This window comes from Pinus tabuliformis, chromosome J (assembly GCF_031772625.1).
Source record: "Pinus tabuliformis cultivar Carrire ecotype Pingquan chromosome J, CPIR1, whole genome shotgun sequence".
NCBI lineage: Eukaryota > Viridiplantae > Streptophyta > Pinopsida > Pinales > Pinaceae > Pinus > Pinus tabuliformis.
The window spans coordinates 130,437,879-131,014,594 of NC_142295.1; the positions used below are offsets into that span (position 1 = coordinate 130,437,879).

General features: G+C 38.5%; 2 pseudogenes; both read left to right on the top strand.

Annotated features, from left to right (window-relative positions):
• Positions 1–425,653: 425,653 nt before the first annotated feature.
• On the top strand, positions 425,654–426,806 carry LOC149225963 (protein CIA1 pseudogene; annotated as a pseudogene).
• Positions 426,807–430,911: 4,105 nt separating this feature from the next.
• On the top strand, positions 430,912–432,063 carry LOC149225964 (protein CIA1 pseudogene; annotated as a pseudogene).
• Positions 432,064–576,716: the final 144,653 nt, after the last annotated feature.

Genomic DNA, 576,716 nt, shown 5'->3' on the forward strand with positions numbered 1-576,716 from the left:
CTTCTGGAAATGCACAGTGCTAGACAAGTAGGGCACGGTCCGGGGTAAAGTGGCCCGGTCGACCGATGAGCGACTGAAAACATGAGAAGTCTGGATGCATGGTGAGATGAGTGCAAAGAAGAGTGAATGATCATACATGAAAAAACAAGTGCAGGATTCAGGAAATGAGAAAGCATGCATGTATGTGAAGTGAGTCGCTGCAATAACGACGTTTGTGCAAAAACAATATCATGCATGCGACAACAGTGAGATGCAAATGGAAACTGAAACAATGCTTCCACAAGCTAGCATACATTAAAACGACAACAAGCACTCATTGAAATCAAGTAGAAAACACTCACATAAGGCAAAACACAAAAAGTGACAAAAACGCAGTGCGAGACATGAAAAGCAGGGTTACCCCAAAACAACTGACCTGAATGTGCCGACGACTCCTAGATGCAGTGTGGGATGTCAGAGCTACAAGGTCAATGTGAGAAATGAGCTCTACATCGTCTGGTTAATGAGTTTTGGTAAAATCGAGGTTGTGATGCGCATGCCACAAATCTAGGAAAAGCGACACTTGGCGGGAGGTTTATGAAATGATCCTTGCATGTAACATCCAGCTGCTAAAAATAGATCCCTGAATTAAAGGATGCATTTTCATGCTTCCTTGGGAGAAGTAGTCCATGCATGCAAATCAGTTTTGCTTGGTCCCGAGTGGAACCGATCAACCCAATGGCACATGCAACAACTTTCTTGATTGATGGGAAAATTTGCACATTTCTGGGAGGGAGATGGGCTGGTTTCCTAAAGGGGTTGCACAATTTATGGGTTGAACAGCTGACTGCTACCCAAAATTGCGCAATTTCTGGGCTGAGCAGTTGTGCTTGGACATATTGCATAGTTTTTCCAGTGAAGCTTGACAGGCAAAATTTTGCAATTCTGGAGCCCAGCAGGCTGCCAGTCAGGATTGTGCAAAATTTATGGAGGGAAGGCTGGTTCACCTCCAAAATTGCGCAGTTTCTTGAGGGAGTTGCTCAGTCTGCAGCTGGACCAAGTCCGAAGAAACGACATGTGATGGGGATGCAACAAGCTATCCTGCATAGGCTGACAATCTGCTAGAAAACCAGTGAAGCTCGTGTAATTGACAGCGCAAGACACGTTGCTGAGGATGGTTGGTAGGGAAGCTCCAAAAGAAAGCTAAGGAAAAATTTTGGGGGGTGGTTGTAGCCGCTACAATACTTGGCGACACACTAGTAGAACTCCAGCTCTCTGAATGGACTTGTTTGTGAAAATAAAGTCTAACACCTTCGGAAGTATTGTTCAGTTCTCTGTTCGTCTTGGTTTCAACACTTGCTTGATTGTAAGATGTAGCATCTGCAAAGCCCTTGGTCAATCGACACACATTCCAAGCCAAGCCAAGACAGTTGTTTTGATTGGGGATGAGGGGTATATTGTTGCACAAGCAATATAGTCATCAGAGTTTTATTTTCATCTCTAGTGTTACTTCGCTGCCAACATGCTTGAACAGTACCCCGATGGAGTCATGCAGGAACACAAGCATTGCTCCGCTGCCAGTGAGCCTGGTCAGTACCCCGACATAGTTACTTGCATTACCTCTCTATGCAGGAAACCTTTCTCTTCTTTCACCTTATTCATTTTTCATTTTTTTTGGAAAATTTTCACTTTTTCATTTTCATAACTGTGCATAACACTTCTTCATCTCAGAGGTGAAATCCTGACTTATTAAGAGTATAAGGGGTTGTTCCTTTAGAGAAGTAGTTTATGTATACCTCTGACATGCTTGTTAAGGTTTTCCCCTCACCTTACTCTACTTGACTAAGCTGACAAGGATTAACCCAAAAACAACAGACTAGAGTAGGTGATACTAGTTAGCGTTCAAGCGTTGTGTTTTCACCAAGGTTCAATTCAGAACAGTACGTATTTTCCATTGATGTATCATGGAATGAAGACAACAAGTTATTACATAAGAGAGCGGACAATAGATACCCAAATGTTGATAGTTGTACAAGTCCTCTTGTACTTTACCCAACTTGTTTCAAGAGTCATACACTGTTTCATGCGAAACTAACCTACGAGCGCAAAACAAGAAAACAAACAGAAAACCAAGCAGAAGAAGAAGTAAATGTGAAATTAAAGCAGAAAGCAGACAAAGAAACATGTGAAGTAAGTAAGAAAACAAGCATGCATGCAACCAACTCAAAATGCACACACTACTCCTACTCCTAAGCTAACAGTGCATGGGCCTGATCACATGAAGTGATATTTCCAATGCAACCATTGACGCATTGGTAGACTCATGTTGGTGAAGGCATGGTTCATGAACCTTGTAATTGTGAAAAACTAGCAAGCATGAAAGATATAACGATGAATACAAACACACTCCGAGCTTACAAGCATCCATAAAAAAAATGAGTGAAAACGCATGACATGTAGTCTTGGGAATTGCCATGGTGTTGTGCTACACTGCATGCATATGTTGAGTGTATGCATTCTCTTGACTGTGACATGCAAGAAAACGTGAGAAAGGTAGACCAGTTATGTTGTACACGTGTGCTTGCTATGTAAGATTCCTCCAATGCATAAGCAATGGGATCCTGTAGTTCGAGTGGAGGAAATGAAATATGGGTGTTAGATTGATCTTGAATGCAAAGCAGAGAGTGATGAGGAGCCTTGCATGTTTCAAAACTTTCCTAATTAGAAGTGAAACCAACCTCAGGACAACGAGGGCCTGCTATAACCATCATGTCAAGCTAAAGTGCCTCGACAGTCTGGGGGGTTTCAAATTCGTCGACATATAGATCATCGTAGACTAGTGTCTTACTAGACAGATTAACAAAGATTGAATCAACATCGTGATCGGATGAAGAAGTGGAGAGATCACGACAACCAAGATCAGAAAATTCAGGATGTTTGTCGGCATCCTCATGATTTGATGAATTGTGCAGGGGGGTAGATGAGAAACAAGGATGTTCACCGTCTGTGTTTTTAGAAATGAGAGATGGCAGATTGGACAAATTTTTGGAGGAAGATGTGTCCTCTTCGCAATTTAATGACAGACTGACATCCGACGTGTCCTGTGAATGATCGGAAGTAGAAACATCTGGAAATGAGTTTTCACAGGGGAAATCAATAGTGGTAGAATCACAAGGGATGTCAGGATAAAGCAGATGAGGCGCAGATGGAAGGGAGTCATCCTTCACCGCGGGTTCTTCTTTAGATTCACGCACACAATCATCATGAATGATGGTATAGGTTGGCTGCATACCACCAACTCCGTCGAAAATTGATCCTCGTTCACAGTAGGTGAGGAGTCCGGAATGGAAGAACACGAGATAGTACAATCCGGAGGATCAACAAAATGCAGGGACGAAGGTTGAGGGAATGAATCCACATGACAACCAACATACTTGCAAGCCAAATCTGTGTAGATATCAAGAGCAGTTGGGGTGGGAGGATGTGACAGTTTAACATATGTGTGTGCATGATCTCCCACATCACTCTATGGTGGTGGAGCTATTTGATGAGGTGAAGGCGGAAAGTCACTTGTGACAACAACTGTGCTTGCCTGTGATTGCGCAGCTCCATCACCAAAGTGTGTTGAGTGAGATCTGAATGATTTCAAAAATTGCAGATTTTCGGATATGTGAAGAAGATACTCAAATCTTCCATCAAGAAATTCCCAATCAATTTCATCTTTGGGAAATTGGTATGCAAGATGACAAAATCTTGTGTGAAACTGTTTAAAAAATTCATTGGGTGCTTTTCGTAATTCCAGAATTTCTTTGTCGAGTGCTTTACGATTAAAGTGATTGAAAGAACGGTTTATCTCTGCGACTAGATGAGCAAGAGAATGAATAGATTTTTGAGGCAGCGTGGCGCACTAGTGCATTGGGTTCCCTCGAAATCTATAGACGAACAATGCGCAGGTCATGTATTCTTCAAAGAATCCATGTCTTTCGCATGAGCCTACAATGCCGACCGTGTGCCTAACCAAGGCTAGGTGGCCTCCGCCATCGTATGTTTTATGTTACAAGTTATCTGAGAGATTTTACTAGATAATGAAGTCATTTCCATAAGACATATATTTCGGAAGAGAAACTCTGTAGTTATTCATGATGGATATGCAGAGATGCAAAACAGATGTGAGGACTTAGCTTGTCATCTGACCCTCCTTCTAGCGCCAAAATGTTGATGGTGCTAGACCTGCCAACATGTCAGGGGATCTCCCTAGTAAGAAGTCCCAATTAGACCTCAGACCTTTTGGTGTAGGAGTCCCAGTATTGGGTCGTGCAGTATTGCCTTGACCACGGTTTCACACAGAGGAAAGTAAGATGTCGCTGTTGGTAACAAGGGTGTGACATATGCAGTAAGTCAAGGAAGGTGCATGAGAGGTTCTAACACACGAAAGGTGAGGTGAGTGTGCCCCTTGGAAACCTGTGATAGCACGAAGTTAAGAAGGGAACACACGAGCAAAGATGCATCACAACATGGAAGGATAGTAAGCTAGCAATCCAAAGTGATGGTTAAACCAACAACACATTTCAGAAAGGTTCATACATACATATACATAAATAGCTACACATGCATGCGTAATAAAACAGATACATATATCATTTAGAGTACTCAAGATAGTTGAAATACAATACAACATATGCATGAAATGTGCTGGCTCTATTATATTAAGAAGTGTAAGTTCCAATCATAAAATACATCCATGTCCAACCACTAGTTCCGACAGCAGAACGTTACAACCACAACCGCCTGCTCCTCCAAAGAGATATACTAGCTTTGCGCAGTGGAGAAGCCAAGGCTCGTTACAATACTTTCCAAGCTATCTCTAAGATAGTCTTATCGGAAGCTTGGCTAACCAAAAGCCTTTATAATGAGTTATGAGGTACTATTTATAAAAAAGGGTGGGGCGACCCTTAACATTCTCCTTTGTGACCGTTCATCTATCCTCATGACTCTTCAACTACTCTATGACTATTACATTCAAATATCAACACTTGAACTTCCACTTGACAAGACGTTACATTACAATGCACATGTGCCCAAGTGAGACAAAATGGCTTGAGAAAGCCATGCAAGACATCACTGACACTCGGACCATTACGGTGAGACCAACTCTTTGACATCCTTGTGATGGTGAAGGTGGTGAGTTGATGTCAAGCTTGGTCGTCCAAGATGGTGTCTGTGCGCTCAATGATGACATCTTGCTGAAGCTAAATCTTGCCTCCGTTGCATCCAGGTGCACTGATATGGCTCCTCCATCTAACTCATCTGATATCATGTGCATGGCCTTCTTCGGTGTGGTTGAACCAAAAACACACTAATTCATGTATTGGTGGTCATGCCCATCAATTGTCAAACTGCATGTTCAACCCTTGTCAGACTTGCTTCTTGTCTGTGAGTGTGCACAATGACATGCATGTTGCCGAATTCCCTTGCATGTGATCAACATCACTGCTCACCTTGTCTGCTCTGTGCCAGCTATTAGGATGGATCTATAACTTGTATAGGTGCAGTTTCATCCATCTGTGCATGTTACGCCCCCTGCTATACCTGTTCATGCTATAACTCATTCTCATGTCTGTGCAGCTCCTGTTCTTCCTCGAGTTGCTACTTTAGCACATGAAACTCCTTCATTTTTCCTTTCTATACGTTCGTGTGGTCTTCGTGTTGTTCTGTCACCTCATAGCATTGATCCCCAAAGTTGCTTTCATCACAAGTGGATCTGCTTCAGCTTGCAACTTTGTTTCGCCTCTGTGTTGTAAAAAAACTTCCTCTTGCGTTTGTTGCGTGCAGGTATTCTCTCTTCAGCTGTTGCTGATGGTGCTGCTTATTGTGATGCTACTGCCATCTTATCATGATGTCCTTGTCTACGAACAACTTGATGTCTTCGTGGGTAGGAAAGTTCATAGACATTTGATCGACTGCATCCCCAAGTGTGCTCTGAACAGTGTCTTCGACTCTGCTCTCCTAGAAACCATTGTACCTATGCTAGTAAGAGGCGGATGAACACTTGCGATACCTGAAGACATGGCAACACTCATGGCAAGCAATCTGTTAGTCGAAAACTAAAACGAACTTGAGAACTGACTTGCAACATCCCTGTGTGACTGATCATGAAGGTTGCACAATTTATACTAGGATGTCAGGAGACTAACTACCCAAACTATGCAAAGCATAGTCTGCGTTGTCATGAGGTTGACTGGCTACTATAATTGTGCAATACACAATCTAGCCTGGCTTGCTGAGGACTGAAACTGTGCAATGCAAAATTTCAGTCAACAGTGACATGAAACCAGCAAACTGCATTGCATAGCTTCTGGGGCCAGCATGACACTGCCTCCAATAATTACGGAATGAAAGTCTGGAGGTTAGCACCAGGCCAAACTTACTTAATTGCTGGAGGGAAGGCAGAGCCTTCACTTCTGGAAATGCGCAGTGCTAGCCGGGCAGGGCACGGTCCGGGCCAAGGCAGCCCAGATCGACTGGCGGGTGACTGAAAACATGAGAAGTCTAGATGCATGGTGAGATGAGTGCAAACAAGAGTGAATGATCATACATGCAAACATCAAGTGTAGGATTCAGGAAACAGGAAAGCATGCATGTGTGTGAAGCGATTTGCCGCAACGGTGAACATTCGTGCCCAAACAATGTCTTGCATGCGACAATAGTGAGATGCGAATGAAAACTGAAACGATGCTTCCACAAGCTAACATACATTAAAACAAAAGCAAGTGCTCACTGAAATCAGGCAAACAACACTCACACAAGGCGAAACACAAAAAGCGATAGAAACAGAGCGCGAGACATGAAAAGCGGGCTTACCCCAAAACAAGTGAGTTGAGTGTGCCGACGAATCCTAGATGCAGTGTGGGATGTTAGAGATGCAAGGTCAATGTGAGGAATGAACTCTGCAACGTCCGGTTGATGAGTTTTGATAAAATTGAGGTTGTGACGCGCATGCCACAAATCTAGGAAAAGCGACACTTGGCGGGAGGTTTTTGAAATGATCCTTGCATGTAACCTCCAGCTGCTAAAAATAGATCCCTGAATCAAGGGATGCATTTATATGCTGCCTTGGGAGAAGCAGTCCATGCATGCAAATCAGTTTTTCTTGGTCCCAGGTGGAACCGGTCAACCTAATGGCACATGCAACAACCTACTTGACTAATGGGGAAATTTGCGCATTTTTGGGAGGGAGCTGGGCTGGATACCCAGAGAGATTATGTAATTTCTAGGCTGAGTAGCTGACTACTACCTAGAATTTCACAATTTCTAGGATAGGCAGTCCTGCTGGGATAGATTGCGCAGTTTTTCCAATGAATCTTGACAGGCATAATTACGTAATTCTGGAGCCTAGCAAGCTTCCAGTTAGGATTGCGCAATTTCTAGAGGGAAGGCTGGTTTCCCTCCAGAATTGCGCAATTTCTCCAGGGAGATGTTGACCCTACAACTGGACCAATTCTAGAGAAATAGCCTGTGAGGGGGATGCAACAAGCTATCATGCACAGGTTGGAAATTTGCTAGAAAACCACTGAAGCTCGTGTACTTGACAATGCAATACATGTTGCTGAGGATGGTTGGTAGGGAGGCTCCAAAAGAAAATTAAGGAAAAATTTTGGAGGGTGGTTGTAGTTTCTACAACAATTTATCAACATGGTATCAGAGGTAAGGTGACTACATCAAGGAAGGGCAATACGAAGAAGGATACTATAGGGCTGAAGTATAAAGAGATAATTTTGGAAACATCAAGAGCTCAATCATCAAGAAGGAATAACCCTCTCATCGTATTGAAAGGGAATAATTAAGAGCATCAAAGAAGACCTCAAAATCATAGCTCATCCACAGAAGGGTTCCACACTTTAAGCATTCTTGGGAAACTCACACATTCTACAATCATTATCACGATTAAGGAAAAGAGAAGCACTTTTGGGTTTGTTTCTTTAGGCTATATTCTCCACACCTGCAAAGTATTAAGACATCCTTATATAGTAGTAAAATTTGAAATGCATCCACCATCAAGGATCAAGTTCTTGCCAAGAAAGGTATCCTTTGCAAGCCGAAATAACAAGAAAAATAAGTCAAGTCAAGTGAAGTAGAAAGGAGGAAATTTTTTCCCATCCTCTAGCCACACATTTGAGGTTATTGCAGAAAAGGTTGAAATTACAGAACTACTACAACAAGCCAAAATTCTAAATAAGGGCTGAAATTTGAGGTTTTGAACAAGTTAAACTAGTGTTGTCTTGAAGGAAGAAAATCAGGAAAAAATGTTGTCATCATCATCATGGAATCAATGTGATCTCCCTTTGAGGCAAGGATCACTTTTGGAGAAAGACATCTTCACCAAGAATACATATTCTATTATCTACATCATCATCAAAATCAAGAAGGAATCATGTTAAATATTTCATTATCTAGGAGTATCTTCAGTTGACAAGTAAGTATTTTTATATCTATATTTGAATATGTCAAAATGACTTCAAATTGAAAGGAGAGAAACAATTTGGTTAGGTCGTCAAAATTTCTTGCATGGAAGAAGAGGATAGATTTGATCCTCAGAAAATGAAATCATTGATCATGTTAAGGGTTTACTTTTCAAATCGCCAAAAGAAGAAGCTCAAGCTCTACAATATGAAGATATAAACAATAAATAAATAAGGAATAGCCTCATACTTTATGAGGGTTTCATAAATAAGAGACCAAATCCAAGAGTTGGGAGAAATAATGTTTGACAAGGAAATTAATACCATAGTGCTCAATGCACTATCATAGGACTGGGGCAACTTCACATCAATCCTCTATGGGAAGAAGGAAGCTACTCCATTCAATGAACTATGGCCATTGTGGAAAATTGAAGAAACCGAGATGAAGGAAAAATCAATGTAGGATCAAGCGAGCAAGCTCAAGCATTTGCTGCCATGGCTAGAAGAAAAGGGAAGTTTGGAAAGCTTGGTCCTCAGAAAAAGAAGAAGAACATGTCGAAGGTTCAATGTTATGGCTGTCATGAATATGGGCACTACAAGAGAGATTGTCCAAATCTCAAGATGGACAAAAATAAAAGAGGAATGGAAGAAGCCCATATCAATGAAGAAGTGAAAGAAGTTGAAAATAAGAAATCCAAGTAGAAGGAAGTAAAATATCTCTACTATGATTGAGATAGTCTTCCTCACCTAGTTCTTTTCAAGTTTTCTATTGTAAAGTATAACTATCATGGTAGGAATCATTATAAGCATGATAGGATGCATCATGTTAGGAGATGGAATCATAGAAGCATATGATTAAAAGCAAGAGCTCGTGACATCATCATAAAGAAGCATGAAAGGTAACTGAAGTATAAGTCTATTTCTGTCACCTATAGAAGGATGTAGCTCTTGGTAACCTGATTTGAAGCATAAGTAGTACTTATGGGAAAAAAACAGTTATATAGTATAGAGATCATCATACATAATTAAAAAATGAGCATTTTCAGGATGAGGATGATCAATATCCATCGTTGGAACCTTCATTGGAAGGTTCACCTACTGGAAGAAGCAAGTGTCTCGCCGAGAATTCCACCTTGTATGGGATTGATGGAATGATGGTATGATGTTAAAACAAGTGAAGCAGGTCAATGTGATTGAAGTTAGTTCAATCTAGGAAGATATTGAAGGAAGTGTATATGACAAAGAGGAAGAGATGATGTATGTATGCTTGGATTTGATAAAATTGAGTCATGTTATATAGTTGCAAATATCATGGATAAATGCTCCACCTCATGAGCATAATCAAGAGAAAGGGATCTCCTCCTTTGGAAGGATGCATAAAGGAATGGTACACATATTGACTAGATAAAATCAACATAATAAGTCCTCATATGGAATATGAGGTGGTTGATAAAAATGAAGGAACTATGAATGGAAGTTCCTTAGAAGAAATATGTGAAGAAAGTAAGGAGAGATCATGAAATATGTAAGTATTGCCACATGGAAAAGGAAATCAACATATGATAACTAGAAGAATTGACCGTGCCATCTCCATGGAAAAGGTATGAATACTCCGAAGAATTCTATAAAGGAGATGTGTCAATATGAATGTAGGGTGTTGATACAACAAGCAGATGTCATGATGTAAGACCATCACAAAGGTAATTTGATGCTCATTTTTTATTTTTGAACAATATCTGGATGTGATAATGCAGGGCTACCAAAGGAAGAGTTGTAGATGTCATCTACAACTGATACTCATGTGGTGGGATGAGAATATCATGAAGAAAACATGATGTGGAGAAGGTAGTTGTACGAAGGAAAGCCATACATGGATTAGTGAATCACTTTCCGATGAAAGAAAGGATGACATGACTGAAATGATTCATGAATGAAAGTGATGGATGATTGATGACCTACGAAGAAGTCCCAAAATATGTAGGCTGTTGGAAATAATACTGAGAGGGGGGGGTGAATCAGTATTATCATATTAATAAAACTTTTTCATTTCCATAATCAGATTCATATATGCTACTTCCACAACTTCTTATGATTAAGTTAATCGATCTTCAATGAGTGCATTAGAACATTATCAACCATATTATCAGTTAACAGATGCAGTAACATAAAGTAGATCATCACACATAAGGCACACACATGAACACAATGATGTAAGGTGGAAACCCAATGCGGGAGAAAACCACCTGCTGCAAGTCATCTCAATCTTCTTCTTAATAAGAAAATTCTTTTACAATATTTGTACTGGTGCAGCCTTATACCAGTACGGGAGCTACAACCCCCTTTGCTCTTGTACTAGCCGATCCATTTACTAGTACGCAGGCTACTACCTGCTACAATGCTCCAAAGATTTCCTTTAGCTTTTGTACTAGCTTAGATACTAGTACGTAGGCGCCGGCCTACAATCTTCTCTCCTTCAAGTACCACGTTTCATCAATATTCATACTGGATACACTGAAGCACAACCCATAAACTGAAAGGCCACATTTCATCCAATTTTCATACTGGACCCAACAACAACATTGAAGCTCAAACAACCTTCTGAAACACCCAATCAACTGAAGTAACCAGATCAACAATAATAGGACAAAACCCAGAACACAACAATGATAAACAAAGATTTTAAGAGAAGGAAGCACCCTGCTCAACTGCTAGCCTGAGTCCGGACTCACCCTGCTCAACTGCTAGCCTGAGTCCCGGACTCACCCTGCTCAACTGCTGGCCTGAGTCCTGGACGCACCCTGTTCAACTGCTGGCCTGCGTCCCGGACGCACTCTGCTCAACTGCTAGCCTGAGTCCGTCGCACTGAGTCTACTGCACTGCCTGCGTCCCGGCGCACCTGAACCCTTTTGCGCCTGCGTCCGGCGCACCTGAAACTCTTCGCTCCTGCGTCCCAGACGCACCTGAACCCTTACTGCACCTGCGTCCCTCCGGGCATAGATGATTTCAAGACTTCAGAAGTAACCCAGACAATCAGATCCACAGATCTGAACATGCGCCGAAGAGATCTCGGTCCATCAGTAGATTCGCCTTGTTTAGATCTAGACCAGATCTAGCCCTCATAAGATATTCAACCCAAGACTTGCCAAATCCAAATGATCTCCTTTGCTTTATATAGGCAAGCTCCTCCTCAAAACATGGAACAATACCACGAGCCGACACCATAGAAACGCAAAACCGTCGGCTAGATACCACACAAGAAACCCCCACGTGCTTTTCTCTGCCTTGAAATGTGTGCACTGGGTGGACGCACCCCCTGAACGGCTGGCCTGCGTCCCTGGACGTGGGTTCTGCATGGTATACCTGCGGGGACGCACTTTCTGAACTCGTTTCCTGCGTCCTTCTTAATTTTCAACAAATTGAGAGCCTGATCATCAACTTCTGCTGCTAACTTTGAAGAATAGTGAACTACCACCTGAATGGGTTGCCATCAAGGACAATACTTTAGTCATAATGCCAACAATCTCCCCCTTTGGACTTGATGGCAAAGCTTACTAAGAACTTGCCATTTGATTCCTTTGAGCTGTCCTGCATCTATGTATTATGTTACATCTGATATCTCTTCTGAATGTATATAAGTGAGATGGTCTTCTATGAGGGGGGTTGCCATCAAGTACAACACATGCATCATAATGCCAACAATCTCCCCCTTTGGACTTGATGGCAACAACACCAGATCACTCTCCCCCTTTGACATCAAGGGCAAAGGGGTATGCTCCCCCTAAGAACATGCTCCCTTTGACTATAAACCAGATCTGCTGAAGTCTCTGAATGAGCTCCCCCTTTGAATATGACATGGTGCTCCAATCTGATAATGGTCTTTCTAAGAACAAGCTGAGATGTCTGCTCTGCTATATAGTGTTGTTCATGCTCAAACTCCCCCTGACTGTAAGCAAGGTCTGCAAAAAGATGTTCTACAAGAAGAACATGACTCTATAAAATACATACATCCATCACCCATCACAATAAGGATCATCCATCCAACCAAGTGGGAATACATCAGAAATATGAGAACCAAATACATTACATCTTCATCCTATGCATAGTGGGGGGACATAGGTCGTTACATGACCTGAAGAGATGACGATAATAGATAGACTATTACAACATGAGTCTTGCTACGACCTTCCAAACATCTAAAGATCATGACAAACAACAGCACTATATAATCTGCTCCATAGTATCTGTCAACATCAACTCATAACCATCCAGATCTACATGAATCAAGAGCCATCAAATGAAAGCATCAGCATCAATCAACATATGTATGAATAATCATCCCTGTATCCAGCCAACAATCCTCATCCATTTGTGCCAAGAAAGAAATCATGCATCTTGCTCATGTCAACATCATCATGAAATGCATATGAGTAACTCATCATCATCATGTCTCCAACAATGCGACTTTGAATAATCATCCACGAAATCAGCCAACCTCATCCATATATGTGCCAAGGATAATAAAGACTTCATGCAAGCATCATTAGAGAATCAACCATACATCTGATCATGTGACCAACTCATAATAGCAAGATGAATCATAAACATTGTCACCAAGGACCATAATGCCAACAATGCATTTAGGACATATGCTCCCCCTGAACCAGTGCCATCTGTTAAATCTGATCATGCATATCAAGAAGAATCAGCCAATAAATGCTTTGAGACAGGTACGCACTTCATCTTCTGCTGCGCTGCGTCCTGTTGCTGCAGGGACGCACCCAAAAACACTATCGCGCCGCGTACTTTTACTCAGGGACGCACCCAAAATTACTATCGCGCCGCGTCCTTTTATTCAGGGATGCACCCAAAATTATTATCGCGCCGCGTCCTTTTGCTTCAGGGACGCACCTGATCCTCAGTAGCTCTGCGTCCCCACGCAGATCTTCAGTTACTGAACTGCGTCCTGGACGCACCTGGACTTGGTCTGGCCTGCGTCCGCACGCAGGTCTCCTGTTACAGCACTGCGTCCTGTACTTTCAGCTTCCTCTGATTCTGGTATGTTTGTACATTGTACTGTGCCATCCTTTTCTGACTGTACTTCCTTTTTCTTCCATATCTTCAAGCGTGACATTTTCTCCTTTTGATATGATGCCCAACCTTTGTTCCTGCATTCTTTGGCTATATGTCCAAGCTTGTTACATGCATAACATCTTACATGTTTCATATTCCTCCTGTAACAATCAGTAGCTTTGTGACCAAACATATTGCAAGCAAAGCAATATCCATAAAAGTACCTTGATTGAGATGTCCTTTCTGCATAATGGTCTTGAACTCTTCTTCTTCTACATCTAGCTGCAACATGTCCAAGATTATGACATACATAACATTCAACATTATTCATAGGAGGAGTAAAGGATTTTCTTTGAGGAATCTCTTTCCTTGGTTGATGATGAGATTGATCTTTTACTTCTTTGTTGATCACTTTAGATTTCCTTTTAGAGTTTCTTGCCTCACCTTGTGAACTAGATTCACCTTCAACAGATTCATGGAAACCAAGACCAGTCTTTATAGCAGGGGACCTTTGACTAGTAAGAATATCATCCAATACTTTAGAGCTATCTTGAAATCGTAAAAGCTTATCCTTTTCTTCTAGTTTACCTTTCAAGATATTTACCTCAACCTGAAGTTGTTCTTCCTTTTCAAGAGATTTCTTTTTCAAAACTTCTTCAGCTTTCCTTCCTTCTTCCATTTGTTCCCTTAGTTTGAGAATTTCTTTTTCTTGTTCTTCATACAGATCCTGCTGCATTTGACGAACTCGGAAGGCACATTCCAGTTGAGATTTTAAGCTGGTGACTTCGTTTTCTTGTTTTGCAATAGCTTGGAGTAGATCTGTATTCTGCTTCTTTGATTCTTCAAGATCTCCTTTTAGTGAGAGGATTGTAGCTTCAAGATTTTCATAGTAGCTGGATCTATCTTTGAGTTTCTTGATGGTTGTGCTTCTTTCGTTGACTTCTTTTCTTAATGATGTCACTTCATGCTGCAATTTTTGACATTGGTCTTCCTTGTCCTTGAGTAGCTTTCTTACCTTGTTTCCTTCTTCTAGCTGTGCCCTTAGTTTGGTAGCTTCTTCTTTGAAATCACATTCCTTTTTGTTTAATAGATCTTGTTGATCTCTAATTTTGTCTGTCAGCCTTTTAAATTCTGCCTCTATTTGATATCTTTCTTGTTCACCCATAAGAGCAAATTCAGTAGTTTCGCTATCACTTTCATCTCTTTCACAAGGAAATATAGCTGGAACATCAGAGGATAACACATTCATACCTGATAATGACTCTGAATCTGATTCTGAATCTGAAGAGCTTCTTATGCCTAATCCCCAATCGATTCTTCCACTGTCATAGTTCTTCTGAGATGACTTCTTTTTCTTATTAGCTTTCTTCTTAAGCTTCTTTCCCATTCTTCCACGGATCTCCTTCAAGCGATCAAGCTTCTATCAAAGGACCTGCTCTGATACCAATTGTTGGAAATAATACTGAGAGGGGGGGGTGAATCAGTATTATCATATTAATAAAACTTTTTCATTTCCATAATCAGATTCATATATGCTACTTCCACAACTTCTTATGATTAAGTTAATCGATCTTCAATGAGTGCATTAGAACATTATCAACCATATTATCAGTTAACAGATGCAGTAACATAAAGTAGATCATCACACATAAGGCACACACATGAACACAATGATGTAAGGTGGAAACCCAATGCGGGAGAAAACCACCTGCTGCAAGTCATCTCAATCTTCTTCTTAATAAGAAAATTCTTTTACAATATTTGTACTGGTGCAGCCTTATACCAGTACGGGAGCTACAACCCCCTTTGCTCTTGTACTAGCCGATCCATTTACTAGTACGCAGGCTACTACCTGCTACAATGCTCCAAAGATTTCCTTTAGCTTTTGTACTAGCTTAGATACTAGTACGTAGGCGCCGGCCTACAATCTTCTCTCCTTCAAGTACCACGTTTCATCAATATTCATACTGGATACACTGAAGCACAACCCATAAACTGAAAGGCCACATTTCATCCAATTTTCATACTGGACCCAACAACAACATTGAAGCTCAAACAACCTTCTGAAACACCCAATCAACTGAAGTAACCAGATCAACAATAATAGGACAAAACCCAGAACACAACAATGATAAACAAAGATTTTAAGAGAAGGAAGCACCCTGCTCAACTGCTAGCCCGAGTCCGGACTCACCCTGCTCAACTGCTAGCCTGAGTCCCGGACTCACCCTGCTCAACTGCTGGCCTGAGTCCCTGGACGCACCCTGTTCAACTGCTGGCCTGCGTCCCGGACGCACTCTGCTCAACTGCTAGCCTGAGTCCGTCGCACTGAGTCTACTGCACTGCCTGCGTCCCGGCGCACCTGAACCCTTTTGCGCCTGCGTCCGGCGCACCTGAAACTCTTCGCTCCTGCGTCCCAGACGCACCTGAACCCTTACTGCACCTGCGTCCCTCCGGGCATAGATGATTTCAAGACTTCAGAAGTAACCCAGACAATCAGATCCACAGATCTGAACATGCGCCGAAGAGATCTCGGTCCATCAGTAGATTCGCCTTGTTTAGATCTAGACCAGATCTAGCCCTCATAAGATATTCAACCCAAGACTTGCCAAATCCAAATGATCTCCTTTGCTTTATATAGGCAAGCTCCTCCTCAAAACATGGAACAATACCACGAGCCGACACCATAGAAACGCAAAACCGTCGGCTAGATACCACACAAGAAACCCCCACGTGCTTTTCTCTGCCTTGAAATGTGTGCACTGGGTGGACGCACCCCTGAACGGCTGGCCTGCGTCCCTGGACGTGGGTTCTGCATGGTATACCTGCGGGGACGCACTTTCTGAACTCGTTTCCTGCGTCCTTCTTAATTTTCAACAAATTGAGAGCCTGATCATCAACTTCTGCTGCTAACTTTGAAGAATAGTGAACTACCACCTGAATGGGTTGCCATCAAGGACAATACTTTAGTCATAATGCCAACATAGGCTCCATAACAAATAACAGATTCATGACATCGAAAGAGGGATTCCTACAAGAAACTGGTTGTCCCATGATCTCCACCTAGAGAGTTGCTAGAAGCAAGTCCCTCATTAAGGGGAGGCTTGGTCAAGTCCCTCATTAAGGGGAGGCTTGGTCAAGTCCCTGGTTAATAGTGAGCTTAGGTACATTTCTTTTACAGGAATGGTTGCATTTCTTCATTGGAATGGGTATATCCTCCCTAGTTGAGAGGGAGAGGTAGACACATCATTCTTGTCTTCACTTGGGAAGAAAGAATGGAGGATTGGGTAAGAATATAGCATTTGATACTCTTTGAGAATGTGGTAGGGCATCCAAGATAAGAGTAGTAGTAAAGGACCAATATTCTTTGAGGATTGGGAATCGAAGATAAGAATAATCCTGGTGGAACTTAGTTTGAGAGAACCCAGGTGGGTTATGTTCCGAGAGAGACAATGATGAGGGTGCCTATAAATCATTGGTCTCACCAACATTGTGCTCTGAACTTGTGGAGAGATAGAGTTGTTAGTTAAGGCCTTGCTATGTGACAACGTTGGATGATATGATCCTATACATATGGGTTACATATTCGACTCTTCTTATGAGAATTATTCAAGATTGAGATTGTCCAAGTACCTTGTATGGATTATGAATACCTCCCTAGTTAAGAGGGAGTGTTGAAATATGTAACTAGGTTCGGTATTCATAATGGAATATGTAATCATGATTTTATGTATTTAATGAAAAGAAAAAAATGAATTTATTATTTGTGTTCTTGAGGCATGGGTTTCATGCTCAAGGGAAATTTATTTTTAGGTCAAGCACCCATTGAGTGCTTCTAGGTTTGCCATAAATTCAATTAAGTCATTGTCGTTTATTGAAGACCCATTTGGGCATGTTACATATTGTAAAGAAAAATTTATTGAGTCAAAATAGAGTCAAAAGATCCTCCAAGAAATTGTCATGGAAAAAAGATCAAGTCGGCCTACATGAAGGGACAATTCGACCTCAAGATAACAATTCATACCCTTCACAAGCCTATATATAAGAAGGAATTCTACCTCAAGATAACAATTCATACCCTTCACAAGCCTATATATAAGAAGGAATTCAACCTCATTTGTACACTCACTCTAGCAAGTTCGATCTCCTCAAGATAAAAGCTGGAATAGGACGATGAAGAAGAAGAAGATCAAGATTGAATTTTTTAGGCCTCTCTCTCACTCTCTTTCATTAGGGTTTCTACAATTTTTGTGCTAGACGAAATTCTGAAGCTGCATTGAAGTCGTGAAGCTACATGGTTAAAGCTGTGAAGCTATAAGGTCGAAGCTATGAAGCTACAAGGTTGAAGTTGTGAAGGTTCCTCTAGATCGAAGCTATGAAGATGCTAGGTCAAAGCTATTGAAGCTGCATCAGGGTTGAAGCTGTGAAGCTGCTAGGTTGAAGTTGTAGAAGCTACTAGGTCAAAGTTCCAGAAATTGTTGTTGTGATCAAAGTTTGTTGCTGGAAGCTGTGTAAGGAAATATCATCAATAAGGAAGGATGACTTGATCTTAGAGAGACTTGGTCAAGGGTCATAGGTCTTGGAATTCGTCAATTGAATTTCTATAATAAGATAATGATTCTGGTGGGTTTTCCTCTCATTTGGAGAGGTTTTGGCCCTGGTTGATTGCCTATATCTTGTGTCCTATTGTCTCATTGTTATTTATGATCTGGAAGCTGTTTGAGGATAGAGAACACTAATAATAATAAAGGAAAGAAAAAGTTAATCAAGTAAAGTAAAAATACATCAGAAGAAGTTATCAAAGTAAGATAATTCACCTACACTTTTTCCCCCCTATATTTCTCAATAGAAGGAGGATGCCCCTTTAGGTGAAGAAGTGGATGTTACCATTTATCAACATCTATTAGGTTCACTAATGAATATTGTGAACACATGACCACATATGTGCTATGCAGTCAAACAGATAAGCCAATCTATGGTTAGGCCAACCAAATTATTTTGGAAGGAAATTAATCATGTTTTATGGTACCTCAGAGACACTACCCAGTTTGGACTATGGTACAAATGGAAAAAGGGACTGAAGCTAGTGGCTTCACATATGCAAATTGCCTGGGAAGTCCATTAGACCGAAAGAGTAAATCAGGTGGAATTCTTAGTATTGGTTCTGTGGCTATTTCCTGGTCACAACAGGAAGAAAATATCTGTGGCGCTAAGCTCGAAAAAAGCATAACCCTTGGCTACAATTCAAGCAGCCTATGAGGCAATCTGGATGAGAAAGATACTTGTTGGACTATTTGGTCAAATGATGGATCCAATTGTGATCTACTGTGATAATCAAAGTTGCATCAATCTTTCTGAGAATCCTATATTTCACGATCGATCCAAGCATAGAGATATTTGATATCACCATTTACGGGATTGTGTGTAAAGGCGGATACTGTTGCTACAGTACATTCTGACAGAGGAACAAGATGCTGAAATTTTGACAAAGGCCTTGTCAAGAGAAAAGTTCAAGTTCCACAAGTGTAGGATAGGGGTGGTTGATAATCCCTTTCTTGCTAACAGGGAGTGTTGAAAGATGGAGCAAGAAACTCTCAATTTGATTTTTCCATGATTAAATTGAGAAAATTCAAATTTCCACATCAACAGACAACTTTGATGCAGTTAAATTGAGTGACATGGTTTGTGTTACCCAATTTACTTAGTAAATTCGAGTTGGAGGAGTTAGCGTTAAGTTAAGCAAGTGTGATTTATTATTTGTAGCAATCAAAGTCAGTTATCTCAAGTTGTTTTAAGTTAAACTAGTTCCAACAATTGGAGGAACTAGTGGAATATCAGTTGTGCAGTGGGACTTAAGTCAAACTCAGTGATCATCTAGTTAACTGATCAATCAACCCCAAATAACTAGTGCAATTCGAGTTCCCTAGCTGTGGTGGAGTTTCCAATGTAGTGTAACATCAATGGTAGACTAATATTGAGTGTGAAGGTGTTTGATGTAGTCTGATGATCAACCTTGGGAATTTCACAATCCATTTTGGAGAAATTCCTAAATAATAGGTGTTTAATTTCTTAGGGAATTGCACAAGGAAATAGGGGCTCATGCAGAGACAAAAATTGACTAAGTTTGGGTTAGATATTCTCAATGAGCAGAGAGATAGGTTATTCACTTGCAAGTTATGCTTAGTTGAGCAAAGAAAGTGTAATACGTCTCCATTCATCATATTAATGCAAGTAGGCATTGGGGTTTTTAGCATATTACTTTCCCTAGGGAAAATATTGTGTGCATGTGTGTTATTTCTTATTGCATGTCTATTTTTTTTTGTTCTAAATTCCAAATTAACTTCCACAGAGCAATAGAGTAGGTTTGTGTCTTGTGATTTTGATTAAAACTTCATGAGAAGGTGCAAATATACACCATATTTTCTACAAATGATTATTTAGAGATTTTTTTTTGTAAATATAAATACTTTGCATTTCATTTCAAAATGTTGAGTAATACATGAGGCATAGAGGCTTGGACTTAGCCATACATACCCCTTCTACAACTATTATCCAGACCCAAAATGACAACACCAACATATTACAAACAACATCACCGACATATACAAATAAGTTGAAGCTCTGGGTCAACAACACCATGATTCCAAGCAAAACTATATCTGACACTAGTCAACACACAAGAGGAAACCAAAAAACCATCAAGCATAAAAGATATACAGTTATCTACCCCCATCAAAACGAAGAACAAGTACAAGGAATAATCATTAAGAAAACTTGCTCCAATGGGCAAGCTAAAACTCTGAGATGAGACCATGTATACAGTTACAATAGAAAAAATTCCATGAGAAAGTAATAACTTGTTACCTAAAGATGCACCAAAACCTTTTGCATATCACAAAATAACTGAAAATCCTTACACCGTGAAACCACTAGCGTGAGATCACCAACAATAAATGACCAATATTTCCCCCAAAAAAACAAGGTATAACTTCACAATCCACTACTCTAGAGATAGAATGTAACAAAAAATACCCCAGGAGGTCGAACAATAAAACCATACCACAATAACATTGTCAATATTGAATTCCCCAATTACCTGGTACCACCGTCTTGGTCATTATCTAGTGAAATCAAAGGATTCTGGACACTATCCACTGAAGGTTCTATAATATCTCCTGAAGCAAAATCACTAACAAAGAAGTTTTCCATCTACAACAGACAAGAATCAAAATTATCCAAACAAAACCTCAAGTTGCGAAGCATCCGTTTGATATCTTCTAACGAAGAAAACACATTGTAATTTTCTACTTGCTTGTCTTTGAAAATGAGACCCAACAGGGTTACCATCTATTGATTCAAAGCCGAATAACACATAAAAATCAACCTCTTTCTTCTACATCTACCAAGAGCTGGGAGCCATTTCTCCTCCTCCCTAACCAATTCTGAATCAAAATAATAAGGACGGTCCCCTACCTCCTTATTTTCCAGAATCAATATCTCCTTCCTCACTTCCATAGGAACAAAATAAAAGGTTGTAGCCACTGAACCATAAGAGAAAAGGTGAACCCTTTTGTGCCCTATGTTACCTCGATCCCCTCTCCAACTCCTCATCCTCTGTCTTAGAGGCATGCCCACTGTTACAAATAAATGTAGAGGGAAATGGCTAGACAAATATCTATTGATAAAGAAGGACAATGAGTAGTAAGGGATACCTTGAAGTCTAAACCTAAAAAAACATATGTCGTCACAAAATGATCGCACTAGAGGCCCAAGTCCTAGAAGATTGTCCAATTCACTACACTGCAAACTCATAACCAACATAAAATATTTTGAACCTCTTGAAGACTCATGAAAGACCCACATGACTTAACACAAGGTTTTGACCCCTGAAACAACCAATTAACTAGGACGGTTCACGCACTAAGAGCCACTAATACTTATGAGTTGCAAAAACTAACTGAACCATATCCAAAGACCAATAACAAAATGCTTCAACTATCATAATGGGTCACCAACACTGAATATACAATGCCAAAAACACCCTTAACATAAGAAAATTCTATAATTGACTCAGAAATTTCTAATTATGGGCAATCAACACCAATAATACCAAACCCAAAGACTAACTACAAAATGACCAAATTATCATAATTGACCATGACGACTGAGTATACAACACCAAAAGTACTGTTGAACCCATAAACTTATATAATATCCGCAAAGGCCCAAACACAAGCTTAAAACACATAATCGATGTACCAAATATACCAAATAAGAACAACAACTACCAGAGTGAGTTCAAACCATATAAATGAAGACTCACTAGGACTAAAGAACTGTCACTAAGAACTAAAGGCCGTCAACTGAGTACCCACAACCAGAGATTCCACCAAAAGTAGAATTCCTTCATGAAATGCCCAAAGACTAGGATTCCCACACTCTAAAACAAAACAAATACCAACCAAAGAAACCACTAAGAGAAAAATTTCCACCCCTGATTCTCAGACATCGTAATGCATGCATATATTAACCAAGGTAAAACATGCCAGAGAAAATACCACCCAACACCAATTGCGAGCAATAAGAAACCTCTAATGGAGGTCGAGGAATGACCCTTGCCTCCACACACATTAAACATAAAACCACACCCTTCCATGACCTTACACTCACATTTAAACTCCCACATTGTCACACATACTAACATATCGACATTAATTGCCTCCTACCATACCCACTTGAAAATGAACCAAGTGTTCATGTCACACCATCTCCAAAGTTGGCAGAGGAACTATATTGCCACTCTTATCATGGATATTATTTAGAGAAAGTTGATTTATGCAAATATCTTGGATTTTATTTCTATTATAAGATTATTTAGAACTATAGTGTAAACAAAAGGATTAATGGAAGATTAAAACCCTATTTTAGTCTTCATAACATTGTAAATCAATATGTTTTTGGTCGTGACTCGTCATAAAAAAAATCCTCTTTGATACACTTGTGAATTTGGTTGTCGTATATAATTGTGAGATTTGATGTTGCATTATTTTGTAGAGAAACTTGGAGGAAAATCAAGTGGATTGGAACACATTTCATAGTTAGTTATAATCTTAAAATTAAAAGCAATACACCATATCTAACCCCCATCTTAAAGACTAACCTTCCACCCATCAATAGTAAAGTTGTGATTATGTACATAATATACAAATAAATGACGATTGATGTGAATGATAAGATGTTTCCTAAAATTGTTTCAAATTTTAGTAAAAACAACTTGACACTTAAGAGAGAGTGGTATAAGTATGTTGATTTTTGACTAAACTATTAAATATAAATGAGAAGACCATTTTTCAAAATATTGGTGCAATTAAAAAAAACTCTCACATCAAAGAGAAATTGTGGTGCAATGAAGAACTAGAAAAAAAAGAAAGTTCACATGATATAAAAGAATATCAACCTCTAATTAAAATAGATAGAAATGTTTGAGAGGGATTAAATCTCTCAAGGTGCAAACCTTTCCTAAAAAAGATTAGCACCGCGAGAGATTTGATCCCTCTTTGATATATATATATATATATATATATATATATATATATATATATTGTTTTTATTTTTATGCAGTTTGATTGAGTCAAAATGTTTAGATAACATAATAAGGCATTACAATAGCCACTTGACCCAATAAACTTAAAAAAAACAAAAAACATACTAATTTCATAATATTTTTAACACTATTAATTTTAATAATTTATTAAAATATGAAAATAAAAAAGAAAAAGTAAATTTATCACCCATCTTTTATCATAATAATGAAGCAATAAAATAAATAAATTAATCATTTATAGATTTTAATAAACTAATCATTAAATAATATTATTATTATGTCACCACCAAGTGACATTTAGTTTTCATGTTTATATATTATTTTGGGGGCTAGTACAGTAATATTTGGTTTTCATTTTTTCAAATGTTAACATTAACTTTTGGAGGGCGGAGGAAGTGCCCGGAGGACCAAAAGTGGTTGGAATCTGGGCAATTTTTTTTTTTTAAAATCTTGTAGATGTAATGTTTGAAACATGTTTTTGATGGTGGAAATGGTGAAAATGGGTTTAGTGCCATAAAAGATGTCTAGGGCACCTAAAATTATGAATTTTGACAGCTTTTACTTAGATTTACAAAAATCCCTATGGAATTTTTTCAAAATATGACCTGAATTTCCATAACTTCGGAGCAAAAAAACATAATTTTTAGACTATGACTTCACATTTGAGTTGTTGACGTCTGCAAGCGGCCATGACCCAGGCTACAGATCCCAAGACAATATGTCAACACTTCTCTATGGCAATAATTGTTGGGGCAATTACATTGGTGATTCCCAAAAAAGAATTATTGGCATTGAGCTACAAGTCTAGTTGATCTTGCCTTTATCTGTGCTCCAGTATATAGTGCATTCACAAAACATTCAAAAGAATAAATGGATTCATTAGTAGAGAATACAAAATAATATACGATCATAAACGATACAGGGTTCATGAAATACCGCCGAACTTTGGTTGGTTTGGGAAAATGAAGAACACAGGTAATTCAGTACATGCAATTTATATAGTTGCTCACTGAATTTTGTGGTATTGCCGAATTTCTTCCCCAGGAAAAATTCCCAATGGTGCTATTGTTGCATGCTCTCTTAAAGAAAAATTCATGTAGTTGACAGTGTTAGGGCAAACTTTCTACGTCAGCTTAGGGATGTACTTCAATTCACTTGCAAAAAACACATTGAAATTTTACTAGATAATGAGAAATGATATTTCTTGTCAACAAGAAAAGATGTACTAGGTAATTGATTTAGTGTAGGAACCCCTCTTTGCATGGAGGTTATTTTTCATAGTGGAATATAAAATTATATGCTTTTTTTTTTTCGGTTCAGTAAGCAAAATGTTAATGCGATTTTCTTTTGTGCTTTCAGCTTGGTTGTAGAGTTGGGTACATGGTGAGTATTAAGTAGGAGTTTTGATTTTTATGACGGTCTCTTTTTACATCATGTGCATAATGGACAAAATTGTATGTCAAATAGTATTTGCTAACTTTTAATAGGGTACATATATATAGAATCCATTGAATTTTTTTTTAGGATACAATTTTTTTTATGAATGGATTTATGGTTTGAAATTTTTTTGTCCAGTTTGCAACAAATTTAAGCAAACAATATACTCATGATTGTATCATTCTTATCTTGATTCCCTTCTCTTTTATTAGCTTGCATGTTTCCAAGTTTTTTTCTCTTCTTTGTGTCATCGCCATCCAATTTCTCATGTTGCTACACTTTTATTGATGAATTATAATTGGTGTTAAGATATTGAGGTGGAATGTTATTGATATAAATACATATCTCATGTGGAGAACCGATTCCAAAACATAAAATTACGATTGAAGCTATAGTTAGTGGGCTGTTGAGGAAAACACAAACTCTTGAACACGTGAATCATTCACATCAATAATAAGTCTTTGGTAGGAGGAAACACATGTTCTCAGATCATAGCTCATCCAAAGAAGGGTTGCACACTTGAAGCATTATTGGGAAACTCACACATTCTACAAACATTATCACGACGAAGGAAGAGTGAAGCACTTTTGGGTCTGTTTCTCTAGGCTATATTCTCCACACATGTGAAGTATTAAGAGATCCTTCTGCAGCAAAAAAAATCAAATTGCAACCACCATCAAGGATCAAGTTATGGCCAAGAAAGGTCTCCTTTTCAAATAACAAGAAAAAAAAGTCACGTCAAGTGAAGTAGAAAGGAGGAATTTTTTCTCCATGTTCTAGCCATGTGTTTTAACTAGGGTTATTGCAGAAAAGGCTGAAATTGTAGAACTGCTACAACAAGCCAAAATTCTGAGGAAGGGCCAAAATTTGAGGTTGTGAAGCAAGTTTAACTAGTGTTGCCTTGAAGGAAGAAAAGCATGAAAAAAAATTGTCATCATCATCAAGGAATTAATGTGACCCCCCTCTGAGGAAAGGATCACTTTTGGAGAAAGACATCTTCACTAAGAAGACATCTTATATTATCTACATCATCATCAAATCAAGAAGGCATCACGTTAAATATTTCATCATCTAGGAGTATCTTCACTTGATAAGTAAATATTTTTATATCTATATTTGAATATGTCAAAATGACTTCATATTGCAATGAGAGAAACAATTTGGTTAGGTCGTAAAGCTTTCTTGCATGGAAGAAGAGGATATATTTGATCCTCATAGAAAATGAAGTCATTGATTATGTTAAGGGTTTAATTGCTGAACTGCCAAAAGAAGAAGCTCAAGTTATACAAGATGAAGATATCAAAAAAAAAGGAATAGCCTCATACTTTATGAGGGTGTGAGAAATAAGAGACCAACTCCAAGAGTTGAGAGAAATAATGTCTGACAAGGAAATGAATACCATAGTGCTCAATGCGCTATCATAGGACTGACGAAACTTCACATCAAGCATTTATGGGAAGAAGGGAGATACCCCATTCAATGAACTATGGTCATTGTGAAAAATTGAAGAAACCAAGATGAAGGCAAAAATCGATGTAGAATCAAGTGAGCAAGCTCAAGAATTTGCCGCCATGGCTAGAAGAAAAGGGAAGTTTGGAAAACTTGGTCCTTCGAAAAAGAAGAAGAGCATGTTGAAGGTTCAATGCTATGGATGTCATGAATATGGGAACTACAAGAGAGATTTTCCAAAGCTCAAGAAGGACAACATTAAAAGAGGAAGGGGAGAAGCCCATATCATTGAAGCTGGAAAGAAGAAATCCAAGGAGGAAGTAAAATATCTCTACTATGATTGAGATAGTCTTCCTCACCTAGTTCTTTTCAAGTTTTCTATTGTAAAGTATAACTATCATGGTAGGAATCATTAGAAGCATGATAGGATGCATAATGTTAGGAGATGACATCATAGAAGCATATGACTGAAAGAAAGATCTCGTGACATCATCCTAAAGAAGCATGAAAGATAGCTGAAATATAAGTCTATGGCTATCACCTATTGAAGGATGTAGCTCTTGGTAACCTGATTAGAAGAATAAGTAGTACTTATGGGAAAAATAAAGTTATCTAGTATAGAGCTCATCATACATCATTAAATGATGAGCATGTGCAAGATGAGGATGATCAAGATCCACCATTGGAACCTTCATCGGAAAGTTCACCTACTGGAAGAAGAAAGTGTCTCACCAAGAATTCCACCTTGTATGGGATTCATGGCATGATGGTATGATGTTAAAACAAGTGAAGTAGGCCAAGGTGATTGAAGTTATTTCAATCAAGAAAGCTGCTGAAGGAAGTCTAGATGAACAAAAGGAAGAGATGATGTATGTATGCTTGGATTTGATAAAATTGAGTCATGTCATATAGTTACAAAGATCATGGATAAATGCTCCACCTCATGAGCATAATCAAGAGAAAGGGATCTCCTCCTTTGGAAGGATGCATAAAGGTATGGTTCAAATATTGACAAGATGAAATCAACATAATAAGTCCTCATATGGAATATGACGTGGTTGATAAAAATGAAGGAACTATGAAAGGAAGTTCCTCAGAAGAAATATGTGAAGGAAGTAAGGAGACATCATGAAAGATGCAAGTATTGTCACATATAAAAGGAAATCAACATATGATAACTAGAAGAATTGACTGTGCCATCTCCATGGAAAAGGTATGAAGACTCCGAAGAAGTCTGGAAAGGAAGATGGCCCTTTACATTTAATATATTTTTGGATATGTGTTAATATGAATGTAGGATGTTGATACAACAAGAATATGTCATGATGTAAGACCATCACAAAGGTAATTTGAGGTTCATTTTTTTTAAATTTTTTGAACAATATTTGGATGTGATAATACATGGCTACCAAAGGAAGAGTTGTAGATGTCATCTACAATTGATACTCATGTGGTTGGATGATAAGATCATGAAGAAAACATGATATGGAGAAGGTAGCTATATGAAGGAAATCCATATATGGATTACTGAATCACTTTCCAATGAAAGAAAAGATGACATGAATGACATGATTCATGAATTAAAGTGATGGATGAACGATGTCCTACGAAGAAGTCCAAAAATATGTAGGCTCCATAACAAAGAATAAATTGATGACATCAAAAGAGGGAGCCTACAAGCAACTGGTTGTCCCATGATCTCCACCTAGAGATCTACTGGAAGCAAGTCCCTCATTAAGGGGAGGCTTGGTCAAGTCCCTCATTAAGAGGGAGCTTGGGTACATTCCTCTTATAGGAATGGTTGCATTCCTTCATTGGAATAGGTATATCCTCCCTAGTTGAGAGGGAGAGGTAGACACATAATTCTTGTCTTCACTTGGGGAATAAAGAATGGAGGATTGGGTAAGAATCTGGCATCTAATACTCTTTGAGAATGTGGTAGGGCATCCAAGATAAGAGTAGTATTAGAGTAACAATATTCTTTGAGGACTGATAATCCAAAATAAGAATAATCCTGGTGGAACATAGTCCGAGAGAACCCGAGTGGGGTATGTTTCGAGAGAGACAATGATGAGGGTGTTTATAAATCATTGGTCTCGCCAACATTGTGCTCTGAGATTGTGGAGAGATAGAGTTTTTATTCAAGGCCTTGCTATGTGACAATGCTGGATGATATGATGTTGTACAGATGGGTTACATATCCGAATATTCATATGAGGATTATTCAAGATTGAGATTGTCAAAGTACCTTGTATAGATTATGAATACCTCCCTAGTTAAGAGGCAGTGTGGAAATATGTAACTAGGTTCGGTCTTCATAATGGCATATGCAATCATGATTTTATGTATTTAATGAAAAGCGAAAAATAAATTTATTATTTGTGTTCTTGAGGCATGGGTTTCATGCTCAAGGGAAATTTATTTTTAGGTCAAGTGCCCATTGAGTGCTTCTAGGTTTGTCATAAAGTCAATTAAGTCATTGTCATGTATTGAAGACCCATTTGGGCATGTTACATATTGAAAAGAAAAAATTATTGAGTCAAAATAGAGTCAAAAGACGCTTCAAGACCTTGTCATGGCACAAATATCAAGTCAGCTTACATGAAAGGACAAGTCAACCTCACGATAACAATTCGTACCCCTCATTATCCGATAAATAAGAAGGAATTCGACCTCATTTGATCACTCACTCAAGAAAGTTCTATCGCCTAAAGATAAAAGCTGGAAAAGGATGAAGAAGAAGAAGATCAAGATTTAAATTTTGGGGCCTCTCTCTCACTCTATTTTGTTAGGGTTTCTATAGTTTTTGGGCTAGACAAAATTCTAAATTTGCATTGAAGTTGTGAAACTACAAGGTCGAAGTTGTGAAGCTACAAGGTCGAAGTTGTGAATCTGCAAGGTTGAATTTGTGAAGGTGCCTCTATATCAAAGCTTTAAAGTTTCTAGGTTGAAGCTGTATCATGGTCAAAGCTGTGAAGTTACTAGGTCAAAGTTGTTGAAGCTACTAGGTCAAAGTTGCAAAAATTTTTGCTGTGGTCGAAGTTGCTAGAAGGTCGAATTTTGTTGCTGGGAGTTATGTAAGGAAATCTCATCAATAAGGAAGAATGACTTGATCTTGGAGAGTCTTGGTCAAGGGTCATAGGTCTTTGAATTCATCAATTGAAGTTCTATAAGAAGATAAAGGTTCTGGTGGTTTTTCCTCTTAGTTGGAGAGGTTTTGGCATTGACTGATCACCTATATATTGTGTCCTATTGTCTCATTGTTCTTCATTATTTGGTAGCCATTTGATGATAGAGAACACTAATAATAATAAAGGAAAGAAAAAGTTAATCAAGTAAAGAAAAATTACATCACAAGCAGTTATCAAAGTAAGAGAATTCACCTACACTCCCCCCGTAGATTTCTTAACAGAAGGAGGATGCCACTTTAGGTGAAGAATTGGATGCTACCATTTATTGGAAACTAGTGGCTTCACTAATGACTCTTGTGAACACATGACCACATATGTGCTATGCAGTCAACCAACTAAGCCAATCTATGGTTAGGCCAACCAAATTATTTTGGAAGGAAATTAAGCATGTTTTATAGTACCTTAGAGACACTACCCATTTTGGACTATGGTACAGACGAAAAAATGGAGTGATTCTATGTGGTTTCACATATACATATTGGGTGGGGATTCCGTTAGACTGAAAGAGTACATCAGGTGGAATTTTCAGTATTGGTTCCGTAACAATTTCTTGGTACATGAGGAAGTAAAGGTTTGTGGCGCTCAACTCGACAGAAGCATAATCCATGGGTGGAAGTCAAGCAACATGTGAGGCAACCTGGATGAGAAAGATACTTGTTGGACTATTTGGTCAGATGATGGATCCAACTATGACAATCAAAGTTGCATCAATCTCTCTTAGAATCCTATATTTCATGATCGATCCAAACAAATAGATATCCGATATCACCAATTACAGGATTGTGTGTAGAGGCGGATAATATTGCTACAATACAATCTGATAGAGGAACAAAATGCTGAACTTTTGACAAAGGCCTTATCAAGAGGGAAGTTCAAATTCCATAAGTGTAGGATAGGGGTGGTTGATAATCCCTTTCTTGCTGACAGGGAGTGTTGAAAAATGGAGCAAGAAACTCTCAATTTGATTTCTCCATGATTAAATTGAGAAATTCAAATTTCCACATCAACAGACAACTTGGATGCAGTTAAATTGTGTGATATGGCTTGTGTTACCCAATTTCATTAGTAAATTCGAGTGGGAGGGGTTAGAGTTAAGTTAAGCATGTGTTATTGCTAATTTGTAGAAATCAAAGTCAATTATCTCATTTTTTTTTTTAAGTTAAAATAGTTCCAACTATTGGAGGAACTAGTGGAGATCAGTTGTGTAGTGGGACCTAAGTCAAACTCAATGATCATCTAGTTAACTGATCAATCAACCCAAAATATCTAGTGCATGCAAAGAATTCAAGTTTCCTAGCTGTGGTGGAGATTCCAAGGTAGTGTAACATCAGTTGTAGACTAGTCTTGAGTGTACATGTGTTTCATGTAGTCCGATGATCAACCTTGGGAATTTCACAATCCATTTTGGAGAAATTCCTAAATAATAGGTGCTTAATTTCTCAGGGAATTGCACAAGGAAATAGGGGCTCAAGCAGAGACAAGAATTGACTATGTCTGGGTCATAGATTCTCAGTGAACAGAGAGATATGTTATTCACTTGCAGGTTGTGCTCAATTGAGTAAATCAATTGTAATACATCTCTATTCATCAGATTAATGCAAACAGGAATTGGGGTTTTTAGTAGATTTCTTTCCCTAAGAGTGTGCATGTGTATTATTTCTTATTGCATGTCTGAAATTTTTGTTCTAAATTGTGAATTAACTTCCGTAGAGCAGTAGAGTAGGTTTGTGTCTTGTGATTTTAATTAAAAATTCATGAGTAGTTGCAAATCTACACCATAATTTCTACATGGTATTAGAGAAAGATTCACATTAGATCAGGAATTTCGAAGTTGTTTCTCAGGAGGTTCGAATTTGAAGTTCAGTGTAGTAGGATCTCTTCAAAGAGGAGAAGGTGACCTTCAATGGACTGAGGCTAGAGTATGCCTTGGAAGGCAACTCTAATTTCATTGCATGGAAGGATCACATCTAGGCGATATTGGATGACAATGGATTTCTAGAATACATCAAGAAAAATGTTGAAAAACTAGCAGAATCTGATACCCATAACCTTGCTTAGTGGATGAAAGATGTAGCCAAGGCGAGGAGAATAATCTTGGAGGGAGTACAAGATCACATTGTCTCAAATCTCCATGGAAAAGACACTCTGTTCATAATGTGGAAAGCACTGACATAATTATTTGAGAATAGTAGTGACCACAAGAAGTTGGCACTCAAGGATAAACTTCGAAGTATCAAGATGTAGAATAATGACACTTTCCGCAACATCTGAGCAAGTTCACTTAATGATGCGATGAGATTGGTGGGGTTGGTGTTAATGTTCTAGAAGATGACTTGGTAAGGCTAGCCCTTCTAGGCCTTACCAAGAGCTGGGATAACTACCAAGATTTGGTGAACGAGAGGGAGAAGCTACTAAATTGGGAACGCTTATGATCCGATTTGGTATAGGAGGAAATAAGGCGGAATACTAGAGATGGGACTTCATCCAAGGGAGAGGATGAAGAAAACTTTGCATTGGTTGTTAAGGGAAAGAAGAGAAAAGGGAATAAATCTCAATCTAAACCAGAGTCCAGCCAAGGGGGCAAGAAGAAATATTTGTCCAAAATCAAATGATTCCATTGTCATGAATTCAGGCACTATGCCACGAAGTGTCCACACAAAAAGGCAAGCATGAAGACCCCATGAGGAGCATCAGGTAAAGCCTTGGATTCACAATTCAAGCTTGACTTTACCCTTATCGCATGCATGTCCAACATAATGATGGGGAGCGTTTGGTACTTGGACTCAGGTGTATCGTTCCACATGACAGGGTGTAGAGAGTTTTTCAGTGACCTGGAGGAGAAAGACTTGCAGATGCACATTGAGGTGGGAGATGAAGGAAGGTACAACACGACCGAGGTTGGTACAATTACATTTCAGAGGGAGTCAGGCTCCCCTCTCAGGCTCAAGGATTTCATGTTCGCTCCGAGCCTACATAAAAATATCATCTCTATTGATTTTTGCAAGACCGTGGTTATGATGTGATCTTCAGTAAAGGAAAGGAATTCCTAAGACACATATCCAGGGGACAGGTGAAGTAGATCGGGGTTCATGTTAAGAACCTGTATAATCTAGATATGGAATATTGTGTTGCATTAAGCACAAAGGCAGAGAAGGTGAAAAGCCACGATGTCAGTGAGCTTTGGAACAAAATACTTGGCCATTTGCATCATGGAACCCTGAAGATTATGCAAAAAATAACCACATGCCTCCCCAAAGGAGCACTTGAGAAACATCACGTATGCAAAGGATGTACCTTGAGGAGGTAAAAAAAATCCAATTTCCATGATTGGGACAAAAAAGCATATGCAATCCTTGAAATGATCCACTCTGATTTCTCTGGACCTTTCTCAACAACGTTCACTACTAGGCACCAATATTTTGTCATTTTGATTGATGACTTCTCACAGAAATGCTAGATCTTATTCATGCAAAAGAAAGATGAGCCATTCTCTAAGTTCATAGAATTAAAGGCACTGGTTGAGAAAGAAACTGACAAGAAGGTGAATGCTCTTAGGAGTGCTAATGGAGGTGAGTAAATGTCGAATGAATTAAAAAAATTCTGCACAAAAGAAAGCATTCAACGAGAGTTTACAACACCCCACAACCCACAATAGAATGGGGTGGCTGAGAGAAAGAACCGTAGCATTGTGGGATCAGCGAGGGATATATTGTATGACCAAGGCCTACCTCTACAGTTTTGGGTTGATGCATGCAACACAATAGTCTATTTGCAGAACCAGAGTCCTCATCCAATTCTAGGCATGATTACACTTGAGGAGGCTTTCTCGGGGAGGAAGTCGGATGTGTCGCACTTCAGGATTTTTGGAGCCTCTGTTTACTACCATGTCTATAAAGAATCAAGGAAGAATCTTGAGCCTGTGGGTTACACAAAAAATCCCCACAACTACCGTATGAACTTGCGATCCCTTAGAATGAAAATTGTGTGAAGGGATGTAAAATTTGATGAGGAGAAAATGATGTGGTGCTCTCTTGAGAGGGAGCTTCAGATTGCACCAGAGGAGGAGATTTTAGCTCCAAAGGAGGAGCCTCAAGAAGTTTTGTAGAAAACAAAAGTAGAGGAGCAGAGAGTGGAGACATCCACTCAAGCAACACCATCCATAAAAGGAAGAAAAGAACCAGGGAAACTAAAAGATTCGGCAGGATGCAAGGGAGAATGTGGGTGCTCCTTCAAATCAACGCAGGCATAGAAGGTCACCTAATTGGTACACTGGCTACATGGATCTAATGACTGAGCTTGTAGAGACTGATCCATCCTCTTTTGAGGAATAAGTATAGCAACCTGTATGGGTTGATGCAATGGTGGAGGAAAACGAATCCATTGTAAAGAATAATGTTTGGGAAGTGGTCCCAAGACCAATAGATAAATCAGTTGTGGGTTCAAGATGGATCTTCAAGGTAAATCATGTATCAAACAAAAGCATAGAGAACTACAAGGCCAGATTTGTGGCCAAGGGGTACTCTGAAGTTGAGGGAATTGAATATGATGAGACCTTTGTTTTTGTAGCAAGGTACACATCTATTAGATCAATTCTTGCTCTGGATGCGCAGATGGGGTGGAATATCCACCAGATGGATGTAAAAACAACATTCCTCAATGGGGTTATTGAGGAGGAGGTGTACATCGAGCAACAAAAAGGTTTTGAGACATTTGATCGAGAGTCTCATGTGTGAAGACTCAAGCGAGTGTTGTGCGGTCTCAACCAATTACCATGTGCTTGGTACACCAGGATCGATAGTTATCTCACCGGTTTGGGCTTCGATAAAAGTGAATTGGATTAAAACCTCTATCATATATTGGTAGATGGTAAATTTATTATGTAACACCCACCTCCCACATCTACCCAAGCAACTAACTAGCCATGGTAAACATGCGATGAGAGGCCACTATGATAAGATTCGACCTCCTATGTCACGTTAAGGAAGTGGAACTGACGAAAACACACCATACATACATTCAAGATTAGCATTAGGACCCTCATGAACCAATCTAACCTTTCTGCCAAATAGCCCTTGGGTCCCACTGAGCTTTTGGAGCACTTAACCTTTGGATGCTCTCATGCTATGGGCATGCCAGCGTCCGGGGAGCTCTAGACACTCTCACAGGCCTGCAAGCTAGCATCCAGGGACTTTTTGCACAGTGCTGTGCCAGCGTCCCTGGGATTTGAGACACTTTTTTAGGCCCAGATCCCAAGTCACTGCCCAGAATTGAATCACATCTTCAGAATAGTAAAATAACAAGGAAATGATAGTATAAATGTAACCACTTGAATGAGACCATGATTGGACCCATACTAGCCATGATAGGTGTTATCACCTGGATTGAACCTTACGCTGAAGGGAGGCAATGTCAGGGTAACCCCAAACCAAGCGTAGCCAAGTAGCTAGCCCTACTAGGCCGGGAGAGGGCTCTCTCCATAAGGATCTCAGTCAAGATGAATGGATCAGGTAAAGGATTTTATGTTAGGTATAGTAGCTCGAAAGTTTTGATTGGATTTTGTAGAGTTTTTGTTGGATCAGGAGGAGCAGGGCACTTTAGGTCTAGGAAATTAGGTCAGAAATGCAGGGTGTCCTATGGGGCAAGGTAGGCATAGAATTTATCACTTTAGGGCTTGATGGGGTGAGGTGTTTAAGACTGATGAGAAGCTAAGAAGGGCATGTGACAATCATGGGTCCTTCCTAGACTGCAGAAAACATGAAATGTTGAATGATTTCCCAAGGCAGAGCACTGATACAATGGATTCTACCTATCAAACTTGAAAAAATTCAACTAGAAGCAATGAAATGAATGATGGCATACATAAAACATGTAAAAATATAATCACAGAAGAAGAAACTGTACTAAAACTCCATACCACAGGGATCCCATAAAAATAGCTGCAATTCTTATTAATCTCCTTGCCAAACTACTTACAAAGGTGTACAATCAAGCTATGAGCATCCAACTAAGTCCAACCCTTTACAATGAGGAAGAAGAAGAAGATATAGGCATTGTTTCAACCTCCTCCCATTGTCAGGGGTCGAATCCCCAAGATGAGGAACTAATCTAACTAACACTGAACAAGAAAACAGGAATATAGGCATCTCAACAACTTGCCTCTAAAAGTGAAAAACTGATTCATTTGGGCTCAAACTAACTCCTAAGCAATGAATCTACCTTCTATTACTATTTATCCATCACATTTACAAGCCATGACACCATTTACATAGGTAAATTATCCACCATGAGAGAGAATCCATGAAAAACAATCAAAAACTCAGAAAATGATCATCCGAAGCAAAATTGCCCAACGCGCAGCACCATAAGTCCCTTTTGGAGACCTTCCCGGCATCCAAATTGAGCTCATGATAGCTCATTGGAAAGGCATTCAAGTCTACTTTCCAGAACACTACAAATTTTTGCATTTGGAGCTCATTTGACCCCTCAAAACTTGTTTATCCAAAGACTGCTTCTGTGTGTCCAAAAAGTGGCAGAAAGGTCATTTTAGGGTGTTTTTTTGACCTTTTGGTGGACCAATTCTGCCCCAAAAACTTTGAAACTTGTTTGGATGCATTTCCTCATCACTATGAATCCAAAAATACAAACCATTTCCTCATTGGGTGCCCCTAGAATTGGCGCTGCGCTTCTAGGCAGTTTTCCTGTGTGTGCAATTTCAAAATTTGAAAATGACCAAAATTTCTCCAAAATTGTCCAAAATTGGTGTGAAGCACCAACATCATGTGCTTTGATGAGCCAAGGAGGCTTCAGCCAACACTCTAAGTCTATCCTCCTCTTTCTTGCCTTTCAAGGCCCACCTTAACCTAGCTTTCAATTTCTTGATCCTCCTGTTGCAAATCCTGTTGTGGGTTTTGTAATGATAGGCCATGTGTCTAAGCATTGATTACCTCTGTTGGCCTTCTGTAGTAGCTTCTCAAGGTGTAGGTTGACTCTCTCAAGCCAAGTCTCCCTATCATCTTCAATCTCCTGCTCAATAGGAGTCAAAGTGACTTGTGTCTCTTTGCCACTTTTCCTTTTTGCCTTGAGCATTTCTAATTCCATGAGGATTTGTTTGTCACTCAACTGTTTGTTTTCTTGATCTAAGTATGTAATGACAAACTTGGCCATTTCCAAATTGTCCATTAATGCTTGGAATTGTGATTGTTTTTTCATCCTAAGTCTCTAAATCAATGGTATAAGTATCATGCTCCTCAAACTCATCATGCTCTACTAGATCAAAGACTCTTTCCACCTCATCATCAAGGTTTTCCTCCTGCAACTTTTCCTTCCTTTTATGTAGTTGCTGTACCTGTACCTGCTGTGTTGATGAAAAAGGCAAAGCCCCTTCCACATCCTGTGGAGCAAACATTTGCCTATGGGTTGATGAAGAAGGCAAGGCCCCTTCCACATCCTGTGGAGAAAACACTTGCCTATCTGCTGCAAATAATATCCTAGTGCCTCTCTAATATGTCATGTAAACAGGCACCTTAGTAGTTCTTATCTCCTTGGCCTCCTCATCTATTTTCACTAGGCTATAAGGTCCTCCTGCTTCTTGAGACACTGATGGAGGAATTTGAGGACCCCTGAATAAGTCATGAGCAATGAATGTCTCCCAAGAGATGTTGAGGAGACTAAGATGATGAAGAACAATGATCTTGATCAGAGAGTAATGATAAAGATTGCTCATCTGCTGAGGGTATGGTTTCTTCTGCACAAAATGAGCCATCTTCTCAATGTTTCTGAACAAGAAATAAGGGAGGTTCAACATCCTCACCCTAGTAAAATGCATGAGAAGCCTGATGTGATATGTGTATAGCCTGGAGAATCTGCCCTCAAAAGTGAAATATTTCATGATGATTTTCATCATGGGGACATACTTGTTCTCAAGAAACTTGAAAGGAAATAGTCTGTTCACCTGATTTTTGTACTGGGGTTTGATATAAGGCTCATAATAGTGTTCATCTAGGTCCCGGGCCTTGTACCACTTCTCACCAACATTAGGAATCCTGGTTGCATCTGAAATGATGGAAGGTGAGACTGTGAATGTAACCCCAACAAGAGTGACTTTTTTGTTCTGAAGATGAGCTACAAAGAGTCTAGTGAGCTCCAGGTGGTATTGGACTCTCTCTACTTGTTCAAAAAACTCATAGTAGCCAAGATATCTAAAACATGAAACAACCAACTGAGAAGCCTGCAATTCCCTAAGGTTTGATGGCTCTTCTATGATAATCTTGCCTCCCTTATGAGGTTTTCTATATTGTCTAGTTCTCTCTGCTGAGGTATCACTGTCTGTATTTTCCTCCTCATAGTCCCAATCATCTCTGTCCATGTTTGCAAGGTCTAAAGTTTTACACTCATAGAAAAGGGATAAGGGGAATGAATAGGAGTGTTTTAGGAGTGAAGGGATGTGTTAGGGTAGACTAGAAAATGAAGGGTAAGATGTGAATTATGAGAGTGAGGGAGAGGGGTTTTAGGATGAGAGGATATAGATGAGGGGATATATAGTGATGTAGAGAGGAGCTTTAAGTTTTAATGATAGGTAATGGGAATAAATAGAGGGGGTTAGGGTTTTTATAATGATTTGGAGTGAAACAGGGGGTTAGGGTTTTTAGGATGATATGGAATGAAACTAGGGTTTGATTTTTAGCATGGAGAATGATGTTTATGATTTCAATATGCAAACCAAAAATGAAGCAAAGGAGGTCAACTTACTTGAAATAAGGGTAAGAGAGAGAAATCTGGTTATTTCTTGAAGTTTTGAGGGCTTTAGAACCCTTCTCCCCAATGTGCAGCGCTAGTGTAAAAATACACTGCGAAAATCTCCTGGATGCGCAGCGTCGACCTCTACGCACAACACCAAGTCCTCAACGTGCAGCACCGACTTGCCTTGCCCAGAAGGGTAGCGCCACTCTGCCAACGCACAACACCAAGCTTCTAATGCCCAAAACTCCCTCAAAACTTGACTCTTCTTCTCACTTTTTGATTTCTTGTTTGCTAAATGAGAATAATGATCTTTGAAAATGAAATGTGAGGGCTTAAATAGGAGAAGATTTTGATTTTTCACTTGAAAAAACCCACTTTTCTAATGTTCTTTGTTCTTTTTTGAAACACTGTTTTAATGCCTTTTCTTCTTGTATCTTTGGAGGTGGATAAATGCTCAATTTGACTTGAATTTTGCAGTGTTTCCTTGTCTTGCAACAAGGAGAGATGCTCAGGTGCAGAAGCCATCATGCTTGATTTATTGATCATCCTCATACCCTTGCTGACCTTTATTTACCTTTTAAAATCAAACCTTTGACCTTGGTGGTGAAACCCTATGACCTAATGAAATGAACTGTAGATTGATTATGAAACCATAACTGAAGACAATCTGAAGAAGGATCAACAAGTATAGTCTATGAGGGAAAAATTTAGATTGCTGAAGAGAAAACAACCATCAGTGGATCAATATATCATGACCTAATGGAATGATGCAAAATTTTCAGTATGGGACCCCTAAAATGAAAATGGAAAGAGTGAATTTTGATCCTTGATGGAAGTATGCAGATACTGACACTAACAACACGCATTTCATCAAACATATCATGAATATGTAGTCTACATGTGTAAATAAAAGATTTGAGAATATGGGTCTCATATAGTTGAGAATCGTTAAGACACATTGACGCCTCAACACATTGATTGCCATTTCATCCATTAGGTCATAGATACATTGTTCATTCATTTACAAGTAAAAACATGATGAGATCCATACATAGATACTATCATAAAACACATATATAACCAACATAATAGCAACACAAATACCAATGAAATCACAGCCATATGATACACATATAAACCAATATAATACTCATAGAAATAACCTCATATTGATAATGCAAAATCCAAACCCGGGATGGGACTTCCACGTTCCACCTGATCGTAGAATGGCCAAGCCAAATCTCTCTTCAACCATTCACCCCCGTGCCATATTCCAAGCATGAATGTGAGATCTCATAGAACACATCAATCCAAAACCATCCAGGGCTTCTAGAGGCCATCCACCTCAACCCATCAAATAGTGATTCCACATCACAGTCGGACATCAAAAAACCATCATTAGATTGGTCTCTATCCAAGCCTTCCAGGGCTTCTAGAGTGTTTGTTCCAACCAAAGCTTCCAGAGCATTTGTTCCAAACAAGGCTTCTAGGACTAGTAACTCAACCCACAATTGCTGCTGGGTTTCCAAAGTGTTTGTCCTACCAAGGCTTACAGGACTAGTAAATCAACCCAAGTTGTTATAGGGCTTCCAGAGCGTTTTTCCAAATGGGGTTTCCAGGAACTAATAACTCAACCCAAGCTAAGGAAACATGAGAACCAACTAAAACAAAACAAGGAAATAAAACCACAATCTCCATGGCTATCCAGGAAATGGCAAGGCTAGGAAAATCCATTTTCAATCGAGGAAATCCTCCATGCCAATGACAGATCATGACCAATAAACCACATGCATGTGCCATGCATGCTAAAACTAGTGAGGAAAACATACATGCAACTCAGTACCTGCAAGAAAAACCCGATGTATCTACTGATCCCGATGTCCTCTTGCACTTTCCTACTCTTCCTTTTATTTCTTGCTCCAAAATTCCAAGTATTCCACACTCCTCCAAGAGTGCTCCAAGAAACTCTAAGTGTCCAAGAGTATGAGAGAGCTCCAAAGCTGAACTGACCAAGCCTGCCCACTGATCCTCATAAGTATTTTTATTAACGAGGCCTCTATTTTCTTCATTTTCCATTATTTTCCTTCATTTTCCACCTCACATGAAACATATGACCTTTCACCTTCCTTTTCTCCTAATTTCCGTTATTTTCATAAATAAAATGTCGAATAATGCTTCATGCCTTTCCAAATCCTTTGCCATTGCCTTTGCCAATTTCCTTTAGCCATAATAACCGAAATGAACACCCACTCGGAAGTTTTCCCCACCATCCAGCTTGGAATATGTGTCCCATGACCATGGTCTTATATATTTTTACATTGATTTTTAACCAGGGCTATTACAACTTATTATTGTCTTATATGTTGATGATTTCATTTTTACTGGTGACGAGCATCTAATTAGATCTTGCAAGGAGGACCTTGTAAAGGAATTTGAAATGAAGGACATGGGTCTCATGCACTACTTTCTTAGGTTGGAAATATGACAAGGTGGTGGGGAAATGTTTATCTCTCAAGAAAAGTATGAAAATGAGATACTGCAAAGATTCCACATGGAGAGTTGTAAACCCATGGAGACACCTCTGTGGACCAACTAGAGGAAGGTGTTGAAATATGCAACTAGGCTCAGTCTTCATAATGGCATATGTAATCGTGATTTTATTTTTTTAATGAAAAGAGAAAAATAAATTTATTATTTGTGTTCTTGAGGCATGGGTTTCAAGCTCAAGGGAAATTTATTTTTAGGTCAAGCAAGTATTGAGTGCTTCTAGGTTTGTCATAAGTTCAATTGAGTCATTGTCATGTATTGAAGACCCATTTGGGCATGTTACATATTGTAAAAGAAATTTTATTGAGTCAAAACAGAGTCAAAAGACCCTCTAATACCTCATCATGGCACAAAGATCAAGTCAACCACATGAAAGGACAATTTGGCCTCAAGATAACAATTTGTACCCCTCACGTGCCTATAAATAAGAAGGAATTCCACCTCATTTGTACACTCACTCAAGCAAGTTCGATCTCCTCAAGATAGAAGTTGGAAAAGGAAAAAGAAGAAGAAGAAGAAGATCAAGATCGAAGTTTTTGGGCTCTCTCTCTCTTTTGTTAGGGTTAGGTTACAGTTTTTGGGCTAGATGAAATTATGAAGCTACAAGGTCAAAGTTGTGAAGCTTCAAGGTCGAAGCTATGAATTTGCAAGGTTGAAGTTGTGTAGCTGCATGGTCAAAGCTGTGAAGATACCTCTAGATCGAAGTTGTGAAGCTGCTAGGTTGAAGCTGCTAAAGTCGTCAAGGTCAAAGATGCTAGGTCAAAGTTGCATAAATTGTTGCTGGGGTCGAAGTTGCTGGAAGGTAAAGGTTTCTTCCTGGTACAACAAGAAGAAACTTGGCATTGTCATTGTCAATCATGTTTCCTTATTGTTGAGAAGCAACAATATTGCTTGAAGAGCATCTGATTCTCCTTTATTGCTTGAAGCTAGGGTGTGTAGAGGCAGATTGGATTATATTAGAGAAGCTTTTTCTTTCACTAGAATTGGACAATTTTCCATAATTGACATATAACAAATTTCCGTAAAGACTAGGGAACAACCATAGGCAAAAAAGACAGTTATAAAGTACAGTTTCCAGAAAGGTGTTTTACCTTGGTGAAATATCAAATGCTAGACCGAGTTTGAGTTGCCTCTTGTGATCTCTGGTGTGCATGGTGCAATCATACCTAAGAGAACTTCAGTCTTTCTGCATAGATTAGAGCCCTCTTAGATAGATTTGTAACTTATGGACACGTGAAGGTTGTATCTGCATGCGATTGACATAGGAGAGTGCTAAAATGTTAGAAACTGTGATAAAATCAACAAATGTAGGTTTGAATGGTGTAGAGATAAAGAAGTAATGACACGTTCGAAAACCTCTTGAGATTTGTGGAGATGTATAACCAGGTGTAACGAGAATTTTTTGCATTGCGTTAGGAAGTGGGCAAGGGCTCTTTTTGCTTTTTTATTACAGGGGACCCTAGAACATGGATTTTTTATGATGAGCGGCGATGCTCACTTTTGGAACGCTTGGCAAAACAATCATGGGTAACCACGATATTCTTGGTTTATATAACCAATTTGGGTTAGTTATATGTTTCTTTTTAGATTTTTTTTTTTCATTTGCCCAAACCCCAACCGTTTTGTAATGATTGACTATAGTGGTTTTTGGAATCTTTGGCCGGGAAAGAGTCCTGAGGAATCAATACACTCCCACACCCTGACATTTTTAACCAAAACTCTATCTGTCTTCATTTAAAGTAACAATCCCATGCCCCAATATTTTCACAATAAGTCATCCTTACTTTCTTTTCAGGGTTCTAGGGAAAAACGTATAGGGGAACATAAATTGTTCCCGTTAGTTGTTTGTCAAAAGTGTTCCCCGACGTTTTTATGATATGCCTCTTTGCAATGTAACAAGCCTTCGCGGTGAATGGTTGCGGTGTATTTGCATTAAAATTGATGGCTTCTATCTTAGAAACCCATGATGTTGGTACAAGGGAACATCAAATCGTTGCTATTTCAACAAACCATAGTGCTGTTACAAGGTAACAACAAATCATTGCTATTTCAGCGAACCAAAGTGCTGGTACAGGGGAATGACAAATCATTGCTATCTCAACAAACCATAGTGCTGGTACAAGGGAACGAAAAATCGTTGTTATCTTAGTAAACCATAGTGTTGGTACAAGGGAACAATTTTTTTTTTTCCCCCAGTCTCAACGTCTGCAAACACATATGTTGCTGCAAGGGAACAACAAGTCGTTTTTCCAGCCATGTAGTCTGTCTATAAAAAACAGTTTAAAGATCCCTTCGTAACTCCCTAACCAAGAATCTTTTTGGAAAATCACTCACTTGTTACCAAATAGACCTTACTATGCACAAAACTCAGATACCAAAATTTAGAATTTCATCTTCCTTTGATTAGAAAGTAACCCACAAATTTGATGAAGGTTTTCTCTTCTGAATTTTCTTTCTTTTTTTGGCTCGATAGAGAGTGCTCTGTATTCTCGAACCTGTAATGTAAGTGACTCCTTCCAATACAGAATCTTGGATGCAAACGCACTGGATTAAAAGATTTACTGAAGTGTGATTCTCCAAGTTCTCATTTAAATGTAAATAATAGAGAAAAAAACAGCGCATGAATTCCTCATTTAACACGGTAATTTAAAGACCAAATCAATTTCAATCTCCAGATATTAATATTACCGTTCACAAACCTCACGAATGCATATGAAAATAACTGTCTCTCACACACACTTGCAAATTCGATTTGCTGATAAAAAAAACCATTGGTCGAAGAAATGTTTTTGAGTTAACTTCAATCTCACATAGACAAAAAAAAACACCGTACCTCTCTCCCACACCAAAAACTTCCATCCCAAAATGTTCCTCCTCTCTTTTAAAACTAGAAGCAACTGTCCAAGAAATGAGTTCACGGATGTGAACCGATTTCACCCTAACTACCTAATAGCTATAAAATCGTTTCTTTTAACTAGATATTCCTAACTAATCTTAATGAATATCAAAAACTTTTCACAAATAAACTTTAAAATGTTCTAGCCTTGACATGTGATCAATCCATCACATTACTAGGCTCTTGGTCTAGCTTTAATAACTTATCATTTTTATATGCTCGACCTAATGCACCTGCATCAAACTCCCCAATAAAGAAAATTTTATGAGCTACTACTCATAAGATCTTCTATAGAATGAATTGCTTTCTGTAGTTCTTCTTTATCCATCAAAGTAGAATCCTCCATCAAACAGTCTTTCCACTTCACAAGATATTCCAAGTATTCTTTCCTTCTGGTCTTCTTGGCAACGCGCGTATCTAAAATATGCTCAGCCTATAAAATCTTTGCCACGGGCATTTGTTTCAACCACTGTTGTTCCTTCCCTTCATCTTGGTCAAGATTCGCAGAATCTTGATCTGCATCACTAACTGTGTGGGGATATAAATATGCTACATTAAAAATGGGTGAGATGCCAATTCCAGGAGGTAACTCCAACTCATAAGAATTTGCTGAAAACTTGCAGAGGATCTTACAAGGTACTATCTTCTTCATTTTCAATTTGTTACATTCTCCCCATGGAAACCTCTCTTTTCTTAAGTGAGCTAGGACCACATCTCCCACTTAAAATTTTATCTCTTTTCCATGCAAATATTCTCATTGCTTGTAGATGTTGCTTGTCTCTTGTGATATTTGTTTTACTTGCTTGTGCAACTCACTCATGGTTGTTGCAAAATCCTCTTCATCAACACTTCTATGCTCAAGCTTTCCCAAGTCTCTTAGCTCACAAACTCCCCTTGGATGCATGCTGTACAAGATCTGAAATGGACTCTTTCCTGTGCTCCTATTTGGAGAGTCATTATATGAAAACTCATCCTATTCTAGTACATGATCCCACTAATTTGGTCGGTCACGTACTAAACTCCTCAACAAATTACCCAAACTCTTGTTTATAACCATTGTTTGCCCATCAGACTATGGATGATAGGCTGAGCTAAAATTTAGCTTAGTGCTAAGTTTCTTCCACAAGGTCTTCCATAAATGTCCGGTGAATCTTGTGTCTCTCTCAGAGATTATACTTTTTGACAACCCATGCAACCGAGAAATCTCATTAAAAAACAAATTAGCCACATGGGTAGCATCACTAATTTTGGAACACGGAATAAAATGAGACTTCTTAGTAAATCTATCCACAACTACAAGGATTGAATCATTACCTCATTGAGTTCTCGATAAACCTAGAACAAAGTCCATACCCACCGAATACCAAGGTCTATTGGGAATGGGTAATGACATGTATAATCCAATATTATGACTTCTTCCTTTCGCATGCTAACATACCCTGCACTTATTGATGTACCTTTGTACATATACCTTCATCTTAGGCAAAAAATATAAGTGACTCAACTTCCCAAGCATTTTCTCAACACCAAAGTGTTCGTCCAACCCACCATTATGCTTTTCTTAGACCAAGTTTTCCCTCATTAAGCAATTGGGAATACATAGCTGATTGTTCTTGAACAATAGCCCATCCTGCAACATAAACTCTTTCCATGGATTACTGTCCCTATTGATTGGATTTTTACACGTCGCAAAAGCTTCTTTAAAACCGGCATCAATGTCATACAAGTCCTTCAAATAATCAAAGCCTAAAATTTGTATTTGACTTTCGTGCATGATTAAGCATCTCCTACTCAAAGCATCAACAACCTTATTTTCCTTTCCACTAATGTGCTTCTAAACAAGAGTGAAATATTGAAGGAACTCCAACCACTTTGTATGTTTATGATTTAACTTATATTGTCGCATAATGTATTGTAAGGTAGAATTATCTGTGTATAAAACAAACTCCTTAGGAATCAAGTAATGCCTCCAATGCTTTAAAGCTTGAACCACCACATAAAATTCTTTGTCGTAGGAAGAGTATTTCTATTTTGACTCATTTAAATTCTCGCTAAAATATGCAAAGAGATTATCTTCTTGGCTTAGTACAGCTCCAATCGCTGTCCCACTAGCATCACATCTTACTTGAAAGGGATGTTTGAACTCTGGAAACTTCAACATTGACTTCTTAGTGATCTTCTTCTTCAGTAGTTGATTTTTTATTTTTTTATTTTTATTTTTTATTATATATATCTATATATATATATATATATATATATATATATATATATATATATATATATATCTATATATATATATATATCTATATATATATATATATATATATATATATATATATATGTATGTATGTATATATTCTGCTGCTGCCCGTCCAATAAAATGGTTGCCTATTCTTCTTGATGGTGTCAATGATAGGTGCACAAATGCCACTAAAATTCCTGATAAATTTTCTGTAGAAGCTGGCTAAGCCATGAAAACTTCTCACCTCAAAAATTTTCTTAGGTGAGGGCCAATTGACAATCGCTGCTATCTTCCCCAGATCCATTTTCAAGCCATCCTTACAAATGAAAAAACCCAAGTATACAAGCTCACTCCATAAAAGAACACATCTTCATGTTAATCAAAAACTTTTCTTGCTGCAATCTCTCTAAAACATACTTCAAATGTCTCAAGTGTTCTTCTTTAGTTTGAATGAAAATTAAAATGTCATCCAAGTAAACAATGACAAACTTACCAATGAACTCCTTCAAGACTTCATTCATCAGCCACATAGAGGTACTGGGTGCATTTGAAAAGCCAAATGGCATGACCATCCACTAGTACAAGCCTTCATTGGTTTTGAAAGATGTCTTCCACTCGTCTCCTTCTTTGATCCAAATTTGATGATGACCACTTTTCAAGTCAATCTTTGAGAAGTAAGTTGCTTCGCCCAAGCAATCCATCATATAATCCATCTGTGGCAATGGAAAGCTATAATAAATGGTGATCTTGTTGATTTCTCTAGAGTCAGTTCACATCCTCCATTCTCCACCCTTATTTGGACTTAGTACTGTAGGTACGACACACAAAATCAAACTTTCTCTTATTAGTCCTTTGTCCAACAATTCTTGGACTTGCTTCCTCACTTCCTCATTCTCTTTGGGTGTCATTCGATATGCAACCTTGTTCAGAAGACTTTCTCTTGGTATCAAGTCTATGTGATGAGTGATGCTTCTTTTGGGTGGAAATTCACTTGGCAATTCATCAACTACAATATCATGAAACTCATGCAACAACTCCTGAACTTCAATAGGTAAATTTGCAATTTCAGTGTGGAAAAGTACTACCTTTGTCTTGCAAACCACTGCATAGCTTACCTCTTCTTCTTCCATCTGTTGTAAAAATTCCTTTCCACTAAGAAGTAGTGCTTTTGGGCTACTTTTTTCAGCTGTACCTTCCTCTTTCAATGGTGCAAGATTGTGCTTGATGCCATCCTTTTCGAACTTATAACAATTTATCTCTCGATCATGTGTCACCTTCTTATAAAACTTCCATGGGCGACCCAAAATAATGTGACAAACATCCATTGGCATTACATCACAGAGCACCTTGTCTTTATATCTGCCTATCTGAAACTCAAATTCATTTTGTTCATGCACCAACAATTGGTGTCCTTTTTGCAACCACGATACCTTATAAGGTGTGTGGTGCTTAATATTTTCCAACCCTATTTGTTCCACCATTTCTTGGGAAACTAGATTGTCCGTACTTCCGCTGTCAATCACCAATTTGCACCATTTTCCTTTTACCTTACACATTGTCTTGAATAAGGATTTCCTTTGGACTGGTTCAATAATCTCCTTTGTTGGTTTTAACATGACTTTGTGCATCATCAACACCTCTCCATTCTCTCGCACATTCTCTACCTCAGGTACTTGTGCCTCTACTGCTTCAGTTTGAGCTATGTATGCACCTTGTTGTCCTGTATTGTCATTCTCAGGACATTCAAAAGATCAGTGACCCAATTTGTTACATCTGTAACACCGGTAGACAGCCTCTCTGCATATTCCTCTACCTATACCTCTCTGGTAAGGTCTTCCTCCTCTAGTACCACCTTGTTTCCCTGATTTCCCTTGCGAATTTCATATGCATTCATCATTCTTTTGCTCATGAAACTTTCCTCTTCCATTTCACTGTACTTTCCCTTTGGGAAAACCACGTCCTCTGCTAGATCTTTGCTTCCTAACTATATTTTCTTCTGCCTTCAAGGTGCACTGGTATGCTTCCTCTACTATCCTCAGAGAAAGTATACTGATTTCATCTTAGATATCTAACCTCAAACCATTGATATCCCTTGTTGTCTTCTCCAGGGTATCTTCTATATAGCCTACTCGCAAATTCACCTTGTAAAACTCTTCGATGTATTCTCTCATTGTCATCATCTTTTGTTTAAGATTTTGCATATGTTTGTAAAGAGTTAGCTGTTAATCCTTTGGCAAGAACTTACTCTTCATCTTTGCCACCATTCTATTCCAACTCTTGGTCAATGATTTTTCTTTCTCCCTTCTTTCAACATCTACATTGTCCCACCGTAATGCAGCATGACCTTTCAACCTTGTCACAACAAGCTTCACTCTCTTATCCTCGTCAATCTCCTCATACTCAAAATACTTGTCCAACTCACTGATCTAATCTATTAGATTCTCATCTTTGAAACTGCCATTGTAAATAGATATTTCAACCTTTGGCCTTGAACTTGAGCCCAAAACTGCTCAACGACTTCTTCAACAGGTGCTGCTCCTTCTTCTTCAAGTTCCTCTTTTGCCTCGCTAACATCTCCACCTTCAGGGTCTCTTTGTCTCCCTACTTCCATGGCTTCTAACCGAACTTGTAGTCTCATTATCTCTTACCGGAGTTCTGCATTACCCACGGGTCTGCCACCGTGACCTCGTGCCCTTCTTGCTCACCTATTCATCTCTGAGGCTGATACAAGGGAAGAGAAAATCATTGCTATCTCAAAAAACCACAGTGCTGGTACAAGGGAACAACAAATCATTTATATCTCAGCAAACCATAGTGCTGGTACTTGGGAACAACAAATCATTTTTCCCTAGTCTCAATTTCTGCAAACACAGGTGTTGCTGCAAGGGAACTGTTATCACAAAATCAGGTACTAAGGGCTGCCACTTAGCAAGATCTTATGTAACTATTTCAAACCAGGCTTTAGACTAAGGCTTAGCCTCCTTAGTCAGAGAGGGCTCTCTCACAGATTGTGAATATGGATTAATGACAAGGAAAGATGGCTAACTCTTTAAACAACACATGAAAAATAAGCTGGTTGGACAAATATCAAATTAATCTCCATTGGGCTTATGGAGTCTCACACATCTCAGCAAACAAAAACACTATCTTTTCATGGAAATCAAGGCTCTTTACATCAGATGTTCAAACATACTTTACATAAAACACAGCTTGCAAAGCATACAGCAAGTCAGAGCATGAAACATGAATTCTGAGTGATTATGCTGTAACAAAACTGTAAAAGAACACTAAGAGAATAAACCACCATACATTTGAACAATAAGGTCTATTGAGAATCTTGAGAAGAAACAACAGCTGTTTGTATTACTGAAATCTGCTTTTTTACATAAACCAAAATAGACTTGTTCTTTATCAAAATCTCCAACCCCAATTACATCCAAGTCTGATCCATATATAGGAATACACTATTAACCACCTAGAGCGAGCTCGAAGGCTGCTATTAACTACTCCTATCTGCTGTTTAACTAATTCATTAATTACATAAGTGCTGAACTGTAATTACAAAAGATCCTAATTAAATCAAAACTCAAATCTGTCCTCCTCGTAGCATGATGACTTTCTGATCCTTGACACCTGTATATTTTCTGTTTTGGCCGAGATATGTTGGAGGAGAATACACTGAACGAGCTGGCTTTGGATACTGGCTGCGTAGATGGCTCATTAATCAATTAAGATAAGTGCCCTGTTTTCACGGTCCTTGTCTCCCATCATTCTTCACTACTTAAAGAACATGTTCCCCTCTCTTTAATTCTTCAAAAACAACGCATATCACCATACTCCCCAATGAGCTGGAAGCCTTGTGGACTGAACAGGTGTACAAACCAAAATCTCCGGTAATCTTAACCAGAACCCTAACAATTCGGTCATAAAGTACCTTTAACGAAGCTTTAGCTAAAAACAAAATATTTCACCTTTCCCAAAATGTACATCTGTCATTCTCTGAATAGCTAGGAGAGTCTTTTATGGTCTCCATTATGTTCTTGAGGCATTTCCTTCAAAAATTTGCTGACCTCATCATTAAACTCTTTGTTTTTCTTATAAAACAGCACCTACAGCAGTTTCGTAGCGCGCTACGAAACTGCTGTTTTTGCTAAAACAGAGTATACTTGAACTAAAGCCTCTTATGCTTGAACTTGTGACTCTTCAAACTTCTTCTACAGGTGTCAAAGACTTAGGTGACTTCAAAATAGGGGAGCTTAAACAAAATTGAGCAAAACTAAGAATATCACCTTTTCCTCAAATCAGTGAGCTAGTTGACCTAGCTTTGTCTTCAAATTTGCAATCTCCTTCTTCAAAGCTTTGTTTTTAGCTCTCAGGGTCATGTTGATCTTTCTGACATGTTTAGCTTGTTTGAGGGCTGGAACCGTCCATGTATATATATCAGCCACTGAATCTACCTGGCTCACTAGGCTTTTGCTACCCTTTAACACAGCTCTTCGATAGTTGGCATACCTAACTGCACGTTCCTTAGTAACATTCTTTGCTGGGGCAACTTCATCTTTTGCTGTTCCTGCTTGATTCTTTATAGCTATGACATTTCCTCCTTGGGTAATGATAACTTTTCTGTTCTTATCTTTATGCTTGACTGCCTCCACTGTTTTGGTCAGCACTTCAATTACCTCTGTACTGGGTGACTTTACAGCTTTCTCTCCTTTATGCACTTTCTCCTTTACAGCTTCTTCTCCTTTATGCACTTTCTCAGCTTCTCTAATTTGTTTCCTTGTAACTGGCCTTCTTGGCTTGAACATAAACTCCTCACTAGGCTCATCAAACCTTAATCTCTTTGAAGCTTTTGATTTCTTAGTGCTCTCAGGAGATGATTGAGTCAAGTCAATATGCATAGGTTCAAGATGCACTGGTTCTTCCTGCTCAAATTCAATTGCCTCAAGTAAATCACTTAAGCTGGCTTTCGAAATTGGACTTTCCTCAACAGCTACTGATTTACCTTTCTCCTTGCTTAATTGACCCCTTGTTTTAACTCTTGATGCTCTTTCGGACACAGCTGATCCATGTACATCTTTCTTGTGCTTGACCTTTTCCTTTGATGATGACTGAGGTGGCTGAGGTGGCTCTTTAATAACCAAGGGCTTGACTGGTTTGTTTAACTGAGATTTAACTTTTTTTTTCTCCTTAGCCTCCTTCCTAAGATCAGCTATTGTAGGTTCTTCCATTGATTCTTCTCTTTCCCTAACAGGCTGTGGGGTGAGGCCTGTCTTATTCTGGAAACCGGCCATATAGAGGAAAGAATTCCAATCCATACCAATTTTTTGCAGAGCATCCAGCACTAACAGTTTGACTAGACCATGATGAAATAGTGAGGTCTCACAATCATCCTTTCTCAATTGAACCTTGTCACACATCTTGCTGAGGCTTCGAAACAGGTAAAATGGGATGTCTATAGATGTTTTACCCGTAAAATGCAGCAACAACTTAAAATGATAGGAATAAAATTTGTTATATCTGCCCTCACAAGTTAAATACTTTTGAATACAGGTAAGAAGCATAGCATAGTGTTCTTTAACATAACTTCTAGGCACAGCCTTGGTTAAATCTTCATTCGCATAGGCTTCCTTCAAGAATTCTTTACAGGGGCTCATATCAAATTTGAAATTTTTAAACCACTCCTGCCCCCCTCTGGGAATCTCAGTCACACTAGCAATAGCCTCTGGAGATACTGGGAATTCTAACATAGATACCTTGGAATTTAAGCCTGTAAAATTCAAGGCAAACTCTTTTGTTACCTGAGTGTGTCCTCCCTTCAGCTTTTCACAGAAACTCCAGCAACCAGCATCCTTGAAGGCCCTTTTAACACCTTCATCCTTCAATGCAAGGTCCAATCCTTCAGGTTCTGCCCTTTGACACCTTCCAGACCGATGCTCCTTCTTTTCCATTATGCTTTGAAATCTTTCGCACAGCAAGACACCACCAGCCTCAACTCGAAAAGCAAATTCAAATTTTAGAACGCAGGCTTGCTTGCAATCAGGCTCTCTTGAAGAAGAAACTCGGGTTCATTTTCAATTCAAATGTCTTATCATATAAGCTGGCCACTCCATGCAATATTAACAAACATCATGACACAACCATATATGACAAAACCGTTTAAATGAACTTAATGTGCATGACTATGAACCTATTGGTGGAATGATGGCTCGTAAGTGCTTGGAGGGTACACCAACTGACAACAACCGAACGGACACAATGACTCATCCCTAGACATGACATTTTACGAATCTGCGCTGCGAAAATCCCCGAATCCGCGATTTCGTAGCGCAGACAGTTATAATTTAGCGACATGCGCTGCGAAATGGCTGACGCTACGAAAAGGCTAAAACATCATTGCGCTGCAAAATCAACCAATCAAACTGCGCTGCGAAAATGCGAAAAGGACACATGACATATACGAGATAAGAGATGTCTTATTCAATCACGATGAAGGAAGACTAACGGTTTTGAAAATGATTCTCATTAATATCATTGAAAAAAATAACCCCTAAGTGGTAAACATAGGATAACAACCATTTGACACTCATTTTTGACAATGAAACTTTGGACAAAACTTATATACATGTGACTGCAATTCTAGGTGATAACAGGAACAACAAGTCGTTTTTCCTAGCCTCTGTAAAAACATAGTTTAAAGATCCCTTCGTAACTCCCCAACCAAGGATCATTTTGAAAAATAGCTTAAAGGTTACCAAATAGACCCTGAACTGCACAAAACCCAGATGCTAGAATTTCTCATTTCATCTTCCTTTGATTAGAAATTAACCTGCAAATTTGATTATGATTTTCCCTTCCAAATTTTCTTTCTTTTATTGGCTTGATACTGAGTGCTCTGTATTCTCGAACCTGTAATGTAAATGACTCCTTCCAATACACAGTATTGGATGCAAAAGCACTTGATTAAAATATTAACTAATGTGTGATTCTCCAGGTTCTCATTTAAATGTAAATAACAGAGAAAAAAGCAGTGCATGGATTCCTCATTCAATATAGTAATTTAAAGACCAAATCAATTTCAATCTCTAGATATTAATATTATGGTTCACAAACCTCACAAATGCATATGCAAATAATTGTCTCACACACACACTTACAAATTCAATTTGCTGGTAATCCTTTGGCAAGAACTTACTCTTCATCTTTGCCACCATTCTATCCCAGCTCTTGATCAATGGTTTGCCTTTCTTCCTTCTGTCAGCCTGTAAATTGTCCCACCATAATTCAGCATGGCATTTCAACCTTGTCACAACAAACTTGACTCTCTTATCCTCGTCAATTTCCTCATACTCAAAATACTTGTTCATCTCACTCATCCAATCTATTAGATTCTCATCTTTCAAACTGCCATCATAAATAGAGATTTCAGGCTTTGGCCTTGAACTTGAGCCCAATACTGCTCTCAACAACTTAATCTCAACAACTTATTCAACAAGTGCTGCTCCTTCTTCTTCAAATTCCTCTTCGGACTCACTACCATCTCCACCTTCAGGGTCTCATTGTCTCCCCACTTCCATGGCTTGTAACTGAACTTGTAGTCTCATTATCTCTTCTTGGAGTTCTGCATTACCCGGGGTTTGCCACCATGACCTTGTGCCCTTCCTTCTCGCCTATTCATCTCTCTATACTACAGAGACCAACAACGTTAAGCTCTAATACCACAAATTAATGGCTTCTATCTCAGCAAACGACAACGTTGGTACAAGGGAACAACAAATTGTTGCTATCTCAGCAAACCACAGTGTTGGTACAAGGGAACAACAAATCTTTGCTATCTCAACAAACCATAGTGCTGGTACAAGGGAACAACAAATCGTTGTTATCTTAGCAAACCACATCGCTTGTACAAAGGAACAACAAATCGTTGCTATCTTAGCAAACCACAATGTTGGTACAAGGGAACAAAAAATCATTTTTGTCGAGTCTCAATGTCTGCAAACACAGGTGTTGCTCCAAGGGAACATCAAGTCATGTTTCCCAGCCACGAAGTTTATAAAAGCACATTTTAAATATCCCTTCGTAACTCCCCAACCAACGAGTTACCAAATAGACCTTGCTCTACACAAAACCCAGATGCCAAAATTTCGAATTTCATCTTCCTTTGATCAGAAATTAACTCGCAAATTTGATGATGGTTTTCCCTTCTGAATTTTCTTTCTGATGTTGGCTTGATACATAGTGCTCTGTATTCTCGAACCTGTAATGTAAATGACTCCTTCCAATACACAATCTTGGATGCAAAAGCACTGAATTAAAAGATTAACTAAAGTGCAATTCTCCAGGTTCTCATTTAAATGTAAATAACAAAGAAAAAATAGTGCATGAATTCCTCCTTCAACACAGTAATTTAAAGACCAAATCAATTTCAATCTCCAGATATTAATATTATGGTTCACAAACCTCACAAATGCATATGCAAATAACTGTCTCACACGCGCACTTACAAATTCAATTTGCTGATAAAAAAAACCACTGGTCTAAAAAATGTTGTTTAGTTAACTTCAATCTCACATAGAGAAAAGAAAAATAGCGTACCTCTCTCCCACCCCAAAAACTCCTAGCCCAAAATGTTCCTCCTCTCTTTTAAAACTAAAATGAACTGTCCAAGAAATGAGTTCATGGATGTGAACCAATTTCCCGTAGCCCTAACTACCTACTAGCTATAGAATCATTTCTTTTAACTAGATATTGCTAACTAATCTTAACTAAATATCAAAATTTTTTCACAAATAAACTTTAAGATGTTCTAGCCTTGGCATGTGATCAATCCATCACATCACTAGGCTCTTTTTCTGACTTTAATAACTTATCATTTTTATGTGCTCGGCCTAATGCACTTGCATCAAAACCTCTAACATGTCAGTCAAAAGTAATGAGAAAAAATATTTATTGTCAACAGAAAATATGTACTAGGTAATAGATTTAGTGTAGGAACCCCTCTGTGCATGGAGTTTATTTTTCATAGTGGAATATAAATTATATGCCTTCTCTTTTTCGGTTCAGTAAGAAAACTGTGAATGCAATTTTCTTTTGTGATATCGGCTTGGTTGTAGAGTTGGGTACATGATAAGTATTAGGTAGGAGTTTCGATTTTTATAATGGTCTCTTTTTACATCATGTGCATAATAGAATAAATTATATGTCAAATAATATTTTTTGACTTCTTTGTCTTTTTTTCTTTTTGTTTGATTTCCCTTTTATTTAAAATATATTTTGGGTATATAGATAGATAGAATCCATTGAATTTTTGTTAGGATACAATTTTTTTTATGGACGGATCTATGGTTTTAATTTTTTTTGTCCAGTTTGCAACAAATTTAAGCAAACAATACACTCATGATTATATCATTCTTATCTTGCTTCCCTTCTCTTTTATTCGCTTGCATGTTTCCAAATTGTTTTCTCTTCTTTGTGCCATTGCCATCCATTTTATCATGTTGCCGCACTTTTATCGATGAATTATAATTGGTGTTAAGATATTGATGTGAAATCTTCCTTGTATAAATATATATCTCATGTTGAGAACGAATTCCAAAACATAAAATTACGATTGAAGCTATAATTAGTGAGCTATTGAGGAAAACACAAACTCTTGAACATAGGAATCATTCAAATCAATAATAAGTGTTTTGTAGGAGGAAACACATGTTCTAGGCCAATATTGTTGTCAGAAGCCTTTCCATTGCTAGATCAAAATAAGTTTGGGAAACATTTTACATCATTCGACAATGAATAATTTGAACATAAAGATTAAGAATATTTGAATAGTGCTTGAGCTAAAATGGTGTGTTTCCTTTTTCCCTTTCTTAGGTTGCTTGCAATTTAATTAGAAGTTTATTTTATAGCATAATTTGAGTCTTTGGTAAGTTGGATCATAACTAATTGCACAAGATGGTTTGTTATTGCAATCGATTAAATTTTTTTAGACAATAATTATGACATTTGTTGGAAAAACTAAATTGGTATTGGATGCAATGCAATATTATATGCATTGAACAATTAATTACTTGATACATGTTGTTGTGTGTTTATTCTTTTTCCTTAATGTATTCATTGCCTATGTCGAACCCATTGTTATACATTCTCTTCAATATATCATTTGTTATCAAAGAACATGTTTTTGCTGAGACATGCATTGTTGTAGTTCCATGATAAAGTTTTGGTTCTAGTTCTTCTTTGTTTCTTTCCTTTTTGTTTTGTTTTGTTTGAAATTTGAAGTTTAGAGTTAATGCCAATATGCTTTATATGTAGTGTTTTCTTAAAACCAAAATTCCCTATTTGTCCAAGATTTTTTTTGCTATTTTTTCTTTTGTTTTTAAATATTTCTCTTTTTTTTTTGTTGTGCCTAGCATTTGGACACATGGAAACAATGCAACTTTTTTCATCTACTATAACTTCCTTTTCATTTTTCTTTGTTGCAGAACAAAGTAGTCACAATTGTTCTATCATGGACAAGAAAAAGAAGGAAAAAAAACACGAGAAAAGTGCATTCTATCTAGCGGATTTCATGGCCCTATTTAATAGTACTCATTGGTTAAAGATTGAAAGTATTTTGTGCTTCTTTTATTCAAGAAAATAATAACATTAGAAAAATTGCCATATTTTCTCATTGATATTTATGGCAAGAAAAAAATGCTTTTGTGTTGCATGGGACAAATTTTCAAGAAATTGATCACGTATTATCCAAGTTCCATTTATATAGATTGCAAGAATTATTCTATTATCCATGAGACTATCTTTTTGAATCGTTTTCTCTTCTCCTTCACTTCTACTATACATTACTAAAATACGATAAGGAATTGTCAATCACTTTCACCATTTCTTAAGTCAGAAACATGATGCTTGTTTGCAATCACTACAAAGTGAAATAAGTACTGAATACCTTGAATATATGCATCAAATTACTTATGTTGAGACATATTTGCAAGGGTTGTCTACACCTGCTTTTGCTTCTTCTAGTTCAACATTTAGCTTGCGGGGAGATGCTTTTTATATCAAATGGTTTTCAATTACAGATAATGTTTGACTGTTTACAAATTTCCAAGCATATCTCTAGTTCAATCAAGATATCCATGGTTATCAATTTAATATTTTGATGCATAACCAAAATCCCACATGTGGAAATTTTGAACCACTTCTACTATATTGCATAATGGACATTGCATCTCCAATTTCTAGATCAATTTCTCCCAGCATTTCTACACATTAGTGTCCTCTTATGCAATTCGATATAATAACCATTAAATAAATATTATTGGAACAAGGATTCTTGATTCATGATCACATTGTCAATGATAGTCATGATTCATTGTTCACTTTTATTTGTACACTTGCACAATGGTTTGACATGTTTGCCCTGAGAAAAACAATTGCACAAACTTTTTACAATTGCTACATGCAAAATCATAATAGAGCTATAAGATGTTTGGAAAAACATATTGATGCCAAACCATTGAGTAAGAGAAATGTGTCAATGATTGGAAAGCTTATATTATTAACCTATCAATTCCATATGCAAAAGGACACATAGAAGGAAAAGACTTCTCAATCCAATGGATATGTGAAATAGTTAATGTTAACATCTATATTTTGAGTCCAAACATCAAAGATGTTTCCTTGCGATTCTATTTATCAAACACTTTGTCTAGAATCCTTCATCTTATGCATATACCAATATCAACATCACATGCACATTCTCATGCACTTTTGCAAATTAATGATGTTTATACTACTAGTGATGCTAGCAATATAGAAATGCCTCTCCAGGTACTTTCGAGAACACAAAATTTCAATACCAGTACAAATGTCCCATTAAAACAATACAATGCTTCTATATCTTGTTTGAAAATAAAAAATCAGTTAAATCACAATATGATTTCAATGAAAATAAAATCTATTGAGGTTCCTAGAAATTGCACACTATCAAAACAAGACTCCCCTTTTTCTTCATTCGATGAGAAACATATCAAACTAGTCTTTGATACTCTTTTGCAATATTTACGAAAAATAGTTTACTCAAGTACATCAATTGAAGGATACAATACATACATATGGTGCTTTAGTATCCAATGAAAAAAAAACATTTACATTCAATTAAAGCAATTGAGGCATATTTGCAGTCAATTAGAGATACACCTACACATGCATGTTGTGTTTGTGAGAGATTGCATTTCAAAAATGACATGCGATTAGTTGACTAGAGCACATTGTCAACTTCACATAAGCTCGAAAATCTAGATGAACTCAAAAAAATCAAAACTAATAAGTAGATTTGTAAATATTGCAATACTGCAATAGTCAATGGAAAATTTCCTAAATTTGCATCACCTGTGCATATTCGACGAAACAAAAAATTGTCCTCTATTGCAAAACTAACATCTTTAGAAGAGAGATTGGTGGTGCCATGGATGAACTTTGTAAAAATAAGGAAAATTGGCAACAAAAAATTGCAAATAGGCTTAACATGCACAATCATAAATGTCCCTGCCAATTTGGACAAAGTTCAAACAACTCTACCTAGAAACATTAATGATTGCATGAGGGTTGCAATAATGCTAAAGAGAAAAAATGAATACAAAATGCTTATTTGTCTAGAAATGTTCGACCCAAAAAGGTCAAGACTGCTTTACATGACTTGTGCGACACAACTCTCTACAAATATGAACAAATAATGATCAACAATGAATGGAAAGAGCATTTTGATCAATGTAAAAAAATTCATGATAGCAATATCTCAATCATTTACGAACTAAATTCACAACTTGATGACAACAATGTAGAGCTTGAATTAGAAACACTTGTGCATGGATACTCAAAGGCCCATTTAATCCATGATCTTAATATCGAAATAATACAAATTGCGCCTTCTGAGGGGTTTCATCAATTGGGTATTTTCCAGGACAAGTTGTCCGAAGAGCTCAACTTTTCAACATTGTTTTATGGCTTAATGCGACCTCTTGATGTCATGAATCACTTCTCATATCAACAAATTACACAATGGGAACTATTGCACATGTCTGAGGATTTCTCAACACATATTACAAATATATTTTTTAAAGCAATTCATATATTGATAAACAAAGTTTCTAGCTCAACCTAGATTTCCATTCCCATGGGAGAATTGAAAGGAAAAAAACTACTTGCTAGATATGTCAAATATCCAAATAATCTTAAAAAAATATTGCACTCTAGAATTGCGTATCAATGTCAAAAACATTCGCACATCCCCTGACTACTTTGAAAGCATGAAAAAAGACATATTTGTAATGATACAATAACTTGGTCCACCAAATTTCTTTGTCACATTTACTAGTGTTGAGCATCTTTGGTATCCATTGATACATGGATTGAAGTAACAAATTTCTTGCTATTAAGGAAATCACCCTAATAATGCTCACAAATGAATGAATTATCATGTTGATTAGAAGTCACCCAGTCATTTGTAGTCAATATTATAGACATAGGATCTCAGCGCTACACACTTTGATCACAAAAAATAGTGAGTTATTTGGACAAGTTCAATATTTTTAATTTTTTTAATTTTTTATCATTGAGTTCCAAAGCAGAGGAACAAAACAAGACCATGGTTTGCTTTGGATTAAATATGAACCAATATATTTTCATTTAGCTGAAAGCGATGTTGTTTCTTTAATTTATTGCTATTTTACTTGTGATTCAATAATGTTATCAAATTAGATGGTTCAAATACAAACTCATCATCACACAAAAACTTGTAGGAAACATAAACATTCTTGTTGTAGATTTGATTTTCCTTTTCTGCCAATGCATGAAACTTGTGGGTTACAACCTTTGTGCAATAATGGAAAATAAAATCAAGAAATTAAAAAAAAAACTTTGTTTCCTTTTATAAAATAGAATCTATTCAAAAAACATGTCATTTGACATTTTCTTGGCTGACCTCGGTATCACAAAAAAAAATACATATTTTCTCCTTTGCTCTTGTATCATTCGACCCATCATATTGTTGAAAACAAATCCTTGTGATATTTGGATAAATGCATTTGTAAAAAAAATTACGCAATTGTGGCAAGTGAACGCAGATGTCCAATTCGTCTTAGATGCCTATGTTGCAGTGACATATTGGAGTTCCTACATGACAAAGATGGATCGCACAATGACATTTGCCTTCAAAAAAATTCGAGAAGATTACTCGTCTAATAATGAAAATAATATCAAAACTATAGAAACATGTTTCTAAATTTGCAGCAAATGTCAAGTCAGAAAGCAATTCACACGTTCTTTCATTGCCTTTGTACTCATCGTCTCGTAAATCAATTTTCATTAACACCACTCTAGCTGAAAAATGAACATATGTGCTTAAAAGACCTTTTATCTTGCAACATGAACATGAAAACTCTGAAGATATTATGTGTAAATCAATCATTGATAAATATGTGACCCGACCCAAGAAACTTGAAAACATTTTCTTAGCAAAATATGCTTTTTCCTATTTAACCAAAAAAGAAACAACCAAAAAAAATAAAACGCCCATATGTGGTATGTCTCATTTGATACAATGAACAAAATGATCCTAAAAGTCATGGTGGAGAAAAAATTATGCTATATTTGTCATCTAGAGAATCTGAATACACTTTAAAAAAGGCGAGTGAGACATGGACTAAAGCATACTTGTCCCAAAATGACCGTTTGTTTTTGATACTGAAAACTATTTCTCTCATTCAATATTTCCATGAGGCAACATTCACATTTCTTCTAGTATAATTGAATCCAACAATTAAGAGTTTCTTGTACCTAATATCACATTGGAAAATGAAAATAACACTTGTGTCTATGAGCAATATGATATTCAACATGATATAGTACAAAAAGTGAAGCCTAGAAACATGCAAATTGAAACTACAAATAACAATGAATATGTGAAGCACCCCTTTGTTTTGAGTACAACATCATACCATGAAATTAGGATAAAACTAAACAAAGAACAACAATTTATAATAAAGCAAATAGTAGTGTGGAGAAAAAACAATCCAAACATGTGATTGTATTTCTTTATCACTGGAGGTGCAGGAAAAAGAAAAATATTCACTTCACAGGTACTCTATCATGCACTAATGCGCTACAATAAAAAATACCTTTATAGTGACCTGCTAAAAAAAGGATCTCCTACGCGCATTCATTGAAAAAGCTGCATATATTTCGAAGTGCACCATTTGAAAATATTTACATAATATTTTGTGGTGATCTATGTCAAGAACAACCTGTACACGATTGTTGGATGTTTGAGTATGCAAGTCTTAAAGAAACTAGTGCACCTTATAGTTTTTGGAGAGATAATGCCAAGGTTTTTGAGCTAAAACAAGTGACGTGACATGAAAACGAAGAATTTGCGTCTGTTTTAAATAGACTTAGAAATTGGTCGCATATTAATGATGATATTGCTTATCTAAATAAGCATTGTTATATATGTCCACCAAATGATCCAACATTTACATATCTATTCTACTTAAAAAAAGATGTACAAAAACAAAATGAGAAAATGTTGTCTCTCATTGATACAAAAAATATAACATTGATTGCAAATGACAAAATAGTTAAATCATTAAACACAAATCATTATAACAACACAAAAATGCAATTACCAACTATCATTGTGCTAAGACAAAATATGCTCGTTGAATTGATTAGTGGAAATTAGGATATTAAAGACAACTTGGTTAATGGCGATGAAGGACTTTTCAGAGTATCTACAAAAACTGAAAAATGATGCCATTTGGATTGAGTTTGCTGATTCAATGATTGGTAATGTCCAACGAGAAAAAATGTGCCATTTGTTCAAAGACATAATAATATCTCATTGGACACCTATTACCGGATTTTCTAGACATATGCAATAAAAAACTGCAATATTTATGCATGAGAACAATTTTCTATCCAATTAGCATGTGCGCGAACGATACATTGATCACAAGGCTTAAAAATGGATAGATTAGATTTTGAACCAAAAGGGGTAAAATAACATGGAATTGTCTATACAACAATTTCATGTGTCAAAGATATTAAATCATTGTATCTAATAAACAAATTGGAATAAACAAATCTCATTCTCTCTAAGAAAGTTGTTGTTGAGTTACAAAGACCTAGATAAAATGCCTATTGCCAATTTGAACAAAAGACTATTTGAAAATATGCTCACTAAACACACATAGCCTCCCATTGAATTTTGAAGGTGTTGTTGCTGATTATGATCTAATAAATGCTAACATCATTTGTTTCCAAGAAACAAAAACCATGGTGCCTCCATCAAATGCACTGTTTCCAAAAAAATATTACCACATAGGACTGGTACATTTACATGGCTTTCTTACCTGTTACACAAAATATTATCACTTGACAATCATTCCACATATACAAAAAATCATATTGAATCAGCGATTTCTATTGTCCATTATAGGCAAAATGACATTGTTGTTGCAAATGTCTATTGTACACCAAATACAAAAATCAATGAAATCATTTGTTTCATCAAATACATTTTGAAACATATGTGTAAATACTACCGAATTGCAATTGTTGGTGACTTCAATTTGGACATGTTGCAAAGTAGCTATGGACAAAAAAAAATAATGCTATTTATGCAAGAAAAAAAGTTTGAATTACATACAACAACAACAACTGATTATGGATCCATGCTTGACCACTTTTGGACAAATCTCCCACCTAGAAATGTCCCTTTCCATGTCTTTGATGCCTATTGGACATACCACCATACCATTTGTGTTACTATACCTTTGTTTTTTTCTTGGATCACTTCCACACTGTCAATTTCATTTTGACAAAGTGTTGAATGCTCACAACTATTGTGAACTATCTAATTGATTGAAAATAAATGAAATACAAAAACACATGCATTGTAGTCAGACATCGATGCTCATTGTAGCCATGTGACATTCATCCTCAATAGCTATTTCAACATCAATTTTGTTATATTGCACTCATACGAAAAGACATCTCCATGCAACAATTACAAAACAATATAACAGGTAGGAGAAACCAGTCCCTATTCTCTTGTTACAAGAGTTCTTAGCCATTATAAATTGTTTTGCTTTGTTTACCTTCTATGCATTGTCTTCCTATGTATATGCTGTTATGTATAACACACCTTAACAAATTACTTATCATTTTTGTCATTTGTAATATACATGTTCCCAAGAAACCTTTCAATTATCAAACAACAATAAAAATTTCCCCTCTTCCAATAATTGCTTTCTTGTCATATGCTTGATATGTCTACAACCCAATGTACATTAATATTGAAAAACAAAAGTTCTTGATTTTCTGAATCACGTATTGCATAAATCCTCTGATCGACTTTTTTGAATCATTCAACAATGATTTGAGTGTTCCCTTTTCAAATCCTTGGTTAGTGTCACAATTTTCACCACACCAATTTCACATATTGTCTTTTTTTCCTTTATGTACTATATCTATGCATAAATTGATACTAGAACTAGTTGTGGCAATATCTAAACAACATAATCTATAAAACAATAACAACATTGCGACAGCTAGAGCTAGGACACATTTTTTTTGATGGGTTAATTGGCATCACTGGTTTTTCATAAAGTGTTGCACATATTAGTTATGGCATTTCTCCTATGCTTTCTCCTGATCAAAATGTTTTTTATTGCAAGAACTGCTTCGAGAGTAATTCCTCTAACTTGTAATTTCATTATTTTTTGTTTTTCATTCTTTGCCTTTTGATTCCTCCTTTATTTTTTTGTTTCTTCCTTCAAGCTCTTGGACAATTTTCTTAAACAAAAAAATGCGAAACAACATGTGACATACAAACTGATACAACACGAACATTAATCCTCTTTGTTCTTTGCAATTTTTGCAAAAAAAAATAAAAAATCTTGGCAACCCATTTGCTCTAAAAAATTCCACAATTTCATACGATTTTTTGATTTTCTGATATTTATTTTTATACAATTATGTCAAAATTGGACTTATTAACATGTATACTAGGGACATGGGCCATTAACTCTTCTCACAACAACATGGAAAATAACAATCCTACCTCACAAGTGTGAAATGCACAATTTCGATATCATCAAAATATAAAGATGTAAGATTACCTACTTAGCTTAGCCATTTGATATATCTGCAAATACTATTGCTATATGTCACTCTATGAACACTAATAATCTTCATTATTGAAAACATGCAGATTAAAAATTTTGCAAACAACCTCTTGCTCAAATATACAATTGTGCATAGGTGCACATACAAATGTTTTTGAAGGAGATGTCCTCGTAGTATATGAACTAGGACAAACCGGAAACCCAAATTCCGAAGTCAAAACATTGCTTCTTCATGCATACCTTGTTGAAAAAACTAGTCAATTAACTATCACAGTGAATATAAGTAATCATCTTATAAATCGATTCCGTGATAACTTTTTCCAGGAAAAATTATCTCTATCAAAGAATTTTTAGTAAGGAACAAAGGAATCTATGAAAGAGGCGAAGAAAAAAGCCATATATTACTACATGTAAATAGTTTAGTGGAAATAATACCCCAAGTGCCCAACAACCACAAACTAGCTCTAGACAAAACAATACAAAACTTTGTTAGTTGAAATGAGACATATCTAGTTGATTCTATTGCATCCGTGGTTACAACATACCACCAAAAAAATAGACAATTTGAACTCAATATCAAAGATGATGAGACTAAAAATGGTACAACTATTGTAAGTCAATTTTTATAGTAGCACATTGTCTAATTTATATTGAAATTGATCAATTACTACTGCCATGATTTTTATTTTTTTTCATTGTCAAGTGGCATTAGAAAGAAACACGTGATTTTCATAGTTACCATATTGGATAATTGTCCTAATTAATTCTTTGGAATCAACTAGCATCCAAAAACACAACACAACATTTATTCAAAAATATTGTTAAGAATGATCCAAAAGGTTGCCAAATGCTATGATATGCAATAAGAACTTTCATTGATGTCTTCAATGACAGTTGTGCAAAACTGAAACCCTTGTACTTCATCAAACAACAACATAGATATTTCCTTACATTTTTCCTTTTTTCAATTCTATGGACATACAATACTGTGCTCAAAATCTTTATATTTTTTACAACAAAACACATTGAAACTTAATATTCATACTTATTTTTGAAATAAGTACAAGGAACACTTAAAAGAAAGAAATGTCTTTTCACCAACCTATTAAAAAACCTGTGGTAAATGTTCAGATCCCATGCTTCCAAAGACATCAATCTACACATTGTGAAAAGAAAATACAGCAAATTTCTATCGTCTCATTGTTGATTGTATGTTGGAGACACGTGATAACAAAGTAGATGACATATTGTGATTGCCACAAGTGCAAATTACTATGTAATAATTGCTGAGACAAGCTTCCAGGAGTACGTGGAAAACATATCATCTATAACTCCCTGTTCACGAAATGTTTACTCTGACACTCAATAACATTATTGCTGACATCAATCTACTGTTAGCAAACTTGCATCCTAACATTGATTCCTCTAGTTTCACTCTTTTCAATGTATCTCTCTTCCTAAATTATTGCATCATTAAGAACTTTATTTTTTTCTTAAATATTTTAAACAACTTAGTTCTTGTACTAGTTTTTTTTCCCTTGCACTAATATTTCCATTATTGCTCATTGTCATAGATTTTGTGTGAAAGCAAAATGGAAAAATTGTGTCAAATGCGGAAGAACTCTGCAAAATATGTTCAATTGACATTACTATTTTCACACATTACCTATGTTCAATTGACATTACTATTTTCACACAGCTTTGTGCAAAATATGTTTTTGTTTACAAAGGCTTCAACAAACATATCAACTGGTGAGGAAAGCAGTTGTTTTTATGTACTGTTTTTTTTTTAATTATAAACAATTGTAACTCAAAACTAGAACACACAATGTAACTGTTCCTCTGTTCTGCAAGAAAAGATGTTCCATTTTCTTTTCAATACTTAACTTTTCGTTCCCGAAAATTTAATACAAAGATAAATCTAATGTTTACAATCTGATGTTGGATTTAGAGACGTTTAATTACAAATATTAAGTTGGACATACGTGCATTGTGATTATAATGTCAAATACTGTCAGCAAGATTACATTTATATGCCAAATAATGTGATTAATTAAGTCATGGAATTAAAAGTATTTAAAATAAGGATTTGGATACAAATACATGTAGAATAATGTTAATCAATTATAATTGTTAATGGACCGATTATAGTTGATTAAAATAAATAGCAATAATAAATTTGAGCTGAATAAGGAAATCAGAATCTGATTGATTGATTGATTTCAAAATCTGAAATTTCAGATTTCTTGACAGACTTGTTTCAGCTAAATTTTAGCTGCCCTAGGATTGGGGTTTTGCACTGCTATAAAAGGGCTGAGTCTCCAAGGCTTGCAATCATCTCAGAAAGATTGTCTGCTCCATTGAAGACTGGATACTCTGTCATTTAGGATAGCCAGAGAAAAGGATTGCAAGTTCTTGGAAGGATTCAAGAGCCAATAACTCAAGTCAAGACCAGGAGCCTTTGAAGATGGAAAGTAAGTTCCGGTGTGCATTAGTTTTAATTTCTTACAAAGGAGTAGATCTTGTTTGGGGTTTTAAAGTAATTAGGAAAACTCTCAAGTTAAATCCATCAATTGGTATCAGAGCACCCTTATGTAAGAATCCGTGCTTGTTTTTTTTTTGTTTGAAGATTAACTGATTTTTTGTTGAAAAAAAAAAAAAAAAAAAAAAAAATTGATTAACTGTAGATCTCTCAAGCACATTAATGGAAATCCTTGTGCTGTCTCAAATGGCTGACTCTGTGGTTGCGTACAAGCCCTTGAATTTTTTTTTTTTTGGCGTTGATCGGAGATGGCGGAGATCGGAAATTGATGGATTTAACTTGAGAGTTTTCCTAATTACTTTAAAACCCCAAACAAGATCTACTCCTTTGTAAGAAATTAAAACTAATGCACAGCGGAACTTACTTTCCATCTTCAAAGGCTCCTGGTCTTGACTTGAGTTATTGGCTCTTGAATCCTTCCAAGAACTTGCAATCCTTTTCTCTGGCTATCCTAAATGACAGAGTATCCAGTCTTCAATGGAGCAGACAATCTTTCTGAGATGATTGCAAGCCTTGGAGACTCAGCCCTTTTATAGCAGTGCAAAACCCCAATCCTAGGGCAGCTAAAATTTAGCTGAAACAAGTCTGTCAAGAAATCTGAAATTTCAGATTTTGAAATCAATCAATCAATCAATCAATCAGATTCTGATTTCCTTATTCAGCTCAAATTTATTATTGCTATTTATTTTAATCAACTATAATCGGTCCATTAACAATTATAATTGATTAACATTATTCTACATGTATTTGTATCCAAATCCTTATTTTAAATACGTTTAATGCCATGACTTAATTAATCACATTATTTGGCATATAAATGTAATCTTGCTGACAGTATTTGACATTATAATCACAATGCACGTATGTCCAACTTAATATTTGTAATTAGACGTCTCTAAATCCAACAATCTCCCACATGGACAAGTGCAACCTTTTGATTATATATCCTTAACTTTATTGCATGCAACTTTTCTGTCTTTACTTGTCGTATTTCTTAAACAATTCCGTCCATCAATTATGCTAACAAAGGACTTAAGCGGCATTTGTCACATTTATTCGCAACTAAACTGACATAAATCACGCTGCCAACATAACTGAATGACATGAATCTGATTTGGACATATAGTTTAGAAATTACACGCAAGTGTGATTAGACGTGCCTATTTCTAATTGAGTCACCTTTACTTTACTGTATGAGGCCAAAAATTTAAACTTTAAAGAAAGAAATAATGAAACTGAAACTGAATGCAACTTGTATATATCATCAAAAATTGTTTACAATTGCATTACATAGAACATCAAAAACAGAACTTAAAACATATTCAGACTCCCACATTTTTCTAATTATCCTAAACAGATATCACACCCATACAAGCAACATGTTGGTGAAACTTCTTGGGTGGTAATCCTTTAGTAAGAGGATCCGCAATCATGGAGTCTGTACCTATGTGTTTTATACATAATTCATTATTCTGCACTCTCTCTTTTACAACCAAAAACTTAATGTCAATGTACTTCGACTTTGACGAACTTCGGTTGTTGGTTGCGTACAACACTGCTGAATTGTTGTCACATAATAATTTGAGTGGTTTTTGAATAGAATCCACAATTTTCAGACTTGTGACGAAGTTCTTCAGCCATACGCCATGATTAGATGCTTCAAAACATGCAACAAATTCAGCTGCCATAGTGGAGGAGGCTACCAATGACTGTTTAGCGCTCTTCCATGACACAGCACCACCTGCCATCATAAAGATGTATCCTGATGTTGACTTCATGCTGTCGACACATCCTCCAAAATCAGAATCGGTATATCCAATGACCTCGAGTTGTTCCGATCTCCGATACGTGAGCATATAGTCCCTTGTTCTCTTTAGGTATCTCAACACTCGCTTGGCTGCCTTCCAGTGTTCCATACCTGGGTTACTTAAATATCTCCCTAGCATTCCGGTAATGAACGCAATATCCGGACGCGTGCATACTTGTGCATACATGATGCTACCCACGGCTGAGGCATAGGGAATATCTTTCATGAGGTTTTTATCTAAGTCAGTTTGGGGATATTGTTTCAGACTAAACTTATCTCTTTTTGATATAGGGGTATCCCCTGGTTTGCTGTTTTGCATGCCAAATCTTGTTAGAATCTTATCGATATAGTTCCTCTGGGATAACCTCAGAATACCTTGAGATCTATCTCTAAGTATTTCAATCCCTAGAACAAATGATGCATCACCAAGATCTTTCATTTCAAAGTTCTTAAATAAAAAATTCTTAGTTTGATGCAACATGTTCTTATCGTTACTGGCAAGCAATATGTCATCTACATATAAAACCAAAAAAATAAATTTACTCCCACAGAACTTAAGGTATATACATTAATCTACTATGTTAGACTCAAAACCAAATGAGCTAATAACTTGGTGAAACTTATAATACCATTGCCGAGATGCTTGTTTTAGCCCATAGATAGATTTCTTAAGTCTGCAAACCATAGACCCTGCATCACCTGATACAAAGTTTTCTGGCTGCTTCATATAGATCGTTTCATCAATGTCACCATTGAGAAACGCCGTCTTTACATCCATCTGATGAAGTTCTAAATCATAATGTGCTACAAGCGCCAATATAATCCTTAAAGAGTCTTTCGATGAAACTGGAGAGAAAGTCTCTTTATAATCAATGCCTTCTTTCTGTGTGAAACCTTTCGCAACAAGACGTGCCTTGTATTTTTCAACATTGCCTTTAGAATCCCGCTTAGTCTTAAATATCCATTTGCAACCAACGGGTTTCTTGTCTTTAGGCAACGGAACGATATCCCAAACGTCATTGTCATACATAGATTTCATCTCTTCATTCATGGCATTAATCCACATTTGAGAGTTAGAGCTTTCCACAGCTTGTTTGATATTAACAGGATCATTTTCAAACATGCCAATGTCAAACTCATGTTCTTGAAGATATGCATAATCCTTTGATTGTGTAGATCTTTTCTCTCTAGTAGATCTCCTAATTGGCACAGGCTCTAGATTTTCTTGAGGTTCATTTACAACTTGATCTTCAACAGGAGGAAGAACATCATTACCAACTTCTGAATCTCCCACAAGCCCTAGGCCATCAACATTTGTCATGTCAATGTGAGGGTTTGGGTTGGGTTCAGGTCCATTTGTGTTCTCTATTCCATGTTGAGTTTCTAACTGAGTTGTTTGGGATGATGAAGTTTGCACATTGTCAAAAGATGTATTTCTAAACGCAATCAGAATTTGAACAAAACTAGGAATATTATTTAAAATTGGTATTAACACCAATTAAAGGGTATAATACTGAATTCTAAATTGATCACAATTATGGCATAAAAATTTGTATTAACGTTAATTACTGATATAATACCAAATTCGGATTTTATCACAATAATGCTAATTATGGCATAAAATTTGTATTAACGTTAATTATTAATATAATACTAAATTCGGATTTTATCACAATGATGCTAATCATGGCAACCATAAAATTATTTAGTATTCTCTAAATAAATTATTGAAGCATTTCTAAAAGGTAATCATTGTAGAAACTGCTAAATCCAAACTACTAAATCGAAACATAATCAGAAATATTATGGTCGTAAGCAATTATCGGTTTAAATTTATGAATCGAATCACAATGAGAAATATAAAACCTTTAGCATTATATATATATTTTTTTTAAATAACTCATGCAGTGATCACTTCACATTTATAGGATAATTACTATAATTACTATGCTATATTTAGGCTAATTATTAGGATTTAGATATTATTTAAAATTGGTATTAACACCAATTAAAGGGTATAATACTGAATTCTAAATTGATCACAATTATGGCATAAAAATTTGTATTAACGTTAATTACTGATATAATACCAAATTCGGATTTTATCACAATAATGCTAATTATGGCATAAAATTTGTATTAACGTTAATTATTAATATAATACTAAATTCGGATTTTATCACAATGATGCTAATCATGGCAACCATAAAATTATTTAGTATTCTCTAAATAAATTATTGAAGCATTTCTAAAAGGTAATCATTGTAGAAACTGCTAAAGTTTTACTAAAACCTAATAATTATTTTTGATGAATATAGTTGACATATTAAATTTAAAAGTGTTATAAGATACTGTATTCTATATAGGACGAGTAGATTCTATAGGTACGTCCTAGATTAGGTTTTAGACATAATTTTGGAATCTAACTAAAGACGTTTTTTGGTATACATGTGTTGTTTTCGCATGAGTCAAGCATTGATGTTCGCAAACGAACCGCTCTCTGTAAGACGATTGCAAGGATGACTCATGACAAGTTGAAGTAACGTGCTGGCAATGGACGTGGGTGTTAGCTTTCCCAAAGGAGGGTTGGCGCCTGCTAAGTTGTTTGGTGCATAAGGGTTGCCTGAAGGTAATGATTGCACCCAAAGGTGTTTCATTACTGAATGGTGTTTTTGGCTAAAGTTTTAATGGAGCAAATAGTTTTACACATGCCTTTAGATAGATTTTAGAATTATGATTAAGGATCAAATCGCGACGCATCGTATCTAAATTATTTCCTTGTTCTTGAATTTTTCAGATCCAAACATAATGACAAGTCTAAGTCAGATTAAGCCCCTCATGGGGAACAATTTCAAACAGTGGGAGGAAAAGCTGAAATTAGTCTTAGGGATCATGCAATTGGACACAGCACTGAGATTTGATCGCCCCAAGCCTAATAAAGAGAGTGAGGTAACTCCTCAAGAGAAGGCTGATATTGCTAGATGGGAGCATTCAGATCGCATGTGCATAATGGTGATGAAGCAAACGATCCATGAGACTTTTCGAGGCATCATACCTGATACAGAGACAGGCGCTATTGCATACCTTAAGGCCCTTGAAGAAAAATTCACAAAGAGTAAAAAGACTGATGTAAGTACACTCTTTGTGAAGTTGGCAACAATAAAATACAAGGGAAAAGAAGGGGTTAGAGAGCATGTTATTGAGATGACAAGACTGCAACGTGCCTTGAAAGGGCATAACTATGAAACTTCTGATGAGGTTCTCATTGAGTTCATTTTTCTGTCTCTCCCGTCTAACTTTAGTCAATTCAAGATGACTTATAATTGTCAAAGAGAGACGTGGACACTACCTGAGTTTGAGGCTCAGTTGGTGCAGGAGGAAGAGAGACAGAAAATGACTAAGGGGGAAAGTGCTCATGTAGTAACATCTAATCCTAAGGGTAAAGGAAAGAAGCACAAGTTTACTGCCAAGGAAAAGGGACCTACCAAGGTAGCTGCAAACAATGCCGTGCAGAAAAGAAAGAAGGAAAATACTTCTGCGAAAGCAGAAGAAAGGAACTGTTTTTTCTGCAAAGCGCCAGGACATACAAAGAAATTTTGCACCAACTATCATGCATGGTTGGCAAAGAAAGGTATGTCTCTTGCTTTAGTTTGTTCTGAAGTTAATTTAAGTTCTGTATCTAGATATACTTGGTGGATAGATTCAGGTGCAACGACTAACATCAGTATGTCGATGCAGGGTTGCCTAAGCCATCACAAGCCAAGTGAGGCAGAGCGCTACGTTTACGTAGGAAATGGCAATAAAGTAGAAGTGGAAAGCATAGGAAAATTTAGATTGTTATGTAAGACAGGATTTTATTTAAGTTTTGATGCTTTAGTGGTTCCATCTTTCAGAAGGAACCTAATTTCTATATCTTATTTGGACAAAAATGGTTATGTATGTTCATTTGGTAATGGAAATTTCAATTTGTGTCAAGATTCTAAGCTTCTTGCTTCTGGTATCCTGTCTTCTTATGATAATCTTTATTTTTTAGATATAGACACTTCACATTCAGAGGCACTGCATATAGATAATAGAAAACGTAAATTAACTTGCGAGAAATCTGCAACATTATGGCACAAGCGATTAGGACATATCTCTATGAAAAGGATAGAACGTCTAGTGTCTAATGATATTCTCCAACCTTTAGATTTTACAAACTTAAGTGATTGTGTAAATTGTATAAAGGGAAAACAAACTAATAAACGTAAGTATGATGCAAAAAGGTGTAATGATGTCTTAGAATTGATTCATACGGATATCCGTGGTCCTTTTCCAAAGGCTACAAGAAATGGTGACCGTTACTTTATCACATTCATAGATGATTATTCAAGATATGGTCATATTTACTTAATAAAAGAAAAGGCGGAAGCATTAGACGTGTTCATAAAGTTCAAAACGGAAGTTGAGTTACAACTTAACAAACGTATAAAGTCCATTCGTTCTGATCGTGGTGGTGAATACTATGGTCGTTATGATGGATCAGGAGAACAGCGTCAAGGTCCCTTTGCAAAATACTTAGAGGAATGCGGAATTGTGCCTCAGTATACGTTGCCAGGTTCGCCTGCAATGAATGGTGTTGCTGAGCGACGAAATCGCACCCTTAAAGACATGGTGAGAAGTATGATTGCTCGTACAACTCTACCTGAGAATTTGTGGGGAGAAGCCTTAAAGACTGCAGCATACATACTTAATAGAGTGCCTACTAAAGCAACTAACAAGACCCCTTACGAGTTATGGGTTGGGCGCAAGCCTAGCTTGAATCATTTGAGAGTTTGGGGATGTCCATGTGAAGCTAGGCCTTATAAGCCAAGCAAAAAGAAACTGGACGAAAGAACCGTTAGTTGTTACTTTATAAGCTATTCTGAACGATCTAGGGGGTTCAAATTCTATAATCCAACAGAACATATAGTTTTCGAGTCAAGAAGTGCAAAATTTTTTGAGGATAATGAGTTTGTGGGGGGAGATATGACAAAAGATAGTATTTTTGAAGAAGAAGAGACGAATGCGAATGAGACTATGGACCAAAGTCCTAGTTTTGTTCAAATTCCGATTGCGTTTAGAAATACATCTTTTGACAATGTGCAAACTTCATCATCCCAAACAACTCAGTTAGAAACTCAACATGGAATAGAGAACACAAATGGACCTGAACCCAACCCAAACCCTCACATTGACATGACAAATGTTGATGGCCTAGGGCCTGTGGGAGATTCAGAAGTTGGTAATGATGTTCTTCCTCCTGTTGAAGATCAAGTTGTAAATGAACCTCAAGAAAATCTAGAGCCTGTGCCAATTAGGAGATCTACTAGAGAGAAAAGATCTACACAATCAAAGGATTATGCATATCTTCAAGAACATGAGTTTGACATTGGCATGTTTGAAAATGATCCTGTTAATATCAAACAAGCTGTGGAAAGCTCTAACTCTCAAATGTGGATTAATGCCATGAATGAAGAGATGAAATCTATGTATGACAATGACGTTTGGGATATCGTTCCGTTGCCTAAAGACAAGAAACCCGTTGGTTGCAAATGGATATTTAAGACTAAGCGGGATTCTAAAGGCAATGTTGAAAAATACAAGGCACGTCTTGTTGCGAAAGGTTTCACACAGAAAGAAGGCATTGATTATAAAGAGACTTTCTCTCCAGTTTCATCGAAAGACTCTTTAAGGATTATATTGGCGCTTGTAGCACATTATGATTTAGAACTTCATCAGATGGATGTAAAGACGGCGTTTCTCAATGGTGACATTGATGAAACGATCTATATGAAGCAGCCAGAAAACTTTGTATCAGGTGATGCAGGGTCTATGGTTTGCAGACTTAAGAAATCTATCTATGGGCTAAAACAAGCATCTCGGCAATGGTATTATAAGTTTCACCAAGTTATTAGCTCATTTGGTTTTGAGTCTAACATAGTAGATGAATGTATATACCTTAAGTTCTGTGGGAGTAAATTTATTTTCTTGGTTTTATATGTAGATGACATATTGCTTGCCAGTAACGATAAGAACATGTTGCATCAAACTAAGAATTTTTTATTTAAGAACTTTGAAATGAAAGATCTTGGTGATGCATCATTTGTTCTAGGGATTGAAATACTTAGAGATAGATCTCAAGGTATTCTGAGGTTATCCCAGAGGAACTATATCGATAAGATTCTAACAAGATTTGGCATGCAAAACAGCAAACCAGGAGATACCCCTATATCAAAAGGAGATAAGTTTAGTCTGAAACAATGTCCCCAAACTGACTTAGATAAAAACCTCATGAAAGATATTCCCTATGCCTCAGCCGTGGGTAGCATCATGTATGCACAAGTATGCACGCGTCCGGATATTGCGTTCATTACCGGAATGCTAGGGAGATATTTAAGTAACCCAGGTATGGAACACTGGAAGGCAGCCAAGCGAGTGTTGAGATACCTTAAGAGAACAAGGGACTATATGCTCACGTATCGGAGATCGGAACAACTCGAGGTCATTGGATATACCGATTCTGATTTTGGAGGATGTGTCGACAGCATGAAGTCAACATCAGGATACATCTTTATGATGGCAGGTGGTGCTGTGTCATGGAAGAGCGCTAAACAGTCATTGGTAGCCTCCTCCACTATGGCAGCTGAATTTGTTGCATGTTTTGAAGCCTCTAATCATGGCGTATGGCTGAAGAACTTCGTCACAAGTCTGAAAATTGTGGATTCTATTCAGAAACCACTCAAATTATTATGTGACAACAATTCAGCAGTGTTGTACGCAACCAACAACCGAAGTTCGTCAAAGTCGAAGTACATTGACATTAAGTTTTTGGTTGTAAAAGAGAGAGTGCAGAATAATGAATTATGTATAAAACACATAGGTACAGACTCCATGATTGCGGATCCTCTTACTAAAGGATTACCACCCAAGAAGTTTCACCAACATGTTGCTTGTATGGGTGTGATATCTGTTTAGGATAATTAGAAAAATGTGGGAGTCTGAATATGTTTTAAGTTCTGTTTTTGATGTTCTATGTAATGCAATTGTAAACAATTTTTGATGATATATACAAGTTGCATTCAGTTTCAGTTTCATTATTTCTTTCTTTAAAGTTTAAATTTTTGGCCTCATACAGTAAAGTAAAGGTGACTCAATTAGAAATAGGCACGTCTAATCACACTTGCGTGTAATTTCTAAACTATATGTCCAAATCAGATTCATGTCATTCAGTTATGTTGGCAGCGTGATTTATGTCAGTTTAGTTGCGAATAAATGTGACAAATTCCGCTTAAGTCCTTTGTTAGCATAATTGATGGACGGAATTGTTTAAGAAATACGACAAGTAAAGACAGAAAAGTTGCATGCAATAAAGTTAAGGATATATAATCAAAAGGTTGCACTTGTCCATGTGGGAGATTGTTGGATTTAGAGACGTCTAATTACAAATATTAAGTTGGACATACGTGCATTGTGATTATAATGTCAAATACTATCAGCAAGATTACATTTATATGCCAAATATTGTGATTAATTAAGTCATGTCATTAAACGTATTTAAAATAAGGATTTGGATACAAATACATGTAGAATAATGTTAATCAATTATAATTGTTAATGGACCGATTATAGTTGATTAAAATAAATAGCAATAATAAATTTGAGCTGAATAAGGAAATCAGAATCTGATTGATTGATTGATTGATTTCAAAATCTGAAATTTCAGATTTCTTGACAGACTTGTTTCAGCTAAATTTTAGCTGCCCTAGGATTGGGGTTTTGCACTGCTATAAAAGGGCTGAGTCTCCAAGGCTTGCAATCATCTCAAAAAGATTGTCTGCTCCATTGAAGACTGGATACTCTGTCATTTAGGATAGCCAGAGAAAAGGATTGCAAGTTCTTGGAAGGATTCAAGAGCCAATAACTCAAGTCAAGACCAGGAGCCTTTGAAGATGGAAAGTAAGTTCCGCTGTGCATTAGTTTTAATTTCTTACAAAGGAGTAGATCTTGTTTGGGGTTTTAAAGTAATTAGGAAAACTCTCAAGTTAAATCCATCATCTGATAGTTTCATTTTTACAATTTACACATTATTCTTTGTGTTTATATTTGTTCAAGTAGTTTGCACAATAAAAGGGAACAAACATGTTGAACAAATTGAATATGAAGATAACAAAAAAACATGGCTAATACACATTGAAAGACCTGTCTGTTAATTCACATCGAAAGATCCGTGTTTTTAAAGTGTTGTATTCCAACCGTTTTCTGTATTTGCTAAATAACACATTACTAAAGTTTAGATACTTTGTTTTTTTTTTTTCTTTTCCTTTTTTGCTTACAGAAAATTGTTATATGATATAGCTGAAATAAACCATGTAGTTTTTAATCCACTCTCTAAGAAAAAAAATGCATCATCTGCTTTTTAATGATTATCCTTTTGTTTCTATCAACTCAATCCAAAAAGAGCTGGAATTTCTGTTATCTAAAATTTCTTCTTATAAATAGAAAACCGTATATCAATTTCTCATCAATCAATCATGTCACTAAGAGATATATGTAGTCAACTTAAGGGGGGAGGGGGTGATCTGTGACAACAAACATAGGATAGTTTAATAACACAGGCTATAAATGAATTCATGATTTATTTTTTATTTATTTTTTTTTATAGAAAAAAATCGAACTTTCTATTAAGACAATAAAAAGTTACATTTGTATAAGAATTTAAGCATTCAGTGTAATGTATGTTCAAACAAGTAAAACATAGAGTAGATATATGTGCTAGAAGTAAACAACAATATTGTGCAACCCACTATAAACATTGCAAGCGCTGTTCGCTGTTCCTGGACCTCCTCATTTATGAGGAAAACTGTCCAAACAGGAACAAGATAGTTTTGAAACAAAAAAAACCAAAATAAACAAAGATTTTTATAGTATTATAGTTCTAAAACCCCCTGTATATGTGATCATGTACAACAAACGAAAAGTGTTGAATATCTCTCATGAGATAGGAAGCCTGTCAAGATAAAAAAGGAGGCTGATCTGACACACGTATCATATCATTTTCTGTTTCTTTTATCCTCTAGTCATCCAAAGCTTGTTGTACACCCTCCTTAGATAGGAGGTCTGCTTCAACATTTCGTTCCCTGTAAATATGTAAAACAGTAATAAAATCAAAATGCTGTTTCAATATCAATACTTATTCTAATAATGGAATCAACAAGTAGTTTTGACATCTGTGTTCTCCATTAAACCATTTAATAATGTTATGAGAATCTCCAAAAATCTGAACCGATCCCACCCCCAAATGTATAAGCCAACAAAGTAGCAATTTTAAGGATTGTAATTGTGCATAGTTATTTCTTCCAGTGCCAACGCCAACCGAAGCTTTTGTAATTTTTTGAGGATTTGTGTGTATGACTAGGCTAGCCCCACATTTATTCCGAGTATCTGATGCTCCATTGAAATATTCCCATGGGTGTCTCCTCTAATTTGTTCTACTCTTACTGTCTAGTCAATTTAATGTCTTAAATTGCTCTACATAAATTATCAATCCGGGTATCGTAAATTGATGAAGTGTGGTGCACCATATGTGCTTAGTTAACCTTTCTCTTACTTTGTTGTTTTATAGTTTATGTTGTTTTTGGGGTTTTGTTCTTGTTGGTTTTCTAAAGTGTTTAATGCAAATGGAAATCCTATTCTAAGGTCTTAAGAATACTTTTAAAGGACAAGTATGGATAAAGGTTTCGAGACAAGGCCTATGTCCCTAATGGTAACTTCCAAAACTTAGCACTTCAAAAGAACTTAAAACATGTTATTGATGGAGTTAGTATTTAAACAAAAGTGCAAATATAGAACTAGTTCAATCAAAATAAAATGCAATAACCAAACAATGAGCTAATGACTATGAGACCTAGTATCCTTGCTGCTTCAACAAAAGGACAAGATGATTCTATCATGCCATTAGTTCAATCAAAATAAAATGCAATAACCAAACAATGAGCTAGTGACTATGAGACCCAGTATCCTTGCTGTTTCAGCAAAAGGACAAGATGATTCTATCATGTCATTAGTCATTAAAAGGTTATGTGCATCACTAATCTACAATCAACTTGAAAGCAATTTATGTACAACTAATATACATGAGAAAAATGTAAAACAACAGTAATCAAAACAACTTTGTTATGTACAACTAATATACATGAGAAAAATGTAAAACAACAGTAATCAAAAAGCTTTGTTATGTAGAGCTAATATACATGAGAAAAATAAAATGCAAAATTAAATGACAACTATACAAGGCAGGGGCCCTCTACCACCTATGAAATCAAAGCAAAATTAAACACACTTGCATGAATTAAAATTGCATGAATGAAAAATCTAATCTACCTTACATTCTACAAAGCAATATTTACAAAATGAAATCTACTCTACCTTACATTCTACAAAGCAATATTTACAAAATGAAATCTACTCTACCTTACATTCTACAAAGAAATATTTACAAAATGAAATCTACTCTACCTTACATCCTAATATGCTCCATGACATCTACTTCACATCTCCTTCCATGTTGAGAACATCAAAGCTTTATTCAATTTCTTCAAAAGTACAAAGTACAACAAAGTTCTCCAAAGCTTTCAAAAGCCATCAAGGAAGAACTACAAACTTAAGAACTAGGGACTAACAAGCTAAAAAGACTAACAAATGAAGGAGAGAGATCTCCTATTTATACAAAAAGATGAGAAGCCATCTCATTAATGAGAGTCCATGAATCTCTCCCTCTACCTCTAGAGTCCTAATCAAAATAGGAACTGATAAGACACATGTCTTCTTAGAGTTACAATACAATTAGGAGATGTGACACATATCCTCATGATCCCATGATTCTTTCCAACCAAATTCGAATTTGGCCTTAGAGTGCCACATAAGGGTCTTCTAGAAGTCTCCTTTCAACCTACACATGTCAACAACCTCAACCCATTTGTTAGGTATAAGCATATGCACATTATTTTCTAATGTTTAACCACAAATTCACTTAAAAGGCTTAGAAATAATAAAGATTGGAAAAACATAAAGGTGGTCCAATGATAATGAAAGTGGGATGAATGTGGTGACATAGTAGTGAAATGGAGGTGAAATGGAAGTGATATAATGGGCATAATAGTGAAAGTGTAATGCAAATGAATGACATTTTCAAGACTCAACACTTACTTTCCTACTGTTTTTTGTATAGTTTGGTAGTGGGATAAGCCCATAGGTTGAAGCACATTCTACAACAATGGGAGTAGGTGAAGGAACTAGGTCCTTGAATATGCTCCAATTTCGAGCCAGCTAGATACCCCAAGAGATGATTAACATAAGATTCCTCATATTTTCCTGTTGGGATTCCTCCCACCATCTCTGCCATGCTTCCCTAATGTTTGCTCTAGACCATCTTTGGTTTTTTCCAACTAACCTCAAAATTTCATCCCATATGCTCTTACTGAAAGGGAAAAGTATGAACAAATGTTGAACTATTTGTTCATTTTGTTTGTAGAGTGTACACCATCCAGGACCCAACTTGTTCCTTTTCTGAAGGTTGTCTCATGTTGGGATTTTGTTTCTTAAAGTACACCAAAATAATAGTCTTGATTTAGCCGAGCTATTTAATTTCCATAGAGATTTGTACCACCACTCCAGTGCACCCCATCCCCTTCTTGTCATTAGGTGACTATATCCATACTTTGGCGAGTATTTTCTGAATGACACATGTACCCATCTGAGCATGTTTGGATGGTCCCTAAGATGGACATTTTTTCTATGCAATTCCTTAATGAAAGTTTCCATTCCTCGGTCTATTGGGGCTCCATTTTCATATCCTCCATTGATTTCCATGCTTGGTGCCATATTTTTGAATGACCCTCCTTTTCAATCTGGTTTAAGAAAAAATATCCTCTCAAGTTTAAATGAGTTAAGACCTCTTTGGGTAAAGCATAACCCTCATTACATCCTATCCAAGGATCCAAGCCAATTATGATATTCTCTCCATTCCCAACATGCCGAGCTAAACCCCGCTCAATGATCTTGGTTGAATCCAAAGTCGCCTTCCACACAAGTGAGGCTTGTGAAGTCTTTTTATCTGGACTCCTTAGCCATTCCTCCATTGGAATCAGCTTGATATATTATCTTTTGATGACAGTCGTCTGCAGGTTTTCCATTGTAAGTAGTCTCCATCCCAATTTTGATGCCAGCGAGGATGCAAAATTTGAAAGGTCTTTTAAACCCCATCCCCCCCACTCCTTTGGCCTAGAAAATTTCTCCCAAGGCACCCATGGCAAGACTGATTCTTCCTTTGAGCTGAGCCACAAAAATCTGCTACATAATTTCCTTATCCATGAGAGTATTCCTTTAGGTACCCATGTAAAAGTAGTCCAGTATACAGGAATGGCCTTAAGCACTGACTTAAACAGTACCAGCCTTCCCACTCTTGACAACCATTTATAACTCTAGTGTTTTACCCAGTTTTTGATTTTGGCCACTAGCCAGAACCAGTCCCGAGTCTTGTAGGTATCTGGCTTCAGGTGAAACCCCAGATATTTAAATCTATCCTTCATCCTCTTTATTTTGAAAGGGAGTTCCTCTGTTATCCTCCTAGTTTCAATCCTTGAGAACCCTTTCATTATCAAAGAATATTTTTGAGCATTTATACACATGCCGGTAGCTATTAGAAATAGATCGAGAATATATTTTATCTTCCTAATATCACTCCTTCTTCCATCACTGAAAAGGAGGATGTCATCAACAAACAATAAATGTGATATATGTAAATTTACTGCCACTTCAATGCCTTTTATGTCTCCTCTTATCCTTGCTTCTAAAATCATTTGACTAAGTCCTTTTGCAGCAAGTAGGAAAAGGAGAGGGGATAAAGGGTATCCTTGTCAAAGACCTCTTTGGCTGTGGAAAAAAGGAGTAGTAACCCCATTGATCAGAAAAGCAAACTTATATTTGTGATACAACCCATGACCCAGTTTGAAAAACCAATGTTGAACCCCAAGTGAGTCAAAAGCATTCTAATGTAAAGCTAACTGATTCTATCATATGCTTTGGATAGATCAATTTTTACTATCACTCCTTTTTTTCGGACTCTTTTTTATACAATGCAGGGTCTCCTATGCAACCCCTACAACTTCGTGAATCTGCCTGCCATCCAAAAACCCAAATTTATCCTTGGAAATGTTCCTTAATAGTATAGGCTTCCAACGAACAACAATCACCTTTGCTATAATTTTGTATATGCAATTGCATAATGAGATAGGCCTGAATTCATCAAAAGACGAGGGGTTCTCCATTTTAGGGATTAAAGCCAAGAAAGTAGAGTTGAAGGGTTCGTATATCGATCCTTTGTCCCGAGATTCCTTAACCACCCTTGTAAGTTCATCCCCTATGGACTAAAAAAAATGCTGGAAGAACTCCACTATCCACTTGTCCAAACCCAGAATCTTGTCCTTCTGCATTGACTTTAAAATCCCTTCTACTTCCCCTCTAGACACCAGAGCCATGAGCGTGTCGTTCTCCTCTTCTTCAATGCACCTGGGGAAATTTTGAGCCACCCGGATCACCTCAACTATTGTAACCTCAACAGGACCTTTGAAGAGGTTTTTGAAGTAATTCCTTCCCTACTCATATAGTTCATCAAAAGATTTTGTAGTACCTCATTCTTTCATATTTAGATGTCAGATATTGTTTGAGTTTTTCCTTCATTTTGCATAGCTCAGGAAATTTTTTTAATTTTCATCCCAAGCTTCCAACCAAATAGCTCTACTTTTTTGCCTCCACTACTCTTCCCTATGTTTCAGGATTTTCCTTTGCTTAGAATCCAGGAGTTTGATCCTTTCCCTCTTCTCTAAAGACTCATATACATCCTCTTTTGGGCTCTCTAGATGAGCTAGTTCCTCCCCTATCCTATTAAGATCAACCTCTTCTATGATTTTATTTGATTTAACCCATTCAATGGTTGCCTTTCTCATGAACTTAAGTTTCTCCATAAATAGATTAGCTTTCACCCTTCCTATTCACCCACCATTGGAACCCAAGTATATTTAAACAAAGTATTGTATGATTCATCCTTAAGCGAAGCCGAGTTAAATTTGAATGGAGAGCCTGGTTTTTTATTAGTTCTTTTCATTTAAAATAGTATAGGGAAATGATCTGAGTCTCCTCCTTCCCCCCAGTGTCTGAATATAGGAAGTCTAGCTGCCAAGTCTTCTTTAATTAGGAAATAATCCAATCCCTTGGCCATTCAGGCCTCCCCAATTCTCCTGTTGCTCCAAGTCGGTCTGGTTTTTATCATATTAATGTTAATAATATTACCAGAAATGATCTTGTTCTGGAAATAATATGCCAAAGGGTTGACTTGTGCATACATAACCTAGGTTTTAGAAAGGTCCATGGAGAAATTCAGGTCCCCTCCCACCACTAGGTTCAAGTTATTCATAAAGGATTTTGTAAAAAAATTATTCCAGAAATGAACCCTATCCTCACAAGGCCCATAAATGTTCAAGAGAAATAAGTTCAAGCATAGCTCAAGAGAGTATACCTCTACTCCCAGGTATTGCTCCAATCCCCATGAGTTTAATAGCTTCAACCTTCCTTCTTTGACTCCCATCGCCAAACCCCCCGATCTTCCTTTGGAATCCATGGACAAGAAATTTCACCCCCGGAACATTTTATTCAATTCCATAATAATTCCCTCTCCTGCTCCAAGAGTTTCTTGGAGAATTAACATATAAGGGCAATATAGTTTTATCAATGCCTTTAGTGCTAGTTTTTTGGAGGCACTAGAAAAACCTCGACAGTTAAAGGAAAACACTAGGTCACTTAGCTTGGGGTTTGCGCTTGTCTAAGAACCCCTGAAAGAGACAATTATTTCTGTCTTCTATATCAATCTTAGCTCTTAACTGAGCCTTGGATAGGTTGGAATTTATTCCTCTATTTTTTTGAGGACCCACCGAGATCGATTGGGTACCCAAACCACCTACTGCTTCCCAGGGGACTACCTTCTTCTCTCAAGGCCGAAGGTTATAATGCGGTTTCCCTAAAAGTTTTTCTTTAGATCAGGAGATCACAAGGCTCGAGGCTAGGGGATGGTTCAAATCTATCTCAAGGATAGTTGTAATAATGTTTTCGAGAACTTCGTTTACAGAATCAACATGAAAATTTTCCATAATATGAGGCCTAGAAGGACCAGGCCTCGAGATCTAATTGAGCAGAGACAACAAGGAATTATTAATAGAATGAGAAGGTTCGAGAAGAGTACCCTACATTTGGGGCATATTAAAAACTTCTCTACCCTCCACTGTCTCTTCCTAAAAGAGATCCCTAGGCTGCTCCTTCTCTTGTTTTGGCACATCCTCCATCTACATATCCTGCGAATCTTCGGGCTCCATTTGCATTTGCTCCCCTTCCTTCCTATTCCCCAATTTCTCTTCTTGTGCCTTTCCCTTTTCTTCTTTTTGAGTCCGATCTACCATACCTGGATCTCCTCTATGCCTTCTTCTCCTTATAAATCCCAATGGGAACTCTCTAGCAAGATGTCCATATTTGTGGCATTGATGACAATGAAAAGGAAGCTGCTCATAGTCTATCATCTGAGTAAATGATAAATCCTTATATTTTAGGTGTATTTCATTTGCCAATCCTTATTTTAGGTATAGGATACCAATATTCATGCTAACCCCTTATCATTTGTTTGTCGGAAGGACATATTTGCTTCCAAAAATGTTCCAGTGTGTTCCCAATATCTCTGAACACCGTCTCCATCTAGAAAGGATGTGGAAGCCCCGGAAGCCGGACCTAGACAGGGGTCTCCATCATCTTCTCCCTCTGAGTTTCAAAAAGAGGATTCCATCTCTTAAACAGAATAGGGGCTCTGTCGAAACACCAATTTTGATTCAACACCCATTCAAGGGTTTCTCCTTTGTTAAATTTAACCATGAGCCAACCCCTTCCTAGAGTAGATACTTCCAACTGATGATCTGGTGCCTCCTTCTCAACCTTGGAAGCCCATTTTGTGATATAATTTGCAGATTAATTTTTTCCTTTGGCCCTCCCAACCAAAGTGACCTATGTTGCTTCCATTTCTTGGTCTATCTGAATATCAACACCAAGTACAAGGTTTGGGCTTACCTCCTTTTTATTTATCAGCTTACTTTTCTTCCTCTTCTCCCCTATAGTCCTGTTCCCCCCCCCTTACCCTGCCTTTGTTCTATTCACCTTCACATTGATGCCTTCAAAAGAGAGCGTCTCAGATTGCCTCTCCACCCAGTTGCTTCGATGGATCAAAACTTCGTCTTCCACTGGTATTACCACCTCTCCCATAGCATGAGGGAAAACCCTTACCTCCTATCAACAAGGGGTCTGGTTGAAACATCCCGACACCGCCGAGAGGTAAGAGGTCAATTCCCCTCTGAGTTGTGCACTGAGTTCCCCTTGAACCTTCTCAGAAACTTCCCGTAAAACCCCTAGACCCTCCGCCGAGCCTTCTTCTACAAAAACTTCTGCAGTACAATTTTCTTTTTGGTTTAAGTCCCCTCCAGACCTTTGATTTAGCGAGCTCCTACATACAACCACACTATCTAACATTTTCCCTTTAATTACTTTTGAGAGCCCCAGGTCCTCTACTAGAAAATATTTCAGACCCTCCTTTCCCTTATACCCGTAATTGATAACCACGTCTTCCAATCCGCCCGAAAAAAGACCATATGGTTTTTAAAGATGGGGGTTTTGAACACTTATAGGTTTTCCATCCACCTCCTCCATTGCACTGACGTCGGAGATGTGCTCGAGAGCTGGCCTCCTCTCAGGTTTCTCGCGAGTTCCCCATACCTGTTCTTTGGAGTTGCATAGATTTTCCTCCAAAAACCCTAAAACACTTCCCTAGATCCAGTCCTCCCTCGAACCTCCCCACTTCCCAGCTGGAAGCCCACATGGACGAGTGAACTTCTCAATATTTTTCTCTGTGACATCCAAACCCCACACCGACAGAATGTTTCCAGGCTCATGGTCCAAATCAATAGAATCTCGTTGGTTGACCATTGTTTCCTCCCTTGATTTCTCCTTGTGACCTTTGTCGATTGTGATAACTGTTAATCCCTTCTGTTGGCACGTGCAGATGAAGACTAACACCAAAACGAATAAACTGTATAGTAATTTTTTTCCATCCTTCCTCCACCCTATGCTTATGTTTTCTATCGGCGTCATTCCCAAAGCACCTAGCCCTAGTGACAGGTACAGTGGACATGTCCATTGCTGGCTGACTCCTAACACCATGTGCCTCGATCTCCATGCTGCACCCTGTGCGGATCTTTGTCAAAAACCTGCAGGGTTTCAAACCCTATCTTCCTTTCCATCTTCGTCTCTACTCGATCCTCCCCTTGTTGTTCAAAGTAAAGATCAGAAGGCTTTATCATGCTACAACGTTTGCTGGGTATTTTCTAATATGTTTGCAAAGACTCTCTGTCAAATTCTTACCATGGAATCTTTGGCCATTGACCTTAAGGTTTACCAGAGCTAATAGATATGCGAACTTGAATTCATGACTTTCTGCATATAACTTAAGACATCAAATGCAGAATGAAAAATAAGAGAGAAATCAAGAGGGCATTGAAATGTGTAACTAGGTTCGGTCTTCATAATATATTATGTACTCTTGATTTTATATTTGATGTAAAAAGAGAAATAAAAATCATTATTATCATTTTATAAAGCATGGGGTTTGATGCTAAATTCAATCTGTTGAAGTAAAATCACCCATTGTGTGCTTCTGGGTTTTGCCATAGAGTTAAGAAGTAAAAAATATTGATTCTCATATATAATAGACCATATTGGGCATCTTGTATCAAGTCAAAAGAATTATTTTTGAGTCAAATATGTCAAAAATATCCCTCCAAGGAAAAGTTGGCCTGCAGAGAAGAAGTCGACCCTATTTAGGGCTATTCGTACTCTAAGGAAGCCTATATATAAGAAGCATTCAACCTCATTTGAAGAAGACCATCTAAGGAAGTTTGATCACTAGAAGAAATAAGTCAAAGGGCAAGTGTAGGTCAAGGAATACTTATAAGACAAAAATAAAAGTCAAAATCTAAAGTTTTTGTGTCTATTTCTCTCACACGTGTGAAGAAAAATCTAGGGTTTATACAACTACAAGGACGAAATTTTTGATCTCTCAAGAAGGACCTAAAATATGAAGTAAGGAAGCTCATTTGATGGTCTTCTAGTCTAGAAGGAAGAAGCAAGCCAAGAAAAGAAGAAACGAGGCCAAAATTAGCCTCTTTCTCCCACATGTGTGAAGTTGTAGGAGGGCCGAAAAGTGCAGACTTTTAGTGGAGGTCAAAAATTTGTTGTAGGGGTTGAAGTTGTGCAAATAAAGAATATTTGACTTAAGTTGACTTTGTGAAAGAGTTCATCAAAAAGAAGGTTGAATCAGTCTTGGAGGGGTCTCAGTCTTGGGTCTAAAAGATATTGGAATTCGTCGTTTGAATATTCTATAAGAAGAGAAGAATTTTTTGTGGGTTTTCCTCTCTAGGAGAGGTTTTGGCCTTGGATAGCAACCTACATCTTGTGTCCATTTATTCTATTTATATTCATGTTTTGGTAGATTTTTGATGATAAGAACACTATAATAATTAAAATAAGAAGAATCAAATCATAAGTACATCAAGTTATAGTAAAGAACATCATAAGAAATTATCAAAGAAAAGAGAAGTCATCCCTAATCTAGCCACCCTATAGTTCTCAATAGAGGGGACCACCCACAGAAATGAATGAAAAAACATATTTATCATGTTTCATGTCTCGATGTGAGCAAAGAAAAAATCTAACAAACGAATTAAAAAACTGACTATTCAGTCAACAATGTTTCCCATCTGGCTAGTGAATCAATACTAAAAAAAGAATCTTCTCACATGATTTGTTCTAGAGAAACCATTCTAGAGACAATCCATTTCCACCAGTTCATTTAACATATCTCATAGACTTCTTTCATCACTCAAAAAAATCCTACTGGATGCATATAGTCTTTTATGTTCATCAGAAGCTAATATAGGTACTATGATCATCATGGAAGAATGTTATATATACTCATCAAAACTACATTTATACATGCAATAATTGTAGTTATTTTCAAGCAATAAAGTCATAGAAAATGATCTAGGTACACAACGATGCTAGTAAACTTATACAATGACTATATCTAAATTATGTAGTATGAATTAAGTAATATGCCCCCTGTTGGCCTCCTATAATTGCAACATTGCATCATTCAACACTCAAGCGCTAATTCATTTCTAATCTTTATGATGTATTTTCTAGCCCATGTTTCTTGATATACTACCCTTTTGTTGAGAAAACATTTTGAAGAACACTTTCCTTTGTAATTTGTAATTTTTTCATGGTTCCCTTGTATTTGTAACATCTAGACTGTTACAAATCTCAATAGAATAGAAGAATCACATGACCTTCACTTTCTTCTTGTCATATTTGCAATGAATTCAGATTTTGATAGCTTTCTCAACATAGCCATTTGCCTCACCATGCTTTTGAATATAAACAAAAACATATAAAAAATACTCTAAATCATGATAACTCAATGAATCATAAAATTGTATCTCTTTTCATCTAGCTCTCATTCCATGGTTCAACTCCTAGCAAAAATACTTATATACTTTGGGACATAATAGATAAAAGACCTGCATTAGCCATATGAACATTCTGCAATTTGGAGAATGGAAAACCATTGTTGATTAAAGACTTTGACAAGTTTCTCTACATACTTTGATGTATCTAACACTTTGTAAAATGTTTCCTAATTTTTTATTCTATGTGCTTCTTGTGTATGAAGTTGTCAATTTTTCTCTGCATACTTCGATGTATCTAACTCTTTGTAAAATGTTTCCTAGTTTAATCCTATGTGCTTCTTGTGTATGAAGTTTCGAATATTGCCTCTTTGCTTTGTGCCTCTTTTTTTGACATAAGATTGCCATTTTTTTGGGTTGGAGTGAAGCCAATCTTATCACATTTTTTCCTTTGAGAATTCTGAGGTAGATCCATACTGTATGCTATGATTAGAATCATACTTACACCAGTTGTAAAATCCCACCAATCCACTTGTAGAGCAAAGTCTAAAAAACTATTTTTTGTCTATGTTAACCTTAGATTAAGAGAGACAAGTTCTCTGTTTTCTTCAATATTTCTTATATATCCATGAAAATTGATCTTACGTTTTATGATACGTGAATAACAAATGATCTTAGCATCTACTATTAAGTATTTTGCATATGATTTTCAGAATGCCATCTGTAATGATTTTGGAATGTGTGAAAATTTACTTGAACTAGAAATATGTAAAAGAAACATGGTTTATAATACATGGCTATAAGAAACATTTCAAGTATCAAAATATATATTTTGCAAAGTGTATGAAGTTTCAAATATTGCCTCTTTGCTTTGTGCCTCTTTTTTTGACATAAGCTTGCCATTATTTTGGGTTGGAGTGAAGCCAATCTCATCAGATTTGTTCCTTCACGAATTCAGAGGTAGATACATACTGTATGCTATGATCATAATCATACCTGCACTAGTTGTAAAATCCCACCAATCCACTGCTAGAAAAAATTCTAACAAGATATTTTTTTGTCTATGTTAACCTTATTTTAAGAGAGATAAGTTCTCTATTCTCTTCAGTATTTCTTAGATATCCATGAAAAGACATCTTACATTTGTATGATACTTGAAGAACAAAATATCTTAGCTTCCACTATTAAGTATTTTGCATATGATTTTCGGAATTTCATTGGTTTATACACTTGGAATGATTTTGCAATGTGTGCAAAGTTACTTGAACTAGAAATATTAGAAAAAAACATGGTTTACAATACATAGATATAAGAAACATTTCAAGTATGAGAAGATATATTTTGCAAAGAATTTTAAAAGAGAAAAATGTCTTCTTGAGATGGAAGGAAGGCTCAAATCCTATAGAATTTTCCAAAGGAACCTTGTATTAGTTTCGTGGAAACATTAACAAATTTAGCAATGCCTAGAGCAAAAGGATCCATATTTTCAATATGCATCCAATTACCAAATCTCGACACACTAGAAGAACCATAAGACCTTCATTTTCTTTTCCTTGCTTTAACAATCGACACACATTTTGATAATTTTCCCAATGTAAATACATGTTTCATGATCCTTGTCAATATAAGCACAACCATATTGAATGAATCATAAAATTGTATATCCTTTCCTCTATCTTGATTTCCACATTTCACCTTGCAACAAAATTACAAGTTCTTTGTTTCAAATCCTTGCTTTTGACTTCCACTGTTCGATTCTCCTTTAGCATACACCATATTTCTCTTTTACCTAGATCTCCAATTTCATTGTCATTGGATATTTTAAAAACCTTCAAAACCAAGAATATATAGACCATATAGAAATCAACTATACAACAATTGTACATGCATCTCAAAGAGGATAAGTGCAAAGCTAAGCATCTTAGAACAAAGAAAAACAAAATCAGAGAGCAAATATTCTAAGACATTTAACAACTATATGAGTATAATATTGCTATTGCACAACTCAAAATATTACAAGCATCGTTTTAGAGTAATTTTGAGCCTCTGAATACCATAATGGTTAGACCAAAAATAATTATCTAAACTAACATGAATACATGCAAAAAAATCTCCGAAAAAAAAAATCATTGATATCCTTAGAAAATGACCTTAGAAAAAAATCAACATGTAACCAACAACCTATTATATTGACTTGAAATTAACTAGAAACAAAAACAAACATTTACTTAATAAAATTCAATAGTCATTGTTAAAAAAAAACAAGTTGTAGAAAAAAAGTTCACTCATGAACACTTGGGATGGTTCTGTGAACATTTGTAACAAAGCCTCTTATCAAGAACTATATTAATACATCAATATTTAACATAGGCATAGATATGCTATGTTGGTATCACGAGAACCAATCATCATTGCTTGCAATGTTAATTAAGAATATTCTAAGAAACTCAATAAATTAATAAACTGGAAATTATGGACAAGAAGAGCCACATATCAATAATTTCTTGAGAAAAGATGAGCACATTCTATGGCATTTGAAAATGACCAATTCTCCAAAGTATATCACTACAACTTAAAGAATACACAATACAAAAAAGAGACACATAATAACAATTTCTCTAGAAAACATGAGCACATTCTAAGACATTTCAAAATGACCAATGCTCCAAAGTATATTGCTACAACTCAAAGACCACTGAATACAAAAAAGAAAATAGTCCTGAATTACCTCATGGGACAAAAAATAACATTTAATAAAAAAAATACGAGCATAATATTTTCAAATCTCGACATAGGCAACAAAACAAAAAGGTACACACTGAAATTTTATATGCCCTTTATTTAGCCCTTGGAGTGGGGGAAAAGAGTTGATAGGAAGAAAAAGAACCTAGAGCTTTCTAAATCAGTGATTGAGAAAAAAATAATAGCAATGTGTTAGGGTCCAACATTAACCCCTTTATTTATGTAATAAACCCAATAGGGTCGAGTCATAGTCATAGTTAGTTAAAAAGTCAATAAATCCCATATTAATAATTGTAAGTGGTTGAATTGCATTTAAGAAAGGGACCACAATTAGTTGAAAATGGGCCATAATTAATAAATAAAGTGGTTAACCCATGTTAAGCAAAGGACCACTAGTCGTTAGGTTGTTGGATGTCATTTAGCTATAAATAGTCGTAGTTAGAAGGGAAAGATCATCGAGTATTATTTTGTAATCGAGCTATGCTCTACTGGAGGTTGCCCCCTCGAAGAGGCAAGTGAGCATTGCATTTATCTATGAATAATAAAATACTTGCTGTTTTTCTCATTTTATTCCGTGTTCTGAGTTGTATTTCTTCACATATTTGGTATTCTGGAATTTCTCACAGATCAAGAGCATAACAAGTGGTATCAAAGCACTTTCTAGGGCCAGTTGTACCTCCAATTTTTGCAGAAGTTTTCTTAGGCTAGAGGCGTTTTCCGATGTCTTTAAACCACGAGATCTATCGTTGAGCGCATAAATCTGCGGATTTTGGGAGGCATGCACATAGGAAATACAAGAGGTGGTCACACTTGTTAGACTCCCTTGTAACCCCTGTGGGTACCCCTTCAAGTAGTAGCGCATTAGATAGAACCACGCATGAACTGCACTTCTACGTACCCTTTGGGTATATCAGAAGCCCATAGCATCCCCTAAAACCTCGCCTTAAATAAGCCATTGGCCATCTTGCTTCTATAGTACACTGAGAACAACATTCGGGGAGATTACTCGTGCGTATGATGAGGTAGTCAGGTAGTACGACTAAGGGTACGGTTGATCCTCCTTAGTTAGTGCACTGAAAGATTGGGTCAAGTACTATTGTTGGACCCTTATGTATATTGCGATCTGTAGCACCTGACACTCCTTTGTGACCATAGTTCCCTCGGCTCTTTGAAGATCACCCATTATCTTATCTTCCAGATCAGATCCAGTAGTTGGGGTTCTACCACCATAGTACAATTTAGATCTAGCAGTTGGGGTTCTGTCATTGCCGCACCAATTAGATCCACCAGTTGGGGTTGTATCGCCACAGTACAATTCAGATCTAGCAATTCGGGTTCTGTCGCTGCTGCACCAATCAGATCCACTAGTTGGGGTTCTACCACCGCAGTAAAACTCACATTTAACAGTTAGGATTTTGCAAGTAGATCTGACTATTTGTGTAGTGAGGCTTGTTGTTGCTATAGTTTGGGCTTAATTTTCGTAGGACATTGGGTAGGATCAAGTTTTTTGGAATTTGGCCATTGCAGTGTTGATCCGCAGGGACGCTTACAAAGACTGAGCCCACAGTAGTCAGAGTCCTCCATGGGACGCTTACAAGAGACTTAGCCCATAAGATTCAAGAGGACAAGTTGATCACAGTGGTACCATTCATTGGTCAGCCTCAATTTTCGGGTGGTCCCAAATTTTTTCAGAGTGACTTCAAGTGATCGAGATCTATGTATGGTAGAAACCAGAGATCAAGTCATGGCCAATGAAAATATTGAGCACCTTCAAACAAGGTTGGATTCATTCAAGGAACAACTGGAAAACATTTCAAAATCACTTGAACAAGTCACCAAGAGAATGACAGGGTATCATCAGGAGGCACATAGTATTGATGAACACCTCGAAGGAGAATCTAGACATCATATTCACTTCCATGGAAATCACCAACATTCCCACCCTCGGCCACCCAAGCTGGACATTTATAAATTTGATGGCTCTAATCTGGCAGTATGGGTAGCATAAATGGAACAATATTTCACCCTGAATGATATCCTCGATGATCAAACTAAAATACATGTGGTAGCCCTTTACTTGGACCAAGAAATATGGAAATGGTGGCAGTAGCATCTGAAATGTTATCCTGGGAACATAACATGGCACATTTTCTCAAAGGCCTTTTTAGGCTGTCTCACTAAGCCCTGATAGACAGGCACAGTAAAATACTACATTACAGCCTGTGAGACATTGGCCTTTAGAATGGAAGGTCTAGGAGATGAATTCTACTTGGAGTGTTTCATCAGTGGTCTCAAAGAAGCCATCCAAGCACATGTCTAGATGCATCACCCACCTACATGGATAGATGCTTGAAAAAAGGCTGTCAAGGTAGAACTTTCCTTAGCTACCCAGTCTACTCATCCAAATTTCGTGGCCAAGGGACGTTCCACCCAGGCTCAGGGCCCTACCCAAACACTTAAGGTTCAAAAGGTGTCTCCAGTAGAAATGGCTGAATGAAGAAAACAAGGATTGTGCTACTACTGTGATGACAAATACTCGCTGGGGCATAAATGCAAGGAACCAAAATTCTTTCAAATTGATGTTACTAATCGCAGCTCATTTTAGGAAGCCCCACCCCTTTGGGGGCCAGAGGATGAAGTTGAGGAAACCACTTGTTATGCTCCATGGCGCTACATGCTTTGGTGGGCATTTTTGCACCCTAAACTCTCAAAATCAAAGGATTTCTTAAACATCGCCCTGTAGTGGTATTGATTGATAGTGGAAGCACTCATAACTTTATCCATAAGCAAGTCGCCGAAGCTGTTCATTGTTTTGTAAGGGCAATCTGTAATTTCCAAGTCCTTATTGCTGATGGGGGAACAATGAAATGTGAAGGCTGCTGCGAAAATATTAAACTTCAGATGGTAGATTACCACCTAAAGACCCACATGTTTGTGATTAACATGGGTGGTTGTGACATTATCTTCGGTGCTAAATGACTTCGCACACTAGGCCCAATCACAATGGATTTCTAGGAGTTATATATGAGATTTAAGAAGAATGACCACATTCATACACTACGTGGACTCTAGGCATGTGCTCCTTCTATCATCAACTCACATCAAATGGAAACGTTGTTGAAAATGGGCCATCATGGAGTCATCACCCAGCTTAATGCCATCCAGGCCATAGAATCCACTATTCTCCATATTCATCCTCAGATGCAACATGTATTAGACTGCCATCAGCAGGTATTTGAAAAACCTAAAGAGCTTCCACCCTCTAGAGATGAACATGATCATAGCATAAATTTGGTCCCAAGGGCCCAACCACCTAATGTGCGCCCATATCGATATCCTTTCGCCCAAAATAATGTTGAAAAAATCATCAAGGAACTCCTTGAAGCAGGTGTTATTCATCATAGAATCAGTCCTTATTCATCACACGTGGTCATGGTGCTAAATAAATATGGAGAATGGCACATGTGTCTGAACTTTCGGTCCCTCAACAAGCTCACTGTCAAAGACAAATTCCCTATTCCAGTTGTTGATGATCTTCTTGCTGAACTACATTGTGCTCAATTCATTACCAAGCTAGATCTTTGCTCTAACTATCACCAAATACGCATGAAAGAAGCAGACATTCCCAAGTCTGCTTTCCAAACTTATGAAGGCCATTATGAATTCTTGGTCATGCCATTTGGTCTCTATAATGCTCCATATATTTTTCAAAGCCTCATGAATCACCTGCTAAAACCACATCTCCAAAAAGTTGTCCTCGTTTTCTTTGATGACATTCTCATCTATAGCCTAACCTGGGAAAAACATCTTTAGCATGTAGACATGATCTTGCAACTGATCTGGAATCACAAATTATTTATAAAATTGTCCGAGTGCTCATTTGTTGTGGAATAAGCCGAGTATTTGAGACACATTGTGGGTCGTGAAGATGTCAGGGTTGATCCAAAAAAGATACATGCAATGCAAGATTGGCCCCAACCAAAAACCTTGAAGAGTTTGAGGGGATTCTTGGGTCTCACTGGCTACTATCGCAGATTTTTCCACAATTATGTTCGCATTGCTAGACCCCTCACTAACCTTCTCAAGAAAAAATCATTCCTCTGGACTGATGCAACACAATATGCGTTTGTGGCTCTCAAACAAGCCATGTGTCCCACTCCAGTATTGGCACTACATGACTTCACCAAATCTTTTGTGATTGAATGTGATGCTTCAGGTACTAGTATTGGTACTGTCTTAATGCAAGAAGGCCGACCCTTGGCTTTCACCAGCCAACAACTGAGTGGGAAATATCTGGGTCAATCTACCTCTGAAAAAGAGATGATGGCCATCTTACGTGCAGTAGATACCTGGAGACCATACTTATTGGGGCAGCATTTCCAAATCCTCACAGACCATCAAAGCCTCAAATATTTTTTGGAGTAACGACTATCCTCACCACAAAAAAATAAATGGCTGGCCAAAATGATGGGATATGATTATGAGATAATTTACAAGAAAGGGCGTGACGATGTAGTAGCAGATGCTTTATTGCGCCAATTTGAGGATGAAATCACCCTGCTATCAATCTCTCTTCCCATACTAGATTGGATCGAAGAAGCCCGCAAGGAATGGATTTCACACCCCTCTCTCCCAACTTATTAATAACTTGAGAGCAGATCCTAATTCCTCAGTCGGATACTCTTGGAAGGATGAGATTCTTCGCTACAAGGATCAAGTAGTTATATCACCGACATCCACCCTCAAAACTCGCATTTTGGCAGAGTTTCACTCATCTCCCACTGCAGGGCTTGTAGGCTTTTAGAAGACTTATGCTCACACTTGTCATTCTTTCTTTTGGATGGGAATGAAAAATGACATTCTTACTTTTGTAACTGAATGTGATGTTTGTCAACAACACAAAGGAGAAACAAACATTCTTACTTTTGTAACTGAATGTGATGTGTGTCAACAACACAAAGGAGAAACAATCAAGTTACCAGGAACCTTACAACCATTACCACTACTTGCCTCCATCTGGACGGATGTTTCTATGGATTTCATCACTGGTCTCCCAAAGTCGGGCAACAAATCTGTCATCATGGTGGTTGTGGATAGACTTACGAAATATTCTCATTTTTGTGCTCTACCCTACCCATTTACCCTCACTTTGGTGGCTCAAGCTTTCATGGACCAACTCTTCAAACTGCATGACATGCCAACTTCCATTGTGTCTGGTCATGACCTGACTTTCACCAGCAAATTTTGGCGAGAAATTTTCAAGCTACAAGGCACCCAACTCCAACTAAGTACTTCCTATCATCCCCAAACCAATTGTCAAACTGAAGTAGTCAACAAATGTTTGGAGACATACCTAAGGTGCTTCACATCAGAATAGAAACATCAATGGGTATAGTGGCTACCTTTAGTTGAATGGTGGTATAATACTAACTATCATGAAGCCACCAAGATGACCCCATATGAAGTAGTGTATGGCCAATTGCCACCTTCACCTATTTCTTATATCCCTGGATGCTCTAAGGTGCAAGCAGTTGATCAAATCCTACAAAACCGTGCCGCCATGCTAGCTCATCTCAAAGATAATCTCCATCAAGCTCAGAATTGAATGAAGCAAAAGGAATACCAACATCATTTAGAGTGCACATTTCAAGAAGGGGATCAGGTATTCCTGCCACTGCAACCTATAAGAAAACATCGCTCAAAGAAAAGGGCTGCCAGAAATTAACTCCAAAATTCTACAGACCTTATTAAATAATTCAGCGCATTGGAGCAGTAGCCTACAAGCTGGCCTTGCCACCAACTTCAAAAATCCATCCAGTCTTCTATGTATCATGCCTCAAGAAAGTGGTGGGGAACACTTTTAGAATTCAAACTAGTTTACTCGAATTGGATGAGGAAGGTTCACTCTGGCTCCAACCAGAACAGGTTTTCGATACATGAAAGACATCTACGTGACCACACGATCAAGGAAGTCCTCGTCAAGTGGAAAGATATCTCTGTAGAAGATGCGACCTAGGAACCAACCACTATTCTTCAGCAGTTTCCATAGCTTCAACCTTGAGGACAAGGCTTCTTTTGATGGGGGAGGGCATGTTAGGGTCCAACCCTAACCCCTTTATTTATGTAATAAACCCAATAGGGTCAAGTCATAGTCATAGTTAGTTAAAGAGATAATAAAGCCCATATTAATAATTGCAAATGGTTGACCCGCATTTAAGAAAGGGACCACAATTAATTGCAAACGGGCCATAATTAATAAATAAAGTGGTTAACCCATGTTTTTTTTTTTCTCAGTAAAAACTAATTCTATTATGAAAACGTATGGTACAATGCGAGGTTACAAACAAGAGAAGCAAGAACAAAGGCAGCCAGAAAGGATTAGTTGTCCACCTCGGCTCCTAAGAGAGAAAGAGAAGAGAACAATGCTAAACAAGAAGAAACAAGAGGAACATAGGAGCAGGATCAGAACAGAGGATTCTACCCAACATGTGCGGAATCCACTATTCTGCATTTTTTCCCTTTCTTTTTGCCAACTTTGACCCACTCAGGAGGATTTTACTGAGCTGGCGTGATTTGCAAACTGAGATGAGCCGACGGAGAGGTCTCCTTGTCTGAGTCCGAGGAGGAGGATTCATGGTTCCTTTTTTGAGAGGCTGGTATGACGGACGAAACCACAGGACCTGGCGAGGACGGATCCGGTTCCGACGCTGTTGCCTCACCTTCCTTGTTCTCTTCCTCTTCATCGGAGCTGAAGTCAAAATCGTCCATGGGAGGAGGATCATGAGGCTTCCAGCTTTTGGATTTCTGCTTAGTATTGGCTTTCTTCTTTTGGGCTGGCATCGTGGGACAAGAGCTCTGAAGGTGGCCTGTAAGATGGCAGTTGCGGCAGCGGAAGGCTGTGTTCTCGTAATCCAAAGTCTGAGTCCAATGGAAATCTCCAATTTTGAGATTGATTTGGTCCGGGAGACCTTTGCTTATGTCTATTTCTGCACAGATCCTGGCAAAAGTGTATAAGCCCTTTTCCCCTCTAGAGACGTCTGTGTCTAAAAGGCGGCCTAGAGAGTTGCCAATCCCTTGGAATACCGCAAAATGCCATAGATTCGCTGGGAGGTTTGGAAGTCTGACCCAGATGGGAAGTTTGGTGATAACTGCTGTAGAGGGATCGAACTCTGGGAACCAAGGAGTGAGGAATAAGCCAGTTGCACCCCAGAACCATGGGCCACCAGTTAAGGCTTTTTGATAGTCCTCATCGAAGGCAAACACTACGATGAAAAATCCCTTTGAGCATAGCAAAACCTTGCAGTTGTTGGTCCAATTAGATTGGATCCATTGGTGGAGGTCTGCTGTGCGTGGCCATAGCCCATTAAACCTGCAGATAATGCCATGTTCCGCAAAATGCTGGGTTTGCTCATCCAGCGATGGATGCTTTATTTCTATGGAGAGGGTTTCCTCCAATTTATCCACCAGGAAAGGCTTGGGAGCTTGAGCAGGTGGAGCTGTTCTCTTAGGAATCTTAGCATGGACAACATCCTTGTAAGAAAATGCCTTAGCTGAGGATGACTGTCTTGCAGCGCCCCCTCTTAGACGAAGGGTGAGAGCAATGGAGGAATTTCTCTGAATGCTGTAAAAAGACAGGGGGTAGAGATCCTCAAGTTGTTTACCTTTGTGGAGAAGTCGATGTGCTGCAGAGGGAATCCCCAGCTTGATTTCCAGAGCCTGCTTGAGGTCTTGCACTAGATCTGACGCTCTCGCCCATTGTAGCAGGGTTTTGACAGATATAAGCTTGATCTGGATCTGAAATGAGGCAATACTAGGGCTTCCTGAGCTTCCGTAGCTGTTTCCCATCCGGGGGAGCAGACCTTCAGGATCTTGGCCTATCGTAACGGGTCGCTTGGGTAGCAGCATGCTGAAAGCGCAGTTCAAGCTTTCGTCGAACATCTCCAGCTCCTTTTTCGGTGTGGCCTCCCGATTGGAGCCTTTGACCTCGCCGCCGCTTCCTTGCTGCTTCGAGTATCCTCTGGCAAGGAGCTCGTGCCTCTTCCTTGCCTTCTCATCCTTGCTAGGATTCAAATACGCCTGGATCACCCTGATCTGGCTTGTTAAATCACCATCAGGCACGCTGGAAAACTTGTTAACAGCGACAGATTGAGAATGGTTGTCCCGAAATGGGAGAGGACAGTCGGGACGGAACCAATCTCCGGTAGGGGGAGCCATCGAAGGAGGGTTCAGGCACTGCATGTGCCAGGAGCTACCGCCGCCATTGCAGAACTTCGCGTCACTGTCTGGCGGGACAGTTTTGCAAACCAAGCAAACTTCGACTCCATCACATGGTAGATCCACAGAAACCTCCCTTCGTTTAGAGCCATGGCCGCACCTCCAGTGCGGTGCGAACCAGCAAGTGGCGGCAGCAAGGGCTGGGGTAAAATCGCCTGCGCGCTCCATCGACTCCCGCTCAATCAACTCAATCTTCAGAACGGTTAAAAACGGTCCATTAAAATAATGCCCACATTCCAATGAATTTGGTGTGGTTAACCCATGTTATGCAAAGGACCACTAGTCATTAGGTTGTTGGAGGTCATTTAGCTATAAATAGTCGTAGTTAGAATGGAAAGATCATCGAGTCTTATTTTGTAATCAAGATCTACTCTACTGGAGGTTGCCCCCTCGAAGAGGCAAGTGAACATTGCATTTATATCTGAATAATAAAATACTTGTTGTTTTTCTCATTTTATTTTGTATTCTGGAATTTCTCGCAAGTCGAGAGCATAACACAATGCAAGTTAAAATTCTATAAAATAAGAAAACATGTGACAAAATACTTAAAGATCTTAGTTAACTTCACGTAAACAGATACTTTATCTCACATTAACTTAATTAACACAGTCACATATGTTCGCGCATCATATAAACAGTAGAAATGTAATTCATACCTAATACATTCAATGCAGAAAACAGGAAATAAATACACAGGAATGATATAAAACTTCTCTTTATTAATGCTTCCAACTGTTAAAGACTTGACTCGCCCTGTGCACTCAGCTATAGGGGTCCGCACACTCAACTATGGACTACTAGGCCTCTACGCACTCAGCTGCAGAGCCTTCTCCTAATCTACAACCCAAAACCAGACTTTACACTTCAGATACTTCACTATGCTTCTATTCCATGATCATCAATTGATGTCTTAACTACTTAGAGCCTCACTCTATTTATACAATCCCATGGTCTACGAACGATGGGTAGATCTCTACAACTGACCTTGTAGAAATTTTGAATAATTTAACACATATTCAATGGAGATTATCCTGATCATGTACTAATGCGGAAAACATACACAATACATAAGCTCCTCTACGTTGATCAAGAATATAGCAGCATCAATAACAATAAAACATCAAGAGCATTCACACATTAACACAGTATGTATCACGGGGAAAGCATCTCGCTAAAAACCCCACACTATCTGTATATTAATGATTGAGTCATGTAACATTACACAGCATAATACTTCTCACAAGTATCTCCACCTCTGTTACACACAATACAGCTCAGATCTGATCTCCAAATCTCTTCCACTGCTTGCCTGCCTCCACTGCTCAATACCTGCTCAAGAACTGATGAGAATTGCTTCCCAAACTCGATTTTCACCTGCAAAATAGTCACTCACTCTTTGTGGACGTGAGCAAAGGCTAAAATGCGGGCCAAATACGTGAGCAAACTCATTGGCATACTCAATCCTTTGATTGTGCAAGATCTGGTGCACAACTATAGTCACAACTGATAGCAATCTGATTCTCTACCACCTGTCCCTGTTGAACTGAACATGCACTGACATGCAACTGAGTTAACTGATGTATTCTTTAGTTGTATTATGAGTTAATAATTAGTTTAAAAACTCATCATTAGTCTATCTGCAGTTAGACTAACTACAACCAGTTTAACTAAGTTAAACTGAACACAACTCCATCAACTGTACCTCCAGTCCACTAAACTCAACTCACTTGAGTTCTAACTGAAGTCATGCATGCAACAACTCAACTGACTCATAAGAAAAACGAATTTCCTTCTGACAGCTGCATGTGCCACTTCCGTAGCTCAAACTGAAGTGCTCCAAGAGAATAAGATTAAGTTTATAGTCCAAATATTATTGTGAGATAATAATATTTGACTTTTCTATTTTTGACAGCCAGTCTAAAAATAGACTTGATCACTCACACTGTGATCACTCACACTTTCATCAAAAATAGAAGTCCATCTATTTTCCCAACTTGATCAATCATCCATAAACATAGACATGATCCATATGTCTAAAAATAGACTTGCGCCAAAAATAGCCTGCGGGCCCACTTAGTGAAGGCGACTCTTTTCACTAAGCTCCATCATCTTGTTGCAATCTCAACACTCCCTCTCGAAAAGATATGGATTATCAGCAACCCCTATCCTGCCTCGGTGGTACTCGAATTTGCTCTTGGTGAGAGCCTTCGTCAGAATATCAGCATCCTGATCCTCCGTTGGAATGTACGAAAGTAACATGATCCTCCGCTGCACACAATCTCTGATATGATGGTACCTGATGCAATATGTTTAGATCTATCATGAAATACAGGATTAGCCGAGAGTTTAATGCAACTCTGGTTATCACAGTAAATCACAGTAGGATCCAAATGAGAACCGAACAAACCAACCAGGATCTTCCTCATCCATATAGCCTCGCATGCAACCAAACTTGCTGCCATATACTCGGCCTCCGCTGAACTGAGTGCCACAGATCTCTGCTTCCTGCTGTACCAAGAAACTGCTGTCGATCTGATACTGAAGACCCCTCCTGATGTGCTCTTTCTGTCTGTTGGGCTCCCTGCCCAATCTGCATCCGTGAAGCCACATAGCTTCACCTCATCCTCCTGTCTGTACCACAAACCATATCCCGATGTGCCTCTCAAGTAGCGCAATACATGCTTGCCCGCCTTCCAGAGGAGCTTGGTAGGCTTAACCATAGCTTGTGAAAGCTGGTTAATTGCATAGCATATATCAGGTCGTGTATTGACCAAATACATCAGCGACCCCACCAACTGTCGATAAACAGTGGCATCCACTTCTTCTCCCGAAGTGGCATCCTCCTTCCTCCAACCTCCAGGAAGAGGAGTATCAACAGGTTTGCAGCCATGCATGTTGAACTTCTCCAGTATCTCCCGAGCATACTTGCCCTGAGAAACAAACAGTCCACCACTGCGCTGCCATATTTCCAATCCTAGGAAATAGTGAAGGAGGCCCAAATCCTTCATCTCAAACTCTGTAGCAAGATCCTTCTTGCATGACAGTATCAACAACTCATCACCCGTTAGAATCAAATCATCAACATACAGTACAATGATAAGCAACTTACCCTCCACCACAATCTGGTATAGGTTCGGATCCGCCTCGCTCTTGGAGAATCCAAGTCCTGTGAAATAGCTGTCTATCCGTGTGTACCAAGCACGTGGTGCTTGCTTCAACCCATACAGCGCTCTCTTGAGCCTGCACACATGCGACTCGCTGCTGAAGACTTCAAAGCCTTCGGGTTGCTCAATGTACACCTCCTGCTCAATGACTTCGTTGAGGAACGCAGTCTTCACATCCATCTGATGAATGTGCCATCCCATCTGCGCTGAGAGAGCAAGAATCGTCCGTATGGAAGAATATCTTGCGACAGGTGCAAAGGTCTCCTCATAATCGATCCCCTCAATCTGTGAAAAGCCTCGGGCAACAAATCTTGCCTTGTACTTCTCCACACTCCTGTCAGCTGCCTGCTTAACTTTGTAGATCCATCTCGAACCTACCACTGATTTCCCTTCCGGTCTAGGAACAATCTCCCATGCACTGTTTCTGACAATAGAATCATACTCTTCCACCATGGCGTCTACCCATGCGGGATCCTCCACAGCTTCCTCGAAAGAGGATGGCTCAGTCACAACACACTTGCTCATAAGAGCCATGTATCGAGTGTACCGATCAGGTGACTGTCTCTGCCTGCGTTGGGCTGTAGGTGGTCCTACAACTTTCTCTGCATCTTGAGCCAGTCGCTCAGCTTCTGTCAAGCGCTTTCGCCCTCTGATGGTTGGCGCTACATGAGTGGTCTCTTCCACTCCATGAACCTCGTCCTGTGGCTGATCCACGTCCTGAAGCTCATCCTTAGGAACTAATAGCTCCTCATCTGCATGCAAGTGTAGCTCCCTCTCAAGCGAACACTTCATGGCTTTCTCCTCCTGAAATTTTATATCCCATCGCACAACAGTTTTACCACTATCTGGCAAATACACACGATAGTTGTGGGGCGTATCAGTGTACCCCACAAATATCCCAACCTCTGCAGTCGGTTCCAACTTCTTTCTGGCATCCTTCGTCACATGCATGTAAACGTTAGCACCAAAAATCCTCAAATGAGAAAGATCAGGCTTCTTACCAGAATAAGCCTCCTCGGGTGTACTCATGCCAAGTATCCTATGAGGACAACGGTTCTGCACATAAACTGCTGTATTGCATGCTTCCGCCCACAAGTGAAGGGGTAGGTCCTGATCATGCAACATTGCCCGTGCAGCACCCACAATCGTTCTGTTCTTCCGCTCAGCTACCCCGTTCTGCTGTGGGTTATGGGGAGCTATGAGCTCTCTACGAATCCCTTCTGCCTTGCAGAAATCCTTGAACTCGTCCGAGATGTATTCACCACCATTATCGCTCCTAAGAGCCTTCACCTTCTTCCCCGACTCCTTCTCGACCAGTGCTCTGAATTCACAGAACTTTGAATATGTCTCGCTCTTCTTTTGCATGAAGAAGATCCAGCACTTACGAGAGAAATCATCAACAAAAATCACATAATACCTGTGTTTTGCTGTCGAAGCAACTGAGAAAGGTCCACACACGTCTGTGTGAATTCTCTCAAGGATCGTCGTGGCGCGACTATCCTTCTCGTGAAAGGTGGCTTTCACAAAATTCCCCAAAGTACACCCCTTGCATTGATCTGACTGCGCAAGTGTGCCTTTAGGAAGCCCTGTAGTGATCTGCTGCAGTATCTTCAAGGCTCCATGGTGAAGGTGACCCAATCTCCTGTGCCACAACTCGCCATCATCCCGGCTCACCAATCCTTCTGCCTTGCCTGCCATTGCTGGGCATTCATCTACATGCAACTGATAAAGGTTACTCACTCGAACCCCTATCTTCCGGGTCTCACCAGTTGTCTTGCTGCGCAGGAAGGCCTTTCCCTCACTGAAAACAACATCATACCCCTTGTCTTCTAACATCGCCACTGAGATGAGATTCTTCTTCAATCCTGGAACATGCATGACTTCCTTCAATACAAAGGGTTTACTAGACTCCCTCTCAAAGGAAATGGTACCGATACCGGTCGCACTGTATCTACCATCATCGCCCATCTCGATGTGCACTCCAAGATCTTTGTCCTCCAGATCAGAGAACAAATCTCTATCTCCCGTCATGTGAAAAGACGCACCACTGTCCAGAAACCACACTGATCCCATCACACTTGAAACCAAGCATGCGATCAATGAAAAATCAAGCTCAAACTGAGAAGCTAAAGCCTCTCCCCCTGCAGATCCAGCAGCTTGCTTGTTCTTCTTCTTCTGCGGACAATTTGTGGCATAGTGTCCATGCTGGTGACAGTGAAAACACTTCACCTTGGACATATCCTGCTTCTTGCCTTTCGCACCAGACTGAGAAGCTTTCTTGCTCTTCCCTTTCTTTGCTTTGGCAGCGAAAGCACAATTCTCTTCATCAGCTCCCTTTGACGAAGATCCGTCCCTGGTACTCCGCCTGATCTCCTCCTGCACAAGATCTGACCATAGTCTTTCCCATCCTGGCAACTTCTCCCGACCATTGACAGAGTCCTGATAGGAATGCCAACTCTTCGGAAGACCAAGGAGAGCCAAGCTCACCAAGTCCTCATCATCGACAGTAACCCCCACACTTCCCAGCTCATCTCGACACTGAGTGAACTTCGTGAGATACTTGGGAATACTGTCTCCCTTCTCGCATTTGATGTTTCTGAGTTTATCTTTGAGCGCCAGCTTCCTCTGATCGCTCTTGCTTTGGAATAATTCTGTTAATGATTTCCACATCAAATATGGAGTAGCCTTTCCATGGAGGCTGGACACAATGTGATCCTTCACGCCCTCCAACAGAATTCTTCGACATTTTGCGATCTTCTTTTGCCAAGCATCAGCTTGAGTAGCATCAGTAGGCTTTGGGATATCCGTATCTATGAATTCCTTCAGCCCGTTATCATCCAATACTGCCTCCATCCTGTCCTTCCATGCAATATAGTTTGAGCTACCCTCAAGAGCATACTCCAATCGCAATCCGTTGAAAGACATTGCTGCGTTGTCACCAAGAAAACACTGCTGCAAATTCGAATTCCACCAGCAACCAACTCAACTGCTTCCGATCAACCCTCGCTTGATATCCTGTAAAAATCTCTTCTACAAATCAAGCTGCTCTGATACCATGTAGAAAATTTTTCTACAATTATCTAGCTCTGATACCATGTAGAAATTTTGAATAATTTAACACATATTCAATGGAGATTATCCTGATCATGTACTAATGCGGAAAACATACACAATACATAAGCTCCTCTACGTTGATCAAGAATATAGCAGCATCAATAACAATAAAACATCAAGAGCATTCACACATTAACACAGTATGTATCACGGGGAAAGAATCTCGCTAAAAACCCCACACTATCTGTATATTAATGATTGAGTCATGTAATATTACACAGCATAATACTTCTCACAAGTATCTCCACCTCTGTTACACACAATACAGCTCAGATCTGATCTCCAAATCTCTTCCACTGCTTGCCTGCCTCCACTGCTCAATACCTGCTCAAGAACTGAGGAGAATTGCTTCCCAAACTCGATTTGCACCTGCAAAATAGTCACTCACTCTTTGTGGACGTGAGAAAAGGCTGAAATACGGGCCAAATACGTGAGCAAACTCATTGGCATACTCAATCCTTTGATTGTGCAAGATTTGGTGCACAACTATAGTCACAACTGATAGCAATCTGATTCTCTACCACCTGTCCCTGTTGAACTGAACATGCACTGACATGCAACTGAGTTAACTGATGTATTCTTTAGTTGTATTATGAGTTAATAATTAGTTTAACAACTCATCATTAGTCTATCTGCAGTTAGACTAACTACAACCAGTTTAACTAAGTTAAACTGAACACAACTCCATCAACTGTACCTCCAGTCCACTAAACTCAACTCACTTGAGTTCTAACTGAAGTCATGCATGCAACAACTCAACTGACTCATAAGAAAAACGAATTTCCTTCTGACAGCTGCATGTGCCACTTCCGTAGCTCAAACTGAAGTGCTCCAAGAGAATAAGATTAAGTTTATAGTCCAAATATTATTGTGAGATAATAATATTTGACTTTTCTATTTTTGACAGCCAGTCTAAAAATAGACTTGATCACTCACACTGTGATCACTCACACTTTCATCAAAAATAGAAGTCCATCTATTTTCCCAACTTGATCAATCATCCATAAACATAGACATGATCCATATGTCTAAAAATAGACATAGTCTAAAAATAGACTTGCGCCAAAAATAGCCTGCGGGCCCACTTAGTGAAGGCGACTCTTTTCACTAAGCTCCATCATCTTGTTGCAATCTCAACAGACCTTACATTACAAAATTAAGGGCGGACAACCCTATGATTCATATACAAGCTATGCGATCCGCGCCCACAAAATGCGGAGTCTTTACATCAGAGTTACGACTATTAACCAAAATCTGGGCTTTTAGCCCCAAAACTTCCCTTTGGGGGATTCCGCGCCCAACAAGCTCCTAATACAAACATCATGACTCGCCCTCGAGTCACTCTGTTAGTGCGGAGATCTTTGCATGAAGACCTCCCAACTCTGCCTGGATCACTGCAACATTGGCAACGCACTGAGCAGCTGCCTTCTATACTTCCTAGACACGCTGTTCAGAGACCGCTGTAGCTAAACTGCTTCCCTGAACCTGTTCCTGTGTTCCTTGCATTTGCGTGAGCTTTGCTTCAATAGAGGTTGTAATGTCAAATGCCTCATCAATCCATGGTTATAAGCGTGCCTTCAAAACTGTTTCCTTGTGTCGAGCAACATCCACCTGCTCCTTGATCGCTTTCGACTGCTACATCTGTGCGAGCCATTGTGTAAAGGCAACCATCTGTGCGGTCCCTTTTACTTCATCATACTTCTGATGTAGCTCATTTGCCTTTGTTTCTAGGCGTTGTATGTTCGGGTCCTCTTGTAGAGTAGTGGGAACCTAGAACGACTCCTCGAACATCTTGGTGCAGTCTTTCACTGCGTTGTTGACCTTCGCTATGGCTACTGTGATCATGCTGGTGCGCTGTTCCTTAATCTCTGGTAGAGTTGAAGGCTATGCCTTCAATTGCAGTTCGGCGATATGAAGGTTAAGCTCTAGCTAAACCTTGGCCATCTCTTCCTTTGCCTTGTGCACCCCTGCTGCTAGTTTCTAGATGCGCGCCTCCGCTGGTTCCTCTACTTGGATGGCTAGTTTCGGGACCATCTCACGCTTCCTCAACCACCTGCACTAGCTATCAGTTCTATGCGACTACCTCATCGTGCTGCAGGTTCAACTGTTCAATGTTGATGCGCTGTTTTCTCACGACCCTCCCTAGCTCGCAGTTCTGCAGTAACTCCATCCTGCAAAACGTAGAGCGTCTCTCAAGGGAGAGGAGCCATGTTTAGGCTAATTCCCTTCAGCCCACTGGCCATAGGCCTGTCGGCCTCTTTTTTTGTCATGAGTACTCCATCTGGCAGCACTATAGTGTTGGTCATTCGGGTGTGCAACATTTCCTCAGTCGTGGCTGTGCCTAGTGCAAGGTTGGTTGACATAGTATCAGCCTGTGGAGTGCGCACCTGCAACTCCTGTATCTATGATCGGAGAGCCCCCAACACCATCTGGTGTTCCTCCACGAACTTCTGGAGGGTTCCTGCGGTGATGTCCCTCACTGTCTCCCCAATGTCATGTAGATCCCCCTCAGTGACGGTGAGCGGGTCGAAATAATTCTTTGAAGCCTTCGACTTCTTCCGCGGCCCTACCTGCTCTCTTGGGTGCTGTCGTTTCAGCTATGTGGACACTGTCTGTGGGTCCGCGCCACCTTACTATGGATCTGTTTCCTGTTCGGGCGAAGGCGACTTCTGTCCTTCTCACTCCTTCTTTGATGCTCTCTGCTGCTCCTTCGCCGCCTTCGCAACATCACGCACCTCCTACACCTTGGATGTTGTTGCTTCATTCCTTCTCTTCTCTGCCAACTATGCCATCCATAGTTTTGCCTCATCCTTTTTCCTTTGCGCGACAAACTTCTCTACTTCCACCGCAGTGCTGGCCGGAGTGCGTGACTCCGATGGCCATGACTCAAGGACGATGAATATGACATCATCCGTCACTAGATAAGGGAGCTCATGCCGGGTCTTTGTTGGGTCCTTCCTCGCCTTGATGTATATGCAATGAAAGTCTGCCTTGAACTCCGCGAAGCTCTGTAGACTGTTATAAACAGTGGGCGATTACCGTGGCTTGTGGTTAATCCCCATTCTGGTGTTCATCTCCATGAACACCCAGAATATGTTACTATCCCTGATTCTCTGCACATCTCTAGTTGCCCATAGCGAGGCGTACTTCGCTGCCTCTGGAAGATCCTGCATAATTGTTTGGAATTGGCTATGCTTTTTCAATTCCCATGCCATCAGCACAATGGAAAACAACATCCATGCATAATGAAAAGTCTTCCCCTACTCCTGTGCCTCGCAACAATTCTCAAGGAATTCTCTACACAAGTAGTCTGCCCAGTTGAATTAGACCCCTTCGACGCATTGCACGGAAAGTGAAACCACTGGTGTGGGCACCTCATTTGTGTGGCACTTCTGCATAACCTTCCCAGCCAGTATTTGCGTCACAACTTTGACCGCAACATTGTTGATGCTGGAAATCGCGTACCCTCTCTTCTTCTTCTCTAGCTTGAAATTTTTCTTCATGGCCTCTGCGATGGCCTAATCATCACTTTTATCGCTGGAGATGTTCGCTGGATCCTCCCCTTTGCAAGGGAGCCAGGTAATTCTATGAATTAAGTGGTCCGTGATGGGGATGGGCTACTCCAGCGACAAGCACCCATCATGCACCAGGCAGTGCAGCTGCATGATGATGAAAATAGTCACTGGGGCGTGATGGTAATGTGGCACCCAGAGTAGGTTTAATAATCTTGCCTTTTCTACACCTCTCAGCCACTTATGCCGCTCCAACTCTATAACTCCCGAAAATTTCTGGGGCTTCTCCTACCATCATGGCCTGTGAGGCCTCCTCAGTGGTTATTGCTCCGGTATCCATGGCTTCCTTAGGTGCTGCCATACTGCTATTCCACAATTCTCTCAATGGCTCGGGTAAGTGCTCAAACAACGACTTCGACTTCAAAAGATCAAACAAATCTGGGTTCATGAATCTCTGGGTGTGCAACAACTCAATTCTCAAATGGCCAAGTGTTGTTTGCTGGATAGCCCTTTGCAATTTATAGCATCTTTTGAATTTGAATTCGATCGTTCCCCCCATATTCAGTCCATTAATGCTCACTTGGCGGCATATTTTTACAAATCTAGCCCATAAAGCTCGCCTTAAATGTCTGCCACCTGCTCCATTTGGTCTCAAGCCAAGAATCACATCATGAATAGTGACTGTAGTGGCCACTTTCCAGCTAACCCGCGTGGTAGCGCAACCACCCTCGTGTTGTCACTGGCCCTGTGACACTTTGCTACTGTGCGCAATACTGACATCGCGCAGCTCCTGGGCAAAGTAGTTTATAGTCTCGCGCCTCCTTTCAGCTACTTGGAGTGCTAAGGCTATGCTTCCATTGGTTAGTCAGATGGCCGGGCCACCTGTGTACGGCTTCAAACGACTACCATTTACTTTTCCTGGGAAGAGTTCGCCATTTAATTTCACCAACTGTACCGCTCCACCATCTGTGATCTCCTTAGTAACATACGGTCCCATCCAATGCATTCTGAGCTTTTCTGGAAATTTATCAAACTTACTATCATATAAAAACACCAAATCATTCACCTTAAAGGTGTGCAACTTAATATGTCGATCATGCTAGGCCTTTTCGCGCTGCTTTTGTACCTGCTGGTGAAATCTAGCCAAAAACCTATCTTCTTCGAGCTCCTCCAACTGGGCCAGCCTCTCCTCCAGGGCTCTGCGGTCCGTCATACCTTTGAGCGTTGCTATGCGTAGACTAGGCATGATGTAATCCATAGGCATTACGACTTCTACTCCATAGACAAGCCTAAGAGGTGTCTGTCTTGTCAGTTTCTTACACGTCGTCCTATAAGCCCATAAGACTGCGGGTACGCACAGGTGCCAATCACTTCACTACGCATTGCATACCTTATTCAGCGCATTGCATACCTTGTTGAATTCTTCCACGAGGAGAAACTTCTACGTGATTGTTCTTCCTACATGATGTCTCTCCAACATTAAGAGCCATTTGCACATTCCCCCCCCCCAACACATGCTTTTTGACCATACCCCTCAATGCGAAGTTCATGTGCATCCGCGTAGATTATTTTCCATTTGCCTATAGCCACCTGGCTAGATGCGTGCGCCGATCCATTGTACTTGTCTGTCGATCACACCCTAGGTTTCCCAAATCACATGCGCATTATCCTTCTACATTCGCGCCAGTCGTCAAAGCTCCCTTTGTGCGTACCCTACCACCTCGCAGTACCCAATCCAAGGCCTGGAAGCATTATTTTTCCAACACTTCCCTTTCAAATTTATCCAAGAAGGTATCTACCTAATTCAACCCATCATAAGTAGGCAGATCTCTCACTTCTGTCGATATGCAGCACAGTGACCTTGTCATCATATTACAGTTCAACGTGGTTACATCCTGTAACCGATTCTACCATCGCTCTATCTCCTCATCAGAATCCAAAGTACAGGAGCTCTCGCACTCCCATGAAATCTGCCCATCCACGGTGGGATTTACCCAGTCTTTCTTGTGTGCTGTTATCTTGTAAATGCAGTCCAAATCATCATCGCTTTCATAGTCACGCACGGGCTCTGTATAGCGTGATCCTTCAGCAGGGTCCAGGGGTATAACTACATGTAGAGACTTCTTCTAAAAAATCATCTTGCGCTTCTTTAGATTAATTACCCCATTCATGTAAGTGGACCAATCAATTCCTAAGAGCATGGGGTAGGGGTTGCTGTCATCAAAAATCTCTATCACTTCAAAGTCTGCTAGCGCGCTTGCTCTTTCAATGTCCATATTTATTCCCTGGAATCACCCCATGGGTATTATCTTTTGCTGGTTCACCATTCGCAGTTGAATAGGAGACCATTGCAGTGTAGGTCTCCCCATTCGCTCCCATGTATGCTTTGACAGAACGTTCGCATCTGATCCTAAATCCAGAATTACTTGGTCCATTTCATATTCTCCAATCTGCGCGGTTAACCTCATTTCTCTTCCTGTCCTCATCTTATGCTTTCCAATCTTTTGGATTATGTGTAGTTCTCCTGGTGTGGTCCCAACTCTGTTAATGAGTTTCCGTAATCCGTTTACAGCCTTAATGTCGCGCAGTAACTTCATACATGTTTCCAAGAACTTCGTGACCATAGATGGGTCCATCTCCGGCTCCATTCTATCTTTGCTTCCTGAGGTGGAGGCATCTGTGAAGATATTCTTAGCTTCCATGAAGGTTTCCCGAGTGCACTCCAAATCAAACTCTGCTTCCTTCGCCGGAGCTTTGAGAACCCATGTACTATCTTCTGGTTGTTTGCCTTTGTCATCTCCCATCATGATTCCACTTCAGAGCACAATGTTCACATTTGGATCTTCCTCGTGCGGCTTAGACCTCATCATCTACAGGTTCTGAGTCGGGGGAGGTGGTAGTGCTCCTTTGTCGTGTATCCTAGCTATGAGCATAGGCCAATCTTCTATCTCATGATCAAACAAGGTGCAGTACAAACATGATGGCCGCGTTGGATTCACACAATCTTGGGCATAATGCCCTGGCCCTACGTAATTGTAACATATCAATTGTTCGTGACCTTTTCCAGGTCCTCCTCCACCTCGACCTCATCGACGCCTCTAAAATCATGTTCGCGCCATTCCTGCATTTTGATCAAGGGGACGTGTTTTGGCCTGAACTCTGTAGGTGGGAGTTATATCCATCATTAACTCATAGGTTCTACAAGTGCGCTCATCGTGTCCCATTGACCTAAAAAAGTTGCAGAACAATTGTTGTGAATTTTGTGTGTACTTTTGTAACAAGTGATAATTTTCCGTGGTATGTTTTCCTGCTATTTGACAGATCGCGCACCACAAAGCAGGTGCCGCGCTAGGTCCTGCTTGCGCTTCCGGTCTTAAGGGCATTGACCCTCCTCCTGTGAGGTAATTTGTGAAAACCGAGCAGTGGTCCTTGTCATGTCCCTGACCCTTGCATTTTATGCACCACACCTCTTCGCACACTTCTGGTCGAGCTGTCCTGTCCTATTTCAGACTCTGCATCTCCAGGCATAAATTCTTCAGCTGCGCGTGGATCTACTAAACTCCCAAGTTAGGATCCTACATTGGGGTCTCATGCAGCCTCATCGTGATCTCTAAGGCCTCTTCCTGAGTCGTTAGCTTCTGTTGTGATAGTGCACTCCTCAGATGTGGCATTAGCGATGCTACAAACCATTCACGATGTTGTCCATCCGTTAGATTCATATTAGCTTCGTGAATCGTGCATTTTAGTCTCTGATCTAGCTCCCAAGGAGTCTCACCTAGTAGCATCATGATATTTTTGAATCCAAGGATCGAATGTGCTTCAGACTTTAGCCTGCTAAATTCTCTGTTTAGTGCTGCTTGGATATCCGCGATTCCCGCATTTGGATTATCATTGAAGTGCTTAATATACCAAGTCAGTGTGCGGTCCTGCAGGGCACTAACCAATGTCTCTTTCTTTATATTGTCATATGTAACTCCTCGGGCTTCCCATACAACCCTTACCATGAACCAGAATTGGTCTGGATCCCCATTTCCCAATCCCTTGAACACATGAAACTTCATTGTGCTTGCCATATTGAATCACAGTGGTGGCAGTGAAGCTAGTGGCGGTGTGGGTGGGGGTGGTATTCATGGAATTATTTGCCTTATCAGATGGATCACACTTCATGGCGAGACCTTCGCGAGCTCTTCCCCGTCCCCTCGCGGAGGTGAAATCAAGGGGCTAGTTTTAGGTCCCTTACTTCCTTCGTTCCTGTAAGATTTTCCACTTCGTGTAGCCCCGAACATCAAGGTAACTGCATAACCCTCTTTTTGTACAATAGAATTTTTAATCCAAGTATTCAAATACTTTACGTAATTACCTCATGGTCCTTTGAGAAAGCGTCGCTCTGCCTCACTGTAGCTAACCGAGGTGTCATCTGTGAACTCAGTAATGAATCCTCCTATAATCTGATCGAGCCAATGAAACTCAGTAATGAATCCTCCTATAATCTGATCGAGCCAATGATCAATGGTGCACGCGATCTTATCCTCCGATGCTTCCAACCTTCACACTAACTCTGAGGTCCAAACAATAGGATTGTTGAGTTTACACCTTCCTTGGCTATCTGCTAGCTTTGCGATCCACTCGTACAACTCAGTAGGGAAAGACGCAAATAAGATTTCGTGGATCTCTGTGTACAAGTAGCATTCTAACCACTCTTCTTTTGACAGTCTTGGGTTCCTGTTCTCTTGTGCCATGAACTCATGAATTCTTCTGTCCAACCAGCCTTCAATTTCCTTCCTAGTTGGATTCCAATGATACAACATCAGACATCTCTATGCAAATTCCATTCTTAGCAACAAAACCATTTGTTGGTTTGATGGGGTCTGACCCAGGTTTGAAGTTAATTAGCCAAAAAAATCCCTACACTACTGGCCCTTTTGGCATTAGCCCATAAAGCGTGGACTGAAGTCTCACTCGAAGCAATATGGGGGGATGTTGGAACCAAGTTTCCCCACCCTTGAGATGTCTGAGGTGTTGATTTAGTCCAACTATGCCTACCTTCACTCAGGTCACTTCGCACACTGTCCCGTCCTTCAATACCTCTGCGATCTGTTATAATCGCCTTTCGCGTAGCCCTATCCCAGGGCTGAGGTGCTTTCACGCTGCTATGGCAACGTCCTGTGCTATTTGCCCAAATTACACCACGTATATTACTTATCTTCTGAAAGATCTTAGCTAACTTCGCTTAAACAAATACTTTATCTCACATTCACTTAATTAACATAGTCACATATGTTCACGCATCATATAAACAATAGAAATGTAATTCATACCCAATACATTCAATGCAAAAAACAGGAAATGAATACATAGGAATGATATAAAACTTCTCTTTATTAATGCTTCCAACGGTTACAGACTTGAATCGCCTTGCACACTCAGCTGCAGGAGTCCACTCACTCAGTTGTAGACTACTAGGCCTTTGAGCACTTAGCTGCAGAGCCTTCTCCTACTCTACGACCCAAAACTAGACTTTACACTTCAGATACTTCGCTATGCTTCTATTCCATGATCATCAATTGATGTCTTAACTACTTAGAGCATCGCTCTATTTATACAATCCCATGGTCCGTAGACCATGGGTAGATCTCTACAGCCAACCTTACATTACAAAATTAAGGGCGGACAACCCTATGACTCATTTACAAGCTACTCGCTCTATGCCCACAAAATGTGAAGTATTTACATTGGAGTTACAACTTTTGACCAAAAAATGGGCTTTTAGCCCCAAAACTTCTCTTTAGGGGATCCCGCGCCCAACAGTGAGATTTGATTAAAATTTTCAAAATCAACTCAATGCCTACTTTAGATGCCAACTCAATTTTTTTGTTGAATTCTCTTGCATCTTCTAGCCAATTATTTCTCACACTTCGATGTTAGGGAGAGTCCCCTTATCATATGACAATATCCCACATTTCTTGAGTGTTCTAATGATAGACTGCAATAATGCATTTGACAATTTCTTAGCTTCTTCACTTAACCTTTTCATGATCTAAATTTTACCTTTCCAAGCTTCAAATGATAGTGACTTATGAATTTCACTTATTATGGGAAAATGTGGATAAGTCGTTTTGTTATCCTTTTGCAACTATAGTAACTTAGTGAGGTTTTTGTCGGCCTCATCATACCTAGTCTCCATTTCAATAATAGAATCAAGAAATCTATTAATCTATTTTCCTTGGTCTTGAAGACCAATAAGTTTATCACATAAATTCTCTTTTTCATGCTGGCATCGTTGATGAATTTGTTGTGCTTCATATTTGACTTTGGCCAGATCCAAACTATTGGACTTTGTCACATTTAATCTGTTCATAAGAACTTTCAATTCTGCATTTTTCTGTGAAATCTAAGCTTTTGAGGACACTTGTAGTAGTATTTGTGTTTGAAGCTGAGAAATTTGTTTCTCTAGTTCCTCAATTTTATCATTTTTTTCTTGTAAATATTGTGTTACTCGGCCTAGTTGTTCAATACTGGCATTGTTACTCGGCCTAGTTGTTCAATACTGGCATTGGCATATGCCCCTATATAATTTGTTAGTTATTCCATAGGATCCACTACTATAGGTTTCCATACCACCACTAATGGTAGAGGTTGCTTGTTAAGAGTCATGGAGATATCTTGTAACTCTTCCATTTTCCTTTTCCTTTTGCGTTTATTAAAAACAATTTTGACCTCACGACTATAAACTATATCTACTAATGGAATTTATTTAATATCTAAGTTAGCTAACATAGTATCAAAGCATACTATCATTTCTCCTCTAAAACTTGAAATTTCTTGATGAACAAAAACATACTTTGAAGCATCAAGAGTTTATGTTGCTGCATCTTGTGAAACACTTGTCATTTGTGAAGAGATACCCTGCCTTGAAGATTGACCTGAGAAAAATATTATGCCTTCTTCTAAAAATCATTGACATCATTTTTACTTTCTTTTGCTCTTTTCATGTCTCCCTGAACAAGATTTGAACTAGTGCCCATGTAGATTTTCCAATCTATCACAATATTTGTCGCAATGGGATTTTCAAAGATGCTTTTCTCTATTGATCCAACTGAGGAAATATGTATGGAAGGAGCATCAACTAGGGAAGCAAGTTGTTGAGTAGATGAACTCATTGCTTTTTCCAGTTTGTTTTTCCCTTTTGCTAACTTGAGTTTGTGAAAAGGAAAACTTTCCCCTATTTTTTTCCTGAAAAATTAGAAGCTGCTTATGATCCTCTGGAGACAACTTGTTAGGTCTATTACAAACTATGTCATAGCACGAGGCCTTACAATAGATTTAATTAAACTTATTGGCCTCATTTTCATACTTTTTAATTTTGTTATTTGTAGCCATTAACTAAATGAAATTGGCCAGATCATGATATTTGAAAGGGATAGTTGACAATTTCAATGCGTACAAAACCTCAATCTCATTTTCCGTATGAGTATAATTGTGAAGTGTAAATAAGCTAATTGGCAATGGAAACTCTGGCCACATTTTCTTGCAATTTTTGTGTAGCTTCATACTTATCCCTGATCCTACAATTTGATATGCAACTTCTTGACTCAACAACTTGTTTGGAATATACATAAATAACATTTTAATTTTTATGGTATGTTCTAAGCTTGCAATAATTACTTGAATGTCTTATCATCATTGACAATAATTGTAGATAGAACATAAAACATATGTACAAGAAGATATGAGATGATTTGATTAAAACTAAGGGTCGCAATTATATACCTAGGTAGGTACCCATTCACGAATGGTCATGTCCTTGGATACATGACTCTTCAACACTAATTATTAGCTAATTATTCATTATTTATGATTGTTATATATATATATATCTATATATCTATATATCTTTCTCTCTCTCTCTCTCTCTCTCTCTATATATATATATATATATCTATATCTATATATATATATCTATATCTATCTATCTATCTATATATATATATATATATATATATATATATATATCTATATCTATATATATATATATATCTATATATATAGATATCTATATATATATATATATATATATATCTATATCTATATCTATATATAGATATAGATATATATATATATATATATATATATATATATATATATATATATATATATATATATATATATATATATATATATATATATATATATATATATATATATATATATTATTCATAATAGGCTTCTAGGAATGGAATTAGCCCCTAGTTGCACTCTTTAACACTCCCTCTCAACTAGGGAGAAATTCCACATATTAACATCCATCCACTGCTATGCCATCGTGTCCATCATGTGCCATCTTTGCAACTTGTCTTGTCTCTGTTGAAGATTCACATCATATTCCAATTATAAAGGATTGAAATATGGTGGGTCACAAGACCCTGCCACTCTTGCCAAAATGACAGGGGCAAGCCCTCATGTCCAGGGATAGAACCCCTATCAATATTGATCCTTTAGTGATCAAGCTGTTAAACATCATGCATCCTATTCATAGGGAATAAAATAATACCTGACATGTCCTTCAGTAGTACTAAATAACCCGAACTACTTTTCCCAACTCATTGGTGAGATGAGAGGTACTTCCCAAGAGTCCTAGACTGCAAGGGTGGGATGTATGCTGGGCTGTTAATAGTGGAAGGTGACCACTCACCCTCTTATCATATAGAGTACTCGATAGGGGAAAGTGAACCACTCACCCTATGTTCACATATTTGGGTATGTACTCCACAGGGGAAGGTGAACCAATCACCCTGTTCTCATAAAGCGTACTCTATAGGGGAAGGTTAACCACTCGCCCTATGTTCACATGCAATGTACTCCATAAGGGAAGGTGAACCACTCACCCTATGTTCACAAACTAGGGTATGTACTCCATAGGGGAAGGTGAACCACTCACCCTATGCTCATATAACTCCAGGAAGTAACCTAGGCCCCCAGGAGCTCCTAGAGCTTAATGTTTAACCCTATCAATACCATTCCATATAGGGAATGTTGCTTTCTAAAGGGTAATAATTTTTCCTTCCCAAAGGCTTTGTGAGGATATCAACAACCTTACCATCCTTCCATGGGAGCCTCATTGCTCCTCCCCGAAGCATATAGATGATGTCACATAGCTCACTAAAGAGATTCTTCAAAACACACTATCTTACAACTAGCCATTCTAGCAGTAGTGATTTTAGCAATCCTCTGCTTCTTGTACATCCAAAATATGAAATCAAAAATCATGTTAAAGAAAATATTTAACTAACCTTACCCTCTCTCACTCAGGGAGGCTACAAGCCTAATCTTGTCTAATTCATTAAGGTGCCCCAGTGCATTTTCTGCCCAATTTTGTTTCATGTGACTAGACTCTCTCTGGTTTAAGGTGCATGTTGTAATACAAAGGATAAAATTGGAAACTTTCTCATCATGGGATCTAATAACCTAAAGAATTACCAACCAACATGTCATGCTTCTGACAATTCAATTCCATAAGGAAGTCCTTTGCTATAATTACCAAGAGGGTTCAATAGACAACTCGCTTTGATACTGATGAGATAAAACATTATTTAATTTGTAACCATGAGTGTTACTCATCTTTTACAATACTTGAAGGTAGCTTCACATTATGTGCTTCTTAATTATAAACAACAACATTTCATGCAAATATCTTATCTTCCCTATGAAGCCTCTTCGTCCATTAAGGAGATTTCAAATACATCCTTCTAAATGAAAATTTGAACTAGTTCATCTCTCTGGTGTACTTGCTATTCTACTCAATGCAATATCACACTATATACACTATCTTAGTTCATAAGATAATGGTAACCTAGTGATCTAGTCAACTATCGAAGACATATTATTCCTTATGTGATTTCTTCCGAAAACGTTTCAATTATGAAAGATATGGATCAAAAAAGCCTAAATTTGAATATCACAATCGTGCACGGGAGGGCCATTACATTCAAATCTCATCAATTTGAATGGCATGCTTGCAGGTTTCAAAGATGAAGACAAATCTAGTGTTCCTGTTGCTATGATCTGATTCTTTATCTTCTCCTAATGATGAACCACACTAGCTGGTTCGAAACACGTCAACTAATTATTCCTTATGTGATTTCTTCCGAAAGTGTTTCAATTATGAAAGATATGGATCACAAAAGCCTAAATTTAAATATCACAATCCTTAACGGGAGGGCCATTACATTAAAATTTCATCAATTTGAATGAGAATTCTTGCATGTTTTGAAGATGAAGACAAATATGGTATTCTTGCTGCCATTATTTAATTCTTCATCTGGTCCCTGGCTGGGTTGAAATGCATCGACCAATTATTCCTTATGTGATTTCTTCTAAAAGTGTTTTAAATATGAAATATATGGATCACAAAAGCCTAAATTTGAATATCATAATCTTGCATGGGAGGACCATTACATTAAAATTTCATCAATTTGAATGGGCATGCTTGCAGGTTTCAAAGATGAAGACAAATCTGGTATTCCTGCTACCATGATCCGATTCTTCATCTTGTCCCTAATGATGAACCACACTGGCTGGTTTGAAACATGTTGACTAATTATTCCTTATGTGATGTCTTCTGAAAGTGTTTCAATTATGAAAGATATGGATCACAGAAGCCTAAATTTGAATATCGCAATCCTACACAAGAGGGCCATTACATTAAAAGTTCATCAATTTTAATGGGCACGCTTGCAGGTTTCGAAGATGAAGACAGATCTGGTATTCCTACTGCCATGATCTGATTCTTAATCTTGTCCTGATGATGAACCACACTGGCTAGTTTGAAACGCGTTGACCAATTATTCCTTATGTGTTTTCTTCTAAAAGTGTTTCAATTATGAAAGATATGGATCACATAAGCCTTTTGAATACACCAATTCTTTCACTCCTTTGAACAATTTGATTCAATGATTTAAATGTCAAATTTTTTGGCATAAAGAAGCTAATTGGAGACTTAAGGATAAGAGGCATGAACCAATTATTGAGGAAATTAGATAAGAGCCCAAGGCTTTGAAAGAAAATGAGAACACAAAGCAATGTGATTTTGTTTTGTATCCTCAGAATGAAGGTAGTCTCTAGTATGTGGAGAGTGGCTATTCCAGGCACATGTGAGGAGAAAGAAGCAAGTTATTGACATGGAAACCAACTGAAAAGGGCAATGTAATATTTGGTAACAATGCACCTAGTAAGATTGTGATCCGAATGGAAATTGACATCCACCCATGGTATTCATCCAACCATGGAATTTACCCATGGTATTGTAAGTGGCATCCACCCATGGTATTCATCCACCATATTTATCCACCCATGGAATTTACCCATGGTATTGTAGGTGGCATCCACCCATGGTATTTTCCCATGGTATTGTAAGTGGCATCCACCCTTGGTATTCATCCTCCCATGGTATTCATCCACTCATGGAATTTACACATGGTATTGTAAGTGTTATCCACCCATGGTATTTACCCACCCATGAAATTTACCTGTGGTATTGTAACCAAAAAAGACTATAAGTAACAAGTCACATTTATTAAAGGATATGTTGTCCACCACAATGAAGATTTTACAATTATTCTTTGTTTTAATAAAAAAGTTTCTTTGTGGTTTTGTTTACTATGTGTTCTCCTCTTTTTCTTATGTCATTTCATTTTTTTAGATCTTGGGGGCCTCCCCCAAATATCCGGAGCAATGGTATCAAATTTAGGTTACAAATCCATGGGAATGAGGGTTTGAATCATATTTCAGTTTCAAAATTTTGTAGCAATCTTCAGTAAACTTCATGAAAGTGATAGTATCTCCAAAAATCATTCTAGAAAGTGTGAAATAGCTCATTTGAAACTATTTTTTTTATGTCATTTTTTTTACGGAATTTGATTTCATTTCCCGGTTTGAGAGATATGAGCAATTGAAGTTACACATGTCTGGAACGTTGCACGACCACATGTACCATGAGTTTTTGGAATCATTTTCTCACTCCATAGGTCATGAAATTTCAAGTGTCCTATCAATGGAAATATCTCTTCAATACCTCAAATGGATCTTTAACAAAATTTGATTTCATCAACTGTAGCAGAAGTTATCAACAAAGTTGTATCAAGAGGTCTATAATGTGAAAGAAGCCTTTAAAACATCTCATTAGATAAGAGAATCTACAACACTCATGACCACTTTTGTTACAATTCTACAACACATTTATAGTTTAGGTACATCTATAGTGTGGCCTGGTTCTTTACCCGACCCAAAATCCATGAGTTTTTATATCTAGCACAACATTCAGAGAGGGTTCCCTTTGGAGATGTGCCCTCCCACCCTGCTTTAGTAGGCACTTGATTCACATTCATTAGTTTCATCATAACAACATCCAACTTGGGTTCTTTGGAGACATGCCCTCCCACCCTAGGTGATGTAGGCACCTACTACTTCATCAACACTCATCATCAAGGTTATGGGTCAACCACACAAAACCCTTGTCATCAAAGTCCATTTGCTAGGTCGCACACTGTTAGTATCACAATTGGTCACACACATTACAGGGTATCTATTTCCTCGGATATTCATTTTTCATGGTTATGGGTCATCCACAAACCCACACTTCATCGAAGTCCATTTTCTAGGCCACACACTATTAGTACCACAATTGGTCACACACATTACAGGGTATCTCTATCCTCACATCTTCGTTCATCATGGTTACGAGTTAACCACACAAAACCCTTCTCTTCAGTGGCTCTTCATATTCAAAAAAGGATTCTCATGAGGGAAATTCACACAATGGGAATTTACCCATGGTATTATAAGTGGCATCCAGCCATGGTATTCATCCAACCATGGTATTTATCCACCCATGGTATTGTAAGTGGCATCCACCCATGGTATTCATTCACCGATGGTATTTTCCCATGGTATTGTAAGTAGCATCCACCTTTGGTATTCATCCTCCCATGGTATTTATCCACTCATGGAATTTACCCATGGTATTGTAAGTGGCATCCACCCATGGTATTCATTCACCCAGGTTATTTACGCACCCTTGGAATTTACCTGTGGTATTGTAACAAAAAAAGGCTATAAGTAACAAGTCACATTTTTAAAAGGACAGGTTGTCCACCACAATGTAGCTTTTACAATTTTTCTCTGTTTTAACAAAAAAAATCTTTGTGGTTTTGTTTATTGCGTGTTCTCTTCTTTTTCTTTTGGCATTTCATTTTTTATATCTTGGGGGCCTCCCCCCAAGATCCAGATCAGATTGTTGGTAAAGGAGTTGCAAGTCTGTCAAATGGAAGAGGTAAAGCTAAGAAGGTATTATATTTTGATGGGTTGAAGCATAATTTGGTTAGTGTGTCTCAAATGTGTGATCAAGGCTATGACATGATTTTCAAGGCTAAAATTTTTCAAATAAATTCTGCAGGCAATGGTGAAATAATGGTTGAATATGTGAGAATAGATAGTAAAATTTATTTATTGAAAGAGAAAATAGAGAGGTGTTTCTTATCAAATATTGATGAACGTTGGTTGTGGCATAGGAGACTTGGACATATAAATTTTGGTCAGATAGTCAAATTGAGAAAGAAGAATGTCAAGGATTTATCTGGGCTATCAAAACCTGAGCATATGATTTGCAAGTCTTGTCAATTGGGGAAGAAAACTCGAGTACCATTCAAGTCTAAGGAGAGATCATCAAAGCCACTTAAGCTAGTACACATGGAATTGTGTGGACCATCAAGAAAGTAATCACCCACAATTTGTACTTCATGCTTGTAATTGATGATTTCAGCAAGATGATGTAGGTTTCTTTTCTCAGAGAAAAATCAAAAGCTTTTGAGAAGTGCAAAGATTTCAAATCTATAGCTGAAAATGAAACTGATTGTAAAATAAAGAGTATAAGATGTGGTAATGGAGGTGAATTTACTTCAAAATAGTTTGATGAATATTGTAGAAAGCATGGCATTAAGATGCATTTCACAATAGCAGAGACTCCATAACAGAATGGTGTAGAAGAGATAGCCAATAGATCTATTCAGTATCTTGATAAAGCTATGATGGATGAAAGGAAATTTCAACAAAGATTTTGGGCTGAAGCTGTCCACACAATGGTGGTGATACTCAACAAAGATCATTTCATAACAAACAATGACAAAATCCCTATGAGCTTTGGTATGACAGACCTGCAACAGTCAAGTATTTTAGAGTTTTTGGTAGCAAATGTTACATCAAGAGGAATGATGAAAATCTTGGAAAGTTTGATGCAAGGGATGATGAAGGTATTTTTCTTGGATATTCTCATAAAAACAAAGGTTATAGATGGTACAAAAGAAATACAAAGAAGATTTTTGATTTTATTTATGTCAAAGTTGATGAATATGTTGAACATGAAGTTAATCACCTAACAAATAAAAGATTCCATGATTCAATCAGTCAAGACAAGGTTGAAGAGCCACTCTCAGAGGAAGACAATGAATATACCTCTAGTCCTCAACCCAAATATCCTTCAAGGTATGTGCAAAAATACCACCCAATTGATCAAATTTCCGGTGATTTAAATACAAATGTGAAAACAAGAAGGAAGTTTCCCAATATCCCTATGCAAGAAAATGTAGCTTTATTATCCTTGGAGGAACCTAGGGATGTTGCACAAGCTAGTCAAGATGAAAATTGGTTTAAAGTTATGCATGAAGAGCCGGACTAGATCAAGAAAGATCAGACATGGGAACTTGTTCCTAGACCAACACACAAGAATGCCGTTGGAACTAAGTGGGTATTTAGGAATAAGTTGAATGACCGTGGCGAAGTGATAAGAAATAAGGAAATATTGATATGAAAAGGTTATGATCAAATTGAAGGTATGTAATTTGATGAATCTTTTGCTCCCGTAGCTCAATTTGAGGAAATTATATTTTTTTTGGAATTTTCCTGTTTTAAGAGATTTAAGATATATCAAATGGATGTCAAATGTTTCTTTATAAATGGATATTTGTAGGAAGACATTTACATATAACAACCATATGGTTTTCAACTCAAAAATAAACTTGATTATGTTTGTAAGCTTAAGAAGGCCTTGTATGGTATCAAGAAATCCGATCGGGCTTGGTATTCCAAGCTAGACAATTATTTTCTCAAGTTTGGATTCAAAAGAGATGCAACTGATAGAAATATATATGTTAAATTTAATGATGGAAAATAATAGTTGTGGTTGTTTATGTTGATGATATTATTTTTTCCAGTGATTTAGATTCATTAACATGCCATTTTTCTACTCATATGAAGGCCGAGTTTCAAATGTTTATGCTTGGAAAACTTTCTTATTTCCTTGGACTGCAAATTGGACAAACTCCCAAATGGATTTTCATTTGAAAAAGAAAGTATATAAAGGAAGTATTTAAGAAATTTGGCATGGATTAATGCTCCTTGGTGAGTACACTAATGCTTACAGGCTGCAAGCTTTGCAAGACCGATGAATCACCAAAAGTGGACCATACTTTATATAGATCTATCATTAGAAACCTACTATATTTGATAGCTTCAAAACCATACATTATGCATGAAGTTGGTATTGTTGGAATATTTCAAGCAGCTCCCAAACAAAGCCATCTTCTAGCAACCAAGATGATTCTCAAGTATCTTAGATCCATAATGGATTATGGACTGTGGTATCCAAGAGGTAAAGTTTTTTCACTAACTGTATATATTGATGTTGATTGGGCAAGCGATGTAGATGATCAAAAGAACACTAGTGGTGGTTATTTATTTCTTGGATAATGTCTAGTTTCATGGTTGAGCAAGAAGAGGACTTCAACCTCACTATCTATAGTTGGAGAAAAATATATTGCAAGAACCTCTTGATGCACTCAACTATTGTGGATGAAGAAGACTTTGCAAGATGTACAAGTGTTTTATGATATTCCTATTCCTATTATTTGTGACAATACAAGTGCCATCAACATGTCTAATAATCTTATTTTTCACTCCAAGACAAAATAATCCAATCAAGAACCATTTCTTGAGAGAGCAAGTTTCCAGTCAAATTGTGAAATTGGAGTATATACTACAAAAGAGCATGTTTATGATATTTTCACCAAACCACTCCCCATATATTGATTTGCATACCTAAGGCATATATTTGAAGTTTTTCCTCTTTCCTCCCTCTACTAGATCTTCCTTAAAGAGGAAGAAATGAAGCTATTATAAATTCAGGATATCAGATAAAGCTTCCAAGTCGATAGGATCAACATGGAGGTAGATTGATGATGGGGGGGAATGTTGGTGTATTTTCTATTGATGTCAAAGAGGGAGAAGCCTTGGTAATAACAAAAATCCTGAAGTAGTATTGGTGGTGAGTGAGCACACTTCACAATGGCAGAACAACAAAATAAAAGTACATCATAGGGGGAGCAACATCCACACGATGAGAAACTACTGATGCATACAAAGGAAAAATAAGAAGCACAAGCACACTTTGATAGCCCACTGTCTTTTCATGATGATGTTTTGTTTGATCAAGGTATTTCCATCAATTCCAAAGGGGGAAAATGTTAGAAATGTGTTGTTATTGATGGAAAATGATGACAAAGGTGTTGATAGATGATGGCAAAGGACATGATGACAAAGGTGTTGATAGATGATGGAAAAGGACACGATGACAAAGGTGTTGATAGATGATGGTAAAGGACATGATGATTGCAAGATGAGCAGAGCATGGATGGATAAGGTGCAATGACTTTGAAGGAATTTCCAGTACAGAAGAAAACCTCAAATTCAAGTGGAACCCACTTTAGATGGAAAAATATATGAAATATATTTCTAGTGGTAGATGGAAGTTGATAAACGCTATTGGACATCGGATAAACCAATGCTCCCCATGTGCTTCACGACATGTTCTTAACTGCCTCTCGTGGATCTGTTAACTCTGGTGATGTGTTTATTACTAACACATGCAGGTTTTGGTGTAACAAAAATCATGATTCCAACAAGTGGTATTAGAGCCAAAGGTATCGAGTTCGAATCACACTCAACTCATGCTGGGGGGATATTTTTGGACATTGGATAAACCAGTGCTCCCCGTGTATTTCACAACATGTGCTTAACCGCCTCTCGTGGATCCGTTAACTTTGGCGATGCGTGCGTTTAATAACACATGTGATTTTTGGTGTAGTGATAATCGTTATTCCAACAAATGCCCTCCTAGATCAGAAGATAAGGCCAGTCAAAGATTAATGACCCCATAAAGTCAAGTTGTAGCCAAAGGTGGCAAGGTGGTCTTAGCTAGAGTTATTTTTTGCATACAACCAAAGTTTGTGGAAGGATGGAGGAGCACGACTGTTAAAAGACAAGCATGCATAATGGCAGATCGGGTGCCACATGTCCCCATTGATGCATCGATGGAAGAGCACGGGGCCAAGTGCTTTCGAGTGTTAATGTGCAGGTGAGGTGCGTAATAAGTGGTTTTCACATATCATCGATTTCCAGATTGACAATGGAGGATGACTACACACCCCCCCCCTACTAAACCACAAAACATTTGAGGGGGGGTCCAGAAAATTATTTTGTATGACTGTGACTATGATCGTGATGTGACCGCAACATGTGATCACAAAAGTGGAGCCGCAAGCCAACGGGTGGCTAACTAGTAGGCGACGGGGGTCCAACAAGGATAAGGCATGTGGAAACATCTGGTTGATTAGTGATGATGTTAGCATGACACACATGGTGACCCATGGTAGTCATTTTTAGAGTTTAAGGGTGGCTAAGTGGACCATTTCTCGGTGACATGTGGACCAATCTAGAGGTGCCATGTTATATAGATGACATAAGCATGACATCATCCCATAAGATTTATCTTGGAAGGATTTGAGCGGTGCACATGGGAATATATATGGGATGACTAGATGTCGAGCATACGTGGAAGCTGTCAGAGACAACTCACCCCAATGTGCATTTGATTTGTGCACAGGTGAAACGAGTGGACCCCCGGGACAACTCATCTTGATCCCTTGACCCTGAAAGGTTTTAAAAGTGAGCGAAGAAGAATGACGGGTTGAAAAGCACCAGGAAATGGTAGAAATATAGTTGAGTAGTGGCAACCCATGGGGAAAGTGAAAAGGTGGACCCACCGGGACACGTCATCTTGGTGGCATGGCCTCGAAAGAAATTTGAAGGTGCACTAGTAGGAAAAACAAAAGTTTTGAGGAGAAGGAGTTGAGGGAAAAGCCTTTAGCGCCAAAACAAGGTTTAGTTGCATGGCCGAAGGTGCAGAGAAGAATGGAGTGTTTGTTGATCCCCACTGGCTTAAGGCGCAAAGGGACCCAATAGATGAGAAGCAGGTCAACTATGTGCTGATAGTTTTTAGCTTGTGGCCATGACCCTTAGTCATATGAACAAAGGCACCAATAGGTAGGTGCTCTAGCAATTGACAAAGTTTATGGACCAAGTCACAACCTTTGGTCATATAGGCTATAGGGAAAATATACAAAGCACCAGGGGCTTAAAGAATACAATGACATGGAAGTTAACAAGGAAAATTTTAAGGATACTTTTTTTTCTTGAAGTTTAAAAACATTGGCGAATCTCACTAATCCCTAATATGCAAATTATAAAATGTTTATTGATATATTTGTAAAATTATTCAAATTTATAATGTTTTATATATAGTCTCTATATAATGTTGGTGATTTGTAAGGTAAAATAATTTTGTATTCTAGAATTTGGGCGAATCACCGTTTATAAAAATTGGAAATTGGCAAATCTTTTTTGTGGAAAAATCATGGAAAATTAGCCCACTCGGTGAACATTAGCCCCCGAAATTTTCCATGGAAGTTATTGGTGGCATATTTGGCAATTCAGCCAAATATAACACTCACCAAACTTAGAACTTTAGTCAGAAGTCTAGTTAAAACCTGAAAAATTCACAAATTGCCTAAAATTAGTAGATTAACTCAGAGATTGAGTTCAAAACCTCATGCAAAGATGGAATTGAGTTTCACATATGCATAACTCAAGATTAATAGGTTAAACAACAAAGAACTAAACTTAGTTGGAGTTCTAAATAGAAAATTAAGGAGTTTAAGCTTATATATTTTTGGAGAGACTGCAGATCAGTGACTGAAGACTTAAGCAAGACATAAATAAGAGATTCATGCAAGAAGAGTGATGCATCCAAGCGATGTCTTTTCAGTTGTCCATGTGTGGCTTGTGAGTTAGGGCCCACATTTACATCAGAAGTGCTTTTATAGGCAGACTTCATATAATACCCGCAAACAAACAAACAACGCAAATACAAAGAAAACCCGACCAACGAGCGTCGGTCCCACTTCGACACATAAGACCGGCCCTCAAATAGAATTAAACTCGCGTTGATAACTTATCATGTCTGCTCAGGCCATTAAATCATGCGCACATCCCCGTGCAATCACCATCCAATCCATCATCCAACGAACAGTCTGAATGGCCGGATTTCAGCGAGGGTTAAACCTTGTTATATAAACCCTCATCGCATCCAATTTCTAAATTAAATCCCGTGCCTTTTAACCACGCAATATGCATATGATTTCTTTTAAACGAACGGTCAGATCACCTCCGGAACTTTAAACTAGATTAAATAAGAGTTCAAACTTTTCTCGGGTTCAGAATTGAAATACTGCTCCCGGTTTTGAAGCAACACGAGAAACTGCTTCCACTCACGAAAACTGCCTTCTCTTCTGATTAACACCTACGTGTCTTCACCACGCGATGACCATAGATCTCCTTCGATCAACGATCACAACACTCTCGCGACTGTTGACTTGTGAAGTGTTAAACAGTATAACATGCGATCTGCGCTTAAATATGAACTGTCCATCCTCCGTTTTCAACGATGCAATCTAATCCTCACCATTCATTCGCCCTTCACTGTTTCTTTACAATCCTTTAGGAATTTGACAAAAAATTCTGTGTTATCCACTATATAAGATATTCTCAATATTACTCTGCCTATTGTAAAATCCAACTGCACTCGCTTCCAGCTGATCCCTCCATTCATTCAAAAAGGAATCCCGATTTCTACATGCCTAAACACAGGGTTTATTAAACAATTAAATACTAATCATGCAAAAGAAATTCCATCTGACATTCATGATATTCAATGCAAAATTCCAAAGTATTTCTTAGTTTCACAGTGAATGCACCATAAGGCTATTGGGACACATACATATACAAATTCCCACACATGATATACACAAATCCACACTATTTTGGTATTTTTATATAATATTTACAAGGAAACAATCACATTCGACTGGTTCAGCTCTTTTCCATAAAATCCATCTACTGCTATTTCTAACTCCTCACTCTTGCTCTTACTATCCTCTTAGCTCTCTAGCCCTAGCTAGCCTCTAACTAACCTCTGGCTAAGCTCTCGATTTATTCAAAAGATCACAATTTATACAAGATGGATTCATGAACCAATTTAGTTCAGATCCAACAATCTCTCATTCCCTCCTAAAGTATCTCTTCAGCTCCACCCTTTTCTCAAACAAAAACCCAAATTAATCATTTAAATCCCTCAAATCCTCTCTACATTAATGACATATTCTCCATTAATCAAATTACATTCCAATCTCTTCAAAACTCAATTAAACTTAGGAAAATAAATAAAATGATTAAGGGAACCCACTCCCTTTAGTAAATGTGAAATAAGACTCATGGGTCTTATAAGTTTTGAGGAATTCTTTTGCATCAGACTCCCCAGGTTGAAATAATTCATGGACTCCTATTCATGAGTCTTCCCACTTCCTTTGTTGTAATTTTCATCATATTTCATCTTCCAACTGGATTCCTGACCTCTTTCAATTGCAGGTGCATTTACTGCCTTCACTCTTTCTCATGGATGCCAAAATTTGTGTGTGGATGCCCTTTTACTATGCTTCCATAAGAATCTCCTTTGCATAATGCTTTGGTGCTGATATCCTACATAAACCACTCCTCAAACAACATAAAATTCCGCTCCTCTGTCCGCTGCTGTCTTGTCATCATCTCAATAGAATTGAGATCCAACTTTATGTATTTTTCCTTGTCTTGTACCTGACTATTCATTCTGATTTCTAACTCAATCACCAGCATCTTCTTCTGTCTATAGACCATTTCCTTTATGCTGTCCTGTATATCCTTCCATCTTTCCTTGAATCACTGAATTTGACAATTCCTCATGCTCATCACCTTTGTAGTTTTCATCATCCACCTATCCAATATCTTGAGTAGAATCCTCCCAATCTCAAAAGAATATTGGTTCTTGTTTAATACAAGAACATATAACCTTTCAATCATACACTGTCCAGCAGTTGCAAATGTTTTAGTTATTGAACTTTGTTCAATTTCCTCCATATTCCTATTAAATTTAACTGAAATGTTCACCCAATTTTCCAATTGTAAACTCAAGATAGACACCTGACATTCAAATATTATTTGGATTAAAAACAAAATATGTCCGTGGACTATATTTTCACATCCTCTGCAACCTTCTTTCTCTTCTGCAATGACTTGTTTAAGATCCATGCCAACTCTCCTTCCTCTTTTCCAAGCGTCTGAGTCAACTAGTTGCTTACTCTCATCTTCTTGTTTCCATATGGAAAACTGACTTTCTGCCTTTCCAGAACTTACATAATTCTTTATGTTTACTTGTGCAAACATATCTCCAAGAGAAGTTTGTCCTTCATTCTGAAAAATACATTCAACAGTTAATAATTCAAAATCATGAAACATATTACATGTTCCATTAATTCTGCTCCAAGTTTTCTCTGATTTCCTCTTGATATGCATATGACATGCCAAACTTGTCATGTTGCCTTGTCTTGAAAAAGTCTTCTTTGTCTTCACTTTGTTCTGGATGTTGTCTAATATCTGAATTCTATTCTCTGCTCTTCTCTTTAGCTTTCCTTTCTTTCACACTCCTTTTCATTCTTCCTGTTTCTTCCTTACAAATCTGTAAGCCACTAAGTTTCCTTTTCCATTCCTCATTTGTTTCAATCAAATGCCAATCTCTAATTTTAGAAACTAAAGTTCTCTTTGTTCCTATACACGAAACAAAATCACCATATAAAATAGATTTTCCATTCCACTGTAAAACCCCTTTTACAATAGTAAAAATTACTGTCAACACCATGAATATCACCTTCCACTGAACTTCTTTGCTGCTTACCACAAATACATAGTTCATGAAAGCATCTTTGTCTTCATCCACTGAGTTTTCCTGTCTCTTTCCAAGTTACTGATTACCTTCACCCTTACTCTTTTTATAATCTTTACAAATAACACTGTCTTCAATTTTCTGCTATGCATCAGTCTCTACCAACCTCTCTTTAAGTTCTTGGTTGTCCTCTTTTCCTTTCTTCTCCATAGCCTTTAATGGATTAACTGTAACTTCTTGGATTGAATTCTCTTTATAAATTTTTGTTCTACCATCTTCCATAGTACACTCTTTAGTAAGAGTCCTTTCCATTAATGTTCCACTATGTCCTTCCAAGACAATTTCTTGTCCATTAACTATCAGTACAGGTTCATAATTCTTGAATAAAAATTGAAGAGATAATTCCATTACCTCAAGTGTTTGTACTACACATACACTCTTATTTTCTCCTATAATAAGGTTATCTTCACAGCTCTTTTCTATTTCTCCTTTTGCAATATTCAATTTCCTTTTGTCTTCAGACTGTCTGCTATCTTTTGCCAAGTCTTACTGGATTCATCATCTTCAGCCTCCTTAGTAGTCTTCAACATTTGTCCATCTTCAGTGTCTTTGAACACATGTTCAATCAAGAACTATTCTATTACAGTCATCTCTTCTAACAGCTTCATTTCTTCAGCAACCTACATAAACATATCTTCTAAAGGTTGTTCATCACCTGCATACATACACAAATCATCAGTTCCAAAAATACTAGGCTCCTCTTTCTTTGATGTTTCAATCATCACATCTCTCTGTTGATTCGAACTTGTCCAACATTTCAGGAAATCATCAATGATTCCTTCCTCAGCAAGGTAAACCTCTTGCTCAGGTCTACAATAGTTATCTTCCATCTCTAACTCAGCTGCTCTGAGTTCTTCTCTTAATTTGATATATATTCTCCTCTTTATCTATTTCCGCAACAACTTCCACTTTATCTTCTTTCTTTTCATAGTCCAACGATACCTTTGGTCGTCGTCACTTTTTTCTAGCAACATTATTATGGCATCCACACTTGCTTTTAGTTCTACAATTTCTCTGTCAAATATCTCTTGACTCATCTTATCTCCTTTGCCATTTTCCTTGGCATCTTTCTTTCTTCTGTTGTGGATTCTCTCTGAACCCCTGCTATGAATATCAGTAGTATTTCCCTCATTATCTTTATGAGCTCCTCATTCATTATGAGCTACACTAAGCCTCTGCAACAACAAGTCCTCCCTGCTGCCACTTACCTCACCAATCCCCTCTCTGGACTTGGTATTTTGGCAAGCACTGGTTCTCTATCTCTGAAACCTCTTGAGCATTCTCTTCTTCTCTCTTTAGGCTTATATCCTCAAATCACTTTCTCTTGAGAAAACTTTAACTGTCCTCCCTGTCCAACTTTTAGTTGGAATATTTAGTTTCACTGCCACTAACACAACTCCTCTCTTTCTTTCACAGTTTTCTAATGTGTGTTGCTGTTATCACTCTCTTCCCTTGTAAAAACAATTCAAATGAACCAATCATCAAAATACAACTCATATCTGATGAGCTATCTCTTTAATCTTTCACTGGCTTGGAAATACATATGCTGCTTTACATTTCACTGTTTGCACTTCATTTCTTCTTTCAATTGAATTTATGTTCTTACTGAGTACAGCCATATTCACTTTATTTCCTTACAGTATCTCTGCTGCAATTCCTTCACTTGCTCCTTTGTCACAACTACTTGCTAGAATTTCATTACCTGCTACTTGCATTCACCTACACATATCATTAAAGCTTTAAAACCTACAAGATCCTTCCTGATCCTATCTTCCTCAAATCCCTTTTCCACAGTCTATCTTGAATGAACCGACTGAAGTCTTCATTGCTTGTAACATTTTAGAATTCTTCTCTGCATAAAATCTTGTGTTCTGATCTCCATCTGTATCGGATCCATTACAATGAAAATTATATATATGCTGAGAATAAAATTCAATCTCTCAACCAATCTCCACAGAGCATTAGTCTAGCTCTGATACCAAAATGACGCAGCCAAACTGCGTCTTTTCAATTGTCCACGTGTGGCCTGTGAGTTAGGGCCCACATTTACATCAGAAGCGCTTTTATAGGTAGACTTCATATAATACCTTCAAACAAACAAACAATGAAAATACAAAGAAAACCCGACCAACGAGCGTTGGTCCCACTTCGACACATAAAACTGGACCTCAAATAGAATTAAACTCGCATTGATAACATATTGGGTCCACTCAAGCCATTAACTCGTGCGCACATCCACGCGTGATCACCATCTGATCCATCATCCAACGAATGGTCTAAATGGCTGGATTTCAATGAGGGTTAAATCTTGTTATATAAACCCTCATCGCGTCCATTTTATAAATTAAAGCCGTTGCCTTTTAACCATGAAATATGCGTCTGAGTGCTTTTAAATGGACGGCCTGATCACCTCCAGAACTTCAAACTGGATTAAATAACAGTTCAAACTTTTCTCAGGTCCAGAATTCAAATACTGCTTACGACTTTGAAGCCGCGCGAGGAACTGCTTCTGCCCATGAAAACTGCCTTCTCTTCTGATTAACACCTACGCATCTTCACCACGCGATGACCGTAGATCTCCTTCAATCAACAATCACAAGACTCTTGCGACTGTTGACTTGTGAAGTGTTAAAGAATATAACATGCGGTCTGCGCTTAAATATGAGCCGTCCATCCTCCATTTTCAACGATGCAATCTAATCCTCACCATTCGTTCGCCCTTCGCTATTTCTTTGCAATCCTTTAGGAATTTGAGAAAAAAGTCTGCGTTCTCCACTATATAAGATATTCTAAATCTTACTCTGCCTACTGTAAAATCCAACTGCGCTTACTTTTGGCTGATCCCTCTGTTCATTCAAAAAGGAATCCCGATTTCTACATGCCTAAACATATGGTTTATTAAACAATTAAATAATAATTCTACAAAGGAAATTCCATTAGACATTCATGCTATTCAATGCAAAATTCCACAATATTTCTCAGTTTCATAGTCAATGCACCATAAGGCTATTAAGACACATACAGATACAAATTCCCACACATGATATACACAAATCCACACTATTTTGGTATTTTTATATAATATTTACAAGGAAATAGTCACATTCGACTGGTTCAGCTCTTTTCCATAAAATCCATCTACTGCTATTTCTAACTCCTCACTCTTGCTCTTACTATCCTCTTAGCTCTCTAGCCCTAGCTAGCCTCTAGCTAACCTCTGGCTAACCTCTGGCTAACCTCTCGAATTATTCAAAAGATTACAATTTATACAAGAATGGATTCATGAACCAATTTAGTTCAGATCCAACAATCTCTCACTCTCTCCTAAAGTATCTCTTCATCTCCACTCTTTTCTCAAATAGAAACCCAAATAAATCATTTAAATCCCTTAATTCCTCACTCTTCCTAGGATTACTCAATTGTCTCTAATATCTCTACATTCACGACATATTCTCCATTAATCAAATTACATTCCAATCTCTTCAAAACTTAATTAAACTTAGGAAAATAAATAAAATGATTAAGGGAACCCACTCCCTTTAGTAAATGTGAAATAAGACTCATGGGTCTTATAAGTTTTGAGGAATGCTCCTGCATCAAAGAGACCTGAAGTTAACAATAACGTAGAAAACCTAAATTTATCAGGTAAATTTCTTTATAAGCAGAATCAATTGAGGAATTCTTGAAGTGGGGTGTATTATGCAATTGTGTGTGGCAGTGTACGAGTTGAGATGGATTGATGTTGCTGGTGTGTTCAGTAATGAAAGATTGTTGAAGGTGTTTCTGATGGTGCACATATTTAATTGTTTATGTAATGATTTAGCCTTCATGGTTTGAGTATGAAAATTATATGAAAGATGAATCATTGAGGTCAAGCAAGTTGTAGCTTGCATATTAGGGGTTGTAGCTCCTTCCATTAGTTGCTGGTAAATATTTAGGGGTTGGAGCTCCTTTTAGTTGTAGTTAATAAATCAGGGAGTAGTAGATTCTTGCTGGTTGTATCTAGAAAACATGTAATAACAAGTAGTAGCTTCCCTTGTGAATAAATTAAAGAAACTTTTGAAGAAATTGTGTACTATTTGTGCTAGTTATGTTGATTCTTGTCATGTTAATCTAAATTAATTGTTGAAGTATTTCTTGGTGTCCTAGTATCATTGCAGTAAAAGAAATATTGTAAAATTCCTACAATACGGATTCATCCTCCCTCTCAGTATTGTCCTAGTTTCTAGAAATTGGTATCAGAGCCAAGTTACTTCAAATCATTTTAACATATATAAAAAAGTGTTGAGGACCATGGAAAACTAGAAAGGAGTATTTACTAATAGGGAACATTTGTTCAATGGAAAAAACTAAGTATTTTGGAAAGTAAGGATGAAGACCTATATTCAATCACTTGGAGTTGATGTATGGGATGTTGTGGAAGAAGAATATGAAAAACCTCTAGTAGTGGTTACTAAAGACTAGAATATGGAGTTCACATGAAATTCTAAAGCCATAAATGCTCTCCTTGCTGGCCTACCTAATTCAAAACTTGTCAAAGTTGTTGGCATTATGATACAAGTGTTGTCCTTGATGGCAACTCACTCACAGGTCAGTTCAATTTTGATAAAAGGCAACTCTCAGTGTAACATGTCTATACAGAGGTAACATGCATTGGTAAAGAAGAATAGGAAGATGGAACTAAGGTCTATTAATCAGAATGAAGAAGTTGAAGGAAAAGGATGGTGTAAAGCAGTTTAAGATGTATATGCAGGTCCACTTAGTCAAAACAGTGTATACACGCTAGTTCACAGAACAAAAAGAGCATATACGTATACACGCACTTTCACAAGAGGAAAAGCACGTATATGTTGGAAAATCAAGGAAATTCAAGAGTAAAGAATACCAGGGGTCAATACCATGGTATTAGCCCACAATATTGAGCGGAGTAACGACTATTTGATCCCGTCCAAGAATACCACGGGTCCTAAGTGGTTTTGGTCCGAGGTATTGAGAAAGGCCAAAAACTATATAAGGAGGAGAAGATCAAAAGGCCAATGTGTGCAAGTGAAAAGGGTTTCTCAGGAATACTTCTATCTGAAGTATATTTTATGTTGCAGGGGCTATGTTTGTGATTTGATTTGAAATATTTTGTGTACCTTGAATTCAATGTTGGATCAGGATCGTAAGACCTGAAATGACTTATCATTGAATGATCTAATATTGGTTGGGCTAGATCTAATTGCATACACATGTTTTATTCTTTAAATATCATGATTTGGGTTTGTTTGAAGTTTGAAATAGCAACGAAGTTGTGAGTTAATATTTGCAGATCTATACGCTAGTTCACCTTGGTAAAAGTGCGTATACATGCATGTTCGACTCTTCCAGTATACAAAGGAAAATCTTGTTCTTCAGAAATGACTAATCTATCTGATTAGTTCTATTGTTTTATTGTTGTCTGTCAATGAAGTCTTCTTAGATCTGAAGGTAAAATTGAATGCATAAGGAGTTTGGTGTTTGGTTGATTGATCGTCTAAGTGAGAAAGGTTATCTCTACTGCTGCCTATGTAAAGCTCTGCAAATTGACAGTAGATGTTCAATATATTATTGGTTGATACAAACTTGATTAAGAAGTTTTATGTTTCAGTAATTTTGAACGTATACGCAGGTTTGGTTAAAGGAAGTAGCGTATACACGTAGGTTGGGTTTAGTAAAGTAGTGTATACATTTTGATGCATGATTTTTGAGGTTATAGCTAGTTCTGAATGATGATGTAGGTTTCTCGGTTCAACACAATGTTCTAGTGACAATGAACTGACTATTCAGATTAACTAATTATTGGTTGATGCAGTTTGAAAGTTCTGATGGGTCCAGTATAAAAATTTGATGAAACGAGGCCTTCATTTGTATTGTTCTCTACCAGGAGCATCTAATCTGAAAATTTATGAAACATGGTCCCTGGAGGAAGAGAGAAGTTCGTATCCTTCTGTAGGCCAGCGCCTACGTACTAGTAAACACATTGGCCTGTACAAGAGTTAGGGAGTTGTAGCTCCCTTCCAGTAGAATCTGGAAAATGATAAAAGGTTGTAGCCTTCTGCAGGTGGGTGCCTGCGTATTGGTATGAGTCTGCACTAGTACAAGATTGTAAACAGATTTTCTTAATATTAAAATAAGACATAGATGACAACAACAAGTGGTTTTTCTCCCACATTGGGTTTCCACCTTAAATCTTGGTGTTCATGGGTGTTGCTTATGTGTGATGGTTTATTATGTTTTTACTGCACTGTTTAACAAGTTATTGATGCACTGATTAAAGTTCAAAATATGATAAATTGACTAAATCATAAGTTCTCTGGGTATACGCTAGTTTCTCAAATCACAGTAGCGTGTACATGCAAGTTCAATTCACAGAAGTAACATATATAAATCTTTTTGAGAAATGAAAAGTTATTGAAATGTAAATACTGATTCACCCCCCTCTCAGTATTATTTCCAACAATTGGTATTAGAGCAGGTCCTTCAGAAGAAGCTTGATCGCTTGAAGGAAGATCTTTCAAGATGAATAATCACGAAGGCATGGGATCTATCAGACCACCAATCTTCAATGGGAGAAACTTGGTATATTGGAAAATAAGAACCAGAGCCTATCTTCAATTTCTTGGAGCCAATTTTTCAGAAGTTGTGGAAGAAGGATATCAATTTCCAGTAGCAATACCTACGGACTCTGCAGGTAAGAAGTTATACAAAACCAATGGCAAAGCAGTCAATACTTTATTGGGAAGTTTGTCAGAATCAAAATTTGTCAAAGTCATGTAGCTCAAGACAACCAAAGAGATATGGGACAAAATCATTCAGAGCTACGAAGGAGACTCCCAGGTAAAACATGCTAAGCTTCAAACTCTCAGAATTCAGTATGAAACTCTTAAGATGCATAGTGATGAGAGTATTGTTAGTTATTTTTTACGTGTAGATGAGATTGTTAATTGTATGAAGAATTTGGGTGAAGAGATAAAGGAAGCTACTTTAGTTGAGAAAATTTTGAGATCTTTGTCTTCTAAATTTGAGTCAAAAGTATTTGCCATAGAAGAAAAATAGGATCTTCAAACTATTACTGTGACTCAACTCCATGGAATCCTAACTACCTTTGAAATGAGGAAAGGAGGTCCATCAGATATGAGAGAAGCCACTTTTAAAGCTTCAGCAAAGGGAAAAGAAAAGGAAGAGCACAATGAACTAGGATACATTTTAGAAGAAGAAGATGAGGTAAATTTTGTCAAGCTTCAATGGGGTTCCAGAAGATTTAGAGGTAAGCAACCATTCAAATTCTTTGCTTGTGGTAGAGTCGGTCATTATGCTGCCAAATGTCCTCGTAAAGATAGATATGAAAAGGGAAAGGAATATGCAAAAGGCAATATAAAATAGGTTGTCAATAGAAGGAGTTATTATACGCATGAAGATAGTGATGGTTTATCTAATAGTGATGAGGATGAAACTGAACAAGATTATAGACTTCTCATGGCCTATGAAAATGATGATTTTTTGGATGATTTAGAAGAGGAATACTTTCTTGAAGAAATCACAAAACTCAAAATCTGTTTAGAAGAAAAGAATATGATCATAGATACGTTGACATATCAACTCACTAAAAGAGAAAAACACAATGAAAATCTAGAATATGAAATTTTGGGTTTAAGAAAAGAACTTGAGAAGACAAAATCTCTTAATCTTAGATTTTCCAAAGGATCAAAAAATTTAAATGAGATCATCAAAGTGCAGTGTTCTCCTCTTATAAAGACAAGTCTTTGATATTCTGAAGAATTATCTCAATCACAGAATCCGTCAGCCTCCACCAGAAGCTATCTTGATGCAACAAAGACCAGTGAACAATATGTCAATCGCCAACAAAGGCCTAAAAGTACTCATTAGGTAAATCATACTCAATTTACTCCAAGGATGAATATCAGTAGTAGCTTCAACCAACAGGTAAATGATGCCAAAAGATTCTATGATTGCATAAAATTCTTTAATGGGCAATGTTTTTCATGCCATAACTTTGGGTATAAGGCTACTCAATGTTTTGCTTACAAAACCATCATGACTAGAGAAGCACAAAATCAAAGGAGTGTAACAGGAATCAAGAAAAGTTCCTATAATAACTTTTCTCTTGAAGATGAAACAGAATTTCGATTTGTAACAACTTTGGTCATGAAGATTTTGAATGCAGGAGCAAATTTTGACCAACACTTCAAAAGAAGCAAACATCATCAAATTCAAAGATACAGAGAAAGAAGGAATCTCAATCAGAAATATGTGGCATATATTTGTATGCAAAAGGACAAGAGAATTAGTGGTACATTGACAACGGTTGCTCCAAACATATGGCAGGTGATAAAGAGAAACTTCATTCATATAATGCTTTAGAAAAAGAAAAGAATGTCTCATTTGGAAATGACACACCAGCTTTCAATAAAGGTAAAGGTTTTGTGTTCTTGAAAAAAAAGGTTAAAGCTGGAAATGTCATGTATGTAGATGGTTTAAAGCATAACTTGTTGAGTGCCATTCAAATGTGTGATCAAGGAAATGAAGTTGCGTTTCGATCAAACGAATGTGTGGTTTGTGAGCTTGATACATGAAAGACTGTAATCAAAGGTACAATAACTCCAAACAATTTATACATACTCAAAGGAGGACAAGAACAATGCTATCTAAGAAAAACAGATGAAAACTGGCTATGGCACAGAAGATTTAGGCATCTAAAATTTTCTAAAATAAGAAAAGCATGTAGGCTCAAGGCAGTCTGTGATCTTCCAGATATCAGCATCCCAAAAAATACCATTGCAAACCATGTCAAGTGGGTAAGAAAACCAGAGTACACATCAGTGAAAAAGAAGGATCAGCAAGTAAGCCTCTTGAACTCTTCCATACTGATTTATGTGGGCCAACAAGGAAAAAGTCACCTCATGGAGATGAATGCTTTATTTTATTTATTGATTATTTTTCTAGGATGTGTTGGATAGGTCTAGTAAAGCATAAATATGAAGCTTTTGAAAAGTTTAAAGCCTTGAAAGCTTTAGTTGAAAACAAATCAGATCGAAAAATCAAATGTCTCATATCTGATCGAGGGGGAGAATTCATATTAGATGAATTCTTTGACTTTTGCGAACAACATGGAATAAAAAGGCAATTCTCTGTTGCAAGAACTCCTCAACAAAATGGCACGGTGGAAAGAATGAACAGAATAATTCAAAAAATGACTCGAGCTATGCTTGATGAATCTGGAACTCTTGCAACCTTCTGGGGTGAAGCTGCATTTACTACCATGACTATTCTCAACAAAGTGAATGTTCGGGTAAATAGTGATCAAACTCCATATGAACTTTGGTATGGTAAGCCTTCTACTGTAAAACACTTTAGATTTTTTGGAAGTAGATGTTTCATCAAAAGGACTGATGAAAAACTTGGTAAGTTTGAACTGAGAGAAGATGAAAGAATTCTTCTTGGTTATTCATCTAGAAGTAAAGGATACAAATGTTATAATAAATTACTTCAAAAAATTGTTGAATGCATTGATGGTGTAATTGATGAAGCATTCAGAAATATGGAACAAATGAAATCAACAGAGGAATATGACAATGAGGAAAATGGGTAATGCTTTCCTGTATCAAATCAAAATGATATAGAGGAAGAAACCAATGAAGCACCAGAAGAAGATACAACAGACATGGAAAAGACTCCATCCAGGTATGTTCAGAAGAATCATCAAGAATATCAAATTATAGGAGAAAAAGGGTTTGGAGTACAGACAAGAAGAACTCTTACTGGGACCTCAAGTTACCTAGCATTACTATGTTGGAAATAATACTGAGGGGGGGAGGGGTGAATTAGTATTAGCAAATCAATAACTTTTTCATTTCCATAATCAGATTCATATATGCTACTTCAGTTAAGGGAACTCGCGTGTACACGCAACTGTGTTTAATGAAACTAGCGTATATCCAGCAAACTTATGATTCAGTTAATTCTTTATATGTTCATCTTTAATCAATGCATCATCATCATTAACCATATAAATAGTAACCAGGTGCAGTAAAAATAGAACAGAACATCACACATAAGAGACACACATGAACACCATGATATAAGGTGGAAACCCAATGCGGGACAAAAACCACCTGCTGCTGTTTTCTTTAAGATAAGAAAAACCTGTTTACAATCTTGTACTGGTGCAGACTCATACCAGTACGCAGGCACCCACCTGCAGAAGGCTACAACCTTCTCTCGTTCTCCAGCTTATCCTGGAAGGGAGCTACAACCCCCTAGTTCTTATACTAGCTGATATGTTTACTAGTATGTAGGTGCCGGCCTACAGAAGGCTACAACCTTCTCTTTTCTTCCAGGGACCACGTTTCATAAATTTTTAGACTGGATCCATCAATACAAAACAATCACCACTGCAATACAACCATCAACTATATCTGCATCATCAATCTCTGAATCACCCAACAACTGAATCACTGAAACCCTGTCATCAAAACACAGTCACCAGAACACAAAGAAGAACCCAGAACTCTGCAACAACCACTAGAACCAACAACAACCTCAAATATCAAACCTCATAATATATACGCTACTTGGCTGTGTTGAACCAGCGTGTCTATGGACTTTCACCAAAGGGAACCAGCGTACATATCTGAAAATAATTACTTATACCTTCGCTGCAATTTTCTACTTCAGATATACCCAGATCATCATATATAAAGGATAAGACATGCGTCAGTATTTAGATCTGAACTATTCATAATCATACCATATAATGATAATGCATTTTAGTCTTCATGATCCCAGTCCATCAACCTTCATTCACCACATAGGTGCATCCTTAGCAAGGCATCACATACCCATAACTTGCATACTAGATCTCACACTTCATCAGATATTCATCACTTGCACACTTACACTTGGGCCTAATGATCTTATTCTCCTTATATAGGTTTAGGCCTCTCTCAATACCATGGTTCAAAACCACGTAGGATCGATACCTTGGACCCAATACCTGGGGTCAATACCTCGGACCAAATACGATGGACCAATACCAAAATACCATGGTCCAAATACCACGGACCAAAACTTAGTTTTCCAAAATGTATGCACCTTTCCTTCTATGAAAATGCGTGTGTACGTTATACGCGCCTTTGTAAATAGTGAACCTGCGTGTATACGTGACTTGGTATATAGTGAACCTGCGTATAATTTTTTCGTATACACGACTTTGTATATAGTGACCCTGCGTGTATATGCGACCTGGTCAATGGTGAACCTGCATATACCTTTCTTTCTTCATTCTTGTTGTTTACCTGCTATACTGTGATCTTTCATCTGAGAGAGTTACCATCAAGGACAACACTTGTGTCATACCTATATCATAATGCCCATAATCTCCCCCTTTGGACTTGATGGAAACAACCACACCAAGTCACTCTCCCCCTTTGAAATCAAGGGCAAAGGGTGGACCAAGATATACATTCTACTATCCATACTCCCCCTGAGTACATGTTGAAATCTCTAATTGAGCTCCCCCTTTGTACATGCTAAGATGTATCAATCCATCCATGCTCCCCCTGAGCACATACCGAGTCTGCAAAAATATTTTTCAAAAGAATAACATGACTCTACAAGTCAACTAAGTGAGTACGACCTTCCTATCACCAATGACTAATACATACATCAATCTCCCGACTAAGTGGGGATACACGATTTTGACTCATCCACCCAACCAAGTGGGGGTATACCAAAAGTTTATACATGACTGAAAATAGAAATTATTACATCATCCTTCCCATGCATAGTGGGGGTACAAATTAGGTCTTTGCAAGACCTTTAAACCAAATGATATTCATGACTTTTATAACAAAGACCAACAATCTAAACAAGACCATGATAGTCATCAACAACTATCGTACACCATATATGATCTGCACCATAAGCATCTGTCACCAGCATCCAGACCTGTAACCTACAATACCATTCTCTTGACCAACCAACAATAAGTAGCAAGATGTATCATTTAGCCACATAAGCATCATCACCAAAGACTTCTAACCATAATGCCAACAATGCATTATTCAAAGCATATGCTCCCCCTAAACCTGTGCCAACCAACACATACCATGATCGAACCATATCAGACTTCTTTTCCTGAGTCTGTCCTGCTACTTTTTCTTCAGAGCACCATATATGCAACTGTGCAGCCTCTAACTCATGTATATACGCAACTTCGCTTCATAATAGCTGCGTATGCAAATTGGAATATTGAAGGTTTACACTTTCAGCTTCCCCTGGGTCTGTTATGTCTGCTAACTGAGTTATGCCACATCTTTCTGACAATAATTCTGTCTTCTTCAATACCTGGGATTGAAATGATGTATGCTCATTCTGCTTTGGTGTCCAAGTTTTGCTCCTGCATTCCTTTACTTTATGTCCAAACTTGTTACATTCATAACATCTTACATGTTTCATATTCCTTTTATTGTAATCAATAGCTTTGTGACCAAACATATTGCAAGCAAAACAATATCCCTTAAAGTACTTGGAACTTGAATATATTTATGTCTGATGGTCTTGAACTATTCTACTTCTACATATGGCTGCAACATGTCCAAGATTATGACATTCATAACATTCAACATTATTCATCGGAGGAAATAACCGTCTATCACTTCCACAGTTAGGAGCAAAAGATTTTCTTTCCTTGGTTGTTGCTGGGGTTGACCTCTTATTTCCTTGTTGAGCATTTCACGTTTTGCATTGGAGTTCCTTGCCTCACCTTGTGAGCTAGATTCACCTTCAACAGTTTCATAAAAACCAAGACTAGTTTTGATAGTAGGGGATCTTTGACTACTAAGAATATCATCCAAAATCTTAGTACTATCTTGAAATCATAACAGTTTATCCTTTTCTTCTAATTTATCTTTTAAGATATTTACCTCAACTTGATGTTGTTCTTCCTTTTCTAGATATTGCTTCTTTATGTTTTCTTCAGCTTTTCTTCCTTTTTCCGCTTGTTGCCTTAATTCGAGCACTTCATGTTCTTGTTCTTCAAGAGCTTCTTCATTTTGCTTATTTGATTCTTCAAGATATTATTTTAGAGAGAGGATCTTAGATTCAAGTCTCTGGATTGTTATGCTCTGATCTTTTACTACATCCTGCAACTACTCCCTTACTCTAGTTACTGTCTCCAGCTGAACTTTTAATCTGGTAACTTCTTCTTTTTCTACGTCATTATTTTCATATGCCATGAGAAGTTTAATTTCTTGATTATCTTCATCACTATTGGATAAGTCATCACTATTATCATGAGTATAATAACTTCTATTACCTTCTTCAGACATCTTTCCTTTGTTATGAGGGCATCTAGCAGCGTAATGACCAACTCTACCACAAGAAAAACATTTGAAAGGTAGCTTACCTTTGAACCTTCCAGATCCCCGTTGAAGCTTCTTGACAAAATTTACCTCATATTCTTCTTCTGAAATGTATCCTGATTCATTGAGTTTTTCTTTTCCCTTTGTTGATACTTTAAATGTGGCTTCTCTCATATCTGATGGTCCTCCTTTTCTCATTTCAAAAGCAGTTAAGATTCCGTGAAGCTGCGTCATAGTGATATTCTGCAGATCTTGCTTTTCTTCTATGGCAGACACTTTGGGTTCAAATTTAGCAGACAAGGATCTCAAAACTTTCTCAACTAAGACAACTTCCTTAATTTCTTCACCTAGATTCTTCATGCAATTGACAACCTCATCTATACGTAGGAAGTAACTAGCTATGCTTTCATCACTATGCATCTTAAGAGTTTCATACTGTATTCTGAGAGTTTGAAGCTTAGCACGTTTTACCTGAGAGTCTCCTTCATAGCTTAGAATGATTTTGTCCCATATTTCTTTGGCTGATTTGAGCTGCATGACCTTGACAAACTCTGATTTTGACAAACTTCCCAATAAGATAGTAACAACTTTGGCATTGATTTCATATTGCTTTCTACCTGCCGTATCTATAGGAATTGTTGATGGAAATGTATATCCTCCTTCCACGATTTCCCAAATATCTGTTCCAAGCGATTGTAGATAGGCTATGGTTCTTATCTTCCAGTAAACAAAATTTCTCCCATCGAATATTGGTGGTCTGATGGATCCCTCTCTTTCTTGATTACTCATGATGATGGATCTTCCTTCAAGCGATCAAGCTTCTTCTAAAGGACATGCTCTGATTCCAATTGTTGGAAATAATACTGAGAGGGTGGGGGGGTGAATCAGCATTAGCAAATCAATAAATTTTTCATTTCCATAATCAGATTCATATACGCTACTTCAGTTAAGGGAACTCGCGTGTACATGCAACTGTGTTTAATGCAACTAGCGTATATCTAGCAAAATTATGATTCAGTTAATTCTTCATATGTTGATCTTTAATCAGTGCATCAAAACATCATTAACCATATAAACAGCAACCAGGTGCAGTAAAAATAGAACATAACATCACACATAAGAGACACACATGAACACCATGATATAAGGTGGAAGCCCAATGCGGGACAAAAACCACCTGCTGCTATTTTCTTTAAGATAAGAAAAACCTGTTTACAGTCTTGTACTGGCTCAGACTCATACCAGTATGCAGGCGCCCACCTGCTGAAGGCTACAACCTTCTCTCATTCTCCAGCTTCTCTTGGAAGGGAGCTACAACCCCCTAGCTCTTGTACTAGCTGATATGTTTACTAGTACATAGGTGCCGGCCTACAGAAGGATACAACCTTCTCTTTTCTTCTAGGGACCACATTTCATAAATTTTTAGACTGGATCCATCAATACAAAACAATCACCACTGCAATACAAAAATCAACTATATCTGCATCATCAATCTCTGAATCACCCAACAACTGAATCACTAAAACCTTGTCATCAAAACACAGTCACCAGAACACAGAGCAAAACCCATAACGTTGCAACAACCACTAGAACCAACAACAACCTCAAATATCAAATCTCGTAATATATACGCTACTTGGCTATGTCGAACTAGCGTGTATACGCACTTCACCAAAGGGAACCAGCGTACAAATCTGAAAATAAATACTTATACCTTCGTTGCAATGTTCTACTTTAGATATACCCAGATCATTAGATATAAAGGATAAGACATGCGTCAGTATTCAGAGCTAAACTATTCATGATCATACCATATAATGATAATACATTTTATTCTTCATGATCCCGGTCCATCAACCTTCATTCGCCACATAGGTGCATCCTTAGCAAGGCATCACATACCCATAACCTGCATACTAGATCTCACACTTCATAAGATATTCATCACTTGCAGACTTACACTTTGGCCTAATGATCTTCTTCTCCTTATATAGGTTTAGGCATCTCTTAATACCATGGTCCAAAACCACGTAGGACCGATACCTTGGACCCAATACATGGGGTCAATACCTTAGACCAAATACGATGGACCAATACCAAAATACCACGGACCAAAACTTAGTTTTCCAACATGTATGTGCCTTTCCTTCTGTGAAAGTGTGTGTGTACGTTATACGCACCTTTGTAAATAGTGAACCTGTGTGTATACGTAACTTGGTATATAGTGAACCTGCGTATATTTTTTCCATATACGTGACTTTGTATATAATGACCCTGAGTGTATACACGGCTTGGTCAATGGTGAACCTGCGTATACCTTTCTTTCTTCATTCTTGCTGTTTACCTGCTATACTATGATCTTTCATTTGAGAGAGTTGCCATCAAGGAAAACACTTGTGTCATACCTGTATCATAATGCCAACATACTATCCTCCACACAACCACATATTGTAAATGAAGCTAGCAAAGATGAATGTTGGGTTAAGGACAAGGATGAAGAACTTGACCAAATTGAAAAGAATGATACTTGGGAATTAGTTCCTAGACCTCATGATAAAAATATTATAGGAACAAATTGCATATTTTTGAATGAAAATGGAGAAGTTATTAGAAACAAGGCAAGACTTGTTTGTAAAGGGTATTCTCAGCAAGAAGGTATAGATTTTGAAGAAACATTTGCACCTATTGCCAGATTTAGAGCCATAAGAATGTTTCTTGCTCTTTATAGTTTTCGAAAATTCATAGTATATCAAATGGATGTAAAATCAGCCTTTCTTAATGGAGATTTAGAAGAAGAAGATTATATTGAGCAACCAGAAGGATTCATTCTAGGAAATGATGCCAAACTCATATGCAAGCTGAAAAAGGCTCTTTATGGTCTGAAACAAGCTCCAAGGGCTTGGTATTACCGTCTTGACAAATATCTACAACAACAAGGTTTCACAAAAGGTTTTGTGGATAACAACTTATATACAAAGATTGAAAATGATAAACTGCTAATTATTGTTGTTTATGTTGATGACATCATCTTTGGTAGCAATGAAGAATCTATGAGTCAAAATTTTTCTTCGGTAATGCAGCAAGAATTTGAAATATCCTTACTTGGTGAACTTACTTATTTTCTTGGTCTACAAGTACAACAAAAAAATATGGTATTTTTCTTTCACCAACCAAATATCTCAAGTAGATCTTGAAGAAGTACGGAATGGAAGATTCTAAACCAGTATGTACTCCAATGGTAACAGGATGCAGTCTCATTTCTAACGATGAATCACTAGTAATAAACTAACCAACTTACAGATCTATGATTGGAAGTCTTCTTTATCTAACAGGTACCAGACTTGATATCATGCATGCAGAAGGAATAGTTGGAAGGTTCCAATCAAATCCAAAGGAATCACATCTTCAAGTAGTTAAGAGAATTTTCAAATATCTTCAAGGAACTCAAGACTTTGGACTATGGTATCCTAAAGATACATATCTTACTCTTCATGCATATATAGATGCAGATTAGGCAAGAAATGTTGATGATCGAAAGAGAATTAGTGGAGGAGCATTCTATATTGGTTCACGGTTGGTGTCTTGGTTCAGCAAGAAACAAAGTTCGATTGCCTTATCTACAACTGAAAAAGAATCTATGGCTGATGCATCTTGCTGCACACAACTACTTTGAATGATGCAAATATTGCAAGACATTCAAATCACATGTACTCCACCCATCTCCATTCTATGTGATAATACAAGTGCCATTAGTATCTCAAAAAATCCAATCATGCACTTCAAGATCAAGCACATACCCATTAAGTACCATTTTCTACGAGAACAATTGCTTGAACGAAAGGTTAAAATGGAGTATGCTCCCTCCAAAGAATAGGTTGCTGATATATTCACCAAACCGCTTCCCAGAGAAACATTTGAATATCTCAGACAAAAGCTGGGAGTAGTTGCTGCATCATCCTACTGTTAAATCCATTTTTTCAGAGGAAGGTTCATATACGTGAGTTTCATGAAGTATAATCGCGTATATACATGGGTTTCTGTGGTTGCAGAAGCGTATATGTTTTTCTGACAGAAAAACAATGGGCTAGGCTCTGATATGGGTGCTCAGTTTGATATTGATGATTATAATATGACGATATGCTTTGTTCATTGATTTTTATCTGACTGACAAAGATGCCTTGATGAATGACTTGTTGACAATTCACAGGTAGCACAGGTTCAGGGGGAGAATTAGCCTTCACTCACATTCTACATTGTTGGCATTATGGTTGTTGATTTCAACTATGGTTTTAGATATTTATATCATTTATTGCATAAGTCATGTAAATATCTAGGGTGTGATATGTCTCCTTCTGTCATGGTCTATTTTTGAATGAGTCCTATTTGACATATGATGTAATTTGTATCCCCACTATGTATGGGATGGATAATGTAGTAATTTCTATATTTTAGTCATGTATAAAAAATTGGCATATCCCCACTTGGTTGGGTGGATGAGTCAAATGTGGTGTATCCCCACTTGGTTGGGTGATTGATGTATCTATGAGTCATTGGTCTTAGGGAGGTCATACTCACTTAGTTGAGTTATAGAGTCATGTTATTATTTTGAAACATATCTCTGCAAACTCTGCATGTACTCAGGGGGAGCATGGAAAACATAATATATATCAAAGGGGGAGAGTATCCTAGTCCACCCTTTGCCCTTGATGTCAAAGGGGGAGAGTATTTTGGTGTTGTTTGTTATCTCTAACAGTTTCTATAGCTTGCAGTAATCAACACCAACATGGTTGCCATCAAGTCCAAAGGGGGAGATTATTGGCATTATGATACAAGTGTTGTCCTTGATGGCAACTCACTCACAGGTCAGTTCAGTTTTGATAAAAGGCAACTCTCAGTGTAACAGGTCTATACAAAGGTAACAGGGCATTGGTACAGAAGAACAGGAAGATGGAACTAAGGTCTACTGATCAGAATAAAGAAGTTGAAGGAAAAGGATGGTGTAAAGCAGTTTAAGATGTATACGCAGGTCCACTTAGTCAAAACAACGTATACACACTGGTTCACAGAACAAAAAGAGCGTATATGCTGGTTCAAAACACAAAAAGAGCGTATATGTATACACGCACTTTCATAAGAGGAAAAACGTGTATATGTTGGAAAAGCAAGGAAATTCAAGAGTAAAGAATACTAGGGGTCAATACCATGGTATTATCCCACAATATTGAGCGGAGTAACGACTATTTGATCCCGTCTAAGAATACCATGGGTCCTAAGTAGTCTTGATCTGAGGTATTGAGAAAGAACAAAAACTATATAAGGAGGATAAGATCAAAAGGCCAATGTGTGCAAGTGAAAAGGGTTTCTCAGAAATACTATCTGAAGTATATTTTATGTTGCAGGGGCTATGTTTGTGATTTGATCTGAAATATTTTGTGCACCTTGAATTCAATGTTGGATCAGGATCATGAGACCTGAAATGACTTATCATTGAATGATCTGATATTGGTTGGGCTAGATCTGATTGCATACACGTGTTTTATTTTTTAAATATCATGATCTAGGTTTGTTTGAAGTCTGAAATAGAAGCGAAGTTGTGAGTTAATATTTACAGATCTATACGCTGGTTCGCCTTGGTAAAAGCATGTATACATGCATGTTCGACTCTTCCAAGTAGTGTATACAAAGGAAAATCTTGTTCTTCAGAAATGACTGACTGATATATCTGATTAGTTATGTTGTTTTACTATTATCTGTCAATGAAGTCTTCTTAGATTTGAAGGTAAAACTGAATGCATAAGGAGTTTGGTGTCTGATTTATTGATCGTCTAAGTGAGAAGGGTTATCTCTATTACTGCCTGTGTAAAGCTCTGTAAATTGACAGTATATTTTTAGTATATTGCTGGTTGATACAGAATTGATTCAGAAGTTTTATGTTTCAATAATTTTGAAGGTATACGCAAGTTTGGTTAAAGGAAGTAGCGTATACATGCAGGTTGGGTTCAATAAAGTAGCATATATAGTTTGATGCATGATTTTTGAGGTTACATATGGTTCTGAATGATGATGCAGGTTTCTGGGCTCATCACAATGTTTTGGTGACAGTGATCTCACTATTCAGATTAACTGATTATTGGTTGATTCAGTTTGAAAGTTCTGATGGGTCCAGTATGAAAATTTGATGAAACAAGGCCTTCATTTATATTGTTGTGTACCAGGAGAATCCAATCTAAAAATTTATGAAACATGGTCCCTGGAGGAAGAGAGAAGGTCGTAGCCTTCTATAGGTTGACACCTACGTACTAGTAAACACATTGGCTAGTATAAGAGCTAGGGGGTTGTAGCTCCCTTCCAGTAGGAGCTAGAAAACAAGAGAAGGTTGTAGCCTTCTGCAGGTGGGTGTTTGCGTATTGGTATGAGTCTACATCAGTATAAGTTTGTAAAAATATTTTCTTAATATTAAAAGAAGACATAGAAAACAACAGTAGGTGGTTTTTCTCCCGCATTGGGTTTCCACCTTAAATCTTGGTGTTCATGTGTGTTGCTTATGTGTGATGGTTTATTATGGTTTTACTGCACTGTTTAACAAGTTATTGATTCATTGATTAAAGTTAAACACATGATAAATTGAATAAATAATAAGTTCTCTGGGTATACGCTAGTTTCTCTAATCATAATAGCGTGTACATGCAAGATCACTTCACAGAAGTAGCATATATAAATCTGTTTGGGAAATGAAAAATTATTGAACTGTAAATACTAATTCACCCCACCTCTCAGTATTATTTCCAACAAAATTAATGGACTCCACATCTGCCAAATCTATATGGGACAAGATGAGTATTTGATATGAAGGTGACAACAAGGTAAAGCAAGCTAAAATTTAAGGTTTTAGAATGCAATTCAAGTCTTTGAAGATGCATGATGATGAAGATATTGCAAATTACTTCTTAAGAGTTGATGAGGTTGTGAACACTATAAGAGGCCTTAATGAGAAATTAGAAGAATATGTAGTAGTTAAAAAGGTGTTGAGATCTCTTCCTAAGATATTTAATCCCAAGGTTTTAGCCATTGAAGAGATGACCAATTTGAACACTCTCACTCTAGATCAACTACTAGGCACACTTATTGCTTATGAGATGAGAATTTCCAATGGAAAGCCTACAACAAAGGAGTTAGCCTTTAAAGTAGACAAGAAACCCAAGGAAGAACATGATGATTCATGTTTTAAACTAGATGAAGAGGAAACCTAGTTTGTGAGGAAGCTCAAGAAAATATAAAGGTAAGTTACCTTTTAAGTGCTTTAGTTGTGGCAAAGTTGGTCTGTATTCTTTAAAATGTCCTGAAAGTAAGAAGGACTATGATCCGAGAGAAAAATTTCAGAAAGTACAAAAATATAGGAAGAAGGATAAGAAGAGGAGTCTCTATATCCAAGAATATAGCTCCTCTAAAAGTGAAATAAGCCAATCCTCAGACAAGGATAGAGATGATAAAAGTCCAAAGGAATTCATGTTTATGGCCATAAACAATTTGAAAGTGGAAACTATTAATTCTGATGAAGAAGATGTTGAATTGGATTTAGAAGAAAAACTGGTAAGTGCACTTGAAGAGATTGAAATGCTGAGAAAGAAAAATAAATCCCAGGAGGAGTTATCAATCAAAGAAAAGGCTAAAGCTATGGAACCATTTCTCCTACAATTGAAGAAAGTAAGAAGATTCAAGAGTCTTTAAATCATCAACCGAGTAATAAGATTCAAGCTTGTGAAAGGCTAGAGGGTGAAATTGTTTTGCTGAGAAAAGAATTAGAGAAGGAAAAAAACTAGCTGAAATTCAATCAAAAGTTTGGAAAAGGGACTGATAATTTAAACAAGATTTTGGAAACACAGAGAGTCTTCAAAGATCGAACTAGTCTAGGATTTGAGGCTGAATCTAGCTCATCCAAAAAATTAAAAGGTTAAACATCTATCACCTTTGTAACTACAAAAAAAGAAGGGATTGCACAACAACAAAGAGACAAAGACATCATATGCCCCAGTTCCTAGTGAAAAAATGATCAACAACAACAAATTAAAGGGAGAAATTTTGCATAGCAAAAGGACAATGTTGGAAAGGCAAATCAAAATACACAGAAATCAACGAAACCAATTATTAGAAGAAAATTTTCCAGGTATGCTGATATATTTCCAGGATATTGTTTTACCTGTACCAATTATGGGCATAAAGCAACAAATTGCAAAGTGAATTCTTCCTACAAGTAGCTTAGAGCAAGAAGAAGAAATCAATAACAAATATCTTGTAGGTTTAGAATTGGGCTCCTAAACCTTTCCTTAATCTCTTGTAGCAATTGTAACTATATGAAGAAAAAAGAAAGTGTATGATACAATAGGAAGAGGAAGGAGATTTTTATGTCGAATGCATGTATCAACATACAAACGGTTCCAACTGCTACCATTATAACCCCTAGGTATAGCTACCCTGCCCCAAGAATGACATAGGGGTCTATGCATGGGGGATTTGAACAAAGGACCTCATCAGTCACATAACTTTACATAACACAAGTTTTCCATGTGAGCTATCCATGGTGGGCCAAATGAAATTTTAATTATTATTAAGATTTTTATATTTACATTGTATTTGTATATATGCTTTTATATATGATAATATTTTTATTTGCGTAAATTTAATATTGTTCTTTCTATCTCTTTATATAGTAGTTTTTATAGTATGTATACACTAGCATCTCATATATATATGTATAATTATTTGGAAAATATACAATATTATTTTTATTATTTATTATAAGTATTATAAAAGATTATTCAAGTTGACATATGATGCCATTGTTTTTATACACATTACAACATCTTACCCATATTGGATTGTAAAATCACCTTTTAATTCAATTAAAAAAAATCAAGTTAAATTTTTTAAAATATATTTAAAAAAAATAGGGAATGTAATGGGCATGTTGGTGTATCATCCTATCTTGTTGAGGGAAGGAATGCAGACACAACACCTAGAACCAATATGTTCTACATCTAAGCATTGGTAGGATGGTTTGACAATTGGGATTTTGAGATGATCATATTACCATATTAAATTAAAGAAAAAAAAGCAAAAAGCAACAACAACCTTTTGGTCCCTTGTAACACTCGATAGATCCAAGGTTGACATGGATCTACATTGGTATATGTACATGCTTATTGTTAGGGTCCAACCCTAACCCCTTTATTTATGTAATAGGGTCGAGTCATAGTTATAGTTAGTTAAAGAGTCAATAAAGCCCGTATTAATAATTGTAAGTGGTTGACCCGCATTTAAGAAAGGGACCACAGTTAGTTGCAAACGGGCCATGGTATTAGATAGATGGTATTGAGAGAACCATGGTAATGACCCATGGTATTGTATGTATGAATCCTATATAAAGGATAAAGACTCCCCATTGAGGAATATCATGTCTTATTTTGTAATTGAGCTCTGCTCTGCTAGAGGTTGCCCCCTCGAAGAGGCAAGTGAACATTGCTTTCATCTCTGAATAATAAAATACTTGTTGTTTTTCTCATTTTGTTCTATGTTCTAGGTTGTATTTCTTCGCATATTTGATATTCTATAATTTCTCATAGGTTAAGAGCATAACAAGTGGTATCAAAGAACTTTCCAGGGCCGGTGGTACCTCCATTTTTGGCAGAAATTTTTTTAGGCTAGAGATGTGTTCTGACATCTTTAAACCATGGGATCTGTCGTTGAGCACATAAGGCTGCGGATTTGGGGAGGCATGCATGCAGGAAATACAAGAGGTGGTCATGCTTGTTGGACTCCCTTGTAAACACTGTGGGTACCCCTTCGAGTAGTAGCACATTAGATAGAACTACACACAGACTGCCTTCCACGTACCCTCTAGGTATATCGAAAGCCCCCTAGGCTCACCTGAAACCTTGCCTTAGATAAACCATTGGTCATCTTGCTGCTAAAATACATCGAGAACAACACTTGGGGAGATTAATCGCGCATACGATAGGGTAGTCGGGTAGTATGGCTAAGGGTATGGTTGATCCTCCTTAGTTAGTGCCTTGAAATATTGGGCCGAGTACTATTGTTGGACCCTTACGTATATTGCAATCTATAGGACCTGACATGCCTTTGAGACCATAGTTCCCTCAACTCTCTGAAGATTGCCCATTATCGTATTTGCCAGATCAGATCTAGTAGTTGGGGTTCTGTAGCCATCGCAACAATCTGATCCACCAGTTGAGGGTCTACTGCCACCGTACCATTCAGATAAGAGACTTAGCCCATAAGAATTAGGATGACGAGCTGATCACAGTGGTACCATTCACTTGTCAGCTTCAACTTTCGGGTAGTCCCAAATTTTTTCAAAGTGATGACAAGTGACTAAGATCTGTGTATGGTAGAAACTAGAGCTCAAGTCATGGCCAACGAGAAGATCGAGTGCCTTGAACAAAAGTTGGATAAATTCCAGGGCCTAATAGACCAGATATAGAAATTCATGGACCAATTCAAACCGAGCATGTCGGGGTTGCATCCGGAGGCACATGTTAGTGATGAACAAATGGAAGGAGAATCTAACCCTCATATTCACTTCCATGGAAATCACCAACATTCCCACCCTCGGCCACTCAAGCTGGACATGTATAAATTTGATGGCTCTAATATGGAAATATGGGTAGCACAAATGGAACAATATTTCATTCTGAATGAAATCCGAGATGATGAAACTAAACTATGTGTGGGAGCCCTTTACTTGGACCAAGAGAGATGGCAATGGTGGTAGTGGCATTAGAAATGCTATCCTGAGAACATAACTTGGCAAGTGTTCTTAAAATCTCTTTATAACTGCTTTGACAAAGAATCTATTTTTTTGGGTCGTCTTATTAAGCTCCGATAGATAGGAACAATAAAAGAATACATTGTGGCCTTTGAGACATTGGCCTTTTGCACAGATGGTTTAGGAGATGAATTATACTTGGAATGTTTTATTAGTGGCCTCAAAGAAGCCATCCAAGCACATGTCTAGATGCACCAACCATCTACATGGATTGATGCTTGCAACAAGACTATCGAAGTGGAACGTTCTTTACTTGCCCAGTCTCCTCGTCCAAATTACATATCCAAGGGATGCCCCACCTGGGCTCAAGGCCCCACCCAAACACTTAAGGTTTAAAAGGTGTCTCCAATAGGAATGGTTGAAAGAAGAAAACAAGGATTGTGCTACTACTGCGATGAAAAATACTCCCCCGGGCATAAATGCAAGGAACCCAAATTATTTCAAATTGATATTACTGATCACAACTCATCTGAGGAAGCCCCACCCCTTGAGGGACCAGAGGATGAAGTTGAGGAAACCTAGTAGGACAATGAACTCCCAGCTACACCAGAGGAACCAGTTATCTCGCTACATGTGTTAGCGGGCATTTTTGTGCCCCAAACTCTCAAAATCAGAGGCTTTATTAAACATCACCCTATAGTAGTATTGATTGATAGTGGAACCACTCATAACTTTATCCATCAGCAAGTCACCAAAGCTATACATTGTTTTGTCAGGGCAGTCTCTAATTTCCAAGTCTAGATTGCTGATAGGGAGACAATGAAATGTGAAGGCCACTATGAAAATATCAAACTTCAAATGGGAGATTACCACCTAAAGACCCACATGTTTGCAATTAACATGGGTGTGTGTGACATTTTCTTGGGTGCTGAATGGCTTCGCACACTAGGCACAATCATCATGGACTTCCAAGAGTTATATATGAGCTTTAAGCAGAATGATCACATGCATACCCTCCGTGGACTCCAGGTAGGTTCTCCTTCTATCATCAACTCACATCACATGGAAAAGTTGTTGAAAAAGGGCCATCATGGAGTTATCACCCAGTTTAATGCCATCCAGGCCATCGAGCCCACTACTGTTCATATTCATCCTGACATGCAACAGGTCTTGAATTGACACCAACATGTATTTTACAAACCTAAAGAGATTCCACCCTCTAGAGGGGAACATGGTCATAGCATCACCTTGGTCTAAGGGGCACAACTACCAAATGTGCGGCCATATCGATATGCTTTTGCCCAAAAGAATGAAATTGAAAAAATCATTAGGGAACTCCTTGAAGCTAGTGTCATTCGTCCTAACATTAGTCCCTATTCATCACCAATGGTCATGGTGCTCAAGAATGATGGGGAATGGCGCAAGTGTCTAGACTTCAGGGCCCTCAACAAACTCACAGTCAAAGACAAATTCCCTATCTCGTTTGTTGATGATCTGTTGGATGAACTACATGGTGCTCAATCCTTTACTAAGCTATATCTTCGCTCTAGCTATCACCAAATATGCATGAAAGAAGTAGACATTCCCAATATTGCTTTCCGAACTCATGAAGGCCATTATGAATTCTTGGTAATTCCATTTGGTCTTTGTAATGCCCCATCCACTTTTCAAAGCCTCATGAATCACCCGCTGAAACCATATCTCTGAAAATTTGTCCTTTTTTTCTTTAATGACATTCTCATCTACAACCTCACCCAGGAAAAACATCTTCAGCATGTATACTTGCTCTTGCTACTACTCCGGAATCATAAGTTATTTTTCAAATCCTCCAAGTGCTCTTTTGGCATGGAAGAAGTATAGTATTTGGGCCACATTGTGGGTCGTGAAGGTGTCCGAGTGGATCCTAAAAAGATACAGGTAATGAAAGATTGGCCCCAACCAAAAACCTTGAATAGTTTGAGGGGATTCTTGGGTCTCACCGGCTACTATCGCAAATTTTTCCACAATTATGGTTGCATTGCTAGACCCCTCACTAACCTTCTCAAGAAAAATTCATTCCTCTGGAATGATGCAGCACAATAGGAATTTATGGCTCTCAAGTAGGCCATGTGTTCCACTCTGGTATTGGCACTACCCGACTTCACCAAATATTTTGTGATTGAATGTGATGCTTCAGGTAATGGTATTGGTGCTATCTTAATGTAGGAAGGTCGACCCTTGGCTTTCACCAGCCAACAACTGAGTGGGAAACATTTGGGTGAATCTACCTATGAGAAGGAGATGATGGCCATCTTACATGTAGTAGATACCTGGCGACCATACTTATTGGGGTGGCATTTCCAAATCCACACAAACCATCAAAGCCTTAAATATTTTTTAGAGCAACGTCTATCCTTGCCCCAGCAAAATAAATGGCTTACCAAAATGTTGGGATATGATTATGAGATAATTTACAAGAAAGGGCATGAAAATGTAGTAGCAGATGCTTTATCACGCCAATTTGAGGATGAAAGCACCTTGCTATCAATATCTCTTCCCATACCAGATTGGATTGAAGAAGCTCGCAAGGAATGGTTTTCACATCCCTCTCTCTCCCAACTCATCAATATCTTGAGAGAAGATCCTCATTCCTCAGTTGGTTACTCTTGGAAGGATGAAATTCTTCGCTACAAGGATAGAGTATTTATATCGCCGACATCCACCCTCAAAATGCGCATTTTGGCAGAGTTGCACTCATCTCCCACTGCAGGCCATGCAGGCTTTCAAAAGACTTATGCTCGCACTCATCATTCTTTCTTTTGGACAGGCATGAAAACTGACATTCTTAATTTTGTAGCTGAATGTGATGTGTGTCAATGCCACAAAGGAGAAACAGTCAAGTCACCAGGCACCTTACAACCATTGCCCATCCCTGCCTCAATCTAGACGAATGTTTCTATGGATTTCATTACTAGTCTTCCAAAGTCAGGCAACAAGTCAGTCATCATGGTGGTTGTAGACAAAATTTCTAAATATGCTCATTTTTGCACTCTATCCCACCCATTTACCCCCAATTTGGTGGCTCAAGCTTTCATGGACTAGATCTTCAAACTACATGGCATGCTAACTTCCATTGTGTTTGATCGTGACTCGACTTTCACCAATAACTTTTGGCAAGAACTTTTCAAGCTACAAGGCACCCAACTCCAACTATGTACTTCTTATCATCCCCAAACTGATGGTCAAACTGAAGCAGTCAACAAATGTTTGGAGACATACCTATGGCGCTTCACTTCAAAAAAGGAACATCAATGGGTACATTGGCTACCTCTAGCTGAATGGTGGTATAATACTAACTATCATGCAGCCACCAAGATGACTCCATATGAAGTAGTGTAAGGTCAACTCCCACCTTCACCTACTTCTTATATCCCTGGATGCTATAAGGTGCAAGAAGTGGATCAACTCCTATAGAACCATGCAACCATGCTAGCCCATCTCAAATATAATCTCCATCAAGCTCAGAATCACATGAAGCAACAAACATACCAAAATCGTTCAAATCACACATTTCAAGAAGGGGATTAGGTATTCCTGCGGCTGCAACCATATAAGAAAACATCGCTCAAAGAAAAGGGCTGCCAAAAATTAGCTCCAAAATTCTACGGACCTTATCAAATACTTCAACGCATTGGAGTAGTAGCCTACAAGCTAGCCTTTCCACCAACTTCAAAAACCCATCCAGTCTTCCATGTATCATACCTCAAGAAAGTGGTGGGGAACAATTGCAGAATTCAAACCAGTCTACTTGAATTGGATGAAGAAGGTTCACTCTGGCTCCAACCTGAATATGTCCTCGATATGCAAGAACAACATCAACATGGCCACATGATCAAGGAAGTCCTTGTCAAGTGGAAAGACACCTCTCTATAAGATGTGACCTGGGAACCAACCACTATTCTTCAGCAGTTTCCGCAGCTTCAGCCTTGAGGACAAGGTTTCTTTTTATGGGGGAGGGCATGTTAGGGTCCAACCCTAACCCATTTATTTATGTAATAGGGTCTATTCATAGTTATAGTTAATTAAAGAGTCAATAAAGCCCGTATTAATAATTGTAAGTGGTTGAACCACATTTAAGAAAGGGACCACAGTTAGTTGCACATGGGCCATGGCATTAGATAGATGGTATTGAGAGAACCATGGTAATGACCCATGGTATTGTATGTATGAATCCTATATAAAGGATAGAGACTCCCCATTGAGGAATATTGTGTCTTATTTTGTAATCGAGCTCTACTCTGCTCGAGGTTGCCCCCTCGAAGAGGAAAGTGAACATTTCTTTCATCTTTGAATAATAAAATACTTGCTATTTTTCTCATTTTGTTCTGTGTTCTAGGTTGCATCTCTTCGCATATTTGGTATTCTGGAGTTTCTCACAGGTCAAGAGCATAACACTTAGTTATGTAGAGAAATTAGAGTTGTGTGTGTGTGTTAAGGAAAGCCTTGTTGGTTCTCTCCTCTTCCCCAAGATATTTATATAGATGGCCACTTAACCTCTAGTTAAAATACTGGTTGATAACCTTAAGGGATTTTAGCAAATTTGGATCTATAATTTATGGATTTCACTTCAACATATAGTTCAACTAATCGAGCTAACCCTTGGGGATAAATACACACATACACACAAGTTATATATTTTAACATAGTCAATATTGTAAGTAAGAATGAGATTGATTGTACCTTGCCAATCCCAATAATAATTAACTCACAAAGAGTGAATATGTCACAAGTAGGATTTTAAATTGGGCGGAGAAGATAAAATTTCTCTTCCCAACCATTTGAGCTAGAATTAAATAAATATATATAGTTGTTGTTTGAAGAAGAAATTAAAATATGCATTAAGGCATTCAAAATCAATTTGAAAGAGTTCACTATGAGTATTCCAAAAAAACAAACAGATTATTATCTCAAAAACCTATTAGAATTGAAAAATAATCTTATATACCACCAAGAAAAAAGACCATTAAGGTTTTGAAAATACAATAAATAATATTGGACCATCCCCTTGTCACTTAAATACTTCAGAATTGATGCAATCCCATTGTAACATACTCTCATTAAGTAAGATATTAATCATAAACAAACTTGAAGATGATTGGAAGAAACATCCCTACTTGCTTCTCTTCGAATCTAATCATACTCACAATCAAGGGTGTTAGAAAATTATATATTATGGAGCAATGGAACACATAAAATATTGCAGAAATATAAACACAGAAAACACATAAAACAAGAGAGACACAGATACACATGGTTCACCCAGTTTGGGCTACGTCCACGGAGAAACAACCAATCCTTCCTTTTATATTATCCAACAAACTGAAGAGATACAACCTACAATAGATCCACTGTAACACCCCCTTTGCTCTCAATCTCCTCTCTCTTCTTCACTCAGAATACAAATATACATAGACGCAATACAATTCCCTCATATATAGTGAGGGGTTGCCTTCTAGGGCAAAAAACCCTAAATTAAACATAACTTCTACTGTTAGATCATCCACCTAATGAACGGCCCAGATTGACTAGAAATTACTAGACTTTTACAAGGCAATTTTACATCTATTTTTAGCTTCGAGGGTGCTACCCTCGAAACCCCGCTGGGGGACCGCTGGCCCCCGGACCCCCCAGCCAGGGGGATTAGCCCCCATGGACCCCTGCGGGGGGGACAAGTTCCCCCCGCACCCCCCCGCGTGGAGGGGTGTACAGTCTTCCTGGGGTATACATCCAGTTGAAACCTTTGAATACAAAAGATAATCAGGCTCCACACCCAACAAAGGGAAAAATATTGGTTTGAGAGATCATTTGCTCGTACATTTGATTCTCTCTCTCTCTCTCTCTCTCTCTCTCTATATATATATATATATATATATATATTCTTAATAGATATAAAAGTAAGAAAACCATTTTAACTACTAGATATAAAAGTAAGAAAACCATTTTAACTACTAAATTTTTATTCAGGATTGGAGTTTAACATTAAATTTTGAAGATTATTTTTGTTTATCTTCTAATAAATGACTATCTTAGAGTCTCTCGTGATTTCAAAGTTGTCTGTTTCATATTCATTTGATATGATAACTAAGAAACATAGAGAATTATGTTCTCCCCAATTATTAAAGCCTCCCTTAAAGAAGATTTATAGTCCATCAAATGGCCTTCCTTTAAGAAAATGACTCCTACCCCACTACACTGCGAGTCCCCTTGAATATAATCATCAAAGAATCCCCATGGAATATATTTGTCTATTTATGGACATACTATTACCCTAGATCTTTTACCTTTGTTAGATTCCAAACACCTTAATTTGTAATTATTATATAATATGAATTGGATCGTTATATTGTTTGTCATCCATCTAAATTCATTTGGAGTGGAAAAAGTAGAGGAATCAACTCACGGGATAGTTTTTATCGGCGGGACTGGGTTTGGCGAAACGAGATGTGAAACCTTCTGGGAGAATTTTGAGGCATAAAATGAGTTTTTTGGGTGTAAAAAATTGTCACTTTAGTGCCACACCTTTTCATGCTATTATACACACATAGGCCTTTCCAACGGCGCAAGAAGCACATCAATCAGATTCTGTATGCAAAAGTTATGCCACTCAGAAGTTGACCTTCCTGTTTTCACACCTACAATTTAGGAGGATGCCGTGTCAGGCCCCATTATTCCTAGAAGATGGGATAGCCATGTGTTTGTGATGTAAAAAACTATAGAAGGATCTATTTTGTAACCCTAGTTAAGAGTTGACGTAGTCAAACTTAACCACTAGTAGGCTATCGGGTTGTGTTATAACCATGCCACTAGGAGGAAGAGACATTCCATTCTTTCAAGAACATTTTTGTTCTATATATGAGAAAAGATATCCAAGAGAGATAGGAGGTAGAGCACACAAAGAGGATTTGTGCATTGTAGCAGCCCATGGGCCACAAACATTACTTCTTGGTGCCTGCGGCCATATTTCTAGATAGAGAAAGAGAGCGAAGCGACCTCACATTCCAGCTGGGTTTTCTCCTGAAAGGGTTTCCCAGAGAGCATATGTTGTTTCTTGTGTGTGTGTGCATGCTTATTTTGTCACTCTCTACTTTTATGCATAATTTCCGTTCGTATGAATGCACTAATTACAGTTAAATCCACAGATCTTAAAGTTGAATAAACTGTAATAGTGTAGAATTTTTAGAGTTTTAATATAATATTATTAGATCTGTTATGATGAACTGTCCAGTGGAATATCCATGACAATTTATGGATTTATGGATCATTATATGAGAGAATAACTAGATAATCAGTAGGCCTTTGATTTGGAATAAAATATCATTTCTATCCAAAGCACCTAAGAGACTATGCTCAACAAAGCCTTGTGTTTCTTTAGAACATTGTTGTTGAAAATTTTCTCCAGACAACTTTAAGGTACCTGACCTCTTAATGCCTGATTAAGGATATGAGTTATCTAGACTTGAACCTTAAGGTCACTTTATGAATATGGGGTTATTGAAAATCCCTCTTCCTTCAACCACCTTAAGACTCATTTTTAAGACAACTATTGTCTTTTTCTCATCAGAAGTTTTTTAATGATACAAATTTAATCTTATTCAGAGCTCTATACGAAAATTTATTGCTATTTGAAAATATTCCCTCCAAATTTCATGTTAACATCCATACAATTGCCACATGGCATAGATGTAGTAGTCCTTTTCCACATATCCCCACCTCATAGGGCCACATTATTAGTTGTACCACATAAACTTACACCTCAACATCATTGCACATTGATCCACATCATTCCACACCACATCATCTTTCCATGTCGTCATGCCATGTCAACTCCACATCAACATGCCATATTTGAACCTTGTCAAGTTTTATTAGTATTAGGAGGAAACCTAGGTAGATAATGTCTCAATCTCTCAAAAAAACTGATAGTCTAATTGTTGGGATGAGGTCCCTTGGGTCAATTTTGGGGCAAAAGCCCAAGTTTTTTTTATAAATATGTAAAGTCTCCGCAAGTTGTGGTCATGGAGCGAATAGATAATTAAAGAGTCATAAATGGTTTTACCCTTCTTTTATGTAAGTTGAGTAAGCTTTTGAATATCTACCCATGGTTCGCAGACCATGGGATTGTATAAATAGGTGTGTCTTAGAGAGTATAAGGCATGGTCATGGAGAGGTAACAAAGTTTGGTCTATGGGAGAAGTCTAAAGAGTTAGCGAAGAAGAGTAGGAAGAAAGGCTCTGTAGCTGTGTATGCAGAGGCCTAGAGTAAGTCTGCAAATGAGTGCATGGACCCTTGCAGCTGAGTTCATAGGGAGTCTTGAGTCTATAAGAAAAACTGAGTATTAATAAAGAAGATTGTTGTAGAAATACTTGTGTTTATCTCTTTACTTCTGTTTATATGAATGTGCCTTATGATATAACATGTTTATGAAATAATGATGTATTGATGCATGACTTTACGTGACTTATACTGTTATATGAACACAATTATTGTTAACTATTTATGCAAAGATTATCTTGTTGTATGCTGAAGTTATCGAACACTTGAGCTGATTTGAGTAATTACTGAGTTATAAGTAATATTTGATGCGTGTAAGTAGTGGATCCACCACTTTAGGGTCCGCTAAAGACAGTCGTAGAAATTCGCAGAGGTTTAGAGACTGATTAAAGGAGGTTACATTAATAAGACTTAAAGGCTTATCGATGTGCGTGAAGGAAGATTTAGGGCATGAAATGACATTGCGCTCATCTCTGGGTGCAAAAACTTGGTTCCAGCATCCCCCCATACTGCTTCGGGTGAGACTTCAGTCCGTGCTCGCAGATTGATGCTGAAAGGGCCAGTAGTGTAGGGATTTGTTTGGCGCAGCTAACTCTGAACCCAGGTTAGGACCCACTAAGCCAACAAATGGTTCTGTTGCTGGGACCAGGATCTGCATAAAGAGATGTGTTATGTCGCATCACTGGAATTCGACCAAGAAAGAAATTGAGGAGTGCTTGGATAGAAATATCCACAAATTTGTGGCGCAAGAAAATAGAAACTCGTGCCTGATGAAGGAAAAATGGTTTTATGGATATCTATACATAGAAATACAAAAAATCTTCATCTGCACCTTCTCAATCGAACTATACGAGTGGATTGCTAAATTGGCAGACGACCAAGGAAGGTGGAGGCTTGACGTCCAATAGTGTGGACCCCTGACCTAGTACGGAGGTTGGAAGCCTCTGAAGATAAGATTGTGAGAACTGTTGATTATTGGCTTGATCGAGTCATAGGAGGATTTGTGATAGAATTCGTGGTCGATACCTCAGTGAGCTACAATGGTGTAGAGCGATGCTTTTTCAAGGGACCGCGAGGTAAGTATTTAAGATCTTTGAATACTTGGATGAAGATGCTATTGTGTGAAAAGAGGGTTATGCCATTACCTTGATGTTTGGAGCTACACGAAGTGGAAAGTTCTTCAGGGATAGAGGAAGAACATGCCCTGAATATAGCCCACTGATCGAGCCTCCTTTGAGTGAAGACAAGGGAGAAACATAGGCTTCCCCACAGAGTGCTGTCCAGTTAATAAGGCAATGGTTTCCACGAATACCACATCCATCCACACCACCTACACCTTCACCTCCATAGCATACACTTTTTCCCACACCACCACCACCTCCACCACCTTTCAATATGTCGAATACGATGAAATTTCCCGTTTGCAAGGGCTTGGGAAATGAGGACCCAGAACAGTTTTGGTTCGTTGCGAAGGCAATGTGGACAAGAAAAAATATTACAGATGATCATATGAAGAAATCACAGTTGGTTACTGCTCTACAAGATTGCGCATTAACATGGTATATTAAGTACTGCACTGATAACCCGATGGCGTCATTAGCAGACACTCAGACTATTATGAACAAGGAATTCGGTAGGCCTAATTTTGAAACATAGTTGGTAGTGGGGTTCAAGGGAATTGCGATGTGGATCGATGAAACACCCTGGGAGCTGGATCAGAGACTAAAGTGCAGAATCTGTGAAGCCAATATGAATCTCACAGGTAGTCAGCACCACGACTAGTTTATAGCCACACTCCTGCCTCACTTAAGGATTGCTTTGTCACAACAAAAGATAGGAATGCAGGCGGAAGAGTTGGAGATTGCAATGATATTACATGAGACACCTATCGAGGACATGATGTTAGGAGTTCAATAGATTCATGTGGAGTTCCAGAACCTCTACTTGGAGTTTTAGAGCTTGAAGAAGGAAAAAGCGGCTTGGCCGGAAGTGTGCGAAGAAGTTTGGTGCCTCAAGTGTAAGAACAAGGGGCATGATAAGGATCATTGCCTTGTTTTCATGAATTATGTGGCAGGAGGAGGGCTCATGCCTCCAAGGCAAGAAACCCCAGCAGGACCAAGTACAGGGCCCGCGTTGTGGTGCGCTATCTATCAAGTAGCAGGAAAACATGTAACAGACAATTGCCACTTACTGCAAAAATTGTACAGACACCGCAACAGTTATTATGAAAATTTTGTAAATCAGTAGGCCATGATGAGCATAACTATCATAGCTATGAATTGATGATGGAAAGAACACCTGTGTATCGAATGCAAATAGAAACTTGACATTTGGATCAAGGAACTGGGGGAGCGCATGGAGGATATCAGGGACGCAGATGGGGCTGAGGAGGAGGAGGACCTGGTAGAGTTCGAGGACAAGTTATTTGTTATAATTACAGAGTTCTAGGACACTACGCGTGGGAGTTTACGAGCCAGATATACCTGTCATGCCAGTATTGTACTTAGTTTGACCACGTGATAGAAGAATGCCGTATATTGATAGCTAAAATGCAGGAGAAGAAGGCGCAACCTGGGAAAACAACCTGAAGAAGGTGGATGGGTCTATAAGGCTCTAGAAAAATAAGTTGGGTTTGATCTGGAGTGCGCAAAGGAAATGTTCATGGAAGCAAAGAAAAGATTTGCTGAAGCCTCTACCTCAGGAAGTTAGGATAGGCTATCTAAAGAAGTTGACCCCTCCATGCTTACTACTTTCTTGGAGACTTGCATGAAACTGCTGCAAAATAGTAGGGATGTGAAAGGATTATAGGCATTGATAAATAAATGTGCTAGTAGGGAGAATGCTTCTGATGGGCACCGCGTGGTTAGAAAGATTGACAGACATAAGATGAGAACAAGACGCGAGATGAAGCTCAACGTGTAAATAGGAGAATACGAGATGGATCAAGTTATTCTGTATCTGGGATCAAATGCAAATGTTTTGTCTAAAAATACTTGGGAAAAAATGGAGAGACTTGCACTGCAGTGGTCTTCGATTCAATTAAGAATGGCAAATCAATAGAAGATTATCCCTATGGGGAGATTGCATGGAGTGATTATAGATATAGAAGGTGCGAGTGCATTGGCTGACTTTGAAGTAATAGAGATTGTTGATGACAACAATCCATATCCCGTGCTCCTTCGAATTGATTAGGCTATTGACATGAATGGGGTCATCAATTTGTAGAAGCGAACAATGTCGTTTGAAATAAAAATGCTCTGTGTCATAGTACCATTGGACCATGCAGAAGGACCAAGCTATACTGAACTGGTCCACGACTATGAGGAAAGCGACGATGATTTGGACCAGATCTATAAGATACTGGCGCAAGAACAAGATTTTGTTAATTCGACAGTGGATGGACGAATTGCATGGGACCGCGAAAGCTCATGTACATCAGATTCAAATGAAGAATTGGAGCACTGGTAGAATAGGTTACATGAAGTAACTATGTTGAGATGTAATATGATGACTAAATCGCTGCGTTGTGTATCATCTGAGGTAAGAAGTTTTACACCTTATTATGATGGTCTAATTGATGTAGATAAATTCCTGGATGCATTTGAAAGGGAAGTTCCTGAGAAGCATCACTTCCAAGCACTGGATTTTGCGTTGCACTTGCACGGTGGTGCAGTACGCATAAAGACAATTTTGAAGAATGGCGCGACCATAGGAAGATGACGAGGATGAAATTTGGTCACCCCAAGGTACGATTGACTGAGAAGTATGATGGGAGAAATGATCTGCGTGATCATTTGGAAAAGTGGGCTAAGATTTATGGAATGAAGGTGCAACCGAAGTGGGTGCATATTTTCTGTCACACCTTGGACATCATCCCTATGAACTGGTATTTAGAAACAGAGCTCCACCATGGCATCGCGGAATGGGATATCTTAAGAGAGGGGTTTGTGAGGACATTTAGCTTTGAAGACGGATTCAAAAATATTGATGAAGCGCTATAGGAGGTTAAGGAAACAATATTCAGAATTCCGCAGGATCCCTTGGAATTGATTCAATCGGATTGGAGCACCCAGCTGCGCCATGCGCTGGAATGCTATAATATGACTGCTGAAGGAGAAGATGAGGATCCAAGGAATATTAACATTCTTGAAGCAGAAGGACACCGCGAAGTAGAGGGACCACAGATAGAGAACCCCAACATCACCGTGCCACTGAAAACTAAGAAAGTAAACATTGGTACAGAAGCGGAACCAAAGTTTGCGAAGATTGGGGATTACTGGGATGATGCTATCATGGACAAAGTCGCTGAGTTTCTCTGCGAATATTAGGATTTATTCCCTACCAAATTTTCGGACTTGAAAGGCATCATAGGCGATTTGGGAGTTATGAAAATAACTTTGAAACCAGACATGAAGCCTGTTAAGAAGAGGCCATATTGCCTTAATCCAAAATATAAGGAAAAGGTCTACTTGGAGTTGGAAAAGATGCTTGCAGCTGGTATTATTGAACCAGTGGAGGAATCTGATTGGATGAGTCCAATGGTAGTTCATGAAAAGAAGCAGAAGGATGAAATAAGGATTTGTGTAGATATCTAGAAGCTCAATGATGCTTACGTTCATGATCCTTTTCCAACTCCATTCAAATATGAAGTATTGGATAATGTTGGCAGGTAGAAAGCATATTCATTCACTGATGGGTTCTTTGGATACCATCAGATAAAGATCGCGCCAAAAGACAGGAATAAGACCACCTTCACAATAGAATGGGGATGTTTCTAGTATACCATGATGCCTTTTGGTCTTAAGAATGTGCCGACGATCTTCTCGCGCGTGGTCATTGCAGTGTTCAAAGAGTTCATTCACAAGTTGTTGGAAGTCTATTTCGATGACTAGACAGTGTTTGGGCTAGTCAAGTGCCATGTAGACAGTCTATGCTTAATGTTGGATACATGTCGAAGGTATCAAATTGCACTAAACCTAAAGAAATGCTTGTTCTGCATCCCTTTCGGGATCTTGCCGGGTCATGTGGTACGCAGGAAAGGACTTATGGTGGACCCTGCTAAGATCATGGTAATAATCAATTTGGAAGCCCGAAGGAGTATTAAATAACTGTGTGCTATGCTGGGCCATACTGGATATTATTGGAATTTCATCAAAATTTATGCTCAGATTACCGCGCCTATGGAAAAGTTACTAAAGAAGGACACTACATTCTGTTGGGACAAAGAATGTCAGTGTAGCTAGGATGTACTGAAGGAGAAAATGGTCACCACACCGATCCTCATCTTCTGGGACTGGAAGAAGGAGTTCCTTCTGCATGTAGATGCATCATGTATTGTGCTAGGAGCAGTGCTGACATAGGCTGGTGAAGGAGAATTGAATCACCCTATAGAATTTGTGAGCAGGAAGTTGTATAAGGCTGAAAATAATTACTTGACGACAGAGCATGAAGGGTTGGCTATGGTGTACGTGCTCCAGAATTTCAGACATTACCTGCTACGCGGACATTTCAAGTTGTGCACAGACCGTTATGCATTGAAATACCTAGTCAATAAGCCTATGTTGGGGGAGAAAATATGTAGATGGTTGATGTTGTTTCAGGAGTATGATTTTGAGGTGATTGTGAAGCCAGGAAGGTTGAATGTAGGGCCAGACCATTTTTCGCACATTGAAACAGGGGAGGAGTCTACCAATTTGGAGGAAGGGATTCCTGACGTGCAGCTCTTCGCGGTGCGCGTAGCAGATAATCACTTTGCAGACATTATCCATTTTCTGACCACAGGAACGGCTATAGAGGGATACACTAGTCAACATAAGAAAGAATTGGTGGTGCACGTGGTAGAATTTTAAGTTATTGCAGGCCATTTGTATAAGATGGGATCAGATGAAATACTTCAATGCTATGTGCCTGACTTTGAGAGAAATACTATCCTTGCTGAAGCTCATGGTGGAGCTACGAGAGGGAATTATGTCGAATTTCCCACTGTAGATCAACAGATTATGCAATATACTAAATAAAAATACAAGATCTACTTCTACAACAAACTTTGCGGAAGCTTAATCGAATATGAGCAAGATCAATAGAACACATATAATTGAAAATGAGAAAGAAATCACAGATGAACACAGAAGAATACTCTGGGGAAAGCCTCAGCCTAAAACCCCAATCTCTGTAATATCATACAAGTGGAAACATGTTTAGATTACACAAAGATTCAACTCACAAGCCATCTAGCTCTTAGCACAATCGAACAATACAACTCATAGATTGAATAGACACAACATATGTCATCCTCTAGCCCTCCAAGCCTCCTATTTCCTTCTGGATTTTCTCTTGGGGTCCAATGCTACCACCTGTGTGAATTGGCCTCATCACACAACCATCAAACTCAAAAATAACTGCGCAATCTCCAAGGAATGAATTCCTTCTGCATGAAAGAGATATCCTCCAAGGAATATTCCTGCAACTGATAGTACACTGTCCCATCACCTGATCTCAACTGGGTCTCTGACTGAACTGTCATGCATGAGTTATTTATGAGAGAATATTCAGTTATCTAAAGTGCAGAAGTTACATGCATGCATGCATTAACTAATTGAACTCACAATTAGTCCAAAAAGCTATTTGAACTAATCTAACTGGACTTAAATCAGTTAACTGAGCTAACTAATTACAACTCAAAGTACAACTCATCTTGATCTCCTTTAATCAAGGGATAACTTCCTCAATCAATGGAGAAACTATTGCATGTCTTCACATAGACTTCATGTTTGATTTCATACAACTAATTAACTCAAGATGAATTAATTAATTATTTTACAAACAACTGCTAAGATCAAATTCAAATTTTACTTCTTAATTTTAGTTTAGGGACTAACTAAAATAGGAAGGTATCCCGAAATGATATTTATATCAGTGATATTTTTAGCACTTCTTTTTTAGCATTTCTTGTTGTTATTTTCAACACTCACTCTCAAAATGAAAGGGATTATCAGTAACCCCAATGCTGTCTCTGTGGAACTCAGACTTTCATTTTGACAATGCCTTCGTCAAAATATCTGCATCCTGTTCCTCGGTCGAAACATACAGCAACAACATGATCCTCTTGACCACACAATCTCGAAGATGGTGATACCAGATATCAATGTGCTTGGACCTGTTATGAAAAACTGGATTCTCAAAGAGTTTGATACAACTCTGATTGTCATAGTAGATCACGGTTGGATCCATCCTTTGACCAAACAATCCCACTAGAATCTTCTGCATCCAAATGGCCTCACATGCAGCCTGACTAGCAGCCATGTATTCGGCCTCTGCTGAGCTAAGTGCAACTGACCTCTGTTTCCTGCTGTACCAGGAAATTGCATCTGAAACCAAGGTTGAAGATTCCTCCAGAAGTGCTATTCTGGTCTGATGGACTCCCTGCTCAATCCACATCTATGAAGCCCTGAAGCTTCACTCCCTTTGTCCATTTGTACCACAATCCAAACTGAGATGTGCCACTGAGGTATCTTAGCACATGCTTCGCTACCTTCCAAAACAACTTGGTAGGCTGACCCATAGCTTGACTCAGCTGGTTCACTGCAAAGCATAAGTCTGGTTGTGTGTTCACTAGATACATAAGTGAACCCACAAGCTGTCGATAAACAGTAGCAGCTACTACCTCACCTGAAGTAGCATCCTCCTTCCTCCAGTTCCCAGCTAGAGGAGTCTGCATGGGTTTTCACTTCTCCATATGGAACCGCCTAAGGATCTCATTGGCATACTTTCCTTGAGACGCAAAAACTTCTCCATCTCTCTGCCACAATTCCATGCCTAGAAATTAGTGTATAAGACCCATGTATTTCATTTTGAACTCTCTTTCAAGGACCTCCTTGCAAGACTGGATCAGCTGATCATCACCTGTCAAAATCAGATCATCGACATAAAGAACAATGATCAATGGATTACCTTCTACCATTATATGGTAAAGGTTCGCATCTGCTTCACTCTTGGTGAAGCCCAACTTGGTGAAATAGTTGTTGATCCTGGTGTACCAAGCATGGGGTGCTTGCTTCAACCCATACAAAGCCCTCTTGAGTCAGCACACATGCAACTCATGATTGAAAGGTCTTGAAACCTTCTGGCTGCTCAATGTACACCTCCTCCTCAATCTTCCCATTGAGGAATGTTGTATTCACGTCCATATGATGGATCCTCCAACCCATCTGAGCTGATAGTGCCAACATCGATATGATAGATGAGTACCTTACTACAGGAGGAAAGGTCTCATCATAGTTGATCCCCTCAACCTGTGAGAAACCACGGGCAACAAACCTTGCCTTATCTTTCTCAACACTGCCATCAACTGCCTACTTTACCATGTAAAGCCATTTGGAACTCACCACTGACTTGTCCTGAGGTCTTGGTACAACATCCAAAACACAATTTTGAATGATGGAGTCATACTCCTCCACCATTGCATCAACCCAGACTGGTTGCTGCATTGCCTCCTTGAATGAAGAAGGCTCGGACTCTACACACTCCCCAACCAGGGCCATGTAACCAGTGTACCGCTAAGGCGACCTCCTTTGTCTGTGCTGAGAAGATGGCTGTCCCACATTCCCCCACGCATCTAGCATCAACTTGTCAGCTTCCCTTGAGCATTTCCACCCATATATGGAAGAATTAGCATGAGTGGATGTCTCCACTCCGGGATCCTCTGCATGTGGCTGCTTCGCATCAATCTGAGGCTCCTCTACATCAATCTGAGGCTCCTCCTCCTTAGGACCCGAAAGCTCCTCCTCTACATGAAACTTGAGCTCCCTCTCAAGTGATACTCACATGGCTTTCTGCTCATCGAACTTCAAATCCCTGCGTACCACTGTCCTCTGACTGGTAGGCAGGAACACCCGATAGTTGTGGGGTGTATCCATGTACCCCACATGTATTCCCAACTCAGTTGTTGGATCTAGATTCTTTCGAGCATCTTTAGTCACATGGTAGTAAACCGATGATCCAAAGATTCAGAAGTGACTCACATCTAGTCGCTTCTTAGAAATGGCCTCCATAGGTGTCTTCATTCCCAGTATACAGTGCGGGCTTCTATTTTGCAAGTATACTGTTGTATTTCATGCCTCAGCCCACAAATGTAGTGGTAGGCTTTTGTCATGTAACATCGCTTGAGCTACTCCCACAATCGATTTGTTCTTCGTTTCGGCCACCCCATTATGCTGTGGGTTATGGGGTGCCGTCAACTCCCGTTTAATTCCTTCTGCAACGCAGAAGTCCTTAAACTACTGGGAGACATACTCTCCACCATTGTCGCTACACAAGGCTTTTATTTTCTTTCCAGATTCTTTCTCTGCCAAGGCTTTAAACTCAAAAAACTTCAAGAAGGTCTGATCCTTCTTTTGCATAAAGTAGATCCAACATCTACGAGAAAAGTCATCAATAAAAATAACATAGTACCTATGTTTAGCAATGGAGGCTATAGAGAATGGTCCACAAACATCTGAGTGAACTCGCTCCAGGATTTCTCTAGCTCTACTATCTCGATCTGGAAAGGAATATTTTGCATACTTACCCAAGGTACAACCTTTGCATGGTTTCGTTTGCTCCATTTTTCCCTTGGGAAGTCTGGTAGAAATCTGTTGCATGATATTCAGGTCTCCATGGTGCAAGTGGCCCAATCTTCTATGCCATAGCTTGCTAACATCTTGGCTCTGCACCATCTCAGCTTTGGAACTCAATGCAACACAGTCATCTACCTCCAGCTTGTAGAGATTCTTTACTCAAATCTCGATTCTCTTGGTTTGTCCAGTGCCAATATGCCTCAGGAATACCTTTCCTTTATTAAAGACTACATTGTAGCCTTTATCTTCTAGCATAGCAATGGACACAAGATTCTTCTTTAGACCTGGTACATACTTTAAATTAGTGAGGGTGAGAGGAGCTCCATGTTCCCTTTGAAACACAACTGTACCTTCACCTGAAACACGGTACTTTCCATCATCACCCATCTCGATTCGCATATGGAGATCCTTCTCCTTCAAGGTACTAAAAAGATTCTTGTCACCTGACATGTGGAATGAAGCTCCACTGTCTAGGTACCAAACATATCCCACCATGGATGAAACCATGCATGCGATAAGAGAGAAATCCAACTCAAACTGTGAGGCCAGTGCCTCACCATCAGATCCCTTCGAGGATCCCTTCTTGGATTTCTTCTGTGGATAATTTGTAGCATAATGGCCCACTTGATGATAATGAAAGCATCACACTTTTTATTTGTCAAACTTCTTCCCACCCTGGGAAGAACGAGATTTGGATTGGGACGCCTTCCCTTTCTTGTTCCTTGCCTTACTCACTAAGGCTAGATTTTCCTCATCATCTTGCTTTTATGAGGATCCATCTCTGGTGCTTCTTCTTATCTCCTCCTGCATCAGATCCGACCAAAGTCGTTCCAAATCTGGTAGTTTTCTCTTCCATTTACCAAGTCTTGGTATCTATGCCAGCTCTTAGGAAGATCGAGGAGTGCAAGACTCACCATGTCATCATCGGCTATCATGATCCCTACACTTCCAATCTCATCCCTGCAGGTGGTGAGCTTGTTCAGATATGTAGAGATTGTGTTGCCATTTTCACACTTGATTTTCCAAAGCTTGCCTTTTAGCGCCATCTTCCTCTGATCGCTGTTGTTCTGATATAGATCTTTCAATGTTTTCCACATCAAAAGTGGTGTCTCCTTCCCATGGAGACTTGAGACTATATGGTCTCGAACTCCCTCTAGAAGGATTCTCCTTGCTCTAGCCACACATTTCTTCCATTCTTCCAATTATGTAGCATTAGCTACTGCGGGCTTGGGGACTTCTTGATCAATGAAGTCCTTTAGACCGTTATCCTCTAATACTGCTTCCATGTGATCCTTCCAGGCTATATAATTCAAGCTGCCATCAAGGGCATACTCGAGTCTTAAACTGTTGAATGCCATTGGTGAAATTGAGATGTGATAAGAACTCGATTTCTATATTTAGGAACCTCAAACTTCAAACTTCTCCCTTCTTGTATACTGTTCTCTCCTTTGATCATCTTCGCTCCAATACCATGTAGAATTTCCCACTGTAGATCAACAAATTATGCAATATACTAAAGCAAAATACAAGATCTACTTCTACAACAAACCTTGTGGAAGCTTAATTGAATATGAGAAAGATCAATAAAACACATATAACTGAGAATGAGAAAGCAATCACACATGAGCACAGAAGAGTACTCTAGGGCAAGCCTTAGCCTAAAACCCCGATCTCTGTAATATCATACAAGCGGAAATATGTTCAGATTACACAAAGCTTCAACTCACAAGCCATCCAGCTCTCAGCACAATCGAACAATACAACTCACAAACTAAATAGACACAACATATGTCTTCCTCCAGCCCTCCAAGCCTCCTATTTCCTTGTGCAGTTTCTCTTGGGGTCCAATGCTGCCACCTGTGTGAATTGGCCTCATCACACAACCATCAAACTCAAAAGTAACTGTGCAATCTCCAAGGAATGAATTCCTTCAATCTCCAAGATTCTCTCATCCTTAACTCATGGATGTCTATTATGAGAAAGACCCAGTTGAGATTAAAGACAAGGACAATGTACTATCAGTTGCATGAGTTTCCCTATAAAGGAAACTCATCCATGCAGAAGGAATAAGGTTCCTTGAGGATTGCGCAATTTTACAAGGTGTGAGATCAGTGTGAGTGATCAGTCTTCCACTTGGTAACAGGAGGATCACCCAGGAGAAACTACGCAAGGAAATAGGAGGCTTGGAGGGCTGAGGAGAAGGTTTGTGAGAAGCCTTGTTTGCCTGTGAGCATCTAGGAGGATTGTACTGAGAGCTGGCTAGCTATGAGAGCTAAGGCTTTGTGTAATTCTGAGATATTTCCACCTTGTATGATAATACAGATAGTGGGGTTTTTAGCTGAGGCTTTCCCCTGAGTATTCTTCTGTGTTTTGTGTGCATTGATTCTTCTTCTGGTTATATGTGTTCAACATGATCTTGCTCAAATATTTTAAGATTCCACAAGTTTGATTGTAGAAGTAGATTAAAGTATTTTGCTTTAGTTATATTGCATTATCATGTTAATATACAGTCAAAATTTCTACATGGTATTGGAGCAAAGGTTATCAGAGCTATGAACAATATACTGAGAAGAGAATTTGAAGTTGGAAGTTTAGGGTTGCAGGTGGAAATAGAATTCATCTCATACTTCAAGGTTAGTCAATGGCATTCTATGGCTTGAGACTCAAGTATGCCTTGGAAGGCATCTCGAATTACATAGCATGGAAAGATCGCATGGAGGCTGTATTAGAAGACAACGACTTGAAGGATTTCATTGATCAAGAAATCCCAAAGTCAGCTTCAACTAATGCACAAGAGTTGGCTGAGTGGAAGAAGTGTGTGGCAAGGGCGAGACAGATCATCCTTGAGGGAGTTCGAGACCATATTGTCTTGAGTCTCCATTGGAAGGATACTCCATATTCAATGTGGAAGACACTGAAGGACCTCTACTAGAACAATAGTGACCAGAGGAAATTAGCGCTCAAGGATAAGCTTCAAAGAATCAAGATGGAGAACTGCGATACTATCTCCACATCTCTAATAAGCTCACCACTTGCAGAGATGAGCTTAGTAGTGTGGGAATAACTACTGCTGATGATGATATGGTGAGTCTCGCTATCCTTGGCCTTACAAAGAGCTGGAATAGCTACTAGGACTCTGTGAATGGAAGGGAGAAACTACTGGATTGGGAATGACTGTGGTCAGATCTCATGCAGGAGGAGATCAGGAGGAGCACACGAGATGGTTCCTCATCCAAGGATGATGAAGAAAATCTAGCCTTAGCAAGTAAGGCAAGGAAAGGGAAGGAGAAGGATTCTCATTCCAAATCAAATTCTTCTCATGGGAGAAAGAAGGTTGACAAGTCTAAAGTGAGATGCTTTAGTTGTCACGAGATGGGACATTATGCGACTAATTTCCCATTGAAGAAGTCAAAGAAGGGATCCTCGGAAGGATCTGAAGGTGAGGCATTAGCCTTTCAGTTCAAGATGGACTTTACCCTCATCGCATGCATGGTGTCATTGATGATGGGTTGTGGTTGGTATCTTGACAGTGGAGCCTCATTCCAGATGACCGGAGATAAAAGTTTATTCAGTACCTTACAGGAGAAAGACCTCAAAATGCGCATAGAGATGGGTGACGATTGAAGGTATAGTGTTTTGAGAGTGGGAACGGTTGCTTTTTAGAGGGAGCATGGAGCTCTTATCACCTTGAAAAATGTGAGGTATGTGCATATACTAAAGAAGAATTTGGTATCGATCGCAAAGTTGGAGGACAAAGTCTACGATGTTGTATTTAGTAAGGGAAATGCTTTCCTTAGACACATCACCATGGGACAGGTGAAATAGATCGGTTCACGAGTTAAGAACCTATATGCACTTGAGGTTCAAGACGCATGAAAAGCCTTGAGGAGCAAGGAAAATGTTAGAGACTTGGTGGTTGAGAGGGAGAGTAAATTACCTCTCAACATGCAGACCCAGAAGAAGTCTCAGACAATTGTGGAGGAGACACAATTGGAGATGCTGAGAGGAGACCGAGTGGAGGCATCCACTCATGTAGAGACCTCCAGTAGGGGGAAATTCCGAGCCAAGTGGGTAGAGGGATCACATATATCCATACCTTCAGGTGTGAGGTGGGGAGATGTGAAGTGATAGTCCCAAGAAGGTTGAAATTGGGTAGGGTCCATTGAGAGGTTTTATCTCATGGATCGTACCTTGCTACGGGAGCCCAAAGTACATAGTAGCGGGAGGAATTAGTGGGATTGATGCAGTCAGAGATCAAAGTGGTAGACGCTAGAGTAGTCATATACTGAAGAGCGCAAATAAGGATTGACAACAGTGTAGAAAGGCTGAGTTAGCCGAAGCGCAAAGTTTTCAATTGCAGAGGCAATAACAATTAGAGAATTTGATGACAGATGCATCATATTGATTCAGGTTGGATGTTTTTTTTTTGTTTCTGGAGTTGCTGGAGCAAAACAACTAGAGATAAGTGTTGCATGCAAAACATTCCAAAGGTTCACGATTGGGATTGAGTTGAATTCCTTTCTTGTTGAGAGGGAGTGTTGAAAATAGCAACAAGAAATGATAAAAATAGAATTCAAATATTCCAATTTTAATTTGTCCTTGAATTAAAATTGTGAATTAAATTCGAATTTAGTCTCACCAACTGCTTGAAAAATAATTAATTAATTCATTATGGATTAATTAGTTGGAGAAATTCAAGTTAGAAGTCTTTCCGAAGTCATGCAACAGTTATCCCTTTAAATTAAGGAGATTATTCCTTAATTAAGGAGATAATATTGAGTTATATTTGAGTTGTAATTAGTTAGCTTAGTTTACTGAGTTAAGTCCAGTTAAATTAGTTCCAAACTGTTTGAGGAACTAATTGTGAGTTTGGTCAGTTAATGCATGCATGCATCCAACTAGTGTACTCCAGATAACTGAAGATTATGTCATCCTTAACTCATGCATGTCTATTCTGAGAAAGACCCAATTGAGATTAAAGATAGGGACAATGTACTATTAGTTGCATGAGTTTTCCTATAAAGGAAACTCATCCATGCATAAGGAATAAGGTTCCTTGAGGATTGCGCAGTTTTAAAGGGTGTGAGATTAGTGTGAGTGACTAGTCTTCCACTTGGTAATAGGAGGATCACCTAGGAGAAACTGTGCAAGGAAATAGGAGGCTTGGAGGGCTGAGGAGAAGGTTTGTGAGAAGCCTTGTTTTCCTGTGAGCATCCAGGAGGATTTTATTGAGAGCTGGCTAGCTGTGAGAGCTAAGGCTTTGTGTAATTCTGAGATATTTCCACCTTGTATGATAATACAGATAGTGGGGTTTTTAGCTGAGGCTTTCCCTTGAGTATTCTTCTGTGTTTTATGTGCATTGATTCTTCTTCTGGTTATATGTGTTCGACTTGATCTTGCTCAAATATTTTAAGCTTCCACAAGTTTGATTGTAGAAGTAGATCAAAGTATTTTGCTTTAGTTATATTGCATTATCAGGTTAATCTACAATTAGAATTTCTATAGGTTAGCGTAGCCATAAAGTAATCGTTATAGTCATTGTTCATAATTTGACTACCAGAAGATGGTTAAGAGGAGTGGTGGGTGTGGGGGGGGACATTTAAGGCATTTAAGGCTGAATTTAAGAGTGAAATTTTTGGAAATTTGCCACCAATTCAACATTTATGGATGGATTTTGGGGGGAACGGTCGAATTTGAATTTGAATTTGCCTATAAATTACGTGTGGCCGTCCAGTAAAAAACACTTTGCATCCTTAGAATTTTTACGTTGTGTTGTTGATTTCCTATGAATCACTCGTATTGGGAGGATTTAGGCGAGCCCTGCATTTTCCAAGTTATGAGAGGTAAATCAGACATTCATTCTAGAAAAGATGCTAGGACCAAGCCCTGCAGAAACTATAAGTACTGGTGGAGATGTCGCTTTTGAGGGAACGGTTCTGAAAGTTGTGAGCATGGAGGTTCCAACTGCTGTGCCTACGGTGCCGAGGTCACCTAGGCTGAAGCTGACGCCAGCGAGTGAAGTTCCCAAACCTAAGAAGGACAAGAAGAAGAGGCCCATGATGGTGTGCGAGTCACCGAGGAAGCATGCATCCACCTAGGCTTAGAAGAAAGACAAACCGAGCATGAAAGAGAAGGGGAAAGTGGTGGACAATGAGGTTGAAGAGCGTGCAGAGGACATCAACATCGAGGGGCTGGATCCAAAATCCAAGTTGCCGGATTACATCCCTCCACACAAGGGGAAAGTGAAGGTCCCTAAGGACCCAGATGCAAGAAAATTCCTCCTTAATACACCCCTGCTATTGGAGAACATCACTTTTGAAGGTCCGCGCTTAGCGCGGATTCCCTATCTCAAGTTGGAAGATTGGAATTTGGTGGACCATGAGAGGTTCCCCCACTTGGCAATAGAACATTACATGAAGAGGGTGATCTATAAAGAATCAAGTGTCGCCGCGCTGGAGCCAGTGGAGTGTATTCGCAGAGTGAATTAGTCAGGGTTACTGAACTTGTTATGGGTGCCCCACTACCACAGCTCCAAAATAAATATGATTGTGATCAAGCAGTTGCTAACCCTGGTGCATGACGGCTGTTTGTGGTTGAGCACGCCAATCCCCATCACCGATATGTTGATCCATCAGATCATGTTGTTGCCGCACTCAGGGTTGAATCCGACCAAGGATTTTGGCAAAAAGATGAGCAAGCACGACCTTGTAGTGAAAATGAAGGATAAATTCAAGCTTGAGAAGATGTCACACGGGTACTCTATAACCTCAATCATCGACCCCGTGGTGAAGGTTTCCACACAGATCCTTGCGGGAAATGTTATGAGAAAATTCCACATAGAAGAAGTTTCGGCCCCAGTGATTTCTTTGGCTGCCCAGTGCGCGGAGTGCGTATAGTTCAATTGGGCACGCTACCTTTTTAGCGAGTTCCTCACGAGCTGTTGACAGGCACAGGACGAGAGTAAAACATTCCACTATTTGTGGTTGTTGCTCTCCATTGTGCTCATCGCTTGGGATCTGCCCGAGGACAGTCAATTTTCTCCTATGGACAAGGATTTTCCGGAGGCTACAATGTTTGCATCTCTCTGGATCACAAAGGATGTTGTGCGGGTCATAGAGACCAAAGTCTTTTGGGTGCTGATGAAGGTGAGCATTCGCATGGACATCAAGCATAAACCGTGATTGTCACCAACCGTGTTTGAACAACTTTTAGGGCTCGCGGAGGTCAAAGCTGACTTCCACCGCGTATACATCCTGGTGTGGAAGGATCCATAGCAAAAATGGTTCAACCTACCCTACCTTGCTACAGATGACGCTATTGAGGAAGTCATCAAGCACTGGTCGACAGAGTGGCATTCTCCCTCTGATTTGGATATAGGTACTAACAAGTCCGTGGAGAAGAAGAAGAAGGAAGCAGGCAAGTAGAAGGTTTGGTAGTTGGTTAAGAAACGGAAAAAAGAGGCTGAGGAGAAGGTCTAGGTGGATGCGTAGCGCACTGCGAAGTAGTAGACCGAAAAAGAAGAGTGCGACTTTGAGCGCAGTGGTACGTCTCCTTCACCCAAAATAGAGGAGGAGGATCAGTCAAAATAGGGCGGCGATGGTCAGGAGGTGCAAGAGAGCACTCCCTTCTAAGTCAAAAGATACAAATAACAAGGAAAGGAAAGACCATGGAAGAAGTCAAAGGCGACAAAGCTGTCGCTGGATCTAATCACTTTAACATATGGCGACCTTGATGAGATTGGAGACAAGGTGCATGATACCACAATAGAATTATTGTAGCAATTTGAGCAGTAACAACAGCACGCACTGAGCACCATCCATAAGGATCTGCAAGAGCTGCAGATTCAGATGACTCGAATCCAGGTAGGTGCAGGGCAGATCATTGTTGTATCAACAAGTTTGGCACTGGGGACCACTCAGGCAGCTGAGATGGTTCAATCACTAGACCTCCGGGTAGTTGTGCTACCAGATGGATATTTGAGCATGGAGGCAACCGATGACAAGGCCATAGTGAGTTCTTTGAAGAACATCGGCCTCAACCTAGCCGCGCTCCTGAATGAGTACCTGCACATGCTGCAGGCAAGTGTGCTAGCAGAGTTCTGGGTGTGGGAGCACTGTGCACTAAGTCTTATAAGTGAATAAAGAGTAAACAACGAATAGATGTTCACTGAGAAATGATAGGTGCTGGAGGCACAGAAGAAAATTCAGGCACATAATGACTAGCTCGCAGCCGCGTAGTAGAATTTTGCAGAAAAATACCTGAACTCCATATACGAAGGAACAACCATTGGAGGCAAAGATTAAAAAGCTAGCTGCAGGCATGTGCAATGCCAAGATGGAAGTGGCCCACGTTCAGTTCGAGCTAAACCTAAATATAACAAAGTTGGAGTTGAAGTTGCAGCCCTCAACTCCGCCAGAGGTAAGGGAACAATGCGAAGCCGCTCTGAAGGATGGAGTTGTGACAGTGGATGCCGCAGTGGTAGACTACAACGCGATTTTTGAGCAAGTAATGGAGGTAGTCATGACTCCGCAGGAATATCCCACCTTGCAGGACTTGAATACAAAAGCTCATGAACTCTAGCAACAATATGATGAAGTAAGGGCGACGGTGCACACTGTTGCTGCTGCACAATGCCGTGCTAAGCTGCAGGAGGCGAGGCAACTGTTTACATAGGTGGAAGCAGTGCAGAAGAGAGAGGCAGTCCTCAAGGTTAGATTGGGGCCTTCGTTGGATGAGGCCTACATCGTCTTCGCCAACCTTCAAGAGAAATTAGCAAATTTATAGAGTACGCAGAAGAAAATCAAGGAGGATAGTGCAAGACCAGCAATAGAGCAACTGGTGGAGTAGATCAAGTAGGTAGCCACACAGAGCGCGATTGAGGTAGCAGTGGCATGAGTGGAGCTAGGGGATCTTTGAGGTAAGATCTCCATGCTAGCAAAGTGACTCGAGGGCAAGTCACGAGCTTTATGTTGGGGTACTATTGGGATGGGGTCCCCTAGGGTCAATTTTGGGGCAAAAGCCAAAGTTTTGGGGCAAAAGACCAAGTTTTGTTTATAAAGATGTAAAGTCTCTGCAAGTTGTGGTCGCGGAGTGCATAGATAATTAGAGAGTCATAAAGGGTTTTACCCTTCTTTTATGTAAGTTTCGTTAGCGTTTGAAGATCTACCCATGGTCCGCAGACCATGGGATTACATAAATAGGTGTGTCTCAGAGATTCTAAAGCATGGCCACGGAGAGGTAACAGAGTTTGGTCTATGGGAGAAGTCTAAAGAGTTAGTGAAGAAGAGTAGGAAGAAAGGCTCTACACCTGTGTGTGTAGAGGCCTAGAGTAGAGTCCGCAGTTGAGTGCGCGGGCCCTTGCAGTTGACTGTGCAGGGATGTCTTGAGTCTGTAAGTAGAACTGAGTATTAATAAAGAATATTGTTGCAAAAATACTTGTGTTTATCTCATTACTTATGTTTATATGAATGCACCTTATGCTATAACGGTTTTATGAAATAATGATGTATTGATGCAAGACTTTACGTGACTTATACTGTTATATGAACGCAATTATTGTTAACTGTTTACGTGAAGATTGTCTTGTTGTATGCTGAAGTTATCGAACACTTAAGCTGATCTAAGTAATTACTGAGTTATAAGTGTTATAGACATTTTTGTGCCTTACAGCATGAAGCATGAAATGTCAATAATCTAAGGGATCCAAAGTCCCTAAACATGTTGTTCCTACCCCTAGAGGAACAAGGTCAGCAAACCAAAACACTAAATATCAGTTCTCCACCTGAAAACACTAAAAAACAAGCTGATTCTGGATCATGTCAATTGCTCCACTGAGCATCTGCGCTGAATGTCAACTGCTCCACTCTGTACCTGCGCTGAATGTCAAAAGCAATGAAGGCTACCTGCGCTGGGCGAGATTGGCCAAGTGGCATAGTCATTCCTCAAGGTGTCAAATGCCCAGGAAGCTTCCAAAATGACACTTGGATCAAGGAATTCACCTTGTGATGAGTAAGAGGATCTAGATCTCCAAGTGGAAGCAAGAAAATCCAAGTGGACTCAAGAACTGAAGAATAACTGAAGTGGGAGAGGACACTAGTCAGCTTCATGCCAGCCTCAAGCTGACTCATCCTTTCTCCAAAACTCCTATATATAGAACTCTCTCATGAGGTCTAGGGAGGCTGGAATCTTGTGAATGTAAGGAAGTGCTGTTGGTTTGAGTATAGAACTATTGGGTGATTTGCTTGAAGGAGGTGAAGAGGAGATTTCTTTCTGCTGGGAGGTGTTGCTGGATTGGGCCTCTTATGGTTGTAACACTCTCAGAACTTTACTTCTTCCATTAATAAAGCATTTGAGGTTCTTCTATATGCATGTGTCTCAATGGCGTATTGATACTTGTATATTTGATTTATTCTAATCCTTGAATCAATTATGAATTTATGCTTCTTGTAGTTTCCATCTCTTGTGATTTTGCAGGATCTTGGTGTAGCTGGGCTAGTGAAAGAGCAAGGAGCTGGGAGCAAGAAACAAAGAGGGAAGATTGGATCAATCATTAGCGGAAGATAACGGTTAGTGGATCTCTTTCTCCTCTCTCTTACATCTCATAAAGAAGTAATCTTGAATAGCTTTGCATTCAGTTGTTGCTGAGGTACTATCACCCTTAGAGTGGGATAGGGTCATTCCGTATTGGATGCTTTTCCCAACAACAATAAGTAATCTTTGATGCGCATGAGTAGTGGATCCACTGATTCAAGGTCCGGGAAAGACAGTCATAGACCTTCATGGAGGTCTAGAGACTAATTAAAGGAAGTTACATCGATAAGCCTTAAAGGCTTATTGATCTACATGAAGGAAGATTTAGGGCTTAAAACGACATCACGCTCATCTTTGGGTGCGGAAACTTGGTTCCAACATCCCCCCATACTGCTTCGGGTGAGACTTCAGTCTATGCTCCACAGATTAATGCCGAAAGGGCTAGTAGTGTAGGGATTTGTTTGGCGCAACTAACTCTGAACCTGGGTCATGAACCACTAATCCAACACTAATATCATGAAAGATGATAACATGTAGTTTGGTAATGGACTTTTATCCGACAATTATTAAATATCAATAATGTGTATGAAAACATACACATGCCATTCAAAAAATATCATGACACCTAATGTCCAGGAACCTCGACCTCCAATGGCCTGATATCTCAGTAGCTTCTAGCTTGATCTCATGATAACTGCTAGCCCATTGCTCCAAATATAATTCTCCAACATCCACGTTTGATAATAGATTTCACCCAATGGAAATAATCCATGTTAGTTGATATATTTATTAGGATTTGTTAGTATCAAGGGATTGTAGTGGGGGGTTATTCAATGTATTTATGACACCATAAATATGATACCCTGATAGCCTAACCATCAAATATCACAACTCCATTCCTCTATCAATTGACATACTATGCACCAAGTAACAACAAAACCCCATTCATGAATCTTCCCAATCCGATAACAAGTTGTCAATTACTGAATTTAAGATCCATGAGATGATAAATGTATCAGGTGTTTCGTATGTGTTATATTCTTTGCATGAAAACCCTCATGCATTATACATTGCAATGAGTGTAGTGGGGGGCTCAAAGGTGGGGAAAATCCCACCTTCCTCGAGGGGTTCAGGGGTAGTTCCATTGATTTTTTTGGGAAGTTTTTTTAATCCATTTTTGGTGATTTTCAGAACATGGTTTTTTCTAAAATCATTTTTGTGGTGCATGGTGGTTTTTCCCATGGTTTTGTAGTTTCAATAATGAATTATGGTTTTTTTATAATACAAGGTAAATGGATTGATGGTTTATGGGTACCATGGGATATGCATATTGTATTGTAATATTGTAATAGAAGATATATTGAAAAACCTTGGTGGTTTTCCTAGTTTGGGTTTCTAGGGTAAAATATTTGTGTTAATGCACATGTTTTCAATTGCATTTTTTTTGTTTTCTTTTATTAAGAATCTATTTGCAATAATTAATTGTAAAAGTTTAAAACCTACATTTGGTATCAAATAAATTTTGGCTTCAAGAGGACCTTGGTGTCTAAGGGGTTTGGCTCAAGCCTATGGTAGACCCTATTATAGTGGGATATTTGCGGAATTGATTCTTGTGGTGGAAGGAAATGATGAGAAGTTCAAATATGAAGATAAAGAAATTAAATAGCAAAAGTTTTGAGTTGTGGAAGATCAAAATGGAAGATTTGTTGGTGGATAGAGATCAATGGATTGCTATGGATCTAGGTTATGCACTAATAAGGATGTTGAAAAAGGATGGACCAAGTGGGAACAAAAGGAAAGGAGAAAAATATGGTTTTGTATTTAGATTCAATATTATTGAATGTTTCAAGGGAAATTACAGAAAAGGCAGTGTGGAACAAGTTAGGTGCTTTGTACCAATCTAAGTCCCTGGTGAACAAATTGTTACTATGAAAGAAGTTGTATAAAATGAGGATGAAAGATGGAGACTCAGTGACAAATCATATGTCTACCTTCCATACTGTGGTAAGTCATATATTATATATTGATATTAATATTCCAGAGGAATACAAGTGTATTGGTTTGTTGTTTTATTTACCATATTTATGGGATAGTCTAGTTTTTGGCATATGTAATAAAGGAGCTACTTTACGTATCGATAAAATAGTCTCATCCTTCTTATCAGAGGAGTTGAGAAGGAAAAACATGGAAAGATAGAATATAAATTCCTTGCCTATGAGAGGATGCTTCCAGAATAGAAATAAAATAAGTCCTCCAGTGGGATATCTAAATCTAGAGGAAGCTCTAAAACTCTAGGAAAATTCATTAAGGTATGCTAAAGATGTGAAAAATGAAGGGCATTACAAGTAATATTTGTTATAGCTCCAAATCTCACTCTTATGGTTTGTGATGCTGCACTCATGGCCTAGGGCAACCCCTCCTTCCAGACCTGGTCCTAAAATTTAAAAAACAATGTTTTATCCCTTATACGCGACATTGCCCTGAGTTAAACGCGTGTATACGCGGGTAAGTATATACCAAACCCGCGTGTATGTATTAAAACACTTAAAAAAATATAAAACTCCTTAATTTCGGGCGGAGATCACGGGTTTTACCTGCTGATCACCTGTTAGTGCCCGTGGCCCAACTGTTCCCAACCAACTCCCCAACTAAAAAACCACTTTGGGAGAGGTATAAAAAGACCTTAATGGGAAGGCCTAAGGGAGGAGAGAAGAGAGAGAAAGGTTATTATGCTGAGATTTTTCCCCTGACCAGGTCTGAAGTCCCTTGTGCCTTCTGCACTTCCCCCATTTGTACAGGAAACCCTTGTTTCCTTGTGTGTTGATGTTCATCCACTACTTATGACATCATGGAGTAAGTCATGGAAGGATTTTGTTAAAGGCTTGAGGCTGCAACGGATCCGGAAGGAAGCTTTTCTTGGAGCCTACTAAAGGTGACTTAGGTGAAATTATTCCTTTTCTGTACTTTATTTGTCTATAATCAAAGAAACACATGTCTTGGTTCCTGATATGAATCTTCTTTATGTTTATGATATTCATGTTAGAATACATATGTGAATGGTTGTTTATATTTCATAACTAACTACCTTTATTTATAACATGAAGATGGTTTCTTTATAAGGTTTTGTCCATATATTGTTGTGTTCTTTGGAATTTGTGGAGCAAGAGGAACTTGAAGAAGGGTTTGGACCCTTGAGGACCTTCTCAAACGTAGGACCTAAGGTACGTTCCCTTATCCTAGAATTTGCTTATAATAGCATAATGGCTGTGTGAATGTGTGTTTCTCTATATAGACAACTTTCAGTCTGCTAGGGTTTCAACCCAAAAAGCCCTAGGGGAACATTTCCCTCAACAGAATTGGCGACTCCACTGGGGACAACACTCTTGTTGTTCCTAGTTTGGGTGTTTTCAAGCCAATCAGGGCTCAGCTGCCTGTTTGCTTGCTGTTGCTGTCTGGTCTGTTTTTGAACTTTAAGTTTTGCCAGTTTCTTCAGTTTGTTTTTTATTTTTCTTGAAACCTTTTATATACGCTGTTTTTCTTAGTTACAGAGGTGTATATACGCATGTTTCTTTAAGTGAACCCACGTATACGCTTGTTTCCTTAGTTACAGTCGCGTATACGTGCAATCTGTACGTCAGTACAGTCACGTATATCTTGCAATTTTCAAGATTTTTAAATCTTTTTATCTCTGAAGGTCTGTCTAGTGGTTTGATCCAGTCTGAAACAGTCACTTTCCGGTATTGGTCTTGTTTTTGTTGTTGCAAGCGTCATCGTTTTTTGCTAAAGCACGTAAGATTTCTTGCTAGGAATATTAGCTGCTCTGATTCGTCAGGGCAGCAAGATTGATCTCAACCTTTGTGTTAATCTTGCTTTTGGTGACTTTTTGTTTGCTTGACAAAACCGCTTTTTGTGACCATCCACTTCTTTGTTTCATGAAAGTTGTTGATTGATACTTTCTTGAAATTGGTCTTTTTGATCTTTTTGGTTTTTGTTGCCAAAGCTTTCATTGCTGCTTTTGATTGTTAAGAGCATCCTTAAACATGTTTCTTTTTGTTGAGTTTTCATCCATTGTATGTGTAGAGCCTCTAACTTGCACTTGATTATCCATCATTACCTACAGTTTTCCCTCACTCATCTCTCTCTTTTGCCTCATTTTCCTTGCAAACCTACCCAGATCATTACATTTTATGTCTTTAAACATGATTTAGTGAACTTTGCTAATGTGTGACTGTTTTGTTTAGATTTTGACATATTTGCAGAGATTCCGCAGCTGTCTGGCAATTCCGCAGCCATTCAGCGATTCCGCAGCCATCTGATGATTCCACAGCCTTTTTGTTAATCTCAAGGTTCCACATGTCATTTTGCAAAACGAGCCACATGGGCACTTAGGAATAAAGGTGCTCAAGGTTCCTGTGCTATTGGTTTGGCCAGCCACATCATCTACACCTCCGGTCAACGAGGGTCAAGCCACGGTCAACAAAGGCAGCTTAACAGTGTTGCGTAAGCTGTTGAGTCACGTCAATGCAACTGGTGATTTGTCCGTGTTACGCAGGTTGTGGGAAACATAATCCAACTCTGGATTCAATTCCCATAACGACCAGAACCTCCAGCTCATCCACGAGGCTTATGACGTGTTGTTGAACCTTTATTACGCATGACAGATTAGTTAATTTTTAGTTTCTAGCTTTACGCATTAGGCAATCGTTTAGATGCCTATAAAAACTAGCGTTTGCATACGCTTAACTTTACTTTTTAGTTGCTGTGTTTTATGAACTTGTTATAATTTTAGTGCATTTCAAGACTCTGTTTTGGTAGTGTTGTTCTAGCACTCTTGACTGTAATTTTCTGCATATGGAGTAATAGAAGCAGTGTTGTTCTGACGTTTTCAATTCCTTGAGTCTTCTTTGGGTTGTATGAATGGAGGGCCCCTGTTCATGACTGCCCTTGTATAGTATTTTTATGTTCAACATTTCCTTATTTTCCATTCAGCATTTCCTTTTCTTTGAAACATGTACAGCTTGATTCACTTCCATGTTATTTCATTTCCAGCCTTTATTTTAAGCTGATCAGTATTGTTCTTTTGCAGGTTTTTAACCCGGGATTGTTTTTGTGTTTATGTATTTGCTTTATAACTGATGGTATTTTCAGTTGACAGATTCAAAGTTGCTGCCTTTACTTTATTTTCATAGCTGATCTTTAGTTTAATTTCTCAAAGTTGTCTGCTAACATATGAATGGTCTCTTTATCACAAATTGTTTATCTTTTAAAGATCAGAACACTGATAAATTACAGCTGGCTTTGAGTACTTTTTAGACTAATATTTAACTACTTTCTAATCGTGCTTTACATAGTACCATATGATAGAAGCAGAGAGTTAGAAAGAGCTGAACATTATAACTAGTCTTTAAAGTAGATTTTTTTCATTTTTTATCACTTTTTAAACTCATCTCTAGCTACTTACTAATCGTGTTTTACACAGTACTATGTGTTAGAAACAGAGAGTTAGGAAGAGATAAACATTATCATTGGTTTTTAAAGTGATTTTCTTACTTTTTATTCGCTGCAGCATGAATGGTGTCTAGTGCCATTAGAAAGTGGTTCTTTGCTTTCAGTTTATTTCAAGTTATTTACTTCTTTCAAGCTTTTCCTTTTCAGCAAGTAGTTAGAAATCACCTTACACACACACTCACTCATCTGTTTATAAAAACTCCATTCCATCTTAGGAAGATAAACTGTCCATAAACAACACCCCCAAAATGACAAAAAGCTCTAAGAGGTTGCTTAAGTACATATAGTACACCTTCACTTCATCAGCTTACGAGCCCCGGGTTGACAATTAATGACATCAATTTAGGAACACTAAATTGACTAAACATTTTGGCGCCGTTGCCGGGGAAGTGAAATTAAGTAGCCATATTCTTAGAAAAAAAAAAAAACATAAAAATTTCAAGGAAAGAAGTTGATAACCTATGAAAGTATGCTCTCCTCTTGCACTGCAAGGTGATCTGGAGGATCAGAAAAGAGAAAGTTATTGATTTGGTAGTTTCTTGAGTATGCTCTCTTCTTGCACCTAGAGTGAACTGGAAGATCAGAAGAAGAACTATTGACTTGACTTGAAGAAAAATAATAAAAAATGACATGCATAGAGCTAGAGATTCTAGAGGAAGGTTTTTAGCTAGAGCTCGAAGTTCAATTTTTACAAGTCCATCTGCTTCAAGGGATAGACAAGAGACACCCCCCTTATCTCCAACCGACACTCCTAGTCCTAGAATTCCTGGAATTCAAGAGGCAAGAGTTGACTCTCCTACACCTTCTATTGAGTTTGAACCAGGAAGAGAATCTTCTCTCTCTCCTACAGAAAGACCAATTGTAATTGAGGAAGTGGAATCATCTGAAGAAGAAGGAGAAATCTCTTCTCATTCACCTTTTGTAGAGGAACCAGAAGATTTTGAAATCCCTAGGAGAATCATCATGGCGGAAGAAGAAGGAGGTGGTAGGGGTAGAGGTAGAGGTAGAGGAGGAGGAGGAAACAACAATAACAATAATGGAGGTAGAGGTCCCCTTGGAGGAGGAAATAGAGATGGGGATAATTCATTTGGGTTTCCCATTGTTAATGAGGATTCCTGAGCCACTATGAAAAACATATCACCATCTGTCCTTCCTAATTTCCATGGGTTAAGGACTGAGGACCCTGAAACATTCTTATTTGAGTTTGAAGTGGTGTGTCGAACTTATGACTACCTGGATGACTCTCAGAAACTGAAATTGTTCCCTTCAACACTGAAGGATCAAGCCTTGAAATGGTTCATGGGGTTACTCACTCAATCCATTAGGACTTGGGATGAAATGAAACAAACATTTTTGGATAGGTATTTGGACTATTGTATGCCTAGTAATCACAAGGACGAGGTTTTTAAAATGATACAAAGAGAAGATGAGAGCTTAGAAGATTTACTTGAAAGATTTCAACATAACTTGAAAAGAGCAAAAATGAGTACCTTGGATGAAGAGACCTTAAAATCCCTCTTATTAAAAGCCATTAGGGATGAATGCATAGATATCTTAAACATGATGGGGAAAGGGGATATTTCTCAACTTTCACTCAATGATATAGCAGAACTCTGTATCCATCTCTCAAGGGGCAAATCAAAAACTCAAAAAGGGCCTAGAGATCCTTCTCTCCTTAGGGCAAATAAATCTGCAACAGGATCAATAAGTAGGGCTGAAATCGGCAATATGCTTGATGAATTTAAAACTGACATCTTAGGGAGTCTTAGTGAACAACTTGATACCCTTAAGATTCACAATAAACAAAAAGCAGAAGCTGAGGCTTTGGCTATCTTTTGCCCGAAATGTAGAAAGAAACATGCTTTAAGGGAATGTCCCTTAGATGCACACGTTGTAGAAACATGTGTAATTTGCTCAGAAACTCATGAGACCAAGGATTGTCCTTCAATTCTTGGCCTCAAAGCAGTCTTTCAAGAGGATCCAGATACACTTGAATCTCTCTGTTTTATTGCAAGGAGACCTTGGCAAGGACAACAGAATCAAGGGTTTAACAACTCTATGAATTCTCAATCCCAACCAAATTGGAATCCTTGGCAACAACCTTGGCCTCAACCTCAAAATGCTTTTCAAGCATGGATGCAAAGCATGCAAAATCCTTATGGGAGATTTGCTCAATTCTATCAATATCCTCCATCATTTCAGAATCAGCAGGCTCCACAAATTCCAAATCAAGGTCAACAACTATCATTGCCATATCCTCAACAACAACAACCTCCTCCACAAAATCAAAATTCTCAATTATCGCTTCAATCCCAGCAGAAATCAAATCAACTTCCCTCTCAGCCATTACCAAATCCAAATAATAAGAACCCTCAAAATGCTTACATGATGGAAGGTCAACCATTCCCTACCTATATGGTTGTTCCTCTCAATGAAGTACAACTCAGATCAGGTAGAATCTTAGATCAACCTTCTACAAGTGTTCAACAACCAAGCATTTCTGAGGAAGAATCTCTCAAAGTCAATAAAGGTTCTGAAGTATCACTTCAAAACCAAAATATCCAAAAAGGAAAAGAAAAAGAATCAACCACCACAACTCCCATAGTTGAGAAACCTACACCTTTAGCTACACCTCCTTTTCCTGAAAGATTACAAATTGACAAAGGAGTGGAAAAGCAAATATGGGTGCCTGACTATAGTTTTCTAGATGAATTGAAGAATGTCTGTATCAAGATCCCCTTGTTACAAGCCATTAAAGAAATTCCCATTCTAGCGAAGACAATAAAGGAGTTGAGTTTGAAGAAAACAGGAAAGAGAACCAGAGATACCAAAAGGATACATCTAGTTGGAAAAATTGCAGACATAATGATGGGTAAGATTACCATGCAAAAGTATGTGGATCCCGGTAGCCCTATTGTCAAAACTCATATTAATGGGGTTGAAATCCCAAATACTTTGATTGACTTAGGAGCCGCGATCAACATCATGAGTAGACAGACCATGGATCAGTTAAAGCTTCCTAACCTTCTCTTTGCACCTACTTTGCTGCAGCTTGCAGATAGATCAATCATTAAACCTGATGGTATATTGGAAGATATTCCAGTCTCTCTAGATTCTTGGGAATATCCAGTTGATTTTATGATCTTAACTCCCAAGAACAATCTAGGAGGACATCCTCTTATTTTAGGAAGACCTTGGCTGTCCACAGCTGATGCTTTCATAAGTTGTAGGTCTGGGGACATGTATATATCAGATGGTAATTCCACCAAGAAATTCAACTTGTATCCTCCAGCAAAGGCAATAACAGAAATAGGAGAAGATGAGTGGGTTGATGATGAGGATACTATTCAACCTGTTCTAACCATCTTTGAAATCAGTGAGGATAGTCAAATTCTAAATACATTAGAAAATTTTGAAATACCTTTAGAATATGACTCTACACAGTTTCAGTTAGATGTAGACATTGAATATCTCTCCTCTAGACAGATGTCTCTCTTCTCAATGGAAGAGTTTGGTCGTTCTACAGTTGAAATCCTTCCAGGAAAAACATTGAACATTAACAAAAACTTGGAAAGACCACAACAAGAAGAATTAACTAAACTGTTGCAAAAACATTCCACTGCCTTTGCATGGGAATACACTGACATGAAAGGAATCGATCCTAAGACTTGTATTCATCACATCTATATTGAAGAAAATAGCAGACCTATTAGGCAACCACAAAGAAGGATGAATCCAAACCTTAGGGAAATCGTGAAAGAAGAACTCCAGAAATTGCTCAAGGTAAACTTCATTTACCCCATTTCAGATAGCCAATGGGTTTCTCCCTTGGTTATAGTGCCCAAAAAGAATGGTAAATGGAGAGTTTGCATTGATTATCGAGAATTGAACAAGGCAACCTTAAAGGATCATTTCCCTCTACCTTTTATTGATCAGGTACTAGACACTTTAGCAGGTAAAAAGTATTTCTCATTCTTGGATGGTTTTAGTGGGTATAATCAAATTCAGGTAGCACCTGAAGATCAAGACAAAACCACATTCACTTGTCCTTGGGGAACTTTTGCCTACCGAGTACTCCCTTTTGGATTGTGCAATGCACCCGCTACATTTCAAAGGGCTGTACTAGGAATCTTTTCAGATCTGATTCATGATTGTGTAGAGGTATACATGGACGATTTCACAGTTTATGGTAATACATTTGAAGAAGCTTTGGAAAATTTAGAAAAAAGTACTGGTAAGATGTAAGGAAACAAATCTTTCTTTAAGTCATGAAAAGTGTTTTATGATGTTTACTGAAGGGATTGTTTTAGGACATCATATTTCAGGAGATGGGATTAAGGTTGATAGATCCAAAGTTGAAGTCATCTCTAAGTTACCTATTCCAAATTGCCAGAAGGATGTTAGAAGTTTTCTTGGGTTTACTGGGTATTACAGAAGATTTATTGAAAACTTCACTAAGATAGCATCCCCTCTTTTCAAATTGCTTACCAAGGACTGTGAGTTCAAATGGGATCCTGAGTGTCAATCTGCCTTTGAAGCTTTAAAGACTAGAATATCTGAAGCACCCATCTTAAGGGGGCCAAATTGGAAACTCCCTTTCCACATTTCTACTGATGCTTCAGATACAGCTCTAGGAGCTATTTTGGGACAAAAGGATTTGATCCCTTATGCCATTTATTACACAAGTAAGAATTTGACTCCCACTGAGTTAAATTATACTGTTACAGAAAAAGAGTTCTTAGCTGTGGTACATGCGATTAATAAGTTTAGACACTACATAACCGGCTATGAAACCTTTGTCCATACTGATCACTCTGCCATAAGATATTTGATGAACAAACCTGTCACTAATGGTAGAGTTACAAGATGGCTTTTACTTTTACAAGAATTCAACATTACTGTGTTAGATAGACCTGGAAAACAAAACACAGTAGCTGATTTCTTGTCTAGAATCCAAAACTCTAATGAAGATTCTCCAGTAGAAGATAAGTTTCCAGATGAATACTTGTTTGCAGTGACTACCAAGACTCCTTGGTATGCAGATATGGCTAATTATCTAGTTACAGGGAAGCTTCATCTACACTTATTTCCTAATGAGAAAAGGAAAATCATTCAGGAGAGTTCACATTTTTCTTGGATTTCTAATGAATTGTTCAAAACAGGGCCAGATTGTATAATCAGAAGATGTGTTCGGGAAGATGAAATGCCTGACATCCTTAAGGCATGTCATGATGAACCATGCGGCGGGCACTTTGCTGACAAGAGGACAGCTTATAAAATCCTTTCTCTAGGATATTATTGGCCTTCTCTCTTTAAAGATGCAAAGCAGTATGTTAGAAGGTGTGACAGCTGCCAAAGAGTTGGGAAACCAACTCCTTCAAATGAAATGCCTCTACAGCCTCAGGTATGCATCAAACCCTTTGAGAAATGGGCTCTAGATTTCGTTGGACCAATTAATCCACCATCAAAGCAAAAGAAGTATATACTGGTTTGTACTGATTATGTTACTAAGTGGGTAGAAGCCAAGGCATTGCCTTCTGCCACTGAAAATTTAGTTGTTCAATTTCTTTTTGAGGATATTTTCACTCGTTTTGGTGTCCCAAGGGAAATTGTAACAGATCAGGGCAGCCAGTTTACATCTAAATTGATGGAGAAGCTGATGGAGGAATATAAGATCAAGCACAGAACATCTACTCCCTACCATCCGCAATCCAATGGCCAAGTGGAATCTACCAATAAAGTTCTTGAAGGCATTATCACCAAGACTGTTCATCTTCATAGAAGAGATTGGGCGGAAAGGCTCCCTGAAGCCTTATGGGCCTATAGAACTACATGGAAGAACACAACAGGACATTCTCCCTATGAACTTGTTTATGGGAAGGAAGTCCTGCTCCCCATTGAGTTCCAAATCAAGACCTTCAAGATGGCAGTCCAATTGGGAATGAGCCTCTCAGAAGCCCAAAGACACAGAATGGACCAGCTAAATGAGCTAGATGAAATAAGGCAAGATGCAATTCTAAGGACCGATCTAGTTCAGCACCAAAGATCTAAATGGCATGATCGTCATATCAAAGAAAGAAAGTTTCAGAAAGGAGATTGGGCTCTATTATTTGATTCAAAGTTCAAAGACTTCAAAGGAAAGTTTCAAACTCATTGGCTTGGGCCATATGAGATTGATGAAGTCTTTAGCAATGGAGCAGTTCGAGTGAAAACTATTGATGAATTTCATACTCCTCTTATTGTGAATGGCCATCGCTTGAAAATCTACCAAAAGCCATTCTCAAAAGAAGAGTTTGTAAAGTTGTTTAAAGAAGATTCTACAATCAGGTTGGTGGAGAAGGATTCTTCTCCTCCATCAGCCTAATCTTTGGTTTTTGAAAAAAAAAAAAAAAGAAAAAATAAATAAATAAATGTATAAGCCTGAAAACCAATCTCTGATTGGCAGTCTTATGCAGAAAACCTGAGGTGAAAATCAGGGTCACCTGACACCTCATGTTTTCCAAAAAAAAAAATCTCTCTCTTCCATCTCATTTCGCCATTCCATTCACTTCATTCACCATCTCATTCATCTAATCACTCTCACTTCACCTCATTTCTTTCCATCCATCCATCCATCCATTCATTACATTTCATTCCATCAATAAAGTTATTTTTTTAGATAACTAAAGTTGTTTTGTGCAGCCGGAGGGTACCACTGCAGTTTCCGCAGCTGTTTGGCAATTCTGCAGCCATTCAGCCATTCCGCAGCTCTCTGCACCTGCATAAAAGAAACACAGTCTGTTTAAATTTTTTTTACAGTTCAGAAGTCATCAACAATAAGTGGAAAAGAGTCATGCAATAGCAATAAAACAATGAAGGGTTAGTGGAAAATGATCAAAGGCAATCCAAGCGCAGATATGAGGTATGATCTAAATCCTAAACTTACGGTTATCTCATTTTGCAAAGTTTCCGGGTTATGTTTCTTGCCATTTAATGTAATGATTACCAGTCTTTCCCATCATGCGACCAAAAATCCACGTATCCCCCATATTTATCGGTCCTGTTCATCACGATTTTGAAACTCAATTGCGGCTGCTCCTCCATCAAAGTTTTTGTACCTAAGTACTACGTCTCTCTACGTCATAATCCCGCAGCCAAGTGTAAACCCATGACCGAAACCTAAGGACCTAACCGTTTCTACCCATCATTTCATAACCCTCCTACGCTCGTATCATTCCATTCACGCTGTTTCATTTCCACAATTCCCTTATTCCGCTGTGCTCACTACGCTGCTACCTTAGCCATACTCTGTTTTACTACTTCCTCTCTGCTAATTCTGATTAACAGTGAACGTATGTTACGGCTGTTACATTAGAGCCGTAAATTTACTGTGTTAAGGCCACTGTTGAAACCGTGTAACCTTTTTTCCAAAAGTTTTAGAACAGAGCCGTAGAGCCAATGGGTAAACTCTTAAGAGAAGAACCAGAGGGTTCAAAATTTCTGGATGGATATCCTCAAGTTAAAGAGGCTTTGCAGAAAGCAAACTGGCTCCAATGCATCCAGAAATTTAGAGGTTACCACAAAGAGGTTACGAAGGCCTTTGCACGTTCCTTCAGAGACAAAGACAATCAAGTGGAGATAGGGGACCTAAAGTTTACAGTCACTGAGAGCAGTATAGCACAGACCACTTCACTCCCACAAACTGGAGAAAGATGGTTTAAAAATAGATCAGTACAAGACCAACAATGGAAGCAAATCTTAAAGAATCCAGGTATGGATACCAGCATTTTTACAAAAGGGATTCCTGTTACTTATGTCAAGGAAGAATGGACAACTTTACTTTTATTAGTGCAAAAATTCTTTACTTGTGAGGGAAGGTTTGGAGTTTTATATGTTTACCATGCCAAAGTCATGATGCATTTCTTAGGAGATGATATTAACCTTCCATATTTTCTACTCTCAAGTCTTAGAAAAATGTGTTCCATTGTCCAAAGGAACCCAAGAAACATTGAACCACATCTGTATCATCATGGTCTTGTTAAGATGCTAGTTGAGGAACAGTTGAAAGCAAACAGAGATACCTGGGAGAGATTTCTTGTGAGAAACCATTTTGAAGAAGCAGGAGAAACCTCTGTGCCTAGAAAGAGTAGAAGAAAAAGAGAAGAGGCTACCCCTGAAACTGTTGTCCAAGAGGAAACTGTCCAAGAACAGATTGAAGAAGAAACTGATGTACATCATTCTGAACATGAAATTGACCCTGAGCCTGCTGTGGACATTGATCAAACAGCCCAAAGAATCATCACAGAAACCCTTTCAGAACTTGCCCAAGAAGTTGCTCAAAAGAGAAAAGAGAGTAGGAAGAAACAAAAGAAAGATAAAGGCAAAGCTGTAGCCCAAGAAACTTACCTTACTCCTGAGAATTCTAGTGAAGAAGATACTCAGCCCTTAGCACAAAGGTTGGCCCAACTCCATGAAACTGCCCTTTCCAAGAAGGTGGAAAAACAAAAGCAAAAAGCACAAAAATAAAAGCAGAACATCACCACCGTGAGAAGGAGCAGAAGGATACAAGACAAAGTGGGGGCCACAAAGGGTAAAAAGTCACTCATCATTGACTTGAGCACACCTGAAAAGGTTGCTACAAGACCTGACTTTGAGAAAAGCCCTCCACACGCTGAGTATGTTGAGACTAGTCCTCCACGTGAGGAAAGTCCTTTTGAGCATGAACCTGAATCTGAACATGGATCCGAATTTCAGTATGAGCCTAGTCCAAAGAAGTCACCAGAGGTTGACCCGGATCAGCAGAAAGTTTATAATTACCTGGAGACGTTAGAACAAGCAGCTGCTGGTCCAAGCACTGTTCAACCTTTGGAGCAGCAAGTTCAATCATTGAAGCAAGAAGTATTTGAGCTGGAGGTATTAAACCACCACATCAAACAAGAAAATGAAAGACTGAAGGAACAGAGCAATGTGGACAAGATGGTCCAAGATAACACCATGCTTCATATGGGCCTTTGGCAAAAGGAAAACAAAAAGCTCAAGAAGAGATGCAGAAAGTTAAACAGAGCTTTGATCAATCTAAAATTCAGATGTTTGATGAAAAGACCAAGAGTCAATGTGGCCATACAGAGGAAGAAGAGAAGATTAGATGTCTTAGCAGAGGCATCTCAGCGGGTGGATTGAACAATGTTTTCGTTGCATGAGGACATGCAACACCCTCGTAGTGGGGGTATGTAGAGCCTCTAACTTGCACTTGATTATCCATCATTACCTACAGTTTTCCCTCACTCATCTCTCTCTTTTGCCTCATTTTCCTTGCAAACCTACCGAGATCATTAAATTTTATGTCTTTAAGCATGATTTAGTGAACTTTGCTAATGTGTGACTGTTTTGTTTAGATTTTGACATATTTGCAGAGATTCTGCAGCTGTCTGGCAATTCCGCAGCCATCTGATGATTCCGCAGCCTTTTTGTTAATCTCAAGGTTCCACGTGTCATTTTGCAAAACGAGACACATGGGCACTTAGGAATAAAGGTGCTCAAGGTTCCTGTGCTATTGGTTTGGCCAGCCACATCATCTACACCTCCGGTCAACGAGGGTCAAGCCACGGTCAACAAAGGCAGCTTAACGGTGTTGCGTAAGCTGTTGAGTCACGTCAATGCAACTGGTGATTTGTCCGTGTTACGCAGGTTGTGGGAAACATAATCCAACTCTGGATTCAATTCCCATAACAACCAGAACCTCCAGCTCATCCACGAGGCTTATGACGTGTTGCTGAACCTTTATTACGCATGACAGATTAGTTAATTTTTAGTTTCTAGCTTTACGCATTAGGCAATCGTTTAGATGCCTATAAAAACTAGCATTTGCATACGCTTAACTTTACTTTTTAGTTGCTGTGTTTTATGAACTTGTTATAATTTTAGTGCATTTCAAGACTCTGTTTTGGTAGTGCTGTTCTAGCACTCTTGACTGTAATTTTCTGCATATGGAGTAATAGAAGCAGTGCTGTTCTGACGTTTTCAATTCCTTGAGTCTTCTTTGGGTTGTATGAATGGAGGGCCCCTGTTCATGACTGCCCTTGTATAGTATTTTTATGTTCAGCATTTCCTTATTTTCCATTCAGCATTTCCTTTTCTTTGAAACATGTACAGCTTGATTCACTTCCATGTTATTTCATTTCCAGCCTTTATTTTAAGCTGATCAGTATTGTTCTTTTGCAGGTTTTTAACCCGGGATTGTTTTTGTGTTTATGTATTTGCTTTATAACTGATGGTATTTTCAGTTGACAGATTCAAAGTTGCTGCCTTTACTTTATTTTCATAGCTGATTTTTAGTTTAATTTCTCAAAGTTGTCTGCTAACATATGAATGGTCTCTTTATCACAAATTGTTTATCTTTTAGAGATCAGAACACTGATAAATTACAGCTGGCTTTGAGTACTTTTTAGACTAATCTTTAACTACTTTCTAATCGTGCTTTACATAGTACCATATGATAGAAGCAGAGAGTTAGAAAGAGCTGAACATTATAACTAGTCTTTAAAGTAGATTTTTCTCATTTTTTATCACTTTTTAAACTCATCTCTAGCTACTTCCTAATCGTGTTTTACACAGTACTATGTGTTAGAAACAGAGAGTTAGGAAGAGATAAACATTATCATTGGTTTTTAAAGTGATTTTCTTACTTTTTATTTGCAGCAGCATGAATGGTGTCTAGTGCCATTAGAAAGTGGTTCTTTGCTTTCAGTTTATTTCAAGTTATTTATTTCTTTCAAGCTTTTCCTTTTCAGCAAGTAGTTAGAAATCACCTTACACACACACTCACTCATTTGTTTATAAAAACTCCATTCCATCTTAGGAAGATAAACTGTCCATAAACAACACCCCCAAAACGACAAAAAGCTCTAAGAGGTTGCTTAAGTACATATAGTACACCTTCACTTCATCAGCTTATGAGCCCCGGGTTGACAATTAATGACATCAATTTAGGAACACTAAATTGACTAAACAGTATGGTGTCAACTTGCAAAAGTGTTCGTTGCCTATTCTTCAATCACAAAGGTTCAGTTTTGTTGAGAGCATTTTTGAAAATACTTTTTTGTTGTTGCTTTGAAGAAAACTTTTTGAAAAACTTCGTTTTGCTTTCTTGAAATTGGTTTTCATTTGGTTTCCTTTTAGTGAATGAAAGTGCTTTATGTTTGTCTTGAAACTTGTTTTTAGTGTTTAGACGAAATGAATGGTAACATCTCATATTCCATCTAGACATTTTAAGTGGCAAAATAGAAATTGATAAGCAAGCAACTTTCATTTCTTGTCTTTAGAGTAGTTTTGAATCTTGCATCAGCATATATTTGTTGCATTAGGATAGATTTGCATATCTTTTTAGGCATACATAGCTTTGTTAACTTTTGTGAGTGTGAAGCGTGAATTAATGAAAAGAAAAGAAAAGTTTGTTTTATTTGAAGTTCCTCTGAACCCTATAGAAATTGCTTTTCATCGAAAAACGAAGACAAGTGCATGTGCATGTAGTTAGGTTTTTATTAATTTATTTTGCGTCAAAAAACACCACTAGTTTCACTTCCATTATCCCGTGACTTAAAGAACAGCCTATTTTAAAATCAAGCGCTAATTAAAATTCACTAAAACATTTTTTTAAGATAGATACACCAACAATTTTTAGGATTTTAGGGCCTTGGATTAGGTGAGTGGAGAGTTAACTCTCCAAGGCCATTTAAACGTCAAACGTAGGAGTCTGAATAGCGAGTGAAAATCCAATAGTGTTAGGAAGACCAAGAAAGCTCCAGATCTGGGAGTTAAGCACGAGGGTCTGTGAAGACAGGGAAGAGAGATACCCCCTCTCCTACTTGTTCGAACTTACCTCACGACTGTTCTGCCTGGCTTTTGTGACAAGTTGGTATCCATAGTTGCTAATCCTAGGGATCTACACAGGTGGCTGCGGAGGGGAATCCCGTGGCACCTGAGGTCGACGTTGCATCACTCTCGACAGTACTACTGGAGGGCACCTTTGCGAATCTTGGGGGCTTGCACCGGCGCAGGATGTTGTTATGAGGTCAGCATAACTTCCTCTGATACCTTCGCTGATAGGACTGGGCCCTCATCATCCCAGACTATCTTCGGAAGGCCCCTTAATTCACTTTCTTGTATTTTGGTGTCCGGTCCTAATCACCCAGAGCGGAAATACTTGGAAGTTGTTTGACTGGCTGTTATCTTTAGGGACTTTATAGTGTGTGCTCTATGCTCTTAGTTGGCCTAGCTTTCAATTTTTTGAGTCTTTAGTTAGATCATAACAAAAAATTCAAAGTGGCTGACCGATCTCCTAGATGGTCTCGAAGACTTCGTGGTCTTTCACCACCAAGTTTAGAGCCTTCTCCTAGAAGGTGCAGAGGTAATACTGCTGGTGGGTTTTGTCCCATGGCAGTTGACGCATCGGGGATTGATCCTCCTCTCGGGGGCATTAGTACTCAAGCAAGGCCTGGCACTTCTGCAGAACAAGAGAGGGACACTCCAGTTCTTTCTCGAGTTCTCTTTCAAGCGGAGAATAACATAGAGGTAGAAGAACTCTCAGAGTCGTTAGCGGCTCCGAATTCTCCCCTACCATCTAGTCATCCAGACGTATTACAATACATTGGGACTCCGACGCATAGACCGTCAAGTCCAGGTTACGCTACGTGCTTACCATCGATGACCACTACTGGAAGCATGGCTTCTACTACAAGTGCTACAACTATGCACACTCCAACATCGGTACAGGGGGGAGGAATGATTTCCATCTCCTCTGCTTCTTTGTTTGGATCTTTTGCTAGCACATCTTTAGTTGGGTCTACCTCCATTCCGTCCACGAGTGGAAATGCCAAAACCAATGCTTTTGGTTATGGATTCTTCCCATTTGGCACCCACTCACAAGGTATTCCATCAGTTCCGTTTAGTGCCGCTACGTCCATGATGGGCGGATCGACTTCATTCCAGGGTTTTCCTTTCGGAAGTGGTCATATACCACATTCCAACCCGACAATAGGATCCATGCCTTTTTCTTCTATAGGACAAAGCAGCAATCCTTTCCAAGGTTGGACTAACCTTGGGGTTAGTGGCGCGGGAACTGGGAATCCGTCTTTCGGCCAACAAGGGAATAGGCCGTACTCCACAGTTAGTTCATTTCAAAGTATTCCTCCCTTAGCTTCGGCTTGGAATCCGTATCAGGGGTTATCAAATCCTTATAATCCTTTAAGAGGAAACTTTGCTGGTTATGGAGGCTTTACGGCCGGAGTTGGTCAAACTCCGAATTTTGCTAGATCACAAGGCTTGCCTTTTGGTTCAGCCGGTTCTACTGGTTACTTTGGGCAGCCTGGTGCCTTCCAAAATCCAGGCCAATCTTTTCAGAACTTTGGGAGTTCCGCCCAGTCTGGGTGGAATCCCCAAGGTCCTCCTAGGCTTCCGTTTCTGGCAACGTTGAACTTGCTAGATCTCACTAAGTTAACAAACGATCCAATCAAGTACAATTCGGCCTGGCCTCCGGTCCCAACCAAACTCCCTTCGGACATTCCAAAATTCGAAGGGAAGAGCGGTGAGGACCCAGGCGACCATGTAACCACATTCCATTTGTGGTGCTCATCTAACTCCCTGATCGATGACTCGATTAGGTTGAGACTTTTTCAACGCACCTTGACTGGTAATGCGGCCAAATGGTATATAGAGTTTCCTGGGGGCAGCTTTACATCTTTCACTGACTTAGCCAATATTTTCTTAAATCATTTCCAATTGCCTGTCCGATGCCGGAACTGAACTTCTGGCCACTTTTTGTCAGGATAAGGCAACTCACATTTTTGACCATATTCAGGAATGGAGATGGAGAAAGAGGCTCATTAAGGCCGAAATCCCTCCGGAGTACCGTCTCGAGTGGTTTTTGAAATCTTTACAACCCGAGATCTCCAAGGATGTCTCCATGTCTGGAGTCTATTATGAGGAGCAAGCCATTTTTAGGGCCTAGCAATTAGAATTGATCTACTCTCAGTCTGGGATCCTACAAAAATACTTGCCAGATGCTCCTCGGTCTAAGGTTGACATAGCTAAGTCGAAGCCAGGTCCCCATGCGGATGGTATCATTGGGTCAGTAGACACAACTACTGTGAACTTGTTGAACCAATTGCAGCAGTTGTCTTTACAAACTGCTTCTAACAACCAAGTCACATCGTCTAACCCTCAAGCTTCCCAAACTTCTTTGATTAATGCCGTCCAATATGATAACCCCAAAGGAAATCAAAATTCCAATGGGAAAAAGAAAGGACGAGGTAAGAAAAAGAACCAGGATGGGAAGGCCAATGCAAATAAATCCAACAATAATGCTGGTGGTGGTAGAAATGAGTCTAGGAAGAAAGTCAAGTTTCCATGCAAGTTGTGCAGTGGAGACCATTTAACTCATCTCTGCCCTAAGATTGAAGATGCTCAGTGCTTTTTAGGACAGCAAGGGACTTCTAGTTCTCAGGCTGTGTTAACCAACCCTTTCCCCCAAGGGCAACAACTTCTTGTTGGCGCGAGTTCAAACCCTAGAACCTCCGCAGGGGGCAACCAGGAAGGGGAAAAATCATCAAACGTTTTCATGATGGGTTCTAATGTCCATGTGGCTACTCAGTCACGTGATTATAGTGAAGCCAAAACTTCCAAGGACAAGACTGTTCCCAGAAATACCGACCTTCATATTGAGCGACCCCCTGTTGAGACTATACCACGGATACCGAAAGGTTCCACTAAACACGCGACTATTAATCCTAATGCTAGGGCCGCCCAGAATTACTCCATTGTTGAGGATCTGGCTCAGAGTCCGTGCGCCATGTCCGCTTTAGAGGTTCTCCAGTCGTGTCCGGCTCAGCGAAGTGCTTTACTTTCCGCGATTGGGGCAGTCGATCCAACTAACTCTTTAGTGCTCACTTTTGACATGTTAAATGTCAAAAAGCGACTCCCTCATCATATGGCTTTCCAAATAAAGTCTACATACCGGAAAATCAACATTTTTCGTACCGTTATCAATGAAGGAGCTTCCACGTGCGTCATGTCGATGTCATGTTGGAAGGCTATTGGATCACCTTCGGCCGTTCCTTCACCTACCGTCTTGACTGCATTTGATGGTCATTCTCATAAGCCGCATGGGATTATCCCGGCCTTTCCTATATGTGTTGGGGGGAAGGTCGTCAATATTGAAGTAGAAGTCATAGATGCTAACCTAGACTATAATCTCCTCTTAGGAAGGAACTAGGTATACGAAATGGACGCCATTGTTTCGACTCTGTTTCGTGTCATTTGCTTTCCTCATGAGGGGAAAATCATTAAGGTTGATCAATTGGATTATTGTCTGGTCGATCCTCAAGCAAGCTCTGACTCTACTGTTCCTTTAGTGGATAACCCTCGTTTGCCTACTGATAATTTAGGAGTAGGGATGTATTCCTCATTGATGGGGACCTTTGATCTTCCCTCTCCTTTTGCTAAAATCAATGCCGTTTCATCATATAAGGAGTCTCCTCGAGAAGAATTCTTCCGAACTCGTTATTTTTCAGACCCTTGGACCTTGCCTTCACCTACAACCACATTAGTTGAAGGACAAGTAAATGGAATGGAATTTCCTATATCTACAGCTGAGCTTAGATATCAGTCTATCATAAACTCTGCAGACGACCACTCTACTCCTTTTTCCGAAGAGGAGTTAGATGGTGATGTGGCCCCGGCCTGGAGCCTTGATTCTACCTCTGCCTTGGACTGCTTAGATTCGGTTTTACCTTCTAAAGAAGCAATCCTCGAAGTAATGATGGGTATAGATCGACCTTGGGAAGACTTACACCATCGTTCATACTTTCTTCCTCCATTGCAGGAAGTAGAATCTAGATTCTCCGAGCTCTTTACTAGTGATGTTTGTACGGTGTCAAATCCTTTGGCTCCAGCACACGTTTGTGCCGAAGGTAATATGTTGGTCATTTCGAAAACGTTACCTATAAACATCTCTAGGGACCCTAACGTGATCGAGAATCTCTTCATCGGAATCAAATGTTCCCCTTAAGAAATTCAAAGTTACACCGACCTTTTTAAGGAATTTCGAGATGTATTTGCTTGGCCTTATGAAGAAATGTCTGGCATTGATCCTTCTATAGTTCAACATGAGATCAAGATGTATGAGAACGCCAAACTGGTTCGTCAAAGGCTTCGGCCGGTTAACCCTAGGAAAGCAGCAGCTATCAAAGTTGAAGTTGAGAAGCTGCTAAAGGCGGGTTTCATATACCCTGTTCCTCTTACTAATTGGGTTTCTAATCCAGTCCCTGTGGATAAAAAGCAAGGAACAATCCGAGTATGCATCGATTTTAGGGACCTAAACAAGGCTTGTCCGAAAGATAATTACCCCATGCCATTCATTGATCAGATTATCGACGAGTGTGCGGGTAATGAGATTTTTTCCTTCATGGATGGTTTTTCAGGTTATAATCAAATTTCTATCCGTCCTGAAGATCAACATAAGACAACCTTTATATGTCCCTGGGGTACCTTTGCATATAGAAAGATGCCTTTTGGTCTTAAAAATGCTGGAGCCACGTTTCAGCGGGCCATGTCATATGCTTTCCATGACATCAAACATGTCATCGAAGCATACTTGGATGATCTCGTTGCTCGTTCTCGAAAGAGAACTGATCACCCTAGTCATCTTTGAATGGTTTTTGAGCGATGTCGTTTTTATAAAATCCGATTGAATCCCAACAAGTCCGTTTTCTCGGTTACGTCCGGTTGGTTGTTAGGGTTCATTGTGTCAAATGAAGGGATTCGCGTTGATCCCTTCAAGGTTGAGGCAATAGTTCAGTTGCCTCCCCCGTCCTCAATTTGACAACTTCAAAGTCTTCAAGGGAAGGCTAATTTCTTAAGACGGTTTATAGCGAACTATGCCGAGATCACTAAAGGGTTCATGCGTTTGCTACGCAAAGGAGTTCCATTTGTATGGGATGACTTTGCGCAATGATCGTTTGATGCTTTGAAAAAAGCATTAGTCTCTGCCCCGCTTTTGAGTCCACCGGATTATGGTAGAGACTTCCTTTTATATCTCGTTGCAGCAGAATCAACCATTGGTATGGTTCTCGTTCAGGAGGACGATGCTCTGATCGAGCATGTGATTTATTATTTGAGCCGAGGCTTAATAGGTCCCGAACTTCGCTATTCTCCGGTTGAGAAATTGGCCTTGGTAGCTGTCCATGTTGTCCAGCGGCTCCGTCATTATATCCTACTACGCAAAACGTTTGTCTTAGCGGCGGTCAATCCATTTCAGTTTGTCCTCAGTAGGCGAGTGATTGAGGGCAAATATAATCGATGGATAGTCATTTTGCAAGAATTTGATCTCGAGTTCTTGTTTTCCAAGTCTAAGAAATCCATGGTTTTCGCTGAGCTAATTTCTGAGCTGCCTTGTGGAGAGGATACTGTTTATGAGGAAAACTTTCCCGACGAACATTTATTCCTCATCTCTTCACTCGACCCTTGGTATGGAGATATCATTGTCTATCTCCAGACTTCGAAGTTCCCCTCTAATTTCTCCAAGGATGAACGTCGAAAATTACGTCACCTGGCTAAAAATTATGTTATCATCGATGACACATTATACCGTCGAGGGGTTGATTCAATCCTTCAACACTGTTTAACCTTAGAGGAAGCATAGTCAGTGCTCAATGACTACCACAGTGGAGCTTGTGGTGGTCATCTATCAGGGCTTGCTACAGCCCAGCGCATCTTACGTGCCGGCTATTTTTGGCCTTCACTCTTTAAAGACTGTGTGGAAGCAGTCAAACGCTGCCACCCCTGTCAAATTTTTACTCGGAAGATGCGCGCGCATCCAGCTCCTCTTTTCCCCGTTGTCATCGTCGGTCCCTTTACTAAGTGGGGTATTGATTTTACGACTTGTAATCCGCCTTCAGCGGCGAATCACAGGTACATTATCGTGGCTGTAGACTACTTTACGAAGTGGGCTGAGGCCATGCCTACTTATAAGAACGATAGTGACACGGAAGCGTTGTTCCTTTTTAATCAGGTTATCTCAAGATTCGGTATCCCGAGAGAGATTTTCACTGATCATGGCAGTCATTTCCAGAATCAACTGATGTCTGAATTGGCTCTCAAATTGGGTTTCCGGCAGGAGCATTCATCTCCTTATTATCCTTAGGCCAATGGATAGGTCGAGGCAGTCAATAAAACTCTTAAGATGATGCTCCAACGGACAATCGATGAAAATCGGTCCAATTGGCACGTTATGTTGTATTCGGCTCTTTGGGCATACCGGACCTCCGTGAAGACTGCTACTGGTTTTACACCTTTTCAGTTGGTTTATGGGATGGAATCTATCTTTTCGGTTGAATGTGAAATTCCATCTCTTAAACTAGCTGTTGAATTCCTTCCAGAGACTTCGAGTCTCGAAGAGCGCCTACTTCACTTGGAGCATCTCGATGAGCAGCGTCAAGATGCTGCCATGATGAATGAGGCTCATAAGAAAAGGGTTAAAACGCAGTATGATAAATCTGTCCGTCCTCGAGTCTTTTCTGAAGGTGACCTTGTCTTGGTCTATGACCAAGATAAAGACACCTTGGGGGCAGGCAAGTTTAAGCCTATGTGGTACGGTCCTTTCATTATTAAACAAGTTTTAGAAAAAGGGTCGTATGAGTTAATCGATTTTGAGGGAAACAAGCTGGCGGAGCCCCGAAACGGGCTCTACCTAAAGAAGTACTTTGCTTAGTTTTGGCCAGGCAATGGCTTCTTTGTACATTATGTATATTTGTACATATATCATCGAGAGTTTTTGATATCAACACTTTTTGGTCTGCTGTGGCAGGTGTTGATGGATGATTTGGTCTATTTTGGGTTCGCCGATGGTGCTAGTCGGCACACTCGGAATCTCGCTTCCGCAGCTTGGGTACTCTATTATCCAAATAGTCAATTGATGGTATCAAGAGGCGTATGCATTAGTCCTGCTTCAAACAATATGGCTGAGTATACTGCCGTTATTAATTTATTATCCGAGGCAATCTCTCACAGGATCGACTCGTTGGTAGTGTATCTTGATTCTCAATTGATAGTGTCACAATTAAACAACATTTATCGGGTAAGGGATCCATGTTTATATCGCCAGTATTTAAGGGTGAGGTTGTTGCAAAGATCATTTACTTATATTAATTATTTGCACATTCCAAGATCTCATAATTGGTTAGCTGATTCTATTGCTAATCAAGCATTAGACTGGCACATCAATCATTCATCACAATAAAATCAAGCATCAAAAAGTCGAACTGTATATATATATATATATATATATATATATATATATATATATATATATATATATATATATATATATATATATATATATCATAAAGCGTCTCGAGTGTACATATGTTTGTCCAAAAATATACAAAATTGGGACTCAAATGCCCATAATCATGTCCAGCATATCTAATGCCCCGGCTCAGGATGAGCGGCCAAGTAGGTAACTATCGCATTGGCCACACGCCGAAAAGTGTGAACCCAGTCATGTGGCATGCCAACCACATGACGCTGCATATCCTCAGGAAGGTCCTCTATGGCAGCCATCGGTACTCGGCAGCTCAGTCTCACCAAGTGTCGCTGGACGTTATGTAGAGTCCGCTCTGTATCAGCAGCCGCCTCTTCGACTCCTCGGCCACGCCGTCCATGCCGCGGGAACCCATCTGGTCGTACCGGCCCAATGTCTGGATCATGATCATCATATCAGTCATTTGAATCTCATCAAAAATATTTTTCAAAATTCATTATTATATTTGAAAAATCCAAAAAATCATAAAATCAAAAAAATCTTACCAATCTCGCCCCATGCTGCGTTCGGTGGTAATGCTAGATCAGGATCTCCTCGGAAATCCAGCCCAGCATAGGGGTAGTCATCTACGGCAATGATCTACTGTTCCCACCAGGTGAAGAAGTCATCGTTGAAGGCAGTCCTTGGGACCTCCCCACCCCCCAGACGTTTCATTAGATCAGCCCACCGGCCCATGCATGGATCGCGTGGGGTGCTGATGGAAACTGCTACCCTGGGGCAGAGTGCGGGAACCTTCTCGAAAAAGAAAGTACACAGGATAGTCCCATATCCAAAGTTTTTTGTCTGTCCTCTCTTGATAGAAGTGAGTTGGCTCTTCATGTTGGCCAGGAGAGGAGTACACCAGTCGAACACAGTAGTGAGATAGTCAACTGCCACACTCATGGTTAGCCGTGATGCCTGATGCAGAGAGGATGATCCGTTCACTTGAGCTATGGTGAACAGGATTATCCTCAGTGATAAACTTTGCCACATGTGTGATCTAGCTCCTAACCTTCTTGGGATGTCTCGGGAAATATATCTGTACGTAGTCCTCTATCGTGAGACTGCTCCGTGTCCTGCCCCGGGAATGTACTACCTCTCCCCTTCGGGAAAGGCCCGTGATAAAATAGATATCCTCCACTTCTACCCTGAGTGGCATCTGGTCAATCATAAAGGCTTCCTCCTCGACGTCCCAATAATCAATGAGCATCTCAAGCAGACGTGTGTTTGCTTTCATATTCGGCAGTTTGAAGAATTTAAGCAAACCGCATCCCCGTAGGGCATCCAAAGCTTCAGGATCATTCATGACTTCATTATCCACCGCTGCGTGCTCTCTTTCTCGCCAGGTGATTGGCATTCTGAGAAAAAAATGATTTGCAACCGTTAGTTTTTGTTTAAAAATTGTTCGCGGCGTATACGCGGGTCCCTGTGCACACAGTCGCGTATAGGGCCCGCGTGTACATGGGTTTCATATTACCAACCCGCGTATACGCCGCGGTGAAATTTTGGGCAAAAATTCAACGGTGAAACATTAATCAAAAATCTTAAAACCAGTCACAATCAATTGCAAGCTAAGTATAAGAGTTACCTGGAGGTTTTTGAAGAATTTGAACGGTTGAATCTGGCTATGGGAAGTTTGCTCCTTTTGCTCCAAATCCTTTGCTCTCAAACTCAAACGGTGAAAATGGTGAGTCCAAAATCCTTTTTATAAGTTTTGAAAATGCAAAATTTTTTCAAAATTTTATTTTTTTTGGCCTCATGTGACTTTTAACTTGGGAGCTTGGAATGTCGAGAATAGTTTGTTTTTCAGGACATTTTGGACGTTTTTCGACAGTTTCGAGACGGTTCCATGACTGCTGACCCATCATGGCAGGTATCGTTTTCTCACTGGCATACAGGTTAGGGACACCATTTTTTCTGTTGCATTATGCATACTAGCCTCCATTTGCCGATACATCTGCCATAGGGTCGACCCCATCGTGTTATGGTTCGTAAGCCATCTTCACTCGCCGATTCTTTAAATCATGACATGATGGTAGAGCCATCCTTTACATGGGCATCGTAGTTAGCACCTCACTGACATTTGTTGCCCATGCTGCTCCGATTTGAGTAGGCTCGGGAGTCCTCTGTAGTCCCGCCATGACTTATGCGTTGAAGACTCATTCCTCTTAGCTTCTTCGCTTTGTTCTGGCCTTATACCCTAGAGGCTCCTTTGTGTTGAGTTGTACTACTGCATTGCATGTTGACCATTTGCACCTTTTGGCCTAGAGCCGGCTTCACTTGGACTCGTGTTTAAGCCAAATTTTGACCATGACGACTGCAAAATCAACCTTGCATACCTTTGACTTCTGCAGCTTGACACACCTTGACCCGTGGAAGGAACACACCTTTGAGTGTCACTGACCAGTTTTCACCTCCCTGCATTGAGCATAGGAACGTTCCATTCCCAGGAACTAGATCATCTGTTTCACCGACACTCGTTCTTTCCACTTTACCATAGAATTCTTTTATTCTTTTTTCAACTTAACAGAAAAAAGACAAAAAAATTAAATATTCCAAAAAAGAGCGGGAACGGGACAGTATTTCCATTTATTGTTGGCAGCTAGAGTCAGTCGTGTCGCCCTTGAACAAAGCACTCAAAGCAAAGTCTCCTCCATTTGGGCGGGATTTAGTTTGACTTAGGTACGCCTTAACCTTGTTATTGAGTCAGTTCTCCCCCGATTGGTTATCTCTTCCAATCATATTGAGGGTTCGTTTGTGCCTCCTGCATGACGAACTTATACAGAGTCATCATATGCTGCCACATAGTCACATTGAGTCGTGCTTTTGTTCAAGGGAAGTTAGCCTGAGTCGGCCTCTCTGCGGTGTCTCTTGACTCATTTTTCAGTCGGCCATCCCTGGTTGTCAGTGTCATGTCTATCATCACATCAGCTATATTGGTCCTTTACTCGTGCCGGTTTAAGAGGGTCCCCATTGACTTCTTGTTGGCGGGTCTTGTCCTTATTGACGACGACACCTTGCTCTGAGGACAGGCCTAGAGCTGCACCCTGGCCCTATTTTCATTATTGATAGGTCACCTTGTGCTCAGCATCGATCAGTATCATGGGCCTTTGACTGAGTGGTTTCCCTTGTGTTCGACATCAGCTTACATTATCACACATTGGGATTCGTGCAGTACCTTGGTTTCCATTTGACCCTATTGGTGGATACCTCGTCTCTGTGTCAGCTTTCATTATTGGTTGGTTCAGAGGGTTTCTGTCGTGCGCTAGCCACATCTTGTGTACGCCAGAAACGTACTTCGGTTGGGTTACTACATCTCTTTTGTCTGATTCCTTCCACATTATTGGCCTACGGGTTACACTTGCGCTAGATTGATGAAGGATGCCTTAAGGCCTTCCTTCTAGCGAATCTTTCCCTATCGACTCCGACTCATTGCTCTGGGGCAAAGATCTAGAGTCCATTTGGCAGTACCTTGGGGTTTGCAGTCATTAGTGGCAGATCCTTTGCTATCGACAGTGGGAAACCATCATTGTCTCCTGATCGATAGATTCTTACAGGTGTTCGACTCCAGCTCATCTATTCACACTTGTTAGATTGTACTGGGTACCTTGACGCTCATTATCATTATCGGTGAGTAGTCTCGCGTTTGTTAACGGTATACATCAATGGCCGGTAATCAAACGATTTCTCACATGGTCGACTTCAGATCATTTATTCCCATGGTGTAGAAAAGTACCACGGCGGTCGGTGAAGACCTCAGGTTGTATCAGCATTCATTGGTTCACTTGACAGTTACTCCTGTTGCTGCTAGTTGATACCACTCCACCTTATATGTTGCAGTCAGTCATGGTGACATTCTATATGTTGGCACCTGAGTTTGCAGTGTAGTACCATCCTATTCCATCATGTTTAGTTGGTACCTTTTGGGATCAGTCTTCGATATTAGTGATCCGTTGCATCTTTCAGCGTCATTGACAGTCTTATATGTGATATTCAGACATGTACTTGTTCATCATGATCAGATGATCCATTATGTATTTTCCAGTCATTTATACTTGTATACTTAGTGGATCCGCTTGTACTTGATATGCGGACATGCTTTTCTTTTTCTGAGCATGGGTATGCCTGCCTCAGACAGTGTTTCTTTCTGATCTCCTTTTGTGGCTTGGCAGGCTGAATTCTGGTGAAGTCCTCCTCAGTTTTTGACAGATTTCCTTTCCATGTACTTGCATAATACATTTCGGCCATCATGTACCCCTTCTAACCTCATATATTAGGGGGCATCTGTTATAGCTCCAAATCTCACTCTTATGGTTTGTGCTGCTGCACTCATGGCCTAGGGCAACCCCTCCTTCCAGACCTGGTACTAAAATTTAAAAAACAGTGTTTTATCCCTTATACGCGACATTGCCCTGAGTTAAATGCGTGTATACGCGGGTAGGTATATACCCAACCCACGTGTATGTATTAAAACACTTAAAAAAAATATACAACTCCTTAATTTCGGGCAGAGATCGTGGGTTTTACCTGCTGATCGCCTATTAGTGCACGTGGCCCAACTGTTCCCATCCAACTCCCAACTAAAAAACTACTTTGGGAGAGGTATAAAAAGACCTTAATGGGAAGGCCTAAGGGAGGAGAGAAGAGAGAGAAAGGTTATTATGCTGAGATTTTTCCCCTGACCAGGTCTGAAGTCCCTTGTGCCTTCTGCACTTCCCCCATTTGTACAGGAAACCCTTGTTTCCTTGTGTGTTGATGTTCATCAACTACTTATGACATCATGGAGTAAGTCATGGAAGGAGTTTGTTAAAGGCTTGAGGCTGGAACGGATCCGGAAGGAAGCTTTTCTTGGAGCCTACTAAAGGTGACTCAGGTGAAATTATTCCTTTTCTGTACTTTATTTGTCTATAATAAAAGAAACACGTCTTGGTTCCTGATATGAATCTTCTTTATGTTTATGATATTCATGTTAGAATACATATGTGAATGGTTGTTTATATTTCATAACTAACTACCTTTCTTTATAACATGAAGATGGTTTCTTTATAAGGTTTTGTCCATATACTGCTGTGTTCTTTGGAATTTGTGGTTTTGCAGGACAAAGGAGCAAGAGGAACTTGAAGAAGGGTTTGGACCCTTGAGGACCTTCTCAAACGTAGGACCTAAGGTATGTTCCCTTATCCTAGAATTTGCTTATAATAGCATAATGGCTGTGTGAATGTGTGTTTCTCTGTATAGAAAACTTTCAGTCTGCTAGGGTTTCAACCCAAAAAGCTCTAGGGGAACATTTCCCTCAACAATATTGTAGATCCAAAATTATTAATAAAGGGAAGGGATTTGAAGATTCTCCTTTTACAAAAGAAAAAACCTCCTCAAATGAAGGAGAGGATGTGTAGTTGGCTTCTTCAATACACATGTAGATCATGAGGCATGACTAGTCTACTCAGGTGCATCCTTTGATATGCCTCTTCATAAGGAGTGGTTTTTTAAGTACGAAAGATATGCTAGTGGTGATGTATTTCTAGGAGATGAATCGACAACCGGAATCATAAGACGAGGAAAATTCAAGTTGATGTTAATGGGTGGAAGGATTAAATCACTTCTTGGTGTTTTACACATCCCAATTTTGGCAAGAATTTTTATTTCTATAAGTAACATGAACAATGTAGGTGTGAAAATAGTGTTTGAAAAGGATACTTGTATGATGGTTCGAAGAGAAATAATATTGCTGAGGGGAGTTCATATTGGAAATATGTATACGCTATTGGGAATAAATTTTAGTGATGGGTGCAACAATTCCATTGCTCTTGAGATTGGATCAAAAGAAGGAAAAAATCCTACACTCTCTAAGGAAAAGACTTTGCTATGCAATCAAAGACTAAGACATATTGAAGAGAAGGCCTTAAGTACTACATGATAATGGTATGGTAGAAGGTACGTCTAATTTCTCTCTGGATTTATATTTTTGTGAACATTTTCTATATGGGAAGTAGAATTGGGTGAGATTTTTCCTCTCATGCTACACGATCAGAGGGAATATTATAGTTGGTGCAAAATGATGTGTTTGAACCTACATTGGTTCCATGATTGGGACAATCTATCTACTATGTGTCATTTATAGATGATTTCTCAAGGAATACATGAATTTATTTCCTTAGAAAGAAATCCAAAGCCTTTAAAAAATTCAAAGAATTTAATGCACTTGTGGAAAATCAGACAGAAGAAAATTAAATTTTTGAGGACAAATAATGGTGGATAATTATGTGAGAATGAATTTGAAGAATTTTGTAAGAAGTGCAAGATAGAATACTGATCCATGCACACCTCAACAAAATAGAGTTATATAAAGGATGAACAATAAGTTGATGAGAAAGAAAGAAGTATACTTAGTGGTTCCAGGTTAGGATATGAATTATTGGCAGAGGCAGTGGACGTTGTGTGATATTTGGTAAATAGATCACACTCATAAACATTGGATGATAAGAGTCTACATGAGGTATGGATGGGTAATAAACATTCTCTTAAACATATCAAGGTGTTTGGATATGATTCTTATGTACATGTCCCAAAGGAGAATATGAGTAAGCAAGATAAGAAAGCTTAAAAGTGTATATTTATTGGATATAAAGATGCCCTGAAACGTTATAAACTTTGGAACCTAGAAACTAAGAAGGTTGTGTATAATAGAGGTGTGGTATTTAAAGAAGTTAATTATTTTATCAAATAGGAGGTCCTACGAAGGGAGAGAGAACTAGAAAATATAGAGTTTGAATTGAAGGATGATGAATCAAACTCTATAGAAGAAAAATAATAATAATAAGAAGAAAAACCACATAATTTGGTATTGAAAAGATTGGTATAGGAAATCAGGAATACATAAAGGTATTGAAGAGATTAGTTTAGGAAAGAAGGAATACATAAAGGTATACTCGATTTCCATTCAAATTTAATTTAGGCATTTCTCTTGATGATTGCGCCCAGGCTCTACAACCCAGTATAGAGTAGATTTGTAGGTGTAATATAAGTATGTCAGCTTAGTTAAAAAAAAAAAAGAAGTCAAAAGTGACGGGGGATGAGTGCAAACATCTAAATGTTGGCTCAATTAATAATAAAAAGTTAAAGTAATAAAAATAATAAAATTCAATTTGTTATATTTTGATTTTGTTATTAACTTGTGAATAGGTTTTGTTACAATACCATGGCTTATTATTTCACAACCAAAATGTTTTATGACAACATAACAATATTTGTAACCATGGATATTCACCCCCACTTTACAGTGGATATTATTAACTTGTAAACAATTGGCTTTGTTACAATACCATGGGCCAATACCATGGCTTATCAATACAACATGCCAAAAAACATAACTTATTTAACCATATATATTCATCCCCACTTTACCATGGATATTATTAACTTGTAAATATGATTTTTTTATTTTTTTTGTTATGGTTCACGGACACCTTGGTCAACGAGTCGTCGCTACGTCCACGAAAAATGGAAAAATCTAGGTTGATCGACCTCGAAGGGAATCTAGCCCCGCGGCTCACTAGCAAGGCCTAACCCCAAGGGCTTCGGGCAGAATGGACATTGTGACCTCCCGAACGATGAGGCACTGAATTTGACCAATTGAGCTAACCCTTGGGGCTCTTGTAAATATGATTTGTTACAATACCATGGACCAATTCCATGGCTTATGAATACCATATGCGCAAAAAACATAACTTATTTCACAATCAAAATATTTTATAACAATATGAGAGGATTATTAATCATGGATATCCACCCCCACTTTGTCATTGATATTATGAACTTGTGAATAGTATTTGTTACAATAGCATGGGCTAATACGATGGCTTATCAATTCCATATGCCAAAAAATCATAACCTATTTCACAATCAAAATATTTTATAACAATATGACAAGATTCTTAACCATCAATATTCACCCCCACTTTACCATGGATATTATTAAATTGTAAATAGGCTTTGTTACAATACCATGGGTCAATACCATGGATTGTCAAGACCATATGCCCAAAAACCATAACTTATTTCAAAATAAAAATATTTTATGTTTATTTAATTTTATAACATTTTTTAATTGAAGCTAACAGGAAAAGGGTTATAATTACTTTTGAGATATATCTAAACCCTCTATCCTTAAGACTACTAAAAATGTTCACATAGACATTAAATTAAGGTTTTAATAAAATTAAAAATGAGAATAATTTTATATTTAAATATGGTAAATTTATATAATAAAAATAGTATTAGTAAGAACCAACATAGATCTATCTTAACTAAGGATCCAAGTGTTGAAAACAAGCAAAGTGAAGGGAAGATATGGGTAAGGAGAGAGAGGGAGGGAGATAGTGAAAAACCTGGAGGGTGGAGAGAGAGAGAGAGAGAGTGATGGGGGGAGACAGAGAGAGGGAGGTGCGAGTGAGAGGAAGGAAGAGAGAGAGGAGGGGAGAGAGAGAAGAAGAGAGGGGGGGAGAGAGAGGGAGGAAAGAACAAAGACATAGGGAGATAGAGGTGGAGAGAGGGAGAGAGTGACAAGAGAGAGATGTAGAGAGAGAGAGGGAGAGAGGTGAGGAGGGGAAGATAGAGAAGAGGTGGGGAGACAGATAGGGAGAGAAGGGAAAGAGAGAGAGAGGGAGGGAGTGAAAAGAAAGAGATGTAGAGAGATTGAGGGAGAGAGGTGAGGAGGGTAGAGAGAAGAGGTGGGGAGATAGATAGGGAGAGAAGGGAAAAAGAGAGAGGGTGGCACAAAGAGAGAGAGAGAGAGAGAGAGAGAGAGAATGATGGTGGGGAGGGGAGAGAGGGAGGTAGGAAAAGGGAGAGAAGGAGAGAGAAATGGAGTTGGAGGGGGGTAGAGAGGGAAGGAAGAAGAAAGACATAGATGGAGAAAGGTAGAGAGAGAGAGGGAGTGACAAGGGAGCAATGGAGAGAGAGTGAGGGAGAGAGGATAGCGAGAGGGAAGAGAAAGAGGCAGAGAGGAAGATGGAGGGAGGGAGAGAGATATATATGGACAAAGAGTGTGTATATTTGGGGGGTTGAGATAGAAAGATGGAATAAGAAAGAGATACATAGATACAAATATAGATATTATATAGTATTATATAACCAACCTAGATCCATCTTAAACTAGATTTATTAAGCGTTGAGAGGGATCAAATCTCTTGAGGTGCAAACCTTTCCTTAAAATTTTCACTCATAAAAGAGATTTGCACCTGGAGATATTGGATCCCTCTCGACACTTGATAGATCCAGGTTAAAATGGATATAGGGTGGTCCTATAGTTGTTAGGGAGGTAGTGGATTCATATGATGGAAAATTTTTGCAAAAGGCCATGGTTGAAGAAATGACAACCTTGGACAAGAAAGAGGCTTGGGATCTAGTAGAGTTGTTGGCTAAAAGAAATTCCATTGGAAATAAATGGGTGTTTAATAAGAAATTGAATGTATAAGGCAGAAAAGAGAAATACAAATTTTGGTTAGTAGAAAAAGGTTATTCCCAGGTAGAGGGAATTGAATTTGGTGATATTTTTTCCACTGTTTCCAAGTTAGCTTTTATTAGATTTATTTTATTTGATTTTTTTACTTTTGGTTTTGAAGTAGAAAAGATTGACTTGAAGATAAAATTCCTACATGGGAATCTGAAAGAATAAATATACACGAAGCATCTAGAAGGCTTTGGTATGAAAGCTTAAACAAGAGATGGTATGTAGGCTGAGAAACTCCTTGTATGGGTTAAAGCAATCACCAAGAATGTGGTATAAAAGCTTTGATACTTATATATTGGTACTTGGATTCACAAGGAGCAAAGTGGATCATTGCATATGTTTCAAATTAGTTGGTGATCATGTTATTTACTTGATCATGTATGTGGATGATATGTCACTAATTGGAAATGATAAGAAAATAATCCAGGAAGTGAAAAAATAGTTTTCCTGTAAATTTGACATGAAGGATCTTAGTGTTGAAAAGTTTATTTTGGGAATGGAAATTAAAAGAGATCAACCAAAGAGGAAACTTTGGTTAAATCAATGGAAATATGTCAAGACAATTTTTTATAAGTTTAATATGTGGGAATGTAAACTGGTAAAGGTATTCATTCCTATAGGTGTGAAGTTATTTGTAGAATCGTGTCCCAAGACAAAGGAAGAGGAAGAGGACATGTCTTGTGTTCCATATACTAAGGTGGTTGGAAGTGCGATGCATGCAATGGTATACACTAGACCAAACATTACACATGTAGTGGGAGTATTGAGAAGGTATATGTCAAAACCAGGGAAGGAACATTGGAGTACAATAAAGAGTGTTTATAGGTATTTGCATGTCACTAGTGGTTATGGATTGACACCCAAGGAAAAAATGGATTGGATAAAGTGTTGGACATACATGGGTTTGTTGATGTAGATTGGGCTAGAGATTTGGACTATAGAGGATCTACAAGTGGGTATGTGTTTAACCTATTTGGAGGAGTGACCAGTTGGTTGAGCATAGACGGTCTACAGTGGAACTCTCAACTACAAAAGCTGAAAACATAGCAACCACTCATGCAAGAAAGAACATAGTATGGTTACGAAGTTTGTGTTTAGATATTGGGTTGCTACATTAAGCTATAAGGGTAGATTGTGAAAATTAGAGTGCAATCTTCATGGTGAAGAACCCAAGTTATTAGCTGAAGATAAAGCAGATTGATGTTCAATATCACTTTATGAGAGATACGACTGAAGATAAGGTGTTGTTGGTGAAAGTGGACACTTTAAAGAACGTTGCAGATTCATTAACAAAATTTTTCTATTAGAAGTTCTCTTGCTGTAGAGAAACATTCAACATCATTTCCTTGGATTGTTGACCATGTACTCCTATGATCTCCTATATGCAAAGAAAGCAACAAGTGAGAGAATGTTGGGTATGTGTTACAATATTTTCATGACCACTCTCATGCACTGTACATTTCATCCGAAGTAATGACAATGTTGTAGGGGGTAGAAGGCCCCTATTTAGGGATTTGGAGGTAGGGCCCTTAAAAGGTTTTCTTGGGGCAGTTTTTTGCGTCCATTTTTGGCAGTTTTCAACACTCAATTTTTGCTAGTAGTTTTGTAGTGCATGGTGGTTTTTCCAATGGTTTTGTAGTTTTGGTTAAGGATCTATGGTTTTTTTCTAATCTATGGTAAATGGAATGGTAATTTATGGATACTATGGGATATAAATATTGCATTGTAATATTGTAAATAATATATATTGAAACGTTTTGTTGGATTTCCTAGTTTGGGTTTCCAAGATAAAATCTCTATGTTGATGTATGTGTTTTCCATTGCATCTTTTCTATTTTATTAGGAATATATTGCAATAATTATTTGTACAATGTTAAAACCCACATCAAGAATATCACCCAACTCTAGACACTTGATACTTCGACTACGTGATATATCATCCTCCAAAATTAACTTCTTTCAACTAAGCTCTTGGTCGCACGCCCTTGCTAGACCATATGACTAGGGGATGGAGTTAAAGATTCCAATCCCCAAATTTCCCACGCAACTCAAAACTAAGGATATGACTCCTCAATTTTCCAAATTTCTTGAAATCAAGAGATCATTCCCTGAAATTCAAAACCTTCTGAAACCAAGCAAAACATGCTTGCAAAGGGAATTTTTTGGCTTATCCTAAGGGTTGAAATGAAATTTTATAGAGTAATGGACTACCCAGAAGGCTTCTGACGCTATAAAGGTCCTCGCTAACCATGCCGACATCCAAATACTTCATCCCACTATCATTTAACAAGATTTTCTTCCAAGGAGTCAAAAGAAGGCCACACAAGCCTACTTCAAGTCCTTCAACTAAATTCCACCATTGAAGAGTTCATTGGTGAAATATTTAGCACTTTCCATAAATTTTTCTATGAAGAATCAATTTTATGACTCTTCCCTTTCTAATCAAGGGCATTTTATGAACATCACATCTTAAGAGCACATTAATATCAACAAGAAGGCATATGAATATCACATAGCCATCATAACCCAAACTTACCGATTCATGCCATGATGATATATGACATAAGGAAATATGTCTAATTAGCAAGTAGACACATAATTATACAAAAGTTATCAACACCATTTCTATTTAATTGAACATGATTTACATTAAAATTTAAATACCACATGGGAAATTATTTGGTCAAGATCAAATTCTACCTACAACTGATAAGGGGTGAGCCATGTTCCACCAAACCATAAGCTTAGCTACACTACATCTTGTATGTGGCCACCCTTGAGACATATGAAGAATCCACGAGGAGATTTATCACTCAAAAATATAGGGCAGAGTCATGAAATCCATTCTCCTTCATCAATTTAAACTCATTAGTTTCCTTAAAATCCCACTATTCCCAGAGCTTGCCCAAATGGCTTAGGTATTTTCTTATCTTCCTTCATAGAAAGCACCTAGAGGGTAATTTTCTCTTTGTATATTTGTCTGTTTATCTATCTCTCTTATGTACTCTCACACCTCCCATGAGTTCCTACCTATTCTCTTCGATTGTCTCTTATTCGTGCATCCCCATGAGCATCTCTACTTTGCATTCACACACTTTTCTATATTCCTTCCCCTTAGGTTCCTTCAGGGGTTTCTTCCTTGAAGGGTTTCATGTTAGATATAGCTAACATGGTCAAAATAGAATCTTTGGGTTAGATTTGAAAATTATTTGAGTGGTACTATTCCCTTACCTTGGATAAGATAGTTGGGGTACAACCCAATTATTTCCATAAATATGGAAGTTACTACCACATCATTCCTGTTAAATATTTTCTTGGGAAAAGTTCACAATATTAGATATTATGAATATGTGGCTCAACCAAACAATTTATTAGCAAGTATTAATTACCAAATTCCCTTTTGATGTCATCCCTCCTTCTCACGGCTTTGTGTGGTCCGTATTAGGGTTCCACTACTTCATCAGTTGTTATTAAATATAATAACAATCGTTCTTGGTATTTTAACTCATTTACATTTTATTTACCGTACATGCATCATTAACATAATTAATTACAGTGAAAATGTATATGGGGGATTAAAAACTAGGGGTATTATACCAGCTTTCCAAATGACTCCCTTTCCAATTGCTTTTATCTCCTATAAGATTCATTACTTATTTCTATGCCTCTTCCTTAGTAAGAGGACAATACATTAAGAGCAAATCATATTTTCATCATCATTTTTATGAAGAGAAAAAAATATATATCCCACTCCATGCTCCTTTTTGCAAATATTCCATGTAAAAATATTATTGGATGATGATGATCATAGAAAAATCCTTTTCTTCCTTCAAAAAATTAACCTTGTATCCAATCTTGGAAACGAATCTTCTAAACGAGCTATTTTTAGACCACACTACTTTAGCCTCCTCATGCCTAATTGTTTGACAAAATAGGGTATTTCCTTACACAAGTCGAACACCTTAAGCAACCTCTCACACAACTAAATCAAAGATCAATACACCATTGTTTTATGTGGTTAAAACCATTAAATAGCGAAACTATCTATGTCCCCAACCAATATGGCCACTCAAGGAAATATTTTGATACAAAATAATAATATTATACATTAGAGTTTCTCATAATCGATCTTCAACAAGTGACATTTTACGCTTTTAAATAGAGGTCATGGATAATTGGGTGTTAATGAACAGATTAACATAGCCATGAATATTAAGGAGAATATGAACTTTCAAATCAAGTTATGTTTAAAACATATAATGACCATTGTATTACATAACTACAAATACATACTAAATAAACATGGTAAATAAAAACACTTTTATCTAAAGACACATTATACTGAGTTGACCTTAAATAAATCTGAAGTGTCTAAATATCTCCCACCTTAAGAACAACTTGTGATAGGGTTAAAGGATTTACAAATGCGGCATAATAGGAGGAGGAATGAGTTTTTCTAGACTAGCCCCCCTTAATGACAACTTCATAAACTCCTAACATAGATCAAATTTTGGAAAACTTCACTTCTGTAAGGTATTTTGTAAAAATAGTGGCAACTTGATCATTTATAGGGCAAAAGAGCACTTTGAGAACAAAATATTGAATAAGTTTTCTGATGGATTGCATGTGTATCTCAATGTGTTTTCCACACAAATGTTGAATTTGACCTTTGGCGAGCTTGACGACACTCATTTTTTCACACTAGAGGGTGGTTAGATGATGTTGTTTGAATCCAAACTCTAAAATGATCTATCAAAACCACAATGATTCTTGACTTGGATTAACCTTTTCTTAGTACTATACTTCTATTGAAAAAATAAAAAGATATTGTTGTTTCTTACAATCCCAAGTGGCATGTCCAAAACTAGGATGGAAAATTAACCTACAATCATGGTATAAATTTGATAGGTACTCCTACTCATCAAGTAGTTTTTTAATGAGAATTTTCCTTTAAAATTCTCCTTCGCATGAAGCTTGATTTTTATTTTTACCCATGATTTAAAGATCATGTATTATGTGTTTTTGTTAATTTTTTGGTTGTGAATGTAACAACATTTTTTTTGTTAATATAATTTATGTGTCAATAATTTTTTAATTCTGGCTTGACCATAAAACCATCCTAGATCCATCTTAAATTCATATCTAACAAGCGCTGAGAGGGATCAAGTTTGGAGTTAAGATATATTTAAGCTATATTAAACCATGGTAATTTTATACTTTAATTTACTTTATCATTTTATAGTTAAAATTTTAACTATTATTTTTATAATTTTAATTATTGAAAGATTTGTGCTTCTTTTAAAAATATATATATATTTTTCAAAATGTTTGAGTTGACATTATAACATTGCTTCCATACTGGGCTGGAGAGTGCCTCTCGATGCAATAAGCTTCAACCAAGTAATGTCATAGATGTATATGTTTTATATTACTTTAAAAAGATCAAACACATCATCCATGTTCATTCCTAATGCCAAGCTAGCTAATGATTTGGTGCAATTATGTATAGTCACTGTTTACCTAATTTTGAAGGTTTTACAAACTATGCTAAACCTTTCTTGAAATGTTTTGAAGTAGTCTGGTCAAACCCATTAACTACAACGTATTTTAAAGAGGAAAAATTGATTTTAGCTTTCAATTTGATGACATTATAAACAATAATACAAATTTGAAGCCACTTTTCAATAAGAATTTGGGATGATTCTAACATTTCAAGAAATAGTAATATGCATGCATGGATTTTGAAGAAATTCATAATCTTCTGGCAAGGAAGAATAATAGAACGTTTTGGCACAAAGGGCTAAAACCTAAAAGGCACAAACTTAGTTGTGTTTAGATTCAAGTGTGAGTGTATAGAAAGCATCAGAGCCTTGGTAACCACACATTTGAGATTTTCATATTTGACAACCACATTTTTGTTTAATCAAACTAATAAATAGACCCATTTTATAAGAACCGAGATCTATCACTAGTGTGCCAACACTAAAGAAACTACATAAAACTCTCAAAATAAAAAGTCAGATAGTGTTTTATATAGAATACCAATAGCCCATTGGTGTGGATATGTCGTGTGAGTGTCAACCTTTAAGATTCAATCTTAAATGATCATGCTTTATGCTTAAGTGTGTACAATGTAGGATCACATGGTGTGGCTGACAAGATTTTTCTAATAAGTCCAAAGAGTCACTATGGATGAGTATATGCTTATCTTGAAGTCCCATCTTAAAGTCTTAGTATTTTGGGTGTTGTATAGTGCAGTGATTATCTTGAGTTTTAGCCAACAAAAGCACTAACTTCTTTTGTTTCTATAATTATGCCGATACACATGTCTATTTTGGAATAAGGCTTCCAAAAGTTTAATTTAATTATCAATAATTATTAGGTGGATGGTAAGGACTTAAACTAAATAGAATACTCGAAAAATGTTATATCAACGAGCGTCAAATGAAATGAGTTACAGGTTTTGGGAATGTGGTATTGATAAGACATGACATTGATCTGTGGTATTGTAACAAAGCCTATTTATAGATTAAGAATCTCCATAATAAATTCAGGGTGAGTATCCATGGTTACAAATTTTGTTATGTGTTTTAAGAAAAAGTATATATGTTTAATTTATATATTGATTTTTTTATTATCAATAATAATAATAATAATTTTAAGTAAACTTATAATTTAGTTAATTCTTATGAATTTTTAATTTTAGCAACTTGAGATGTATGGTGAAGTAAGTGTTTTTATGTTTTTTATGCATTGACGCCTATTGAAATTTACCACCCATTTAATTTATATCACTGGGCTAGTTTTTTTTGAAATTGCATGTGTGTGTATGGGGATATAGGCAAATTTTTAAGTTACCCATCAAATTGACAGCTTGAAAAATTAGGTAACTGTCGTCAATGACATTCATATTTTAAAATGGTTAGTAATTGACAATTAGCTAAGGAAAATATGGGTAAATGCCTGTCAAATTTAACATATGCATGCAATAGTATTCTAACCATTAGAATCACTAACTCAATTAGAATCAATGAAACCAACCAACCATGGTTTCTCCCTTTGAATAGTAATTCATTGTAAAATCAACTGTACTTTAGAGATATAGAATTAAACCTTTTACTACTTTTCAATGGATGTCATTAATCCATACAATTCTATGAATATTCCAATAGACAATTCATCACAATAGATTTGATAATAATTATACTTAATATGAAATCTACAGTATGAAGGATATTTTCCTTAGACTTTTGGATTTTTTAAGTTGTATTTTCATGCATGTAATATATAAAATGTGGAAAATAGAGAACATAGAAAAATACAGTCACTCGCAGTTAAATTATCACAAGATATGATCAACCCCTGTGGAGCAACTCAATTGGAAATGTTCATGAAAATGAAGTATTATGTGCGATGAGGTTCGAGGTTCAAATTCCCCTTGATTCACCTGTGCCTATAGAAAGGGTATATGTAGGTACCTAGAGGTTACAGTGGTAGCGGTTGGAATCAACCTCATGTTATGAGAGTATGAGATCATCCTAGTTATTGATTCCTCTAGATAAAAAAAACACAAGATAAGATATGGGAAACACTTGATGGGAGAAAATCCAATTGGAATTTGAGGTTACTCTACACTTTCTTTCTCTAAATGGAAATGGATGCAAGTAGAAAGGAGCAAGACTGATGGATTGTGGGTTTCTATAATGCACAAAAACTCCTTTTTCTCTCTCCCTATCTACTCTTAGCTACTTTTCTCACACATGGAACAAAATGAACTCAAATAGAATGAAACCCCTTTTCCTCCTAGTGGCTTAGTTATAACACAAACTGATAGCCTATTGGTGGTTAAGTTCAACTCCAAATATTAACTTAGTTACAATATTGAATCTTCTATAATTCTTCATCATCATGACCACGTGGCTATCCCATTTTCCATGAATAATGGGGTAACATGGCATCCTCTTGAATCATCGTGGTTACAACATGAAGGTCAAATTTCACATGGCATAATTTTTTCATACAAACTTTGGTTAAGGTATTTCTTTTGTCATTGGATATTTATCCGAGCATATAATCCTACTAGGGGATGGGGAGCTTATGAGGAAAATTTTTAATCCCCAAAAAATTCCATTCAATGCCACAAAAATACTTCTGAAAGGTTTCTAACCCCAATTAACCAAACTAGGAAGCATCCATAAAAATGATCTTGTGTGTCAATTCCTTCAATTTTTCCACTCTAAAAGAATGAATATGGATGGAAAATAATATAATGATCAAATCTAGATCATACCTCCCCATTCTGGGAGGATTTGGGTCCCCAAAATATTGTACTGATTGAGGTGAGGAATTTTTTCCTCTACCTTCTCCATGGATTACCATTTATCCTTGTTTTGAAGTTGTACTTTCAACCCATTCTACCAAAAGTCATGCCACCCTCGTCTTGTAGTTCTGTACTTCTTCTAAAAATTTGTATCCTCTGATAAGTCTAGCTTATCATTTGGTTCCAAATCCTTTATAAAAGTTAGGACTTGTTTCTCTTCCTCATATAACATGGAAAAATCATAGAGTTTTGGATTCTCGACATTCACCATTGTGTAAATGCACATGTATGGTGGGTAGATTGAGTATATAAGCATTATCTCCCACATTTTCTAGTATCTAAAAGGGACAATATTATAAAGCCTTAATTTTCTTACTAGAACCTTGTAGTTTCTCCTTGTTCAATTGAAACCATACTATGTCTCCCACTATGAATAAATTCTTTGTTATATACTAATCATGCCCGAAATTGTATTTTTCCTATGATTTATGTAGTGTCTCCTATACTTGTATATGGATTTTCCTAATCTTCTCAATATTTTTTTCTATCCTTAAGGCATCCCTTGTAAAAATGTCCCTCATTCTCCCTTGTCATCCATATGAAATATCCAAAGATGAAGGTGGAAAATATCCAAAAAAAGGTTTCAAATGATGACTTACCAATAGAAATGTAGGTTTCTTTGTTATAAGATTGTTGAATATATACCAATTTTTCATCCCAAGTCTTCAAATGCTTTTAATTATAACCTCTCAAAAGCTACACCACAGTCCTTTTGACTACTATTTTCCCATTTGTTTGTGGATGGAATGTTGTATACCTCTTCAACTTTGTGTCCATCTTCTCCCACAATGTAGTCCAAACTACATTGAGAAATATTGTGTCTCTTTCAGAAATCATGCTCTGTGGTATCCCAAAGTGAATCCAAACCTATCCAAAGAATAAGTTCACCACTTCTTTCCTACTAATGGTCAATATAATTGACATTAGAACACACATCTTGTTGAAGCTTTCAACTACTAGGAACAAGTATTCATGTCACTTCTCAGTTGTTGGTAAACCTCCCACAAAGTCCATGAAAATGCTTTCCCAAGGTCAAGTAGGTCCAATTAAGGTATGGTGTAGACCCTATTTTCTATTACCCGGCTTATTGGTGCAAAAAATCATGCATCCTCATATGAACCTTACTACCTCTTCTTACATCCTAGGTCGATACACATATCCTTACAAGTTGGGCATTGTCTTTCCTACACCAAATTGGGCATTGTCTTTCCATCCTTAATGAGGTGGTACTGGTAGGTTCTCCACATGAATATAACATCCTCCATGTACATATAAGGACTCCCAAACATAACTCCACATACATCAAGTGGAACTACATCCAACTCTACTACATCAATAAATTTAGAACTAATAGCAAATTTGATCCTACACTATTTTTTTACCTTTATCTTTGCCTCCTTGTTGATTCAACCTAATGGATATGGGATAGGATGGTCATGAGTCTCCAATCATATTTTCTTGACCATATTTGATGCTATGATATTATCCTATGATCCTTAGTCAAATAGAGCTTCAATTTTCATCTTCTTAACTTGTATCTTTATATGGAATATTCTTTCCATTTCCTTCTCTTCTTATTGCTAAAGGCTACTCAAATTCAACCCATTCGACACTCATGTACATACAATCTTCTCACCCACGTCTAAGTTTCTTTCCACCTGGTTGCTCAAATTAGTGGCCATGCTATTTTTCTTCTTACCGTCTTTCTTTCTCCTTTGTAGGTTGAGCTTTGAATTCAACTTCCAACACTTCTCCTCTATATGACCATCAATGCTACGACAATTTTTAGAATATTTTCATTGGTGTGTTGTGGCTACCTTCTTTTGTATTTTCCATATTTCCACATCTTCTCTCCCTCCATGGAATCTTCTTAGTGCTGCTTCTTCTTTGATTTGCTTGATCACCCTTTATTTTGGCATATGATCTCTAATTACTATCTTTGTACACAAGCCTCATCGACCATTTTGGGTTTGAACAATATCACTTTCTTTTGTAGGTGGATGTGTAAACCCCCCAAATACTTGAGGAGTATGTCTAGGTTCTTTGGAGAGATACTAAACATTATTTCCATCTTTCTAAATTTTTTGATGTACTCCTATACACTTTTCCCCTAACTATGCTTGAGGTAATGCCACTAAATCCACTGGTCCTCTACATACCTGATAGGGTAGAACTATGGCTTTATGAGAGTTTTGAAATCCTCCCACTTAGTCATTGGAGGATCCCCCTTAGTCTCATGGTTCTCATGTGGCTTTTCCATTAGGTTAGAGCATGTCCTCTAATTTCATATATGCGAATGATTTGTTTTTCTTCCTCTATGTGGTGAACATTAAAATAAACGTCCAACTACTGCAACTAGAGATTTAACTTCAAAGCATAAATGTCACCTTAACATGATCTAGATGTGAACCTTCAATTGCATCTTGAACAGAGATTGTAAATGGTTCACGACACTCAAAATATGTTGTTCCTTATCTAGTTCTTTCTTAGGCTCCCTCTTTGATTCTTCCCTATCCCCTAGTTTCACCTTTGATCTGACCTCTAAGTTGTAACCTTCATCTTCTATTATTCCCAATTTTTTTTTCCAAGAGACGCCATAAGGAGATTCATGCTACATTTGATATCGAAAACCTATTATTCTAGTCTTGAGAACCTCTACTCTACTTCATATCGAGGGATATTAATAGATTCGTCAGCATTGGCTAGGGTTTTATGACTTTTAACTTAAGCCAATCTGGATCCCATGCAACGTCCCACACAATACCCAAATAAATATGCTATGTTACCAATATTATATGTAAACTAATGTTGATATTATAACACTCCCTCCCACTCCCTTTGGTTATTCTTGTGCAGTGTAGGGTGTTACCTCAACATTTACCTGATTTCTAAGGTCTATTATGAAAGTTGGATCACAAAAATCATATTTTTCCAACCTCCTTGAAGCATAAAAAAAAACACAACCATCATGTTTGGTTTGTCAAGATATTTTTGGTGATATAAATTTCATCTCAATTTGACTCACAAATTGAAAGTTATTCCTATTTGAATATTTTCTCATTAATCCTCGCCACATCAATGGGTACTACCATGTGGTGTTTCCAAGTGGCAGACATGGATCTACCACATTGCCATTAGAAAAACGTGGCTCCTCCCACATGAGAAATCCCATCTCTAATGGTTAAACCCTTAGCACTTTAAAACCTTCATGCCCTAATTTTGCAACTAAGCCTTGCACACTTCCTTCTATTCCAAACTACTCCACATGGCCTCCTTAGTATATGGGTGGCCTATATTCATTTTGGGCCCCCCTTTCCTTCTCGATAATTAACTAGGGGACCTGTAAACCATTTTTTGTCACATGTTAACTAGCAGACAATTTCTCCATTGTGCTCTCTGTCCATTGCGCCTAGATCTCAGAAGCACCAAAATAAATTTGGAACTAGAGAAAAGGTGTGATGAACACTTCTCCATCTATGGATACCGAATTTGATGTCATGCCTCTTTTTCTCTTCAATGTGGCATGACCTTGTTGATGGTGTTGGAAATCTGTCAACCAAGGGGTCTCCTTGATGTGAAGTCCCAATTATACCTCACACCGCTTGGAATAGGAGATCCATCCGGGGTATCAACTCGACTATCATATATTCTTACATATTTTCCTTGGCTCTAACTATCAACAAGAGAGAAGAGTACAAATGTGCCTTTGAAAAGTAAGGGGGTGTGCCTAGTGAGTGTTTGGTCATATGTGTGTCAAAGCTATTTTAATGCGGAGGGGCAAGATAATTGAGCCTATAAGAGAGAGGTAATAGTACCACCCTAGTAAAGACACACATAAACAAGAAGAATCTGTTCAACATCCAGCGGAATAGTCCACAAAGATGCGATGATCATTGCAACCATTACAATGACAAATATCTGTCTAATATCTAGTGGAATATTCCACAAGGATGTGACAACTATAATTACCATTACAACACATTCTCAATATGATAAGTACCAAAATAATCGAAATAGTTCAACTACTTTAACATAGATGAAAGAAAATATGAATTAAAAAGATTCACACAATAGGCTTACAAATATTCATAATCCATGCATGAAGAACATGTTGGTTGTAAGGCTTCTGCTATTAAGTAAAAGTTACAAGACACATGTATACAATGAACACCACTAGCTCCAATAGTGGAGTGTTAGAACCACTCCTTGCTCCCTAAAAGAACTAGTCTGTCTCTTTAATGCCTTGCGAGAGGAGCCAAGGTGAAAAATTCCTTTGATCATACAATGAGGGAGTATATATAACCAATGGGGTGATGATTCACCTCCCTTGTGACTCTTTGAATACCCTCATGACTATTGGACTTCCTATGAATTTTCAACTTGACATGACTCTTCATCTTCTGTACATATCTTTTGGACTTCCACTTTACAATACATTTTCAAATAAGAAATTACATAATCCATAAGAATGATGTGGCATATGATGACTCATGACATGACACTATTGACAAGGACTTATTGATGACATGGAAATATTGAGCCATGCTTGTTGCTCCTTTGTATTCAAAAAACGTGCAATGCTTCATCTTCATGAGAGATATGATTTTTTATTCATATCCACCCTCCAAAAGGTTTTGAATCAGATGGAGTCTTCATGCAATCCTAATATTTTATCTTCTGTTGTGATCTAGTGTTACTTCATCTTCTCACCTAATGACCATATTATCTCTTCAACTCCATATGTTTCTTCTAGCATGTCCTCCTTCTCCATCTCCTTCTTCATCATATTTCCATAGCATGATAGAGTTCCTACATCTGGAATCCACTCATGAAAAGAAGACAATAGTTTGATAAACCCCTAATCTAAGATGTTGCATGATGATCCACTGACTAAGTCAAAATTGGGTGGTAGGCTGAGGGAGAGGTTCAATGACTACACAATTGCAAAACTAAGTTAGTTAAGGGTCATGCTTGAGCCTTGAGACCACACAATGCGCCATTTAGGATTGGACTAAGCAAAATGATTACGTAGTTAGGGAGGTCAGGGAGTCAGGTTAAGGGCTTGAACATTGATTTTTCCCATTGCACATTTATGAAATATTGAGGAGCCTAGGTGATTGTGCAATTGCACATTTCAAGAACTTATGGCTGAGACTTGAGCCTTGAGGTCACGCAAGTGTAGTTCAGGCTGGGCTGTACTGGAAAATTGCATAGTTTTTAGGCTGAACGAGTAAGGCTGCAGGGTTTTGCACTGTTTCTGTCAACTGTGAAGTTCTAGGAGGTAAATAAGTTTTGGTGATTGTGAAATTGTGTAGTTCATGAGCTCAAGGTTTGGGCTTGAGCTTAGAGACTGTGCAGTGCACATTTGGGGCCATGCTGGAAGGCTGAATTGCACAATTTTGGAGGCCAAGGCTTAGGCTTGAGCACTAAAAATTCACAGTGCACAGTCCTGGAAGGCAGGAATTGAGCAGTGTGAAGAGGTAGGGTTGTAGCTTGAGAGCTAGGAGGATGCAATGCACAATTCAAGAAGGCCAGATGAGGCTAAGTTGCTGGGAATTTTATGAAATTTGGCTAAGTGTGGGATTAGTGAAACTGATGTGAATAGTGATAAGACTTGATTGTGATCACACACTTAGAGTGCTTGATGACACAACATAGATCATTTGGAACACATTAACAACGTACTTTCCTCAGTGTGACAACCTTTATGACAACTTATGACAAGTGAGAGTGTTATGAAACCATCTCAAGAAAAGATAGAAAAGAAAGATCAACGCCTTAGAATTCAGCCTCTTCGAGGGGGCAACCTCCTTTACATTACATAAATGAACAATTCTTGGATGATACAAATGACAAAACCTCCTTTCTATATATAGGAGTCTAAGGAGTCACAATATAATCCAGCCGACCTAACAATAATAATATAAAGCCACAAAAATAACAATAGAGGGATTCTATGGGGCACAGAAATAACAATATGGGGGTAATAGGGGCACAACAATATAAATAAGGGGTATAACTACAATAGTAATGGGGTAATCACTAGTATTATAGGGACCCAACATGCCCCTCTCCTTCAAAAAAGTGTTGTCCTCAACGCTTGAGCAGTTCTGGATACTTCTGCATAAAATTCTCATCCTCCCATGTGGAATCTTCAGCGGATAAGTTCTTCCACTTGATAAGATACTCTGAAATTGATCGATTTCGTAGCTGTCGAGTTCTTGTTTCTGTGACTGCTTCCGGTTCCAATATAATTTTTCCTTCCTCGTCAAGTTCTGGCAATATTGTTTGAACTGGGAGCTTGTCGCCTATAACCTTCTTTAAACATGAAACATGGAAAACTGGGTGCAATCGAGAAGCTGCAGGAAGCTCCAATTTGTATGCCATAGTACCAATCTTTTCCAACACCTTGTACGGACCATAATACTTTGGTGATAATTTATTATCCTTCTTAGCTTGCTTTAGGGACATTTGCTTATATGGTTGTAGCCGTAGGAATACCCAATCACCTACATCAAAACTTCTTTCACTGCGATGTTGATCTGCCTGTTGTTTCATTCTATTTTGTGCCAACACGAGGTTATCCTTTAAGAGTTGGAGGACTTGTTGTTGATGTTCGATGTGATGTTCCACTGCCTGAACCTTAGAATTTTCTCTTAAATATGATGTGATGGATGGTGGTTGATACCCATAAAGTGCCATAAATGGGGTCATTTTTGTTGCTGTATGGAAGGAAGTGTTATACCACCATTCAGCCAGAGGCAACCATTTGACCCATTGTGTCTGTTTATCAGATACAAAGCAACGAAGATATCCTTCCAAACATTTGTTTACTATCTCAGTTTGCCCATCAGATTGAGGATGATAAGATGAGCTATGAGCTAACTGAGTACCAAGACAAGAAAATAATTCTGTCCAAAAATTTCCAGTGAAAATGGGATCTCTGTCACTTACAATAATCTTTGGGTTTCCATGTAGCTTTTGAACTGTTTCCATAAATGCAGTAGAAACTGTACTGGCTTTAAATGGATGTGATAATGCACAAAAGTGTGCATACTTGGTAAGTCTGTCAACTACCACCATGATGACACTCTTTCCCTCAGACTTGGGTAAACCTGTGATAAAATCCATTGAAACCTCCTCCCAACGTTGGCTTGGAATGGATAAAGGTTGTAATAGACCCGGTGTCTTAATTGTTTCAACTTTATTTTGTTGGCAAACCAAACATTCCGCCACAAACTTTTGAATATCTGATTTAAGGCCATCCCAAAAAAATTCCTTCTTAACCCTGTGGTAAGTTTTTAAAAATCCTGAGTGCCCTCCTAAGGGAGAAGTGTGCAATTCCATAAGAATCTTTTGTTTTAGCTGGGAATTCTTACAGAGGTATAAGCGATCTTTGTACCATAACGAATCATTTTTCCAGCTAAATGTATCAGAAGTACTGGAATCTTGTTGTAGCTTTCGAATAAGTGCCCACACTTCTTCGTCATTCTTCCATTCCTCCTTTGCTTCGTTTATCCAATCTGGTTGGATAATAGAAATGGCACACAACAATGCTTCCACATCCTCATCCTTTCTTGAGAGTGCATCTGCCACCACATTTTGCTTCCCTTTTTTGTAGATGATTTCAAAGTCATAACCCAACATCTTTGTGACCCACTTTTGTTGCTCTTCAGAGGATAATCTTTGTTCTAAAAAGTATTTAAGGCTATCATGATCCGTTTTTACCTTGAAGTGTCTTCCCATTAGGTAGGGTCGCCATTTCTTAAGTGCATGGAGTATTGCCAACATTTCCTTCTCATAAATAGCTTTGCTTAAAAACTTTCCCTTGATTGGACGACTTTCAAAAGCAATGGGTCTTTCATCTTGCATTAGAACAGCACCAATTCCATTTCCTGAAGCATCACATTCCACAATAAAGGTTTTTGTGAAGTCCGGTGTAGCTAAGACCGGTGCTTGGCACATTGCCTCTTTAAGATGTTCAAAGGCCTTTGTTGCTTCCGGAGTCCATGAAAATGAATCTTTCTTCAATAATGTTGTTAGAGGTGCTGCTATTCTCCCATAATTCTTAACAAACTTGCGATAATACCCTGTCAACCCAAGAAATCCTCGCAGATGCTTTATGGATGTGGGGATTTTCCATTCCTTAATGGCTTTAATTTTGCTAGGGTCTACCTTAACTCCTTCATGAGATACAATATGACCCAAATATTCCACCTCCTGGACTCCAAAGAAACATTTGGATCTTTTTGCATATAATTGTTTCTCCTCCAATAGTTGTAGCACCTTGTCAACATGTTCAACATGATCCTTCCAAGACTTGCTGTAGATTAGTATATCATCAAAAAATACTAACACAAATTTTCTAAGGAATGGTTTGAAAATTGAATTCATCAAACCTTGAAATGTTGAAGGTGCATTGGTAAGGCCAAAAGGCATGACCAAAAATTCATAATGACCCTCATGAGTTCTAAATGCCGTTTTCGGAATGTCTTCAATCTTCATTCTGATTTGATGATATCCCGAACGAAGATCCAACTTGGTGAAGTAAATTGATCCATGCAATTCATCCAGTAATTCATCAATGACAGGAATGGGGAACTTATCTTTAATAGTGAGCTTGTTGAGCTCCCTATAATCTGGACACATGCGCCATGATCCATCCTTCTTGTGCACCAATACTACTGGAGCTGAGAAAGAACTTTGACTCGGTTGAATTATACCAGCCTCTAGCATTTCTGCAACCATACGTTCAATTTCACTTTTTTGGACATATGGATATCTGTACGGCCTGATGTTTGGAGGAACACTTCCTGGAATCAGATGAATAGCATGATCATGATCACGCATAGGTGGGAGACCTTTGGGAGTCTCAAATACCTTGGAATGATTGTCCAAGACTTTTTGGAGATCTGGAGAAATAGATGATTCCAATGTGGAAACATCTAGCGAACATAATTGTGCAATTACACCTCTTTGCTCCTTTTTTAGAAGCTTTGTCATGCCATTAGAGCTGATTATCTTTCCTGGTTTCCCTGCAATACCCCTTAATTCAACTTCCTTTCCTTCCACAGAAAATTTCATGAAAAGTTCTTGAAAATTAAAAGCTATTGTACCCAAGGATTGTAGCCATTGGACTCCTAGTACAACATCAGCACCTCCCATTGGAATGGAAAGCATTGGGCTAGTCAATACATATTCTCCCATGGATAGCTTGATATTATGGCACTTTCCAGAACAATTTATTGTTCCTCCATTTGCAATCATCACTTGACACTCTGGTGCTGGATATAGGAAGCAATTCAATTCTTTTGCTACCCTACAATGAATAAAATTGTGGGTGCTTCCTGAATCAATCAACACTATTACCTTTTTCTTCTTGATTTGTCCTTCTATCTTGATGGTTTGAGGAGTGGTAATTCCCGCCAATGCATTACAAGATATGGTCGGATTTATTTGTTCTTCATCTAGGCTTTGTTCCTGGAATATATCCTCTTCTTTTGACCTTTCTTGCTCCTTTTCTTCTTCCTCTTCACAATCTATGTAGAATAATTTCTTCTCAGCACACTTATGACCTTTTGTGTATTTGCTATCACAATTGTAACAAAGCCCTTTTGCTCTTTTTTCTTCCAATTGTTGTGGTGTCAACCTTGTAGGTTGTGGAAGACTATGGGCAACAACACTTCCGTCTTTATAGTTGTGAATGGTATGCTTCCTAGTTGCCATAATTTTGCTTTCCATTTTTCTTGCTAACCTGAATGCCTTCTCTAATGAATCAGGTTCCCAAAGGCGCACATCATGTTGGATATTATCCTTTAAAGACCCTATGAACACATCAATCCTATGCTCCTCTGGAATATCTTTTACCCTTATGTTCAATTTTTGGAACTCCTCAATGTGCTCCATTATTGAACCCTTTTGTTTGAGACTTATCAATTGGCTAAAAAAAGTGTTGCTTTTTGTATCCTCATAATGTGCTATCAATTCTTCCGTAAAAATTGCCCAAGTGATAAATTGTTTACGAGAACAAAGCCATTGATACCATACAAACTGATTTGGTTCCAAATATAAAGTTGCCATACGTACCTTTTGTGTGTTTTGCACATTATTGAGATCGAAGAATTGCTCCATCTGTAATATCCATGTGGCGGGATCCTTGCCATCAAACTTCCTCATATCGATTTTTGGAACATGGTGAGTCTTCGATCCAACATTAGAGTCTATGGAATCATGATTAACATTTCTTTTGTTCTCATCATGAGTTTCCTTTAGTACTCTTTCACCCTTAGTGACCATTTCTTGTAGCAACTTATTCATATTTATCTTCAATTCTTCCATCTTATCATTCATGCCATCAATTTTAGCATCCATGCCATTCACCTTAGCTTCCATGCCATCCATCTTAACTTCTACGCCTTTCTTTAAACAGTCCATCTTAGCTTCTACACCTTTCTTTAAACCATCCATCTTAGCTTCTACATCTTTCTTTAAACCATCCATCTTAGATTCTGTTCCTTTTTGTGCAAGGGACAGTTGTTGCACTTGGTCTTGTAATTTTGATATATCATGTTGCATTTCTTCCTCTTCTTCATGAGTCATGCTAGAGCTTTCAGGTTCCTTACTAGGTGTTTGCATTTTCTTTCCTCGGGGCATCAGTTACCGATAATAATGCTCTACTATGCCCTTTGAATTCCTTCAAAATAAATTTTCAAACCAAGCTTAAGCAAAAATTTAAAAAAATCTACACACCTTTTTTCACTTTGTAGGAGCTTGATATTGCCTCTGATGTATCTCTGTACTTTCCAATCATCTAGTTCTGAAATTGTGACCTGTAGTAGCTCTCTGTGTCCTCTTTCCAATGCCACTAGTCTGATCCAAATTGGATTCTCCAAGAAAGAGTTATGCACAATCTCCCAAGTGACCTGATTATAGACCTTTCAGTAGAGTGAACTTGTATGAAGTGCCACGTGTCAATTTTCGACCTTTGGTTCTAAAAAAGATATACAAGAAACTACAGTCCGTCCTCTTTCTGTACCTTCTTACGAAATTTCAATCCGATCCCCAGAGAGAAAGTTATGACGATTTTCCCTAGGTCACCTGTTTTGAATGTAATTCAGGAGTCTGCAAAAAGACCAACTTCCTCAGATCATATCTCCGCAAATATCGTGCGAAAAGATCTGAAATTCGGACCCAAGGTTCAGTGCGATTTCTTCTCAAATGGGTTTTTTTTTGCAACTTCTGAAACGTCACAGAAAAAAAGTTATAGCGAAAATTCCACGATGACCTGTTTGGAGCAGCAAAACCCTAGAATCCAAAGCTCTGATACCAAATGTTATGAAACCAGCTCAAGAAAAGATAGAAAAGAAAGATCAACGCCTTAGAATTCAGCCTCTTCGAGGGGGCAACCTCCTTTACATTACATAAATGAACAATTCTTGGATGATACAAATGACAAAACCTCCTTTCTATATATAGGAGTCTAAGGAGTCACAATATAATCCAGCCGACCTAACAATAATAATATAAAGCCACAAAAATAACAATAGAGGGATTCTATGGGGCACAGAAATAACAATATGGGGGTAATAGGGGCACAACAATATAAATAAGGGGTATAACTACAATAGTAATGGGGTAATCACTAGTATTATAGGGACCCAACATAGAGACTAAAGATATACTTTGCAACGACCGTGACGACACTTGTGTGATGGTGCTTAAAACTTTGAAAATGAGTTTTGTTGTACCTTAAGAAACCAATTTCCTGGCTGTAGAAAAATTGTGCTTAAGACATTAATAATTATTGTTTGTTTTCCCTTATTTGTCACTTTATTGTTTGTTGTATTCTCAAATGAAGGACCTGGAAAACTTGGTCTTTAACCCTTAATACATATGTGACTGGAAAATCTCAAAATGCCATTTGTTACTAGATATAAATGATGAATGAAGAAATCTTAAAGGAGAAGTTAAAGATAATATGATTCTTAACACAGGAACTATTATCCGTCACTTAGAATAATTATGAAAAAGAGAACTGAATCATAGACAATATGCTGCTTAACACAGAAACTACTATCTGAGACCCTTGGAGAAGTTAAAGATAATATGCTGCCTTACACAGAAACTATTATCTATAACTTAGAAAGGAAGATGAAAACTTCAAGTATAGGAGCACTCTTTTAAGGAATTTTAACTTTATCTACATAAGCAAATAAAGACTTGCAGCTTCATTACTATACTTGAAAGAAGAAAAAATAAGATGACACATGACAGAGAAGTTACAAAATTATACCCAAAAAGTCATGGAAACTTCTGATTCTTTCATTAATAAACAATTATATTAGGAATACAATGGCCTAGTCTCCGTGTTCTCCAAAATTCGAACAACCAACCCCTTCTCTATAAATTTTCCTCTTTTTATACATTGTGAAACAGTTGCTGATCTTTGAAATTGTCAAGCTACTAAAACTGTTTCTCTAACTATGTGAAGTAAGAAATATTACAAAATGTTACACAGAGGGTAAAGACATCTCAAAGAACATAAAATAACAGAAAATAACTAAACATGACAATGACTACTGGCCTTTCGGCTCTGTTAATCTACTGCCAAGTTCCTCTGTATATGCCTTAATAATAATTAATCCGCTTTAATCATAATAAACTGTGTTTGACTTGTGCATAACCTGGGCTTACGTATGTATCAGATGCGTTTTGATTGGCCAAAACACTAGAAAATACACCCAATTGCCTTCCTCTTCAGATTCGGTTTTAACATTAATTTTTCCATTTACACAGCGAAATCGACGCAAAACATGCAAAGTGGAACTGAAAGGAATTAACTCTATTTAATAAATCTATCGAATCCGCCTGTTCAGTTCTCCATTGACTTCCCATCGCAAATCGTAATCAGCGCTTTCCATTGTTATATCAACCCAATCCTTAATAAACTGTGACAAGACGGATGCGCTGGAGTTATAAAACATAGCATATAAACTATCGGGTCCGGAATCTTTATCGCAGATCATAGTCGGCGGGACCATATACATATACAAAGGCGCTTTGCGATATGACGGACGCGCTGGAGTTATAAAACATAATATATACCATATCGGGTCCGGCCATTGCATATCGTAATCGGCAGAACCCATATATATATATATATATATATATATATATATATATATATATATATATATATAATGTTAGGCGATATCGCGGACCTACCGGGACTTATAAAATGCAACATATAGCTTTTCGGATCCGGCCCATCATCACATATCGCAATCAGTGATTCTATGGTAATAACACAAATGCCCATTAAATTTTTGCGATTGCGGTTAACTGCATCACTAACACACACACACAGATATATATATATATATATATATATATATATATATTGAGTCTAGCTCCATATAACCATTTATATAGTGATTTGATTTGTTCGTATAACGACCTTGGCTACACCGGGGCCGATTCTTTTACACTTCTTCTTTTAGCAATTCCAATATATAATAAACAAAATGCTTCATTTCTTTTAGACTTTTTGGGGGGGTAAAGAAAATAAGGGAGCTTCACTAAGGTTGAACTCCTGTAGTATATATATATATATATATTGAGTCTAGCTCCATATAACCATTTATATAGTGATTTGATTTGTTCGTATAACGACCTTGGCTACACCGGGGCCGATTCTTTTACACTTCTTCTTTTAGCAATTCCAATATATAATAAACAAAATGATTCATTTCTTTTAGATTTTTTGGGGGGGTAAAGAAAATAAGGGATCTTCACTAAGGTTGAACCCCTGTAGTGATTTTTAGACCACGCATTGTGATAAAAGTGATAAATAAGCTTAAACATAGTATAAGCTACAATAAGTATGATGAAGGTTTACATGGTAATATCGACTCATTTACACAAGGAGAACCTATTGAAACCACCAAAACATGCTTTATGTACATTATTTGACACTTAACATGCTAGAAGGTGACAAGTGCTAAAGTGCGTACGACACTTGCGATATGCGAACGATAGTGAAAACAACACATGCTAGAGAAAATATAACATGAAAAAACACTAACTAGAGTGAAAGAAAGCAAAAGAGACAATCAAAAAGATGAAAATAATAGTAATTAGAGTGAAAACAAGAAAAAGCGACAACCGAAAACATGATAACAACACTCGCGAAAAAAAAAGTGTGTGAAAGAGACAGTTTTGCAAAACTCACCGAAATAGAAGTACAAACACAACTAGAAGTGATAATATGTCAATGTAAGTGTGCACTGACTGTTGACATGGATTGGACATCACACAGGCAGAGTCTTTATGGACCATGCTATGCTTGTTCAAGATTGTGTACAATAATGCGCTCATGAACTTGTTGCAGACTGAGCATATGTGAGCAAGTACTCTCGACACTTCCAATCCAAGAACGAAGATCAAAAGCATAAAATAACCAAAATGTGACTATGGAATGACTCATCACAAGATCCACAGTAGGATCCAAAATTCGAGTGTATGAAAAATTTTGGAGGGTGTTTGTAGTAGCGAAGACATTTAGCGAAACACTGGTAGAACTCCAAATTCTTTGTCTTGGTCAATTCTTTCATGTAGGGTCTAGTTCTTCAGGAAGTATTGATTCATCATTTAGATTACCATGGCTTCCCCACTTACCCTATGCATAAACATAGTCCCCTTCATTCCTTTACTCAGTTAAACACAAACATAAGGTCAACGATCACACAATGTTTTGAATCAGGATAGCGTAATGAAGTTCGTGAGCTTTAGATTTTCGGAGTATATTTTTTCATCCCTAGTGTTCCTTCGCTTCGAGTAGGGCTGGATGGTACCACGACAGAGTCACTCCAAGAACACAAACATTGCTCTGCTCTTAGCGAGCCTAGACAGTGCCTCGATAGAGCTACTTCCTTCACCTCTACATAGGAAGCTTTTCTCTTCTTTCACTTTTATTTATTTATTTAAAGAGGACTATGCATTGGCACTTATTTATTTGTGGGCAGAAGACGGATCCTGAATTATTGAGAGTAGGATAGGTTTTTCCTTCAGAGAAGCATATAAAGACCTCTGATTTAGTTTTTCTTGTTTATATTTTTTCCTTGTGCTTCTCTACTTGTTTGGATTAGCTTGAAAACACTGAAACATAAGAACTCGAGTGTACATGAGGTTTCTAGAATAGACATGGAGGTCATGGTTCAACACAAGGATTTCTTAACATAAGGATCATATTTTCCATCGGAACATCATCGACCAAAAGATGTAACCAAGACAAGGAAGAAGGACAAAGAGTTAGCCAAATGTTGTAGTGTCACAAAGTCCTTTTCTATTTTTCCACATTCCCTTTTGAGCCAACAAGGCATCTTCATGCAAGGTCTCACAAAACGAAAGGAAAGAAAACACACAACAAGGAAACAAAACCAGAAGACAAGACAAAAAGTGGCTAAAGAAAAACATGATGCGAAACCAAAACCAGAAAACACAAGACAAACTACAGGAAACAAATGTAGGATGAATATGTAGGTGAACTAAAATGAAATTAAGCTTACTCCTAACGTAAACAACTAGAAGATCGGGGTCACGTATAATGGAATTTCCAATGTATCCACCATAGTTGTTCCTAACCTGCAATCCCAAAGATACAAGAAATTAAAATAGATATAAATTAATGTGCAACAGAAAAGGTAAGAGCTTTAAGAGCTTTCACAAAAGAAAGAAGGTCTTTCCTGTGGGTAGAAAAATGTGTCACACCCACTACTTCTAACCAGTTTGCATTCTTACCTTGTCGATGGAAACCATAATAAAAAAAACCTTGAAGAATTCTTGTGAATGCACCTTCTTCTGTGTCATCCATTTTAGAAAGCATGGGAAAAGGCTGAAACCTCTTATTCACAATAGAGATTTCCAAGTATTAGATTGCTCCAACCATTCAAAGTCATGAAATTCCAAGCAATTCTCTTGAAAATACTGAAAACTTTGAAATAATTAATCTTCAATTAAAAGTGTGGGATTAGGATGAGAATACTATGAGAGAAAATAGATCTTATCATATTCAGAAGGCTTTTCAAGTTAGTGAGGACTTGGCATAACCATCAACGAAAGCTGAAGTGCCTCAAATGCTTGAAAAGTATCTAAATGGTGAGATAAACCATAAAAATTAATTGATGTGAAACAATTGTCATCAAATATAATGGTGGGAAAAAGATAAAATGAATGACAATTAATATTATGATCAGATGGACCGATTAAAGCATCAAGTTTCTAGTGAGTAGTTAATGAATATGAATCAATTTGAACAACTCTGAGAATGCTCTAAAAAATTTAACCAACTTCCTCGTAAGCCAAATGTGACAAACCATTTTCCTGTAATTGGTGACAAACTATACAAGCATCGTAATCAACGAAAGAATTTAAAAAACATGTCAGCACAACGAAGACATGAGACCAATGAGGACATAGTGACTGCTGAAGAAGTTTATTCATGTGATTACTCATGCATTCATTATCACTCAAGAGGATTATGGGTGCGTTGAAGGGAAATATTTGCAGTACAGTGTTCGAAAAAAAACCAAGAGTTGACTATTAAGAAATGAATCCAATTGGCATGATTATTTTTGCCAAATATAGTCTTCGGAATGACCAACTTCTCAATTCCATGACTTTACGAGAGATGCACAATCCACACCCGAGTTGATGGAGATATTTACATGAAGATGGATCAAATGAAGAAGATTCATAAATCCAATTAGAAGTAAAATATTGAAAGTTTGAAAACTTACATTCGAAATACCAAATATCTTTCAGAAAGAGATTTACATCGAGTGAAACCATGCAAAGAGAAGGGTTGTAGGAAAGAAACCAGATCTGACTTAGTTCACTGGGCTTACCAGAGTTACGAGATCCTAACATAACCATCAATGGAAGTTGAAGTTCCTCGACTTCTTGACAAGTCCCAGAACATTCAAGGATTGTAAAATCACATCCTGAAGATTGAACTAGACTGTGCATGGTGTGAGGATAATTGCTACCACTGGTTTCACTAATATCACTGTTCACTAGATGGAAGCCATCTCTGTCACTGATTTGATTATATTTTTCAACTTCAACAACAACATTATTCATCTGATTGAAAATTTGAATATGTATGAATGAACGAAATTTCATGAGAAAACTAGTTTGGAGTGTTGTCTTCATGCAAGAGAAGAGAAGATGAGGGATGGAAAGAGTACTCAATGATTTTACAGTTTCGTTTTTATCATGGATAATCTCACCACCTTGTGTCAATTGAGAAGTTAACTCATCGGATGAAAAAATTGAGGAGCATGGAGTATCTTCATCACTAATAGATGCATCGCAAAAAATAGAGCACAAGGGATAGTAAGATGAAGAGGAATTTTTGGTAAGGACATATTCTTTGACCGAATCAAATTCTAGATCTAGAGTAATGTCTTCATGAGAAACCTAAAGATCAGATGATGCACTTGGGCATTCGTGATTGCATACATCAACAAGTTCATCATCATCAAAATGATTGTTTCACAAGGCTATAGATTGATTGAAATAATTGATTGCATTTGATTCACCACTAAGATTAGCAGATTGGGAATCATCCAATAATGGAAGTGCATTGTTTTGACATGGAGGATTTTGGAAAAGAGAAGAAAGATTGAAAGCATATTCACCTTCCTACTCCTCTACTTGTGTAATGTGACTACGTTGTATATGATTGCAATTTGAACCAGCAACTTGAAAATCAAGAGAGTGTGAAAAAATAGCTGGTGGAGTAGATTGATCGGGCGAATCATGGTACAAAGAGTCATGGCACGTACATGATGGAGGATAACATAAATCCATATCAAACATGATACTAGAGTTATGAATAGTAACATCATCTTGCGGAATGGAGGAGTTAGTCTTCACAATGGGCTTCATGAGCCATTATGATATTTCCTCCATTGTTTCTAATTCATGAAAGGTGGAAGGAGGATGAGAAGATGGATTAGGAATTTGATGTGAAAATTTCCCGACTTTATTATTATCGCAAGGAGGTACCCTCATTAGAACTCGAAAAGGAGGTGGACGAGGAACAAAAGGAATAGTAGGTTCCTCCTCTGAAATTAGAGGTGTCTCATGATTTACAAGAGTTGGGGATGTAGAAACATCAAAGGACTTAGATTCAAACTAGTTCAAAGATATCCAAACCAAAAATTCAAACTTTTGCTTAAAGAAATCACCATCCATATATTCATCAGGGAACTCCCAACATAGGTGAAAGAATCTATTAGCAAAATTATCAATTTATTCATTAGGCTCCATTCTAAATTGATTAATCCTTTTATAAACATCTTGGTAATCATACCCATAAAAAGCTTGATGAAGCTCCTTAGTAAAATGATGAAGAGAATGAATGGAATTAGATGATAAGGTATGACACCAATGATTAACATAACCTTCAAGAGTGAGTGTGAATATGATACACATAACATCTTCATCATCGATTTTGAAAGTTTTACAAAATCCAAGAAAATCATTTAACATGTGTCTAGATAAAAATATATCACCCTTACCATTAAAATTGAATTAAGACAAGGCATGAACAAGTTTTGCGAAGATTGAAATTTGTCATGGAGGTAGGTTAGAAAACACTCTGAGATTATGATTTGGAAAAGAGCCATTTATGATATGAGATTCAAAAGAGACTCAACGGGCACAACTTGTCATTTGGCCCTCCATCTAACGCCATTTTGTTGACGGTGCTAGAAATTCGTCAAACAAGGGGGTCTCCCCGATGTGAAGTCCCAATTAGATCTCACACCGTTTGGAATAGAAGCTCCATCCTAGGTATCTACCCAACTACCATATATTCTTACAGATTGTCCTTGGCTCTAAACAACATAAAATTTGAAACAAGAACTAATACGATTCCCTGTTTTATTGAGGTAGCAAAAAAATCAACCGATTTTGAAAAGTGGTGATGTAGAGTACACACACACACACACACACACACATATATAGCATAGTTTTTGAAACTTTACATATTTTTATGTACATTAGTTTTTAGAATGTTAGTGATTTGCACACTGATTTTAAAAAGTGTTCATTCTGCATGAAGCCCTTTTTCTAAAAGGCTTATTTTTTTACTTTAAATTTTCTAATTTATGAAATGTGAATAATTATTTTCTAAATTTAACAATTTTTCAAGTGATCTTCTTCTTCATATTTTCTTGTTTTTCTTTTAATTTTTTTTTTTTTTGTAGCGAGGTTTTTATTTTTTTGCATAGTTAAAGAAGAATGTCGATATTTTAAAGTTTCAATATTCTACATATTTATATATCGTTAATTAATTTTTCAATGCACATCAAATAATTGTCTCTAAAAAAACAATAATTTTTAACAATTGACATAAAAATAAACATTTTGAACATAAATATAACTAAAAAATTACACATTTTGATAATTTTTTGCTAGAAATGACATATCAAAATCACAATTTTTATAGGAAAATTTTAACAAAAAATGGTTAAATAATATATATATATATATATATATATATATATATATATATCTATATATATATATATATTATGAATTTCATGTCAAAAAATAATAATAATCACAGTTTTTTTCAAAAAATAATGATTCACATTAAAATTAAAGCGAAAATCACATAATACAAATATTGAACATATAACAACATTAACTGAATACTTGTTCTTCTCATAAAATATCAAAGTCAAAACATTACAAGTATAACTAATTAATAGTTACATAAAATGAGCTTGATTTCCAAGCATAACTTGAATTTAATCAACAATATCACGTAATCCAAACTCTTAATCCTCTAGAGTTTCATCATTGTCTTCTTCCACAATATTTTCTACTTCATTTTGCTCATCTTCCTCTTATGATGGATCTTTGATGTCTGCGAATCTCCCAATGTATGACTTTCCAATCATTCCATCTAATCGTGGTTGAGGTTCCTTTGCCCTTTTTGATACATGTGATTCATTAAAATCCTCTTTCTTCAACCCAATTTCTTGCATTGCATCTGGAAGAAATTGAAGAGCATTAATTCCTTGTTGAATAAATTTGCACTGTATTAGGTCTTTTTCAATGACAATGCAATTTCTTCCTTTTTGTAAGCAACATGCTAGTGTTGTACCTAATTATCAAGAAGAAAAAAAATATTGAAGTAAATTAGTATAATGACATATAAATTAAGAAACAATATATTGAAATTCAATTCTATATAATAAAACTTATCTGATCCTAAAAATAAATCTAGAACCCAATCTCCTTCATTTGAACATGTCTATAAGATAGTTAATCAATGACTATGGATTTTCATAAATGTTAACTATCTCTCCTTTTTCTTCTTTATCTTCATGTGTTAGTTTTTTCACAACAACATCATAAACCAGTACTCGGCTATGACTCTTTCCATCTACTCGATTAAGAAGAATAGACTTATAGCTATCATCTTTGTCCAACTATCAATATGGATGAACTCACAATCATTTGTAATTGGTTGATCTTCACGATTAAGAAGATTTGACTTTTGCCTGTAACATGAAATAGTAAAATTTCAATTAAGTTGTACATAAATGAATTTTTTAACATTAATCAAACATACAATTTCAACGTCTTACCATGTAAGCTACATCCTTGAGTTTGTTTTCGTCTTGAAGCTTGTCAATAACATTGGAAATTGTGTGTTTGAATGAAATGTCACAAATCTCCATAATGGTGATGATGCGACTTCTACAAATCCCGCAACCACTTTATTAAGAGGTTGATAAATATAAGGGTCACTATCATAGTCAATGTTTGGGATATAGAAACCATGGGGAATATCTGCAATAACTAGGGAATAATATCTTTTAGGCATGATTTTAGCAATGTATTCACAGTCACCTTGTATTAATTGATATTGAATAGTGTCAAGCCCATTCCAAATGAAATGAGTAAGAGTTGGATCAAGTTCAACATTCCTAAGAACCTGCTTTCTCAGTCTTTCGATCTTAATTTTTTTATTAAAGTTTCTGAAACTAACTGGTGCTCCATTTGCATCCTTCCTCATTTTTAATAAAATAATCAAATATATGTATAAGTTATCAAATAAAAATAGTATACAAATGAATAAAAATGAATGTATAAATCAACATATCTTTTTAAATGCAAGATAAAAATCTTTTAGCGTTGATGTAGAACTTCAATCTGGGTAGTTGTGTTAAGCCCCTATACTACTAGTGTAACCCCTTATTGTTATTAGTACAACCCCCTTATTATATTTATGTACCCATGTAGTTCACATATTGTTACTATTGTGCCCCATAGAAGCCCACTATTGTTATTATTGTGCCCTTACATTATTATTGTTATGTCGGCTTTGATTATATTATGACCCCTTAGACTCCTATATATAGAAAGGAGGTCTTTTCATTTGTATCATCCAAGAATTGTTCATTTGTGTAATGTAAAGGAGGTTTCCCCCTCAAAGAGGCTGAATTCTAAGGCGTTCAACTATCTTTTCTATCTTTTTGTGAGCTGGTTTCATAACATTTGGTATCAGAGCTGTGGATTCTAGGGTTTCACTGCTCCAAACAGGTCATCGTGGGATTTTCACTATAACTATTTCACTACAAAGTTTCAGAAGCTAAGAAAAAACCCATTTGAGAAAAAATCAGTCTGAACCTTGGCTCTGAATTTCAGATCCTGTCTCACTATATTTTCGGAGATATAGTCTGAGGAAGTTAGGGTTTTTGCAGACCCCCGAATTACATTCCAAACAGGTGACCTGGGGAAAATCATCATAACTTTCTCTCTGAGAATCGGATTGAAATTTCGTAAGAAGTTATAGAAAGAGGACAGACTGTAGTTTCTTGTGTACATTTTTTAGATCCAAAGGTCGAAACGCTGACACATGGAACTTCATACAAGTTCGATCTTATGAAAAGGTATATAATCAGGTCATCTTGGAAGATTGTTCATAACTCTTTCTTGGAGAATCTAAATTTGATTAGATTAGTGGCATTGGAAAGAGGACATAGAGGGCTACTACATGTCACAATTTCATAACTAAAAGAACCAAAATTACAGAGTTATAGTAATTTCAATATCAAGCTCCTAAAATCAGGAAAAGGCGATATGAGGAAGTTTGATGGCAAGGATATAGTAAATTGGATACTTCAGATGGAGCAATATTTTGATCTACATGGTGTACCACTGTTACAAAAGGTATGTATTGCATCTTCATATTTAGAACCAGATCAATTTTTATGGTATAAAGGGCTTTGTTCTCGTAAACAACTTGTTACGTGGTCAATTTTCAAGGAGGAAATGATAGCACATTATGAGGATACAAAGAGCAACACTTTCTTTAGAGCAACACCACAAAAATTGGAAAGAGTAAAAGGGCTTTGTTACATAGTGGAAAGTAAAATTATGGCAACAAGGAAGTCTACCCCTCACAACTATAAAGATGGAAGTGTTGTTTCTCCTAGCCTTCCACAACCTACAAGGGTTACACCACAACTATTGGAAGAAAAAAGAGAAAAATGGCTTTGTTACAATTGTGATAGCAAATGCACTAAAGGTCATAAGTGTGCTGAGAAGAAATTATTTTACATAGAGTATGAAGATGAGGAAGAAAAGGATCAAGAAACATCAAAATAAGAGGATATATGCTAGGACCCAACCCCATAGAAAGAAGAAATGAATCAAACCATATCTTGTAAAGCATTGGCAAGAATTACCACTTCTCAAACTCTCTAGATAGAAGGACATATCAAGAAGAAAAAGGTGCAAGAAGTGAAAGGTAACATCAAGAAAGAAGAAATGAATCCAACCATATCTTGTAATTCATTGGTCGGAATTACCACTCCTCAAACTATCAAGATAAAAGGACATATCAAGAAGAAAAATGTTCAATAAGTGAAAGATCACATCGAGCATCAAGAAATGAATCTGACCATATCTTGTAAAGGATTGGAAGAAATTACCACTCCTCAAACTCTAAAGATAGAAGGACATATCAAGAAGAAAAAGGTTCAAGCAATGAAAGATCACATCGATCATTAACAACAAGTTCTCTAACTTTTAAAGGATAATGCCACTTTGGTGCAAAATCAAATGAAACAACAAGTAGATCAACATCGTAGTGAAAAATGTTTTGATGTAGGTGATTGGATATTTTTACTGATACATCTCAAGCAAGCTATTTATGAGAAGGAAATGTTGGCAATACTACATGCACTTAGGAAATGGCAACCTTACCAAATGGGAAGACACTTCAAGGTAAAAATGGATCATGATAGTCTTAAATACTTTTTAGAACAACTATTATCTTTAGAAGAACAGAAAAAATGTGTCACAAATATGTTGGGTTATGACTTTGACATCATCTATAGAAAATGGAAGCAAAATTTTGTTGCAGATGCACTCTCAAGAAAGGATGAGGATGTGGAAGCATTGTTTTGTGCTATTTCTATTATCCAACCAGATTGGATAAACAAAGCAAGGGATGAATGGAAGAAGGACGAAGAAGTATGACCACTTATTCAAAAGTTGCAAAAGATCCCAATTCAAACAATATTGTCAAAAATTGAAGAGGAAGGAAAAATCATATTGGAACCTAGAGCAGTCACAGAAACAAGAACTCGACAGCTACAAAATCAATCAATTTCAGAGTATCTCATCAGGTGGAAGAACTTACCTATTGAAGATTCCACATGGGAGGACAAGAATTTTATACAGAAGCATCAAGAACTACTCAAGCGTTGAGGACAACACTTTTTGAAGGAGAGGGGCATGTTAGGCCCCTATACTACTAGTGTAACCCCTTATTGCTATTAGTACAACCCCCTTATTATATTGATGTACCCATGTAGTGCCCATATTGTTACTATTGTGCCCCATAGAAGCCCACTATTGTTATTATTGAGCCCATTATTATTATTGTTATGTTGGCTCTGATTATATTATCACCCCTTAGACTCCTATATATAGAAAGGAGGTTTTTTCATTTGTATCATCCAAGAATTGTTAATTTGTGTAATGTAAAGGAGGTTTCCCCCTCGAAGAGGCCGAATTCTAAGGTGTTCAACTATCTTTTCTATCTTATCAATACTTCTGCATATCATAATGTACTTTTCACCTTTACAGTTTTATGCTCAAAACAAAAGTTATGACGATTTTCCCAAGGTCACCTATTTGGAATGTAATTTAGGAGTCTGAAACAAGACCAAATTCCTCAGATCATATCTCCACAAATATAGCACGAAAATATCTGAAATTCAGACCCGAGCTTCAGCGCGATGTCGTCTCAAATGGGTTTTTTTGTTCGCTTCTGAAACGTTGTAGAAAAAAAGTTATAGTGAAAATTCCACGATGACCTATTTGGAGTAGTGAAACCCTAGAATCCAAAGCTCTGATACCAAATGTTATGAAACCAGCTCACAAAAAGATAGAAAAGATAGATAAACGCCTTAGAATTCAGCCTCTTCGAGGGGGCAACCTCCTTTACATTACACAAATGAACAATTCTTGGATGATACAAATGACAAGACCTCCTTTCTATATATAGGAATCTAAGAGGTCATAATATAATCAGAGCCGACATAACAATAATAATGTAAGGGCACAATAATAACAATAGTGGGCTTCTATGGGGCACAATAGTAACAATATGGGGACTACATGGGTATAACAATATAATAAGGGGGTTGTACTAATAACAATAAGGGGTTACACTAGTAGTATAGGGGCCTAACAAGTTGCATACAACATCATCCAAACTATATTCATTCAACAATTTAACCATTTGTTCTTGTATTTTCATGTAAACTTTGTGACTGAATAGATACAGTAAAAAAAGTTAATATAATGATATGTATAACAAATACTACTAAGAACAATATGTTAATTTTAAAATAAAATTATAATCTAGAAATAAGTAAAAATAATTCAACAAACTTACTTTTGAAATTCCTCACACATTTCGTCCAATGATAATTCCCATGACTTCACATGAGACAATATTGTCTTGAAAAGTTTTTCATCCTTCAATCCTTGCAATGCTCTCCAAGGTGTAATAGTCATATCTTCTGGAAGCTGCTTCATTTCAGGACCTGATTTACTGTTGCTACATATCAATGGTTTAAACTTTTTGACCTTCTCGTTTTTAATGCCAACCTTCTCCCACATGATAAAAATATCATTAATCAATTCCCATATCTCTCTAGTTCTAAATGCCAACTGGAAAATATTATCAATACTTCTGAATATATCATAATGTACTTTTCATCTTTTGAATTGATTTTTTCCTCAATTTGATAACCTATTTCCATACAACATTCCTTTCGAAATTCTAAACTAACATTTATCTTATCCCCACCACATTTTTCTTCAAATTATTTATGAATAAATCTAATCCTTTGGATGAAAGTCATAGACATCCTATACTCATTATTTGTATTATGATCCCATGCCAATAACTTTGCTTCTATATATGATAAACCAGTATAAATGATACATTTCATTGTTTCAAAACATGGGTTATTGGGATATTCCTCCATAAATTTCCTTTGAGCTTCTACAAAATGGTTCCACCCAAGCACATAATAATTGTATTCAAAACATTTTGAGTTATCAAATGCTTCTTTGTTGGGAACTTGAACTGGATCAACAAGAAGCATATAATCAACCACATGAACATATGGATTGTACCTCATCAATGTCTTCAAGTTGTGAACATGTAGGTGGTATGGATTTCTGTTTTGATATTTAAATTGTCCTTCACTTGGCTTATAGATTTGTCTCACATTAAGCTGAAATGTATGACCACCCTCCCTTAAGTTTGTCTTTGTCAAGTTATGTCGAATGACATTTTGTTTTGTTTTAATAACGTCGTCCTTTAAATCAGCTCTTGGTGTAATGATTTCCCTGCTTTGTTTTGAATTTTCACTAGGATCTTCATTGTTGGCCTTAACTACTTTAGAATGATCAACTTTCATTTTCTTCCTCATCTTTTCTTCTAGGTAAGTAATATTCTCATCATCAACTAGAATAGAGACATTCTTGGGCATTTTTACTCTTGGTCTTTTATGGCTCTTCTCCTTTCAAACGTCAGTTTTAATCTCATCCCAAATAATGAAAACATATTCTTCACCTCCAGTTTCAACTTACTCATCTTCAAAAGTAACATGTCTACCTTTGCTAGATTTATCCACTATAGACATCCTTTGTTGATCCCTTGGATGTAGTTTTGTAGCATCATGAATTACTATTTGTTGCTTGTTTTACATATCTTCTTCTAACCCTAAGTAGAAACTGCTGACAACATTCATAATATCTTGCTCTATGACATAAATGCTTCCAAACATAATTGAAATATTTTCAATAAAATTCTATCAAACAAAATATCATATGTCAATAAAAACTAAGTTATAAAAATATAATGATACAGTTACAATAACGCAAAACACATAAATATAAATAAAAATACTTACGATATCTTGTGCAATCTCATTTATGATTTGTTTACACATCTTTGTAGATTCCTCTGTCGTGTCATACATTGACAATGATAATTGATATTTAATATTGTCATGTGACTTGGGCGGTTTTGTAAGTACATAAACAACTTCAGTGTCCAATATCAAACAAATGTCTAGTACTTTTCCCAGCACCTCATAAAGTCCACTATCATTAGGGATATCAACATATAGATATATCTACAGATGTTGTTCACCTTCTCTATCTTTCACATACCATACATTTTTTGTATGCTTCACTTCTTGTGATTTCTTCCAGTAAGAAATCATCTTCTTATCGTTTGAGGCACTTGATAGATTTGTAGTTATTAGCTCAGGTTTGGTTCGTTCAATAGTAATTTTTGAGGATCCATCTTTAATTTTAACAGTCTTTGGCCCAGAAAGATTCACAAAAATATTCCTTGATGTCATTTTCTGGCAAAAATATACACACATATATAAATGAGTAAATTACAAAAAAAAGAATAGCTTAAGTGAACAAACAAAGTGAAACAAAATCTAAAAATGATAAATAATGATAAATAATTTTTAAAACATAACCTTTACAACAACTAAAAAAAAAAAAAAAAATGGCCCGCCACCCCCACGGGCCCATTGGGCCGCGGGTGTGGGATGGGAGGGGCTGCATGTAGCCCCTTCTCGCCCCAACCCCATAGCCCAATGGGCTTGTGGGGGTGGATGCCCAATTATGATAATGGGGACTCCACCCCCATGGGCCCATTGGGTCGTGAGGATGGGACGGGCGGGGGCTGCGTGCAACCCCTTCCCACCCCACCCCCGCAGCCCAACGGGCCCGTGGGGGTGGAGGCACGATTATGAGAATTAGGACTCCACCCCCACGAGCTCGTTGGGCTATGGGGGTGGGGCATGAGTGGGCTGCGTCCCTCCCACCCCACCCCCCAACTCGATGGGCCCGTGGGGGTGGAGGTTTGATTCTCAACAGGCCCCTTGGGGTGGGGGCCTGATTATCAATAGGAGAGGGTGAATTTGTATCATTCAACCTCTTCTATTTGAAAGGAATGGATTCCTATGATAGTTAAGTTTCGCTTTATGAAGTATCAACATCTTCATCATGTAACAACTCCATTCATATTGATGAATATAACGGAAATTATTTCACTATGAACAGAGAGTCAATCTTCCACTTAGTCCTAATCCTAAGGACTATGAGAGTAGCACTGATGAAGAATTTCAAATAAATGAAGAGTCACGATTTCCACTTAGTCCTAATCCTATGGACTATGAGAGCAACAGTGATGAAGAGCATGATGAATATTTTCAAATAAATAAAGATTTGCGGTTTCCACTTAGTCCTAATCCTATGGACTATGAGAGAAACAGTGATGAAGAGCATGATGAATAATTTCATCTGTCAAGAATCAAAGAAAATTTGGAAAAGGATCCCACATTTTATTCAGAAGTACGTCATACACGATAATTGGGCCATTATCAAATACTGCAATGTCATGGATGAAAGACTTCTTTTCAAAGCATGGAGAGTGTATGCCAAATAGAGAGACAATACATATTCTAGATAATTTCTCAAGACGAGAAATATACAACTTATACAAAGAATATGCAGAAGGTGTTGAAGGAAATGGTTGATTTATTACATATCAATATTTTGTGAAGATATGGAAGAAAAAATTCAACAATGTTCATATTCCTAAGAAGACAAGCATGGGGATTTCCAGTACATGTGATTCTCTTAAATAAAAAATGCATAAATGTAAAGGGGAAGAAAGAGGTAAGCATTCATAACATTAATTTTTAAAATTGTATAGTCATCAACTAGGAAAACATATTTATTAATGACTTTCTTTTATGTTGTGTAGATTCCCTTGTCAAAGTGCTTCAAGAGCATCGCAAACAACAAACAAGTGAAAGAAAAATGTTGCACAAGCATAGAAAGAAGTGTTATGATAATCCAAATAAATATTTGGGATTGATAATTAATGGTATGGACCAGAAGAAAACACTTATATCACATTTTTTTCGCACACCCAAAAATTTACAGGAGCAGAATTTTATTCAGTATCACTTGGTTGGTTATATGGCCTTCAATGGGAAAATGTTTCCAAGGGTATACTTCAGAGCTCCAAATATTCACAATGATGCAAATTTGACAATAACCATAATTCATGATGTACTTTCTCATTGGTCTGGTAATCTTCCTGAAGTTTTGTATCTACAATTGGACAACACTTGTCGTAAAAACAAAAATTAGATTGGTTTTGGATATCTAAACATGCTTGTTGAATTGAGAATTTTTCAAAAGGTAAAGATTGGTTTCCTTCTTGTTTGGCACGCTCATGACCATATTGATCAAACATTCAGTCGTTTTTCAGTCACATTGAGGAGGAAGTATTGGGAGCTTGTCATCATTAATTGAATGTATTAAGAAATCATACATTCTAGAGCCTATTTTTGATGTGTTGGAAGAAATTTTTGACATGACAAGGTTTATTCTAGGATCGAATGGTGAGGAGAAATACATTGAACAACTTAATGACATTATCTTCCAACATTATTTTCGTATCAAAAAATTTGATGGGAAAACACTAATATGGGGCAATAAGTATTCAACTACTGCAGAATGGGCATCGTCATCAGGTTTGGAATTTTTGAAGTTCATTCCAGATCACCCAATATTTGCATCAAATATATTTTTATTAAAATCAGTTGCTGAAGTTCATAATGTATGCAGGCATAATATAGATATAAAGTATTCTAATTGCGTGGAAGAAATTAAAAAATCTATTAGATATACATATGAGTACTTTGATATTGGTGATTCAGTTTAGTGGGAGTCTTTTTCAATAATCAAAGTGATATCATTTCAAGAACAACAAATGAAGATATACCTTTGAAAACTCCATTTATTTAGCCACAAAATGTGTCAAATGAACATGAGGAAAGAAACATTGTTGAACAACAACAATCTCAAGGTATTATTAATTCTTCACAGGTAGAGGAAAGATAAATGTATATTGGTTCCAGAAGATCTCATGCACAACGTGAAGCCATGGAAGACCTTTACAAGGGTTTAGTACAAGATATTAAGGAGGGTTGCATGATCACAGTGCTAGCTGATGGAGATCCCAGTGGTTATCCATTCTGGGTTACTAAGGTTATAAAGGTAATTACAGAAAATAAAGATTTTTCAAGAATTAAAGTACATTGGTATGCCACAAATACACACCCATTCAATGGTGTGTACAAGCCATAGATGGTAGTTGATAAAAAAATTGGCAGAAAGAGAAAAAGAAAGGGTACAAATATAAATTGTCGTTGCACAGACCTCTTAAAATTGGAGGATGTTGACATACTTTTTTATGACTTCAATTTAACAAAGAGAGGAACTCTTCGCTTCAAGATGATAGAGATTTTGAAGAGGTTGTTACCAGAAGAAACAATGTTGAGATGGTCTGTTGAAACCTGTTGTAGATCTAGAAGAATTTTGAAACCTAAAATGGTGGGCATGCATTTTGACTCAGATGGGGCACTAGTTGATGAAAGAGAATAATATGGAACATCTTCATCTGCATCCAGTTATTCATCTGAAGATGTGAATTCTAATGGTGTGCAAGAAATTATGAGTGATTTTGAATAATTGTATAAGACAATTTATATAACTGATGTTTGCATCGTATCTTACAATAAAATGTTTGATTCCCATATGATGTTAAATGAAGTTATGGGCCATTTTTATGTTTGTTGGATTATATGTTTTAATTATGATGAGTTTTATTGTTTAGAATATCTACAATGAAACAATAACTTAGAGATATAATTTATGTTTCATTCAATCTAAAAGTATTGACATTTTGATTAATTTAGTCATGTAATTTGCTCATAATGTCATGGTTTAAATGTGTTGAAAACCTTAGATATTTTTAATTCTATCGTTGAAAATTTTCCAAATTTTTTTATATCTTTAATGTTATGGTTCAAAACAATTAGAATTTTAGTGATCTTTAGTGTCATTTTATTATATGTTTAACAATATGGATGAAAAATTATGGAGTTTTTATGTGTTTCGGATCCCATTATTTTATCTTTAGCGTCATTACTAAAAAATGTTGAAATTATACCTGGGAAATAAAAATGTTATTCTACTAAAAACATTAGTGTGTTTTTTCCTCAAAAACAATTGTTTTTTGCACAAAAAAAATTGTTTTACTACCATTTTTTAAATATGTTGAAAATTAACCCTAAAAGAAAACATCATTCCAGTATACACACTTTTTGTTTTTGACACTATTTTTCATGTTTTTTTTGGGTTTTTTGGCTAGAGTTCCGATTTTGAGTTTATAGTTGTTGTTTCAAAGTTTACATTGTTTCTAACTATCAACAAGAGAGAGGAGTACAAATGTGCCTTCAAAAAGAAAGGGGGTGTGCCTGATGAGTGTTCAGTCATATGTGTGTCAAAGTTTTTTTTACTGCGAAGGGGGACAATAAGTGAGCTTCTAAGAGAGAGGTAATAGTACCACCCTAATAGTGACACACATAAACAAGAAGAATTCATTCAACATCCAACAGAATAGTACAAAAAGATGCAACAATCATTGTGACCATTACAATGAGAAAGATCTGTCTAATATCCAACAGAATAGTGCACGAGGATGCAACAACGATAATTACCATTACAAAACATTCTCAATATGATAAGTACCAAAATAACCGAAATAGTTCAACTACTTTAGCATACATGAAAGAAAACATGAATTACAAACATTCACATAATAGTCTTACAATATTCATAATCCATGCATGAAAAATGTGTTGGCCATAAGGTTTCTGATTTAAGTAAAATTTCCAAGGCACATGTATACAATGAACACCACTAGCTCCAATAGTGGAGCGTTGGAGCCCCTCCTTGCTCCCCAAAAGAACTACTCTCTCTGATGCCTTGCGGGAGGATCCAAGGTGAAAAAATCATTTTCTCATACAATGAGGGAGTATATATAACCAATGGGGTGATGCTTCACCTCCCTTGTGACTCTTTGACTACCCTCATGACTGTTTGACTTCCTATGAATTTTCAACTTTACATGACTCTTCATCTTTTGTACGTCTTATGGAATTCCACTTTACAATACATTTCCAAATAATAAATTACATAATCCACAAGAATGATGTGGCATATGATGACTCATGACATGACATGGAATGATACTGCTAACAAGGACTTATTGGTGACATGGAAATGTCGAGCCATTCTTGCTTCTCCTTTGTCTTCAACAATAGATGTGCAATGCTTCATCTTCATGAGAGATATTATTTGTTCTTCATATCCACCCTCCAAAGGATTTTGAATCAGATGGAGTCTTCACGTAGTCCTGATCTTTGATCTTCTGTTGTGATCTAGTGTTCCTTTGTCTTCTCGCCTAATGATCATCTTATCTCTTCGACTCCATATGTGTCTTCTATCATATCCTCCTTCTCCATCTCCTTCATCATGATATTTCCATAACATGATAGAGTTCCTGCATATACAATTCACTCATGATAAAATGGCATCAGTTTGATAAACCACTAGTTTAAGATGATGCATGATGATCCATTGATCGAGCCAGAATTGGGTGGTAGGATGAGGGAGAGGCTTAGTGACTTTGTAATTGTGCATCTCAGGTAGTCAAGGGTTAGGCTTGAACCTTGAGATAGCACAATGCACAATTCGGGCTTGGACTAAACAAAAAGATTGCACATTTTGGGAGCTCAGGGAGCCAGGTGAGGGATTGAACACTGATTTTTCCCATCACGTAGTTTTGGAGGACCGAGGAGCCTAGGTGACTGTGTAATTGAGTAGTTGAAGAGCTCAAGGTTGAGGCTTGAGCCTTGAGACTACATAATGCGATTTTAGGTTGGGCTATACAAGAATATTGTGTAGTTTTGAGGCTTAGTGATTCAGGCTGTAGGGTTTTGCATTGTTTATATCAACTGCATAGTTCTGGGAGGTAGAAAAAACTTGGTGATTGCGCAGTTGCATAATTCAATATCTCAAGGATAGCCTTGATCTCCGAGACTATGAAGTGTGCAGTTGGGGCTAGGCTAGAGGGATGAATTGCACAATTTTGGAGGCTAAGGCTTAGGCTTGAGCATTGAAAATGTACAGTGCGTATTCCTGGAAGGAAGAAACTGCGCATTGCGCAGTCCTGGAAGGTAGAAACTGTACATTGTGCAGTGTCAAGAGGCATGGTTGTAGCTTGATGGTTGGGACTCCACAATGTGCACTTCAGGAAGGTTGGATGAGGGTAAGTTGCTAGGAATTTTCAGAAATTTGACTAAGTGTGGGATCAATGAAACTGATATGAATACTGATAGGACTTATCTGTGATCACACACTTAGAGTGCTTGATGACACAACGTAGATCATCCAAAACACGTTAGCAATGTACTTCCCTCAATCCAACAACCTTTACAACAACTTATGACAAGTGTGACACTAAAGATACACTTTGTGACAACCATGATGACACTTTTGCAACAATGCTTAAAACTTCGGAAATGAGTGCTACGAAGTTTTACATTGTAAGATCAACTCATTTACATAAGGAGAACCTCTCGAAACCACCAAAACAATATTATGTACATTGTGCAAAACTTAACATGCCAGAAGACAAAAAGTGCTAAAGTGTGAACGACACTTGCGATATACAAATGAAAATGAAAGAAACACATGCCAAAGAAAAGATAACATGAAAACGACACTAATTAGAGTGAAACAAAGCAAAAGTGATAGCCGAAAACATGAAAGCTACACTCGCAAAAATAAAGCTGCACAAAAGAGATAGTTTTTCAAAACTCACCGAAACAGAACTACAAACACAACTAGAAGTGAGAAATTATTAATGTTAGTGCACAGTGACTGTCGACATGCATTGGACATCGCACATGCCTAGTCTTGATGGACCATGCTATTCTTGTTCAAGCTTTCCTATAAGAATGCACTCATGAACTTGTTGCGGACTAAGCATGTGTGAAAAAGTACCATCAACACTTCCAATCCAAGAAGGGATCTCAAAAGAATAAACTAATCAAAAAGTGACTACGGAATGACCGATCACAAGATCCACAGTAGGCTCCAAAATTTGAGTGTAGGAAAAATTTTGGAGGGTGTTTGTCACAGTAACAACAGACCGTGGCACCACATAATCCAATGCAATGTCACCTATATTCCTAATTTCTACTGACATTAGTGTAATGTCACCCTACCATGTGGCATCGTCTAATGATACCATGTGTCATCCATAAAATGAATTTTTAGCCATCCAACATGGCTGATTCATCTTGCCACATAGGTACCACATCAGTGTATGCCACAGGGTGTCCACATAGCCTTGCCTAGCCTATGTGGCACTTTCCATCTTATCATTTTCTTGGGGGTCCCACGTGGAAAAACACTTTGTGTAAAACTGCTATTTTATATTATAAGAGATTTGGGGGTTGACGTGAAATTCTTGATTCCTCAGGACAGGGAAATTCCTACCCTTCCACCGCGCCAGAATAAGAATTTAAGCCATTCGGGCATGATGAAATGTGAGGCTTCACGTTGGAGAATATAAATAAGTCCATATCACAACTTCTATAAGTTGTTCCCCTCTCAAAAATGATTAACACAGTCTGTTGGCGAGGGAGGCATAACACAACGTGAACTTTCATGTTGGTCATATGATGGGGAAATCTCCATTCTTTGTGCCATTGTCTACAATGCCAATTTTTAAAGCTCATATATATATATATATATATATATATATATATATATATATATATATATATATATATATATATATATATATATATATATATATATATATATATATATATATATATTCAAGTGCTTATTCGACTGAAATAAAATCTTGTGCAATCCATGCACATAATTAGGGATTCAAGGATTTGCTAAGGTTGTGCTGAACTTTCTTGGTGTCTACATGAATCTTGGTACCCTCCCATGACGATAATGAAAAATTAAACACTTACATATGTATAAATAACTATCACACACAACACACACAATGCTTAATTAGCTCTCTGTGTAACATAATACATTACTATATTAGACAATACATTGAGCCTTACATTGCATAAGCATGCCAACTATCAAAGCACTGGTAAAAGAAGTTATCTAAATGTCTTGATGCAACCAATCACCATTGCATTTAAAATCAGGAAACATTCTTTTCCATCAAATAAAAATAATATTCTATCTTATTAAAAAAAAAAACAAAAAATAACTTGTCCTCAAGGACATGCAACTATTTGCAATAGCAATTTAATGTAATATCAATCCATACAACAATAAAAAACATATCTAATAATTCATTCACATTTAAGTATATACACAAGATACTACACTTATATGAATAGCTAGAGATGGCTAGAAACTCGAGGTGGGACTTGAACTCTCCACCCAACCTTAGGCCATCTATTGAAAATAGCAACAAGAAATGATAAAAATAGAATCCAGAATATTCCAATTTTAATTTATCCTTGAATTAAAATTCGAATTTAGTCTCACTAGCTGCTGGGAAATAATTAATTAATTCATTATGGATTAATTAGTTGGAGAAATTCAAGTTAGAAGTCAATATACAGTCATGCAAGAGCTATTCCTTAAATTAAGGAGATTATCCCTTAATTAAGGAGATAAGATTGAGTTATATTTGAGTTGTAATTAGTTAGCTCAGTTTACTGAGTTAGTCCAATTAAATTAGTTCCAAACTGTTTGAGGAACTAATTGTGAGTTATCATTCAGTTGATGTATGCATGCACTCAACTAGTGTACTCCAGATAATTGAAGATTCCCTCATCAGAAACTCATGCATGTCTATTGTGAGAAAGAACCAGTTGAGCTAAATGTTAAGGAAAATGTATTATCAGTTGCATGTATTTTCCTATAAAGGAAACTCATGCATGCAGTCAAGGTAAGGTTCCTTGAGGAATGCGCAATTCTGATAGTGTGTTAGAGCAGTGTGTGAGAGCAGTGTTCCATTGGGTGAAGGAGATCATCGCAGAGGAATTGCGCAAGGAAATAGGAGCTTGGAGGGAAGAGAGGAAGGCTTGTGAGAAGCTTTGATTGCCTGTGAGCATCCAGGAGAATTGTACTGAGAGCTGGCTAGCTGTGAGAGCTAAGGCTTTGTATAATTCTGGTGTATTTCCACCTTGTATGATAATACAGATAGTGGGGTTTTTAGCTAAGGCTTTCCCCTGAGTATTTTATGTGTTTCATGTGCATTGATTCTTCTTCTTCTGGTTATATGTGTTCAACTCTGATTAAGCTTGATCTTTAAGCTTTCACAAATTGATAGTAGAAGTAGGTTATAGTATTTTTCTTTGGTATATAGCATTATCAAGTTAATCTACAGTCAGATTTTCTACATGGTCGTAGAGCGAGATTTGTAGAGAATTTGTAGAATTTCTGCATGGTATTAGAGCTAGCTAATCTATAAAGAAATTTCTACATGGTATTGGAGCTAAGTTTATTGGAACAAAGTTTATCGGAGATATTAACATATACGAAGAAGAGAATTCAAATTTTGAAATACAGGGTTGTAGGTGCAAATTGAATTCTTATCATACTTCAAGGTTGGCCAATGGTGTTCTATGGCTTGAGACTCGAGTATGCCTTGGAAGGCAAATCGAATTACATAGCATGGAAAGATCACATGGAGGCTGTATTAGAAGACAACGGCTTAAAGGATTTCATTGATCAAGAAATCCAAAAGCCAGCTTCAACTAATGCACAAGAGTTGGCTGAGTGGAAGAAGTGTGTGGTGAGGGCGAGACAGATCATCCTTAAGGGAGTTTGAGACCATATTGTCTCGAGTCTCCATGGGAAGGATACTCCATATTTAATGTGGAAGACATTGAAGGACCTCTACCAGAACAGTAGCGACCAGAGGAAATTGGCGCTCAAGGATAAGCTTCGAAGAATCAAGATGGAGAACGGCAATACTATTTCCACATATCTGAACAATCTCACCACCTGCAGAGATGAGCTTAGCAGTGTGGGAATAACTACTACTGATGATGATATGGTGAGCCTCGCTCTCCTTGGCCTTCCAAAGAGCTGGAATAGCTACCAGGACTCTGTGAATGGAAGAGAGAAACTACTGGATTGGGAACGACTGTGGTTGGATCTCATGCAGGAGGAGATCAGGAGGAGCACACAAGATGGTTCTTCATCCAAGATTGATGATGAAGAAAATATGGCCTTAGCAAGTAAGGAAAGGAAAGGGAAGTTAAAGGATTCCCATTCCAAATCAAATTCTTCTCATGGAACGAAGAAGGGTGACAAGTCTAAAGTGAGATGCTTTAATTGTCATGAGATGGGACATTATGCGACCAATTTCCCATCGAAGAAGTCCAAGAAGGGATCCTCGAAAGGATCATAAGGTGAGTCATTAGCCTCTCAGTTTGAAATGGACTTTACCCTCATCACATGCATGGTTTCATCGATGATGGGTTGTGTCTGGTATCTTGACAGTGGAGCCTCATTCCACATGACCAATGATAAAATTTTATTCAGTGCCTTGGAGGAGAAAGAACTCAAGATTCGCATAGAGATGGGTGACGACAAAAGGTATAGTGTTTCAAGAGTGGGCACGGTTGCTTTTCAGAGGGAGCATGGAGCTCCTATCACCTTGATAGATGTGAAATATGTGCTTGGACTAAAGAAGAACTTGGTATCAGTCACAATGTTGGAGGACAAAGGCTACAATGTTGTCTTTAGTAAGGGAAAGGTTTTTCTTAGACACATCACCATGAGACAGGTGAAACAGATCGGTACAAGAACTTGTATGCTCTTGAGGTTCAAGATGCATGGAGGGAAGAAGGGTGACAAGTCTAAAGTGAGATGCTTTAATTGTCACGAGATGGGAAATTATGCGACTAATTTCCCATCGAAGAAGTCCAAAAAGGGATCCACAAAAGCATCAGAAGGCGAGGCATTAGCCTCTCAGTTCAAAATGGAATTTACCCTCATCGCATGCATGGTGTCATCGATGGTGGGTTGTGTTTGGTATCTTGACAGTGGAGCCTCATTCCACATGACCGGCGATAAAAGTTTATTTAGTACCTTGGAGGAGAAAGACCTTAAGATGTGCATAGATATGGGTGATGACAGAAAGTACAGTGTTTCAGTAGTGGGTACGGTTTCTTTTCAGAGGGAGCATGGAGCTCCTCTCACCTTGACAGATGTGAAGTATGTGCCTGGATTAAAGAAGAACTTGGTATCAATCATGATGTTGGAGGAAAAAGGCTACAATGTTGTCTTCAGTAAATGAAAAGTGTTCCTAAGACACATAGCCACAGGTCAAACCAAGAGGATAGGGATTCAGGCAAAGAATCTCTATAAACTAGAGGTAGATGATTGTGCAACATTAAGTACAAAATCAGAATTGGTGCAAATCCAAGATATTAGTGAGTCGTGGCACAGGCGGTTGGGCCACTTGCATCATGGGGATTTGAAGATAATGCAGTAGATATCTACAGGACTTCCCAAAGTTAAACTTGGGCAAGTTGACACATGCAAAGGTTGTCCTTGGGAGAGTACAAAAATTCTTCCTTTCATGATCGAGACAATCGAGTAGAGGCTATCTTAGAGCGAGTTCATAATGATTTGTGTGGACCATTCTCGACGGCATCCACAACGAAGCAAAGGTATTATGTGATTTTCATTAATGATTTTTCTCGTAAATACTGGATTTATTTCATGCAGAAGAAGGACCAAACCTTCACAAAGTTTTACGAGTTCAAAGCTTTGGTCGAGAAAGAGTCAGGTAAAATGATCAAGGCCTTGAGAAGCGACAACGGTGGAGAATATGTCTCTCAATAGTTTAAGGAGTTCTGTGTAGTGGAAGGAATTAAACGAGAGTTGACGACACCTCATAACCCACAGCAAAATGGGGTGGCTGAGAGGAAGAACAGAACTATTGTAGGGGCAGCACGGGCGATGCTCCATGACCAAGGCTTACCACTTCACTTGTGGGCTGAGGCATGCAACACAACGGTCTATTTTCAGAATAGAAGCTCGCATCGCATACTTGGGATGAAGACACCAGAGGAAGATTCTCTGGTAAGAGACTTGATGTGCGTCACTTCAGGATCTTTGGCTCATCAGTACACATCCATGTGACAAAGGATGCACGGAAGAAGCTTGAGCTAAAAACAGAGTTGGGGATACTTGTGGGATACACTGATACACCTCATAACTATCAAGTGTACTTGCCCACCAGTGGGAGGACAGTGGTTCGCAGAGATCTCAATTTTTATGAGCAGAAGGCCATGCGAGTTTCCCTTAAGAGGGAGCTCCAACTACATGCTAGGGAGGAACTGTTGGTTCCTAAGGAGGAGGAGCCTCAGATTGATGCGGAGTAGCCGCATGCAGAGGTTCTAGGGGTGGAGACGTCCACTCAAGCAGAGTCTTCCAGAGATGGATGGAAATGCACAAGAGAAGCTGACAAATTGTTGGAATATGCGATAGAGAATGTGGGAGCACCATCTTCTCAGCACAGACAGAGGAGGCCACCTGAGAGGTACACTGGATACATGGCCCTTGTTGGGGAATGTGTTGACACCGAGCCATGTTCCTTTGAGGAAGAAGTGCAGCAGCCGATTTGGGTTGATGCTATGGTGGAGAAGTATGACTCCATTGTTCATAACAATGTTTGGGACGTGGTTCCAAAACCAGAGAACAAGTCAATTGTGAGTTCCTGTTGGCTTTACAAGGTAAAGCAATCTGTTGATGGTAGTGTGGAGAAGCATAAGGAAAAATTTGTTGCTCGTCGTTTTCCATTGGTCGAGGGGATTGACTATGATGAGACTTTTGCTCCTATCACAAGGTACTCATCTATCAGATTGATGTTGGCACTATCAGCATAGATGGGTTGGAATATCCATCAGATGGATGTGAAGACTACATTCCTTAATTGCAAGATTGAGGAAGAGGTGTACATAGAGTAGCCGGAAGGTTTTGATACCTTCGATCGTGAGTCGCATGTGTGCGATTCAAGATAGCAGTGTATGGGCTGAAGCAAGCACCTTGTGCTTGGTACACCAGGACAAACAACTACTTCACCGGGTTGGGCTTCACAAAGAGTGAAGTGGATGCGAACCTGTACCACATCATGGTGAAAGGTAAGCCATTGATCATTGTACTTTATGTTGATGATCTCATATTGATAGGTGATGATCAGTTGATCATGTCTTGCAAGGAGGACCTTGCAAGAGAATTCGAGATGAAAGACATGGGTCTCATGCATTACTTCCTTGGCATGGAAGTGTCATAGAAGGATGGGGAGTTGTTTGTGTCTCAGGGCAAGTATGCCAACGAGATACTCAGGAGATTCCACATGGAGAAATGCAAGCCCATGCAGACTCCTCTACAGGTAACTAAAGGAAGGAGGATGCTACTTCAGGTGAAGTAGTAGAGGCTATTGTGTACAGGCAGCGTGTGGGTTTGCTGATGTACTTAGTGAACACATGACTAGATTTGTGCTATGCAGTGAACCAAATGAGTCAAGGGATGGTTCAACCTACCAAGATGTTTTGGAAGGAAAAAAAGCATGTAATGAGATACCTCAGAGGCACATCTCAGTATGGATTATGGTACAGATGGACAGAGGGAGTGAAGTTATAGGGCTTCACTGGTGTAGATTTGGCAGAGAATTCATCAGATTGGAAGAGCACACCAAGAGCGATTTTCAACCTTGGGTCAGCTGCAGTTTCTTAGTACAGTAGGAAACAAAGGTTAGTTGTACTTAGCTTGGCAGAGGCTGAATACATGGCTACAAGTTAGGCAGCATGTGAGGCCATCTAGATGCGGAAGATCCTAGTTGGTTTGTTTGATCAGAGGATGGATCCAACTGTGATCTATTGTGATAACCAGAGTTGTATCAAACTCTCTGAGAATCCAGTATTTCATGATAGGTCCAAGCACATCGACATCTGGTATCATCATCTCAGAGACTGTGTAGCAAAGAGGATCATGTTTCTACAGTATATTTCAATAGAGGAGCAAGATGCTGACATTTTGACAAAGGCATTGTCAAAGTGTAAATTCGAGTTCCATAGAGACAGGATCGGGGTGGCAAATAATCCCTTTCTTGTTGAGAGGGAGTGTTGAAATGTGGCAACAAGAATATTCCAATTTTAATTTGTCCTTGAACTAAAATTGTGAATTAAAATTCGAATTTAGTCTCACCAGCTGCTTGAAAAATAATTAATTAATTCATCTTAAGTTAATTAGTTGGAGAAATTCAGGTTAGAAGTATTTCTGAAGTCATGCAACAGTTATCCCTTAAATTAAGGAGATTATCCCTTAATTAAGGAGATAAGATTGGGTTATATTTGAGTTGTAATTAGTTAGCTTAGTTTACTGAGTTAATTCCAGTTAAATTAGTTCCAAACTGTTTGAGGAACTAATTGTGAGTTATCAGTCAGTTGATGCATGCATGCACTCAACTAGTGTACTCTAGATAACTGAAGATTCTCTCATTAGTAACTCATGCATGTCTATTTTGAGAAAGTCCTAGTTGAGATTAAAGACAGGGACAAAGTAATATTAGTTGCATGTGTTTTACTATAAACAAAACTTATGCATGCAGAAGGAAGATTATTCCTTGAGGATTGCGCAGTTTTACAAGGTGTGAGATTAGTGTGAGAGATCAATGTTCCACTTGGTAACAGGAGGATCACCCAGGAGAAACTGCACAAGGAAATAGGAGCTTGGATGGTAGAGGAGAAGACTTGTGAGAAGCTTTGATTGCCTATGAACATCCAGAGGGATTGTACTAAGAGCTGGCTAGCTGTGAGAGCTAAGGTTTTGTGTAATTCTGATGTATTTCCGCCTTGTATGATAATATAGATAGTGGGGTTTTTAGTTGAGGCTTTCCCCTAAGTATTTTTTGTGTTTCTTGTGCATTGATTCTTCATCTTATGGTTATATGTGTTCAGCTCTGATTCAGCATGATCTTTAAGCTTCTGCAAGTTTGATAGTAGAAGTAGATTATAGTATTTTTCTTTGGTATATTGCATTATCACGTTAATCTACAATTAGATTTTCTACATAGATCTCAGAGGTAGATTTGTAGAGAATTTGCAGGAAATTCTATAGCTGGAGCAACAACACTAGAGAGAAGTGTTGCATGCATAACATTCCAAAGGTTCATGATCGGGATCGAGTTGAATTCCTTTCTTGTTGAGAGGGAGTGTTGAAAATAGCAACAAGAAATGATAAAAATAGAATCCAGAATATTCCAATTTTAATTTTTTTATAGCTCCAAATCTCACTCTTGATATTTGTGATGTTGCATTTATGGCCTAGGGCAACCCCTCCTTCCAAACTTGGTCCAAATACTTAAAAAACAGTGTTTTACTCCCTGTACGCGACATTGCCCTAAGTTAAATGCGTGTGTACGTGGGTCAGTGTATATCTAACCCGCATATATGTCTTAAAACACTTAAAAAAAAAAAAAATCTCCTTAGTTTCGGGTGGAGATCACGGGTTTTACCTGTTGATTACCTATTAGTGCCCGTGGCCCAACTGTTCCCAACGAATTCCCAACTAAAAAACTACTTTGGGAGAAGTATAAAAAGGCTTCAATGGGAAGGCCTAAGGGAGGAGAGAAGAGAGAGAATTACTCTGCTGAGATTATCCCTGATCAAGTCTGAAGATCCCTGTCCTTCCAACACTTCCCCCACTATAGAAAACCCTTGTTTCCTTGAGTTATGATGTCATTTCACTAGTTGAGATGTCCTTGTGTGAGTCATGGAAGGAGCGTTTTGAAGACTTGGGATTGGAGGGTCCCGGAGGACGGTTCCGCTTGGAGGTAGCAAGAGGAAGATTCAGGTTATATCATTTCTTGCTTTGTTAGAGTTATCTACAATAAAGAAACATTTGTCTTGTTCCTGAAATCATTCTTTTTCATGCATATGATGTTATTGTTATGGTTTACATACGAATAATTATTTCAATTTATAATTAACCATCTTTCAATAAGTTATGAAGTTGATTTCTATATGTTACTTTGTCCATATATCGCTATGCTTCTTTGAATTGGCTGTTTTGCAGGTTCAAGGATCGAGAGGAACTCCAAGAGGGTTTGGACCCTAGCTGGATCTACCCGAACGAAGGACCCCCAGGTGCACCTCTCTTCGCGTAGTTTGCTTATTTAAGTATCATGGCTGTGTGGAATGCTTGTTTTTTTACTGTAGATAACCCCCGCTCTGCTAGGGTGTTGACCCAAAACCCTAGGGGATTTAGTCCCTCAACAAATTTGTCCTTGAAATAAAATTGTGAATTAAAATTCGAATTTAGTCGCACCAGCTACTTGGAAATAATTAATTAATTCATTATGGATAAATTAGTTGGAGAAATTCAAGTTAGAAGTCTTTCTGCAGTGAGGCAAGATTTATCCCTCAAATTAAGGAGATTATCCCTTAATTAAGGAGATAAGATTGATTTATATTTGAGTTGTAATTAGTTAGCTCAGTTTACTGAGTTAAGTCCAGTTAAATTAGTTCCAAACTATTTGAGGAACTAATTGTGAGTTATCAGTCCATTGATGCATGCATGCACTCAACTAGTGTACTCTAGATAACTAAAGATTCCCTCATCAGAAACTCATGCATGTCTATTCTAAGAAAGACCCAGTTGAGCTAAATGTCAAGGTTAGTGTACTATCAGTTGCATGTATTTTCCTTAAAGGAAACTCATGCATGCAGTCAAGGTAAAGTTCCTTGAGGATTGCACAGTTCTCACAGTGTGTTAGAGCAGTGTGTGAGAGCAGTGCTCCACTGGGTGAAGGAGATCATCCCAGAGGAACTGCGTAAGGAAATAGGAGCTTGGAGGTCAGAGAGGAAGGCTTGTGAGAAGCTTTGATTGCCTGTGAACATCCAGGAGGATTGTACTGAGAGTTGGCTAGCTGTGAGAGCTAAGGCTTTGTATAATTCTGATGTATTTCTACCTTGTATGATAATACAGATAATGGGGTTTTTAGCTGAGGCTTTCCCCTGAGTATTTTCTATGTTTCATGTGCATTGATTCTTCTTCTTCTAGTTATATGTGTTTGGCTCTAATTAAGCTCGATCTTTAAGCTTCCGCAAATTGATAGTAGAAGTAGGTTATAGTATTTTTCTTTGGTATATTGTATTATCGAGTTAATCTATAGTCAGATTTTCTACATGGTCTTAGAGTGAAATTTGTAGAGCATTTGCAGAATTTCTACATGATATCAGAGCTAGCTGATCTATAGAGAAATTTCTACACCATCTGCACCACAATATTTCTTACAACTGTCCACCCCCAAGATAGATCCATGATCCAAGGGATTTATTCTCATGGATTCCAGCTAAGTTTAGTTTGGGTATGGATCAATTTTCCAGGAGTATGGGATTTCATTATAGGTGGTTTGTTAGTTGCGTTTTCAAGGAAAACACTACAAGACCTATAGCACATTGTCTGGGTAATTTATCAACTTACTTGGCAAGGACTGAGTGGTTTATCAACTTCCTCAATAAGCACTTACTGGTTTATCAACCCTTTTCAACAAGCACCACAATGAATTCCCACCTACCTAGTGGTTTATTTTCCTTACAACAAGCACCTTAGTGGTTTATTATATTACTTGGAAAGAAATGAGTGGTTTATCAACTTCCACAACAAGAATTCAATGGTTTATCATCCCTTTTTAGCAAGCACTTATCAACCAATTCCTCCTCTGAGACTCCCACTGATCTTCCAAGCTTGGACACCACATTCCAATTTCTGCAGTGCATCAAAACTTGGAATTACATCCCATCAGTCTCAATAGACTATCTCCAACGTACAACACCCTTTCTCTTGCACTCAACACTTGTTTCTCTCTTCTGTGTTCTCTCAATCTGTCTATCCTCGTCCAACATTATGATCCTCTTCCAACGTCTTGATTTTGATTTCCATTATTCTTTCCCCCCCAAGATTTTTGTTTCCTATGAGGCTATCCCACTTCCATTTTCCCATGTTGTGGGATCGTAAGAAACATGGGTGTTTTTCTTCCCATTCATTTCCTTTCCAAGTGTTTGGTGGAGGGGCGTTTTTCTACGCTAGTTCGCCCACTCTCATCTCTTCCTCAAATCATGGATATGTCTATTCTACTCTTTAGTTCCAACAAAATATTAAATTTATGTACAATCATAATCATTATATGTCATTAAAAAATTAGGGGTTAACATAAGGCTGTTATACAATGCACCCACTTAAAGGAACATCGTCCTTGGTGTTTTCTGTAACTAGAAAGTAATAGGAAAAACATGATCTTTATAAAACAACTCTTAAATTTTCTTATTCATCAAATAAAAATGGGTATAAAACCCTCATTTGTTGTACCATATCCCAAGTGGCTTCATTGGGTCCAAAGTGCTTCCATTACACCTTGACCTACTTTATTATTGGATTCTGGAGCACATTTTTCCTCCGGTCCAAGATGCACAATGGTTCTAGTTGGAACACTCCCTTCGGTTCCTTTTGTATCATAGGCCAAGAAACAATATCATTAGCATCATATACATACTTCTTAATCGAGGAAACATTAAAATATTATGTGCATTCACAGTGGGTGGTCGAGCCAATATATAGGCCACTGGCCCCACTCTTTCCAAGATCTGAAATGGTCCACAAAATCTGGGTGCCAACATGGCACAGGACCCCACTTTCAGAGAGATCTTCCTTGATCTAATGCAGAGATACATATGCTCTCCCAATTGGAATTATTTGTGCATCCTCTGCTAGTCCACATAACTCATTTGTGTATCTAGAGCTGCGTTTAATTTGTTCTTGATATTGAACACTTCCTACTCCAATTCCTTTAGCATATTAGGTCCAAGGACTACTTTTTTGACTGGTTCATCCCCGTTGATAGGAGTATTGAATTTTTAGCCATGTAATTCCTCCAAATAATTCATCCCTAATGACACATGATATCCATTGTTATATGCAAAATCCACCAATGGTAGGAATTCTTCCCACTTCTTTGGCTAATGAATGACATACATTCTCAACATGTCCTCCAAAATTCTATTCACTCTTTCCATTTGGTCATGTTTTTAAGGATGATAATAAATACTAAAAGCTAACTGGGCTCCAAAAATAGTAAACAATGACTTCCAAAAGTTACAAGTGAACTTAGCATCTCAATTTGATATAATATTGTTCTAGGGATTAATGCACAACTGGTTATGGATAGAGAACCCTCTCGGGTCTCCTGGGACCCAAGGTAGGAAGAATTAGATGACTTGTAACTGCTCAAAGACATATGCACATATCCATGTTAATATAGAATTGACAAAGTAAAAGAGAAGAGTTACTTCTCAATCCTTAGTGTAGTTCTACCGGAGATCTCAATGTGACAAGAACCACTTCACCCACTCCTAGACCATAACCTATACATAGACAAGAAAAGAAGTAACCTTCACAACATATAACCTTGATGATTAAAAACATTAACATACATGAGAATATAAAACTAGCACACATCTAAGAGGACTATCAATCTCGAATGCGTATCAACATATAGAGAAAAAAAGTCTCGACATCATCAAGTAGACAAAACAAGAGCAAATCTATATTATTTGATGAGAGAAGAATGATTATTTTTATTTTATCCATTAGATGCTTGGCTCCATTCCCTCTCTCTCTCTCTCAACTTTTCAACAACATAACAATACTAATGTCAATATTCAAATCTCTATTACAATGACCAAGCCTCTGATTTATAGATAAGGAGAGACTCTCTCCTTGCCAATTTCTTCATGAGTTCCAATGAGGCAAAAAATTGGATGTTGCCTCACTTTGTTTGTCTTTCCCTTCCCTTGTATCTTTTCTAGGATTAACAATGTCCTTAGTAAGGACTGAGGCTGATGTTTCCTTCTTTTCGAGCTAACATTTGAGTGAAAAGTGGAGTGTCAGTCAGTCAGTTCATGCTTTGACCTCTAGAGTCCCACAAATATCCAATAACACTTTAGGAAAAACAAAGTGTTAATATAGGTTCTACTGAGTCATGGGCAGTGTTATAACTCCATTTGTCTATTTCTCTGGTGCGTTACCCTGGAAAATGGGCCTGCAACTTAGTGTTTTTCTTCCAATCAAAGCGTCCTTCTCCTCTGAGCAGATGAGGAGGTCATTTTGTGTATAAAAAATATTTTTAGGCATGCCATGCAACCTCAATATTTCCTTCATGAATACCTGGGCTATCAATAGCTTTGTCAGTGGACTTGACAACTATAAAGTGGGTTGTCCACCACTACCATAATGACACCATGTTTTTTAGCTATCTTTCAAAATCATGTAGTGAAGTCCATAGATATGACTTCCCACGTCCACTCAGGGATTGGGATTGGTTGCAAGAATCCAGCTGGATTCCTAAATTCTACCTTAAATTGGTCAAATTCTAGACACTTAGAAATATAATCAACAACTTACTTCTTCAATCCTAGCCAATAATATATTTTATTTATGGTTGTTATCATCTTTTGATAACTAGGATGACCTGAAACTCATCAATGATGAGCCTCTTTAGATCCACTACACCAGGAACATAATTTCTATTTTTGAACAACAACATTCCATCATCAATGAGCTAGTAACTCTTGCTCATAGATCCCTTTGGTTCGTTTTGCAAACATTTCTTTACATGATGGTAACGTTAATCATGAGACAATTCCTCTATAGTGTAACACCCCGACATCATTTGGGTAATGCTATCACACTCTCACCACTCTTAAGCATGGAATTAATCCTTAGGAGTGATTCATGTAAGTGGATAAATAAGAGTATGTAGTATGTAAAAATGTTGCAATGCAACATTAACAAATAGTAACCCTTTTACCTCATAATGCATGATTTTCACAATGTAATACATAACTAATTAACAACCATTTAAATTAACCAATTATACATCAGGACAATTTTAACAATGACTACATTATTTCCCATAGCCAAGCATATAATCTAGAGCACTAGGGTTTCCAACACATGAATTTATCAATTACCAACAATTAACATTTAATTTACAACTGTGGTTTCAAACATATATTCACAAACATATACAGACACTTGTATGAACATAATAGATATTTAAATCAATGTCATAATAAACATGAACCCTTATCTATAAATAAAGTAGGGAACTGACTTGGGGCTCTCCACATTCCACACAACCATAGAACTCATGGTGCATCAAGCTCCGCCATGGGTCTCCCCCTAGCTGGGGCTACAACTCCATAGAAAATGGCGAGAACTGAAATATTAACATATCCATGACTAGGGTGCCAACCAAATAACCACGACCTCAACTATTGTGCTCTACTTCCCCAAACCTACACCAAAGTAGTACACCCTTCTCTGGGACTTGCATGTCCCTCTATGATGCCCACCTTCCAGGGCCCCTTACAGTTAGCTAAGAACTTCTTAGCATAGGGATCAAGGAGCTCATGTTGCTTCTAGGGCTTCAAGGCACCCTTCTAGATAATAACTAGCTTGGTTCATCAGTCAGTTCCAAAACCCAAGTACCACACCCTTCTCTAGGAGTGGCTAGTTCCACCTGTGATTCCCACCTTCTAGGGCTCAACAACGAGTCGCAAAAGCCCTAGTTAGTTCCCTAGAGTCCAAGCACAAGACTCACTAGATAAAAATCCCCAGTCAGTTCTAGAACCCCCACCAAGTGCACATACTGGTACATAACCGAAGTCCACTATTTTGCTAAATAATCCATCCACTAATTGGTTTACTACCTACATAATCAAGAATCCTCCATACTAACCCTCTGGGTATATTTTTATAATGCATGGCTTTATTCTTCCATTTGGAACTTCCCTAGAGCCACGTGGGACCCCAGGTGCCCTCTTCCCCAAACTCCAAACACCCATTGCTTGTATGATGTTACACTACCCCCGCACTCTTTTTCAGGGAGTGGGCTCCACATCTAGCCATTATTTTATTAATACAAAATATGTACAATATTTACAAGACATCCACAATCTTGATCCCTTCGGCCACTTAGCCAAAAAATTGACATATAAGTCTGGGTATGCTAGCCCCCAAAATTTATAAATGCATAGGCACACAAGCCCACTGAATAACTCCAAATCACCAACCTAAATATCCATGTACATATATTTACATTATTTTTACACCATAAACGAGCAGGGGTATTACATTCCTCACCCCCTTATTTTACGCATCGTCCTCAATGTCGCATATGTGCACACACATATATACATCAATAAAAAAGATGAGGGTATTATTCCCTCATTACATCCTCTAGCTCCCATGTAGCCTCATCAAGATTTTGCAGGTTCCATTTTACCTTTGCCATAGCAACAACTCGATTCTGGAGCACTTTGACCATCCTGTCCAAAATATGTATTGGCTGAACCTAAAAAGTGTCTTCTGGTTCCACCTAAATCATGTGCCAATATATCACATGATCAATACCAAGAATGTACTTTTTAAGTAGAGATGCATGGAATACATCATAAATATGCATGGATGTAGGCAATGCAAGTCTATTTGCAACATGACCAATCCTCCCCAAAAATTCGAATGGCCCATAATAACGTGATGCCAATTCGAAACAATTTCCAAATTTTATTGATCTCTTCTGTGGTTTAACCTTAAAAACACACGATCCTTAATTTTAAACTCTCGATGCATCGTATGCCTATCTCCATAATTTTTTTGTCTATCCTGGGTAGCTTTTAGATTTTTCCTAATTTTAACAATTTGTTCTTCCATGTCCCTTAGCAGTTTCGATCCGATAAAAACTTTGTCCACTAGATTGCTTCAAATCACAAGTGTATGCCATTTTCTGCCATACAATGCTTCAAACAAGCTCATTTTTAGTGAAGCCCAATATCCATTATTATATGCAAAGTCCACAAAATGTAGATAATCCTCCCATCTAGATGGTTTATCGATCGCATACATTCGTAACGTATCCTCAATCACCTGGTTAATGTGTCGAGTCTACCCATCAAAATCTGGATGATATGTAGTACTAAAATTCAAATTTATTCCCAACCCTTTAAGTAATCCCATCTAGAAATTGGACGTAAACTTTGGATCTCTATCCAAAATATTGCCCGAGCCATGCCATGTATCTTGGAAATTCTCTCATAAAAATATTGACTATGTTCGATTCTCTATACATTGATTTTACCAAAATGAAATGAGCAACTTTGGTAAGCTTATCAACCACCACCATAATTTCATTGTTCCCTTTTTCTGTCCCGTAAATTTAGTAATAAAATCCATTGATTCCACCTCCCACTTCCATTCAGAAATGGCTATGGGATGCAACAAGCCTGGTTGGTGTTATGCTCAACCTTAACTTTGAAACATTGTAAACACCTGACTATGTAATTTTCCACATCTTTCTTTAATCCATGCCAAAAGTAGTGCTTCTGGGCCATTGTAGCCGTCTTCTAATATCTTGGGTGTCCTACATAAGGAGCCCTATTCATGTATTTTAGAATTAATTCTTTCACTCCCTGCACATTTGACATATATATACCATTTTTATATAGAAGAAATCCATCTTCTCCCACATCATAATCCAAATATTTTGGTTGCTTTTTCTCGTATTGCAAACTATTCTTGATATCTAAATATTACTGATCTAAATTCCCAACTTTAATAATTTGGGTCATTATATATGTCTTACACACACTTACCATTGAGGAATTCATAAAGTATAATTTGGATTGGCAACCCTCACACAAAACATCAACGATGATGGTCATGATGGATCCCCGCACACACTTCATCAACGATTTTAAGAAAATTAAAAACCATGTATTAGGCCAGATAAACTACAATTTTAAAAGGATGTATCAGATCGCTCGGAGGGTGGTTTTTTGGGGCATTTCTCTGAGTTGATATCCAATGGCGTGAAACCACATCAACCTAACATGAGGGAACAACTCCAGCCATCAGATCCTCCGATCCCCATTATCCAACATGCACCTTTGTATCTGATATGCATTCTCTATAGTTGATCTTCTCATGGGTGATTGACGACTCTCTGTTGTGCATGGTCAACATTCTATCGGCTCGTCAATTAGCGAATGCAACCCATCAACTTCCCATCTCGTCAAATTCATCATGGGAATTATTTCCTCAATGCGATGCAAAGGCTCAAGGAAACTTTCCCCCATAGCTTGATCCCCCGGATATCAATGGTTGTGGCTTATGGCCTGCTCATGGTAACCTCCACAAAAAAATCCCAACGTTATTGGCCCTCATAATAATTCATAATACCATAGCTCGTAAGACTTTTGGTGAGGTTGGCGGGGTTTCACCCTGGATCCATGCCCTAAGTTAATTACATATATATGTATATATAATTTTGCGACCACCTAGATTCAAAATTTGAATAAACTTTGTTCATTAATTAATTCAATGTAATACACCCTCCATACAAATTCTAAACCTTATATTATTATATTTATATATAAATAGCCACACTCACATATAAATTTATTTATACACATATAGATTTTTATAAAATAGCCACATTAAACATGATATAGTATTAGCGTTCCGTATACGAAATTTAGGACCAAAATTTAGTAATTACTTCTTGGATTTGCATGAATTTAATCCTTCCAAACCCCTCCTGGTTCCTATATATGCTTTTGGAGGTAATTTTAATCGATTTTGCGATTTCACTTCCGTCAAACAGTTGGAGGACAACTTACAACTATCCCAATTTTCCCTGTATCAAACTTGATTAGACCCAATGTCAAAAAATGGAATATGATGCCACCATTTAACACCCCTACCTCATCCAGGCAACACTATCACTCCTGCCACATAATTAAACCACAGGAGTGATTCACACAACAAAAAAATATAGGTATGCAATATGTAAAAATTCCAAAATGCCGCATTAACATATATTAATCATTGTACCTCATAAGGCATGATTTGCAAAATGAAATACATAACTAATTAGCAGCCATTTAATTAGACAATTACACATTTGAATAATTTTAACAATGACTTCATTATTTTGCATAGGCAACATATATTCTAGAGTACTAGGGTTTCCAACACATGAATTCATTAATTACCAAAAATTAACATTAATTTAAAACCAGAGTTTGAGGCATATGTTCAAGAATAGATACAAACACCAGTATGAACATCATAACTATTTAAATCAATTTCATAATAAACATGAACACTTATCTATAAATAAAGTAGGTAACTAGCAGCGGGATTTTCACGGTCCACCCAACAATAGACCTCATGGTTCATCAAGCTCAACCATGGGTCACCACTCACTTGGGGCTACAACTCCAAAGGCAATAACAAGAAATGAAATATATACATATCCATGGCCAAGGTGCCGACCCAATAGCCCCGACCTCAACCACTATGCTTTGCATTCGTGAACCTAAGCCCAGGGGGTACACCCTTCCTTGATCTGATGGACATTGAAATAAAATTCCAGTTGTTGTAGCCAGTGGTTAATCTTTAGAGCATCAATCTTACCATGATATGACTTGATGTTGACTTTTGGTTCCATTTTAAATAGGGACTGATTCATGACACTCGAATCGGGTTGATTTTTTCTCGATTCTTTCTTTGACTGGTTCTCTATTTCTGCCCAATCTTCTTATCCCCATTATGATTTGTCCTCTACATTCGAAACCCCATATTCTCCAAATATCCATAGCTTATTGCTTAGGGCTGCCATGATGAGGTTAACCTTGCTATTTATGTCTACAACTCCTTGTTCTAGCTGCGAGAACCTCAACTTTGCAGGATCACGAGGGTCATTTACAAATTCATTGCCCATGATTATGGTTTTATGATTTTCAGCACCACCAATCTAGATCCCTGCAATCTCTAAAAAATACCCAAAGAAACCTGCTCTAATAAAAAATTATCCATAAACTGTCATGGATATTCCATTGGACAAATCGTCACAACAAATCTGATAAGAATATATTAAAATTCTGAATTTCTACACTATTAAAATCTTATTAAAACTCTAGATATGTAAATTTAATTGTAATTAGTGCATGCATGCAAATGAAAATTATGAATAAAAGTAGAGAAAAAAAAAATAAGCTCAGACACACATAAGAGACAAGATACTCTCTAGGAAACCCTTTCGAGAGAAAACCCAGTTGGAAGGTGAGGTCGCTTCACTCTCTTTCTCTGTTTGGAAAATAAGGCTACAGGTAGAAAGAAGTAATGCCTATAGCCCATGGGCTACTACAGTGCACAAATCCATCTTTGTGCTCTACCTCCTATCTCTGCTGGCTACCTTTGCTTAAGTATGGAACAAAATTCTCTCGAAAGAATGAAATGCCTCTTCCTCCTAGTGGCCCGATTATAACACAACCCGATAGCTTACTAGTGGTTAAGTTTGACTACATCAACTCTTAGCTAGAGATACAATATAGACTCTTCTAGAGTATTTTATATCAAAAACATGTGGCTAACCCCTTTTCCATTACTAATGGGGGCTGACATGGCATCTTCCTGAACTATATGTGTGAAAATAGGAAGGTCAACTTCTGAGTGGCATAACTTTTGCATATGGAATCCGATTGACATGCTTCTTGCATCGTTGGAAAGATATTTTTGTGTAGAATACTATGAAAATTTGCAACATGAAAGTGATAAATTTTCACCCCACAAAAAACATCATTTGATTCCTCAAAATGCTCCCTGAAGGTTTTAGACCCCGTTTTGCCAAATTCGGTCCCACTGGTAAAAATGGTCCCATGAGCTGATTCCTCCACTTTCTCCACTCCAAATGCATTGAGATGGATGAAAAAAAATATAATGATCCAATCTAGATCAGTAAATCCCATGTCTAGGTCAGATATTTCCAAGCATAAACACAATTCGTTTAAATCTAATCAATGGTTGATGCATTGTACTTACCTTTTCTTCACTTCTCTTGGGTCATTCATTTCAAGAGTAGTCTATCATTTTTTGGCTAGGAAAGAAGTGCTTGAATTTTTGGCGGGTGTATTTATTTTAAATACTAACCCTACGTTATTCAATCTACTTACAAATTTTGGCATTCTATCTTCCATGTGTCACATAATTCTTTGGCTAGAGCTAACGCAGTTTGTCCCCCTTCGAAAGGTGCAGTCTCAGACAAGAAAAAAAACTTAGATGGACAAACTTTCATCTGCATCGCCATAAACCATGAACTTATAATCCAATGGTAAAGGCCATAGAAGATTCAACAACACACAACTTAAATGTTAATCAAAGTAAAATGGAGAATTACAGAACAAATATATGAAGTTCTATCGGTTTTTTTATTTCTATTGCATGGACTCATTTTGAATGCATGAAGACGCCATAAATGTACAGATAATTTCTTCGCATGGTTTTATGGTTTCTTGTAGAGTGTGGAGGTGTGAAGAAATATTTGTATCAACATATCAAATCTTCCTCTGCACCTTGGCACTCTGCACAATGTATCAAAGTTATGGCACTGACAGTCCCTGTCATAACGCTCAGTTTCAATGTCAGTGTCATAGCACTCACCAAAAAAATGCGCCTCGCCCCCCCACCCCATTGCTTACGCAAAGGACTTTCTCATAGCACTATGTCAATGTTAGGGTTAGAGCGTTCATTGACAAAACTGCCACTCACAAAATTAACCTTTTCTTTTAATTTTAAAATGATTTGTCAGGCACTGACAAATGCCAAAAAAAAATTGCCCTCCACCAGGGGAATTATGCCACATCAAGGCTTGCTCAACCAATGGAAAATTAGAAATAATATTTCCATAAATTATATATATATATATATATATTGAATTTACAGAAAACTAGGAATATTCAACATTTTCACGAAACTTTGGCTAAAATTGCAAAAACCCAACAGAATAATCAAAAGTCAACGCAATTTGATAGCAAGGAAAATGTTATGGTCCCTGGCGAGGTAGGAACTAATAATAGGAGTGACAAGAATCTCGAAGAGAAGCTTTCTTGTGTCCCAAATCTAAAGATTTACCAACGTCACAATAAAATAGGCAATTTGCGCTAGATTTAGCACTATATTTTAGTGAATTTTTTTTCTCAATTGGGATGAGCACCCTGGCTCTAAAACTGGCTCTATTGTACAATTTTTAAAGCATCCTTTTTGTGCCAAATTTTGCATCTTTCTTTACGCCAAAATTTGCATCCTTTTTTGCATCATATTTTGCACCAAGATTTGCATTTGGTTTTACAATACGTTTTGCTTCTAGTTTTGTGCCATTTTTTGCATTTATTTTTGCATCTTTTTTGCTTTTTGTTTTCTGCCATTCTTTGCTTCTATTTTTGTGTCATAATTTGCATTGAGTTTTACACCATCTTTTGTATCTCTTTTAGTGCCTTTTTTTGCATCCAGTTTGTGCTAGCTTTTGCATCTAGTCTTATGCCATTTTTTGCTTCTAATTTTGTACCTATTTTTACATCTATTTTTGCACCAATTTTTCTACCTTTTTTTGCACCATTTTTTGCATCCACTTTTGTGTTTTATTTGTCTCCCTTTTTTACATCCTATTTTGTACCATATTTTGCATCATTTATTGCATCCAATTTAGCATAATTTTTAACATAACTTCTTCCATCCAATTTTTCATCATTTTGAGCATCTAAATTTGCATCCTATGTTGAACCATGTAATGCGTCCACCTTTATATCCCATTTTGTGTCTAATGTTACATTCAATTTTGAGCCATTTTTTTGTCTACTTTTGTATTTGTTTTTTCACCAAGTTTTGAATCATTTGTTGCACCTCATTTTGCATCAAATGTTTCATCTCAATTTGAATCCAATTTTGAGCCATTTTTATGCTCATTTTTGCACCATTTTTTCTACTTTTGCGTCCAATTTTGCACCATTTTTTATGTCCTATTTTGCATCCTTTTTGGTGTCTAATTTTGCATCCTTTTTGGCATCCAAAGTTGCATCCTTTTTTCTACCATGTTTTGTGTCCACATTTTCATCTTATTTTGCACCTAAATTTTAGTTTGAATTTTCATCTAGTTATGCATCATTTTTGACATCCTTGGTTTCACCCCTTTTTAGTCCCATTTTGCATCTTGTTTTGTGACTTTTCTTACATCCTTTTTTAGCCCAATTTTGCATCCTAATTTTACACCATTCTTTTCATCCTCATTTTGGTGTCCATTTTTTCATCTTTGTTTATCCAATTTGGTATCCTTTTGTATGCCCTATTTTTTTCCCTTCTTTGTGTATAATGTTGCACCCTTTTTTAATTCTACTTTAAAACCCTTTTTGTGTCATTGTTTGCATCTTGTTTTGATGGCTAGTTTAACATCCAATTCTACTCCCAATTTTGCTTCCATGGTTACATCCACTTTTGGCTTCTTGTTTAGAGTTTTACTTTTATTTCTATTTATGACCCCCTTCATGGGCTCATTTTACTAATTTCAATTACATAGTGAAATATATTATAGTTTCTAAATATCATTTTGGTGTAGGATCTAATGCACGGTTAGATGAACATAAACCCTCTCGGTTTATCCCATGAACCTCAAGATTCTTAGTAGATCAAGATGTAGAGTAAAGATTAAGAAGAAGAGAAGTAATTCCTATGAGTCCTCGCATGCAGGTCTTGTTGGAGTTTTCAGTGTAGCTAGGAAGCGCTCCTAGCTAGTTCCAAAGCTTGGTCCTACACATAAGAGAGAGAACAAAAGAACCTTCACAACATAATATTTGATAACCGAAACTATCAGAAACATATAAATATTACTGAATAAATAAATATAAACCAAAATCCCATACATTCATTAGTTAAATAGAAGAATTAAAGAATGAATAGGAGGATATGGAAGGAATAACAACTGATCTATATTAATAAAGGAGTTGGATGAAAGTTACAACCATCAGACGCAGTTATAGAAACGCCTCCCCCAACTCCTAGCTCCAAAACTCTCCCTCACAAGATAGATCTCAACAATGTGATAATAAAATAATTCCCATCCTTTTCTCAATGGCCAAGCCTCCAGTATATAGGAAAGTGAAGGCTACGAATATTTCCCAAATATCTAATTAGTTCAATTTGGGAAAAATCATTTGGGTGAATAATGTTTCCTCATATAAAAATGGCTTTTTCCACTTTTTAGAAAGCTTCCCCATGCTTTATGGGTCTTTCCCGCTTTTGTATGCTTTTCCTTTTTAGGAAAAAGCTAAATATGAGGATAAAGATATCACATTCCATCATATGAGTTTCCGAAAGTGAACAAGAGTGTGAAATTCTAGTTAACTCGAGTTTTTTTTCCTTGTGACTGAGTGAGAATTTTGGTAACAAAATTTAAATGAAGGGGGCAACTTGTTATAGACTAGGATAACATGGTCCTCATGGTACATAACTTGTATTATAGTCTTATATAGTCTAGGAGAAATGGGTATTTCAACCAGAAACATAGTATTCTCCTTCAAGCTGATGAGGAGGTATTTTCATGTATAACACATTTAAGAGGATGTCAAAATTAAAATTGATAACTTAATATTTGTAAAAAAATTTAAGGGTAATTGACGACATTCATAAAAAAGATAGCAGTATCCTCATATATAACAATTCTCCATCAAGAAATCGTTGACAATTTTTAATATACATATCTGACTACTAAATCAAAACTTATTGCAGATATCATTATTCCAAGGTAAATTCACAATATTACATCCAAAAATAGTAATATCATCATACATAATGATTCTCCATCAAAAAGCATTGACAATTTTCAACACATATATAAAGTAACAAGATAATACTAATAATATACTCATCATCTTTAATCAAATGAACTAAGATTCAAATGTGTGATTATCAGATCAAAATCTTTTGTGAGCACCATTATTCTACTATTAATTCACAACATCCATCAATCTTTCGTGAACACCATTATTCTAAGGTAAATTCAAAAAATCTATCAAAAGATAGTAATATCATCATACATAATAATTCTCCATCAAAATAATGTTGATAATTTTCAATATATATATAAAATAACAAGATAAAAATGATAATATCATCATCATATTTAATCATATCAACTAAAATTCAATGTATGATTACCAATTAAAAATGTTTCATATATATCATTATTCTAAGGTAGATTCACAACATCCATAAAAAAATAGGAATCTCATCATACATAAAAATTCTTCATAAAAAAAAATGTAAACAATTTTCAACATATTCATAAGGTAACAAGATAGTGCCAACAGTATCACCATCCTTTCGAATCAACTAAAATTTAAATGTATGATTACCATATTAAGACATCCCAACTAAATATAAAAAATAACGCATGGCTAGCTAGCATCAAGAAAATCATAGTCAAGATCATCCTCATGATCATTTCCATGATCATCTTCTGGACCATACTGATAATCTCAGCCACATAATCATCATCAACACCATCGCCATCCTCATCATCATCATCTATGATATATGATGTAATCTAAACATAGTTTGTATAATCATCTTCGTGGTCATTATCTATAGTGTTCTAGAAAAAAAAATCAATATTACATGTTAGTACTAATTCTATAGCATAATGCATATTTTTGTTACAATGCTAACCATAAAATGAGGTAGGACATTATAACATTTAATAGTACTAAAAAAAAAAAAATGAAAATATTGTTTAAGATATATTGGAGATCCAACTAAGATTACACTTGTAATTCACATTAAATAGTATAAGCATTTTTTAATGCATATGAAGTAGGTACCCATTTGTTCTTCATATTATATTGTGAATGTTTCTTATGATGTCCATGCATGATTGGTAAATTATTATTTGCTTACTAAAACTAAATATATATTAAAAAAAAAAACTAAAACATAAGCAAATAATTATTTGCTTATGTTTTTGTTTTTGTTTTCTTTTAAATATATTTAGTATTTTTTATTTTCAATATATATATATATATATATATATATATATAGTTTTTGGTATTTTTTTTATAACAAAAAATATATTTTATTTTTATAAAAATTGATTTTAAACATAACATTCATGCTAAATTTGTGATTTTATGATAGAAGTTTAAATTATATAAAAAAAAGTAACTAAATGTCATGTGTTGTGTCACTGATGTGGGTATTATATATCTCTTCCTTGCTAAGTTATAGAATGTGCTCGGGTTTTCTTAATGCAATAAAATTAATTATGCTCTTCATTATATCTTGAGATGTTCAACTTGCACCTAATAAAACAATAAATTTAAAATAGGTTTTCCTTTGTCCTTTGTAGATATTTGTCCCCATTAATCTTGGTCTTAATAGATTCATTGTCTTATGGTGGCCTTGAGTGGTCACTCCCATTAGTTGCATGCCTTTTAGTTTTCTATTAGTGACATTTCTTAGGCTTGATAACATGTTATTTAATTCATGAAAATGTGTTATTGTCCATATTATTTTTGAGACATGTCTTCGGCAATAATCACATCATAATTCATAGGTCGATGTGTTTCAAACCAGCAAGTATGAACCACACTTGCTAGTTTGAAACATGCCGATCCATGAATTATGATGTGATTATTACTGAAAACATGTCTCATAAAATTGATATGGATCACAGAACCCTAAATTCAATAATGTCCGCATTATTGTTAAATATTAATATTAAATATGTTGGTTTTGAGCATGGTTTAGCAAAAAGTTCCCAAAAGGCTTATAGATTGTATTTTATAATGTAATGATTAATTGCTTGATGAAATTGTTTTGGATATTTTTTTTAATGATTCATTGATTTATTAAATTGTTATGAATAACTTTTTTTAATATATTAACTTGTATGTGATAAATTCAAAAGTCATCTCTTTTTGATATTTTCATTGTGTTAGGGCCTAGATTTACCTCAGGCTGAAAAGGTAGGATCCAGGGCCAACATCAAACCACGCTCAGCCTGGTAGCTAGCCCTACCAAGTTAGGAGAGGGCTCTCTCCGGGTCAATATCAGCAAATAATGATCAATGAGGGCTTGAGATGACTGATATAAATACTGATCTTAGGCTAGGTATAAGTTCAAGAGAGTTTGATTGAATGAAATGTTGTTTTTGTTGGCTCAGATGGAAAGATAGATTTTGGGTGTGGGGATTGAGGCTCAGTCCTGTAGGGATCTCAATGGGGCAAGGTAGGCAATTATTTTTGGCACTTAAAATTGAATGAGATGGAAGGAATAGACAGGTGAGGTGTTGAAGAGGGCAAGAGCAATCATGGATCCTCCCCAAACAACTGAAAACATCAAGAAACTAAAGCAAACTTCAAGTAGAGCACTGCAATTTCAATGGATTCTACTTACACTCTTGTTTATTTAGTTCAGAAGAAACAAGATAGAGAATGGCACACATGACATATAAGAAAATTCACAATTACAAGGAAAAGCATTGTACCAAGACAAATTGCCACATGGATACCAAAGAGTGCTGCAAATCTTGGTCTCAATTCCTTAGCCAAAATGTTGATATGAGTGTACAATGAAGCTTAAGGCTTTGTCAAGAGTCCAACCTTCTGCCAAATTCCAACCCATACACTATGAAATTCATAAAATATATACATTTTCTCATCCTTGTACTAAGGGATTGAGCTCAAGCATTTTCTTCAAAATAGAATCAGTTACATTAAACTTGGGCCGAATTTCTGAAAATAGGTGTTGAAGATGAACTCGTATCTCCTAAACCATAGTACCTGTTACAAAATTTAAAGAGGTTTTTGTAGATAAGGTCATTCTGGAGAAAACCCTCTCTCAAATTTGGGAAATTTATTTCCAGTTGCTCGCAATCTGTTCCACAAAATCATCTCTAAAACAGAAAATCATTAAAAATTTAAATCTGTGAAAATAAGCTGTAAAGATCTAGTCACATATCCCAATTCATGACACCTGTGAATAAACCGAAACAGGATTTTGTTATATGGCTTGTTCTTAACAAAAAACTCCTTGGGTTTTGTAAAATTACTTTTGATCCAGGTGGATATTGGTGGCCACCTGCCAAGTCCACCTGGACCCCCACCATTGTCTTTCTCAGCATTTTCAGTTTCCTTAATTGTAGCACAACTTACTATTTTTAGCAGTTTTTCGGGTCTTGAACTTCCGGAGACATTTTGAGGCCCTAAAAGAGGTCCAACAATGATAGTGCTCGGATAGATATTTCTAATGAGCTATTGTACGCGTCAAACGGAGATCATATGCCAAAGTTACGACCCCGGGAAGTTGATGTACCAACTTACCCCCAAACGGGGCCCACAGTTTGGCGTTTCATCTCCTAGGGTTAGGTTTTGGAATGTTAAGGGTTTTCCATTATTTCTCAACAATAAATAGGCCTTCGAGCCTCATTGTAACATAGTTCAGAGGCATGTAGCCATCACATCTCTTCTCAGAGATAAGCTACCATCGCCCTAGCTGGTTTATTTCCATTTCTGGTTGTAAGCATATTTCAGTATTTTCCATTAATGAAATGAAGTATTATTTCCGCTGCATCTTTGTGTATATGGTTATCTCTGTAATTTGTTGCGTTCCTGTTTAAATCCGGATCAACTTTCCATCTGTTATAAAATGGCCCCGTACTGAAATGACTAAAACAGTAAGAAATATGAAAATTTTGCTTTGTTTTAATGTAGGATCCAAATATCAATGTATATCTCCCACATAGTAGCACATGTGCCTAAACTGAAGGAGGTTTTTGTTATTTGTTATGTGATGAACAAAAAACTCTTTCACTTTTGAAAAATTCCTTACCATTATTTCAGAAACTGATTTTGTACTAAACTTGTCATTGTGTGCAGCAACTGACCTCAAAACATGCATAACCAAGAATCACTCATTCATTTCGATCATATCTTCTAATCTGGGAGCCGGTTACGAGAGTTTGATATACCGTTCAAAGATTTTTCCGAGCTTCTTCTGATGGACACACTTGTGACATGTTTTGTGCTGAACATCATGTGCAAAACATCTAACAAAACCAGACATAGTAAGAGCTCATGTTGATCCCTAGTGACAGGCTGCGAAGACTGGAACTAACATCGGCTCCATTGGGGATGGCAGCTCCTTGGAGGTGCCAAGAACTACAGATCTCTGGAAAGCAGACAGTGCCTCTTCCATTGGGCATGGATGGTCAAACAACTGCAAACCCAAAACAACTCATACCAATCCAAAAACATATACATACTGCAACCTGTACATAAACAAATACCGAAAACTGAAATGTTGCCTCAAGCAGCTTATTTATGTACAAATCTAACCTACTTTGCTGCAAAATTGATAGATCAAGTAACGTTGTAATGCCAGATCAACCAATCAAGTAACTGTGACAAGGATGCTATTTGAAAGTGCTTCAACCAGGACAAAAATGTAAATGTTGATAGCCATACATGCACATAACGAGTCTGGTTGTGTAAAAGACAATTTGATCTATCATTTAAACTGAAAAAAATTTCCATGTATGTTGCAATAGGATCGAAAAAACCAGACTTTGTTTGCTGCCCCAACTCCTCAATGCATGCTTCCAGCTGCAAACTATCAATGCAAATATCCATGGGTAGCCTTACCTTCTGTTCCTTCTGCTGAAAAAGGTCCCCAAAGAATGGGACTCGACAGTCCAGATCCTGGGACTGTATTTGGGTCTCCAATTCAATTAGATCTCCTTCAATTTTGATGGCAAACTCTTGCAAAAAATTGAGCTTAACTTCATGGCTGCATCGACAAGATTTCAGATAAGAAGAAAGAGATGAAGCAAAGTTCTCATCTACCTCATCATCCGTGCACATATCTTCCCATTCTCTAAAACCTTGAATAGAGGGCACCTCTATTTTGAATTCTTCCTCTTTCTCCATCCATGTTTCAAGAAAGATATGCCAAAAATCTACAAAGGACTTAATAGATCTGATAGGAAAACCTTCAATCCATTTTTTACATTTGCCTTGAAACGAATCAAAGAACAATCTGATGAAGACATCTTCCTTTTTAACTCTAAGAATGTCCACAAATGTTTTAAAATTTTCTATATGTTCTAGAGTCAAAGTCTGATCTTCCCCATTGAATTTAGGGCCATTACTCAAAATGTATGCATCCTTTGGTAATTGATTAAGAAAACCAAGAAGATTAGAAAAATCGATACATGAAAACCTTGAACAAATAGAAGCAACATCTGAGTCCTTCATTTAGCCAGTGGAGCCACCATCAATACTTTGAAACTCAGGACTTTGAACAGTGGAGTCACCAGGTAGATGATTTCAGCCTTCATATGTGTCTGACTGTTGTCCACCATCAATAATCAGATCTGAACGTGATACATGTTACTGGGGCAATTTGCAAGTTAGATGTTATGTTTATAAGATTAGACCAGAGATTAACTGAAGCAGATTTTATATACTTTAGCTAATGCAAAGAAAAAGTGTTTCGAAGGCTACCTGGCTAATCTTCAGGCTCCGTCTGTAGTTTATAAAATGAAGAACACTAACAAACAAACAATTTCTTCCCCAATATGGTCGCCACTATGTTAGGGCTTAGATTTACCTCAGGCTGAAAAGGTAGGATCCAGGGCCAACATCAAACCACGCTCAGCCTGGTAGCTAGCCCTACCAGGTCAGGAGAGGGCTCTCTCCGGGTCAATCTCAGCAAATAATGATCAATGAGGGCTTGAGATGACTAATAGAAATACTAATCTTAGGCTAGGAATAAGTGCAAGAGAGTTTGATTGAATGAAATTTTGTTTTTGTTGGCTTAGATGGAAAGATAGATTTTGGGTGTGGGGATGGAGGCTCAGTCCTGCAGGGATCTCAATGGGGCAAGGTAGGAAATTGTTTTTGGCACTTAAAATTGAATCAGATGGAAGGAATAGACAAGTGAGGTGTTGAAGAGGGCAAGAGCAATCATGGATCCTACCCAAACAGCTGAAAACATCAAGAAACTAAAGCAAACTTCAAGTAGAGCACTGCAATTTCAATGGATTCTACTTACACTATTGTTTGTTTAGTTCAGAAGAAACAATATTGAGAATGGCATACATGACATATAATCAAATTCACAATTACAAAGAAAATCACTGTACGAAGACAAATTGCCACATGGATCCGAAAGAGTGCTGCAAATCCTGATCTTAATTCCTTAGCCAAAATGCTGACATGAGTGTACAATGAAGCTCAAGGCTTTCTCAAGAGTCCAACCTTCTACCAAATTCCAACCCCTACACTATGAAATTCATAAAATATATACATTTTCTCATCCTTGTACTAAGGGGTTGAGCTCAACCATTTTCTTCAAAATAGAATCAGTTACATTAAACTTGGGCCGAATTTCTGAAAATAGGTGTTGAAGATGAACTCGTATCTCCTAAACCATAGCACCTGTTACAAAACTGAAAGAGGTTTTTGTAGATAAGGTCATGCTGGAGAAAAAATCTCTCAAATTTGGGAAATTCATTTCCAGTTGCTCACAATCTGTTCCACAAAATCATCTCTAAAACAGAAAATCATTAAAAATTTAAATCTGTGAAAATGAGTTGTAAAGATCTAGTCACATATCCCAATTCGTGACACCTGTGAATAAACTGAAAGAGGTTTTTGTTATATGGCTCGTGTTTAACAAAAAAATCCTTGGGTTTTGCAAAATTAATTTCCATCTATTGTAAAATGGCCCCGCACTAAAATGACTAAAACAGTAAAAAATATGAAAATTTTGCTTTGTTTTAATGTAGGCTCCAAATATCACTGTATATCTCTCACATAGTAGCACCTGTGCCTAAACTGAAGGAGCTTTTTTTATTTGTTATGTGATGAACAAAAACCTCTTTCACTTTTGAAAAATTCCTTACCATTATTTCAGAAACTAATTTTGTAATAAACTTGTCATTGTGTGCAGCAACTGACCTCAAAACATGCATAACCAAGAATCACTCATTCATTTCGATCATATCTTCTAATCCGGGAGCCGGTTACGAGAGTGTGATATACCGTTCGAAAGATTTTTCCGAGCTTCTTCTGATGGACACACTTGTGACATGTTTTGTGTTGAAAATAATGTGCAAAACATCTAACAAAACCAGACATAGTAAGAGCTCATGTTGATCCCTGGTGACAGGCTGCGAAGATTGGAACTAACACATTGGTCAATTTCCCTTAAGGCCATCAAGTTCACAATTTGGTCCCGAGTTAAGGAAATATAGGAGTCATGAAGTGGCATTGTCCAAGCACTTAAATCTTGAAACATGTTTTTTTTAGTCACATTATACTTCCTTTCTGTGTAAATTCTCCATGAAAATAGTCTCATGGAACATGAGGGGCCTCAATAGTAAAGGAAAACAAAGACTCCTAAAAGAAAAATGGTATGAAAAGCACCAATCAATAATGTTGATATAAGAAAAAAAAATATTAAGTGAGTTTCTACCTTGTATAATTAGCAAATGGGGGAGGAATTGCCAAGTAGTAGTCATTGATGCTTAGAGATACTTGGGTGGAATGACTATTATTTGGAATGATCAGGTCATCAAGGTTATCAATATGTTTACCTCTTTTCACGTTATGACAATGTAATTTTAGTTAATTGACATCGAGGAATACTACCATGTATCAAATGTCTATGAATCCAATATCGTAAATGAAAAAACTTTATTTCTCAATTCTATTTCTAGCACAATTAATTTATACTCCCCATCTCCATGGATTATTGAGAGTGACTTCAATATTATCAAGTGTCTCAAGGAAAAGAAAGGATGAATCACAATTTTTACCAAGAGATTTTGTAAGCTATACCATCAAAGCCCTAAAGTAGTCTCCATTAAATTTCTCAAGCAATGAATCTCCAACCCACACATGTGGATCAATGAGATGTAATACATGTGTGTGTGGTGACTAATTTAATACATTGCTCTAATAATTCGACAAACTTAAGTATTTCACTCCGTCACATAAATTGACTATAGTGTGACATAAGTAAACCAATACTAGACATGAAACCCTTAAGCAACAAACATTCCCTATATCCTCAATTAGGTGCATAAATGATGAAGTGAAAATGCAAGGGGAAAAGAGGACTTCATGATTTAACCATTACTAACATGTGACCAAGTGTGACTAGGAGTATATATATTCATATGTTTTCCAAAGAGGGAGTGAATACATGAGTAATTCATTGGGCCTTATTTTTCTTTCTTTTTCTTTTTCTTATATATATGACTTAAGGAATGAGGTTTTCATAAGTTTGGTACAACTCATAGATATAACATTTACATGAATTTTTACTTCAACCTTTGATTTTAGACTTATATAAATCATTCTAGTGTATCTTTAATGATTTGGCTTTCACTTTTTGATTTTCTTTCATCACAAATGACAAAAGGTGAAATATTTTTCCACAAATCTATGGATGCTTAATCATAAAGGCTTCATGTGATGAAAACAAATTAATGATGTTATTCTCTATGAAAATGATGGGTATTATTGAGAAAATCTTATGCTTGTGGATGTCTCCTCCCTGGTTGAGAGGGAGTGAGGGTGGACACCATATTATCCATGTGTCATGTACTATGGCCAGGACTAACATTCATAAGCCTAGTAAAGACACCAGTAGGGAGAATGGTGGATTGGATAAACATATGGGACCAATATTCTTTGAGAATTTGTACTTTGACTAGGACTAACTACCATAAGTCAAGTACATTAATCCAAGATAAGAATAGTCATGAGGATCGACATTTCCTGGTGTCAAATATTATGACAATGGATTAGGAAATGATCATGTGAGGACATAACTGGTGAACATCCTGGTGGGGTAAGTTCCTAGAGAGGCAGTGGTTTCCAAATTTATGTCTCCCAACATTGTGCTCTGATCTAATGGAGAGATAGAACTTGTTAGTCAAGGCCTTGCTATTTTGACAATGTTGGATATGATGATGTAAATCATCGTTGATGCTTATCAATATATATCCCTTCTTATAAAAATATTTCTACTTGAGAGCACTTTTTTGTCTCATTATGAGTACCCCCCTAGTTTAGAGGGAGTGTTGAAGAATGTAACTCGTGTCGGTCTTCATAATGCAATAAAATGTAATTTTTATCATTAATATCTATTAATATATTCATTATTATTATTTCATTTTGGTCAAAGCATGTTATTCATGCTTATAGAGTCAAAAAGAAATTATTTTGAGTCAAGTCCCATTTGGTCTTTTGAAAGAAAAAGAAAAGGAATTTTTTTTAGTCAAAGAATGAACACAAGACCAAGTCGGTCCTCCTTGAACAAGTCAGCCTGAGAGGTAGTTATTTGACCCTCTTGGATAGGTATATATATCATTCAAATTGATCACTTGGAATACCAGTCACTTACTAGCACGAAACATTGTTTCTTGTGCCAAACAAGAATAAAAGACAACTGGAATTAAACGATAAATAAACTATTATTTTTCTAACCTGTTTCTACACACATGTGTGAACATTTTATGGCTTCTCTATGAAAATTACAAGTTTTAACTTCATCCTTCACTACAAGTCCAAAAATTCTATTATTTGACCTTATTTTAGGGTGTCTAATCAACGCTGAATTTCGTTGACTTTGACTTTGTTGGAGGAGACTTGGAGTAGGGTTGACTTGGATATTTGTGGAAATCTTGGTCTTGGTATTGGGTCTTATATATATCATTTTGATATAATTTTATAAGAGAAGTATTTTTGGGTTTTCCCCCTTATGGGGTTTTTCCCTGGATTAGAGCCTAATTCTTATTGTTATTTGTTTCTTTGTGATATTTGTGTAATTACTTGATGAATAAGACAATCTAAGTAATAAGAAGCCAAAAAGAATTCACAAGTAATTATGAAGTTAAGATAAACCAATCATTTTCTTCTAACGCTTGGTTTCTCAACATGAAGTAGGGTAATAGGTCCTATTACATTGAACCTACAATCTATGATGGGAAATCGTCAATAGTCTCTTTGAAGAAAGATATCCTATTGAGGGGGTCAAGAAGAGGTATGATGCATCACCAATTTTATAGTTGAAGAATTTTAAATCTTGGTTTGTCAATTTTGGCCCTATGTAGGAAAGAAAACATGGAAGGAGGTGATCCCCTTGGAAGATTTGAAAAGGGGAAGGCCACATAAGGCCTTATATAAATATCTAAATCCAAGGAACTCCCTCATAAATAGAGTTAGACATGTATTGAAAGAGAGTAAAAAATGATCCTTCCAAATCTTGATAAAGACAATAAAACATCCCTTGAATCTCCTAATAAATGGGGCATCTACAGATGAGGTGACCCTCTAACTCTATCTCATGTATATGGTAAAGCTAATATATATTATTAAGAAGAGAAAAATATCCCAAGAGAGACTGAAAATGTAAAAGTTCTGATAGTAATATGTATGCAGAAGATGATCTCGAAATGAGTAAGTTCATGAATCCATGACTATGAGGTCATTTCCATCATCATAATCATTGTCGTCATCTTCATTATCATCATCATCACCACCATCATCGTCATCATTATTTTAATAATTAAATTATCATCATTATCACCATTCATATCGTCATCATCATCATCATCATCATCATGATTAAGGGCATTGTCTTCAATTGTTCATAATTATAGGTGTCGTAAGAAATATCATCAACCCCAAAAATGTTAAGAGTGCTAGAAAAGGGTTTTTAGGACACATGATATATGCAAGAGAAATAACAACCTTATTTTTGAGAGATGATCGATGATGATCATCATCACTACCATTATCATCATCATTATAATTTTCGAAATCCCCATCATCATAATTAATGTAATTTCTATCATCGTTGTTGTCATCATCGTCATGGACATCATCATCATCATTCATGCCATTACTATTGTTGATGATGACCAAGATGAAAATAATGATAATGATGATTAGATGATGATGACTTGGAAGACGACACCAAAGATAATGATTATGATTATGACCACGAAAACATTTAAAAATTGGGAAGAATGGCCAAGGTCATTAGTATCATCATCATCATTGTCATTGTAACCCCCATCATCTTTATCATCATTGTCATCATCACCATAATCACAATTCATGTCATCGTCATCATCATCATAATTATTGACATTGTCATTAGTTTTTCATAATTATGCAAATGTCAATGTCATAAGAAATATCATCAATTAAAAAAATATGATGAGTGTTGGAAAAGGGATGAAAAAGTGAACAAAAAAATTGGGGGCAACAATAGACATAAAATTGGATGAAGAGTGGAAACAACATAAGTAGATGCAAAACAAGACATAAAAATTGACACAAAAGTGGATGAAAAAGTAGATGCAATAGTTGATGCAAACTTGGACACAAAATATGATGCAAACGTGGATGCAAAAGTGGAAGAAAACATGGGTGCAATAGTAGGCATAAAACTTAGCATGGATTGTGGTGAAACAAATGTGGATACAAGAACGAACGCAAAAAATGACACAAACTTGGATGAAAAAAAGAGGAAAACTTGGATGAAAAAAGGGTTGTAAACATGGACCAAACATGGGTGCAATAATGCACACAAAATTAGATGCAAAATTGGATGCATAAGAAGTGGATGTAAAAGTAGATGCAAAATGGGATGCAAAAAACATAAACGATATTTAAAGCAAACTTGGACACAAAAGAGGATGCAAATGTGGATGCAAAAGTGGAAGCAAATGTGGGTTGCAGTGATAGGCACAAGATATGGCACAAATTGTAGCACAAAAAAAGTGGATGAGAAAGTGGATGTAACAACAGACACAAAAAATGAAAACTTAGATGTAAGACAAGATGCAATAAGGGATGTAAAATTGGATGCAAACATGGGTGCAATAGAAGAAACAAAATTGGATGCAAAATATGGATGCAATAGAAGTAGATGCAAAAGAAGATATAAAATGAGACGCAAAACCCAACAAAAAAGTGGATGCAAAAATATATGCAATATTTGATGCAAAAGAGGAAGCGAAGATGGATGCAAAAATGGAAGAAACCGTGGGTACAACAGTAAGTACAAAACATGGCACAAATTGTGGCACAACAAAGGTGGATGTAATGATAGATGCAAAAAAAAGAAGAAAATGAAGATGCAAAAGAAGATGCAAAAAGGGATGCAAAAGTGGATGTAAACTGTTATGCAACTAGCTCACAAAATAGAAGAAAGAGATAGATCAATGACTTAAAACATAGCCTCTTCGAGGGGGAAACCTCCTTTACATTACACAAATGAAAAATTCTTGGATGATACAAATGAAAATACCTCCTTTCTATATATAGGAGTCTAAGGGGTCACAATATAATCAGAGCCGACATAACAATAATAATGTAAGGGCACAACAATAACAATAGTGGGCTTCTATGGGGCACAATAATAACAATATGGGGATAACATGGGCACAAAAATAACAATAAGGGGTACAATGACAATAATAATAAGGGAATACACTAGTATTATAGGGACCTAACATGCCCCTCTCCTTCAAAAAAGTGTTTTCCTCAACACTTGAGTAGTTCTAGATGCTTCTGTATAAAATTTTCATCCTCCCATGTAGAATCTTCAGCGGGTAAGTTCTTCCACTTGATGAGATACTCTAAAATTGATCGATTTTGCAGCTTTCGAGTTCTTCTTTATGTGACTGCTTTAGGTTCCAATATGAATTTTTCTTCCTCGTCAAGCTCTGGCAATATTGTTTGAACTGGGAGCTTGTCACCTATAACCTTCTTTAAGCATGAAACATGGAAAACTGGGTGCACTCGGGAAGATGTAGGAAGTTCCAATTTGTATGCCATAGTACCAATCTTTTGCAACACCTTGTACGGACCATAATACTTTGGTGATAATTTATTATCCTTCTTAGCTTTCTTGAGGGACATTTGTTTTTATGGTTGTAGCCATAGAAATACTGAGTCACCTACATCAAAAATTCTTTCACTGTGATGTTGATTTGCCTGTTGTTTCATTCTATTTTGGGCCAAAGTGAGCTTATCCTTTAAGAGTTGGGGAACTTTTTTTTGATGCTCGATGTGATCTTCCACTGCTTGAACCTTATAATTTTCTCTTAAATATGATGTGATAGAAGGTCGATGATATCCATAAAGTGTTATAAATGGGGTAATTTTTGCTGCAATATGGAAGGAAGTGTTATACCACCATTCAGCGAGAGGTAACCATTTGACCCATCGTGTCTGTTTATCATATACAAAGCAACGAATATATCCTTCCAAACATTTGTTCACTATCTCAGTATTCCCATCATATTGAGGATGATAAGATGAGATATGAGTTAACTGAGTACCTAGACAAGAAATAATTCTCTCCAAAAATTTCCAGTGAAAATAGGATCTCTGTCACTTACAATAATCTTTGGGTTTCCATGTAGATTTTGAATTGTTTCCATAAATTCAGTAGCAACTTTACTGGCTTTAAATGGATGAGATAATTCAAAAAAGTGTGCATACTTGGTAAGTCTATCAAATACCACCATGATGACACTCTTTCCTTCAGACTTGGTTAAACCTGTGATAAAATCCATTGAAACCTCCTCCCAACATTGACTTGGAATGGATAAAGGTTGTAATAGAACTAGGCTCTTAATTGTCTCAACTTTATTTTGTTTGAAAACCAAACATTCCACCACAAACTTTTGAATATCAGATTTAATTCCATCCCAAAAAAATTCCTTCTTAACCCTGTGGTAAGTTTTTAAAAATCCTAAATGCCCTCCTAAGGGAAATGTGTGCAATTCCCTAAGAATCTTTTGTTTGAGTTGGGAATTCTTACAGAGGTATAAGCGATCATTGTATCATAACAAATCATTTTTCCAACTAAATGTATCAGATGTACTGGGATCTTGCTACAAATTTTGAATGATTGCCCACACTTCTTCATCATTCTTCCATTCATCCCTTGCTTTGTTTAACCAATTTGGTTGGATAATAGAAATGGCACAAAGCAATGCTTCCACACCCTCATCCTTTCTTGAGAGTTCATCTGCAACAACATTTTGCTTCCCTTTTTTGTAGATGATTTCAAAGTCATAACCCAACATCTTTTTGACCCACTTTTGTTGCTCTTCTGAAGATAATATTTGTTCTAAAAAGTATTTAAGACTATAATGATATGTTTTTTCCTTGAAGTGTCTTCCCATTAGGTAAGGTCGCCACTTCTTAAGTGCATGTAGTATTGCCAACATTTCCTTCTCATAAATAACTTAGTGTAAATATTTTCCTTTGATTGGATGACTTTCGTAAGCAATGGGTCTTTCTTCTTGCATTAAAACAGCAGCAATTCCATTTCCTGATGCATCATATTCCACAATAAAGGTTTTTGTGAAGTCTGGCATAGCTAAGACTTGTGCTTGGCACATTGCCTCTTTAAGATGTTCAAAGGCCTTCGTTACTTCTGGAGTCTAAGAAAATTCATCTTTCTTCAGTAATGTTGTTAGAGGTGCCGCTGTTCTCCCATAATTCTAAACAAATTTGAAATAATACCCTGTCAACCCGAAAAATCCTCGCAGATGCTTTATGGATGTGGGGATTTTCCATTCCTTAATGGATTTAATTTTACTAGGGTCTATCATAATGTAGGTTTTAACCCCGTACATAAATTACCTGCATATGAATTCTAAAACACAGAAAATAAACATTGCGAGAGCATAACACATAAAACACATATACACAAATATTTTCTCCTGGATCCCAAAACCGGGACTACTAGCTTGATTTTTCATTATGTTCCTTTCAATGTTACAATACATATTTATACATGCTGAAGCATCCAATACCATGGACCGAAAAACCATCGCATCCAAAACCATTGGTCGAAAAACCATCATGTCCAAAACCATAGGTAGGTCTGCCTAACCTAATATAGGGTCCAAAAACAAAAAATTTCGGGGCACTGCCCCAGACCCCATAAAGGGGGGTTACCTGCACCACTCATACCCCCAGTGACCCCCCCACTACGCAATCGACGCAACGAGGGGGGGCTTTGCCCCCCCTCTAACCCCCCGGTTAACTACGTGGGCTAGTCGTGGAAAGAATATAACACAACCTAACATTCTCCCACTTGTTGTTTTCTTTCCATAGGGGGCCACAAGAGAGCTTAGTCATTTATCCAGCCCTGTAATGCCCATTGTTTCTCTACACCAAGAGAACTTCTCAGAGCTCACATATTTTTTCAATGCATCTACAATATTCTTCAAAGTGTCCACCTTTACCAGCAACACCTTTTTCATATCCCTCTCAAAGTGATACTGAACATCAATGTGTTTTTTCTTTGAATGATATGCAGGGTTCTTTGCCAAGAAAATTGCACTTTGGCTGTCACAGTCTATCCTTATAGCTCCATGTACTAACCCCATACTTGAACATAATCTGTGCAACCAAACTACTTCCTTGCTTGCATGAGTGGCTTCCATGTATTCTGCCTCTGTAGTTGATAGTGCCACTACAAATTGTTTCTTACTCATCCAACTGACTACACCTCCAAATAGGTTAAACACATACCCACTTGCAGATATTCTCTGATCTAGATCTCCAGCCCAGTCTGCATCAACAAAGCCAAAAATATCCAACACTCTTTCCAATCCTGGTCTTCCTTGGTAGCACAAACCATAATCACTAGTGCCACAAAAATTCCTGAAACGCGCTTCATTGAAGTCCAGTGCTCCTTCCCTGGTTTTAACATAAACCTGCTCAATACTCCCACTGCATGTGCAATGTCTAGTCTATTACAGACCATTGCATACATCAGGCTACCGAATACACTTACATATGGAACATGGGACATGTCCTCTTCCTCTTCTTGCACCTTGGGACATTGTTCAGCAGATAACTTCACACCTACAGGAATGGGAACCTTCACCGGTTTACTATCTTGCATATTAAACCTCTGCAGTATTGTCTTGACATACTTCCTCTGGTTTAACCAGAGCTTCCTCTTTGCCCGATCTCTTTTAATTTCCATGCCCAAAATATAGTTTGCAGCACCAAGATCTTTCATTTCAAATTTGGAGGACAATTGGGTCTTCAAATCTTGGATAATTTCTTTATCATTTCCAACCAGCAACATATCATCCACATATAAGACCAAATAAATAACACGGTCACCAATTAATTTAAACTACACACAGTGATCTGCTTTGCTTCTGGTGAAGCCAAATCCCGGTATAAATGTATCAAATTTCTGATACCACATCCTTGGTGACTGTTTTAACCCACACAAATACTTCTTTAACTTTCATACCATTTCTTTCTTACCCTTCACCGCAAAACCTTCAGGTTGCTTCATGTAGATCTCCTCTTCTAGATCCCCGTGAAGAAATGTTGTCTTCACATCCATCTATTCTACCTCAAAATCAAAAGCAGCAGCAACAGATGAAAGTAATCTAATAGAAGCTACCTTAGCAACAGGAGAAAAAATATCACCAAAATCAATTCCTAGCACCTGGGAATAACCTTTTGCTACCAACTGAGCTTGGTATTTCTCCACCTTTCCTTTTGCATTTGTCTTCTTCTTGAACACCCATTTGCTGCCAATGGGTTTCCTTCCAGCCAGCAACTCCACCAAATCCCAAGCCTCATTTTTGTGCAAAGATGCCATTTCATCAACCATGGCCTCTTTCCAGAGTTTTCCATCCTCTGAATCTACTGCTTCCTTCACAGTTCTGGAATCATCATCAGTAACAGATAAAGCAAAATTTGAACAAAAAGTAGATGGGCTATACCTTGCCAGCTGCCTTCTTTCTCAAATTGATCTTCTCACACCTAGAGTTTGTGGCTCTTCATCTTCTGATTCCTTCTCTGTTGTAGAGTCTGATTCTTCCTCCTTAAGCTCAAAATCTATCTTCTCAGGTTCCTTTGGTTGGACTTCATGTTTAATAACATCTTTCACCTCTCTGAACACCATATCTCAGCTGTACACAACCTTCCTTGTTACTAGGTTCCAAAGCTTATAACCCTTTAAACCATCCTTATACCCAATAAAGATGCACTTTTCAGATTTACTATCTAACCTGGTTCATTTCTCCTTTGGAACATGTACATATGCATCACATCAAAATACCCTCAGATGTGAAAGAGAGGGTGTCTTACCAGTCCATACCTATTGTGGAGTCTTATCCTCCAGCGCTGATGAAGGTGATCTATTGACCAGGTAACATGTTGTCTCCACCGCCTCTGCCCATAATTCTTGTCCTAACCCGACACCACTGAGCATGCTTCTTTCCCTTTCCATAAATGTCTTGTTCATTCTTTCTGCAACTCCATTTTGATTAGATGTGTATGGAGTAGTCTTGTTCCGTGCTATACCACACTTCTTACAAAATTCTTCAAATTCCTTGCTGCAAAAATCTCCACCATTATCTGTCCTCAACACCTTTATCTTCTTCTTTGTTTGGTTTTCCACCAGAGCCTTAAATTCTTTAAATCTGTCAAAGACTTCAGATTTCTTCTTAAGGAAATATATCCATGTATTCCTTGACAAGTCATCTATAAATAATACATAGTACACAGACTTACCCAGTGATGGGACCTTCACAGGTCCAAACACATCCTTATGCACAAGTTCTAAAATCTATTTCGCCCTCTTACCACCAGAGGGGAAACTCACCCGATTCTGCTTCCCATATACACAATTTTCACATAAATCAAAATCCATAGAGCTATTGCTCATACCTTCTACCATACCTTTACCATGAAGTATTCGAAGGCCCTTCTCTCCAATATGTCCAAGCCTTTGATGCCACATCATGGTCTTCTCTCAAGAGACCACTAGATTTTCTGCTCCACTTTCAGGGACCACAGAGCTGTTGCACCCATCAACAACAGTGCTACCTTGCAGCTTGTACAGAGTTCCAATCTAAACTCCCTGCATCAATACTAGTTCTCCCCAAACCATCTTTCAGGTATCCTTCTCGAACACTGTTTTTACACCTGCATCATCCAGCTTGCTTACAGAAATCAGATTTCTAGCCAATGCAGGGACATGAAGAACACCCAGAAGTGTTCTTACCCTTCCACCTCGCAACTTCAACTTTACTTTTCTGCGACAAATGATTCTAGCCTTCCTATCATCCCCTAATAAGACATCACCACCATCGTATTTATCATACTTGCAGAACCACTCTCTATGGGGAGTGAAGTGAAAGGATGCACCTGAGTCAATCAACCATGCCTCATGATGTACATGTGTACTTGAAGAAGCAAAGTACACATCCCCACCTTCATCTGAGGTAGTTTTCACCTTTGCAGAAGGATCATCATCAGATCCATTTCCTTTATCAGGAGCTTTATATTTATAGTCCCTTTTGTAGTGCCCTTCCTTTCCACGTTTCCAGCACACCACCTTTACAGGTTTTCCTGGAGATTTAGATCTCCTTCTAGATTTAGATCTCCCACTAGATGACTTATTATTGTTTTTGTTCTAGGAACGTCCTCGTATAGACAAGGCATCCCATTCTGGCTCTCCATATTTTTCCATCTCATTTCCTCCGTCAGCAAGGATGAGACTATTTCATCAAACTACAAGGCAGTTGTATTGCTACCTATTGCAATAACTAGACTATCCCACGAATCTAGTAGAGAAAACAATAAATTGATGCACTTATCTTCATCTAAAATTTTAATATCAATAGATAATAACTATGTTACCATAGTATTAAATGTGTTCAGATGCTTTGTCACAGAGTTTCCATCTTTCATCCTCAGGTTATACAACTTTTTTCGCAGGAACAGTTTATTCACCAAAGACTTAGATTGGTACAAAGTCCCTAATTTGTCCCACAGAGCCTTAGTCGTAGCTTCCCCTTATACATTTAGTAATACTAAATCTGAGACACACAATCGTATTGTGCTCTTTGCCTTCCGATCCAACTTCTTCCATTCTTCGTCGGACACTCCCTTTGGTTTAGTACCTGGATCTACCGCGATCCACTAATCTTTATCCACCAACAGATCCTCCATCTTGAGTTTCCACAACTCAAAACTCTGACTATTAAATTTCTCGATCTCTATCTTTCCACTGCTCTCCATGTTCTTTCACCACCAGAATCGATCTCGTAGATCTCCCATTGAACAATGTCTACCACAGGCCCAAGGAAACCCCTCAGCAACAAAGGTGTCCCCTTGAATCCAAAACAACTCTGATACCAAATGTAGGTTTTAACCTCGTAAAAAAATCACCTGCATATGAATTCTAAAACTTAGAAAATAAACAATGCGAGAGCATAACACATAAAACACATATACATGGAGATTTTCCCCTAGATCCCAAAACCGTGACTACCAGCTTGATTTTTCATTATGTTCCTTTCAATGTTACAATACATATTTATACATGTTGAAGCATCCAATACCATGGACCGAAAAGCCATCGCGTCCAAAACCATGGACCGAAAAACCATCGCATCCAAAACCATGTGTGAAAATCATGCACAAAACCATAGGTAGGTCCGCCCAACCTAATATAGGGTCCAAAAACAAAATTTTCGGGGGTTTTGCCCCCAACCCCATAAAGGGGGGTTACCTGCACCCCTCAAACCCCCTATGACCCCCTCGCTACGCAATTGGCGCAACGAAGGGGGGGCTCTACCCCCCCTCTAACCCCCGGTTAACTACGTGGGCTAGTTGTGGAAAGAATATAACACAACCCAACACATAACACCTTCATGAGATACAATATGACCCAAATATTCCACCTCTTGTACTCCAAAGAAATATTTGGAGGTTTTTGCATATAATTGTTTCTCCTCCAATAGTTTGAGCACTCTGTCAACATGTTGAACATGATCCTTCCAAGACTTGTTGTAGATTAGTATATCATCAAAAAATACTAACACAAATTTTCTAAGGGTTTGAAAATGGAATTCATCGAACCTTGAAATGTAGAAGTTGTATTGGTAAGGCCAAAAGGCATGACCAAAAATTCATAATGACCCTCATGAGTTCTAAATGTTTTTTTCAAAATTTCTACAGTCTTCATTTTGATTTGATGATATCCTGAACGAAGGTCTAACTTGGTGAAGTAAATTTCTCCATGCAATTCATCCAATAATTCATCAATGACAGGAATGGGGAATTTATCTTTAATAGTGAGCTTGTTGAGCTCCCTATAATCTAGACACATGTGCCATGATCCATCCTTCTTGTGCACCAATACTACTGGAGCAGAGAAAGAACTTTGACTAGGTTGAATTATACCGGCCTCTAGCATTTCTGCAACCATACGTTCAATTTCACTCTTTTGGGCATAGGGATATTTGTAAGGCTTGATGTTTGGAGGAACACTTCCTGGAATCAAATGAATAGCATGATCATGATCACAAATAGGTGGGAGGCCTTTGGGAGTCTCAAATACCCTGGAATGATTGTCCAAGAATTTTTGGATATCTGGAGAAATACATGATTCCAATGTGGGAACCTCTAGCGACCATAATTGTGCAATTACGCCTCATTGTTCTCTCTTTAGAAGCTTTATCACGTTGTTAGAGCTGATTATCTTTCTCGGTTTACCTATGATACCCCTTAATTCACCTTCCTTTCCTTCCCAAACAAATTTCAAGAAAAGTTCTTGAAAATTAAAAGTTATCGTACCCAAAGATTGTAGCCATTGGACTCCTAGTACAACATCAGCACCACCCACTGGAATGGAAAGCATCGGACTATTCAACACATATTCTCCCATGGATAGCTTGATATTATGGCACTTTCTAGAGAAATTTATGGTTCCTCCATTTTCAACCATCACTTGACACTCTGGTGCTGAATATAGGAAGCAATTCAATTCCTTGGTTATCTTATAATGAATAAAATTATGGGTATTGCCCAAATCAATCAACATTATTACCTTTTTCTTCTTGATATGTCCTTCTATATTGATAGTTTGAGGAGTGTTAATTCCAACCAATGCATTAAAAGATATGGTCAGATTCATTTCTTCTTTCTCTAGGGTTTGTTCCTGGTGTGTATCCTCCTCTTTTGATGTTTCTTGTTCCTTTTCTTCCTCCTCTTCACAATCTATGTAAAATAATTTATTCTCAGCACACTTATGACCTTTACTGTATTTGTTATCACAACTGTAACAAAGCCATTTTTCTCTTTTTTCTTCCAATTGTCATGGTGTCAACCTCGTAGGTTGTGGAAGGCTAAGGGAAATAATACTTCCATCTTTATAGTTGTGAGTGGTAGGCTTCCTTATTTCCATAATTTTTATTTCAATTTTTCTTGCTGACCTGAATGCCTTCTCCAATGAATCAGGTTCCAAAAGGTGATTCCCTCATGTTGAATGCTATCCTTTAAATTCCCTATGAACAAATCAATCTTATGCTCCTCTGGAATATCTTTTACCCTTATATTCAATTTTTGAAAGTCCTCAATGTGCTCCACCATTGAACCCTTTTGTTTGAGATTTATCAATTGGCTAAAAAAGGTATTGCTTTCTGTATCCTCATAATGTGCTATCATTTCCTGCATAAAAATTTACCATGTGATAATTTGTTTACGATAGCAAAGCCATCGATACCATACAAACTGATTGGGTTCCAAATATAAAGTTGCAATGCGTACCTTTTGTGTGATTTGCACATTATGGAGATCAAAATATTGCTCCATTCGTAGTATCCATGTTACGGGATCCTTGCCATCAAACTTCCTCATATCAATTTTTGGAACATGGTGGATCTTCAATTCAATGTTAGAGTCTATGAAATCATGACTAACATTTATTTTGTTCTCATCATGAGTTTCTTTTACTACCCTTTCACCATTAGTAAGCATTTCTTGTAGCAACTTTCTCAAATCTATCTTCAAATCTTCCATGTTTCCTTTAAGTTTTTCTTTTATACCATCCATCTTAGCTTCCATGCCATCCATCTTAGCTACCATTCCATTCTTTAAACCATCCATCTTAGATTCAGTTACTTTTTATGAGATCAAATTTTTTTTCACTTGGTCTCGTAATTTTGATATATCATGTTGCATTTCTTCCTCTTCTTCATGTGTCATAGTAGAGATTTCAGGTTGCTTACTAGGTGTTTCCATTTTCTTTCTTTGGGTCATCAATTAATAATAATTATGCTTCACAATTCCCTTTGAATCACTTCAAACTACTTTCTCAAACAAGGCTTATGCATATCTAAAAAAAAAAACTACACACTTCTTCTTCTTCTTCTTCTCTTTTCTTCTTCTTCTTCTTTTTTTTTCCCCGCTTTGTATGAGATCAATCTTGAAATTCTTGTAACTATGTAATTTTGGATCTTCAATTTCTTAAATTTCAGGCTGTGATAGCCCTCTGAGTCTTATTTCCAACCCCACAAGTCTGATTGCAATTGGATTCCCAAATAAAGAGTTATGCCCAATCTCTTGCGATGACCTAATTATAGACTTTTTTAGTAGAGTGAACGTGTACGACATGCCACATGTCAATGTTTCGACCTTACGTTCTGAAAATGATATCCAACAAACTAAAATCTGTCTTATTTCTGTCACTTTTTATGGAATTTGAATCATATGCTCAGAGAGAAAGTTATGATGAGTTTTCTAAGGTAACATGTTTGAGATCCAATTCAGAAGCTTGCAAAAACCCTAACTTCCTCAATTCATATCTCTGACAATATAGCGATACAAGATCTTAAATTTGGTCACACAGTTCATCGCGATTTCATGTCAAATGAATTTTAATTTTATCTTCTGAAGCTTTGTATAAAAAAAGTTATAGCGAAAATTCCACGATGACTTGTTTGTAGTAGCGAAACCCTAGAATCCAAAGCTCTGAAACCAATTGTTATGAAACCAACTCACAAAATAGAAGAAAGAGATAGATCAATGACTTAAAACGTAGACTCTTCGAGGGAGAATCCTCTTTTACATTACACAAATGAACAATTCTTGGATGATACAAATGAAAAGACCTCCTTTCCATATATAGGATTCTAAGGGGTCACAATATAATCGGAGCCGAAATAACAATAATAATGTAAGGGCACAAAAATAACAATAGTGGGATTATATGGTGCACAATAATAACAATGTGGGGAAAACATGGGCACAAAAATAACAATAAGGGGTACAATGACAATAATAATAATGGAATAAACTAGTATTACAGGGACCTAACATAAACACGGGTGCAAAAATGGATGTAAAATAGGATGAAAAAGTTGATGCACCAAAATTCGATGAAAAAGTAGATGCAATATGAGACACAAAACCTGATGCAAATCTTGACGCAAAAGTGGATACAAAAAGGGATGCAAAAATAGATGTAAAAGTTGATGAAAATCTAGATGTATATGAGGATGAAATTGTGGATGCAAAATTAGAAGCAAAAATGGGTGCAAAGGGAGGTGCCAAACTAGGTGCAAATTATGGCACAAGAAAATTGGATGCAATAGTGGACACAATAACAAATGAAAAATAGGATGTAAATATGGATGCAAAACAAGATGCAAAAGTGGATGCAACAAAAGTAAATGCAAAACTAGACACAAACCTTGATGCAAAACTTGGCACAAAGGGGATACAAAAAATGATGCAAAAATGGATGCAAAAAATGATTCAAAAAATGATGCAAGAGATGATGCAAAATTTGATGCAAATGTAGGCAAAAAAAGTGGATGAAATAGAAGATGAAAAATTTGGCGAAATAAAATTAGGTTTCAAACTTGATGCAAAGGATGGCACAAAACTTGGCATAAAACTTGGCGTAAAACCTCGTGTAAAACCTAGTGCAAAACCTATTACAATACTTGGTGCTAAACTTCATGTAAGACTTGGTGCAAAACTTGGTGTAAAGTTTGCATCAATTTTTGTACCATATTTGATAAATGGACACAAATAGCACCAAAAATGCACTCTAGACGCAAAAAAGGAAGCAAAAATGGACGCTAATCATAGGGTTTTGTTGTAGTGCAACTTACAATTTATGCATGACTATGTACATGTTCATGTGTGTGTATATATATGTGCGTACATAATATATCTCTTCTTAATTATGGAGAATACTAAGCTATGAAACTAGTGATAAGTAAGATCATAATCACTTATGTAGGTTGTTGAAAAATGCAACAAGAAAATCCTAATTTAATTTTGTCCTTGTATTAAATTATGAATTAAATTGTAATTTTATTTTTTATAGCAACTTGTAATAGTTAACTAAGTTAATTTGACTTTGTTGGCTCATGTAGAGTCATGTAGGGTGGTTCCTAAATTTTAGGGGTCCACGTTGAGTTCTTTTGTTTTGTAATTATTTAATTCATTTTAACTTAGTTAAATTCAGCTAAACTAGTTCCAACTGATGGAGGAATTAGTGGGATATCCAGTAGTGGGGTGTAACCAACACTGCTCAATTGGTAAAATGAATATTCACTCATAATTAACTCATGCATGTTAGATCAAAGAAATACGGAGTTGAGATTGGAGTTTAGGGATAATGTACTATCAATTGTATAATCATCTGAATTGTACAGGTGGTGTATGCAATGAGATGAAGGCCTATGATGGATTGCGAAGTTATGGATGATGAATTTCCCAATTAAATATGGGATAATTCCTTAGGAAATTGCACAAGGAAATAAGAGCTTGGCATGCGACATATTTGGCTAAGTATTGACTGGAGTTTTTTTGTGAATCCACGAGACAAATTGAGATAATGCGCTTGAGAAAAGCATTGTAATATTCTCATATTTTCTAATTAATGAAATATGCATATAACAGGGGCTTTTAGCTGTGGCTTTCCCCAGAAAATTATTGTGCTATGTGTGATTGGATTCTTTCTTTGTTATGCATCATGATTTCATCAATCAATTATTATTTCGCTGATGAATAAAGTAGACTCAAGTCAATTGTTTTAGCAAATTACGATATGTAGTTTGAATCTACATGGAATTTCTACATGGTATCGGAGATGAAATCACTATAGAAGAGGGGAATACGAGTTTTGCTTTTGCGGGATAAATTGAATTTGTTTTATCATACTTCATAGCCAGCAGGATGTCGTTCTACGAATTGAGACTCGAATAAGCCCTTGAGGGTAGTTAGAACTATATTGCTTGGAAGGAAAAGATGGAGGCAGTGTTGGAAGACAATAGGCTTAAGGAATTCATAGATAGATATATTCATAATCCAGTTGATGCTCAGGATCTGGTAGAGTGGTGAAAGTGTGTGGAAAAGGCGAGAAGTATTATCCTAGAAGGATTTTGAGATCATATTGTCTCAAACCTCCATAATAAGGAAACTCCATTTGCAATGTGTAAGGCCTTGATGAACTTGTTTCAAAATAATAGTGACCATAAGAAGATGACATTGAAGGACAAGCTCAAAAAGATCAAGATGGAGAAGGGCGACACAATACCGAAGTACTTGAGCAAGTTCACCCAATGTCAGAATGAGCTTGGAAGTGTCGATGTTATATTTGGTGAAGATGATATGGGGAGCCTAGAAATTCTAGGCCTTCCCAAGAGCTGACATAGTTATGAGGACTCGGTTAATGGGAGGGAGAAGTTACTAGAGTGGGAGCGATTCTGGTTCTACTTGGTACAAGAAGAGATCCGTCAGAACACCATAGATGGATCCTCATCCAAGAATGATGATGAGGAAAATTATGCATTAGCTGGAAAGGTGAAGAAAGTGAAGGGGAATTCATCCCATTCCAAATCAGATTCTAGCTAGGGTGGTACGAAGAAGGACACGTCAAAGGTTAATTGCTTTCACTATCACAATTTGAGACAATATGCCACAAAGTTTCCACACAAGAATCCCTCAGAAGGAGTAGCAAGTGAATCTCTTGCTTCACAATTTGAGCTATATTTCACCCTTATTGCTTGCATGGTGACATCGGTGATGGGTAGTGTGTGCTACCTGGATAGTGGAGCCTCATTCCATATGACCGAAAACAAATATTTCTTCAGTGACTTGGAGGAGAAGGACCTCCAGATGTACATTGATCCGGATTTAAACAGGAACGCAACAAATTACAGAGATAACCATATACACAAAAATGCAGCGGAAATAATACTTCATTTCATTAATGGAAAATACTGAAATATGCTTACAACCAGAAATGGAAATAAACCAGCTAGGGCGATGGTAGCTTATCTCTGAGAAGAGATGTGATGGCTACATGCCTCTGAACTGTGTTACAATGAGGCTCGAAGGCCTATTTATTGTTTGAGAAACAATGGAAAACCCTTAACATTCCAAAACCTAGCCCTAGGAGATGAAACGCCAAACTGTGGGGCTCGTTTGGGGTAAATTGGTACATCAACTTCCTGGGGTTGTAACTTTGGCATATGATCTCCGTTTGACGCGTACAATAGCTCATTAGAAGGATCTATCCGAGCACTATCATTGTTGGAACGGGCAACATCGGTCCATTCCATGGACCCATGTTGCCCCAGGACTCCCCAAAAAACGTCGTTTAGGGCCTCAAAACGGCTCCGGAAGTTCAGGACTCGAAAAACTGCTAAAAATAGTAAGTTGTGCTACAATTAAGGAAACTGAAAATGCTGAGAAAGACAATGGTGGGGGTCCAGGTGGACTTGGCAGGTGGCCACCATATCCACTTGGATCATTCCTCCCCCCTTAGGAAGCAATGGTCCCCATTGCGTTGAGCTCCTCCATGAGATGAGGAAACTTCTGCTGAACTTGTTCCCTGGTGAGCCACTTGCCCTGCTGAAGGAGTTGGCCTGCTTTGACAACTAGATACAGTTGGATATTCTATTGGTGAGTGTTCTTGATCTGTGTGTCCATGATCCGATCAGTTGCAGCTTGTTCCATGCAATCTGGATTTATTCTGTGGGTTTGAGCTGTTCTGCAATGTCGGATGTGTCTAGCAATGGTGGAAAGTATGGCCGAAGGCGGTCCACATTGAACACTGGGTGCAGGCCAAGGAATGGGGGAATGTTGAGTTCAAATGCATTGTCTCCCATAGCCTTAGTAATGGTGTAAGTACCATATCGAAGTGGTCTCAATTTCCGATAGGCTCCAGTAAGGCATTCCTTCTGCAAATGCAACCAGACTTTGTCGCCCACCTGAAACTTGTGTGGCACCCGATGTTGATCATGTCGCTGCTTGTACTTGGCATTTGATTTCTCAAGAATGTCATGGACCTGCTGGCGAATATGTTGGATGCGCTCAATGAAGCTGGTGGCCTTATCTGTTTCGGACTGGACATGAGCTGAATTCATGTGAGTAGCTGCAAGTGGCATGGCCACATCAATGGGGCATAGCGGCTGAAATCCCAAACCCACTTGAAAAGGGCTATGGCCGGTGGAGCTGTGAAGAGCTCGGTTGTAGCTGTGCGGAACATAGGGGAGGCTCTCGTCCCATGTGCGTGGATGCTTTGAGTTATACATGCGCAGAATGTGCACAATCATCCTATTGACAACCTCTGTCTGGCCATCAGTTTTGAGGATGGAAGGCTGTGGACTTCGTGAGTTTGGTGTCTAGCATTGACCAGAGACTGGACCAAAATGTGCTGAGAAACCGACTGTCCCGATCTGAGATGATAGACTGTGGGATCCCAAAGTCCACCCACACTCGTTCAAAGAAGAGTTTAGCAGTGGCTTCTGCTGTGATATTCTTCTTGCAGGCCACCATAATGGCCATCTTCGAGAACCTGTCGATGACCACAAAAACACAGTCATTTCCATGCTTAGTGGAAGGAAGGCCTGACATGTAATCCATGGAGATTGATTCCCAAGGTCGACTAGGGGTAGGCAACGGGGTATAGAGGCCGTGCTTCTTGATGGTCGGTTTGGCAATGGCATAGGCAGTACATGATCTGATGTACTTCCCAACATCCTGTCGAAGATTCGGCCAATAGAAATAATTTTGCAGTACTGCCACTGTTTTCTCGACCTCGAAATGCCCAGCAGCCCGACTGTAGTGTGCTTCCCAAATCATCTTGGCACGCTCGCTTGAAGGAACACAAAGGTGACCGAGGTGGCATAATAGGGCATCCTGGAGGTGAAAATCTACAACACGCCGACCCTCCAAGAGTGTCTGGTATGTGTGGCCGAATTCTGGGTCGCTTCTGTAGAGAAGTGGCCAATCAGAAGTCTCGTGCCCACAAGAGTTGAGCACGGTGGTTAACGCCATGATCGGTGGTCGACTGAGGCAATCTGCAACATTATTGGTGCTGCCCTTCTTATACTTGATATTCAAGTGGAACTGTTGCAAGTATGTAGACCACTTCTGATGGCGATCATTCTGCAATTTCCCTTGGGTCTGTATGAACTGCAGGGGTCGGTGGTCTGTGTGGATGACCGTTTCCTTCCCCAAAATGTAATGCTTCCATTGTCGGCAGGCCTGTACAATGGAATACATCTCTTTATCATAAGTGGGGTACTTCCGGACTGTGTCTGAAAGTGTTTCACTGTGATATGCCACTGGATGTCCATGTTGAGTAAGGACTGCCCCAATAGCATAGTCAGAGGCGTCTGTCTCGATCTCAAATGGTTGTTGTAAATCTAGTAACGCGAGCACTGGTGCAGTGCAGAGGCGATCCTTCAACTCCATGAATGCCTTCTGTTGAGATTCAGACCAAAAGAATCTTGCTTTCGCCCCTCCCTTGGTGACCTGACTCAAGGGCCAAGAAATATGAGAAAACCCCAACACAAACCTGCGGTAGAAGTTGGCAAGACCTAGGAAGATGCGGAGCTCTGTTAGAGTGGTTGGAGAGGGCCAATCCCGAATGACTTGGATCTTGGCTGGATCAACATGCACCCCCTGTTCACCAATGATGTATCCCAGATACTGAACTTGGGTCATGCCAAAAGTGCATTTCTCCAAATTGGCACATAGCTTGTGTTGCCGCAGTGTTTGGAGAACCTGTCAGATGTGGTGGAGGTGCTCTTCCCAACTCTGGCTGAAGATCAGAATGTCATCCAAGTATACTACTACAAAGGAGTTGGTGAATGGCCGCAAGATGTCATCCATTAGCCTCATAAAGGTTGCAGGAGCATTCGTCAATCCGAAAGGCATGACCAACCATTCGAAGAGGCCCTCCTTGGATTTGAAGGCAGTCTTCCACACATCAGAGGGTTCGATTGGTACCTGGTGATATCCTGACTTCAGATCGATCTTGCTGAAATATTTCGCCCCGTTTAGTTGGTCTAGGAGGTCATCAATCCGTGGGATCGGGTACCTATTACGGACAGTGATCTTGTTCAGCGCCCGATAGTCAATACAGAGTCTCCACGTCCCATCCTTCTTCTGTACCAACACGATCGGGCTCCCACAGGCCAACGAACTCGGACGGATGTGACCTTTCTGCAGGAGCTCCTGAATCTGCCTCTTGATTTCATCGTTCTCCAGAATGGAGCGCCGATAAATTGGTCCATTGGGTAGCGACGCACCTGGGGTCAGATCGATGGAGTGCTTGACTTGACAGTGCAGAGGAACCCCTGCCGGGGAGGTGAAGATGTCCTCGTACTCCTCCACAATCTTGTCCATCTGTAGTTGTCGTGCAGAGGGACCCCGTCTGGAGGCCGCGGCCACTGTCTTCTTCTTTCCTTGAGGGCGTATCATCAGGAACACAAATTTCCTGGTTTTGGAAATGATCTTACTGCATTGTTTTGCAGTAATTAAAGAGATGGCGGCAGGTGGTGCTACCTCTGGTATCCTGAACAACTTATTTCCCAATGTAATAATAACAGCATGGGGCCTTGATTCATACACAGCATGTCACTTCCACAAGTATGGTTGTCCTAGTAATACATCACAAACTTCAAGGGGAGCAATGTCACATAATACCTCATCCGTGAAGGGCTTGATGTTGTATGGAAGGCGACACTGCCGGCTCACGCGAAGATCTCGTCCTTGGTGAAGCCACCCAATGGTGTATGGTTGTGGATGTGCTGTGGTCAGTAAGCCCAACCGCTTCACGACCTCTGCCGAAATGAGGTTTTTTTGACTCCCGCTATCAACAATGAACTGTATCGGGGAGCCCTTTACCCACATCTGAGAGTGGAAGAGACGCTCCTCCTCCTCTGGATCTTCGGGTTCATTTTTCTAGATCTTTGCGGTAGCAATAGTGGCGCTGGGATCCGCATCAATGATCTGCTTCCCTTTTTCACACCCCTTATCGGGTTCTGACTCAGAGTCGGAACATGCATCTGATTCTGAAACCTTTAGCTCAGCCACCAGTGACTGCTTGGCCCGACACTCACTTGTGTTGTGAGTGGAGCTCTTATGGAACTTGCACCATTTTCCAGTGTCCTTTCTCAGCTTCGCGGCGCTGTTCTTTGCTTGCAGCTTCGGCTGGTTGTCTTGGGCTGTCCCGCCTTGGCTTTGTCCTTTGTTCTGTGGTTTCGGGGCACCTTTCCCCTGCTTTGGATTCGCAGATCCAAAGTCTCGCTTCTTTTGTTTAAACTTCTGCTCGACCTTGACGGCATATCGGTATGCTGCGCCGAGCGAGGGGATGTTTAGGAATTGTATTTCTTCCTGGATGTACTTGTGCAGGCAGCCATGGTATTTGAGTATCAAATTTTGCTCTGAATCCTTGATACCCAACTTTGTGCGAAGGGTATGGAAAAGATTGGTGAACTTCGACACGTCTTGGTCCCTTCCCTGCCGCAGCGTGGTCCACTTTATGTATTCATCCTCATAGCTTCCAACAGGGTAGTACTGCTCCTTGACGGCATCTCGGAACAAATCCCAGGTGGGTGCGGCTGAAAATAGTGAGCCAGTACTTTCATCCTTCTGCTCGCAGTAGGTTTCCCACCAGTCCTTGACGTGGGGGGCTGCTTTGAGGAGAGCAAAAACAATCTTTTCCCGACTCGAAAATTCATGAACAAAAAAATAACCCTCTAGCAGATTTAACCATTTATCTACGGAATCTGCGTATATCTGACCTTCGAATATGGGGATTTCAAAATTAACTTGTACCTTAAAGGGTGTGGCGTTTCCAGAGTAGCTGCTGGAAGCCGATGCGCCGCTTCTGGGTAGCCGCTGAAGGATCTGGGCAAAGCTGTCCATCATCGCGTTCCGTTGTCGCTCGAGGGCTTCTTCGAGCAAGATTTTGATGGGATCTCCTGCCCCCTCGTCTTTCTTCTCGTCCGCCATGGGAGGCCGTCGGGATTTGCGAGGTTGGTCTTGCAAAGGTTCAACCAGTTCAAGCCCTAACTCCTTATATCCCGACCTTGTTGGGGACATGCAAAGAAAAACAGAGAAAAAGCAGACCGCTCTGATACCACTGATCCAGATTTAAACAGGAATGCAACAAATTACAGAGATAACCATATACACAAAGATGCAGCGGAAATAATACTTCATTTCATTAATAGAAAATACTGAAATATGCTTACAACCAGAAATGGAAATAAACCAGCTAGGGCGATGGTAGCTTATCTCTGAGAAGAGATGTGATGGCTACATGCCTCTGAACTGTGTTACAATGAGGCTCGAAGGCCTATTTATTGTTTGAGAAACAATGGAAAACCCTTAACATTCCAAAACCTAACCCTAGGAGATGAAACGCCAAACTGTGGGCCCCGTTTGGGGTAAATTGGTACATCAACTTCCCGGGGTCGTAACTTTGGCATATGATCTCCGTTTGACGCGTACAATAGCTCATTAGAAAGATCTATCCGAGCAATATCATTGTTGGAACGGGAAACATCGGTCCATTCCATGGACCCATGTTGCCCCCAGATTCCCCAAAAAATGTCGTTTAGGGCCTCAAAACGGCTCCAAAAGTTCAGGACCCGAAAAACTGCTAAAAATAGTAAGTTGTGCTACAATTAAGGAAACTGAAAATGCTGAGAAAGACAATGGTGGGGGTCCAGGTGGACTTGGCAGATGGCCACCAATATCCACCTGGATCATACATCGAGGTGGGAGATGATGGGAGGTATAGCGCGATCGACTTTGGTACTATTACATTTTAGAGGTAGTCTAGTACTCCTCTCACATTAAAATATGTCATGTATGTTCCGAGTTTGAAGAAGAATTTGGTTTCAGTTGCCATGTTGGAGGACTATGGCTACGATGTGATATTTAGTAAGGGAAAGGCTTTCCTTCATCACATAGCCTCAGGACAAGTGAAGCAGATAGGGGTTCTCGTGAAGAACCTGTACAAATTGGATGTAGAAAATTGTGCTGCTTTGAGAACTAAAGCAGAGAATGTGTAGAGATGAGACATCGATGAGTTGTGGCATAAAATATTGGGTCACTTGCACCACAGAGATTTGAAGATCATGCAACAAATATCTACAAGACTTCCCAAGGGTACACTAGAGCACAAAGACACATGCAAAGGGTGTACATTGGGGAAGTACACCAAATATTCCTTTCATGATAAAGACAGTCGAGCGCAAGTGATCCTTGACCGAGTTCACTCAGATTTTTGTGGGCCGTTATTGAAAACATCCACGATGAAGCATAGGTATTGTTATCACTCCAAGAAACTCTCCTAGGTTGTAGCTCGGAGATGCCTAGTAATGTATAATCTTCAATATTGTTCTAGGAACTATTGGAATGGATGATGGTTTGGTTCAAGCCAGATAACCACTTCAACTCTATTTTGACTCCAGACATGCATGAACACCCTCAGCCTACAAGGCTTTAGACCACTAATGCTCAATAATTTGCAGATTAAGTGAATGAATGGAGAATACTCACTACACTAGTAGATACATACATGACATATGATGGTCGGCTGTAGCTAGTAAATGAAGCTTGCAAATCTAATCTATTAACGCAGAGATAAGATGACAATTATCTAGCGTTAAATACATAAGAAACTTGGATGGCCTCTTCAATAGCAAATCCAATTTACCAATTCAGAGATAAGATGAAAGTTATCTAGCATTAGATATAGGAGAAAACATGAATAAACTAATCTAGGTGCAAGTTTAGAACAAGGGGGAAATGGACATTGAACATGTAATGGAAAAAGAAGCTTGTATTACTGAGAATGAAGATGAGACGCTGCAAGGAACAGAATATCTACAGTCTCTAGAAGTTGAACCCTGATTACATCTTTCTTTCAGCTATTTATAGCTCTTTACAATGTTTTCTTGCTTTTAGGGCTGGAGGTGTCTTAATCTATCCCCTACTGTCATTAACTCCTTGGTTGCATTCAAGGACACAATTTCCCCTCCATCACGAAAGTGGTAATTAATCTTGGTACAACACTGCCTGGTTAGGTGGTTGTCTTGATTGTGTCGGTGAGGCTCCATGACTGTTTAATTCTGTTTGTGGAGATCGTGATGTGTCCTTCTTCCTTCAGTCATGCTTTCTGTTAATTTGGTTCAGTGATCCGATTGTCACAATACTGACAGATTTGACCACCTTCTTCCCTAGGTAACTGATAGGAAGTGGAGTACGAGGCGCATGGGTGGGAGGACCTATCAAATCATACGGATGGAGAAATGACAGAGTGGAAGAGGACAAGCATGAGTGATCATGAACGAGGGCCGTTGGATCGAGGGGAATGCACGGTGGAGATCGGGCGCAGGAGGCGTGAGGTCGTGGCAAGAGCGGAACATGTCCAGGCCATTAGATCTCGAGTGAGCATATCGGATGGCTATCAGGTGGTGGAGGTGTGCAGATGATAACGTACAAGGGTGGTTTTGTTTGGGCGGTTATGGTCTCTATTGGAAGGGCATCGAGCGGGAAGTGGTAAATGGTGGAGTCCGCTCGATTCCACTTAGTGAATGACACGTAGCAGCGGAGGAGAGAGAAAAACTGCCTTTATTGGGTGGGTATTCCTCTCGCTTGTTGCTCGCACGATATGGGTAACAAGCATTAGATCTAGTGGGGGTGATCTAATGGCAGGGAATGATCGGGCATGTTTTGTTGATCGGGTGAAATGTGGGCCGTCAGATCGGCAAGGGAATATCAATGGCGGAGGTACGAGATGTCCTCGGGAAAGGTGTGGAGGGTCTGTATGGGCGGAAAAGTAAGGTTTTTTCAGGGGTTTTGGGTTAATTCACTTAAGGCTAAGGCGAAAGAGGGTTTCGTCGGGATGTGAGGGTTGGGTTAGGAAATAAGCGAAATGAAATGTAAGTGGAAGAGTGAAGAAAGTGGGGTAACAGCCCGTGTGGGGCCCTTTTTGGGATAGCAAAGTAGACCATGTCCTTCCTTTAGCCTTCAAAACATCAGTGCTGCACCTCAGGGCTAACACTGGCTCCTTCTGGGGATGAAAGCCTCCCTGTGAGGTTTCAAGAACTGTAGACCACTGCCTTTCCAGTAAACAACAAGATTAAAACTACTACATAGTGTTCCATTGGGCATGGAGTCTAACTAGTTATGAAATAAAACTGAAAAACATATTTACAATACCAAGGCTTTAAAGCCTTAAACGAAATAAAGTTTCAAAAACTGCCCATTGACTGGGCCATCAAAAACACCTTCCCCCTCTAAATTTTGCAAAGTGAAAGTGTTGTTCATCTGAGCTCGAGCAATGATAAACGGTCCTGTCCATAAGGCATCAAATTTACCATGGTTTCCCTTCTTTTCCTTCAATGCATCCCATTTGAGAACCTAGTCACCAACCTGAAAACTGTCCATCTTTGCTTTTTATCAAAGACCTCCTTGATCTTCTTTTGATGCACTACTGACTTCTCAATCAGTTGATCTCTGATCTAGTGAACTTCAACTAAGTCACTCATCCTCCTTGCCATGTCACTTTCCTCATCCTGCTCCTCTTGCAAGAATTTGGCCACAGGGAGGGTCAATTGGATTGGAAAAATAGCCTCAGTACCATACACCAGCTTGAATGGAGAATTGCCTATGGATTTCTTGGTGGTAACTCTGTCAGCCCACAGTGCAAACTTCAACTTGGAATCCCAGTTCTATTTGTTGTCTTCCAGCAGTTTTTTGATTATCCTTACCAGGCTTTTATTGGATGATTCTGCCAAGCCATTGCCTTGAGGATAATATGAGGTAGAATGCACTAATCTAATGCCCATTGATTCACACATGTCCACCAATTCCCTTGCTCTGAAAGCTGCTGCATTATCAGTAACTATCTTGGTTGGGCAGCCAAATCTGGTAAAAATATTCTCAGTTAAGAACTTCATGACAACCTGGTGATTAGCCTTCTTAGTGGGTATGGCTTCAATCCATTTGGTAAAATAGTTAGTGGCTACTAAGATCCACCGATGCTGGCCACTGGAATGTGGATTAATCTCCCCTATGAAATCTAAACCCCACTGTTGAAAGGGACCATTGGTGTGTATTGGCTTCAGGGGCAAAGAATTCAGCTGATGTCTTCTTGTAAACCTCTGGCATCTGTCACATGATTTCACAAATGAAAATACATTAGAGAATAGAGTAGGCCAATAATACCCAGCCCTTAGGATCTTGTGGGCTGTGGTTTTCCAATAATGATGCCCTCCACAGATGTTGGAATGAAACTGGTGCATGACTTCAACATATTGTTCTTTGTCCAAACACCTCAAGAGGATTCTAGATGGGTCCCTCCAATAAAGCAGGTTCTTATTAATACAAAACTTGGCTACTTTGAGCTTGATGGTCCTAGCCTGACTTGAGCTAAGCCCTGGAGGGACTTCGAGCTTCAACAAGAAATGAGATATACTGGAATACCACTCACAAGTAGCCAAATTCTCAGCCAATGACTGATTCTGCCCTTGTTCTTCTGTTGCCTCCTCTGCCTGTTCAACTCCTGATTCTGCACCTATGCAATTTATGTCCAGCAAACTACAATTTTCCTCAGCCATAAGCTGAGCCAGGCCTTGGCCTTTGACAAGCTTGGTGGGCTTTACCTCTATGCTGAACTCTATGAGTTTTGCAATCCATTTGGCCCTTCTTCCATCAACATCTGGCTGTGTTAGGACATCCTTTACTGAAGCCGAAGGTACATAGGCAACCACTTTGGAGTGCAGGATGTAAATTCAGAATGCCTTTAAAGACTTTATAAGAGCATATGCCTGTTTTTCAATAAGGTCATACCTTAATTCAGCATCCCTCAAAGTTTTGTTAAAGAAGGCCACTGGGTGCTCTACACCTTCATCATTTTTCTATAACAAGACTGCTGCAAGTGTATTGTAAGAAGCGAAAGAGAAAATATAAAACTCCTTGGTGTAGTCTGGGCTGACCAAGGTGGGAGCCTCCATGATAGCTCTTTTGATGGCTTCGAAAGATCTTCTTGCAGCCTCTGTCCATTTTATCTCTGATCCCTTCTTTAACATGGAGGTGATGTGCTTCACTAGTTCTGCAAAATTTGGAATAAACCTCCTCACAAAGTTAATCTTACCCAGAAAAGATTGAATGTCCTTTTTTGACCTTGAGATGGACAATGTTCGTATTTCTTCAACCCTTTCTGGATCAATCTTGACACCTACAACAGAAACAATATGTCCTAAAAGTTTGCCTTCTTCTAGAGCAAACTGTGACTTCTTGGGATTTACTGATATTCCAAACCTTCTACACTTCAGAAACACCTTCTTCAAATGCTGCATGTGTTCCATGTGACTGCTGGAAAAGACTGTTATGTCATCAAGGTAAATAAGGACAAACTTGTCCTTCTCTCCCACAAAGGCTATGTCCATGGCCCTCTGAAAAGTAGCCCCAGCATTCATTAGTCCAAAAGGAATCTTGGAGTACATGAAAGTGCCCCAAGGAGTAGTGAAGGCAGTCTTCTCTTGATCCTCTGGGTGTATAGCAACCTGATTGTAACTTGAGAAACCGTCTAAGAAAGACATGACTCTAGCCCCTGAAACTTTTTGCAGCAAATGTTCCATCTTGGGCAGGGGGTAGTTGTCTTTCTTAGAGCACTTGTTCAGATTTCTGAAGTCAACACAAAGCCTGATTTCTCCATTTTTCTTTCTTACTACCACCAAGTTAGCTATCCATTTTGAATACCTTAGGGGGACTATGATCTTGGCAGCCAACAGTTTCTTAATTTCTTTTTCAATCAAAGGTAGTAATAGAGGGCTAATAGGTCTCAGCTTCTGCTTAAAAGGGATGGTGTCTTTCTTTAGTGAAATCTTATGTTGGATGATGTTTTTGTGATAAGTCTTAAAGTCACTATATTCCCAGGCAAAGACATCAGCAAATTGCTTCATCAAGGTGCAATATTCAGAACTTTGGGTAGCTGACAAGTGGGTGGGTAGTTTTATGTACTTTGGATGATCTGGACTCCCTATATTGTGTCTATGGACTGCAGACTCATTCTCTTTTTGGGCAGGCTTATAAGGTACATCATTATGATCAAACAACTTCTCTAGAGGCACCAGCCCTTCGGGTATATGGTTACTAGGAAGTTGTACAATGCTATCTTGACCAATTTTGTTTCTCAACTAGGACTGATGGCATTCCTCCATGGCTTCATTCTCTTGATCAATTTTCATTTCAAAGAATTCATCAATGACTTGTAGAAACCTATTGACTTCATCATCATCTTCAAAGACTTTCCAATAATTGACATTATCATTCAATGATGGTCTATATTTTACTTGGATTTCATAAGTCAATCTAGGGGGTAAAGGAGGAGCAAACATACTAGCAGACACAGCAAGGGAATTAGCAAGTTGATTCTTAGCCCTAGGGATGTATGAAATACTAAAGCTATTGAATGAATCCTTGAGCTTCCATACCTCAACTCTGTATGCTTTCAACCTAGGGTGCCTCGCTTGGAATGTCTTATTCACATGTTGAATAATAAGGTCTGCATCTCCAAACACCTTCAGATGTTTGATGCCCATTTTTTTAGCCGTGTTCAAGCCTAAGATCAAAGCCTCGTATTTTTCTATATTATTTGTGACTTGAAAAGTTTGCTTGAAAGATAAATGTATGCATTCTTGTATGGGAGATACCAGGACTACACCTGCTCCTACAGCTTCCTTAGAGCAAGCTCCATCAAAGAACATGTCCCAAATTTGTGGGCCTTCTTCCTCTGTGACCCGACAAACAGGTTTCTTGAGTTGCATGGAAGCCAACTGAGATTCTTCAATTTGGAGGATACAAGCTCCAAAATCAGTGTCAACAGCATAGATGTGGTGATTAGTGGGATTCTTCTCATCACTGATGATATAAGCTAACTGAGCTTCCCTGTATAATCTCCTACTCTCACCTCCAAAAACTGGGACAGTAGCATAGGACAGATTGTTTTGTAACATTCCACCCAATCTTTTAATCCATCCCCTGGAAAGAAGCATGCCAAACTTAGGGGGAACATCTACTACTACTATATCCATCATCATGCTCTTCATGGGTAGCTGAGCCAAGGTGATGGCTAGGTCTTTGATTAACCCCAAACATTTCACCTTTCTAAAAGCAAAAGAAAACAAATCATGATAAGGCCTAGTGATGTCAAGGCCTAACTCATCCATGACGACCTTGGGCATTAGATTATGGCTAGCACCTATATCCAGCAGACAGTTGTGAAGGATCTTGTCATGAATAGTCAAGGAGACATAGAATGATGGGGAATTGTCATCCAGAGGTTCAGTCATTGGGCTAAGAACAACTGCAGGTTTGTCATCTTGTAAATTTACATAGTCATTTGATGCTTTTGTGGCCTTAAGCTCAAGGGCCTCAAGGATGGGTCTCTTAAAGGATTCATTCTTCACTAGTTCAACTAGAGGTATAGATATTTTCAGCTTCTGGATTTCTGATTCAAAACTGAAGGGAGCAGGAGACTTGTCAGGGCCTCTTACCTCTTGAGCTGGAGCTTTGAGAATGATGGGATCAGCTGCTGGTCGTTTTTGCTTGTTAGCTTGCTGTATTGCAGGAACAACAGCTCTTTGAACAGGGGTTTCCTTGGCATTGTTCATCTTTGACCTCAGATTATATCTTTGCTGATCTTCGGTTTGCAGGACAGCCCCACCATCCCATTCTTGGCTGGTCTGGTCCTTGAATAGCGATTCTTCATAGGCAGCCAAGGTCAAAAAGGAAGCATTGCCTTTGTCTTCCATACAATGGATCTCATCATCTTCTTCGAACAGCTCCTCTTCCATGACTACATTCTAAAAAGGGGTCTTCACCCTTTGGTCTTCATTGGCATCTTTGCTCCTTTGCATAATCTGCAACTACTCATTGGCTTTTCTATATGGATTCAGATTCCTAGGAACAAAGGTATTAGGAACTCTTCCTTTCCTTGGGTGCTGCTCAACCTTTAATTTGGAGACTTCAGAGGCTAGTGACTCTATCATCTTGGTCATCTTATCTATCTTGGGGTCTGAAGATGAGGAAGACTCACCCCTCTGTCTCCTTCGGTCAACATGTCCCTTGAGTTTCTCTGCAACCATGATGTTGGATTCTACCTCCAAGGCTGCATCCTGCATTTCGACCAGAGAAGCACATCTTCTCTCCCTCAATAGTAGACAGAAATAAGAATCGAAGGCATTGGCATAAGTAAGTTTAGTAGAGGTAGGGGTGGGTTTCACTTCAGCTGGTATCTTGTTGTACATGCAGTTAAACCTTTTATTGAAATCAGAAAGTGACTCGCCATTTTCCCTTTTCAGGTTCCCAAACTCAGTATGGTAGTAGAGCAGGTCTTTCTTATCCCCCCAATGCTTTAGGAATACATCATGTAAGGCCTCGATATATGTTATAGATCTAGGGGTCAATTCTCTGAACCATTTTATGGCCTCTCCGTCTAGGTTTTGGACAAATAATCTCATACACACATCATCTTCACTAATGTCTAGATTATCGACATAGCTATAAAATGACTCAAGATGTTCTTCAGCGGTAACCCCTTTAGTCTCAGTGAACTTAGGCATGTATTTCTGATATTCTCTAGTAGGCATGGCATTCAAAGGAGTGAGTAGTACCAGAGGTCCGTACCTAGTAGCTATGATTCTTTCCATTTTGGTGAGTGCTTGTGGACCTGCCATGGCTGTGGTGGATACAAGAGCACTGGCAGTCTGAAAGGTAGGGAATTAAGGAGTGACTAACAATGCTAAAGGAATATGATGGGTAGGGGGTGAGGTTTCCTTTGGGCTTAAACTAAAAGGAGAACCTAAAGAATAAGGAGCTTTATGAATCTCTGAAATTTTTTCTTCACTGCTAGCGCCAAAGGCTATGTTCTCAGCATGTACTCATTCTATTACAAGCCTTTCCTGCAGAGATATAGAGGATTGTTTAGATTTACCTGATCTGGATGCTCCTTTCTGTGATACCTTTCTTTCTTTCATGATCTTTTTAGGTTCAGGTACTAGGTTAGCTAGTGACTTTTGAGGATTTCTCTAAGTATGCCTCACAAACTGAGCTAGAATTATTATGTGGAGTCGCCAAAAGATTCGGCCTCTAGTAGAGTCGCCAGATAGATGATTACAACCAAAAATGTGTCCAGACTTTGTCTATCATCAAAGTTGGATCTATGTCATCTCCCAGGGAATCTGAGCTTCAATCTCCTCTCGCCGGCAACAACGCCAATTATGTTATCACTCCAAGAAACTCTCCTAGGTTGTAGCTCGGAGATGCCTGGTAACATATAATCTTCAATATTGTTCTAGGAACTATTAGAATGGATGATGGTTTGGTTCAAGCCAGATAACCACTTCAACTCTGTTTTCACCTCAGACATGCATGAACACCCTCAGCCTACAAGGCTTTAGACCACTAATGCTCAATAATTTGCAGATTAAGTGAATGAATGGATAATACTCACTACACTAGCAGATACATATGATGAGCCTTAAAAATGGGTAACTTATTGGGCTCATTTTGCCTATTGTTCTCCATTAATCCACCATTCTTCATAGTTTATGCATGCTTTTGAGTATATTTATGTTGATTGAATGAATGAGGATAGTCACTTGACCATGAAGACTAATACGCGTTTATTGCAGATTTTTGGACAGCTTTTGGACCAAGGTCAAGCATTTATGAGCCATTTGACAGCCGAATGCAAGGGGACAAGGCTGGGGATTTGTAGGGAGGGTGCCTCTTGCACTAAATGGCCTCTTCCTCAAGTTCTCCACCATCAGCTCGGAGTTCAGCAGCCCACCAACGTTGATTCCCAAGGGCAGCCGAGTAGCTTTTATGAAGTGATTGAGTACTAGCAATTTGGGCAACCAAGCCCCTCGAATTAAGGAGGACTGTTGGAGGTCCTCGTGGTGCATAAATAGGAAGGCTTCTAGCCTTCGTAGGTTACTTTTTGAACAGTTGTATTCTGCACTATAGTGCTGCTAGTTTCTCAGCTCATTTTGTAGCTTTTGTTGTACAGCTTCTTTTGTGACATGGTTATTTTTTAGTAATGGAAAGCAGTTTCATTTGGCACCAGTTCTGAGCTTCTTCTTAGGAGCTTGCAGCTCTTGGGGTTGGGCCCAACCCAAGTGCCAAGGCTTCCTTTGTGTACTGTTATGTGTTGTTGATGTCTTTATCAAATAATTTATGTTAAGTAGATTAAAGTCTTGCTTGGTTACCTAGGTCATTGTTGATTATTAAAAAGGCTTTTCATGTTCAGATTGGTTTGATAGGTTGATAACAGAGAAAATCTTCAGAAACAGACTATCAAGCACCCCTGATCTCACCTCTCCCTCTGTGGGACCATGAGCTGGGACCAAGGCGTCTTTGCCGCCACCAAAAACATTGTCTTTGCTTCGTCATGCAATTGTTAGTGTTAGATTTTCATTTGTGGAAGTTGATACAAGTTGCGGTTACATGCTTAGGTCCATGATTGCTTAGTTTTCATAGCTATTTCACATGATTTTGTTGCCAATAAACCTCTGTTCATTTTCTTTGTTGATATTTAGGTCAGATTAGGTTGAAGTAGCTAGGTCTTTGGTTTTCTGAGTCTTTGTTTGAATAGTTTGGAAAATAACTTGCAGAGCACCTGTGATACCTCTTTGCCTACCCCTACTCCATCAATACTGCCTGCTCCGTCCTCTAACTCTGATTCTTGCCTCACATTTGCTACGTTCCCTCACTTTGACCTAATTTCCATATTTTTGTGCAACATTGCTCTACCCCTCCTTGAACAAATCCAACCATCCTTATCACTCACCCGCTTCGTTCGCCAGGTCCTGGACCCCTCCACATCATCATCCAACCTCCGTACCCACTTCTTCACCTTTCTTCCACCATCAACCCTCCAAAATCCCCTTTCGGAACATCCTGTAGAAACATCTTGTAGAAGCCATAGAACATCCTGTAGAACCCCTGCAGACTTCCTGTAGAAGCTCACGAAAGTGGTTTCTTGAGATCTGATCACTGTGAACCTCTCTAGAAGGGTGCTAGGGACCCCCTTAGGGCCTATTCTCACCTTCCCAACCTCCTGCAAGCGTCCACTCCATTTTCTTTTTCCAATCAACCTCTGCACAGTCAAAATAGTCAAAACACCTGCAAAGTGATTCCACAAATATTATTCGAAAATACAAAAAGATGTTTTCTTCATATTTCTCTTCATAAGTAGCTTAGTCACATGCATTTTACTTTTCTAGAAGTCAATGGCATCCATTTCTGTAGCTTTCATCCTTTTACTTGCACCAGTAGGGTTAGTCGGTAAAACTAGGGTTTGTTAGGGTTTGCGTTCCTTTCTAGCTTTCAACTTCTTTCTGCAAGTAGATTAGCCTCTGGTTGAGTTAGTTTTCATCCATCACAGTTAAAAGCTTCTTCTAAGAGCTCATAGAAGTTGGCTTAAGCTCCTAGCAGACTTGTGCCAACTGATCAAGTGACAGCCTGCGGCAAGAGCTAGTACTTGTGCATATAGCACCGTCGCTTCCAAGTTTGTTACGAACTACCGGGTTGATAAAAGTAAAGAAGGGAGTCCCAAGAGTTGCAACATTATTTCTGCAATACTGGAGCCCACCATTCTTTTTGGCGCCATTGCCGGGGAAGCATCAGAGTATTTGTGATTGCTGCTTTTCTTCTATTTTCTACTACAACCTTCTGCTAAGTAGTTTATTTCATTTCCATTCTGCAATTTCATTTCTGCAAAAGTAGATTAGACCTTTCCTACTTTCATAGATTAGCATTTCAATTCCGCAATTTCAATTCTGCAAGCGTAGATTAGCATTTCATTCCTGCAATTTCATTTCAGCAAAATAGATTAGTCCTTTCCTGCTTTCATTTCAATTCCGCATTTTCATTTCAGCAAGATAGATTTTAGTTAGTTGCAGTTCAATCTATTTCAGTTTTGCAGGTACAAGCAAAAAAAACGCCAAAACTCCACCAAAAATATTCCATTTCATGCCTCATAGGAACAAAGACAATACAGGGAAATTCTTACCCAACACCCCCACCACATCGCTGAGTCACCCTTCTCTCTTCTTCGGTGGCAGTGATCCAGAAGAACCTATAGGTGAACCTCCAGAGATATACGAAGATCCTATAACAGAAGAAGAGCAAGAAAACATTCCTTTTGAGACCATGGCTGAAAACAGAAATGGTAGAGAAGATGAGGAGAGAATAGAAGGTGCCTTTCCCATCACAGAGACCAATGGGGACATGAAGATGAAAAACATAAGTCCATCAGCCTTACCTCATTTCCATGGATTGACCACTAAAGACCTTGATACCTTCCTGTTTGAGTTTGCTGTCCTTTGTCGAACTTATGACTATGCAGAAGACGAGCAAAAGTTGAAACTCTTTCCCTCTACCCTCAAGGATGCAGCACTACGCTGGTTCATGGGGTTACCTGGAAACAGTATCACAACTTGGGCTCAGATGCAGCAAGCCTTTAACAACAAATATCGGGACTATTGTAGGTCAAAGGAAACAAAGGGAGAGATCTTTCGGATGACCATGGGAAGTGATGAGTCTTTAGAAGACTACGAGGAAAGGTTCCAACTTAGCTATAAACGGGCCAGGTGCACGCTTGACCTTGAATCTCTGAAGCTGGTTCTACTCCGAGGAGTCCCCGAAGACCTTCTAGATACCCTCCATCTGCTAGCTAGAGGATACATCTACCAACTACCTTATGAGGACATAAAGACTGTGTTTAGAAACCACTCTAGGGCAGCCCGGAAATGAGGTAGGGGGAATCCACTCTCAGCTAGTACCACCTTCTCCAAGCATGAGTTTGCTAATCAGATGGAAGACCTCAAAAGTGAGATGAGACAGACCATTTCCATGCAACTGGATACTTTCCGAATCCAACAGAAGAAAGAGGAAGCTGAGAGGGCTTTGGCCATTTTTTTTCCTAGATGTACAAGGAAGCATCCTAAGAACGAGTGTCCATTGCACTCAGTGGAGGTATGTTTCATTTGTGAGGAAGACCACCCCATGAACCAGTGCCCAACCTTACCTGGACTTAAAGCCATGTACCAAGGGGCTGAAGGGGCCACTGAGCCACTCTACTTCCTTAACCAAAGGAGGCCGCATGGGTCCAGACCTTACCAGTAGGGGATGCAAAGAACATCCCAAACTTATTACAACCCCAGCAAATCCACTCACATGCCTTCTTAGGGACCCCCTACTCATCCTTCCTGGTCCACACCTCCTCCTTGGTCTTATCCATCTCAATACCGTACTCAACCTGCTACTCATTTGTTTCACTCTCATGTCTAGCCACAACCTTAGTGGAATGCACCTCAACCGGGGTGGAGGCCCCGATACAACTCTCCTCCCGCTATTTTGCCTCCACCTCCTACTCAAACACAACCATTACCTCCTGCTCCTCCAAGACAACCCCAGATGCCTGCTCAACCGAACTCGAACCCCAACAATAGACAGGCCCAGCAGGTATACACTGGAGAGACAACATGCCCTACCTATGCTGTGGAGATTCAGGAGATCAACCTATGGTCTGGAAAGGTCCTTCAAGATCGCCAACCTCCTCCCCTGGAGGATGAGCAAGGGAAACAGGAAAGTGAACCCAAAGCCATTCCACCCTTTCCTGAGAGACTAACAGTAGCCACGCAACCAAACCTAGAGGAGACTAAACTTCTGGGAGAACTTAAACAGTTGTGTGTGAAAATCCCACTTCTCCAAGCCATAAAAGATGTACCAATCTACAACAAATTGATCAAGGAGAAGTGTTTCAGGCACCCAGGAAAGCGCAAGAGAGATTCCTCGACTATCAATGTCATGGGATAACTGTCCGATCTGATGTTGGGACAAATAATTTGTCCAAAATATTTGGATCCTAGGAGTTCTATAGTAGATGTCCACATCAATGGCACCATAATCTCCCACACCCTGATCGATCTAGGGGTTGCCATCAATGTGATGACCAGGGACACTATGCTCAAAGTCAACCTTCAGAGTTCCTTAAGAAAGACCTCGACAGTACTGCAGTTGGCAGACCGCTCCACCGTGACTCCCGAAGGGATTATGGAGGATGTCCTGGTCTCTGTTGATTCTTGGGAGTACCCTGCGGACTTTTTGGTCCTTCAGCCAAAGGAAAAACTCACTGGATACCCCCTCATTTTGGGAAGGCCTTGGTTAGCTACTGTGGATGCTTACATCAGTTGTCGAGCTGGGAGCATGACCATCAAGAATGGGCTTATGTCCAAACAGCTAGTCCTATACCCTCCTGCCCAACCTCTGTTAGAACATGACTTACCACTCTGGTTGGAGGAGGGGGAGAGGGTGAAATCTACTCTACACCATTGTGCACAGTATAAGCTGCCAGCGGAGGTCCTCTGACCGAGGATGACTTGATCGAGAATTTGATTCAAAATCTACCTCCCAGTGCACTATCGTTAGAGGAGTTAGTGGAAGGTACCCAAGCCAGTGCTTTAGTGGACCTCTGTGTGGTCGATTCGACCTCACCCAGAGTTAAAAATGTGGAATTTGGCCCTAAAAGAACCTTAAAGATCAGCTCATCCCTATCTTCCTCTCAGGAGAAGGAGCTATGTAGCCTATTGAACCGCCATTTGGAGGCTTTTGCCTGGAGCTATAAGGAAATGAAAGGAGTCCATCCGTTGGTCTGTACCCATCACATTTACATTAAAGAGGATTGTAAACCAGTTAGGAAGCCTCAGAGGAGAATGAATCCAACCCTTAAGGACATCGTTAAAGAAGAATTGCAAAAGTTGTTGGATGCAGGATTCATCTACCCCATCTCAGACAGCGAATGGGTTTCTCCTCTGGTGCTTGTACCCAAGAAAAATGGGAAGTGGAGAATCTGTGTAGATTATCGAGAACTTAACAAAGCCACCAAGAAGGACCATTTCCCTTTGTCGTTCATAGATCAAGTGCTAGATGGGCTGGCAAGGAAGAAGTTCTTTTCTTTCCTAGATGGGTTCAGTGGGTATAATCAAATCCAAATCAGCCTGGAAGACCAAGATAAGACCACCTTCACTTGTCCTTGGGGAACCTTTGCCTACTGGGTCCTTCCCTTTGGGCTATGCAACACTCCTGCCACTTTCCAGAGAGCAGTATTGAGCATATTTGTTGATCTAGTTCACGATTCGGTGGAAATCTATATGGATGACTTTACTCCTTATGGGTCTAACTTCCAAGAAGCATTGTCTAACCTGGGAAAAGTTTTAACCAAGTGTATTGAGATGAACCTATCCCTCAATCCTGAAAAATGTGAATTCCTGATGACTGAAGGGACCGTGTTAGGTCATACCATTTCTCAACAAGGATTACAGGTGGATCCTAACAAAATTTCTATCATCCAAAAGGTTCCACCTCCTCAAAAGGTAAGAGATGTTCGGAGTTTTCTAGGCTTAGCAGGATATTATAGAAGATTCATTAAAGATTTAAGTAAGCTAGCCTCGCCATTATTTGGCATATTAGGGAAATATGTTGAGTTTAAATGGACTAACGACTGTCAAGGGGCTCTAGATGAGTTGAAAGATAAGCTAGTGTCTGCCCCGATCTTGAGAGGTCCAAACTGGGCCCTACCTTTCCACATCCACACCGATGCCTCGAACAAAGCCATAGGGGCAGCCTTAGGACAAGTTGAGGAGAAACTACCATATGCCATATACTTTGTCAGCAAAAACCTGTCCAAGGCAGAGATGAACTATACTGTAACCGAAAAAGAGTTCCTGGCTGTAGTCCATTCCCTAAACAAGTTCAGACACTACATCACTGGTTATCAAACATTCGTACACACTGATCATGCTGCGATTAGATATTTAATGAATAAGCCTGATGTAAATGCTCATATCATTAGATGGTTACTCTTGTTGCAGCAATTTGATTTGACCATTGTGGACAAGCCAGGTAAGGAAAATGTTGTTGCTGACTTTCTGTCTAGATTGGATTTGCCTGCAGGTGAAGAAGGGACAGTGGATGACCAGATGCCAGATGAACACTTGTTTGCTATTTCAGTACTCTCTCCATGGTTTGCTGATATAGCAAATTACTTGGTCTCAGCACAGTTCCCTCCACACCTATCCTCAAGAGAGAAGAGCAAAATTGTGAGGAAAAGTGCCCCATTCACTTGGATCGGGGGCAACCTATTTAAACTTGGCCCAGATCAGATCTTGAGGCATTGTGTTAGGGAGGAGGAAGTTTTCGACATCCTCCTGACCTATCACGATGGGCCCTGTGGAGGTCACTTTGCAGCGAAAAGGACTGCCTTCAAAATTCTACAGGCAGGCTACTATTGGCCCACTCTTCATCAAGATGTCAGAAGATACATCAGCCAATGTGACCGATGTCAAAGGATGGGGAAACCGACTCCAAGGGATGAAATGCCCCTCCAACCTCAAGTGACCTTCGAGCCATTTGAGAAGTGGGGCATGGATTTTGTGGGTCCTATCAACCCTCCTTCAAAGCAAAGGTCTTACATCATTGTGTGCACAGACTACCTGACAAAGTGGGCAGAAACCAAGGCAATCAAGGCAACGACAAAAGGAAAAGTGGCTGAGTTTTTAAGGGAAAATATCTTCTACAAATTTGGCTACCCAAGAGAGCTAGTCACCGATCAAGGAAGTCAGTTCACCTCTAACCTGATTGAAGACCTGCTCGCTCATCACAAGATCAAGCACAGAACTTCCACCCCTTATCATCTGCAAGCTAATGGGCAGGTGGAAGTTACTAATAGATCGTTGGAAGAGATTTTGACTAAAGTGGTGAGCAGCAGTAGGAAGGATTGGGCAGATCGCTTGGTTGAGGCCACCTGGGCCTACAACACCACTTGGAAAACTACAACAGGTTTCACACCTTATGAGCTGGTCTACGGGAAGAAGGCTCTGTTGTCCATAGAATTCGAGTACAACACATTGAGGGTGGCAGCTCAGCTGGACCTAGATCTCAGCCATGCACAACGGGAAAAATTACTACAGCTGAATGGATTAGATGAACAGAGAATGCAGGCCCTCCTCCACTTAGAAGTAGTTCAACTCCAGAGGAAGATATGGCATGACCGGTACCTTAATGAAAAGCAATTCCAACCAGGAGATTGGGCGCTGCTATATGACTCAAGATACAAGGATTTCAAAGGGAAACTGAGGACAAGGTGGTTAGGACCATATACAGTGGAGAAATGCAACGACAATGGTTTAGTCCTTATTAGGACCATTGATGAAGAAGCCATCCCCATGCTCGTCAATGGGCATCAATTGAAAATCTACAGGAAACCCCTTTCGAGGTAGGAGTTCATTGAAACTTTGGACAAATCAGTGCTGGTAGTGGAGCAGGGCCCTGTCTCTACTCCACCCACACCTTGAGCATCAAAAAAAAAAAAACAGAGAAATGAAATAAAAAGATCCCTGGGTGAAAACTTCTTAGAGGCGCCCGGGGCAGACAGTGAGGGTGAAAACCTCATGGAGGCGCCCCAGCTGTCTCTCTCTCTCAAAAAAAAAAAAAACAGGCCTAATCTCTGTGGAATAATTGCAGGTTGCAGGGAATATATTGCAGGTTAGGAAGGTCGCGCAAAACAAGGACAGGGGTCCGCACTAGGCTACAAGACACCCTCATAGACACTTCCTCCATGACCACTCGCCTCTCCTAGGATTTGATCATATTCGGGGGCAGATTTCACCTTCTACAAGAAGTTCTGCCTATTCTACAGGCAGTCTATGTCTTCTACACGAAACATCCTGTAGAACCTTCGAGCAAGCCAAAATCGATCTTGGAGGGGAATCTGAAGGTTGGAATCTATTTTTTAGGCCTGTAGCCACCCCTGTTTCCACCCATCACCATATGGCACCCTGTTCCATCTCTTTACACCTTCGTCACCCACCTGGTTATGTGTTCCTGCACAGTCATACAAGAAACCCTGTTTTCCTTAGATTGCCAGCAAGAATTTTTCAGCGACAAATTAAGCAATGATGTCTAGCTCACCCTACCTGTCAATCTCCATCTAGACTCTTCATCAACCAAATCCCTCATCAACAATATAACCCTGCTCGTTTAGCTTGCATTCCAGGAGGATAAGCAGCTATAGGACATCCTACAGGAATCCTGTAGCAGTTGATCCCTCTGGGAGACATATTCTGGAAGTAGGAACAGCCGAAACCAACAAAGGGAACATGCAAAAGGCTCCTCTTGGACGTGAAAACATCCTCGGTAGCCGAAACCAAACAGAGCCTGTACATGCAGCGTTAACAACCGAAGGATCGGGTTCCAAAACCCGTGCATACAACATCAAAGAATGAAGGAATGGGTTCTAACACCCGTGCACGAGGCAGCAGCAAGCGAAGGAATGGTCCCGAGACCCAAAGTCTGCATAATGCATCCATGGCCATGCAGGTAAGTGTCTAAACCCATTCGTCAATTGCATAAACTATATTTCGAAAGTTGCATGCCTATGAAAATGGTTCAGATTGAATGGGATCGGTGGCCAGTCAACTGGCCACCCTCAGCCAGTTACATAGCTTCGTGGGATCCGAACAAGCTCAGTTACGTTCAAATTTGCTGACGAGACGTGCAGCCGACATGTGTGGAGTGTCCAGTCGGGGAAAATCGTCGGGACTGGCAGTGGTGGCGGCGGTTAATGGCAGAAGGGGAGGTGATGGCGGTCAGAGACACGTAGAGAAATGATGGCCATGACGTTGGATCAACGGTTCGGTCCAGCCACCTCACCACGAATTATGCCGTAGTTAAAAGATGCTCGGCTGAAGACTCTCACCACCCTCTGTTCATTCGCACTTGCAACGTCCTCGGCTGAAGTATGCGTCCTCTGCTTCCAAAATCTATTAACTCGTCGTCCTCCACCAAGTTTTTTGGCCTGTTTCAAAAAAATCTTCCCCGTGTCGAGCTCGTTCAGAGGCACAGTGACATCCTACAGAAGCCGGCAAGAGTTCTACAGGAAGAAGCTCTACAGGAAGTATGGCACAGCTTTCTGGAGTAGGGAAGCCTGGACTTTTCTTCGTCGAATTTGGAGTTTCGAGAGAGGTAGGCTCGAAAACACTCTTCCATGCATGGTATGTTTCGAAAAGGTGGTGAATTGAACTGTCTCAAATTGGGGAGTCCGAGAAAAATCCGCCTGTGAGTTGGAAATAGCAGTTTGCCTGTGTGTTGCATGATATTTCTCAGTCGTTTTTGCATCAAAATTCTCCTCCACAGTTCCTGTTAAAAAAGAAAATTCTCCTGTAGGAAAGATATGCAACTGTGAGGGCTAGCCTGTGTATGAAGAATTTGAATTTGCATGTTTGTATGTATGCTAGGAATAAACATTGAGCTCTGTACTCTATCTGTGGAAACCCAATTTCTTCCTTCATAAACGGACAGTTGAGTTCTGGGCAGCAACAGCCTTAAAGCCAGGGAATTGGTGCTAATTGATAGTTGAAATCCCTTCTCAAAGTTCAGGGGAGAAATCCATAAATAGCATTCCCTTTTCTGATCAGAGCATAAAACAGGGCACTCTCACCATGCTAGGGGGTTTATCAGGAAAGAACCTTCGGATCCTAGCAAGCTGCGTGAGCATCCGGAGGTGGTGGACCTCTTCACCCGCGCCAATTGGATGTCCTTTTGTGACAAAATTCAAGGTCATGACGATGAGATAACGGAGGAATTCTTAATGTCCCTAAAACCTGAATCAAAGACAGGCCACAGTGAATTTTAGGGGTTTGACCCTAGAAGTTACCCCTGAGCTCATCAGTCGTGTTACTGGTCTCCCATTAGGGCTCCCTTGGAGCAAAGAAGAAAGGTCATTGGGCCAAGCAGCCAAGAAAGCATTCTTCCTGCCTGAGGAACATCCTGTAGAAGACAAGAACGGGGTCCGGAGAACCAGCTTACCTCCTCTCTAGAGCGAAGTCAGTTTCCAAATCATGAAATACATTACCTGTGAAGGGAGGTTTAGCATTTTCTACGGCTATCATTTCAGGTTGCTGAGTGAACTAAGACATGGAATGGATTTACCTCCAGAAAAGAAGTTGAGCATCCCCTATTTTCTTCTGCAATCATTAAGTGAATGTGGCACAAAATTGAATGAAGGGACACCAAATCAGTTAGCCCATCATGGGCTCATTAAACTTTTAGTGAAAGATGCCCTCCACACCTACACTGTCCCCCTCTCTTGGGAAATTTTCCGAAACATGTCCAGAGATGATGATATTAGAATTCTGGCTAAGGAGCTCACCTCATCCAGCAGTGAAGAAGGGGAACACAGTGAAGCAAGAGAGAAAACCAGTGGTAAAGAAACACAGGACAAACAAGCACAAGTAGGACAAAAAGAGAAAGAGGGAAAGGGCCAAATTGCTGAGCCTAAAACAGAGCAAGGAACAACAACACAAACTCCAAGGGAAAAGAGACTGCAGAGGAGAGAAAATAAGGCAAAAACATCCCAAGTAAAGGCTGGCACAGCCACAACAGTCACACCAAAACAAAAGGTAAAGACAGATCCTGAAATGGCCGCAATACAGGCAGAAACAGTTGACACAGAGACTTCTACAGGAAGCATGGAAACAGAACAGCAAAGGGGGAAATCACCGGAAATATTGGCAAGAGAGGCAGCAGCTGTGCTTGCGCCTTAAAAACACCTCCAAAACAAAAAGGGAAGCGAAAGAGGCAAACCTCCATGTACTTTAAAGCAAGAAGGAGCACATGGATCAAAGTAGGCATACTCCAGCCGCACTCAAAGGAGCCAATTATCATTGAGGACACAACCCCTAAACCAAAGGAAGGGTCTCCTTCAAAGATATCCGTCACCTATGAACGAGGAAGCCCAAAAACTTCCACCTGGAGAGAGAGACTGAAGACAATGGACTCAAAGACAGTTCTACAGGAAGCTAAGAAATCTCTACAGGAAACTCGGGCTAAGCTAAAAGAGACCGAGAAATTGGAGGAAAAGGCGGCCAAACAATCACAGGAAGAAGAAAGGACAGAGGAAATATTGGAACCAAGCCCTCAGCCCAGTTTGGGCTCATACTATAACCTGTTAGAAGCTGGGAAAATAATTCCCCAGAAATTTGCGGTGCCACTATTCTTTGCACTGGAAGAAGAAAGAATTAGGACTCACACTTGGATGAGGATTGCCAAGTCCAAGGGTGTGGCAGACATAGGCCCCCTAGAAGAACAACTCAGGGAGTCAAGGAAAGAATTGGCCATGGTGAAGCATGTGGAAAGCAGTCAGAGGGCCAAACAGAACGAGCTGCTGAAACAACAACTACAGCTACAGGGAATCCATAAGGAAGACATGCCCTCCATTCTAGGAGAACAACAACAATGGGAAAAGCCTCCAACAGAGAAAGAAACCTTGGATGAACAGTAAAGAAAGGATGGGCTGCAGGCTAAGCTCGAGGCACTAACAAAACAACCACAGGAGAAGGAGTTGCAAGGAGCAGAGGAGATACAGTCTCTAAGGCAACAAGTACATGAGAAGGAAGCCCAACTGGCCTGCATGGCCAGCTAGGCAATAGAGGTTGTACAGTGTAGGCAACCTGCCAAGTCATACGCTTTGTACCTTAAAGATCAATGGTTGCAGTTCCAGATTAACACCTTGGCCCAAAGGGGCACTACTCCATTTCAAAACTACCATCAATTCATGGCTTTATGTGATAGTAGCTCATCAGAGGACAAGGCTAAATTATCAGAGTTTTATTTACACAACTTGGCCCTTCCAAACATGAATTCGTGGGATCCCAACGCTGTGGTAGGAGATGTGCAACTTATGGCCATGGCCTCTTGGTTGAATCATGAGGAAAAAAGGGCAGCAGAGGTCCAAAATATTATGAACAGGGAACTCAGTGAGCCACTAATGATTAGAGCAGAGCCGAAGGATCCCTCAGCATTGATAAGCGCCCACTAGCACTTGGCCAACAACCCTAAGGATTTACCAGATTACATTGAACGACAAGCTCAAGCTATTGCCCACTTTGAGGACATGGAGAGATTGTTGGGGGATAACTACCTTCTTGCTTGCACAAGGAGGTGGAACACACTGCCCCACAGTTTTAAGATAAGAGAATACCTCTCTCCAACCAGGATGAGGGAGGTCTTGGCAACGGTACCCCTCTATAAACAGTCAATGCAAAATCTGCAGGCCAATTGGATCGGCCTAAAGTTCAGTCCTCCCTTGCTTTTGGGATTGCTGGAAGGAGTTAAGGAAGAAGAGGAAAACAGGCAGTAGGAGGAAGTGGAAAGAAAAGCAGGATTTCATGACCGGGAAGAAGAAATCACCTCAGAGGCCTGGAACGTGAGAGAGGCAGTCAAAGCTATCAAGGATGATGAGCTAGATTAGTTGCTCAGAGGATGAGCAACCCATTTAGCAGGGGGGTGATGATGAGCCCCAAAATTGGGTAACTTATTGGGCTCATTTTGCTTATTATTCTCCATTAATCCACCATTCTTCATAGTTTATGCATGCTTTTGAGTATATTTATGTTGATTGAACGAATGAGGATAGTCACTTGACCATGAAGACTAATACGTGTTTATTGCAGATTTTTGGACAGCTTTTGGACCAAGGTCAAGCATTTATGAGCCATTTGACAGCCGAATGCAAGGGGACAAGGCTGAGGATTCGTAGGGAGGGTGCCTCCTACACTAAATGGCCTCTTCCTCGAGTTCTCCACCATCAGCTCGGAGTTCAGCAGCCCACCAACGTTGATTCCCAAGGGCAGCCGAGCAGCTTTTATGAAGTGATTGAGTACTAGCAGTTTGGGCAGCCAAGCCCCTCGAATCAAGGAGGACTGTTGGAGGTCCTCGTGGTGCATAAATAGGAAGGCTTCTAGCCTTCGTAGGTTACTTTTTGAACAGTTGTATTCTGCACTATAGTGTTGCTAGTTTCTCAGCTCATTTTGTAGCTTCTGCTGTACAGCTTCTTTTGTGACATGGTTATTTTTTAGTAATGGAAAGAAGTTTCATTTGGCACTAGTTCTGAGCTTCTTCTTAGGAGCCTGCAACTCTTGGGGTTGGGCCCAACCCAAGTGCCAAGGCTTCCTTTGTGTACTGTTATGTGTTGTTGATGTCTTTATCAAATAATTTTTGTTAAGTAGATTAAAGTCTTGCTTTGTTACCTAGGTCATTGTTGATGATTAAAAAGGCTTTTCATGTTCAGATTGGTTTGATAGGTTGATAATAGAGAAGATCTTCAGAAAAAGGCTATCAATCACCCTTGATCTCACCTCTCCCTTCGTGGGACCATGAGCTGGGACCAAGGCGTCCTTGCCGCCACCAAAAACACTGTCTTTGCTTCGTCATGCAATTGTTAGTGTTAGATTCTCATTTGTGGAAGTTGATACCAGTTGCGGTTACATGCTCAGGTCCATGATTGCTTAGTTTGCATAGCTATTTCACATGATTTTGTTTCCAATAAACTTTTGTTCATTTTCTTTGCTGATATTTAGGTCAGATTAGGTTAAAGTAGCTAGGTCTTTGGTTTTCCGAGTATTTTTTTGAATAGTTTGGAAAATAACTTGCAAAGCACCTGTGATACCTCTTTGCCTACCCCTACTCCATCAATACCACTTGCTCCATCCTCTAACTCTGATTCTTGCCTCACATTTGCTACGTTCCCTCACTTTGACCTAATTTCCATATTTTTGTGCAACATTGCTCTACCCCTCCTTGAACAAATCCAACCATCCTTATCACTCACCCGCTTCGTTCGCCAGGTCCTAGACCCCTCCACATCATTTTCCAACCTCCGTACCCACTTCTTCATCTTTCTTCCACCATCAACCCTCCAAAATCCCTTTTCGGAACATCCTGTAGAAACATCATGTAGAAGCCACAGAACATCCTGTAGAACCCCTGCAGACTTCCTGTAGAAGCTCACGAAAGCGGTTTCTTGAGATCTGATCACTGTGAACCTCTCTGGAAGGGTGCTAGGGACCCCCTTAGGCCCTCTTCTCACCTTCCCAACCTCTTGCAAGCATCCACTCCATTTCCTTTTTCCAATCAACCTCTGCACAGTCAAAATAGTCAAAACACCTACAAAGTGATTCCACAAATATTATTTGAAAATACAAAAAGACGTTTTCTTCATATTTCTCTTCAGAAGTAGCTTAGTCACATGCATTTTACTTTTCTAGAAGTCAATGGCATCCATTTCTATAGCTTTCATCTTTTTACTTGCACCAGTAGGGTTAGTCGGTAGAACTAGGGTTTGTTAGGGTTTGCGTTCCTTTCTAGCTTTCAACTTCTTTCTGCAAGTATATTAGCCTCTGGTTGAGTTAGTTTTCATCCATCACAGTTAAAAGATTCTTCTACGAGCTCATAGAAGTTGGCTTAAGCTCTTAGCGGAGTTGTGCCAGCTGATCAAGTGACAGCCTGCGACAAGAGCTAGTACTTGTGCATATAGCACTGTCGCTTCCAAGTTTGTTACGAACTACTGGGTTGATAAAAGTAAAGAAGGGAGTCCCAGGAGTTGCAACATTATTACTGCAATACTGGAGCCCACCAACATACATGACATATGATGGCCGGATGTAGCCAGTAAATGAAGCTTGCAAATCTAATCTATCAACGCAGAGATAAGATGACAATTATCTAGCGTTAAATACAGAAGAAACCTGGATGACCTATTCAATAACAAATCCAATTTACCAATGTAGAGATAAGATGACAATTATCTAGCATTAGATATAGGAGAAAACATGAATAAACTAATCCAGGTGCAAGTTTAGAACAAGAGGTAAATGGACATTGAACATGTAATGACAAAATAAGCTTGTATTACTGAGAATGAAGATGAGATGCTACAAGGAACAAAATATCTACAGTCTCTAGAAGTTGAACCCTGATTACATCTTGCTTTCAGCTATTTATAGCTCTTTACAATGTTTTCTAGCATTTTAGGGTTAGAGGTGTCTTAATCTATCCCCTAGTGTCATTAACTACCTGGTTGCATTCAAGGACACAATTTCCCCTCCATCACGAAAGTGGTAATTAATCTTGGTACATCACTGCCTAGTTAAGTGGTTGGCTTGATTGTGCCGGTGAGGCTCCATGACTGTTTAATTCTGTTTGCAGAAATCGTGTTGTGTCCTTCTTCCTTCGGCCATGCTTTCTATTACTTTGATTCAACAATCTGATTGTCACAATACTGACAGAGTCGACCACCTTCTTCCCCGGGTAACTGATAAGAAGTGGAGTACGAGATGCATGGGTGGGAGGATGTGTCAAATTGGACGGGTTGAGAAATGACAAAGTGGAGGAGGACAAGCGTGAGCAATCATGAATGAGGGTCGTTGGATCGATGGGAATGCACGATGGAGATCTGGCACAGGAGGCCTGAGGTCGTGGCAAGAGTAAAACATGTCTGGGCCATTAGATCTCGAGTGAGCAGATCGGACGGCTATTGGGCAGTGGAGGTGTGCAGATGATAATGTACGGGGATGGTTTTGTTCGGGCGGTTATGGTTTCTATCGGAAGGGCATTGGGCGGTAAGTGGTCAATGGCGGAGTCCGCCCGATTCCACTTAGTGGAAGAGAGAGAAAAACCACCTTTATCGAGTGGGTATTCCTCTCGCTTGTTGTTCACGCGATATGGGTAACAACCGTTAGATCTAGCGGGGGTGATCTAATGGCGGGGAACGATCGGGCATGTTTTGTTGATCGGGTGAAACTTGGGCCATCGGATCAGCAGGGGAAGATCAACGACAGAGGGACACGGAGGTACGATATGTCCTCGGGAAAGGTGCAGAGGGCGCGTATGGGTAGAAAAGTAAGGTTTTTTCAGGTGTTTTGGGTTAATTCGCTTAAGGCTAAGGCAAAAGAGGGCTTCGTCGGGATGTGAGGGTTGGGTTAGGAAATGAGCGGAATGAAATGTAAGTGGAAGAGTGAAGAAAGTGGGGTAATGGCCCGTGTGGGGCCCTTTTTGGGATAGCAAAGCAGACCATGTCCTTCCTTTAGCCTTCAAAACGTCAGTGCTGCACCTCAGGGCTAACAGGTATTATGTAATATTTTTTGATGATTTTTCTCGTAAGTGTTGGATTTTCTTCATGCAGAAGAAAGATCGGACGTTCAATAATTTTTTTGAATTTAAAGCACTTGTCGAGAAAGATACTGGCAGGAAAGTTAAAATTATCAGAAGCGATAACGGTGGAGAAAATATGTCGAATGAATTCAATAACTTTTGTGCATTAGAAGGAATTTGAAGGGAATTAACAGCACCTCATAACCCACAGCAAAACAGGGTCGCTAAAAGGAAGAACAAAACTATTGTAGGAGTGACATAGGCGATGTTACATGATCAAGGCCTATCATTTCTCTTGTGGGTTGAAGCATGCAACACAACTGTTTATTTGCATAACATAATCCCTCATCGAATTCTCTAGATGAGTACACCAAAAGAAGCTTTTTCAGGTAATAAACCATATATGGCACACTTCAAGATCTTTGGTTCATCAGTCTACTTTCATGTTACCAAGGATGCACAAAAAAATCTAGAGCTAACAACCAAGTTGGGCATATTTATGGGGTACACTAATACACCTCACAAATATCGAGTGCACATGTCATCCAATAGGATGACAGTGGTTCATAGAGATGTGAAGTTAAATGAAGAGAAGGCCATGAGATGTTCCCTTGAGAGGGAGCTTCAGCTACATGCAGATGAGGAGATTTTAGCTCCAAAGGAGGAAACTTAGAATGATATGGAGTAACCACATGTACAGGAGCAGAGATTGGAAGCACCCATTCATGCAAAGACTTCCAGAGATGGAAGGAAGCGCACGAGAGAGGCTGACATATTGATGCATGATGCTAGAGAGAATCTAGGAGTATCCACATCAAAATGCAGGCAGAGGAGGTCACTAGATTGGTACACTGGCTACATGGCACTGATAAGCAAAATTGTAGAATTTGAGACATCCTTATTCAAGGAAGTAGTGAAAAAACTAGTATGGGTTGACGCCATGGTTGAGGAGTATGAATCCATTATCATAAACAGCGTTTGGGAAGTAGTCCCAAGACCACCTGACAAGTCAGTGGTGAGTTCCAAATGGTTTTACATGGTAAAAAAAACAGCAAATGGGAGTGTGGATAAAAACAAGGCCATATTTGTGGCCATAGGGTTCTCTCAGGTGGAGGGAATTGATTACGAGGAGACCTTTGCTCCAGTAGCAAGGTACTCATTAATCATATATGTTCTATCACTGTTAGCACAGATGGGATGGAAGATACATCAAATGGATGTGAAGATGATCCAGGTGGATATTGGTAGCCACCCACTAAGTCCACTTGGACCCCAACCATTGTTTCTTTCAGCTTTTCAGTTTCCTTAATTGTAGCACAATTTACTATTTTTAGCAGTTTTCCAGGTCCTGAATTTCCGAAGCCATTTTGAGGCCCTAAACAACATTTTTTGGGAAAATTCCAATGTTTCTCTTCCCAAAGTTTTAGTTCTAGGATAGATCTTTCTAACGAGATATTGTACGCGTCAAACGAAGATCGTATACCAAAGTTACGACCCCGGGAAGTTAATGTACCAATTTACCCAAACATGGCCCATAGTTTGGTGTTTCATCTTCTAGGGTTAGGTTTTTGGATGTTTAGGGTTTTCCATTGTTTCTCAACAATAAATAGGCCTTCGAGCCTCATTGTAACACAGTTCAGAGGCATGTAGCTGCCACATCTCTTTTCAGAGATAAGCTACCATTGCCCTAGCTGGTTTATTTCTATTGTTGTTTGTAAGCATATTTCAGTATTTTACATTAATGAAATTAAGTATTATTTCCATTGCATCTCTATGTTTATGGATATCTCTGTAATTTGTTGTGTTCCTATTTAAATCTAGATCAGAAGACATCATTGCTTAAAGATATGATTGAGGAAGAGGTGTATATTGAGTAGCCAGAAGGATTTGAGACCTTCAACAGAGAGTCGCATGTCTGCAAAATCAAGTGAGCTCTCTATGGACTAAAACAAGCACCTCGTGCTTGGTACACCAGAATTGACAGCTATTTCACTGGGCTAGGCCTCACCAAAAATGAAGCAAATGCAAACCTTTACCATATTGTGGTTGAAGATAAATTGTTGATTATAGTATTATATGTCGATGATTTGATTCTAACAGGTGATAAAAAGCTAATAAAATATTACAAAGAGGATCTTGCAAGAGAATTCGAGATGAAGGACTTGAGGCTCATGCATTACTTTCTTGGTATGAAAGTATGACAAGGAAATGAGGAACTGTTTGTCTCTCAAGGAGAGTATGCCAACAAGATACTGAAGAAGTTCCACATGGAGAGCAGTAAACCCATGGAGAATCCTCTAGCAGGTAACTGGAGGAAGGAAGATTCTACTTCAGGTGAAGTAGTGGAGGCTACGATTTATAGAAAACTTGTGGGTTCACTTATGTATTTTGTGAATGCACGACCAGACATGTGTTTTGCAGTTAACCAGCTTATTCAATCCATGGTTAAACCAACCAAACGCTATTGGAAGGAAGCTAAACATGTGTTGAGATACCTCAGAGGCACCACTCAGTTTGGTCTTTGGTACATACAGACAGAGGGAGTGAAGCTTCAAGGCTTCACAGATGCAGATTAGGAAGGGAGTCCATCCGAAGAAAAAAGAGCACATCAAGGGGAATCTTCAGTATTGGGTCAACAATAGTTTCTTGGTACAACAAGAAGTAGAGATTAGTTGCACTCAGTTCAATAGAAGCAGAGTACATCGATGCTAGTCAAGCAAATTGTGAGGCTATTTGGATGAGGAAGATCCTTGTTTGGTTATTTGGTCAACAGATGGATCCTACAGTGATTTACTGTGACAATCAGAGTTGTATCAAACTCTCTAAGAATCCATTTTTTCATGATCGGTCCAAGAAAATCGACATATGATATCACCATCTACAAGATTGGGTGCAGAGGAGAATCATGTTGTGGAGTACATTCATACAGAGGAGAAGGATGCAGATATTTTGACAAAGGCATTGTCAATATGCAAATTCAAGTTTCATAGAGGTAGGATCAAGGTAGCAGATAATCCCTTTCTTGTTGAGAGGGAGTGTTGAAAAATGCAACAAGAAAATCCTAATTTAATTTTATCGTTGAATTAAATTAGTAATTAAATTGTAATTCTAATTCTCATGGAAACTTATAATAGTTAACTAAGTTATTTTGACTTAGTTGGCTTAGTTAATTCGATTTGGGAATCTATCTAGATTCATTTAGTGTGGTTATTAAATTTTAGGGGCCGAGGTTGAGTTCTTTTGAGTTGTAATAATTTAATTCAATTTAGCTTAGTTAAATTCAATTTAACTGAGTTAAATTCAGTTAAATTAGTTCCAACTGATGGAGGAATATCAATTCGATCTAGTGGAAGATCTAGTAATGGGGTGTAACCAACACTGCTCAACCAGTAAACTAAAGATTCACTCATAATTAACTCATGCATGTTAGATTAGAGAAAGACCGGGTTGAGATTGGAGTTCAGGGACAATGCAATATCGGTTGTATAGTCATTTGAATTGTACGGGAGGTGCATGCAATCAAAGGAAGGCCTATGATGGACTGCACAGTTAAGGATGAGGAATTTACCAATTAAATATGGGCTAATTCCCTAGGAAACTGCGTAAGGAAATAGGAGCTTGGCAAGAAAAAGATTTGGCTAAGTATTGGCTGGAGCTTGTTTGTGAATTAGTGAGATAGATTGAGATAGTGCAAAGGTTACTGCAAAGCATTGTAATATTATCATATTTTATGATTAAATGCAATATACAGATAGCAGGGGTTTTTAGGTGTGGCTTTCCCTAGAAAATTATTTTGTTATGTGTGATTGAATTATTTCTCTTTTATGCATCACGATTTCATTAATCAACTATTGTTTCCGCTAATGAGTAGATTAGATTCAAATCAATTGTTTTAGGATATTACAATCTGCAATTTGAATCTACAAGAAATTTCTACACTAATAACTAATAAAAAAAAAGGTTAAACAATAATCATCACACTAATAATCTTAATACTAGTATTTATGGGAATAATAATAAACAACACCTTGAACTTGGAACCTGAGTCTGTTCATCGCACGTTAAGTCAAATGAGTAGCCTATTAGATTGTGGCAAGCTTTGTAGTGTGTGTATAATGCCTCAAAATATATATAAAAAAGAGTATTTATGTGAAATGAAATTTAATATAATATTTTACTTTTAATTTATAATTTATAATTTGTGTAAATATTATATATAAATTTTTTATTTTTTATAAAAGAATTTATTATTTTTTTTTCCCACTCGGAAAATCACAAAAATTTCATTATATTAGCTTTGTAATTACATTTGTATCTGTCGGTAGAAGATGTCATATATATGTTGTTTATAACATTCAAAAAATTCTATATAGACTGTATTTGATACCACGCAGGGTATTACAGTGTTATTCTATCTAATAAGCTGTATATGTACTGAAAACTTTCAAAAATATCCTGTGTCTCTGCTGCTTCATGCCTGTGCTGTCTATTGTGTATTGTGTTGTCCCGCTGTTGGGTAAGCCTGGTCTATGTAGGGGCGGTGGTAGAATTTTCGTTCCTGTGCATCTTTTATTTCCATGATTTCCCACAGGCCCCTATCCATCCTCGCGGCCTCCTTGGAAAGCTTATCTGCTTCCTTGTTGTGCTCCCTGTAAATATGAGAAACAATGATAATGTTAAATGCTGCTTTGAGTTCAAGTGCTTCGTGCAGAATGATGCTAAGAGAGTGCTTGTGACATGTAGAAGTGTCGTTGATCCAGTCAATAATGATCTTAGAATCCCCCATAATATTGATGTGATTACAGCGGTGGCTCAAGGCAAAATGAAGGAGGTGGCGGAGGGTGATTAGCTCTGCAAAATTGTTGGTGCCAGGCCCCAGCCCGGCCTTGATTTTGTACAGGTGATTCTCAGATAGGTAAATAATGAAGCCTCCTCCACATCGCTGCTCAGATGCAGCACCATCAAAGAATGCCCACGGGGTGCTGTGATCGATACATGGAGGAGGGGTATGCTGACGGACAGTGTGGGGGATAGGCTCGGGTAGCTCACTTAGGGCCGTTATGATGGCTACTTCCAGCGCAGGCCAGTGAATCGGCTTGTCCTCAAATATAATCCGGTTCCTAGCTTTCCAAATCGACCAATTGACAATGATGGGAAGGTTTATGAGTTTTGTTCCTTTGTGCCGATTTGTCCAATTTGTCCAAGCTGTGATGAGATCAGTGCCACCCCATTCACCCACGAAATTTGTAGCCGGTTTGAGATGTTTCCATAGTTCCGATATAGCACTGCAACTCAGGAATAGGTGGGAAGTGGATTCTGATTCCATTCTACATAAGACACACCAGGTAGGACCATGCAGTGCCCGGCGTTTGAGATGTTCCCCTGTGGGTATGCAGTCCCGTAGGATGCACCATGTGAACATTTTAGATCGAGGGGATGCCTCCACTTTCCAAATTTGCTTCCACCAACTAGCAATGGCATCGGGATGCTTGCGAGAGATCAATTGTAAGTATCCTTCTTTTGGTGTATAATGTCCTGTTTCAACCGGACTCCAGGAGAGTTCATCTAGTCCTTCTGTGATGCGAATGTGTGATTCAATTAGAGCCTCTGTGTAGGCTCTCCAATCCCGATGCCATCTCCTGGGAATGTCAAGATGCAGTTCTGATTTCCATGCTTGATGAAAAATATCGGATTGCTCTGGGTCTGCAATATGAGCTATTACTTTGATGCCACGTCCAGTTAGAAGATTAATCAGGTCCCGAGGCAGTATGTGTCTCCCTCCACTGCCTATCCAGGGATCAAGGCCAATTCTGGCTCTACTCCCATCTCTTATTCGCCAAGCTATGTTGTCTCTGATGAGCGGCATTGAGAGTAGGAGGGCCTTCCAAATTGATGAGATACCAGCTCTGTTCCATGCCGGTAGTTTGGCCCAGTCCTCGATGCTCAACGGCCATATATATTTGTAGTAAGAGATTTTAGTCCATAAGCTTTGAGAGGTTAAAAGTGCCCAGCCCATTTTACCCGCAAGTGCTTTGGCAAAAATGGGAAGTTCCTTTAGTCCCCAGCCTCCCCATTTCTTAGGTATTGCAATTTTGTCCCAGCTTATCCATGCAAATATTCTCTTATCCTGATTGCCAGCCCATAAGTATCTGTTGCATATTTGTTGTAGTTTGGCCAGAATGTGCCTAGGTATCCATGCCAGGGCCATCCAATAAACCGGCGTTGCTTCAAGTACAGATTTAATAAGGGTGAGTCTTCCGGCCCTGGATAAGTATCTGTTGCACCAACATGATAATCTTTTTTCCACTTTTGTGATCAGCCATACCCAGTCTGCAATCTTTTGGTTAGTTGGCTTTAACCAATACCCCAGATATTTAAGGCCTTCAGATAGTGGTTGCGGGGTGAATGGATAGCATTGTAGTGCCCTTTGTGTTTCATTCACAGTAATGCCAACCAGAGTGATGGTGGATTTCCTCTGATTTACTTCCATGCCAGTTGCCCGGGAGAAGAGGTCTAGCAATCTTTTGAACGTGGTAGTGTCCTGATTGCTGCCATCCAATAGTATTAGAATATCGTCTACAAATAATAGGTGGGTAAGATAGCATTCATCAGATATTTTAAAACCCCTGAGGCTTCTAGCTCTTTTCGCAGAGATTATGAGTCTGCTGAGAGCCTCCATAACCATAATGAAGAGTAGAGGGGAGAGTGGGCATCCCTCGCGGAGACCTCTTTCAGAATGGAAGAAAGGGGTGGCAGACCCATTGATTAGGATGCTGAATGTAGGGGTAGTGATGCAGGCCATGATCCAATTTATGAGGTCCATAGGAAATCCAGTGTGGATGAGGATCATTTTGATATAGAGCCAACTTACCCTGTCAAAAGCCTTGGAGAGGTCGATCTTCAGAAGGATGCCTTTGAGGTGTTTCGTCCAGATTGAGTGTATAGCTTCTTGTGCAGATCCAATAGCTTCATGGATCTGTCTATCTTCCAGGAAAGCGAATTGTTGGGGACCAATATGACGGGATAGAATGGGCTTGATCCTGTTTGCAATGATCTTTGAAATGATTTTGTAGAGCACATTGCACAGAGATATGGGACGAAATTCATCAAATGAGGCTGGAGAGTCCGATTTGGGAATGAGTGCTATGAAAGTGGTATTGATGGCGTTGTATAGGGTGCCTGTGGCTCTGCTTTCCTCGACCACTTTCAAGATGTCTCCTCCCAGAAGCTCGAAAAAAGCTGTGTAGAATTCAATGGTCCATCCGTCTGGGCCCGGTCTTTTCTCCTTTTGGAACCATTTTAGAGTGCTCTCCAGCTCTGCCATAGTAACAGGGGCTGTTAGATCTTCAGTGTCTTCTTCCATGACAAACCTAGGTAAGTGAGTGGCCACATTGATAATCTCAGCCAGGTTTGTGCCTGCAAGGCATTTATATAGTCCCCTGAAATGAGCCATACCAAGATGGGATAATTTACTGAAGGAGTCCGCCAGGTTGCCATCTGGTCGTGGGAGGTTCCAGATGGTATTTGTGACTTTCCTGCCTTTGGCGAAATTGTGGAAATAACGGGTGTTTTCATCCCCAGCTTTGAGCCAGATGGCTCTGCTTCTTATTCTGATCGATTCAGCTCTTTCCTTGAGAATCTTGTTCTTCTGGTTTTCCAGGTTCACCAATCTGGTTTTGTCATCTTGAGTTATGAAGCCCAGGTTTCTATCATCAAGTAAGTTTTGTAATTCATCTTCTACCGACGCTATCTGTGCATCATCCCTCTTCTTCTTCTCTTTTTCCCAGTTTATAACCAAGTGCTTTAGCTCCATAATATTCTTCACAAATCCTCTGGCCATCGAGTCTGCCTGGTCAATGGGGTGTGATCGCCAGTAGTCCGAGACCAAATTTGTGAAGCTCTGGTCCTGAATCCATGTATGATTGAATTTGTAGGGCGCCTTGGGCTTCTGGTGTGTGCCCAGGATCTCCAGAACGATGGGGGAGTGGTTCGATATACCTCCCTTGCCTACCCATTGTCTGTAATGATTTAGTTGTTGTATCAACTGGCTTTTCATCAGGAAACGGTCGAGTCGTCTAGCCAGTGCAGCATGGCCTACCCTTCTATTTCGCCAAGTCGGTAGGGGCTTTTGCATGGGTATGTCAATGAGGTCATGCTGATCAAGTAGGTTCCTGATGAAGGTAGTGATCGGATCCACTTGAGCCATAGAGCCCCAGGATTCACTAAATCCCAGCGAGAAATTCATGTCGCCCCCCAGAATGATGTGGTCTTCCGACATCAGGTTGCCTCCAAGTAATTGCCTCCAGTAGTTTTCTCGCTGATGACATGGTCTGTAGATATTGATGATTCGAAAGGACATCCCCAGTTCCGTAGAGAAAATGTCTGCTCCGAGGATGCCTTGCCCCCCCCAAGATGAGTCCAGTCTGATGTTCCTGGGGTTATATCCAATCGCCATCCCCCCCGATCTTCCAATAGCATCAGATGCGAAGTAGTTCCATCTAGTCGATAGGAGGGAGAGAGCTTGAGTGGTGGATTCAGCAGATCCGAGGGTTTCTTGTAGAAGGATAATGTCAGGCAGATCGACCTCAAAAAGTCGTTTTAGGGCTAGTTTTTTGGGGGCACTAGCTAGGCCCCTGCAATTGAATGAGAGACACTTCATGGGGGACCTCGTTTAGGGGGCTTTGATGCTCTAAGGACCCCATCAATGGTAGCTTGGCGGCTAGCTGCTACTTCTGCTCCCGCATGTCTGATAGCCTTATTGAGATGAGATATCCGACCCCGAGTGGTAAGGAAACTAGGACTGATAGGAACCAGACCCAATCCGATTTGGGAGGCATCTGGTTGTGGGGTGCGAGACCGCAAGGAATATGAGTGAGAGGGGGCCAATTTGGATGATGAGGAAGATGTTGGGGATGATGAGAGGGTCAGAGACGGAGGGGCGGATGGGGGGATCAGGGGGGGCTGGGGGATAGTGCACTGTGCCATGGTGCAAACATCAGAATTCATACAAGTAGATGTGATACCAAGAGTGCAAGGAGGGGGAGAGGGAGATATTCCCGGATTGTGCGCTGCTGCTGCTGCTGCCCTTGCTCGAGTCAGTGGTGGCGAGGGAGGCGCAGGCATGTTCACCGCAACATTCACAGGTACATCGCTGAGGATCTCGTAGCTTCGTGGAGGGCGCGGAATAGTCGGCGAAACCCCTCTGGACACCGTGGTCGAAGCGACAGGCGAATCTACCGGGCTGAGATTCAGCGGACACTCCTTGAATAGATGACCAATTTGATGGCACCGGTTACAACGGAAAGGAACCCCTTCGTAGTCCAGAATTTGTAGTCTGCTGAATTGTCCCCATTTCAATGTGATTTTTCCTACTAATCCCTCCCTGGTGTCTAGATACACCAGTATCCTGGCTAGGGTTCTTTTCCTGTTATCCTTGTACGAACGGTCGTGATCCAAGTAAGTACCGAGAGCGTTCCCAATTTTGATGAAGGCCTCTTCTGTCCAGTATTGTAGAGGAAGCCCCGGTAATCGAACCCATAGAGGGCCAGCCCCAATCTGTTCGCGCTCTGGGTCGAATAACGGGCTCCAGCGTTTCAGTAATACTGGTAACCGCTCGATGTGCCAATATTGTGCCAATACCTTTTCCATGCATTCCTCTGTTGCAAAATGAAGTGAAAACCATCCCCGGGGGAGCTCTTGTACCTCCGGCAGAGTGGTGAGGTAAGAACCCCAGATTTCTTTTACCCATAGCATCAGTCGATCCGTTGTGAAGGTACGCCCCCGCACATGCCCTACCAGAACCGTTCGAGCCATCGCCATTGATTCTTCGTAATTTGTGGGATCACCGAAGGCCATCGAGATGTCGATCACCATTTCTTTGATGCATTTGATCTTCTACTTCTTTGATCGCGACGCCTTTGGGTGGTCGGAGAGCAGATTCGAAACCCTAACCGGGTGCGAGGGTTTAGGATTCGGGGCCGGAATAGCCGGCGTACCGAAATTACCTGAAGGACGGGTTCCCTCCCCAGTCTGAGGGATCTCAGATATACATTGAGGCGGATATGGAACCGGAGGAGGGCTAGATCTCGAGGGTGGGGGCGGGTCCAGGGACGGTAAGTCCGGCGAGATCGATGCGAGCAAGAGGGATGCTGTGCCTGGAGATAGCGGCGGAACTTCCAGGTTGTGTGACGGAGACAAATGAACCGGTGCAGTTGATTCCGGGTTGTCAATCTGTGAGGACTCGCCGGCGACAACTGTCTGACCGAATCCCGAAGAGTTAGGGTTTCCGAAAATGTGCTGGTCCTCCCAAGGATCAGCGGAATAATCCACGAGGTCGGTGTAACCTAAATCCTCCATCGCTGTCGGTTGCCTTATTTCGTTCCGAGGTCCTGTGCCGGAACCGTAGCCGTTTACCTCCTCGCGGTTGCGCCAGACAGCAACCCTAACACCTTAAAACTCCCTGCGTCTCCTGTGGTTGGTCAACCCTGACCTTTGCGCGCGCGCGCCTTCATATTTCCATTTTCATATCATTTATTATTATTATTATTATTATTATTATTATTAATTGTACCCAAAGGCATACTATTACTTAATATATGAGGGAGATGTTATGGCGTAATGTTACATTAAAAAAATTAAAAAATATATATATATCTTTTAATTAATAAAAAATAAAGAATAATATTGAATACATTAGCTGAATCAAACTTTTTAACTAAAAACACATACAAAATAATATTATCTATCATAAAAGGAAATAAAGGATAGAAAAAATTCAAAAAAACAAATAGTGAGCATCACCCGATGCAATGAGTGCTAAGTGAACTATTCAAAAATCATGAGAAATTAGTCAGTTACGACTACCTCTCATGGAAATGGTCATACGTTTGAATGACTTACTTAACGCAGTTGAATCCCAAAAATGATATCTAAAACAAATAAATTATAAAATTTGTTTAATGAAGGAGGATTGGTTCAAAAATGTTTGTTCTTTCAAAATTCTTAAACTATATAATTTGTAACTTAGAGTGATGAAATTAAATTATTTGTATGTAAATTTTTCTTGGCTTCATGTTGTGAAAACAAACTCACCCAACTATAAAACTTACTAACACCTTATTCCTCAAAAAAACATTAAATTAATTTTTATATGTACTGTAAAAAATCATATAAGATTATTTGCCAAAAAGTGAAATTTAATAAACACAATCAACTCTTATTACATACTACATGTGAAATGTGGCATGAAGCTGGAATACTTACGAAACTAAAATGTTTCCTATAAAAATTACTTAAATTGACATCATAGTTAAAATATGTTTGTGTGAGGTAAATTTTATGAAAGTAATAAAATAAATAGTATTTCATATATAAATTAAGTAAATTGATTTGATAGCTAAAACTGTTTTGTGTGAGTTAAATTTTCTTAAAGTAAAAAATAATTAGTATTTCTCAAAATCTAAATCAAAAACAAATAAGTATTTAAGAGAGAAAGAGAGAAATTACATGATTTTCTCTTAAATAAGAATTAGCCAACGGATATATATATATGTATGTATGTATGTATGTATGTATGTATGTATGTATGTATGTGTTAAATGGAAATAATGCTACAAATTATATTATCATTAAAATATATTTGAGGTAAATTTTATCAAAGTCAATATTTATGGGTAGGTGAATAATTTAATCAGACTCAAGGTATTCAAATTTGTAAATTATAATCCATTATAATAAAAGAGGAAAACAAAAGAAAATAATTTAAATGTAAAACAAGGTTCGAATATTTTAGATAATTTAAATCATCCTAGATCCATTTTAACTCCGAATCTATCAAAGGTCTAGAGAGTTCAAATCTCAAAGTGCAAACCTCTTTTTTGAGTACAAAACTTGAGAAAAAATTTTGCACCTCCAGAAATTTGATCCCTCTCAATATTTTATATATCTAAAGTTAAAATAGATCTAGACTAATATATATTTATTATTATATTTATCTTCGAAATTTAATATATATTTTAATTCATAAAATATCATATCCATAATTAAATATTTATTTTTATTTTTATTTTTTAATACAATTACAAATTTTGTTTAATAAATTATTTTAATTTTACAATATTTAAATATACTTATTATATTTTTGAATATATTTCTTGGAATGTTTATAAATAAATAGGATTTCCTTTTATTCAATCAATTAATTTGAGGTTGATACAAATGTGAGTAAAAATAAAATATATTATTTCTCTTCACCTTTCATCTCTCGGGGCCCGGGATTTTCATTTGTGTAAAGGAGGAAGTAGCTAGTGAAATTACTAACACAGGTCCATAGTACCTCTTTTAGAGGGAGGGCCAAGACCTTTGTTGATTATCTAAATTTTCATTGTTTTTCACTTGTTTTTGGAACATCCCAAGATGATTATTTCGAGTATCTATATATATAATTATTTATAAAAAGTTATTAAAAAAGAATATATATATATATATATTCACCCTATTGTATTATATGATTATGGAAAAAAACATTTAAACAATATTCAAATATTTATAATATTTTTAAATAGCAATTTTAAAATAATTTAATTAATATTAATTTAAATAAAAATTAATATATTGTTTTAATCGATTTGAAACACTTTGAATACCCTAGGTTATCCACTTAATCCATTACTATATCCAAAAAGTTACATCCTTATTGGTCATGTTCATTGTATCTATAACTTTCACAACTCTCAGTTAACTGTCTTTTCAATAGTTGAAAATACAAAGTCAACTGTAAACACAATAGTAATGAATTCCGCCATATTGTCAACTTTGATTTATTTTAAGCAAAGCCCAGTTGGGGTTTGATGTGATAAAAGTTTAAAAATCTATTAATAATTATAAAGTCTTGATAGTGTTAATATTTGTTTGTATTTATAAATAAATTATTAATAAAGTAAATTGTATTTTTACAGAGTTAAAATAATAATAAATTAATAATAAAACATATTTTTGTTTAAAAGTGAAAGTGCCATTTTGTTTAATACTCTTGTAAACATAAAAAGTTATAAATGTTTTCAGCTTCATTTAAAATAAAATTATTAGCAGGAGAGATGTTAAGTTTAATGGTATCTTTTGATTTATGAGTCTAATTTAGTGTTTGCATTATCATTAATTTGGAAGTAAGGTATCTTTTAGAAGTAAAATTTAGTTAATTGATTTATGTTTTCATTTTTAATATATATATATATATATAAACAAGAATAGTCATCTAGTATATTATATATAGGTATAATATTTGATTTTTAAAAATATTCTATTTATAAGTTATTTTTTATATTTATGCTATTTTCTTTTCTCAAAATTTCTAATTTTATTCTAGTTTCTTCTTCAGATGATGACCATGATGATAGAAATCCACTTTCGCCTATTCACCTTTCTCTAGTTGAGTTTATTAAGCATGAACTTGCACTAGCACAACCGCTTCTTAGATAGGTTCGTACAAAATAAGAAGCAACTAGTGATCTTGTTGATGATCCTATAATTCAATGTCATACATGTTCATAGTTCTAGTGATCCTCCTCTCTTCTAGAGACTCATGATCCATAAACATTTGCAAAAATTTTTGACTATCAAGATTGGGACATGGCAATGAATGAAAAATAGTGTTCCTTAATGCGGAATGACAATTGGAACCTTATATCTCTTCTGAAAGGAGGAAAACTTGTAAGATGCAAATGTGTGTATGGAACCAAGTATGCATTAAATGAAAGTGTTGAAAGACATAAGGCCCAATTAGTTTTCAAATGATTTTTTTCAAGTTGAAGGAATTGACTATAATGAAACCTTTGCTCCTATAAGTTCCATCCATCCTATTCTAGCCCTTGTTGCCTCATACAAATGTTAGGTCTATCTAATGGATATTAAATCCACTTTCTTGCATGGGGATTTGTAAAAAAAATCTAGATGGAATAACCTCCTGATTATATTCAAAATGCATCCAACCTTGTTTTTTGTATTAAGAAATGTCTCTATGGTTTTAAGTAAGCATTTTGGGCCCGGTATGCTAAAATGGATAGCTTTCTTATTGACATCAAAAAATTTCATTTTGATCTTAAGGTCTATAGTAGAAAAACATGAAAACATCTCATACTGCTTATTATTATGTTAATGACCTTATACTCACTAGTTGTGTTAAGGCCTATATACGGCCCATGCTAATCCTAAAACTCATTGTTAAGCCCTATATATTGAGTGATTACACTTCTTTTGTTACATTTCCATGTAAGCTAGAACCTCTCAAAGTCCATAATTGTACTTCTTATATCATATTATCATTCATATATCTATATATATATATATATATATATATTAAGGAGATGTAGTGTTAGCATCATCAAGTATTATCTTATATATTGTATTCATTATAAAAGGAGGTTTATCCCTCAAAAAAGCTAGTAATGAATGATTTCCTATCATTTTTAAGGCACAGGGTTCATAACATTTGGTTCAGAGCTCGTGATCCTAGGATTTTTCGACTTCAAACAAGTCATCATTGCATTTTCAGTATAATATTTTTTGTGGGAGTGTTTGTATGGTGAAAATTGGAGAATATTGAGGGGAAGTCTTGAGTAACAATTTATTGAAATTTCAGATTTTGGTTTGTTATATTTTCAAAGACATGCTCCAAGGAAGTTATGGTTTCTGAATTCTCATGAAATCAGCTTTAAACTAACTAGTTTGAAATTCTCGCTATTTTTTATTTTTATTTTTTATTATTATCTAGGAGGCTTCCAAAACTAAAACATGGATCATAGTGAGTAGAAATCTTAGTTAACATCTAATTTAAATTTCATATCTTGATTCACTACATTTTCATACATATGCTTTAAGGCATTCAAGGTTGTTGAATGCTCCTAAAATCAATTTTAAACAAGTTTGTTTGGCATTTTCACAATAATTTTTTTATTTTTTTGAGGTTTCAAAGAGTGAAACTTGGGCCATATTAAAGAGAAATATTGGAGAACATTTGGTTCAAATTTCATGATTCATTTCGCTATACTTGCAAATTTCTACCCAGTGGAAGTTAGGGTTTGTGAACAATCCTGAAATAAATTTTAAATGGCTTAGCTTGGTATTTTTGCTATATCTTCTTTTCCGGGACATTTTAAACAGCGAAATATTTAGGAATTTCACAAGACATATAGAAGTACCTCATGTACAAAATTCAAATCATATTTGAAGAATTGGACTCGTGGCATGCTATACAATTTTGCTCGTTCAAAGAGGCCAAAAATCAACAAGTTTTGGGAAATTTACCATAACTTTCACTTGACACAGGGAATTTTGTTCATACATATGGAATTGTAGAAAATACATATCTAAGTAACCAAAGATTCAGATCCAGAAGGACTCAAATATCAGATATATATCAAGAGAAACTTCAACCATTCACAACTCTCCAATTAAGTTTTTAAAGGTGCGTAACTTACAAGTGACCTAAATATTGATTAGAAGATCCCAATTTTTTTGTGACTAAATATTTTGATAAAGAGGAGTACTATTATTATTTTCCAACATGCCTACAAAGAAGATTACTACACCAATCAAACCTACTGAGGGCTCATCCTTGACCCAGGAAGAAAGTGAAGACTTATAATTTAGCTTATCTCAATTAGAGAGGAAATCTAATGAAATGGATGTTAGTATGTTGAAAAATGTGGATTTTTCATGTTCTTAAGAAAAGCTTAAAAGAGAAATAGAAAAGAAGATGAATGTAAATAAGGAAGGAATAGAAAATAAGATTTATATAAATAAGGAAGGAAAAGAAAAGAAGATGAATGAAAATAATGAAGAAATACAAAATTTCAAGGAAGATATACAAAAATTCATCAATGAAGCAATAAAATAATTACAAAACATTCCATTAAAAGATCTCCCTGAAAGGGATGTGGAGATCCAAACAAATCATGAACATAAGGAGAAGCATGATGAGGAGAATCAATCTCATATAAGGAGCATTATATTACAAATGGAGAGTAAATATATTAAATCACATTACCATAATCATGAATTTTTCAATTCAATATCCACATCATTAGTGCTTTAAGTCAGCACTAAGAAATTACTACATTTTGAAGATTGATATGAGGAGGTCTGATGGTAATGATCCTATAACATGGATATTTCAGATGGAGTAATATTGTTAAGCCCTATATGAACCCCATGTTAACTAGAAAACCCCTAATTAAGCCTTAGATACTGAGGGATTACATTTCCATTGTTATTGTTATGTAGGCTATAACCTCTCATGGTCCCATTTTATTATAATTACCCTTTGTCTCCTATATATATATATATATATATATATATATATATATATATATATATATATATATATTGAGGATACTTAGTCTTAGGATCATAAAATAGTGTCTTGTCCTTTTGATTTATTATGAAAGGAGGTTTCCCCCTCAAAGAGGACAGTAATTATTGGGTTCTTATCATTTTTAAGGCGCAAGGATCATAACATTTAGTATTAGAGCTTATGATCCTAAGATTTTGCTAGCTTCAAGCAAGTCATTGTGGAATTTTCAATATAACTCTTTTTCTAGGAAGTTTCAAATGGTGAAACTTGAAGAATATTGAGAAGAAATTTTGAGAAAGCGTTGCTTCAATTTTCAGATCTTGGTTCACTATAATTTCAAAGGTATGGTCCAAGGAAGTTAGGGTTTCTGGATGCTCCTAAATTCTATCTCAAATAGGCCAGTTCAGAATTTTGCTTAATTTTTTTTTGTGAGGATTTAGACCATGAAACTTGGACCACATTGACACGAAATTGTGTTGAACATCTAACTCAAGTGACAGGTCTTGGTTCACTATATTTTTGGAGATATGCTCCAAAAAGTTAGGGTTCTATGTGCTCTAAAAATTAGTCTCAAACATGTGAGTTTGGAATTTTTGCTACAACTTTTTTCCCTGTAAGGATTTAAAAAGTGAAGCTTGGACTATATAAAAAATAAATATCGAGCAATACTCGTTTCCATTTTCATAATTTGGCTTCATATACTTTCATAGATATACCCTATGTAAGCTAGGGTTTTTTAATAGTTATGAAATAAATGTTTTTTTTTTTTCTTTGCTAAGACTAACCTACGCACCCACGGGGATTTGAACCAGTGACCTATCACAAGGAGTGCCTTAACAGCGCACCCATTCACCGTCAATCCAAAGCCCCGTGGGCTGAAATAAATGTTAAATGGGTTAGCTTGGTATTTTTTTTGCAGTGTTCCACTCTAGTCTACCTTCAAGGTTTTAATAATTTTCTGGGTTTGTATTAGAAATTTTCACTAATACATTTTTCAACTAGTTTAATTGTACATTGTTGTAGGTTTTTTCTCATAATGACAACCTTAATAAATACACACAATGAACTTAATGCTTTCAAGTAAATTGTAAAAAGAGTTTGGGGTATATATTTAATGCAAAAAATCCATATACATCTGATATATGCAATTTTTAGCATACAGTCCACACATTTTTCTCCTATATATATATATATATATATATATATATATATATATTGAGGATACTTAGTCTTAGGATCATAAAATAGTGTCTTGTCCTTTTGATTTATTATGAAAGGAGGTTTCCCCCTCAAAGAGGATAGTAATTATTGGGTTCTTATCATTTTTAAGGCGCAAGGATCATAACATTTAGTATTAGAGCTTATGATCCTAAGATTTTGCTAGCTTCAAGCAAGTCATTGTGGAATTTTCAAGATAACTCTTTTTCTAGGAAGTTTCAAATGGTGAAACTTGAAGAATATTGAGAAGAAATTTTGAGAAAGAGTTGCTTCAATTTTCAGATCTTGGTTCACTATAATTTCAAAGGTATGGTCCAAGGAAGTTAGGGTTTCTAGATGCTCCTAAATTCTATCTCAAATAGGTCAGTTCAGAATTTTGCTTAATTTTTTTTTTGTGAGCATTTAGACCATGAAACTTGGACCACATTGACACGAAATTGTGTTGAACATCTAACTCAAGTGACAGGTCTTGGTTCACTATATTTTTGGAGATATGCTCCAAAAAGTTAGGGTTCTATGTGCTCTAAAAATTAGTCTCAAACATGTGAGTTTGGAATTTTTGCTACAACTCTTTTCCCTGTAAGGATTTAAAAAGTGAAGCTTGGACTATATAAAAAATAAATATCGAGCAATACTCGTTTCCATTTTCATAATTTGGTTTCATATACTTTCATAGATATACCCTATGTAAGCTAGGGTTTTTTAATAGTTATGAAATAAATGTTAAATGGATTAGCTTGGTATTTTTTTTGCAGTGTTTCACTCTAGTCTACCTTCAAGGTTTTAATAATTTTCTGGGTTTGTATTAGAAATTTTCACTAATACATTTGTCAACTAGTTTAATTGTACATTGTTGTAGGTTTTTTCTCATAATGACAACCTTAATAAATACACACAATGAACTTAATGCTTTCAAGTAAATTGTAAAAAGAGTTTGGGATAATATATTTAATGCCAAAAATCCATATACATCTGATATATGCAATTTTTAGCATACAGTCCACACAATTTTCTAAAAAGTACACAACTTCTAGCATTTAATAACAACGAAATAGATAAGGAGAATAGGGTGATGGAACCTACTTATTTAGCTCAATTCTTCAATTATTTTCTTTCACATAGACACAACCTTTATACACCAACAATTTGACCTAGATTTGATCCTGGAATTGGCACACAACCCCAAAAAATGAAGTTGCAACAAAAATGTAAGCACATATAGAGGAGAGGTTTCCTTCTGGTGTCTCTTCAATGCTCATGATCATCACAAAAGTAAAGAATGGAAGGAGAGGGCACAATTTTATGTTTTTGTCTCTTCAAACACATCGACAACAAGAAGAATGGGTTCACGACCTCCACGAGAGAAAGAAATATGTTTATGTTCAACACCTAATGCATCCAACTAATAAAATATTCCAAAAATCCATAATGACCACAAATAATCACTCCAAGATGAATTTCATGCTTCTTGAGTCCAAGGAATTATTCTTTAGCACAACCACAAAAGTTTGGGCACAATGTTAAAGAAAATCGACCTCTACACTTATTCTTAGCTCATCCTCTTCAAGGGTCTGGAGCCATGCTATAAAAACCTTTCTTTCCTCACAAATTTGACCTTAGATTTTTCTTAGCAGTTCGACGCTTTTGGTGCCTTCCTCAACCTGAAAGAAAGATGTAGGAGATACCAAATGAGACCATAAAATTAATTGCTAAAACATGGGTACCTCTTCATTTCTTGCAAATCTCATTCTCCATTGAAGCATAGTGGTGAAATGTATATGATTCCACTCTCAAATCCAAACTAGGGTTTCTAGTTTCAACATCGAAGTTTGCTATGGCGGTTAAGGTTGCAGAAACCCTAAGCTTCTCCTTCAAACTCTCTCCAGGAGATATTTTCTCCAAACTCCAAATGTATGAATGAGGAGATACCCCCTCATTTCCCTTTTTATAACTCACTTACCTTTTCCCTCCAATTAATATTTAAAATCACTTTTCCTTTCTTTATTTAATAAAGTGACTTTTATAAACTAATTAAAGTCACTTTTAATGCTGGAAAACCCTTAATTCACCTCTGTTGTCACATTGGATACAAAAATCCCATTTTCATCATCCTACCCTACAGATATTTTCTCCCCAATTCCAACGAGTTATTACACTAATGTGTTTCTCCAAGTAACAGGCTTGAAATAATACCTTAAGCGTAATTAATTAAAATATGTTTTTTAACAACTTCATTTTATGAAAATTGTCAGAATTCAAAGGAACCAAGAGCAAGGCCATTTCCCTTAAATATTCCCACCTTCTAGGGCTCACTAGCTGGTTTCCAAAACCCTAGTCAGTTCCTGAGAGTCTAAGCACAAGACTCACCGACTAAAAATCCCTACTTAGTTCTAGAACCCCCACCAGGTGCAGTGACTAGTACATAACAAAAGTCCACTATTTTCTGTTAGGTCCCTATAATACTAGTGTAGTCCCCATATTGTTACTGTTTTACACCATTGAATACCACTATTTCTATTGTATGCCTATTGTTATGTAGGTTCTAATTATATTTTGACCCTTTAGATTCTTATATACCAAGGAAGTCTTGTCATTTAAATAATCCAAGTATTGTTCATTTATTTGATGTAAAATGAGGTTTCCCCCTCGAAGTGGCTTATTCTCAAGTCGTTGATCTATATTTTCTTCAGTTTTTGGTAACTGGTTACATAACATTTGGTATTTGGATCCTATGGTTTCACTGCTTTAGATAGGTCTTCTTGGAATTTTCACTATAATGTTTTTCTACAATGCTTCAGAAGCTAAAATTTGGACCACATGGATCCAAAAGTGTAGTGAACATCTTGTAAAAATTTCAGATCTTGGTTCACTATATTCTCGGAGTTATGCTTCATGGAGGTTAGAGATTTTGTATGCTCCAGAATTCAGTCTCAAACAAGTGAATCAGGGAAAATATTCATAACTTTCGTTTCAGACATCCAAATTGAATTTTGTAAAAAATGGCTAAAAGTGAATGGAATTTAGTTTCTTGGGTACTATTTTCAAGGTTGAAGGTTGAAACAGTGACTCGCGGAATTCCATACAAGTTCGCTTTACTGAATCGGTCCATAAGTAGGTCATGTTGGGAGATTTGATCTAACTTTAACTTGAATAATCAAATATCAATATAACATATGGGGTTGGAAAGAGGACACATATGTATACCATAAGACACAATTTCAAACCTAGGACGCTGAAATCACATAGATACAACAATTTCAAGATCAACCTACAAACAAGCTCTAAATAAAGCTCTAAAAGGTTTGTATTTTTAAATTTTCATAAATTTTGTTTGAAAAATCAGTTTGAATTGATTCAAAGGGCATAATGAAGCATAGATATCATTAATTGGTTCTAAAATTCCTCCAAAACAAAATAATTCTACACTTATTAAGCCCTCATAAATCTCTACTATGATGCATGAAGAGGAAGAATTCCAACATGATATATCAAAATTACGGGACCAAGTGCAAAAAATTTCACTATCACAAAGTGAAACCAAAAATGAACTAAAAAGGGAACATGGATGTTTTAAAAAGGGACATGGTTGGTTTAAAAGCATAAATAAAAGGTGACATGGATATTTTAAAAATAGAAATAAAAATAAACTTGAACAGTTTAAAAGCAGACATTGAAGGTTTGACAAAGTTGTTGCAAGAGAGGCTTCATGATGGTGACAAGGTAGTCTATGAAAATCGTGATGAAATCAAAAGGAATGTGAATAAGGATTTTAGAGACTCAAAATTTGGGTTGAAGACCAACCACATTTTAAGATTGATATGACGAAGTTTGATGGCAAGGATCCAGTAACATGGATCCTACAAATGGAGCAATCCTTTGATCTACACAATGTGAAACACACAAAAAAAATACACATTACATATTTATATTTAGAACCCAATATGTTTGTGTGGTATCGATGGATTTGTTCACATAAATAACTTTTCACTTGTTCATTTTTTATGGAGGAATTGATATCACATTATGAGGATACAAAGAGGAACACCTTCTTTGTCCAATTGATAAATCACAAACAAAGGATTCAATGGAAAAGCACATTGAGTACTTTGAAATATTGAATATTAAGGTAACTGATATTCTAGAGGAGCATATGATTGATGTCTTCATATGGAATTTAAAGGGCAACACACAACATGAGGTTATCCTTTGGGAACCTAATTCATTGGAGAAGGCATTCAGGGTGGCAAGAAAAGTTGAAATAAAAGGTATTTGAGACTCCCAAGGGTATCCCACCTATTCGTGATCGTAATCATGCTTCATTTGATTCCAGAAATGTTTCCTCCAAACATTAGACCTAACAGATATCCCTATGCCCAGAAGAGTGAAATTGAACATATGGTTGCAAAAATGCTAGAGGCCGATATAATTCAACCTTTACAAAGTGCATGTAGTATTGCCAACATTTACTTCTCATAAATAGGTTTTTGTAAATACTTTCCCTTGATTGGACAACTTTAAAAAGCAATGGCTCTTCCTTCTTGCATTAAAACAACACCAATTCCATTTCTTGAGGCATCACATTCCACCATAAAGGTTTTTGTGAAGTTTGGAGTAGCTAAAATTAGAGCTTGGCACATTGCCTCTTTAATATGTTTAAAGGAATTAGTTGCTTATGGAGTCCAAAAAAATGTATCTTTCTTCAATAATGTTGTTATAGGTGCTGCTATTTTCCCATAATTATTAACAAAATTGTGACAATACCCTGTCAACCTGAGAAATTCTTGAAGATGCTTTAAGATTGTGGGGATTTTCCATTCCTTGGAGGATTTAATTTTGTTAGGATCTACCTTAACACCCTCACATTGAGATACAATATGACCCAAATATTCCACCTCCTATACCCCAAAGAAACACTTGGAGGTTTTTTCATACAATTATTTCTCCTCCAATAGTTTGAGCACCCTATAAACATGTTAACATGATCCTTCCATGACTTGTTGTAGATTAGTATATCATCAAAATATACTAACACAAATTTTGTAAGGAAGGGTTTGAAAATAAAATTCATCAAACCTAGAAATATGGAAGGTGCATTAGTAAGGGCAAAAGGCATGACCAAAAATTCATAATGACCTTCAAGAGTTTTGAATGTTGTTTTTAGAATGTCTTCAATCTTCATTCTAAGTTAATGATATCTTGAATGAAGATCCTACTTGGTGAAGTAAGTTGCTTCATGTAATTCATCCAACAAATCATCAATGACAGGAATGGGAAATTTATCTTTAATAGTGAGCTTGTTGAAATCCGTATAATATGGACACATATGCCATGATCCATCCTTTTTCTGTACCAATACTACTGGAGAGAGAAAGAACTTTGGCTATGTTGAATTATGTCTCTATCATTTATGCAACCATACGTTCAATTTCACTCTTTTGGGCATAGGAATATTTGTAAGGTCTGATGTTTGGAGGAACTCTTCCTGGAATAAAGTGAATAGCACGACCATGATTGTGAATATGTGGGAGGCCTTTGGGAGTCTCAAATACTTTGGAATGATTATCCAAGATTCTTTAGAGATCCAGAGAAACAAATGATTTCGATGTTGGAACATCTAGTAAGCATAATTGTGGAATTATGACTCATTGTTCTTTCTTCAAAAGATTTGTCATACCGTCAGAGATGATTATTTTCCCCTATTTCCCTGTGATGCCCCTTATTCAATTTCCTTTCCTTCCCAGGAAAATTTCAAGAAACATTCTTGAAAATTAAAATTTATCGTCTCCAAAGATTGTAACCATTGGAACCCTAATATAAAATTAACACCACCTATTAGAATGGAAAGAATTGGACTTATCAATACATCTTCCCCCATAATTGAATTGATATTATGGAACTTCCCTGATAAATTTATAGTTCATCCATTTGCAACCATCACTTGAAACTCTAGTGTTGGATATAGATAGTAATTCAATTCAATGGCTATCTTACAATGAATAAAATTATGGGTACTACCAGAATAGATCAACACTAATACCTTTTTTTTCCTTGATATATCCTTCCATCTAGAGAGTTTGAGGAGTGGTAATTCCTACCAATGCATTACAAGATATAGTGAGATCCATTTCTTCTTTCTCCGAGGTCGGTTCTTGGTGTATATCCTCTTATTTTGATGTTTCTTATTCCTTTTCTTCCTCCTCTTCACAATCTATGTAAAATAATTTCATCTTAGCAAACCTATGAACTTTAGTGTATTTTCTATCACAACTATAACAAATCCATTTTTCCCTCTTTTTTCCTCTAGTTTTTGTAGTGTCAACCTTGTAGGTTGTGGGAGGCTAGGAGCAAAAAAACTTCCATATTTATAGTTTTGAGTGGTATACTTCCTTGTTGCCATAATTTTTATTTCAACATTTTTTGCCACATTGAATGCCATATCCAATGAATCAGGTTCACAAAGAAGAATCTCATGTTGGATGTTATCCTTTAAATTCCTTATGAATACATCAATCCTATTCTCCTCTGGAATATCATTTACCTTGATATTAAATCTTTGGAAGTCCTCAATGTGCTCCACCATTGAACCCTTTTGTTTGATATTTATCAATTGGTTAAAGAAGGTATTTCTCTTTGCATCCTGACAATGTGATACCAATTCTTCCGTAATAATTTTCCAGGTGACAATTGATTTACAAGAACAAAGCAATCGATACCACACAAATTGATTTTGTTCTAAATATAAAGATGAAATTTGTACCTTTTGTGTGTGTGACAGATCATGTAGATCAAAGAATTGCTCCATATGTAGTATCCATGTTACCAGATCCTTTCCATCAAACTTCCTCATATCGATATTTGGAATATGGTTGATCTTCATCCCTCAGTTAGTCTCTAAAATCATGATTCACATTCCTTTTGTTCTCATCAAGAGTTTCATGGAAAACCTTGTCACCATTAGGAAGCCTTTTTTTGCAACAACTTTATCAAATCTTCCATGTCTGCTTTTAAACCTTCTATGTCCCTTTTTATTTTTTCTTTTAAACCATCCATCTTAACATTCATCGCTCCAAATGCATTTTTCATTGCTCTTTGTGAGAGTGAAATTGGTTGCACTTGGTCCTATAACTTTGATATATCATGTTGCATCTATTCTTCTTCTTCATGCATCATAGTAAAGCTCTATGGTTTCGTATTAGGTGTATCCATTTTTTTGTTCTAAGGCATATTGTAACTAAATAATGATATCTATTCTTCACTATGCCCTTCAAATCACTTCAAACTGATTTTTCAAAAAAAACATTATGAAAATTTTAAAAAATACACACCTTCTTTCTCATTTTTTGGAGCTTGATCATGAAACTGTTTTACCTTTGTAATTGAAGCTCTCCAAGGTCTGAAATTTCGTCTTGTGGTAGCCCTATGAGTCTTCTTTCCAATGCCATAAGTCATACCAATATTGGATTATTCAAGGTAAATTTATGCCCAATCACCACGATGCCCTGAATATGGACTGGTTCAGTGGAGCGAACTTGTACGAAATGCCATGTGTCACTTTTTCAACCTTCGTCCCTGAAAATGATACATGAAAAACTGAAGTCCGTGATATTTTAGTAAATTTTTAGTAAAGTAAAATCCAATGCTTGTAGAGAAATTTATGATGATTTTACCTAGGTCACCTGTTCGAGACTAAATTTCAGAGCATACAAAAACTATAAATTCTTCGGACCATATCTCAAAAAATATAGCGAACCAAGATATTAAATATTTACACGAAGTTCACCAAGATGTATTCTCCAGGTGGTTGAATTTTTCAGCTTCTGAATCCTCATAGAAAAGAATTTATAGCGAAAATGCCAAGATGACCTATTTGAAGTAGTGAAACCCTAGAATCCAAGCTCTAATACTAAATGTAATGCAATCAAATCACAAAATAGAAGAAAATATAGATCAATGAATTAAAAAATAGCCTCTTCGAGGGGGAAACCTCCTTTACATCACATAAATGAACAATTCTTGGATGATAGAAATGACAACGCCTCCTTGGTATATATAGGAGTCTAAGGGGTCACAATATAATCAGAGCCTACAAAACAATAATAAAATAAAGGCACAATAATAAAAATATGGGTTTTACACTAGTATTATAGGGACCTAACACTTTCTTTGCTCCAGTAATATTGGTACACAAGAACGATGGATCATGGCGTATGTGTCGAGATTATAGGGAGCTCAACAGGCTCACTATTAAATATAAATTTCCCATTCCTGTCATTTATCAATTGTTGGATGAATTACATGGGGAAATCTACTTCACCAAGCTAGACCTTCGTTCATGATATCATCAAATTGGAATGAATACTAAATATATTTCGAAGACAACATTTATAACTCATGAAGGTCATCATGAATTTATGGTCACGCCTTTTGGCATTACTAATGCACCTTCCACATTTCAAGGTTTGATGAATTCCATTTTCAAATCCTTCCTGAGAAAATTTGTGTTAGTATTCTTTGATTATATACTAATCTACAACAAGTCTTGGAAGGATCATGCTCAACATGTTGACAGGGTGCTCAAACTATTGGAGGAGAAACAATTGTATGCAAAAAGCTCCAAATGTTTCATTGGGCTTAAGAAGGTGGAATATTTGGATCATATTGTATCTCATGAGGGTGTTAAGGTAGAACTTAACAAAACTAGAGCCATCAAGGAAAGGAAAATCCCCACAACTTAAAGGCATCTTTGAGGATTTCTTAGGTTTTCATGGTATTAACGCAAGTTTGTTAAGAATTGTGGGAAAATAACAACACCACTAACAATATTACTGAAAAAATATGCATTTTCTTGGACCTTAGAAGCAACAAATGAAATTGAACGTCTTAAAGAGACAATGTGTTGAGCTCTGGTCTTACCTATACTAGACTTCCCAAAGACCTTTAATCTAGAATGTGATGCCTCATGAAATGGAATTGATGTTGTTTTAATGTAAGAAGGGAGACCCATTTACTTTGAAGGTTGTACAATCAAGGGAAAATATTTACACTGTTAGGTCCCTATTAGTGTAGCCCCTTATTGTTATTAGTGCAACTGCCTTATTGTATTGTTGTGCCCATGTAGTCCCCATATTGTTATTATTGTTCCCCATAGAAGCCCACTATTGTTATTGTTGTGCCCTTACAATATTATTGTTATGTCGACTTTGATTATATTGTGACCCCTTAGGCTCCTATATATAGAAATGAATTCTTGTCATTTGTATCATCCAAGAATTGTTCATTTTTGTAATATAAACGAGGTTTCCCCCTTGAAGAGGATTATTTTGAAGTCGTTAATCTATCTTTTCTTCTATTTTGTGAGATGGTTGCATAACATACACAAACCCATTTATGAGAAGTAAATTCTGGAAATTCTACATGCCCTGAAGCAATGACACCCTTACCTAATTGGAATACACTTCAAGGATAAAAAAGATAATGATAGTCTCAAATACTTCTTGGAACAAATATTATCTTCAAAAAAGAAACAAAAATGGGTCACATAGATGTTGGGTTATGAATTTGAAATCATCTACAAGAAAGGGAAGAAAAATTTTGTTGCAAATGTACTCTCAAGAAAGGATGAGGATGTGGAGGCATTTATTTGTTCTATTTCTATTATCCAAATTGATTGGATAAAGGAATCAAGGGATGAATGGAAGAATGACGTAGAGGTGTGGAAACTCATTCAAAATTTGCAACAAGATCCCAGTGCATTTGATGCTTTTATCTGGAAAATTGATTCACTATGGTACAAAGATCACTTATATATATGTAAGAGCTTCAAACTCAAACAAAAAGTTCTTTTGGAATTGCACACCTCTCCTATAGGAGGGCACTAAATATTTTTAAAAAGTTACCATAGGGTCAAGAAGGTTTTTTTGGGATGGACTTAAATATTACGTTCAGAAGTTTGTGGCCAAATGTTTGGTTTTCCAACAAAATAAAGTCGAGACAATTAAAACCCTAGGTATTTTACAACCATTAGCCATTCCAAGTTAGCGTTGGTAAGAGATCTCAATGGATTTTATCACAAGTCTACCCAAGTCCAAAGTAAATGGTGTCATCATGATGGTGGTTGATAGACTTACCAAGTATGCACACTTTTGTGCACTATCTAATCCTTTCAAAGCCAATACAGTTGCTATTGCATTTTTAGAAACAATTCAAAAGTTACATGGAAACCCAAAGATTATTTTGAGTGAAAAAGATCTAATTTTTACTAGAAAGTTCTGGACATAATTATTTTCTTGTCTCGGAACTCAATTGGCTCATAACTCATCTTGTCACCCTCAATATGATGGGAAAACTAAGATAGTGAACAAATTTCTGGAAGTATATCTTCGTTGCTTTCTATAGATAAACAAACACAATGGATCGAGTGGTTACCTCTAGAAAAATGGTGGTATAACACTTCCTTTAATACTGCAACAAAAATTACCCCATTTATGGTGCTTTACAGATTTCATCTACCATACATCACATCATCTATAAGGGATAGTTTTAAGGTTCAAGAAGTGGAATATCACATTGAACATAAACACCAAGTTCCCTAGATTTTAAAGGATAATATAACTCTATTTCATAATCAAATGAAGCAACAAGAAAAGCAACATCACAATGAAAAATGTTTTGACGTGGGTGATTGGGTATTTTTATGACCACAACCATACAAACAAATGTCACTCAAGCAAGCTAACAAGGATAATAAATTATAACCTAAGTACTATGGCCCTTATAAGGTATTTCAAAATATTGGTACTATGGAATATAAATTGGAGCTGCATGCATCTTCATGAATACACCTAATTTTCCATGTTTCATGTTTGGAGAAGGTTATAGGTGACAAGCTTCCAGTTCAACCTATATTTCCAAAACTTGATGAGGAAGGAAAACATATCGGAGTATGAAGAAATCATGGAAACCATTAGGGGAATTTTGAGGTCTAAAATGGGTCTCCTAAGAAAAATGTATAAGAAAAATAAACTTTATAATAACCAATAGGATTCAAGATGATGATGTCAACCATGGGGGATGATTCACCATTTTTGGAGTGAAAAAGTAAAAATATTAAAAAATAATAAATAATAAAACTACTTTTTCAACTAGTATTTTCAACTTATCTCGCTAAGGTTTTACTCAAATTTCGAGCGAGAATACTCGTTGGATGCAAAATTTATTTCCTCATCCAAGAAGTACCCATGTTGCATACTTTTGATGGACCTTGCTACATAAAAATGAAAAATACATGAAAAATGTGATTGCAATTACGTTTTTCATGTATTTCTCATTTTTCGTGTAGTAGGGTCCATCGAAAGTATGCAACATGGGTACTCCTTGGATGAGGAATAAAATTTTGCATCTAATGAGTATTTCCGCTCGAAATTTGAGTAAACCCATAAGGAGATAAGTTGAAAATATGAGTTGAAATCTTATTTCCTTCTAAAATTTGATGATGTAGTCTAATCTTATTTTGTTATTTCCACAATTATTTTATAATTTCATTAGGAGGCTCATTTTATACCTCAAAATTCCCTTAATGAAGAATTTAGAAACTATGAAATCGATCAATTTCAAAGTATCTCATTTAGTGGAACAAATTACCCACTGAAGATTCCACATGGGAGGATGAGTATTTTATATAAAAGCATCCATAACTACTCAAGCATTGAGGAAAACATTTTTTTGAATGAGATGGCCATGTTAGGTACTTATAATACTATTGTAGCCACCATATTTCTATTGTTGTGCCCCATATAATCCCACTATTGTTATTGTGTGCCATTACATTACTATTGTTATGTAGGATCTAATTATATTGTGACCCTTTAGACTCCTATGTGTACCAAGAAGGTCTTATCATTTGAATCATCCAAGAATTATTAATTTACTTAATGTAAAAGGAGGATTCCCCCTCAAAGTGGCTTATTTTCAAGTCATTGATCTATATTTTCTTATGTTTTTGGGAACTGGTTACATGACATTTGTTGACTAATTCATCCATCGAATCGTTAAATTTCTGCACGATCAAGAATCCTGTATAATGACCCTATGGGTATCTTTTTATAATGCATGGCCTTATTATTCCATGTGGAACCTCCCTAAATCTACGTGGGACCCCAGGTGCCCTCTTCCCCAAACACCAAACACCTGTTTCCCATTGCCATAGAGTTGCACTACCCCCCATACTCTTTTCTATGGAGTGGAATCAGTAGCTAGCTGTTATTTTATTAATACAATATATGTACAATATTTACTAAACATCCATAATCTTGACCCCTTCAACTACTTAACCAAAAATATGGCATATAAGTTTAGGCATGCTGGCCCCCAAAATTTTTAAATACATAAGCACATAGGCCTGTTGAATAACTCCATCTCACCAACCTAAATATCCATGTACATATATTTACCTCATAAATGAATAGAGGTATTACATGTAATCAGTTCCTTGATGTCAACTGCACAAACGCTCAAGGCCATAAAATGAGCCTCTTGTAGACATCTACTTGTTATCACTCAGGTTGTCCTTAAGCTCCAGAAAGGATACGGCCGAGGTAACCACAAACCAACTTTGGACTGCAGGTTCTAGCCCACCTGCAGTCAGAGAGGGCTCTCTCTTTCTGATTTAGCTTTGTTGATGGTGATTTTAGGATAGCTATTGAGTTCATGGGTTTTTGTTTGTGTTTTGGTGGGAAGATTGATGTTTTTTTAGATAAAGAGGCAGGTGTAGTGTGAGAATTTCAAACCATTGGGCGTGGAGTCAAGGAGTAGGACTGCTGGTGCGTTTTCTTGGTCACAAGAGAGGTATGGAGCAAGGTAACTGTGCATGAAACAATGTTTCAGGTTTAAAGGATGGAGTGAATGCTAAGTAATGAGAGGCAGTTAAGAATCTCTCAATCAGCTTAACAGAGGGAGGCAACGGAGCTCTACCTAGGGGCAGTAAAGAATCCCTAGATAATTGGAAAACACAGGTGAATTAGAGTAAATATGAGCCAGAAGGAATTCATATTCATTACCAATTCATTCAGATGAAAACATAAGGAAACAGCAGAAATTGACCATAGAGTGTATTTAAACAAGTTCTAGGCTAATCTTTCTTTCAGCTATTTAGATAGTGGTAAACAATGAACAGAGGTAAGATGCACTTCTTATTTCATGCTGCAGCGCAGGAATTCCATCTTTCGGTCTCTAGAAATCATTAACAACACATCAGACAGTGTCTTCTCCAAGCTTTCAGCAATCTTTGATTACAAAAACAGTCTCAGGTATACAGTGCGAGTCTCTAGTGAGAATTATCAATCGACCAACCCTTAAAACAGTACAGAGGGTGGTATATATAGGGAAAACTCCTCTTAATTGCCTTTATTACAACCTGACCTAAACAGGTCTGAGAAATGATTATTTTTAACCTAATCCTATCCAGAAATAAATGCAAGAAAATATCTTGAGCTGCGTTGGGGGTAGCTGTATCAAAACTGAGTAAATGTGTTGTCGTCAGTGGCTTGGTGCAGTGTTTCTGTAATAACTGTGCATTGGCTTCTGCTCCATTGTAGTTCGATGGCTTTAAGTGCTTTAGCTGTGATTTGAGAGCTAAGATGGGTTTGCACAACTTGATTTGAATTTTTTGGCTGCCATTCAATGTAACCTGCTTTGGGAACTGAAGGTTTCCATTAAACAATTTAACTGGTACACTTTGCTGCTTCATTTCTCCTCTGATACTCTTTGACAAATGAATTGGGTTTCGTCTCTCCTTCGCTGTGGGTCAAATCACAAATTAATGGCCACTGTTCGGCCCTCTGTTTCTTTTAGAACTGTCTTCTGATCCTTTCTGCATGCTTCGCAGAGAAAAACGGGTCATTCGACACCTTTTGGGCTTGCTGGGGGTTATGTAACTAGGGGTTTTCCATTTCGGCTCATTTCCCGTAGCCATGCGCGATTAGTGCTAGGCGCTAATCGTGCATGAAAAACTGCCTCCGAAACTGATTCCGAGCTTCCTAAGCACGATTTTCGCCTTTCGCTCCAAAAACTGATGATGACGTCAGCATGACGTAAGCGGGCGGGACCTGGTACGGTGGATGATGTCAGCATGATGATGTTAGCATGATGACGTTAGCGAGATGATGTCAGCATGTACAGTGGATGACGTGGTAGGGACATGGTGGCAGTGACGTGGCAAGGGTGACTCGGTAGGAGGACGACGTGTGCAGATGATGTGGCGAGGTCCTGGCGCAGTTGTCAAGGGGGGGAACAGGCGGTTTATGGTTTTCGTCAGACCACCTTTGGTACGGGGGCGGTTTCTGTCAGAGCGGCTCCGACGTAATCGAAAGCGGACGCGCGTCCTCCTGTACGGGTAGAAAACCACTGCAATATCGGAAGCTAACATCCGGACGCAGGGGGCGCTCCGAAATCGGTGAGAGCCCTCGGATGGGGAGGGGCGGATCGGAGGGCTGACGGGAGACGAAGCTGGCGGCGGAATAATGGACGGGTGCGCGAATATGCGAATTTTAATATAGCGCGGGCGGGGGTTTAGACTTAGGAAATGTGGGTTAGGGGTTATTAACAAGCGGGGGAGGACAGTTTAATGTTTTTAATAAGACTTTTAAACAATAAAATTTGGGAAAATGACTACGGAGGGGTAAAAGTGTAAGGTTTTGAGGGATAAAGGGGTGAATGAGGAAGGTTATTAGCCTAACCAAATGTTTATGCTAATCCCAGGACACGGAAGGCTAATACTGGGTTCCGGATGAACTCAGCATTTCCAAGACTTTGATAAATATGGCTATAGTGCCAAGGGATGGGAATATATACATAGGGGAGTTATATAGTGATTTTAGTAAGGGAAGGGGAAATGATGTAGGGAGTTAAATAATATAGTTAGTAATTAATATGGAGGTGACCAGAAAGCGCTAAGGTAGGGGACCTTAGGCCATTTACGGGAATAGAACTTTGTAAAAGAAGAATGAAAATACTTGAGTGAAGTAGATTTTCACCAAGGGCAATGTTATGGAACATGATGAAACTAAGAGGAATCAAGCAGATCTTGACCTCTTTAGGGCAGTTAGTAAGTGATTTGGGGAAAGAAGAAGGGGAGTTAGTAATGTCTGGCTTGAGTTCCTCCAGGTGAAAAACTGCATCATGACTGTGATCTGAAAAGGTATACCACTTTAAAACACATAATTGATCATGAATCATCATTTTGCAACCTCAAAAACTACCTACCCAGTCTACTTTTCCTAACATTTTTTTTTCTTTTTGGTTTGGGTGCACTTGAACTTGCAGACCCAGCTTTACAATTTTTCTTTTCTCTGTTCTCCTATCTAAGTCTACACTTATTTCTACCAAGGGCCTAGATTAAGCAGTTGGGATCCTTTGATTCTCTACCTATCTACAAATCTGCCAAGATTAAACTGTTTGGACAGATATCATTCTCTATATTCTAAAACAGGAAATCGAAACCTAGGGAGGCCAAGATTAAACTGTTTGGCCTTCCCTTAACTGAAATAAATCTTCAAAAATGGAATGCAGCAGTGGCACTTAGACTAGCACACTTTCATGGCATCTTGTGGAAATATGGAACACTGCAGCCTGCAAAGTATGACATATTTGGCATGTAAAAATGTCAATCATGAAAAATGAACACCTGTTGGAACAGGAGGCTAACAGTGGCTCCACTTGGGGATGGCTTTTCCTTGTGAAAAGCCAAGAACAGTAGGTCATACTGCCTTGATCTTCTGTTGTTGCTGTGGATTGAAGGAACTTCTTTGTGTTGGCTGTTAGATAATTGAAACCTTGTAATATGAACAACCTCCTCCTCAACTGAAATATTGTGAAATGCATAGCACTGCCTGCTTTCTTCTGCGTGCTTGCTATTATGTGGAATGTTGCTTGAGCATTGTATCTTTGAAACATTCTCAAAACATGGATTAAAACTGATGTGTTTTGCTTTACTTTTGCTTTGACCAAGGGTGCTGATATGAACTGAAATTACTGCTCTGTTTTGATATCTTTTGACTGAAGACTGCAAACAGTTTGCTTTTACCATGAATTGCTTGTGATGTGACAGCACTACCCTTGCTGTTTTGTTGAGATTAGTTCAAAGACAGAGCCTTCAAAATTGGAATACTTGCATTGGCTGTGTCTTCACAAAATTTAATGTTGATCCTTAAACAATCGGCCTGCTTATACAAAAATGAAAATAAACTGCTGATATATACAAATATTATTGTACAAAGAGATATATGCAAAGCTGTGTTGTATCCTTTTTTTACAAGGGATCATGGTAATGTTTCAGCATACGGCCATTAACAGGGCCTTCTTCAGCAGTGTTTCCCTCCACCAATTTGAGAAAATAAGTGTTATTTCCCTGAACAACATAAATAACGAATGGTCCTTTCCATAAAAAATCAAACTTGGCATGTTTGCCCTTGTCTTCTCTTCTGGAGTCCCACCTTAGAACTTTGTCACCAATATTGAAATCCTCAGCCTTAACTCTCTTGTCAAACATCTTTTTGAGCTTTTCTTGCAAAATTTGAGCTCTGTCATAAACTTGTTCTCTAGTTTGCTGAAGATGAATGGTCTGATTAATTCTTCTTTGAATGTCATTTGGTTCAGCCTGAATCTCCTGTAACAGCTTGATAGTAGGAATGCCCAGGGATGAAGGAAATCTGGCCTCCATGCCATATACTAGCTCATAAGGGCTCATCCCAATGGATCTCTTAGTTGAAAGTCTGTCTGCCCATAGGGCATTTACTAGCTTTTTATGCCAGTTCTTCTTGTTCTCTTCTAGCACTTTCTTTATGATGTTGATGAGACTTTTGTTAGATGATTCGGCTAAGCCATTACCTTGAGGGTAATAAGTTGTAGAGTGGCCCAAGGTAATATGAAATTGGTGGCAAAAATTGATCATCTTTTTGGACTTAAAGGCAGCGGCATTGTCAGTGATGATTTTCTCAGGGCAGCCAAATCTAGAAAGGATATTGCACTCAAGGAATTGGATAATGCTGGTGTCATTGGCTTTCCTACAGGGAATGGCTTCAACCCACTTAGTGAAATAGTCGGTGGCTGTTAGGATCCATTTGTGCTGGCCTGAGGAAGAGGGATGGATTTCTCCAATGAAGTCAAGACCCCATTGTTTAAAAGGTTTTTCGGTTGAGATGGGTTTCAGGGGCAAAGGTAATAGCTTTCTCTTGCCCTCAAAAATTTGGCATTTGTGACATGACATGGAAAAATTCTTTATATCTGCAAAAAGAGAGGGCCAATAGAAACCAACCCTTAAGATTTTATCAACAGTGGACTTCCAATATAGATTTCCTCCACAGTCACCTGCATGGAATTCTTTCATGACTTTGTTAGTTTCATTCATGGTTAAACAATTAAGCAATATACCTTCATGATTTCTCCAAACTAATGCACCATCTATTACACAAAACTTTAAAGCCTTCATTTTCAAAAATCTTTTCTTGGTTCTGGACAATCTTGGGGGAGCAAACAGGTTTAACAGTACAAAACATATATCAGCGTACCATGGGGATTGCAAAAAGATTTCACTGATCTGTGGAGTCGCCAGCTCCGGTTCATTGTCCAGCTGGTTAATGTCTAGGGCCTGAAAGTTTGTTTCAGACATCAGTTTGGCTAAAACTTGTCCCTTTATTAGCTTGGTTGGTTTTATTTCTATGTCATACTCAAGGATATTTGCTATCCACTTGCCTCTTTTGCCTTCTAATCCCTCTTGGGTCAATATGTCTTTTACAGCAGCGTGTGGAACATAGGAAATCACATGTGAATATAAAATGTAGACTCTGAAATCCTTGATGGCCTTAACGAGTGCATAGGCCTGCTTTTCCATGATTGGGTACTTCAAAGGGGCATCTCTTAAGGCTCGACTGAAAAATGCAATTGGCTTTTCAGCTCCCTGTTCATCCTTCTTCAAAAGGACAACAACTATAGTATGATCAGATGCAAACGAAAATATGATAAAATCGTTGTCAAATTGTGGGCTGGTGAGGACAGGGGTTTGGGTTAAGGCAGATTTTATCATCTCAAATGCTTGTTTGGTTTCACGAGACCATTTTACCTTGGCATCCTTTTTTAACATGTTGCTTAACAGTCGTATCAGTTCAGCTAGATTTGGAATAAATATTCTTAGGAAATTGATCTTTCCAAGGAATGCTTGCAGCTCTTTTATGTTTCTTGGATATGGGATTTGGAGGATGGCTTGGATTCTTTTAGGATCAATTCTAATCCCATCTTTTGATATGATGGGCCAAGTAATTTGCCCTCTTCAAGGCCAAAGAGAGACTTCTTGGCGTTCAAGGAAACGCCATATTTCCTGCATGTCATGAATATTTGCCTAAGATGCTTGAGGTGCTCTTCGTCAGATTTGGAAAATGGGGTAAGATCATCAAGATAGACAACTAGGAAGTCATGTATTTCTTTAGCAAACGCAATATCCATTGCTCGTTGAAAGGTTGCACCAGCGTTTTTAAGTCCGAATGGCATCTTAACGTACTTAAATGTTCCCCACGGTGTGGTAAAGGCTGTCTTGTCTTGGTCATCCGGGTGAACAAGTATTTGGTTGAAACCTGAAAAGCCATCCAGCAAAGAGATTCTAGATGACCCCACTACTCTTTGTAGGATGTGGTCCATTTTGGGCAAAGGATAGTGGTCTTTTAGGGAGACTTGGTTTAAATTTCTCAGATCTACACAAAGTCTAATCTCACCTGTCTTCTTTCTTGTGGGAACAAGGTTGGATACCCATTCAGAAAATCTGATGGGTGTTATTATGCCTGCTTCAAACATCCTCTTCACTTCCTTCTCAATCATGGGAAGAAGCATAGGGTTAATTCTTCTAAGTTTCTGTTTGAAGGGTTTCTGGTTTGGTTTTAAGGGAATTGTGTGTTGGATTACCGAGGTGTCATAGGATTTCAAATCCTCATAACTCCAAGCAAATACATCTTGGAACTCTTTAAATAAATCAATATACTTGGGCTTTTGATCAGGTGGCAAATTTTTGGATAGTTTGATCATTTTGGGATTCTCTTTTGTCCCGATGTTGTGTTCTTCTATAGCAGCATTTAATGGTTGTAATTTTGGCTTTCTGGGAACATCATTGGCATCAAACATGTATTCTAATGGGGTTAAGCCAGCAGGTAGAAAATTATCTTTTAAGTCAATAATCTCAGCCTCTGTCTTGGCAATTTCTTCCAAGTGCATTTGTTTCAACTGTTCTATGTTTGCTTTGTCAAAAACGGTCGGGTTTAAGATTTGTTTGGCTGTTGCAGCTGTTACAGTCTGCTGGTTTTCAGTCATTTGTTTTTGGGAGTTACTCATAGCGTCCATGTCGATGTTAATATTTGAAAATTCATGCTCAAGGGTGAGAAAATTGTTGATCTAGACGTCACTTTCAAATACTTGCCAATCTTTGACGTTATTTGGGACAACAGGCCTATGTTTTATTTCAGCTGTGAAGTGATGGTTTGGCTCAAAGGGAAGCTTGCATGTACTAGCAAAGGTGGCTAGGCTGTGTGCATGAATGTTATGCTCTCTTGAAATCTTGGCCAGGCTGAATTCAGTGAATGCAGTGAGTATATTAGTGGCAGCAGTCCTATAGGCCCTCATTCTATTGTCATTGGTTACAAAGTTACCTTTTATCTGTTGTATGATTAAATTAGAGTCTCCTAAAATAGACACTTTTGCAGCTCCTAAAGCTTTAAGCAGTTTAAGGCCTAAAAGCAGAGCCTCATACTCTGCCATGTTGTTGGTGCATTTGAAATTCAGTCTGTAGGCATGACCTTCTGCACGATTGTTATGTGTATTGTGAATCCATACACCTGCCCCTGCTCCTAACTTGTTGACAGAGCCATCAAACTCTAGATACCATGTGATTTCTTGGCTGTGGTTAGCACTAAGAGTTTCAGCTATGTTAGGATTGGGCAGACTTGAAATTTCTGTTTGGGGAGCTTCTTCTAGCATGCTGGTTGCATTAATTGTTGTGACAGTCTCCTGGGTATGTGCAACCGATTCTTCATTGATGTGTGCTTGTTGTTCTAGAGCCAAAGGCTCATCGTCAGTTGGAGAATTTTTATCATAATTAAACAAAATAAAGGAATCCATATCAGAATGGATTGAGTAAATGGGAAAATTTTCAGGCTTGCTCTCACTACTTACCACATATTTCATAAGTGTTTCTCTATATAGTCTCTTTGGTTGCCCAAAGACTGAAATCGTAGCATAGGAGAGGTCTAGTTGAAGGGATCCTTGGAGCTTTGCTCCCCATGATCTTGATAGGAGCATACCATATTTTGGTGGGATGTCAGCCACCACCACATCCATGAGGATGGTCTTGTTGGGATATTGGACTAGGGATACACACAAGTCTTTGATAAGGCCTAAACACTTGACCTGGCTTGAGTCAAAGGAAAACAGATCTTTGTAGGGTTTGGTAATATCAAGGTTCAGCTTTTCCATAACTGTCTTGGGCATCAGATTATGTGATGCTCCAGAATCAAACATAACGTTGTGCAAAACTTTGTCATGTATATGCAACCTGACATAAAAGGGTGGAATAGGTCCATATGTTGATTTTCCATTAACTTTTGGGCCAAACAACAGTTTAGGAGTATCATCCAGAACATTTACATCGTCCTTATTCTCTGGTATTCGAAGTGATCTTTGAATTTTTTGTCTATAGACATCGTGCTTGGCAAGTTCTGAGAGGGGGATGGATATCTTCAACTTAGTTATTTCTGCCTCTAAATTAAATGGCTTTTCCAATGGAGTTTTGGTGTTGATAATGGTAGTTTTTTCTGTTTCATTTGAATTATCTGGTATTTTCTCTTGTTTATCAGCACTATGGGAAGCGATCGCCTGCAGTTTTTCAATTTCAGGAGGGCTTTTTGGAACGCTGTTAGAGTTTTGCTCAGAGGAAGAAGGTGGCAAAAGCTGATCTTGAGAAGGCTGTGCTTCTGTAATGTCTTCTACAGTCACTTGATGTGGGTTTGGGATGGTTGTATCAGCTGGTTCTGTTATGACAACCTTGCCTTTAGTCTTGGTGGGTTGTTTGCCATCCTTTGCTTTGCTAGGTTCAGAAATTTCAATGGTCCTGGTTCTTAGCTTATACTGTTTGTGGACTTCATACACACCAGTATCATAACCTTGTTTAAAATCAAAAGACTCACCAGACTTAGTATGACACTGATTATAGTTATGCTCATCTTGGTCTTCTTGGATCAGAAAAGTTTGTTGTTCACCCTTTAGATCCATCAGGTTCATATTAGTATCTTCTAAGGGTTCACTAGAAGTAGATCCTTCAACATAGTTATCTTGAAAAGGAGGTCTTATGTCATGGTCTGGGCTAGACCTGCCAGCATTTGTGTTCTGCGTTTTCCTAAAATTTGGGTTCCTTATGGTATTGGGTTGATGTCCTTCCCATGATGCTTTTCTCTCAACATTTTCTACTCTTTCTCCCAGCCTTTGTAGGCCATTGATAATAGCATCAAGATTTTGATCAAAGGCTGAGGGTTCTTCCTTAAAGGTGGTTCTTCTTTCCATTCTAGCTCTGTTTCTCTTGGCAATTAGGTTGGCCTCTACGCTAACAACAACATTTTGCATGTCTGCAAGGGTCTGAGGAGCTCTTTCTTTTAACTGGTATACCATGTCTGGGTCGAATCCATCAGGGAATTTATACAAGGCAAGGTCAGGTGGGGGTCTTAAGTTCTGTGGTATTGCATTATAGACATTATTGAATCTTGCACAGTACTCCAAAACAGTCTCCTAGGGACCTCTTTTAATTGTATCATATTCAGCTAGTATGTGCAAGGGGTCTTTCTTTTTCTCCCATCTGTTGGTAAAGGATCGGTAAAGCTCATCCGAAGTAGTTATGGAATTTGTAGCAAGTGATCTAAACCAAGTTCTTACATCGCCAGTTAAACTTTGAACAAAAATTCTCATTCTCACGCTATCATCGTCTATCTCGTAGTTTTCGAAATAGTACTGCATCTTTTTGGTATGCTGAAGGGCTGTGAAAGGACCGGTACTGTCAAAATAGGTAATTTTGGATTGATACTCCTGAGGTAAGGCCCCAGGATTAGCAGGCAATTGCAGGGGTGCATATCTATTAGCCATATTTGCTGGGATAAGTGGAACAATGGGGATAAATGGAACAACAGGGATAACAGGGGTAACTGGAACGGCAATAGTGGTAGTTGTAGTATGTGCAGTGAATGGAGGTGTGGAAGGAGTGCTATGAGATGTGGATGAGGAACCAGGGGAAGCAGGAGTTGAACGAAATAAAACCTTGACTGGGGTTGGAACACAGCTTGGGTGAGCTGTGTCAGGACTCAAATCAGCAAAAGCTTCCTGTCTTTCTTGCTTCTCGAGGATCTTTGGGATTAAGTTCGCATTTTCAAAAGCAGCTAGTGGGTCTGGATCTGGATTTGACCTTGTATATCGTGGATTCTTCTTGGGAGCCAGCTTCCGAACTGTTTTGGTTTTTTTCAGGGGATGTTTTTATAATTAACAAGGGACTGATCAGATTTTGGAATAGTTGTGTATAATTTAAAACTAGCATGAAGATTGACTGGAGCAGCTTTTATCTACTCCTGTAAATGTAGAACAAGAACAGTTTCAAAGGCTTCCTGGCTGACATTCAGGCTTCATCTGTAGTTTTCAGGAATATACAGCAATTAGAAAATTGATATTTTCCAGTGGATTTTTACAACCTTCTTCGTGAAATTAACTGAGGAGGTTCCCCAGTGGAGCTTTCCAACTTGACTTATGAACTTATTTGAGGATTGTCCCCAGTGGAGTCGCCATTATGTTATCACTCAGGTTGTCCTTAAGCTCCAGAAAGGATACGACCGAGGTAACCACAAACCAACTTTGGACTGCAGGTTCTAGCCCACCTGCAGTCAGAGAGGGCTCTCTCTTTCTGATTTAGCTTTGTTGATGGTGATTTTAGGCTAGCTATTGAGTTCATGGGTTTTTGTTTGTGTTTTGGTGGGAAGATTGATGTTTTTTCAGATAAAGAGGCAGGTGTAGTGTGAGAATTTCAAACCATTGGGCGTGGAGTCAAGGAGTAGGACTGCTGGTGCGTTTTCTTGGTCACAAGAGAGGTATGGAGCAAGGTAACTGCGCATGAAACAATGTTCCAGGTTTAAAGGATGGAGTGAATGCTAAGTAATGAGAGGCAGTTAAGAATCTCTCAATCAACTTAACAGAGGGAGGCAACGGAGCTCTACCTAGGGGCAGTAAAGAATCCCTAGATAATTGGCAAACACAGGTGAATTAGAGTAAATATGAGCCAGAAGGAATTCATATTCATTACCAATTCATTCAGATGAAAACATAAGGAAACAACAGAAATTGACCATAGAGTGTATTTAAACAAGTTCTAGGCTAATCTTTCTTTCAGCTATTTAGATAGTGGTAAACAATGAACAAAGGTAAGATGCACTTATTGTTTCATGCTACAGCACAGGAATTCCATCTTTCAGTCTCTAGAAATCATTAACAACACATCAGACAGTGTCTTCTCCAGGCTTTCAGCAATCTTTGATTACAGAAACAGTCTCAGGTATACAGTGCGAGTCTCTAGTGAGAATTATCAATCGACCAACCCTTAAAACAGTACAAAGGGTGGTATATATAGGGAAAACTCCTCTTAATTGCCTTTATTACAACCTGACCTAAACAGGTCTGAGAAATGATTATTTTTAACCTAATCCTATTCAGAAATAAATGCAAGAAAATATCTTGAGCTACGCTGGGGGCAGCCATATCAAAACTGAGTAAATGTGTTGTCCTCGGTGGCTTGGTGCAGTGTTTCTGTAATAACTATGCATGGGCTTCTGCTCCATTGTAGTTCGGTGGCTTTAAGTGCTTTAATTGTGATTTGAGAGCTGGGATGGGTTTGCACAACTTGATTTGACTTTTTTGGCTGCCATTCCATGTAACCTGCTTTGGGAACTAAAGGTTTCCATTAAATAATTTAACTGGTACACTTTGTTGCTTCATTTCTCCTCTGATACTCTTTGACAAATGAATTGGGTTGCGTCTCTCCTTCACTGTGGGTCAAATCACAAATTAATGGCCGCTGTTCGGCCCTCTGTTTCTTTTAGAACTGTCTTCTGATCCTTTCTGCATGCTTCGCAGAAAAAAACGGGTCATTCGGCACCTTTTGGGCTTGCTGGGGGCTGCGTAACTAGGGGTTTTCCATTTCGGCTCATTTCCCGTAGCCATAAAAACTGCCTTCGAAACTGATTCGGAGCTTCCTAAGCATGATTTTCGCCTTTCGCTCCAAAAACTGATGATGACATCAGCATGACGTAAGCGGGTGGGACCTGGTAAGGCGGATGACGTCAGCGAGATGACTTCAGCACGTACGGTGGATGATGTGGCAGGGACATGGTGGCAGTGACGTGGCAAGGGTGACTCGGCAGGAGGATGACGTGTGCAGATGATGTGGCGAGGTCCTGGGGCAGTTGTCAGGGGAGGAACAGGCGGTTTATGGTTTCCATCGGACCACCTTTGGTACGGGGGCAGTTTCTGTCAGAGCGGCTCCGACGCAATCGAAAACGGACGCACGTCCTCCTGTACGGGTAGAAAACAACTGCAATATTGGAAGCTAACGTCCGGACACAGGGGGCGATCTGAAATCGGCAAGAGCCGTCGGATGGGGAGGGGCAGATCGGAGGGCTGACGGGAGACGAAGCTGGCGGCGGAATAATGGACGGGTGCGCGAATATGCGAATTTTAATATAGCGTGGGCGGGGGTTTAGACTTAGGAAATGTGGGTTAGGGGTTATTAACAAGCGGGGGAGGATAGTTTAATGTTTTTAATAAGACTTTTAAACAATAAACTTTGGGAAAATGACTACGGAGGGGTAAAAGTGTAAGGTTTTGAGGGATAAAGGGGTGAATGAGGAAGGTTATTAGCCTAACCAAATGTTTAGGCTAATCCCAGGACATGGAAGGCTATTGCTGGGTTCCGGATGAACTCGGAATTTCCAAGACTTTGATAAATATGGCTATAGTGCCAAGGGATGGGAATATATACATAGGGGAGTTATATATTGCTTTTAGTAAGGGAAGGGGAAATGATGTAGGGAGTTAAATAATATAGTTAGTAATTAATATGGAGGTGACCAGAAAGCGCTAAGGTAGGGGACCTTAGGCCATTTATGGGAATAGAACTTTGTAAAAGAAGAATGAAAATACTTGAGTGAAGCAGATCTTCACCAAGGGCAATGTTATGGAACATGATGAAACTAAGAGGAATCAATCAGATCTTGACCTCTTTAGGGGATTTAGTAAGTGATTTGGGGAAAGAAGAAGGGGAGTTAGTAATGTCCAGCTTGAGTTCCTCCAGTTGAAAAACTGTATCATGACTGTGATCTGAAAAGGTATACCACTTTAAAACACATAATTGATCATGAATCATCATTCTGCAACCTCAAAAACTACCTACCCAATCTACTTTTCCTAACATTTTTTCTTCTTTTTGGTTTGGGTGCACTTGAACTTGCAGACCCAACTTTACAATTTTTCTTTTCTCTGTTCTCCTATCTAAGTCTACACTTATTTCTGCCAAGGGCCCAAATTAAGCAGTTGGGCTCCTTTGATTCTCTACCTATCTACAAATCTGCCAAGATTAAACTGTTTGGACATATATCATTCTCTATATTCTAAAACAGGAAATTGAAACCTAGGGAGGCCAAGATTAAACTGTTTGGCTTCCCTTAACTGAAAGAAATATTCAAAAATGGAATGCAGCAGTGACACTTAGACTAGCACACTTTCATGGCATCTTGTGGAAATATGGAACACTGCAGCCTGCAAAGTATGACATATTTGGCATGTAAAAATGTCAATCATGAAAAATGAACACCTGTTGCAACAAGAGGCTAACACTACTGAGCGTGTCTGCCAACTTATTTTCATTTCCCTTGATGTGATTTATCTCAAAATCGATTTCGTTAATCAAATCCAACCACTTGGCTATCTAGAATTTAACTTAGGCTGGTTCAACAAGAATCTCATTCTCGCATGGTTTGTCATCAACACAAACCTTCCCCAAAAGATAATGCCTCCACATTTTTAAAGCATGCACTATTGTTGCAAGCTCTAAATCATGGGTGACATAATTCTTCTTATGTTCACTATAGCTTTCTTGATTCATAGTAAACCACATATCCCTATTTCATAAGGACTCCACCAAGCCCTTCTTTTCAAGCATTCGTGCAAAATAAAATTCCCTTCTCTCGATATGCTATTCTTAAGATAGGTCCACAAGTGAGTAATTTCTTAAGCTTATAAAAATTTGCTGCACATTCTAGTGTTGATTAAAATTTGACTCAATTTCTTTACAAGTCAGTTATTGGATTCCTAATCTTTGAGAAGTCTTGAATGAACCTTTGGTAATATCCAACTAAGCCTATGAAAGATCTAGCCTCTGTGAAATTATGGGGAGTAATTCACTCCATTATAGCCTTTATATTTTACAGATCTGCAACCAATCCTTTTGAAATGACATGCCCCAAGTAGTGAACCTAGGTTTGGAAAATTTCACACTTGCTGAGTTTTGCATACAACTTATATTCCCTCAATAATTGTAATATTGCTCTTAGATTGTCTTCATGACATTCTAAGGTTTTTTAATATAGTAGGATATCATCTACAAATACCAATACAATTTTTTCCAAATAAGGTGCAAGGAAATTGTTCATCAAGCATGAGAATGTGGCTAGGGCATTTGTAAGTCCAAATGATGCTACTACAAATTCATGGTGGCCATATTTAGCCCTAAAGATTATTTTGTGAATATATTCATCTTTAATTGTGACTTGATGGTATCTGATCCTTTAATCTATTTTGAAAAATGTTGCATATCCTCTCAACTAGTTAAATAAGTCATCAATTCTTGACAATGAGTACTTTTTCTTTACCATAGCCTTGTTTCGCTGCGAGTAGGATATACACAACCATAACGTTCCATTCTTATTGTTGACAAAGAATGTTGGGGCTCCCTAGGGTGATATAATAGGATGAATGTATCCTTTACCTAGCATCTCCTTCAACTGCAACTTCAATTCCACAAGTCTGGGCATACTCATGCAATATGGAGTCGTTGTTGGCACTGTTCTCAAGATCAATTCAATGGTAAAGTAAATATATCTTCTAGGTGGTAGTCTAGGCAATTCTTCTAGGAAATAGTCACTAAAAGGTTTTAACAAAGGGTGAATTTCAAATGGATACATGCTTCCTTCCAATTCCTTAGTCACGTGTATTTCCTACAAGGCACAACCCTTTCGGTTGCATCGTTTGACTTGAAGGAAAATTATTTTTCTAAGAAATATTAGTCTCTGTATTCATTGCAATGTTATCTTCTCACCAGCATCACTGAGGCATTCCAGTGCTTTAATATAAAAATCAGTTGTTTTTTTTGTAGGTTTCCAACTATTCCATGCCGATTAAGACATCATATGATCATAATGGTAATAAATTAAGAGCATCTATGGTGGACATACCACTAATATCTACAAGGCATGACTCCACCATGTCTATTACCCGTCAATTTTTTCTCGTGGTTAGTTGAACCAACCATGTTTCTTCATGAGGTTTCTTTGGAAATTTACATTTCTCTACAATATTCAGGTTGATATGACTGAAATTAGAACCCAGTTCAATTAAAATTGAAATAATTTGGTTGATGACCATAACTTCCATTTGGATTATTGTAGCTTGCTAGTCTGCCTACCTATTTTCCAGTGCAACATAAATTTTGGGTATGTTTTGAGCCACATCGTTCACTATTGTTTCTTCTTGTACATTATAAAACTTTATGCCAATCCATTTATCCTGAGGACAGTTATACCAGATATGGTTTTCTCCACAAATCCAACACTATATAGGCCCCTTCTTGGACCCTTGGGCCTCTTCTTTTGCTGATCTCTGAGGTCTGTTTCTATTGTTTGTTGTGGGATTTTTCTAATATTCATTTTTGGTAGAAATAATGAACTTCCCATTCTTCCATCATTTATTATATCCTAAAGAATTCAACTCTTTTCCTTTGTAGTTTACCTTATCTTTCTTCTTCCAATTTGTTTGGACTTCAGTCTTATTTTTGGACTATTAATAGGATTGCCTCAGATTTTGGATGGTGTCGTCCAGGGTTTTTGGCTCATTAAACTTTATCTTGTCCCATTAAGATTGTGGTAATCCATTGAGATACCTCTATATCTTTGCCTTGTCATCCTTGATATAAGGTACATGCCTCAACACTACAAGAATCTTCTTGTTTACTCATTACTTGTCAATTTCCCCAATTTGTGCTCATAGAATTCTTTGGCCATGTTGTCATAATACTTTTCAGATAGGTACTTTTCCCAGAATTATTTCTCGAACTTTCTCCATGAAAAATATTTCTCCATAATGTCTTTAACATTCTTCAAATCTTCCCACCATATATCAACTTTTCCTTTTAAACTGAAAATAGTTACTTTGGCCTTCATGTTATCAGAGTAATAATGCACCCTGAAATACTTCTTCATCGCCAACATCTAAGCCTTTGTCGCTTCAACCTTGTTTACTCCTCCATTAAAGGTAGGGGTCTTTGCTTTCTGAAACTCTTCTAAGATTGATCTCTTATTTCTTTTCCTCCGATTATGGTGTTTCTTAATTGTAGTGTTTTATTATCGGTCAGGGTTGCTTGACTCTCTTTCAAGGGTGCTAGGTAGAACTATAGCTTCATATACATGCTTATGTATTTTCCTTTATTTTCTTCCCCCTTCCCTATTGGTATCCAATATTTTCCTTTAGAATTCTAATGAGCTAGGTTTGGACTTGTGCCTATCTAGGTAGATGGAACCAAGATCCTTTTGTTTCTTCCTTTGCATGTTTAATAGGATTTAAAATATTACAACATTTACCTCTACATGCCTTTATTGTGCTCTAGCAATATTTTCACTGTCTGATTTGAAACTTCTTAGTTTAACTCTTAGGCTTCTAAGGGCATCCATCTAATCAAGAGAGTCTTCTTCTTTCCTTTTCCCAACTGAATCTTCTTCTTGATCATGTTGATACTTGTTTGTGCCATACTACTCCATCCCGTTTCTTATCCTTTTTACTCTCTTGTTGTTCCTTGATTCGTGCTTATGTGCTATTACACACAAATAATTTTTATCCAACAAAATGAAATAAACACAATTACTCATCATCTTGACTTATTTGCAATAACATGTTGATGTGAACCATCTGAAACATCAAATATTAGTTAGTGTGTTAATTTAAATATAAAATAACCAATTAGTAATTTTTTCAAATCAAACATTATATCAGCTATAAATCCATACACATATGTAACAATAAAGGGAACTAACACAATAAAACACTCATCCCATGTGTGTTCATGTGGGCCTCTTTAGGTCCAGTGCTCAACAATGCTCTTATGCCACTTTGTAACTTTCCCTCCCACCCTCCTAGGTTATTCATGGGTATTGGAGGGTGTTACCTAAAAATTTACCTAGTATCCATGGTCTATTATGAAGATGGAGTCACAAAAATACTATTTTTCCAATCTCCTCGAAAATTTAAAAACACACCACCATCAAATTTGGTGATATAAATTTTATCTCAATCTGAATACTGGTTTAAAATATATTCCCATTTGAATATTTTCTCATTAATCCTTGCCACATTTGCATGTACTGCCATGTAGCACTACCAAGTGGCATACATGGATCTGCCACATTGCTCTTAGACCAACATGGCTCCTGCCACACCAATGCGCCCAACGCTAATGGTTAAACCCTTAGCAATTTAAAAACATCATGTGATTGAACCAAATAGATCAATGACATATAAATTGCATCCCCTACCTCTCTGATAGTTAACAACTAGGTGTTTTCATTTTTTCGCTTCTATGACTAAACCCTGTGCACTTCCCCCCATTCCAAATTTCTCCATGTGGCCTCCTAGGTAGATGGGTAACCTATATTGATTGTGGGGAATCCTTGCCTTCTTGATTGTTAACCAAGGGGGTGTCCACAATCTGTTAATTGTTGCATGTTTACTAGCGGATAAATTCTCTGTCACGTTGTCTGTCAACTACACCTTAACCTCAAAGGCACCAAAATAAATTTGGGTGAGACATCACGACATTTTTTATCGATGTAAAATTTAGCATCACACCTCTTGTTCTCTCTAACATGCCATGGCCCATAGATCCACCTGGCAGCCATGTCATCTAGTGCCACATCACTTGCCTTCCAAAAATATTATCGATCTCATGTTGACATCAGGGTGATGTCACCCTCCCATGTGGCATCTTATGATAGTGCCTTGTGTAATCCATAAACTAACTTTTTGGTCATCTAACAAGGTTGATTATTCCCGCCACATGTCACGCAAAACTAGCATATGTCCATGTCAACGTCCACGTGGTGTCCATGTAGCCTTTCTCATCTTACATTACACTTAACACCTTAGTCTTTGCTCAGGGATCCCACAAGGCTAGACCCTTTGTGTAAAACTATTGTTTTACATTATGAGAGACTTGGGGGTTTATGTGAAATTCTTTTTTCCCCAGGACATGGATATTCTTGTCTCGCCATTGTGCCACATTGCTATAGTTCCACAACAAGAATTTAAATCAGTTGGGCATGGCATGATGTGAGGTTTCACATATGACAATGGGAATAAGTTTGTCCCACGTCATGTGTTTGTTAAGCCCCTCTCCAAAACAATTAACAACTCCATTGGCAAGGAAGCTGTGGCGCAACGTGAAATTTCATGTTAGATGATGTGGAAATATCTATTCTTTGTGCCATCGTCTACAATAGCCATTTTCAAATTTCACACACACACACACACACATATGTCGACCATCAGAGCACTGGTAAAATTAGTCATCTACATGTTTTCATGCAACTAGTCACCATTACATTTGAAATTAGGAAACATTGGTTTCCATCACATAAAAATAATATTCTAACTTATCCCAAAAGAGCATACAAAATAACTTGTCCTTAAGGACATCTAAAAATTTTCAATAACCATTTACTGTAATATTAATCCATACAAAAATCAAATACATATCAGATAATTCATTCACATTCAATTTTATACACAAGATATTACACTTATCCGAATAGTTAGAGATGGCTGGAAGTTGAAGGTGAGACATCAACTCACCACCCAAACTTAGGCCAAATGCACCATATTCTTTTTTACAGTTTCCCAACCCTGAGCCACATCAACAATCCAAGGGAATGCTTTCTCAAGGATTCCAACTAAGTTCATCTAGGTATTGCTCCATCTTCCAAGAGTATGGGATTTATTTATAAGTGGTTTGTCAGTTGTGTTTTCAAGGAAAGCACTTTAGGACTTGTAGCACACTTTCAGGGTGGTTTATCATCTTACTTGGAAAGCACTGAGTGGACTATCAACTTCCTCAACAAGCACTTAGTGTTTTATTACCCTTTTTTAGTGAGCACCCCAGTGAATTTCCACCATGCCTAGTTTTTTATCATCCTTACAACAAGAACCTAAGTGGTTTATAGACTTACTTGGAAAACACTGAGTGGTTTATCAACTTCCACAATAAGCACTTAGTGGTTTATCAACCCCTTTCAACAATAAATAATTTCCCAATTCCTCCTCTAGGCCTCCCACTTATCTTTCAAACTGGGATCCCACAATAAAAATGCTCCAACGCATCAAAAATAGAAATTACATCCCAACAGTCACAACAAACTATCTCTAGCATGAAATATCCTTTCTCTTGTGATCCACGCTTATTTCTCTCTCCTACATTCTCTCAATCCATCTATCCCTTTCCAGTGTTCTGATCCTCTTCCAATGCCTTGATTTTTCTTGCCATTCTTCTTTTCTCCCCAAGCTCTTCGTTTCTTGAGGGGTTGTCCCGCTTCCATTTGTTCATGTTGTGGGATTGTAAAAATTGTGGGCATTTTTCTACCCAATCATTTCCTCCCCAAGTGTTTAATGGTGGGGCATTATGTTACACTAGCACACCCACTCTCAAATGTCCCTTAGATCATGGATCTATTTGTCTCGTTCTTCATTCCTAGCAAAATATCAAATTTATTTACTATCACAATCATTATATATCATTACAAAATCAAAGGTTAACAAAGGTGTGTTATAGATATTCCACTGGAAAGTTCGTTATTGGGAAAATACTGAGAGGGGAGGGGGGGTGTGAATCAATATTTTAAAGCTCAAACTTCCAATTTTAGATTATGAAAAATATACGCTATTGTTACTATGGAAAACTGCATATGTACCCTACTTTAGAAAAGGAAACCCACGTACACCTAGTTTACTGATTTTTTTATTTTTTTTTATGTATTTCATCGCTAATCAATGCATCAATAAATTAATTAATTTTTAGTATGCAATAAATAACATAAAGAAATCACACCAAACACACATATAACACCAAGATTTTTTAGGTGGAAACCCAATGTGGGAGAAATCCATTTCATTAGATTTCTTCTCTGATTGAGATAAGCTAAAATCCAATTCTTCCTTGCTTCTTGATTAAAGGATAAGCCTTCAGTGGATTTGATTATTTTAGTAGCCTTCTTTGGATGAATGTTGGAAAATAATAATAATACTCCTCTTTATAAAAAAAATTAGTCACAAAAAATTGGATATTCTAATCAATATTTAGGTGACTTGTAAGTTACGTACCTTTAAAAGCTTAATTAGAGAATTGTGAATGACTGAAGCTTCTCTTGATATATATCTGATATTTGAGTCCTTATGGATCTAAAACTTTGGTTAGTTTGATATGTATTTTCTACAATTCCTTAGGTATGAACAAAATTTGATGTGCTAAGTGAAAGTTATGGTAAGTTTCCCAAAACTTGCTTATATTTGGCCTATTTGAACAAGAAAATTTGTATAGCATGACACATGTCTAATTATTCAAATATAATTTGAATTTTGTACATGAGTTACTTCTATATGTTTCATGAAATTCCTAAATATTTCAGAGTTTAAAATGTCCTAGAAAATAGTATATAGCAAAAATAGCAAGCTAATCCATTTAAAATTTATTTCAAGATTGTTCACAAACCCTAACTTCCATTGGGTAGAACTTTGAAAGTATAGCGGAACGAATCATGAAATTTGGAGCAAATGTTCTCCAATATTTCTCTTTAATATGGTCCAAGTTTCACTATTTGAAATCGCCTAGAAAAAAACTTATTGCGAAAATTCCAAACTGACTTGTTTAAAATTAATTTCAAGAGCATTCGACAACCTTGAATGCCTTAAAGCATATGTATGAAATTATAGAAAATCAAGATATGAAATTTGAATCATATGTTAACTAATATCTCTACTCAATATGATCTATGTTTTAGTTTTGGAAGTTTCCTAGATAAAAAAAAATTAATGAGAATTTCAAACTGACTTGTTTAAAGTTGATTTCATGAGAATTCAGGAACCATAACTTTCTTGGAGCATATCTTCGAAAATATAGTAAACCAAGATCTAAAATTTCAATAAATTGTTACTCAAGATTTCCCCTCAATACTCGCCAAATTTCACCATATGAAAACTCCTAAAAAAATATTATACTGAAAATATGATGTTGGCTTGTTTGAAACAGTAAAAGCCTGGGATCACGAGCTCTGTACCAAATGTTATGAACCCTGTGCCTTAAAAATGATAGGAAACCATTAGTTACTATCTTCTTCGAGGGAGAAACCTCCTTTTATAAAGAATAGAATGTATAGTACAATACTTAATGATGCTAGGAATACGTCTCTTTATTATATATATAGGAGATAAAGAGTACAATTATGTACCTTGAGAGGTTCTAGCTTACATAACAATGTAACAATAGAAGTGTAATCACTCAATATATAGGGCTTAACAAGGGGTTTTAGGATTACCATGGGCCTTATATAGGGCTTAACACAACTAGTGAGTATAAGGTCATTAACATAATAATAAGCATTATGACATGTTTTCCTACTTTTCTACTATAGACCTTGATGTCCAAATGAAAAAAGTTGGTGTCAATAAGAAAGCTATCCATTTTAGCATACCAAGCTCAAAAAGCTTGCTTAAAACCATAAAGACATTTCTTAACGCAAAAAACAAGGTTGGATTCATTTTGAATATAATCAGGAGGTTATTCCATCTAGATTTGTTTTACAAATCCCCATGCAAGAAAGTGGATTTAATATCCATTATATAGACCTTGCATTTGTGCGAGGCAACAAGGGCTAAAATGAGATGGATGGAATTTATGGGAGCAAAGGTTTAATTATAGTTGATTCTGTTATCACAAAATCATGCCCTTGATAGGCTGTTGATCAGGAAGACTTTGAGTAACTATTTCAAACCAAACTTTTGGCTGAGGCTTAGCCTCCTCAGCCTGAGAGGGCTCTCTCAAAGGGTTAAAGATTTTGATTAAAGAATAAGATAGATGGCTAACTCTATAGTTTGTGATTGTATATGTTTATAGGTTGAAAGATGAAGGTTGGCTACCATTGGGCTATGGAGTCAAAGTATGTTCAGTACCACAGCAAGATTAGCTTTAACATGAAGTCAGGGCATAGAGAGTTTTTATACATCAACAAAACAAAGATACAATGCAAGGAAACACAGTTTATAAATACATGAAGGAAGTTAGAGCATCATTGATGAATTCTAAGTAACATGTATTCATACCACTGCAAGTAAGTGAAAGAGGAAAGCCATGAGACAATAGGACATTAAAAACCCTCTTTGAATCCTGAGTAGTGAAGCCAAAACATTCTACCTAGCATGGAAGTCAAGGCATTATAGAGTTCAAGTGCAGAAATGCAAATATAAAACAGTGAAACACAATTAGTTTATCTATGAAGGAAGTCAGAGCATCATTGATGAATTCTGAGTATCATAAGTAAACCTCACTGCAATGTAAGTATTGGAAGATGCCATCAAAACAAGAACATACAAGAACTCTTCATGAATCTTGAGTTGTCTAAGTAGAAATTCTGCATTAGGTTAAAAATATACACAGTCTGCACATAGAGCAGCAATTGAGCCAAAAAGTCTCCAACCCCTTGCTAATTCGACCTCTTGCTCTATATAAAGCATTTACAATTAGGATTCCATCATCCCTCCTCAAGAGAATTCGAATTTGCCATCAGTGACACCTATTCTAACCATAAAACAAACCATTAAATGTATTTGACACCTAACTAGTAGTCCTAGAGACCTAATACAACTAGGAGTGTAACTCCTTATTATGATTACAACAAACTTATCTAAACATTTAAAGCATTCTTTGACACCTAATACTCCATGAGGTCGAATTTGATGAAGCCTCCCACGTGGTCACCCAACTGCTGATGAGAAACCCTAGAATTTAGGGAACATGTTTCCCTGTTTTTAGGGTTAGATCCTTGAAAATTGCAGAGCCTTTATCTCTTCATCCATGACACATTTTACGAAACTGAAGGAGGTTTTTGTAGCCCATGATGTCTAGAACAAAAACCTCTCCTGGTTTTTTAAAATATTTCTCCAGCTGTCCAGAACCTGTCCTTGAAAAACACGTGGCAAACAGGGAAAAATCCGTTTTCTGAAATTAGGGTCTCAATGAAAGCTTCTTATCTCCCAACTTGCTTAATTGAGGAGCTGCCTTGCTTGAATTTGATGAAGATTTCTGCTCTCCTTTTCCTTTGAAATATTTTCAGTGATAACAGATTCCTTCGACTTGAAAAAAATCATTCAAAAACTAATTGGGTCTTATGTCTTTCAACACTCCCATTTGATGCATACTTGGTTCCATACACACGTTTGCATCTTACAAGTTTTCTTCCTTTTAGAAGAGATATAAGGTTCCAAGTATCATTCCCCATTAAGGAACAATATTTTTCATTCATTGCCATGTCCCAATCTTGACAGTAATTTTTTTTAAATGTTTATGGATCATGAGTCTCCATAAGAGAGGAGGATCACTGGAACTATGAACATGTATGACATTGAATTATAGGATCATCGACAAGATCACTAGTTGTTTCTTATTTTGTATGGACCCATCTAAGAAGTGGTAGTGCTAGTGTAGGTTCATGTCTAATAAACTCAACTAGAGGAAGGTGAGTAGGCAAAGGTGGATTTCTATCATCATGGTCATCATCTAAGAAAACTAAAATAATATTAGAAAAATTGGGAAGAGAAAATGGCATAGATGTCAAAAATAACTTACAAGTAAGATATTTTTAAGGATCAAATATTATACCTATGTATGATATACTAGATGACTATTCTTATATGAAAAATCATATATATAAACAAAAAAAAACCAATTGGTTAAATTTTTCCCTTAAAAAATTTCTTATATCCAAATTCATGATGATAAAAACACTAAATTAAACTCATAAATAAAAAAAAATTCATTAAACTTAACCTATCTCATAATTATAATTTCATTTTAAATGAAACTCAAAAAATTTAAAACTTTTTATATTTGCAAGTGTATTAAACAAAATGACACTTTTCACTTCTTCTTTCTTTTTTTTTTCGAAGGTGGCAAAACCTATCAAACTCAGGTGTCAAATCAACAGTGAGGACAACCATCTCTGGTGCTATCCGCGAATGTCGGTTTGACTCATCACTGTCGTCAAGGAAAACCACGCCACCTGTAATAACCCGTTGGTGGTCCGTAAGGGAGCAGGCTTTCACTCCTACGAAATGCCTCTAAGTCTTGGGCCGTTAACCTGTTTCCTTACATCCGAGGAAGACGAGCTCTTAGCCAAGCAGAAACAGTTTTACGACATACTCCAGACCATGACACTTTTCACTATTAAACAAAAATAATAATAATAATATTAATAGTAATAATAATAAAATTAATTATTATTATTATAGATACAAACAAATTATTAACACTATCGAGACTTTATAATTATTAATAGATTTTTAAACTTATATCGCATCAAACCCCAATTGGACTCTTCTTCAAACAAATCAAAGTTGACAACGGGTATCACGGCGGAATTCTAGGCATGTCCCCAAGTCACAAAGATAAGAATGATTATTTGACATTTAAAGAAATACAATAAGAATGCATAACTATAGAGTTTACAATTGACTTTGTTGTACCCCTAAATGTACGTGCATGTATCAACTATTGAAAAGACACTTAACTAAAAATTGTGAAAGTTATAGATACCATGAACATGAACAATAAGGCTGTAACTTTTTGGATAGTGTAATGGATTATGTGGATAGCCTATGGTATTCAAAGGGTTTGAAATGGATTAAAACAATATATTAATTTTTATTTAAATTAATATTAATTAAATATTTTTAAAATTGCCATTTAAAAATATTATAAGTATTTGAATATTGTTTAGATCTATCTTTATCTATAATCATAATATAATGCAATATGGTGAAAATAAAGTTAACTAATTTGTTTGATATATTCTTTCTCTATTTTATATAACTTAAACATTTTATAATTATAATTATAATTATAATTATATATATATATATATATATATATTCTCGAAGTAATAATCTTGGGAGGTGGAAAACAATGAAAACTTAGATAATCAACAAGGCCTTGGACCCTCCCTCTAAAAGAGATATTGTGGACATGTGTTAGTCAAAACTTAGATAATCAACAAAGGCCTTGGACCCTCCCTCTAAAAGAGGTACTATGGACATGTGTTAGTCATTTCAATAGCTACTTCCTCCTTAACACACTATCACACATGAAAATCCCGGGCCCCAAGAGATGAAATGGGAAAAGAATAAGATCATTTAGGAAAGAGATATAATATATTTGATTAAATTAAAATAAATAATATATTTATTTTACTCAGATTTGTATCAACCTCAAATAAATTGATTGAATAAAAGGAAAAAAATAAAATAGGAAATCCTATTGTGTATAAATATTTTAAAAAATATATTCAAAAATTTAATAGGTATATTTAAATATTGTAAAATTATTATAAAATTAAAATAGTTTATTAAATAAAATTTGTACTTATATTAAATAAAAATAATTGCTTAATTATGATTATTGTATTTAATCAAAATATATATTAAATCTAGAATATGAATATATATATATATATACATATATATATATACATATATAGATATAAGTTTAGATTCATTTTAATTTTAGATATATTAAAAGTTTAGATAATTTTTTTTCAAGTTTTGCATTAAAAATAGGTTTGCACCTTGAGAGATTTGATCCTTTTAGGCTCTTGATAGATTTCAAGTTAAGATGGATCTAAGTTGGTTGAGCTAACAAGTTCATTCTACAGCACAGTGTGAAGGCAATGTCAGCCTAGTGTGAAGGCGATGTGTAAGTATGTCAGTGCATTTTAAAATAAAAATAAAGTACTATCTAAATAGAAAAACAATGTCTACTATAATAAAAAGGGAAAAAAATATGTTATACATATTTAATTAGTTGTCCATATAACCTAGTATAATTTCATATAAAGTAATTAGAAAAAAGAAAAAGAATAAGCAAGTAAGATGTTTAAATCTTGTACTTTTTAAAAACATTTTAACATGTGATATATATATATATATATATATATATATATATATATATATATATATATATATATATATATCACATGTAAAAATGTTCTTATATATATATATATATATATATAATCCCTTTGGACTCATGTTAGATCCGTGGTTAAGATTATCTAAATAGAAAGCAATGTAGGCTATAATAAAAAGGGGAAAAAATATGCTATGCATATTTGATTAGTTGTCCATATGACCTAATATAATTTCATGTAAAGTAATCAGCAATAAAAAAACAAAATATTCAAGTAAGATATTTAAATCTTGTACTTTTCAAAAATATTTTAACATGTGATATCAACTTTATATATAGAAAACAAATGTTAAAAGAAAAAGAAAATATTTTAATGTTGTATAGAATAAAATATCCAATATGGAATATGAATAAAATATTTTAATATGAATTAATATTGATATATATTTAAACATATATTAATAACAAGAAAACCAGTTTAATTTGCGTTGATAAAATAACTCAATACACATGTTATGTAATCCCTATAACAATCATAAATACAATTTAAACAATTAAAAATTACACATTTTTTTTTCACTCTAAAATAAGTTTCCATCCTAAGAAATTTGATCCCTCTCCTGGTTGAGTCGAGAGGCTCATTCTATAGCCCAGTGTGAAGGTGATGTGTAAGTATGTCCTTGCGCTTTAAAATAAAAGTAAAGTATTGTCTAAATATAGAAATAATGTCAGCTATAATAAAAAGGGGAAAATATGCTATGCATATTTAATTAGTTGTCCGTATGATCTAATATAATTTCATGTAAAGCAATTATATATATATATATATATATATATATATATATATATATATATAGATATATATATATATTCAAGTAAGATGTTTAAATATTGTATTTTTCAAAAATATTTTAACATGTGATATCAATTTTATATATAGAAAAAAATGTTAAAAGAAAAAGAAAATATTTTACTTTATGAATTAATGTTGATCTATATTTAAAAATATATTAATAACAAGAAATCCAGTTTAATGTGAGTTGATAAAATAACTCAATACACATGTTATGTAATCTTTATAACATTCAAAACTACAATTAAACAATTAAAAATTACACATTGTTTTTTTCACTCTAATGAAGAAATTTGATCCCTCTCTGCTCATGTTAGATTCGTGGTTAAGATGGATCTATGCGGGTTCTACAGCCTAGTGTGAAAGCGACGTGGAAGTATGTATGTGCATCTTAAAATAAAAATAAAGTATTATCTAAATAGAAAAGCAATGTCAGCTATAATAAAAACAGGAAAATATATCCTATGTATATTTAATGAGTTGTCCATATGTCCTAATATAATTTCATGTAATTATAAAAAAAAATTATTCAAGTAAGATGTTTAAATCTTGTACTTTTCAACTATATTTTAACATGTGATATCAACTTTATATATAGAAAAAAATGTTAAGAGAATTTATTTTTTTTAATTTGTATATAATAAAATATCTCAATACACATGCTATGTAACCTCTATAATATTCAAAAATACAATTTAAACAATTAAAAATTACACATTATTTTTTTCACTCTAAAATAAGTTTGCACCTGGCAATAATATCACTTTCACTTAAGTGGTGACTGTTTTCGCGCTGCCCCGTGCCTCCTCTGGCCATGGTAGCCCTCTGAACCCTCGCTGCCCCGTGCCTTGCAGCTCTGCTGCGAGGCTCTGCGTCCTCTGGCTGGGCCTCCTGCCCTCGTCCGCTCCCGGCGGTCCTCTCCCTCTCCCGTGACCCCTGCCCTCCTCCCGCTTTCCCCGTCTTCTGCCGTTGTCTCGTTCTGCCCCGCGCCTAGCAGCTCTGCTGCTAGGTCGCTCTGGTCTTCTCTGCCCCCCGATCTTGGCCGCCATGGGCTCTCTTGGTCCGGACCAGGATGACCTTATGAAATCCTTTGCTTCCCTCACTCAGGAGAACTCTTCGGAAAGGATCAGACCTGTTACCTCTCGCTTCGTCAAAAAAATGGATGAAATCCCTTAAATCCCGATTCCCCCTGCCCTTCCAAGGAGAGCGGCGGTAGCTCTTGCAGAAAGAGGCTTAGTTGGGCAGTTCATGGGCTTATGGCCCTCCCCTCGTACTGTTCAGCGATGGGTTGAAAGAAATTGGAACTCGATGGTTCAAGGCAAGATTGCGATTCGTTTCTGCGGAAGAGGGTTCTTCACCTTCCTCTTCGAAACAGTGGAAGACCGAAACCTAATCTTCAGGAACGGCCCATACTTCATGGACACAAGAGGCCTCTATCTGAACAAGTGGACCCCCGACTTCGATCCGGAGATGGATGTCCCTAATGCTGTTCCTGTCTGGGTCCGGCTCCCGCACCTGCCCCTCCATTGCTGGGGAGACGAGTCAGTGAAGGCTATTGGAAATGGAATAGGGAAGTACATTGACAGATCGGAGCCTAAAGAGAACATGCATGCATGCGCAAGAATTTGTGTCGAAGTGGACTTGGGAAAGGGACTGCCTGAAGCCGTCAAACTCAGAGTCGATCAATGGACGCACCTTCAGCAAGTCGACTATGAACAGCTTCCATTCAAATGCAAGGTATGTCATGAATACGGCCATTTCGCTAATAGGTGCAGTAAAGCAAATGTAAATCTTTCTGAATCTAACACTGAGAAAGCAGAGGAGGTCTGGGAAACTGTTAAGAAGAAGAGATCCAACCCCCCACATGGAAACAACAAGAATCCTTCAGCTCCCCCCCTCCCCCCTATTCACCAAGGCCCGATTATCCCTTCATCCTCTAATCAGTTCGAAACCCTTTCTGAGGCGGAGCCTCCTTCACCCCCCCTTTCCCCGAGAGCCCCCCCTGTTAACCCCGCCTTCCCTCTGCCCTCCTCTCCCCCGCCCTCCTCCCCTCCCCATACTGTAGAGAGAATTTTAACCAGGAACAAATCCAAGGATAGTAGTACTTCAGTAGATCCCCCAAGGAAGGTCGGAAGGAAATCAAATAAAGAGATAAGGGACGAGACCGCAGCAAAAGAAATGACCACAGGGATTCAACAACCAATGGACACCTACCTAGACATGACGAAAGGAAATGGAGGAAAAGGGAAAGAGAAAGGAGGTTCCCACGCCAAATCAAATAAATGATGAATCTGGTCTCTTGGAACTGTAGGGGGATGGGCTCCTCCCTTAAGGCTAACGCAGTCCGTGATCTCCTCAAATCAGAACACCCAGACATCCTCCTTCTCCAGGAGACCAAAATCAATGAGCAGGATTTTAAAAACTACCTAAAAAACAACAAAATCTATGAAGGAATTGCAGTAAGTGCATCTGGTGCCTCAGGTGGTATAGGCACCATATGGGATAAGAGAAAATGGACTCTCTCAAGTCAAAGAAACAGCAGCTGGTGGATCCGTTCAGACATCCAGAATGTAACAAAGACAGAAGAATATACCATTTACAATGTTTACGCCCCTCCCCAAATCCATGACAAAGCTGCCTGTTGGAACTCCATCAAAGAAGACCTCCAGGAAACGCAAGGTCGAAGCATCTTCCTCGGGGGGGATCTGAACCTGATAAGAAATGCTGAAGAAAAAATTGGAGGGAATTTTTCGGCTGACCCCTCAAGAGATACCCTAGAAGAAATCATTCTCAACCATAATCTGGTGGATTTCCACCCTCAAAACGGGCGCTTCACCTGGTCTAACAAGAGAGCAGGAAGAAATAACATCAAAGAGCGATTGGATCGCATTTTGGTCCAAGAGAGAATAGTGGTCAGTTTTGCATGTATCAAAAGTTTCATCATCCAGGGATACTTCTCAGATCACAAACCTGTGGCCCTAAGGCTAGATAAAGGAACGAATATGGGACCTCTTCCTTTCAGGTACAATAGAGCGTGGGAAAAACAGGAGGACTTTAGAACTTTGGTTAAAGATCAGTGGCTATCGGAGATCAGAGGGTCCCCGCATTACGTTTGGGAATCCAAGATCAAGCTCCTCCGTTCGGCTTTAAAACAGTGGGCCAAATCTAAAGCAACCGAAGAAAACAAAATCAAAACAGACCTCCAAGCGAAGTTAACGTTGTGGAATCAAGAGAAAGAAGCTAGACAAGATACGGAAGAAGAGCTGATCAAGGAGATGGAGCTTCAAAAGGAATTGTACAAGCTAAACAGAAAAGAGGAGGAAGAGCAAAGGCAAAAGTCAAGGTGTCTATGGCTCAAGTCGGGAGACAAGAACACATCCTTCTTCCACAACAGTCTGAAAATGAGGAGAGCTGCAAACAATATTGAAAAGATCACAGTGGACGGTTCAGAAATAAAAGAGCAAAATGAAATCATGGAGGCAGCATCTTCCCACTTCCAAAACCTTCTCACGGAGGATCAACACGACAGAGGAGGTATGGAAATCCTTGATACTTTGGAAAGCAAAACCTCAGCTGATCAAAATACTGAGCTGGACAAAGAGATTACTGAAGCAGAGATAGAACTTACAATTCGCAATATGGCCTCAGACAAAGCGCCGGGACCAGATGGGTTCACGATAGACTTCTACAAGGCTCATTGGGATATAATTAAGAAGGACTACATTAGAGTGGTTAGGAACTTCTTCCAAAAAGGCAAGATGGGTAGTGGCATAAAATCCTCCTTTCTGGCCCTTATCCCCAAAGAGCCCAACCCTCTTTCCTTCAACCGCTTTCGCCCTATCTCCCTCTGTAATGTGTCCTATAAAATCATAACCAAAATCCTTGCAAACAGGCTCAAACCTATCCTCCCCTCCCTCATCTCTGAAAACCAAGGCGGATTTGTTCCAAGAAGGCAAATAGCAGACAATGTAATTCTCATCCAAGAGGCCATTCACAGCAGTATCTATCGGAAGGAAAAGGGTATGATAATGAAAATGGATATGGCAAATGCTTTTGATCGGGTAAACCACTCCTTTCTTCAAGCTGTCCTCAAAAAGCTGGGTTTATCCGACCTCTTTATCAGCAGGGTGAGTGAATGCATCTCAGGCAATTGGACAGCCCCTCTTATTAATGGAAGACCCAGCAAAGCTTTCAAAAGCACCAGGGGCTTGAGACAAGGGTGCCCTCTGTCTCCCTTTCTCTACATTCTAATGGCCGAAGCTTTCAGCTCCAAACTGGAAAGCATGAGGAGGAAAAAAGAAATTATGGGAATAGAAATCATAAGAGGCTCGAAAGGCATAAACCACTCTTTGTTTGCTGACGATACCCTTCTCATTGGGGGCGCCTCATGCATCATGGCGAGGAGATTCAAAAAAGTCCTGGACCTCTTCCTTCAGGCCTCCGGTGGCAAACTCAGCAACAACAAATGTATGATATACACATGGAATGCTCCTAATCATCTCATCCAGCGCATATCCCGAATCATGGAAATTCCAGCCCAGTTAAATTGGTCTCATTTCATGTACCTGGGGCTGCCTCTGGCCAAAGAAAAAATTAAATCAGAAAGCTGGGTCAAGATCATTGAAAAGCTCAGAAGCAAACTCCAAAATTGGGGAATGCATTGGTTAAATCTTGCAGGCCGCATGACTCTAATAAAGTCCATTCTCGCCTCTCTCCCTATTTATCAGTTTGCCATCACCCTAGCCCCTGCAAGCATCCATAAGCACATGGAGCTAATTATGCGCAGCTTCCTGTGGCAAGGAGGTAAGCAAAACTCAAAGAAGTTCAGTTTGGTCAAGTGGGAAAAAGTGATACTTCCCATGGAAAAAGGTGGGCTTGGTATCAGGGTTCCAAGGCTTGCCAATTTATCAATGGGTTTCAAACTCATTTGGCAGATCCTCAATGAAAAAGAAGCTTGGTGGGTTGATGTTCTAAAGAAAAAATATCTGAATGGCCCTAACAGTAACATCCTAACGGAAAACATCCCTGAGAGACAAGGCACCCCAACCTGGAATCTCATTAAGAAAGCGCTCCCTCTTTGCAAATCTTTCTTTTCAAGGGCTCCTGGAAATGGTAAAGATGTAAACATTTGGAATGATAGTATTATGGGATCTCAGGCCTTAAATTCAATCCCTCATCTTTACCCCCTTCGTAGGTGGATGGCAGAGGCCAATCTCATCTCTCTCTTCGACATTTCTTTGTGGGACGAGGACCGCTGGGCCGGGTGGATTCCCCTCTTCCTCCCTAACGATCTTGCTCAGCTTTGGGCAGACCTCAAATGCTCCCTCAGTGGCTCTGCCCCTATAGACAGAGGGAAAGAGGACAAGTTTGTCTGGACCCCTAATGGCGGCAATTACTCGGTGAAAGAGGGCTATAAAGCCCTCCAAGACATCTCTTCGGCTAACAATTGGCCCCTGCACAAAGCCGTCTGGAGTCCTGAGTGCCTTCCCAAGATCAAACTTTTTAATTGGACCCTCCTTCATGGTAAAATCCTCACTGCTGAAAACCTCAGGAAGCGAGGTATTCAGGGCCCTTCAATGTGTTGCATGTGTAAGCTAGCTGAAGAGACTATCTCTCACCTCTTCATTGAGTGCCCGTTTGCCAAAGCATGCTGGAACCTCCTATCTGACTCTATCTCTTCGGAAGCCCTCCCCTCCCAGATTCAGGCCCTTCATAAAAGCTGGGACAAAAGACTCTATCTGCCCAAAAAAGGTAAATCCATAATGAAAAGGCTCTGGAGCAGCATCCCCGCTAACGTGTGTTGGCAAATCTGGAAGGCGAGAAATAAATGCATCTTCAACAATGACAAGCCAACTATATCAGGCACTATGGCTAAATCCATTGCCCTCATTGCGGAGTCTTTGGAAGCGAAGGGGGTTCCTCAATCAGAACTGGATGCTGAGGAGGATAGGCATAGGGTCTGGCTGGGGAAATTCAATCTCAATCCAAATCCTAGAACCCAAATGAAAGGAAAGACAGGGAACCAGGACTGGAAGCTCCGGGGCACGGAGGAGGAAGTGCATAATTGGATCAGAAGTCAAAACAGGCATGTTATGTATTTTGACGGGGCCTCCAAGAAGAATCCGGGCCAAGCTGGTGCTGGCGGGATCATAAAGGATTTGCAAGGGAATCTCATGGTTTCTTTTGAATGGGGTCTAGGCCAAATGTCCAATAACAAAGCGGAAGCCTACGGCCTTCTTCTAGGCTCTCACATCGCAAAGAATCTTGGCCTTAAGAACCTGCTGATTCTAGGAGACTCAGCGATAATTATCACAGCCATGTATACGGGTAAAGACTACAATCAAAGGATCCTAAATAACATCAAGAACCGAACCATGGAGAACATCAAAGCTCTGGGGGATGTGACATTCAAACATGTCCTCAGAAGCAACAATAAGGATGCAGATCACCAAGCAAATCTTGCAGTCAGAAGGAGCATCGGTCAGGTTCGAGAGAACGACAAAATCTATGTCAGAGACATCCCGTAACTCATCGCCTCCTCTCGACCCTCTCCCAGACCGAAGTCCTCTCATGCACTCTGATTATCTTTTCGAACCCCCTGGCAATTCCAAAAGTTGCACCGAGGAGCACATTGGGAGATCTCCTCGTCTTCAGGATATGAGGAGTATCATCGCCCTCAAAGCTCGCGAGACCTCGAGCCCCATCACTGCCGGTTCTCCCCGCACCAACAGCGCAGCCTCTGCCTCCATCGATCATCCCTCATCGAAAGCAATCAGGCAGAAGCATTGACCAGCGCCAGCGCCCAGAAGGAAGACTCGGTCACTCCACCCTTCCCGTGATTTATGCATTGTAAATTTGCTTGGTTAGGAGGATCCTATGTAAGGCTGTATAGCCGCTTAATTTCTGTTTTGCCTTCGATTAAGAGAAGCTACGAGAAATGCGGGTCTGCGCACCCGATTTTGTACCTCTGCTCTCATGCTCTCCCTCATCATGTAACAGTTCTACTTCTGGAAAGTTTTTTTTAATATATGAGTAGCCGACATTGTAAAAAAAAAAAAAAAAAAAAAGTTTGCACCTGAAGAAATTTGGTTCCTCTTGGCTCATGTCAGATCCATGGTTAAAATAGATATATGCTAGTTTAAATTATCTAAAATATTGTAACTTTGTTTTACATTTAAATCATTTTCCTTTGTTTTCCTCTTTTCTTATCATGGATTATAATTTACAAATTTGAATAACTTGATCCTAATCCAAATTATACACCTATGCATAATTATTTACTTTGATAAAATTTACCTCAAACATATTTTAACTATAATATAATTTGTAGCATTTTTTTTGCCGGTTAAAAAACATGCATTATATTAACATAGCATAAGTGTTAACAAAATACATCACCACTGCAACAAGATACATTGTCATAGGCTTAAGAGCTAGCACGGGCCTTGCTCTGAATAATAAGAATCCTGAAGAGAAGCCAAGACAGTCGATGTCATTGGTTATTGCCAGCACAAAAGGAGCAAAAATAAATCTCTAAGAAATACACATTAAGGAGGGGGATTGGGGGGAAACGTAGCAGGAGCAACAAAGAACGCAACACGCTCATGTGTGTGATAGTCTATGTGTTCCACCTAAGTCTCCAGGGCTTAGAGATAATTGTTTGTGTGCTGGAGCTACTGCCAAAGGCCTTCTACAGAGACCAGTATCTCATTGTGCATATGTTGGAGGTCATTGATATAAGCACCAATTCATTCCTTTCATCATACCTCTGTTCCCTCAGTGTTTCCATGTTGAGTTGGATGTTGTTCAGTTGGGCCGTAATGGACTCCAAGGTGACCGGAGCTTTGACGTGGCTCGGGGAGTGACCTAGCGACATGGCTATGTCTGCATCATAATGACGGCTCTTGGTCAACTCAAAGTCCGAGTTGGGCTCTCCATGTTGCTGGCGTTCGTCCATTCGTGGGTTGGCACCCCCCTTCAACCACGTCCTTGTTTTCGAGGCATACAACTAGCACCACCACCACTAGTCGCACCGCCATGGGGAGAGTGTGATCTGCCCTTAGAAACACACCACACACTTCTAAATTGAATAGACCAAAATGAAATTTCACTTACAGTACTAGAGCTGAAGAGCCCTAAGTATGGAACACCAACACATTAACCACATCCTGCAAGGAAGTAGGGAGACATGCCACTGGTCTCAATTCTACTATGTATGAACCGCTCCAGAGTTGGCACTAAAAGCCGTTCTCCCCAACAAACTGATGCTCTAGTGGAGCTTCCGTGAACCAAAGATAAAGCCAAACCAAGGAGATCTTTGTGTCCACTCCCCACCCACACTCTCCAGCCCCAAAATGAAATAAGCTTTCATGTCGAACAAAGAACCCTTCCCCCGAATCCCATGGCCAAGCTTTTTGCAGGTGCCAATTCTTCTCCCAACCACATTTGACAATCTCGCCCTGTTCTGTTGCCCCAAGCCACAACTTGAGCCAAGATGCAAACAATCCACAGCTCTTCCTCTCTCAGCACTCTCTCCTCATCACCCAATGCCTGCTAATGGCCACTCTCTTGTCCCTATATTGCATTAAGTATTGTTCGCAAGGTACGGGTCCTAACAACCCTTCAATTCCATCGTGTGACACATGGAGGCCCCTCTGGCTCCATGATCCAATGTGCCACCAATTGGCCCTCGCCATAATCACCCCTGTGGAGGAATATAATTTGTAGCATTATTTTCCATTTAAAATATTATTATCATTAAACATTTACTTTTACCTTAGACTATATTTATATATATCCCTGGGTTAAAATTTACCTCAGATAAAATCATCTAATTTCACTCTCTCTCTCTTAAATACTTATAAGTTTTTTCTTTACATATTTATGTGATTTATATTTTGAGAAATACATATTTAAGAAAAAAACTTAACTCACACAAAAATGTTTTTAACTATCAAATAAATTTACTTAATTTATATATGAAATACTAACTATTTTATTACTTTCATAAAACTTACCTCACACAAACATATTTTAACTATGATGTCAATTTAAGTAATTTTTATAAGCAACATTTTAGTTTTGTAAGTATTCCAACTTCATGCCACATTTCACATGTAGTAGGAAATAAGAGTTGAATGTGTTTCATTTTTAACTATCAAATCAATTTACTTAATTTATATATGAAATACTAACTATTTTATTACATTCATAAAATTTATCTCACACAAACATATTTTAACTATGATGTCAATTTAAGTAATTTCTATAGACAACATTTTAGTTTTGTAAGTATTCCAACTTCATGCCACATTTCAGATGTAGTAAGTAATAAGAGTAGATGTAGTAAGTAATAAGAGTTGATTGTGTTTATTAAATTTCACGTTTTGACAAATAATCTTATATGATTTTTTACAGTACATATAAAATATAATTTAATATTTTTTAAGGAATACCATGTTGGTAAGTTTTATAGTTGGGTGAGTTTGATTTCAAAATATGAAGCTAGGAAAAATTTACAAACAAATAATTTTATTTCATCGCTATAAGTTACAAATTATATAGTCTAAGAATTTTGGAAGAACAAACATTTCTTCCCCAATCCTCCTTCACTAAACAATTTGTTTTTGAGTTTTTTGTACCCTTTATTTCCTTTTATGATCGATAATATTATTTTGTATTTGTTTTTAGTTAAAAAGTTTGATTGAGATAATGTATTCAATATTATTCTTTATTTTTCATTAATTAGCAGACATTTTTTTTTTTTAAGTAACTTTACATGATAACATCATCTCCCTCATATACTATGTTGTAGAGCGCCTCTCAGTGCAATTAATAATAATATTAATAAAATTTATAAAAATAAAAACTTTATATAAAATATTTACACAAATTATAAATTATAAATCTAAAGTAATATATACACACATGAACACATACACAATCATGCATATCTTGTAAGTTGGTAAATCTTTCGATTTGGGACAAAAGGAAGCTTCTCTTTGAGACACTTGTCACTCCTATTATTAATATTTGCCTCAAGAAAATTGCATTGACTTTTGATTATTTTGCCCAATTTTAACCAAAGTTTTGTGAAAATGTTGAATATTCCTAATTTTCTATAAATTAAAAATTATTTTTCTAATTTTTGGAAATCTTATTTCTAATTTTCCATTGGTTGAGTGAGCCTTGATGTGACAATATTCCCCAGGCAAAGGGAATATTTTTTTTTTTGTATTTGTCAGTGCCTCACAAAATCATTTTAAAATTAAAAAAAAAAGGCTAATTTTGTGAGTGGCAATTCCGTCGGTGAATGCTCTGAAACTAACATTGACATAGCGCTCTGAGTAGGTCCTTTGCATAGGCAGGGGGGAGGCATTTTTTTAGTGAGTGCTTTGACATTAACATTGAAACTGAGTGCTATGACATGGACTGCTAGTGCCATAATATTGATACATTGTGCAAAGTGCCAAGGTGTAGAGGAAGATTTCATATATTGTTACAAATCTTGCTCCGCACCTCCGCACTTTAAACAAAACCATAAAACCATGAAGAAACAATAAATGCATTTATGGAGTCTTCATGCATTCGAAATTAGTTCATGCAACATAAATAAAAAAATCAATAAAACTTCAGATATTTATTCTGCAATTCTCCATTTTACTTTAATTAACATTTAACTTGTGTGTTGTCGAATCTTCTATGGCCTTTACTGTTGGAGTATAAGTTTATGGTTTATGGAGATGCAGATGAAGGTGTGGCCATATAAGATATTTTTGTTGCTTGAGACTACACCTTTCAAGGGTGGACAAATTGTGTTAGCTCTTAGCCAAAGAATTATGCAGTCCATGGAAGATAAACTGCCAGAATTTGTAAGTAGATTCAATGACGCGAGGTTAGTATTTAAAATAAGTACACCTGCCAACAATTCATGCACTTCTTTCCTAGAAAAAAATTGATAGAATGTTGCAGTTCATGGAAGATAAACTGCCAGAATTTGTAAGTAGATTCAATGACGTGAAGTTAGTATTTAAAATAAGTACACCCGCCAACAAGTCATGCACTTCTTTCCTAGCCAAAAATTGATAAAATGCTTTTGAAATGAATGACCCAAGACAAGCGAAGAAAATGTAAGTACAATGCATCAACTGTAGGTTAGATTTAAATGAATTGGGTTTATGCTTGCAAATATCTGACATGGACATGGGCTTTACTAATCCTAATTGTATCATTATATTGCTTTTCATCCAAACCGATGCATTCAGAATGGAAAAAGTGAAGGAATCAACTAATAGGAGCATTTTTACCAGTGGGACCCAGTTTGGCAAAACAAAGTTTGAAACCTTTCAGGAGCATTTTGAGGCATCAAACGAATTTTTTAGGAGGGTTAAAACTTTTCTTCTTCAGCGCTGCACCTTTTCATGCTATTTTACACACAAATATATTTCCAATTGCACATGAAGTGCATCAATCGGAGCCAGTATGAAAAAGTTATGCCACTCAGAAGTTGAACTTCCTATTTTCACACCTATAGTTCGGGAGGATGTCATGTCAACCCCCATTATTCATGGAAAAGGGGATAGCCACATGTTTTTTATGTAAAAGACCTTAGAAGATTCTATATTGTAACTCTATTTAAGAGTTGATGTAGTCAAACTTAACCATTAGTAGGCTATCAGGATGTGTTATAACGGGCCACTAGGAGGAAGAGGCATTCCATTCTTTCGAGATAATTTTGTTCCATAGTTAAGAAAAGATAGCTAGGAGAGATAGGAGGTAGAACACACACAAAGTATTTGTGAACTGTAGTAGCCCATGGGCCACAACCAGTACTTCTTTATACTTGCAACCTTATTTTCCAGATAGAGAAAGACAGCGAAGCAACCTCACCTTCCAATTGAGTTTCCTCTTGAAAGGGTTTCCCAAAGCATATCTTGTGTCTTATGTGTGTGTGTGTGAGCTTATTTTGTTGTTATATACTTTTATCTACTTTTCTGCATAATTTCCATTTGCATGCATGTGCTAATTACAGTTAAATTTACAGATCTAGATTTTTAATAAAATTGTAATAGTGTAGAAATTCAGAATTTTAATATATTATTATCAAATCCATTGTGACGAATTGTTGAGTGGAATATCCATGACAATTTATGGATCATTTGATAGTAGTATTTTTGTTTGGTTATTTTATGGAGATTGCAGGGAACTAGATTAGCGGGGCCAAAAATCATAAAACCCTAATCATGGGTGACGAATTTGTAAATGAACCTCATGAGCATGCAGAGGTGAGGTTCTCGTGGCTATAACAACATGTCGTAGACATAAATCGCAATGTTAACCTCCTCATGATGACCCTGAGCAATAAGTTAGGGATATTTGGAGAAGATGGGGGTTCAAATGCAAAGGACAAATCAGAATGAGGATCAGAATAGAGGGGAGAAACAGAGAGCAAGTTGAAGAAAGAATCCAAAAAATATCAACCTGGTTCAAGTGCTGTGAATCAATCCTTGTTTAAAATGGAACCAAAAGTCGACATCAATTCGTACCATGACAATATCGACGCTCTGAAGTTGAACCACTGGTTGCATCAACTATAAGTTTATTTCAATGTCCATCATATTGAGGAAAGGCAAAAGATCTCATTCATGCAATTGAAATTAGAGGGACATGTACTGATTTGGTGGGAGAGCCACACGAATTCCCTGAGGTTGGAGGGAGAACCTCCGGTGACTAAGTGGGAGGATTTCAAAACCCTCATTAAGTCACAGTTTTATCCCATTGGGTACATGGAGGACAGGTGGATTCGATGGTATTACTTTAGACAAAAATCAGGCCAAAGCATGCAAGAGTACACCACAAAATTAATAAATATGGCTATAATGTTGGGTATCTCTTCAAAGAACCTATATGTAGTCCTCAAGTATTTGGGGGGTCTGCACCACCATCTATGTGAGAAAGTGATGATGTTTTATGAGAGATTTTTTGGCATAAATCACATGATATTTCATTTGTCGATGCGTTTCGAACCAACCAGTGTGGTTCATTGTTAGGACAAGTTGAAGAATCAGATCCAGCATTGCATGTTAAATAGTCCCAGCAGAACCTCCGATGGCTATAATCCTAGACCAGGCAACGACTATATTGACTAACGACTATATATGACTGGGGGATAGTTAGACGGACCAGGGGTATAAAAATAAGTTAATTTCATAGCTAGTTAGTTATATTATTATTAAACTAAAAGTCAAAGGGACAAATAATTATCCTAGGGGTTTTAAATATATATATATATATATATATATATATATATATATATATATATATATATATATATATATATATATATAATAATAATAAATAATTTTAAAAGATTATTAAGTAGATAGTTAGTTATAAAAAGTATTAACTAATTAATAAAAATATATAATATAAATATTAGAATAAGTCAAGTGTTAGAAAAAATAAGATTTTAAATATTCATATTTAATTAATTGTCACATTAACCTAGAGGTATTTAACTAATTTAATTGTTTATTTGAATTTACTCAAAGGTCATTACTATTTTATGAAATATTTATTTATAATATATATATATATATATATATATATATATATATATATATATATATATATATATATATATATATATAAAGATAATAGTTAGTATAAACAAAAATATAATGATAGACTAAGTCAAGTGTTGGAAAGAAAATAGTATAATTAATGGTTTATCTTAATTAACATAAGATTAAATTGAGGAACCAAAAAAAAAAAGGACACGAACAAGCCAAAAAACGAGGGAGGAGAGGAAGCCTGGAAGAAAACGACTAGGAAGAGAGTGCTGGGACCTAGCAACTACTAATCTTCCAGCCATATTCTCTATTGAGATTACTCGGCCTTTTTTCAATCTCAAGGGCTTCCCTAAATTTCTGATGATGGAATTGGGAAACTCTAGCAATCACACTAGCCTCCTCAATACACACATGATGCTTGGTTCTTTCCGCATGTTCAGCTAAAGCGGAAGACTTGGTTCTCCTGTGTTTAAGGTCAGCTGCATGCTCACTAATCCTTTGATTAATGGAGCGACCAGTCTCACCAATATAGGGGGTCCCACAGGAACAAGGGATAATATATACCCCTTTCATATCCTTAGGGTTGATCGGATCCTTCACTGATCTGAGGGACTTACGAATGGTGTTAAGGGGACTCTCGCGACCTTTAGGCCCCTTAACACCATTCGTAAGTCCCTCAGATCAGTGAAGGATCCTATCGACCCTAAGGATATGAAAGGGGTATATATTATCCCTTGTTCCTGTGGGACCCCCTATATTGGTGAGACTGGTCGCTCCATTAATCAAAGGATTAGTGAGCATGTAGCTAACCTTAAACACAGGAGAACCAAGTCTTCTGCTTTAGCTGAACATGCGGAAAGAAACAAGCATCATGTGTGTATTGAGGAGGCTAGTGTGATTGCTAGAGTTTCCCAATTCCATCATCGGAAATTTAGGGAAGCCCTTGAGATTGAAAAAAGGCTGAGCAATCTCAACTGAGAAGATGGCTGGAAGATTAGTAGTTGCTGGGTCCCAACACTCTCTTCTTAGTCATTTTCTTCCCTTCCTCCCCTCCCTCGTTTTTTGGCTTGTTCGTGTCTTTTTTTTTTGGTTCCTCAATTTAATCTTATGTTAATTAAGATAAACGATTAATTATACTATTTTCTTTCCAACACTTGACTTAGTCTATCATTATATTTTTGTTTATACTAACTATTATCTTTATATATATATATATATATAAATTTCATAAAATAGTAATGACCTTTAGGTAAATTCATATAAACAATTAAATTAGTTAAATACCTCTAGGTTAATGTGACAATTAATTAAATATGAATATTTAAAATCTTATTTTTTCTAACACTTGACTTATTCTAATATTTATATTATATATTTTTATTAATTAGTTAATACTTTTTATAACTAACTATCTACTTAATAATCTTTTAAAATTAATTTATTATTTATATATATATATTTAAAACCCCTAGGATAATTATTTGTCCAATTTTAGTTTAATAATAGTATAACTAACTAGCTACGAAATTAACTTATTTTTTATACCCCTGGTCCGTGTAACTGTCCCCCAGTCATATATAGCCGTTAGTCAATATAGTCGTTGCCTGGTCTAGGATTATAGCCATTGGAGGTTCTGCTGGGACTATTTAACATGCAATGCTGGATCTGATTCTTCAACTTGTCCTGACGATGAACCACACTGGTTGGTTCGAAACGTATCAACAAATGAAATATCATGTGATTTACGCTGAAAAATCTCTCATAAATTTGATATGGATCACAGAAGCCTCAATTCAACAAAGTGATGATGTTCAAGCCCAAATCGATGGATGAGGCTTATGTTCAGGCATAGTATTGGATAACATAGGCCTGAAAAGAGTGCAATCAAGTGGATTGAAACAGAAATAGCATCAGGAAGCTTCTAAGGAGGGGAAGAAGAATCTCATGGCCATAGATTCAAGCAATGAATTTCAAAGTAGCTCAGACATTGATGAGAAGATCGTCTGTATGTCAGTGTAGAAGGTGGCAAATGTGAGTAGCCTTCAACAACATGAAGAGAAAGAAATGACCAAACTCTTCCATATAAAGATACAAGTCAAGAAGACAAAGATTGATGCTCTATTTGACTCACGATCATAGGTGAATTTCACTGCAGTAGATCTGGTCAAGAAGTTGGGGTTGGAAGTTTGTGATCATCCAAACTCATATCCGCTAGGATGGGTAAATAAGGATGCAGAGATGAAGGTAACCAAACGATGTAAAATTAGATTTGCTATCAGTGTTGATTTTATTGATGAAGTAGATCTAGAAGTGGTTCTGCTTGATGTATGTGGAGTCATGTTTGGGAGTCCATACATGTACATGCGTGATGCAATATTCATGAGGAATACAACTAGTATTGGTTTTTCAAGGATGTAAAAATTTTCTTCATCAAAGCGCACAAAGGAAAGTCAAAATTTTCACAGGTAAGTGCCAACCAAGCCAAGAAATTGATCAATTCCAACAAGAATTATGTTTTATTGTTTTTAAGAGAAAGTCACTCTAAAGAGGAGTCAATAAGAGGTAAGACATCCCTAGAGGGGTGTACTAATAAACAAAAACAACAATTGGAGGAGTTTTTACAGGCATACACGGATGTGTTCTGAGAGCCTAAAGGGTTACAACCTAAGAGAGAAGTGGAGCACGAGATACAGCTATTTCCATACCCCCTAATGCCGAATGTTGGGTTGTACAGGCAGTCTGTTATAGAAGTAAGTGAGATGAAGAAGTAGTTACAACAGTTGTTGTAACAAGGTGTCATTCAACCAAGTACATCACCATGTGGATCACCCATCATCATTATGCCAAAGAAGGATGGGACTTGGCAGATGTGTATAGATTACAAGGCATTGAATAAAATCACGCTCAAGAATAGATACCCCCTGCCTAAGATAGATGATCTGCTAGATTAGTTGCAGCAAGCAAAGTACTTCACCAAGATGGACTTAAAGTCTAGATATCACCAAGTTCGAGTTAAAGAAGAAGATATGTGGAATACCACCTTCAAAACCAGGCAAGGTTTGTATGAGTGGTTAGTTATGCAATTTATCCTATGTAATGCACCAACTGCATTCATGAGATTAATGAATGATGTATTGAACCCTTTTATAGATTCATTTCTTATTGTATATTTGGATGATATATTGTTATTTAGTGCTACCTGGGAGGAGCATATTTCACATTTGATGTAAGTGCTAGAAACAATTATAGGAGCACCCGCTGCTAGAAAATCTCAAGAAGTGCGTGTTTGCGCAATAGTCTTTGGTGCATTTGGGGTATGTGATCGATGGAGGAGAACTGAAGATAGATCATTCCAAGATGGAAGTCATCATGAAATGGCTTGTGCCTACTAATGTTTCTAAGGTCAGGAGTTTCATTGGGGCAACACAATACCTAAGAAAATTCATAACCTCATTTTTAGCGGTAGCAGCACCGCTCCGCCCCATAACAACAAGTAGCAAGAATTTCTAGTGGGGAAAAGGTCAACCAGGAGATTTCAAGGAGTTAGATAAAAAGATACAAACATATTATTAACACTATCGAGACTTTATAATTATTAATAGATTTTTAAACTTTTATCGTATCAAACTCCAAACCCCAATTGAACTCTTCTTTAAACAAATCAAAGTTGACAACGGGTATCACGGCGGAATTCTAGGCACGTCCCGAAGTCACAAAGATAAAAATGATTATTTGACATTTAAAGAAATACAATAAGAATGCATAACTACAGAGTTTACAATTGACTTTGTTATAACCCTAAATTTACGTGCATGTATCAACTATTGAAAAGACACTTGACTAAAAATTGTGAACGTTATAGATACCATGAACATGAACAATAAGGCTGTAACTTTTTGGATAGAGTGTCATGAATTATGTGGATAGCCTATGGTACTCAAAGGGTTTGAAATGGATTAAAACAATATATTAATTTTTATTTAAATTAATATTATTTAAATATTTTTAAAATTTCCATTTAAAAATATTTGAGTATTGTTTAAACCTATCTTTATCCATAATCATATTAGGATGTAATATAGGGTGAAAATAAAGTTAACTATTTTGTTTGATATAAGTTGATGAAAGAATTTTTCGGCGTAAATCACAAGATGTTTCATTTGTCGATGCGTTTCGAACCAACTAGTGTGGTTCATCATCAGGACAAGTTGAATGATTGCATGTTAAATAGATTGAGCAGAAACTCCAACGGCTAAATTAGGTAACGACTATATAGATAACGGCTAAATTTGATAAGATCATTATTTAATTAAAAAATAATTTAGATTAGATAAATCCTTATTAAAACAAAAGTAAATAGACCTTTTTTATCAAATTATAATTATAAATATATATTAAAAAATAAATTATAACCTAAAATAATTTACAATAATAATTAATTAGTTATAAAAATTATAACTAATTTTATATAACTTAACTTAAACCTTTAATAATTCTAATTTTATATAATAATTACTATATATTTATTGATTTATTTATTTTCTCGAACTAATAATCTTGGGATGTGGAAAACAATGAAAACTTAGATAATCAACAAAGGCCTTGGACCCTCCCTCTAAAACAGCTACTATGGACATGTGTTAGTCATTTCAGTAGCTACTTCCTCCTTAACACATTATCACAAATGAAAATCCCGGGCCCCAAGAGATGAAATGTGAAAAGAATAAGATCATTTATGAAAGAGATATAATATATTGGATTAAATTAAAATAAATAATATATTTATTTTACTAAGATGTGTATCAACCTCAAATTAATTGATTGAATAAACGGAAAAAAATAAAAAAAGAAATCTTATTTATGTATAAATATTTTAAGAAATATATTCAAAAATTTAATACGTACATTTAAATATTGTAAAATTATTATAAAATTAAAATAGTTTATTAAATAAAATTTGTAATTATATTAAATAAAAATAATTGCTTAATTATGTATATGATATTGTTTTAATCAAAATATATATTAAATTTTAAATATGAATATAATTATAAATATATACAAGTTTAGATTCATTTTAATTTCAGATATATTAAAAGTTTAGATCATTTTTTTTTCAAGTTTTGCACTAAAAAAAGTTTGCACCTTGAGAGATTTGATCTTTTTAGGTCTTTGATAGATTTCAGGTTAAGATGGATCTAAGTTGGTTGAACATAGAGGCTCATTTTACAGCCCAGTGTGAAGGCAATGTCAGTCAAGTGTGAAGGCAATGTGTAAGTATGTACGTGCATTTTAAAATAAAATAAAGTATTATCTAAATAGAAAAACAATGTTCCCTATAATAAAAAGGGAAAAAATATGGTATGCATATTTAATTCATTGTCCACATGACCTAGTATAATTTCAAGTAAAGTAATTAGGAAAAAAAGAAAAGAAAATGCAAGTAAGATGTTTAAATCTTATATTTTAAAAAATATTTTAACATGTCATATATTCATACATATATATATATATATATATATATATATATTCATATATATCTATATATATATATATATATATATATATATATATTGGATCTCTCTAGACTCATGTTAGATCTGTGATTAAGATGAATTTATGTTGGTTGAGCATAGAGGCTCATTCCACAACCAGTGTGAAGACAATGTGTAAGTATGTGTGTAAGTATGTTCGCACATCTTTAAAAAAAAAGTGTATTATCTAAATAGAAAAGCAATGTAGGCTATAATAAAAAGGGGAAAAAATATGCTATGCATATTTGATTAGTTGTCCGTATGACCTAATACAATCTCATGTAAAATAATTAGAAATAAAAAAACAAAATATTCAAGTAAGAAATTTAAATCTTGTACTTTTCAAAAATATTTTAACATGTGATATCAACCTTATATATAGAAAACAAATGTTAAAAGAAAAAGAAAATATTTTAATGTTGTATAGAATAAACTATCTAATATATATTATGAATAAAATATTTTAATATGAATTAATATTGATATATATTTAAAAATATATTAATAACAAGAAAACCAGTTTAATTTGCATTAATAAAATAACTCAATACACATGTTATGTAATCTCTATAACATTCATAAATACAATTTAAACAACTAAAAATTACACATTGTTTTTTTCACTCTAAAATAAGTTTCCACCCTAAGAAATTTGATCCCTCTCTTGGTTGAGTCGAGAGGGTCATTCTATAGCCCAGTGTGAAGGTGATGTGTAAGTATGTCCTTGCGCCTTAAAATAAAAGTAAAGTATTGTCTAAATATAAAAATAATGTCAGCTATAATAAAAAGGGGAAAAAATATGCTATGCATATTTAATTAGTTGTCCATATGATCTAATATAATTTCATGTAAAGCAATTATAAATTATATATATATATATATATATATATATATATATATATATATATATATATATATATTCAGGTAAGACGTTTAAATCTTGTACTTTTCAAAAATATTTTAACATGTGATATCAATTTTATATATAGAAAAAAATGTTAAAAGAAAAAGAAAATATTTTAATATGAATTAATGTTAAAATATATTAATAACAAGAAATCTAGTTTAATGTGCGTTGATAAAATAACTCAATACACATGTTATGTAATCTTTATAACATTCAAAACTACAATTTAAACACTTAAAAATTACACATTGATTTTTCACTCTAATGAAGAAATTTGATCCCTCTCTCCTCATGTTTGATTCATGGTTAAGATGGATCTATGCTGGTTCTACAACCCAGTGTGAAAGCCATGTGGAAGTATGTCTGTGCATCTTAAAATAAAAATAAAGTATTATCTAAATAGAAAAGCAGTATCTGCTATAATAAAAAGAGGAAAAAATATCCTATGTATATTTAATTAATTGTCCATATGTCCTAGTATAATTTCATGTAATTATAAAAAAAAAAGTATTCAAGTAAGACGTTTAAATATTGTACTTTTCAAATATATTTTAACATGTGATATCAACTTTATATATAGAAAAAAAATGTTAATGTTGTATATAATAAAATATCTCAATACACATGTTATGTAACCTCTATAATATTCAAAAATACAATTTAAACAATTAAGAATTACACATTATTTTTTTCACTCTAAAATAAGTTTGCACGTGAAGAAATTTGGTCCCTCTCAGCTCATGTCAGATCCATGGTTAAAATAGATATATGCTAGTTTAAATTATCTAAAATATTGTAACTCTGTTTTACATTTAAATCATTTTCCTTTGTTTTCCTCTTTTCTTATCATGGATTATAATTTACAAATTTGAATACCTTGATCCTAATCAAATTATACACCTACGCATAAGTATTTACTTTGATAAAATTTACCTCAAACATATTTTAACTATAATATAATTTGTAGCATTTTTTTGCCGGTTAAAAAACATGCATTATATTAACATAGCATAAGCGTTAACAAAATAAATCACCACTGCAACAAGATACATTGTCATAGGCTTAAGAGCTAGCACGGGCCTTGCTCTGAATAGTAAGAAGCCCGAAGAGAAGCCAAGACAGTCAATGTCATTGGTTATTGCCGGTACAAAAGGAGCAAAAATAAATCTCTGAGAAGTCCACATTAAGGAGGGGGATTGGGGGAAACGTAGCAGGAGCAACAAAGAACGCAACCCGCTCATGTGCGTGATAGTATATGTGTTCCACCTAAGTCTCCAGGGCTCAGAGATAGTTGTTTGTGCGCTGGAGCTACCATCGAAGGCCTTCTACAGAGACCAGTATCTCATTCTCCATATGCTGGAGGTTGTTTATATAAGCAATCAATTCATTCCTTTCATCATACCTTTGTTCCCTTAGTGTTTCCATGTTGAGTTGGATGTTGTTCAGCTGGGCTGCAATGGACTCCAAGGTGACCGAAGCTTCGATGTGCCTTGGGAGTGACCTAGGGACATGGCTATGTCTGCATCAGAATGACAGCTCTTGGTTGACTCAAAGTCTGAGTTGGGCTCTCCATGTTGCTGGCGTTCATCCATTCGTGGGCTGGCACCCCCTCTTCGCTCACGTCCTCATTTTTGAGGCATACAACTAGCACCACCACCACCAGTCACACCGCCACGGGGAGAGTCTTGTCTATCCTGAGAAACACACCACACAATTCTAAATTGAATAGACCAAAATGAAATTTCACTTATAGTACCAGAGCTGAAGAGCCCTAAGTGCGAAACACCAACACAGCAACCACATCCTGCAAGAAAGTAGGGAGGCACGCCACTGGTCCCAATTCTACTGTGTACGAACTGCTCCAAAGCAAGCACTAGAAGTTGTTCTCCCCAACAAAATTATGCTCTAGTGGAGCTTCCGTGAACCAAAGATAGAGCCAAACCAAGGATATCTTTGTGTCTGCTCCCCACCCACACTCTCTAGCCCCAGAATGAAATAAGCTTTCACGTTGAACAAAGAACCCTTCCCTCGGATCCCGTGGCCAAGCTTTCTACAAGTGCCAATTCTTCTCCCAACCACATTTGACAATCTCGCCCTGTTTTGTTGCCCCAAGCCACAGCTTGAGCCAGGACGCAAACAACCCACAACTCTTCCTCTCTGAGTACTCTCTCCTCATCGCCCAACGCCTGCTAATGGCCACCCTCCTATCCATATATTGCATTAAGTATTGTTCGCAGGGTACAGGTCCCAACGACACTTCAATTCCATCGTGTGGCACGTGGAGGCCCCTCTGAATCCATGATCCGATGCGCCACCAATTGGCCCTCACCATAATCACCCCCCGCGAGGAATATAATTTGTAGCATTATTTTCCATTTAAAATATTATTATCATTAAACATTTATTTTTACCTTAGACTATATTTATATATATCCTTGGGTTAAAATTTACCTCACACAAACATATTTTAACTATGATGTCAATTTAAGTAATTTTTATATTGGGCAACATTTTAGTTTTGTAAGTATTCCAGCTTCATGCCACATTTCACATGTAGTAGGAAATAAGAGTTGAATGTGTTTTATTTTTAACTATCAAATCAATTTACTTAATTCATATATGAAATACTAACTATTTTATTACTTTCATAAAATTTATCTCACACGAACATATTTTAACTATGATGTCAATTTAAGTAATTTCTATAGACAACATTTTTAGTTTTGTAAGTATTCCAACTTCATGCCACATTTCACATGTAGTAAGTAATAAGAGTTGATTGTGTTTATTAAATTTCATGTTTTGACAAATAATCTTATATGATGTTTTATAGTACATATAAAATATAATTTAATATCTTTTTAGGAATACAGTGTTGGAAAGTTTTATAGTTGGGTGAGTTTGATTTCAAAATATGAAGCTAGGAAAAATTTACAAACAAATAATTTTATTTGATCACTATAAGTTACAAATTATATAGTCTAAGAATTTTGGAAGAACAAACATTTCTTCCCCAATCCTCCACTAAACAATTTGTTTTTGAAATTTTTGTACCCTTTATTTCCTTTTATGATCGATAATATTATTTTGTATGTGTTTTTAGTTTAAAAGTTTGATTGAGATTATGTATTCAATATTATTCTTTATTTTTCATTAATTAGCAGACATATTTTTTTTTTTTAAAGTAACGTTACATGATAACATCATCTCCCTCATATACTATGTTGTAGAGCACCTTTTAGTGCAATTAATAATAATATTAATAAAATTTATAAAAAATAAAAAACTTTATATAAAATATTTACACAAATTATAAATTATAAATTATAAATCTAAAGTAAAATATTATATTAAATTTTATTTTACATAAATTTTTTTTTTTTTTTTTATATATATATATATTTTCACACACACACACACACATATATATACATATATACACACATGAACATGTACACAGTCATGCATTTATTGTAAGTTGGTAAATCTTTGGATTTGGGACAAAAGGAAGCTTCTCTTTGAGACACTTGTCACTCCTATTATTAATATTTGCCTCATGAGCAAATTGCATTGGCTTTTGATTATTTTGCCCAATTTTAACCAAAGTTTTGCGAAAATGCTGAATATTCCTAATTTTCTGTAAATTCAAAATTATTTTTCTAATTTTTGGAAATCTTATTTCTAATTTTCCATTGGTTGAGTGAGCCTTGATGTGACAATATTCCCAAGGTAGAGGGAATAGTTTTTTTTGTATTTGTCAATGCCTGACAAATCATTTTAAAATAAAGAAAGGCTAATTTTGTGACTAGCAATTCTGTCGGTGAATGCTCTAAAACTAAAATTGACATAGTGCTCTGAGCAGGTCCGTTGTGTAGGCAGGGGGAGGCATTTTGTTAGTGAGTGCCCTGACGCTAACATTGAAACTGAGTGCAATGTCATGGACTACTAGTGCCATAATATTGATACATTGTGCAAAGTGCCACGGTGTAGAGGAAGATTTCATATGTTGATACAAATATTCCTCCGCACCTCTACACTTTAAAAAAAACCATAAAACCACGCGAAGAAATAATCAATGCGTTTATGGAGTCTTCATGCATTCGAAATTAGTCCATGCAACATAAATAAAAAAATCAATACAAATTCAGATATTTATTTTGCAATTCTCCATTTTACTTTGATTAACATTTAACTTGTGTGTTGTCGAATCTTCTATGGCCTTTACTGTTGGAGTATAAGTTTATGGTTTATGGAGATGCAGATGAAAGTGTGGCCATATAAGATTTTTTTGTTGTTTGAGACTACACCTTTCGAGGGTGGACATATTGTTAGCTCTTAGCCAAAGAATTATGCAGTTCATGGAAGATAAACTGCCAGAATTTGTAAGTAGATTCAATGACGTGAGATTAGTATTTAAAATAAGTACACCTGTCAACAATTCATGCACTTCTTTCCTAGCCAAAAATTGATAGAATGTTACAGTTCATGCAAGATAAACTGCCAAAATTTGTAAGTGGATTCAATGACATGAGGTTAGTATTTAAAACAAGTACACCTGCCAAAAATTCATGCACTTCTTTCCTAGACAAAAATTGATAGAATGCTCTTGAAACGAATGACCCAAGAGAAGCGAAGTAAAGGTAAGTACAATGCATCAACTATAGGTTAGATTTAAATGAATTGGGTTTATGCTTGGAAATATCTGACATGGACATGGGCTTTACTGATCCTAATTATATCATTATATTGTTTTTCATCCAAATCGATGGATTCAGAGTGGAAAAAGTGAAGGAATCCGTTAATAGGAGCATTTTTACTGGTGGGACCCAGTTTGGCGAAACAGAGTTTGAAACCTTTCAGGAGCGTTTTGAGGCATCAAACGAATTTTTTTGGAGGGTTAAAACTTCGTTGCTTCAGTGTTGCACCTTTTCATGCTATTTTACACAAAATATATTTCCAATGGCGCATGAAGTGCATCAATCGAAGCCCGCACGCAAAATTTATGTCACTAAGAAGTTGACCTTCCTATTTTCACACCTATAGTTCGGGAGGATGTCATGTCAACCACCATTATTCATGGAAAAGGGGATAGCCACATGTTTTTAATGTAAAAGACTCTAGAAGATTCTATATTATAACTCCATTTAAGAGTTGATGCTGTCAAACTTAACCATTAGTAGGCTATCGGGCTGTGTTATAACGGGCCACTAGGAGGAAGAGGCATTCCACTCTTTCGAGATATTTTTGTTCCATAGTTGAGAAAATATAGCTAGGAGTGATAGGAGGTAGAACACACACAGAGTATTTATGCACTATAGCAGCCCATGGGCCACAACTATTGTAGAAATTTTGAATAATTTACCACATATTCAACTGAGATTATCTTGATCATGTACTATTGCGGAATACATACACAATACATAAGCTCCTCTACGTTGATCATCAATATAGCAGCATCAATAACAATAAAACATCAAGAGCATTCACACATTAACACAGTATGTAACCTGGGGAAAGCATCTCGCTAAAAACCCCACACTATATGTATATTAATGATTGAGACCATGTAACATTACAAAGTACAATGCTTATCACAAGCAATCCAGTACCAGCTCCACCTGTTACACACAATACAACGCAGATATGATCTCCAAATCTATTCCACTGCTTGCCTGCCTCCACTGCTCAATACCTGCTCAAGAATGAATGAGAATGGTCTACCAAACTCGTTTTTCACCTCCAAAGAATCACTCGCAATGTGTAAGACGTGAGCAGAAGCTACAAACTGGGCAAATACATGAGCAAACTCATTGGCATACTCAATCCTTTGATTGTGCAAGATCTTATGCACAACTATAGTCACAACTGATAGCAATCTGATTCTCTAACACCTGTCCCTGTTGAACTGAACATGCACTGACATGCAATTGAGTTAACTGATGTATTCTATAGTTGTATTATGAGTTAATAATTAGTTTAACAACTCATCATTAGTCTATTTGCAGTTAGACTAACTACAACTAGTTTGACCAAGTCAAACTGAACACAACTCCATCAACTCCACAATCAACTCCACCAAACTCAACTGATTGAGTTCTAACTGAAGTCATGCATGCAACAACTCAACTGACTAATAAGAAAAGCGTACTTCCTTCTGACAGCTGCATGGGCCACATCTGTAGCTCAAACTGAAGTGCTCCAAGAGAATAAGATCAAGTTTATAGTCCAAATATTATTATGAGACAATAATATTTGACTTTTCTATTTTTGACAGCGAGTCTAAAAATAGACTTTGATCACCCACACTGTGGTCACCCACACTTTGGTCACCCACATTGTGATCACTCACACTGTGATCATCCACACTATGATCAAAAATAGAACTTGCGCCATAATTTTCCTGCGGGCCCACTTAGTGAAGGCGACTCTTTTCACTAAGCTCCATCATCTTGTTGCAATCTCAACACTCCCTCTCAACAAGATATGGATTATCAGTGTTATCACTGAAAAGTCTGTTGCCAAAATTTTTTTAGCCTAGCTTAAAGTCAGGGTGTTTTCGCAGCGCATAAATCCGTTAGCAGTTTCGCAGCGCCATCTGTTTTAGTGATTTCGTAGCGAAAACACTGACCTTGCACTGGCTGCACTGTGAAATTGGGAAATGACAGATATTTAAAGTGAATTGATGGAAACACTACAGGAAACGAGGTTTGTCAAGCTGTTATATGTGGGCTTGTACTCCATTGAAGGGGAACATTCCAGTGGTAATTTTGCTTTGCGCTCACAGCTGTTGTGGCAGGTTCTCATGATCACCAACGAAGGTCCATCAAAACTCTGTTTCATACTCAAGTCTCAAAACCGTGGTCCTTTTTGAAATCAATGCTCGATCAGAATCGGTTATGAGAAGGCTTATGTTATTCCAAGTTATCATTGCCTTGTGTCAGTTGAAGGGTTTTACGAGTGGAAAAAGGATGGAGCGAAGAAGCAACCATTCTATATACATTTTCAAGATAAATGAACAAAGGATTTCCACCGTTAATGACATGTTCGCGTACAGAGAAGGATTTTAATGAATGTTTGACTCAGTGGAAGGAATTTGGGCTGCAGTTTGATGGTACAGTCTGTGTTTTATCATCTCGTTCAGCACAAGAGGAGCTGATTGAAAGATGTTTTTCGTTTTGCAATGGGAAACTCAATATGTTGATTAATAATGTCGGTACAAATATGAGGATTTCTCATTTCTTATGTCTACCAACTTTGAATCAGCTTATCATATATCTCAGCTGTCACATCCTCTACTAAAAGCATCAAAAAAGGGGAAGCATTGTTTTCATTTCATCGGTTGTTGGTGTTGTAGCTATTCTCTGGTACCATATATGCAGCCAGCAAAGGAGCAATGAGCCAACTCACAAAAAATCTTGCATGTGAGTGGACAAGTGACAACATACGTGTTAACTGTGTGGCACCATGGCATACCAAGACATCACTCGTGGAGAAGCTCTTGGAAGACAAAGAGTTTGTGTTACTTGATCGTACTCCTTTAAAGAGTCTTGCTAAGCCTCATGAAGTTTCATCCCTCGTAACTTTTCTTTGCCTACCTGCAGCGCTTTATGACACATGGCAAGTTTCTGAAGGAGGAATATTCTTTACATTTACTATTTTGACTACACGTTCCTCTAAGGCGTTGGCGTGGCTTCATGATTGAATGCCTGTTATATTGGGGACAGAGGGCGAAATTGATGCTTGGTGGAATGAGCACGTTTACCCTGAAAAATGCGGGTTGCCTGGAATATGTGAGATTTTTACAGAGTTAGTTCGCCAAACAAGGAAATTCCAAGGGCGCAGAGGATTTTTCGAGTATGAGCATGTATCAGAGCAGGACAGTCTACGAAAGGATTGTTGTGTCCCGGTACCAGCATTCAAGAGGAGCCATGAAGGACCCCATGTTCATACAACTAATGAAGTTGTTGTACATTATTGTGAGACAAGATGTCATTCTTGTGGCTAATTTTGCCGACTTCTGATCGATCACCCTGGTTCGCATAACACAGTGCATGGCAATATGAGAAATGCTAAATTCATTTCAGAATCAGAGGAGATTGATATTGTTGACAGAAAGTATGCATGGGGAAAACGGGATTGGCAGAAATGTGCAATATACATTGCAAAAATAAAAAAAACAAGGCAGGGGCCACATTCGTTTGGACCGTGCCCAGAAAACTGCACCAGCAAGTTTTGATGCAACTACTGCAATCTGGAAAATGTTGGTGGTGAATTTGAATGCATTGCCTCCTTAGAGGGCCATGAGAATGAAGTCAAAAGTGTTTCTTGGAGCGCGTCTGGTATGCTACTTGCCACATGTGGTCGTGATAAGTCTGTCTGGATTTGGGATGTTCAACGAGGGAATGAGTTTGAGTGTGTTTCAGTACTGCAAGGTCATACACAGGATGTCAAGATGGTCCAGTGGCACCCTAATCGTGACATTTTGGTCTCTGCTAGTTATGATAATTCTATCAAGGTTTGGGCAGAGGATGGAGATGGTGATGACTGGGCATGCACGCAAACATTGGGAAATTCTGTCAGTGATTATACATCAACAGTGTGGGCGGTATCTTTTAAATTCTTCCAAAGATAGAATGGTTTCCTGCAGCGATGACTTAACGTTGATGGTTTGGGATACAAGCATAAACCTAGTGGAGAGAAGTGGAAACGGTGGGCCCTGGAAAAATCTTCGTACCATTTCTGGATATCATGATCGAACAATATTCTTAGTTCACTGGTCAAGGAGCGGTCTTATTGCTAGCGGAGCATCTGATGATTGTATCAGGCTTTTTAGTGAGAGCACTGATGTTTCTTAGTTGCTGCAGTTACAATGTTACAAAAAGCACCCTATAAAGACTCAAGTCAGAATTTTCATGTGACTGGGATGCAATAATGAAAATGAAGTTAAATTGGAGCACCTTGCCAAATAGTGGTGACTGGAATGTACTCTTTGAACGGTTTCCTTTCTGCTCTAGTTATGATTTTTTCATTCAAATCCATGTTACAGCTTCAGATGAAGATGATTTTCAGAGTTGGAGAGGGTGGTTTGAATCACGTTTCCGTCATCTTCTCTTGAAGTTTGAAAAGCTTCCAGCATACTGTGATCCAAATCCATACCCATATTTTGACAAGAATCTAAAGGAAGCCACCAACAGGGTAATTTTTCCATAATGACCAATAGCAACAGCTGCAACCAGTGGGTTTGTCTACGATGGCAGTATCCTTCAAATGGTGAACTGTGAAGCCTAGAAAACAGCAGCTATTCAATCTTGTGAGGAATTTAGAGGAAGACTGTGTTTTTTTTAAATCACACAGCAGTTTCGTAGCGCGCTACGAAACTGCTGTAAGTGATGTTTTTCGATGCAGAATAAACAGTTTGACCGGGAATGTTAGAAGAGAGACACTTGTACATCAATACAACCTACAACTCATCTGGAGACATGGTGTTTGGTAGCAGCATTCCATACTTTGAGTTATTAAAGAATTGGGAACATGCTGCTACATTTTCGGAGAATGTTGGAAGACAAGGACCGTGAAAACAGGGCACACATCTTCACCAACTAATGAGTCATCTGCACAGCTAGAATCCAAGGCAGCGCATTCAGTGAATCCCTCTCCAATATATTTCGGCCACTACAGAAAGTGTACAGGTGTCAAAGCTCAAGAAAGGCAACATGCACACGAGGAGATGGAGTTAAAGTTTCAATGTAATTAGGACTCTATGTATTTACAGCACAATGCTTTATGTATTTAATAAGTTTGTTTAAAAATAGATAGGGTTAGTTAATGATAGGCCATCGAGCTCCCCTCATGCTGGAGGAGGAGACTCAAGTAGTTTTAGTTTTGTTTTCCTATAGATAGGAGAAACTCTGATGTAAGAGGGGTTGGGAGATTTATGAAAAAACAGAGTTTCATTTTGGCTGATGTAAAAGACTTATTACAGTAATAGAAAAACAGCTGTTGTTTCTTCTCAAGATTCTCAATAGATCATATTGTTCAAATGTATGGTGGTTTATTCTCTTAGTGTTCTTTTTACAGTATTGCTACAGCATAATCACTCAGAATTCATGTTTAATGCTCTGACTTCCTGTATGCTTGGCAATCTGTGGTTTATGTAAAGTATGTTTGAACATCTGATGTAAAGAGCCTTGACTTCCATGAAAAGACAGTGCTTTTGTTTACTGAAATGGGTGAGACTCCATAAGCCCAATGAAGACTAATTTTATATTTGTCCAACCATCTTATTTTTCATGTGTTGTTTAAAAGAGTTAGCCATCTTTTCTTTCCCTTAATGCATATCAAAAATCTGTGAGAGAGCCCTCTCTGACTAAGGAGGCTAAACCTTAGTCTAAAGCCTGGTCTGAAACAATTTCATGAGATCTTGCTAAGTAGCAGCCCTTAGTACACGATTTTGTGATAACATTTTGGTGCGTCTGCCGGGAGTCTGATGATTACTCATTCCCGAAAGTTTGAAGCTGAACTTCTGAAGGTAGCAGGAGCTCAGAAGGTTTTCGAGGCTGCAAAACTACCTTGGCGACTCCATTGTTGAAGAATTCGAAAGTCATACATTCATGGTGATTCCACTGGAGGTATGAAGGACCCAGATGCTACCATTCTTACTTCAAGGTATGCATGCATAGATTTTTCAGGAATTCATGGTTTCCCAAATCATTTTCCCAAGGATGCATATTTTCTAAGGAATGGTCCAAAATTCAACGGAGAAGATTTGAGTTTAACCTTGAAGCATATAACAGAATTTTGTCATTTTACTGAGCTTCTTAGAGTTAAACATGAGGATGTTTGCATTATGTTATTCTATGATTCACTTCAAGGGAAATGCAAACAATGGATTGAAAGTTTTCCTATCAAATCCGTTAAGTCATTTCAAGACTTATGGCTTATGTTTTTGGAGGAATGGATAGATAGGTCAGAGGTGGTGGTAGACTCTCCCTCAGTTGAAAGTTTTAAACAATGGAATAATGATCGTAGTAATGGAGAAACAGTTGAAAATTTTTCTTTGTCTTTGTCCTCATATCTAAAATCCCTTGACTGCAAGACAGAAGATAGGATGAGATTTTTTGATGAATTTGCTGAGGACCTTGAAAAAGAAATTGAAGGTTTAGAAGGACAAATTCAGGCATATAGTTTTCATAACCATGATCATTATTTTCAGCAGCTCTCTATGGAAGAACATAAGGAGAGAATCTTGTTTCCTTTCTCTTTTACACTTGAGGAAATGCACACTGCGGTTGAAGGTCAGTTTGCACAGCCAGAAAGTTACAAGAAAAATCAAGCTGATCATGTATTCTGGGATCCTGTAGCTGATTACATGGAAGAGTTTTACTCTCAAGTTTTTCAGTTTTCCTATAAAGATCAGAGACAAATTCAGTGGCAGCGGTCATCATACTATCATATTGGCTCTGATTTCCGATGCAGTCAAAGGAACCAAGTATCAGATAAAACAGAGGATTGGCTACATTGGAAATTTCATATTGATTGAGCAGAAGGAAGTTGAAATGGTTAGGGTAGGTAGGTAGAGGTAAATGCAAATAAGCTCAAGGTTAACTGAGCATGTTTTTTTTTTAGTAGATGTAGTTTTCTTTCTCCTACAGTCATGCTTGTCAAGCAAATTTCTGTTTGTCACAAATGGATAAGGCACTGGAGCTGCATGTTCTTAATGCACCACAAGGGCACACTATCCCAAGTGGAGCCGCTGTTATCACTGAAAAGTCTGTTGCCAAAATTTTTTTAGCCTAGCTTAAAGTCAGGGTGTTTTCGCAGCGCATAAATCCGTTATCAGTTTCGCAGCGCCATCTGTTTTAGTGATTTCGTAGCGAAAACACTGACCTTGCACTGGCTGCGCTGTGAAATTGGGAAATGACAGATATTTAAAGTGAATTGATGGAAACACTGCAGGAAACGAGGTTTTTCAAGCTGTTATATGTGGGCTTGTACTCCATTGAAGGGGAACATTCCAGTGGTAATTTTGCTTTGCGCTCACAGCTGTTGTGGCAGGTTCTCATGATCACCAACGAAGGTCCATCAAAACTCTGTTTCATACTCAAGTCTCAAAACCGTGGTCCTTTTTGAAATCAATGCTCGATCAGAATCGGTTATGAGAAGGCTTATGTTATTCCAAGTTATCATTGCCTTGTGTCAGTTGAAGGGTTTTACAAGTGGAAAAAGGATGGAGCGAAGAAGCAACCATTCTATATACATTTTCAAGATAAATGAACAAAGGATTTCCACTGTTAATGACATGTTCGCGTACAGAGAAGGATTTTAATGAATGTTTGACTCAGTGGAAGGAATTTGGGCTGCAGTTTGATGGTACAGTCTGTGTTTTATCATCTCGTTCAGCACAAGAGGAGCTGATTGAAAGATGTTTTTCGTTTTGCAATGGGAAACTCAATATGTTGATTAATAATGTCGGTACAAATATGAGGATTTCTCATTTCTTATGTCTACCAACTTTGAATCAGCTTATCATATATCTCAGCTGTCACATCCTCTACTAAAAGCATCAAAAAAGGGGAAGCATTGTTTTCATTTCATCGGTTGTTGGTGTTGTAGCTATTCTCTGGTACCATATATGCAGCCAGCAAAGGAGCAATGAGCCAACTCACAAAAAATCTTGCATGTGAGTGGACAAGTGACAACATACGTGTTAACTGTGTGGCACCATGGCATACCAAGACATCACTCGTGGAGAAGCTCTTGGAAGACAAAGAGTTTGTGTTACTTGATCGTACTCCTTTAAAGCGTCTTGCTGAGCCTCATGAAGTTTCATCCCTCGTAACTTTTCTTTGCCTACCTGCAGCTCTTTATGACACATGGCAAGTTTCTGAAGGAGGAATATTCTTTACATTTACTATTTTGACTACACGTTCCTCTAAGGCGTTGGCGTGGCTTCATGATTGAATGCCTGTTATATTGGGGACAGAGGGCGAAATTGATGCTTGGTGGAATGAGCACGTTTACCCTGAAAAATGCGGGTTGCCTGGAATATGTGAGATTTTTACGGAGTTAGTTCGCCAAACAAGGAAATTCCAAGGGCGCAGAGGATTTTTCGAGTATGAGCATGTATCAGAGCAGGACAGTCTGCGAAAGGATTGTTGTGTCCCGGTACCAGCATTTAAGAGGAGCCATGAAGGACCCCATGTTCATACAACTAATGAAGTTGTTGTACATTATTGTGAGACAAGATGTCATTCTTGTGGCTAATTTTGCCGACTTCTGATCGATCACCCTGGTTCGCATAACACAATGCATGGCAATATGAGAAATGCTAAATTCATTTCAGAATCAGAGGAGATTGATATTGTTGACAGAAAGTATGCATGGGGAAAACGGGATTGGCAGAAATGTGCAATATGCATTGCAAAAATAAAAAAAACAAGGCAGGGGCCACATTCGTTTGGACCGTGCCCAGAAAACTGCACCAGCAAGTTTTGATGCAACTACTGCAATCTGGAAAATGTTGGTGGTGAATTTGAATGCATTGCCTCCTTAGAGGGCCATGAGAATGAAGTCAAAAGTGTTTCTTGGAGCGCGTCTGGTATGCTACTTGCCACATGTGGTCGTGATAAGTCTGTCTGGATTTGGGATGTTCAACCAGGGAATGAGTTTGAGTGTGTTTCAGTACTGCAAGGTCATACACAGGATGTCAAGATGGTCCAGTGGCACCCTAATCGTGACATTTTGGTCTCTGCTAGTTATGATAATTCTATCAAGGTTTGGGCAGAGGATGGAGATGGTGATGACTGGGCATGCATGCAAACATTGGGAAATTCTGTCAGTGGCCATACATCAACAGTGTGGGCGGTATCTTTTAATTCTTCCGGAGACAGAATGGTCTCCTGCAGCGATGACTTAACGTTGATGGTTTGGGATACAAGCATAAACCCAGCGGAGAGAAGTGGAAATGGTGGGCCCTGGAAACATCTTTGTACCATTTCTGGATATCATGATCGAACAATATTCTCAGTTCACTGGTCAAGGAGCGGTCTTATTGCTAGTGGAGCATCCGATGATTGTATCAGGCTCTTTAGTGAGAGCACTGATGATTCTTAGTTGCTGCAGTTACAATGTTACAAAAAGCACCCTATAAAGACTCAAGTCAGAATTTTCATGTGACTGGGATGCAATAATGAAAATGAAGTTAAATTGGAGCACCTTGCCAAATAGTGGTGACTGGAATGTACTCTTTGAACGGTTTCCTTTCTGCTCTAGTTATGATTTTTTCATTCAAATCCATGTTACAGCTTCAGATGAAGATGATTTTCAGAGTTGGAGAGGGTGGTTTGAATCACGTTTCCGTCATCTTCTCTTGAAGTTTGAAAAGCTTCCAGCATACTGTGATCCAAATCCATACCCATATTTTGACAAGAATCTAAAGGAAGCCACCAACAGGGTAATTTTTCCATAATGACCAATAGCAACAGCTGCAACCAGTGGGTTTGTCTACGATGGCAATATCCTTCAAATGGTGAACCGTGAAGCCTAGCAAACAGCAGCTATTCAATCTTGTGAGGAATTTAGAGGAAGACTGTGTTTTTTTTAAATCACACAGCAGTTTCGTAGCGCGCTACGAAACTGCTGTAAGTGATGTTTTTCAATGCAGAATAAACAGTTTGACCGGGAATGGTAGAAGAGAGACACTTGTACATCAATATAGCCTACAACTCATCTGGAGACATGGTGTTTGGTAGAAGCGTTCCATACTTTGAGTTATTAAAGAATTGGGAACATGCTGCTACATTTTCGGAGAATGTTGGAAGACAGGGACCGTGAAAACAGGGCACACATCTTCACCAACTAATGAGTCATCTGCACAGCTAGAATCCAAGGCAGCTCGTTCAGTGAATCCCTCTCCAATATATTTCGGCCACTACAGAAAGTGTACAGGTGTCAAAGCTCAAGAAAGGCAACATGCACACGAGGAGATGGAGTTAAAGTTTCAATGTAATTAGGACTCTATGTATTTACAGCACAATGCTTTATGTATTTAATAAGTTTGTTTAAAAATAGATAGGGTTAGTTAATGATAGGCCATCGAGCTCCCCTCATGCTGGAGGAGGAGACTCAAGTAGTTTTAGTTTTGTTTTCCTATATATAGGAGAAACTCTGATGTAAGAGGGGTTGGGAGATTTATGAAAAAACAGAGTTTCATTTTGGCTGATGTAAAAGACTTATTACAGTAATAGAAAAACAGCTGTTGTTTCTTCTCAAGATTCTCAATAGATCATATTGTTCAAATGTATGGTGGTTTATTCTCTTAGTGTTCTTTTTACAGTATTGTTACAGCATAATCACTCAGAATTCATGTTTAATGCTCTGACTTCCTGTATGCTTGGCAATCTGTGGTTTATGTAAAGTATGTTTGAACATCTGATGTAAAGAGCCTTGACTTCCATGAAAAGACAGTGCTTTTGTTTACTGAAATGGATGAGACTCCATAAGCCCAATGAAGACTAATTTGATATTTGTCCAACCATCTTATTTTTCATGTGTTGTTTAAAAGAGTTAGCCATCTTTTCTTGCCCTTAATGCATATCAAAAATCTGTGAGAGAGCCCTCTCTGACTAAGGAGGCTAAACTTAGTCTAAAGCCTGGTCTGAAACAGTTTCATGAGATCTTGCTAAGTAGCAGCCCTTAGTACACGATTTTGTGATAACAATCAGCAACCCCTATCCTGCCTCGGTGGTACTCGAATTTTCTCCTGGTGAGAGCCTTCGTCAGAATATCAGCATCCTGATCCTCCGTTGGAATGTATGAAAGCAACATGATCCTCCGCTGCACACAATCTCTGATATGATGGTACCTGATGTCAATATGCTTAGATCTATCATGAAATACAGGATTAGCCGAGAGTTTAATGCAACTCTGGTTATCACAGTAAATCACAGTAGGATCCAAATGAGAACCAAACAAACCAACCAGGATCTTCCTCATCCATATAGCCTCGCATGCAGCCAAACTTGCTGCCATATACTCGGCCTCCGCTGAACTGAGTGCCACGGATCTCTGCTTCCTGCTGTACCAAGAAACTGTTGTCGATCCAATACTGAAGACCCCTCCTGATGTGCTCTTTCTGTCCGTTGGGCTCCCTGCCCAATCTGCATCCGTGAAGCCACATAGCTTCACCTCATCCTCCTGTCTGTAGCACAAAACATATCCCGATGTGCCTCTCAAGTAGCGCAATACATGCTTACCCGCCTTCCAGAAGAGCTTGGTAGGCTTAACCATAGCTTGTGAAAGCTGGTTAACTGCATAGCATATATTAGGTCGTGTATTGACCAAATACATCAGCGACCCCACCAACTGTCGATAAAAAGTGGCATCCACTTCTTCTCCCGAAGTGGCATCCTCCTTCCTCCAACCTCCAGGAAGAGGAGTATCAACAGGCTTGTAGCCATGCATGTTGAACTTCTCCAGTATCTCCCGAGCATACTTACCCTGAGAAACAAACAGTCCACCACTACGCTGCCATATTTCCAATCCTAGGAAATAGTGAAGGAGGCCCAAGTCCTTCATCTCAAACTCTGTAGCAAGATCCTTCTTGCATGACAGAATCAACAGCTCATCACCCGTTAGAATCAAAACATCAACATACAGTACAATGATAAGCAACTTACCCTCCACCACAATCTGGTATAGGTTAGGATCCGCCTTGCTCTTGGAGAATCCAAGTCCTGTGAAATAGCTGTCTATCCGTGTGTACCAAGCACGTGGTGCTTGCTTCAACCCATACAACGCTCTCTTGAGCCTGCACACATGCGACTCGCTGCTAAAGACCTCAAAGCCTTCGGGTTGCTCAATGTACACCTCCTCCTCAATGACTCCATTAAGGAACGCAGTCTTCACACCCATCTGATGAATGTGCCATCCCATCTACGCTAAGAGAGCAAGAATCGTTCGTATGGAAGAATACCTTGCGACAAGTGCAAAGGTCTCCTCATAATCGATCCCCTCTATTTGTGAAAAGCCTCGGGCAACAAATATTGTCTTGTACTTCTCCACACTCCCGTAAGCTGCTTGCTTTACCTTGTAGATCCATCTCGAACCCACCACTGATTTCCCTTCCGGTCTAGGAACAATCTCCCATGCACTGTTTCTGACAATAGAATCATACTCTTCCACCATGGCGTCTACCCATGCGGGATCCTCCACAGCTTCCTCAAAAGAGGATGGCTCAGTCACAACACACTTGCTCATAAGAGCCATGTATCCAGTGTACCGGTCAGGTGACTGTCTCTGCCTGCATTGGGTTGTAGGTGGTCCTACAACTTTCTCTGCATCTTGAGCCAGTCGCTCAGCTTCTGTCAAGCACTTTTGCCCTCTGATGGTTGGCGCTGCATGAGTGGTCTCTTCCACTCCATGAACCTCATCCTATGGCTGATCCACGTCCTGAAGCTCATCCTTAGGAACTAATAGCTCCTCATCTGCATGCAAGTGTAGCTCCCTCTCAAGCGAACACTTCATGGCTTTCTCCTCCTGAAATTTTATATCCCGTCGCACAACAGTTTTACCACTATCTGGCAAATACACATGATAGTTGTGGGGTGTATCAGTGTACCCCACAAATATCCCAACCTCTGCGGTCGGCTCCAACTTCTTCCTGGCATCCTTCGTCACATGCATGTAAACGTTAGTACCAAAAATCCTCAAATGAGAAAGATCAGGCTTCTTACCAGAATAAGTCTCCTCAGGTGTACTCATGCCAAGTATCCTATGAGGACAACGGTTCTGCACATAAACTGCTGTATTGCATGCTTCCACCCACAAGTGAAGGGGTAGGCCCTGATCATGCAACATTGCCCGTGCAACACCCACAATCGTTATGTTCTTTCGCTCAGCTACCCCGTTCTGCTGTGGGTTATGGGGAGCTATGAGCTCTCTACGAATCCCTTCTGCCTTGCAGAAATCCTTGAACTTGTCCAAGATGTATTCACCACCATTATCGCTCCTAAGAGCCTTCACCTTCTTCCCTGACTCCTTCTCGACCAGTGCTTTGAATTCAAAGAACTTTGAATATGTCTCACTCTTCTTCTGCATGAAGAAGATCCAACACTTACGAGAGAAATCATCAACAAAAATCACATAATACCTGTGTTTTGCTGTCGAAGCAACTGAGAAAGGTCCACACACGTCTGTGTGAATTCTCTCAAGGATCGTCGTGGCGCGACTATCCTTCTCGTGAAAGGTGGCTTTCACAAACTTCCCCAAAGTACACCCCTTGCACTGATCTGACTGTGCAAGTGTGCCTTTAGGAAGCCCTGTAGTGATCTGCTGCAGTATCTTCAAGGCTCCATGGTGAAGGTGACCCAATCTCCTATGCCACAACTCACCATCATCCCGGCTCACCAATCCTTCTGCCTTGCCCGCCATTGTTGCGCATCCATCTACATGCAACTGATAAAGGTTCCTCACTCGAACCCCTATCTTCCGGGTCTCACCAGTTGTCTTGCTGCGCAGGAAAGCCTTTCCCTCGCTGAAAACAACATCATACCCCTTGTCTTCTAACATTGCCACTGAGATGAGATTCTTCGTCAATTCTAGAACATGCATGACTTCCTTCAATATGAAGGGTTTACTAGACTCCCTCTCAAAGGAAATGGTACTGATACCGGTCGCACTGTATCTACCATCATCGCCCATCTCGATGTGCACTCCAAGATCTTTGTCCTCCAGATCAGAGAACAAATCTCTATCTCCCGTCATGTGAAAAGACGCACCACTGTCCAAGAACCACACTGATCCCATCACACTTGAAACCAAGCATGCGATCAATGAAAAATCAAGCTCAAACTGTGAGGCTAGAGCCTCTCCTGTTGAAGATCTATCAGCCTGCTTGTTCTTCTTCTTCTGCGGACAATTTGTGGCATAATGTCCGTGCTGGTGACAGTGAAAACACTTCACCTTGGACATATCCTGCTTCTTGCCTTTCACACCAGACTGAGAAGCTTTCTTGTTCTTCCCCTTCTTTGCTTTGGCAGCCAAAGCGCAATTCTCTTCATCAGATACCTTTGATGAAGATCCATTCTCACCTTTATTGTTTCTGAGTTTATCCTTGAGCGCCAGGTCACTCTTGCTTTGGAATAACATTTGCAATCCGTTGAAAGACATTTCAACAACACTGGTGCAAATTCGATTTTCCACCAGCTCCAAACTCAACTGCCTCCGATCTAAAATTCGTGAGAACACAATATTTCTCGTACAGAGATTGACTGTATGGGCATTCACCGGATATCTCACCTTCCAAAGGAAGGATGAATCCAGAGGCTACTTGGCCCGATTACAGACTCTGCCTGAAGAAATAGAATGTAAATACTTCCTGAATAGTAGATCTGATGATCAAAAGCTCTGATACCATGTAGAAATTTTTTCTACAATTATCTAGCTCGCTCTGATACCATGTAGAAATTTTGAATAATTTAACACATATTCAACAGAGATTATCCTGATCATGTACTATTGCGGAATACATACACAATACATAAGCTCCTCTATGTTGATCATCAATATAGCAGCATCAATAACAATAAAACATCAAGAGCATTCACACATTAACACAGTATGTAACCCGGGGAAAGCATCTCGCTAAAAACCCCACACTATCTGTATATTAATGATTGAGACCATGTAACATTACAAAGTACAATGCTTATCACAAGCAATCCAGTACCAGCTCCACTTGTTACACACAATATAGCTCAGATCTGATCTCCAAATCTATTCCACTGCTTGCCTGCCTCCACTGCTCAATACTTGCTCAAGAATGAATGAGAATGGTCTACCAAACTCGTTTTTCACCTCCAAAGAATCACTCACAATGTGTAAGACGTGAGCAGAAGCTACAAACTGGGAAAATACATGAGCAAACTCATTGGCATACTCGATCCTTTGATTGTGCAAGATCTGATGCACAACTATAGTCACAACTGATAGCAATCTGATTCTCTAACACCTGTCCCTGTTGAACTGAACATGCACTGACATGCAACTGAGTTAACTGATGTATTCTATAGTTGTATTATGAGTTAATAATTAGTTTAACAACTCATCATTAGTCTATTTGCAGTTAGACTAACTACAACTAGTTTAACCAAGTCAAACTGAACACAACTCCATCAACTCCACAATCAACTCCACCAAACTCAACTGATTGAGTTCTAACTGAAGTCATGCATGCAACAACTCAACTGACTCATAAGAAAAGCGTACTTCCTTCTGACAGCTGCATGGGCCACATCTGTAGCTCAAACTGAAGTGCTCCAAGAGAGTAATATCAAGTTTATAGTCCAAATATTATTATGAGACAATAATATTTGACTTTTCTATTTTTGACAGTTAGTCTAAAAATAGACTTTGATCACCCACACTGTGGTCACCCACACTTTGGTCACCCACATTGTGATCACTCACACTGTGATCATCCACACTATGATAAAAAATAGAACTTGCGCCATAATTTGCCTGCAGGCCCACTTAGTGAAGGCAACTCTTTTCACTAAGCTCCATCATCTTGTTGCAATCTCAACAACTATTACTTCTTTATATTTGCATCCTTATTTCCAGACAGAGAAAGAGAGTGAAGCGACCTCACTTTCCATTTGGGTTTTCTCCTGAAAGGGTTTCCTAGAGCATATTGTGTGTCTTATGTGTGTGTGTGAAAGCTTATTTTGTTGTTCTCTACTTTTGTCCATATTTTCAATTCGCATGCATGTGCTAATCACAGTTAAATTTATAGATCTAGATTTTTAATAAAATTGTAATAGTGTATAAATTTATAATTTTAATATATTATTATCAAATCCGTTGTGACGAATTGTCGAGTGGAATATCCATGACAATTTATGGATCATTTGATAGTAGTATTTTTGTTTGGTTAGTTTATGGAGATTGTAGGGATCTAGATTAGCGGGGCCGAAAATCATAAAACCCTAATCATGGGTGACGAATATGTAAATGACCCTCGTGATCCTGTAGAGGTGAGGTTCTCGTGGCTATAGCAACATGTTGTAGACATAAATCACAATGTTAACCTCCTCATGACGACCCTGAGAAATAAGTTAGGGATATTTGGAGAAGATTGGGGTTCAAATGAAAAGGACAAATCAGAATGAGGATCAGAAGAGAGGGGAGAAACAAAGAACGAGTTGAAGAAAGAATCCAAAAAAGATCAACCTGGTTCAAGTGCCATGAATCAATCCTTGTTTAAAATGGAAGCAAAAGTCGACATCAATTCGTACCATGACAATATCGACGTTCTGAAGTTGAACCACTGGTTGCATCAACTATAAGTTTATTTCAATGTCCATCATTTTGACGAAAGGCAAAAGATCTCATTCATGCAATTGAAATTAGAGGGACATGTACTGATTTGGTGGGAAAGCCACACAGACTCCCTAAGATTGGAGGAAGAACCTCCAGTGACTAAGTGTGAGGATTTCAAAACCCTCATTAAGTCACAGTTTTATCCCATTGGGTACGTGGAGGACCAATGGATTCGATGGTATTACTTTAGACAAAAGTTGGGCCAAAGCATGCAAGAGTACACCACAAAATTCATAAATATGGCTATAATGTTGGGTATCTCTTCAAAGAACCTATATGTAGTCCTCAAGTATTTTGGGGGTCTGCACCACCATCTATGCAAGAAAGTGATGATGTTCAAGACCAAATCGATGGATGAGGCTTGTGTTCAAGCATAGTATCTGGATAACATAGGCCTGAAAAGAGTGCAATCAAGTGGATTGAAACAGAAATAGCATCAGGAAGCTTCTCAAGAGGGGGAGGAGAATCTCATGGCCATAGATTCAAGCAACGAATTTGAAAGTAGCTCAGACATTGATGAGAAGATCATCTGTACGTCAGTGTAGAAGGTGGCAAATGTGAGTAGCCTTCAGCAACATGAAGAGAAAGAAATGACCAAACTCTTCCATATAAAGATATAGGTTAAGAAGACAAATATTGATGCTCTATTTAACTCAGGATCACAGGTGAATCTCGCTGCAGAAAATCTGGTCAAGAAGTTGGGGCTGGAAGTTTGTGATCATCCAAACTCATATCCACTAGGATGGGTAAATAAGGATGTGGAGATGAAGGTAACAAAACGGTGTAAAATTAGATTTTCTATCAGTGTTGATTCTATTGATGAAGTAGATCTATATGTGGTTCTACTTGATGTATGTGGATTCGTGTTTGGGAGTCCATACATGTACATGCGTGATGCAATATTCATGAGGAATACAACTAGTATTGGCTTGTCAAGGATGTAAAATTTTTCTTCATCAAAGCGCACAAAGGAAAGTCAAAAGTTTCACTGGTAAGTGCCAACCAAGCCAAGAAATTGATCAATTCTAGCAAGAATTATGTTTTATTGTTTTTAAGAGAAAGTTAGTCTAAAGAGGAGTCAATAAGAGGTAAGACATCCCTAGAGGGGTGTACTAATAAATAGAAACAACAATTGGAGGAGTTGTTATAGGCATACAAGGATGTGTTTTGAAAGCCTAAAGGGTTACCACCTAAGAGAGAAGTGGAGCACAAGATCCAGCTATTTCCATACTCCCCAATGCCGAATGTTGGGTTGTACAGGCAGTTTGTTATAGAAGCAAGTGAGTGAAGAAGTAGTTACAACAGTTGTTGTAACAAGGTGTCATTCGACCAAGCACATCACCATGTGGGTCACCCATCTTCATTATGCCAAAGAAGGATGTGACTTGGCATATGTGTATAGATTATAGGGCATTGAATAAAATCACGCTCAAGAATAGATACCCGTTGCCCAGGATAGATGATCTGTTACATTAGTTGCAGCAAGCAAAGTACTTCACCAAGCTAGACTTGAAGTCTAGATATCACCAAGTTCGAGTTAAAGAAGAAGATACATGGAAGACCACATTCAAAAGCAGGAAAGGTTTGTATGAGTGGTTAGTTATGCACCAACTACATTCATGAGATTAATGAATGATTTATTGAACCCTTTTATAGATTCGTTTCTTATTGTATATTTGGATGATATATTGTTATATAGTGCTACCTGGGAGGCGCATATTTCACATTTGAAGTAGGTGCTAGAAACAATTAAAGAAGCACCAGCTGCTAGAAAATCTCAAGAAGTGCATGTTTGCGCAACAGTCTTTGGTGTATTTGGGGTATGTACTCGATGGAGGAGAACTGAAGATAGATCCTTCCAAGATGGAAGTCATCATGAAATGGCTTATGCCTACTAATATTTCTTAGGTTGGGAGTTTCATTGGGGCAACACCGTACCTGAGGAAATTCATAGCCTCATTTTCAGCGGTAGCAACACCGCTCCACCGCATAACAACAAGTGGCAAGAGTTTCTAGTGGGGGAAAGGTTGACAAAGGGATTTCAAGGAGTTAAATAAAAAGATGAGTCAAGCACTAGTGCTAGCATTACGAAACTTGTAGTGGCCCTTTGAAGTGGAGATAGATTCGAGTGGTTATGCTATGGGAGTTGTATTAATGCAGGGAGGAAGGCCTGTATGCTACCATTTTGAAGTATTTCATGGGGAAGTCCTTAACTACCCTACCTATGATAAGGAGCTCTATGTCATGGTGCAAGATGTAAAGAAGTGGAAGCACTATCTGATGGGAAAGGAGACAATAATCCACACAAATCACTAATCATTATAATATTTGTAGGCCCAGAGTAAGCTACAATAGACCAGACATTACAAGTGGATGGGGTTTTTACAACAGTTTCATCTGGTCATCAAGTATAAGTAGGGAAACACAAACAACTTGGCCGACATCCTTTCAAGGCCACCCACATCGAAGATCAAAAATTTGGGGACTCTTATGCACATGGATCAATTCACCCATGATGCATACAAAGAGGCATATTCAGAGGATGAGGACTTCAAGGAGATGTATCAACAGTTGCGGATTCAGAGTCATGTGCATGATGGAGACAACATTGTTGGCTACCATCTCTAGGATGGGTTACTCTACAGGGTGGATACATTATGTGTTCCTAAAGGTGAGTGATTGTAGCTTATTAGAGAGGCTCACACCTACAAGGTTGCAGGACATGTTAGCTTTGCTATGCAACGTTGATTTTCTAAGGTTAGAAAGGATCATGGTCTGATTGGTTACGCTAAAAAAGAAGCTCACATTGGTCACTTTCCCCTCTCTTCCTCTACCCCGCTTATTCTCCTCCATCTCTGTTTCCCCTATTTGCCTCCTAACCTTGCAAAATAGCCCCTTTTGACTTTAGCCCCCAGCGCAAAGCCCAAACCCACCATAGAACCTCACCCATATGACCTTCGTGCTTTCATAACCCATCGGGCCTCATCTGCATCGTTGATCTTCCCCTCCAATCCAATGGCTCTCGGCGCATCTGATAAAGGTGACCTGCTCCACCATTCTCAACTGTCAGATCATCTTCGACAAGATCTGACGATTTTCACTCTCCTCGCGCCAGCAACTCAATGAATGTTAGCGCGCAATGAGAGTGGTTTTTCTCTCTCATCCGCTGCTATGTGTCGATCGTTGTATGGAATCGCGCGACCTCGAGCTTTTACCGCTTAACGCCCGAAAGCAGTGTGATAAATACCATTACCGCCAGTCCAATCCGCCCCGTCCATTAAACGACCGTGTAACTCCGTCGCCCAATGACCGTCCAATCCGCTCGACGAAGATCTAACAGCCCCAATTCACCCCGCTCTCATCTCGGCCGGTAGCCTCCGTTGAGTCATCTCCATCGTCCATTTCCTCGATCCAACAATCATCCTTCCCTCTCACCCCTACCGTATGTTTTCTCATTCATTCCACGTCCTTGACCACCCTATTGCCTGAGGAAGGAGATAACCAATTTGCCAGTACCAGTCACAGTCAGTTCCCAACAACCATATTTAACAGAAGACATGGCCAAAAGGGAAAAGGGTGCAGCACGACCCTGTAACTGAATTCATTAGTTATGGACTCCACTGGTATGAGCACTCCAACAACCAAAGAGGACAGCACCACACCTAAGCAGATCAGATTCACTCACTGAAGCAAGCAAACACAGTCAGAGACTCCATCAGGCAGTTAAATGCGGTTGGTGGTCAATTATGACCCCTCCATACCTAAATGGTCAAGTGCCCTTGTAATGTAAATCTATAGATACCGAGAAGCAAGATGTAATCAAGGTTGGCATTTGATGTAAGGTTCAACTTCTAGAGATTGTAGATATTTTGTCACTTGCAGCGTCTCGTCTTCATTTTCAGCTAATACAAGCTTTTTTTGTTGTTAATTGCTCACTGTCCATTTTATTCTTATTCTAAGCTTGTGCCTGATACGCTGTATTCTTGAGCTCATGGTCTTTAGCACTAGATAATTGTCATCCTATCTATGTGTTAAAGCATTGATTGCATCATTGAATAGGTTACCCAGGTTTCTTTCTATCTAATGCAAGAGAGCTATCATCCTATCTTGGCATTAGTAGATTAGATTTACAGGTTTCTTTAGTAGTTGTAGCCGGCCATCACATGGTCTTGTGTATCTGCTGGTGTGGTTAGTATTCTCCATATTCACCCAATATCTAAAACTGTGAGCATTGGTGGTCTAAAGCCTTGTAGTTTGGGGGTGTTCACACATGTCTGGAATGAAACAAAGTAGAAGTGGTTATCTGACTTGAACCAAACCATCAATCCTTCCATTAAACCTACAACATAGAAAATTTTAGGGGCGAATGTTCGCCCTTTGGCCGAAATTAAGGGGTTTTAAATTTTTAGTGGGCGAATATTTTGTATCATAGTACATTTTTACAAATCACCTCAAATAGCCCACCTTATTTTAAGGGAGAGGGTAAAAAAGGTAAATTTAGCCCTTGAAATTAGGAGTTACAACCTTCCATTCGCCCATTTTCAAGAATAGGTTTTATTTAAGTAAATCCATTCGCCCATTTTCAAGAATAGGTTTTATTTAAGTGAATCCTATGGGCTAAATGCCAAATACCATATTTATAAAAGAGGTATGGTAAATTAATAAAAATATAAATAAATGAGAGGTATGGTAAATAAATAAAACATTTTTTATATTTACTCCATAAGTCACCTTATATACATGCAAGGGTGTAAACAAATAAAAATATAAGTAAAGTGGAGGTATGGTAAATAAATAAAACGTCTTTTTATACTTACTCAAAAGGTATGGTAAATAAATAAAAATATAAATAAACTAGACGCATGGTAAATAAATAAAACCTCTTTTTATATTTAGTCCATAACCCTCATTCTATTTATGAAGGCTCAAGAAAGAGGTTTTATTTAAGTGAATCCTATGGGTCAAATACCATATTTGTAAAAGAGGTATGGTAAATTAATAAAAATATAAATAAACGAGAGGTATGGTAAACAAATAAAACATTTTTTTATATTTACTCCATAAGTCACCTTATATTTACGAACACTCAAAAAATGCGTTATATTTAGGTGAAACCTATGGGCAAAATACTAGGTGAAACTTATGGGCAAAATACTATGGGACAAATACCATGGACTAGATTGTTATTAATACCATGCAAAAAAACATTATTAACCCTAATATTAATATTAATAAAAATAAAAATGGCACATGGTATTGACCCATGGTATTCACCAAAATGGCACATGGTATTGCCCCTAATAATAGTATTAATAAAAATAAAAATGGCACATGGTATTGACCCATGGTATTCACCAAAATGGCACATGGTATTGACCTGTGGTATTCACCTGGAATGTAGCCTATTTAAATGGGGGAATTAAACCAGCATAGATCCATCTTTACTCTGGATCTACTAACCCCCGAGAGGTATCAAATATCATGATATGCGAACTAGCATAGAGTGAAAAAAATTTGATCCGATCAAGAGTAAAAATGGATGTTGTAATTTAATGTATGTTAAACACTTTAGCTTGGTTAAAATAAAAAATAAAATAAAAATCAACTATTAATTTTATTAATTTTTATAAATTACTAATAGTAATTTTTAAGCTCCAGGTTTATGATAACCCATGGTATTGACCCATGGTAATACCATGGTATTCATGTGAGCATAGACTATTTAAAGGGGAAATTCTATCATCTTAGATCCATCTTAATTCTGGGTCTACCAAGTGCTCAGAGGGATAAATAGATTTCATCCCCCTAAGAGTGGTAGATGTGGAGTTAAGATGGATATAGGTTGGTTTTTATGATAACGAAGATATTAAATAGACTTAGGAAATTATATTGTAAAAACATCTTAACATGAATGGTTAAAGCATAGACATTGGACAAGTATATTTGTATACTTCTATTTTAAACTGAAACAAATCCAGGGCTAAAAGGAATGGATTGATTGCACTAGTTTGGGTAATTTTTCTAATTGCAAATAGGAACATACTTGTGTATTGGCAGGGTGGTTACGAGGTCCCTAGAAGTGATGAATTTGAATTTTTCTTGGTTTTATATATAGTATTAGGTTTTTTCTCATGCTTTTTGTGAATGGCACGGGTGAATTTTATCCTACACCCACTAGGTTATCGATATGTAATTTCGGTAATTTTGATTTCAAAAGATATTTTAAAGAAATGCAATGATTACATTTGTGTATTCAATAAACACAAGATTTTATAATTGAGTAAAATATTCGCCATGCCTGGTGAAAGATTCGCCAAAAAATTATATATACATATCATATTATTGATAAAATCACCTTCCGTTTTTCCTATATACCATGGAGATTCGCCCATTTATTATACATGTAAATTTAGGGGGGGTTCTTAAAATTTTCCCTAACCTGCAACAATAAGTTGAATTTATATGTTACCAGGCATCTCCGAGCTACAACCTAGGAGAGTTTCTTGGAATCCTAACATAATTGGTGGCGTTGCCGGGGAGAGGAGATTGAAGCTCAACTTCCCTGGGAGAACGACACAAATCCATCTTTGATGATAGACAAAGTCTGGACACATTTTTTGTTGTAATCATCTATTTGGTGACTCTTTCTGAAGGACCAACCTTTTGGCGACTCCACATCACATTGCTGGCTCAGTTTGTGAGACACACTCGGAGAAATCCTCAGAAATCACCAGCTGACCCAGTGCCTGACCCTGAGAAGATTGTCAAGCAGAGCAAGATATCACGAAAAGGAGCATTAGGATCAAGTAAGCCTAAACAATCTTATGTATCTCTGCAAGAAAGGCTTGTAATTGAGCATGTACATGTTGAAAATATAGAGCCTAGCACTATCAGTGAAGAAATACTCTCAGAGATTCAGAAAGCTCCTTGTTCAATAAGTTCCCCTTTGGATCTTAGTCCAAAGAAAATCTCCCCTATAGTCCATCAGTTTCCTTCAACCCTGTCATTTATTTCTCAGCTCTCTAACTTCCGAATTGCCAGTACCCTTCCATCTACCCTAGTCATGGCAGGCCCACAAGCACCTACCAAAATGGAAAGAATCATAACTGCTAGGTATGGACCCTTGGTCCTGCCTATTCCTTTAAATGCCATGCTTGCAGGAGAATATCAGAAATACATGCCTAAGTTCACTGGTACAGAGGGAGTAACAACTGAAGAACACCTTGAGTCTTTTTATAGCTATGTTGATAACCTAGATATCAGTGAAGATGATGTGTGGATGAGAGTATTTGTCCAAAGCCTTGATGGAGAGGCTAGAAAGTGGTTTAGAGAATTGACCCCTAGGTCTATAGAAAACATTAAAGCATTAGATGATGTGTTTTTAAAGCATTGGGGAGATAAGAAAGACCTGCTATATTACCATACTGAGTTTGGCAACTTGAAGAGGGAAAATGGGGAATCATTTTCTGACTTTAATAAAAGATTCAATCGTATGTATAGCAAGATACCAGCTGAAGTAAAGCCTACTCCCACCTCTGCCAAACTCACCTATGCCAATGCATTTGACTCTGATTTCTGCCTGCTATTAAGAGAAAGAAGATGTGCCACTCTAGCTGAAATGCAAGATGCAGCCTTGGAAGTGGAATCCAATATCATGGCTGCAGAGAAACTCAAAGGCCATGCTAATAGAAGGAGGCAGAGAGGTGAGGCTTCTTCTTCTTCTTCATCTTCAGAACCCAAAATAGACAAAATGACTAAAATGATAGAGTCATTGGCTGCTAAAATATCCAAACTAAAGATTGAGCAGAGTTTTGGGAAAACAAGGCTACCTACTACATTTGCTCCTAGAAATCCAAATCCATTCAGAAGAGCAAATAAACAACTGCAGATCATTCAGAGGGGCAAAGAGGCCGGTGAAGAACAAAGGGTTAAGGCTCCTTTCCAGAATGTAGTCATGGAGGAGGAGCAACTTGATGAAGAAGATGAGATTCACTGCATGGAAGACAAGGGCAGTGCTGCCTTTTTGACATTAGCTACCTACAAAGAGTCATTACTCAAGGGCTAGACCAGTCAAGAGTGGGACAGAGAAGCTGTTCTACAGACTGAAGATCAGAAAAGATATAACTTGAGGTCAAGAACGAATAATGTCAAAGAGAATCTTGTCCAAAGAGTTGTTGTCCCCACAGAGCAGTAGATCAGCAAACAGAAAAGACCAGCAACTGATCCCATCATCCTTAAAGCACCAGCTCAAGAGGTAAGAGGCCCTGAAAAGTCCCCTTACCCTTTCAGTTTTGAATCAGAAGTCCAGAAGTTGAAAATATCTGTACCGTTGATAGAACTTGCAAAGAGCGAGGTCTTTAGGAAGCCCGTCCTTGATGCCCTTCAGCTGAAAGCCACACAAGCCTCCACTGACTATGTGAATTTACAAGATGACAAACCTACAGTTGTGCTTAGCCCAATGACTGAACCTGCTGATAACAACTCCCCATCATTTTATGTCTCTTTTACCATCCACGACAAAACCCTCCAAAACTGTCTGCTAGACACAGGTGCTAGCCACAATCTAATGCCCAAAGTTGTCATGGAAGAGTTAGGCCTTGACATTACCGGACCTTATCATGACTTGTTCTCTTGTGATTCGAGGAAGGTGAAATGTCTGGGGTTAATCAAAGACTTGGCTATCACCCTAACTCAGCTGCCCATGAAGAGAATGATGATGGATATTGTGGTGGCAGATGCCCCCCCAGGTTTGGTATGCTACTCTCTAGAGGGTGGATTAAAAGGTTGGGTGGGACACTACAAAATGAATTACCTTATGCCACTGTACCAGTCTTTGGAGGAGAAAGCAGAAGGCTATACAGGGAAGCCCAGCTGGCCTATATTATCAATGATGAGAAGAATCCCACTAATCATCCTATTTACATTTTGGACACTGACTTTGGGGCATGTATTCTCCAAATTGAAGAATCCCAGAGGGCCTCGGTGCAGCTCGAGAAACTAGTATGCCAGGCCATGGAAGGAGAAGGGATTAAAGCTTGGGATATGTTCTTTGATGGAGCATGTTCAAGGGAAACTACAGGAGCAGGAGTGGTTCTAGTGTCTCCAAAACAAGAAAGCATACATTTGTCTTTCAAGATGACTTTCTAGGTCACCAAAAATATAGCAGAGTATGAGGCTTTGATATTGGGCTTAAACGCTGCCAAAGACAGAGGAATCAAATATATAAAGGTGTTTGGAGATGTTGATCTCATCATTCAGCAAGTGAAGAAAACATTCCAAGCAAGACACCCAAGGCTGAGAGCATACAGAGAGGGGGTGAAATATAAACCATATCTACCTAATAAGGTCAAATGCCCTAAACTTTTTGAGGTAGGTGATCAAATCAACAAGCTTTTGAAAGTCTTTGATAAATTTGCTGACATGCACATTGATCATGAGAAAGAAACCTTTCATAGAAAGGTAAAAAGGGTCAATTCTCAGTATGGTGACTATTTTCTCCTGTGGGATGCACTGAAGGAAAAGAAAGGAAATCATGGGAAGTTCGATGCTCTGTGGACTGGACCTTTTATCATTGCTCAGACCCAAGGGAACAAAACTTTCATGCTGCAAAGTATGGAAGGAGAAACAATTTTTGATGGCCCAATCAATGGGCGGTTTTTGAAAATTTATATTGTTTAAGGCCTTTAGGCCTCAGCATTGTAAATATGTTGTTTTTACAGGTTTTAGTGTAGGCTTAATTAGACTCCATGCCCAATGGAACACTAGGAATTTTTGTTGATCTTGTTTTGTATGAAAGGCAGTGGTCTACGGTTCTTGAGACCTCACAGGGAGGATCTCATCCCCAGAAGGAGCCAGTGTTAGCTCTGCTATGCAACACTGATTTTCTAAGGTCAAAAAGGATCATGGTCTGATTGGTTATGGTAAAAAAGAAGCTCACATTGGTCCCTTTCCCCTTTCTTCCTCTACCCTGCTTATTCTCCTCCATCTCTGTTTCCCCTATTTACCTCCTAACCCTGCAAAATAGCCCCCTTTGACTTTAGCCCTGAGTGCAAAGCCCAAACCCACCACAGAACCTCACCCATATGACCTTCGCGCTTTCATAACCCATTGCGCCTCATCTCCACCGTTGATCTTCCCCGCCGATCCAATGGCTCCCGTCACATCCGATAAAGGCGACCTGCTCCGCCATTCTCAATCATCATATCATCTTCGACAAGATCTGACGGTTTTCTCTCTCCTCGCGCCAGCAACTCAACTGAACGTTAGCACGCAATGAGAGCGGTTTTTCTCTCTCAACTGCTACTACGTGTCAATTGCTGTATGGAATTGCGTGACCCCGAGCTTTTACCGCTAAGCTCAAAAGCGGTGTAATAAATACCATTACCGCCCATCCAATTTTCCCCGCCCGTTAAACGACTGTGCAGCTCCATCACCCGATGACCGTTCGATCCACCCGTCGAAGATGTAACGGCCCCAATTCACCCTGCTCTCACCTCGGCGGGTAGCCTCCGTCGAGTCATCTCCACTATTCGTTTCCTCGATCCAATGGTCATCCTTCCCTCTCACCTCAACCGTCTGTTTGGTCATGCATTCCACGTCCTTGACCACCCTTTTGCCCGAGGAAGGAGATAACTAGTTTGCCAGTACCAGTCATAGTCAATTCCCAACAACCATATTTAACAGAAGACATGGCCAAAAGGGAAAAGGACACAACATGACCCTGTAACTGAATCCATCAGTTATGGACTCCACTGGTACGATCACTCCAATAGCCAAAGAGGACAGCACCGCACCTGAGCAGATCAAATTCATTCACTGAAGCAAGCAAACACAGTCAGAGACTCCATTAGGCAGTTAAATGCGTTTGGTGGTCAATTATGACCCCTCCATACCTAAATGGCCAAGTGCCCTTGTAATGTAAATCTATAAATACCCAGAAGCAAGATGTAATCAAGGTTGGCATTTGATGTAAGGTTCAACTTCTAGAGACTGTAGATATTTTGTCACTTGTAGCGTCTCGTCTTCATTTTCAGCTAATACAAGCTTCTTTTGCTGTTAACTGCTCACTGTCCATTTTCTTCTTATTCTAAGCTTGTGCCTAATATGCTGTATTCTTGAGCTCATGGTCTTTAGCACTAGATAATTGTCATCCTATCTCTATGTTAAAGCATTGATTGCATCATTGAATAGGTTACCCAGGTTTCTTTCTATCTAATGCAAGAGAGCTGTCATCCTGTCTTGGCATTAGTAGATTAGATTTACAGGTTTCTTTAGTAGTTGCAACCAACCATCACATGGTCTTGTGTATTTTCTGTTGTGGTTAGTATTCTCCATATTCACCCAATATCTAAAACTGTGAACATTGGTGGTCTAAAGCCTTGTATTCTGGGGGTGTTCACGCATGTTTGGAGTGAAACAAAGTAGAAGTGGTTATCTGGCTTGAACCAAACCATCAGTCCTTCAATTAAACCTGCAACAATAAGTTGAATTTATATGTTACCAGGCATCTTCGAGCTACAACCTAGGAGAGTTTATTGGAATCCTAACAGGGCACTTTGGTGTAGGGAAGACCATGGCTAACTTGTAGAGATATGTGTATTGGCCCAAGATGCAAGAGTAGGTAGCTAGGTTCATAAGAGGATGCATGCTTTGTTGTATCAATGATATAGACTTATGCAGGAACACAAAAAAATACAGATCTACACATAAACACAGAGATGCACCAAAAATAAAACTTCATTTCTTTAATGTCAAAGAACTAAAAAGATGCTTACATACATAAATGGAAATAAACTAGCTTGGGTGATGGTAGCTTATCTCTGAGAAGAGATGTGGTGGCTACATGCCTATGAACTATGTTACAATGAGGCTCCAATGCCTATTTATTATCGAGAAACAATGGAAAATCCTAAACATCCGAAAACCTAACCCTAGGAGATGAAGTGCCAAAATTGTGGGTCTTGTTTGGGTAAATTGGCACATCAACTTCCCGAGGCCGTAACTTTGGCATATGATCTCCATTTCACTATCATAATACCTCTTTTCGAAGATCTCAAAGAGGAGGTTAAAAATGAAAAAACCAATGGGTTGGTTTGGGACTTTTTTGGTCTCTCCACTTCCCCAAAAATGTCTTTTAGTCCCTCAAAACGGATCTGGAAGTTTAGGACCCGAAAAATTGCCAAAAATAGTAAGTTGTGCTACAATTAAGGAAACTAAAAAGAAACAACAGTGGGGGTCCAAGTGGAATAGGCAGGTGGCCACCAATATCCACCTAGATTAGTCCTCCACTCTTAGGAAGAAATGGTCCCCATTGTGTTGAGTGCCTCCATGAGATGGGGAAACTTCTGCTGAACTTGGTCCCTGGTGAGCCACTTACCTTGGTGCAGGAGTTGGTCAACTTTCACAACCCGATACAGTTGGATCTTCTGCTGGTGAGTGTTCTTGATCTGCGTGTCTATGATCTAATTAGTTGTGGCCTATTCCATCTATTCTAGGTTTAACTCTGTTGGTGTGAGTTGTTATGCAATGTTTGATGTGTCCAGTAATGGTGGAAAGTATGGTCGAAGGTGGTCCACATTGAACAATGGATGTAGGCCAAGGAATTGTGTAATTTTGAACTCGAAAGAATTGTCCCCTACAACCTTAGTGATGGTGAAAGGTCCATATCGAAGTGGGTGAAGCTTGTGGTGGTGCCCAATGAGGGGCTTCTTTTGCAAATGTAACCAAACTTTGTCGCCCACCTAAAACTTGTGTGGCACCCGATGCTGATCATGACACTGCTTGTACTTAGCATTGGCTCCGTCCAATATGTCATGGAACTATTGGTGAGTGTGCTGAATGCGTTCAATGAAGCTGTTATTTTTGTCATCTTTAGACTGGACATAGTCGAATATGCCTGAGTAGCTGCAAATGGTATGGCCACATCAATGGGACATTATAGTGGTTGGAATCCTAACCCCACCAGAAAAGGGATGTGGCCAGTTGAGCTATGGAGAACTCTATTGTAGCTGTGCTGGACATAGGGGAGGCTTTCATCCTATGTGCGTGGATGCTTCGAGTTGTACATATGCAAAATGTGTATGATCATCATGTTGACGACCTCTGTTTGGCCATCAGTTTGGGGGTGGAAAGTCGTGGACTTAGTGAGCTTGGTATCCAACATCGACCAGAGACTTGACCAAAATGTACTTAGTAACCAACTGTCCAGATCTAAGATAATGGACTGTGGGATCCCAAAATGTACCCACACTCGTTCAAATAAGATCTTAGCAATGGCTTCTACTGTGATACTCTTCTTGCAACCTTCCAGAATGGCCATCTTAGAGAATCTGTCAACGACCATGAAAACATAGTCGTTTCCATGCTTAGTAGAAGGAAATACCGACATGTAATCCATGGAGATGGATTCCCAAGGTCAAATAGGGGTAGGAAGAGGAGTATATAAGCCTTGATTCTTGATGGTTGGTTTGTTAATTATGTAGGCAATGTAGGATCTAATGTACTTCCCAACATCACGTCGAAGGTTCGACCAATAAAAATACTTCTACAACACCGCCATTTTTTTTCTAGCCCAAAATGTCCAACAACCCGACTGTAGTGCACCTCCCAAACCATCTTCACACACTCACTTGAAGGAACACAGAGGTGTCCCAAGTGGCATAACAATGCATCCTGGAGGTGAAAATTTGGAACTTTCTTGCCTTCCTGGAGCGTCTTGTATCTGTTGTTGAATTCTGGATCGCTCTTGTAAATATGTGGCCACCCCACAGTCTCATGCCCATAAGAGTCGAGAACAGTGGTCAGTGCCATGACTGGTGGTCGGCTGAGGTAGTCTGCAACATTGTTGGTGCTTCCTTTTTTGTACTTAATGTTCAAATGGAATTGTTGCATGTACGTGGACCATTTATGATGGCAATCATTCTACAACTTCCCATGTGTTTGTATGAACTGCAGGGGTCAGTGGTTTGTGTGGATGACTGTGTCCTTCCCCAAAATGTAATGCTTTGATTGTTAGTAGGCCTACACAATGGAATACATCTCCTTGTCATAGGTGGGATACTTTCAGACTGTGTCTGAAAGTGTCTTGTTGGGATATGCCACTGCATGTCCCTGCTAAGTAAGAACTGCACCAATAGCATAGTCATAGGCATATGTCTCGATCTCAAATGGTTGTTGCAGGTTTGGTAATGTGAGCACTGGTGCAGAGCAGATGTGATGGTTCAACTATAAAGATTCCTTTTATTGGCATTCAGACCAAAAGAAATTTGCTTTCGCTCCTCCCTTGGTGACTTAACTCAAAATCCAAGTAATATGAGAGAACCACAACACGAACCTGCGGTAGAAGTTAGCAAGACCCAGAAAGCTACAGATTTCTATTAGAGTGGTTGAGGATGGCCAATCCCGAATGAATTTTATCTTAGCTGAGTCCACATGCACACCTCTCTCATCAATGATGTACCCCAGATATTGAACCTGGGTCATACCAAAAGTGAATTTCTCCAAATTGGCACAACACTTGTGTTGCTGCAGGGTTTGGAGGACTTGTCGAATATGGTGGAGGTGTTATTCCCAACTCTAGCTCGAGATTAGAATGCCATCCAAATACACCACGATGAATGAGTTGGTGAAGGGTCACAAGATGTCATCCATCAGCCTCATGAAAGTTGCAGGGGCATTCATCAACCTGAAAGGCATGACCAGCCATTCGAAAATTCCCTCCTTGGATTTGAAGGGGGTCTTTCACACATTGGAGGGTTCAATCGGTACCTGGTGATAACCAAACTTCAAGTCAATCTTGTTGAAATATTTTCCCAAATTGAGCTAGTCCAGAAGGTCATTAATCTATGGAATTGAACACCTATTCCAGACAGTGATCTTGTTCAATGCCCAATAATCAATATAGAGTCTCCAGGTCCCATCCTTCTTTTGTACCAACACGATCCGACTCCCATAGGGTGATGAACTTGGCCTTATGTGCCCTTTCTACAAAAACTCCTGAATCTGCCTCTTGATTTCATTGTTCTCCACAACAAAGTGTTGATAGATCAGTCCATTGGGTAGCAATGCACTTAGGGTCAGGTTGATGGAGTGATTGACTTGACAGTGTAGAGGTACCCTTGTGGGTGAGGTGAAGATGTCCATGTACATCTATACAACCTTATCCATCTATTGCTGCTATGCAGAGGAGCCCTGTCTCGAGGTCATGACCACAATATTCTTCTTTCCCTGAGGGCGAATCATAAGGAAAACAAATTTTCCGGTCTGGGAAATGATCTTACTGCATTGCTTCATAGTGATCAAAGAAACAACAATAGGTAGTGCTATTTCCAGTATCTTGTACAACTTATTGCGCAAAGTAATAATAACAGTGTGAGGCCTACACTCATACATAACATGTCACTTCTACAAGTATGGTTGGCCTAATAAAACATCAAAAAATTCAAGAGGAGTAACGTCACACAATACCTCATCTATGAAGGGCTTGATGTTGTAGGGAAGGTGACACTATTGGCTAACGTGAAGATCTCTCCCTTGGTGAAGCCACCTTAAGTTGTATGGCTACAGGTGTGGTGTGGTTAGTAGGCCCAACCACTTCATGACCTCTGCTAAAATGGGGATCTTTTGGCTCCCGTTGTTGACAATGAACTGTGGTGGAGAACCCTTCACCCACATCTGTGAGCGGAAGCACCACCCCCCCTCCTTTGGATCTTTGGGCTCATCCTTTTGGATCTTGGTGGTGCCAATGGTGGCACTAGGCTCTGCATCGATAATCTTCTTCCCTTTTTCATTCCCCTTGTTGGTTTCTGACTCAGAGTCGAAACATGCATCTTATTTTGAAGCCTTCAGCTCGACCACCAGTGACTACTTGGCTCGACACTCACTAGTGTTGTGAGTGGGGATCTTATGGAAATCACACCATTTCCCTGTGTCCTTCTTTGTCTTCGTGATGTTGTTATTTTCTTGTGGCTTCAACGAGTTGTCCCGGGTCACCCTGCCTTGGGTTTTTCCTTTGTTCTACGGTTTAGGGGTGCCTTTCCCTTGCTTTCGATTCGTATATCCAAAGTCTCTCTTCTTCTGTTTAAATTTCTGTTCAATCTTGACAACGTATCAATAGGCAACGCTAAGCGAGGAGATGTATAAGAACTCCATCTCATTCTAGATGTACTTGTGTAGACAACCACGGTAATTGAGTACTAAATGTCGGTCAGAATCCTTGATACCTAGCTTCGCGCAAAGGGTATGGAAACATTTGTGAACTCCAAAACATCTTGGTACCTTCCCTTCCGCATCATGGTCCACTTTATGTATTTATCTTCATAGCTCCCAACAAGCTAATATTGTTCCTTGATGGCATCTTGGAAAGAATCCCAAGTAGGTGCGGCTGAAAACAGTGACGATTCTCTCTCGTCCTTTTGTTCACAGTAGGTTTCCCACTAGTCCTTGACATGTGGGGTAGCTTTGAGGTGTGAAAAAAGTAATCTTTTCCCAATTGGAAAAGTCGCGAATTGAAAATATCTTTCCAACAAATTTAACCTTTTATCTATGATGTCTGCATCTATCTATCCTTCAAATATGGGAATGTCAAAGCTAACTTGTACCTTAAAAGGAGTGGCGCCTCCAGAGTGGCTGCTAGATGAAGATGTGTCACTTGTGGGTAGTCGCCGAAGGATCTGGGCAAAGTTAACCATCATTCTGTTCCTTTGTCGCTCGAGGGCTTCCTCGAGTAATATTTTAAAAGGATATCCTACCCCCTTGTCTTTATTTTCTTCCACTATGGGAGGTTTCCAGGGTTTGCGAGTTTGGTCTTGCAAAGGTTCAACCAGTTCGAGCCTTAACTCCTTATCCCTGACCTCGTTGGGGGCATGTAAAGAAAAACTGAGAAAGATAAAACCGCTTTGATACCGCTGATCTAGAATTACGTAGGAATAGAACAAAATACAGATATACATGTAAGCACAGAGATGCAACATAAATAAAACTTCATTTCATTAATTTCAAAGAACTGAAAATATGCTTACATACACAAATGGAAATAAACTAGCTCGGGTGTTGGTAGCTTATCTCTGAGAAGAGATGTGGTGGCTACATGCCTCTAAATTGTGTTACAATGAGGCTCACAAGCCTATTTATTATTGAGAAACAATGTAAAACCCTAAACATCCAAAAACCTAACCCTAGGAGATGAAGCACCAAAACTATGGGCCTCGTTGGGGTAAATTGGTACATCAACTTCCCGGGGTCGTAACCTTGGCATACGATCTCTGTTTCACTAACATAATACCTTGTTTCGAAGATGTTGAAGAGGAGGATGAAAAAAATCGGTAACCTGATTTGGGACTTTTATAGGCTCTTCATTTTCCATTAAAAAAAAAAAAAAAAACATATTTTAGTCCCTCAAAATGGCTCTGGAAGTTTTGGACCTGAAAAACTAACAAAAATAGTAAGTTGTGCTACAATTAAGAAAATTGAAAAGAAAAAATGGTGGGGGTCCAAGTGGAATAGATGGTGGCCACCAATATACACTTGGATCAACCAGTAAGCCTATCAATAGGAAACAGTGTCTATATCACCCCTTACTTATACCTACTACCTACTTGTCCTTGGGAAAGCATTTCCATGGACTTTGTGGGAATATTACTGATGACTAGGAAGAGACATGACTACCTGTTCATGGTAGTTGACAGGTTCAACAAGATGTGTTTTCTGATTCCTTGTAAAAATACCATAAGTGGCCAAGAAGCTACAAATTTTTTCTTTGGATAGGTCTAGGTGCACTTTGGGATACCAAGGAGCATTGTTTCAAACAAAGATACAATATTTATTAGTGCATTATGGACTACATTGTAGGAGAAGATGGGCACGAAGTTAAAGATATCTACAAAATTCCATCCAGATACAAATGGGTAGACATAAGTAGTCACAGGACTTTGGTGCAACTTCCAAGGGGATACAACCAGAAGAATCTGAAGACATGAGATGAAAATATGGTATATATACAACATTCTTACAACATAATAGTCCACACTTCTACATGAAGGTCCCCATTTGAGACTTGTTTTGGATATTTTCCACCTTCACCTTTGGATATTGCATATGGGCATCAAAGAGGAGTGAGGGAAGATCTTATGGGAGATGCTTTGAGGGCTAAAAAAATTATAGAAAAGATCATGGAGATCCATCTATAGGTACAAGAAACACTGCATAAGTCACAAGAGAAGTATAAAGCTAGGCATAATCAACTTAGAACAAAGAAATCATTCAAGGTGGGAGACAAAGTATGGTTACAGTTGAACAACGAGAGCGTGTAGGGGCTTGGTAAGAAAATCAAGGCTCTGAGATATGGTCCCTTTGAGATACTATAAAAGATGGGTGATAATGCCTATCGGCTCAGTTTACCACCATATATGTGCATTTAATTAGTTGTGAATGTATATAATTTGAAACTCTATGAGCCTTCCATGTTAGACCAAGAAAAGGAACATGTTCTACCATCTATGGAGGATTTGGCACTAGATTCTTAGGTAGAGTTGACAAAAGATACAATTTTGCAGAAGAGGTCCAGAATTACAAGGCAGGGGTAGTTTTACATGTGGTAGATTGGGTTGAAGGGACAAATTCCAAGCAAAACTAAATGGTAAACCAAAAAGAAGGTAGAGGAAACATTTCCTCACCTCATTCAATAGAAGATTTTTGGGACCAAAATCATACCAAAATGGGGAGGTGTGATCTAGATTGGATCATTATATTGTTTTTCATCAATATCGATGCATTCAAAGTGGAAAAGGTTGAGGAATCAACTCATGGGACCATTTTTACTGGCAAGGCCTAGTTTGGCGAAACGGGGTCTAAAACATTCTGGGAGCATTTTGAGGCATAAAACAACATTTTTTAGGTCTAAAACTTTGTCACTTCAGTGTAACACCTTTTCATGCTGTTCTACACATAAAGATATTTCCAACGATGCAAGAATCACATCAATTAGAGTCTGTATGTAAAAGTTATGCCACTTAGAAGTTGACCTTCCTGTTTTCACACCTATAGTTTGGGAGGATGCCACATCAGCCTCCATTATTCATGGAAAAGGGGCTAGCCACATTTTTTTGACGTAAAAAGCTCTAGAAGAGTCTATATTGCAACTCTAGTTAAGAGTTGATATAGTCAAACCTAACCACTAGTAGGCTATTGGGTTGTGTTATAACGAGGCCACTAGGAGGAAGATATAGGGCTAATTTCTCATTTCAAACGAGACTACTATTAACTGCTCTTTTAGTAAGTTGAGAAGTTTCTTTGCACATTATTCTCTCTGTAATTTGGAGCACATTTTAGTGCTTAGATTAGTCGATTTTGTTGGGTCATCAGTTTGATCAATGAATTTTTTACCCTTTTGATCAAACCTTTTTCTGAGCCAATTTGGTGATTTGGGTTCCTGCCAGAGAACCAACAAAAATATATGTTTTAGTCATGATTTCCAACCACCATAAAAAAATAATGAAGTACAAGACTAAATTCAATGGTCATGAATCACGCTCCAAATTAGATTACTTTGACTGACATGATAGATCCACACAATTCATCCTCCAGTATAATCCACCTTAGTTTTGATACACTCTATATCAGTAAACGCAGAAGTGCAGATAAACATATATTAACAATGAAACTGCACCTCTGCACTTCGCACATGGCTTAATCAACTTCAAATGACATATCGATTGCAAGGTTACGTTGTGTGGAGGTGCAGAGGAAGCTTCCTCCACACAATGAAAGACTCTTCCTCTATTTTTTGCACATGGCTTCATGAACTTCAAATAGACATGCCCTCTTTACAGATGTTGTCTCTTGTTGTAACCACCACTGGTCATAATTTTCATAATGCTTAGAAATAACATTGTAATTCTTTTTAAGGTCATGTTTTCGGTTGGGACACCATGATATTTGATAATTTCAAGCATGGAATCTCATAACAAGGCTTTTAGCTAGAAGTTTCATGCTCAAAGGCAATGACATTGAGCTACTTGATGATACTAACATTCTTAGATGAATGAAATAGTATGAGCAATACAAAAATTAAGAAGAAATCGTCCAACCATTCAACGATATCCAAAACCTCTACTGGGGTAATTACAAATATTATAATCTATATAGAAAAATTATTGCAAGGATAACAATCAATCAAAATTTTATTTTCTTTTGTAGAGTTGTAAACCAATTTTATTCCAATTTCTGTCAAACCTATCGTAAAGCCGAGGTCCAGTGGTCTACTTTAATGGGCATAGTGTTAAACATCTATCCTTTATAAAAGGTACATGAAACTGCCTCTGCAGAGATCCCTCGATCAAATATAACAAGAATGATAATTGACATCTATGTGGAATTTTTTATCCACCCTATGGTGACAAAAACATTTTCTTACTGAAACCATACATATTTTTATATTTCTTGGTCAAGTACTAAGATCACTTCAGGCATGTGGATTTGATAAATCTACCTCCCCCTACCTTCAATGTAGCCCAACTAACTCAGATATTTGCAGCCAAAGGACTATTCCAAGATGAGATGGTTACATTGTCAGGTATATTCTAAGACCTGCAAATCATCGATGTGTCAATGTTTGTGGATGGAAATAGTGGTTGAGAAAAATCATATCTCTACTATAATCATGTTTATGTTATATGGGCGAATGAAGGAGAACACACAATTGGTTCCTATAACTGTTCTTCATTCGTAAGCATCCCCAAGGAAACCCTAACAACGACAACACGACTGTTGTCATGGGTCCTCAAATGCCATTCACCCTAGACAACTTGTATTGTAACAAAGTTATAGCTAACCATGGTTTGTTTGTGCACGTAAGGAGGTCATGCCAATCTCTGAAGACTTGGAGACATGGTTGTGTGGCCGATCAAACCAGAGCTATAGTGATCTTGCTATAGTGTGAAATCTAAGTTTGATCTGTGACGGGCTCCATGTGATGGGTGACATAATATACTACTATCATTATCATCTTAAGTTTAGATCATAAAATATCAATCATGCACAGGATTTAAGTGTTGGACAAGAAAATTTGTGGGTAGTGATAGAGATAATCCTTTCAGCGAGCCTTGCAGCCCCAGAGTGCCCAATCTAGAAGAGGTTTCATTTCCCCTTGTGTTGGTTGTCATCGGTTGTAGAGATATGCTTAGGGATCATGGCTATGATTAGTGTGAATAATTGAAGAAATGTGATAAGAGTGTGGAGGTCATGTTTTTTTAGGAAGAGGAGCATGCCTTCTACACTCGCAAACCCCACTGTCATTCTTCTCAACACCTCATGGAACTTATTTCCCGTTTCATATTTTCCTTTCCTTCAGAGTCTGTAATGAATATCACTAACATTGGAAAATAGATCAAGACTAAAAATTCTAATAAGGATCATACTTTTGATGTTGAACACTGGTCGGGGCATTCGTGATCTGTGAGCATCTAGCACTCCACACATTGGCGAGATTCAGAGGCAAAAAATCTTCCACTCTCAACTCTGTGGACATAATTCCACATGTTTTCATTATAAACATGGATATGATGGTCCACACTGATCATGTCGACTCTATCCCCATGTGACCCAGACTTGAAAATAAAAGAAAAACGTTTCAAAAATCATAAACCAAACTTAATTAAAAAAACAAGTCTCTTATTTTACCAAATTAATTAATTTCAGTGACTTAGATTGTACCCTATTTTAACACAATATTATTATATTTATATTTTTATTGGTATCCACGTGATTGTTCAACTGTATAATTTAAAAGGCGTACAAATTCCCTTGAATATTGAAGGTGGTTTTGCAACATTGTGACTCTGTTAATGAACATAGGGAAGTGACAATAAGTGACAACCTCTCATGGCATGAAAGTCTCCTCAAATGTTTTTACTTCTCTAATTACATATCTCTGAAAATTTTCACTTTTTCTAATTCTCTCTCTTTATGGATTTGAATTGGAAAAATAATGGTAAAATTGGGAAAAATAATGCTAAAATTATTATTGTAACTGAAAAAGCATCATCATCACCGCGGAAGTGTGCAGAAATCACAATCACCATTCTCTGCACTTTCGCACTTGGTCAACAATTTTTGTTGACTAAGTGTAGAAGTATGAGAGTGGTGATTTCTCCACACTTCTCTGCACTTCCACATTTTGAAAAAACATGTACATGTGGGTCCGCACTGATCATGTTGACTCTATCCCCATGTGACTGGGACTGGACAATAAAAAACTAACATTTCAAAAATCATAAACCAAAATTAATTAAAAAATATGTATCTTGTTTTACCAAATTAATTAATTTCACTGACTCAAATTGTACCCTGTTTTAATACATCATTATTATATTTTTATTTTTATGAGTATCCACATAATTGTTGCATTCTATCATTTATAAGGCAAACAAAATTCATTGAATACTGAAGGCAGTTTTTGCGACATCGTGACTCTGTTGGTGAACATATTGAAGCGGCAACAAGTGACAATCTCCCCTGGCATGAAATTCGACTCATATTTTTGTACTTTCTAATTCTCTCTCTCTCTATTTCTCACTTTTTTCTAATTCTCTCTCTTTATAGATTTGAGTTGGAGAAATAATGATTAAATTATTACTGTAACGAAAGAAGCATCATCATCATTGCGAAAGTGTGGAGAAGTGAAGAGAAATCACCATTCTCTATACTTTTGCACTCAGTCAACAAATTTATTGACCGAGTGCAGAATTCTATTGCAAGAGAATTCCTTATAAACTTAACTTGATATGCAAGAGCAATGTTGTACCATTTATGATAAGGTTTTCTTGCCAAATTATTTGAGATTTATATGATTGGAGCTTGAATTTGAATTCAAATTCAGAGAACATAAGACCCTTAACATCATATTGCTTGATTTTAGGTATTATTATCCTACTGGAGAAAATTTTGGTGATCCTTTTGTTGCCTATAAATATTAGATAAATCGAAAGACAATGTAGTGAAGGTGACATTTGAGTGTTTTACACTTGAAATGATACAAAAAGTGTCTCCTTACTATAATTTTTCTATTTGAAATTTTTCATGTACTTATTGATCATGTTTATATTTGATAGCGGTATCTTATTAACAAATATTTGTTGGAACTTTTTTGCAGCTGGAGAGAGAGCGCTGCGGGTCCGAGGAGGCAGGCTACGAGTTCGAGGTTTAGGGTTTAGCGCTTCAGACCTGCTGAACTAGGTTCAGCTTTGGACGCGCACAGGGTTAGAATAGAGGAACTGCTCAGAAGAGGACAAGGACTGACCCATCAAATGGTAAACGGGGGGTCCATTGGGACCCCATCCTTTAAACAAATAGTTATGCAAAAGCAAGCAGCGTAGGAGGGAGTAAAGATAACAGGATATGGAAAGCTTAAGCAAGATAGCGAAAAAAGCAAAGAGAAGAAACAAAAGGGACTCAGAGAAACAAGCAGCAACCAAAAAATGAAAGAAAAAGAAAGCGACGGAAAGGAGGACAGCGAAAGGAAGGATAATACAGGGCAAAGACACATAGCCTATAAACAGAAACAAATAAAGGAAGGTGGGGCACCGGAGGAAGGGACTCAATCGAAAGAAGAAGAGAAGAAAGAGTCCGAACCAAACTCTAGCAACAAGAGGAGCATGCAAACCAAAAAAAGCAGAAACCCTAAGAGTGGTAATAACAGATCCGAGATACAAGCCTATAGAGAACACATGTCGGAACATGCGGTAATATGCAAGTTCATGGGACTGTGGCCAACTGAAAGAGCGCTATGTCAATGGATCAGACAGTAATGGAAACCCAAAGGTGATGTCAAACTGCACTTAGGAGCAAAAGGTTTCTTCACTGTTGTTTTTACGAATTTAGAGGATAAGGATAGAGTTTTTGATGGGGGTCCTTACTTCTTCGCTTCAGCGGGTCTCTACATGAGGCCCTGGAAACCCAACTTTGTGCCAGAAAAAGAGACATTCACACAGGTCCCAGTGTGGATCATGCTTTTCTCTCTTCCAATAGATTACTAGGGCCCGGCGGCACTAAAGCAAATAGGGGATCAACTAGGAACTTTCATCAAAGCCTCAGAAGCAACGATGCAAAGAAAATACACTTCCTGCACGAGAATTTGTGTGGAAATGGATGTATCAGGTGCTTTACATGAAGGATTATGGCTGGAGTACAGGGATGAAGATTATTTCCAAGCCATTGACTATGAGCAAATCCCCTTTCGCTGTAGAAAATGTCACGAACATGGACATTTAGTAAGAGAGTGCCCATTAAGCAAAACAGGGGAAGAACCTAAGCCAGAGCAAGCAGCAAAGACCAGGGATGCCTTTATAAAGCCAAAATCAAGACAAAGGGCTAATAGAAAAAGAACCAACAGAATAGAAACAGCACAAGGCAACACCAGCAATGCCTTTGAAATCTTGGAGACAGATACAGATTCAGAAGAACAAAATAAGGAATCAAATAATAGTGAAGGGAACAAAGAAAGGACAGGTCATGAAACAAAAGAAGGGGAGGAACATCCCCTCAGTACAGTAGTCCTAATGCAGGAACCAATAGGAGAGCAAGAGGAAGATGCAGAGATGCTCACCAGTGATGGTGGCAGTGAGGAAATGGAGCTAAATGAGGTTCTAGAGCAGGAAGGAATGAACTTACCAGTCATGGTGTTGAGCCTCAAACCTGCACCTTCCTATACACCCTCTCAGCCTTCTTTTTCAACTTACTTCATCCACCAAGCTGTTAAATCATTGCATTATAGTCTAAAAAGAGATTCTGACATGGTTTTCTAACTATTCTTATGACGGTTATTTGCTTTAGATTTTTGTTCAGGCAGCTGCGAAAACTTGTCAGTTTCCGCAGCCAACACAGGTTTCCGCAGCCAGCACAAGATTCCGCAGCCATTTTGTTAAATGCTATGCTACAGGTGTCCTATGAAGAAACAAGCCACATGGGCAAGCTACAGGTGACGAGTACATGGAACTTGTCCCTTCAAATCAGCCAAATCATCCATAGAAGGTCACGGTCAACAAGGGTCAAAGGCAAAGCCAACCAAGGAATTTAGCGGTGGCACGTCTCTGTTTTGAGCACGTGAAAGTTTACGTGGCACAATCCTCAGCCCACGGAGACATCGGCACACCTGGAGATCATCCCCGTAACCTGAATCCAACAGCTACCACTCCGAAGATTTAATAGACATGATGACCATTACGCTAGATCTCGGCTGAGGAGATCTACGTGTCTCTGGCAACGCAGTTAATAGCATAGGATTCAGTTAGTTAGTTTCAACACTTTTTCATTGTAAATAATGCGTTGATAAACGCTGTGTAGAAGCTTTTTTGAATGTAATTTTTGAACTGTTTCTATTATCACCCCACTGTACTCTATTTTATATATGTTGCTGCTGCTTTAATACATGAGAAGACTACTTTCTTGAGCTCGTTCTTGTGACTGTCCATTGACTGGCTGAGGTGGCTGAGGGCCACTGCGCACTAAAACCCTGTATAGTTTTCATTTGACTTTATTATGTTTCTGTTTTCATAATCATTAGCTTGTATATAACATGTTGTTTTGATGTTTTTAATTCACTGTTGTTTACATGTTCACTTCTGTTTTCTTATAGCTGTCAGCTGATCAATGCTTTTCTACAGGTTTTCTTAGGCAGCCCGGGCAAATTTTCATCTTTTTGATAACTATTGACATATGAGATCATCTTGTCCTTCCTGCTAATTTTCATTTTCTGAAGTTTAATTCCAGCACTGTTCTTTTTCAAATTGTGTTTTGCTTATTTATTTTCTTCTACCTAGACATCATACTACTCATTTGTTTACGGTTTCTTTCTATAGTCAAATGACTCTATTAGTAAGGAATCAGAATATTACTCATTGTAGTGTGATTTAGTTATCATATTGCTTAAATTTATTCATGATTGCTTCCCATAAGGTAGATTGAGCTGAAGGGTAAAGGATCAGAAGAGTTGAAGTAGTGTGATTAGTTTCCTTTATGCAATTTAATTTCTTACCATTTAGATATCATATTGCTTAACTTGTTCATGATTTCTTCCCACAAGGTAGATTGAGCTGAAGGGTAAAGGATCAGAAGAGTTGAAGTAGTGTGATTATTTTCCTTTATGCAATTTAATTTCTTTCCATTTAGATATCATATTGCTTAACTTGTTCATGATTGCTTCCCACAAGGTAGATTGAGCTGAAGGGTAAAGGATCAGAAGAGTTGAAGTAGTGTGAATTAGTTTCTTTGCTTTTAGTTTTTGAGTTGCTTTAAGTTCAGTTTTTACTTTCCTTTTCATTCAGCAACAAGGATACTGGGCCATTGTCATTAGTTCACTGTTTGATACATTTACTTCTTCTTAAGAATTGATTTCATTACAGTTGTTTTAAAGTTTTCTTTTTGAACACTTTTAAGTTTGGGAAAATCACTGTAGAAATCACCATCACCACCCAGACTTAGCTTTCATTTTCGCCATCACACATTAGGGAAAGATAAATCCAAAAACAAACTAAAAAAAAAACTCAAAAACGACAAAAGACTAAGGAAATGGTTATCTTGTACATATAGTACACTTCACTTCGTCAGTTTACGAATCCCGGATTGACATTTTAAATAGAAATTTAGAACACACTAAATTGACCAAACATTTTGGCGCCGTTGCCGGGGAAGTGAAATTAGGTATCCAATTTCTTAAAAAAAAAAAACAAGAAAATTTCAAGGAAGGAAAAATTGATAACCTCTCAAAGTATGCTCTCCTCTTGCACTTAGTGTGATATGGAGGACCAGAAAAGAGAAAGTTATTGGTTTAATAGTTTCTTGAGTATGCCCTCTTCTTGCACCTAGAGTGACCTGGAAGATCAGAAAGAGAATTATTAGCCCGACTTGAAGAAAAATAAAAAATGACATGCATAGAGCAAGAGATTCTAGGGGAAGGTTTTTAGCTAGAGCCAAGAGTTCGATTTTTACAACTCCTTCTACCTTAAGGAATAGACAAGAGACACCTCCATCATCTCCAACCTATACTCCTAGTCCTAGGATTCCTGGAATTCAAGAGACAGTAGTTGAGTTAGGAGACTCTTCCTCACCATCCATCGAATCTGAATTAGGAAAAGATCCTTTCTTTTCTTCTACAGGGAGACACATTGTAATTGAAGAAGTAGAATCACCTGAGGAAGAAGAGGGAGAAATTCCTCCTCATTCGCCATTAGTAGAGGAACCAGAGGACTCTGAAATCTCTAAGAAAACTACCATGACGGAAGAGGGAGTTAACGGATTTGGTAGAGGTAGAGGTAGAGGAGGGGGAGGAGGAAATAATGGAGGAGGTAGAGGTAACAATGGGGGAAATAGGGATGGAGATAACTCATTTGGATTTCCTATAGTCGATGAGGATTCTCGAGCAACAATGAAAAATATTTCACCATCTGTCCTCCCAAACTTTCATGGGTTAAGAAATGAAGATCCTGAAACATTTCTATTTGAGTTTGAGGTCGTGTGTCGAACCTATGATTATCTGAAAGACTCTCAAAAACTCAAATTGTTTCCTTCAACATTGAAAGGAGTTGCTTTGAAATGGTTCATGGGATTACTCACTCAATCCATTAGGACTTGGAATGATATGAAACAAACATTTTTGGATAGATACATGGATTATTGTATGCCTACCAACCACAAGGATGAAGTATTTAAAATGGTACAAAAAGAAGATGAAAACTTGGAGGATTTACTTGAAAGATTCCAATACAATCTGAAAAGAGTAAAAATGAGTAACTTAGATGAGGAGACCTTGAAATCCCTTCTATTAAAAGCCATTAGAGATGAATGGATAGATATTTTGAACATGATGGGAAAAGGAGACATATCTCAACTTCCACTTCATGACATAGCAGAACTGTGTGTCCATCTCTCAAGAGGAAAATCTAAAACTGGAAAAGGGCCTAGAGATCCTTCTCTCATCAGAGCAAAAAAATCTGCAACTGGATCAGTAAGTAGGGCTGAGATTGGCAATATGCTTGATGAATTCAAAATTGATATCGTAGGGAGTCTTAGTGAGCAACTAGACACTCTTAAGATCCACAATAAGCAGAAAGCAGAAGCTGAAGCTTTAGCCATCTTTTGCCCAAAATGTAGAAAAAAACATGCTCTCAGGGAATGTCCCTTGGATGCAAAAGTTGTAGAAACATGTGTGATTTGTTCAGAGAATCATGAGACCAAGGATTGTCCTTCAATTCCTGGGCTCAAAGCTGTCTTTCAAGAAGATCCAAATACAATTGAGTCTCTCTGTTTTGTTGCAAGGAGACCTTGGCAGGGGCAACAAAATCAAGGGTTTAACAACTCTATGAACTTTCAACCCCCACCAAATTGGAATCCTTGGCAACAACCTTGGTCCCAACCTCAAAATCCTTTTCAATCATGGGTACAAGGTATGCAAAATCCTTATGGGATATTTGCTCAATTTTATCAATATCCTCCATCTTTTCAAAACCAACAGGCTCCACAACTTCCAAATCAAAACCCACAACTATCATTGCCATTTCAACAACAACAACCCTCTCAACAAAACCCAAATTCTCAACTCTTGCTTCCATTCCAACAGAAGTCAAATCAACTTCCTTCTCAGCCATTGCCAAACCCCAATAATAAAAACCCTCAAAATGCTTACATGATAGAAGGTCAACAATTTCCTGCCTATATGATTGTTCCTCTCAATGATGTACAACTCAGATCTGGTAGAGTTCTAGATAAACCTTCTATAAATGCCCAAAATCAAAGCATTTCTGAGGAAGAATCTCTTAAAGCCAATAAGGGTTCTGAAGCATCTCTTCAAAACCAAAACACTCGGAAAGAAAAAGAAAAAGAGCTAACCCCCAGAACTCCTATAGTTGAGCAACCTACATCTTCATCCACACCTCCTTTTCCTGAAAGATTACAAATTGACAAAGGGGTGGAAAAACAAATCTTGTTGCCTGACTATGATTTTCTAGATGAATTGAAGAATGTCTGTATCAAGATTCCCTTGTTACAAGCCATTAAAGAGATTCCTATTCTAGCAAAAACAATAAAGGAGTTGAGTCTTAAAAGACCAGGAAGGAAACCTAGAGATACAAGAAGAATCCACCTAGTAAGGAAAATTGCAGACATCATGATGGGAAAAATTACTATGCAGAAGTATGTAGATCCCGGTAGTCCAATTGTCAAAACACATATCAATGGGGTTGAAGTTCCAAATACTTTGATTGATTTAGGGGCTGCTATCAACATTATGAGTAGACAGACTATGGAACAGCTGAAACTTCCTAATCTTCTCTTTACACCTACTTTACTGTAACTTGCAGATCGATCAATTATTAAACCAGATGGTGTATTAGAAGACATTTCAGTCTCCTTAGACTCTTGGGAATATCCAGTGGATTTCATGATTTTAACTCCCAAGAGTAATTTAGGAGGACATCCTCTCATCTTAGGAAGACCTTGGCTAGCCACAACCGATGCTTTCATCAGTTGTAGGTCTAGGGATATGTATATTTCTGATGGTAATTCGACAAAGAAATTCAATTTGTATCCTCTAGCAAAAGAAATTACAGAAATAGGAGATAATGAATGGATTGATGATGAAGATACTATACAACCTGTGTTTACCATTTCTGAAGTTAGTGAAGATAGTCAAATTCTGAACACATTAGAAAATTTTGAAACATCTTCAGAATATGACCACACACAATTTCAGTTAGATTTTGACATTGAGTATCTATCATCTAGACAAATGTCTCTTTTCTCTATGGAAGAATTTGGTAGTTCCGCCATTGAGATCTTTCCAGGAAAAACATTGAATATCAACAAAAATTTGGAAAGATCACAACAGGAAGAACTAACCAAAATCTTGCAAAAACATTCTACTGCATTTGCATGGGAGTATACCGATATGAAAGGTATTGACCCTAAGACTTGCATTCATCACATCTACATTGAGGAAAACAGTAGACCAATCAGACAACCTCAGAGAAGGATGAATCCAAACCTTAGGGAGATAGTGAAAGAAGAGCTCCAAAAGTTACTTAATGTAAACTTCATTTATCCAATTTCAGATATCCGATGGGTTTCTCCTTTGGTTATAGTACCTAAAAAGAATGGTAAATGGAGGGTATGCATTGATTACAGGGAATGAACAAAGCAACTTTGAAGGATCACTTTCCTTTACCCTTTATCGATCAGGTATTAGATACTTTAGCAGGCAAAAAGTATTTTTCATTTTTGGATGGTTTTAGTGGTTATAATCAGATTCAGGTAGCACCTGAAGATCAGGACAAGACCACATTTACCTGTCCATGGGGAAATTTTTCTTACCGAGTACTTCCTTTTGGATTATGTAATGCACCCACAACATTCCAAAGGGCAGTACTAGGAATATTTTCCGATCTAATCCATGATTGTGTAGAGGTTTATATGGATGATTTTACAGTTTATGGTAATTCGTTTGAAGAGGCATTAGAGAATTTGGAAAAAGTCCTTATAAGATGTAAAGAAACAAACCTATCATTAAGTCATGAAAAATGCTTTATGATGTTTACTGAAGGGATTGTTTTAGGACATCATATTTCAGGAGATGGGATTAAAGTTGATAGATCAAAAGTTGAAGTCATCTCCAAGTTTCCTATTCCAAATTGTCAAAAAGATGTTAGAAGTTTTCTTGGATTTACTGGATACTATAGAAGATTTATTGAAAACTTCACCAAAATAGCATCTCCACTCTTCAAATTACTTACAAAAGATTGTGAATTCAAATGGGATCCTGATTGTCAATCTGCATTTGAAACTTTGAAAACAAGAATATCTGAAGCACCCATTTTGAGAGGTCCAAATTGGAAACTTCCTTTCCATATTTCCACAGATGCTTCAGATACAACTCTAGGAGCTGTGTTGGGACAAAAGGATTTAGTTCCTTATGCCATTTACTACACCAGTAAAAATTTGACTCCCACTGAGTTAAACTATACTGTGACTGAGAAAGAGTTCTTTGCTGTTGTTCATGCAATAAATAAGTTTAGACACTATATAACCGGCTATGAAACTTTTGTCCATACTGATCATTCTGCAATTAGATATCTCATGAATAAACCTATTACTAATGGCAGAGTTACAAGATGGCTGTTACTTTTACAAGAATTCAATATTACTGTGTTGGATAGACCAGGGAAACAAAATACAGTAGCTGATTTCTTGTCTAGAATCCAAAATACTAACGAAGATTCTCCTGTAGAGGATAAGTTTCCAGATGAATATTTGTTTGCAGTAACTACTAAGACTCCTTGGTATGCAGATATTGCTAACTATTTGGTTACAGGGAAGCTACCTCCACATCTATTTCCTGGTGAAAAAAGAAAAATTATTTAGGAGAGTTCAAGTTATTCATGGATTTCTAATGAATTGTTTAAAACAGGGCTAGATTGTGTGATCAGAAGATGTGTTCGGGAAGATGAAATGCCTGACATCCTCAAGGCATGTCATGATGAACCATGCGGTGGACACTTTGCTGACAAAAGGACGGCCTATAAAATCCTTTCTTTAGGATATTATTGGCCTTCCCTTTTCAAAGATGCAAAACAATATGTCAGAAGGTGTGACAGCTGCCAAAGAGTTGGGAGACCGACTCTTTCAAATGAAATGCCATTACAACCACAGGTAGTCATCGAACCCTTTGAAAAATGGGCTTTAGATTTCATTCGACCCATTAATCCACCATCTAAACAAAAAAAGTATATATTGGTATGCACTGATTATGTCACTAAATGGGTAGAAGCCAAAGCATTGCCTTCTGCCACTGAAAATTCAGTTGTTCAATTTCTTTTTGAGGATATTTTTACTCGTTTTGCTGTCCCAAGAGAAATTGTGACAGATCAGGGAAGTCAATTTACATCTAACTTGATGGAAAAGCTGATGGAAGAATATAAAATCAAGCACAAAAAATCTACTCCTTACCATCCGCAAGCAAATGGCCAAGTGGAGTCTACAAATAAAGTTCTTTAAAGCATCATCACCAAAACTGTTCATCTACACAGAAAATATTGGGCAGAAAGGCTTCCTGAAGCCTTATGGGCCTACAGAACTACATGGAGGAATACAACAGGACATTCCCCCTATGAACTTGTTTATGGGAAAGAGGTCCTGCTCCCCATTGAGTTTCAAGTCAAGAATTTCAAGATGGCAGTCCAGTTGGGGATGAATCTATCAGAAGCCCAAAAGCACAGAATGGAGCAGTTGAATGAGCTAGATGAGATTAGACAAGATGCAATTTTAAGGACTGATCTAGTTCAACATCAAAGAGCTAAGTGGCATGACAGATACATCAAAGAGAGAAAGTTTCAAGAGGGAGATTGGTTACTGTTTAATTCCAAGTTTAAAGACTTCAAAGGAAAATTTCAGACTCATTGGCTTGGGCCATATGAGATTGACAAAGTCTTTAACAATGGAGCGGTAAGAATTAAGATCATTGATGAATTTCAAACTCCTCTCATTGTGAATGGCCACCGATTGAAAATTTATCATAAGCCACTCTCAAAAGAGGAATTTGTCAAAATGTTCCAAGAGAATTCTGCAATAACGCTGGTGGAGAAGAATCCTTCTCCCCCATCAGCCTAGCCTTTGTTTCTGCCTGAAAACCAATCATAGATTGGCGGTATTATACAGAAAATGTAGAGTGAAAATCAGGGACACCTGACACTCTATATTTTCCAAAAAAAAAAATCTCCTCTCCTTCTCTTTCCATCTTCACTCCATCTCATTTGCCATTTCACTTCACCTCCATCTCATTCTCATTTCCATTTCACTTCACTCCACTTCATTTTCATTTCAATCCACTCATTCCATTTCACTTCATCAATAAAAGTCCCTTTCAGGACTATTTTCATTCAGCTAGTTCTTCTCTAACTATCTTTGTGCAGTTAAGGGGGTGCTGTCTCAGTTTCCGCAGCTGAAAGCTGTTTCCGCAGCCAGAAATGATTTCCGCAGCCAGCATCACTCTGTTTTCAAATTTACAGTCAACTGTTAGTGCCATAATCATGAAATGCAGGTGTAATTGAGCTAAAGACATGGGGCATCTCCAAGACATCAAGGAAGAGCAATTGGTTAGAAGCCTTGAGCAAAAAAGTGACAAAGTTTCCAAAGGTATGATCAAAAATCTTTATCAAATAACAATTCAAGTAATAATTATGCATAGTTATCAAACCATAACAAGTTATACTATGTGCAATGATTTGATACAATAGCTCCACTACCACTCCTATTCCACGATATCACTCCACACACCTTGCATTCATTTCTCCAACGATCGCATGATTATTCCAAGTTTAAACTCAAGATTGACTGCACTTCCATTTATTACCCGTACTCTTGAGATGTGACCTATTGTGTTACGGTTCTTCTTAGCCGTAATTTCCGCAACCGTCTATTGAGACGTGTAAAAATTTCATACACAGTCATCCGATTCAAAATAATCCCGACGTTACTCCATTCGTTTGCCACTCCACTAATACCATACTCCTCGCATGCATCCACATTTTATTTTGAACTTCTTTACTACTGCTCACCCTCTGTTCCTCCGGTAATTCAGGTACTTCCATTCCCTGTTCTCCATTTCCGACTGCAGCCACTACAGTTTGTTCTCCATTTCTGACTGCAGCCACTACAGTTTGTTCTCCATTTCCGACTGCAGTCACTACAGTCATCCTAAACCCCGACTGCAGCCACTACAGTTTGTTCTAAACCCCGATTGCAGCCACTACAGTCTATCCTAAATCCTGTAATCGAGCCATTTTTTTCTGAACCCTCACACGCAGAAGAACTCTCCGTTGGAATTTAAAATAGAGGATGGGAAAATTACTGAGAGCCGAGCTGGAAGGACCGAAATACTTGGAGGGTTATCCTCAAACTAAGGAATTGCTGAAGAAAGCCAGATGGCTACGATTTAGCGAAAAGTTTAAAGGCCATAACAAGGAGGTGACCAAAGCTTTTGCGCGGTCTTTTGATGGACAAACAATGGAGATTGGAGACTTAAAGTTTACAGTGACTGAGGCCACAATAGCAGCTTCCATAGGCCTACCTCAAGAAGGTGAAAGGTGGTTTAAAAATAAAAGTGTGGATGATCAAATGTGAAGAATCACGCTACAAAACCAAGGTATGGATACCACCGTATTTACAAGAGGCATCCCTGTTCATGCACTAAAAGAGGAATGGTCTAGTCTACTGTTAGTCATCCAGAAATTTATCACGTGTGAAGGTCGTTTTGGTTCTATGTATATGTATCATGCTAGATTGATGATGAATTTCATAGAGGGTCACACTCTTAATTTGCCCCATTTTCTGCTATTAAGTTTGAAAAAGATGAGTTTTACAGTTCAAAAACACATAGGCAACATTAAACCTCATCTCTACCATCATGGACTCATAAAATTCTTATTGAGGACCAGTTGAAGAAAACTAAAGATACTTGGGAGCAATTCTTGACAAGAAACTACTTCCAAGAGCCATCTGAGGCCTCTGGAAGTAGTCCACCAAAGATTCCAAGGAAAAGTAGGAGGAAAGAAAAGAAAATTACAGTCCAAGACTCCCCTACAATAGAAACTCAAGAAACTGTCCAAAAAGAAGAAGAAGATAGAGCTAAAAATAAGAAACAGAAGAAGGAAAAAGGCAAAAGAACCATTCAAGAAGTCTATCCATCCCCTGAGCAATCCATAGAGGAGGATTACCAACCACTGTCAGAAAGATTAGTACATCTTCAGGCTGCTGCTATAGCCAAGAAAAAGCAAAAAGGAAAACAGAGTGCACAAGAAAAGAGTACTAGTCCATACTTAAGGAGGAGCACTAGGCTAAAAGGAAAGGTGAATAAAACCCAAGAAAAACAGCCTCACTTTATTGATTTAGGTGAAGAGACACTTGAGAAATCTCCAGCTCAGCCAAGCATTGAACCAAGTCCTCCACATGATGAAAGCCCTTTTCAGTCGGAAAGAGAGAGCAGTCCTCTTCCTCCACCAGATTTTGAGCTTAGTCCGAGAAAGACACCTGAGGTAGATCCTAATCAACAAGAGGTATATAACTACCTGGAATCCTTAGAACAATCATCTGCAGGATCGAGTACCACTCTGCCACTAGATGCACAAGTTCAGTCTTTGAAACAGGAAGTATTTGAACTAGAAGTCCTAAATAGGCATATGAAATAGGAAAATGAAGCACTCAAAGAGTAGAGCAAGGTAGATAAGATTGTCCATGATAACACTATGCTCCATTTAGGACTGTGGCAAAAGAAAAACAGGAAACTGAAGAAAAAGTGCAAAAAGTTTAGCAGAGCATTGATTAATCTCAAGTTCAAATGTCTAGTCAGGAAACCAAGGATGATGTTAGCATCAAAGAAGAAGAAAATAGGGCTATATGTCCTAGCAGAAGCCTCATAACATATGGATTAGAGGGAAATAACTAAATTTTGGTTGCATGAGGACATGCAACACCTTCACAGTGGGGGTATGTTGAGCCTCAAACCTGCACCTTCCTATACACCCTCTCAGCCTTCTTTTTCCGCTTACTTCATCCACCAAGCTGTTAAATCATTGCATTATAGTCTAAAAAGAGCTTCTGACATGGTTTTCTAACTATGCTTATGACTGTTGTTTGGTTTAGATTTTTGTTCACGCAGTTGCGAAAACTTGTCAGTTTCCGCAGCCAGCACAGTTTTCCGCAGCCAACACAGGATTCCGCAACCATTTTGTTAAAGGCTATGCTATAGGTGTCCTATGAAGAAACGAGCCACATGGGCAAGCTACAGGTGACATGGAACGTGTCCCTTCAAATCAGTCAAATCATCCATAGAAGGTCACGGTCAACAAGGGTCAAAGGCAAAGCCAACCAAGGAATTTAGCGGTGGCACATCTCTGTTTTGAGCACATGAAAGTTTACGTGGCACAGTCCTCAGCCCACAGAGACATCGGCACACCTGGAGATCATCCCCGTAACCTGAATCCAACAGCTACCTCTCCGAAGATTTAATAGACATGATGACCGTTACGCTAGATCTCGGCTGAGGAGATCTACGTCTCTCTGGCAACGCAGTTAATAGCATAGGATTTAGTTAGTTAGTTTCAACACTTTTTCATTATAAATAACGCGTTGATAAAAGCTGTGTAGAAGCTTTTTGGAATGTAATTTTTGAACTGTTTCTATTATCACCCCACTATACTCTGTTTTATATATGTTGCTGTTGCTTTAATACATGAGAAGACTACTTTCTTGAGCTCGTTCTTGTGACTGTTCGTTGACTGGATGAGGTGGCAGAGGGCCCCTGCGCACTAAATCCCTGTATAGTTTTCATTTGACTTTATTATGTTTCTGTTTTCATAATCATTAGCTTGTATATAACATGTTGTTTTGATGTTTTTAATTCACTGTTGTTTACATGTTCACTTCTGTTTTCTTATAGCTGTCAGCTGATCAATGCTTTTCTACAGGTTTTCTTAGGCAGCTCGGGCAAATTTTCATCTTTTTGATAACTATTGACATATGAGATCATCTTGTCCTTCCTGCTAATTTTCATTTTCTGAAGTTTAATTCCAGCACTGTTCTTTTTCAAATTGTGTTTTGCTTATTTATTTTCTGCTACCTAGACATCATACTACTCATTTGTTTACGGTTTCTTTCTATAGTCAAATGACTCTATTAGTAAGGAATCAGAATATTTCTCATTGTAGTGTGATTTAGTTATCATATTGCTTAAATTTATTCATGATTGCTTCCCATAAGGTAGATTGAGCTGAAGGGTAAAGGATCAGAAGAGTTGAAGTAGTGTGATTAGTTTCCTTTATGCAATTTAATTTCTTGCCATTTAGATATCATATTGCTTAACTTGTTCATGATTGCTTCCCACAAGGTAGATTGAGCTGAAGGGTAAAGGGTCAGAAGAGTTGAAGTAGTGTGATTAGTTTCCTTTATGCAATTTAATTTATTGCCATTTAGATATCATATTGCTTAACTTGTTCATGATTGCTTCCTACAAGGTAGATTGAGCTGAAGGGTAAAGGATCAGAAGAGTTGAAGTAGTGTGAATTAGTTTCTTTGATTTTAGTTTTTGAGTTGCTTTAAGTTCAGTTTTTACTTTCTTTTTCATTCAGCAGCAAGGATACTGGGCCATTGTCATTAGTTCACTGTTTGATACATTTACTTCTTCTTAAGAATTGATTTCATTACAGTTGTTTTAAAGCTTTCTTTTTGAACACTTTTAAGTTTGGGAAAATCACTGTAGAAATCACCATCACCATCCAGACTTAACTTTCATTTTCACCATCACACATTAGGGAAAGATAAGTCCAAAAACAAACTAAAAAAAACTCAAAAACGACAAAAGACTAAGGAAATGGTTATCTTGTACATATAGTACACTTCACTTCGTCAGTTTACGAATCCCGGATTGACATTTTAAATAGCAATTTAGAACACACTAAATTGACCAAACACATGGCTTAAATCTGGAAAGCTCAAGGTATTGAGAATATTCTGGAAGAAGAGATTAGAAAGATCAACAATCTATTCATTACAAGGCAGAAGGTGGAGATGGATAGGCAAAACAGGAAGTTAGGCATAGCAAAGGGATTAGGCAGCCATTCAAAGAGCCTACTATGCAACTCAACTAGCTCGAAATAGAGAAGGAAGAGAGGCCGAAGAACAAACGGTGAAGTATTGCAGGAACTAGGGATTCTAATGTTAAACTCGGGCAAGATGAAGGCTCTTAATGCCTTCCCGTCTTACCAACAATCTATCTAGTTAAAAATGAAAGTTATATCGTGGAATGCAAGAGGGCTTAATAGCCAAGCGAAACAAAGACTTCTAAAGAGAAAATTACAAAAAGAGAAACCAGATATCATGTTCATACAGGAAACCAAATGTGCTAACAACAACATGGCGAATATCAGCAAAAGGCTTGGGAAACACATAGAATTTATGGAAGTAGCCAGTCAAGGTTGGGAAGGAGGTTTAGTAACTCTTTGGGACTCCCGAGTGATTCAAATCCTCTCAGCAGAAGCTACAAAAGCGTTCATAGCCATGGAAACTCAATTGATAGGTAATTCTGAAACTTACTTATGCACAAATGTTTATGGACCTCAAAATCTAGACGATAAATTCTCCTTTCTCCGCTCTCTTTTAAGTTTAAAGACTAGATATCCCAACTCAAAATTCATCATGGGGGGAGATTTTAATATGATAACCTCTCTTTTGGAAAAGAAAGGAGGAATTAGAAAACTCAATAAGGATGCTAAGCTCTTCACTAAATTCATTGATTTTTCCAAACTATTGGACATCTAGCCAAAAAGTGGAACTTTCACATGGAATAATAGCAGAGGAGGCGAGAAGCAGATAGCCTCTTGTTTGGATAGATTCCTTATTTTTGAAAGCATTATACTTGAAGGAATAATAGTGGAATTCGACATCCTTCCTAGTGGAGGATCGGATCACTGGCTAATCTCTTTGGTAACGGCCATCCAAGGAACCCCTAGAAACAAGCCTTTCAGATTCGAGAAGTTCTGGCTGAATCACCCTAATTTCATTCAACTGGTGGAGAAATGGTGGCACGAGCCAATGGAAATCAGAGGAACCAGGATGTTTAAACTTCAAAGAAAATTAAGATACATCAAAAACAAAATAAAAGAATGGAATACAACATAATTTGGGAACATTTTTAAGGAGAAAACTATCATAGAGGGAAAGTTAGAACAAATTCACAAATAATGGGCTAAAGGGAACAACAGTGAGGACTCAGCAGAGCAGGAAAAAGTCCTGATGCAACAATGGCAAGCACGCTGTCAACAGGAAGAGACCTTATGGAAACAGAAATCCCAGATACAATGGCTAAAGGAGGGGGAACAGAACACTAAGTTCTTTCATAGGTCTGCGCTAGACTACAGAGGAGCTAATAAGATACTCTGCCTCAACAATGAAAGAGGGGAAACTTTACAAAGTCACCAAGAAGTAGCAGCACTGCTCACAAGGCACTTCAATCATATAGCACAGGAGCCGCCAGCAAATAGAACAGAAGCTATTGAGGAGCTCACTCAGGCTATTCCTAAAATTATTACAAATGAACAAAACCTAGCTCTTAGTAGGGAAATCTCTTTGGAGGAGGTGGAAGAAGTGGTTAGAAGTATGCCGAATGACAAGGCACCTGGGCCTGATGGTTTCACCATCAATTTTTACAAAGCCTGCTGGAGCTTTGTTAAGACTGAAGTTTGGGAAGTAGTAGAAGATTTAAGGCGCTCATGTTATATCCTTAAATCGCTAAATTCTACCTTCCTCGCTCTAATTCCCAAGGTAGAAGAGGCCAACTCTCTAGAGAAATTTAGACCTATAGCCCTGTGTAATGTAATATATAAAATCATATCTAAAGTCATAGCCAACAGATTGAAGCCCATTCTTCCTGGCCTCATTTCGGAAGAGTAGTCGGGGTATGTTGAAGGAAGACAGATCTTGGATAATATTCTTCTAGCCCAGGAAATGGTTCATACTCTTCAGACCAGGAAAATAGCAGGGATGTTGATGCAGCTTGATCTTTCTAAAGCCTATGATAAGGTCAACTGGAACTACCTTGAGGCCATTCTGAATGCTTTTGGCTTTGATAAGTAGTGGACTAAATGGATCCTCGCCCTGATTAAATCCACTAAGTTTTCCATCCTTGTCAATGGCTCCCCCTCCGACCCTTTCTCTCCCTCCCGAGGCATCAGGCAAGGAGACCCTCTGTCTCCCTTCCTTTTTGTAATCCTCATGGAAGGACTGAGCAGACTCATCAGCAAAGCAAAGAATGAGGGAAAAATCAAGGGACTACAACCCCTTCACTCCATACCAGCAACAACGCACTAGCAATTTGTGGATGACACAATGCTGCATGGGACGCCAACTGTGAAAGAAGCCATGGCTTTCAAGGAAATCCTAGATCTCTTCAGCAAGGCTTCAGGTATGGAAATTAACCTTTCAAAATCCACTATTTTTTTCTTCAATACTCATTTAGCCATTCAGAAGCATCTATCTAGTATTCTAGGCTTTCGAAGAGGCAGCCTACCCTCTAAGTATCTAGGAGCCCATCTAACAAACAAACCCTGGCAAAAGATACACTGGGAGAAAATCTTGGCCAACATGAAGAAGAGATGTCAGCACTGGACACACAGAGCACTCAATTTCGCTGGAAGATTAGTCCTCACCAAAGCAGTATTGCAAGCCATTCCACAGTACCTGCTCTCTATTATCCCTGCCCCTAAAGGAATCCTACAGCAGATTAGAGCGATCCAGAGATCCTTTGTTTGGAATGGCAATGGGGAAAAGAAAAAATGGGCGCTTGTCGCCTGGAACAAACTTTGCAAATCGAAAGAATTAGGGGGCTTAAATCTTGTTGATCCCTCCATTATAAACATGACCTGTGGAGCCAAGCTCTGGTGAAGATGGCTGAAGGAACCCAATCTTCCATGGGCTAGACACTGGAAAGAAAAATACACCCCAGACTGCAACATTCAGGAATTAATAAGGCTGCAGGAGGTTCCTGAAGGGTCTCCTATATGGAATTTAGCAAGAAAGAACCGCGACATTGTGCAGGATCACAACTTTTGGAAAATTCGAAATGGGGAAACTGCCTTATTCTGGGAAGATGCTTGGCAGCAACTCTCGAAGCTTGAAAAACCAGAGCTCACAGGCCTCAAGAGACAATGCCAGGACAGGGGCAGATACACAGTCCATCAATACTTGAACCACAGCAGCAGGGACCAGGAGTGGAGAGAATGGTTGATCAACACCACAGAAAGATCAAGTGAGGAAAACAACAATATAAGAAATCTGCTAGATCAACTAAACAAAAGGAAGATAAGAAAAGCTGTAGAAAAAGACCAGCTAAGATGGGGCATGAAAGGGAGTGGTAATTTTACGCTCAAGGAAGCCAGGGAACACCTTGAGAATGCAGAGAAAATGGAGGTGATTCAATGGAATAATAAGGTCTAGGACACTCTGTTTTGGCCTAAAATTAAAACATTCCTATGGCTCCTGATGCGAAGAAAAACCCTCACTTGGGAGAATATTCGAAAAAAAGGGTTCCATGGCCCTTCTCGATGCCCCATGTGCAATTCAGATGAAGAGAAAATGAACGATCTCTTCAACACTTGTGAATGGGCTTGTCACCTGTGGAAATGGGTGGAAAACATCATGCAAAAAACAAATCAAACCAGGGACTCCATCTAGGATACCATCAAGAATTGGTAGAGCAGGTACTCAAATAATTTAAGAATTAACAACATATGGAAAACCTTGCCGGGATTTATAACCTAGACCATATGGAAGGAACGAAATAGAAGAATCTTCCAGAATGAATACAGAGATATAGAGCATTCGCTAGATACTATAACCCAAAATATAAGACAATTAATTTTGGTTAAGTGCAGAGTGGAAACAGATGACCAACCTTCGGCTAGAGACTTACACATTTTAAAAATCTTCAAACTGGATAACAGCAGAAGTTTGAGCACCATGAATGGCCAGAAAAATCCAAACACCGCGTCCATTGGCTGGAAGTGTCCCCCTGCAGGCTTTCTTAAGATGAATTTCGACGGAGCCTCTAGAGGCAATCCTGGTTTGGCGGGCATCGGAGGCATCATAAGGAACCATGCAGGGGAAATTCTTCACATTTATAGTAAAGCCTTGGGGGAAGGGACGAATAACGAGATGGAGTTTGCTGCCATGGAACAAGGACTCCGAATTCTCAGAGACATTCAGGGTGGCACCGCGGTGGTTGAGGGAGACTCAGAGTTGGAAATTACAGTGGCAAGGAAGCTCTACGGAGGAACGAAAGCAAGTAAGGTTACTAAACATTGGAGACTTGCCAAGGTTACAGACAACATAGCAGGTATGCTGGGAGTAATGAACGGTCTGGTTTTTCAGGCGGTGCGACGAAGAGCTAATATGGTTGCGGACCACCTGGCGAACTATGGAATCGAGCACCCAAACACCATGTGGGACAGCTGTTGGCAGAATATAAACTGCCCGGAATTAAAAGAAAAGTGCATCCAACTCTCTAGGCAAGATCTGGGTGACGACAACCGGGAATGAGTGGGAGGAAGAACATAACCACGTCACACTATGATGGGAGACGCTGGCATTGCAGATGCCATTAAGAGTGGCAGGGGGTAGAAGGACACACGAGTTCGGCACAATTATTGCACGAGCAGAGGAAATAGGATATGGAACCAGATATGATAAGTAAGGATATGCGCCGCCGAGACCAGATCAAGAGGGGGGACACTTGGCAGGTACTGGAGCGGGAGAGAAGAGGTGACCGTAAAGAAACGAATGTGAGCCATTACACAAACAATCCAAAATCACGCAGAAATTATTATGAAAGGACATGCAAATTGTGTAGAGCTAGACGGTATGCAACAGGTAACATCCCAGACAACCGCTATTTAACTTCAACCAGAGGCAGGGGAAAAAGCACTGTTTTATCGTGTAGCAGACCTGAGCCCATCCATTCTGCAGAAAGCATCCAGAATTACACCGTGAGCGTTGGCACGATAATGGAAGGGGAAGGAAGTCGAAACGTGTCAGCAAATAAAGATCTCAAGAACGCCAGAGAAATGTATGAAATGCGAACCTCGCTAAAGAACAAGCGTAAGATCATTGACCTGGAAGCCATGGTCCAGGAGGAAGAAAAGAAGCTGTCAGACCAGGACATAGAAAGGGAAGTGGATTGGCTTCAGGACCCCGGCACTGTAACCACACGGGCAACTCAGTTCATCAGGACTCAAGCAGAGAGTTGGCGCATGAAAACATTACTTCCTCAAGCCTTGAGCATGCAAGCCAACAACGCAGATCAATTGCGAAGAGACCAGCCTATCTCAGAGGCCAAGATGGAGGAACACATCGCAATCTTAGAGAGCCTGGACTTTAAGGTTAGTGCGCGGGAGCAAGAGGTCGATAGCATCTCCAAGGAACTCACAGTGCTAATCAAACTCCTTAGGCATACTATTGGACAGGAATCAAGGCAAGCCGAGCATTCGAAGAACGAATCGATGGGAGAGTATCAAGGCCAGCATCCCAAGCCTGCGTAGGCTGGCATCTCAATTTCTGAACCAGCTCCGGAGACTTCCAGAAATTATGTGGTGCTCAAAATGTAAAGGAGTTGTTCTGATTGTGGTTGGTTTCCTTGTTTCTTCGGCTGGTCCTCTAGGTTCTCTGTTGTTAAGCTGGTTAGTTGGTCTGTTGCTGTTCCCTTCTGTTATTCTGATTAGTGTGTCTGTTGTTTCTGTGATCTGGCTGCTACCTCACGCAGACAGATGTTTAAGTGTTTATCTTTTGTTAAGATATGTGACAATGCCACCCTGCGTGGTGTGCTTATGACAGTTTGGTTAGTCCTTTTTGGTCATTTTTGAAGGTAGGCCTGCAATCTGGCGGCCCTCAATCTGCTAATGCAGATTTTTTGTACTATATTTCCCTCTTTCTAATATAAATAGCTGACTTACACAAAAAAAAACAAATATTTGTTGGAAAGAAAGGAAAGACCATGGTCCACCTCCTCTTTGGAACCTGAAAAATAACAACGTTGACATGCTTTCAAGGTAATGATGTAACAAAGAAAATTCTTAAGGTGCAATCTACTCTTTCTTTAGGTCACTATTGAATTCATTTAAGGGTTGAAAAATTGATAGTGACAAGTTAAATCATGGTTGTTAGTGGTAAAAAATATCGTATTCTAGGCATAAATGAGGTGAACAACTATATGAGAGGGAATCTCACTCTTGATAAGGTGAATGCTACTATTTATGAGATGGTAGAATTTGTAGAAGCCATTGCACATCTAATAGCGACGCCCAAAGAGAAGGTATGTGATATATTTTTCTTCGTTTGAAATTGTATTGTGTTCTCCTTACTCCTCTACTATTGAATCATGGCTTCCTTATAGTTTTACCATAATAAATATAAAAGTGATTTCTAAGTCCATATCAACTTACAGTTAATTCCTTTCTATTAATGTTTTTCATGTGAATCTACGTGCTTGTAGCTGGGAGAAGATATGCTAGAAAAAGCACTTGTAAGAAGATGTATTATTTGATTATCAGTTATATTCTAGTTAATTTTATTCTATACTCATTAAAAAATTTGTATTATGCTTTGTGAGTAGGTCAGAGGAGTACGAAGGTGCAAAGGAAGCACAATTAAATCCTCCTCTATACCTCTGCACTCTCGTACCTCTGCACTATGTTTTCGCTCTACAACTCCGCTTACAAATCAAAACACCAAATGTAGTTTGATTGGAAACTTAGGCTTTAGTGGGTAGCATTATAGAGAAATTTTGTTGTTGCAATGATAAAAATGGGAGAAAATAGGATATTGGCTGGCTAACATGCAGGGAGGATTCTATGTCAACTGTGTTAGCACCCTAAAAATTCCTTTAGGCTGAGAAAGGACTACAGGGTTAGTCACATACCTCTTTGGGTTAGAAACTGGTCCTTTCTAACTAGAGGGGGCTCCCTCACTTAAATTATAAAGATAAAGGACACTAAAGCTCATAGACTTATAGAGACCAGGTCTGGAAAAGGATACTCAAGATTTAATAAAAAATGATGGGACATCTAGGAAAAGGAAGGGCCATTGGGGTATGAAACCAGTGACATAGTTCAAAATTTTTAACTTAACACATCAGTGCATATATTATCCAGCTATAGAAATAGAGGCATGGTAGGTACACCTTTCAAGTCGATATTGATTTTAGTATAGTGGAAAAACAGAGAAACACATGACTATATCTAGTCGAATGCAACAAAGCACATTAGAATTATGTTACAGAATTTCCTGACTAAATATTTAGAAGAATAATGATGACAAAGAAATAAATAATTCCATCATACATGAAAATCCACAATCATCTAGAGCATCCAGAATGAATTCTAGAAAATTGCTTCAGGAGTACACATTTAAAACAAGGCTACAGTAAGATATTAAGAATAATGGTTGCACAGGAGAAAAACAATAACTTGAAAGAACATACCACAAGAATCTCTGAAATTGATGACAAAACCTTGCACTGAGTTCTTATTTCAAATTCAAGGTTCACATACACCAGGCCTACTTCGATCCCAACCAACCCTTCTTCATAGTTTATGATGGTCTTATATATTTTTTACATAACAAGATCATTGGCCAAATACATTTCATATCTCATCCATTTAGTGGATCGAACCAAACCAAGTTTATCAACATAGTGTTTTTTAACCAAAAAAAAACTAAATAAAACTAACCATGAAACTGCAACATTTGTTTTTTTATAAAAATATAAAATACTTTATTCTATCCACCTAACCCTATCTAGATAATGACCTTATCCACTAAGCTCCAGAGTTATCCTTCTTGATCATGGCATCATAGTTCTAGATTCAAGATAAAAATAGAATCAACATAAAACTTGAGTCGTGCAACGGTTGCGCAAAAAAATCCAACTTGGCATGCACACCTGTACACTGGAGGACAACTAGCTGATGAACGATGATGATTAAGTAGTTGAGGTGGAGAAAAATCAATCCAATGTGTCTCTTTGCACGTGTAGACTCCAAACTGTTCAATTCCACTTTTGTGCAGCACATGCACATCAAAATTTAAATTTGTGGTTGAGCCATGTTTTCTCACTCCAAAAAAAACTAAAATTGACAACCAATCACTTGAACCTCTGTGTTAACCCAACAACATCCAAAATTGCAAAATGTATCTATGATGTCTCCACAAAACTGCAAAAAGAGTCTTGCTGCGCAATGATGAAAAACTCCAGCAAACACAAAAAGAAACCTCTAGTAGCTAACAAGATATGTTTCAAATACATCACCTCCTTCTTTTATTACTAGTTGAGGGCTTACTAGATTATTCTCTAGTATGCTTGCAAGGGGTCTTAGTTTCTTTGATTAACTGTGACTATGGTTGTGGCTTTGGTTGTGGCTTTGATTGTGGCTTTGGCACACTTCCAGATGCTCTAGATGCTTGTTTATACTTTTTCAACATCTCCTAGCTTTTGACAGTTTCTATTTCATTAGCCTCAACCTCTTTCTCAGAATTAAATTTCTCATATAATAATTTTTCAAATTCCTATTCAGGGGAAGAGTCCATTTCATGAAATGTTTGGCTCCATCAAGTGCATTCGAGGCTTCTGCAAGTTGAGTGTCATCTTCTTCAATTAAATGATTAACAATTTTTTTTGAAATCTTCATTATCCTGGGCTATCTGCATAGCTTGTAGTTGGCATTCTTCAATCTCCCCTAATAGTCTCTAGTATTCCCTCCATTGGTCAAACTCAGGTTTTTCTGCTGATTGAAATACCTCCTTCATCTGTTCTTTCCATGCAGTTGTAGCTTTAGTTGCTCTAGTCACAGGTTTCCTTGGTTTCATTTTAGGTTCTTCCATGTCTTCAACATTTATCACTTGCTTGCCCTTCTCTTGTGCAATAGGTTTATAAGGTCCTTTAGATGTGTCACCCTCCACTTTTTGAGCTGCTTGTGATGCTATATGCCTAATTTCCCTATTCTCCTTTTGCAGATAGGAAATCTGAAGGTGTGCTTTAGCAAGATCATCCTACAGTTTTGCAATTTCACTATCTTTGTCCTCTTCCATTTGAAAATTTTGTGCTTCACCTGTATCTTTATCTGGCTTGTCTTCTAGAATAGTAATAGTTTGTTGAGGATTTGGATCCTCAATGGATTTATTGGTGCCCAAACTGGTTCTCGGTTGTAGTACAAACTATGTTTCCTCCACTACTGTCTGGAATTTCTCTTTCCCTTTTTTGGTTGTCTTCTTATTCCTAATCAAATTTTCCATTATCTCTTTCATTGTTGCTTCTTTATTGGGATGTTCTTCTTCATGTATCTCCATTGGGGAGCTATTTGAATGAGATAGCAGACCCAAACTTGACAAGAAATTTTCCCATGATATCTTCCTCTTCTTCAGTTCATGCAACACTCACAACTTAATGAAGGAAAAATGGAACAAACTGGGCATATTCTTGTCTATCTTTGCCTACACTCTCTCAGCGATTTTACCCAATATTTTGAACAAATAATAGGGAAAATTCATAGTCTTCTTGGTAGTAAAGTGCATAAGGAGTCTAATATGATATTGGTAAACCTTGCTAAACCTGCCCTAACAAGTAAAATACCTCTGGATGACTTTGAGCATCTGACTGTAATGGTTTTGAAGGTAAGTGCTCGGAAATGTTGTGTCAAATTTGTCTTTAAACTGAGGTTTCACAAACTCCTTGAAAAAGGATACATCCAACTCTTCCCCCTTAAACCAGTTTTCTCCTTTCAAAGGGATGGTTATGGCATCAGAAACAAACATTTTTGTAATAACAAACTCCAGATTTCCTAACTTAACCTTGCCTCCCTTGAAGTTTAATGCAAACATGCTGGCAAGTTGTACATGGTGACCATTTGATTGTATATTTTCATAGAAGGAAATGCAACTAGTGTGCTCAAAAGCCACTCTGATTTCTAGATCAGATTTTATTAGGTCTAAGTTTCTAGGCTCAATACACACTATCTCCCCTCCTTTGCTTTTGTTCCTGTTGGTAGTGGCAGCCATTTGTCTTTCAAAACTATAGGACAGGTCTTAGTACTCATGGAATGTTGGTTATATGGTGGTAAGACAACAATAAGCCTATGTGTACAATGCACTTAACATAACGAAGACTCAATAGACTAGATTTCAACACGCTGCACAATGAAAAGAAGAGGGCGTACTGTGGTAGATACAAGGACTATTGCAATAAAAATAATTTACAATATTTTTACCCAACCCCATTCAAAACTCGACAGCACTCACATTTAACCCTACACCTACATTTCGATCTCTAGACTTGAGTCAACATGAAATAGAGCTTACACAACGATTAGGTAGCGATGGTCTTAACAAACTTTAATTAATCATAGATTAAGCCTTTAAAGTCAAATTGGGATTAGGGATGGTGACTCCTACCTCATACTTTAATAAGAACTGGTTTGTGACTGTGTGGATCCTTTATAGGATGCTAGAGAACCCTGCACAGCAATGTGCAGCGACCAGGTTGGGTAGTGTTTGCGCAGTGAATTTCTTCAGTGAAGAAGAACTTAGTTTGTCATCAATGTGCATGCTGGGAATCGATCTGTGGTCTCTTGTAGTGATGTTGTGTCCTATGCATAAGCACAATTTTCTTGAGTGTACAGTGGAATGAGGTAAGGGTGGTATAAAATTTGAATTGCGCCTTGAAATTTGTCTGGTAGGGCAGTCATTAAATAGCCAGCTTGTCACTTTACTTGATTACTTATGGCACTCACTTTATTTGATCACATTTATCGCTCACTTTACTTATCACGAGTGTAGAGGTATGTGAAATAATTAAGTGTAGGGGTATGATACATAGATAATGATTAGGGTATGAGGGTGGGTAAGGATAGTAAGAATGAATATAGGGATATGAATAGTAATGTTTAAAGGATACATTTGGAATGAAAGGGGGGAATATGTAAATGTATATGGAATGGGAATATAGATGAAGGTGTATGTATGAAGGGAAATGGGGAAATAGGGTATGGGATAGGGAAGCATGGGGTAGATAGAAATAGGGAATAAAAATATAGATCATAGGCAGCGGAATATTTTAATGACCAGACCTCATCATGAAAAGAACCTTGATTGAAACAAACTCATTTTGGATGGTTCTAATAAATGAAGACTGACACAAAACCCCTTTCAACTTTGACTGACTGTATAAGCATGTGTGACCTCATGACTCCCATTGACTGAGACTCTTTCACACCTTAGATGATCCCTTTATGGAAGAATTTCAACGATGCCAGAAAATTACTTTGAGGCTATGATAGTTGCAGTAGTTATAGGCTAAATTGCTCAAAAACTGAAAATTGATGGATAAAGAAAATTCATTTGACGTAAAAAATCCTAGGACCCTAACAAACTATAAGGTTGCCAATAGTTAATGCAGATTGGAAATTCAATTTTGTTCACTTGAGATATTGAATATTATTTCAATTCAAAATGCACTTGTGCTTCTCCACGAATAAATTATATGTACTTACTTCCTTCACTGCATGTATGAGTTGCTATGTTATTTCGATAAAATAACAAATTATCGTAAGTATTCTTCTATAAAGTTTGGCTTACGAAATGAGGTGGAAAATTGAATTCCTATAGTTTTGGATATCATATTCATTGACTTCAAACCATTGTTGGAGCTTGTTTATATGCAATAACTAATATCTTTAATGTAAATCTAAACTTTTTCCTCAAACAAATCACAATAAAATGAGCGATAAGGCCATTAACCCCCACCATTTGATAGTACTAGCCTTTGGAAAGAAGATAGTAAAGTTTGTGTGAAGGAAGAGCTCAAAATTAATGTTTCAAATGCACGCGCCACATATTAAAGCGAATTGAAATATAGTTGTTGTCAGAGTGTGGAGGAAGCACAATGAAAGCTTCCTCCGCATAACTGGTTGTGCTTCTTTTGCATTCTGCACAACTGGTGGGCATTTTCTCCATCTATTTTTAGAGTTCTTTAAATTTTTCTTTTTTTTGTGTGAAGTGTAGGGATAGTAAGTTATTTTGGAAGTATTAACGACGTGATCTTGAGTCAACGAGTCAATTGAATTTTTTTCTAGTGAAAATAATTCTTCAAACAACGTGGAGGAATTTTTGCAGAGGTGGCTTTCATTTTGCAGAGTGTGAATGTGTAGAGGAAGTGTGTTCAGAGGAGAGAATAATGAAAGTTGTGTGAAGATGGATTTCATTGTGCAGAGTGAAGATGTGTGAAAGAAGTGTGTGTGAAGGAAGGAATAATTATAGATTGCAAAGACGATTGCTCAAACAAAGCACTCTTAAAAAATGACAAAAAGCAGACCCCACATTGCCTTAATCAATTAATTAGCAGTAGAGGCAAGGATTATGCTATGTTGGAGCTATTAATATTGTTTTATATGGATGTGAAGTTTGAGATTGTTGTACAAAGTCATGTTGGAATATTTAACAATTCCATAAGTAGTTTATAACCTACAACCTTAATATTAAATGAAATATTCCCTACCCTATCCTCCTGATTGAAGCAAGCCTTTCCCCCATTGAAACCATGGCTATGACTAGGTTTATTATGTATAAGAAGAAGTTACACAACATGGATGCCAAGAGGTTTCCTAAAATAACTTCTAACTCTAGCCAAAACCCCCACCTTCGACTCAAGCCATAGTGGCATAAGGATACCTAGTGTTGTCTAGACCATCAATGAATAAAGGAGGAGATCATCTTGCAAAATTCGGATAATATTAAAAATATTATTACTTCTAAATTTAAGGAGAAATTGTGGGGAAATAAAGAACTAAAGGGAGAAATGAAATTGTGATATTATAAGGAGGTGATCAAGCCAAATCTTGAGAACCAAAATTATCTCTATGTCTTGACTAATGTTAAGAAGAATTAATGAACATTGCCAAAATTATAACTAATTATTATGAGCTTTATAGTGAATCTGGGCATTGGCCAATTCCTAGAACACCATGGGATCAAAGCATTTGTCACCTGTGAGATCCTAGGAGGGTTGAAGATGAAAATCACTCTCTTAGATTGTCCATCTTATACTCACATTCGATCAGTGAAAATTTTAGGGGCTAAAATTTGTAAGTGGGCTAATTTTCCATGCTTTTTCTAAAAAACAATTCGCCTATTTCCATTTTTTTTCTAAAAATGATTCTCCAAAAATTTATAGTCTAAAATTTTCTTACATTAGAAATCACCAACATTTTATATAGACTAATATAAAAAAATTATAAATATAAACATTTTTACACAAATATTGTCAAACATTTTACACTTTGAATATTAAGGACTAGTAAGATTCGCGAGAGTTTCTAAACTTTAAGATAAATTTTCGTCCTTAAAATTTTCCTTGCATTCAATCTAATTTTAAAAATGTATGTCAAACTATCAACCTTTTTTACCTTTTAACTCAAACAAAACTCTAGTGATCATGATGATTTGGGAGCACTTCTCTCAATTCTTTTCAAGCATAGAAATAAAATGTTAAAGACTTATAATTAATTTCTTACCTTCTAAAGGTCCGGTAAACCATATAGCTCTTAATGGACATTAATCATAATCATTGTACACCAATAAATATGTGCATCATTTACACAGATACATATATATGGATAATACTACATCCCATTCATTTTAAATGTTGTTTATAATATGTTTTAATTTTTTATATTAATAAATATTTTTTATATTTTTTTGGGGAGAAAGTTATGAATCTATAATGCATGATGATACTATAGGATATGTTTTGTCAATATTATTGTTTAAACATATAGTTCAAGAGATGTGAACATAAATCTCTTCTGGAAAAAATAAGAATTTTTACTATATATTTTATTTTTAATATTATATATGTTAATAAACATTATATATATATATATATATATATATCCAAAACTGTGAATAATAAATTTAATATTATGTTTATAAAAATTCAACTTCAAGATAAAAAAACTATAAAACTGAACTAAATACATAATAATGTAGTTTATGTAACTCTTTGTGTCCTATAATTTAAAACCTATAATGATCACAATTCGAAAAGCAAGCATCACTTTTTTTTTTTGTAAAATTCTCTATAGATTCCTATTAATGTAAATATAAGAAAAGTTTACATCGCAATCACTTTCTCAATACTATCCAAAAAACCATTCTTTCAAGTAAACATGCTTTGAACTATCCAAAAAGAAAAAAAAGTATAGAGTATCATAAAAACTGGCTTTGATGCTTATCCAGTCCTTCTACTATAAACTAAAACAAGTTGGAAAAGTAAAGTATCTATTGTAATACATATACTTGTCAAAAAACCAAAACTGACTAAACCATCCCGACACTAAACAACCCAAATTGTACCCATTGTAGAGCAACACTCAGATTTTTTGGTGGACCTTTTAGTCCAAGATTACGATTAGCGATGTGGCAGTAGAGTTGTCCTAAGGTGAGGCTTGAGGTAGAGAATTGATGACCATAGGCCCTTCCTAGTGTTCATTTAACTTTAACTTTGTATCTGAGTCAAAGACCCTAAAACATTCTATGTGAGACAACCAAACAACTATATCATCCAAGTTGTATTACAAGTGAGCTTCACTTATCCATACGGGAATTATATGTTTGAGTATTGTATAAAAAGTGAATTATGTAGGTATAATTTATGTGTATCTTTCATATGATATTCAACATTTTTAATATAAATTAAAAATCATATATTATTTCCATTTCAAAAAATATTATAGTTAATATTATAATAATGTTTAAATCCATATTTATACATATTGATATAATATATTGTAGTTGAAATAGAGTTTATTAATATTTTATATATATTTAATGATGGTAAGTATTTTGGGTGCTTATTTGCCCCAAAATATATGAATAAATTTCCTACTCATGAGTTTGGGAAGTTAGGCATAATTGTATACTCTCCTTCAAAGGAGTCTTATTCACTTTGCAATTATATCTCAACGAATTATTTATGATGGGAGACTGCAAAAACATTATCAGGCACTTGCACCTTGGAACCTCTCATCCAAACCCTAAACTCCACTTAATTCTCAAACATAATGAAGAAAATTAGGTATCATTTCAAGGGTCTTGGCATTCCATGTCATAAGACAAAAAAACACTACATCTAATTTGTTAGCCAAGAATTCCACTTGATGGGTGGAAAGAACCTTACTAATTAATGGTGGGGAGAATCTTCACCCCATACCATAACCATGCTACTATTTTTCCTCTCACATTTGTGTCACTTAGAGAACATTCAGATCACATCTTGGTGTATCTTGCCATAAATAACAGGGGCTCGTTAACTGCTACAATTATAGATTCATATGGCTTGTACTATCCTTCCATCCTAGCATTCAAGAAGATGTACACATAGAATGATGATAGTTCATGGATCCACCTGATAGTTCATTTTCAAATATTTCTCACAATATACATCTATAATATGGTTCAGGAGATGTTTATTCTAGAGATTCATGCATGAGAAAATTGGCTGGTGGATCACTTTCTTGGGTTTATGATGAAGATGGCAGCAAGGTGGCTTAAATATTTAATTTCTCCATATGATAAAGCAATTGGCCTCCAACAAAAAATTATGCATATTTATTTCTATGACCCACAACTACCTGGGAAAATGAATTTAGTCATGGACATATTAATCAACCAAAGGCACCAATTCCAACAAGCCAAGGTCAAAGTTGATATGTGCATAGTTAATTCAAGGACGTGTAGCAAGCTAGTGCTCAGGTTAATCAATTTTCTTCACTCTTTGCCAATTTTGTCTTCCCTATTATTCCTATTTTCCCTTATTTGAATGAAATTGCCCCAAAAATGGGGCTTGAAGATCCTCAGGATGAATATATGGTCCCTCTAATTTAGTTTTATATGGCAATAAAAGTTTGCATAATTCTTGGTATCCACTACAAAGTATACACTCGCAGATACCTTGACTCAAATGCAATTTTGTTGGCATCCTACAATTTTGTAAGTTTTCCCTCAGAATAACTTGAAGTTGTTAATAATATTCCTTTAAGTTTTGTAACATTGTAACATTGTTGTGTATCTAGACACATATTTTTATGAGTAAAATACTCCCAATTATTGTTCTATATATCCTCTCTATATTATATAAATATGTCTTTACCATATAAAATTTGATGTCAATAAAAAATTATTAAATTAAAACATTAAATATAGGATAATAATAATTGACATATCAAGAGATTTGATCATGATAAATATATTTTTGAAGATTTTCATTTATTTAAAAATAAACTATGTAAAAAATATATGTTTAAAATCAAAATTTCCCAAAGGTAAAATGGAAAAAAATAATAAATTTAGAAAGTTAGAAAATATAACTCCTTCTTGTCTTTGATGTGCTCATTGATGCTAGGAGTATGTTTCTCTTAGTTAGGAGGTTGTTGAGGCCTAGTTGGTTGAGAAATTCTCTCCAACTAGTTAACATCCTATATTGAAGTGTGGTTGAGATATTTCCTTAACTAATTGATTGCATGTCCAAGATAATTTTCCTATCTTGAGACATATTTTGATGTATTAATATTTTTAACATTATTGATGTTAACGTAGAGTTATCTCAACTTATTTTGGTATTATAAATGGATTTAGCTTACTCCCTCATGGTGTGCCCAGGGACATGGGAATAATATATTTCCTATAGTGATATTTGTTTGTCCATTTCCGTTTTCTAGTTGGAACATGGACTAGGACCATGTAAAGGAGACACTATGAAAGTGCTTGCATACAATAAAGCTAATGATTGGTACAACAACATTATGTTGATGGTGTTTCCGATGTAGTAATCCTTTACATTTCCTGCTTTGTGGCCTACATGTAGCTGTCACTCATAATGTTCAGGCTCAAAGTCAAGCTAATTTTATTTATATCGTCCATGAAGATTAGATTCAAGAAGAGGAGAATAGATCTACTAAGAGACCAAAATTAAATTTAAATCCTCGCTCATTGCCAGTTGAGAAACTTGAAGCAAGTAATGAGAAATATAGGAAATCTATGTTTGGTGAGGCATGACCACACAAATTTGCCTTAAAGGATCATGATATGGATGATGTTGTAATTAGTAGTTTGGATCTATCTTCCATGTTGATTAGTGCAAAGGGAAATATAATGAATTCCAAGGACATAAACCACTTGGATGATAAAGAGGTTGAAGTGAACTTTGACTCTTCTAGTAGATGAAACAATATTAGACAATATGACAGGGTTGAAAACATTGTCTTTGATAGGAAGATAAGTAATATACCTTTGGGGAGACCAAATTCAAGTCGTTATGAGAGGACTGACCTAGAAAAGAAGGATTACTTGGTAGATATGGAGAAGTAAGAACTCCAAAGAAATTTTAGGAGAAATGAGAAGGATAACTATTAGATGGAATGGAGGCATGACTTGGATAAACATGATAACTAGTGCAATTTAATTGATTCTACAAGTTTTAATAGTGGTCCACAAAGAATTTTACCTTCATATATTTTAAAAAATCACTCTCATTGTACCTAGTATGTATGGACTTGGGTGAGATGCATTAGCTAAGGAGCTTCCTGAAGCATTCTCCTAATCAACATATAATATAGTCAATGGACATAAATTGTTGAGTTAGGGATCCCTTATTCCTAAGGTTGTGCCATTTTTGTGTCTTTCTTGGGTATGCCGAAGAAAGAAAAGGGCATGCATCAAAGAAATTATTTGGAAACTCTCTTATGGTGAGACTTTATTTTTTGTAATTTTCAATTTTTAGAATCCTTGGAGTTTGTATAAGGGACATATTGATTTTGGTCAACTCAAATATTACGAGTGGTGAGTTTGTTGGAATTGACCACTCTAACAACTACCTCATGAATAAGAGAAACTCCAAGAGAAAGATTGAACCAAGATGAAACATTGAGACACTTAAGATGTGAACAACTATAGAGGAGAAAGAACATATTCTTGTCATACATGTGTGTTATTATCTCTTGTGTTATGTAGAGACAACAAAAACAATGTGATAACAAAGAATAATGGTTGTGGAAGTAGCAGAGATGATGGACAAGATTGTGTGGTGTGTTGAATAATAGTAGACTCATGATCATATCGCAGTGTGAGTCACATTGTAACTGTAAGAAAGTATATGGTGTTTTGTAGTGGTCCTTGAAAAGTTTGTAATAATATGTACCTGAGTTAGTTGTAATATAAGCGTTATAAGGCATGTGTACTCCCATGAATTTCGTGATAATGTTAAAACCACTTTTTAATGCAAGTTTGTGGTAAGTCATAAATCACTTTCCATAGGGAAGTGGATAGGGATTTCTGTAGCATGGTTGAGGGTTAGCTGAAAAAGCCCAGAGCATAGTTGAGGGTTAGTTAAGAAAACACATAACATGGTTGATTGTCAACTGAGAAAACCCAAAGCATAGTTGGGGGTTATCCAAAAAAACCCAAAGCATGGTTGAAGGTGAGATGATAAAACCTAGAGCGTGGTTATGGGTAATCCGAGGAAACCTGTGATGATGATGGTGTAGGGGAAATTTAAGGTATATGTACAGGCACATGTATCCAAATATGATGGTTGAAAGAATCATGCACACAAAGGACATCCTAGTAGACCATCAGTTACAGGGATTGGGCACTTATGCATTTTGATGGATGATTGTTCCTTTATATGGACGCCAACATTTTTTGTAATGGTTGTAAACACCAGGTTGGACCATAGGTAGACTTTGTTGATTAAGATTAAGACAAGTAGTCGTTAAATAGAAGCATTATAGAATATAACTCCTACTTGTCTTTGGTGTGCTCATTAATTCTAGGAGTATGTTTGTATTAGTTAGGAGGTTGTTGATGCCTAGTTGGTTGAGAGATTCTCTCTAACTAATTAGCCTCCTATATTAGAGTGTGGTTGAAAGATTCTCTCCAACTAATTAGCCTCCTAAACTAAAGTGTGATTGAAATATCCCCTCAATTGCATGTCCAAAATACTTTTTCTATTTTAAAATATAATTAGATTTATTAATATTTATAATATTATTAATACACAATGGTATCAACTTATTGGTTTAAAAACAGGTTAAACAATTCTAAAAAACCATTTCAAAAATAAATATAATACAATCACAACTTTGATAATCCAATTAGCTTCTCCTTTTAAAATTGGCAATGTGAATATAACTACTTCCTCTTTCACACATCATCATAAATAAAAATTCTTCGCAAGAATAACACAGTTTCGCTTAAATTCAACAAAAAGAGAAATAATTAAAATCGAAGACGAGACCGGATAATGAAAATCCCTTAATTTGAAAGAGAAATAATATATTTAGTAAAATAAGAAAAATCAATATATTTTATTTTATTAGAACTATTAATATCAAATCAACGTATCAATATAAATAAATAAAATAAAAATTAGGGAAAAAATTCCATTCAGGGTAAAAGCTTCATGAATATTTATTAAAAAAATACTAAATATATTGAAATATTGTAAAATCGATATAAAGTTCGATTCTTTTATTGAACAAGCTTTGGAATAATGAATATAAATTTACATACACAAGTTAAAAAATCAACATTTAATTATGGATTTAAAATATGTACATCAAATTTGGGAGATGATGAGGAGATGTAATGCTCCTTAGGGCAAAATAAATATTTGATTTATTTTTATGAAAGTAATTTGTTTAACTTTATGAATAAACATGAATGCTTATTTGTTTAATTTTATTAATTGAAATTAGTCGTGGTCACTCAAAAGTTATTGAAAGGAAAAGATGTTAAGTGAGAGTTTTACTTTCAGAGAGTTATGAGGTAGTTATTTATCTCCCTAGAGATAAATTAGTTCTATCAGGGAAAAGGGAGCCAAGAGGGGAAAAACATGAGGCAACATGGAGACTTGGAACCTGGTTGGAGGAGGTCCAAGAGAGACAATGAAATGGATTCCTCATACTAGACACTGTTGAGGAAGGGTAGGATGTTGTTGAGGAAGGGTAGGACGCTGTCAGGAAAAGGGATTCTTGACCTGGCTGGCTAGTGGAATACCCTCTTTGTTGGCATTATGATTCAGGTTTGGCACTATGGCACAGGTGTTGTACTTGATGGCAACTCACTCACATGGCAGATATCTGTTCAGACTCTCAAAAACATAGAAAATGAGATACCCACAGGTGATCCTAAGAGAAGCTGCGGACCCGCAGGTACGCCGACCAAGAAGTGCGGACATACCCGCAGGTGCTTCGCTTAGAAGGTGCGGACCCTAGTTCACTCACTCCAATGCAGAGAAGCGCGCACACATGGGGTTTCTTATGTTTGGCTCTTGGTATTTAGCCCGTCGATCATGATCCTATGGTTTTGGTCCATGGTATAGGATCTAAAGTATTGAACCCCGGTTTGGATCCCTTGTATTGGTTTTCGATGGTTTTTTCCCATGGTGTGAATAAGGGCTTACCTATAAAAAGGAAAGGAGATCACTTGGCTATACACTTATGAAATTTGAATATCTTAAGATCTGAAATCTTGTGTAATCGGTTTAAAAAGCTAGATCTAAATCAAGGTGAAATCTGTAAAGTGTAAGGTGGATCTGTTGATAGGTCGTGATCTCTTGGGCGCATGATCAGATCTTTGGATTTGACTATCTGTGGCACATTGGAGGACTGTTAATTTGGCTCCTTTTGGAGGTCCGCAGGTGATCCACAGTTCAGGTGCGGAGGTACGCAGCGCAGCAGAAGGCGCAGGTGCGAGGGTTCGCAGCGAAGTAGAAGGCGCTGGTGCGAGGTACGCAGCACAGAAGAAGGCACAGTACAGAGGTACGTAGGGGAATAGAAGGACTAGCTACGGAGGTACGCTGTCAGGCAGACAGTGTAGGTGCGGATCTGAGTAGAGGTACGCAGGGCAGCAGAAGGAGTAGGTGCGGAGGTACGCAGAGAAGGAGAAGGACCAGGTGCAGATCTGCGCAGTATAGACACAGAAGAGCTGCAGATATTCGCAAGCCTCTATTGGTGAAGTTGCGGACCTTTCTTGAAACATTTGTTGGCTGTCTTTTATCTATTGCTGAAGAGTTTTGGGTTTAGATTACTGGTATTGCTGATTTGGTTACTGCATTCTGAGAAGTTATCGGTTGATTGAAAAAGTTGATTGGGTGATTCACATGTACTTGATGATTAGTTGATGCTCATGGATCCAGTTCGAAAATTTATGAAAAGTGATCCTTGGAAGAAAAGAAGTAGGGGGTTGTAGCTCCCTTCCAGGAGAGACTGGAAAATGAGAGAGGGTTGTAGCTCTCTGCATGTTGCAGCCTGCGTACTGGTAAAGGATTGCACCAGTACAAAATCATTGTAAAAGAAGTTTATAATTGAAAGAAGATAGAGACATATTGTAGCAGGTGGTTTTCAGCCACATTAGGTTTCCACCTTATATCTGGTGCTTTTTGGTGTGATTTGTTGAGATTGCAACAAGATGATGGAGCTTAGTGAAAAGAGTCGCCTTCACTAAGTGGGCCCGCAGGCTATTTTTGGCGCAAGTCTATTTTTAGACATATGGATCATGTCTATAGATTGCAGGTTGTTGTTTATGGATGATTGATCAAGTTGGGAAAAAATAGATGGACTTCTATTTTTGATGAAAGTGTGAGTGATCACAGTGTGAGTGATCAAAGTCTATTTTTAGACTGGCTGTCAAAAATAGAAAAGTCAAATATTATTATCTCACAATAATATTTGGACTATAAACTTAATCTTATTCTCTTGGAGCACTTCAGTTTGAGCTACAGAGGTGGCACATGCAGCTGTCAGAAGGAAATACGCTTTTCTTATGAGTTAGTTGAGTTGTTGCATGCATGAATTCAGTTAGAACTCAATCAGTTGAGTTTGGTGGAGTTGGTTGTGGAGTTGATGGAGTTGTGTTCAGTTTAGCTTTGTTAAACTAGTTGTATTTAGTCTAACTGGAAAATAGACTAGAGATGAGTTGGGTGAATTAGTTATTAATTAATTCACAAGTTATTAACTCATAATACAACTAATGAATACATCAGTTAACTCAGTTGCATGTCAGTGCATGTTCAGTTCAACAGGGACAGGTGGTAGAGAATCAGATTGCTATCAGTTGTGCACCAGATCTTGCACAATCAAGAGATTGAGTATGCCAATGAGTTTGCTCACGTATTTGCCCACATTATAGCTTGTGTTCACGTCCAACAAAGTGTGAGTGACTATTTTGCAGGTGAAAAACGAGTTTGGTGAGCCATTCTCATCAGTTCTTGAGCAGGTATTGAGCAGTGGAGGCAGGCAAGCAGTGGAAGAGATTTGGAGATCAGATCTGAGCTGTATTGTGTGTAACAGAGGTGGAGATACTTGTGAGAAGTATTATGCTGTGTAATGTTACATGACTCAATCATTAATATACATATAGTTGGGGTTTTTAGCGAGATGCTTTTCCCGGGATACATACTGTGTTAATGTGTGAATGCTCTTGATGTTTTATTGTTATTGATGCTGCTATATTGATGATCAACGTAGAGGAGCTTATGTATTGTGTATGTTTTCCGCAATAGTACATGATCAAGATAATCTCCATTGAATATGTGTTGAATTATTCAAAATTTCTACATGGTATCGGAGCTGCATGATTTGTAGAAGAGATTTTTACAGGATATCAAGCGAGGATTGATCATCAGATCTACTATTCAGGAAGTGTTTACATTCTATTTCTTTAGGCAGAGTCTGTAATCGGGCCAGGTAACCTTTGGATTCATCCTTCCTTTGGAAGGTGAGATATCTGGTGAATGCCCATACAGTCAATCTCTGTACGAGAAATATTGTGTTCTCACGAATTCTAGATCGGAAGCGGTTGAGTTGGAGCTGGTGGAAATTCGAATTTGCAGCAGTGTTGTTGAAAATGTCTTTCAATGGATTGCAAATGTTATTCCAAAGCAAGAGCGACTTGGCGCTCAAGGATAAACTCAGTAACAATAAAGGTGAGAATGGATCTTCATCAAAGGTATCTGATGAAGAGAATTGCGCTTTGGCTGCCAAAGCAAAGAAGGGGAAGAACAAGAAAGCTTCTCATTCCGGTGCGAGAGGCAAGAAGCAGGATATGTCCAAGGTGAAGTGTTTTCATTGTCACCAGCACGGACACTATGCCACAAATTGTCCGCAGAAGAAGAAGAACAAGCAAGCTGCTGGATCTGCAGGGGGAGAGGCCTTAGCTTCTCAGTTTGAGCTTGATTTTTTAGTGATCGCATGCTTGGTTTCAAGTGTGATGGGATCAGTGTGGTTCTTGGACAGTGGTGCATCTTTTCACATGACGGGAGATAGAGATTTGTTCTCTGATCTGGAGGACAAAGATCTTGGAGTGCACATCGAGATGGGCGATGATGGTAGATACAGTGTGACCGGTATCGGTACCATTTCCTTTGAGAGGGAGTCTGGTAAACCCTTTGTATTGAAGGAAGTCATGCATGTTCCAGGATTGAAGAAGAATCTCATCTTAGTGGAGATGTTAGAAGACAAGGGGTATGATGTTGTTTTCAGCGAGGGAAAGGCCTTCCTGCGCAACAAGACAACTGGTGAGACCCGGAAGATAGGGGTTCGAGTGAGGAACCTTTATCAGTTGCATGTAGATGGATGCACAACAATGGCAGGCAAGGCAGAAGGATTGGTGAGCCGGGATGATGGCGAGTTGTGGCACAGGAGATTGGGTCACTTTCACCATGGAGCCTTGAAGACACTGCAACAGATCACTATAGGGCTTCCTAAAGGCACACTTGCGCAGTCAGATCAGTGCAAGGGGTGTACTTTGGGGAAGTTTGTGAAAGCCACCTTTCACGAGAAGGATAGTCGCGCCACGACGAACCTTGAGAGAATTCACACAGATGTGTGTGGACCTTTCTCAGTTGCTTCGACAGTAAAACACAGGTATTATGTGATTTTTGTTGATGATTTCTCTCATAAGTGTTGGATCTTCTTCATGCAGAAGAAGAGCGAGACATATTCAAAGTTCTGTGAATTCAAAGCACTGGTCGAGAAGGAGTCAGGGAAGAAGGTGAAGGCTCTTAGGAGCGATAATGGTGGTGAATACATCTCGGACGAGTTCAAGGATTTCTGCAAGGCAGAAGGGATTCGTAGAGAGCTCATAGCTCCCCATAACCCACAACAGAATGGGGTAGCTGAGCAGAAGAACAGAACGATCGTGGGTGCTGCACGGGCAATGTTGCATGATCAGGGCCTACCCCTTCACTTGTGAGCGGAAGCATGCAATACAGCAGTTTATGTGCAGAACCGTTGTCCTCATAGGATACTTGGCATGAGTACACCTGAGGAGACTTATTCTGGTAAGAAGCCTGATCTTTCTCATTTGAGGATTTTTGGTGCTAACGTTTACATGCATGTGACGAAGGATGCCAGGAAGAAGTTGGAGCCAACCGCAGAGGTTGGGATATTTGTGGGGTACACTAATATGCCCCACAACTATCGTGTGTATTTGCCAGACAGTGGTAAAACTGTTGTGCGACGGGATATAAAATTTCAGGAGGAGAAAGCCATGAAGTGTTCGCTTGAGAGGGAGCTACACTTGCATGCAGATGAGGAGCTATTAGTTCCTAAGGATGAGCTTCAGGACATGGATCAGCCACAGGACGAGGTTCATGGAGTGGAAGAGACCACTCATGCAGCGCCAACCATCAGAGGGCGAAAGTGCTTGACAGAAGCTGAGCGACTGGCTCAAGATGCAGAGAAAGTTGTAGGACCACCTACAACCCAACGCAGGCAGAGACAGTCACCTGATCGGTACATTGGATACATGGCTCTTATGAGCAAGTGTGTTGTGACTGAGCCATCCTCTTTCGAGGAAGCTGTGGAGGATCCCACATGGGTAGACGCCATGGTGGAAGAGTATGATTCTATTGTCAGAAACAGTGCATGGGAGATTGTTCCTAGACCGGAAGGTAAATCAGTGGTGGGTTCGAGATGGATCTACAAAGTTAAGTAGGCAGCTGACGGGAGTGTGGAGAAGTACAAGGCAAGATTTGTTGCCCGAGGCTTTTCACAGATAGAGGGGATCGATTATGAGGAGACCTTTGCACCTGTCGCAAGGTATTCTTCCATACAGACGATTCTTGCTCTCTCAGCGCAGATGGGATGGCACATTCATCAGATGGATGTGAAGACTGCGTTCCTCAACGGAGTCATTGAGGAGGAGGTGTACATTGAGCAACCCGAAGGCTTTGAAGTCTTCAGCAGCGAGTCGCATGTGTGCAGGCTCAAGAGAGCGTTGTATGGGTTGAAGCAAGCACCACGTGCTTGGTACACACGGATAGACAACTATTTCACAGGACTTGGATTCTCCAAGAGCGAGGCGGATCCGAACCTATACCAGATTGTGGTGGAGGGTAAGTTGCTTATCATTGTACTGTATGTTGATGATTTTATTCTAACGGGTGATGAGCTGTTGATACTGTCATGCAAGAAGGATCTTGCTACAGAGTTTGAGATGAAGGATTTGGGCCTCCTTCACTATTTCCTAGGATTGGAAATATGGCAGCGCAGTGGTGGACTGTTTGTTTCTCAGGGCAAGTATGCTCGGGAGATACTGGAGAAGTTCAACATGCATGGCTGCAAGCCTGTTGATACTCCTCTTCCTGGAGGTTGGAGGAAGGAGGATGCCACTTCGGTAGAAGAAGTGGATGCCATTGTTTATCGACAGTTGGTGGGGTCGCTGATGTATTTGGTCAATACACGACTTGATATATGCTATGCAGTTAACCAGCTTTCACAAGCTATGGTTAAGCCTACCAAGCTCTTTTGGAAGGCGGGAAAGCATGTATTGCGCTACTCGAGAGGCACATCGGGATATGGTTTGTGGTATAGACAGGAGGATGAGGTGAAGCTATGTGGCTTCACGGATGCAGATTGGGCAGGGAGCCCAACAGACAGAAAGAGCACATCAGGAGGGGTCTTCAGTATTGGATTGACAGTAGTTTCTTGGTACAGCAGGAAACAGAGATCCGTGGCACTCAGTTCAGCGGAGGCCGACTATATGGCAGCAAGTTTGGCTGCATGCGAGGCTATATGGATGAGGAAGATCCTGGTTGGGTTGTTCGGTTCTCATTTGGATCCTACTGTGATTTACTGTGATAACCAGAGTTGCATTAAACTCTCGGCTAATCCTGTATTTCATGATAGATCTAAGCATATTGACATCAGGTACCATCATATCAGAGATTGTGTGCAGCGGAGGATCATGTTGCTTTCATACATTCCAACAGAGGATCAGGATGCTGATATTCTGACGAAGGCTCTCACCAGGAGCAAATTCAAGTACCACCGAGGCAGGATAGGGGTTGCTGATAATCCATATCTTGTCGAGAGGGAGTGTTGAGATTGCAACAAGATGATGGAGCTTAGTGAAAAGAGTCGCCTTCACTAAGTGGGCCTGCAGGCTATTTTTGGCGCAAGTCTATTTTTAGACTATGTCTATTTTTAGACATATGGATCATGTCTATGGATTGCAGGTTCCTGTTTATGGATGATTGATCAAGTTGGGAAAAAAATAGATGGACTTCTATTTTTGATGAAAGTGTGAGTGATCAAAGTCTATTTTTAGACTGGCTGTCAAAAATAGAAAAGTCAAATATTATTATCTCACAATAATATTTGGACTATAAACTTAATCCTATTCTCTTGGAGCACTTCAGTTTGAGCTACAGAGGTGGCACATGCAGCTGTCAGAAGGAAATATGCTTTTCTTATGAGTTAGTTGAGTTGTTGCATGCATGACTTCAGTTAGAACTCAATCAGTTGAGTTTGGTGGAGTTGATTGTGGAGTTGATGGAGTTGTGTTCAGTTTAGCATTGTTAAACTGGTTGTATTTAGTCTAACTGTCAAATAGACTAGAGATGAGTTGGGTGAATTAGTTATTAATTAATTCACAAGTTATTAACTCATAATACAACTAATGAATACATCAATTAACTCAGTTGCATGTCAGTGCATGTTCAGTTCAACAGGGACAGGTGGTAGAGAATCAGATTGCTATCAGTTATGACTATAGTTGTGCACCAGATCTTGCAAAATCAAGGGATTGAGTATGCCAATGAGTTTGCTCACGTATTTTCCCACATTATAGCTTGTGCTCACGTCCAACAAAGTGTGAGTGACTATTTTTCAGGTGAAAAACGAGTTTGGTGAGCCATTCTCATCAGTTCTTGAGCAGGTATTGAGCAGTGGAGGCAGGCAACCAGTGGAAGAGATTTGGAGATCAGATCTGAGATGTATTGTGTGTAACAGAGGTGGAGATACTTGTGAGAAGTATTATGCTGTGTAATTTTACATGACTCAATCATTAATATACAGATAGTTGGGGTTTTTAGCGAGATGCTTTCCCCGGGATACATACTGTGTTAATGTGTGAATGCTCTTGATGTTTTATTGTTATTGATGCTGCTATATTGATGATCAACGTAGAGGAGCTTATGTATTGTGTATGTTTTCCGCAATAGTACATGATCAGGATAATCTCCATTGAATATGTGTTAAATTATTCAAAATTTCTACATGATTATCTGTTTTTCTTGTTCTTGCTCATTATTATATGGTACTGACATACAAACTAATGGTCAATATCTGAAGAATAACTTAAAGTATAAATCTGGAAGATATACTGAAAATAATTTGATAATACTGATTCACCCCCCCTCTCAGTATTATTTCCAACAATTGGTATCAGAGCAGGTCCTTCTGAAGAAGCTTGATCGCTTGAAGGAAGATCTATCATCATGAGCAACTACAAGAGGGAAGCATCAATCAGGCCACCGATTTTTGATGGGACAAACTTTGTATATTGGAAGGTAAGAGTTACTGCCTATCTTCAATCTTTGGGTACAGAAGTCTGGGATATCATAGATACAGGGTATACTTTTCCATCAGCAACTCCTACAGATCCAGCTGAGAAGAAGAAATATGAAACAAATGCAAAGGCGGTCAATACTCTATTAGGATGTCTATCTCAATCTGAATTTGTCAAAGTTATGCAGTATAAATTCGCAAAAGAAATATGGGACAAGATTGTTCTGAGCTATGAAGGAGATGATAAGGTAAAACGAGCAAAACTTCAAACCCTCAGAATTCAGTATGAAAAGCTTAGAATGTACAATGATGAAAGTGTGGCTAACTATTTCCTTCATGTAGATGAGATTGTTAATTGTATGAAAAATCCGGGTGAAGAAATAAAACAGGCTGTTGTGGTTGAAAAGGTTCTAAGATCTTTGTCGCCTAGATTTGAATCTAAAGTTTCTGCAATAGAAGAAAAGGAGAATCTACGAAACCTTACCATGTCACAGCTGCACGGAATTCTGACTGCTTATGAAATGAGGAAAGGAGGACCATCAGACAGGAGAGAAGCTGCCTTCAAGGCTTCCGGCAAAGGATATTACTATGGGTCAGGACACGTGTCAGAAGAAGAAGAAGAATCAAATTTTGTCAAAAACCTTCAACGGGGTGCTGGACGATTCTGAGGTAATTTACCTTTCAAATGCTTTGCTTGTGGAAGAGTCGGTCACTGTGCTGCCAAATGTCCTCATAAGGATAATATTGACAAGGGGAAGGAACCTGTTAGATGGAACAAGAAACATAATGCAAATAAGAAAAGCTATTACACTCATGAAGATAGTGATGGACTTTCAAATAGTGACGAAGATGAACGAGGTAATAATTATAAACTTTTAATGGCTTTTGAAGATGATGATTACATGGATGCTATAGATGAAGAAGGTCTTTATGAAGAGATTTCTAATCTCAAAATTTTCTTAGAAGAGAAAAATGTGATTATTGATTCTCTGCAATGTCAACTGGCTGAAAGGGAAAAACATCTTGAAAAATTGGAATCTGAAATTGTTGGTCTTAGAAAAGAGATTGAGAAAACAAAAGCTCTTAATCTTAAATTTGTTGAAGGATCTGAAACTCTGGATGAGATTATCAATGTGCAGCATTCTCCACTAATTAAGACAGGTCTGGGATATAATGGAGAAGCATCTCAAGAATCCACCTCCAAAAGTTATCTTGATGCAGCAAGGAGGAGCGAGCAAAGGCCTAATAGAAATCATCAAGTAAATCAAGGACAGTTTACGTCAAGAACGAACAAAGACTATCAAGAAAATCGGGGGCAAGCTACCTTAAGGACAAACAGAAGCTACAACCAGCCACAGGTAAAATCTTCCCAATTTGCCTCAAGAATGGATGTCAGTAGAAACTACAATCGGTTGGATGATAGATTTGATAATCGCAGGAGTTTCTTCAATGGCCAATGTTTTTCCTGCCATAACTTTGGTCACAAAGCAGCTCAATGTGTTGCCTATAAGACAATCATGACTAGAGAAGCTCAAAAACAAAGAAGTATGTCTGGAATCACGAAGAGGACCTATAACAACTTTTCCGCCCTTGAAAGTGAAATTGAATGTTCTATTTGTAATAACTTCGGTCATGAAGAGTCTGAATGCAGGAGAAGGTTTCAGAAGACAACTCAGAAGGAACAAACATCAAATGCCAGAACATGGAGAATGAAGGAACCGCAACTAGAAAGATGTGGGATAGCTTTATATGCAGAAGGACAAGAAAATCAATGGTACATCGACAGCGGATGTTCGAAGCATATGACAGGTGATAAAGAAAAACTTGAATCATATAGCATTTTAGAAAAGGGAAAGAAAGTTTCTTTTGGAAATGATACCCCTGCAGTCATAAAAGGAAAAGGCATTGCTCAGTTGAAAGAAAAGGTCAAAGCTGGAAATGTTTTGTATGTTGATGGCTTGAAGCATAATCTTCTGAGTGTCAATCAGATGTGCGATCAAGGAACTGAGGTAATATTTCGATCAAATGGACGTAGTGTTCATGATCTTGATACAGGAAAAACAGTGATCAAAGGCAGAAGAACTCCAAATAACTTATACATATTTGAAGAAGGACAAAAACAATGCTATTTGAGCAAGGATGATGAACACTGGTTATGGCATCGGAGGTTGGGGCGTCTAAGATTTTCACAAATAAGGAAAGCATGCAAATACCAGGCAGTTCGTGATCTTCCAAATATCAAAATTCCAGACAACACCATATGCAAATCATGTCAGTTTAGTAAGCAAACCAGAACCAACTTCCCTGAGAAGGAAGGATCAGCCAACAGGCCTCTTGAACTAGTCCATACAGATGTGTGTGGTCCATTCAGGACAAGGTCACCTCGAGGAGAAGAATACTTTATATTATTCATTGACGACTTCTCCAAGATGGTTTGGTTAGGACTTATGAAACACAAGGACGAAGCATTCAAAAAATTCAAATCTTTCAAAGCCTTGGATGAAAACAAATCAGATCACAAAATTAAGTGCCTCAGGTCTGACAGAGGTGGGGAGTTTACCTCAAATGAATTTTTCAATTTCTGTGAAGAACATGGAATAAGAAGGGAATTCTCTACAGCTAGGACTCCTCATCAAAATGGAGTGGTGGAAAGGATGAACAGAATGGTTCAACAAATGGCTCGTGCTATGCTTGATGAGTCTGGAACTCCCACAACCTTTTGGGGTGAAGCTGCATTTGTTGCGGTTATTATTCTCAACAAAACAAATGTTCGAGTGAACAGCACTCAAACTCCTCATGAGCTCTGGTATGGTGAGACTCCTTCGGTAAAGCACTTCAAAATTTTTGGAAGCAAATGCTATATTAAGAATAATGATGAACAGCTTGGCAAACTTGAACCTAGAGTAGATGAAGGCATTCTCCTTGGTTATTCTCCTCATAGCAAAGCATATAAGTGTTACAATAAAAGACTTGGAAGAATTGTTGACAACATTGATGTGGTGGTTGATGAAAAAGCAAACATTCCTAGGTAAGTAAATCATGAAAATATCGAAGAGGATGAAGACTACCCTCCAAATCAGACTGAATATGAAGAAGAACCTCAAGGGGCACCAGAGGAACAAACAAGGATAGAAGAGAAGACTCCATCCAGGTATGTTCAAAAGAATCATCCAGAATATTGGGGAAAAAGGAGGCAGGCGTACAAACAAGAAGAACAATTGCAGAAGCTTCAAGCTATTTGGCATTACTCTCCTCCACTGAACCACAAAATGTAAGAGAGGCATGCAAAGATGAATGCTGGGTCAAGGCAATGGATGAAGAACTTGAGCAGATCGAAAAGAACAATACTTGGGAGTTGGTTCCTAGACCAAAAGATAAGAATGTCATAGGGACAAAATGGGTCTTCAAAGATAAGTTGAATGAAAATGGGGAAGTAATTAGAAACAAGGCCAGACTTGTTTGTAAAGGGTATGCTCAACAAGAAAGAATAGACTTTGAAGAAACTTTTGCTCCTGTTGCAAGACTTGAGGCCATCCAAATGTTCCTTGCTCTCTCAAGCTTCTAGAAGTTCAAAGTATTTCAAATGGACGTGAAATCAGCCTTTCTGAATGGAGACTTAGAAGAAGAAGTATACATTGAGCAGCCAGATGGTTTCATTCTTGGGAATGATCCAAATCTTGTATGAAGACTAGAAAAGGCTCTCTATGGTCTTAAACAGGCTCCAAGGGCCTGGTAATACCGTTTGGACAAATATCTTCATCAACAGGGTTTTTCAAAAGGATCAACAGATAGCAATCTTTATATAAAAATTGAAAATGACAAATTGCTAATACTTGTTGTGTATGTAGATGATATTATCTTTGGCAGCAATGAAGAAGCTATGAGTCAAAGCTTTGCCTTGGTGATGTAGAAAGAATTCGAAATGTCTTTGCTTAGAGAACTGACATATTTTCTTGGATTGCAATTTCAAAAAAATGAAGATGGTATCTTTTTATCTCAAACCAAGTATCTCAAGCAGATCTTGAAGAAATATGGCATGGAAGATGCAAAACCAGTATGTACCCCCATGGTTACAGGATGCAGCCTCAGTGCAAATGATGAATCAGCAACAGTGCATCAGCCAACCTATAGATCTATGATTGGAAGTCTACTTTATTTGACAGGTACCCGACCAGACATTATGCATGTAGTGGGAATAGTTAGAAGATTTCAGGCAAACCCAAAGGAAACTCATCTTCAGGCAGTGAAGAGAATTTTCAAGTACCTTCAAGGAACTCAAAACTATGGCTTATGGTATCCTAGAAATACAGATCTCACTCTTCATGCTTAAACAGATGCAGATTGGGCTGGAAGCGTGGATGACAGAAAGAGCACAAGTGGTGGTGTATTCTTTATGGTTCCAGATTAGTATTCTGGTTCAGCAAGAAACATAGTTCGATTGCTTTATCTATAGCTGAAGCGGAATATTTGGCTGCTGCATCTTGCTGCACTCAACTCCTTTGGATGATGCAGACCTTGCAGGATTTTCAAATCACTTGTACATCACCTATCTCCATCCTATGTGATAATACAAGTGCTATCAGCATTTCAAAGAACCCAGTCATGCATTCAAAGACCAAGCATATACCTATCAAATATAATTTTCTTCGGAAACAAGTGCTTGAAGAAAAGGTCAAGTTGGAGTATGTTCCTTCTAAGGAACAAGTTGCTGATATACTCACCAAACCATTGCCCAAGGAGACCTTTGAATACCTCAGGCAAAAGCTGGGGGTAGTTGATGCATCATCTTGTTGTTGAATCTCATCTGTTTCAGAGATTGTTGGTTGTACACGAGTTTCATATGGGGTATACGCGTACATTTGTTGGGTTATGGATTGGTCGAAGATCGAATGGCATAGGTTCAGGGGGAGCATATATTCTTCTAATAATGCATTGTTGGCATTATGGTAGAAGATCTTGGAGGAGAAAGTACAGAAGGAGAACATGGATGCTGATCTGAATATTGCTGCTAATATGTCTCTATCTCTTTTGTCAAGGTCATGTATGGTGTATGGTAGATTATGGTTCTTCTTGAAGAATTTCTCTTTTGCAGATCTGGTCTATAGTCAGGGGGAGCTCATTCAGAAATTTCAGCAGGCACTCAGGGGGAGTATGGACAGCAAAGGAAGAGAATATCTTGGTCCGCCCTTTGCCCTTGATGTCAAAGGGGGAGAATGATTTTGAGGATTTTGGGGTTGCCATCAAGTCCAAAGGGGGAGATTGTTGGCATTATGATTCAGGTTTGGCGCTATGGCACAGGTGTTGTACTTGATGGCAACTCACTCACATGGCAGATATCTGTTCAGGCTCTCAAAATCATAGAAAATGAGATACCCGAAGGTGATCCTAAGAGAAGCTACAGACCCCCAGGTACGCCGACCAAGAAGTGCGGACATACCCGCAGGTGCTCCGCTCAGAAGGTGCGGACCCCAGTTCACTCACTCCAAGCAGAGAAGCGCGCACACGTGGGGTTTCTTATGTTTGGCTCTTGGTATCTAGCTCGTCGATCATGATCCTATGGTTTTGGTCCGTGGTATAGGATCTAAAGTATTGAACCCCGATTTGGATCCCTTGTATTGGTTTTCGATGGTTTTTTCCCATGGTGTGAATAAGGGCTTACCTATAAAAAGGAAAGGAGATCACTTGGCTATACACTTGTGAAATTTGAATATCTTAAGATCTGAAATCTTGTGTAATTGGTTTAAAAAGCTAGATCTAAATCAAGGTGAAATCTGTAAAGTGTAAGGTGGATCTGTTGATAGGTCTTGATCTCTTGGGCACGTGATTAGATCTATGGATCTGACTGTCTGTGGCACATTGGAGGACTGTTAATTTGGATCCTTTTGGAGGTCCGCAGGCGATCCACAGTTCAGATGCGGAGGTATGCAGCGCAGCAGAAGGCGCAGGTGCGGGCTTCGCAGCGAAGTAGAAGGCGCTGGTGCGAGGTACACAACACAGATGAAGGCACAGTGCGGAGGTACGCAAGGGAACAGAAGGACTAGCTGTGGAGGTATGCTGTCAGGTAGACAGTGCAGGTGCGGATCTGAGCAGAGGTACGCAGGGAAACAGAAGGAGTAGGTGTGGAGGTACGCAGAGAAGAAGAAGGACCAGGTGCGGATATGCGTAGTATAGACACAGAAGAGGTGCGGATATTCACATGCCTCTATTGGTGAATTGCGGACTTTTCTTGAAACATTTGTTGGCTGTCTTTTATCTATTGCTGAAGAGTTCTGGGTTTAGATTACTGGTATTGCTGATCTGGTTACTGCATTCTGAGAAGTTATTGGTTGATTGAAAAATTTGATTGGGTGATTCACATGTACTTGTTGATTAGTTGATGCTCATGGATCCAGTTTGAAAATTTATGAAAAGTGGTCCTTGGAAGAAAAGAAGTAGGGGGTTGTAGCTCCCTTCCAGGAGAGACTGGAAAATGAGAGAGGGTTGTAGCTCTCTGCAGGTTGCAGCCTGCGTACTGGTAAAGGACTGCACCAGTACAAAATCATTGTAAAAGAAGTTTCTAATTGATAGAAGATAGAGACATATTGCAGCAGGTGGTTTTCACCAACATTGGGTTTCCACCTTATATCTGGTGCTCTTTGGTGTGATTATCTATTTTTCCTGTTCTTGCTCATTATTATATGGTACTGACATACAAACTAATGGTCAATATCTGAAGAATAACTTAAAGTATAAATCTGGAAGATATATTGAAAAGAATTTGGTAATACTGATTCACCCCCCCTCTCAGTATTATTTCCAACACTCTTAGACTTGGAATGTCTTTGATAAACGTAGATAGACCTAGTGTGGTAAAAAAGTTCTAGGTGGACCTATTTTGGTCCCTCTCTAAAGAACTGTATTGGAAGAAAACTGGCTCGAGAGGAGTACTAGTAAAGGTTATCTAAACTCGTTGTTCGAGTGGAGCAATATTTTCTCCTTAGCAATTTTATGGTAACCTAACGCTTTTGAATAGATAAGTCATTATGTTGTTGTGTTATTTTGATATTGTGTTATTTGTTCAATGAATACAAGCAATTTTGTATCTATTGTATTTTTCACACAAGATAATGATCCGTTATGAATGGTTCTTCATCCTAAATAAAAAAAAAATTAGTATTGTCTTGTATATATTATAAAATTCTCTCATAAATAATCATAAGGAGTTGCATGCCAGGTTAGCCCCAAGTCGAAACAAATCTCGATCTATTAGCTTGGAAAAGTTTAGATTCCAAATAGTAGAATCTAGCGCAGGGTGGCAGGTTCCAGGGTAGGAACCCACCAAAATTTCCAGATTTAATAGGCTACAATAACTACATACAAAAGTAACTGTAACTCATAACGGTTAGTCGAGGGACATAAGTAATAAGCCAAAACTCCATACAAATGCCAAGAACCATATGGAATGCATAAATGAAGCTAAAGATTGCAATTGACATTCAAGACAATTGTTTTTTTTTGAACCAATAATCTCATAAACTAGAGTCTATCAGTACTAAGCCAATGGCAATGAATGTTCCAGAGGGAAAAATTTACAAAATATTATTGAAGATTAAAATAAATAACACCATGGTGAGCATGAATATATTCCATATTTTGTCTTTAAAGTAACTCCGAAATAACATTTATAAATCGACAAGATGCCAATGAATAATTAAATGATATGGATTCCATAAAACACTATCTATGGTGACCTCGAAACCCAATATCAAAATAATTAAACAAGATTAATATGAAACACTATCTATGGTGACATCGAACCAAAATCAAAAGAATTAAACAAGATTAATAAAAGGGTTAGACTCTTAGACTCTTAGAATGTTTAATAGTTGGAGAAAAGGCTGATAGTAGAACCATAGTTGCAACCTAAGAACCACTGCTATAAACCCTGGTCAAAATTTTTAGGAATATGTACACGGCCTGGTATTGGAAACAACATGTGAATAGAAGAAATGAAATCAACATTAGAGAACCTAGAGTTCGAATTAGCCTACAAATTTGCAACACTCTTTCCTGCTCCCATGAATAACGATACCTAAACAATTAGTCCCAAGAGAGGCATTAGGAAAGCAATATAATTTGGAGGGGAGCGTAAACCCTAAATTTACGACTGGAAACTGTAACAAATGGTTACCTTAATGTAGTCTTAGGAGCAAGCCAAGAACAATGACTCTGTCAAATGCACAAAATAAGTATTGATTTCAATCTCAGAATATAAACACCTTAAAGGGGTCTGAAATAATTTTCTTAGGAGGAAAAACTGCTAACCTACCCTGTCTCACAAGAATTGAAGACAAGTTTGCACGCAGATGCCAAGCGTGAGGAATCCTTAATAGAAGAACCCCAATAATGTTGTTTGGAAAACTAATGAAGGATGTGAAGGAGAAATAATAATATATAATAAAATCAAGGAGTTTAACACCAAGCAGAGAACAAAACCAATTGGGTTATAACAAATCAATAATGTGGCATTCAATTTATCTATGGAAGTTAGCCATTAGTCTCTCTTAACAACAAAATAAACGAAGGCATAGGAAATTCCAACCTCATGATCCGGATTGGATCATTATATTGTTTTTCATCCATCTCAATGCATTCAGAGTGGAAAAACTAGAGGAATCAACTGATGCAGCCATTTTTACCAGCAGAACCTAGTTTGGAAAAACAGGGTCTGAAACCTTTCAAGAGCGTTTTGAGGCATCAAATGATGTTTTTGGGGGTAAAAATTCGTTTCTTTAGCACCATGCCTTTTAATGATATTCTACACACAAAGATATTTCCAACAGTGCAAGAAGCACATCGATCGGAGTCTGTATGCAAAATTTATGCCACTCGGAAGTTGACCTTCCTATTTTCACACCTATTATTCAGGAGGATGCCATGTCAACCACCATTGTTCATGGAAAAGGGGCTTGCCACGTGTTTTTGATGTAAAAGACTCTAGAAGAGTATATATTGTAACTCTAGTTAAGAGTTGATGTAGTCAAACTTAACCACTAGTAGGCTATCAGGTTGTGTTATAACCAGGCCATTAGGAGGAAGAGACATTCCATTCTTTCGAGAGAATTTTGTTCCATAGCTAAGAAAAGATAGCTAAGAGGGATATGAGCTAGAGCACATAGGGAGGATTGTGCACTATAGCAGCCCATGAGCAACCAACCTTAATTCTTTGTACCTGTAGCCATATTTCCAAACAAAGAAAGAGAGCGAAGCAACCTCTCCTTCCAGCTGGGTTTTCTCTTGAAATGGTTTCCTAGAGCATATTTTGTGTCTTATGTGTGTGTGAGAGATTATTTTGTCATTCTTTATTTTTCCGTATGATTTCCATTCACATGCATGCACTAATTATAGTTAAATATACATATCTTAAAGTTTAATAAAACTGTAATAGTGTAGGATCTCATATTTCTAATATAATATTATCAGATCTGTTGTGACGAACTATCGAGTGGCATATCCATGGAATTTTACGGATCATTTGGTATTAGAGAAGGTTTCTTTGGGTATTTTGTGAAGATTGCATGGATCAAGATCGACAGGGCCAAAAATTGTAAAACCTTAATCATGGCTGACAAAAATGTAAACAAACCTCGTGATCCTACAGAGGTAAGGTTTACGTGTTTTGGAACAATAAGTCACAGATATCAACCACGGTCTAAGCCTCCTCATGGCGGTCTTGAATATCAAGCTAGGGATTTTTGGAGAAGATGGGGGTTGAAATGTAGAGGAAAAATCAGAATGGGGATTAGAAGACTAAGGAGAAATGGAGAACCAGTCGAAGAAAGGACCCGAAAAAGAACAATCCAGTTCAAGTGTCATGAATCAATCACAGTACCTGTTTAAAATGGAACCAAAAGTCGATATCAAGCCATACCATGGAGAGATAGATTCTATGAAGCTAAACCACTGGTTGCCACAACTGAAAGCTTATTTTAGTGTCCATCAGATCGAGGAAGGGCAAAAGATCTCATTCACACAGGCTGAAATTAGAGTATCATGCACTGACTTGGTGGGAGAGCCACACGGAAACCCTGAGGTTAGCGGGAGAGCCTCTAGTGACAGGATTTCAAAACCCTCATTAAGTCATAGTTTTATCCCATTGGGTACATGGAGGGCTAGTGTATCTGATGGCATTACTTCAGACAAAAGTCAAGCCAAAGCGTGTAGGAGTACACCAAGGAATTTAGAAAGATGGATATAATGTTGGGTATCTCTCCAAAGAACCTAAATGTACTCCTCAAGTAATTGGGGGGTTTGCACTACCATCTATGCGAGAAACTAATATTGTTCATGCCCAAATAAGTGGACGAGGCTTGTTTATATTCACAATACCTAGAAAACATATGCCTAAAGAGAGCACAATCAAGTGGATTGAAGAAGAATGAGCAGCATGATCCTTCTAAGGAGGGGAAGAAGAAGTAAAGAAGGGGAAAAGATAAAAATACGACAGCCACAATGCAGCAGTGTAAAGGTCCTAGCAACCATTGCAACATTGATGGTCATACAGAGTTGGAAGTTGCACCTGGACCTAAACCTGAAGAACAAGAAGAAATATAACAAGAAGAAGAATCTCATGGCCATGAATTCGAGCAACCAAGTTGAAAGAAACTCATACATGGATGAGAAGATCGTCTATACGTCAATGTAGAAGGATGTGAATTTGAGTAGCCTTGAGCAACATGAAGAGAAAGAACTGACCAAACTCTTCCATATAAAGATAGAGGTCAAGAAGACAAATATTGATGTTCTATTTGACTCAGGATCATGGGCGAATCTCATTTCATCAGAGCTAGTCAAGAGGTAGGGAGCGGAAGTTCGTGATCATCCAAACCCATATCCATTGGGATGGGTAAACAAGAATGCATAGATGAAGGCAACAAAATAGTGTAAAATTATATTTGCTATCAATGTTGATTTTATTGATGAAGTATATCTAGATGTGGTTCCCCTTGATGTATGTGGAGTCATGTTTGGGAGTCCATACATGTACATGCATGATGAAATATTCATGAGGAGAGATAACCAGTATTGGCTCATCAAGGATGGAAAATCATTCATCATCAATGCACATAAAAGAAAGTAAAAAATTTCATTGGTAAGTGCCAACCAAGCTAAGAAATTGATTAGTTCTAGAAATAAGTATGTTTTATTGTTTTTAAGAGAAAGTCATTCTGAAGAGGAGTCAATAAGAGGCAAGACATCCCTGGAGGGATGTATTAAGAAACAAAAAAAATAATTGGAGGAGTTGTTACATTCATACAAGGATGTGTTGCAAGAGCCTAAGGGGTTACCACTCAAGAGGGAAGTGGAACATGATATCCAACTATTTCCAGACTCCCCATTTCCAAATATTTGGTTGTACATACAATATGTTATAAAAGAATGTGAGGTGAAGAAATAATTGTAGCAACTACTAGAACAAGTTGTCATTCGACCGAGTACATCACCATGTGGGCCACCCATCATCAGTGTGCCAAAGAAGGATGGTACTTGGCAGATATGTATAGATTATAGGGCATTGACAAAAATCATGCTCAAGAATAGATATCCCTTGCTCGTGATAGATGATCTGCTAGATTAGTTGTAGCAAGCAAAGTACTTCACCAAGATGGACTTGAAGTCTGTATATCACTAGGTTTGAGTCAAAGAAGAAGATACATGGAAGACCACCTTTAAAACCAGGCAAGGTTTGTATGAGTGGTTAGTTATGCCATTTGGCCTATTTAATGCACCAACTACATTTATGATATTAATGAATGATGTATTGCACCCTTTTATAGATTCATTTGTTATTGTCTATTTGGATGATATATTGGTAACTAGTGCTACCTGGGAGGAGCATATGTCACATTTGATGCAGGTGCTGGAAACATTGAAGAAGCACCAGCTGCTAACAAATCTCAAGAAGTGTGATTTTGCTCAACAGTCTTTGGTGTATCTAGGGAATGTGATCAGTGGAGGAGAAATGAAGATGGATCCTTCCAAGATGGAGGCCATCATGAAGTTTTCAATGACTACTAATTTTTCTTAGGTCAGGAGTTTCATTGGGGCAACACAGTACCTAAGGAAATTCATAGCCTTGTTTTCAGCAGTATTAGCACAACGCCATGCCATAAAAACAAGTGGCAAGAGTTTCTAGTGGGGAAAAGGTCAGCACAGAGCTTTCAAGGATCTAAAGAAGAAGATCATTCAAGCACCAGTTCTGGCATTACCAAACTTGCAACAGCTATTTAAAGTGGAGACAGATGTGAGTAGGTATGTTATGGGACCTTTATTGATGCAGGGAGGAAGGCATGTATGTTACCATTCTGAAGTTTTTCATGGGGTAGTTCTTAACTACCCTACCTATGACAAGGAGCTATATGCCATGGTGCAAGCTGTGAAGAAGTGGAAGCATTATATTATTGGAAAGGGGATAGTAATCCACACAGATCACCAGCTACTACAATACTTGCAGGCCTAGAGTAAGCTACAACAGACCAGACACTACAAGTGGATGTGGTTTTTACATCCATTTCATTTGGTGATTAAATATAAGAAGGGCAGCACAAACAAGTTGGCTAACATGCTTTCATGACCACCCACATTGAATATTACAACTTTGGGGACTCTTATGCACATGGAGCCATTCACCCATGATGCATACAGAGATGCATATGTAGAGGATGATAACTTCAAGGAGGTGTATCAACAGTTGCAGAGTTAGAGTCATGTGCACGAAGATGAAAACACCATTGACTACCACTCTAGGATGAGCTACTCTACAGGCTAGATAAGTTGTGTGTTCTTAAAGGTATGTGATTGTAGCTGATTAGAGAGGCTCACACCTCAAAGGTAGCAGGGCACTTTGGTGTAGGGAAGACCATGGCTAACTTACATAGGTATGTTTATTGGCCCAATATGCAATAATAGGTAGCTAGGTTCATAAGAGGATGCATGCTTTGTTGTACCAACAAGCCTAGTAACAAGAAACATGGTCTATATTATCGCTTACTTGTACCTAATCATCCTTGGGAAAGCATTTCCATGGACTTTGTGGGAGGTTTACCAAAGAACAAGAAGGGACATGACTACATTTTCATGGTAGTTGACAAGTTCAGAAAGATATGTGTTCTTATGCCCTTTAAAAAGATCATCAGTAGGAAAGAAGCCACAAAATTGTTCTTTGGATGGGTCTAGGTGCAGTTTGGGATACCAAGGAGAATCGTTTCAAAAATGGATAAAAAATTTCTTAGTGCATTCTGGACTACATTATGTGAGAAGATAGACATGAAGTTGAAGAAATATACAACATTCCATCCACAAACACATTGGCAGATAGAAGTAGTCAACACGACTTTGGTGCAACTTCTAAGGGGATACAACTAGATGCATCTGAAGATATGGGATGAAAATATGATATATATACAACATTCTTACAATAGAGTAGTCCAAATTTCTACAGGAAATTCCCCTTTTGAAACTTGTTTTGGATATTTTCCACCTTCAACTTTGGATATTGCATATGGGTAGCAAGGAGGAGTGAGGGAAGATCTTACAGGAGATGCTTTAAGGGTTGAAAAATTTATAGAGAAGATAAGGCAGATCTATTTACGGGTACACGAAACACTACAAAAGTAACAACATAAGTGTAAGATTAGGAATGATCAACATAGAACTGAGAAATCGTTCAAAGTGGGAGACAGAGTATGTCTATAGTTGAACAAAGAGAGGCTGCAGGGGTCTAGTAAGAAAATCAAGGCTATGAGGTACGGTTCCTTTGAGATACTGGAAAAGGTGGGTGATAATGCCTAACGACTCAATTTACCACCATATATTCGCATTTACTCAGTTGTGAATGTAAATAATTTGAAACTCTATGAGCCTTCCATGCTAGATCAGGAAGAGGAACAAGTCCTACCTTCTGTGGAGTATTTGGCACTAGATGCTCAGGCAAAGTTGACAGAAGATACAATTTTTGAGAAGAGGTCCATAACTACAAGATAGGGGAAATATGACTTTTGGCAGATTGGGTTGAAGGGACAACTTATAGGCAAAGCTAAATGGTACATCAGAGAGAAGGTGGAGGAAAAATTTCCTCACCTCATTCAGTAAAAGATTTTGGGGAGCAAAAGACTCCCAAAATGGGGAGATGTGATCTAGATTGGATCATTATATTATTTTCATCCATATCAATGCATTAAAAGTGGAAAAATTAGAGGAATCAACTCATTGGACCATTTTTACTAGCAAGATCCAGTTTGGCAAAACAGGGTCTAAAGCTTTCTGGGAGCGTTTTGAGGCATCAAACAACATTTTTTGGGGATAAAACTTTACTGCACTACTTTCGCACCATTTCATGTTGTTCTATACATATATATATATATATATATATATATATATATATATATATCCAATGATGTAAGAAGCGCGTTAATTAGAGTCCTAATGAAAAATTTATGCCACTCACAAGTTGACCTTCTTGTTTTCACACCTATAATTTGGGAGGATGCCCCGTCAGCCCTTATTATTCATGGAAAATGGGCTAGCCATGTGTTTTTGATGTAAAATATTGTAGAAGAGTCTATATTTTAACTCTAGTTAAGAGTTGATCTTGTCAAACTTAACCACCAGTTGGATATCGGGTTGTGTTATAATCGAGCCACTAGGAGGAAGAGGAATTCCATTCTTTTGAAAGAATTTTGTTCTATAGCTGAGCAAAGATAGCCAAGATGGATAGGAGGAAGAGATAATAGGGAGGATATGTGCACTGTAGCAGCCCACTGGCCACAGGTGTTACTTCTTTGTACATGTAACCATATTTCCATACATAGAAAGAGAGTGAAGTGGCCTCACCTTCCAGGTGGTTTTTCTCCCAAAAGGGTTTCCTAAAGCATATTTTATATATTATGTGTGTGTGTGAGCTTATTGTTTTGTTCTCTATTTTCTGCGTGATTTCCATTCACATGCATTCACTAGTTACAGTTAAATGTACAAATATTAAAGTTTAATAAAACTATAATATTGTAGAATCTTAGATTTCTAATATAATATTATCAAATATGTTGTGACGAACTGTCCATTGGAATATCCATGACAGTTTACGGATCACCTGAAGACTATGTTGACATAATCCATTAATCAATCCTACAAGGTTGGGTAAAGATTGGGTGTAAAGCTCTAACAAACGATGGAACAAAAAAAAATATTATTATCCTCTAATCACTGTGACAACAGTGCACAAAGGATTCAAATTGGATATTGCTCTCATGAAGGGCTGGTCCAGACAAGAACCACCAGCTCTGTAAGAAAAAATAAATTAAGATTTCAAATAAACCTTATGTAAGAAATGAAGTAAAAAAAAATTGAGACATAAGAACATGGTTCCAAAACCCTATGGTACTCACTAGTGTGAAGAAGCAAAGCAAAGCCAACCCAGATAGGGTTTGAGACGTCAACATGTAGATGTATGTGGAGTAGATGCGAGAGGTGAAAATGAGTCGACATTGCAGCAGAGGTCAAGAGGCTAGGTACGCCTTAACTACTCAACTTAAATATGAGTCGTTAGATTAAACCCTAGGGCATCAACGACGATGACAATGAGCACGTTGCCAATGTCAAGTCAAACAAGGGAGATCATATGCTTGACATCTAGGCTATTGAGAACCTTCCCAATGCATTATACTATACATTGACATTAAATAGACTTATGTAAATTGAGTCATGCCAAGAACTTTAGATTATTATGCCATGAACTTCTATGCACTAAAAACCATATATATATATATATATATATATATATATATATATATATATATATATATATATATATATATATATATATAGATATAGATATAGATATATGAAGTATTTGATCATGTAGGCTAAGGTAAAATCTAATTTAATGACCATAAGATATTTAGTACCTACAGGGAAGGTTACACATTACAAGAAGATAAAAAAAAGGCAATTATTATAACTATGATACAATAGTTATGCAAAACCCAGCTACATATAGTAAAATTTTGATTTATTGGTATATTGGTGGATGTTACATGTGGTATCAAAGTTGAAGGGTTCAACACTTTGGTCTGATTAAGGGAAAATGGTAAAAAACTATGTTGATATCCATAGGGTAAGGGATGTCAATGAATCATAAGTGAGAAATCAAATAAATTTCTGTGTCAAAATTCAGGGAAATGAGAAGTGAAGAATCCTTACATAAGTACACTGACAAAAAAAAAATCATTATGAAAGTTAAATTATCATAATACTAATTGAATTATCATTGGGGTACCCTTATCTATAAATACTGATATGTTGGGTGCCTGGGAGAGCATGTGTGGACAACTTAATTATTAATGTGTGTTAATTAGTAACTCATATCCTATGACTTTGGGATAGTGAATAGATAGAAATTCATGAATTGTGACATTAAGGAAGTATATGGCTAAACAAAGTAGGAGATACATATGTGTGTGATTGAAGTAAAATACCAAGTTCCATACTATTTAACAATTATAAAATATCATATGATTATGTTAAGACAGAAGGCGAGGTGTTGCATATAAAAACACTCTGAGAAGTTTAAGGTTATCCACATGATGATTATCTGTTTCTAGTTTCAAGACTCTCGTTAAATTACAAAAATTATATTTCGATACATAATTTATAATATTAATAATCATAAAGATGTTTTAAATTAAAAATCTAGTATGGATTATTAAAGGAGATAAGTATGACAATGGGTAAAAGGTATCATTGGTGTCAAGTAAGTAACATTTAATTGATTATACCAAATAAATTTTGAAATTAATTACTTGATTGGTATAAACTACCTCCTTGCATCTAGATGGAAGGTTGACCAAGAACCTTATTGATACTTGGTAGTAAAACAAAATTTTCAAATCCTAACAAAAGAGTAATCTTACCTGTGTATGGGAAACAATCTAAAAAAGGAAAGATATTGTAGCAACACTGTGAAACCCTCACAATAATGAGTGAATTGTATGTTAAAATAAGATATTGGAAACCCATCACAAAAAAATAAAAAAATGAGACTTATAATTGAATAAAATAGAGGGAATATAGACATAAGTAAGTATATATAGAAATCATACAAGGGAATAAAAGGAGTCTAGAAACCAGTAATATGTAAAGAAAAATATATTATGTATTGGGGATATAGAACATTTATGAGTATAAAATATATGTATGAGTCAATGGTGAGTGATAGTTGAGAATGGTTGGAATCCTTTCACCAAACTAAGCATTAGCTACTGATATGGATGATATTTATAGTGGTAATAATAAGAGATAAAGACCTATATGTCAACAATATACCTTAGATATAAATAGTTCTATAGTAATAATAATTATTTGGTACAAATTTTATGATTGATAAAAATAAAATCCAAATTGATAGAGGAATTAATGAACTTTTTCACTCAAAAGTTTTTTAATAAAGGTAGCCACAAAAAGAATGGTTACAACAGTAGAAAAATTGGCACAACAATATACATGAAGGATGGTAACAGTCAAATGATTGAGAACTGAAGTGGAATCACTAGATAAAATACATGAACCAACGAAATGGAGATAAGTTGTGACAAAAATAATGGAATAAAATCAGTCTCATAAATAATAAAGTAAGCAATATAATTGGGACTTTTTAGTTGGAAGTAATATGGTAATTGTATCTAGGTTATTCCTGGACACCAAATAGATATGGAAGTACATCAGAACAATGTTTCTGATATCCAGAGAGATATCTGCTTTACATTAAATTTAGTAAGTATAAAGTGAATGAGATCAGAGTCAATTTTAAGAATATGAAATTTTACTAGGAGGAAAATGCAATGACCCCCAAATATAGGAAAGGAATCTAGATGAATTTTGCATTCCTGTACCTAGTAAACTTAGAGGGCTCAAAAAATTTATAAGCTACAGACTCGTAATACTAAATCATAGAATGATTCACTAAATGGTTTATTCTATAACCACCTCGCGGTTGAAAAGGTTGAATTTGACTGAAATCAATATGAATTTTATAGACACCCGAGAAGTTTGATCAAGTGAATGATTAGAATGAACATATGTTATAAAAGCAATGTGCCAAGATAAACACCCTAACATGATGTGATAGGAAAATAAAATGCATGAATATGTTAGGGAAAGAAGACCACATAGCTAGAGTGCATGCAACTCCAGATACCTCAATCAATAATTTGCAGAATATAAAGGAGTGTAGATCCCCAAGAGTGTAATTGTGAGAAATTCAGCTGAGGTGTGTCAAAGAAGTATAGCTGTAAGATTGGATGATATAATTTTCTTTTGTTGATTTTAATCATGCTCGTATTATTGCAGGTTGTGCCGTGAAACTATCATTACCTTGAGCCTTGGCCTCAAGGGTTTGATGGGAGAGATCAGAAGGGAAAGAACAAAATAAGGAACAAAATTGAATTATAAAACCATGATCAAGACGTTTGCATGAAAATACCAGTACATAACTAACATGGACATATGTTGGTCCACTCGAGTAAGGGACAATGAAAATAGTAAATGTTCCTGAACCATGGTATTGTTGTGTTGTGGCATATTTTATATTATAAATTTGATGTTGTCTTAAGGAAAGATCGTTAATGGTGAGCGATCATGAGGGAAAGTTAAATAAATATTCTTAAAAAAAAGAAGAGAAGAAGTATAATTACTAAGTGAGTGGTATAATGAGATGTTGGCTTAGTGGGTCTTGACCTAGGATCAGAGTTAAGTTTTCCAAACAAATCCCTACACTGCTGGCCCTTTCGGCATCAATCCGTGGAGTGCAGACTGAAGTCTCACTTGAAGTAGTATGGGGGGATGCTAGAACCAAGTTTCCGCACCTAGAGATGGTTATGATGTCGTTTTATGCCCTAACCTTGCCTTCGTGTAGATCAATAAGCCCTTGAGGCTTATTGATATAACTTCCTCTTACCAGCCTCTAGACCTTCACGAAGGTCTATGACTATCTTTCGCGGACCCTAAACAGGCGAATCAACCACTTACGTGCCTATGTAATCACTCCTAAGTCTGTTATTACATAGATCGACTTAAGTGTCTAATATCTTTAGCATGCATTAAGATATTCTTCGCGTAAACCGATATTATTACTTGCGTTCATATAACATTGTAAACCATGCCGAATCACGCGTTAATAAAGTATTAAATCATAAACCCAATATTCATCATAACATAGACGCATTCATTCATAACAGAAGTAAATGGATAAAACACAGATATTTCCATAATAGCCTCTTTATTGATACTTCAGATTTGCTTACAGACTCAAAACTACCCCACAAACTCAGCTGCAGGGGTTCATGCACTCAGCTGCAGACTCTACTCTAGGCCTCTGCAGACACAGCTACAAAGCCTCACTTCTACTCTAAGACTCTTTGCTCATCACTTCTACCGACCCATTACATCAACTATGAACTTGTCCTCTATGTGAACTGCCTTAGACTCTCTAAGAATCTCCTTTTTATACAATCCCATGGTCCGCCTATACAAGCCAACACAAATTACATAAAAGAAGGGTAAAAACCCTTTATGACACTTTACATCTACGTGCTCCGTGATCACAACTTGTAGAGACTTTACACTTTACATCACAAAAACTTGGGCTTTCAGCCCCAAAACTTGGGCTTTTGCCCCAAAATTGACCTTAGGGGACCCTGTCCCAACAGGCCCCCAACAAAAATATCGTGACTTGCCCTCGAGTCACTCTACTGGCGCAAAGATCTTACTGCGAAGACCTCCCAACTCCACTTGTGCTACTGCAACTTTAGTTGTGCACTACGTAGCTTCCTGCTTGACCTACTCCACCAACTACTCGGTTGCTGGTCCTACGTATCTTCCTGGATCTTCTGTTGTGATCTTTGCAGGTTAGCCAACTTCTCCCCATGGTGGCAGAGATCACATAGGCCTCATCCAGCCAAGCCCTAATTTGGACTTGAGGACTACCTCTTTCTGCTGCGTTGCTTCCACCTGTTCTTCTAGTTGCTTTGCCTGCAGCTTTCCCAATCTCTGCGTGACAGCGATGGTGCACACTGTCGCCTTTTCTTCATCATACTACTACTACAGTTCTTGGGCCTTAGTGTTCAACCTCTGTAGGTTATGATATTCCTGTAGACTCTTGATTATCTCCATAGACTGCTCGAAGAGCGCAGTGTATTCTGCCACCGTGACTCCATCCCTCATAGTAGCTTCACGTTGTTATTTGACTTTTGGTGGAGTTGAAGGCTGTGTCTTCAACTCAAGCTCTATAATTTTCAGGTTCAGCTCAAACTGAACCTTTTCCATCTCGGTCTTCACGTTGCGCACACCTACAGCCAACTTCCAAATCTTGGCTTCCACCGGTGCTTCTTCTGGGATATGCAGTTCCGGAATGGTTTTGCATGCTTCGGCTACTACTGCGGCAGTGTGCTCATTCTTCTCCTAAACCTTCTTCTAGGCTTCTAGCATGGCTGTCTTCTCAACGAATATCTATTCGTTGTTGATTTTCTGCTCACTGATCACGCACAACGCGCTTCTCTCTTGGGCCTTAATCTCTTCAATGACACCTGCTTGTAGGGCATGAAGGAATTCACTAGGGAGTGCAACCAAGTTGGGGCCAATGTTCATTAGCGCATTGACAGTAGCCTTGTCAGCTTCTGCCTCCACGCTTAGAGCTCCATCCGACAGTGCGACTGCCAAAGGATCCAAGGATCGAACCAACTCTTTGGCTTGAGTGGTCCTTGATTCCAACTAGTTAATGTTGTGCTGCTCTGTCCTACACCTATCTGCAGTCTAATGGCTTGGATCTACAGCTTGCATAGACCCATCTGAATGACACTTCATGCCTACTTCTGTTGCTGCTCAAACTGCTGCAGTAGTTCCGCTGTTGTTTCCCTTACCTTGTCCCCAATGTCATCTAAGTCACCCTCTGTCAAGGTGATCGGGTCTAGCAACAACTTAGTGGCCTTGGTCTTCTTCCGCGGTCCTTATTTTTCCTATTCCCTATTCCGCTTCACCCGGAAGGGAGTGCTTTCTAGATCTCCACCACCCAGTTTTGATTGCTCCTCTTCCTCTATCTATGGTGAAGGATATTTCGACTTTTGTCAGAGTCGCACTCTTCCTCCTATTCCTTGGAAGCGTGCTCTGCTTTGATGCGTTCCTTCTCCTTAGTCTCCTTCTTTTTCTTTTCAACCAGCTATTTAAATTTCAATCGGGTCACTTCTTTTTTCTGCTTTTCCGTGGGCTTACTAGTCCCGGTGGAAAAATCTGATGTTGTGCATTAGTCTGTTGGCCACCGATTGAGGACCACTACAATGGCATCATCCATCACGAGGTATGGTAAATCATACCACTTATGTTCTAGGTATTTTCGCGCCTAGATGGAGATACAATGGAAGTCCTCTTTGAACTCTGTGTACCCAGACAGCTGCTCGAAGACGGGTGGTGACAACTGTGGCTTTCGGTTGATGGCCATATTAATGTTCATCTCCATCAATACCTAAAACAACTTTCTCTCCTGGACCTGCTCAATGTCCTTTGTGGCCCATAGCGAAGAAAACTTTGCTGCTTCTGGCAAATCTAGTGCGATCAGAGGAAATTGGTTGTCCTTTGACGACTCCCACGTGACCATAACAATAGAAAGTAAGAGCCACGAGTAGTGAAACATCTTGCTCTGTTCATGTGCCTCCATGTAGTTTGCGAGGAACTCATTTCACAAGTAGCACTCCCAGTTTAATTGTATGCCCTCTGTGCACTGGGCTGCTAGTGAAACGACTCGTGTCGACACCTCATCCATGTGACACTTTCTCATTATCTTTTCAGCCAAGATCTGGGCAGCCACCTTCACCGCGAGGTTGGTTATGCTTGAAATTAAATACCCATGCGGCTTCTTGACAAGCTTAAACTTGTCCTTCATCCGCTCGACGAGGTTGCACTCACCCGTCTTTTTGCCAAATGCCTTGGCCGGATTTAGTCCTGAATGTGGTAGTAAGGTGATCCTATGGATCTGAATGTTGGTTATATGGATTGGCTCCTCTAACCACAGGCACTCATCGTGCACCAGGAACAACAACTATTTGATAACAATCAAATTTATGGGAGCGAGGTGGTAATGCGGCACCTATAGTAGATTCAAAAATCCTGCCTTTTCCACCCCACGAATCCACTTCACTGCTCCAGCGTGGTGACACCAGACTCCTTGTAGAATACTCGTTGCATGAAATTATCGGTAGCCAGGTGGAGGAACCGCTCAGTGTCCCCTAAGTCCCAATCTTCAAGCTTCAGACGTGGGATGCGTGCTAAGAGCATACCCTCAAATGTGATATTATTTGGCAGCATGGGTGTATGAAGGAGAAATCTTCCCACATCTGGGTCCTTTGGGACCTTCACCTTGCCTTGGCGTAACGGGATGTATTCTGGTAGCTTCAAAATAGGGTCTACCCCCTCAATATCAATATCCTCTGTGCCCTCACCGCCCTCTAGATCGACCACTTTGCCCTTTTCCAGAACGATTGTATTTTCTTTTCTTTGATGTTTCCTTGGTGACTCGCACATCGACAACGTCTTCTTTTGTTTATCCTTCTTCAGCTTGGGAACCTCTCCTACCGACATAGGAAACCTCAAAAATTTTGGCACTATTGCGGGCACCTCCATACTTACGACCTCAGGGGAAGCTCCCTCAAAGGCAATAGACTCTCCAGCACTTGTATTTCCCACAGGTTCAGACATGAAGTGGTTAATAAGCTACTCAGTATCCTCAAGTAACCTATCAAACATAGAACTAGCGACCAAGTCCTCAAAGAGTGCATGGTTCATGCACACCAGACAGTGTGACACATAAAATCTCAGAATGTAAAGTGTCTCTCATTGGGTGGCCATCTGTAATTTATAGGCAAGTTTGAATTCAAATTCGACTGTTCCCCCCAAAATCCGCTCATAAATTCTATATTGGAGACATATTTTTAAAGATCTCACTCTTATATTCAGCCTTAAATGTCGCTGCCCCGCACCCCCCCCACGCTCCTCTTAGCCATTTTCTCACTATCAAATCATGAACAATGATGGTAACGATCACTTTCTTACTATGCTATGCAGCCTCTCATCCTGTAGTGCAACTCCCTTCGCGCGCCTGCTGACACTATGACACTCGTCTATCCCGTGCAGGCCCCTCATCACACAGCGCTACAATCCGAGCAATGTATTTTATAGTCCTATGCCTCCTTGTAGCTGCCTCGAGCACTAAGACTGTGCTACCATCATATAGTCATCTGGACGAATCCACAGTGCATGGCTTCAATCGGTTGTCATTTACCTTTCCGGGAAATGGATCTCCATTCAATTTCACCAACTGAACTGCTCCACCATCGATAATCACCTTGATCACATATGGCCCCAACCAATGCATCTGAAACTTTCCTTGAAATTTATCAAGCTTGCTATCGTATAATAAAACTAAAGTGTTTACCTTGAAGGTGTGCAATTTGATGTGCCGATTATGCCATGCCTTTTCGCGCTCCTTCTGAACTTGTTGGTGGAATCTAGCCAAAAATATATCTTCCTCCAGCTCTGCCAGTTGTACGAGCCTTTCTTCTAAGGCTCCGTAGTCTGCCATTGTTGTGGACATCGCTAACCGTAGACTAGGCACAATGTGCTCCATCAGCATCACAGCTTCTACACCATAGACCAGTCAAAAAGGTGTCTGTCTAGTCAGCTTTTTACAAGTAGTTCTATAAGCCCATAACACTACTGGTATGTGCACATCCCAATCATTCCTCTACGCATTGCAAACCTTTGTCAGTGTGTTCTCCAATATATTATTAAATTCTTCCATCGTCTCATTAGCCTAAGGGTGATATGGCATGCTCTTTTGATGATAAACTTGGAATTCCTCCGTCAGCACACTGATCGTTTCATTAAGGAAATGTGTACCGCGATCGCTCATCAAAATATTTAGGCAACCAAACTTAGTCAGCACATATTCAAATAGGAACTTCACTGTTGTTTCCCCTGTACAATCCTTTACAGGCTGTGCCTCCACCCATCTAGTCAAATACTCAGTCGCGGTGATGATATACCGTGCACCCATCTTCTTTCCTGGAGGCTGAATTGGTCCTACAAAATCAATTGCCCATTTTTCAAATGGCTGCAACGACACTTACGGATTCAAAGGTCACTCATCCCTCTGTGATGGCCTACCCGTCTGCTGACATGCATCACACGCCCTATAATATTCTTTCGAATCTTTATGAACTATTGGCGACCACAACCCTGTGCATAAAATATTCTGCGTTGTTGCTTTTCTTGCATAATGGCTTCCTATAGCCCCTCCATGAGCTTCGAATAGGATGCTACTTCGTTCAAACTCAGGCACATAACCTTGCAATATCTCATCTACTCCCATCTTATACAAGTGACCTGCAATAACAGAAAAATCTGTTGCGTGCACCACCAATCCCTTCTTCTGTTGCCTGGTGTACCCTTCTGGAGTCGATCCTGTAGTCAGAAAGTGTATTATATCTGCAAAATGATTATTTGCTATGTGCACCGCGAAGAGCTGCGCATGAGGCAGTCCTTCCTCCAAATTGTTAGGCTCCTCCTCTGTTTCAATGTGTGACAGATGATCCGGTGTTGGCTTCATAATGAATTCTAAATCGTATTTCAGAAACAACAATAGCCATCTGCATATTCCCCCCCCAACACAGGCTTGTTTATTAGGTACTTTAATGCATAATGATTTGTATACATATTAAAATGTCTGCCTAGCGAGTAGTGTCTGAACTTTTGGAGCACATACACCATAGCCAAACCTTCGCGCTCTGTCATCGAATAACTATTCTCAGCCTTAGATAACTTCTTGCTTGCAAACACAATAGGGTGATCCAACTCTCCCTCACCGGCCTGTGTTAGTGCTGCTCCCAGCACAATACATGATGTATCCACATGCACATGAAATTCCTTCTTCCAATCCGGGAAGACTAGGATCTGCGCAGTGACCATCTTTTCTTTTAACACATCCAAGCTTCACTAACATTCTTCATTCCAACAGAATGTAGCATCCTTCTTCAACAGTTTTTCCATCGGTGCGGTAATCTGGGCATAACTCTTGATGAAATTTCGGTAATAACCAATATGCCCCAGCATTGCATGCAACTATTTGACACTTCTTGGCACCTCCAAATTGATTATAACCGTGATCTTAGCTGGATCCACCATTAATCCTTGTCTGCATACTACATGACCCAGCAAGATTCTGAAGGGAACACAGAACAAACATTTCTTCAAATTTAGCGTGATTTGATACCTCCGGCATGTATCCAGCATCAAGCGTAGACTAGCTACATGGCGTTTTAACATCCCAAACACTGTCCAACTGTCAAAGTATACCTCCAAGAACTTATAAATGAATTCCTTGAATGTCGCAATGACTACGCACAAAAAGATCATCGGTGCATTCTTCAGTCCAAAAGGAATTATAGTATACTGAAAGCATCCCCACTTGGTCGCGAAGGTAGTCTTACTCCTGTCTTCTAGTGCGATCTTGATCTTATGGTACCCCGAGAACCCATCAGTGAATGAATATGCTTCCTTCCCACCAACATTATCCAGCACTTCATCAGTGAATGGAGTTGGAAAAGGATCTTGTACACAAGCATAATTTATCTTCCTGAGATCTAAGCATATCCTTTTTTTTTCCATAAAAGAAAATCATAATTTCATAAAGAGAAATTACATGTTGTAGATGCCTGAAGGCATATGCTATAAGCATGGATTTTTTACCACAATCCAGAAACATAACTATATACATAGGAGACCCAAGGGTGTGTTGTTCTGTTGCAAAATAAAAACTATGTATAAAACCAAAAATCACCCACGCAGGGGTTGACCAACCATATTCACTGTTCTTTTATATACAGAAACAAAATTCAGTAATAGTTCAGAGTCAAAAGGCTGTGTAAAATTAGAGGCTGTTGCCCCCCTGTAGTCCCTCGTCCATGTATGGTTGATGAAAATACTGATAGATCCCTGCAGGTGAATGTTCGACGATCATCCACTCTCCTAGAGGACGATGCGTCGCTTCTTTCGATAGCCGGTCAACAGTTTCATTTCTTTCCCTGTAGATGTGAGAAACATAAATCTGATCAAAGAATGTTTAAAAAAAAACAATTTCTTCCATAATTGTTCTCAAAGAGTAAGCAGAGCAAATAGCTGTATTATTAAACCAATCAGTCACAATCTTTGAATCTCCAAATATTTGTATGTTTCGGCATTGTTTCAGTATAGAAAAATATAGCAAATGGCAGAGAGTTATCAATTCAACATGATTGTTTGTGCCCGGTCCCAGTTCCATACTGATCTGGAAAAAGTGTACTTCTGAAAGGTAGAGGCAAATGCCACCCCCACAACCATGCTGTTGGGCAGCACCGTCATAAAAGGCCCACAGGATTGATCTATTGATTTGTTCCTGTCGAATTATTCTAGGTCTCTTTTGGCTGTCATCGTTTGGAAGTTCCTCATATGCAGCACAAATATATGGGGGGAGAAGATTCCAATTGATCAATTCATCATCAAAGATTTTGCTATTTCTCTTAAGCCAAATGCAACATGAGACGAGGAGTGGAAGGTTCCTTGCTTTAGCCATGGTCGAAGTACTCCACCAGTTTTCCCAAGTCGATGTAATATCATCTCCCTGCCAGAACATATTCATATTAAGAGACAGTAGGACCTGGGACCATATGCTCCTGGTGGTAGTGCAAGTAAGAAATAGATGCTGAGTCGCTTCTTCTTCTTGGAGGCAAAGTACACACCAGGTAGGTCCCATGAAGGCTCTTCTTTTCAAATAGGATCCGGTGGGGATTTTGTCTTCTAATATGTTCCACATCAATAGTCTGGTACGAGGAGGGGCTTTTAATTTCCATAAGGTATCCCACCAGCTTCTTGTGACCTCCGGTTTTTTGTCTACTATAATTATGTCATACCCTTGTTTCGGTGTGTATTGCCCAGCCTTCGAGTGTGCCCAAATAAGTTCATCCTCCACATTCCGTAATCTAATATGTGCTTCTGTAAGTGCCTAAAGATAGTCTTGCCAAATTCTACTCCATTCATTTGGAATAAGCCATAGCGGATCAGTCAGCCAGGCTTGTGTATGGAAAGTAGTATTCTGGTGATCTCCAAACTGTCCCAGGAACTTAATACCCCTGTTGTTCAGGTGTTGTATCAGTCCAACTGGTAGAAGATGGGAGTTGTCGCTGCCTGTCCAAGGATCGATGCCAATTCGAACAGAGTTACCATTGCCAATTTTCCATAGTAGGCCATCCTTGATGGTAGAGATAGAATTTAGGATAGCTCTCCAAATCACTGAGATGCCCTTCCTGTTCCAAGTTGTATTTCTAATCCAGTCAATGATAGTGGATGGCAAGATGTGTTTATGTAGTACTACCTCTTCCCAAAGATTATTTTGTTTGAGTAAAATCCAACTCTGTTTGGCTGCCAAGGCCTGAGCAAAAGCCGGAAGAAGTTTAAGACCCCAGCCTCCCCACTTCTTAGGTGGAGCAATATTGGTCCATTATACCTAGGCAAAAGGCTTGCCCTCCTTTCTTCTGTTCTAGAGAAATTTACAGCAGATTTGTTGAATTCTATGCAAAATCCCTCTTGGTATCCAGGCAAGCGACATCCAGTATACCGGGGTGGCTTCAAGGACAGATTTGATAAGAGTAAGTTGGCCTGCTTGAGAGAGGAATCTATGGCACCAACAATTTATTCTCTTCTCCACCTTTGTGATGAGCCAGGTCCAATTAGCAATCTTGTAACCATCTGGTTTTAGTCTGAAGCCCAAATATTTCAATCCTTCCATCAAGTCAGTTGCTTGAAAGGGAAAATTTTGAGTGGCTAATTGAGATTCCTGTAGGGAACAATTAGATAGAGAGATGGTGGATTTTTCTCTGTTGATCTCCATTCCCATGGCTCTACAGAATAAAATCAGAATCTCATTCAATGAAATCGTGTCCCGGACACTTCCATTCAGGAAAATCAAGATGTCATCAACAAACAGTAGGTGTGTCAGACAGAAATGTTCCATGATTTTTAGTCCTTGTAGGCCTCCTCTTCTTTTTTCTGTAGCTATTAGTCTGCTCAGCCCTTCCATGACTAGTAGGAAAAGAAGTGGAGATAAAGGGCATCCCTGCCTTATCCCTCTATCTATATTGAAAGTGGGTGATGCAGATCCATTAATGAGAATAGCAAAAGAAACAGAGGAGATACAACCCATGATCCAGTTGATGAGAGCAGGGGGAAATCCCAGGTGGGTCATTATCATCTTAATGTACAGCCAATTCACTTTGTCGAAAGCCTTAGACAGGTCAATTTTGAGTGTGAGACCCTTGAGATTTTTGTGTTTTATGGAGTGAAGAGCTTCCTTGACTGTACCGATGGCATCCTGTATATGTCTATGGTGGAGGAAAGCAAATTGCTCCTAAGAGATGTGGTTAGATAATATAGGCTTAATGTGGTTGGTGATGATTTTAGATATGATTTTGTACAGACAATTGCAGAGTGAAATAGGCCTGAAGTCATTACAAGTGGATGGTGAATCAGTCTTAGGTATCAGGGCCAAGTATGTGAAGTTGATGGGAGGATAGATATGGCCAGTAATTCTGCTTTCTTCAATGACAGCAAGTAGATCCCGTCCAAGCAACTCCAAGAATGCCAAATAGAACTCCACCGGCCAGCCATCCGGTCCAGGACTCTTGTCTTTCTTGAACCATTTAAGAGTTCCCTCCAGCTCCTCCAAGGTGACCAGTTGAGTTAAATCCTCTACATCATCCTGTTCCACAAACCTAGGAAAGTGACCAGCCAAATTTATGATATCCGGTAGATTGATGGTTTTTTTTTCTCGGTAAAAGACTAAACTATTCTATTATGTACAGGTTTCAAAAATACATCATGGTGAAACAGGAGAGAGTCAGGCTTTGGGCATGTCACCCGAGAGCGATTGAGTCATCCCAAAACTAGCCCACATAAGGGCACCAGAAACAGAAACCAGACTTCCATAGGAGCTCGCCCACGCAGGGGCACCAACCATTTCATCCCACGCAGGGGACACCGACCTTACCCTGATCATTGACACAAAATTTAGGAACATGGACATAGACCCAGACATGAAAGAGACCAGAAGCATTGTTACTTTAACAGAGTCAGAAAACAAATAGCAAAAGACCATACAGAAAGCCATAGAAACCTTATGTGCAGGCGTCCTCAGTCATCCATTTGCACCTCCTCGACCCGGCATCAACCATAGGCTTCTCTTTCAGCCGCAGTGGGAAAGGTGTCTTCCTCCTCACAAGTTCCCGGCTTCTTATCTTGCTTGCGTTGCATTACGTCTTCCGGGGCTGAGGCCGCATCCTTAACCTTCTGCTCCTTGTCCGCTTCAGAGGCCACCGCTTCATGCTTTTGATTGTCATTCGTCCTCTGCCCCTATTCATCCAGGGCTTCCTCATCTTCCCTGGCATTTTCTATGAACAAGACTGAGACATGCGCGCTAATCTGCAGATTGTTCATGGCACTGCTGAAATTGAATATAGCCGAACCAAAGGCAGGTAGGGCATTCGAGCTCGAAGCCCCTGCATCCATGAATTGGCTGGAGTGGAGGGGGTTGGCGTCAGTAGAGCGAGCGAGGTTACAGTGGCAAAAATGGACAGCATTGTCCGCTTCATGACTGCGCGTGGTTCCCCCCTGGAGGTACCTCGGCAGCTAAGCATGCGCTGTCGAGGTCTCACCATTCTCGTGGGATGCGGAGGAGCGAAGTTCCAACAGACCACAGGGTAGTTCAAATCCCCTGCGACCAGACCCCCTGCACCAAACTCCGAATGAGGGATGAACCAGACAGACGGATAAGAAATCCTGACAGAGACGAAGAGGCCAGGCAACTGCAAAACCCCAAATATTCTCTAATCCCAAGCAGCGATGTCCCTTATAACTTCACCAGCTCTGCTTTGGAGCTCCCCCGCCATAACTGCTGCCGTCGCCTGAGCCAAATTACCTCGCGGATCATTAAATCTCTTCTGCCATCCCACCTTATACTAGCTGTAGTCGATGGCTGAGTTCTTTACTGCTGCCACGTGATGGCCACGGGCTGGCATGTGGCCATCTCCCGACGCCTGTCCCATCTCATATATCACCCGCATCCGGAGGCGCTGCATCGTTCTGGACCAGTTGAGAGCACTCTTGAGCCTTGTCATGTGTTAATATAATGTTCAGCTACCCTATGATTAGAGAGTGATCAGTCTCCACTCCTACATTGGCCATGAAGTCCGCAACCCTGTTGCCTTCCCGTCTTGTGTGAGTGAAGGTGATTGCTCTGTTGTTATGGAGCTCACGTTCTATGGCTTCCAGTCTTGCTTCAAGCCTCCAGCTGGTGGCGATATTCCTGGCCTGAGATCCATTAAGGATTTTTTTGGCCATGTTTATAAGGATCTGAGAATCTCCTTCCACCTCCAGGGGGTGATAGTTGTGTCCTCCAGCAAGTAGTAATCCCCGCCATAGACCCTCTAGCTCAGCTGAGTTGTTGGTGTCCCATCCAATGTTTCCGAAATACAGCATTAGGGGGGCACCTTCATGATTTCTTATTATTCCTCCAAAGCCTGCGAGACCAGGATTCCCTTTTGAAGCACCATCGAAGTTGAGTTTGAATGTAGACCTTGATGGGGGCTTCCATGTGTTCTGATTTTTGTTGTTGGTTTTAGAGTGGTCCATCTTATGAGAGCCTTGAGTATGATGAATTTGCCAGTTGTCCATAATGGTTTTTTCACTGGCTAGCGTAGGCCAGTCCTCCTCCTTCCAGGATTTTAACATAAGAGTCTCTTGAAGATTTCTGCATAGCAGGTTCCAAATGCTGTCTATCGAGGAGTACTGATTTTTAAATATACGCTTGTTTCGCTCCTTCCATGTGCTCCACAAAACTAGCCCGGGTACTAGTCTCCAAAGATGATTGAGGATTTCACTCTTGTAAGGGTTCTGTGGCCACTGATGTATAGAATGCGTGATGTCATTCTCAAGTCTACATCTTCTTTGACACCGAAAGCTCACCTTTTCCCAGAGTTGATTTGCCAGGGGGAAAGAGTCCAGCAGATGTTGGAGAGTTTCCTCATGGGCGCTGCAGTTGAAACAAATGGAGGGGCCATGAAAATTTCTTCTTCTAAGTTTGTCCTAGGTTAAAATTCTCTGATGTCCTACCAGCCAGAGAAAATGACAGATTTTGGGCCAGGAGCCCGAACTCCATATTTTACTCCAGATAGGGTCCTGAGGAACGAATTCATTGCATAAGATTTTGTAGGCCTCGGAAGTGGTGTAATCTCCTTTCGGCTGGTATCCCCACCTTAGAATGTCTCTAGTCTCGTTGCACCTAATTTTCCTTTTGCTGAGTTCCCTTTCCAGCTCCACAGAGATTTGGATATCTTCATTTGTGAGTACATGGTTACCCGGTTTCCAGATCCTAAAGCCCTTCTCAGAGTCCTGAGCCTAGTATTGCCTAATCTTCACTTGCTGTGTCTCCTTCTCAATGGTGTCCGGAGGCAGGTTCAGAACATTACTAAGAGTAGGAATTTGGTTCCAGGCGTCTGTCCAAAATCTAGTGGTGAGACCATTTCTTACTTCCCAGAAACTGTGCTGCTGAATCATTTGATAGTGTTCTTTGGCTACACTCCAAATTAGCGATCCTTTATCATTGGGCTTTAATCTGATGAGTTCTTCCTGGGGTCGATGATTGGCATAATTTGCCGTCCATAATGTGACCCATGGTTTGCCTGGACTTGTGAGCCAATGCCACCATATTTTGGCCCCCATGATGGAATTGCTGTGCTCGATATCTCGTAGTCCAATGCCTCCTTTTGCTTTTGGTTTGCATACAGTGCTCCACTTTACCAATGCCCATTTTCGATTAGTTGCATTGCCGCCCAAAAGGAAGCGTCTCTGGATATTCCTTAGTCTTTTTAGGACCCACTTCGGTGCAGCTAGGATGGAAAATAAGTACAACGACATTTCTTGTAGAACGGCCTTTATGAGCACTGCGTGGCTGACTAAGTTCAATGCTCTTTGCGTCCATTGGTTGAGACGGGATTCAAGCTTTTCAATGAGGTTGCGCCAAGAGGAGTGCTTGATGGCTGAGACAGTAAGGGGGGGCCCAAGGTACTTGGAGGGAAGGGTGGCAATAGGGAACCCCAAAATGTGGACTATAGCAGACTTGACAACCGGAAGGGTATTAAAGAAGAAGATTTGTGATTTGGAGCAATTGATGCTGGTTCCAGAGGCTTCGGCGAAGTCATTGAGCACGGCTTTAAATCTGGAAGCTTCTTGAACGGAGGGGTAATCAAAGAGCATGGTGTCATCAACAAATTGCTGATGGGAAATGGCAGGCAGCTGATGAATAGAGAGACCTCTAAGCTAATGAGTGTGAAGGGCATTATTAATGTGACGTCCCAGTCCCTCAGCCATTAAAACAAAGAGGAAGGGGGAAAGAGGGTCCCCTTTCCTTATGCCTCGGGAGGGGGCAAAGGGTCGAGAAGGGATCCCATTCACGAGAATGGAGAAACTAGTGGAGGAAATGAGGCTAATGACCCAGCGAATCCATGCGGGACTAAAACTGAAAGCAGTTAGCATTTGCTGTACATAATCCTAGCTGAGTTTATCAAAAGCTTTTGAAAGATCCAGTTTTAGGAGCATACCTGCCTGTTTTGAGTGCTTGAGAGTGTGTATGATCTCATGCGAGAGGATGATGTCGTCCATGATCTGTCTCCCCTCCACATATCCTGACTTCTCCGGAGAAATGAGCATTGGCAAGAGGGGCTTTAGCCTGTTTGCAATGACTTTGGAGATGACTTTGTATATTACATTGCAGAGTGCGATCGGTCTGAACTTATCCGGTTTGATCGAGTCCTCCTCTTTTGGGATTAAGGCTATGAATGTGGTATTGAGTGAGGGAAGCAGCCAGTGATTCACTCGCGATTCCTCAACCACTTCCCATACTTCCAATTTTATTAGTTCCCAGAACTTGTGGAAGAAAGTGGTGGTGAAACCATCCGGGCCGGGAGCTTTACCTTCTTTAAGCTGAGCCATAGCTACGTCCACTTCCTGTGTTTGGATTGGACTGAGGAGGAGTTCATTGTGCTCCTCCGTGATTAATTTTGGCACATTGCGTATGATTCTTTCGATTGCGGGACGTCTGTTGATGTCAGGCTCTTGATGGACTTGCTTGAAGTGGTTGAGGAATTCCTTCTCAATATCTTCGTGCTGTTCCACCCTTTCTCCTCCTGATGTTTGAATGTAAGGGATATTATTGCACATTCTACGCTGCACAGTGGTTCTGTGAAAGAATTTGGTATTTCGTTCTCCCTCTTTTAACCATCTGATTCTGGACTTTTGCTTCCAGTATATCTCCTCCTGCTTTCTTCTCTCCTCAAGTTGATTGTGGATGAGCTGCTCCTGCTTAAGGGTTCTCTCTGTGTGGCCTTTTGTACTTATTTCTTGCTGCAATTCCTTCAGAGCTTTTTGGAGATCATGTTGCGCCCTGAAGATGTTTCCAAAGGTCTCTCTGTTCCATCGTTTGAGGCAGAGCTTTAAATGTTTGAGTTTCTGTTGGAACTGATACATCTTGGAGCCGTCTGGGGGCCTGAAGGATGTCCATGTAGAGTGAACCAAATCTTTCAATGAGGGATGGGTGAACCAAAATTCCTCGAAGCGAAAAGGTCTTCTTGTGGTGTTGCCAGGACGCTGCCATTGTAGGGTTATCGGCTAGTGGTCGGATCCTGAATGTTGAAGAATGGTTGCCGAGAAGTCTCCCCCTAGGTGAATCGAGTTGTCTGAGATTAGGAACCGATCTAGCTTGGAGGCTATTTGATGCTTGCCTGCTCTTCGATTGCTCCACGTAAAAGTGCCATTGCAATAATGTAGATCTATCATGGATGCGTTCTGGATAAAGTCTTTAAAGTGGGTATTTTCCTGTTCCAGCCTGTTTCTGCCTCCAATCTTTTCCTCCAATTTTGTTATCATGTTAAAATCCCCCCCAAAAATCCAGAGCGGGTGCCTTCTATTGGAGTTAAGAGCTTCTATGGTTTGGAGGAGAGAAATTTTTTCCTTGGCTTCCTGCGGGAAATATACATTCGAGAGATTCCCATGTATATTCGTGCCTATTATGTGAAAAGCGGCCTGAATTAGACTATGAGAAGCATGAAAGTCCGTGAGGGTAAGTGCTTGGGAGTTCCATGCGATAGCCAGCCCTCCAGATGCCCCAGAGGCATCCACAGCCACCGAATGACTACCTGGCCAGGCTTTAGAGAGGATCACTTCTAGAGTTGAGCTGTTACATTTTGTCTCTTGGAGAAAGCATATTTGCGGCTTTTCCATTCTTAACATATTTTTTAGCATTCTGAGTTTTCCTGGGCTGTTGAGCCCCCTTAGGTTCTATGAAATGAGCTTCATGATTCACTATTGGTAGAGGGCTTGTAGTACTTCGTAAGCTTAGCATACCTGCCTGAGTCTACCAGGATCTTTCCCACCACTATTGTTCTTTGGAGATCAGTTCTTCTTCCTCTTTTTTTGGAGTCTTTTGGAGTTTGGCTTAAATCCCATTGGCTTCCTGCTTGGATACCAAGTTGGTGCTGATGGTATGCTCTGGAAATTACCATTTCTAGTTTGTTAAGCTGAAACTCTGGGATGCTTTCATAAGCTTTCTTTTTGCATGCTGCTTCAAGTTCCAATACGTCTAATCCATTTAGATCTATACTCTCCGGTTCTTCCTCCATGCGCTGCATCTAGTTGTCTTCTTCCGAGGGCATGTTTGGGCTTTGGAGTGGGTCTGAGGATCCGTCAACCTCCATTTCATTTTCTTTTTCCCCTTGTTTTTCCTTGCTTTCCGAGGGGTTGTCTGGGGCCGCTTTGGTTGGAGGAAGGTTCGAGGAGGGGGCTGAAAGAGGTGGTTGGGTGGAGGAGGAAGGGATATCAGTGTTGGGGGGAGAGGAAGTGTTTTTCTCTTCTGTGGTTTGAGCCAGGATTCCAAAGCTATTTCTGACCGCAGGGTCAGAGGTGTTATTTTGCTGGGGTTTCTTCCCTGTTGTTGATTTTTTGTGAGCTCGTTTGCGGGTAGGGGCTTTTGTGAAGCCATCATGGGTCAAAGAGTCAGAGGGGCTAGGGGCAGTAGCTTTGACATTTAGGGGGAAATCTCTAAAAAGATGCCCTATGGCATGGCATTTACGACATCGAAACAGGACATGTTCATAGTCTAAGGGTTGAATCCATTCATAGTCACGGTGAGAGAGACTTACCGATTCTGGCAAAGCTTTGTCCAGGTGCATAAAGACGCAGATGCGAGCGTATGATGTGTATCTACGCATTTTCGTTTCTTCAGCAGCCTTTATGTATTCCCCCAGACCATTTCCAATGTTTCTCAGGATATCCTCGCCCCAATACTCATCTGGGAGTGAGTATAGTCTTATCCAGACCGGAGCCCAAGTGAGGTCCTCCTTATCCGGGTTGAACCTGGGTGCCCAGTCCCTTAAGTATAGACCTGCTGAGTTGAAAACATAAGGTCCCTCCACTAGGATTCTGTATTTGTCTTCCTAGCAGAAGAAGATCGCTATGAAGAATCCTTTTGGGCCTAGCTGCAGAGTTACATCACCCTTCGGCTTCCATTTCGTTGCGATCCAACTGTGTAGGGCTTTTTCCGTTTGCCAAAACCCTATAAATTTCCCGATGAGCGCATGATCTGTCATAAACTGGATTCTCTCTTCTATTTTCTCTCCCAGCAGTTTGATTCTGGGTCGATCTGTTGCTATTGGTTTGCAGGTGGTCGAGGAGACCTTCGGGGTATCATCTGGTCGGTTATTCCGCCCTGTTTCTTCATCCACCTTATTATCCGCTTTGTTCTTGCCATTGCGCTCATGCCGGCGCGGGATCTCCTGATTGATGACATTCTCGTTGATCGATCCAAAGCATATCGTTCCTTCTGTTTGGTTCTGCGCTTTATTTGCCATGGGGGAGGTCACCGTAACCCCCCCTGGGGGTTATCCATTTGTCTTTCGGTCACTTCCAATGCAGTTGAGTGATTTCTGGGTGCAGGGTCAGGTCCTCGATAGCTGTCTGCGCAGGTCAGGCTGCGTCATCTGAGGATAGTATGAAACCCTAGCAGTCAAGCTGCTTCAGTCCCCAGTCTTTCCCGTCTCTGAACTTCATTGCCGGTAGATTGATGGTTGCCGAAGCTGTAAATTGTCTTTTAAAATGTGTGATACCCAATTTGGCTAATTGCGGGAGGTAGAGGCCCAACCTTTGGTTCCATAGGGCATCTGCCAGATAGTGTTTGTAGCCTTTCTCCCATTTGCGTAGTTGTGGAAGAATTTTGTATTACCATCTCGCACTTGGAGCCAGATGGCCCTACTTTTCATTCTCCATTGTTCTTCCTTTTCTTGTAATATTTTGATCTTTCGGTTCTCTAGCACAACCAGCTATATTTTGGACTCCTCCGAAATGAAACCCAGCCCCTGTCCATCCGTTAGCTGTGCAATCTCTAATTCAATGTCAACAAGATGTTTTTCATCTCTCAACTTCTTCCTCTTTGACCACTCCTCTTTCATTGTCTTGAGTGTTGGCATTATGATGCATGTGTTGTACTTGATGGCAACCCTCTCATAGAAGAATATCTCACTTATGTATAACTGGATGAATCTTCAGAAGAGATGTCATATGTGACTGATGGAGGACAGCTCAAAGGAATCAGATGATAGTTCTAAGTGTAACAAGTTAGCTTTGCCATCAAGTCCAAAGGGGGAGATTGTTGGCATTATGAGACAAGTGTTGTCCTTGATGGCAAATCACACTGATGACAAATCATAGTGCAGAAGGACAGCAGCAAGGAATTGATGATCAGACTATAAGAAGAAGAGAAAGTTCATACACGCAGGTTCATTAAGCCCAAGTCGCGTATACAAGCAGGTTCACTATATACCAAGTCGCGTATACGCAGGTTCGCTATATACCAAGTCGCGTGTACACGCTGGTTGGCTTCAGTAAAAGCGCGTGTATGTGGAAAACTTATCTTTGGTCCACGGCGGTTATTCCTTGGAAGTTGTGCCTATGGTTTTGGACCTTGGTGTCTTGACGGACGTGTTGATCCTAGTTTTGAAGATGATGGTATTGGATTTCTATGGTTTTGGCTCTTGGTATTGAACAAGGCCTAAGGCTATATAAGGAGAAAGAAATCATTAGGCAAAGTGATCTGAAATGTCTTGAATATCTGAAGAAGTATGAGATCCAGTATGCAGGTTATGGGTTGATGATGCATTGCTTGATTTAAGCTAAGGAGGGATCTCACCGGCTGATTGAGAACAAGATCTAAGGAGAGATCGGGATCAAATGGTTTGAAATGAACTATCTTTATGATGCTTATTCTAGATCTACATACTGACGCATGTATTGTTCTATAAGTGTTATGAGTATGACTGATGTCTGGTACAGCTGCAAGATATGAGAAATTATTTTTAGATCTGTACGCGGGTTGTCTTTGGCAAAAGCGCGTATACACGCGGGTTTGATTCATCGAAGTAGCGTATACATTGTAAAGCTTGATATTTGAAGTTGCAGATGGGTCTGATGGTTATTACAGAGTTCTGTGTCTGCTCTGTGTTCTGGTGACGGTGTTGTTAACAGGGTTTCAGTGATTCAGAGTTTGATGATTGTTTTGAGCTTCAATGATAGTTATGGGTCCAGTATGAAAATTGGATGAAAAGTGGCCTTTCAGATTATGTGTTGTGCTTTAGTGTATCTAGTCTGAAAATTGATGAAACGTGGTACCTGGAGGAGAGAAGATTGTAGACAAGCACCTACGTACTAGTATCTAAGCTAGGACAAAAGCTAAGGGAGATCTTTGGAGCATTGTAGCAGGTAGCAGCCTGCGTACTAGTAAATGGATCGGCTAGTACAAGAGAAAAGGGGGTTGTAGCTCCCGTACTGGTATAAGACTGCACCAGTACAAATATTGTAAAAGGATTTTCTTATTAAGAAGAAGATTGAGATGACTTGCAGCAGGTGGTTTTCACCCACATTCGGTTTCCACCTTATATCTTTGTGTTCATGTGTGTGGCTTTTGTGTGATGATCTGTTCTGTTATACTGCACCTGTTTACTGTTAATATGGTTAATAATGTTCTGATGCATTTACTGAAGATAAGCTAACTGAATCATAAGATTTATGGATATACGCTAGTTGCTTTAGACATAGTAGCGTGTACACGCTGGTTCATTTAACTGAAGTAGCGTATATGTTTCTGAGTATGAAATTAAAAAGTTCTAATGATCTGATAATACTGATTCACCCCCCCCCTCTCAGTATTATTTCCAACAATTGGTATCAGAGCAGGTCCTTTGGTAGAAGCTTGATTGCTTGAAGGAGATCCGTGGAACAATGGGAAAGAAGCTTAAGAAGAAAGCTCATAAGAAGAAGAAGACATCTCAGAAGATCTATGACAGTGGGAGAGTCGATTGGGGATTAGGTATAAGAAGTTCTTCAGATTCAGAATCAGATTCAAAATCATTATCAGGTATGAATGTGTTATCCTCTGATGTTCCTGCTATATTTCCTTGTGAAAGTGATGGAAGTGATAGTGAAACTATTGAACATGCTTTTATGGGTGAGCAAGAAAAGTATCAAATAGAGGCAGTATTTAGAAGGCTTGTAGAAAAAGTTAAAGGTCAACAAGATCTATTGAACAAAGGGAATGTGCTTTCAAAGAAGAAGTTACCAAACTAAAGGCCCAACTAGAAGAAAGAAACAAGGTAAGAAAGCTACTCAAGGACAAGGAAGACCAATGTCAAAAATTGCAGCATGAAGTGACATCATTAAGAAAAGAAGTCAACGAAAGAAGCACAACCATCAAGAAACTCAAAGATAGATCCAACTACTATGAAAATCTTGAAGCTACAATCCTCTCACTAAAAGGAGATCTTGAAGAATCAAAGAAGCAGAATACAGATCTACTCCAAGCTATTGCAAAACAAGAAAACGAAGTCACCAGCTTAAAATCTCAACTAGAATGTGCCTTCCGAGTTCGTCAAATGCAGCAGGATCTGAATGAAGAACAAGAAAAGGAGATTCTCAAACTAAGGCATCAGTTGGAAGAAGGAAGGAAAGATGGAGAAGACATGAAGAAGCAATGTCTAGAAAAGGAGGAACAACTTCAAGTTGAGGTAAATATCTTGAAAGGGAAATTAGAAGAAAAGGATAAACTTTTGAGATTTCAAGATAGTACTAAAGCCTTGGATGATATTCTTAGTAGTCAAAGGTCTCCTGCTATCAAGACTGGTCTTGGTTTTCATGAATCTGTTGAAGGTGAATCTAGCTCACAAGGTGAGGCAAGGAACTCTAAAGAGAAAACTAAAATGATCAACAAGGAGATGAAAGGTCAATCCCATCAACAATCAAGGAAAGAGACTCCTCAAAGAAAATCTTTTACTTCTCCTATAAATAATGTTGAATGTTATGTATGTCATAATCTTGGACATGTTGCAGCTAGATGTGGAAGAAGAAGGGTTCAAGACCATCATGTAGAAAGATCATCACATTCAAGGTACTTTAATGGATATTGTTTTTCTTGCAATATGTTTGGTCACAAAGCTGCTGATTGCTACAGGAGGAACATGAAACATGTTAGATGTTATGCATGTAACAAGCTTGGACATATAGCAAAGGAATGCAGGAACAAAGGATGGAAATCACACCAAAAGAAGAAAACCTCATCACACTTGAAGATATGGAGGAAGAAGGAAGTACAGTCAACACAATGTACTGAGACACAGCACAGCACAGACATATCAGACTCAGGGGGAGCTGAAAGTGTAAAACGTCAGTGTCCTGAATCTCATACGCAAGTTCCTTAAAGGGAAGTCGCGTATATATGCGAGTTAGACACTGCAAAGTCGCGTATATGTCAGTCTGAGGAAAAGCAGTGGGGACAGGCTCAGAAAAGGGATCTGATATGATTCAGTCCATTATTTGCTCTATTGGTTAATAGTTACAGTCTGCTGAGGATGTGCAAAAATGTTTTGATACTTGAGAGATGTCTAGAAGTGTTTTGATCCTAACTTGATGATGATGATGATGTCTTGATGCTTATTGCTGATATATGCATGATCAGATCTAACAGATGGCATAGGTTGAGGGGGAGCATATGCCTTTAATAATTCATTGTTGGCGTTATGGTTAATAGTCCTTGGTGATGATTCTTATATGGCTAAATGATATATCTTGCTATGACGTGGTTGTGAGTTGTCTATGATAAAATCTCATATGATTCTTGGGGTTACATAGTTGATGATCAGATCAGATTTATGGCTGATTCTTCTTGGAGGCAAAGTACACACCAGGTAGGTCCCATGAAGGCTCTTCTTTTCAAATAGGATCCGGTGGGGATTTTGTCTTCTAATATGTTCCACATCAATAGTCTGGTACGAGGAGGGGCTTTTAATTTCCATAAGGTATCCCACCAGCTTCTTGTGACCTCCGGTTTTTTGTCTGCTATAATTATGTCATACCCTTGTTTCGGTGTGTATTGCCCAGCCTTCGAGTGTGCCCAAATAAGTTCATCCTCCACATTCCGTAATCTAATATGTGATTCTGTAAGTGCCTAAAGATAGTCTTGCCAAATTCTACTCCATTCATTTGGAATAAGCCATAGCGGATCAGTCAGCCAGGCTTGTGTATGGAAAGTAGTATTCTGGTGATCTCCAATCTGTCCCAGGAACTTAATACCCCTGTTGTTCAGGTGTTGTATCAGTCCAACTGGTAGAAGATGGGAGTTGTCGCTGCCTGTCCAAGGATCGATGCCAATTCGAACAGAGTTACCATTGCCAATTTTCCATAGTAGGCCATCCTTGATGGTAGAGATAGAATTTAGGATAGCTCTCCAAATCACCGAGATGCCCTTCCTGTTCCAAGTTGTATTTCTAATCCAGTCGATGATAGTCAATGGCCAGATGTATTTATGTAGTACTACCTCTGCCCAAAGACTATTTTGTTTGAGTAAAAGCCAACTCTGTTTGGCTGCCAAGGCCTGAGCAAAAGCCGGAAGAAGTTTAAGACCCCAGCCTCCCCACTTCTTAGGTGTAGCAATCTTGGTCCATTTGACCTAGGCAAAAGGCTTGCCCTCCTTTCTTCTGTTCTAGAGAAATTTACAGCAGATTTGTTGAATTCTATGCAAAATCCCTCTTGGTATCCAGGCAAGCGACATCCAGTATACCGGGGTGGCTTCAAGGACAGATTTGATAAGAGTAAGTTGGCCTGCTTGAGAGAGGAATCTATGGCACCAACAATTTATTCTATTCTCCACCTTTGTGATGAGCCAGGTCCAATTAGCAACCTTGTAACCATTTGGTTTTAGTCTGAAGCCCAAATATTTCAATCCTTCCATCAAGTCAGTTGCTTGAAAGGGAAAATTTTGAGTGGCTAATTGAGATTCCTATAGGGAACAATTAGATAGAGAGATGGTGGATTTTTCTCTGTTGATCTCCATTACCATGGCTCTACAGAATAAAATCAGAATCTCATTCAATGAAATCGTGTCCCGGACACTTCTATTCAGGAAAATCAAGATGTCATCAACAAACAGTAGGTGTGTCAGACATAAATGTTCCATGATTTTTAGTCCTTGTAGGCCTCCTCTTCTTTTTTCTGTAGCTATTAGTCTGCTCAGCCCTTCCATGACTAGTAGGAAAAGAAGTGGAGATAAAGGGCATCCCTGCCTTATCCCTCTATCTATATTGAAAGTGGGTGATGCAGATCCATTAATGAGAATAGCAAAAGAAACAGAGGAGATACAACCCATGATCCAGTTGATGAGAGCAGGGGGAAATCCCAGGTGGGTCATTATCATCTTAATGTACAGCCAATTCACTTTGTCGAAAGCCTTAGACAGGTCAATTTTGAGTGTGAGACCCTTGAGATTTTTGTGTTTGATGGAGTGAAGAGCTTCCTGGGCTGTACCGATGGCATCCTGTATATGTCTATGGTGGAGGAAAGCAAATTGCTCCTGAGAGATGTGGTTAGATAATATAGGCTTAATGTGGTTGGCGATGATTTTAGATATGATTTTGTACAGACAATTGCAGAGTGAAATAGGCCTGAAGTCATTACAAGTGGATGGTGAATCAGTCTTAGGTATCAGGGCCAAGTATGTGAAGTTGATGGGAGGATAGATATGGCCAGTAATTTTGCTTTCTTCAATCACAGCAAGTATATCCCATCCAAGAAACTCCAAGAATGCCAAATAGAACTCCACCGGCCAGCCATCCGGTCCAGGACTCTTGTCTTTCTTGAACCATTTAAGAGTTCCCTCCAGCTCCTCCAAGGTGACCAGTTGAGTTAAATCCTCTACATCATCCTGTTCCACAAACCTAGGAAAGTGACCAGCCAAATTTATGATATCCGGTAGATTGATGGTTTTTTTTTCTCGGTAAAAGACTAAACTATTCTATTATGTACAGGTTTCAAAAATACATCATGGTGAAACAGGAGAGAGTCAGGCTCTGGGCATGTCACCTGAGAGCGATTGAGTCATCCCAAAACTAGCCCACATAAGGGCACCAGAAACAGAAACCAGACTTCCATAGGAGCTCGCCCACGCAGGGGCACCAACCATTTCATCCCACGCAGGGGACACCGACCTTACCCTGATCATTGACACAAAATTTAGGAACATGGACATAGACCCAGACATGAAAGAGACTAGAAGCATTGTTACTTTAACAGAGTCAGAAAACAAATAGCAAAAGACCATACAGAAAGCCATAGAAACCTTATGTGCAGGCGTCCTCAGTCATCCATTTGCACCTCCTCGACCCGGCATCAACCATAGGCTTCTCTTTCAGCCGCAGTGGGAAAGGTGTCTTCCTCCTCACAAGTTCCCGGCTTCTTATCTTGCTTGCGTTGCATTACGTCTTCCGGGGCTGAGGCCGCATCCTTAACCTTCTGCTCCTTGTCCGCTTCAGAGGCCACCGCTTCATGCTTTTGATTGTCATTCGTCCTCTGCCCCTATTCATCCAGGGCTTCCTCATCTTCCCTGGCATTTTCTATGAACAACACTGAGACATGCGCGCTAATCTGCAGATTGTTCATGGCACTGCTGAAATTGAATATAACCGAACCAAAGGCAGGTAGGGCATTCGAGCTCGAAGCCCCTGCATCCATGAATTGGCTGGAGTGGAGGGGGTTGGCGTCAGTAGAGCGAGCGAGGTTACAGTGGCAAAAATGAACAGCATTGTCCGCTTCATGACTGCGCGTGGTTCCCCCCTGGAGGTACCTCAGCAGCTAAGCATGCGCTGTCGAGGTCTCACCATTCTCGTGGGATGCGGAGGAGCGAAGTTCCAACAGACCACAGGGTAGTTCAAATCCCCTGCGACCAGACCCCCTGCACCAAACTCCGAATGAGGGATGAACCAGACAGACGGATAAGAAATCCTGACAGAGACGAAGAGGCCAGGCAACTGCAAAACCCCAAATATTCTCTAATCCCAAGCAGCGATGTCCCTTATAACTTCACCAGCTCTGCTTTGGAGCTCCCCCGCCATAACTGCTGCCGTCGCCTGAGCCAAATTACCTCGCGGATCATTAACTCTCTTCTGCCATCCCACCTTATACTAGCTGCAGTCGATGGCTGAGTTCTTTACTGCTGCCACGTGATGGCCACGGGCTGGCATGTGGCCATCTCCCAACGCCTGTCCCATCTCATATATCACCCGCATCCGGGGGCGCTGCATCGTTCTGGACCAGTTGAGAGCACTCTTGAGCCTTGTCATGTGTTAATATAGTGTTCAGCTACCCTATGATTAGAGAGTGATCAGTCTCCACTCCTACATTGGCCATGAAGTCCGTAACCCTGTTGCCTTCCCGTCTTGTGTGAGTGAAGGTGATTGCTCTGTTGTTATGGAGCTCACGTTCTATGGCTTCCAGTCTTGCTTTAAGCCTCCAGCTGGTGGCGATATTCCTGGCCTGAGATCCATTAAGGATTTTTTTGGCCATGTTTATAAGGATCTGAGAATCTCCTTCCACCTCCAGGGGGTGATAGTTGTGTCCTCCAGCAAGTAGTAATCCCCGCCATAGACCCTCTAGCTCAGCTGAGTTGTTGGTGTCCCATCCAATGTTTCCTAAATAAAGCATTAGGGGGGCACCTTCATGATTTCTTATTATTCCTCCAAAGCCTGCGAGACCAGGATTCCCTTTTGAAGCACCATCGAAGTTGAGTTTGAATGTACACCTTGATGGGGGCTTCCATGTGTTCTGATTTTTGTTGTTGGTTTTAGAGTGGTCCATCTTATGAGAGCCTTGAGTATGATGAATTTGCCAGTTGTCCATAATGGTTTTTTCGCTGGCTAGCGTAGGCCAGTCCTCCTCCTTCCAGGATTTTAACATAAGAGTCTCCTGAAGATTTCTGCATAGCAGGTTCCAAATGCTGTCTATCGAGGAGTACTGATTTTTAAATATACGCTTGTTTCGCTCCTTCCATGTGCTCCACAAAACTAGCCCGGGTACTAGTCTCCAAAGATGATTGAGGATTTCACTCTTGTAAGGGTTCTGTGGCCACTGACGTATAGAATGCGTGATGTCATTCTCAAGTCTACATCTTCTTTGACACCGAAAGCTCGCCTTTTCCCAGAGTTGATTTGCCAGGGGGCAAGAGTCCAGCAGATGTTGGAGAGTTTCCTCATGGGCGCTGCAGTTGAAACAGATGGAGGGGCCATGAAAATTTCTTCTTCTAAGCTTGTCCCAGGTTAAAATTCTCTGATGTCCTACCAGCCAGAGAAAATGACAGATTTTGGGCCAGGAGCCCGAACTCCATATTTTACTCCAGATAGGGTCCTGAGGAACGGATTCATTGCATAAGATTTTGTAGGCCTCGGAAGTGGTGTAAGCTCCTTTCGGCTGGTATCCCCACCTTAGAATGTCTCTACTCTCGTCGCACCTAATTTTCCTTTTGCTGAGTTCCCTTTCCAGCTCCACAGAGATTTGGATATCTTCATTTGTGAGTACATGGTTACCCGGTTTCCAGATCCTAAAGCCCTTCTCAGAGTCCTGAGCCTAGTATTGCCTAATCTTCACTTGCTGTGTCTCCTTCTCAATGGTGTCCGGAGGCAGGTTCAGAACATTACTAAGAGTAGGCATTTGGTTCCAGGCGTCTGTCCAAAATCTAGTGGTGAGACCATTTCTTACTTCCCAGAAACTGTGCTGCTGAATCATTTGATAGTGTTCTTTGGCTACACTCCAAATTAGCGATCCTTTATCATTGGGCTTTAATCTGATGAGTTCTTCCTGGGGTCGATGATTGGCATAATTTGCCGTCCATAATGTGACCCATGGTTTGCCTGGACTTGTGAGCCAATGCCACCATATTTTGGCCCCCATGATGGAATTGCTGTGCTCGATATCTCGTAGTCCAATGCCTCCTTTTGCTTTTGGTTTGCATACAGTGCTCCACTTTACCAATGCCCATTTTCGATTAGTTGCATTGCCGCCCAAAAGGAAGCGTCTCTGGATATTCCTTAGTCTTTTTAGGACCCACTTCGGTGCAGCTAGGATGGAAAATAAGTACAACGACATTTCTTGTAGAACGGCCTTTATGAGCACTGCGTGGCTGACTAAGTTCAATGCTCTTTGCGTCCATTGGTTGAGACGGGATTCAAGCTTTTCAATGAGGTTGCGCCAAGAGGAGTGCTTGATGGCTGAGACAGTAAGGGGGGGCCCAAGGTACTTGGAGGGAAGGGTGGCAATAGGGAACCCCAAAATGTGGACTATAGCAGACTTGACAACCGGAAGGGTATTAAAGAAGAAGATTTGCGATTTGGAGCAATTGATGCTGGTTCCAGAGGCTTCGGCGAAGTCATTGAGCATGGCTTTAAATCTGGAAGCTTCTTGAACGGAGGGGTAATCAAAGAGCATGGTGTCATCAACAAATTGCTGATGGGAAATGGCAGGCAGCTGATGAATAGAGAGACCTCTAAGCTAATGAGTGTGAAGGGCATTATTAATGTGACGTCCCAGTCCCTCAGCCATTAAAACAAAGAGGAAGGGGGAAAGAGGGTCCCCTTTCCTTATGCCTCGGGAGGGGGCAAAGGGTCGAGAAGGGATCCCATTCACGAGAATGGAGAAACTAGTGGAGGAAATGAGGCTAATGACCCAGCGAATCCATGCGGGACTAAAACTGAAAGCAGTTAGCATTTGCTGTACATAATCCTAGCTGAGTTTATCAAAAGCTTTTGAAAGATCCAGTTTTAGGAGCATACCTGCCTGTTTTGAGTGCTTGAGAGTGTGTATGATCTCATGCGAGAGGATGATGTCGTCCATGATCTATCTCCCCTCCACATATCCTGATTGCTCCGGAGAAATGAGCATTGGCAAGAGGGGCTTTAGCCTCTTTGCAATGACTTTGGAGATGACTTTGTATATTACATTGCAGAGTGCGATCAGTCTGAACTTATCCGGTTTGATCGAGTCCTCCTCTTTTGGGATTAAGGCTATGAATGTGGTATTGAGTGAGGGAAGCAGCCAGTGATTCACTCGCAATTCCTCAACCACTTCCCATACTTCCAATTTTATTAGTTCCCAGAACTTGTGGAAGAAAGTGGTGGTGAAACCATCCGGGCCAGGAGCTTTACCTTCTTTAAGCTGAGCCATAGCTACGTCCACTTCCTGTGTTTGGATTGGACTGAGGAGGAGTTCATTGTGCTCCTCCATGATTAATTTTGGCACATTGCGTATGATTCTTTCGATTGCGGGACGTCTGTTGATGTTAGGCTCTTGATGGACTTGCTTGAAGTGGTTGAGGAATTCCTTCTCAATATCTTCGTGCTGTTCCACACTTTCTCCTCCTGACGTTTGAATGTAAGGGATATTATTGCACATTCTACGCTGCACAGTGGTTCTGTGAAAGAATTTGGTATTTCGCTCTCCCTCTTTTAACCATTTGATTCTGGACTTTTGCTTCCAGTATATCTCCTCCTGCTTTCTTCTCTCCTCAAGTTGATTGTGGATGAGCTGCTCCTGCTTAAGGGTTCTCTCTGTGTGGCCTTTTGTACTTATTTCTTGCTGCAATTCCTTCAGAGCTTTTTGGAGATCATGTTGCGCCCTGAAGATGTTTCCAAAGGTCTCTCTGTTCCATCGCTTGAGGCAGAGCTTTAAATGTTTGAGTTTCTGTTGGAATTGTTACATCTTGGAGCCGTCTGGGGGCCTGAAGGATGTCCATGTAGAGTGAACCAAATCTTTCAATGAGGGATGGGTGAACCAAAATTCCTCGAAGCGAAAAGGTCTTCTTGTGGTGTTGCCAGGACGCTGCCATTGTAGGGTTATCGGCTAGTGGTCGGATCCTGAATGTTGAAGAATGGTTGCCGAGAAGTCTCCCCCTAGGTGAATCGAGTTGTCTAAGATTAGGAACCGATCTAGCTTGGAGGCTATTTGATGCTTGCCTGCTCTTCGATTGCTCCACGTAAAAGTGCCATTGCAATAATGTAGATCTATCATGGATGCGTTCTGGATAAAGTCTTTAAAGTGGGTATTTTCCTGTTCCAGCCTTTTTCTACCTCCAATATTTTCCTCCAATTTTGTTATCATGTTAAAATCCCCCCAACAATCCAGAGCGGGTGCCTTCTATTGGAGTTAAGAGCTTCTATGGTTTGGAGGAGAGCAATTTTTTCCTTGGCTTCCTGCGGGAAATATACATTCGAGAGATTCCCATGTATATTCGTGCCTATTATGTGAAAAGCAGCCTGAATTAGACTATGAGAAGCATGAAAGTCCGTGAGGGTAAGTGCTTGGGAGTTCCATGCGATAGCCAGCCCTCCAGATGCCCCAGAGGCATCCACAGCCACCGAATGACTACCTGGCCAGGCTTTAGAGAGGATCACTTCTAGAGTTGAGCTGTTACATTTTGTCTCTTGGAGAAAGCATATTTGCGGCTTTTCCATTCTTAACATATTTTTTAGCATTCTGAGTTTTCCTGGGCTGTTGAGCCCCCTTAGGTTCCATGAAATGAGCTTCATGATTCACTATTGGTAGAGGGCTTGTAGTACTTCGTAAGCTTAGCATACCTGCCTGAGTCTACCAGGATCTTCCCCACCGCTATTGTTCTTTGGAGATCAGTTCTTCTTCCTCTTTTTTTGGAGTCTTTTGGAGTTTGGCTTAAATCCCATTGGCTTCCTGCTTGGATACCAAGCTGGTGCTGATGGTATGCTCTGGAAATTACCATTTCCAGTTTGTTAAGCTGAAACTCTGGGATGCTTTCATAAGCTTTCTTTTTGCATGCTGCTTCAAGTTCCAATATGTCTAATCCATTTAGATCTATACTCTCCGGTTCTTCCTCCATGCGTTGCATCTGGTTGTCTTCTTCCGAGGGCATGTTTGGGCTTTGGAGTGGGTCTGAGGATCCGTCAACCTCCATTTCATTTTCTTTTTCCCCTTGCTTTTCCTTGCTTTCCGAGGGGTTGTCTGGGGCCGCTTTGGTTGGAGGAAGGTTCGAGGAGGGGGCTGAAAGAGGTGGTTGGGTGGAGGAGGAAGGGATATCAGTGTTGGGGGAAGAGGAAGTGTTTTGCTCTTCCGTGGTTTGAGCCAGGATTCCAAAGCTATTTCTGACCGCAGGGTCAGAGGTGTTATTTTGCTGGGGTTTCTTCCCTGTTGTTGATTTTTTGTGAGCTCGTTTGCGGGTAGGGGCTTTGGTGAAGCCATCATGGGTCAAAGAGTCAGAGGGGCTAGGGGCAGTAGCTTTGACATTTAGGGGGAAATCTCTAAAAAGATGCCCTATGGCATGGCATTTACGACATCGAAACAGGACATGTTCATAGTCTAAGGGTTGAATCCATTCATAGTCACGGTGAGAGAGACTTACCGATTCTGGCAAAGCTTTGTCCAGGTGCATAAAGACGCAGATGCGAGCGTATGATGTGTATCTACACATTTTCGTTTCTTCAGCAGCCTTTATGTATTCCCCCAGACCATTTCCAATGTTTCTCAGGATATCCTCGCCCCAATACTCATCTGGGAGTGAGTATAGTCTTATCCAGACCGGAGCCCAAGTGAGGTCCTCCTTATCCGGGTTGAACCTGGGTGCCCAGTCCCTTAAGTATAGACCTGCTGAGTTGAAAACATAAGGTCCCTCCACTAGGATTCTGTATTTGTCTTCCTAGCAGAAGAAGATCGCTATGAAGAATCCTTTTGGGCCTAGCTGCAGAGTTACATCGCCCTTCGGCTTCCATTTCGCTGCGATCCAACTGTGTAGGGCTTTTTCCGTTAGCCAAAACCCTATAAATTTCCCGATGAGCGCATGATCTGTCATAAACTGGATTCTTTCTTCTATTTTCTCTCCCAGCAGTTCGATTCTGGGTCGATCTGTTGCTATTGGTTTGCAGGTGGTCGAGGAGACCTTCGGGGTATCATCTGGTCGGTTATTCCGCCCTGTTTCTTCATCCACCTTATTATCCGGTTTGTTCTTGCCATTGCGCTCATGCCGGCGCGGGATCTCCTGATTGATCACATTCTCGTTGATCGATCCAAAGCATATCGTTCCTTCTGTTTGGTTCTGCGCTTTATTTTCCATGGGGGAGGTCACCGTAACCCCCCTGGGGGTTATCCATTTGCCTTCCGGTCCCTTCCAATGCAGTTGAGTGATTTCTGGGTGCAGGGTCAGGTCCTCGATGGCTGTCTGCGCAGGTCAGGCTGCGTCATCTGAGGATAGTATGAAACCCTAGCAGTCAAGCTGCTTCAGTCCCCAGTCTTTCCCGTCTCTGAACTTCATTGCCGGTAGATTGATGGTTGCCGAAGCTGTAAATTGTCTTTTAAAATGTGTGATACCCAATTTGGCTAATTGCGGGAGGGTAGAGGCCCAACCTTTGGTTCCATAGGGCATCTGCCAGATAGTGTTTGTAGCCTTTCTCCCATTTGCGTAGTTGTGGAAGAATTTTGTATTACCATCTCGCACTTGGAGCCAGATGGCCCTACTTTTCATTCTCCATTGTTCTTCCTTTTCTTGTAATATTTTGATCTTTCGGTTCTCCAGCACAACCAGCTATATTTTGGACTCCTCCGAAATGAAACCCAGCCCCTGTCCATCCGTTAGCTGTGCAATCTCTAATTCAATGTCAACAAGATGTTTTTCATCTCTCAACTTCTTCCTCTTTGACCACTCCTCTTTCATTGTCTTGAGTGTTGGCATTATGATGCATGTGTTGTACTTGATGGCAACCCTCTCATAGAAGAATATCTCACTTATGTATAACTGGATGAATCTTCAGAAGAGATGTCATATGTGACTGATGGAGGACAGCTCAAAGGAATCAGATGATAGTTCTAAGTGTAACAAGTTAGCTTTGCCATCAAGTCCAAAGGGGGAGATTGTTGGCATTATGAGACAAGTGTTGTCCTTGATGGCAAATCACACTGATGACAAATCATAGTGCAGAAGGACAGCAGCAAGGAATTGATGATCAGACTATAAGAAGAAGAAAGCTCATAAGAAGAAGAAGACATCTCAGAAGATCTATGACAGTGGGAGAGTCGATTGGGGATTAGGTATAAGAAGTTCTTCAGATTCAGAATCAGATTCAAAATCATTATCAGGTATGAATGTGTTATCCTCTGATGTTCCTGCTATATTTCCTTGTGAAAGTGATGGAAGTGATAGTGAAACTATTGAACATGCTTTTATGGGTGAGCAAGAAAAGTATCAAATAGAGGCAGTATTTAGAAGGCTTGTAGACAAAGTTAAAGGTCAACAAGATCTATTGAACAAAAGGGAATGTGCTTTCAAAGAAGAAGTTACCAAACTAAAGGCCCAACTAGAAGAAAGAAACAAGGTAAGAAAGCTACTCAAGGACAAGGAAGACCAATGTCAAAAATTGCAGCATGAAGTGACATCATTAAGAAAAGAAGTCAACGAAAGAAGCACAACCATCAAGAAACTCAAAGATAGATCCAACTACTATGAAAATCTTGAAGCTACAATCCTCTCACTAAAAGGAGATCTTGAAGAATCAAAGAAGCAGAATACAGATCTACTCCAAGCTATTGCAAAACAAGAAAACGAAGTCACCAGCTTAAAATCTCAACTAGAATGTGCCTTCCGAGTTCGTCAAATGCAGCAGGATCTGAATGAAGAACAAGAAAAGGAGATTCTCAAACTAAGGCATCAGTTGGAAGAAGGAAGGAAAGATGGAGAAGACATGAAGAAGCAATGTCTAGAAAAGGAGGAACAACTTCAAGTTGAGGTAAATATCTTGAAAGGGAAATTAGAAGAAAAGGATAAACTTTTGAGATTTCAAGATAGTACTAAAGACTTGGATGATATTCTTAGTAGTCAAAGGTCTCCTGCTATCAAGACTGGTCTTGGTTTTCATGAATCTGTTGAAGGTGAATCTAGCTCACAAGGTGAGGCAAGGAACTCTAAAGAGAAAACTAAAATGATCAACAAGGAGATGAAAGGTCAATCCCATCAACAATCAAGGAAAGAGACTCCTCAAAGAAAATCTTTTACTTCTCCTATAAATAATGTTGAATGTTATGTATGTCATAATCTTGGACATGTTGCAGCTAGATGTGGAAGAAGAAGGGTTCAAGACCATCATGTAGAAAGATCATCACATTCAAGGTACTTTAATGGATATTGTTTTTCTTGCAATATGTTTGGTCACAAAGCTGCTGATTGCTACAGGAGGAACATGAAACATGTTAGATGTTATGCATGTAACAAGCTTGGACATATAGCAAAGGAATGCAGGAACAAAGGATGGAAATCACACCAAAAGAAGAAAACCTCATCACACTTGAAGATATGGAGGAAGAAGGAAGTACAGTCAACACAATGTACTGAGACACAGCACAGCACAGACATATCAGACTCAGGGGGAGCTGAAAGTGTAAAACGTCAGTGTCCTGAATCTCATACGCAAGTTCCTTAAAGGGAAGTCGCGTATATATGCGAGTTAGACACTGCAAAGTCGCGTATATGTCAGTCTGAGGAAAAGCAGTGGGGACAGGCTCAGAAAAGGGATCTGATATGATTCAGTCCATTATTTGCTCTATTGGTTAATAGTTACAGTCTGCTGAGGATGTGCAAAAATGTTTTGATACTTGAGAGATGTCTAGAAGTGTTTTGATCCTAACTTGATGATGATGATGATGTCTTGATGCTTATTGCTGATATATGCATGATCAGATCTAACAGATGGCATAGGTTGAGGGGGAGCATATGCCTTTAATAATTCATTGTTGGCGTTATGGTTAATAGTCCTTGGTGATGATTCTTATATGGCTAAATGATATATCTTGCTATGACGTGGTTGTGAGTTGTCTATGATAAAATCTCATATGATTCTTGGGGTTACATAGTTGATGATCAGATCAGATTTATGGCTGATTCTTTGATGATGCATATATGGTGCTTACATGGTGATCTTCATAAGGACAAGGAGAAGTACAAAGCTTGAATACACATCTTCCTCACTTGATGATGAGTCACTCATATACTGCTGTTGTCATATGCATAAAAATCATACAGTTATAATGCAGGCACTATTGTGGATAAGGATTGTTGCTGTTGATGATATCAAGAAGTTTTGTCAAATGAGCTTGAGCTCAAGATACATAGTGCTGATACATGGATGACTACTCAAAGTTGCTTTATTGGAGACATGGTGATGAGTTCATATCTATATGATGATAGGTTGATACTTACATATGTTGATTGATGCAGATGTTCTCAAGTAATGATACTTGGATCATGTAGATCATGACGTTGATGTAATGGCTATGGTGGTTTCACATGTAATGTGAATGATTTCATGATGATGTTTAAAAGGAGGAGTTGACATCTATGTTCAGACATACCTTGCTGCAGGACATTTACAGGTTGCTGATATGAAAATGGTTGTACGCGAGTTTCATAAGGCATATCCGCGTATATACGCTTGTTTATGTGGATGAAGACGCATATATGGAGTTTTGAAGGAAATCAGCAGGGACAGATGCTGGTTACAGAAAGTCTGATATGGGTCTGACAGAGATCATCTGGCACAGGTTCAGGGGGAGCAGATAATCTTCCAATGATGCATTGTTGGCATTGTCTTAAAGCTTTTGGTTCTGGTTCACATTTGTTGATTGGTTTCAGGTGGAACAAAGGCGAAAGGAGAACAGAAGGATCTCTTGGTTGCTGATCTGAATGGTGATTATCAGATGCTGCTGATGACCTTCATAAGTCTTGGTCTAGTTCTTTCGTCTCTATGTCATATATCTCTTTTGTGGTATCTCTTTCATGGTGTCAAGGTCATGTAACGGCCTACTTTGTTTTCCCCACTATGCCTGGGATGATTGATGAAATATGATTGGTTGTCATTTTGATGTATCCCCACTTGGTTGGGTGGATGAGTCAATTTTTGTATATCCTCACTTAGTTGAGAGATGGATGTATGTATGAGTCTTTGGTGATAGGAAGGTCTTTTATGATGTATGGAGTCATGTTCTTCTTGAAGAACATCTTTTTGTAGATCTTGCCTACAGTCAGGAAGAGCATGAACAACACACTTCAGTAGTACAGAGACTTGGCATGTACTCAGAGGGAGCATGGACAGATTGGTACACCTTGGCATATACAAAGGGGGAGATTATTCAGAGATTTCAGCAGGTACTCAGGGGGAGTATGGACAGTGGAATGATTCAGAAAAGGAAGAGAATATCTTGGTCCACCCTTTGCCCTTGATGTCAAAGGGGGAGAGTGATTTGGTGTTGTTGCCATCAAGTCCAAAGGGGGATATTGTTGGCATTATGATGCATGTGTTGTACTTGATGGCAACCCTCTCATAGAAGAATATCTCACTTATGTATAACTGGATGAATCTTCAGAAGAGATGTCATATGTGACTGATGGAGGACAGCTCAAAGGAATCAGATGATAGTTCTAAGTGTAACAAGTTAGCTTTGCCATCAAGTCCAAAGGGGGAGATTGTTGGCATTATGAGACAAGTGTTGCCCTTGATGGCAAATCACACTGATGACAAATCATAGTGCAGAAGGATAGCAGCAAGGAATTGATGATCAGACTATAAGAAGAAGAGAAAGTTCATACACGCAGGTTCATTAAGCCCAAGTCGCGTATACAAGTAGGTTCACTATATACCAAGTCGCGTATACGCAGGTTCGCTATATACCAAGTCGCGTGTACACGCTGGTTGGCTTCAGTAAAAGCGCGTGTATGTGGAAAACTTATCTTTGGTCCACGGCGGTTATTCCTTGGAAGTTGTGCCTATGGTTTTGGACCTTGGTGTCTCGACGGACGTGTTGATCCCTAGTTTTGAAGATGATGGTATTGGATTTCTATGGTTTTGGCTCTTGGTATTGAACAAGGCCTAAGGCTATATAAGGAGAAAGAAATCATTAGGCAAAGTGATCTGAAATGTCTTGAATATCTGAAGAAGTATGAGATCCAGTATGCAGGTTATGGGTTGATGATGCATTGCTTGATTTAAGCTAAGGAGGGATCTCACCGACTGATTGAGAACAAGATCTAAGGAGAGATCGGGATCAAATGGTTTGAAATGAACTATCTTTATGATGCTTATTCTAGATCTACATACTGACGCATGTATTGTTCTATAAGTGTTATGAGTATGACTGATGTCTGGTACAGCTGCAAGATATGAGAAATTATTTTTAGATCTGTACGCGGGTTGTCTTTGGCAAAAGCGCGTATACACGCGGGTTTGATTCATCGAAGTAGCGTATACATTGTAAAGCTTGATATTTGAAGTTGCAGATGGGTCTGATGGTTATTACAGAGTTCTGTGTCTGCTCTGTGTTCTGGTGACGGTGTTGTTAACAGGGTTTCAGTGATTCAGAGTTTGATGATTGTTTTGAGCTTCAATGATAGTTATGGGTCCAGTATGAAAATTGGATGAAAAGTGGCCTTTCAGATTATGTGTTGTGCTTTAGTGTATCCAGTCTGAAAATTGATGAAACGTGGTACCTGGAGGAGAGAATATTGTAGACAAGCACCTACGTACTAGTATCTAAGCTACGACAAAAGCTAAGGGAGATCTTTGGAGCATTGTAGCAGGTAGCAGCCTGCGTACTAGTAAATGGATCGGCTAGTACAAGAGCAAAGGGGGTTGTAGCTCCCGTACTGGTATAAGACTGCACCAGTACAAATATTGTAAAAGGATTTTCTTATTAAGAAGAAGATTGAGATGACTTGCAGCAGGTGGTTTTCACCCACATTCGGTTTCCACCTTATATCTTTGTGTTCATGTGTGTGGCTTTTGTGTGATGATCTATTCTGTTATACTGCACCTGTTTACTGTTAATATGGTTAATAATGTTCTGATGCATTTACTGAAGATAAGCTAACTGAATCATAAGATTTCTGGATATACGCTAGTTGCTTTAGACACAGTAGCGTGTACACGCTGGTTCACTTAACTGAAGTAGCGTATATGTTTCTGAGTATGAAATTAAAAAGTTCTAATGATCTGATAATACTGATTCACCCCCCCCCCTCTCAGTATTATTTCCAACAATTGGTATCAGAGCAGGTCCTTTGGTAGAAGCTTGATTGCTTGAAGGAGATCCGTGGAACAATGGGAAAGAAGCTTAAGAAGAAAGCTCATAAGAAGAAGAAGACATCTCAGAAGATCTATGACAGTGGGAGAGTCGATTGGGGATTAGGTATAAGAAGTTCTTCAGATTCAGAATCAGATTCAAAATCATTATCAGGTATGAATGTGTTATCCTCTGATGTTCCTGCTATATTTCCTTGTGAAAGTGATGGAAGTGATAGTGAAACTATTGAACATGCTTTTATGGGTGAGCAAGAAAAGTATCAAATAGAGGCAGTATTTAGAAGGCTTGCAGACAAAGTTAAAGATCAACAAGATCTATTGAACAAAAGGGAATGTGCTTTCAAAGAAGAAGTTACCAAACTAAAGGCCCAACTAGAAGAAAGAAACAAGGTAAGAAAGCTACTCAAGGACAAGGAAGACCAATGTCAAAAATTGCAGCATGAAGTGACATCATTAAGAAAAGAAGTCAACGAAAGAAGCACAACCATCAAGAAACTCAAAGATAGATCCAACTACTATGAAAATCTTGAAGCTACAATCCTCTCACTAAAAGGAGATCTTGAAGAATCAAAGAAGCAGAATACAGATCTACTCCAAGCTATTGCAAAACAAGAAAACAAAGTCACCAGCTTAAAATCTCAACTAGAATGTGCCTTCCGAGTTCGTCAAATGCAGCAGGATCTGAATGAAGAACAAGAAAAGGAGATTCTCAAACTAAGGCATCAGTTGGAAGAAGGAAGGAAAGATGGAGAAGACATGAAGAAGCAATGTCTAGAAAAGGAGGAACAACTTCAAGTTGAGGTAAATATCTTGAAAGGGAAATTAGAAGAAAAGGATAAACTTTTGAGATTTCAAGATAGTACTAAAGCCTTGGATGATATTCTTAGTAGTCAAAGGTCTCCTGCTATCAAGACTGGTCTTGGTTTTCATGAATCTGTTGAAGGTGAATCTAGCTCACAAGGTGAGGCAAGGAACTCTAAAGAGAAAACTAAAATGATCAACAAGGAGATGAAAGGTCAATCCCATCAACAATCAAGGAAAGAGACTCCTCAAAGAAAATCTTTTACTCCTCCTATAAATAATGTTGAATGTTATGTATGTCATAATCTTGGACATGTTGCAGCTAGATGTGGAAGAAGAAGGGTTCAAGACCATCATGTAGAAAGATCATCACATTCAAGGTACTTTAATGGATATTGTTTTTCTTGCAATATGTTTGGTCACAAAGCTGCTGATTGCTACAGGAGGAACATGAAACATGTTAGATGTTATGCATGTAACAAGCTTGGACATATAGCAAAGGAATGCAGGAACAAAGGATGGAAATCACACCAAAAGAAGAAAACCTCATCACACTTGAAGATATGGAGGAAGAAGGAAGTACAGTCAGCACAATGTACTGAGACACAGCACAGCACAGACATATCAGACTCAGGGGGAGCTGAAAGTGTAAAACTTCAGTGTCCTGAATCTCATACGCAAGTTCCTTAAAGGGAAGTCGCGTATATATGCGAGTTAGACACTGCAAAGTCGCGTATATGTCAGTTTGAGGAAAAGCAGTGGGGACAGGCTCAGAAAAGGGATCTGATATGATTCAGTCCATTATTTGCTCTATTGGTTAATAGTTACAGTCTGCTGAGGATGTGCAAAAATGTTTTGATACTTGAGAGATGTCTAGAAGTGTTTTGATCCTAACTTGATGATGATGATGATGTCTTGATGCTTATTGCTGATATATGCATGATCAGATCTAACAGATGGCATAGGTTGAGGGGGAGCATATGCCTTTAATAATTCATTGTTGGCATTATGGTTAATAGTCCTTGGTGATGATTCTTATATGGCTAAATGATATATCTTGCTATGACGTGGTTGTGAGTTGTCTATGATAAAATCTCATATGATTCTTGGGGTTACATAGTTGATGATCAGATCAGATTTATGGCTGATTCTTTGATGATGCATATATGGTGCTTACATGGTGATCTTCATAAGGACAAGGAGAAGTACAAAGCTTGAATACACATCTTCCTCACTTGATGATGAGTCACTCATATACTGCTGTTGTCATATGCATAAAAATCATACAGTTATAATGCAGGCACTATTGTGGATAAGGATTGTTGCTGTTGATGATATCAAGAAGTTTTGTCAAATGAGCTTGAGCTCAAGATACATAGTGCTGATACATGGATGACTACTCAAAGTTTCTTTATTGGAGACATGGTGATGAGTTCATATCTATATGATGATAGGTTGATACTTACATATGTTGATTGATGCAGATGTTCTCAAGTAATGATACTTGGATCATGTAGATCGTGACGTTGATGTAATGGCTATGGTGGTTTCACATGTAATGTGAATGATTTCATGATGATGTTTAAAAGGAGGAGTTGACATCTATGTTCAGACATACCTTGCTGCAGGACATTTACAGGTTGCTGATATGAAAATGGTTGTACGCGAGTTTCATAAGGCCTATCCGCGTATATACGCTTGTTTATGTGGATGAAGACGCATATATGGAGTTTTGAAGGAAATCAATAGGGACAGATGCTGGTTATAGAAAGTCTGATATGGGTCTGACAGAGATCATCTGGCACAGGTTCAGGGGGAGCAGATAATCTTCCAATGATGCATTGTTGGCATTGTCTTCAAGCTTTTGGTTCTGGTTCACATTTGTTGATTGGTTTCAGGTGGAACAAAGGCGAAAGGAGAACAGAAGGATCTCTTGGTTGCTGATATGAATGGTGATTATCAGATGCTGCTGATGACTTCATAAGTCTTGGTCTAGTTCTTTCGTCTCTATGTCATATATCTCTTTTGTGGTATCTCTTTCATGGTGTCAAGGTCATGTAACGGCCTATTTTGTTTTCCCCACTATGCCTGGGATGATTGATGCAATATGATTGGTTGTCATTTTGATGTATCCCCACTTGGTTGGGTGGATGAGTCAATTTTTGTATATCCTCACTTAGTTGAGAGATGGATGTATGTATGAGTCTTTGGTGATAGGAAGGTCTTTTATGATGTATAGAGTCATGTTCTTCTTGAAGAACATCTTTTTGTAGATCTTGCCTACAGTCAGGAAGAGCATGAACAACACACTTCAGCAGTACAGAGACTTGGCATGTACTCAGGGGGAGCATGGACAGATTGGTACACCTTGGCATATACAAAGGGGGAGATTATTCAGAGATTTCAGCAGGTACTCAGGGGGAGTATGGACAGTGGAATGATTCAGCAAAGGAAGAGAATATCTTGGTCCACCCTTTGCCCTTGATGTCAAAGGGGGAGAGTGATTTGGTGTTGTTGCCATCAAGTCCAAAGGGGGAGATTGTTGGCATTATGATGCATGTGTTGTACTTGATGGCAACCCTCTCATAGAAGAATATCTCACTTATGTATAACTGGATGAATCTTCAGAAGAGATGTCAGATGTGACTGATGGAGGACAGCTCAAAGGAATCAGATGATAGTTCTAAGTGTAACAAGTTAGCTTTGCCATCAAGTCCAAAGGGGGAGATTGTTGGCATTATGAGACAAGTGTTGTCCTTGATGGCAAATCACACTGATGACAAATCATAGTGCAGAAGGACAGCAGCAAGGAATTGATGATCAGACTATAAGAAGAAGAGAAAGTTCATACACGCAGGTTCATTAAGCCCAAGTCGCGTATACAAGCAGGTTCACTATATACCAAGTCGCGTATACGCAGGTTCGCTATATACCAAGTCGCGTGTACACGCTGGTTGGCTTCAGTAAAAGCGCGTGTATGTGGAAAACTTATCTTTGGTCCAGGACGGTTATTCCTTGGAAGTTGTGCCTATGGTTTTGGACCTTGGTGTCTCGACGGACGTGTTGATCCCTAGTTTTGAAGATGATGGTATTGGATTTCTATGGTTTTGGCTCTTGGTATTGAACAAGGCCTAAGGCTATATAAGGAGAAGGAAATCATTAGGCAATGTGATCTGAAATGTCTTGAATATCTGAAGAAGTATGAGATCCAGTATGCAGGTTATGGGTTGATGATGCATTGCTTGATTTGAGCTAAGGAGGGATCTCACCGGCTGATTGAGAACAAGATCTAAGGAGAGATCGGGATCAAATGGTTTGAAATGAACTATCTTTATGATGCTTATTCTAGATCTACATACTGACGCATGTATTGTTCTATAAGTGTTATGAGTATGACTGATGTCTGGTACAGCTGCAAGTTATGAGAAATTATTTTTAGATCTGTACGCGGGTTGTCTTTGGCAAAAGCGCGTATACACGCGGGTTTGATTCATCGAAGTAGCGTATACATTGTAAAGCTTGATATTTGAAGTTGCAGATGGGTCTGATGGTTATTACAGAGTTCTGTGTCTGCTCTGTGTTCTGGTGACGGTGTTGTTAACAGGGTTTCAGTGATTCAGAGTTTGATGATTGTTTTGAGCTTCAATGATAGTTATGGGTCCAGTATGAAAATTGGATGAAAAGTGGCCTTTCAGATTATGTGTTGTGCTTTAGTGTATCCAGTCTGAAAATTGATGAAACGTGGTACCTGGAGGAGAGAAGATTGTAGGCAAGCACCTACGTACTAGTATCTAAGCTAGTACAAAAGCTAAGGGAGATCTTTGGAGCATTGTAGCAGGTAGCAGCCTGCGTACTAGTAAATGGATCGGCTAGTACAAGAGCAAATGGGGTTGTAGCTCCCGTACTGGTATAAGACTGCACCAGTACAAATATTGTAAAAGGATTTTCTTATTAAGAAGAAGATTGAGATGACTTGCAGCAGGTGGTTTTCACCCACATTCGGTTTCCACCTTATATCTTTGTGTTCATGTGTGTGGCTTTTGTGTGATGATCTGTTCTGTTATACTGAACCTGTTTACTGTTAATATGGTTAATAATGTTCTGATGCATTTACTGAAGATAAGCTAACTGAATCATAAGATTTCTGGATATACGCTAGTTGCTTTAGACACAGTAGCGTGTACACGCTGGTTCACTTAACTGAAATAGCGTATATGTTTCTGAGTATGAAATTAAAAAGTTCTAATGATCTGATAATACTGATTCACCCCCCCCTCTCAGTATTATTTCCAACAATTGGTATCAGAGCAGGTCCTTTGGTAGAAGCTTGATTGCTTGAAGGAGATCCGTGGAACAATGGGAAAGAAGCTTAAGAAGAAAGCTCATAAGAAGAAGAAGACATCTCAGAAGATCTATGACAGTGGGAGAGTCGATTGGGGATTAGGTATAAGAAGTTCTTCAGATTCAGAATCAGATTCAAAATCATTATCAGGTATGAATGTGTTATCCTCTGATGTTCCTGCTATATTTCCTTGTGAAAGTGATGGAAGTGATAGTGAAACTATTGAACATGCTTTTATGGGTGAGCAAGAAAAGTATCAAATAGAGGCAGTATTTAGAAGGCTTGCAGACAAAGTTAAAGGTCAACAAGATCTATTGAACAAAAGGGAATGTGCTTTCAAAGAAGAAGTTACCAAACTAAAGGCCCAACTAGAAGAAAGAAACAAGGTAAGAAAGCTACTCAAGGACAAGGAAGACCAATGTCAAAAATTGCAGCATGAAGTGACATCATTAAGAAAAGAAGTCAACGAAAGAAGCACAACCATCAAGAAACTCAAAGATAGATCCAACTACTATGAAAATCTTGAAGCTACAATCCTCTCACTAAAAGGAGATCTTGAAGAATCAAAGAAGCAGAATACAGATCTACTCCAAGCTATTGCAAAACAAGAAAACGAAGTCACCAGCTTAAAATCTCAACTAGAATGTGCCTTCCGAGTTCGTCAAATGCAACAGGATCTGAATGAAGAACAAGAAAAGGAGATTCTCAAACTAAGGCATCAGTTGGAAGAAGGAAGGAAAGATGGAGAAGACATGAAGAAGCAATGTCTAGAAAAGGAGGAACAACTTCAAGTTGAGGTAAATATCTTGAAAGGGAAATTAGAAGAAAAGGATAAACTTTTGAGATTTCAAGATAGTACTAAAGCCTTGGATGATATTCTTAGTAGTCAAAGGTCTCCTGCTATCAAGACTGGTCTTGGTTTTCATGAATCTGTTGAAGGTGAATCTAGCTCACAAGGTGAGGCAAGGAACTCTAAAGAGAAAACTAAAATGATCAACAAGGAGATGAAAGGTCAATCCCATCAACAATCAAGGAAAGAGACTCCTCAAAGAAAATCTTTTACTCCTCCTATGAATAATGTTGAATGTTATGTATGTCATAATCTTGGACATGTTGCAGCTAGATGTGGAAGAAGAAGGGTTCAAGACCATCATGTAGAAAGATCATCACATTCAAGGTACTTTAATGGATATTGTTTTTCTTGCAATATGTTTGGTCACAAAGCTGCTGATTGCTACAGGAGGAACATGAAACATGTTAGATGTTATGCATGTAACAAGCTTGGACATATAGCAAAGGAATGCAGGAACAAAGGATGGAATCACACCAAAAGAAGAAAACCTCATCACACTTGAAGATATGGAGGAAGAAGGAAGTACAGTCAACACAATGTACTGAGACACAGCACAGCACAGACATATCAGACTCAGGGGGAGCTGAAAGTGTAAAACGTCAGTGTCCTGAATCTCATACGCAAGTTCCTTAAAGGGAAGTTGCGTATATATGCGAGTTAGACACTGCAAAGTCGCGTATATGTCAGTCTGAGGAAAAGCAGTGGGGACAGGCTCAGAAAAGGGATCTGATATGATTCAGTCCATTATTTGCTCTATTGGTTAATAGTTACAGTCTGCTGAGGATGTGCAAAATGTTTTGATACTTGAGAGATGTCTAGAAGTGTTTTGATCCTAACTTGATGATGATGATGATGTCTTGATGCTTATTGCTGATATATGCATGATCAGATCTAACAGATGGCATAGGTTGAGGGGGACCATATGCCTTTAATAATTCATTGTTGGCATTATGGTTAATAGTCCTTGGTGATGATTCTTATATGGCTAAATGATATATCTTGCTATGACGTGGTTGTGAGTTGTCTATGATAAAATCTCATATGATTCTTGGGGTTACATAGTTGATGATCAGATCAGATTTATGGCTGATTCTTTGATGATGCATATATGGTGCTTACATGGTGATCTTCATAAGGACAAGGAGAAGTACAAAGCTTGAATACACATCTTCCTCACTTGATGATGAGTCACTCATATACTGCTGTTGTCATATGCATAAAAATCATACAGTTATGATGCAGGCACTCTTGTGGATAAGGATTGTTGCTGTTGATGATATCAAGAAGTTTTGTCAAATGAGCTTGAGCTCAAGATACATAGTGCTGATACATGGATGACTACTCAAAGTTGCTTTATTGGAGACATGGTGATGAGTTCTTATCTATATGATGATAGGTTGATACTTACATATGTTGATTGATGCAGATGTTCTCAAGTAATGATACTTGGATCATGACGTTGATGTAATGGCTATGGTGGTTTCACATGTAATGTGAATGATTTCATGATGATGTTTAAAAGGAGGAGTTGACATCTATGTTCAGACATACCTTGCTGCAGGACATTTACAGGTTGCTGATATGAAAATGGTTGTACGCGAGTTTCATAAGGCCTATCCGCGTATATACGCTTGTTTATGTGGATGAAGACGCATATATGGAGTTTTGAAGGAAATCAGCAGGGACAGATGTTGGTTGCAGAAAGTCTGATATGGGTCTGACAGAGATCATCTGGCACAGGTTCAGGGGGAGCAGATAATCTTCCAATGATGCATTGTTGGCATTATCTTAAAGCTTTTGGTTCTGGTTCACATTTGTTGATTGGTTTCAGGTGGAACAAAGGCGAAAGGAGAACAGAAGGATCTCTTGGTTGCTGATCTGAATGGTGATTATCAGATGCTGCTGATGACCTTCATAAGTCTTGGTCTAGTTCTTTCGTCTCTATGTCATATATCTCTTTTGTGGTATCTCTTTCATGGTGTCAAGGTCATGTAACGACCTACTTTGTTTTCCCCACTATGCCTGGGATGATTGATGCAATATGATTGGTTGTCATTTTGATGTATCCCCACTTGGTTGGGTGGATGAGTCAATTTTTGTATATCCTCACTTAGTTGAGAGATGGATGTATGTATGAGTCTTTGGTGATAGGAAGGTCTTTTATGATGTATAGAGTCATGTTCTTCTTGAAGAACATATTTTTGTAGATCTTGCCTACATTCAGGAAGAGCATGAACAACACACTTCAGTAGTACAGAGACTTGGCATGTACTCAGAGGGAGCATGGACAGATTGGTACACCTTGGCATATACAAAGGGGGAGATTATTCAGAGATTTCAGCAGGTACTCAGGGGGAGTATGGACAGTGGAATGATTCAGAAAAGGAAGAGAATATCTTGGTCCACCCTTTGCCCTTGATGTCAAAGGGGGAGAGTGATTTGGTGTTGTTGCCATCAAGTCCAAAGGGGGATATTGTTGGCATTATGATGCATGTGTTGTACTTGATGGCAACCCTCTCATAGAAGAATATCTCACTTATGTATAACTGGATGAATCTTCAGAAGAGATGTCATATGTGACTGATGGAGGACAGCTCAAAGGAATCAGATGATAGTTCTAAGTGTAACAAGTTAGCTTTGCCATCAAGTCCAAAGGGGGAGATTGTTGGCATTATGAGACAAGTGTTGTCCTTGATGGCAAATCACACTGATGAAAAATCATAGTGCAGAAGGACAGCAGCAAGGAATTGATGATCAGACTATAAGAAGAAGAGAAAGTTCATACACGCAGGTTCATTAAGCCCAAGTCGCGTATACAAGCAGGTTCACTATATACCAAGTCGCGTATACGCAGGTTCGCTATATACCAAGTCGCGTGTACACGCTGGTTGGCTTCAGTAAAAGCGCGTGTATGTGGAAAACTTATCTTTGGTCCACGGCGGTTATTCCTTGGAAGTTGTGCCTATGGTTTTGGACCTTGGTGTCTCGACGGACGTGTTGATCCCTAGTTTTGAAGATGATGGTATTGGATTTCTATGGTTTTGGCTCTTGGTATTGAACAAGGCCTAAGGCTATATAAGGAGAAGGAAATCATTAGGCAAGGGATCTGAAATGTCTTGAATATCTGAAGAAGTATGAGATCCAGTATGCAGGTTATGGGTTGATGATGCATTGCTTGATTTAAGCTAAGGAGGGATCTCACCGGCTGATTGAGAACAAGATCTAAGGAGAGATCGGGATCAAATGGTTTGAAATGAACTATCTTTATGATGCTTATTCTAGATCTACATACTGACGCATGTATTGTTCTATAAGTGTTATGAGTATGACTGATGTCTGGTACAGCTGCAAGATATGAGAAATTATTTTTAGATCTGTACACGGGTTGTCTTTGGCAAAAGCGCGTATACACGCGGGTTTGATTCATCGAAGTAGCGTATACATTGTAAAGCTTGATATTTGAAGTTGCAGATGGGTCTGATGGTTATTACAGAGTTCTGTGTCTGCTCTGTGTTCTGGTGACGGTGTTGTTAACAGGGTTTCAGTGATTCAGAGTTTGATGATTTTTTTGAGCTTCAATGATAGTTATGGGTCCAGTATGAAAATTGGATGAAAAGTGGCCTTTCAGATTATGTGTTGTGCTTTAGTGTATCTAGTCTGAAAATTGATGAAACGTGGTACCTGGAGGAGAGAAGATTGTAGACAAGCACCTACGTACTAGTATCTAAGCTAGTACAAAAGCTAAGGGAGATCTTTGGAGCATTGTAGCAGGTAGCAGCCTGCGTACTAGTAAATGGATCGGCTAGTACAAGAGCAAAGGGGGTTGTAGCTCCCGTACTGGTATAAGACTGCACCAGTACAAATATTGTAAAAGGATTTTCTTATTAAGAAGAAGATTGAGATGACTTGCAGCAGGTGGTTTTCACCCACATTCGGTTTCCACCTTATATCTTTGTGTTCATGTGTGTGGCTTTTGTGTGATGATCTGTTCTGTTATACTGCACCTGTTTACTATTAATATGGTTAATAATGTTCTGATGCATTTACTGAAGATAAGCTAACTGAATCATAAGATTTCTGGATATACGCTAGTTGCTTTAGACACAGTAGCGTGTACACGCTGGTTCACTTAACTGAAGTAGCGTATATGTTTCTGAGTATGAAATTAAAAAGTTCTAATGATCTGATAATACTGATTCACCCCCCCTCTCAGTATTATTTCCAACAATTGGTATCAGAGCAGGTCCTTTGGTAGAAGCTTGATTGCTTGAAGGAGATCCGTGGAACAATGGGAAAGAAGCTTAAGAAGAAAGCTCATAAGAAGAAGAAGACATCTCAGAATATCTATGACAGTGGGAGAGTCGATTGGGGATTAGGTATAAGAAGTTCTTCAGATTCAGAATCAGATTCAAAATCATTATCAGGTATGAATGTGTTATCCTCTGATGTTCCTGCTATATTTCCTTGTGAAAGTGATGGAAGTGATAGTGAAACTATTGAACATGCTTTTATGGGTGAGCAAGAAAAGTATCAAATAGAGGCAGTATTTAGAAGTCTTGCAGACAAAGTTAAAGGTCAACAAGATCTATTGAACAAAAGGGAATGTGCTTTCAAAGAAGAAGTTACCAAACTAAAGGCCCAACTAGAAGAAAGAAACAAGGTAAGAAAGCTACTCAAGGACAAGGAAGACCAATGTCAAAAATTGCAGCATGAAGTGACATCATTAAGAAAAGAAGTCAACGAAAGAAGCACAACCATCAAGAAACTCAAAGATAGATCCAACTACTATGAAAATCTTGAAGCTACAATCCTCTCACTAAAAGGAGATCTTGAAGAATCAAAGAAGCAGAATACAAATCTACTCCAAGCTATTGCAAAACAAGAAAACGAAGTCACCAGCTTAAAATCTCAACTAGAATGTGCCTTCCGAGTTCGTCAAATGCAGCAGGATCTGAATGAAGAACAAAAAAAGGAGATTCTCAAACTAAGGCATCAGTTGGAAGAAGGAAGGAAAGATGGAGAAGACATGAAGAAGCAATGTCTAGAAAAGGAGGAACAACTTCAAGTTGAGGTAAATATCTTGAAAGGGAAATTAGAAGAAAAGGATAAACTTTTGAGATTTCAAGATAGTACTAAAGCCTTGGATGATATTCTTAGTAGTCAAAGGTCTCCTGCTATGAAGACTGGTCTTGGTTTTCATGAATCTGTTGAAGGTGAATCTAGCTCACAAGGTGAGGCAAGGAACTCTAAAGAGAAAACTAAAATGATCAACAAGGAGATGAAAGGTCAATCCCATCAACAATCAAGGAAAGAGACTCCTCAAAGAAAATCTTTTACTTCTCCTATAAATAATGTTGAATGTTATGTATGTCATAATCTTGGACATGTTGCAGCTAGATGTGGAAGAAGAAGGGTTCAAGACCATCATGTAGAAAGATCATCACATTCAAGGTACTTTAATGGATATTGTTTTTCTTGCAATATGTTTGGTCACAAAGCTGCTGATTGCTACAGGAGGAACATGAAACATGTTAGATGTTATGCATGTAACAAGCTTGGACATATAGCAAAGGAATGCAGGAACAAAGGATGGAAATCACACCAAAAGAAGAAAACCTCATCACACTTGAAGATATGGAGGAAGAAGGAAGTACAGTCAACACAATGTACTGAGACACAGCACAGCACAGACATATCAGACTCAGGGGGAGCTGAAAGTGTAAAACGTCAGTGTCCTGAATCTCATACGCAAGTTCCTTAAAGGGAAGTCGCGTATATATGCGAGTTAGACACTGCAAAGTCGCGTATATGTCAGTCTGAGGAAAAGCATTGGGGACAGGATCAGAAAAGGGATCTGATATGATTCAGTCCATTATTTGCTCTATTGGTTAATAGTTACAGTCTGCTGAGGATGTGCAAAAATGTTTTGATACTTGAGAGATGTCTAGAAGTGTTTTGATCCTAACTTGATGATGATGATGATGTCTTGATGCTTATTGCTGATATATGCATGATCAGATCTAACAGATGGCATAGGTTGAGGGGGACCATATGCCTTTAATAATTCATTGTTGGCATTATGGTTAATAGTCCTTGGTGATGATTCTTATATGGCTAAATGATATATCTTGCTATGACGTGGTTGTGAGTTGTCTATGATAAAATCTCATATGATTCTTGGGGTTACATAGTTGATGATCAGATCAGATTTATGGCTGATTCTTTGATGATGCATATATGGTGCTTACATGGTGATCTTCATAAGGACAAGGAGAAGTACAAAGCTTGAATACACATCTTCCTCACTTGATGATGAGTCACTCATATACTGCTGTTGTCATATGCATAAAAATCATACAGTTATAATGCAGGCACTATTGTGGATAAGGATTGTTGCTGTTGATGATATCAAGAAGTTTTGTCAAATGAGCTTGAGCTCAAGATACATAGTGCTGATACATGGATGACTACTCAAAGTTGCTTTATTGGAGACATGGTGATGAGTTCATATCTATATGATGATAGGTTGATACTTACATATGTTGATTGATGCAGATGTTCTCAAGTAATGATACTTGGATCATGTAGATCGTGACGTTGATGTAATGGCTATGGTGGTTTCACATGTAATGTGAATGATTTCATGATGATGTTTAAAAGGAGGAGTTGACATCTATGTTCAGACATACCTTGCTGCAGGACATTTACAGGTTGCTGATATGAAAATGGTTGTACGCGAGTTTCATAAGGCCTATCCGCGTATATACGCTTGTTTATGTGGATGAAGACGCATATATGGAGTTTTGAAGGAAATCAGCAGGGACAGATGCTGGTTACAGAAAGTCTGATATGGGTCTGACAGAGATCATCTGGCACAGGTTCAGGGGGAGCAGATAATCTTCCAATGATGCATTGTTGGCATTGTCTTAAAGCTTTTGGTTCTGGTTCACATTTGTTGTCGGTTTCAGGTGGAACAAAGGCGAAAGGAGAACAGAAGGATCTCTTGGTTGCTGATCTGAATGGTGATTATCAGATGCTGCTGATGACCTTCATAAGTCTTGGTCTAGTTCTTTCGTCTATCTCTTTTGTGGTATCTCTTTCATGGTGTCAAGGTCATGTAACGGCCTACTTTGTTTTCCCCACTATGCCTGGGATGATTGATGCAATATGATTGGTTGTCATTTTGATGTATCCCCACTTGGTTGGGTGGATGAGTCAATTTTTGTATATCCTCACTTAGTTGAGAGATGGATGTATGTATGAGTCTTTGGTGATAGGAAGGTCTTTTATGATGTATGGAGTCATGTTCTTCTTGAAGAACATCTTTTTGTAGATCTTGCCTACAGTCAGGAAGAGCATGAACAACACACTTCAGTAGTACAGAGACTTGGCATGTACTCAGAGGGAGCATGGACAGATTGGTACACCTTGGCATATACAAAGGGGGAGATTATTCAGAGATTTCAGCAGGTACTCAGGGGGAGTATGGACAGTGGAATGATTCAGAAAAGGAAGAGAATATCTTGGTCCACCCTTTGCCCTTGATGTCAAAGGGGGAGAGTGATTTGGTGTTGTTGCCATCAAGTCCAAAGGGGGATATTGTTGGCATTATGATGCATGTGTTGTACTTGATGGCAACCCTCTCATAGAAGAATATCTCACTTATGTATAACTGGATGAATCTTCAGAAGAGATGTCATATGTGACTGATGGAGGACAGCTCAAAGGAATCATATGATAGTTCTAAGTGTAACAAGTTAGCTTTGCCATCAAGTCCAAAGGGGGAGATTGTTGGCATTATGAGACAAGTGTTGTCCTTGATGGCAAATCACACTGATGACAAATCATAGTGCAGAAGGACAGCAGCAAGGAATTGATGATCAGACTATAAGAAGAAGAGAAAGTTCATACACGCAGGTTCATTAAGCCCAAGTCGCGTATACAAGCAGGTTCACTATATACCAAGTCGCGTATATGCAGGTTCGCTATATACCAAGTCGCGTGTACACGCTGGTTGGCTTCAGTAAAAGCGCGTGTATGTGGAAAACTTATCTTTGGTCCACGGCGGTTATTCCTTGGAAGTTGTGCCTATGGTTTTGGACCTTGGTGTCTCGACGGACGTGTTGATCCCTAGTTTTGAAGATGATGGTATTGGATTTCTATGGTTTTGGCTCTTGGTATTGAACAAGGCCTAAGGCTATATAAGGAGAAAGAAATAATTAGGCAAAGTGATCTGAAATGTCTTGAATATCTGAAGAAGTATGAGATCCAGTATGCAGGTTATGGGTTGATGATGCATTGCTTGATTTAAGCTAAGGAGGGATCTCACCGGCTGATTGAGAACAAGATCTAAGGAGAGATCGGGATCAAATGGTTTGAAATGTACTATCTTTATGATGCTTATTCTAGATCTACATACTGACGCATGTATTGTTCTATAAGTGTTATGAGTATGACTGATGTCTGGTACAACTGCAAGATATGAGAAATTATTTTTAGATCTGTACGCGGGTTGTCCTTGGCAAAAGCGCGTATACACGTGGGTTTGATTCATCGAAGTAGCGTATACATTGTAATTCTTGATATTTGAAGTTGCAGATGGGTCTGATGGTTATTACAGAGTTCTGTGTCTGCTCTGTGTTCTGGTGACGGTGTTGTTAACAGGGTTTCAGTGATTCAGAGTTTGATGATTGTTTTGAGCTTCAATGATAGTTATGGGTCCAGTATGAAAATTGGATGAAAAGTGGCCTTTCAGATTATGTGTTGTGCTTCAGTGTATCTAGTTTGAAAATTGATGAAACGTGGTACCTGGAGGAGAGAAGATTGTAGACAAGCACCTACGTACTAGTATCTAAGCTAGCACAAAAGCTAAGGGAGATCTTTGGAGCATTGTAGCAGGTAGCAGCCTGCGTACTAGTAAATGGATCGGCTAGTACAAGAGCAAAGGGGGTTGTAGCTCCCGTACTGGTATAAGACTGCACCAGTACAAATATTGTAAAAGGATTTTCTTATTAAGAAGAAGATTGAGATGACTTGCAGCAGGTGGTTTTCACCCACATTGGGTTTCCACCTTATATCTTTGTGTTCATGTGTGTGGCTTTTGTGTGATGATCTGTTCTGTTATACTGCACCTGTTTACTGTTAATATGGTTAATAATGTTTTGATGCATTTACTGAAGATAAGCTAACTGAATCATAAGATTTCTGGATATACGCTAGTTGCTTGAGACACAGTAGCGTGTACACGCTGGTTCACTTAACTGAAGTAGCGTATATGTTTCTGAGTATGAAATTAAAAAGTTCTAATGATCTGATAATACTGATTCACCCCCCCCCCTCTCAGTATTATTTCCAACATTGAGTTTATGTAATTGACTACAAAAATCCACAGCCGATCTCTGTTCCCTCAAAGGTGGTTGAGCTCTCCAGAATTCAGTCACCAGGTTGATGTAGTCCGAATGTTTTAGATGTCCGGTGAAGAATTTGAATGGGGAGCGCGGCTTCTTTGATGGGCCGGTGATTTGGAGATAAATAGGAAGATGATCTGATGATCCCTCGGTGCCCACCCATTGACGATATAGAGGAATATGTCAGATGAGATCTTCATGAATCAAGAACTGATCTAGTCTGCGATCCAGGGCTGCCTCTCCCGTCTGCCTATTATGCCAGGTAAGTGATTTCTTGTTCATAGGAACAACAAATAACTAGTAGGTGTCCAGAAAGGAGCTCATCTGATCAGAAATAGGGTCGATTTGCGCATGATGTCCCCAGGATTCTTCCCTACCCAAGGAAAAGTTAAGATCCCCTCCAATAATGGTATTAGTTGTAACAAGATTATGCTCCAACAAGTTGTGCCAAAACTCCATTCTATTTTGATTAGGGGAATAGATATTGATCACTTTAAGCTGAAGTCCCAGCTCCCCTACAAAAATGTCCATCCCAATAAAGCCCATACCGCCCCAAGTGGATATATGCTTGACGGTTTTTGGATTAATGCCAATAGCAAGAACACCAGATCTACCAATGGCATCATCCCTTGGAAAAACCAACCCGGGAGAATAGAGTGTAGGGATTTGGTAATGATATCAGAAGTGCCAAGGGTCTACTGGAGAAAGAGGATGTCACAATGCGGATCTTTTAGTAACCTTTTGAGAGCCAATCTCTTTTTTGGGTTGGCTAATCCCCTGCAGTTGTGGGAGAGCCAAATCATGGGGATACATGGGCAATGGGCTCACATGCTCTAAGCGCCCTCT